Here is a 565,593-nt window from a genome sequence, read left to right as displayed (position 1 = left end):
TAGCTGAACAGCAGTTATAAATAATAGACACATTAATAATCCTAATATACCGTTTTTTTTTTAAACCATTGTTGAAATAAGATGCATCCTCTTGATCAGACTTTGATGAGGGAAGGGAACTGTAACATGAATTTACTTTTGGAAAAAAAAAAAAAAAAAACCCAGAGAGCGATGTTTGACTCATGATTTCATAAGTCCCCCGCAATCCATTTAGATACAGATTCATTTATTTTGAGAGACATTTGAGTCACTCGGGAGATGAAGAAATGTATAATACAGATTCTCTTTATAACTCTTTATATTCATCTCTCAAACACATTAGCCTTTTCTTTTCAAAACTGTAAATTCAAGTTGGAGGCAATTTGTCCTTTATAGTTACTCCTTTGTTGTTCCAACTGCCTCAAACAACAAAATAATATTTAATGTGTCATTAATTCCAACAGATTCATTATTCATCACAAGAGGTTCAAAAAGCCTTGGTTTTAAATATATGCTTGCAAAACACAAACGCAGTTATTACAGAATTCATAGAGCGTTTCTTGACACATTTGGATCCACTTCAGCTGTGAAATCTGTTATTCAGCTTTCTGATGATTCTCTCCTAAATTGGGGAATATTTTTTCTCCCAGGTCTTGATTAAAGCCTCAAGTAATCATCTAAATTGTGCTTCAATTTGTGCTGAGTCTCTGCATAATAGTGTTATTACTGTCACTCTCTTTTACCCCTTCATAATAAAATGTCTGGCATTTAACAGGTGTACGTTTCCCTCTAGAACAACTTTTTAAATTAATCCTTCATTATGTTACACATTGCATTATGGCTATAATCCTGAACATAACTAAATAATATAAAACTTGCATAATCACAAATTCAAAGGAATACTTTACCTAAAAATCAAAACTTGCTGAAAATTTCCTTACCCTCAGTTTATCCAAGATGTAGATGAGTTTTTTTTTCCATTTCAACAGATTTGGAGAAATTTATCATTACATCATTTTATCACCAATGGGTCCTTGGCAGTGAATGGGTGCCGTCAGCATTAGAGTGGAAACAGCAGATAAAAACATCACAACAATTCACAAGTAATCCACAGCACTCCAGTTAAATACCGTCTTGTTAAGCAAAAAGCTTTGTAAGAAACAAATCCATCAAGACATTTTCAACTTCAAACTGTTGCTTCTGGCTAAAAATACAAGTCATTTATCCATATTGCTTTCTCCATTTTAAAAGACTAAATCAGGAGAGAAATGTGACCCTGGACCTCAAAACCAGTCTTAAGTTGCTTGGGTATATTTTTAGCAATAGCCAAAAACACATTGTATGGGTCAAAATTATCAATTTTTCTTTTATGCCCAACATTATTAGGATATTAAGCAAAGACCATGTTAAATTTACTTTGATATTTTGTATATTTCTTACTGTAAATATATCAAGTATTTAGATTTTTTTGCACCATCAGATTCCAGATTTTCAAATAGTTGTATCTCAGTCAAATATTGTACGATTTTAATCAACTAAACATCAATGGAAAGCTTATTTATTTCGATTTCAGATGATGTATAAATCTCAATTAGAAAAATTTACACTTAAGACTGATTTTGTGGTCCATTGTCACAATTAAGACAGATCAAGCATAATTTAAAAGGAAAAACAATTGTAATATGTTGGCGAATTGAGACAGGACAACAGGATGGAATTTTTTTAAATGGAGGACGCATTATGGTTTATGGATTTGTATTGTAATTTGGTCAGAAGAAAATGTTTGAAGTCAGTGTTTTATTGATGGATTTGGTTATTACGAATATGCAGATGTTCATTTGACAAGATGTTAACTGATTGACTGGAGTGGTGTGGATTGTTGTGATGTTTTTTTATCAGCTGTTTCGACTTTCATTCTGACGGCACCCATTCGCTGCAGACCATCCGTTGGAGAGCAAGTAACACAAAAGATCTCCAAATCTTTTCAGATGAAACCCATCTACATCTATCTGTACATCCCAAAGGTGATTACATTTTAAATTTTCATTAATATTTGAACATTCATAAATAATTCAGTGTCTACTCATCTGAGGACACTATCTATAGATATAACAATCAAACATTTTAGAGATATATATGGACAAAACTTATATCTTGGGCTATATGCACACACAAAGTTATTCCGATTGAAATTCTGAAGACACAACCTGTGCCCATGAAACAGTTTTCACATGAAATCCATGTGAAACCCCCAGTTTTGTCATTAGCTTTAGAGTTCTTAATGAGCACCATGGTTCCAGGTTTCCTACTGTTTTTCTTTTCTTTGCTTGTATCAGTAAATGACTGAAACATACTTACCCTGCCATTTTCTTCACAACTCCTACACACTTCCCCTGAAAGGTAGGATTTTTTTTTCTTGATGTCTTTAGTTTTTTTTTTTTCTTTTTAGAATAATGAGAGACAATATTCAGCATTCAAGAACAAATAAAGTAATGCAGTCAGTGTGTGTTTGAGGTTCAGACTGTCAGTCTGGGTCCACAGCTGAACTTATGTCTCATTTAGACTCAAACTCCTGAAGACAGTGAGTGTCTTTGAATGTATCCACTGACCAGTTTTATCAATGAAAGCAAATGAGGGCATTAGGAAGACATTAGTGAAACAATTATAGAGCAGTTTTGAAAGAAAAAAGTCTCAGCTCTCAGATCTTCCCACCTCCATTTCTGGTTTACTCTAAGAGTGGGATTCTGCGTTTTCTTTTTTACTGAACAGCAGGTTTCCTTTTAGAAGGGGAAAGAAACGTTTATTCATTTATTAAACACTTTGAACAAAGATCTCTGCTAAGAAACACAATTTTATGCAAACAAATAGAGAGGGTCGGAGCCGTGGCATAGCAGCTGTGGTGCTCATTTGGGAAACATAAATTTGAGTGTGGCTCCTCGCCATCATTTTCTGCCCTTTCAACACTATTTCAACATTATTGTTAATAAACATGGCAATAATAAAATATATATACAAGAAGAACAACAAATCAACAACCAGAGAGGGAACTGTTATTAATGTTTTATTTGAACAGTGAGAGGAGTTTTATTAGACTCCTCTGTGCATTATAATGTCTCAGTTGTAAATTGGTGTGATTATTCTGTTTGTCACAGTTGTGAAGGAATAATTGAGGAGCCCATCCAAATATTTCATGTCTTATCTATCAGTGTGACTCTCAAGTATGCTAGCATATGTTTTGAATTGTGGCGAATTGTTTAGAAATCTTTTTCTTTTCCTACATTGACCTCATTTGAATTCTTGCTGTAAGCGGAGGATTAAACACACCATTATTGTTTGATGCATCCTGCTTGTCTCACTATTTTCTAACATTGCTGATTATACAACACATGACCTTAACTTTTCTATAGATAATATGTAATTGCTAATTACATGGACTATATCTTTATATAAAAACTTCTAGTTACATGAAACAAGAAAACTAGATTAGTGCTTGAAATAAATTAATGGCTAAATTACTTTTGACACAAGTTGATTATGCTGATATGATTCTAACTGATGTTACCCAGTATTAAAGGGATAGTTCACCCAAAAAGGAAAATTTGATGTTTATCTGCTTACCCCCAGGGCATCAAAGATGTAGGTGACGGTCTCTTCAGTAGAACACAAACAGAGATTTTTTAAACAAACCCTTGCAGTCTGTTTGTCATATAATGTAAGTTGATGGGAATCACGGCTAAAATGCAATAAAACAAAACAAAAAAACGTACACAGACAAAACAAAATGAAACCCTGTGGCTCGTGACAATACATGGATATGTAAAGATACAAAATGAACGAGCCACAGAGTTAAATATGATTTTGTTAGTGTTTTTTTTCTTTTTAGTTTTATTGTATTCTTTAGCTGTGATTCCCATCCACTTACATTATAAGAGTGATAGACCGCAACGGTCTATTTTTGAGTTAAAAATCTTGGTTTGTGTTATAGTGAAGGAGCAAAGTCACCTACATCTTGGATGCCCTGGGGTTAAGCAGATACACACCAAATGTAATTTGTCTGGTGAAATATCCCTTTAATGAATGTGAAGACCTGTTTATTTGCATCCATACAGGCTCATATGAACACAATGTTAAAAAAAGACCTTTGTTTGACTGAGCAGATACTCAAATCAGTGAAGTCCCCCCCACACCATCACTGAGCATGCAGAAATCTACGTTTCTTACCATCAGTATGAAAACAGAAATCAAAGCAAAGTCATAAAACAAGTTTGCTTGTCGCAGGCTCTGATTTGACTGACAATGCAGCTTGTCATTTCAGAGTTATTTGGGGAAAACTTGTGCACAATTCATCCACAGCACAGTGCAAGTAGATTGAGAAAGTGATTAAGTGAGTCTGGAATATCTGTTTTGTTGCACATTTGTTTTTTTCTCCAAGCCTTCAGGCATTTTATGAGGCTTTTGTCCAGTCCAAAAGTGAAGTATTCTTGCAAACCCTCTTGATATATGGCATAAACCTTGGTCCAATAAACACCACTCCATAACTCTCTCTCAAAACATCTCAATCATCATTTTGACATTCCCTGAGACATGTACTTCTGCAGTTAGGACTAAACATCATCTCCTTGTCTGCAATTAAAATGTTGTTATGACACTGTTGGACTATAAAACTTAAGACAATGTAAAGATGTGTTTTCTTTTTATTTTGGCTTGTGTGATTGTGGGAATTTGATTTATGTAAATGTTTCAAAAATGGGCGATTGTCAAATGCACATAGTTATAAAATGTAGGTTGGGACATAATGTTATCCATTGAGTATTAAATTGTAAACTATAATTTGGTTATAGTAATTTAGTAGTAATAGGTATAATTAATGTTAAAACATTATTTAACACACATATAATATTGAAATATTATAATTAAATGACATTTTCTTGTTTAAAGGGATAGTCATTTACTCATCCTCAAGTTGTTCCAAACCTGTATCAATTTCTTTTCTCTGTTGAACATAAAAGAGTGTATATGGAAGAATGTGAGTAACCAAAGTTGATGGTCCCTTTTGACTTCCACAGAATGAAAACAAATTAAATGGAGGTCAATGGGGACCAAAAACTGTTTAATTGCCCACATTCTGGAAGTCTCATCAGTCAATTATAATATCTAAATATTTTATTTTAAATTATTTTATTCACCCCTCCTTGAATCACCACCTTAATGTGGTGGAGGGGTTGGAGTGCCTCAGGGACCCTGGGAGCTGTGTTGTCCGGAGCTTAAGCTCTTGGTATGGTCTTCCAAGGCAAATTGTTCCCAGAGGCCAGACAAAGAGTGATCACAAAGAGGTGAAAAAATAACAAAGGGGCTATCTCCTTGTGGGCTCTCCACATGCAAGGAGAAACGTAGTGAACTGGTGTGATGTACAATGATGTACAGCTTACTCAGCCTGTTGCCTCGCGAATCGTACCCGGAAAAGCTCCGGAAAATGCATGGATGGCGTATTTTATTCATATTAGGATAACTCAATACCTTTCTGCAGCAGGGTCATTATCATAATATCATTAACTAAAACTAAAACCAAAACCATACAAATATAAAATATAGATAAGCTTAAAGGTGCATCTTTACCCTCAAATGGTACATATTACTAGTTTTGAAAGCACCCACTGAGCTATAATAGTGAACTTGATTGCTCATGATGTCATAAAAGTGAAGCTTTAGTGCCGCCATATTGGTATTCCCATACATTCTATTGAATTAATAGGGAATCGTACAATTTTAATGAGAAAATATCACCTAACGAGTCAGCATTTTTATATCTGTAGTATCCCTGTACATTCTTACAACCCAAACCACCTGAGCATGTAAATGGTTATTCGTCTAATGTCGGGAATTTCCCTGTGTAAAAGTTACCGGAGCAAATATCAGATGAAAATGATGAACATCAGATAGACAAATCCACAACATATGCATTTCAAATGACAAAGTGCTCATGAAATCTGAATAAAGATTTATGCTTTATATTTATGCATTAATTCGCCTTATGATCATTGATTATGTAATTGTTGTTTTTTATTTGGGTAATTGCAAATGTTTTTCTAACAATCAATCTTGAGGAGCCAGAAATAGGTATTGCTCCCTCAGGACATAAATACACACATCATAACTTATTCAGAAAAATAACACTGACTGCGTATGCTATGGACCTAAAGACATGAAGCTTTATTTTCAAGATGATGCATGGTAAGCTTTGAATTACAATCCAATCCAATACAGTAACAGGCTTGTATTGTAATATGTATTGTATATCCGAATCAATTTCAGATAGTAATGCCAGATTAATACCAGATTAAAGTGATTTTAGGTCAGTGTTTTGGCTGTCAGTCAATGAAGCTCTCAGCAGGTAGGGAATAGTAAAATGGCAGCTCAAACACTTCCGGTGGCTTCAGTGACAGCTATGTGCCTTTTTTTATTTCCTTAGTGTGTTGAATTAAAATTAACATTAACTGATATAAAATATTAAAATAAAAAATATAAAAAAAGTTACATTTTTAAATGTAAATTCTTTTTTTAAATAAGCTTATTTTCAGCTAGTTATTTCCTTTTGGGCTTTTGCTGAGTGTAAGAACTAAAATAACTAGAAATATAGGAACAAGCAGCGATACGGGGTTAAGTCCCTAAAGGGGCTGTAATGCAGTGCAGAGCAGGATAAGGAAAAACAGCAGAAACTGAACGAACATGAAAAACATCTGTTTCAGAATTATAGGAAAGAATGAACAGAAGATCAAATGAAAGTGAACATAGCATGAATAAAAACATTTGTTTTTAATAAAAGAGGAATAAGGATTAGTAGGCCTACAATGCTTGACCCGGATAATAAAGTACTGAGTTCAATTGAGAATCAATTCAAAATGATGAATGCACTGCATGTTGTATTTAATAGTTTCAGAGGAGGTCATTCCAAAAGGCACAATGTCTACAACAGAAGTGACTTAAGCATCATTTACAGTACCGCCGCTCGCTATACACTGAGTACGCAGTTTGTGTAGGGCTCCAACTCCCACGGGGGCACCATCAGGGTTGTAAAAAAAAAAGAAGAAAAAAACTTTCCTTAACCGCGCTCGCAAATGCTCGCACCTCATATTTGCGGCTGAATATTCACAATTGATGGATGGACATCTATGCCCATGTAAAAGATATCAACAATCTGGCGCAGAGAGAAGAAAAAATAAAATAAAGATAAAAATCTGTTATTAAAGTTGGCTTGACGGTGGACGTTCGATATTCACAAATTTAGGGACCGTCTCTAAAGTTACATGCGATGTTGGTATACACGTTTCTAACGTCAATAGCATAGAGCATCACAGTCCCGCCCACAGCCGATGCCGGAAGTAAAAATTCAGTACAATTTCTGCATTGACAGTTGGGGTATAAGCCATAAAAACTTAACCATACATGGTAGACTTAAAACCAGCTACGGCTGTACTAAGCGATAGTGTATGCTCATATAAACGCCAAAGGTTCATGGGGCACTAACCTTGTTTTGAGATAAATGCCTTTTATTCGCGATGTCTTGGCTAAGTACTTCATTACCCACAATCCTGAACAATCCCACAATCCCACAGTGATGCATCTGATTGGTGGAGCTCGTATAACCATCTGGTTAACCCCACGAAGGTCCGTGAAGACTGAAGATCATTAATAAAAAAATTAAATTAAATAAAAACCTGTGTTGCGTTTTTGCACGGTAGACTTATCAGTGCAATCATGATCTCCATGGCTGCCATGAGAGTTTTGCAGGGAGGTTGGTAACGTTAGTTAGCATTATCGTCCACTTTAGCAAGGCTACTGTAGCCTTCATATGGTATGAGTCATATCAAGCATTTTATAATGCCACTGTCAAAACAATATTTAGCCTAGGCATACCTTTTTGTGCATTTACTGAACATTTGTGTAATGGCAATAACGTGTTGACGACTGAGCGGTGATTGCAGTCAGGTACAAAGCACTGCACCATGTTGCAGACGTTATCGTTAACCACTTTCACACACAGACACAATATAAAATACATGATGATAAATATAAAAATCAATACACAATACATATATAAAACACTATTTATTTACACGATTAATACTGAAAGAACTGCTATTACTGCACATTCACTATATAAAATAAAATTCACTGGAGGAAAAAGTTGGCGTGGGCGGCCTTCATCAGATTTGGAAGTCACTCAAAAGGCTCGTTCGCGGTTGTGGCTTCAGTCGAATTCAATGAGGCACGGTGGTTTATAGGATGAGTAGTTCCTGCACTCGAAATGAAAATATATACACAGTCTTGTACCTTTGACTTTTTTGGGATTTTGTCTTAATTTTTTCACTCGAAATGATATGTTATATGCTTATGAGTTCAGCCATAGGTAGTTATCCTCACATATCATTTAGGGAAAAACGAGGCCGTGTATCTGTGACGAGTGGGGCGGGGCCGAGGGACATGGGAGCGAGGCCGGTGTAGCTCATCTCCAATCACTCCACCGGCCTCGCTCCCATGTCCCTCGGCCCCGCCCCACTCGTCACAGTATCACTTTCAGGCATTTTCCTGTGAAACTTTTTTTGGCGGTTGATGTTAATAAGTAGTTTTAATGTCGGGAATAATTTCACCATCACCAGCACATCTAATCTCTGACTTATCCATGGTTTTAACAAGAACAAAAAAAAAATACAAAATTCTTGTAGCCATGGTAACCGCAAATTAACCATGGTTTTGTTACTTCAAATAATAATTTACAAAAAAAGTAGCCTATTAATAGCCTGTAATAATTTATTTATTTATTAAATTTTTGGGGGTTATAAAAACAGACCTAAGCCATCAATAGCCTTTAAAGAGACTTAAAATGCATTATATTAAAAACAATGAGGCAATAATGATCGTTTAAGAACACTGTTAAAATGCATAATGTAGGCTAATACAAAATAAACAATGACAGGTAATTACAAATGCATACAAAGGCAGCCAAAGGGTAATTGCTGCTGTTACACTTACAGAACAATCAAATCCTTGTTTAGGCTATTGGCCAAACATTTAATTCAAATATTCACTTAATCTTTCATTTTTGGTCACCTTTTTGCTATAGATGACACAGCCTTTATAATTTCTTAAACAAAAAACGTGCATGTCACAACCCTTACAAAAATAAACCATGGTTTTATCATAGTAAAACTGCTTAATTTCCTTTTGCGTGATTTCTGAATGCTTGAGACTACAAAATAAATTGAGTCAAAATAAAGTCATAGCCATAGGTAAATGTCGAGAGCTACAATTGTAATTTGTAAATAATAAAATGTATATATTTACTTTTAAAGTTTTTTTTTAATTAAAGTTCTATTTTGACCCTATTTTTTTTCCCTGGTATGGTATGGTATTTGAGGAAGAGGGGCACAACAATACAATCCTGCTTAGGGCACCCATTTGGCCAGCAGTGGCCCTGATCATTCCTCGCCACAGTACCTCTTGCAGTCTGGGCAAGTGTCACAATGAGATTCGAACCCACAACATGAAGCATTTGGGATCCATGGTTACACATTGAGCTAGACCCTTATGCACATTCACCAGGCTGCTGAGGAGAGGTTTCAGTGTGAGAATGAATACACAAAAGCATGAATTAATGCAAACCTAGCTTAACAGTTAACTTGATAGTTGAAGAGCCACAAGTAATGATGACTACTTACCAATTAGCATGCTAAGCTAACTAGCATATGTCCTTAAACACAGGCACGGTCAACTTCAGAGAGGTATTTCTCAGAAACGGAAGCAAATTTTGGAAAAAACTGTACAAAATTTGTAGGAGGAGTAGCAAACATAAAGTTGTTTATTTACTTAAAAATGGTGGACAGGCATATTAATGGAAAATGATAAATGAGATATCATCAAAATCGGCATTACCCAAGGAATAAAAGGATATAAAAATAAACAAAATTTGGACAATGTTTTCAAAAGATTTAAGTGTTTTTGGATAAATCATTATATCTCTGTAACACTAGTTGGCACTGTGTTCAAACTTCTCCTCCAGGTCATGCTTTCAGTGATGCTTACCATTTTTTGTGCCAATGTGTCAAATGGTTCAAAAGATAATCACAATTTATGATTTTTTTTTAAGTTATGATTTTCTAAGTGTTCAATAGTTATAAAAAATAGGCATTTTTTCGTATCTCATAATCCATAGGTGATGCTGTAGCCAAATTTTGCATAGACCCTCAGATCACGGTGCCGATGAATCCTACTGATTTTCATTTAGATTGATCGAAGTTTGGCAAAGATACAGCCTTTAAGCCTTTAATCTTCATAGGGCTACCATATACTTCCATTGGGAAGGAATAATAATAAATGAAACATACAAATGCAATAGGGCTACAGCCCCTAACTAAATATACTAACACTAAAATGTAATAGCCCCTAACTAAATATACTAACACTAAAACGTAATAAATCTTTATTCCCTATATAAAGAAAAACTAATAAAAATGACGAAACAAAAATCAGATATGTTTAAAATTAAAATGAAAACTGACAGACTGAACATCAGCTTCTGTTAATGCAGTATTTGTTGAGAGAGTTTTTTTTTTTTTTAATATAAAGTAGTGTGCTCTAGCTTGGTGGAAAATGAGACTCCTCTGTTGGTGAACTTTTCTTATTTGTCTGAACATCATAGCATTTGAAGATTTATTGCATTTATTCATGTTCCCCGAGACCCCAAACTTGCATAATGAAACATTTGTCACTGAGCACGTTTAAAATATGTTATCAAGTTGAAATTTTATTTCAGTTCTCATAAGAGTAGAAAATATAATGAACATTAAACATAGGGCCTTGGTGTCTCTGAGACCTCAAACAGAACATGGTTGTGAATTCAGATGAGTGCAGAACAGTGCTGGTTGAGGGGATGTTTGAATATCTGTGAGTGTGTTATGAATGCCTCCTTATCTGTACAAGTGCAGTATCTCTGTAAACCGTAAAAGACGATGTTGATTGCTGTCACTTCTTCAGTAGCTGTTTCTTGTGACAGCGACAGGCTCATACTGAACTATTTTCTCTGCTGGTTAAAGGAAGACAAGCATTTGGGTTTTGCTTAAACTAAACTTCAGTCATGTTTCTGATTTGGTGGAATCAGAATCATTTGCTGGAGCAGAGTTCCTCTGGGCTCTGTATGTTTACTACTCTAGAGAGGATGTCCTCGCAACTCAGGATTAAATCGGTAGGGGACACAGACATACTGATTATTCATCCCTTTGTACATCAACACTCCTTCGTCATTTTCCTATCCATCAAGTGTGAGGGGGAGAAACAAAGATGTTGCGCGGTAGACTGAAACAGAGCGCTCTATTAGATGCGGATGGAGGGGCCAGGTCTTCCTCCCAGCTCGTTTACTGCTCACCAAGGTACATAAACACACATACACAATGCAGGAGGGAAAAAAAAAGACAGTGTGCCTGTGTGCCTGACTTTTTGTGTGAGGGGGAGAGAGCGAGAGAATGAGAGCATGTGTGATGTTTATCGCTGAATAAATAAATCATTTTCTGATTCACAGATGGCTCACTGCAGCACTGGAAGAGGATGGCCTGTCTGGATGTGTTGGTGTGTGTGTGTGTGTGTGTTTGTCCAACTGATGTCACATTATTCCTGATGGATTTGGTTCCTGTTAGGTGACATGGAGCCATCTGGGGGATCCTGCAGTATGTGTATATATGAAAGGTGAAACTGAGGAAAGGAGGAAATGAAAGAGAAACAAATAGCTATGTCAGCGTCGAGGTGAAGTGGCTCCAAAAAGTCACAATTTAAATGCCACAGTTAAGAAGCATTATATAACAAAATAACAAAACCAAGTGGCAATAAAAGCATAAGTAAATTAAATTTAGAAAAAGAAGTACCCTTTTGCATACTGTTAAAAAGAGTACTTATTATGGAATTGATATCATTTAAAAATATATTGTGAATTGAATAAAATATTTTCAGACACTTAATTGAATGATAATTGCGATAAAATGAAAATTTGGTTGCAGTTTATTTTAAGGTGTCCTTGTTGCAGTGTAATTATACATTTAAGTACTAAGTAATATTAACTACATGTACTTGTATGGTTAGGGTTAGGATTAGGGTTTGACTTAGGGTTACTTGCATGTAATTATGCATATTTAATTGTAATTCTAATAGTAAGTACATTTAACGTGTAACAAGGACACCTGATGAAGAGCATTTAAGTTTGAACGTCACCTGTGGTGAGAACATAATTAAATACTTCTCTATCTCTGGAGCTGTGGTGTGCCTAATTTGATGTTTGTTCTTATTTTTATGTGGTAGAGCACCCACATTGAGCTGTTTTGGACTAATTGATGTGCATTCTTGGATTGTTTTTTGTTTAACAAGTACACCTTAAAATAAAGTGTTACTGAAAATGTATAATACTTTAAATATCTATCCTTGGTAAAAAGTAATATCTTTAAAACACATTTATTTCATACTAAGTTTAGTTCAAATCTATTAACTCATTTACTGACATATCGCTTGAGACTTCCTCATATAAAAATTAGAAATAAACTTTATTTTGAGTACTTCTTGTGCACAATTCACATTTCTTAATATGAAGCCTAAAATGTGTTTAATGTCACTATTGATGGAGATTATATGATCTTTGAATAATATCAGCTTTTAAATGCAAGATATTTGAAGTGTACCTAAAGTATACTTGCAACAATTCCACTTTAGAACATCTTTAGTTGGACTACTTCTACACAATTAAAGTGCATTAAGTACAAGTTTAGTTGTTCCAATTTAGCAGACTTATACCAGTTAGTCAGTGTATACTAAAAGTACAATTCCAGGGTGTTTTATTAAGAACATAAATATGTAAATGTATTTGCAGTATACATAGCATGAAATAAATATATTTCAAATACCTTCTATATTTATTTTAACCGACTTAAATGTCTTTATTTGTATTTTCATAATTCTCATCTTTGAAATATGGTTAAAGTGTACTGCTGAATGTACTGACAAGCATATAATTGTATTACTTTAATGTACTTTCTACGGAAACCTGTATGTCATATATTTAATACATGTGCAATTATACATTTGTAATGAGAAAGTTGCACTTTAGTAAATATTTTTAAAATGTGTATTCTTTAAGCACAAAAAAGATTATTCAAATCTACAGTCGTGGCCAAAAGTTTGAGAATTACATAAATATTGGAAATTGGAAAAGTTGCTGCTTAAGTTTTTATAATAGCAATTTGCATATACTCCAGAATTTTATGAAGAGTGATCAGATGAATTGCGTAGTCCTTCTTTGCCATGAAAATTAACTTAATCCCAAAAAAACCTTTCCACTGCATTTCATTGCTGTCATTAAAGGACCTGCTGAGATCATTTCAGTAATCGTCTTGTTAACTCAGGTGAGAATGTTGACAAGCACAAGGCTGGAGATCATTATGTCAGGCTGATTGGGTTAGAATCATTATTGGGGTAGAAATCATTGTTCTTCCATTGTTAACCATGGTGACCTGCAAAGAAACGCGTGCAGCCATCATTGTGTTGCATAAAAATGGCTTCACAGGCAAGGATATTGTGGCTACTAAGATTGCACCTACATCAACAATTTATAGGATCATCAAGAACTTCAAAGAAAGAGGTTCAATTCTTGTAAAGAAGGCTTCAGGGCGTCCAATAAAGTCCAGCAAGCGCCAGGATCGTCTCCTAAAGTGGATTCAGCTCCGGGATCGGAGTGCCACCAGTGCAGAGCTTGCTCAGGAATGGCAGCAGGCAGGTGTGAGCGCATCTGCACGCACAGTGAGGCGAAGACTTTTGGAAGATGGCCTGGTGTCAAGAAGGGCAGCAAAGAAGCCACTTCTCTCCAAAAAAACATCAGGGACAGATTGATCTTCTGCAGAAAGTATAGTGAATGGACTGCTGAGGACTGGGGCAAAGTCATATTCTCCGATGAAGCCCCTTTCCGATTGTTTGGGGCATCTGGAAAAAGGCTTGTCCGGAGAAGAAAAGTTGAGCGCTACCATCAGTCCTGTGTCATGCCAACAGTAAAGCATCCTGACTCCATTCATGTGTAGGGTTGCTTCTCATCCAAGGGAGTGGGCTCACTCACAATTCTGCCCAAAACACAGCCATGAATAAAGAATGGTACCAAAACACCCTCCAACAGCAACTTCTTCCAACAATCCAACAACAGTTTGGTGAAGAACAATGCATTTTCCAGCACGATGGAGCACCGTGCCATAAGGCAAAAGTGATAACTAAGTGGCTCGGGGACCAGAATGTTGAAATTTTGGGTCCATGGCCTGGAAACTCCCCAGATCTTAATCCCATTGAGAACTTGTGGTCAATCCTCAAGAGGTGGGTGGACAAACAAAAACCCACTAATTCTGACAAACTCCAAGAAGTGATTGTGAAAGAATGGGTTGCTATCAGTCAGGATTTGGCCCAGAAGTTGATTGAGAGCATGCCCAGTCGAATTGCAGAGGTCCTGAAAAAGAAGGGCCAACACTGCAAATACTGACTCTTTGCATAAATGTAATGAAATTGTCGATAAAAGCCTTTGAAACGTATGAAGTGCTTGTAATTATATTTCAGTGCATCACAGAAACAACTGAAACCAAGATCTAAATGCAGTGTAGCAGCAAACTTTTTGAAAACTAATATTTATGTAATTCTCAAAACTTTTGGCCACGACTGTAATGATTTAAAGGTTAAAACATATTGTAAAGTACAACTTTTAATTTGACATTATTACCAAGTGCATATTTGAAAATGAAAATCTTATGAAATTGCCTTTAAGTACATTTATGTGGCCTTTCATTTCATTAATATTACAGTATATTAATTAAAAATAATGTAATACATTTCATTCTATATCTCCAACTACAGTTCTGAAAAATATGCTTTTTTTACTCTGCGAGAAGTGCCATGGGATTACTAATGACCACAGAGAGTCAGGACCTCGATTTAACTTCTCATCTGAAGGACAGTGCTATTTAAAGTAAACTGTCCCCGTCACTATAGCCCTGCTGGCCTCACTAACACCTCTTCCAGCAGCAACCTAGTTTTCCCAGGAGGTTTCCCATCCAGGTACTGACCAGGCTCAACCCTGCTTAGCTTCAGTGGACAACCAGTCTTGGGCTACAGGGTAGAGGTCTTCACAGTGCACCCGAGACCCGTCGACCCCGGACCCGACCCGGGACCCGTACGGGTTCGGGTCTATATTTTAAATCATCAGCCGGGTCCGGGTCGGGTCCGAATCTATTACCTCGGGTCCCGGGTCTGTTTAAAATTGTGTGTAATACCCGTGCGATCGGAGTCATTGGACTCGGAGTCGGAGAACACCCGGCCATGATCAAAGACTGCTTGTGTTTTTTGTAACTTGCAACATTAGGAAACATTATAGGAAACATTATAAAATTAGGAAAAGAAAAGAGGGAGCCAAAAAAGTGATCTCTCTCTCTCTCTGCTTTTAGAAGCAGAGCGCACAGATTCAGAGTTAATACAAGTGCACGCACGGTATTAATGCTTGCAGACTTGACACACTCATATTTAATATATTTCAAATCAGCAACACAATCTGAGGTGAACTGTCACATGAATGTTTTCTATGACGCTCAAACTGCGTTAAAGCATTTTAGGTTGATACAGCTAGCACGTATGTGCAGTCTCGAGCGCATTTCATGTTTCTATGTCAACCAGTGAGGGACACTTCGACCGCCAAACCGCGTTTTACATTTTCTCCCATTTTTATAATATTATAAATGAACTGTTTAATCTTAAAGTTTTAGTCGTTCAGATTCAGACTCGATGCAGAGCAGAGAGCACAGAGATCAGATGATAGCAAATAAATAACGTCAGCGGCCATGGCATTGCACGAGCAATCATTATTATAGTTCAAAAGGGCAAACAGTCGAAGTTATTATGCGAATTAACTCGAGTGAGAATGTACATGTGCACAGTAGCATTTGTCATCCGTCACCGTGACATCAAGTGGACTTTTGAAACTGAAATAATGAGTGGATTCAGCTTGGACTTGGAATAACGAGAGGAATAACATGAATAACTTTCTTGTCGGAGGATTGTAATGCATCACAGGCAGTCAGGTACAAGGAGGAGAGACTACGGCTCTTTAAATTAGGTAAGACAAAAAGCTGTATTTTTCGCAACAGGTTTATTGATTTGTAATAGCAATTTATGGTGGAATATGTGAACGTCGGGTCCAGTCGGGTCTGTGTCTTCCCGGCGGGTTCGGGTCCAGATTTCAAATAATATATGGGTCTGGGTCGGGTCCGGGTAGGCATTTCTCGGATCTACACGGGTCCGGGTCCAGCTCTTGAAATATTAGACGGGTCCGGGTCGGTTCGGTGTAGTACATTACGGGTCTCTTTCGGGTTCGGGCACAAATTTTTGGACCCGTGAAGACCTCTACTACAGGGTGATATGGCTATAGCTGATGGCTGAGAGCTTATATGTGTGTTTGTGTGTGTATAAACTATCCTTGCCTGCTCAGCTCACACTCCCACAGCAGGGAATTATGCCCTGGTTAGCATGATTCTGTCATTGGTGTCAGCACCCAGTCTGTCTGCAATGTCACATTACTGTCACTAGAGGATGATGGCAGAGAGGCAAAGAGAGACTCCAAATATCCTAGTCATTGAGCACAAAACATATCTCGAGACATGCATTCTCTGTCTCTGTGTATAAGTATTTCTTTGGGACACTGTACACTTGGAGTGATGGGAAGTACTTCTCAAAGGGAGGTCTCACTTGCTCAGTTTCGCAAGAACAGATGAGTTGAACAGCTCACAATGAGTCCTCAAGGAGAGCTCATGCAGCTCTTCTGCATGTTTGTGTGAATGTTTTGAGAACACTACTGAAGAATGATATCTTTGAACGAATGTACTTTTAACTGGATACTGGAATGTCTGTATAAAGTAGGCCTACAAGTGCATCATGTATAGTATGTCATTTGGGATGCAATCATAGATGCCACTTTAACAGCTCTTCCTAATTAACGTGACATATCATCACATCTGCGACATTGGAAATACCCCTCCTTTAAATGTAATACAGCATAATTTCAATAGGAATCTAGAGCTGAATGAACAGTATTGAGTGCCCCCTAGTGTTGTGGATGTATAGGTGTCACTTAAATTGTAAACTGAATGTGTGGATCACATCTTGTTTTGGATCTTAAGAGTGGGCACAAGTGTAACTTGTGGAAGCCATGTGTGAGTACAGCATGTTTTGCAGATTGATATTGCAAACGTGTATTTGTTATCTTATTATTTTAATTTGCATAACCATAAACATGGTGGTTTGTAGAGCAACGAGTTTTACCATTTACTGCACTTTGTTGTTCTTATGGTTATTTACCTACAGTTGCTAATGAATCAAAAGTCTCGCAAATTCACAGAAAACAGCTTACTTTTGTTTTGCAAAATTAGGCATATACTCTCCCAGCAAAACTTCTTGGTAGCTCAAAAATGGTTTGTTGTTTCTTACTTTAGTACAGAAAAGGCTCATACACACACAAGCGCCAGTACAGTAATGGAGTGTAATGGTGTGTGTCTGCAAGATATTGCCCCTTCAGATTCCATTAAGCGAGAATGTGCTGATATCAGATAGCAGGGGCTGATGGGATATGTGGGCGTGGCATTGCTAGCATTGATCAAAGTACACGCCTGTTGTTGAGCTTGAAATATAATTAATGTTAAAGGTTGGTAATTGATTTATGGCTGTGTAATGACTGCTCTGAGGATGCATTTCCATAGTGTGAGCGCTTCTTTGCAGTGCAGGGATGCATTAAAACACAGCTGTTGTCTGGAGAGCTCTTCATTAGCCTCAAGCACATTTTAATTTCAGACTTGACCACACTCTACTGTGCAGGCATATAACACTCATGCCTTCACAACTAAAACTTGGTTAATGTGTGTTTGGAGAGTAATTAAAAGAGCCAAGAGTGAGATGACTAATGAATTGATGATCACAAGCATCACTTCAGGTTTCATACTGAGTATGTCAATGCATTATTGTCTTTGAAATCGCAGAGGTTTTTCATTTAAATTCAGGCCAGCTATACTTCAGCACTTTCCCTGTAGCAAACAAGCATGAACGGCTGTTGGGTTTTACAACTATGAGTGTTGTTAATGAGACCAGACTGGAGTGTTTTGTGCAGTATCGTATTCTGAGACGTCCATAAAACCAAGAAATAGATGATGATCATGATGATGATGTCACTATATCTGGAACTTGACTGTGAAGAGTGAACACGGCTATTAATTACTATGGAGTGAATGGGCTGTAGGCACGCCAGATGGTGTGACTATTCAAGTATACTGTTTGGTCTAAAGGCAGGTGTTAATATTCATGCCTCTGCATATTTCACCCAGACATGTTATTTTAATTATGAGCCATTATTGCAGTTAAAGGGTCTTCTAGACCACATTCCTCTCCTTGCCGCCTTGCCACGGCACACACTTACAATCACAGTGGGCTCCGTAATTATGGCAAGATTACTCTCATTAACGTCCAACAGTGCTTATGCCGTGACTCGTTACGTATCCAGCCTCATGTGACACTCCTTACGTCTTCCAGCCAGTGCACATTTTATCCATAGGTAATAATTACTAACCCAGTGTCAGTAAAAACACAAAAGACTTGTTTTTTCCAAAATGCTTGCTTTGTGAATTAAAGTTAGAAAGATGGAATGATGGATTGTTTCTGTTCTGCAGTGCCAGGAGACTTTGTGACTCACCGTTGAAAAGCGCACTGGTCACTACAGAATAATCGATCATCTGTAGCAGTCTGCTACACACAATACCTGTAACTTTCTTGTTTGGCACAGCAGTGTTTTTATTTCTGATCTAGCTGGACTCTCAGGTACAGCCAGGACAGGTCCCCTGATCCTCACTGCTGCTAACTGTCATTAGTCCTGGAGCCTCAATTCCTGGGTATGAGTACAAAAAGTGGCCTGTAATCTAGAGCTACACCATGTACTCAATTCAATGAAGCATGATAAAGTACACTGCACTCAAGTCTGGAAATACCCAAGATTTCAGTGTTGGACAATATTTTAGGATAAGACTTTATTTATTGGTGTAAATGCATTAGTAACAGTTATTAGTAGACCAGCAATAGTGATTTTCTCTTTGTTTTTGCATCTAAAGTGACAGTCAGACAGGGAGATTTTTACTGGATTAACCTTAGCCCAGGTTTCTTTATTGAAGATTACTGGTTCAGCACTCCTTTATGGATTGATTGATTGCCAGTGAAAGTTAGTATGCATAAATACATTTAGAATGTTACAAAATGTTACAAAAGATTTATATATATATATATATATATATATATATATATATATATATATATATATATATATATATTGTGACAAGCGTTCCGATTCCACATCAGCGTCGCCCTGGTAATTCACGAGGAGCACCGGCTCGAGGCTCATCACGGGTTGATCACCCGCACTTGCCTCTCATCAGCTGGGCCTCATATAACCAGCGTGCCCACAGGAAAAGGGTGAGAAGTCTTTCCACTAGCTAGCACACTGGCTCTCCTCTCTCTGCCTTCCAGAAAGCAGCCTGTGACCTTGCCACGACCACTCCACCGACTCACCTGCACCTGGACCCGAGTGAGAGCACCTTTTGCACGTCGAATCACTGCCATCACTCCCGCAACCCTTCACTTTGTAATAAAATCCACCCTCCAGGGCTTTACACTTAGATTTGCTCCTGCGTTTTCCTTCCACCCCGCCACACTGGTGGAGAATGCGGGCATAACTGTGGAGGGAATACAAAAGTCTGCGATTCCCCAGCGACTCACACTCCAGCTTGTTTTTTTTTGTGTTTTCTCTGCCAGGCAGCCGCTGCTCCCCGAACCTCCAAAATGGAAGAAATCCTCCAGCGACTAACGGAAGTCAGCATCCGCCAGCAACAGATCACGGAACACCTAGCCGCTCGAGTGGACCAGACCGAGCGGGAACTCGGCGAGCTGCGGGCGGGGCCCGCTCGATACGTTCCACTGCCCGACCCACGAGCGAAAGTGTCCCAGCTACTGTCCAAGATGACCGCTGATGATGATATAGAGGCCTTTCTCCAAATGTTCGAAAGCACAGCCGCCCAGGAGGGCTGGGAGAGTGATGACTGGGCGCGGTTGGTTGCCCCTTCTTTGCCCTGCCGACGGAAGTGGCAAATGATTACGGCGAGCTAAAAAAGGAAATCCTGTCCCAGCTGGGGCTATCCTCGGTCTGCGCTGCCCAGCACTTCCATGAATGGGACTATAAACTTAGCCTCCCTGCCCGAGCCCAGGCGAACTGTCCCGCCTCGCGCGGCATTGGTTGCTCGCCGGGGAGCCCACGGCTGCCCAAGTTGTAGAGCGCATCGTCTTGGACCGATTCCTCTGGGCCCTTCCCCGGACTCACCGGGAAGCGGTTGGGATGCGGAACCCGACCACTATAACCGAGCTCGTCGAGGCGGTGGAATTGGCGGATGCTGCCCAACAACGGGACACCGGGCAGCAGTCGAGGCCCACCGCAGAGCCTGCATCTCCCACGCGGACGTGGTTGGCGGGCTGTATCGTACACCGCGACCTACCCAAGGGGGTGCCGGAAGCAGAGGTGAAAATTAACGGCCGTCCAGTCCAAGCCCTCCTTGACTCCGGCAGCGCGGTCAGCTTGGTGCAATCTCGCATCCTCACACCACGCGGAGAAACCAAGGCTACCTGCCCCATCACCTGTGTGCACGGAGACACCCGCCATGTCCCGACCCGGAGAGTGACGATCTCCGCTTTCCCGGGCGCCTTGCCCCTTGAAGTGGGCGTGCTGAAGGATCTGCCCGTCCCCCTCCTTCTTGGCCGAGATTGGCCAGGGATCGACCACCTCCTGGCCACCGCCATACAGCCCGCCACCACGAAGGAGAGCCGCCTCAAGAAAAGGCCAGCAAGAGGAACCCGTCAGCAGCCCGCCCTACTGGCCACGGACAGCGGGAGAGATGGTGAGTCCCCGGTTGTTAAAACTAACCTCTACTATGATCTGTTCCAACAGGTAAATGGGGGAGGTTCATTTGCCCAAGAATAACGCGAGGTTGATCGTCTCAAGCATTGCTGGTCCCAAGTGTGCAGGGTGGACGGAAAGGAACTAAATCCGGGGCCCCATCCTGTCCCGCACTTCATCGTCCAAAATGGCCTACTCTACTGTGTCGCACAGCGAAGGGGGGAGGAAAAAACTTTATTAGTGGTACCCCGGACGAAGACGGAAATGGTGCTTGAGTTGGCTCACTCGCACCCCCTGGCAGGCCACCTGGGGCCCGAGAATACCACTCACAGGGTTAGGGATTGCTTCAATTGGCCCGGGCTGGAAGCCAAAGTCAAACGTTTCTGCCAGGCTTGCCCAATCTGCCAGAAGACGTCCCCACGGAAACCTCCCCCCAGCCCGCTGATTCCACTGCCCATCATTGGGGTGCCCTTCGAGCGCATCGGGATGGACCTCGTAGGGCCGTTGCCTAAGTCTGCCCGCGGTCATGAGCACATCTTGGTGATTGTGGACTATGCCATCCAAAACTCCAAAGCCGTGCCCCTCCGTAAGGCTACTGCCAAGACCATCGCACGCGAGCTCTTCCTGCTCTTCAGCCAGGTGGGCATCCCTACGGAGATACTGACCGACCAGGGGACCCCCTTCATGTCCCGGCTAATGGCTGACCTGTGCAAACTCCTTCAGGTAAAGCAGTTAAAAACCTCTGTTTACCACCCCCAGACTGACGGCCTAGTGGAATGATTCAACCAAACCCTCAAGCAAATTCTACGGCGAGTCGTGGCCGAAGACAGACGTGACTGGGACCTCATGCTCCCATAAGTGTTGTTCGGCATTCGAGAGGTCCCTCAGGCGTCCACGGGCTTCACCCCCTTTGAGTTGTTGTTGACGTGGTCATCCACTCCGAGTGCTGGGAAGACCACCTGGACCATCTGCGGAGGGTGCTGATGGAGCTACGTAGGGCTGGGCTCACTGCCAACCCCCGGAAGTGCCACCTGGGCTTGACAGAGGCGAAGTACCTGGGTTTCCAAGTCGGACGGGGACTCATCCGACCTCAGGAGAAGAAGGTCGAGGCGATATGGTCTGCACCCAGACCCAGCACAAAGACCCAGGTACGAGCATTTTTGGGGTTGGCAGGATACTACCGCTGTTTCATCCCTAACTTCTCCTCCTTAGCCGCCCCCCTGACAGACCTGACCAGGAAGGGGCAGCCGGAAAATGTGTGCTGGACACCTGAAGCGGAGGAGACGTTTAAGAAGGTGAAGTTGGCCCTCACCTCATAGCCAGTCCGGCGTGCCCCGGATTTCAGCTGCCCCTTCCTGCTGCAGACGGATGCCTCTGACACAGGACTGGGGGCCGTCTTGTCGCAGGTTCAAGAAGGTGAGGAGCATCCCATCTTATACATCAGCAGGAAGCTGACCCCGGCCGAAAGGAACTACGCCGCCGTCGAGAAGGAAGCTCTGGCCATCAAGTGGGCAGTCCTGGAGCTGTGGTATTACCTCCTCGGGTGGAAATTTACTCTCCTCACAGACCACGCGCCCCTCTAGTGGATGGCCCACGCCAAGGACACCAACGCAAGGGTAATACGGTGGTTCCTCGTGCTCCAGGACTTCAACTTCGAAGTGCTCCATCGGGCCGGAGCGGCCAACTCCAACGCCGATAGCCTTTCCTGGATCTGGTCAGCTTATGCAGGTCTGTCATGGGTCACTCCCCACCCACCCCCTTATTCACCCCTGCTAACAACATATTTCTCCACCAGACCAGGACAACGCTTGGGGGGGGTGGGCGGGGATTGTGACAAGCGTCCCGATTCCACATCAGCGTCGCCATGGTAATTCACGAGGAGCACCGGCTCGAGGCTCATCACGGGCTGATCACCTGCACCTGCCTCTCATCAGCCGGGCCTCATATAACCAGTGTGCCCACAGTAAAAGGTTGAGAAGCCTCTCCACGAGCTAGCACACTGACTCTCCTCTCTCTGCCTTCCAGAAAGCAGCCTGTGATCGGAGACCTTGCCACGAGCACTCCACCGACTCACCTGCACCTGGACCCGAGTGAGAGCACCTTTTGCACGCCGAATCACCGCAATCACTCCCTCAACCCTTCACTTTGTAATAAAACCCACCCTCCTATTAAGCAACACAACTGTTTCCAAGAAATGTTTCTTGAGCATCAGTTCAGCACAGTAGATTGATTTCTGAAGAATAATGTGACACTGAAGACTCTTTTGACTGTGTAATAAATGCAGCCCTTAAACAGCACAACATCACTCGTTGAACTCCTCAGTTTAATCAGTGTGTTTAATAAGTCAGTGTATTCCTGCTTTAACTTCGTGCACGAGCAGATCGGTTTCTTGGCTTGAGAAGCGTTCAGCTTTTCCGCCAACAAATTCTGCCATGTAAATAGCGATCCGCCCTGGGGCGAGTGCATCTCGCTCTTAAAGGGAATGGGAGATGACACTCTGATTGGTCTATTGAACGTTACACCCATTACTTATTAAGAGAATAGGGACAACCCATTCCAAAAATGCGGCCCGGCGCACGGACCATTTTTCCGTCATTAAAATATCAAAAGTGGATTTGGACACGCCCTGAGTGCACCTGCGCTGTGCGCTTTACACTTTGCGTTTAGATTGTTAAAATAGGGCCCAATGTCTGAACTATTAGAACTAAGGTGCTTGAGACTTCTTCTTCTTCTTGCTTTATGGCAGATTACAGACTTAGAAGTGCATTACCGCCACCTATATCTCAAATGGACCGTTGAAACTCTATCTACATTCTCAATTAGGAGTGTCAGTGGTCCATTTGAGAGACAGGATAGTATTATTACACCACTAGTAGAGAGTGACTGTTGTAGTCCTACTTTGGCACTGAAACAAAGCAGGACATCTTTCAGGGTTTGGATATTGTTATCTGATTTAATGTGAAGTGCTAAAGTACCCACAGATCTTGTTGGCTCGTCTTCTACACCAGGCCTCACACCATCAGAATAGGTTTTTAAAGACAGTGAACGAAAGGAAGATAATGGAGGAAGTATGTAGGTGAAAGACAACTGTTTGATACCCCAATCTGTTGAATCTATCTCATTAACACTCTCATTAACAAGTTTTCTTGCACCACCAGGTTATAAATCTGTTTGTAGCCAGTAATGATCCTCATTTCACATTGCTCTGCTGGTGTTTACACTCCAGCTGATTACAGTAGTAGTTTCATTACACTGTAAGCTCTCCAGCTCCACCTGTATTATCTGTTGATCCTCCTTCTCCAGACCTGAAAGCCTTCCTCCTACTGTTCAGCAGGACTTTTAGGCCCACAGCTTGCTGTTGGTGAAACAGCACACAGTCTCAGTGGGGACTGCCTTTTCCACACAAAAGTTGACAAGTTGAAGTCTGTTCTGTAGCCAAGTCTTATGTGGGGTTGAAGTGCCTGGGATTTGGAAAGCCTCTTGTATGTAGGTTATATAATAGTCAGTAAATAAGCCATTTTTCCTCTGGTCTGACAGTCTACAAAGTTTATAAAACAGTGAGTGTAAACCACAGTGAAATATAATTAAATCCCCTTGAGGTGAATGAGTTTGGGTGATCTGTGGTGAGTTTGCTAACCACAGCAACTCATAGCTTGCTGTAGATTACATGTGGAAACTCCTGAGTGGCTTATATGATCACAGTCAAACAGCAAGATGATTTATATTTGGGTTGCAGCCCAGTGCATTAATTACAGTGGGTTCTGAGTTGCACAGCCGAACATGCCCCATTTCTTAAAAATCGTACTGTGCACTGTATCTGCTTTCAGACTATAATGTTTCTATTCCCCATTGCAAAGTTGTAGGAGTCTTTCTAATTTTAAGTTTCAAAAAGAAAAGGTTTATGACACACACACACACACACACACACACACTGTACTTCAAGACTACATTTATTTGATAATAAATGCAGTAAGAATAGTACAAATTAATTGTGAATTATTTAATGTTATGTGATTCAAAGTTATTATAATAATTTAATTTCATAATTTAATTATTTTAATTAATTAATTATTATATAATAATAATTATGATTTAAAAGATACATATTTAAATCTATTTTAAAATGGAATTTATTCCTTTGATGCAAAGCTGAATTTACAGCAGTTATTATTCCAGTCTTAAGTGCCACACAAACCTTCACAAATCATTCTAATATGCTGATTTACTGATAGAAAAATACTTAAATATTTCTGTACTTTATTTACTTTCAATCTTAAAAATTTGAAGAATTAGAAAGTAAAAAAAAAAACAGCAGTAAATGACTTTACTGTCAATTGCAATGATTCCTTGTTAAATAAAAGATGGTTTATGTAGTTTAATTAAATCTTACTGATTCCAAACTTTTGAACGGTAGAGTATATATCGTTCAGATTGGGTTAAAGAGTTGGCAGGCTACCTCAAAGTAACAAACTCTGAAGGACATGAGGATTCAGAACACATCTTTGTGGTATTTGAGCTTTAGTCTTATCTTGTTGCTCAGCTTATTAGTATTGCACTTGTACTTCAAAGGTTGATGATGATGTAGTACGAGAACACAAGGACGCAAGACTGCATAAAATGCATATTGAGAAATAGCCTACGAGAATATGATAGAAAAGGAACAGGAAGAATCAGGGAAATTAATAAATATAATGGACGATATGGCATATGTGGAGGAGGATTCGTGGCTGGAAGAAAGTCATAAGAAACATTGAAAAGAATTGTCAGACTAGAATAATTTTTGTTCATTCATAGCTGTGAAAGGCTGTCCATTTCCTTAAGACATATACAATTATCATATATGTAGTACAAGAATCATAATAGCACAAAAACCTACTTGCAGCAGTTATATAGACATTTATACAAATTCTCTCTACAAATACTCCCTGCAAATTCTCCAGAAAAGTTTCATGCAGTTTGAACATGTTTGAAGAAGTTGAACAACGATGATCAGAGGCCTACAATGTGAATCACAGCTCTTGGATGTCTGACAGACAGCCGTTAAGCTTCAGCCATCAGCTGCGTTCAGCTCCAGCTGCAGAGCTTCTCATTGATATTCAAGCTCCCTCAGCCACCAGAGCCATCTATACTTCTGTCTAAGTCATTATTTCAAACAATTCTCATTGTCCACCAGCACCTAAGCACCACTTAGACACAATTGGGTCACGGTGAAACTTTACCAGCACACAACCAGAGACCCAACTGCTAGAACACATCGATATCATTACGGCAAGATGAGGTAGGCTGATCTCTTGGGAACTGGAACCTTTTGCAAAATCAATAAAGCAGTCTGACCTGAGCTATATGTTTACATAAGGATTTATACTCTTGGCTCAGCCTCTCATAAATCCTGAATATGAGCCTGTTTGCCCCTGAAAGCGCAATGACTGAACAGCCCAACTATTTTTACTCCCCGCACTTCCCTTACTCAGCTTATGTGCCGACATCAAAGCTACAGACCTGTTCAGCAGGCATGCAGGCACTGTCTTTACTTCATTTACAATATTCTCATTCAGCATGAACGACCCACTAATATTTCAGGTACTATGTGGTATATAGGATCACATTTCACTAAAGCTCACCTTCACACCTGCAATCTATTAATGCTTTTGCAGTGATGGCAGAAAAAGAGAACAAAAGACCTTTCGGTCCAATCTCCCCAACCATCTGCCAATCAGGAGCTGGAGGTGTGAGAGAGAAAGGGGCAGTGCCAGTAGCAAATCATCTGAAGGTACAAATTGCGTAATTGAGATTATGTAAAATCTGTTTCAAAACAGTCAACGTTTTTGCAATTCCATCAAGCTGTTGGCACAGAAAAATTGCACACTTTACTTTTGACAAGTATTGTTCATGATCTAATGATACATGTCTTTTCCCCTTGTACATCGCTTTTCAATGACCAGAATCAAAGTGCATGATAACAGGTGTCAGATCTAAGGGTATTGATAGTTAAAACTAGGAGTTTGTTGCTAAAGATAATATAGAACTAGTAGTGTAATAATACTGCCGAACATGTTCTGGTCAGAAATATTAATACAGGACTACAGAAAAGTATGCGTGAGATAAATGTGTGTCATGTGATTACATGTGATCATTACAAGGCAGTCTGCAATCTACACTGCTGTTTTATATTTTTGAAAGTGTCTTATGATCAAAAATACAATAACAACAATATTACGAAATATTATTGCAATTTAAAGGAAATGTTCTGTATTTGAATATACTTTAAAATTTGTATTATTTCTGATGTAAAGCTGTATTTTTAGCATCATTACTCCAGTCTTCATTATCACATGATCCTTCAGAGATCATTCTAATATGCTGATTTGCAGCTCAAAAAACATTTCTTATTATTATGAATGTTGAAAATAGTTGTGTTGCTTAATATTTCTGTGGAAACTGTGATACAAATTGTTTTATATATATATATATATATATATATATATATATATATATATATATATATATATATATATAGTTTTTTTTATGTGTGTGTGTGTGTGTGTATGTGTGTCACTTTTAATCATTTCAATACCTTTCTTAATAAAAGTATTAATTGCTTTGAATGGTAGACAGAGTGGCCACCTACAGATAATGACTTTTTTTGGTCATTTATTGATAGTGCAGATATTTAGGAAGACAGCAGACTATAACAGAGGAGAGAGGGGAAGAGGACTGGGAAATGACCATGAGCTGGAACTGGACTTGGGTTGTTACATGCTATTGCACAGCTCACACATCTATAGCTCAGATATACAGATTTTGTTGCAACTTTGTTGGAAAAGTCACCATGCATTGATGTGTTAGATAAATATAATTATTTGATTATTTGCTCTGATGATAGGATTAGTAACTGTCAATGAGCAAAATAAACATAAGCAAATTGTTTTTTTCAGACATTTAAATATTTGGCAGTCAGTTTTATTGAATTCATTTAATCCTCTATATCCCTTGATACCTTTTAATTTTTTGAACCCAAAAATTATAATTCTGCCAGCATTTAATCACCTTAATGCTGTTCAGAGTCCTTATAATCTTCTTTGTTCTGTTGAACAAAAAATATGTCCTTCCCATAGTGTAAATGCATGATAATTCACATTTATAAGCTTCAAACAAGACCAAAAGCATGATAAAAGTAACCCATATGATTTTATTGTGCTATATTCTGAGTCTTCTGAAGCCATACAATAATTAACGTGATGTACATCTTTATGGATGAAAATGTTTCCTACATTGTATGCATGCTTCCACAGATTCAAATTGTGTCAGACTATTTGAGTAAATGATGAGAGTAAATAATTTTTGGGTAAACCATCCCTTTAATCCTGTCTATTAATGCCTTTAACCAATATTAAGCTTTGTAAACTCCTTTTGTCAAATTTGCTGCATAGTCATAATATGGGTTAAGCTGTGTGTTCACTGGATAGGATAGTCTTTGTAATCCCACTTATTTGTATGAGTGTGGCAGTTTTCCGGGTTGGCCGGGCATCCATTACAGCCTTAGGGAGGTGTGTCGTGGCCATCGGTGGAGTGGAGAGAAGCCTTGAAAAACAAAATATGGCAATGAGACATGCTGTTACTGAGTGCAGTTGAGAGAAAGAGGATGACAGAAGGCTAAAGAACAGAAGGGCACATGCACCAGGATGCAAAAACATGACTGTGACAGAAGTGTGTGGTCAAACAGGTCTATTGTGCTTCGTTAAGGACATCCTCAATTCTTGTAGTCCATTAAATGTGAATGCAGCCCTGTGCCTTGTGCATTTGTGCATATGTACAGTGAGAGCTGTTGACTGGCTGTGCATCTGTCGTAACAGGATGAAATTCAAACTGCAGTGGAGGGTTGGACTGCATCAAGAGTCTCACATAGAAACATCATCATCACCATCAAACATCAGTGCGGCTGAGAGGCATGACAGACTTGTGCTTCCACCCTAGTCTCTGATATGAGAGCTGACAGCTTCGGCTTCTGCTTCCCAGCACCTAGCAACACACACAGGACTGTCTGTATCTGTGTCTATACATCTTCATTCAGGTCTAGATTTGAAACTTTAAATTAGTCGCTCACGCTCCACAGCTTGTTTATTATTAAAAGTCTTCAAAGAAGAAAATTAATGGAATGGCGTGAATTAGATCTTTACTGTTCCATGCCGTTATACATTCCCCGATGCAGTTTAGATGACAGGATGCATTAATTTTTGGGAAATAAAATAAATGAAACTATGAGATTGTTATTGTAGATAAATTGTTATTGTTCTATGTCGTTAGGTACTCCCAAGTCTGGTTTAGATGGCAGTATGTGTTAGTCAAGTCAAGTCAAGTCAAGACAAGTCACATTGATTTATATAGCGCTTTAAACAAAACAGATTGTGTCTAAGCAACTGGACAACATTAATTAGGAAAACAGTGTGTCAATAATGCAAAATGACAGTTAAAGGCAGTTGAATTCAGTGATGTCATCATGCAGCTCAGTTCAGTTTAAATAGTATCTTTGCAATAATTTGCAATCAAGTCAACGATATCGCTGTAAATGAAATTTCCCAAACTAAGTAAAGTTAGAGGTGACAGCGGCAAGGAACCAAAACTCCATCGATGGCAGAATGGAGAAAAAACCTTGAGAGAAACCAAACTCAGTCAGGGGGGCCAGTTTTCCTCTGACCAGACGAAACCAGTAGTTCAATTCCAGGCTGCAGCAAAGTCAGATTGGCAGAAGAATCATCTGTTTCCTTAGGTCTTGTCCTGGTGGTCGTCTGTGACAAGGTCTTTACAGGGGATCTGTATCTAGGGCTCATCTAGTTGTCCTGGTCTCCGCTGTATTTCAGGGCTGTAGAGGTCCTTTCTAGGTGCTGATCCCCACCATCTGGTCTGGATACGTACTGGATCCAGGTGACTGCAGTGACCCTCTGATCTGGATACAGACTGGATCTACTGGCTACGGTGACCTCGGAATAAGAGAGAAACAGACTAATATTAGCGTAGATGCCATTCTTCTAATGATGTAGCAAGTACATCGGGTGCTAAGGGAAGTGTTCACGGTTCCGGTTTACCTAATTAATGCAGGCTATTAGAAGCGTAATAGTGTTATGTGTAAGCCAGGTTAAAGAGATGGGTCATTAATCTAGATTTAAATTGCAAGAGTGTGTCTGCTTCCTGAACAATGTTAGGTAGGTTATTCCAGAGTTTGGGTGCTAATTAGGAAAAGGTATTATCAAATTGCCAGAGTTTTGAGAATGCAGCAGATGTGGAGGACTATAATGCAATATGAGCTTGTTCAAATACTGAGGCGCTAAACCATTCAGGGGCTTTATAAGTAATAAGCAAGATTTTAAAATCTATACGATGTTTAATAGGGAGTCAGTGCAGTGTTGACAGAATCAGGCTAATATGGTCATACTTCCTGATTCTAGTAAAAACTCTAGCTGCTGCTTTTTTGGACTAGCTGGAGTTTGTTTATTAAGCGTGCAGAACACCCAATAAAGCATTACAATAATCTAACCTTGAGGTCATAAATGCATTGATTAGCATTTCTGCATTTGACATTGAGAGCATAGGTAATAATTTTGAGATATTTTTGAGATGGAAAAATTCAGTTTTACAAATGCCTGAAATTTGTCTTTCTAAGGAAAGATTGCAATCAAATAGCACACCTAGGTTCCTGATGACAAAAAATTGACAAGAATTGTTATAGTAATGAAGAGACCGATAACAAATGTCAAAGTGCCCACCTGAAAGATCACCTTGCAGAACTGTTTTCTACTGTGGCTGACATGCAACCAGAGGACTGACACCTAAAGGGCCTCCACTATGACTGCTTAAATATTATGTTAACTCAAAACCCTTAAATTTTACCTTAGTGTGGCTGGAAACAGACACGAGGACCTGCATGAAATTAATGTGCCTTCTCGATGCATTATTCATGTGCAACATTGTTCTTTTGACGTATTTGTCTAGCCCGTACTCATGGCCAGTGCAAGAGAATTAAAGATTAATGCGAGTTCCTCGTTTTCTCTCGCTCATGAACATTTAACTACAATACAGTTGTAGTCGTGGTATTTTAATTTCCCTCGTGGTATTTTAATTTCCCTCTAGTTCACTTCCTTTGGCAGTTGCTTACCATATCAGCTGGAACTCTTTAGCCAACTAGAGTGAAAGCTGCAGAAACACAGAACCCTGTCAGAGGTTTCATGAGTTATTCTGGAGTAGCCATACTTTTGACTGCTTGTATGAAGTCTAATACAGTAGAACATCTTGTTCTGGCTAAGGTCTAGCTGCATACAAAGTGTCAGATGAACATGGAAAGGGACCACACAATTTGCTCTGTTTTACTTGCTGTTTACTATGCAGATTGTTTCAAAGCATCTTCACGGTATTAAGGGAAGTAACAAAATCAGTTATACCAATTTCAAATCCTTTCAGTTCAATAACAGCGTCAGTGTTGCAGAATTCATGTACGTTTCTGTGTGATTGCTTAAATTTGCTCTGAGATAAATTAAATACTCTATATTTCATTGCCATCATCTTCACATTTACATTTGACATTATGAGGGTTTCATTCTCCTCAGAGTAATTTTTGGTTCTAGATTTAACTCATTTATGAAGGATTTAATCACTTTACCCCAAGCTGACACATTTAAAAAATGTTAAAATAATGCAAATTCTGTCATCATTTAATAATCACGGAAGTTGCATATCACTGACCAATCAGATTCAATCAGGCGATTTCAGAAAGCTTCAGGACAGGCGGTCTGTGAACAGACTGTGTGTCGTCTGAGACTAGGTATAGGCGTCATCTGTTTGTATGCTTCAAGATCCATTTAGTATTGACTCTAATAACATATTCTTCTCACATCCTGTTATAGCAAAGAAAACTTGTCAAAAAGGTGGCTAGCATGAAGACACTGCAGACATGGACTTAAATATTTTGTTACTCCATCAGAAGTTCTTTACCATTGCTCCAATGGGAGATAGAGGAGCAATTACCATGTTAAATATTCCTCACACTTAACAGGCAAGCCACTGAGTTCATCAAATTAATTTCCAACATTCAGCACTGATAATTGGTACCATTCCATTTTGATTTCACCCCACCACAATGATTTTCCCACGGAGGGATGTTTATGGATTTGGTGGAGTGTTGAAGAGAACTGTGGTGGTATCATTGACTCTTATAGTGTTTATTAGATCAAACAGGTCAATGTTACACACAAGTTAAAATCTCCTCAAAGTCAAATAAATGTGTGAGTGATTCTAAGCTGCACATTGATAAATTTTGAATTTGTAGTTCACAAATCATTGATGAACTCACTCGTCCTTGTGTGTCAGTATGAAAAAAAAGGGGGTTCATATAACTGCAGTATGGAATAACTATTATTACAGACACTTGTGTATTTAATGTGAATATAGAGAGAGAGGACGCAGTGAGAGAACAGATGGATATATCTGCAAGAAAGGCTGGGAAGAAAATTCCCAGCATGCTTCTTTCACTGTCTATGTATGTGTGTGGTACTTGGATCAGACTGTGATGGTATTCATGAACCCCAGATCATCACTAATTATCGTTACTTACACCTCAGTATCTGTTATGTGTATTGAAAGAAAGTGTGCAAGCAAAAAGTGAATCATACTGTAACCAGCACACACCTGGTTGGATGTGGATCAGTGTTGAGGTAATGCATTACAAGATTAATTTTTTAATGAATGTGTGGATTAACCATAGGTTTATTGGATAAACATGCCTCTACCTACACTCCAAAAACATACCTACAATTACTACAATACTGCAGTTTCCAGTGGAAACTAGTGGCAATAAAACACCAACAACTAACAACTTTTATTTCTTTTCACAGAAATTATGATTATAGGGGAAGATTGATGATTATCTTATTTTTATGTGGTTGTTATGCAATATTATGTTATGATCTCAAAAAACATTTATCCTTCTATAGTGCATAATTTGCAAACCTGTACATTTGGACTTTTGCTTCACAAAACAAGCCACATATATATGGCTTTTCTGATGTTTTTCTAACTTGCCTAGTAGTGTTGCAGACATGACATGGTATGCCTAGATTTGAGTCCCGTTAAACACAATAAAAGAGCTTAAATAGAGCTAAAAATGGCATGGTTGCTTTAGCAAATGCATTTTTATCTTACATTTGCTTTTGCTAACTCTAATTTTTGCACACTTATTAAAACTGCCGTGACTTACAACAACCATTGTTATGAAACATTGATGGATGTGGACACACTTTTATGGCCACTAACTGGACATTTTAGTTCGAAAAGTGTTGTGAAACATGATAGAATTTTGCAGACATTTCACCATAGGCACATTTTTCCAATGAACCTCAGTTGAAATTAACACACAATTGTTAGATTTACACCATAATTTAAACTACAGTATGCATTAATTTGAAATGTTAGTATTGCATTTCACTTTTCTATTTATTTAATTTACTGTTAGCTTGATTGTGCATGACAATAACAACATGTCAAATCATTCCAAACTTATATGAAAAATGTTAAATCTGTTTTCATCCATATAGTCAATGAGGTCCAGAAATTTCAAATCCAAAGAAAATACATAAAGGTAGCTTGAAATGAATCCATATTATTCATCTAGTATATTCCAAGTCTTCTGAAGTTACAGAATTATTTTGTATGAAGCACAGATCATTTAAGCCTTTATTCCACTCTCAAATTAAAACCCTGGTTAGTGCACACACAGACTATCGAAAACACTTCCAATATATATAAAAAAAAAAGTTTGTAAGCCAAGCATTTTAGATGCAGCAGTGTCTCAGTCAGCTGACAGTGTGATAAAGTAAAACAAAAGTAACTCAACATTCTACTTCCTGTAACATAATTAATTCCTTTGAAATGTCAAGCAAATGTCAAGAAATGAATAGCAAGTCAGCATTACATCTTCATATTACATCTAGCTGCATTAATAAATTATGCATCTGAACGTTGGGTGATTGTCAAGTGGCAGAAAATGTGAACGCTGTATGTTCTCCTCTATACTGATGCACATACACATCCAATCACTTTCTGCTCTGAGTGCAAAAGAGAAGCTAATCCAATCACTTTGGCTGAACTTTCTCATCTTCTGGCACTAAAGCGAATTTCCTCCTACCTTCTATTGAACGTGCCTCAGCTTTTAATACAACTCACACACACACACACACACACACACACACACACACACACACACACACACACACACACACACAAGACAGTGTGTGTGGTTCTATTGGCACACCTTGTTGGCCATTTCCATGCTAGGTCCACCTGGTCTGTGAGCGAGACCCTGACTCCTCTCGGTTAGATACATCTGCCTGAGAGGGACTAAATGAAGACAGGATGATTTAGAGCAGGAGAGAGAGAAAGATGTAGTCCATTAACCCTGTTGAATGTGTGCTCTGACAGATTAAGAGAGAGAGAGCGGAGGGTATAGAAATGGAGAGAGAGAAAAAGGATGGTGTTGCTGTTGGTAGAGGGATTACACTGGACTGACACTGTCTCTTGTCCCTGCAGTAAACACTTCACAATCATCCAATACATAACACTTACCTACACATCAGCCCTCTCCCATGGACACTCACAATCCTTCTGTACACACTGCCCAAATTCATGGGATACACAATGTTGTCGTTTTAATGCCATTGAGAGAGAACAAATACACACATACACACATAGGATACCAGCCTTTTAAATTCACTGAAATCTGCTTCCTTCGGAAACTAAGCACTCAAAAAAGCACTCAAGAGGAACATTTACCATCTGGGAGTGGACAGTGTTTTGGGTCAAGAGTATGTCTGGGTCAGCAATGGTGTACATCATGGTCAAAGTTCTGAAATATAAGAGAAACTTACAAGATGTTATTGACTAAAGGTGGGTATCAGGTATAATAACAGCATTATCCAGTGTTATATCAGTATTTGAGTCATGTGATTCCTTATATTTACTGTATAGTTATTCATAACTGATGTACTGTGAATTTTTACTCTTGTCTCTTTCATTTGCATTGGACTTTGGTGCTTTAAAATTGTTATTGTCAATTTGGATTTTAATGGAAAAACTGAGAGAAGTTAATGCTATTACGTTAATGCTACATGCTCTGAATGGTGACAAAAGTAATAATAATAAAAACATGTAAATGTGTGTGTTTTTCCTCACTCCTAATCTTCATGGATTTTGGATGACAATTCTATTATTCCAGTACAGGTCGTTTAAGATGCTTGCATTATCTTGATGGAAAAGCAGCTAAAACTAGCATGAAAGTGGCCAAAATTTCTTTTAGCACACATACATTTTCATATACTCTGAAATGTACAGTATTAACACATTGACAGCATCTGAAATGCACAGTAATATAAAGACTATGTTTGCAGTTTTTTAGGTTCATTTAATATTTATTTCATGAAATTAATAGGGTAATTATATTCTATTTAATGAATGAGAATGAGTTTCATTCTGTCCTGTGCAATTTCTTTACTCAAGCCTAGATGTTGTGATTATTTATTCATGGATTTCATTTATTGTCTCCATCCAACATCGCACTCAAATATTGTCACTAAAATAATTGTCAAAGTATATTTATCTGTCTCTTAGTTTTGTTGAGAAGTGGGTAGGCTTAAGGTAAGAGTGAGGTCAAAATTTTTTATTTTTTATTAATACTTATTTTTCAGCAAGGGCACATTAAATTGATCAATAGTCAAAGTAGTAAAGTACATTTTTATTACAAAAAATATATGTATATTTCAAACTATTCTTTTAAATATTATTCTATACACAAAGAATCCTAAAAAATAAATGCATCATAGATTCACAAACTTATAAAGCAGAACAACTGTTTTCAGTATTGATAATAATAAGAAAATATTCTTGAGCAGCAAATCGGCATGTTTAAACTGGCCACACTGATCCAGTTCAGCTCCTCTTGGCTGGTTATTTCAATGGAGAAGCTGGACTTTATTTTTAATTTTTTTATTTATTTATTTGCTACTGTGTTTCCCAACTGGACAAAGAGATTAATTTTAAAAAGGACCACAAACCCAAGTCGCAGTCGGGATGAAACATCGTTGCATTATGTGAATGAGTCCAGCTCATCAAAACTGGGTTTGTTGTGAGACACATAGAAATACACACCCACCGATGCCGGGCCGACACTTTCTAATTAAACCTGCTGTATGTCGTGCAGTGGAGATGAAAGAGCTCTTTTTTTCCTTTTCTGTGGGATTCTCGTTCACAGTCCTCACATGCTCTGCAGCAAGGCTGGGCTAAGGTTGAGCGCACTGTATGGAGCCATGAATGTGAATGTGGCTCTGAGATAGTTGCTCACATCTGCATTATACTACAAACAAACAACGCAGCAAGCAGAAGAGAACAGAGCGTCTCATTATGCAGCTTTATGTTGGACGTTATATTGTGCTGTGTAAATATACGCTTGTGGTACATGCTAAAACAGCCTTCATCTCTCTCCTCATATTACCTCTGGAACTAATCATCTACCATCTACCATCAGAGGAGATGAAAAAGGAGAAAGTTAGAGAGATTGAGGTGAAGGTGGGAGAGAGATAGAGGAAGAAAGCAAGCGTTTGAGAGAAAATAAATGGATTTGGACCCAACCCAAGATTGAACTTGTGCCTTACTCCACACTCAGAAGAGGAGAGTGGACACAGAGTGATAGAGTGGAGATGTTATTCAAAGTCTGGGTGTTCAGGCTTGTGGTCCATCTCTATTCAGATGGTGGTTTACTTTCATTTTTGTCTTTCATTCATGCTGACCCTTGCCCCCCTTCCCATGTGTCCTGTTCTCTTTCTCCTTTGTGCATGTGTGTTAGAAGCAGCATGCTGTGAGGCATTTTTATCCATCAAACGACATCTGTGAGTTTTCCACGCTGAGGGAAACCTCAGGCTCTGAAATGCATGTGCTCCAGCTATGCAAGTTTAAATAGCTATAAATGCTTTTGTGTTTGACAGAGATATGAATTATATCTCTGTTTGTATCAGAAAAAATGAAAAGCAGGATCAAAGGAGGATGGTTCTGGATAATTCAGCAGGAGCACCCACACTATCTGGGAAATTCACTACCAATGAATAGCACTTGCTGATAGCACTGTTTATTTGTAGAGATGTCGCCTCGTTCGCTAAAGGAATTATGCAAGTCAGGTAATGGCGCAAAGATGGGCAAAAATTCTATGTTAAATTTAATTTGCACAGTGCAATTCCTGGGCTTCTGGGTTTGTTGTGAGTGCTTTGTTGTGGATTATTGCTATAGAATAAATTACATACAAAATATATTTAAATAAAAAAACTTATTTTAAATGGATTAATATATAATTAATGTTATTAATAGTAATATACACATATAGTTCACATTTACTGTTTTAACTTTATTTTTGATCACATAAATGAAGCTTTGGTGAACATGAGACTTCTTTCAAAAACATACTTTTTTTTTGAGTAATTTATAAATTGCTTTAAAAAAGCGTAAACATACGTAGTAGGCATCCAGGCCAATAGGTGTCAGTATAGAGTCCAAACCACTGGTTTTGTGATGACAAGGAGCCAGCAAAATATCAGCAAAACATTTTTTTACATTTAATTATAATTTCATGTCACGTTGATTTCTTATAAATACTCATGGAGCAGCACATATAGCGTCTGCCTAAATGTAATGTGTTAGTCAATATGATTTTATGCTAAACTACCACTCACCAAAGTGGTGCAAATGTTTATTGAATTCACCTCTGATGTTTTTTCTCACAGTATTTTTTTTTTTTTCAAATCCTCACTCCTATGAACCATTTGACATCCATTTCCCCCCAGTGTTGGCTCATATTTGTGAAGTAGTCATTCTCTGCAAAGTGCAGAGAACAATTGTCTGTGTGAAATATCTCATCCAAGCAGGATAAAGGTGTTAGATGATTTGAATACTGTCAGAACAGAAAGAGGGTGTGAATTTAGATATAGCCCTTTTCCAGAGGTTTCACCCTCAATGGGTGTATGTGACAATGACTAAATGCGTGTTTGTATGCGTGTGTGTATGTGTTGGTATGTGGGAGCAATTAATTTGCAGACAACATCACAGTGAGTGAATTAATTTGCATACAACACTGCATCGCATTAGTTTTCAACAAATGTTTTTTTCAGAGTGAAGACAATGACAGACATTCATAGAGAAATTTTATATTCATCAATAGTGTCATACATCAAAGACCCGTCTGTCAAAGAGAAGTGGAAAGGGAATAGAGATGGAGAGAGAGGAACAGCAACAGTACCACTCTGACTGTCCTGTTAAATCCTAAATTTCCTGTAGTTTGAAATTAAAACTTTTACCTTTCTTTCTCAAATTATAATCACAGGTTTTTAAATGTTTCAAAAGTTGCATTTTTCCTAATTGTTTTTGCCCTGTTGATTAGTTTTATTCCAGAGAGTGGGTAACAATAAGCAAGAGATTCAGCCTGAACTCTCACACATCCTGAGCGGTGTTCTCTTTTCAACACCCATATTAAAAGGTTAAAGTATTCACACTGGACACCTGAGCAGAAAACATGTCAAAAATGCACTATAGGATGATTTATCAGCACAGTATTTTGCAATATAGGCTTTAATAAAGCAGCGTGAAATACATGATTGAACTACTCACCTATTCATAAAAAACAACAACAACAACAACATCTGTTGAGCTTGATTCAAGTTCAACACAAACTGACAGGCACACGAACACACTTTTAGTATTCACTAAATCTGACTAAAGGGTGTAAGCCGTTTATAGCTACACTTTGGGATTTGGGTTCTGTGTAAATTAATTAATTTTGAATGTAAATTTGCTTTCCTCTTCTCATGCAAATTAGATATGAGGATCAACTTTGCAATAATTCTCAATAGCCCATTCCTGATAATCATTTTATAATTTATGCCTGTTATTAAAGGAAATATGCAATGTAATAAACCAGAAGCCACGTTATTTTACACAGCAGTTAGGCTAGCTGTGTCAAAGCACAATGTGAGTGTGCTGGTGCATGCAATTATGCTGCAGTAACTCTTACGCACCGAGGTCACAGGATGCACCAAACAGGGCAGAGTTTGTGTGGTTTAGAGAGTGTATCTGTCTTGGTCTTACTCATAAGAGATCAGTCTAGAGCCCTTGCACAAATCATGATTATAGCATCACAAAGAATATTAAAACTATTGGAGAAGAGTGAATATGAAATGAAGTAGAATATGATGTAATTCCCCAAAGTTCTAAAACAGTTCAGCCAGACATTTTCAAAGGTTCATTTCCATGTAAGAGATAATCAAGTGTCTGCAGCACTGGATCATCTCAGACGGCACAAACAGACTGCTTGATGCATATATCAATCACTAAAAATCTCAAGCTCCGATTTTGAATGGAAAATTTGATACACCTTCCACTAAATGTGAATAATTACTGTAAATAATTTTACAATAATCTAGAGATAGCAAGGTAATTGGCATCTCAACTTTTAAAGGAGTGACCTTTTGTTGTTGATACTGTTGAAATGCTAAAATACCTTGTGGTAAAAGCTAGCCAAATTACCAAGATTACATGGGTTACATAGTATGCTCAAAATGCTGCCTGACTGTATTAAATACAGTTTTTCTTATAAAAATTATAAATATAGTTTGTAACTACCTTAATTGCTTTATTATATTATATTATATTATATTATATTATATTATATTATATTATATTATATTATATTATATTATATTATATTATATTATACTATATTATATTATATTATATTATATTATATTATATTATGAATAATATATTATTAATTTTTTTAAGAATGTAAAAGAAGAATCTTATATGGCAGGGTAATAATGTTGTCCAATAGCTAGACGATTTTTTTCCAGATCTTTTTCCTCAAGCAACCGGTCACTCACATGAAACAATCGCAGCAATTTGCAATGATGTAATAAATTCCCAATCAACAAAATTAAGTCCCGCCTTAAATGTTTCCTCATTTGAGAAGCATTCCTCATTTCACTCAGATATACGTCAATAGGGAAGAAAAAGGCTTACCATTGCTGTTCATGTCAACTTTTAAAAATCCAGTTGAGATCCTCTGATTTAGAATAATATTTATAGTGATCATTTAACTCTGCTTTTGTCACAAACAATAAAACATCTGGCTAATAATGATTGACAGAGAGGGTAATGCTTGCTTTATTTGAGAAGCTGCCTCGACAAGTCACTAAGAGCGTTTAGTGCAATGGGCCTAAGGTTGAATCACTGTGCTAAATCTTCTTCACAAAGTATTACAAATCAGCGTGTTGCTTCTTTACAGTGCCCATGATCCTTTACTGCACCCTGGGTGACTGTGTTGTGTTTGTCGAATAGAGTGTAGACTCTCTAAAAACAATGTTGTAATGCTCTCAGGATCCAAAATTTAGTGCTGATCTTGTAAATCACAGATCTCCTTCACTGCAAACAGGCAAAGTACACTTGTTTAAATCAGATTCTTTGCACACAGGACCCCAAAGAAGTGAGTAAGATGAGAGTGAGGCTAATTAATTGTGAACATTATGTAATTGGTCTCTGAATGGACATTATACACAGAATCACATTAGCTCTAAGTACAACAGAACTGATCCACACATGCATAATGTATGAACCCCTGTCAGACTGCATAGAGCACTTCCATCTACTGCTTCTTCTCTCTGTTTGCTCTCATCTGATCTGTTGTTACTGGTTTAAGATTCACTACTTCACTATTTATTTTGCTTCGAAAGATGCTTAAATTCAAACGTGAAATTGCATTTCATGAAGAGCATTCTTTCCACAAATAGATAAATCCAGTAAGGGCCATGTCTGGGAGGTTTATAGCGGGATCAACTAAAAAAAAACATTTAACTGAAGAATAATGGAATAAGCATTTGGACAAATACTAAAGGTATATTCAATATTTTGCTCTAATAAAGTAGATGAAAAGTGTTTTTAATTGCTTAATGAATGCTGTTTTAAAAAGAGAAAGAAACTGATTTTTTTGTCTTTTAACTAAGCTTTGCACACTTTTAACTTTTGACATCTTGCCTTTACATATGCAGTGAACTAAAGACTTTCCAAAAACATTGAAAAACCGTCTTTATAAAAACAACGCTCTGGTAATCAATTTATTTTTATCTTAGGTCACATGAAAATGATTCCCTCTTCTGAAAGTTGAAAGTCAGTTGTTTTTCTTGCCTTACACAAGCCTCTAGGTACAAAAGTGCATCAAAGCCTCGACCATTTGCCATCTTTTGTTTCCTGATTATATGAATTTTAGCTTGACTTAGTGGAAAATTCAATTTTCTTTCCTTTATTACTGTATAAGAGCCTTCAAATGAAAGGCATATTAGAAAAGAGGTTGCAAACATTGCCTGCAAAGTGCTGTGGTAGAACAAAATATTCACATTAAAAAGCACAATGAAACATTGTCTCTCTGGGATTATGGAAAGAATTATCATCCAATACTACTGGATTTTGTACCTTGTACATTTGGGTCCAAAGAAACAGTTGCATCACATAGAAACTGTTATGTCGTGTCAGATATTGCCAATGAATGCATCTCATCCATCAGCCAATCAGCATTTCAGGAACTCCTTTACTTGATGAGCATGATTGGCTGGAAATGTTCTCAAAGATGGGAGATCTTGCAGGGGCCTGTTTCATAAACTTCTCAGCTAACCTTATTTATTACTGTATAAGAGGATTTTTTTAGGAGTTTCCCTTTTAGATGCAATATTCATGGGAGAGCATTTAAATGATTCATGCAATGTGGTTTACGGTAGTTAGTTTACTGGTATTTGCACCATTATTTAACACGCCAAAAAAGCATGACTTAACCAATTTTGTAGCTGGGTTGTTAGTAGATTATCAATTTTATTAACTCTGCTTGTTTGCAACCTTAAGCTAATTTGCACTGCACATTTTGGTTGATTGCGTTGGTCATTAAATGCTGTGTGTGTTCTTTAATTTGCACATTGTCAGTGGATCTTCCACAGAACTTTCCACTCCCACTTGTATTCTTATGGGATTGCATTCTCATGCTAATTTATGCTATTTAGTAAATCTGGCCTATAATTTCTTTCTTTATGGCTGGCCATTTACTTTTTTTTTTTTTTTTAAGTCAGTTGCATAAAAACTTAAATTTGTATAATTAACAGCTAACAAAAATATCTTCCAAGAATGTTTTAGTAACATGGAAATAATATTTTAAATTCAAAATTCAAAATTCCCTGTTATCTGGATTTGAGAATGAAAAGTAAGACTTATTATTGCTTAGTCAGACTAGTTCTTAAGACAGTGAGTATGTTTACATGGATATCAGTAATCTAATTATTTACCTTATTATGAATAAAACAATATTATGATTAAGGTGTTTACATGGGATGCTTTTAGAATATTCCTTTCATGTTCCTGTTTTACATGTTATAGTACATAGATCGATTAATGGCACACGTCATTACATTCCTACGAATTTCAGTATAAACATACAGTTCATCTTTGGTACTATACAGTTTGGGTGTTTAATTTTATGAAAGCTTAAAGTGCAGCTAATTATGTCATGCTATACATGCAAACAGATGATGACGGATAAAAATGTGCCTTCTTGCTTGAAGCCATGCTCTTTTGTTTGGCGTCAAATGGGTGACCACTGCCGTGTGTGTATCCTGTCGCAAAATGTGGCAAAATGTCCTACACTACAGTAATAGTGTGATTAAGGTGTGTACATGTCTATACTGTACTTCAATAATGTGACTAAAATAGGAATACTCCACATGTCTTTTGATTTGTGTTTACTTCAAGTAATACTTTAACTGGATTAAGGTAATCAAAAATCTCTGTTTACATAGTAGAATCTTATTCAGAGTATTGTCTTAATCTGATAACCCTAATATCAGATTATTATTGTTCATGTAAATGTACATGATGACATAATGTGTTCATAAGACCAGTTCCCTTTCAGTTAGTCACATTCAACGGTACGTCAGTGACTGACGAATTAAGATCTCGCTAGAGAGACGAATCACCTTTGAGTGTTAACAAAACAAGCCAATGAGTGTTGGCGTGTGAGATTTGCATCATGCACCCTGCCCCACAGTGCGGGTATATAAGGAGAGCGCGTGCAGTCACACATTCAGTTTTTCGCTTCAGAGCCGAGCCTTTCAGCTTCATGAGCAGAGTGTCGTCAAGACAGCCTTTTGACGTGAGGGTTGGTGTTACGGCGTGTCAGCGAGGGTTGCCAGTGCTGCTGCTTTGATCTCAGCATGCTGCAGCTTTCCATTCTGCCGTCACGCTGTAACTCCTTCGGGCGCTTCAACACTTTGGTGTTTTTACAAAAACTAAAAGAGCAATTACTAAAAGAGCTCCATGAGTGCTGGGGCTAGAGCTGAAACAACGAATCGATTTAATCGATTAAAATCGATTATTAAAATAGTTGTCAACTAATTTAGTCATCGATTCGTTGCTAAATAACTTTTATTTGCCTTAAGCGGCTCATTTCGTGCATATTTCAAATCTGCGGTGACCAAAGTGTGGCAGTAATGAGCCACCGGAGGTTTTACTCAGCCAGTACAACAGGAGAAATAGCGAATAGCCAATAGCTGGCCTTGTTTTATGTCACGTGCTTCCCGAGCAGCGTCTCTGCAGCCATAGACATCATATGATGTCTATTAGTGATGGGATTTATGGCTCTTTGAGGGGATCCGGATCTTCGCGATCCGTTCCTTTCAAAGAGCCGTTCAAAAGAACGGCTCTTTTGGCTCTTTTTTAATATTTAGTCAGTTTTAAGAAGCCAGCTTGGGGGCATCTCAGTTTATCCTGGAAATAATCACTGGGAGGAATGATGAGGTGAGATTTGTAGTCAAATAATTAAAACTCAGATATCACACACCAATATCTGAGTTTGAATTATTCTGAAATATTGATTATTACCTCATTTGTCATGTGTGGACTATATTCCATAGGGTTGCACAAATCCCTCTGCTTAGACAGTGACATCACTATTTTGGATTTACCTTTAGTACAAAGTGTGTGTAAAGCTACGTTGACTTATGTTATTCATACAATACCTACTCAAATAAACATCAAAAACAAAGCCGGCTGCAATGAATTTCTGTGCAAAACAGCTTTTACTGCAAACACTTTCACACAAGAACATTATCACACAAGAACATTTTGATAGAAAACAAAAAATATTTAAAGTAGATAAAATTAGAATAAATAAAATGGAAATGTCTACATACTACATACTATTACTACTGTAAACTTTGCAAATAGGACATCAGCCCCTTCAAGTCAATGAACAATAACAAAGTGGGCTGCAATGAACATGCACAACTAATAACTAATATCATCACGCTATAAAGGGTTGGCCTGCGCTGGGTGCGCCCCTCCCCCTATAACTGTTCTGTCTCGCGGAGGAGCTCATTTGTTTGCATCTGTGTGAAATACGCATAGGAAAAAAGAACGACAGAAAGAACGGCTCCCCTCCAGCCGCGACTCGGCTCCCATCGTTCATGTTTATGAGCCGTTCAAAAGAATCGGTTCGTTCGCGAACGTCACAACTCTAATGTCTATATGTCTGCAGCATTCAGCGTGATGTGGGAGTACTTTACATTGAGCCTTTAAAAAAGAAGAGTAACCTGTAAACTCTGCACTACTGCACTGTTTAAGGGGACGTTCACATATCGCGTCTTTTGCGCGCTCAAGTTCGTTATTTCCAACACCGCACCGCATCGAGTTAAAAACATTTAAACTTTTCAGAATGCCGCAACCGCACCGCGGGTCATGTGACAAGAACTAACCAATCAGCTTCATCCTTTCCCGTAACGACGTTAAAAGCTCAGTCAAGATGAAAGGAACAGCTGATCATAGTTGTATATGGATTTCCATTTTGAAATAAATTTAGTAGCAGAGCTACTGCAAGCGATTTATTTGAGCTGCAAATCCATTTATCCTTTGCTGAAATTTCCGCGTCTTCAAGGAGAGAGCACGTCATGGTTGCTTAATAAAGGCAGACGCGTCAGGGGCGCTTCTGCGCGAGCGCTTTGGAAAGAAGGAGAAAGCGGCGCGCCTAGCGTTTTCCACGCGTTTTTAGGCACGATATGTGAACGGCCCCTAAGACTTTTATTTGTGCAGATTCTCCAGTACAATGTTGTTTGCAAATGTTTAGTCGTAAAAGCTGATAACATTGCTTTTTAACAGTTAACATTTAAAGCTTTACAAACATGTTCTGTGATCAGTTTGTCGTTTACCAGTTCAAAATTCAGTCGTGCAGCCTAATTATGACTGAATGAGAGAGGTAAATGTAGATATTTCAAATGCACTTTTTTTTCTAAGTATTCACTGCTCTTTTTCACACAGCAGTTTTTTTGTGTGTGTCCTATTTTTTTTCTGGACAACCTTCTGATGGATTTTACTTTAAATTGTGAGTTCCATTCAGGTTTCATGCCATTGGCACTTTTTTTGAAGGATTGTTTACAATTTCACAGCAAAAGCTATAAAGCTGTTTCCCAGTAAATAATAAAATACAATGCACTGCAATTTTATTCTGTTTTATCCTTATTCTTCGTGAAAATATGTTCTGAAAGATTCCTTAATAAGCTTTGTTCAGGATGTTAAACTACTTTAGGAGCTCTAAGGACTGCCATGGTGAAAACATTATTTGAAATCTCCTTGTGAAATTTGCTAGAGTATGGGTCAGTGTTCTGATTGCAGAAGAGTTCGACAAAGGATTACTAACACAATAAAACAACTCCAGGTATATTTTTGATGAGGATATGACAGTGCAAAATGGTTAAAATCTCTTAAATCTATGATCAAAATGTTATCAAAATAATCGTTAGTTGCAGCCCTAGCTGGGGCGTCTTTTTAAAAATCCTTTTTAAAGATGGATTCCTGGCTCCATCTGATGGTCACAATCACTGCATCTCGTGCCTGGGCCTTAAGCACGCTGAGGCAGCGTTTGTGGATGAGTGACCATGGCGATATTGCTATCAAGGCTCCTCTTCGTCAAACGAGGAGGAGTCCCCCTCCCCATGCCCCGTTGTAGTTCCTCCTTCAAGAGGAGAGCTACTTCGGTTCATGGCCAGGATGATCTGAGGATTACAGTGAGGGCTTCCCCGCCAAGCGAGTCTCCACGGGCCCCTCACTCCTCTAGCGATCGTGCCCTCTGGTGCACCGCAATACAGATGCTGATGCCTCAGACAGAGCGGTGCCCAGCACTTTATCCAGCCCACCAGCAGATGACCTGATGTCGATCACTGCATCGGGGGACGAGCTAGGCTCTGGAGATGAGGATTCGGCTGTGTTACAGTATGGCTTGCTACTTGAAACCAAGATGGCAGCGCGTCCACACGCAACGGCTTCTCTCTGTCCCAACAGAACGGTGTTTTCTGTCTTGTGAGTCGCAGTGTTTTTGTACGTTGTCGTTGCGTCTACCTGTCTGTAAGCGCAAATACAGTCGCGAGTTTCTGCTCGATGTTGGCAGAACCGCATTTTTACAGTTAAACTCCGTGCACGCGGAACAGCTGCGGGATCTCGGTCTGCTACGGAGCCATCTATCCCCACCATCGTACTGGCTAACGTACGCTCGTTGGACAATAAACTGGACTACATTCGATTACTACACTCAACTCAGAGGACTGTAAGAGACTGTTGTGTTTTTGTGTTCACGGAAACATGGCTCAGCAACAGCGTTCCAGACTGCGCTATTCAGCTCGACCAGCTGACGTGCTATCGAGCGAACAGAGCTCTCTCTGCGGGCTTTGTGTTTACATCAATTACGCGTGGTGCCGCGATACTGTTGTAATCTGCAAACACTGCTCACCCCTGGTGGAGTTTATGATTATTAAGTGTCGGCCGTTCTATCTGCCGAGGGAATATTCTGCTATACTGCTCATTTCGGTGTACATTCCCCTGTTCAACATCATCAGCAACAGGAACGACTCACTAAATGAACTGCACCAGCACATCAGTGAGCAGCAGACAGCACATCCCGATGCTTTTCTCATCATAGCTGGGGATTTCAACCATGCTGACCTGAAGAGTGTGTTTTCCAACACACTAACTTTCCAACACGAGGTAATATCATTTTGGACTTTGTTTACACCACACAGAGAGGAGCTTACAAAGCCCTCCCCCTCCCCCACCTCGGGGCCTCAGACCACATCACTGTCATGCTAATGCCTGCATACAGACTGCTCATTAAAGTCGCCAAACCAGTTTACAAACAGATTAAAGTGTGGCCAGAAGGATCATCAGAGGTTCTTCAAGACTGCTTCAACACAACTGACTGGGACATATTTAAACAGGCTGCCACATGCAATAACACCACTGACCTCCAGAAGTACTCAGAGACTGTCACTGCCTACATCAACAAGTGTATTGATGATGTAACGGTCACAAAAACCATCACTGTCCGGGCCAACCAGAAGCCGTGGATGACAGGGGAGGTCTACAGACTCCTGAAGACACGGAACGCTGCCTTCAGAGCTGGAGATGAGGTGGGCCTGAGAACAGCTAGGGCCAACCTGTCCCGTGGCATCAGAGAGGCTAAGAGACAGCACTCCAGGAGGATAGCTCATCAATTCAGCGACAGCAGAGCCACTAAGAACTTGTGGCAGGGGATACAGACCATTACGGACTACAAGCCCCCACCACGGACCTGTGACAACAACATCTCTCTGCTGAACGAGCTGAACACCTTCTTCGCTCGCTTTGAGCAACAAAACAGCACCACTGCACAGAAGACTCCACCTTCTCTCAGCGACCAGGTGATGACGCTGACCTCAGACAGCGTGAGGAGATCCTTCAGCAGGATCAATGCACGCAAAGCTCCGGGTCCTGACAACATCCCTGGGCGTGTACTGAAAGACTGTGCAGCAGAACTCACTGATGTCTTCACAGACATTTTCAACATCTCACTGAGTCAGGCTGTTGTTCCAACATGTTTCAAAACTACCACCATCATTCCAGTTCCGAAGAAGCCATCTCCATCCTGCTTCAATGACTACCGTCCTGTTGCACTTACCCCCATCCTCATGAAGCGCTTTGAACGGCTAGTCATGCACCACATCAAGTCTGCCCTCCCCCCCTCCCTGGACCCCTTCCAGTTTGCATATCGGTCCAACCGGTTGACCGATGATGCCATCGCCACTACCCTCCACTCAGCACTCATACATCTGGACAAAAAGGACTCATATGTCAGAATGCTGTTCATAGACTTCAGTTCAGCATTCAACACAATCATCCCTCAACAGCTCATTTACAAACTGATTCAGCTGGGGCTCAACACTTCACTGTGCAACTGGCTGTTGGACTTTCTGACTGGAAGACCTCAGGCAGTACAGGTCGGCAGCAACACATCCAGCACCATCACACTGAACACTGGGGCCCCCCAAGGATGTGTGCTGAGCCCCCTCCTCTTCACTTTGCTGACCCATGACTGCACACCATCACACAACTCCAACTTCTTTATTAAGTTTGCAGATGACACGACTGTGGTGGGTCTCATTAGCAACAAAGATGAGACAAACTACAGGAGTGAGGTGAGCCGCCTGGCCAAGTGGTGCAGTGACAACAATCTCCCTCTGAACGTGGAGAAGACAAAGGAGATTGTTATAGACTTCAGGAGAGCACACACTTAGCACGTTCCTCTGACCATCAACGGTGCGACTGGAGAGAGTGAGCAGCACCAAGTTCCTGGGTGTGCACATCACAGAAGACCTCTCCTGGACTGAAAACACCGCAGCACTGGCCAAGAAATCACAACAGCGTCTCTACTTCCTCCGCAAACTGAGTAGAGCCAGAGCCCCACCCCCCATCATGTACACCTTCTACAGAGGCACAATTGAGAGCATCCTGTCGAGCTGCTTCACTGTGTGGTACGGCGCCTGCAACACGTCCTGTCGAAAGACTCTGCAACGCATAGTGAGAGCAGCTGAGAAGATCATTGGTGTCTCTCTCCCCTCCCTCCAGGACATTTATGGAACACGTCTCACCCGCAAAGCCCTCTGCATCACAGGTGTTCCCACTCACCCATCACACAGCTTCTTCAGCCTGCTACCATCAGGGAGGAGACTGCGGAGTCTCCAGGCCAGGACCAGCAGACTGAAGGACAGCTTCATCCACCAGGCTGTCAGGAAGCTGAACTCACTCCCGAACTTGCCCCCCTTGCCCTCTTCTGCCCCAGACACCACTGAACTATGAACCCCCCCCCCCCCCACACACACACACTAATTATATGATGGCATGCACTAGTCACTTTGTGCAGCATTGGTCTGCTCATTCAGCATGGAACTGACAACATTCCACAACCTCATCAGTCAGTTAAATAAAATAACTGCTCTTGAGCCCTTTGTCACTTGTCACTTTAATTAGACTTAATAAGATATTTTTAATAAGGGATTTTTTTTGCACTAAAAATCTTTTATCTGCACTGTTGTTCACTTCATTGATTTGCACTATATCTGTCATTTTCCTTGCGCTGCTTTATTAAACTTTATTTTTAATTTTATTATATGCCTTTTTTTTACATTCCCTTATTGTATAGTTGTATCTACATTTTATATTTGATCTAGATTTTTTTAGGCTTTAATGTTAATGTTATCTGTATGCACCGGGGTCTGAGAGTAACGCAATTTTGATTCTCTGTATGTATGTACTGTACATGTGGAAATTGACAATAAAGCAGACTTGAACTTGAACTCAAACCGAGCCATCGTTACAGACACTTACTGGTCCAGACGGACAATACTGGGACCATTGCGAATATCATCCACCAGGGTGGTCTATGCTCCCATCGCATGTCGCAACTCGCCTGCCATCTCCTCCTTTGGAGTCAGAAGCATCTGAGGTCTCTTCGTGCCGTTCACATTTAAGGTGAGCTCAATCGTGCAGCCGGCGAGCTCTCACCCTCCGCTCCCTCACCTGGTACCCTCTTGGGATCTCCCCTTGGTCCTGACGGCCTAGAAGCAGGAGCCCTTTGAGCCTCTGCAGTCAGTAGAGCTTAAGTTTCTGTCGCTAAAGACAGTGCTCCTCACTGCATAGGCTTCAGTCAAGAGGATTGGGGATCTGCAGGCATTTTTGGTTGACGATACGTGCCTTGAATTCGGGCAGGCCAACTCTCATGTTGTCCTGAGACCCCGGCCTGTATACGTGCCCAAAGTTCTTACCATGCCTTTCAGAGATCAGGTGGTGAACTTGCAAGCGCTGCTCCGGGAGGAGGCAGACCTCGCTCTGCTCTGTCCCATTCGCGCCTTGCACATTTATGTCTGCTTCAGATGACAGCAGAAGGGAAAGGCTGTCTCCAAACAAAGACTTGGCCACTGTATAGTGGAGGCTATAGTCTTGGCATATCAGGCCCATCGCTTACCGTGCCCCCTTGGAGTGAGAGCACACTCTACAAGAGCTTTGGCTCCCTCCTGGGTTATGTCATCGGGCGCCTAGATAGCAGACATCTGTAGATCTGCCAGCTGGACGACACCTAACCTGTTCGCGAGATTCTATAATCTCCGTGTAGAGCCTGTGTCCTCTCGTGTACTCGCCTCAGATGGCATGTAATGCTGGACCAGCTCGGTGTCAATCACGCTTGCTGCACTATTTCCCTCTACGGACTGGATATGGGTGCTTAAGTGCTTCTCAGTTCAGTTTCCCTCTAGGCGAACCCTGTTGAAGTTCCTCCCCCACCCTTAGCAGTCAGGCGTGGTGGGGCACCAGACGCCAGGTCCAGCACTCATGTGTATGGCCAAGGTCAGCCCGTGTGTAGTGATTCCCCCTTCGGGTGATCCCACAATTTCATTCTTTCACGGTACGGATTCCCTCACGGTAAGCTCATGTCTTTCCCTGGCAGAGATTTCTCTGCCATCTCTGCTGCGCAGTGATCTCACCCCAGGCGGGTTGAGTCTACAGCAGGGACTTCTGTACGTAGCACTGCCCTATGGCCAGTCCATATGTGTAATTTCCACATGTTGCCTCCTATGCGCAGGATGTGGTTCCGTAGTGTTCCCCAACTTGGGTACGCTTTCCAGTGTTATCCAATTCCCACTGTACGGAACAGCAGTGGCGGGATCCTCTGTCTATGCCCTGTCCTATCTTCCGCCCCAACTGGTGTGGGGGGACTTACCGGCTTTCGCAGGGCACTGGAGGGGGTCAACAATAGTGGGGTTTTCCATATGGATCCCAATTCGTCAGTCACTGACGTAACGTCTTTGTTCCCTCCTTCCCTCCTCCAGTTAGTGCCCTTGTGTTCGGCAACCCCAGATTACTGCAGTGAAATCCTGCTTATGATAAAAGTGTCTAATAAATGACTTTTTTAAATACTCTAGAGAGAAACTTTAGTAGTTTTAGTATTTAACCAAAACTCTGGCATGTATCCTTTTGTAAAATAATGAGATATTTTTTAATGTTTCAAACATCGGTGCCAGTCCTTTAGTCTCCACAGCACATACGGCGCAGAGCTCCATGAAGGCTGGTAGAATGCTGGCCCAAACCAGAATTAAAAGAAAGCAAAGGCCTTTGGTTTACTGGGGTTTGATGGAATCCTGGCTCTTAGGGAAATGGACCATGTCCCAGATGGCTGTTGGTTTGATCCCTTTTGAGAATGGTAAGCTTGTCAGACGTGCTAGCACCTTCCTCTGACAACTGTGTCTGTGTCCTTGAACGAGGCACTTAAATCCTTTTTTGCTCTGAGAGTAATGTTGCATGGCTGACCCTCTGCTCTGATCCCCTCTTGAAATGTACCTGTGCAAGAAAAGAATAAGAATTCCCTGTACTCCATTATACTTTTAAACCATTTAGAATTTTTTAACTTAGAATTACACAAAATGTTCAAATCTATACCTGATGTTCCTATCTATATGTGTGTTATTCTGACTGAATGTGTCAATCTTGCTAAGTTCCTGCAATGGCTCCTCCTACATTCTTGCAATTTATGTTTACGGAGTTATGCTGTTTTTTCCCTCTATGATTGGTTGTTTTCATGTTTTTACTAATTTTGTCAGGCTATTACTGTTTTTCTTGTCAGGAAACTTGAAGCACAAGCTGATTGCATTGCACATGATATTTATTTTACAGAAATTAAAAGGGCAAACTCACAGTATAAAGGACTGCTTTATTTATTTTATCAGGTATGTTGTTGTTTGACATTCATGTTACTAAATTTGAGTAATTTCATTGCTTGTATGCTTCCCTTTTGGAACTGTGTTTGGTTACATTAATATATCTTGTAAACAGTGCTGCTTAAGGAAATTTAATTAGCAAAATGAAAATTAATATTCTGTTCAAACCTTCAAATGCCAAAATACAGTTTTGGTACAAAACAGTATTTTTTATTTATTTATATATTTTCTAAGTATACTTTGGCCAATATTATAAAAATATAAATTTTAAAATATATTTACATAACTAAATTTTCAATACATTTTAGTTACCTGTATTTCTTTTCTATGTGTCCTTCCTTTTAAGATGATATTTTCTAGTGTATAACAATATGTTTGCTATATTTATATTTTGAAATTTTTTAAAAATAGATACAGGTTACCTGCAAGACTACCTTGGGGAACCATTTACACTGAAATCATGCTGGCTGAAGTTTTCAGAATTTTTCTTTGCTTTTTTGGTGCTGATATATTTTCTGACCTTTTTAGAAATAGATGTTAGTCATTTCAAAAAAGTGCATGTGTGATGCACTCCAGCAAGTCTACAGCAGGTTAGTGCTGGAGATTTATAATTTGAACCAATCAGTCAAACACTTGACCATGACAAAAATGAGAGGGAAGCGATTCCTGCAGCAGAAGTTAGAGAATGGAGCTGGATTCTGTTGACCTGGCAAAATCAGCTCCTTCAGCGTCTTTACACTGATGAACTGCAACAGTTCTGTCATGCCAATCAGTGCTCGTCTTATTTTCTGCCGGCGGTGAAACAACAAATTTACGCGCGTGATCCACTGTTTCCAGCATGTTATAGTTGGAGCTTAGATGTGGCATGCAGTGTAAAAACAGCTGTAGGTGGGATAATTTAACCATAATATTGGTTCAAAACTGCTTTGGGGTGCCATAGGGTCAGGACCCCTCCCAGTCTCAGACCCCCACCATATCTTCATGTATGGCAGTGAAAACACAAGAAAATTATTGATTTTTCATGTCTGACCTGCATGAGTCTTCATCTGCTATTTTTGTCGGCATGTTTGTCCTAGGCCATCTAATGGAAAAGGTTTGTTAGAGGTTGTGGCAGTGATCTTGGAGGGGTCCAGTTTTGTAACTGTGGGAAATGAGAGAGGCCACTCAGCCAACCAAGCGTTCATCACCCTGGCAGGTACTCAACTCTCCAGCCAATCAGAGATAATTAACCACCATGTTCTATCTCAAGCACACACAAAACATTTTCTGGAGTGAGGAATGGAGAAGGAGAGAGAGAAAGAAGGGAGAAACTCAGGTCAGACACACAGATAGCATCTTTTGAGACCACAGTCTAAAATCTCACTTAACTGTCAGGAGCATCACAACATCCAACACACGCTAGCTACTTGCACTCAGCATACTCGCATAGAACTGTCAATAAAACAACTCAATAAAACAGTTTTTTACATCAAATCTACCTGCTAAAAAGCTGCAATATATTTACCCGCACATAGTTCCTTACTTAACTGTAAGACATGCTAGTCTTGTTTTCTTTTTGTGTTTCACAGGAAAAAGGTGGGTGAATGATGATTAAAATTGAGATTCAAATGAAAAGGTTTCTTAAGTTCTTACATTAATAGTAGTTAGAACAAAACACAGACACTACCATTCAAAAGTTCGGGGTCTATAAGATTTTTTTTAAATGTTTGGAAAGAAATCTGTTATGCTCTCCAGGGCTTTATTAATTTGAACAAAAATCAAGTAAAAACAGTAATATTGTAAACTATTATCACAATTCAAAATAGCTGCTTCCATTTTAATTATTTTAAAATGCAATTTATTCCTGTGATGGCAAACCTGGATTTTCAGCAGCCATTTTTCCAGTCTTTTTCAATAGTATGTTCCTGCACAACCGGAGGCTGCAGTTTTAGGACCCCCTCTGTAGGACCCCGGTTACAGGACCCTAGTTTTTTGTGACAGTGCCACCTACCGAACTGGATGATATGGCAACAGTTGCAGTTTCAGGACCGCAGTTATAAGACCCAGGTGGTTTAGTTTGTACATACATAGATTGAAAGACATTTAATCCCAGGAGTATTTTTATTATATTTTATAAAATGAGTTTTTTATTCAAAATACTGTACATCAGAGGTAAAATGTAAACAATTTACACAAAACAAATTACTAATGTATATCAATCTTTAAACAACTGAAAAAGTTAAGTCTTAGTTTCTTGAATTATACTGTATATTGATTACCCTCCTTAAGTTTAACTAATTTGATCGTTATCAGGTAAAATAAAGATGGAATCAGAATATGCAGTCACTAAATGATATAGCCAGATATTGTAATGCTTGTAGAGAGGCAAGACAAAACACGAGAATGATTAAAGAATGAATTTATTGACATTTATATATATATATATATATATATATATATATATATATATATATAATTTTTAAAATCTAAAGTAATGCTACGTTTTGTATGATATTTTCACATTTTCATTTTGTGCCTTTAAAGTTTGCAAATACTGTGGTCACAGAAAATATTTACAAAATGACAATTTAGTGATATTAATATAATGATGGCAAACAAATATTTTTTATAAATAATAAATACATACTGACATTAAACTCAATAAATGTATTGTATACAAAATGTAAATAATAATTTAGTAATAGTAAATGTTTTAAAAAAATTAAATACATTGATATAACACTAAATGTGCATTTTATATACAATTTAAATGACAGTTTAATGATATCAAATGCAAATGTTATTTATAAAAAATAAATGTGTTGATCCTTAAATTAATAAATGTAAATGTTATATACAATTTACAATTTAATGATAGCAAATGGAAATGTTTTTTATGAAAAATAAATATATTCATAATAATAAATGTGTATTTTATGTACAATCTAAATGTAAATTTAATTATATCAAATGGAAATATAAACATATCAAAATTAATATTTTAAAAAGGGGTAATTATATAAAATTCAATATACAATCATTTTTGCAAGAACAAAAGCACCAAAAAGACTCCCTTTTCCATCAGTTGCTGCACATGGCTGTAGGCTTCAACTCTGAGAGTCTCTGAGAGAGAGCGAGAGAGAGTGAGTGAGAGAGAGAGAGAGAGAGAGAAACAGAGAGAGAGAGAGTGTGAGTAAGTGAGAGAGAGAGTGTGTGTGAGTGAGTGAGTGAGTGAGAGAGAGAGTGTCTGAGTGAGTGAGTGAGAGAATGAGTGAGTGAGTGAGAGAGAGAGAGAGAGAGAGAGAGAGAGAGAGAGAGAGAGAGAGAAAGAGAGTGTGTGTGAGTGAGTGAGTGAGTGAATGAGTGATTGAGTAAGTGTGAGAGAGAGAAAGAGAGAAAGAGAGAGTGAGTGTGTGTGTGTGTGTGTGTGTGTGTGTGTGAGTGAGAGAATGAGTGAGTGAGTGAGTGAGAGAGAGAGAGAGAGTGAGAATTAAATTAGAAACATTTGTTTAACTTGTTCAACTGAAATATATTTCTCTGATTTAACACTTATGAAATGTTTTTGAGCTTTTTCACATTTGGCTCCCGAACTCTGGAATAGCCTTCCTGGCATAATGTTCGAGGTTCAGACACACTCTCTCTGTTTAAATCTACATTAAAAACGCTTCTCTTTCGCCAAGCATTCAAATAATGTATCTCTTAAATTGTGACTGCAGTTGCATCTGATCAAATGTGCATTCTTATTCCTTAGCTTGGGTTAAACTAATTAATTTTACTTGGTTGGAACAGCAGCTATGCTAATGATGTTTCTATTTGTTTCTCTGTTTTGCCGCGTGGTAACTAGGATTTACACAAGCTCCAGTCTGGATCCAGAACACCTGAGAAGAGATGATGCTGACCCTCAGAGGACCCCAGATGATGCTAACCTTGAAACAACAAACAGAACTAACAAATATTGCTACAAGTGTGACTGCATCATATAATAATTGCTGTTAATAATGTTCATCGTAAGGCTGACTACATCTTGTATTATTTTTTCTGAAAAATCCTGTCATATGCACATAAACTGACAGTCACCACTGATAAGCTACTACTAAATATTGTATTGTGTGTGTGTGTGTGTATATATATATATATATATATATATATATATATATATATATATATATATATATATATATATATTATTAATTTATTATATATATTATATATATTATTAACTGTTAAATTCTTCCACTTCACTGAAATAGTTATCAGAGAACAATCACTGTTGTGTTAACATAAATATCAGTAACAAAAGGGTGCACTGGGCATTGCTCAAAAATAATTAATAATATACTCTGACCTGCAATGATAATCCAGACCTGAAAGGAAGATGTGCTCAGCCTCCTGTAAGGAGACATTCTGGAGGACAGCCAGGGCATTTATGATGGCCTATGAAAAACATTAATGTAAATATACTATAATACCACTACTGAACATTGGATTTTTATATGCATCTTGAAAAAGAGAGAGCCTATTATATAGAGAACATTTTGAGGTCATCTCAATTAAAATAACCCTAGTGCATTTTTTTCATCATATGTCCTACAATGATCCTAACCAAATCCATAAAATTCATATTGGCCATGCAGAACATCACAGAAACTAACACATGATAACCATGGACTGACTGTGTGTGTGGTAGGCCCGCAGATTAGGCTAAATTGTTACAGACTTTTAAAACTGCCGAACGACTCATTCATGATTGCAAAACAATGCCAAAATGACAGGCTAATTTGTAGTGCAACCAGGCAGTTGAATTATGAAAGGTATTTTGTACTTAACTAATAAGGTTTTCACACTAATACAGTAAGCTCCAGGTAAATCTTACACATTTAACATCAGCACGCTTTCATGCTCATCTTTTAAGCTAAATTAATGTGCTGGCTAGATTTACTTATTATAAAACGCAACAAAGATTCATTAAATCATGGCCAAGAATTAAGAACGTTGTAGTAATTAATACATCTAGAATACGAATTCTAAATTCATGGGAATTAGTTATTAAATCATAGTTAGCAGCTCTCACTTTGGCTATGTAAACTTTGCTTCGTTTAAACGTAATATAATAAGTTAATTTAATATCGGTACTCACAGTCTGATTGTCCATGTCGTCCATCTCAAATGAGGTTTTTCGGTGATCCAGTTCGGTAGGTGGCACTGTCAGAAAAAACTAGGGTCCTATAACCGGGGTCTTATAGGCGGGGTCCTAAAACCGCTGCCTCCGGTTGTGCAGAAATACCCTTCTCGTCTTTTTTGCTGATTTGCTGCTGCAGAAACAGCTCAAGAAACATTTATGAGCACAGTTTATTAAACATATTAATTGTAATAAACAAATACACAGTTTATTAAAGGTACAATTTGATAAGATCAAAGATATTTGCAGTAAAATATCCAAAAACCACTAGGCTAGTGTTATATATTTTGTCCAGCTGATTATTAACAATATCTCTAATGTTTTCAACTACTTGTAAATTATGAGAAAATTCCCATTGTAAACAGTGACACGGGGCAGTGTAGTCGCCTGTCAATGACGTTAGTGACCCTTTGTTACCGCCTTTACTGATGTAGAAGCCACATTACAACAGTGTCGCGGACAAATGCGGAAGTAGTGTCTAGTTTCCAGCAAACCACTAGCTTGCTTCAAGCAGTTCCTTATTTACTTCTTCTTACATGTTTTATGGTGGATTGTGTTACTTATTTATGGAACATAATTACTGTTTACCGTCTGCCGCTGTTTCTGTCGACAAGGACAGCTCCCGTAAACGTAAGCGTACGGGCCAACCAAACGACCCAAGAAGAGTTTGGGACAAGAGGAGAGAAAGAGCAAGGATCAATATCGGTGTTGCGTTTTCTAGATGGAGAGAGCTTCGCAACAAACTTCAACTAGAAAGAGATGCCGATCTCGCTTGTGTTTTACTTGACAGGTGAGTTGTTTTGATTCGTATCTTTACAGAAAATGTATGCTATTATAACGATCAACAAGATTAGTATTATGGGGCATACACGGCAAACGCGGGGCATCGTGTCTCAAATTGTTGAACTCGCTTTTGCTATGTATGCCCAATTATTGGGTTAGAAGACAACAAATACCATCATTCCACGCGCCTTCTTAGCGTCATCAAACCATGCGATTGTTATTGTTTTGGTAGTCCGCCCTCTAGTGGCAGGTCCTACAACCTGTACCTTTAAATGGTTGTTAGAAGGATTTTTGGTGAAGAAAAAGCTCTTTTTTGAAATAGACAGCTTTTGTGACTTTATAAATATCTTTATCTATTTTGATCAATTTAATTAATCCTTGCTGAATAAAATTATTAATTTCTTAAAATATTACTGACACTAAGCTTTTAAACAGTAGAGTAAATAAATATATAAATAATAAAGTGAATATTTACCTTTGAATTTAATAGAGTGAAAATATAAAAGCCTAATATTTGTCTTTATAATTTCAGACTTACTATTTTACTATTTTATTGTACACCTTATCAAAGTCTTAAAAATGCTTTTCTGTTTTAGTTCTGTTATTCAAAATGCATAATAATCAAAATGGCATATGTCAGTTTTTAAGAGGCAAGATGCTTCTGGACGTGTGCAAACTGAAAGCAGAGTTTCAAAGAGAAGATGAGTAAGTGTTTGACAGGAAGAATGAGGAAGGTTGAAAAAACAATCGAGAGTGGAAATGAAAGAGTCATCTATATGGGGAGATGAAAATGGGCAAAAATCCACCCCCTTACTCTCACGGTGCCCTCAGCGGCCTGCCGAGCTTCTTGCCATACTATCATTAATAATGCAGTCCCAGTTCAATAGCTCTAAACTCAGGCATATATGCTTCAATCTCACCCCCCACCGGAAGAAGGAGATCTACAGAGGAGCCGAGGTGAACAGATTAAATAGGGACAAGGAGGTGAAAGAGCGGGGCAGAAATGAGGGGCCTTAATTGCCAATGATTTTGTCTGTGGTCACTGAGTTCAAATGCTGCTTTAAAGAGTTTCCCCAGGGGCATGTAAATCACAGTTTAAACTCATACCACATTTAAGACACAGTGATTGTACTGATCACATTATATATGTGTTTGCCAGCAGCAAACATTAGCATTTCAACATGTTTGAGCAGTGTGTGTGTTTCTTGAGGAGCATACAGTACTGTTTAAGTGGCCACTGATGTAAAGCCAAGTGATCATCCTTGGCTCTTGGGCCTAATTATTCTCCCATCTCCTCAACTGAACCTCTCTGACCAGAAACACACACACACACACACACACACATACGCACACACACACACACACACACACACACACACACACACACACACACACACAGGGAGGGTTATGAGTAGGTTTTAAATAAAATGTAGTAGTATTGCCTAACACTAGTTTTCCCCAGGTAGGGCTTTGTCAGGTATTGCTTACTGGAGACAGGTATTGCTTGACTTTTGACTCCAAACTATAGCTCATACACAAATTTCATATTAAAGGTTCATGAGAGGTGGGGGACTCGAGTCACATGACTTGACTCGAGTCTGACTCGAGTCACAATTTTCAGGACTTGCGACTTGCTTGATTAAAGTATGAAAATGACTTGACTTTGACTTGAGAACAAGTTACTTGAGACTTGACTTGACTTGAAGTGGAAGACTCGACAATGACTTGAACTTATAATAAACAAACAGCAATAAAATTAATTAAACTCATCGGCCTCATTCAGGACGGTGACGAGTCTGCTTACAGACAGGAGGTTAAAGAGCTGGCTGTCTGGTGCAGTCTCAACAAACTGGAGCTTAACACGCTCAAAACAGTGGAGATGATCGTGGACTTCAGGAGAAACCCCCCTGCACTCCCCCCACTCACCATCATGAACAGCACTGTGACTGCAGTGGAGTCATTCAGGTTCCTGGGCACCACTATCTCTCAGGACCTGAAGTGGGACATTCACATTGACTCCATTGTGAAAAAGGCCCAGCAGAGGTTGTACTTCCTTCGCCAGCTGAGGAAGTTTAACCTGCCACAGGATCTGCTGAAACAGTTCTACTCCACCATCATCGAATCCATCCTCTGCACTTCAGTAACTGTCTGGTTCAGCTCAGCTTCTAAATCGGACCTCAGAAGACTACAGAGGGTAGTCCGGACTGCTGAGCGAATTATCGGTACAACCCTCCCATCTATTCAAGAACTGTACTTATCCAGAGTGAGCAAAAGGGCTGTTAAAATCACTCTGGACCCCTCACATCCAGCACACTCCCTCTTTGAACTGTTGCCATCTGGTCGACGCTACAGAGCACTGAGCACCAGAACGACCAGACACAGGAACAGTTTCTTCCCTCAGGCAATCCATCTTATGAACAGCTGATAATAACTGTGGGACACACTACACTATTTATATTTATATACACTACACTTTTTATCCAACACACATACTTAGCGTACACGTAAATCTTTTGCACATAATATACATGTACATACATGGAACACACTATACTACTTATATTTATATTTATATACACATACACTTATTTATCCAAACACACATACTTAGCGTACAGTTACAATTTTTCCACATAATATACATGTACATACATAAATGCTCTTTTTAATATACCTGCCATACATTGTCAATTTGTATATTGTCAATCCTTACCCACCTATTTGTATTTTTTTGTATTTTTTTATTCCTTATTGTGTTTTTTGTTCTGTCGCTGTTATGTTGCACTGCGGAGCTCTGTCACGAAAACAAATTCCTCGTATGTGTGAACATACCTGGCAATAAAGCTCATTCTGATTCTGATTCTGATTCTGAAAAAAATAATACTTATTGTGACGTCAGCACCACTAATCAGCGTCTGTGCCTTTAACGCTGCACAATTCAAACCACGCCAAACATGGAAGACAGTAATGTTAGTCGAGCTCCACAAATAGTCTTGTTTGGCTATAAGGACTTTGAACTGGACCGTGCCAATAAAAAAAGATTTGCCAGATGCAAAATATGCAACGCAAGAATATCCGACACGACAACCACAACGTCAAATTTCATTCGACATTTCAAGAACCACAAGGAAAGGTAAGAAAGTCATCTCTTTCTTGTCAGTTTCACTGAGATCTATAGACAAATCCGGCGAAACACGGAAGTAAAGCAGCGCCACCATTACTGCGTGCCTTTGCTGCTAAGGAAGTAGCAGAAGTAGCGTGTTGGTCCCGTAGGCAGCTGTAGCAGATGTTAGCTCAAGCTGTACAAAAAGTTATTTTTATTTTTATTTTTTAGTACGTATGCTGTCCAGTGATGCCTGGAAGAGCGTGTTGTGTGGTTGGCTGTTTCAACAACAGCACATAACTACAGGCCTGGAATAAAACCGTTTGTGAAATTCACGAGCCTTTTTTGCACATTGACTGCCCATGTTTTCAGCCATACGGATTACACAGAGTTCCTGGTCGAGCGGAGGAGTATTTATTGTTTGAATTTCGAAATAAAATTGACAGAATATGAGAGCTGAGTTTTTTCCCCTATCATAAGTAACCTGCTCTGTCTGGTCTGTTGGTCTCCGTGTCCTCTTTGCTTCGCAATTTTTCTGTGCGTGAGAAAATGGATGTGTGGTATGAGAGCTTGAGAAAACCGTTTATTGCATTTGTATTAGTTGTTTGAAGAGTAAAAAAAATCTGTGGGTCTTAACCATAGACTGTGTTCGTAACGCAATTACAGTCGGCAAGTCAGTTGGACTAAAGGGGAAAAAAATATTAATTGGGTCGGTCGGGATATTGGCAAATAAGAATATTTTTTAAGGATGGCCTTATAGTTATTTGAAACTTGTGAAGCTTGTGAACATATTAGCAACACAGCTTGTAATGAAAGCGTTCGGTTTTATTGTTGTCATAAATTAATACACTTCCTAATTACATTACATATTTTTACATTATTACATTATGTTGTCAATAAATTACCTTTATCAGTAAGTTTTGGCCACTGCCTGACATCATCTACCCAATGTTCCCTTTCACCAGACATTTTCTTTAATGTGCAGGATCCGCTTTCATTGAAATGTCATTAGAGGGCACCGGCAAGTGTCACACCGTCACACTTTGCAGGCACGCAGTAATGGCAGCAGGCAAGATGGCGGCGCCCATAGAGTTCGTGGCGGATTTGTGTATAACGATTACTAATGTAATGAATTAATCTTTTATGTTTGGTATAATTTGGCCTTGATGCATATTACTGTATGTTTTTTCTTATTAGAAATGTGACCATTATCATTACTGATACGTCTCGTAAATAGATGTAACGTTATTTGGGGTCTTTGGCTATAACAGTGACGTAGCCTGAATTTTGACTTTGATAGGCATCTTAAAATGAGCGGGACGCTCCATATATTACAGGCTATAATGTCTGTATTAAATGTGCGCATTTTCAAGTGTTAGTGGACTGCGTGTGGAAAATAAAAAGCATTGCGCTGATACCATACTGCATGACAGGCTAACATGGAGGCGCCGATGTGATCACTAGCACCTACAAATTTCTTTGAGTTTTTTTTTTGGTCATACAGACAAGAATAATTACAGCGCAATTACATATTTGGCAGTTTTTCAGTCACAATAATTAGTTTATAAGGTTATTATTATTATTATTATTATGTGCCCCAGACTACTACATATCCAGTCAACCATCCTCGACAAAAAGCCATTACAGAAGCAGTAATATTTGATCTGATCATTAATTGCAACATGCCCCTGTCTATCACTGACAACAAGCACTTCATTCATTTTCTCTCCGTTATGGACCCAAAATATACTGCAGTGAGCCGCAGAACCATCACCTCAAGACTTGACACTGTGGTGTCCAGGGGCGATTCTAGGATTTTGATTTTAGGGGGGCTCAGCCTCCAATAAGGGTATGATTAAAAAAATATTATTTGACTATTAGGGTAGGGTGGTATGCTACTAACCTTACTGCAATCCACTATTCCATTGTATTCCCTGTATTTCATATATGGGAGTAGTACTGACTGAGCCATATACAACACTGTAATAAAAAATAATTATTGGATGTGACCACTAGAAAATAGGGAATGTCGATTTTTTTTTTTTTTTACAATGAAGACCTCCTGATTCATTTACTGTACAAACACACGCACACATGTTTCCAGTACAAACACAACATTTTACTGTTTGCATTTCTATGCTCACATCCAAACCTCAGACAGGAATTTTTCCTTTGACGATACCACTGCTTTTTCTTATAAAATGTACAGGGAAATTGGCAGACAATTAAAACAATGTCAGGGTTCAATGACTGAAATGAATCTCGGGGAACACAGTGGTATGTGTGTGTGAGAGGCTGTCTACGTTCTATTCTCACCTGACTGTTACTCATTTGCAGACCTACTCCCGCACGACAAGAAAAATTTTTGTATATCCATCTACAATGAAATATAACTTATTATAGTTTTTTTTAGCTTGTTAGCCTTTATAATCAACAATACGGTTGGATATTCATAAAGTCACCCCATGAAAATTGATGTCATTTTAAGTATTTTAACTAACCAGCTAATATTCATTAACAATATAGACAAACCATGTATTAATGTAATTGTCTATTGGCAATATGATTAATCTGTTCTATATTTATTTCTATTTATTAAAAATAACAACATGAATTATCAATTTGCCACTTCTATAAATCAAGTACAAATCTAGTATAAATAGTATAAATCAAGAAAATCAAAAATCCCTTTACTCTACGCTTATTCTAATTTATGTATCATGACACTCCTCCTGATTCATTATTACTTAATACAAAACTATATTTAATAATACAAAACAAAATAACTCCACATTCTCTCTCTGGGCCATCTAGTGCTTTCAGACAATGATGTGTGTCTCATTTCTGTGCATGGCTGCATAATGTAATGTCAAAATACATAATAATATGTAATTTTAAAAAGTAAATGAAAATAAATCATGATTGTTTTCTGAATCTAAAGTATGTTTTCATGGGTGTTAATCACTTCATTTTTGTAGGAATAAAAAACAACTATCACACAAGGGCTGAAGGTGAACGCAGAGAAACGTATTGGTATTGGATGAGAAACCGAGCCGTCCCGTGTGCTCCCAATGCTCCAGTAACATTGCATTATGTAAACTGCAATGCATTTATGACAAAGAACTGCACAGATGCAGATGTAATATCATAGCATTAGCAATCTATCAATAAATGCACGCACACACGACACACACCTTGTGCTCTCTGATGTTCGCTTTGCTCGGCGCCCCTGCAGATTGAAAAATCCACATATGGGAGAGAGAATTTGTGAAGAATTTGAACAAATATGTGATCAGTATAAAATCAAACAAAAGATTGATCATACAATTTGTGACAATGCACCAAATATGAAGAAGGCATTCACCACATGTTTTCCCAGTTCAGCTGAAGCAGATGAGGATGATGATGACTGCCTTGATGATGCAGAACTTTGGAATGCCCTTCCAGTGGATGAAGAGTGAAAGTGAAAGTGAAAGTGAAAGTGAAGTGACATATATGTGATCAGTAGAGGAGAGGCTGAATGAGACGTTGACCTCCAAAAGTCAGCATAGACTACAGTGCTTTGCACACACACTACAATTGGTTGTTGGTGATGGTCTTAAAGAGACCAGGGCTGTCAGTTCGGCTCTGGCCAAAGCGTCACGGATCAGTTCTCTGCTCCACACAAGTACTTCTTTTAAGGAGGAATTTGAGAAAGAATTTGGCCAACGTGGAGTTCCTGCTTCTGTTGTTACTCGATGGAATTCGACTTTCCGACAGCTGAAGTCCTTGCTTAGCTGTGACTACCAAACTTTGTGCAAGGTCTTGGATGTTAGAGGGCACAGAGAGACTATTTTTACTCTAAGAGAGTGGGCTCAGATTAAAGAACTGGTCAACATTCTGAAGCCCTTTGCTGATGCCACTGATCTCACTCAGGGAGAGAAAGTTGTAACCATAAGTGCTGTGATTCCCTGTGTTCTCTCCCTCAATAATCACTTGGAAAGCCAGAAAGAAGGAACACAATACTTGGTCAACCTAATCCACAGTCTTCAAAGATCACTGCAGAGAAGATTCAAAGGAATCTTTGTCAATGTAAAAATGTCTCAGCCAGAGACCAATGAAGGAATCCTGCCATTCTCTGATCCTGTTTATGTCAAAGCAGCTGTTCTTGATCCAGCCTTTGGGGTTATGTGGATAGAGCACGATGTATTAGTTGATGACAAGCTGAAGGAGCAGTTGACCATGGAAGTAAAAAGTAAGTTATAGGCTAATTTTATAATGAGACCCCATACTTGTAAATATTACATTTATTAGTAGTATTTTATTTATTTATTTATTTATTTTCAGAAATTGGAAGTGCTGCACAATAAACCATTAAAAGTTTGCAATCTTGATTTAAACACCCAAGTAATCTTATTCCTAAATGACAATGTTCAAAGTACGATCACAGCAAACATTAAATTCTGCATTGGCACTGCTGCTGGCCCAGAGAGAGCAGTTATCATGTATAAGTATTAAAATGAGACATTGAATCATTTATTCAGTTTCTGACTGCTTAAAAAATCTTTAAAATTAAATATTTTTAAATAGACTACAGCAATTAACATTTTGTCAGAACATTTAGTAAATTCTCTAGAATGTTGTGTAGGTTTATATGTTTTTTTACATTTTTGTGTTTTAGATCTGATTCTCCAGGAGACAGAGCATGCCAATATGGAACAGATAGGTCATGGAGATGAAGAAGAGCAAATCAAAGGTGATGAAACTGGGCTGTTCTTATACCACAAAAAGCAGAAGAAATCCACTCATTTCAGTCCTACTGCCCAGCTCAACCATTACCTGGACAATTGTGATGGCCAGAACTGCCTTTTATTTTGGGGAATGAACAGGGAGAAAATGCCTTCACTGTTCCAAATCGCAATGAGGGTATTAGCTGTGCCTGCTTCAAGCGCACCTGTCGAGCGTGTGTTCAGTCATGGGGGGATTATTATGCGGCCCCATCGTTCACAGCTTAGTGCCAATGTCTTGGCAAACCTTATTTTCTGTAAATGCAACACATTTTAGACTGTTTCAATTAAACTGAATTAAACAGATTGGATCATACATCTTAGACTCTAAATGTTTTGTGTAAACAACACAATTTTATTTTATTTTCAGATATTAATGTAGCACAGATATGCATATGATTCATATATATAGCAAATGTATAATGGATAAGATACATTATATATGTTTACAAGTTCATCTTTTCTTTGCAAAAATAAATATGTATAATTTTTTTTTTACCTCTATTTATTTTAGTACTGTGACTTAACTTGACTTGACTTGAAACTTATCAGGACTCGACTTGACTTGCTTAGGGTGAACCCTTGACCTGACTTGACTTGCTTGATTTATCTGAACTGTGACTTGAGACTTGACTCGAGACTTGATGGTTAAGACTTGAGACTTGCTTGGACTTGACCATGTGTGACTTGTCCCCCACCTTTGAGGTTCACTTTCTCTCCTTGAGTTCTTCTAAATATATTGTGTGTTACTATGCATGTTTCGTGATCATGTTTCTCTTTTCATGAATAATTCTTCAAGAAATGAAATTTGTAAATACTAAAATTTTAATAGTGATTGCATATCTGCATATGTACTGTACACACAAGCAAATATTTACATTTAGGAATTTACATTTAAAATTGCAAATATTTACAACGTGTACAGAGGCCTCCCTTCGTTTCCCTGTCTTAAATTATAATTAAATAATCAAATGATTACTTTTCTTTAGTATGGATGCATTAAATTGACCAAACGCGACAGTAAATAAGTAATTTTTATACTTTCTATCTGTAGTAGTCATAGTTGCCTCGTTAATTTTGGTACAACCCTAGTACAAATGAATGGTAATCACCTAATTAGATACAGGTGCGCTATAGGTGCGTGAGTGTGTATAAGGAAGCTATTGCGTTGTTGGCGTGCGTTGACTGCTGCAAACTGTTCTTGACTGCTCGAAAGCTGTTCTTTCGAGTTATTCCCTTATGGGGATCTTCGAGCTGTGCCACGCAGTATTTGGGTATGTTGCCATGAATAAATAAATATTTTTGTGTTGGGCGAGCTGTTTGCTATATGCATTCTGTTGTTTTAGTATGCATCCTGGGCTGTTTATCTATCGTGGTCTGACGTTGGAAGGGCTGATTTGTTAATAATCAGGTGGGTAAATGATTTGATTTAATGGGTGGATATCCGCGAAAGGATTTGTTATATCGTGTTCCCCTCTGTTGTAGCTAAAGAGGCCAAGAGCCGGTAATATGTCCGTGTGATGACAGCTCATTGGGACTGTGACCGGGCTTCCCCTTCCTTCCTGTTTGGTCTTTGCCTTCGTTGTCTTGAATAGACTACTGTCGTTGTGCGTTGCCGTGACGTTCCGTCTTGCCTCAACTCAACTGCGCCTGCTTGACCTGTCCACATCAAGTGAACTTGACATCGGGAGATTGTGAGACCCGAGTATTAATCCGTGTGGCCGTTTGGCCACCTCCGCACTGTTTCAACTGGAAGATTGTGTCTGTGGGGTTTGTATGGTTGTGTGGATGAATTCAAAGTTGATGTGAGTGTTTGAGTGTGCTGTTTATTGTTGGAAGTGTGTGTGAGCGTGTATATGTACGAGTGTGCGAGCGTGAGAAATAAGTATTAATGGTTGTGAGTTTGCGTGATTTTAAATGCATCCTGTGTGTGTGTATTGTTAATGGACAAGGTGTAATGTGATTTGCATCTGTTATTTTGTTTTTTGTTTTGTATTTTGTTGATCAACTTCTATTTTTCTTTTCTTGTTTATTGATTTGTGACAATTTGACATTGATTTTGTTAACTTTGTTGGACCGGCTGAGAAGGAGTGCTGACCACTCTAGGTCCAAGTTAATGGGTACCCTTGTTCACTGAGTGATTTGAGTCTTTTGAATTCCCTGTCACTTGAATGCACGTGTGCTTGTGGTGAAGTGAGTACACTACTGTACGTTTGAAGTGCTTGTAGTGAAATGGAATTGGGTAGGTTTGTTATTTCTCCTTGCCATCCGACATGTTATTTTTCTTTAGTTTTGATTCTGAAGCTACATTAACCCCTGGTGTATGGAAGTGTGTGTGTGTGTGTGTGTCGAGCTTTTAGTCTAGTTATTATAATAAAGTATTATTGTTATTTTCTATATTCACGTCTTTGTGGGAACGAACCCGTGTGTCCTTATTTGACCATAATTTCCCTGGGTGAAATTCCCAGGGTGGCGTAGTCAGTGTTGTAATTATAATTGAGTCCAGAATAACGAAACTCACCTTTTCGATGCCACATATCCATCAAAGAATCCTGAAGAGAAAAAAAAAATCACAGATTCCACAAAAAATCTTAAACCGTTAACTGTTTCCAGCACTGATTATAAGAAATGTTTCTTGAGCAGCAAAACATCATATTAGAATGATTTCTGAAGGATTATGTGACACCGAAAACAGAAGTTATGATACTGAAAATTCGGCTTTACCATCACAAGAATAAATTCTATTTTAAAATAGATTAAAATAGAAATTATTATAATAGAAATGGTTTTAAATTGTAATTAAATCTCAGATTATTGTTTTGGAAAGATAGTGAGAGAAGAAGTGATGAAGAAATACAGAGCAGATGTGTTCAGCTTCAGTAAAAGTCTCTTTTTGACCTCAATGAACTGGAAGAAACAGTAATATCATGAAAGCTAGCCACAATATAAAATGTTCTCTGCTTGGATCAACTCTGAGCAGGTAGCACACACAAACACTCTCTCTCTCTCTCTCTCTCTCTCTCTCTCTCTCTCTCTCTCTCTCTCTCTCTCTCTCTCTCTCTCTCTCTCTCTCTCTCTCTCTCTCTCTCTCTCTCTCTCTCTCTCTCTCTCTCTCTCTCTCTCTCTCTCTCTCTCTCTCTCTCTCTCTCTCTCTCTCTCTCTCTCTCTCTCTCTCTCTCTCTCTCTCTCTCTCTCTCTCTCTCTCTCTCTCTCTCTCTCTCTCTCTCTCTCTCTCTCTCTCTCTCCGTTTGTGAGCTGTGCAGGAACTCCCCTGATATTCAAACACATTCCCATGGCAACCTATGACTCGCATCCCATAAATCAAACTGCGAGAGCAAAGACTGAATTAAATATAATGCTTTTGGGTTAGTGTGTGTGGTCCCCTCAGTTTTGATCTTCTGGGATTTGATCTTTTCCTTGGAAGGGTATAATATATTTGTGCAGTAATCCTTTTGAGCCAGATTATATAGTGTTTCAGCAGGGCCATTCTTTGTTCTGTAGGTCTAATACAGTGTGATAAAAACTAGATAGAAGTCAAAATGCATGTCAGCCTGTCTGATTTTGAACATGCATCAGTAGAAAATCCTGCTCCTGTCAGACCACAGCCAGGGATGCTTTATGAAGGCAGAAGAGCATGACTGAACACTGTTACAGCCATGCCAGCTTTAAAAGTTTAGAAATTGTGCCAGTGTATAACCAGCCACTCCACTGAAACATTTTCCCACAAATGTATTCAATATTTATATTCATCTATGGATTTTAATCTAGGTATATGTTTTTATTCCTGCCAGAAGTTCATGCATATGGTTTGTGCATTTATGCCATTTCAGTGAGGTATTCCAATCACTGATACCAAACCAGAAATATGTCTTATACTGATATTGCACTGGATATCATTAAACATAATCATCATATAAAATGACCCTTAATATAATGATTCACTTTTAAAGTAAAAGTAATCAATACTGTGGGTGGAAAGCAGACTCTCTTAGTAGCTTCCTATCAGACTGAAGATGAAGAAAGATAATGTTATTTTTAATAAATGCATTTAAAGTGCACTTAGTCATTTTATCTTTGTGTTGTAATATGGCGATCATCTGGAACTTATGCTGACAGCACTGCGTATGCAGCATCATGCAAAAAAGAAGATCTCATGTGATAGTAGATGATTTTAAATATTCTACATGATTCACTTCATGTGGAAAACTTTTTAATGCTGAATGAAACATTTCATATTATTATCAACAGTGATTTTTTTTTCAGGATCCTTTAATAAAATAGAAAGTTCAAAAGAACAGTATTTATTTGGAATATAAATCTTTGTAACACTGTAAGTCTTTGCTGTCTGTTTTGCTAAATAAAAAATTCATCCTTGCTGAATAAAAGAATCAATTCGAATATCAATTATCAATAAAAAATATTCAAATTTTTTTTTTTTTTTTTTGGTATTTAGACTTCTGAATGGTAAATATACACGCAAAGCATATATTTTCTGTTACAAATATCATCCACACATTTTTCTTTCTTTCCTTAAAAGTTAATTACGACTACAGTAACAATATTTTGGCAGCCCTAATATTTTTTAGCAAACAAACAGACAAACATACAAACAAGCAAAAAAAAAGAAAAAAAACTTATTATATAACAAAATAAAACTGACATCAAGTACAGTATAGTCTATACCTCTGTGTATAAATTACTGTGCTATACAGTGGTGTCTGTGTACAGTTGGGAATGAGAGAAAGGGTGCTGAGTAAGTTTAAGTAAGATATTTGTCTGGCAGTTAAAAAGATAGGATGTCAGAAGTGAAATGTTGCAAATTAACAGTTGGTTTCACTGTCACTCACCCTCCATAAATATCTTCATTGACAGAATAATCCATCACCTCAAAAGCTCTACTGAGGAAAATACATTTTCACTCTCTTATTCTCTCTCTCTGCCTGCCTGTCTGGCTCTAATACAATAAGTTAGAAAAGTAAAAGTGCTTTTCCCCTCGGTGGAAAAGATTCTCTTTGTAAAGCTCGGAGTCTCATATTGAAGAGTTTAACGAGTGTCATGAACAGATGGAGGCAGCTGCGCACACCTCTCAGACTTCTGGAGAAAAGCTAATTTCTTCACACACAGAAAAGAGCCCAGAAGCAGAGCCAACCCACATCTGACAACATGCCACTCAGTTAAGTCTCATCTTGTTTCATCTTGTCTCATTTCATAAAGAGGACAGTGACAGACAATATTACTCTCTCATTTTAATTTTCCCTTTAGTTCTTTGTTCATCTCTGTCATGTTGTTCTACCTCCCTTTTTCCCTCTTTCCTCATCCCGTTTCTCTCGAACTCCTGCCATTTCTTCCTGCTTTCTCTGTAATCAAATAGTAAAAGCAGATGTGTTTCTTTTTGTGTCTCTGATGGGTCGAGGACTGATTGAAGGGAAATTACTGTTATAATCAGGGTTAATAGCCCCCACTTCTTCCTCTCAAGTCTGCTCAGACACACACATTTACTTAGCTATTTATCTAAGGGACATTCCATACAGTAGATCTCTTGTTTTTATAGTTTTTATTTTATTTTATTCATTCATTCATTCATTCATCGTCTTCCGCTTATCCGGGGCCGGGTCGCGGGGGCAACAGTCTAAGCAGAGACGCCCAGACTTCCCTCTCCATAGCCACTTCTTCCAGCTCTTCCGGGGGGACCCCGAGGTGTTCCCAGGCCAGCCGGGAGACATAGTCCCTCCAGCGTGTCCTAGGTCTTCCCTGGGTAGGCATCCAGGAGGCATCCGAAATAGATGCCCAAGCCACCTCAGCTGGCTCCTCGCGATGTGGAGGAGCAACGGCTCTACTCTGAGCTCCTCACGAGTGACCGAGCTTCTCACCCTATCTCTAAGGGAGCGCCCAGCCACCCGACGGAGAAAGCTCATTTCGGCAGCCTGTATCCGGGATCTTGTCCTTTCGGTCATGACCCACAGCTCATGACCATAGGTGAGAGTAGGAACGTAGATTGACCGGTAAATCGAGAGCTTTGCCTTACAGCTCAGCTCCTTCTTCACCACCACAGACCGGTACAGCGACTGCATTACTGCCGAAGCTGCACCGATCCGTCTGTCAATCTCACGTTCCATCCTTCCCTCACTCGTGAACAAGACCCCAAGATACCTGAACTCCTCCACTTGAGGCAGGAACTCTCCACCAACCTGAAGTGGGCAATCCACCCTTTTACGACTGAGAACCATGGCCTCGGACTTGGAGGTGCTGATTCTCATCCCAGCCGCAAAAACCAGCGACGAAATCGTATGGTCCCCAAACCGGACACTCTCCGGCCCTTGGCTGCGCCAAGAAATTCTGTCCATAAAAATTATGAACAGAACTGGTGACAAAGGGCAGCCCTGCCGGAGTCCAACATGCACCGGGAACATGTCTGACTTACTGCCGGCAATGCGAACCAAGCTCTTGCTCCGGTCGTACAGGGACCGAACAGCCCTAAACAGGGGGCCGTCGACCCCATACTCCCAGAGCACCCTCCACAGGATGTCGCGAGGAACACGGTCGAATGCCTTCTCCAAATCCACAAAACACATGTGGACTGGTTGGGCAAACTCCCATGAACCCTCCAGCACCCTGGAAAGGGTATAGAGCTGGTCCAGTGTTCCACGACCGGGACGAAAACCACACTGTTCCTCCTGAATCCGAGGTTCCACTATCGGCCGAATTCTCCTCTCCAGTACCCTGGCATAGACTTTCCCGGGGAGGCTGAGAAGTGTGATCCCCCTATAGTTGGAACACACTCTCCAGTCCCTTCTTGAAAAGAGGGACCACCACCCCGGTCTGCCAGTCCATAGGTACTGTCCCCAACCGCCATGCGATGTTGCAGAGGCGTGTCAGCCAAGACAACCCCACAACATCCAGAGACTTGAGGTACTCAGGGCGTATCTCATCCACCCCCGGTGCCTTGCCACCAAGGAGCTTTTTAACTACCTCGATGACTTCAGCCCGGGTGATGGACGAGTCCTCCTTCGAGTCCCCAGCCACTGCTTCCTCAACAGAACACAAGTCAGTGGTAAGTCAGTGGTATTGAGGAGATCCTCGAAGTATTCCTTCCACCGCCCGACGATATTCCCAGTTGAGGTCAACAGGTGCCCATCTCCACTTTAAACAGTGTTGGTAGGGCACTGTTTCCCCCTCCTGAGGGGGAACAGTTTGCCAGAATCTCTTCGAGGCCAACCGATAGTCTTTCTCTATGGCCCCACCGAACTCCTCCCAGCCCGATTTTTTGCCTCCACGACTACCCGGACTGCAGTCCGCTTGGCCTGCCGGTATCTGTCAGCTGCCTCCGGAGTCCCACAAGCCATCCAGGCCCGATAGGACTCCTTCTTCAACTTGACGGCATCCCTTACTTCCGGTGTCCACCACCGGGTTTGGGGATTGCCGCCTCGACAGGCACCGGAGACCTTACGGCCACAGCTCCGAGCGGCCGCAGCAACAATGGAGGTGGAGAACATGGTCCACTCGGACTCAATATCTCCAGACCCCCTCGGGATCCGGTCGAAGCTCTGCCAGAGGTGGGAGTTGAAGATCTCTCTGACAGGGGGCTCGGCCAAACGTTTCCAACAGACCCTCACAGTATGTTTGGGTCTGCCGAGTCTGTCCAGCTTCCTCCCACGCCATCGGATCCAACTCACCACCAGGTGGTGATCAGTTGACAGCTCCGCCCCTCTCTTCACCCGAGTGTCCAAGACATATGGCCGAAGGTCTGATGACATGACCACAAAGTCGATCATCGACCTCCGGCCTAGGGTGTCCTGGTGCTACGTGCACTGATGGACACCCTTATGCTTGAACATGGTGTTCGTTATGGACAAACCGTGGTTAGCACAGAAATCCAATAACCAAACACCGCTCGGGTTCAGGTCAGGCGACCCTCTCGTTCACCGGGGTGAACTCCAACACATGGCGGCTGAGCTGGGGGGCTATAAGCAAACCCACTCCAACCCTCCGCCTCTCACCATGGGCAACTCCAGAGTGGTAGAGAGTCCAGCCTCTCTCAAGAAGTGTGGTTCCATTGCCCAAGAGCCCGACTATCTCTAGTCGGTACCTCTCGACCTCCCACACAAGCTCAGACTCCTTCCCCGCCAACGAGGTGACATTCCACGTCCCTAAAGCCAGATTCCGTTTCCAGAGATCGGGTCGTCAGGGGTCTCGCCTTCGACTGTCGCCCGATCCACTATGCACCGGCCCCTTAGGCTCCCTCCTGCAGGTGGTGAGCCCACAGGAGGGCGGCCCCACGTCACTCCTTCAGGCTGAGCCCGGCCGGACCCCATGTGGGAAGGCCCGGCCACCAGGCGCTCGCGTACGAGCCCCAACCCCGGGCCTGGCTCCAGGGTGGGGCCCCGGCTGCGCCATGCCGGGCGACGCCTCGGTCCTTGATGTGTATGTTAACATAAGGGGTTTGTGAACTGTTTTTAGTCTGGCCCGTCACCAAGGACCTGTTTGCCTTGGGAGACCCTACCAGGAGCATATAGCCCCAGACAACATAGCTCCCAGGATCATTCGGGTACTCAAACCTCTCCACCACGATAAGGTGACAGTTCAAGGAGAGGTTATATATATATATATATATATATATATATATATATATATATGTGTGACGAGTGGGGCGGGCCGAGAGCCGTGGGAACAGGAGCGAGGCCGGTGGAGTGATTGGAAATGAGCGACACCTGCTCGACCCACCGGTCTTGAGTCCCACGGAGGAGATGGAAGGATATAAAACAGGAGCGAATACAGTGACGGAGAGAGAGACCAGGCCTGGGTTTTAGTTGTGTGTTGTTTTTATTTGTGCGCGTCAGTCGTCCGTGAGGGGCTGACACACTGTGTTTTGTGTTTATTTTGTAATTAAAGTTTCTGTTTGGTTGTCCGCCGGTTCCCGCCTCCTTCTTCCCAATAATTATGGAGTCTATATTGTTACAGTGGTGCCTGCTGCCATCCGACAAGAATGGGAAGGAGCAGGGAACGGGGGACTCCTGCTGGCTGCCCAAAACCGGAGGAGCCGTCGCCATCCACCGGGCGGCGGAGGAGTGTCGTGCCGTCTGCCGAGGGCCGTCCAGTGCCACCGCCAGGCACCACGGAGGAGATCACCCAGCTGGTGGAGGGCCAAGCAGCAGTGCATCTGGGAACCGGAATTTCCCCTCTCTCGTCTCTGTCGCTCCTCATCCTTCCATCTCCTTTTCACTCGCCTCGTCTGTTCTACCCCCAGGTTCCCTCAGGTCCCCGTGAGCGCTCCCCCCCGGAGGGAGGGGGGAGGGGGGTAAAGCGCAGTCTCGAGGGTACCCCCTGGCCTGCGAGGGGCGATGGGGGTATGTGACGAGTGGGGCGGGGCCGAGAGCCATGGGAACAGGAGCGAGGGTCAGTGGAGTGATTGGAAATGAGCGACACCTGCTCGACCCACCGGTCTCGAGTCCCACGGAGGAGATGAAAGGATATAAAACAGGAGCGACGACAGTGACGGACGAGAGAGGACCAGGCCTGGGTTTTAGTTGTGTATGCTTTTTATTTGTTTGGTTGTCCGCCGGTTCCCGCCTCCTTCTTCCTGATAATTATGGAGTCTATATTGTTACAATATATTTTAAAGAAATAGTTCAGCCAAAAGTGAAATTTAGAAAATGAAAACCAACCAAGATATAGGTGAGTTTGTTTCTTCATCTGAATAGATTTGGATACATTTAATATTGCATTACATTAGTATTGCTCACCAGTGGATCCTCTGCAGTGAATGGGTGCTGTCGGAATGAGAGTCCAAACAGCTGATAAAAACATCACAATAATCCACAACATGACTCCAGTACATCAGTCCATTCTGTGGTAGGAAACATCTTAAATGGCTTTAGAGTGAGTACATTTTGGGTGAACTATTTCTCTAAATGTATAGTCAATATTTTGTCTTTTTTTTTTTTTATTAATTTTAACCAAATGTATCCTTAGTAAAAGTGCAAAAGTGGGGAAGTCGTGGCCTAATGGTCCCCGGGCGCTGCAGCATAAATGGCGGCCCACTGCTCCGGGTGTGTGTTCACGATGTGTGTGTTCACTGCTGTGTTTGTGCACTTTGGATGGGTTAAATGCAGCGCACAAATTCTGAGTATGGGTCACCAAACTTGGCTGTATGTCACATCACTTTCACTTCAAAATTAAAGGCTTAGTTCACATCAGAATATATATTTTTTCTTTTTTCTGAAGACCACAATAAAGAAATTTTGAAAAATGTTTATTCATGAATAAACAAAAGTTAAATATAAATAAAATAACTGAACGATAAAGGAGTCTAATATTGCTTGGACCCCAAAACAAAATGTATATGTCAACAAAAGAAAGATATGCATACAGGTTTAGAACAGCATATAATATATATGTATAAATTATTACACTCAGTGTTGGGAAGGTTACTTTGCAAAATGTAATAGGTTACAGATTACAAGTTACCCTATTTATAGTGTAGTAAGTAGTGTAACTACTTCAATTACTTTGTTAATGTAACTGATTACATTTGATTACTTTTCTAAATTTCTAATTTCTGTTAATCAATTTTAAACGTTCAAATCAGGCACGGTTACAGTAGTACTCTGATTACTGTCAGACTTTCAGAATCCTTCACCACTTGAATTAAGATTATAATATTTTAATTTTAAAGCACTTTCACCACAAAATCTAAATCTTTTTACTTTGAGATTGTTCTGAGGTTAAATACAGATTTAAAATCATAACAAGATATAGTTTAATAGCTACAATACCTTTTTTAAATCAAGTCTTTGCATAGTTATGACAGGAAACACTGGCATCAATGCCATGAAAAAAAAAGTTAATCTTAAAAATAAAGACATTACATAAACCCATATAGTTTTCGAATAAGCATGTGTCCTATTCTGTGCCCTAAACTGAAATATTAGTGTATCATATTTTAGAGCAGTCAATGCAATTTGGGAAAGAAATTAATTAAATCTTTGTGTGTGAAAATATTCAAATGTAACCTCCTTTGTAATAATCATTAACATTTTCATCAGTAACTGTAATTTAATTACATATTTTTCTTCTCTTTAACTGTAACAGATTACAATTACATTTATTTTGTAAATTAAATTACGTAATTCTGTTACTTGTAATTAGTTACTTCCCAACATCGTACATATGTTTGAATTACTTCAGTCAGTTGATTTATTTGACATAATTGTATTCTTTCCATCATTAACAATGGTAAAGTCAAGGTTTGGCTGGTTTGCATAATCCTAGTTATTTAGTAAAGACAGAAAACAATAAGGGGTTAAATGGTTTAACTTTTCCTTTCAGGTTTAAGGTATAAAAAAAAGTAATTTGCAGAATGCAGTAACTTTTGTTCATCCATATTAAACACCCTGTTTGGGTAATCCATAGCACTCTGTTGTGTTATTTTGACACTTTCTTAAAAAGAAGTTCTTGGAATGCAATTAAATTTGTATATTATTCAAACACTGCTTAATGCTGTTCTGTGCAGAGATTGGATGTCTCTCACTTTATATCTCTTAAGGTTTAGAAAGTAAATTACATTTTTCATTTTATACCCACAAACTTTAAGCTGAATATAAAGGATAGTATTAGATTCCATTACCACACCATCTGGATGCAAACATCTTTTTCCTCTTATGGCCAGTTAGTTGTGTACTTAATTAAATTACGTCATCATTAGATAATTCTAGTAGATGTTTTACCAGTTATTTTGGAGAGCTCTTAAATGCATGAAATGTATTAATGGCTTTTCAAAATTCTAGTTGTGTACCTGGATGGCGCCTGTCTCAGCTGAGAAACTGTCATGGAGATAAATGGGAAAGCTGAAGAATATTTCTAGATGTTCATTATACAAATACACATCACAAGACATGTTGTGGTAAATGACAATTCTTTCAATAATTAATTTATAAAAGATAGCATAAATGCAAGTGAAATATAACGAAAACCTGTCCAAAAATGCATCTGCCTTCATTCTACAATGATAAGTCTGATGCTCCAAATATAACAAGTCCTGTCCTCTATCAGGGAGCTCAGCAAAGAGAGTGAACAACACTCTGCACCGCCGTGAGGAAAGGCACAACTTCAAACACAAGGACAGAGCACATCCATCTGTTTTCTCGCTCACACTTCGCTCTCATAGCCTTGCTCATTCGTTCCTTCTTCCCTTTTCACTTAGTCACTCTCTCACGTTCCCTCTCTTCCATTTAGCCTCCCCCGTTCTTTTCAAGTTGAAATTAGTGTCATGAAAAATATTTTCTTTCCACAGAGATATTTTTGTCTGTAATTTATGATGCATGGGGATAGTGTTAAACGCTCAGTAAGGTCTTTTCGTCTGCTTATGCTGATAACAGAGCTTGTTTGCTCATTTAAATTTAAAGAAATACCCTATTCAAGTAACCAGCTTTTGAAACGGGCCAAAAGCCCAGTATTTGTTTGTTGGGTTTAGCAAGTTAATTTCTTTGCTAAAAAGGAAAAATGCTGTACTAGTGTGCATTTAAAAAATAGGTTTTGCAAACAATATCTGAGAGCATGAGGGGTTCAGAAGACTCTTAATGAAAATATCAGGAGTGAAATTAACCCACATATAGAGATACACAGTATGATGTTTCATGTTTCATGAATGTTTCACAACATTCTCTGCCTCTCAACTTGGGGCTAATCGTTCCAAACTGTGACGGAAAAAAATAAGCCTGTAAATATTGTCTGTTGGTGAAGTACAATTCCTCCAGCCATTGATTTAACTGAAAATGGGTTGTCTGTTCAATCAAACCCCCTGTATAATCTTATCTTATCACTTTAAGCCTGAAAGCTCCCAGGAAAACATTGTATTCTCTTATTTGGAGAACTGTCAAACAAACATATACATTTAGTTGGGTCATTCCTACAGTTTAGTGGATTTTACATAAAATGTAAATCAACTCTCATGCCACATGATTTTCCATGCAGATCAATTAACACAAATTAGTAACTAAGAATTATACATATATATATATATATATATATATATATATATATATATATATATATATATATTAACTGTTAATGAGCATTTTTCTCAGGCTCCTGTGTTTATGTTCAGTTATTTCACTTGAATAGGTTATTTTCATTGCCATTAAAGTGAAATGACTGAACATAAACATAGGAGCCTGAGAAAAATGCTCATTTTAGAAGAACTTTTCAAACTGCACTTATATGCTTTTGCATCTGAACTCTTCGTATATGTACACACACACACACACACACACACACACACACACACACACACACACACACACATTTTAACTATTTAAATCCACTCAAAAGAAGTACTTACAAGGACATAAATATTATAGATGCAGTTAAACACATACAAGATCATGGACCAGTGACATATAATATTAAGCACATCACTCAGTTGTTATGGGTATAAATAACAGCGTCTCCTCCATATATGACGGCTGCCTATAATAGCAGACAGTGCACAGTACTTTGCCAAGCATTTGGCCCTCGTTTTGGGCATCCCAAGCTGTTGAAGCCCTCTTACGACCAACCTGTGTGTGTGTCCTAAGCTACCAAATATAAAAACAAGTAATCGGCCTCGATAACCTATTTCTAAAAATGGTATTTAGGAGTAATTGATATATAATGATTTTAGTCATGAAAGCTTCCTCCATACTAGAGTCAAAAGTGCATGCCACCTCCAAAACAAACACCTACTCTCCTCATTGATCATGACCCATAATCATCATCTCCTCCCACATCAGCTGTACACTATTCATTCACAACAATTCATTCAAATTAAGGGGCGTGTACATTAATAACAACTAAATTCCAATTATTTCCTTCTCATTGCAGTAATATATAACATCAGGCGCCCAGATTCATAGTGACCCGATCCGTCCCCCTCACTGTCTCAGTGAAAGGCTCTATTGGTAAACAGTGGATTAATCTAAGTTTCTGCTATGTATAGTATCCTAAGTAGTGGCGACCCGGCCCGCCGCTCCTTAAACGTGTACTAACGATTTTTGAAACACGCTTTTGACCCCAGTGTGTCTGGCCGAGTCCCAAAACACACTTGTAGCCAATCAGTGGTAAGGGGGCGTGATAACGAGAAGAGAGCGCTCAATTTGACTGCACAGGACGCATATTACATTACGTTACATTACAGACGCTTTTATTCAAAATTAGCATATTAGCAGATTGACTACAGATTGAGAGAGATGGCAGATAAAAAAGAGGGTTTACAATCAGGCAAGAGGTAGGACCCACGTAAATATCGGAGCAGCTTTCCAGCGGTGGAGAGAAACTCAAGGATTGGGAAGGGCTCGAATTGGACGCCCAGGTTTCTTTGTTTCTTTCTGATAGGTGAGTAACGTTGATTTTGCTTTGTTTCACACAACTTATCCATGTTGGCTTTTGTTTGTATTTGCTTGTGTGTCATCTTTGCTTGTTTCCGCGATCGTCGTTGCGTATGTACGTGTGGGGTGAAGATTTCAAATAGGGGCGAGGCACGGTGGCCGAGAGAGCTCAACGCGCTGCAACTTCACAAAACGCGTTCAAATAGAAAAAGCACCAGCAAATTAAGAAAACAACTTCATCAGTTTGACAGCACAGTTGCTGCAAATACTCGCAACACAACGAAATACAAAAACTAGCTCCAAATGCTAAAAAATGTTTTGAGTATTGATTACCATTTGTATAACCACAGTTGTACAAATACCATGGTTAAACTATGGTTAGAGTAGTAAATCCATGGTTAATTTGTGCATGATTACAGTAACCATTTTTTGTTTGCTTTTTTTAAATATAATAAATGCATGTATTAATTAATTCATTTTAATAGTAAAACCATAGGCTATGTTTACTTTTTGTAAGGTAAGTTGTAAAAGTTAGCCAGCTTACATAACCGTTCACAGTTACAGTAATTGTGTATTTAGTAAGCATATTTAGGCTAATAATATCCAAACACAAAAAAGCTAAGGAATCGTATGACCAGGATTGTTAAAATAAACAAAGATCTTTTCAGAGCAAACATTGATAAATTATGTCCCAGCCATATTTGTCACTTCACGGTTCCCTTAAATATTTCTGATGTGTCTGTGTTTTTGCAGCACATTTCTTTATTTGTTTGTATTGTGAGTATTTGCAGCAAGTGTTGTCAAACTGATGAAGATGTTTTCTTAATTTGCAGGTATTTTTGTCATTTGCAGCACGTTTAGATCTCTCGGCCACCGTAGCTAGTCCTGTTGAGGTATGGGTGTGTTTGTTTTGGTGCTAAAGAATCGGGTCAGGGCAGAAGCAGGCTGAAGCACAATAATAATCTAACCATTAATTTGTACCCACCTTCTCACTACACGCTGTTCTGTTGTCAAACACACAACGATGGTGCTGCCACTGACATTTATGTTCTCTGTGTGTGTATGTGCTATGACTCCGGGGTCCTACGAGGAGCTGGTAGCTGCCTCAATTGTGCCTGTAGCAGTAACTATAGTGATCATATAGAGGTGCATCTAAAAATTTTTGAATGTCATGGAAAAGTTCTTTATTTTTTGTAATTTAATTTAAAAAAGCAAACTTTCTTATATTCTTGATTCATTGCACACAGACTGAAATATTTCAAGAGTTTTTTGTTTTAATTCTGATGGTGACTTACAGCTTAGAAAAATCTAAAGTAGGAAACTTTTAAAGAAAAATTTAAATCCAAAGTAGGTTTAATTATGCACTCAATACTTGGTTGGAGCTTCAGTGTGGCGTGGCATGAAGGTGATCAGCCTGTGGCACTGCTGAGGTGTTATTGAAGCCCAGGTTGCTTTGATAGCGCCCTTCAGGTCCTCTGTATTGTTTGTCAGATGTTACTTATCTTCCTCTTCACAATACCCCATAGATTCTCTGTGAGGAGAATCTATGATTCTCACCCCATAGATTCTCTGTGTGTCAGGTCAGGTGAGTTGGCTGGCCAATCAAGCACAGTAGTATAATGGTCAGCAAACCACTTGGAAGTGGTTTTGTCACTGTGGGCAGGGGCTGAAGTCCTGCTGAAAGAGGAAATCAGCATCTCCATAAAGCTTGCAAGCAGATGGAAGATGAAAGTACTCCCAGAATCTCCTGGTAGATAGCTGCATTGACTCTGGACTTGATAAAACACAATGGAGCAACACCAGCAGACATCATGGCTCCCAAAATCACCTCTGACTTCAGAAACTTCACATTGGGCTTTGGATTCTGTGCCTCTCCAGTTTTCCTCCAGACCTTGATTTCCAAATGAAATGCTAAATTTATTTTCATCTGAAAAGAGGACTGTGGACCACTGAGTAACAGTCCAGTTCATTTTCTCCTTACCCCAGGTGAAATGCTTCTGATGTTTTTTCTGGTCCAAGAGTTGCTTGGTTCTAGGAATGTGACAGCTGTAGCCCTTTTCCTGAAGACGTCTGAGTGTGGTGACTCTTGATGCGCTGACCCTAGCTTCAGTCCACTCCTTGTGACACTCTTCCAAGTTATTGAATCGGCTTTTCCTGATAATCCTGACAAGGCTGTGGTCATCCGTGTTGCTTGTGCACCTTTTCCTACCACATCTTTTCCTTTTAATCAACTTTCTATGAATATATTTTGATACAGCACTCTGTGAACAGCCAGTCCTTTCAGCAATGACCTTCTATGGCTTAACCTCCTTGTGGAGGTTGTTGATGATTGTCTTCTAGACAACTGTCAAGTCAATAGTCTTTCCCATAATTGTGGTTGCATGTTCTGAACTAGCCCAGGAGGTACCCTGTATTTATACAATGAATTTAAACAAAAAAATATTGAAATATTTCAGTTTGTGTGCAATGAATCTAGAATATAAGAAAGTTTTCTTTTTTTAATTAAGTTACAAGACCTTTTCTATGATACTCAAATTTTTGAGATTCAACTGTACTGTCGTCTATGACTGAGGTGGTGATTTTTCTGGACTGAATTTTTTTTTACTGCTGAGCAGCTTGATCCCACCCAGTTAAAAAAATCCCATATGCGCCCCTGTATAAGATCACACTGGAGTTTTCATTCACTGCTAAAAGAAGAAGCACTTTAGTCATGTTTTAATTCCTTTAGCTAGTTCTAGTAGCAGATAAAAAGTTAAATGTATGTCTATAGGGTTTTTTTTCTCTGGGACTGATGAAAAAGATGGTGCTCTTGGGCCTGTTCCTGATCTGTTTTCCTGGCATGAGGTGCTCGCTCTGTTCCCTGCTGCACAGTGTGACAGATGATTGATTAGCTCATCTTTTTCTTGCCGGTCAGACCGGCTTTGGCGAATAACTGCAGCCTTGACGTGACACACATGGCAGCACACACTCAGACACACACATGCTCACAATTCACACAAGCAGCTAACGTAACTAACACACATAATATCAAGCCAAACATAGACGTCCTGGAATAATAAAATACCCTGTCATACAGATTTGATAAAAAGTCTAAAGAAGAAAAGCTACAATACTAAATGTAGGAAACTACCATTATGGAAAAATACACAAGGATACACAGCTCAGGACAAAACACAGTATAAAGACCTCTATTGACAAATAGGGGAGAATTGGTCTAGTTCCCTATCTGTTATCAGGGGTCATACTCGGGAGCCCCAATCATCTCTGAGTTTAAGAGAAATGGCCAATGGAAATTGTCGAGTGGATTTTACATGTTAAGCAACTCCCCCGTACATTCAGGTATATAAGGTGGCAGTGTGCATCCACTTTTTCAGATTTTAGCTTAGAAGCAGAGTGGGTGTATGTTGCACTACCCAAAACCATTGCGGATAAGCTCTTCGGTGTTGGCTTGGAGGCACATTCAGTGGTGTTCCCCTCTCTGCAGCATGATTCCCCTGGGCGCTACAGCACTAAAAGAGCAGTTTTCCTAAAAGAACAAATCACAGGCGGCCTGTGTCTTTTTCAAGATGCCGGTCCATCAGTGTCCTTTTTCTTGTGGTCGTTTCCTGTCCCCTGATGATGACCACAATCCCTATCTTCCGTGTCCGGGCATAGAGCACACTGAAAGCACTTTCGTGGATGGTTCATGCCCACACTGCGGTGCTCTTGGAGATATTAGGATTACAGTGGGAGCAAATCTGCCAGGCCAGACTAATCACGCAGTGTTTGTCCTGTGAAGCTTCTTTATGATTCTGCTTGCCCGTCACATGACAGTCCCAGCATTTAATTTGGGGCACCATCCGAGGATTAGATGTTGATAGAGGCATCAGGGGATAGGCTTTCGTCCTCTGAGTATGAAGATTTGGCAGGACTGACTTTGCCCCCCAGGTGACTAAAGTCATAGCGCAGTCCCTCGGGCAGGTGATGTCCACCTTGGTGGTCCAAGAGCGCATGTGGCTCTTGGATGGAGCATGACAAATGTAAGGGATCAGCCACTACCTACTAGTAAACACTATCACTTAAGACAAGCTTATATTTTTTAGTTAAGTCTGTTCACTGACTGGTGTTGTGTCTCTCGCCGAGAAGACCCCTGAAGATGCTTAATCGGAGTTGTGCTTTCTTTCCTGCAAAGAAGGTTGGAGAGTAGTCTGCCTGGTGGGACTTCAGAGGGATCCCATTTGAATGAGTTGAGCTTAAGATCCTGTCTCTCAAGACAGTGTTTCTGGTTGCACTCACCTCCATCAAGATATGCAAATATTAATATTAGTATATTTGTTAATATAAAATAAGTTTATGATATTAAAACATTCAAATATTACCTTTGATATGAACTGTAAAATACTTTTTAATGTAACTTTTGTCTCAAATCCTCCCCATTAAGGCTAACAACAACAACCAAAAAAAAGAAAAAGAAAATGACTCTTTATTAGTTATACGCTATTCACATTCTGTCAAAGAATGGTAGTTTCTCAATTGCAAAAATGTAATGAACAGCCTTGCGTTCACATCATGACCGATTTACAAGAGCTACATTGGATAAACAAACCAAAAGCGGAACGAATCCGCGCTACTAGTTTGGGCTATGGAGTGCAAAGACCGTTTATCTGCTCGAGCCGGGGCCGCAGGCTGATCTCGATCATGCGATACTGATATACACTGTGCTGGGAGATACAGTGTGAAGAAAGCAGTCGAATTCGCCATAGAATCAACATCTCTGATAAATCTTTTGGAAACCAGGAAAAACATTGTTTAATAAACACAAATCTTCACCTCTGTTCACCATTGATTTAACATAGTAAAACTACAGGAACAACTTATCTGTTTTCGAGTGTTTTTAAATGTTTCACACAACTTTTCCCAGCACTTCAAAGCTTTTAGTATTACAGAACTTTAATGTTATTGTTATTTGTAATGTGACCATATTTGTTCATTCTTCATAGGTTTCCCCCATGTATAAAACTAAAAGTTTCCTTATGTAGGAAAGCAAACAATGAAAATATATATATTATATATAAAATTTATATATACATTTATTTGTGAGGTGACCTGGATTAAGTAGAAGACATCATAGCAAGCACTGAGACATATAAAGACCAAAAATCTGTTTTGGATCATTGTATATGTATTCATGCCTGGTGTACCGGCAGGTCAATTGCAGAAGACAGGTCTACTTCAGCTTCTGTCAGCCATTCTCCCTTCATTACTGTGTGATTATGCTTTGGTTATCATGTTTTTATGATTCACAAATGGCTGCTGGCATAATAGGAGGAGTTTTATCTAGAGCTCTAAGTGTTTGTCACAAGTTTATCCCCTGGGACAGGATTTATGAGGGACATGAAAGAGGGAAAGTAAAAGGATGAGAGGAAAGGGAAAGATGAGAAGTAGATAAGCAATGGATGCACAAAGGTAGGATGATAGAGCAGTGGGTGATTAAGGGATTCTGCCTAAATTAAATGGCTAGATGTATTTGACCTTTTTGAAACGTTTCAAGGCGATTCTGAAGTTCCACTTTTGCAGATGAGATTGGCAGGATATAAAATAGAGCGCTCTAATTGTAAGCAATTTAGTAAAACGGGAGGAAATTAGCATCTCATATGTAAGGGGGACTCCGAGAGATCAGCCACACTGATACTGTTTTGAAAGGAGATCAGTGTGTACAGGAAAATACTTCATATTTCAAAGACTTCTCAGCCACCACAGAACTCACTCTCAATAAAGACATGTCAGTCTACTTCTTTTATCCATACACAAAAGAACACTTTAACCCTTTCAGAAAGCCTGACGAACAGACTGAACAATGTATAAGTTATAATTCCCTGGAATGTACACCATCTATCTGCCTGCCTGCCTGCCTGCCTGCCTGCCTACGTGCGACACTTTTCTCCGAAGTAATGTAATTTCTCTCAAAACAATTAACACTGCATCTATGCCATCTGTCTATTTTTTTTTGTAATGCATTTATTAAAAGCAAATATTAACACCAAAACTATAGGTATGTTCTCTCTTGATTATAAAAAATGTTCAGCTATTGATGCACAAATACACTAATGAAAATTCATGTTTTTTGGTTATTCAACAACTATATATAGTGCATTGTAAAAGTGTTTGCCCTATCCTGTTTCTTTCTGTTATTGTTTATATCTAATAGTGATGCGCCCGTAGGACCCGTCACTTATCTTCTTCGTCTTCATTGACTGTTTTGTTTGAAGCATGCATCTGAGAAATGACCAAAACGGTAAGCACGATCTATCATTGTTGTCATGGCATCCACTAGCAAGGCGTTTAAACAGTGTGTGCATCCATGTCAGCGTTATTTGACACCTGATGACACACAGTCTTTGTGTCTCTTGTTTGGGCGAAGAGCATGCGCGCAATGTCCTTGAGGGGGCAATCTGCGTGCACAGCGAGCGTTTTTCTGTGAAAAAGCTCTGCTCTCGTTTGTCTCTCTTTTCATGGAAAGAGGGACAGCCATCTGGTTCCCGCGGCTCAGGACCCGCTGTTGCCGAGGCACGGAGGAGAATGAGCTCGTGGGGATCACAGGTGGATCTTGCTGAGGAGTGTAGAGGGGGACTTTACCCTTTCACATTCTTCGGCGGCAGACGAGAGTGAACTTCAGGAGGAAGATGCGTTGTCATTAACCCATTCTGATACTGAAGTTAGTGCTCTACTGGGTTGTACCCATAAAGAGCAGAAGATATCTGAGAGTGGCGAAGAAGCTGAGGCTGAGCCTTCTCAATCCTCCTGCCCTGCGTATGGGGAGCTGTTAGACGTTGTGTATCGCACCACGGCGAAATTAGACTTGCCATAGAAGCGTGCCAGAAAAGTGACGCCGCGAGGTCGCCTCGATGAGCGTTATTTGTCTGACCATAGCCCTCCAGCCCAGGTGAGAAGAGGCCGTTTTCCTCTCGCATCCATCGGTTTCAGCATACGAGTTATGCTGATATCGGGGGCATGCACCAAAACGGCTATGAGAGGATGCCCCCTGTAGAAGAGACGCTAGCTAGCTATCTCTCTGTGGAGGAGACATCCTCTCTTAAATCTCCCTCTTTGCCATCTAAGCCCCTCCATGATACATCCCGCTTAAATGGTAAAGCATACGCAGCAGCAGGTCAGGCAGTGGCTTCGGTGCACACGATGGCAGTGCTTCAGGCTTACCAGGCTGACCTGCTGAAGGACCTGGATACAGGCGAGGGCCTTTCAGCTGACCAGGTAGCCTCTCTCTCCGTGCTACCAAGCAGGCCGCCTCCGCCATGGGTAGGTCTATGGCGGCCATGGTGGTAACGGAGAGACATCTGTGGGTGAACCTGGCAGACATCGGGAGGGAAGAAAGGGGGATTCTTCTCGATGCTCCGATCTCGCCTTCTGAGCTTTTCGGTACCTCCGTCGAGATGGTGGTCGAAAAGTTAAGGGAGGCAAGGGCGCGCTCAGCTGCCTTTAAATCCTTCATTCCACTGAGGTCCAGGTCTGAGCCCGAACAACAAAGTAGTGTTAATTTCGTCAGACGAGACGAGACGAAATATGTTCGTCAACAACCTTTTTTTTCATGACTAAGACGAGACGATGACAAGACTACACCACTGTCCAAAAACGCTGACTAAGACTAAATTAACATGCATTATTGTTGACGAAAAAAGACGAGACGAAAATGTTTTGCATAAAATAAAAACTAAGATAAAATCTCTCTTCATTTTCGTCTACAATCGTCTCTGCTTTTTCATCAACTGTTACGCCTTTAAAAATTCAGAACGAGTTTGCGGCTTCCCGCTGTTGCTCAAGTTACAGGTCTCATACTCCTGTTGCTGCCAGCCTGTGGCTGCAACACAAAACTGCTGAACGCACAACACCCAAAGCGAACACGAGTGATGAGCGAGCGACGACGACATGCTAGGTCGAAGGAAGAGGCTCGATATTTGTGTCTTATAGTTAGCAGCGGTCTGTTATCAAGAAATAAAATAGTGTGTGCGTAAAAAGAATTTGTCCACACGCCGCTCAAAAAATACAAAATAAAAAAAAAATTCCTGAGCGCAAGTCCACCGTCTAGGCAGGCTTTTTGTGTTAAATTATATATCCTGTTGCTGCGCAGGCTCTTTTATTGTATATGACAGCTTATGTCCCGATGACCGGTCTTTGCATTACGATTAAAAGCAGTATCAATAAAGTAAAAAAATGTGATCAGGTTAATCATTTGTGATTGTGTCTCCTAAATCAGAATTTGAAAACCAGACACATTTAACATTTGCATCAAACAAAAATCATTCAACAAGTGTATTTTGTCAGGTAATTATGACATTTAACCAATGTTTGAGATATGTGAAACACTTTTTTTACTGAAATGTTTATCAGTAATAATGTGTTATTTTAAAAAAACACTAAAATTTTTTGACTAAAACTAGACTAAAATTAAAAGACTTTTAGTCGACTAAGATACCTTGAGTTTTCTTTTGACTAAAACTAGACTAAAATGACGAGACTTTTAGTGGACTAAAACTTGACTGACAAAAAAAGATATGTGAATGACTAAAATGACTAAAACTAACAAGGACATTTGGCACAAGACTAAGACTAAGACTAAATTAAAAATAGGTGACGAAATTAACACTACAACAAAGGGGTCCTGGCCCATCCTGATCTGAGGATCAAAGACGGGCACAGAAGGCTAGTGTCGCGGCTCACGCTCCTCCCCCGCCCAAGGGCCATGAAGAGGTAAGCAGGACCTGAGGGATGTGATTCAGATGAGGCAGCGTTCTCGTCCGGATCGGAGCGATACCTAAGTATTTACTCGCTTCCTTTGGATGTTTTTAACTTCTGCTTTTATCCTCCCCTAACTAATTCCCCTGTAACCACCAGCTCTCCACCTGATCGAGGTTAGATGGAAAATTTCTCACATAACAGTCTCCTATAATGGACCTATGATGTTTTTGGTTGGTCCTATATTCCTAGTAACCACCTTACTGATGGTTCGGTCCTGTAAGCGGGACTCCGGTACAGGAGGGTGGGTGAGTATGTAACCCTTTCTTTATCTGCTTATGGGTGTTATATTGCTGGTGGTTATATGTCTGCTAACAAACTCTGTGAGTTTCCTTGCAGCACTGCAGGGAATTTCATGGATCTCCGGCCAGGTTACCCTGAGGGGCCGCATGGCCGCTTGGCGCATCCGGCAGGATGTCCGGCCAGGTCACCCAGAGGGGCCTCCTGGTCGCTTAGCGACGTCCAATGGGAAGGTGGAGGTGGTAGTTATGGATGTCTTTCTGTATGTACTGCCTCAGGTGATGCTCCCCTCGCTTGAGGTTTGGAAAATTGGAGCTGGCCTCTCCCGTGCAATCCAGCGCCTCTGCGATGCTTAGGAACCTTTCAGTACACACGCTAAGCCTGTGTACTTTCTCAAAACCACATGGTGGTCAGTGTGCACGTGAACATTTTGCGCACTGTCTGAAATCCACGTTAAGTGGTAAGTGTGCACGCAAGACTCTGCGCACTTTCTGAAATCCACGTAAGTGGTAAGTGTGCACGCAATACTCTGCACACATTCTGAAATCCTGTACGGTAGGGGTTACGCGCTCCGCTTCGTTCCCTTTCTTAAGATGATTAGCCCTGGGTTCCTTGGGCTTCATTCAGCCAGTGTGTATTTGTTATACACCTCAAGCATCGCTTTCCTCAACATGAGGGGCTGTTTGGGCAATTTTCGTTTTTTTCTCGAATTCTCGGTTTTTTCACCAGAGCGCTCCAGTACTACATACAGTCGTGGCCAAAGGTTTTGAGAATTACATGAATATAAGTTTTCAAAAAGTTTGCTGCTAAACCGCTTTTAGATCTTTGTTTCAGTTGTTTCTGTGATGTACTGAAATATAATTACAAGCACTTCATACGTTTCAAAGGCTTTTATCGACAATTACATGACACCGCCTCTTGAGGATTGACCACAAGTTCTCAATGGGATTAAGATCTGGGGAGTTTCCAGGCCATGGACCCAAAATTTCAACATTCTGGTCCCCGAGCCACTTAGTTATCACTTTTGCCTTATGGCACAGCGCTCCATCATGCTGGAAAATGCATTGTTCTTCACCAAACTGTTGTTGGATTGTTGGAAGAAGTTGCTGTTGGAGGGTGTTTTGGTACCATTCTTTATTCATGGCTGTGTTTTTGGGCAGAATTGTGAGTGAGCCCACTCCCTTGGATGAGAAGCAACCCCACACATGAATGGTGTCAGGATGCTTTACTGTTGGCATGACACAGGACTGATGGTAGCGCTCACCTTTTCTTCTCCAGACAAGCCTTTTTCCAGATGCCCTAAACAATCGGTCCTCAACAGTCCATTCACTATACTTTCTGCAGAAGATCAATCTGTCCCTGATGTTTTTTTTGGAAAGTGGCTTCTTTGCTGTCCTCTTTGACACCAGGCCATCTTCCAGAAGTCTTCATCTCACTGTGCGTGCAGATGCGCTCACACCTGCCTGCTGCCATTCCTGAGCAAGCTCTGCACTGGTGGCACTCCAATCCCGCAGCTGAATCCTCTTTAGGAGACGATCCTGGCGCTTGCTGGACTTTCTTGGATGCCCTGAAGCCTTCTTTACAAGAATTGAACCTCTTTCCTTGAAGTTCTTGATGATCCTATAAATTGTTGATTTAGGTGCAATCTTAGTAGCCACAATATCCTTGCCTGTGAAGCCATTTTTATGCAACACAATGATGGCTGCACGCGTTTCTTTGCAGGTCACCATGGTTAACAATGGAAGAACAATGATTTCAAGCATCACCCTCCTTTTAACATGTCAAGTCTGCCATTCTAACCCAATCAGCCTGACATAATGATCTCCAGCCTTGTGCTCACAACATTCTCACCTGAGTTAACAAGACGATTACTGAAATGATCTCAGCAGGTCCTTTAATGACAGCAATGAAATGCAGTGGAAAGGTTTTTTTGGGATTAAGTTAATTTTCATGGCAAAGAAGGACTATGCAATTCATCTGATCACTCTTCATAACATTCTGGAGTATATGCAAATTGCTATTATAAAAACTTAAGCAGCAACTTTTCCAATTTCCAATATTTATGTAATTCTCAAAACTTTTGGCCATGACTGTACTGATTTTGAGATGCACTGTGAGAGCAGACATCCAGTTGAGGCAGGGGCTGAGGCTCAGGGAATGGCGCCTTCGCACCAAGGTGATGAAGCAGAGATGGAGAGGTTGGCCAGACTTGGGTGGATCGGTTTGCGACTCGAGAGAGCATCGCACTATCCCCTCTGGCTTCCTCTGACTCATCCAGCTCCACTGGGGCTGGACGCCATGGTACAGGCGTGGCCGAGGCTTCATCTGTACATTTCTTCCTCCAATTGCTCTGCTTCCGGGCCATTCCATCTATGAGCTGCTCTATCAGAGTGCCACGAGAGCCCCTCCTTAGAACAGTATTTGTAAATCCATGCTATGGTTAGTGTGCACGTGAAGTCTTTGCACACTTTCTGGAATCCACACTGTGGTAAGTTCGCACGCTAGTACTCTTGCGTCCTTTCTAAAATCCTATATGGAGAGGGCTTCGCGCGGTTGCTTCGTGCCCTTTCTTGAGTCGGTTAAAGCCCTGTTCATCTTGGGCGCCACTCCACCCAGGTATCCTCTGATACCTATCTAGAACAGGGCGTTGCTACTAGAGAACTGTTGAGACAGCTCTTTCTGCAAGTTTTTGCAAAAGCTAGCGGTAGCCCCTGTGTGACAGGCAAGACTTGGTAAAGAACATGCTAGGTTCTTAGCCGTATCCCTTTAAAGGAATCTTTTGTGATTCCAAGCCTTCAGCTCTACCCCGGGCCGAGGCCCTACAGGTAAGTTGGGTATGTAGCTTAGGCCTTTGGCCGTAAGGGATAATGTCATGGACAGCCGTCTAACTGTCCCAGGGGCGACTCGCAGTGAAATGGTAGAGTTGGTTCTTAGTGTTTGCCATGATTCTGGCCTGCACTCCCCTCAGCATGGTGGCGTGGGTATACTGTTCCCCAAAGCGACCCCTAGAGGACGCAGTTCAATGTTCCCTTGACAGGGAACGTCTCAGGTTACGAATGTAACCATGGTTCCCTGAGAGGGAACGAGACACTGCGTCCTCTAGCTCCATCAGTCCATGACACAGGACTGATGGTAGCGCTCACCTTTTCTTCTCCGGACAAGCCTTTTTCCAGATGCCCTAAACAATCGGTCCTCAACAGTCCATTCACTATACTTTCTGCAGAAGATCAATCTGTCCCTGATGTTTTTTTTTGGAGAGAAGTGGCTTCTTTGCTGTCCTCTTTGACACCAGGCCATCTTCCAGAAGTCTTCACCTCACTGTGCGTGCAGATGCGCTCACACCTGCCTGCTGCCATTCCTGAGCAAGCTCTGCACTGGTGGCACTCCAATCCCGCAGCTGAATCCTCTTTAGGAGACGATCCTGGCGCTTGCTGGACTTTCTTGGACGCCCTGAAGCCTTCTTTACAAGAATTGAACCTCTTTCCTTGAAGTTCTTGATGATCCTATAAATTGTTGATTTAGGTGCAATCTTAGTAGCCACAATATCCTTGCCTGTGAAGCCATTTTTATGCAACGCAATGATGGCTGCACGCGTTTCTTTGCAGGTCACCATGGTTAACAATGGAAGAACAATGATTTCAAGCATCACCCTCCTTTTAACATGTCAAGTCTGCCATTCTAACCCAATCAGCCTGACATAATGATCTCCAGCCTTGTGCTCACAACATTCTCACCTGAGTTAACAAGACGATTACTGAAATGATCTCAGCAGGTCCTTTAATGACAGCAATGAAATGCAGTGGAAAGGTTTTTTTGGGATTAAGTTAATTTTCATGGCAAAGAAGGACTATGCAATTCATCTGATCACTCTTCATAACATTCTGGAGTATATGCAAATTGCTATTATAAAAACTTAAGCAGCAACTTTTCCAATTTCCAATATTTATGTAATTCTCAAAACTTTTGGCCATGACTGTACTGTTTTTGAGATGCACTGTGAGAGCAGACATCCAGTTGAGGCAGGGGCTGAGGCTCGGGGAATGGCGCCTTCGCACCAAGGTGATGAAGCAGAGTTGGAGAGGTTGGCCAGACTTGGGTGGATCAGTTTGCGACTCGAGAGAGCATCGCACTATCCCCTCTGGCTTCCTCTGACTCATCCAGCTCCACTGGGGCTGGACGCCATGGTACAGGCGTGGCCGAGGCTTCATCTGTACATTTCTTCCTCCAATTGCTCTGCTTCCGGGCCATTCCATCTATGAGCTGCTCTATCAGAGTGCCACGAGAGCCCCTCCTTAGAACAGTATTTGTAAATCCATGCTATGGTTACTGTGCACGTGAAGTCTTTGCACACTTTCTGAAATCCACACTGTGGTAAGTTCGCACGCTAGTACTCTTGCGTTCTTTCTAAAATCCTATATGGTGAGGGCTTTGCGCGGTTGCTTCGTGCCCTTTCTTGAGTCGGTTAAAGCCCTGTTCATCTTGGGCGCCACTCCACCCAGGTATCCTCTGATACCTATCTAGAACAGGGTGTTGCTACTAGAGAACTGTTGAGACAGCTCTTTCTGCAAGTTTTTGCGAAAGCTAGCGGTAGCCCCTGTGTGACAGGCAAGACTTGGTAAAGAACATGCTAGGTTCTTAGCCGTATCCCTTTAAAGGAATCTTTTGTGATTCCAAGCCTTCAGCTCTACCCCGGGCCTAGGCCCTACAGGTAAGTTGGGTATGTAGCTTAGGCCTTTGGCCGTAAGGGATAATGTCATGGACAGCCGTCTAACCGTCCCAGGGGCGACTCGCAGTGAAATGGTAGAGTTGGTACTTAGTGTTTGCCATGATTCTGGCCTGCACTCCCCTCAGCATGGTGGCGTGGGTATACTGTTCCCCAAAGCGACCCCTAGAGGACGCAGTTCAAAGTTCCCTTGACAGGGAACGTCTCAGGTTACGAATGTAACCATGGTTCCCTGAGAGGGAACGAGACACTGCGTCCTCTAGCTCCCTGCCATGCTTCGGACGCAAGCTTCACGTAGAAGATAAGTGACGGGTCCTACGGGCGCGTATTTATAGTCGCGCCGGTAGTGACGTCAGAGGCTGTCGCCGGCCAACACGTTGGCGTTTTTCAAAGTATGCTTCACACACAGGTCGCGATGAGGTGTTCCCCAAAGCGACCCCCTAGAGGATGCAGTGTCTCGTTCCCTCTCAGGGAACCATGGTTACATTCGTAACCTGAGACGTTTTCTGTGGAATAATGTCTTACATTTCTCTTTCTTTTTGCAAACGTTTTTGTATGGCTTCAGAACACATAAACTTTCCTGGATTTAATTTTTATATTTATCAACCCGTTATGTTTTCTTGTTGTTTTGTACTGCTATAGAATTTATTGCAATTCATACAGTAACCCTGAAATACGGCCTTAAAAAATCCTAGAGGGATGCATAAAGAGACTGAAAATAACCCCAATAAGATTCAGTAATAATCCTGTTTTATCTTTATTTTCAGCACAATAAACATAACATGATTAATTTCCAGAGCTATTATCCTTGCAAACAGGACCAGTACATCCCACACACACACACAAAAAAATCTCCTTTGGGCAGAATTCTACACTGTTTCCTTTTGTGGAAATGATACAAGTACCAGCCATTGGAAATGTTATGGTCTTCTGCATAAGTAACATTTGTGTGTTCAAACTTTCAGTTAAGTTTCAATCTAGAAAATAGAATCTATAATAAAAAGCTCAAACTTGTTAACATGTTTGTCAACACTAGAAGTTTGAGGACTTCAGCTCTTGTGTTCAGGTCCTGATAAGGGTCTTTTGAAATCTCAGGACAGAAAGAGTCCATCTGTAAACTAGGGCAGGCTGAGGAGTCGCTCTGGTTTAATTAAGATCAGGCTGCCAACAAAGAACCTGCAAGCCCAACTGCTATTCCCCAGCACAACTCTTGCTTGACTAGTCTGCCGCTAGTTACCTGGTGTGCACCCACCAGGTATGTGTAAGTGAATGACAGCTCATGAATTAGGAAAAACACCCTAAAATGTTTCAGTGCCGTTTATGGGAGGTATGTGTCATGGGTTTCATTTGCACGTGAAGCCTGGAAGACTCACAAAAGACAGGGTACAGGTCACAGTTTCAATTCACTTATTCGTGCCACAGTAAAAGGGCACCCGATAAAGCAGAATGTTGTAAAAGTGTGTTTACTTCAGTCAGAGATTCTTATTGTTTGTTCTTTCATGTAACAGTGCCCTTCTCAAAAACACTGATTTGCAGGTTTGAAGTGGTATTGAAACGCAAATGTTCTGGTAAGGTTTTTATGAGTGTATAAAACAGAAAATTACATTAATCCCCACATTTAGATTCAGTTTTTTTACTTTTGTCTGCACATTATTCGTCTTTTAGCAACTTTCTCAGAGGTTTGGATTTTTAGTACAGTGTATGTAACTTCCCATTGAATACAAAAATCTATCATTTTGGTCCATTTTTCTCATTTGTTTGTCCTGGGAAAGTTGAGTGAGCAGCTAATCTGTGCCAGAGGAACGTGGTGTGTGTTCTGAGAAGTTTGTTTAAAGATGGCTCACTGGCTTGTTATTTACATAAGCTAACAAGGTTATTGGGAGCTTTGGCTGGCTGAATGTCACTGTGGTTTTAAAGTATATGAGAATTTAATAAGCGTCTTTGTCAAAGCACGTTAGAGAGAAGGAATGTGGGGCATGAATATTTATGAGGGCCTCTTCAGAGGGATTTAATCCTGAGCTACCTGCTTCAGCTTCCTTCCAAAATGACTTGAGACAATCTGCTGCCTGTGTTTGTGAATTAGCCTCACAACACCCGGAGAATATATGATTAGAAGAGAATGAAAATACTTATTTTTCATGCTGACATTCAATATGTAGTTAGGATGAAAAAAAAAAAATATATATATAATAATAATAATAATAATAATGAATAAAAAATAAAAGTGAACAGAAAAACAAACAAAAAATTACATTTAGCTCATTTCACTGGTTGTTTGTTCTGATTGTATTATTTTTATGCCAAAAGAGTATGTCTGCTTAGCACATCCGCTGGGAAGTATACTAGGGATTATTTGCATGCGCTTTTCTCTCAAATGCTGTTTCCTTGAACTGCAAAACTGGTTTATATTTAGTAAAAAAATAATAATAATACTATTAAATCAATATAATTGTTTTAAATTATATAATATATTAAATATGCATTAAAAAAGTATACTTATATAAAGGTGTATACAGGAGACCTGAGTTCAAATTTGACTCAGCCCTTCACATTTTCATTGCATCTAGTTGGCATATACAAATAGACTATAACAAATCTGTTCAAAAGTGGCATATTTTTCATATTATTATTATTTATTTATTTTTTACCTTAAATTTGCATTCATGGTGTATGTGACGAATTGGGCAGGGCCAAGCGCCGTGGGAACGGAGCGAGGCCGGTGGAGTGATTGGAAATGAACGACACCTGCGACACTCACCGGTCTCAAGTCCCACGGAGGAGATGGAAGGATACAAAAGGGGAGCGACGACAGTGGAGGACGAGAGAGGACCAGGCCTGGGATTTATATCTGTTTTGTGTTCATTTTATCATTAAAGCTTATTTGATTGTCCGCCGGTTCCTGCCTCCTTCTTCCCATCAAAGATCTGCGTTACAGTGTATAAAGTGCATGAGAGAAATAGCTCGTACCAGTCACCCTGAGCACCAGATGAAGTTTACTAACAAAAAGGTTAGGGACTTTTATGACAATGTTATGCTGTGATCTTCCCCTGGTGGGCAAACATTCATTGCACCTTATATGCTTTTAATGCTAATAATTCAAAACTCCAGATGACTTTGACTTTGTACTATCGGCTTCAAATGAATCTTTGTCCCAAAAACATTCACATAATTATCTGCTTATCTGGAGTGGCGACATGCAGAGTGTTTCAAAAATAATACCTCATCAAAGAAGACACTTTACCACTTTCATAACTACACTAAAAGGATGTTAAATTATAATAGAGAGCTGCTTTTAGAGCTGTGTCTTGTTTTGAGTGGCCAATTTCTTTTCTTTTAGCCTTTTTCCAACTGACAGTAGATTACACTGAATACACCTGCAAAAGCTGTCATACTCCCAAAAGATATTTTTAGCATTAAATGCCATGTTTAAAAACTTTCCATGAGAACAAATAACAATGAAATAAGAACTCTGTCTAGTATGTTCCATAATTTTGACTTTTAAAATGCCTCTCTTGAGCACTGTTCCTAGACCAATGACGGCATTGGCTCCTCTGTTATTCCTTTTACACCAAAATGGTGCTACTCCTCATGGAATCTTTCAGAATCTCTCAGAATGAAAAAAATAAGGTTAATATATAGTATTATACTGTGTAACTTAACATTTTAGACACAATATCGCCAGCTATTGGTTATTTTTTATGCCGGCAAAATTAGTTCCAAAGAAGACACAGCAGAAGTAATGTTTCATCTTCAGGCAACACACAGTAGTGCCGCTTCCTTCTTTTATTAATCAATATTTTTTAACAAATTGGTTAAATGAATAATTTAACGACTCCCTTATAAAGCAAGCCACTTATGCCGCTAAGGGTATGTTTACATGACAATGATTTACCAAAAATGGAAAAGTTTTTTCTTTTCATTTTTCACTTACAGATGATAACGTTGTCAAAACTGTTCATATAGGTCCGTGAAATGACTTTAAGTGCTGTATCATGCATGCCAGGTCAGTAGCTGGCAATGTCACTTTGTAATGAAACACTACAGGAACATGAAATATGCATGTGCATGATGTCACCGTTTTCACAAATTAGCATTTTTGTAGTTTGTACAGATGCATGAATGGTATCATTTTTAAAAACATACACTTTGAAACCTATTTTTAAAGTTTCCATTTAAAGGCCCCTAATATGCTTTTATGCTTTGTAAATAGATGGCCAAAATGCATAAAAAGTTGTAATTTTCAGCTGAAAATAGTGTTGTGTAAATGCACCCTAAATGAATAAGTGTTGAACAAATCTGTTGAATCATCCACAAAGATACATATTATAAGATTACATATCAATGTAAGTGACAGAAATAGTAACTGAAAAATACCAACCACTAACACACATACAGTATTGACAGTCTGTCTGGAAACATGCAAACACAGACAAGCAAACTGAAATATTAGAACTGTTTTATTAATTGTAAATAAAATCACATTTCTTTTAGGCCCATAGGAGAATTTTTTCTTTTTTTTTCTGTTTTGAGTTATTTAAAACTTTATGTTGAAAGGACGTTATAACATCCACTCTGCTGCTATAGTTTTTGGTTTGAGACCAGCAGGTTTTCGGGGCGCATATGTAGCCAATTTGTCTGACCCAGAACTGACATTTCCTCAATGGAAATGTGCAGAATGCTTCTAGATACTGGCACCTCGTCAATGGACAGGGGTTGTTATATATGCACTCCAGCAGAAAAGAACAAAGAAATGTTCAGGTAAATATCATGTGAACACACCTAAATGCATGAGTAAGAAAGCCTCGCTACTTTCCATGTGTTCTTTGCTGTAATAATAAGAGCATTCGCATCACTCTCTTGCTCTTGCTATCTTTCATTCTGTCCCCTCACAGTTTCTTCCCGTTATCCTGGACTTTGATCAGCCAGTGGTTTCAGCACACCCTGACCCCCTTTCTGGCCCGTACTTGCATCAAGAGAGATTAGAGGAAGGCAAGAGTCAGCAGAATAAAGGGACCTGGAGTCTAAAAGCTAAACGAGCGCAACGGAGGGATGATGCTCGACTTTGCCTCGGCGAGCACCTTGTTTCTCACCCCTGCTCTTCAGCCCACTAATGTTAAAACAAGTTAAAGCGTGTAAAAGTGTCATGTCCTTCTCCTCTTTCCTATCTCACTGAAATCAAGAGTAAAACAAAACGAATGTGGAAAGTGGAGCGATGCCTCCTACAGTTGATTGGATAAGCCTTGGAGCTTCAGCGCTCCACCACACAGGGGCCCGGAAGAGGCTTGGGAGAGAGCTCCATCTGTGAGATTACTTGTGACTGAAATACCAATCCTATGTGAAGGTTATGGAGAAGGAATGCTGAATGCATTGATTTGGATTCTCTGAGAGAGACCGAGAGGGAGATAAAATGGTTTTGATGAAGGAGAATGTAAGGGAATGGGCTATGGGAGACAGAGAGAGTGTGGGAAAAGAGCCAGGGAGTGAGACCATCACAGAGAGGGTAAGACAGGCATGGTTGGTGGAGAAAGGTGGAAGCTGTTTTCCCCCCACAGCTTTGTTTTCTTACAATGTGCCCAAACATTTCCATCCCAGAATGCTATGTGTGAAAGATATTATATATTTTTTGTTTGGCAGCTTCACGCCAACCATCAACACAAGACTGACTGTGATGTCGATTATACATTGTGTCTGTGGATTGTTATCCTAGATTATGAATGAGTAATCTCATGTTTTTCAATTATCTAGTTGACTTGCAGCGCATTAACGAGGATGTACAATCAATACTACAGCACTGTGTGAACTTCAGCATGTGATGTCACACAGATAAGAGAAGAGAAGAGAAGAGAAGAGAAGAGAAGAGAAGAGAAGAGAAGAGAAGGGTTCTATAGTGATGTGACTAAGTTTATTAGCCATATCCCAATAATTAGTCTTATAGTTTGTGTACTAAAAATAAATGTGAATCTGAAATGGCAGTCATTTATAGACCTAAATGTCTTTTTTATCTATGAAGAACAAGGAGTATCTTGTCTTTTTTATGTAACGAGAGTGGTTGGGTTATGTGTGTCTTTGACTCATTAATAGAATGCTAAAAACTAAATTGAGAACTACATCTGTTGCTTTCTGCTCCAATATTGAGGGTAATTTCCTTCACAAATGAATATTTGAACATATATAAAGCTCATTCAAAGATACCTGACAAAACATTTTGTGTGTGTGCACGTGTGATTTAGTTTCAGTAGATTCAGTAAATGTGCAACCCCCCCCCCAAAAATAAAAAAAATAAAAATAATAATAATAATAATAATATTGTGCATTTGTTTTTGTTAACACTTGGTACAATATTTTAAAATTCAATATACCATTAACCTTTTTTTCAACTCGATTGAAATTGTATTTCTAAACTGATGCAGTATGTACAGCAAACCAATGTAATAAAATGTTGCCACTTCTGTTTCAGAGAAAATTGAATGTGCTGTAAGGCCAATTTATACTTCTGCGTCGAGGGTACGCCGTAGTGTACGTCGTAGGCTACGCACGTAGGTGACGCCGTCGTGAGCATTTATACTTCTGCGTTATGTCTGCGTTGCTCTGCAGTTGCACCGCCGAAACGCTAGTTGGCGGGGGCGGGTTTTAATGTTCCACTGTGTTTAGATTCCTCGCGGGTGTTTTGAGTTTAGGCTACTACAACAAGCAATGGCGACTGGAAGAGAGCGGATCATGTTGGAGTTGGAGCTTATTGAGGTTGAACAACAGTTAATTTTAGTGAAATTACTCAAATTAAAAGGCAGAAACGAGAGAAGGCGTCGGAGGAGATGGTACGTGCGACCCGTGAACCTGATGAGGCAGAAGGAGGGTGAATTTTCTGTGCTTGTCCGGCCACTGAGAGACATGGACGAGGAAATGCACTTCAGATATTTCCGAATGTCTGCAGGTAGATTCGACGATTTAGTTCGTCGTGTGCAGCCATTTATCGTACATCAGTGTACGCACAGTAAGCCTGTAGACATTACGCAGAGACTGGCAATCACCCTTCGAGTTTTAGCTTCAGGTGGAAGCCAACAGGCTGTAGCAGCTAGCTACAAACTGTCGTCCAGCACAGTGTCTTCCATAGTCGCCGAGGTATGTAAAGCTTTGTGGAAAGCACTGCAGCCAGAGTTTCTTCCCTGCCCTTCAGTCGCCCAATGGGAAACTATTGCTGCCGATTTTTGGCGACTGTGGAACTTTCCGAACTGTGTTGGCAGCGTAGACGGAAAGCATGTCAACATAAAAGCACCACCACACGCAGGTAGCGACTACTACAACTACAAGGGTGCACACTCCATTGTTCTGATGGCTACCTGTGACGCCAGATATCGCTTCACCATGGTGGATGTGGGTGTCACGATCGGTGTTACAGAAAACACAGGAGAGAGAACCAATTGCGAATACGTCTTTAATAAGGGGTAATCCAAAGAGAATACACAGTCCAGGCATGAGTCGTAACCAAAAACATCCATCCAAACATAAACCAAACAAGAAGACAAGGCAAGGGCAAGAACTGACGGACATGAATTAACATTCAACAAGGACTCCGTGACACATACACAGACGGACCGGGTATAAATACACAGAAGGTGAATGAGGGAACTGGAGACAGGTGGGGAATAATCAATTAACTCAAACAAGGAGGAAGGTGACCAAATAAGGGAACAGACAGTTAATAAGGTGACAGACACCTAGGGAAAGGAGGACATCTAGTGGAAACCCAGGGACACAACCCAGACACTGTGACAGTACCCCCCCTCTACGGAGCGGCTCCCAGACGCTCCACGACAGACACAAAACAGAGACCAGGAGGGAGGCGGACAGGTGGAGGCTCAGGGGGAGGGACGGGGGGCCAGAAAAGAAAAACATGGGGAACAGACACCAGAAGTGTGAACACCAAACAGGGAGACCAGGAGGGAGGAGGACCGGAGGAGGTTCAGGGGGAGGGACGGAGGGCCAGACTGACAGTGAGGAACAGGGACAGGAGTGAACACAAAAACAAAAAACAACATGAAGCCCCTCCAGGGCGGGGCAGAAGACCACCACGTCCGTGTGGTGGAGAATGGAGTCCCCCCAGGACGGAGCAGAGGACCACCACAACCGTGTGGTCAGGGCGGAAGCCCCCCAGGGCGGAGCAGAAGACCACCACAACCGTGTGGTCAGGACGGAAGCCCCCCAGGGCGGAGCAGAAGACCACCACAACCGTGTGGTCAGGACGGAAGCCCCCCAGGGCGGAGCAGAAGACCACCACAGCCGTGTGGTCAAGGCGGAAGCCCCCCAGGGCGGAGCAGAAGACCACCACAACCGTGTGGTCAGGACGGAAGCCCCCCAGGGCGGAGCAGAAGAGCACCACAGCCATGTGGTCAGGACCAGAGCCCCCCAAGGCGGAGCAGACCTCCGTGCAGCTGGACCAACAGGACGACGAAACTCTGGTAATTCCCTGGTGTTCTTACTGGACTCCAGAAGATTGGTGCTGGCCTGACACTGCTCATGAAGATCATTGGTGACTTGTATTTGCTCATGAAGATCAATGGTGACTTGCCTTTGTTCATGAAGATCAGAGGTGACTTGCCTTTGTTCATGAAGATCACCGGTGACTTGACTCAGTCCTTGAAGATCCCCGGCGACTTGACTCAGTCCTTGAAGATAACCGGCGACTTGACTCAGTCCCTGAAGATCACCGGCGACTTGACTCAGTCCCTGAAGATCACCGGCGACTTGACTCAGTCCCTGAAGATCACCGGCGACTTGACTCAGTCCCTGAAGATCAGCGGTGACTGGCACCTGACTCAACTCTGGAGGGTCCACTGGCACCTGACTCGACTCTGGAGGGTCCACGGGCACCTGACTCGACTCTGGAGGGTCCACGGGCACCTGACTCGACTCTGGAGGGTCCACGGGCACCTGACTCGACTCTGGAGGGTCAGCTGAGACTCTCATCCTGTGCAGCGGCGCTGGGCAAGCAGCCATCTTGGGCCATGACTCTGGAGAGGCGGCCATCTTGTACTGTGGTGCTGGGCTGGCGGCCATCTGGGGTTGTGGCGCTGGACTGGCGGCCATCTTGTACTGTGGCGCTGGACCGGTGGCCAATTTGGGCATTGGCGCTGGGTTAGCGGCCATCTTGTGCAGTGGCGCTGGACTGACGGCCATCTTGTGCTGTGGCGCTGGACTGACGGCCATCTGGTGCTGTGGCGCTAGGCTGACGGCCATCTTGGGTTGTGGAGCTGAACCGGTGGCCAATTTGGGCATTGGTGCTAGGCTGGCGGGCATCTTGTGCTGTGGCGCTTGGCTGGTAGCCATTCTGGGCAGTGGTGCTGGACTGGCGGCCATCTTGGGTTGTGGCGCTTGGCTGGTTGCCATCCTGGGTAGTGGTGCTGGGCTGACGACTACCCCGCCGGAAGAGACAGAAGTGGCTGGGGCATCCCACCGAAGCCGATGCTGCAGGTAACGCACAAATTCCCAGAATTCCAGTGTCTCTAACTGCGCCATCTCCTCCTGAGACACTGGATCATCCAGCCCGCCATTAAAATAGTCCTTGAGGGCCGCATCGTTGTAGCCCATGCCCTCGGCCAGGGACCAGAACAACTGAGCCAGGGCCCCCACTTCATTGCCTTCTTGGCGGAGGGCGATCAACCGAAGGTACTTGGTTCGCCGCTCCGCCATCTTGGCTGGGGAACGGAAAAACGACATACTGCTGGTTCCCTGTGTGACGGAGTCCTTCTGTCACGATCGGTGTTACAGAAAACACAGGAGAGAGAACCAATTGCGAATACGTCTTTAATAAGGGGTAATCCAAAGAGAATACACAGTCCAGGCATGAGTCGTAACCAAAAACATCCATCCAAACATAAACCAAACAAGAAGACAAGGCAAGGGCAAGAACTGACGGACATGAATTAACATTCAACAAGGACTCCGTGACACATACACAGACGGACCGGGTATAAATACACAGAAGGTGAATGAGGGAACTGGAGACAGGTGGGGAATAATCAATTAACTCAAACAAGGAGGAAGGTGACCAAATAAGGGAACAGACAGTTAATAAGGTGACAGACACCGTGGGAAAGGAGGACATCTAGTGGAAACCCAGGGACACAACCCAGACACTGTGACAGTGGGGGGATACGGACGGGAAAGTGACGATGGTGTCTTCAAGGAGAGCCGATTTGGTTCTAGGCTTCTTGAACACAAACTGAACCTGCCACCACCAGCCAATCTGCCTGGAACAGGAGTCAAAATCCCACATGTGATCATTGGTGATGCTGCATTTCCCCTACACAACAACCTCATGCGTCCCTTTCCAGGTATGTCACAGACAAGATTTATTTAATGTAATAGTACTTCATGTATGTGTATATATGGTGGTGAATTCAGGTTGAGTGGGACACTTTTTGCCATTGAGATAACTTGGAAAAAGTGTCCCAATCAACCGGAATTTTATATATATATATATATATATATATATATATATATATATATATATATATATATATATATATATGTATATATATATATATATATATATATATGTATGTATATTCCTGATCACAGCTACATTGACACTCAATGATTGCCTATCAATTAATACTGTTTTATTTTTCTACATAGGGATGAACCTACCAATGGATAAGCAGACCTACAATTACCGTCACTCCAGAGCCAGACGCGTGATTGAGAATGCATTTGGCATTTTGGTTGCAAGGTGGCGAATCCTTGGATGACCTCTAGAATGTCTGCCAGACAAAGCAGTTGATATTGTGAAAGCTTGTTCTGTTTTACACAACTTCCTGGCCTACACAGATGAGGTCAGCACACCTGTTAGCAGATACATCCCTGCTAATTTCACAGACACTGACACTACAGGGTCACCTCAGCTCGGGGAGTGGCGCAGAGTGGTGTCAGGGGACACAAATCTTTTGGAACCACTAGATCCACGTCACCTTTCAAGGGCCCGCTCCACCAGAGCTGCAGTTGGTGTACGGAATGACCTGACGGACTTCTTTCTGTCACCCCACGGAATTGTGCCATGGCAGAACAACATAGTGTGTCGTGGTCAACTTGGTCAGTAAATTGTACTGGTGTAAAATATATACACCAATAAATGACATGCAACCATGTAAATAAAGACCAGTTTTAACTGTTCACGTTGTTTCTTCTTTAATTATAGTAACCTGCACAATACAATGTGCAAACTATGTATAAAATAATGTAACATGTAAAGGTGCAATGGTCTAGAATTGTTTATATTAAATATAGATGCAAAAGAGCAAACTATACACAAATAAATACTGTTATTGATCTTAATTTGCTGTAACCAGAACCATACAATATGCATACAGCAGGAAATGACATAATTGGTTTCAAACTATATATACAAATAGGTTAAAATATGTAAAAGTGCAATGTATAAAGGTGCAATGGTCTAGAATTGTAGATTAAAAATAGATGCTAAAGAGCAAACACACACAAATGGGTAAACTATACATTAATCTTTATTTGCAGTAACCTGCACAAAACAGTGTCATTTCACATTGAAAGTAATGCAAAAAGGGCATATAATTATAATAAATATATAATAAATATATAAATAATTATATAATAAATGTAATTTTGCATTACTGATGCCACAGCAATTTTCTGAATTCAATGCTTGGAGAAAATGAGTGAATTGTTAAACACCCATTCAATTTTTATAACCCAGTATTTGTATGTGCTATATATTTTTGCTTATTACAGTTTTGTGTCATTAGCTTAACAACACAGTAAAGTCAAACTCAGTCAATAGTGAGCCAAGTATATCAAACTGAGCACTATTTGTGTGATGTCCAGAGCTGTTTCCCTATGTAGAGCATTACAAATCATTCACTTGAGGAGGTTCGTGTTAGAGTATAATTGTATAAATAAGTGAATAACATGAGATGGTGGAAAACAAAATTGGATGATTGATCTGGCTGAAACAATTACAGTGAATTAAGGTGGAGCAAGCAGAGTACAGAGGGTTAGACAGAGAAGGTGAAGAAGATGATGATGGAGACTTAGTAGCTCTCTGCAGTCTTGCTCTCCCTGTAGGAGAACTGAATGTCAGATGGTTGAAAGATGGCAGCCACCAGCGGCTCAGAGGACAGCTTCCTCTCTCTCTACTTTCACCTCCAGCACTATCAATCAGCCCAAGGTTCCCCAGCTCTCCCATCACAGGACCGCTCACAATTTATCTGTCTCACATAAAGACCCAGCTTCCAACAAGCCCTACTTTCACCCTTCCTCACAAATTTATGAGCCCTTTACTGTCTGTATTTTCCATGTTAACAGACTCCCTGAGGGCCAATAAGTGAAAATTATGCACAGGGAGGACATATAGACTTATGGATATTTGTATGTAAAAAGGCTTTTTTAGTTAGTACAGCCAAATTGTTTTGTTTTTAACTATCTGCACTTAGTGAACTAAATGTCTACACAGTACAAAACCTTGGGTTGTTTTTTTAACCTAACCATTGGGTTACACATTGGGTCAATGGGTTGGGTTATCTTAAAATTTGTTGGGTCATTTTTTTTCGCCGTTGGATTATTTTTAGTGTAACCCAACTGTTGGGTTAAATATGTTTCCCGCTTCTAGACGGTTGGCCGAGGGCCCGTATCTGCTTTACTTTTCGAAATGGATGATCCCCGTGGAGGGAGAACCTGGATTTGTAAAGTTGGGATGGTTGTTTTATCCTCAACGATATGAAAAGTGTTGCCACTCCCATTTATTGCACATTTTCCCCAAAATCATAATGCACGAAAAGTAAATATGCAGGCAAACGCGGTTGCCTACTATATTAGCTGAGCCAATAGCGCGGTAAGATACTGACATGGGATTATTATTAACCAATCAGATGTAGCTTATTTAGAACAGCTGTTACACGGATGATTTAGCTATCAGACACGAGCGAGCAGCAGCTGCAGCGTATTGATATCAAGGAAAGTGTTCATTTAATTAGAATATGATATCTATATAAAATGTTTGTTTTGTACACTGTGTTTTTCAAACGTGTGTAAGCATCTCGTTAGTGTCGTTCTAAGTAGGGTAACGTTTCAGCTGGCGAACTAGCAGTAGCCAGAGCCTTTTGAGAATATCCTATTTAATGACTCTGGCAGTAGCTAGCATCATGCGATTACATATTTGATTTGGTTTAAACATTCCATTGTCACGGTAACACTTCGTCCAATTCACATAGACTACAGCTCCACTGTATGTTGGCGGATAATTACCTCAGACTGTTTTGCAAACGTACGCCAAAAACTCAAGGCAAACATGAACATGTTGATGTTTAAGACCTATATTAAATTGTTAGTTACATCTTACATAACGTTAAAGGATCAGTATTCTAATATTCTAATCAATATTTAAACCGGAGAGCTAAGAGCTCTAACGTTAGTTAGAACTGTATGTTATAAAAATAAGATTATAACAATCAAAGAACATAAACCGCATGCAAAAGAAACAAGATTATAAGTAAACAATAACTATCAAAGAACATAGGCTATCAAACAGAGCAGAGTTATAATGTACATAAACATGTCATGCAAATTTACTTATGCAGGAGTAGCAAACACACCAACTCCTCACATGTGTACACACATGTGCCCTAGTCATCTTCAAGTGACTTATTGTCACAGTTTACACATTGACAGAGGTTTGTACATGGCAGCTCATGCAGTTTACATGTGCATCTACCCTTAACACAATTCAAGTTCCAGTATGGCCTGTGGAGCTGGCGGAAGTCTCATCCAGTCCACTCCGTAGAAATCTCCTACCATCTTCCAGCCATGATTTACAGGAGGAGGAATGTCTGGCATGCACTCAAGACTCCTTCTGTGTACTGCAGCCTGATAGCCTGCCCGCCGGATGTGTTATCGTTTTCTTTTATCTATTCTTTCTTTCATTCTACCTAATTTTTCTTTCTTTCTACCTATCTTTCGAACTGTATTGCCTGAACTTTTGGGCTAGGCTTTTTCAAGCCAACTTAAAAGTTTGCCAACAAATTTCATCTAGTTCTTTGTACTAATCTTATGTTGTTACTGCAACTACACTGCACATATCTGTACATGTTGTTCATACTGTATCTATTCTGCTCTTATATATATTTAATTTATATTACTGTAAACCATATTACTTTCTTAACTGTGTACTACTGTCCATTCTGCACTGTACAGTACAGATCAAAAGTTTGTAAACATTACTATTTTTAATGTTTTTGAAAGAAGTTTCTTCAGCTCATCAAACCTGCATTTATTTGATCAAAAATACAGAAAAAACAGTAATATTGTGAAATATTATAACAACTTAAAATAATAGTTTTCTATTTGAATATACTTAAAATTATTTATTCCTGTGATGTAAAGCTGAATTTTCAGCATCATTACTCCAGTCTTCAGTTTAACATGTTACATCCAGTCTATCACATGATCTTTTAGAAATCATTCTAATATTCTGATTTATTATGAGTGTTGAAAACAGTTCTGCTGTCTAATATATATGATGAATAAAATAACTGCATTTATTCAAAATAAAAAAAAAATATTTTCTAATAATATAAATCTTCTTTACTATCACTTTTTATCAAGTTAACACATCCTTGCTGAATAAAAGTATTGATTTTATTTAAAAGAAGAAAGAAAGAAAAAATACGGACCCCAAGTTACGAGTGTATATTATATATTGGTGTATTATTAGTGTATATTGTTGTTACAAAATATTTCTATTTTAAAAAATATTTCTATTTTATTTTCTTTTTCTTTTTTTTTTACTTTTTATTCATCAAAGTATTAAAGTATCACATGTTATGAAAAACAATTAAGCAGCAGAACTGTTTGCAACTTTGATAATGAATCATCATATTAGAATGATTTCTAAAGGATCATGTGATTATGATCCTAAAAATTCAGCTTTGCATCACAGAAATTAATTATAATTTAAAGGTATAATAAATTGAAAATCAATTATTTTAAATTGTAATAATATATCACAATATTACATTTTTTCTGTATTTTTGAGCAAATAAATGGAGGCTTGATGAGCAGGACATCGTATGACAAAAGGTGGTTACATAAAATAAAAACTGTACAAATGGATAAACTAACCTCTACATTCTCATTTTGTGTCAAACTGAATATGTAGCAAAATTAGGTAAAATAGTTCTTAACTTAAATAGTACAATCTTAAATCCTGGGCGCGAAGCGCGCCAGCGTGTTCACAAACGCGTCACCAGCACCGACACTTTCCACTCACGCTATTGGATGAAGGCAACAAACAAGTCATGCAGGTCGGACCCCGCACTTAGCTGCTTGCTCTATTCGCAGGGAAAATAACCTGGAGAAAGTTATCGATATTATAGTAATGGACAAAGTGTGTGAGTGGCAACAATTTTTATTTCCTTTATCGAAAAGCGTAGCGGTTACGTATAAAAAACGTCTCGGTTACGTACGTAACCCTCGTTCCCTGATGGAGGGAACGGAGACGTTATGTCGAACAACATATGGGGGGTCTCACTTGGGAGGCCAATCATCTCTGAGTTTAAGAGAAAATGCCAATGAAAATTGGCTAGTGGATTTAACATACCTGAGCCACTCCCCGTGCCAACGGGTATAAATAGGGCGACAGGTGGATTCACTGATTAGGTTTATGCTGAGGAGCTGAGAACGTGTCCCGGCAACAGCGACCGGTTCAAGGTTGTGGCATGGGGACATAACATCTCCGTTCCTTCCATCAGGTTACGTATGTAACCGAGACGTTCCCTATCTGTCGTTCACTACGAGTTATGTCGAACGCAATATGGTGTCCTATGGAAACGCCACAACCTGAACACCATCACAACCCTGTGGCGCTGCAATTGTCGGCAAGTCGTGGCGTGCCACAAAAGCTACGCTTAAGGTCGTAACCTTCCCAAGCTCCAGTGCAAATTCACTGACCTTGGTACCGAAGGGGCCAAAGGGTGAGTACATCGCTGCTGGAGAAGGCCACGCTGCTGTTCCGCCCACATAAAGTTAATGGAAGGGATTTCAACCTTCAGAGAAAGATTGCTTCAAATCTTCCCTATTTATTCTTTCAGCTTGGCAAGACAATGGGGAAGCGAGCCTTAGGAAAAGGTCGCTACGGAGACCAAATCCTACCCTTAGGGAAATGATATGTGGAGATACTGATATGGACTGACCCAGGGGGCAGTTCTACATATGGAAGGGGTCTCTGAGGCAGGTCCTACCTTAGAGTAGGGATGGAACGGCTGCCAGAAGAGACTGACAGAACGGGTCTGTCAAGGGAAGATACGGGTTTGCCGAGAAGGAAACCTTACCGTGGAAAAATACACATATGGGATTACCTGTAGGGAATCAAGCCATATGGACACCTAGCCCAGTACAGGGGCTGACCAGAGCTCCGGGCATGCTAATACCAGTACTGGGCCTGGTGACAGACTGCTCTGCCAAGTCTGACTGCCGAGGGTGCTGGAGGATGCTCAACCAGGGTGCGCCAACTGGGGAGCTCTACTGGGAGAAGAAAGTCGCTCGCATCCCTGTGTTAGGTGGAATGGCGCAGCAAGCGTGACACCCAGCCAGCCCTTCCCGCCAATTTACCTGTTACCCAACACACGGGAAGAAACTGGCTCTACACGAAGGTTGCAAAACCTCGCGAAAGGGGTTAGGTGTCGCCCAGCCCGAAGCTCGACAGATGTCTGCCAGAGAGGCACCGTGCGTCAGCGCATAGGAGGAGGCCACACTCCATGTGGAGTGGGCCTTCACCCCCAGGGGGCACGGCTGGCCTTGGGAATGGTACGCCAAGGCGATGGCATCCACTATCCAGTGGGCCAACCTCTGCTTGGAGACAGCCTTCCCCTTCTGCTGACCTCCAAAGCAGACCAGGAGCTGCTCAGAGCTTCTGAAGCTCTGGGTGCGGTCCACGTATATGCGCTCTTACGGGACACAGTAACGCCAAGGCTGGATCTGTGTGTTAAATGTGTTATTTGCATATTAAATAACAGTGCATCTAGCCTTACTGCCGTAAGGCTAGATGCACTGCTAGCAGCTCCAGACAGTTGATGTGCCAAAGCAGTCGAGGTCCTGTCCAGGACCCTGAAGCTGCCTGCCCGTTGCATGTCGCACTCCAGCCCGTGTTGGAGGCATCTGTTGTGACAACAACATGCCAGGACACTTGTTCTAAGGGCACGCCGGCCCTTAGAAAGGCAAGGTCTGACCAGGGGCTGAATCGGCGGCGACACATCGGTGTGATGGTGACAAGATGTGTACCGTGGCACCATGCCCATCTCAGGACTCGCGAGTGCAACCAGTGCTGAAGTGGCCTCATATGGAGCAACCCGAGCGGCGTGACTGCGGATGCCATATGCCCCAGGAGCCTCTGAAAGTGTTTCAGTGGTAGCACTGTTCTGCCTCTGAAGGAACTCAGGCAGTTCAGCACTGACTGGGCATGCTCGCTGGTGAGCCTTGCCCTCATACTCACCGAGTCTAACAGGGCTCTCCCTGTCCCCCCGTGTCTTTACGAAGGTCGCGGAGGGCGCCCTTGCCCCACTCTGGGAAGTGGGCATCAGGATCCTCAACTATCTTGATGACTGGCTCATTATGGCCCAGTCCCGAGAGCAAGCTCTCCCCTGCGCAGAGAATCTCTTATCTCGGTATGGAGTTAGACTCGGTGAGTGGCGGAACAGAAAGAAACAAAAACTGAGGATTCTCCACCCGGCCCTCCTCCGGGGGAAGGAGTGGCTCTGTCTCCGCCAGCTCCTGAAGAGCAGTCTCCCACATCTCCGAGGTTTATGATTATTTTCTTGTTTTATTATATGTTATATTTATTTTATTTGAAAGTCGGAATATTTGCCAAGTATGATAACCCATATTCGAAATTGGTACTCTGCATTTAACCCATCCAAGTGCACACACACAGCAGTGAGAAGTGAACACACACCCGGAGCAGTGGGCAGCTATATATCCAGCGCCCGGGGAGCAACTGGGGGTTCAGTGCCTTGCTCAAGGGCACTTCAGTCATGACTATTGACGGTTGGACAGAGCGCTGTTCATTCACTCCCCCCCCACCTACAACTCCTGCCAGCAACGAGACTCAAACCTGGGACCTTCGGGTTACAGGTCCAACTCTCTAAACATTAGGCCATAGCTGTGAACTGTATTTGCACATTTGTGTGTTTTGATATGAATATGAATTGACACATTTGTACATCTTGAAAATGTCAGTTGAATTTTTACACATTCTTGTACATTTAAATAAAATATTTTAATATATATTTGTAAATGTGTTATTTGCATATTAAAATAAAATCTGTAATTTTCAACAAAGTAGTTTCAAAATATGGTTGTATTAAGTCATTTTTAATAAAAATACGGATGTTAATTAATATAAATAATTAACTCAACTGTTGGGTAACTTTTAACCCAACAGGATTTTAACCCAATGGGTTGGGTTGAAATAACCCACAGATGGGAAGGTGCTATACCAAGCCATAGTTGGGTTACAGGTTGGGTTATTTTTAACCCAACATTTTTTTAGTGTGTATTAAAGGGGTCTTGAACTGCCTTTGTTTTTTATTTTGTACTGTTCTCTGTGGTTCACTTATAATCATTATTAAGATTTTTTTATGTAAAAAATACATAATAATTTAGATAATAATAGAGTATTTCCTGTCCTGACTGGACCTTCCTCATCGGAAAACACTTTGTTTCAATTGTAGATTTGGAGTGAGCAGTTTGCTGATGTCAACGTAGTGGCTCGAGTGACCCATGGTGGCATTGGGGTTATGGTATGGCAGGCGTATTTTATGGACAATGAACACAGGTGCATTTTATTGATGCATTTTGAATGCACAGAGACACTGTGACGAGATCCTGAGGCCCATTGTTGTGTCATTCATCCACAACCATAACCTCATGTTACAGATATTTAGACACACTACTAGGAAAATTTAACTTAAAAAAAACAACAACAAATAATGATATTGAAATCAAGATTTGTGGGCAGATTTGTTTTGATGAACTATCACTTTAATTGATTGTTGTTTCAAGGGATTCAAGCCTAAGGGTTCCACATTACAAGTGCAGTGCTGTACCAGGTGAGCTAACAAGCAAGTTTAGAAATGACATACATATGGAGCTTAATATATATGTGTTTACAAATAATGCACTATTTGGTAAAAATGCTTCAAGATCATAGCATAACATAGTAATCATGCAAAAATAAGTCTTTATTAATCATTAATCTGCAAATAATTATAATAATTGTGAAAATTAATAAAAATTGTTTTACTGCAACTAGTACTCATTTCAGCTGGAATCTGCAGTGAATTGGAAATATGTTTTTGCATTTTTGCAAAAATGTAGATAGCGGCACACTTTCCAATAAGTCTGTTGATTAAAAAAATTATAGAAGTAAATTTCATTGTGAATGAAATCACATTTGATCACTCTGAACTTTCAAAAATAGGTTATGCAAAACCTATGAATCGTAAATCAATTTAATTTCATACTCATTTGCACTGTATTTTATCGATACTGTTCACTATAGATACTTTTATCTATATTGTTCAAATACTTATATTAATGCATGTATGCATATACCTCGGAAATGTCTTTTTTTTAGATTTGTATTCTTAATTAAGCACAACATGCAAATTAGTTATCTTAGGAGTAACACTATTTGTTGCCTACCTTTTGGAATAACTGTGCGGGAGCTATTTTATAATGTCTTAATGCTGTCTTCACCAGGCAGCTCACAGGCTTTAGGAACTGATCATTTGTCTCTTTTAAATCATCTTCTCTGTTCTTTCTCTTTCTTTTAAGTCCCACCTTGTCTCTCTCATCTATCTTGAGGTTTCATCACCTCACCTCTGCTGTGAGCTCCAGCGCTGCAGTCTTCACCTATCTGACTGAGTTACTTGCATCCAGAATTTGCCACTAATCCCTGAATCCCCAACATACTGCAGTGTAAAAAACTCTCTTTGATTTCCAGCAGGACATGAAAAGAATTGAAATATGAGTTTATGAGTGATGGTGAGTGATGGAGACAAGGAGGTCTTCTTCTGCTGTTTCCCCTATATAGTTAAAGACACTCAGTCATCCGATGGTAGAGATCATTAACAAAGAATATATATTTTTTTAGCATATTTGAGGAATATTTTTTATTTGACCTATAACACTTTATTTTCCATTTTTATATTTATTTTATTTAATATAACATAACATTTATTATTATTTTACAATCTTAATGTATTATTCCCATCACTATATGTATGAAAGCAATATTGCATGGAAAACAATCATGGGATACTATAAAATTAAAAAAAAAAAATAAGAGCAACTGAGAGAGAAAGAGAGCTACAGACACAGAGAGAAACACAATGAAAAAGAAAACACTAACCCTACGTCATCCAAAATGGGGTAGTAAAAATTCATGGGTCATAAATCTCTGAAATAGGTAAGGAAAATGAGAGAGGGAGAGGTTAGGGAGAGCTGTGGAGTATGGCTCTGTATTCTCTCTGGCTGCTCTTTGTTGTTTGGCCTGGTAAATCTTCATTGCTTGCTGGTCATGTGGCAGGTGGATAAAACATCAGCTGATCTGTCAGTGCAGAGGTGGAAAGGGCATTGATTCATTTGTCCTTACACAGTCCAAAGTTCTCGCACTAGTCATTCAGCCACCTCATATCACAGATGTGAAGATGTCAGGAAGCCGTGTGAGTCAAGAAGTCAAGGATGATTTGGGGAGATAGTGTTAGATGAGCGGTCTGAAATGAAGAATGGAGTCTGTGTGAGATGCAGTGTGCAATGAAGGATGGCAGTGAGTGTTGTGGCTGCTTATGACAATGGGTTCACTCACCCGTATTAGCATCATCACTTGCACACTAGCACACCACCACATGACCTTCACCACACATACACTGATGATGATGCGAGTCAATTGGTTTTTGGATTACAAAGCCTATCTGAATGGAAGCTGCCCATGGGAGAAGGTCGTCTGCCAAGAAACCTGCTGCCTGCATGCTATGCTCACACATTCCCACACTGTCTACACATCCCTCAAGCATCCTACACTGCATACACAGCTCTCACCCCCTACACACTCACACTCCAGAAACCCTACCTGTGTGCCAACACCCTGCATATGACTCCAGAAATCATACAATTAACATGGCTCCAAACACCCTACACATGTCCCCCGATACCGTAAAACATGAGCCCAGACATTGTAGACATGACCCCAGACACCTTACACATGACTCCAAATAGAATACACATGATCCCAGACACCCTTCAATTGACTTGACCCCAAGCACCCAATACATGACCCCAGAAACCGTACATTCAACATGTCCCCAAACACCCTTCACATGACCCAGTAACTACACTCAGCATTAGTATTATGTTACTACACCAGTAACATATACTCAAGATTACTGCATAGAACCTACACATGGCCCCAGAAAGCATACAGTCAATATGACCCCAAACACTCTTCACATGATCCCAGACACCATATGACCACACTATACATTATCCCAGACCCTACACATGATCGCTGAATCCTACAATTAACATGTCCCAGAAACCCAACACATGACCCCAGAAACCCTGCACATGACTCCAGCAAACCAGCACATTACACATAATCCCAAACACCATACACGTGCCCCCAGATGCCATAAACTCAACATGACCCCAGAAAACCTACAGATGATCTCAGAGACCCTAAACGTGACCCTTTAAGCTGGATTTTGAATGCAGCTTCCAAAAGACAAATAAATAGCTTAATATTATTTTTTTATATTTGATACGATCACACCGGTGTGTTTAGAATGTTCAGTGCAGCACATAATAAGCTGCTAAATTCAAATGTGCGTTTGTGCTTTGGCTGGCGCTGAGCCAGAGATAGATGCGTTTTTAGATCGCTGCACATTATAAACAATCACACATGGTTCTGTTGAGTTTATGAATGCAATTCAGAGGTGTTCAAATGTGTCTTCGCTGAAATCCCGGTGCTTTGTTCAGTGCACGAGGTCGCTGACTTAATTCTGCTCTCTGGCAAATTTTCTTATCAGGAACAACAAAGTGCAGGTTTTTGGGAGTTTTTTGAGAGTGCTTTAACTCAGACTGCAGTCAATGATGATGTTCTTTGATAATATAAATGTTCTTTACTCTCTTTCTGTACATTGCAAGTGTTATAATCAGTAACTTAAAATGTTTTTATTAAATTTACATTAAATACAAATCAGTCAGTCATATTAAAAATATTTTATGGCATGACACCCATTTCTGGTACTTAAGTAAAAAAGAAGTGCTTTATGCGTAGTTAATAGATAACAGTGAAGTTAGGCTACTTTGCCAATCACCCATTATAGATCAAGATGATCTACAGTATAAAGGTATAAATTTATTTACACATATTTAAGAATTTAAATATGTCATGATACATTTAGCACGTTTGAATAAAAAGGAAAAATTAAATAAAACAGGTAAAATAGGTCAAATAAGGCAAATGATTTTAATTAGGGGTGCACTATATATCCATATATAATCAATATATATATATATATATATATGATTATATTGAATACATTATGGCTTAATGCCATTGTCCTATTGCAAAGGTTGCAATTTATTTAAATAAAAATACCTATGTGCTTCAGTTTTCTGAGTGAAGAGGGTAATGTCAGAGGTTGTCTTACCATAGGGAGATGAGAGGGGATTACTTACTATTGGAGAAAGCGTAATGGTCAACTTGGATCAGGTGTGCCTTAATAGACAATTACATTACAGCCTTGAGATCACTGAATTTCAGTCAGAGTTAGGTAAACTCAATTGCCGTTTACAGATATTATAGGAATGAATGAGAAGTGCCGTAAGCTGTATCCCACCCAGAGGCATCATGTCCATTCAAAGTGAGGGGGCACGTGCCCCCTCAGATTTCTGAGCCAAGTGGATTTTATATGCAGCTTCCAAAGGACAAGAAAAATATCAGAATAAGTTTATATATATATATATATATATATATATATATATATATATATATATATATATATATATATATATATTAAATATAGTGCTGGGCAACGATTGCAATTTGTAATTGTGATTAATTGCAATATTGTCTGCGATTAATTGCAATTAATCGCATTGTTATGCACAAAATTAATAATGCATTCAAAAGTAGTGTATTGTGCACGTTTTTAATTTTAAAAGCCTACTGCTATATGAACAAAAGTTTAATAAAATTTGGTTTGCTAACACTTTAAACAAATAAGGTGCTTTTTACAGCAGTGTTCCTTTTACAATGAAGCAGTTAAAATATTTATTGTAGCCTAAATCTCAACTTATATCATTAATGTGATTAAATTAAATATAAACCAAGCCATTTGTCACTGCCAGGGTGTTAACGTTTTTATAGAAAATATTTTATAGTTTGTTATAGAAAAACAAGTTATGCTCAGAGGCCAGAGCCTCAACGCTGTAATGTGTTACTTGTACATTCAAGTAAGAAGCTTTTATATGAAACAAGACATCAACAGCACTATGCCTTAACAAATATCAGTACACTTTTCCCCAGCACAAACTTGGCACAACCATTTCTTTCTCACTTTGGAGTAAAGTGGCCCTCTCAATAAAAGTGGCTTTTTATCTTTTGATTTGTATTAAAACCTTCTTACCACTGGAACCTTTATCGGGTCTTGAAAACAAATAGCTGATTACTGGGAAGAATTTATTATCTAGATTAACTGTCTTTGACAATATGTGCTGATATCACAGCTCTGTAGAACAGACGATGCGCTGCCTGCCATATAGTTACTTATAAGATAATATCTAAAGTCCCCGCACGCCTTTCCCCCAAACTATATAAATGTATATGAGCCAAATCTAGGCCAGGACTGAATTGGAATTTTAATAGGTTGCAATTTTATTTTTGACATGCAATTTTTGGCAGTCAGAAGTACCACACCCTGAATATCGATCTCATGCTGTTATTGTGATCTGTGCAGGCAGGTAGTTCTGCTCATCGGCACGAAATGTGCTCAAATGCCCAATCACAAGGGCAGACAGATGTCAATGTACTGCGATTTTTCTATGAATTATTTCACTGACATAAAGCAATAACTGAAATCTTTTTTCCCTAAAGCCTATATCACCTCACAAACATGCTCCTATCATCATGACAGAAGCCTTTCAGCCTCCTGCTAGACCTAAAATGCATTAGGTGCCAACATTACCCGGTGAATTACAGGTGCCTCAGCTAGATCAGCTCGTGGCAGAGGTTGGCATCACTCCAGGCAAATATAAGACCCACAGGTTAAATCTGCTAGTGATCAGACTAAATGGGGCTCCATTTAGGTATAATCAAGCTGCCCTCGAGCACATGTGATTTAGGTGGGAATAGATCAAGACATTTCCTGTTTTATCCCTCACAGAATGGTACGAATGAAGTCGTGACAAGGGAAATGTTGTCGTGATGAGTTTCATGACTGCTGGACTAATGCCTCTCTGCAAGAGCTTAGAAAATTATAAATATTAATGCATACCATTCAGTTCTAGTTTAATGGGCCTGCCCTCCATCATCTTAGTAAGCTTTGGATAACATACTCTGATTTGCAGACTAACAGCTGATTTCTTTCAGCCCACCAATTCAGAATAAGCAAACAGAGTTTAAAATCAATCATAGAAAGTCAATTATAGATGATGAAATGTAGTTCACACTCAGACTGCAGGTAAAACTGATAATGGGAAATGAAATAAACTAAAATAAAATAAAGTTATAAGCTACAGTCATATGCAACACAATTTTTTTGTGGCAATATGTCATACACTCACCTAAAGGATTATTAGGAACACCTGTTCAATTTCTCATTAATGCAATTATCTAATCAACCAATCACATGGCAGTTGCTTCAATGCATTTAAGGGGTCCTGTGGTCCTGGTCAAGACAATCTCCTGAAATCCAAACTGAATGTCAGAATGGGAAAGAAAGGTGATTTAAGCAATTTTGAGCGTGGCATGGTTGTTGGTGCCAGACAGGCCGGTCTGAGTATTTCACAATCTGCTCAGTTAATGGGATTTTCACGCACAACCATTTCTTGGGTTTACAAAGAATGGTGTGAAAAGGAAAAAACGTCCAGTATGCGGCAGTCCTGTGGGCGAAAATGCCTTGTTGATGCTAGAGGTCAGAGGAGAATGGGCTGACTGATTCAAGCTGATAGATGAGCAACTTTGACTGAAATAACCACTCGTTACAACCGAGGTATGCAGCAAAGCATTTGTGAAGCCACAACATGCACAACCTTGAGGCGGATGGGCTACAACAGCAGAAGACCCCACCGGGTAACACTCATCTCCACTACAAATAGGAAAAAAAGGCTACAATTTGCACGAGCTCACCAAAATTGGACAGTTGAAGACTGGAAAAATGTTGCCTGGTCTGATGAGTCTTGATTTCTGTTGAGACATTCAGATGGTAGAGTCAGAATTTGGCGTAAACAGAATGAGAAAATGGATCCATCATGCCTTGTTACCACTGTGCAGGCTGGTGGTGGTGGTGTAATGGTGTGGAGGATGTTTTCTTGGCACACTTTAGGCCCCTTAGTGCCAATTGGGCATCGTTTAAAAGCCACGGCCTACCTGAGCATTGTTTCTGACCATGTCCATCCCTTTATGACCACCATGTACCCATCCTCTGATGGCTACTTCAAGCAGGATAATGCACCATGTCACAAAGCTCAAATCTGGATCTGACCGATAGTTGAAACTTGCATTCAGTAGAAGCAATGTGGTTTTCACCCTGGCTGTGGAACACTGAACCAGCTATATATCCTCACTAGGATGTTGGAGGGTTCATGGGAGTTTGCCCAACCGGTCTATATATGTTTTCTGGACCTGGAGAAGGCATTCCACCGTGCCCCTCATGGCATCCTGTGGGAGGTACTTTGGGATTATGGGGTTCAGGGCTTGTTGCTATGGGCTGTTTTTTCCCTATATGACTGGAGCAGGAGCTTGGTTTGCATTGCTAGCAGTAAGACAGACCTGTTCCCGGTGCATGTTGGACTCCGCCAGGGCTGCCGTTTGACACAATTCTGTTAACTATTTTCATGGACAGAATTTCTAGGTGCAGCCAGGGAGCACATGGTGTCTGTTTTGGTGGCTGCAAGATATCGTCTCTGCTTTTTGCGGATGATGTGGTTCTGTTGGCTTCATCAAATCAAGACTTACAGCATGCAGTGGAGAGGTTTTCAGCCAAGTGCAAAGCGGTGGGGATGAGAATCAGCACCTACAAATCCAAAGCCATGGCTCTCTGTCAGAAAAAGGTGGATTGCCCCCTCCAGATTGGGGGGGGGGGTTGCTCCCTCAAGTGGAGGAGTTTAAGTATCTTGGAGTCTTGTTCACGAGTGAGGGGAAAATGGAGCAGCAAGTTAACAAACATATTTGTCCTGCATCCGCAGTAATGCGGTCATTGTACCGGCCTGTTTTTGTGAAGAAGAGCTGAGTCATAAGGCGAAGCTCTCAATTTACCGGTCAATCTACGATCCTACCCTCACCTATGGCCATGAACTCTGGATCATGATTGACAGAATGAGATTGCAGATACAAGCGGCAGAAATGAGTTTCTTCCGCAGAGTGGCTGGGCGTACCCTTAGGCATAGGGTGAAGAGTTCAGTCACCCAGGAGGAGCTCGGAGTAGAGCCGCTGATCCTCCACATCAAGAGGAGCAAGTTGAGGTTGCACGGGCACCTGTTTCGGATGCCTCCTGGACGCCCTCCTGGTGAGGTGTTCTGGACATGTCTCACTGGGAAGAGGCCTTGGGGCAGACCCAGGACACATTGGGAGGACTTTGTCTCCCAGCTGGCCTGGGAATGCCTTTGTGTTCCCCCAGAGGAGCTGCAGGAGGTGTGCGGGGAGAGGGAAGTCTGGGGGGCTCTGCTCGGACTACTGCCCCCATGACCCGGCCTCAGATAAGCAGAGGAAGATGAGATTAGAGGGTTCGGTTAGATTAAATGATCTGTTAGTGCGGTTTATTTAAATAATTGTAAACGCTGCCTCTGGGTATATGGATATGGGCATCAGAACCACCATCTCCTCGCAGCAGATATGTGTGTGTGCAATGGAGAAACTCCTGTCTCTGTTTTGACTCCTTTACATTTTATAAGCTCTTTGCGAGTTCAGCTGGTGTTACTACCACAAACATACTGCTTTAGTAGGTGTTAAATATTAAAACAACAAATACGTTGTTTAAAATAAGTTCAAAACATATTTGGAGGAGAATTATCCATTAAAAATCACCTTGACATTTATGTGTTTCAACGGTAAAATGTTAAGTTGATTTGATGTTTTTTTTTCTTTTTTCTGTTAGCGTCAGCAACAATGAAAGCCAGACTATGCCCGATACAATAAAAATTTTAGCTTTTTGCAATCAACATTTTAACAGAGTATCAGCAGGGTCAGTCATTTTGTTATTTGCAAAATGTAGCATTCACGAAGTAAACCGGACACCAGGGAGGAGTTAGCATCAGCTTGAGGCACATTATGAGACTACTGAACTTTCTAGAAATGCCTAATGAGGGTGAGAGTGGATCCTATAAAAAATCAAACAGGATAACAGCTCTTCAGCTAGCCACAGTTGACATTTCTCCAATAATAATCATTTGTACTTTTAATAAACAATAAACTCCAGGGATGCACTGGCTGTCCCCTCATTTATTCTGTAATTATGCATGAGGCTGAGAAGAATCTAAAGACACGCTCTAGTCAATAACTATTCAAGCTACTCAAATTATCATCATCAAGCTGATGTGTTTTTGCAGTTTGGTCGGCTGAGGTGGCACAGAACGTGTTTACTCTGATCTCTGCCAAAAAAGCTCACAGAAAGAACAGCACAACATCATTATGAGATTGGCCTTTTGCTGCAAAGTTGACAAGCATTTGCAGATCTGGTCTTGTTCTCAACTCCTCACTTACATGCAGACATCAACGTGAGTTGCCCACCACATACACCATGATCGTCCACCTGAGCCCTAAAATGCAAGCAAGCAGCAAGCACTCACGCACACATGCACCGTGACGCCATTCACACCTCGCATGCCAAGCTGCAAAGAAGCGTTCCACAGACTGCATGTACTGTTGTGAAAGTGAAATAAGAGGCATTAGTCAAATAAAGTGCCCACACAGTGAGTGAACTGTTTAAAGAGCGCTGTTAGCATTCTAACCATCAGCAAACAGCCAGTACCCGCCATTAAACCAATAGCCTGAGTGATGAAACATGGACCTGCAGGCTGAAGATAATGCATTTCAATGGTGTGCAATGCTGGACAAAACTGCCTAAAGCCACAGTTTAAAGTTAGTGAGGAAATTGCCCTTAACCATCTCCATGTTTGATTTGTGCACTCAGGAATGATCCAGTAATTGTTAAAGGTCAGTAATTGACCCATCACAAATATAAATGTACATGATGATTTGACAGGTGATTTCTCTTCCTGGTATTCTGGCAAATGGAAAGAAATACAAAAAACTAATAAGATTACCTCAAGTTCTACACAGTTTTTATATTACTCCTCACCTAACAGTAAATTGGAACCCATTTACTTTGTATGTAATTTACAAGCAATTTCTGAGTGAAAATTTTGAAAACCCTACACCTGTTTTTTTTTCAGATTTAGAATGACATCTATGTAAGGGGTTTTATGTAAAAGAGCATGTAAAGTTATTTGTGCATAACCTAATTAGTAATCTTGAGTGTTTGCCATTTGATGACATCACAAGGTCTGTGTGTACATATTCAGTGGTATCATATGGTTCTTATCATCATACTGATGGAGATGTTTAAATTACATGTCTGTCCATTACATCAAACAGATAAATTAAACTGAAGTGGGGCCTAATCTCTATCTCTCACAGTCTCACACATAAGCACACACATTCTCATCTCCCATTTCAGCACGAAGTCTGGCAGTGACTCCCCAAAGGCTGTGTCACTTTAATTACTTACCTACCAATTAGAGAGATGCTACAAAACTGTTTGATTAAATTCTATACTTATACTAAGAACCATGTTGTACATCTTGCTATGAACTCTTCTTACTCCTGAATACATTCTTTCAGTCAACTTTCTTTCAATTAGAAAACGTCCTCAGCAGAAGGATGCATGCGATTAGGGCATGTTCATTAATGCCACAACATGAGTTGAAGTAAATTATGTATGCAAGTCAGCTGTGAATATATGATTTTAAAAACAAATTTTGTGGGATCTAATTATTGTTATTGTATTATTTATTATCAAAGTATTGTAAAGTTATCATACATTTATTTTACACTTTGCTTCTTACAGCTATTGTGCTACTTTCGCTGTTCGTCTCTCTTCCGCTGACAAATGTCATGATTTGTTGATATTTATTGCAAAATTAACCAAATCCCAACAGAGGATAATGGCTTGTGATCTTCTTTTTTTATTATTATTCATAAATATAGTGTTAATAATAACTGAGTCATTGTTCATGGATAACCTTCCCTTCCATTCGAAAATAGACTAGTCGCATGGACATAAAAAATGGCATGTTGATACCAAGAGATGCCAAAAGCTTTTGTTCTCACAAGTCTTGTGATCAAATGTCAGATGGTAATAGCACTATATTAGATTTGAGATTTTAAATTTCAGCCTGATCTGCATACAAAGCTATTGTATGGCTTCAAAAACTTAAGCATGATTAATAATTTCCTTTATATTTAGGATCATTTTATTGTGCTTTTTTGTTATTTTTGAGCCTGACAGCCCCTGTCCCCTTTTACTATATAGAAAATAGCAGCCAGGATATTCATAAAAAAAATACCCTTTATGTTCCACTGAAGAAAGTGAGTCATACCGGTTTGGAATGACATGAGGGTGAATAAATAGTGACAGAACTGTCATTTTTGGTTGAACTGCTCCTTTACGTGTTGGTGCAAAATTGTGTGTGTTTGTGCTGCTATATTTCTCATAGAAGGAATAGAGAGGCCAAGTCCACAGAGTGCACATACACACAGACGTTTTCACACACTCTTGAAGGAGGCAAGGTTTCCGCTCAATGTCCACTTCACAGCTCGCGGCAAGACAATAGCTCTTCATGTGTCAAGTCTCTCACACTCACACACATGGATGTGATCTCACAGACACACACGGAGGAGCAGGCAGTCAGAGCGGTCGAGTCATCTCCTATAGGCTGTGTGGAGTGGGTGGGTGGTGGAGGCCACAGCCCTCTGTATGATTATGATTAGTATGACTCGCAAAAGCACATAACCATGAAGGGCACAGTATCCACACATCCGTCTCCACACCTTTTTCACTATCATTTATGATATATATAGAGCATTCCATTAGACTCCACAGATAGCACAGACATAAAACGTAAAACGTCTCAGAAAGATTGCTACCTAGATGACACCTTATTGTTGTTTGTCTTCATCAAAACTCTGATTGGCTGTGGTGTACAATGTCTTGCTGCCAGGACCCTGTACTGTAGGGGAGACTGGGGGCAATTGTAACACCAAATTTCTTAAATCTAAAATATGAAGTGCTAACTCTATTGCTCCTTTGCCTGATAGTGGGATGACATTAAATTTTCTGGATTGGAAAAATCCTATATTTTTCTTTCCATTTTATGCCTTTGAACACAAATTAATATCTTATTTCTCTCTGGTGATAAATTAGAATGAATAACATATGCTAATGACAACATTTAATTGTGGCTGTGAGGTTGAGGCCAACATCAAATATGAAATAAACATTTAATGATTAAATTAAAAGTGTGATCTTTATGTTTACGTTACGTTTTGTAATCACTTTGGTGCTTTTCTCAAAAGAATGTGAGAACCATTCATTGTAACAAAGTTAGATGCTCATTCAAAACCTGCTATTGTGCTTTCATCAGGGTTGTAAATGTTTCCTTTTATGCAACCATTGTTTCAAAACATAATGAGAACATTTGATTTAATCAGCATAACGCAATGATCTTTCTGTTGAGTCATTTTAATCGTCAGTTAATTCAGTAGCAAACAATGCAAGAGACATGTTTCAAATACTGTAACCCTTCCAGGAGCTGAATGGAAAATGTTACATTTTTTTGTTTAAGATACAGGCATCACATTAGGAAATGCATTTAAAATATCAAACCAAACTGTCATGATGTCTAAAATACCTGTAATATTGTTAAATTATCAAAAATGTGTTATCATTGAAAACATGACAGATGTGTCAATTCTGACAGAAGAGCAATGTATAATAGTTTAATGTTCCTACAGTATGCCTGAATTGATATAGGACTTGACCTTTTCACACCAGGTGAGTTACTGTATTTAGTGAGGCATCTGTTTATCACAGAACATGCTGTAAACTAATTCATTTGATACTGTACAACAGTTCCCTGCCCTCTGATGCTCACCTCAGTGACAGGAGCCTTGTCAGCATCTTGATCTCTCTCATGGGCCACTTGTGGTCATTTGAGAAACTCACAGAAAATCAAATGTAAATTCCAGTCCCAGTCTTAGTTTTTGGTTAAATAAACATTAATTACACTACCAGATTAAATAAATATATACATTAGGACTGTCATTGTTAACGCAGTAACGCATGTGATTAATTTTACAATCCTTAAAATAATTGAATACAGTAAATGCGAAATTACTGAAGCAAAGTTTCTATTCTAATCATTTAAAGGGTTAGTTCACCCAAAAATCAAAATTATGTCATAAATAACTCACCCTCATGTCGTTCCAAACCCACGAGACCTCCGTTTATCTTCAGAACACAGTTTAAGATTTTAGTTAGAATTTTTTGAAAATACATTTTGGTCCAAAAATAGCAAAAACTACGACTTTATTCAGCATTGTCTTCTCTTCCGGGTCTGTTGTAAGATTTCAAAACACTGCAGTTTAGTGATATCCGGTTTGCGAACGAATCATTCGATGTAACCGGATCTTCTTGAACCAGTTCACCAAATCGAATTTAATCGTTTAAAACTCGTTCTCGAGTCAAGAACCGTTTCTGTCAGAGCTGATGATACTGCACATGTGTTGTGTGATTCAGTGTGAAGCAGACTGACACACAGAGCATCTGAACCGAACTGTTTTTTTTGGTGATTGATTCTGAACTGATTCTGTGCTAATGTTATGAGCGCGGGTAAACCGAAGGCTTGAATCAAGGGCAATCATCACCAATGACGCCATTGAACCAATGAACCGGTGTACCGTTTTCTTCAACCGGTTTATTGAATCGAACTGTCCGGAAGAACTGGTTCGCGGAAAAGAACCGAACTTCCCATCACTACTGGTGATCCGAACAACGATGCAACAGGATCTTGACTCGAGAATGAGTCAATCTTTCGTTCGTTATCTGGCTCGGCTCGGTGTTCATCTTCAGTTCTCTCTTCACAACAGTTCAGTCAGTGTACTGTTTGAGTAAATGAATTACTCCGGGATATTGGTTTGTTTGAACTCAGAGGGAGTGTCAGCCACGTTAAAAAAATTAACAGCTTAAGTCATTTGTGGATTAATGCTTATTGGAGACGCGAACCGTTTCAAATGATTCAGTTCGATTTTCACGCACAACCATTTCTAGGGTTTACAAAGAATGGTGTGAAAAGGGAAAAACATCCAGTATGTGGCAGTCCTGTGGGCAAAAATGCCTTGTTGATGCTAGAGGTCAGAGAAGAATGGACCGACTGATTCAAGCTGATAGAAGAGCAACTTTGACTGAAATAACCACTTGTTACAACCGAGGTATGCAGCAAAGCATTTGTGAAGCCACAACACGCACAACCTTGAGGCGGATGGGCTACAACAGAAGAAGACCCCACCGGGTAACACTCATCTCCACTTCAAATAGGAAAAAGAGGCTAAAATTTGAACGAGCTCACCAAAATTGGACAGTTGAAGACTGGTAAAATGTTGCCTGGTCTGATGAGTCTCGATTTCTGTTGAGACATTCAGATGGTAGAGTCAGAATTTGGCGTAAACAGAATGAGAACATGGATCCATCATGCCTTGTTACCACTGTCCAGGCTGCTGGTGGTGGTGTAATGGTGTAGGGGATGTTTTCTTGGCACACTTTAGGCCCCTTAGTGCCAATTGGGCACTAAAATCGTTTAAATGCCACGGCCTACCTGAGCATTGTTTCTGACCATGTCCATCCCTTTATGACCACCATGTACCCATCCTCTGATGGCTACTTCCAGTAGGATAATACACCATGTCTCAAAGCTTGAATCATTTCAAATTGGTTTCTTGAACATGACAATGAGTTCACTGTACTAAAATGGTCCCCACCATTTTATATATATATATATATATATATATGTATATGATAAAGAAAAAAAAACTTTCTTACTTCATACCTTTAATAATTCTATTTTCATCAAATGCTGAAAATGCCTACATAAAACACGTCCTAAAAGAGAACATGCTGATTCTTAAAAGAAACCATACTGTTCTTGCACCATGTTGCGCCATCTTTACCATGGTAAGATCATGGCCTCAGTTATCTGTAGGCATGTGTTTCATCAGTACCTCATGGTGAGTAACAGTGTAAGCTATTTTTTCTCTGAAGAATGGACTGGATATTTTGTGCTATAGGGGGCTTTGCAAGATCTCCCATAAGTCTTTTAAGCCTTCTGTTTTCTCTAAGCACTTCTAAAGGTAAGCTAACAGTCTTATGAGTAAATCACAGAGCGCTGTTTAGATGTTATGCTTTAACAAGAACACAATGCTGAATTGTCTTATCTTGTGATCATAGTTCACCATTACATGTACCTCTCCTTCTGTTTGTGCCCTTCATGGTCCATAGAAGACTCACTCATCTTTTTTTTTTTTTGCTTGCATTTGCTGTCTATGCATCATGTCACGCTGGCCAGACGCTGGAGGCTGGCATTACTGCTGCAGGAACTTCACTAACACATTTATCTAACCGCTGCTGTGCCGAGGGGCAGCAGATGCAACAGAAGCATGGCATAAGTATGCAGCTGGTTTGAGCTTTTGGTTGTGCCAAGCGAAATGAACAGTGTGTAATGTAGCCACAGGACTGTTAAATTTTTCTCCTTATTTTACAACAAGTGCTGTCATGGGACAAAATAGTTTCCTCCTAAAGCAGCAGAAATAGCAATTTTCCATGACGATTCTCCTTAATGTCTTTCTCACACCAGTTTAGTAAAGATGCTACTATTCTTAACTGTTTTTCAGTAGTGTGAAAGTAGCTCAGCTGTTTTCAAAATAGTTTAACAGTAGAAACTATGTTTTTCATATGAGTAGTGGTGTAGTGTGTCAAAATGCTACATTGCTGTTTATAACGTCACATTGTTTGTGTAAGCGGTTTTACTGCTGAGTGCATTTATATAATAATCACACATGGCCTCTTAAATGCCCTTTCTCGTATACTGTAGTATGTAGGGGTTGAAAGTCTAATTCATTCCAGTGAATTAATTCGTCCAGACAGTGTATGTACAAGCACAAATATCAAATATTATTCACTGATTCAAGTCACAGTGCTGTAGGAATGAGGCAGAAAATCAACATTTCACTCCTGGGTTATAATTTGATCAGGTTTATGGACAATAAATTACAGAATTGAATCATCCGAATCAGCAGATCCTCATATCATTTTACTTACATGTAATTCAAAACTTTTTAAGTATTTTTTGATATTTGAAACATTTACTAACACATAAAAACATATACTCTCTGTTATGGCATTTAATGTATATTTTAAATCATTATTCCACCTTCACTGTCAAAACTTGTACAAAAATTTTTCCTTAAAGGGTTAGTTCATCCAAAAATCCAAATTATGTCATTAAAGGGTTAGTTCATCGAAAAATCTAAATTATGTCATTAATAACTCACCCTAATGTCGTTCCAAACCAGTGAGACCTCCGTTTATCTTTGGAACACAGTTTAAGATATTTAAGATTTAGTCCGAGAGCTCTCAGTTGCTCCATTGAAACTGTGTGTACAGTATACTGTCCATGTCCAGAAAGGTAAGAAAAACATAATCAAAGTAGTCCATGTGACATCAGAGGGTCAGTTAGAATTTTTTGAAGCATCGAAAATACATTTTGGTCCAAAAATAGCAAAAACTATGACTTTATTCAGCATTGTGTTCTCTTCCGTGTCTGTTGTGAGAGAGTTCAAAATAAATCAGTTTGTGATATCCGGTTCGCAAACGAATCATTCGATGTAACCGGATCTTTTTGAAACAGTTCACCAAATCGAACTGAATCGTTTGAAACAGTTCGCGTCTCCAATAAGCATTAATCCACAAATGACTTAAGCTGTTAACTTTTTTAATGTGACACTCCCTCTGAGTTCAAACAAACCAATATCCCGGAGTAATTCATTTACTCAAATAGTACACTGACTGAACTGCTGTAAAGAGAGAACTGAAGATGAACACCGAGCCAAGCCAGATAATGAACAAAACATTGACTCGTTCATGCACCGGTTGCATCGGTTGTCGGATCACCAGTACTTCTTTCGGACAGTTCGATTCAGTAAACCTGTTGAATGATTTGGTGAACTGGTTCAAGAAGATTCGGTTACATCGAATGATTCGTTCACGAACCGGATATCACTAAACTGCAGTGTCCTGAAATCTCACAACAGACCCAGAAGAGAAGACAATGCTGAATAAGTCATAGTTTTTGCTATTTTTGGACCAAAATGTATTTTCGATGCTTCAAAGAATTCTAACTGACCCTCTGATGTCACATGGACTACTTTGATGTTGTTTTTCTTACCTTTCTGGACATGGACAGTAGACCGTACACACAGTTTCAATGGAGGGACTGAGAGCTCTCGGACTAAATCTAAGATATCTTAAACTGTGTTCCGAAGATGAACTGAGGTCTTATGGGTTTGGAACGACATGAGGGTGAGTTATTAATGGCATAATTTAGATTTTTGGGTGAACTAACCCTTTAAGACGAACAACAGCTTGACAATGGGGCAGTAGTCTAAAAGAGACTACTTTGTGGTAATTTGTCCCATTAACCCTCTGGGCTTCTTCGCCCGAAAACGGGCGAAAACTTGAACGTTTTGAAATGTTTAATTTTTTTGCTTCATCGGATGGGGATGAAACTTGGTGACTTTTGTTGTATTACCTATATGAACACACAAAAAAATCAAGGAGATGATTCTGATATGTTAAAGGGTCGTAAAAAAAAAAGTCACACTTAGCTTCCTCCCGCCCGAAAACGGGCGACATAGGAAATGAATGGGAAATACGAAAAAATAGGAAAACTCAGAGAAACTTTTGGTGGTACAAGCTACAGATCAGCAACTGTGCTGAAAAAAAGTGTACAGCAATGAAGGGGTGACACTCTAGAACATCAAGAGTGCAAATAAGACCCCCCCCCCCACACACACACACCCCCACGCACACAAACACACACACACATACACAGATAAACTGGCGACTGCAACAGCAAATTTGTAGAATATTCCACATAAAATCAATAAATGAAAAAAAAAAAAACTTGCTCAAATGCACACACACACACACGCACACACACAGAGAGAGAGAGAGAGAGAGAGAGAGAGAGAGAGAAAGAGAGAGACTGGTAAGACTGCAACAGCAAATTTTGAGAATATGCAAAAATAAATAAATAAAAAATACAAAAAGAGACTCTCGCTCAAATGCAACACACACACACACACACACACACACACACACACACACACACACACACACACACACACATTCACTCACACACACACACATTGTGTTCCCTTTCTAACCAAATGCTATAGTTTGATTGTAATCATAATGCAAAACCTGATACTTATCTAAACATTTTTGTTAAGAAAATAAAGTAATCATCTTTTAGAATATCTAAATGTATATCTAAATAAAAAAAACGAATAAGATAGAGAAATCATGTCTAAAACAACAAAAGGAATCAAAAAGCCTTTCTATATAGGATATATAGGAAGCTATAGGCAGCCTACAGGCTGGTACAGGACATTACACAAAAGTGGCTATTTTTTAAAGCCACTAGATGAAGTACTTCTCCTGGAACATTTTTTTTTAGGCTGGCACTCTATTTTGATGTGAAATGCTGCATTTATTGAAATTTTTTTTTTAATAAATATAAAATAAAAAATGATATATTAATTCTAATGGAAAAAATAGCTCATAAAAATTATATAATTAATTCAAAGTATCATAAAAAATTCTAAAAATTCTAAATAATAATCAGAAAACATTATAGAACAAAAATATATTTGATTGGTTATCCTGGGAAAAAGTAAAGTACAATTTTAAGGCTTCGCCCGTTTTCGGGCGGGAGGAAGCTAAGTGTGACCCATTTACGAAGAAGCCCAGAGGGTTAAGGTACTACTACGATTCTTTTAAAAAGCCTTTTTTATGGATAGTGTTGGTTTGCTTTTTTCATTAATACAGTCAATTTCTGATTTGGTAGTTAGGGCTGTGAAGCTTTGGATAGGCATTGATTCGATTCGATTCACGGTTCGTAGGTTTTCGATTCGATTCAAGAACGTTTTTTGCAAATTTAGAACGATTCAATTTGATTCGATTCACAATTTAATCCGATTTGATTCTAAACTCTTTAAGTGCATCCACAGGATTAAATAAATTTTTCCCCTAAATTATTTAAATGTTTATCAGGGGGCAAATTACACCAGCCTTTTTGGTTAGAGAACCATATAGAAAAAACTGAAATAAAATACCTGTCCATTGTTAGATGCCATCTTAATGGTGCTATGGCATGACATGGTATACGTAAAAATGTATGTAAGCCAATGTTTTTAAAAAGAGCTTTAAAAGTATTATGTATAAGATAACATTTCATCACACCAGTGGCATAGCCATCATTTCAGAAGTGACAGAAATGTCAAATACAGTCATTTTATGTATGTAGCCTATGTATTATCATAATTATTATATTATTTAATTTTTTAATTATCTTCTTTTTTATTGCTTTCAATTAGCTGTAAGAAAACAAAAACAATGCTGGAAAATAATCAATCATTTGTAATCGAGAATTTTTTCCTAACGGCAATTTTATGATTGTTTTATATAGGCTACTACATTTAATTAGCTATTATTTTAATTTTCTGCACAGAATAATGTGGAAATATATACTTTATAGTTTCTGTACTGTAATAAATGATATGTCAGTTAACATTGCATCATTTATAAATTGTATGTATTTATTGTGTTTTTTAATGTTTTATTAGTTCATTCTGCTTTTATTCAGTTTAGCTGCAGATAAAGCTTGGCACGTCTATGAGAGCAAGATCAATTCTCTTTCAATGTGAAAACTCATTTTCACAAAATAAAATGCTTTAGTAGATAGCTATTTAACTTTTCCTCTCCATCAGCGGATGATGATTCTGAGAGAAAATGTGCCAGATGTCTGTTTCTAAACCAACGAACGCTACTTTCATGCATCTGATTATCAGATAAACCTTGCGCTCTTATTTCAAGGTCGTTGTTAATGCTATGGTCATTTTAACAGTTTCCTTCGTACAGTTGGTTCATCAGCATTGTTAAAACACATTTATCATTCAATGGAACTGGGCATATGATTTAGATCCTTACTGTACATCCCAGACAGCAATATAGTGTTGGCCCTAACCCTAACCCTAATCTGGGCCGACACCGCTTGCTGTCTGGGTTTTCTGCTCCGTCCATGCAAAAAACGCCATTGGTAAGATGCAGAGAGCCGTTGAAAAACTACGGAAAAGTAAAGCTACTTCAATTTAGCATTGAATCGCTATAGAAATCATGATTCTTTTAATTCTTCGTGTTTTAAATCGATTACTGTCTGAGATAGGCAATTCACGATTCATAAATCATGTTTCAAGATCGATGCATTTGAATCGTCAGGGTTTGTAATCGATGCACTGAGAAAACGAGTGAATCGTTACACCACTATTAGTATTACATTAATATTCCCCATTTATTTATTTTGTTAAAGTCAGAATGAAACAGAAACCTTATATTTTCTAAATGCAACTGATTAATAATGTGAACAATTCATTAATGCATATGCTCTTATGATTAATTAATAATAAATTATACAATAAATAATTATTTTTAATCAATGTCAAAACTGGATCTTCTGCTGAAATGGCACTTATAGACTATGTAAGTCTATGGCTCCCATCAACTGTCTGGTGCCCTACATTAGTTCAACAGAAAAAAATAAACTCAAACATGTTTGTAACAACACTCAAAAAATATTTAGGACCAATTCTTAATATTTATGTATTTCAATTGCATATAGAATTTCCATCCATTTTTAACACATATTTTTAATTTAATAACATTTATTACAGAGTGCAGAAATAAGATCAGTTTCCTCAAGAACTGTGCAAATTTGAGGTAGATGACAAACATGAGGTAAATCGATGATAACAGTACTGCTTACGTTTCAGTAAAATTTGAAAAAAAAAAATCTGTGACATACAATAGTTTAGAACAATAAGATAATGATCAGGAAAAATGCCATAAGGCTCAGGGGTTGAGTGGCTCTGCACCACCACACTTTCCATGCATATCTAATTACATGTTAGGAGTACATGAGTTTGAAAGGAACATTCTACATCTACATTTTAAACTTTTAACATTTAAACTGACTCAAGTACAAAAATTTGACATATCAAAGATGACATCTCAATTGTCATTACTTCACAGTTCTTTGGTGACAGCTTGGTTGTATCCAGGATTTTCTTTAAACGTGCACTTGAGCTTTGTTGCGTTGCTCCATTTAAGCACATAAATCATTCCAAAAAGCATCAAACACCCAAGAGTGACACTGTAGACTTTCCACAGCAACATCTGCAGGTTGATCTCCGGGACCAACACCAGCCCCCTCTGAACGAAAGATGTTGTCTGTGCAATTCCAGACTCAGTTCTACCAGAAAGACTCGGAAGATAAAATGATGTACGAAGCATACATTTATTGACAACTCAGCAAGCATAATTATAAATATCTTTGGCGGAAGTCCCCGTCCATGGTTCGTAATCCGAGGGTAGCGGACCTGCATTTCCTGCAGGAAGACGAAGGCAGGGGCGCAGCCGACCCCCCTGGAAGGTAAGGACAGGACCATCCGGTGGTGGTGGGGAGGGTGGAGGTTGTTATCGCGTTGGCATCTGCGGACTCAAACATGAGTAAGTACGATCTTTTATACCGTAGTATAAAGACGTGATTGGATAATGATGAAGGTAATAAGTGACAAAGTAATTGAGTCTTCCTGGCAGAACTTAGGCTAAAGCTTTCATTTCTACCAGAAAGACTCGGAAGATAAAATGATGTACGAAGCATACATTTATTGAAAACTCAGCAAGCATAATTATAAATTTCTTTGGCGGAAGGCCCTGTCCATGGTTCGTAATCCGAGGGTAGCAGACCTGCATTTCCTGCTGGAAGACGAAGGCAGGGGCGCAGCCGACCCCCAAAAATAGGTGGATTATGGAACCACCAGACAGGCCTCGATAGACCATACAGATATAGCCACGATAGGCCAGACGCAGACAGGCCTCGATAGACCATATAGATATAGCCACGATAGGCCAGACGCAGACTGGCCTCGATAGACCATACAGATATAGCCACGATAGGCCAGATGCAGACAAGCCTCGATAGACCATACAGAAATAGCCACGATAGGCCAGACGCAGACAGGCCTCGATAGACCATACAGAAATAGCCACGATGGGCCAGACGCAGACAGGCCTCGATAGACCATACAGATATAGCCACGATAGGCCAGACGCAGACAGGCCTCGATAGACCATACAGAAATAGCCACGATAGGCCAGACGCAGACAGGCCTCGATAGACCATACAGATATAGCCACGATAGGCCAGACGTAGACAGGCCTCGATAGACCATACAGATATAGCCACGATAGGCCAGACGCAGACAGGCCTCGATAGACCATGAAGATAAAGCCACGATAGGCCAGACGCAGACAGGCCTCGACAGACCAAACAGAAATAGCCACGATAGGCCAGACGCAGACAGGCCTCGATTGACCATACAGATATAGCCACGATAGGCCAGACGCAGACAGGCCTCAATAGACCATACAGAAATAGCCACGATAGGCCAGACGCAGACAGGCCTCGATAGACCATACAGATATAGCCACGATAGGCCAGACACAGACAGGCCTCGATAGACCATACAGAAATAGCCACGATAGGCCAGACGCAGACAAGCCTCAATATACCAAACAGAAATAGCCATGATAGGCCAGACGCAGACAGGCCTCGATAGACCATACAGATATAGCCACGATAGGCCAGATGCAGACACGCCACGATAGGCCAGACACAGACAGGCCTCAATAGACCATACAGAAATAGCCACGATAGGCCAGACGCAGACAGGCCTCGATAGACCATACAGAAATAGCCACAACAGGCCAGATGCAGACAGGCCACGATAGGCCAGACGCAGACAGGCCTCGATAGATTATACAGATATAGCCACGATAGGCCAGACACAGACAGGCCTCGATAGACCATACGGAAATAGCCACGATAGGCCAGACACAGACAGGCCTCGATAGACCATACGGAAATAGCCACGATAGGCCAGACACAGACAGGCCTCGATAGACCATACAGAAATAGCCACGATAGGCCAGACACAGACAGGCCTCGATAGACCATACAGATATAGCCAAGGTAGGCCAGACATAGACAGGCCTCGATAGACCATACAGATATATAATATGTACATATAATATGTAAAACCACCACCAGTAGTTGCATGAATTTACCTGATTTGTTACTGGAGAGCTTGCTGAGCTTGGAGTCAAAGTCAAAGTCACCTTTATTTATATAGCACTTTAAACAAAATACATTGCGTCAAAGCAACTAAACAACATTCATTAGGAAAACAGTGTCAATAATGCAAAATGATAGTTAAAGGCAGTTCATCATTGAGTTCAGTTATGTCATCTCTGTTCAGTTAAATGGTGTCTGTGCCTTTATTTGCAATCAAGTCAACAATATCGCTGTAGATGAAGTGACCCCAACTAAGCAAGCCAGAGTTGACAGCGGCAAGGAATCGAAACTGCATCAGTGACAGAATGGAGAAAAAAACCTTGGGAGAAACCAGGCTCAGTTGGGGGGCCAGTAGTTCAATTCCAGGCTGCAGCAAAGTCAGATTGTGCAGAAGAATCATCTGTTTCCTGTGGTCTTGTCCTGGTGCTCCTCTGAGACAAGGTCTTTACAGGGGATCTGTATCTGGGGCTCTAGTTGTCCTGGTCTCCGCTGTCTTTCAGGGATGTAGAGGTCCTTTCTAGGTGCTGATCCACCATCTGGTCTGGATACGTACTGGATCCGGGTGACTGCAGTGACTCTCTGATCTGGACACAGACTGGATCTGGTGGCCACGGTGACCTCGGAACAAGAGAGAAACAGACAAATATTAGCGTAGATGCCATTATTCTAATAATGTAGCAAGTACATAGGGTGTTATGGGAAGTGTTTCCGGTTCCGGTTTACCTAATTAATGCAGCCTAAAAATCCTTTAACGGATTTGGATATTAAAAATCATATTAGTATGTTATGTGTATGCCAGGTTAAAGAGATGGGTCTTTAATCTAGATTTAAACTGCAAGAGTGTCTCTGCCTCCCGAACAATGTTAGGTAGGTTATTCCAGAGTTTAGGCGCCAAATAGGAAAAGGATCTGCCGCCCGCAGTTGATTTTGATATTCTAGGTATTATCAAATTGCCTGAGTTTTGAGAACGTAGCGGACGTAGAGGATTATAATGTAAAAGGAGCTCATTCAAATACTGAGGTGCTAAACCATTCAGGGCTTTATAAGTAATAAGCAATATTTTAAAATCTATACGATGTTTGATAGGGAGCCAGTGCAGTGTTGACAGGACCGGGCTAATATGGTCATACATCCTGGTTCTAGTAAGAACTCTTGCTGCTGCATTTTGGACTAGCTGTAGTTTGTTTACTAAACGTGCAGAACAATCACCCAATAAAGCATTACAATAATCTAACCTTGAGGTCATAAATGCATGGATTAACATTTCTGCATTTGACATTGAGAGCATAGGCCTTAATTTAGATATATTTTTGAGATGGAAAAATGCAGTTTTACAAATGCTAGAAACGTGGCTTTCTAAGGAAAGATTGCGATCAAATAGCACACCTAGGTTCCTAACTGATGACGAAGAATTGACAGAGCAACCATCAAGTCTTAGACAGTGTTCTAGGTTATTACAAGCGGAGTTTTCAGGTCCTATAATTAACACCTCTGTTTTTTTCAGAATTTAGCAGTAAGAAATTACTCGTCATCCAGTTTTTTATATCGACTATGCATTCCATTAGTTTTTCAGTTTCAGTTGGTGTGTTTCACCGGGCCGCGAAGAAATATAGAGCTGAGTATCATCAGCATAACAGTGAAAGCTAACACCATGTTTCCTGATGATATCTCCCAAGGGTAACATATAAAGCGTGAAGAGTAGCGGCCCTAGTACTAAGCCTTGAGGTACTCCATACTGCACTTGTGATCGATAGGATACATCTTCATTCACTGCTACGAACTGATGGCGGTCATATAAGTACGATTTAAACCATGCTAATGCACTTCCACTGATGCCAACAAAGTGTTCAAGTCTATGCAAAAGACTGTTGTGGTCAATTGTGTCAAATGCAGCACTAAGATCCAATAAAACTAATACCCACGAGATACACCCACGATCAGATGATAAGAGCAGATCATTTGTAACTCTAAGGAGAGCAGTCTCAGTACTATGATACGGTCTAAATCCTGACTGGAAATCCTCACATATACCATTTTTCTCTAAGAAGGAATATAATTGTGAGGATACCACCTTTTCTAGTATCTTGGACAGAAAAGGGAGATTCGAGATTGGTCTATAATTAACTAGTTCTTTGGGGTCAAGTTGTGGTTTTTTGATGAGAGGCTTAATAACAGCCAGTTTGAAGGTATTGGGGACATATCCTAATGACAATGAGGAATTAATAATAGTCAGAAGAGGATCTATGACTTCTGGAAGCACCGCTTTTAGGAGCTTAGATGGTATAGGGTCTAACATACATGTTGTTGGTTTAGATGATTTAACAAGTTTATACAATTCTTCCTCTCCTATGGTAGAGAATGAGTGAAACTGTTCCTCAGGGGGTCTATAGTGCACTGTCTGATGTGATACTGTAGCTGACGGCTGAATGGTTGCAATTTTATCTCTAATAGTATCGATTTTAGAAGTAAAGTAGTTCATAAAGTCATTACTGCTGTGGTGCTGGGAAATGTCAACACTTGTTGAGGCTTTATTTTTTGTTAATTTAGCCACTGTATTGAATAAATACCTGGGGTTATGTTTGTTTTCTTCTAAAAGAGAAGAAAAGTAATCGGATCTAGCAGTTTTTAATGCTGTTCTGTAGGATATGTTACTTTCCCGCCAAGCAATACGAAATACCTCTAGTTTTGTTTTCCTCCAGCTGCGCTCCATTTTTCGGGCTGCTCTCTTTAGGGTGCCAGTATGCTCATTATACCATGGTGTCAAACTGTTTTCCTTAACCTTCCTTAAGCGTAAAGGAGCAACTTTATTTAAAGTGCTAGAAAAGAGAGAGTCCATAGTTTTTGTTACATCATCAAGTTGTTCTGAGGTTTTGGATATGCTAAGGAATTTGGATACATCAGGAAGATAACTTAAAAAGCAGTCTTTTGTGGTAGAAGTGATGGTTCTTCCATACTTGTAACAAGAAGTAGAATTTACAATTTTGGCTATATGAAGTTTGCACAGAACTAAATAATGATCTGAGATATCATCACTTGGCTGAATAATTTCAACACTATCAACATCAATTCCATGTGACAGTATTAAATCTAGAGTATGATTTCGACAATGAGTAGGTCCTGAAACGTGTTGTCTAACACCAATAGAGTTCAGAATGTCTATAAATGCGGATCCCAATGCATCTTTTTCATTATCAACATGGATATTAAAATCACCAACTATTAAAACTTTATCTGCAGCCAGAACTAACTCGGATGTAAAATCACCAAACTCTTTAATAAAGTCTGTATGGTGCCCTGGTGGCCTGTATATGGTAGCCAGTACAAACATAACAGGGGATTTATCATTAACATTTGTTTCTCTGGATAATGTTAAATGAAGCACCATTACTTCAAACGAGTTATACTTAAAGCCTGCCCTCTGAGAAATCCTGAAAACGTTGTTATAAATTGAAGCAACACCTCCACCTTTGCCTTTCAGACGCGGCTCATGTTTATAACAGTGATCTTGGGGGGTGGACTCATTTAAAATAATGTAATCATCAGGTTTTAGCCAGGTTTCTGTCAAACAGAGTACATCTATATTATGATCAGTGATCATATTATTAACAAAAAGTGAGGCAGCTAGCAGACGGTCGGTTTAGCCAGTCTGTCTGCTTCCTGACCTTGGCCCCAGTTAGTCAAGTATAAACACTAAGACTATTTGCCATATTTCTAGAGAGAAGAGTGGCGCCACCCCAGGAGGGATTTTTAGTGATCTCCGACTGGCGAAGTCAAACATCATTAGCGCCGGCATGAATAACATCTTTCTGTATTTACGTTTAGCATTAGCCAGCACTTTTAAATTTGCCAAGATGTCAGGCGCTTTGGCTCCCGGTAAACATTTGACTATGGTGGCTGGTGTCTCTATATTCACATTCCGTACAATAGAATCACCAATAACTAGAGCACTTTCATCAGGTTTCTCAGTGGGTGCATCACTGAGTGGGGAGAACCTGTTTAATGTTTTGATCGGAACAGAAGAGCGGTGTTTTGACCCACGACTACGCTGCCTCACCGTCACCCAGTTGCCCTGCTGCAGGGGCTCTGTTTCCGGAACCGAACAATGTACAGGAATCCCTGAGCTAGACGCATCCAAAGCCGTATCTAGAGCCCTAACATTCTTACTGTCCTCAATTAAAGTTTGGATGCGTGTCTCTAATTCTGAAATCTTCTCTGTCAGCCTAACTATTTCCCTGCATTTATCACATGTGTATCCCTCATCAGCGACAGAGATAGATAAACTGTACATGTGGCAAGAGGTGCAAATAACAATAACAGGAGAAGCCATTACTCACCATGCTTGATGAAATATTCTTACTGCGGTTGTTTGATGAACTTGTGAAAAACTGGAGCGAGAGAGAGGAGAGGAGAAAAGAAAACAGCGATAGGTTCGAATGAAAACGCTAATGACAAGCTAATGAGTGCTAACTCTTTGCAGGTTTACTGCACTCACGGATATAAAATAAAAGTGAACGATCAAAGTTAATCTGATAAGATTGATCGATAATATCAGAAATATGGTGTGAATTAAGTTATATTTTACCACTTAAAAAAAAACAGAGAGTGATAGTAAGATAAAGATTCTAGAGAAAAAATAAAATAAAAACAGCTACACGGAGCTGAATGGTTTTTGCATCAGGTCTGATGTATGATTCGAACGCTGAGGAAGACCATCTGCCCATGATCTTAATAGCTGACGTAGAGATTCCTCGTTGAGCTTCTGAAGTAGCTGCCCCAATTCTGAATGAATGGCCGGTATAGAGAGAGGGGGATAGACTGCAGCTTTTTTGAGAACAATGGTTAAGTGAGTTCTGAAACAGGCCTTGGAAAGGGGTGCTCCGTTAGGTAAAATAAAGAGTTTTTTTGAGGATTTTAAGGAATTTCACCATGGCGGAGAAGGGACAGAAATTATTATTGATTTTTTAAATTGTTAAGGTAACGCCAGAACCTTGCGCATCGGTTTTAGAGTGCTTAAGGAAGAGTGTGAAGAATTTAGGTCTGAATCGTAGATCTGAAAAGGAAATGCCGCGAGCAGGATCGAATTGATTAGTTTCTGAAGTGAATTCCCCTGGACGCATAAACCCGTAGAAGGCAGATAAAAACACTGCCTCGAGAAGAATATTGAGGTACTTAAAAAGAAGGCCATAGCGGACGGAAGTAATTAAGTTTTGCAATAGTTTGTCTTTAGTTTTGTTGGAAGATTTAGCGAATCCCTTAAGTAGTAATCGAACGGAATATTCGGAAAAATGTAAAATGAAAGGGAGCTTGCAGACTTTCAGCAAAATCCAGCACATCGCTTCAGAGAGGCTATTAAAAATGTGAGGGCTACTTCTACACCAAAATGTAAGCCTAACAGCAAAATAGAATTTAGAATTCCATTTAACACCAAAAAGTGGCCAGTCAGAGGAATGGATTGGCATAGTTTTAAAAGCATCTGTGATATCAGCTTTAGCTAACCAAGCACCTTGACCGGCTACCTTGATTAAATGAATGGCATTGTCGACCAAGCGTAATGTAAAGAGAAAGGTGCTAAAGGTATGCATTCGTTCACGCTCGCTGTGTAAGCAGAATGAGGGGAAGACATATCAAATATAAGACGTTTTTTACCGGAGTATTTCCATGTTGCGACACCGATGGAATTAATGCGAAAAGGCGAAAAAGGGGGGGAATCAAAAGGACCAATGAGGTAACCTTTATTTACCTCTTTCTCTAGCAGATTAGAAACCACATCTGGTTCACTGATAGCTGATTGCAGATTTTTAGCTATGAAAGAGGTGGTGAGATTGGAAAGGATGCCTACCCAAAACCCTTGAGACAGACCGGTGATTAGATAATCGACAAAAGTCGGATCGGGATGAGAAGAGAGGAAGCTAGAGAGATTAGAAACATTAATGGGAGTAGAAGGGTGGCTTTTCAGAATTTTCTCCGAAATGGGGCTTTTCCTCGGATTGAAGGTTTGTACCGGCGTGGACAGACCGATTTCGGGTGCGGATCCTTGCAGAAACTGCAAATGTGTTCATATTTACATTTGAGAGAAGGAACAGACAGATTCATTAAAGTTATTGCAAATAAAAGGGCCTTTGTTTTCTGTGATATAGTGTTTCTTGCTGTAATGTGGAAGCCTCACGTTATCAGCACTCTGGACAGCGTGCAGCTCTTGGCTGGCAAAAGCTTTGGGACAGAAAGACGCCGAGTGTCCGTGAGCGCTAGAGATGTTACAAGCCAGCATTTTGGCACCCCCGAAATGGCGAACAAGCAGTTCCATGTCCGTCACGGACCAGTCTAGTCTGGAGTTAAACAGCGAAATAAAGGAAGCGGATTTAGCGGAGAATGATTTATGATATTCGTAGAATAATGTGCCCCCGTAACGTTGATTGAAGTCAGCCATCATGGCTAAATACAAATCCAATTCTTCCCTTCGATCTGGGAAAGCCTGACACAGAATGTCTCTGAATACGCTGAAAGCAATAACGAACTCTGCGAATGTGAGATTCCGTTGTAACCTCGGATCGGAAGTTTTAAGCAAGACTGCCACGTCACCACAGTCGACCACCTTCCTGTCAGCAGCAGGCGTGGGAAGCAGAAGTGAAGCAAGGTTTAAATCCTTACCTTGGATGATGTTTGTTCTGATGTGGGGAGATACCGTAGCCGCGGCTGGAGAAACGAAACACCTACCGAATAGCGGGCCAGGGGTTGCTGTTGAAAGGTTAAATAATGGAGTTTCGGTTGGAGCTGAGACATCTTGGAATGGAGTCTGAGCCGGTTGGTGAGAAGTTGGCGGGGCTGAGGAAGAGACGGACTCAGGTGGATTACCCAGGGTATTTTGGGCGAGAAGAAGAAGATCCTCTCTGGACAGACCTTGGCTGACGGGAATGCCGGCTGATTCCAGAGTACTGTACATGTCCTCCGTAGACCACGTAGCCCATGGCGAGTCACGGTGTTGGAGGCGCGTGCTACGCCGGGGTGGAAGAGGAGAGGGCGGGACAAACTCGTCATCGGAGTCTGAGTAGTCGCAGACGTTTGGGGTATAGTTGGACATGGTGGTTAGCAGTAGCGCGAGCAATTGTTATCGCGTTGGCATCTGCGGACTCAAACATGAGTAAGTAAGATCTTTTATACCGTAGTATAAAGACGTGATTGGATAATGATGAAGGTAATAAGTGACAAAGTAATTGAGTCTTCCTGGCAGAACTTAGGCTAAAGCTTTCATTTCTGTCTAATTTCAGACTCACTTTCAGATACCTGTAGGATAAACAAAGAGCATGAGAAGTGTTCCAATGCGAGTCACAGTGACATATTCAGAATTGTTAAGGGCATATTGTTTACGAACTCTGAAATTTTGGATATGTAGACTCATTCACACTGCCTGGTCCTAAAAAAAAAAAAAAAAAAAAAAAAAATTCAAAATTTGGATTTAAATAAGAAGATACTGAAGAGTCTAGAATTGGATGATTATTGCAGTGATTTTTATGTTTCCGTCTTGTATGTTTGGCAATAATTATTTTAACCCAAACTGATGCAGTGTGTAGCTTTCCATTTTTTAAACATGAAAGCTATAGGTGGTCCACTGAAATATTAGTGTGCAACTCCTTTTGACAGGCTATATAAAGTTGACTCCAGCACATCCTAAAAATTTCAATAGGGTTTAGGTCAGGACTCTGTGGTGGACAATCTTTCACAGTTTGAGCCTGATGAATCTCGACATTGTTATCCTGGAATAAAGACATCCCAAAAGCATCATTAGCCAACTATGGTCGCAAGTTCCGTCGTTACCAACGTAGTTCAGCGATTCGGTGTTTCCCGAAACCATAGTTCAAACGAACATTCGCAAACTGCATCGCAAACTTGTGTCATTGGAACGACAGCTCTCCACCTGTGGTTAGAGGCATAGTTCGTCGTTAGTTTGCTGTGTCGACGTCATTGATTGCGCCGCACCTGGGCTGTGTTCTATTCAGAGTTATCGACCCTATGCCCTATTCCTTTAGAAGATTTCACCATCCACTTTGAGTGATTTAAAAGACTTATAGTTGTGGTTTAAGTTTATTACATAATTCGCCTTTTTATTATTATTACAAATTCAGTTTGAAACTATATAGCAGTGTGGCCCTCGCGATTATTCTCCCTTCGAAGTGCCCTCTGAAAGCATTAATCTTGCCGATTAGAACGCAGTCATTGTTTCGTTTGTGCGAAGAAACGATGAGTTTGTCAAGTGAGTTATCTTGGTAAAAACATTCCAAAATACATATGTCTCAAATAACAATATTGGTAAAACAGTGTGTTAGAGGTTTTCCCTTATATAAAATGTTAACACTCAAATTACAGTATTTTTATAGTAAATTAATTTTTAATTTTAAATGAATGTACCTAAATAAAGTAACAAAAAATGTATAAATAATTGAGTGATTTTGTTGTTTTTACAGAATTAGAATATAGAATACTCTCTACAAAGGTGTTTGTGTGTGAATACATATATATATATATATATATATATATATATATATATAGAGAGAGAGAGAGAGAGAGAGAGAGAGAGAGAGGGAGAGTTAGAGAGAGAGAGAGATAGAGAGAGGGAGAGTTAGAGAGAGAGAGAGAGAGGGAGAGTTAGAGATTTTTTTTTATTTTTCAATCATCTTTATTTATCAAAAATATTCACATAAAAACAATGTAAATCCTGTTACAATTTTTTTTTTTTTTTTTTTAGTGAAGTGCAAAATGAAGTTCATTCTCAATGACAGAACACAATGCTCCTCTGTGACAATATATTCCTTCAAAAACATTTAAAGAATCCATTGCTTTGTAAAAACGAAAATCAATTACAATCCTTGATTTGATCATTGCTGCAAATACCCTTTCAACATTGTATTCACTTTTTTGCTCAATTTTATCTCTTCTACTGATATAAATCGCCATTTTGGCTTTACCCAAAATAAAATTCAACAAATGACACTCATGCTTTCGCCTTTGAACATATTTAAAACCTAAAATAAAAGTTTGTACAGAAAACTTCTCATTAAAACAACTAAAAAGATTCTGCAAACTATCAAATAAAGGTTTTAGTCTTGAACAGTACAGAAAGGTGTGAAAAACAGTTTCTCTCTGGCAACAAAAAGGACATTCTTTGCCAACATCCGGATTTAAAACAGAAATAAAAGCATTAACGGCAATAATGCCGTGTAAAATTCGCCATTGTAAATCTCCATCTCTTTTAGCTAACGGTGGCTTGTACAATGCTCTCCACTCTGGTCTGACATTGTCACTCATCTTAAGAACAGTACGCCATGGTGTGTCAACTCTTTCGTGTAACTCTTTTTTGTTAAAAGATTTTACACAATCTTTGTAAAACATTTTTCCATTGCTTTCAAACAAATCTGTCAACTTTTCAGATTTTAGAAAAATTCCTGCATATTCACCTAAATTTGGTGAAAGACACAGATTCGGAAACGGATCCCTCTCGTTCGGGATAACTTCCCCTTCACAGTAAACTTGAAGCATTGTTTTCTCTTCCGTTGTAAAGGCAGAGTACAGTTTTTTTAACACTTGTGCCACAATTCTAGTGGATTTAACACCCAATAAAACAGCTACCTCTTCAGCTTTTTCAAAACTTGGACCAGACACTTTAATTAAACACCCAAGTGTTGTGATCTTAGAATGGATTACCTCTTCCAAAACCCTTCCTAGTCTTGTAGCTAGAACTTTTGAGAGCAATTTATAGACATAGCACAATAATGATCCAGGTCGCCAGTTTTTTATGTCTCTCACATCACCTTTTTTTGGCAACAGGGTAAGGACCGCCCTTCTACATCTCAGTGGCAGAAGTCCTCCGACTAGACTGTCGCTGAGAACCGCCAGCAGATCCTCCCCTATCACAGGCCAAAAGGCTTTATAGAACTCAACTGGGATTCCGTCGATCCCAGGAGCCTTGCCATTCTCCATACTCTGGAGGGCTTCGTGCAGTTCTTCCAGGCTTATAGCTCTCTTGAGTTCTGCATTAGTGTCCTCAGAGACCTTTGGTAGCTCCTCATAAAAACACTGCTCAACAACCTGATCTTCTCTGTGCTCACAACTATAAAGTTTTTCATAAAATCTGTTTGCTCTTTTCCGAATTTCAATAGGGTCTGATTCAAGAGAACCTGTCTCAGAAAACAAAGAATGTATAAAGCGTTTCTGACCGTTCTTTTTTTCTAGACTAAAGAAGAATTTTGAGGGTACGTCCATCTGGTCTATATCATTAAAACGTGATCGCACTAGCGCCCCCTGTGCCTTTATTCTTTGTATGTCAGACAAAGCAGATTTCTTTAAAAAAAGGGATTCAATATGTGTCTGATTTCCACTTAACTGAGCTGTTTCTTGAAATTTAAGAATTTCCTCTTCTAATTCTTTCATGGATCTTATTATATCTTTTGTGACATTGTGAGTATACTGTTGACATAATTGTTTGGTTTGTATTTTGCCAAACTCCCACCACTTCTGTAGAGACTGAAAATCATCTTTTTCTTTCCTAAAATTCTTCCAGAAACAATTGAAGGTTTCTCTAAAATTTGCATCACTTAATAAATTATTGTTAAGTGCCAGTATGCACTTTTCGACTTAACAGAGTGTAAAGTAACTGTACATATAACAAGACTATGATCGGAAAAACCAACTGGAATTATGAAACAATTTTTAAAAGTACTAAGATGGTGTTTAAAACAGTAGAATCTATCCAGACGTGCTAAAGACAACCTGTTATCACGAGCATGTGCCCATGTATACTGCTTTAGATTCCCATTTAGACTCCTCCATACGTCACATAAGTCATTTGTTTCAATCATCTGAATAAGTCGTTTGCGAGAAAGTAAATGTGGCTCTACATGATTTCTATCCAAACTACTTTCTGCACAATTAAAGTCTCCACCTAAAAATAACTGCTCTTCACCATTGCATTTGTTCAGCGTCTCACAAAGGGTGTATAAAAAGCTCATTCTTTCTGTTGGTAAAGTTGGAGCATATGCACATATAAAAATAAAAGTGTGATTCTCAACCTTGGCTCGAATCTTTAACAATCTTCCTTTCACAACCTCTTCCATCTCAGTAGAGCAGGGAGTAAAACTATTGGAAAATAAAATAGCAACACCACCGCTAAGTGAGGATTTGTGACTAAAAAAAGAGAGACCTTTAAATTCTTTCGTCCATTCATCCACATTTGCTGTGTCGCTATGTGTTTCTTGTAAAAGTAAAACATCAAGTTGTTTCTGATTCATAGTGTTATATATTAATGTGCGTTTTATATATTCCCTTGCTCCATTCACATTTAGGGATGCAATGCGAATGTCACCCATTTGAAAAGTATGAAGAAATAGACTAAAACCATAAAGAAAAAAAAAGCCATAAAGGGCCAAAAAAAGAATCCTTTGTACTGCCATTAACCATTAAATTTTTAGTTTGGTCACAAACTTTTTCAACCTATAGACTTCCTTATTTGTGAAACATCCCTCAGTCATGAAAGCCCTTGTATTTTCCACAAAACGTTTTATGTCTGGAAAATAGTCAGCAACCTGTACTCCCCTCACGTTTTTTGACACCTTTAAAAACTTCTTGATTTCACCAGCATCATACTCTAGACATGTCCATTCAGTCTGAGAACAACTAGAAGCACCAGAATCTGAGACATCGCTCTCATTACCATCATCTCTATCAACTTCAAACTCATTTTCATTTTCTTTTTTTCATCACTTAAGTTGACTCTCTCTGAAGGAGACTGTGAATCAGACACTATGTTATCATGTGAAACATCCATGTCACCAGCCTTAGGCTCACCTTTTTCAAGCACAGGGATAGATAAATCATTCTCCCGATTATTCCCAGCCTTGTCCTGATTCACCTCAGTCTGTGAGTGAGGAAGTGTTTCAGTTTGGTCGCTAGTGGATGGCCCTGGATCAGAAACATAATCCGTGCTGACTTGGTCACAGGCTTCACCTGAATCATCTTGTTTATTTGTACCGTTGTTATCTGGGCAAACTCGTAATATGTGCCCCGTTTTCCCACAGCCAAAACTATACCTCTCTCCACTACTTCGTTTGCTTTCTCAACAGAATTTAAAAACAACACAATTGCATTATTCATCCTAGATGCCGCTAAAATACAGTCATGACCAACAATATTTCCGACGGCTAATATGCATTCTTCCACATTCACTGCGGACACCACTTTCACTCCGTGGCGCCGCTTGAGAGAATCTAAACTAGTGTTTGTGTTCTGGGCTGCCATGCTTCCAGTGAATGGGTGATACACTGGTTGCTAACGGCCAGCCCCCCCCCTCCAAGGGAGCCTTACTTCACCACCTGATGCTCCACAAATATCAAATAAATAAAGAATTGAAAGAAGAAAAAGGAATTTTTCCGCCGCAGCGGGCATAAACCATTCACACTTACCACGCGCTCTCAACGCTCACCCAACAAACGCTCACCCAACAAACGCTCATGCAACAAACGCTCACGCATGCGCACGAGAGAGAGAGAGAGAGAGAGAGAGAGAGAGAGAGAGAGAGAGAGAGAGAGAGAGAGAGAGAGACGGTCGGTATACACTGTTTGCAAAAGTTTTTTTTTTTAATGTTTTTAAGTGTTCATTTAATGCATATCGGCAAAGAAACTAAATATTTAACAGAAATTATGTCAGATTAAATAAATGGTTTAAACTGCAGTGGTCGCTGGATGCTGCACAGGTGACAGGATGTATGGGCGAAGAGGACATGTCTCCAGCAGCCAGCTATCACCAAAGCCATGCACCCTCTTCAGCCACCTGCAAACTGCAGAAGTGGCCCACACAAAAGAGTCATATGTGCTTCCATCACTCACCCATTAGGCCATCACCCACCACCTCCATATATTTCGTGCCACAGCCCTCTGTTTTGTCACACTTGCAAAGTCCCTCCACTTATTCCTGACTTCGTCTGGGCTTTGTCCATATCCATAGCTAGTATCGTTTATTTTTTGAGTGATTTCAAATATCAAGTATTTACTCATTTAAATCCATACAGTGACTTTTTTTTGGCCTGTCAGTATAAAATAAAAATGAAATGTATAGCCAGTTATTCTGAACTATACTACCTGAAGGAGAAGAGGAACTGGTGGAACTGGACACAGCCAAGCTTAAAAACATGAGCACTCGTGATGTTCCAGGATGGTCAAGTGGCTTGAAATCACTTGCTCTGCATTAAAAAATAGAAGAAGAAAAAAAAAAAACTTCATTAAACATTGAGTACATTTTACAAGAAAACACCATTTTACTTCAAAATGTCTTCTTTTTTTATTATTTATGAATCAATCTTTCTTTGTAATTATTTGTACTTAACTTTACTCTGCATTGCCATTTGTAACAGCTGTGAATGTGCTGTTATTTCTCAAATGAACTGCAGAGAACATGCTTGTTAAGAAAATTGTTTTGAATTCGATCTACTTAAATCTTTAAGTTGACTGAACTTGTAAAACAGTTACCAATACTCAAGTTTTCATACTAACTTCTAGTTACCTCTACTAAGAGATAGTGAGCTTTATCAAATCAAAAATGAGCTAATTTGCTGCATACTACACACACATGGGAAAAGCGAGACAGTGAAGCCAATAAGTAAATTAAAACAACTATCAATGTAAATATAAGACATTTATAATGTACAAAGAGCAGGTTGACATACACTTACCACATATATTCTTTAATGAGTGTCTCCATGTCTTTATTGAGGTAGATACTTGGGCTCCTCGGGATGTAACTGCAGTTTATTTTAGTCTTCATTCTCAAACATGCAGAACAACAAGATCCCATAAACACAACATACGTCATTGATTTACTCAGACATTAAACTAAAGCAGACTTAAAAATCATGCTCAACTAGTAAGTAGACAGTAAACCCTGTCAATTGGTTCATTATTGTATATTACAGTGATTTGTAAAGAAACATTTAAATTGCATCTTAAGCGGTTTTTAGATTATTATTATTATTATTATTATTATTATATACATTTCTAATTATATTATTTTTCTTCTCCAGTTTGCTGAAATAAAAATATTTAAACACTGGATGTTCTTACTTTACTTAAATTACATTACATATTGAAGAACAGGTTATGTAAAAAAAAATATAATGAATGTCCTCTAGTGCATAAAATACTTGCTCAATGGCTTTTCAGGGACATTGTTTGACGTCTTGAAACTTTGAGCGATTAGATGAGATGTGATTTTATTATTTTTCATTTAGTTTTGTTCATGCATAAAAAAAAAAACAGCATCTATCGATTCTTACGATTTAAGATGAGCTTATTGTGCAGTACTGCAACCTACTGACTGGAGTATATTAAACGATTCCATTTGTATGTAAACCAGTCTCATGTAATTTAACTAATTGGCTCTGACTTGTTTTAGATCCAGCTGTATTAAAACCTTATTCATAATTTTAACTGATTAGATCTAATAGTTTTGACTGTTAACTAGGGCTGTCGCGGTTAAGTTAATAGCGGTTAATAGCGCGATATGCGGTATTACCGCCGTTTTTTTTTTTAAACCTAATTTATCCTGATTTTACTGCATACAAAGCTCTGTCGTTGAGTTGTGTACCATATATTGTTGCTTTTTTACTGACAGAGAGACATGTTTTAAAACATTTTTGTTTATTGTTAGATGCCAAACGGCAACAAGAACATGTGTTTTCCAATTTCTAAAGTATCACATGAATTCTAAAGTATCACATGAAAACAAGCAATAAGAAAATGGCTTTTTCTAATTTGAAAAAAACCAAAGAATTCTTAAGCAGGCTATCACATGAACAACGTGTAGACCTAAGTGAAAATACGAAAAATAAACTAAATATTACTTAATCGGTAACGTAGGCTATGTGATTTAGACCTGGGTTATCATGTCCTTGTTGCGTGCTAGGAAAACCAACATATTAACCTTATGTGGTTTCAGGGAGGATCGCACGGGGGTAACAATATTCCCTGCGGCACTGAAAACCCTTTCTGACGGAGTGCTCGTTGCACAAATACACATGTATTTGCGCGCGACTTTGGACAGCAGCGGAAATCTAGACTAATAAACGCGCCACCAGGACAGTGGATTCGCGTTGGAGTCGATGCACTCCTCATGCAGATAGCGTGTGAGCTCGTTATCTGCTCGCACTCTCTTGGGTATGGGCGCTGACGCAGAGGTTGTCCGTGACTTCAGCAGGTCTCCAAGAGTCTTTTTCTTTGCTGCAGGTGGCACCACTGCTTGCCCTTCGTCTCCAACCACTGACGCACTAGCAGCGGTCTCTTCGTCCTCCACTCCCACCATCTCTTCGATGAGTATTGAAATGATCGCCCCGAGGATCCTAACAACAGGCCTTTGCCAAAACTTTTTCTAAGGCAGCTGGTTCATACTTCCCCTGTAGAACACTACACATTTTTTGCTTTATGTCCAATGTTAAGGTGGTATCCTCGTTTGATGGTTTAAGCATATCTTCTGTCAGGAGTTTCAGGACGGGTTTGACTGAAGACACTGTAACATAGCTCTCGCCAGACAGCAGATCTGTAAACTCAGCCGCGGGTTTCAGTGCTGCATTCACGGACTCAAGGACAGCGATGTCCTGCCAGCTTGGATTTAGATGTTGGTGTCTCTGGTCATCCAAAACTCTTCTAATAGCCGGGATTTGCTCCAAAACCCTTTCCACCATTTTCTGTTTGGTGCCCCATCCAACCCGATCTCACGGCAATTCGTACATTTTTCACAAAGTGGCTTATTCGTACGAATTCATACGACCACACTCGTATAAATTCATACGATTGTTGCCAAATCGTACGTATTTTACGAGTTGCACAATTCGTATGAATTTGTACGAATAACCTTCACCTAACCCCGCCCCTAAACCTAACCATCACTCGGGTTTAGACAAATCGTATAAAATCGTACGAGTGAGGTCGTACAAATTCGTACGAATAAGCCACCTCATAAAATACGTACGAATTAGTCGTGAGATAGCGTTGGCCCCATCTAGTAGCGCAGTCCTGAAAAGAGTATTGGCCATTAAATCATTGAATTAGCCAAGGACAACATCCAAGTAGGCTACCAAATTAATTATAGACTAGGCTACATTTTAAATTATTTATTCGTTTCTATATATTTTTACTAAACAAAAAATACATTTAAATGATCCCGTCTGTAAAATAATGCATATTAGGCTAAATTTTGCACAGACAGATATCTATATGGACGTTAAATTGAGTTGAAGTTAGCCTAAATGTTTTTTCTTTAATATATCTTACCTTTTGAAATCATTTTCGTTTTAAAATATTTATTTTAAACGAAAAAATACATTAAACCCAGCAACAGACAAGTAGGCCTATGCCATTGTAACAGTAGTTTAAATTGTTTCTTTTATAATTTCATTTTTTTTTTATTGCCTAATAACATGATCGATAAGTTAGCAAAGTTTAAATTTTATAACTTACCAGTATGAGGCCATGCTGAGGAATTTGAAGTTCCGCTTGTGCTTTCGCTAGATCTCTTCTCTTCAACCAGCTCTGAGAAAATGTACTGACCAATGTGTGACACAGGCCCGTTGATCGGGCTGTGCGGTCCTTAACGCTTGCCATTGCATTTGTAACGGCCAAATGTAAATTGTGACCAAAGCAGTTCAGCCATGGCCAGTTCAACTTTCTGACTGCTGCAACAATGTTGGCCCCGTTGTCTGTAGTGATACAGGCCATCTTATTTTCATCCAGGGACAACTCTTCAAATGCATGCCGGAGAGCATCCGAAATATTGTCGGATGTGTGGTTTTCGGGCATAAACACTGTTTCGAGACAACGTGATTTCAGAATCCATTCCATGCTGAGATAATGAACCGTTAGACTCATATAAGGAGTCATATTGACACTTGACCACATATCGGTTGTGGCAGAAAAGTAATCAACATTCATAAGCTCGCTTTTGAACGATGTCTCTACCCTGCTGTACATTTTCGGCACAGCAGTTTCTGAAAAATATGTTTTGCCCGGCAACTCGTACTGCTTATCAAATTTTTCAAGCATTGACTTGAATGCAGGTTTCTCCACCGTGTTGAATGGAACCATCTCCTGAACTAGATACTGCATTACAGCGGTTGTAAGGCATTTATGCCTGTTACTTTCACGGCTGTATTTTACAGATTTCGCAAAGGCTTCTTCAGCTACTCCTAACTAGTGGTGGAAATTATGATTCTTTCAAGAGATTTGTTCATTTTCAGTTCGTTCACCAAAATGATTCGTTCAGAATCGTTCATTGATTCGTTCAGTTTTCATTTCTTTGTATTACACAAAATATGCCAGCAGGTGGCAAAAAAGAGTGTAGTGTTATGTCTTAAGTCAACGAACGTATTCACCATGGTATTCACTTGTTACAAAAACTGATCTGGCTTTATTAAAATGTTTGCATAATCGCATTCAATATATAAAGTCTAATTAACTTGTTCAGATGAACAAAGCACAAGGTTTTCTTGCCCAATTAGCATTTTAATTGTTTGGTCAGATAGGTTGTATATTCACATTCATAAATCGGGGATTAAACGTGGAATTCTGTATGCTAAATATAAAAACAAGCGTATGTGCACAGTACCTTTAACTGTGCTTTGCATTTTGCGAGATTGACATGCTAAATGGCAGACTAACCCGGTTTACTCTCATTCATTTCGTTCACGAATGAGATAAGCTACCAGTTCATTTCATTCACGAACGATGTATCCGTTCATTCAACTCATTCACGAACGACATGTGTGCCAGTTCCGTCATTTCATTCACGAACGAGATGTACTATTCAATTCAATTCAAGTTTATTTGTATAGCGCTTTTTACAATACAAATCGTTACAAAGCAACTTTACAGAAAATTATGTTTCTACAATATTTAGTAGTAGCTAGTAGTTTGTGCACGTTTGACAGGATTTTAGAAAAATAAAAATAATAATAATAATACAAGACGTAGTCAGCTAGATGATGAACTATCAATATTATTAATTAATAGTAATTATATGATGCAGTCACACATGTAGCAATAATTGTTAGTTCTGTTTGTTGATTCAAGGTTAGGATCATCTGGGGTCCTCTGAGGGTCAGCATCATCTCTTCTCAGGTGTTCTGGATCCAGACTGGAGCTTGTGTAAATCCTAGTTACATCCCGTGGCAAAACATAGAAACAAGATAGAGACATCATTAGCATAGCTGCTGATCCAACAAAGTAAAATTAGTTTAACCCAAGCTAAAGAATAAAAATGCAGATGCAACTACACTCACAATTTAAGAGATACATTATTCGAATGCTTGGCGAAAGAGATGCGTTTTTAATCTAGATTTAAACAGAGAGAGTGTGTCTGAACCCCGAACATTATCAGGAAGGCTATTCCAGAGTTTGGGAGCCAAATGTGAAAAAGCTCTACCTCCTTTAGTGGACTTTGCTATCCTAGGAACTACCAAAAGTCCAGCGTTTTGTGACCTTAGGGTGCGTGATGGGTTGTAGCGTGGTAGAAGGCTAGTTAGGTACGCAGGAGCTAAACCATTTAGGGCCTTATAGGTAAGTAATGATAATTTGTAACAGATACGGAACTTAATAGGTAGCCAGTGCAGAGACTGTAAAATTGGGGTAATATGATCATATTTTCTTGACCTGGTAAGGACTCTAGCTGCTGCATTTTGGACTACCTGTAGCTTGTTTATTGACGAAGCAGGACAACCACCTAGAAGTGCATTACAATAGTCCAGTCTAGAGGTCATGAATGCATGAACTAGCTTTTCTGCATCAGAAACAGATAACATGTTTCGTAGCTTGGCAATGTTTCTAAGATGGAAGAATGCAGTTTTTGTAACATTGGAAATATGATTTTCAAAAGACAAATTGCTGTCTAATATAACACCCAGATTTCTGACTGTAGAGGAAGTAACAGTACATCCGTCTAGTTGCAGATTGTAATCTACAAGATTCTGTGTGGTGTTTTTTGGTCCAATAATTAATATCTCTGTCTTATCCGAATTTAATTGGAGAAAATTATTTGTCATCCAATCTTTTACATTTTTAACACACTCTGTTAGCTTAGATAATTGGGAAGTTTCATCTGGTCTCGTTGAAATATATAGCTGAGTATCATCAGCATAACAGTGGAAGCTTATTCCGTATTTTCTAATAATATTACCAAGGGGCAACATGTATATTGAAAATAGAAGGGGACCTAGGACGGATCCTTGTGGCACTCCATATTTTACTGATGATAAATGAGATGACACCCCATTTAAGTAAACAAAATGGTAGCGATCGGACAGGTAGGATCTAAACCATCTTAGAGCCTGCCCTTGAATACCTGTATAGTTTTGTAATCAATCTATGAGTATGTCATGATCTATGGTGTCGAACGCAGCACTAAGATCAAGTAAGACTAGAAATGAGATGCAGCCTTGATCTGACACAAGAAGCAGGTCATTTGTAATTTTAACAAGTGCAGTTTCTGTGCTATGGTGGGGCCTAAAACCTGACTGAAATTCTTCATACAGATCATTTTTATGCAGGAAGGTGCTCAATTGAGCAGACACAACTTTTTCTAAAATTTTAGACATAAATGGAAGATTTGAAATAGGCCTATAATTTGCCAGTACACTAGGATCTAGTTTTGGTTTCTTAATAAGAGGCTTGATAACCGCCAGCTTGAATGGTTTTGGGACGTGACCTAAAGATAACGACGAGTTAATGATATTGAGAAGCGGTTCTTCGGCTACAGGTAACAGCTCTTTTAGTAATTTAGTGGGTACAGGATCTAATAAACATGTTGTTGGTTTAGATACAGTGATAAGTTTATTTAGCTCTTCCTGTCCTATATTTGTAAAGCACTGCAGTTTATCTTTGGGTGCGATGGATGAAACTGAAGTGTTAGACGCTGTAGAATCTACATTCGCTATTGTATTTCTAATGTTATCTATTTTATCAGAGAAGAAATTCATAAAGTCATTACTATTTAACGTTGGTGGAATATTTGAATCAGGTGGCGTCTGGTAATTTGTTAATTTAGCCACTGTGCTAAATAAAAACCTTGGATTGTTTTGGTTATTTTCAATGAGTTTGTGGATATGCTCTGCCCTAGCAGTTTTTAGAGCCTGTCTATAGCTGGACATACTGTTTTTCCATGCAATTTTAAAAACTTCCAAGTTAGTTTTTCTCCATTTGCGTTCAAGACTACGAGTTACTTTCTTGAGAGAGTGAGTATTACTGTTATACCATGGCACAGTACGTTTTTCTCTAACCTTTTTCAATTTGATGGGGGCAACAGCTTCTAATGTATTAGAGAAAATAGTGCCCATGTTGTCAGTAATTTCGTCTAATTCATGTGTATTTTTGGGTACAAATAGCAGTTGAGATAGATCAGGCAGGTTATTTGCGAATCTGTCTTTGGTGGCTGGAACAATAGTTCTGCCCAGACGGTAACGCTGAGACATATAGTTAATATCAGTTATACGCAGCATGCACGATACAAGGAAATGGTCTGTAATATCATCACATTGGGGTACAATATCTATAGCAGTAAGATCGATTCCATGCGATATAATTAGATCTAGTGTATGATTAAAACGATGAGTGGGCCCGGTGACATTTTGCTTGACTCCAAAGGAGTTTATTAGGTCAGTAAACGCAAGTCCTAATGTATCATTTGCATTATCAACGTGAATATTAAAATCTCCCATGATTAGCGCCTTATCAACTGTAACTAGAAGGTCTGAGAGGAAATCTGCAAATTCTTTTAGGAATTCTGTATACGGCCCTGGTGGTCTATACACAGTAGCCAGAGCAAGAGATACATTAGATTTCTTTTGCATGTCTGACAGTGTAACATTTAGCAGAAGTATTTCAAAAGAGTTAAACCTGTATCCTGTTTTCTGGGTAACATTGAGAATATCACTATATATTGTTGCAACACCTCCTCCACGACCAGTCTGACGGGGCTCATGCTTATAACAGTAGTTTGGTGGAGTAGACTCATTTAGACCAAAATAATCATTTGGTTTTAGCCAGGTTTCAGTCAAGCAGAGTACATCAAAACTATTTTCTGTGATCATTTCATTTACAATAACTGCTTTGGGTGTGAGTGATCTAATATTTATGAGCCCAAACTTTAAAAATTGTTTTTGTTCATTTACTTTAAATTTTTCTGGTTTAATTACGATAAGATTTTTTCTAGATCCTACATTATATTTTGACCTCACTATCCGGGGAACAGACACAGTCTTAATAGTTTTTACAGCACAAGTACTTTTATCATTTAAGCGGGTGGAACAAAACTCATCATAATAGTTATTAGAGAATTGTCTTACTAGTCACATGGAGCGAAGTGTCCTGGAGATGTTGTCAGAGAGCAGCTCCGCTCCGATTCTGCTGGGGTGTAATCCATCAGCGCGAAACAGCCTAGGACGCTCCCAGAAAAGATTCCAGTTATTAACAAAATCATTCAACTCGTTCACGAACGACATGGGTATCAGTTCAGTCATTTCGTTCACGAACGATAAGATCTCTAGATCTCGTTCAGACTCATTTGAAACTGTTCATTGAAGGGTGTATTCGATCACCACATTCAACAAATCACATGCTCTGTCACATCTCATACTTGAAGGCTATTGGCTCGAGGTTGAGTAATTCTTTGACAGGATGAAATTGGATGAAATGGTTGTTAACCGGTTCACCGAGCTGCGCATGTGCTGCTAATAACGCCGCACTGCTGTGGAGGGAGGAACTTCAGTGAACGAGAAATATGAGTCAGTGGATTGCGTGAACGAGAACGATTCGTTCACCTAAAAGATTCGTTCAAAAAGAACGATTCGTTCACGAATGACACATCACTACTAACTGTCGGCCGGTACCGGTCTCAGCTGTTCTTTTTGATGTTGCTCCGCGACCTGATGCTTGAGGGGGAAGCTGCGCTTCAATAGCTGGATGACAGTTAGCGAGATGACACCTCAAATTAGATGTATTGCCGTGTTTCACAGGAACCTTTTTGCCGCAAATTTTGCATATCGGCTCAACTAAATTCGCTGGCTCGCCCTTTTCATTGGGTTGAAAGCCGAAATGTTCCCAAACTGGCGACGTGACATTGGGTTTTGGGACGAGAGCGCCTGCCATCATTTCAGGCGGCCTATTCAAAACAAACGAAACACCATAAGGATAATCTTTAATTTATTTAACATTGAATGCACAGTGACAAATTGAAAAAACAAGAAGGCCTCAGCCTCATAAAAAAAAAAAAACTGAACACTGCGGTTGCCGCGGTTTCTGCGGTTGCTATCTTTCATCTGCGGTTTGCTTGTCAATAGCGTGGTATTACAATATTGCAGTTATCGCGACAGCCCTACCGTTAACAGATTTATTGATTCTATGTAATCAGAGTACATATTTAAAAAAACAATCAAAAAAAAAATCTAATTGATGCAAATACTAAATAAAACATTGTTCCAAATTTTTTATTTTTTTTGAGTGAACTTTAGGGTGAGTAAATAAAGAAAGAATATTCATTTTTGGCTCTACTGTTCCTTTAAATTCATATACTCGACCTTACATTCAGATCTGTCTCCATCCAGCCAACAACCAAATGGATAGAGCCAAGCCCCTGCCATACCTTTTTCCATTTTGATTATCCATTTCAATCAGATGTGTGTCACAATATGGAAGAAAAGAATTCTTGCTCCTTTCATTCCATAGAGGCATTAAATTGATGTCCATGGTTTCTATTAGTGTTACAACCCACCTTACCTATTAGGCTACTGTACAACTCACCCTGTGTTAAATCGTAAAAACAACACTCTTTATACTTGACATATACATTTTATTTTTTTTCAGCATTTAAAAGTAGAAAAAAAAAAGTTTAAGATGTAGAGCACAGATATTACGGCAAAAAATTGTTACTCCTCTATTTAAAAACATATTGCGCCTTTTAATAGCTTCAATGTAGATACTCTTAAGAGCTTCTCTATACCCACAGTTTCGAAAGAGTAGCTTGACTGTAAATACTTTCAATTATAAGTTGCTTGTAGGTTGACAAGCTGCAATTTTATGTAGCTCACTCAACACAGCACACCTCATGCAATGTTAGACTGTAGTCTACAGCAGGAAAGGAACATTCTGATGAAGAATACAGTTATAACGACTCCTTCAAACAAACCAGTCTTTAATGCTACACTACTAACTACCTACTCTATCAAATGGCGGGGTGGTTACAGACAGATGTGTGTGTGTGTGTGGGGGGGGGGGGGGGTACATTTTCTGCCCCTCAACAACATGAGATTTGTCCTCCTAGTATTTAAAGGATGGAAGGGGGTGGTAAATACAAGGCAAATGCTCTATTTTCTTGTCTCTGTTAGTGAGCTTGGAACCCCACACCCTATGTTTCTCCCTCTTTCTCTCTCTCACTCTCTATATTATAGATATTAAGTTATTCACCCTCATTATATAGGGCACTTGTGCTGTGCCTTGTGTTCAGTAATTCATCCATGGATGCCCCTGTGGGACAATTTTTAGGAGAATCCTATCTTTTTCACCTTGCCCCACAAACGCCTCACTGCTGCATGCTGTGCAATATCATTACATAACACACACTATAACGTGACCATAAGCAAAAGTTCAACATCCCCAGGCAGCTATATTCTGTGTACTTGAATGAGTCAAGTATGAAGTCTTCAAAACGGTTTGTCAAGAATGCGTTTCGGTAACATATTTCAAATAACAATAAAAAAGTTACAAAATGGCATCATAAATTTTGATATTTTAAAATCAAAATAAGGTTTAAAAACATCTCAGGGTACGAATGTAACCATGGTTCCCTGAGTAGAGAACGAGACACTGTGTCCTCTAGGGGTCGCTATGGGGAATACCTCGTCGTGACCCGTGTCTGCATACATTGCAAGCATACATTGAAAAAATGCCAACAAGTTGGGCGGCGAAAGCCCCTGACATCACAACTGGTGCGAGAGAATACGGGAGAATACGTCATTCACATCGTCTGTATCTTGCTTCTGAAGCATGGTAGGAAGCTAGAGGATGCAGTGTCTCGTTCCACTCTCATAGATGGAATAGTGCATTCCAAAACAATATGTATGAGAGTCCTCAACTCGATCTATGGTAAAAATGCTGGAGCGGTCTGGGGGAAAAACGGAGAACTCAATCTCACTTGAGAGGAGAACTCCAAATTCAGGAAGAGAGTAGCACACTCATAGGTGTCCCTTTTTGGTAAAGGGGAGCGCTGCTAAACTACTATGAGAACCACCCAAATAGCCCTTCACATTGTGGGAAGTGATGCTTGAAGTGTATAAATAAAGACACATTGGATGAGTGGAGTCCAAGGAACCAAGGTCTAACCAACTCAAGTCAAGTCAAGTCACCTTTATTTATATAGCACTTTAAATAAAAAAGACTGCGTCAAAGCAGCTGAACAACATTAATTAGGAAAACAGTGTGTCAATAATGCAAGTTAAAGGCAGTTCATCATTGAATTCAGTGATGTCATCATCTCAGTTAAGTTTAAATAGTATCTGTGCAATCATTTGCAATCAAGTCAACGATATCGCTGTAAATGAAGTGTCCTCAACTAAGCAAGCTAGAGGCGACAGCGGCAAGGAACCAAAACTCAATCGGTGACAGAATGGAGAAAAAAACCTTGCAGTTCAATTCCAGGCTGCAGCAAAGTCAGATTGTGCCTAAGAATCATCTGTTTCTTGTGGTCTTGTCCCGGTGGTCATCTGAGACAAGGTCTTTACAGGGGATCTATATCTGGGGCTCTAGTTGTCCTGGTTTCCGTTGTCATTGAGGGCTGTAGAGGACCTTTCTAGGTGCTGATAAACCATCTGGGCTGAAAACATACTGGATCCGGGTGACTGCAGTGATCCTCTGAACTGGATACAGACAGGATCTGGTGGCTACGGTGACCTCGGAATAAGAGAGAAACAGACTTATATTAGCGTAGATGCCATTCTTCTAATGATGTAGCAAGTACATAGGGTCCTATGGGAAGTGTTCCCGGTTCTGGTTTACCTAATCAATGCACCCTAAAAATCCTTTAACGGATTTGGATATTAGAAGCATATTAGTGTGTTATGTGCAAGCCAGGTTAAAAAGATGAGTCTTTAATTTTGATTTAAACTGCAAGAGTGTTTCTGCTTCCCGAACAGTGTTAGGTAGGTTATTCACTATTCACTAAGAGTTTAGGCACTAAATAGGAAAAGAATCTGCCACCCGCAGTGGATTTTGATATTCTAGGTATTATCAAATTGCCTGAGTTTTGAGAATGCAGGGGACGTGGAGGATTATAATGTAACAAGAGCTAGTTCAAATACTGAGGTGCTAAACTGTTCAGGGCTTTATAAGTAATAAGCAATATTTTAAAATCTATACGATGTTTGATAGGGAGCCAGTGCAGTGTTGACAGGACCGGGCTAATGTGGTCATACTTCCTGGTTCTAGTAAGAACTCTAGCTGCTGCATTTCGGACTAACTGGAGTTTGTTTACCAAGCGTGCAGAACAACCACCCAATAAAGCATTACAATAATATAACCTTGAGGTCAACATTTCTGCATTTGCAATTGAGAGCATAGGCTGTAATTTAGATAGATTTTTGAGATAGAAAAATGCAGTTTTACAATGTTAGAAACGTGGCTTTCTAAGGAAAGATTGCTATCAAATAGCACACCTAGGTTCCTAACTGATGTTGAAGAATTGATAGAGCAGCAATCAAGTCTTAGACAGTGTTCTAGGTTATTACATGTGTATTACATGAGTTTTTAGGTCCTATAATTAACACCTCTGTTTTTTCAGAATTTAGCAGTAAGAAATTACTCGTCATCCAGTTTTTTATATCAACTATGCATTCCGTTAGTTTTTCAAATTGTTAAGTTTCACCGGGCTGCGAAGAAATATAGAGCTGAGTATTATTAGCATAACAGTGAAAGCTAACACTGTGTCTCCTGATGATATCTCAATGAAAAGGAATGAAGCTTAGCACGTAACCCTTACCATACAGGATTTCAGAAAGTGCACAGAGTCTTGCGTAGGGCTGTGCGATTAATCGAAATCGAAATCATGATTTGAGACATTGCGATTTGCTAATGGCAAAAGCCCTCGATGTGGATGCGATATTACTCTGTTCCAGAGCATATGCATGACTGTAGCCTTGAGTGACAGTCTTACTAACCAATAGAGTGAGCGCACCTCCGTTCTCCCCAATCAGCACTGCTCTAACCAACAGTTTAAATGCCCACTATTTAAAAAAAAAAAAAAAAGCTGGAGAGAGACAGAGTGGGATCATGGCGTCTACAGGGTCAGGTCAATAGTTAGGCAAATTAAAACTAAAGAAAAACATTATGTAACTTAAGCTTTGAAAAGACAGAAAAGGAACAAAAAAGATAATTTACAAGAGCTGCGTCACAATGCATATCAAGAGCATCTCTTATTGCATGTTCGCTATTCCCAATTTAGAAGATCGCACACACAGCCTATGTCTCTGAACGCTTCTCATACTCGCTCCACTCTTCCCCAAGCGGCGCGAATCCCACATCACGGACGAGTCCAGGGGCTTAGGACTGGGGGTAAAACCAGTACTGATTACTAGGGCCCCAAAGGAAGAGAGGGCCCTTGAAAAGTCTGGAATATATATTTTCAAGGGGGGGAGGGCCCATTAGGACTGTCTATGTATAGGGCCCGGGATCTTGTGCAGCGCCCCTGGACGAGTCGTTCACACTTGCCGCACTTACGCAGCCTGTTTTATAACGCTTGGTTATATTCTCACGCGGCCCTGCACCACAAATCTCAACGAGCGCATCTGGCAGTATGGATGAGACTCGACGCACGTACGCAACCTGCGTCGACTCGCCCCTGGCTCCGCATTTAAAACGAATGTAAATTCAGTCTAACTGCTTGCTAATTTCACTTGAATGAAATTAAACATTCAGCACATTTTCCACTTGTTGTTAAAATCCCAAATATAGTGTAACATTTAATACTTTAATAATTGACTAAAGAAATACAGTTCTTTATTTATATAAAAATAAGTATTTCCAGTGAAATTCAGTAAATAAGTTAATTAAATATAAAATTAGTTATACCATTATAATGTGCTATATTTATATATATATATATATTCTGATTCTGATTCTGATATATATATATATATATATATATATATATATATATATATAGAGAGAGAGAGAGAGAGAGAGAGAGAGAGAATCCCTCCCAAAACACAATTGAAAATTGAAAGGATTTCAGCATTATAATGGGAATTGTATTGGATAGAACAACAGTAATTCCTATTGGAATAATGACAAAAACAAAAAGGAATTTTGTAATGGTTTCATGAAAACTGTAAGAATTTCTTTTTTTGTTTTATTCAGCAGGGTAATGATTCTCATACTGTGCTGCACATTATTGACAATATTGAGCTGAAGCTTGACTTTGCAAATTTAAAATCGCAAATCAAATCGCAATCGCAATATCTGTAAAAAAAAATTGCAATTAGATATTTTCCCCATATCGCACAGCCCTAGTCTTGCGTGCATACTTACCACTTATGTGGATTTTAGAAAGTGTGCGATGTGTTAATCGTGCACACTTACCACCACGTGATTTTCAGAAAGTACAAATAGCTTAGCGTGTGTACTTAAAGCTTCCTAAGCATCACACAGGTGCCAAACCGCAAGGGAGAGGCAAGCTCAAATTTACAAACCTCTGGCAAGGGGAGCATCAACTGAGACAGCATATAAGAAGATTCCCGCAACTGTCACCTCCACTTCCCATTCGATGTGTCAGCAAGAAGGGATATCCAAGCGACCAGGAAGCCCCCCAGGGTGACCTGGCCGGACATCCAGGAAAAAACTTGCAGTGCTGTGCCGGACCTGATGATCTAGAAGGCTCCTGCAGAAACCTATGATCTGGCCGCCTGATACCGGAAGCATGAAGCTAGAATCAAGGCTATCATACTGGCTGGACATAATGCCGACGAGTTATCAGTAAACACTGTGATTGAGCACTGCAAAGAAAACTCCCAGAGGAATAGCACACACATAACCACCAGCAATTTAATACATATATAAGTATATATAGAATGGATCATACTCACCCAGCCTGGTTCCTATGCTGGAGCCCCATAAAAGGGGCGACTCCCTTTAGTCCAGGCCATCAGTAAGGTGGTTACTATGAACCATAGAACCAACCAAAACATCATAGGTCTAACATAGAAGACTGTTATGCAAGACGTTTCCACCTAACCTCGGTCAGGGGAATTAGGAAGGGGAAGATAAGGGCAGATGTAAAAACCCCCAAAGGGAACGAGTAGATACTTAAGTATCGCTCTGATTCTGATGAAAACACTGATGCCTCATCTGGATCACACCCCTTAGCTCTTGCCTAACTTCCCTTGACCCACGATTCCTCTTACCTCTACCCACAGGTGGGAGAGGAGCGTGAGTCGCGACACTAGCCTTCCATGCCCATTTCTGATCCTCAGATCGAGACGTTCCACACCTTCCAATGTTGGAGGCGGCCTGCTTGGTATCAGAGAGAGAGATCTGTGGTGTGGCGCAGCTCAGCTACCTGATCAGGAGAAAGGCCCCTTTGCCTTTATCCATGTCTTTCAGCAGATTAACCTGATATGCTTGAAGAACTGCCATCATGTGCAATGAAGCCACAGCCTGACCTGCTGCTGCGTATGCCTTGTCATTTAAGTCAGATGTATCTGAAGGGGCTTAGATGGCAAGAAGGAAGATTTAAGAGAGGACATCTCCCCCACAGAAAGATAGCTGGCCAGCGTCTCTTCTACAGGGGGCATCCTCTCATAGCCATTTTCGCGCATCGCCTCGATGTTGGCATAATTCGTATGCTGAGACCAATGGATGCGAGAAGAAAACAGCCTCTTTCATTCTTTTTCATTGGGTGGCAGAAATGGAAGGTTCACCTGAGCTGGAGTGCTATGGTCGGAAAGATAACACTCGTCGAGCTGACCTCGCGGCGTCACCTTGTTAGCGCGCTTCCATGGCAATTCCAACTTTGTTGTGGCGCGATCCATAACCTCCAACAGCTCTACATACGCAGGGCAGGAGGATTAAGAAGGCTCAGCAGAGCACTATCCTCTGTATCGGAAAAGTGTTAAAAGATATAACATCATCCTCCCGAGGCTCTCTCTCGTCCACCACCGACAAGCGCTAAAGGGAAAGTCCCTCTCTAAACTCCTCAGCCAGATCCACCTGTGATCCCCATGAGCTCATTCTCCTCCAGCAGCGGAGGGTCCTGAACCACGAGAAGCAGATGGCTGCCCCTCTTTCTTCAAAAAGAAAGACAAACGTGAACAGAGGTTTTCATTGAAAAACGCTCACAATGTATGCAGATCGCCCCCTCAAGGACATTGCATGCGTGCTCTTCACCCAAACAAACAACACAAAGATTGTGTGTGTCATCGGGTGTCAAATAATGATGACACGGATGCACACACTGTCTAAACGCTTTGCTAGTAGTCGCCCAAGATCGCTCATACCATGTTTTTTCAATGTATGCTTCAGACACGGGTCACGACGAGGCGTTCCCCATAGCAACCCCTAGAGGACGCAGTTTGAAGTTCCCTTGAAAGGAACTATATTTTTTCAGGTTGGTCAAGTGTTCTATATCAATAAGGCCCATGTCATTCAATATCCTATTCACCGGCAGAATGCTATAACCCTTCCTCAAAGCCATTTCACTGGCTGAGACTACTTTTTTATGGGTACTCTATTCAATGGCTGATTAGAAATAAAAAAATTAGTTTTACAGTGTATTTATTCTTAAAGCTACACTATGTGTATTTATTTATTTATTAATTTTTTGTTCAAAATTAACAAATTGAATAATAATAATAATAATAAATAGTGAATATATCATAAAACCATTTTCCTAACGTTTTTTTTTCTTTTTTGCCTTACCCTAAATTACTATGGTAATCCTATATTTATAATTTATATTTTAGAGCTATCAGGATGGATTTCAGTGGAAACTGCATGTTTCAATCATTCATTGCTAATACTATATGCAATGGAAGGTTTTGTAGTCACTTGAAGCTACAACCAATAAACGTTTATTAATAAAACATGAATCAACACTGGTTTGATTTTTCAGAAATACATTTAGTTTGCATAGCAGCACAGTTGCTGGGCATTGACTGGGTTCACAAAACAATGTTCATTCTGGTAACAATGCCAACCTCTAAACCAGTTTATTTATAATTGTTTATTCTGTTTTATCGTACCTGATATGAATGGCAGTTGAATCTAGCTAGAGTTGACATTATTTTATTTGACATTATTATTGGCAAGTATCATTATTTTCCACGACATTCTAATTTATTGAGATGCACCTGCATATCCTTCTTTCTTTCGTTATTGGGGGAGTTTTGATGTCACTAGCAACATTTGCACTGATAAAGTCAACAACACCTGTAACCATAAGCAAAGTGTGTGCCTCAAGGCATCAGATTCATCTGGGCAGAATTATGCTTCAACCGGTAGAGGACCAAAAGTAGAATACAGAAGCATAATTTGGTCAAATTAAACTCCCCTTTCCATGTGTTTTCAGTTAGCCTCATTAGCAAGTTAACTACTTATGCTGGGTACACACCAAAAGATAATCGGGCTGATTTTGGGCCGATTTCCCCCCTTCCGACAATCCTAGCTATGTCCCGATTATCTTGATGGTTCTACAGATTATTTTATCAGATTTTGCCTTGGTGTGAGGTGTGTTAAGAGTATCCGAACCTGATCGGAAGAACATCGGAGCCACACCGATCACGAATCGTATATATTCAACATGTTTAATATTTACAATCAGAAATCCTGATGTGTGGGGGGAGCCCTGAGGACAAACGCATGCACGCTCTGGAGATTATCACATGAATTGAAACAATATCCATTCAGAAAGTGAGATGATGGAAGACATAAGCAGTCATGGCGTTTAGCTCACTCTGTAACTTGTACAGACCATGTTCCCACCGTCTCCACGACTTCACCCAAACCATTTTATTTATTTATTTCATGAATTTTCTGTGAAAATCATTCCAAACACTATCATTGCAATTTCTTCCTCCATATCATCCGCCATGCTTATTCTGAAGTCTCGCGAAATTTTGCGAGATTTCCTCTGTTCACAGTCGAGACTCTGGTTAAAAATCTGTTTGTGTGTGGTGTGCTGTCTTTGTCACATCATGGCACACCACACACTATAGGAGCAAAACGGTTAAATCTACGATTTTTTTATCCTCATGTTTGTGGTCTATCACATTTTGAAAATCTTATAAGATGTAAAAAATATGTTGGTGTGTACCCAGCATTATAAGACTTAGCATAGCTAACTTGTTAATACAACTTTTTAATTTATTGGAAGAAGATATCATGACAATGTGCTATGCAGGCATTAAGGTGGATATGATTTTTTCCTTCCCATAGCTTCCTTGAGAATAAAAACAAACTCTAATTTCTTCAGAGATATTAACAGCTAAAAGAAAAAGTGGATTTCAGAAAAATGTGGGGCTTTCATTATGAGGAGAATCTGATGTTTCAGAGAACTGCAAATAGATGACTGTAATAGTTATTACTCGAGACTTAAGTCTCTGCAGAGCAAAAGTGGGCATTTATGACTTTGTGGGTGTTTTCAAACTGCTGGGTGTTTTCTAAATCATGCAATCAAAATGATCCTCCTTACCTAACCCCACCCCTGAACCTACAGTCACTATGACGTCAGCCAATCAGGTATCATGGGCTAAAAACACCCTGATCTGGTAACTTCCATTACTTTCCTGCAGATACCTATACTTGACTCAGTAAAGAGAGATAAATGAGTCCTATTGCAGAGACACCTAACAAATAAGGTGAAATTGGGGGAAAGGTGAGCCGAGGAGACATTATTTTCTAAATCAATTCCAGGAAATCTTAGGACTGTCATATCTGGCTAAGTCTTGAGATGCGCTGTGTATATGCATGTACTGTATGTTTGCATGTGTTTCAAATAATGTATATTATGAAAACAAGCTGCTCTCCCGGTCAGAAAGAGATGAAACCATATTTCCATATTTCATGAGTACATATTCAAGGTTGTATGTGAAAGTGTGACCTGCTGTCTCCTTGCTTCCCAGGAGAAGTCACGTGTCAGATTCACACACGTTCTTCCTGTGCACATTAACATTAGTCTCACATCAGATGCATCCTGCTGAAACTTTATCTGTTGCACAGTATAGTAGATACACACCCAGACATTTTACCCTTTTTTGGCTACATGGACTCATGGGATATTAATGTCTCATAGAGTTTAAGTAAAAAGCAGTGTTGTCACCTCCCTCTGTTTCTGCTGACATGTTCCTTTACTCAAAGACAGGGAGGTCAACTCTGTTAGCCCATTATAAATAATAACAATGACAACAATGACAGCAATTACGCAAACAGAATGACATTATAAATTAATTGAAAATGAGTCCTGTTATTGCGTTATAATTATCTGTCAATAAATTAAGATGGTGTGATGTCAGTGGAGCTTGATGACTGGTGAGGACAGAAAGGGTCATTCAGTGAGTTTGGTGAATGTTTTCTCCCTGAAAAAAATAATAATAAACTCATTTGCATCTCAGGTTCAGAATAAATCTCCTTTGAGGTAATTGCATGAATGAATACATTAGTAGATGAACGATGGAATGAATATTTTAAAGTGTAACTAAGATAGATCTAAAATTCTTATGTGGGCTCCATTAGAGATGTTATTCCATGTCTTTGAAATCAACCTGTGTACCTGTCTTGTTTACTTGGAATAGTTCATCATGCACATTTAATTATGTTCACAAAGTTAGATTACTCTGGATAAATGTATGCTGGATAAAATTTAATATATCAGAAAATGATGCCACAATGAACTAAAAGTACTTCAGAAAAAGCATGTTTATTGAATCCTGTCAATTACATCTAAAAAAAGGTATGTAAATAGCTTCTTACCTCAGTCTTGTGACAATTCTTCAACCTTTCTCCTTGGCTCCAGCTTCAGTTCTATTATTGGTAGCAATTCAGAATACAGTTTTTTTGGAGTACTCGTTAATGAATAACTACACAGGAACAAATGAGCAACATTCCTCAACATAAACATATTAACATTTTGCTCTTAACCAACAAGAAACTGCTTAAAAATGTAGTAAGTAATAGCACTCAGTTGAATGTACTAGTTTACTATTATTTTTTCATTCTTCTCATAGAAAATCATGGGTCCATAATTTAAATGAGAGCTTTTAATAATTTGTTAATCAGAGTTGTTTTTTATTATTAATTATTAGTAGTTCCTAATGTTACAATTGTGTAATATTGTTAGAACTCAATATTATAAATAAATAAATAAATAAATAAATAAATAAATAAATAAATAAATAAATATCCCTTGGATTTCTGATGTCGGAAAAACCCAATCATTGACTGACCACATTTACATATTAATGAATCTATGTTCAGAAACTGAGGTCATGCAGGTGGCCTGAGGTCATAAAAAGGAAATACATTAGTACTGTAGCTTACCATTACTCCTAAACACCTGAAACACTAATAATAAGAGTGATATGTGTGGAAACGTTGCCAAACCATTATGTTCATCTGCAGAGGTGGAAAGTAACGAATTACATTTACTCGCGTTACTGTAATTGAGTAGCTTTTTTGTGTACTAATACTTTTTAAAGTAATTTTTTAAATCTGTAATTTTACTTTTACTTAAGTATATTTTGTTTGAAGTATTGTACTTCGCTACATTTTAAAACACATTAATTACTGAGTTAAAAAATAAATAAATAAATAAATAAATCGCTCCCTGGAAACTTCGGCAGTAAATAATGGGCAGGAGGGCAAACTGGCGCTAAAATCACAAGAAAGATGCAGACGGTCAAAACAGGCGTTAGTTGTGCAGACACCGCTGAAAACGAAACCCCGTCATATTCTGAAGTTGAACTCGAAGGAAATGAAGTGAACCCCTGGCCATATGTATGCTCTATTATGCAGTGTAAACTGTACTTGCCTAGGAAGACCAAACTAGCAGCTTATAAAATCTCGACAAGACATCAACCCTTCGCAAGAATGTAGAGGTAAGCTAAATAATTGCATCGTTGCATTGGTGGTTAAAATGAAGCTTTGACATTTTAGCAAGAGGTTTTGCACAAATTAGCCAAAAAGACCGTGGTGAGGAGTGTGCTATTTTTGTTTTAATGATGTGCGCGCGCATTTATAGTGCGTTCTTTCACTGTGTGATTCAGTCTCCTAAAATGCATTTAGAATGATCACAAAATTGAAGATATAGGGGCAGAAAATTCACATATTTATATAATTTCATATATTAAATCAAAATCACACAAAGAATGCCATCTTTTCCTCCAAAAATCATCATGAATATATACATACATATATATAACAGTTCAGTAAACAAGTTAATTAAGAGACTTGCGTTTTAGACACCATATTGCCTTTTTTAGCTCTATTTCTACAACAGAAAATAATTCCAAACACAGCCACCAAAGCACAGTTTTGCGTCTCTGAGCAACGTTGACAGTGTCTCGTTCCTGAATGAATCAACCGTTTAAATGATTCGGTTCAATCGCAATGACTCACTTATTAACAGTGACTTGCTGACACATACTGGCCATTTTAATTTCACATTTAAAGTATCTTTTGATTTTTTTAAATAATTAATTTCTTATCATTTCAAATGAGTATTCAACATTTTATGTCTTGTATATCAAAACATTATTCATGCATTTGTAACTGCAGGTTAAATGCATTCTTGTCCTGCACTAAACAGTGTAATACATCTAAATGCCACTTCCAATGAATCTTCTGCATTTCCTCTGCATTAAAAGATGAGTTTGTTGATACTGATTTGCCTGGTAACAGCCCAAATGTTTTATTATTCTAAATAACTGATTCCTTTAATTAAAAACAACTAGTTTGAGATTAATAGACCTAGGGGTGTCAAACTCAGTTCCTGGAGGGCCATAGCCCTGCAGAGTTTAGTTCTAACCCTGCTCCAGCACACATATCATGTAGTTTTCAAATAAATCTAAATGATTAGATTAGCTGGATCAGGTGTGTTTAATTAGTGTTAGATCTAAACTGTGCAGGACTGTGGCCCTCCAGGAACTGAGTTTGACATCCTTGGCCTGTCCCATTTTGACTCCCTCCCACTGTTAAAATGTAACTAAGTAATTTTTACTCTGAGTAAATTTTAAATGAGCTACTTTTTACTTTTACTTGAGTAGATTTTTAGACTGGTACTTTTACTTGTACTTAAGTAAAATTTCATTAATGTAATGGTACTTTTACTTGAGTAGAATATTTTTGTACTCTTTCCACCTCTGTTCATCTGCTGCTTTACATTTCCTTCTGAAAGATCCCAGTGTTAAAAACAAGCATCTGATGTTTATTTTATGTTCATTGTAGTCCAATTTAGAATAGAATGAAGACCTGGAAAGATGGAGAATCACATAGAATGGAGAATCTGGGCTGGGGTGGGGTATGGATGAAAGATGGTTTACGCCACAGACAAATTCAAGGCATGCACATTTGAATTTTACATGACTTTGTATATATGTCAACGTACAGTTTCTTAATTGCTTGGTTTGTCTAACAGTGGTTATGTAGAGTTTAAAACACATGAAATGTACAGTTATAAAACACCATCATAGTAAGACATGACACTAAAATATTGCAATAATAATAAAAAATAAATAAACATGAAATGACAATTTGTTGGTTTTCACTGTAAATTATAAGATCACATCCAAAAACGTTAACGTTTAAAAGTTACATTGAATTTTTCACCAAATATAGTAAGGAACTTACCAACTAATTAAAAACTTTTTTGTAACCACATAATTTTTACAATCTTTTATTATATAAAGTTATTATCTTACATTCTTATGCAGTTTAAACATTCTATTGTGACAACTTGCTCCATGACCTGTACCTTTTCTCCTGTAGGTATTCCTTGTACAATAACTTTCAAATAGACTTAATAATATAAAAAGTGTAACAATCCACCAACTTTCAAAACCCACAACATGCTATTCACATTTGACATTTGTTTTGCTTTTAACTGCATAAACACTACATTTACATTTCATTAGTCTTTTACAGAAGATCTGCGATCAGAACCAGGAAGAAACTAAAGAGGATGTGCTATAGAGTTATCACCTGTCAGCACTGCGCAAAAGGACTTTCTGTTATGTCTCTCTGTCCCTGTCTCTCTCTCTCTCAACAGATGGCCCGTTAGTATGCCTGTTTCCACAGTTTTCCAGCATGTGAGAGAGGATGCTATGCCAAACCCCTGCTGGCAAACATTTGGCCAAACTCTCACTCACTCTCTAGCAATCTATCATTCTCACTTTTTCTTACTTGTTCACTCTCTCTTCCCTGTCAGTCAAAATACCTGCAGCAGGTATTATGTCATAATTATTACATCCACACTTCAAAGGTGCCACAGCACTGAGAACAAAAATGATGAAAAGAAAAAATATACAGTGAGATCGAACACAGCTCAAGCAATCACACACACATTTTCAACCTTTGCCAAACCTAATGGAAATGTCACTCATTTCTTATTTACACTGATGCTGAGAGCTCAGCTTCCCTGCTTGAATGAATATTTCTCTCTGTTGAAATTGTTGCAGTGGCATGGAACACAAAGTAAATAAATAAATATTCACCAATTCTTAGAAAAAGGTCTACACAACTTAAAAAATAAATGTTTATGAATCAATGAATTCTTTTGGATTAATCTGGGAACATGTTTAGAAGTTTTTATCTGTGCATATTTGGTTAAATCTATGGTTGGTGATGAACTACATATTTCATTACTAGCATGATCTATTTAAAAGGAGACAATTTTTTTTATGAATTTGTTCCTCAACTTTTTATTTTTTATTTTTTTTTATTCTTTTTTTGTTTGCTTGTTTTTAATTCTGTGAGAAAGCAAAATGGCCAAAAATCTGAAAAAATAAAACTATATCTATATTAAGTAGAATATTCTATAATCTACATTAATCTGACAAAAATATACACACACAATTACACAATAAAACGCATCACATTATGTGTGATGTTAAACTTGCAAAAGTTGTGAAACATAGAAAGATGATTTTAGTATGAAATCTGACTTTGAAAAATATGTAAAAAACTAAAAATTAACCTCTTCCATATGTCAGTACAATAATGTTTCTGTAAATACACATTTAAACTTCTGTTTTCTACAATTTAATATATAGAGTATTTATTTGCATATGTGTATGTATATATAAAGCATACTGTCTGTATCTATAGCCTATATATGTATAACGTATTGAATTATGTTATGTTTACACATACGAGGAATTTGTGATGTGAATTTGAATGTGACCCATTTCAGTTCAAATAATGCTGTTTTGAGTGCTACATGTTTTATCCCACGTCTCAAGAATTGTAGAATTCAAATGATGAACAGAACTGGTTTTATTTTTGAAAGTTTTCCAAATCAAATGATACCTAACATACACTAATCTAGGAAATATTCAATTTATATTTCTCTGTTTTTGAAACCTTTGATCTTGTAAAAAAAAAATGCGATGGAATTTTGAGATTTTTTTCTAAAAAAAAAAAAAAAAAAAAAAAAAAAAAAAAAAACTCTACTCGTTCTTTTTAGAGACCCGGTATTCCATATAGTATGACATTTAACTGCATTGTCACATTTGCTCCTCTCTGCTGTCAGTAGAGTCGGAGGGCAGAGCGCAGTGCTCTTACGCGTCCAGTCTCATGCGCTCAGGATTTAGAGACGCAGCACCACACGAAAAACAGCCGAATTTACTCCCGAGGACCAGCCCCGCTCTTCAATTAGTGTCTTGGGCGCTAATGAGGTTTTTAACACAGCATCCAAACTTGTTAATGAAATAGTGCCGTTTCGTGACACTGATTTTGCGCAACTGCTTCCCTTTGATTTGGCGCCAGATTTGCTGGGGAATAAACGATGATTCTCGAGGTGCTCTGTTCCTATGAAATGATTTGGATTGCGTCTCGCATTTTTGGAGGAAATCAGCATTGAACGCAGTACGACGTTTTCTGGACAACTTTGGTGCCAGTGGAGACGGGCAGTCGCGAAAGTCTTTTACTGCCTCGAGATTGTTGGCTCTAAGCAGGATGGACCTCATCGGGCTCTATTTGTTCCAGCTGGCAATTTTTGGTGAGTTTTCCTCCGATTAATTCTGCTGATTTGAGGGGAACGGAGGATGAGCTCAGTTGCAGCTGTTGCGGATGTGAAGGGAATGATGATGAATTCATTCTTTGCCTGCAGACGTACGAATCATCTTCACTTTGTCGCTGCGTTTTAACTTCAACTTGTTTCTTTCGCGATTGCAATGTTGTTATAAGTTATTTTATCCGAAAGTTAAGGTGTTTCAGCTGTTGGGACATTAATATTCTCCCTGGTTTGCTTTACGGTATATTGTCAGTGCGCACATAAGTGTCATTATCATGTTTGGCACACAAAATGAGACGGATCGGGCGACCTGCTAATGCGGTAAAGGTTTGTTTGTTAAAATTAACTGTCGCTTGTATTTAATGCGCCAGTTCACGGCACATTACCTCCATCATTAAAGCAGCCTGACACCTTGTCCGTCAAGCAGTGCGCGTCATCGTGGCATCTCGCGCGGTCCGCAGGTAGAGCGCAGGACGCATCCTACTGCGGCTATGCAAATATCTTTGAAGAATTATGAAGAGCCAGCAGCCTGAGACTGTGGAGTCATGTGCTCTTGTCAAAATCGTTTGCGAGGGATACCTCCTAACTAGACCCCATGCCGATGGCTCCTGTCGTCCTGTCGTTTGTGTATTCCACTGAGAATTTGTTTTGTCAAACAGTCTCCAGAGATGCGCTTTTGCATTGGGCAACAGGCTGAAAGCACACGTTTTTAGGAAATCTTTCTTGACATGCCATTGTGGATTGAAAAAAAAAAAACAACCTTCAGATTGATGATGACAGTCCTGTTTCATCCTCTTAGATTGTTTGATGTTTAATAGCCTAGCTGAAAGTGTTACTGCTGGAGTCATGCTTCATTTAGTGCTTTTAGATTGAAATTTCCACATTGAATATGGAACATAAATGGGTTACATTTATGAGATAAATGTGAATGTCACAATGTTTTTAAGTATGTGCTCACATAAACTTAAAAAGGAACCAAGAGAAAGCGAATGGGAGGTGTGGGGGACGTTGTCGTCATTAGAAGCCTGGTGTCATTCAAACAAGCACCCTCATATTTTCGAGTGGATTTTGTCTACTACATATAAAAAAGTTATCTTTGATCATTATCAGAAATAATGCAGATCATTTACTTTGAACAGAAAATAATGTGATCATAGCAACCCAGTTTGCTACAACGCACATATGTCACTTTTCAGTGGAACACATAACTAGTTATCAAAATGTCAATGCTTTCTTTTAGATACAACAAATATGCATTGTCTGTAGAGCTCAGTTGCAATTTTGCTTGATTTACTAGGAAAAAATTTCGCCGGGATGCTGAACCCCAGTTTTTTGCATGTTGTCACTAAAAACTGTATCACTAGCCAAAACATGTGTTACACTTGTATAATGAAGTGCTAATCTGATTTATGGTGTTATCTAGCCTAGGGCAACAAATGAAACCAAGACTGCCACTGGTCAAACATAAAAAAGGTGTATAATACCCCTTGTTTTCAAGAAAGCAATAGGCCACAACAGGTTCTTAATAGGATTGTGAACAAATACCAAAATACAACAATGGGACAGGATTAAAACCAGAACAGATATTTAATAAAGGGCTAGTCTTGAAAATAAGAGCATACTGTCATTGCAACATACATACTCTCTCTCTTTCTGTTTTCCTTTGATGTTCACAAGCAGAAGACGAAAGACATATAGCCACTAGCTAGAAAGCCAGAGGCACATAATGGATGGAGAGTGACACTTTTGCACTGATTTGTGCACATGTTTGTTTTGGTGGTGGTTGAGAATTTCCATTGACTTCTGTCTAATTATATTTTTAACCCCCTAACCCAAAACTAACCCTCACACAAACTTTTTTTTTTTTTTTTTTGCATTTTCATTAAGACATTTAGTAGGTTTATTAAGCTGTTTTTCTTGCTTCTCAACTTCTTCAGGTTTTACTATCCTTGTGAGGTCATTTTATTATTTGCAATCTGAAGTTAGAATGTGTTCATTTTGCCTCTTTTAAAATTACAATACACTGCTAACAGCAAATATGTTGGGTCAATCTATGCGTTCTCTCCTGCAGGGGAGATACAAGCAATGTGAGCGATGATGGGTTTTGTGTCCTTATGTGTCACACTTCACTTTGACAGCCATCACGGTTCCAGTCCAAGGAGATACAGTACGTTATTGGGCTTTGTCAACTTTGTTTTGTTGCAGTGTAATCATTTAGAGAAACTTGAATACCAAGCCTTATGTACATAACATAATCATTTCACATGGGGGAATACAATATGATTGAAGTGAATAAAGATGAGACGAATCATTAGCCTTTAATTTCATGTTACATTACTTCATACTTTTTTTCTTTCACTTAAGTGTAGTTATGAGTCTTTGAGCAAATCCAAACGACCCTTTCTCAAAGTATTAATTTGAGTGATCATTACATAATTTCCAACAGTTAACAATAGTGTGAAACTCATGCATGTGAGGCAAATTAATTCCACCTTTCCTAGACTAATGCTCATTTAGCCCTTTAAGCTCTTAGGGCATTGAATAAATTTGTTAGCCGCACATTTAGTAACCTTGAGTTGCGGCAGATTACATTATGCAGTGCTGCTCATTGCACCACGCTGGGATATGAATTTATTCTGGCATGGCTGCTTTTTCTCACCAGCATTAATGTGAATGGCCCCTCCCCTCCTCTGTCGGCCTGTCCAGGTTCTCTGTCTTCAGCCTGCTAATTATCCTCTGCATACGTCTCTTAGTCTATTTGCTTGGCATGATTTTTTGGGGTGGCTTATTAATTAGCTGTCCATTTGAGTGAATATTGACTGGGATTGACGTGATTCAGCCAGGGATAAGTAGGCGGGATAGATGAGCATTAATGTGCATTGAGCAGACAGGGCTGTAATGTGTCTCAATAAAGGACTCATCGTACAGAATTTGGTCTAAAGGTGGAAGCTATGACCGAAATCTTATGAGTACGAGTAATCATGCAAAATGAGTAATCATTAAAAATTTATATTTCATCATAATTGACTCACTCTTACTTAATTCCAAATCGATAAGACATTTGTTCATCACAAATGAAGATATTTTTAATGAAACCTGGAAGATTTCTGTCCCTCCATTGAACGTTAATTTGCCCAAAACTTTAACACTTTCAAAAGTTCAAAAGACATTGTAAAATAATCCATATAGAGGGTTTCATAAGCATAAATGACTGTCCACTGCTCTGGGTCTGTATTCACGGTGTGTGTGTGTTCACTGCTGAGTGTGTGCACTTTAAATGGGTTAAAAGCAGGGCACAAATTCTGAGTATGGGTCACCATACTTGGCTGTATGTCATGTCACTTTCATTGTATTTTTTTTTTTTCATCGGGCACACACGCCTGGCCCTGATGATGGGTAGACTGAAGTGGTTCCCATACATTCATTTATTTGTGGCACTCGCCACAATATCAAAACTGACTGATTTTCCAAAAGGCTTCGTTGAATAATCTCTGTTTCTTCTGCTTTAAAGCACCTCCTGCTGGCAGAGAATGAATTAGCATTTTCAGGAAGTCCGTCTGATTTAAGCAGCAAACATATTTTGTTTGTTATCAAAAATAATCTGCTCTAGAGGGACTACTTAGCTGTTGTTATTGATTCGATTTGGAAGTCTACCGGAAGTTAAGTTAGGGCCACCAATGTGTGCATGCACAGTAACTTTTTTTTCATGTTGTTGCCGTTGAAACCATCTATAAAATGAGTGATCTTCTTAAGAGACACAATCACTTTACAGTATATGATGAACTGATTTCATTTGGTAACACAGTAAAAAGGCTTTTTATTCATACATACTGTAGAGTGCATTAAATACAATAAACAGAATCTCAACCATACTTGTTTAACATTCAAAAATGTAACAAACGTTTGAGTTTCCATTTACCATATTATGCTCTATGTGTGTTGATCAATTGTTTATTTGTGAATAAAAGCCTTAATTAAATCTGTTCATCATACAAAGTGATTGTATCTCTTCAGAAGACTCGATTCTTATTATTTTTTTATGAACTTTTTGATTTGTCAAAGTTATTATTTTTTATTTTTTTTTGGATTGGTGGTGTAATGGACTTTCAAAGGAGGGACAAACATTTCTCAGGTTTCATTAAAAAAATATCTTTATCTGTGTTTCCAAGATGAATGAAAGACTTAAGGGTTTTAGAATTACATTTTCGGTTATCTATCCCTTTAACTAACAGCTTTGTAACCTACCCTCACCCTTGTTATGACTTTGGTACAACTTTAATCTTTAGCATCTTTGTATTTTTGGTGACTAACAAGCCAGCTAGTTTGGTTTGTTAATGTTTATTTAATCAACCCAATCTCATGAGAAAATGGAGTTGGTGATTTTGTATAAATAAATACATAAATAATATTTAATCATAGGGCAAAGTAGATTGTAGTAAGCTCTCACCTCTTGTGAGAAGCTCCTAAATATTACATTTAAGTTATTCTTAGATCTGTGTATGAGATCAAAGGATATTGCAGGATGATTTTTCATTATGACTATTTAGCTCATCAGTTGTGCCATTTATTGGCAGCAGTGTTGTTTTAGTGAGCAGCTTTATTTTTTCCTAACACACTTGAAATCATATCTGTCACTAATGTATGCTAGAGTTTATTCAAGTTATGATTGCGTTCAATTCTTTAAAACAACGATTCTTCTTACCAAAGTGGAGACTCTTTTCTACTGGATGTTTGTTTTTTTGTTTGTCTAGTTAAAACATAAACGCAGGGTTTTTGCAGGTTTGATGAAGGTTAATTTAAAAACTTTAAGGAACACAGAAATACAGAGTATATTCTCTTAATGTACATGTCGAGGGAACACAATGAGTTATATAAGCAACACGTAAAAGTTTGAAAATACCACTTCCAACTAGGGATGCACCGAATATTCGGCCACCGAAAATTTTCGGCCGAAAATGGCCAAAAAGTGCATTTTCGGTTTTCGGCCGAAACACTTTTATAACCGAAACAACACGGCCGAAATGTTATGATGACGCAAACAGAAACCGCGACCTGCACGTGCACCTGCATAGCGCAGACCACGAGCTCCCCGCGTCATTCACTTCACACCAGTGGGTCTTAATAGAGAACATTCTCTCTATTCTTATTCCTTTATTCGCAGCACTAAAGCGTCTCCTAACAAAGAGATTGAGACGGACCACGAAGTGAAAACAAAGAAAAGTACAGTCTTATAGAGTCTGTTAGCACACGTCTCACTGAGATCTTTTCGGATCCTCCGCACTTCATCGCGAATGTGCTTGATCCGCGTTATAAAGACCATTACTTGGACGCGGAAATATGGCAGAGCACACGAGAAATGCTCCAGGCCGCGCTGGATGCGGAGAACCCGCGTGGAGACGGAGAAGCGCCAAGCGCAGGAGACTGAGATCAGAGCGCAAAAAAAAAAAGACTCGTCTCTGCATATATAATACACACACATATACATATACATGCATAATATCAGATTGTAGCCATATTTCTGCTAGATTTTTTGCTAGATTTCTGCTTTAATTTGATAAAAATGTTTATTTATGCCCTGGCCCTATTTAAATACACTCTCTCAAATATTTCTCAAATGTCAGGCAGATGACAAGCTCAACTGCTCAACAGCTAGATGGTTATCTGTCTGAAGTCCCCATCCCCAGAAGTGATAACAGTCTTGCCTACTGGAGAAGTAATGCACTTTCTAGTCCTACAGAGAAAAATTTCAAATGCTCTTCACCTAAATGCACTTTTTATGAGAGAACAGTTAATTTTAAAACCTTTCTGCAGGCCAGTAGGCCTGTACATTATTATTTAATATACAGATGAGTGGGATTAAATTTTAGTTTGAATTTTATTTTATACTGTGCATTGTTGCAATGTGCTTAATAAATATTTGCATAATTTGTAATTATGCATTTTTATGTTTTTTTATAATTTATGTAATTGTAATTATCTTTGAAACTTTAATATTAATTTATGCAATTGCAATGTTTTAATTTTAGTAAAGTTAGTACACGGTCATAGCAATAAATGCAATGGTACTAATAATTGGGATAATTTCTTTCGGTGTTTCGGTTTCGGTTTTCGGCCTTGGTTTTCTCTTTTTCGGTTTTCGGTTTCGGCCAAGAATTTTCATTTCGGTGCATCCCTACTTCCAACAGCTTTATTTACTAGAAAAAAAAAACCAAATGTTTGTATAGCTCTTCTGATCACACTGCAAAAAAGATCTTCATTTGTATTTTTTGTCTTTGTCTTGTTTTCCAGTGAAGGAAAATGACATACCGTAAGTCAAGTCTTGCTTATGGTCAAATTTATCTATTAAGTGCGTTTTTGATTAAAACAAGAACAAGTGACTGACATTTTCCATGTGCATCTCAAGTAAATATGTTTTGTTTTAAGGATGTTTATACATTTGTGTTGGAAAACAAGACAAAAATAATGACAAATATATATACCTTTTTAGCAATGCATACAACATTTAATGACTTTCTGCTATTATTTAAGACTTTGTAAGGCCTTAAATTGTGGAAGGGGCCATTGAAAACTTTTTAAGACCTGCAGAAACTCTGTAAGCAGCATAAAACAATACATGTATGCTACAGATAAAAAATTAAAAAAAACGAAAGAAGAGAAAGAGAACATGTCGTCCCTTCTCATGCCCCTGTGCATGGATATGTACTGCAGTATACACCAGATGTTTACTGGATGACACATTTCTGCCATCATACTGCCCAGTCCTAGTGTGGGGTTGTGTCTAGCACACCTGACGATATGTATAGAACTATATGTGTGTGTGCCTATGTGAGGTCAGGTCTGAAATACGCACCTTCGGTGTGAGCTCATTGAGTCAGTCAACCATTCAGTCGGCATGTTTCACAGGATCAAATCCGCCCCTATCATCTGGAGAAAGCAGAGAAGAAAAGAAGAGAAATGGAGACCTTTTTTGGATTTAGATAAAGGAAAGCACACACACACACTTAACGCAATTGTGGAGCGGGCAGAGAGGACTGAAGCACAGGAGGAGGTGACAGAGCTGCTCATTATGTTAACGGCCCGTCATTCTGCCATCTATTGTAAAGGCACGATTAAACTGCCAGGACAATTACCAGAGCCTCAATAAAAGATTCTGGTGTTTTTACGACTTCCATGCGGCATACCGATAGGCGGAATGGGAAAGGCAGGAGATTGTCTGGAGTGATTTTATCTTGGCAGGGTGCTGAAGAATGCCACCACCTTGCTCACAAGCATAGACCTCTTGTTAGCACTACGGAGGCTGGTCGCACATAAGGGGGAATGGGGCTGAGCTACAGTCACATGAATACAAATGAACAGGGTTCAGACTATTGCCAAGTCCATGTGCCGCAGCCGCAAGAATACAGATCAACAATGCAGGGTCTCAGGGTCTCTGCCTGGGAGGGGATATAAAGTGATGTGTGAATTGTGGCACGACTTGTTCTGTTTACTGTAGACTTTCTGTCCCTTCTGTCTGCGAGAGACTTTTGTTCATGAAGAACAAAACACTCAAGTTTGAAGAATGTTTTAACCTCAACCCCTGTAGAGCCAACATGTGCCTTTGGCTTGAATGCGTGTGTTCACGGTCCAAAATAAACTTTTAAAATGAACGATAAATCGGTTTGATCAGTTTTTAAACAAACTATATATATATATATTGTTTGTTTAAAAACTGATCAAACCGATTAGTCCATATTTATGGTAATTTATGGCAACTATGGTAATGCAAACAGCACAGGTCATTGTGTCACTTCTGTCTCTCTGTAAAACTACAAAAATGTGAAGATATTATGATTTTGACGGTCAAATTTCAGCAGGGTGCTGAAGCTCTTTCTTTTTGTGGCATAATGCAAGGAATATCTTGCTTCATGAACTTACAGAAACAAATAAAAAGTTGTCACTTACATCAGCAAGGCTAAAATTATCATTCTTGTGGTTCTTTTTAAACATGTAATGCAGCAGTTCCTAATAAATTTACTGACCACCTAGAGAGTAACTCTGTTTACCCACTAAATCTATTTTTACTTGTATTTGATGTTTGGTGCACATTAAAGTTAAGTTTTAATTAAACCTCAGTGCATCTAGCAATGATGTGCCTAAACCTCATTCACATGCATTAAACCTTATCATTGCATATAAACTCGCACACAAAAGCTGCATCATCTCTGGTGTAACATGACTGCTCTTCCTGTATATGTAACATATATGGTGTACTGCCAGCTGTCACCATGCTCATTACAGTCAAAGGCTAAAGTCAGCAGGCTTGGCATGGCATCAGTCATAATTAGGTTAGGCCACACTGGATATGCCTGACATGGTTCTGCCTCTGATCCCTTCATGTTTATTTGGGAGCTGATGGAAAGGACCGATAGGTAAAATCACGGCAAAAAGTGGCAGAATCTGTGGGCAGTTCAGCAAAACATACTGTGTTGATTGGTTCCTAATGAGCGGTTCACCAAAATGCACTGAGCTGATTGGCCTGTAATTAACAGACTGACAAAATGCACCATGCTGATTGGCCTGTAATGAGGATGAAATATGGTGGAGGCTGATAAAACAGTCATTAACAGTGCAGGTGTCTTTTGTGAACAAGCGCTGTGAAGTTGGTTTGGAAATTAAACAGAGAGCACAGTTTTTTAGTTTGACAAACAAGGCAAGCTATCGACTTATTCTGCATGTTTGCATAATAGACATTTTCTGTAAATAAATTCTTCCAAAATACTCTTGAGGCTTCAAACATGCACTTTAGCTTTGGAATGCAATTCACAAAGAACTCTCAAAAAACCTCCTTTATCTTTTGTTTTATCTTTTACAAAAGATAATGTGATATCTGACAAACAACACCTCGCAATACAGAAAACAGCAGCGGAAGATAAAATAGACAGCAAGAGAATGCAAACTTTGCAAAGGGGTCATTAAATATACAGTATATATTTATTTTATCATTCCCTTTCTCTCTTGACATCCGGTAATTATTGTTTGTAAAGGTTTGCACCAAAGTTTGTATAATTAGTTGGTATATAATAGGTTTAGTTTTGCTGCTGTAGTAGCTGTACCTTTAAAACCTCTAAGGGAATGCCCTCTTTGTTTTGGTTCTTATATGCCATTCTTCAATAACAGCCACTTTGTAAAGTCTGCACAAAACCTCTTAGAATGTTGAACATGAGACTTGATGATTAAGAGCACTAGAAACAAATCCCAGACTTATTGTTAAAAATAGTAATAATAATAATAATAATCCCATGGTATTTATTATTCATCACTTACTTTAACAGTGTGAACTAAGGTGTTAAAAATATAGGCATTGTTGATGTGATTTGCTAAAAGACTGTCATATGTTAATATATTCATCTGATGTCACACATGTGAAATGAGTCACTTTTGTAGACAAATTGTCCTTTTATAAAGTCAATTTTATTTGTATAGTTATTTTCACAGTGTTCATTGTTTCAAGGCAGCTTTACAGAAAATCATGATGTTAATGTCTATAATATCTTACACTCAAAACTGGAGTGGTACCATTTCAAAAGGTATAAATATGTACCTTTTAGGTACTAATATGTACCATTTAGGGAGAAATAAGGTACAAAGATGTACCTTTTAGCATTTCTACCTTAGATCTAGTACCACAGTGACAGACTTTTGTACCTTTCTGAGAGTGTATCTACATGTCTTATAGACTTGAAAGGTGTGGTGTAAAGGTATGGTGACACATACTCAGAATTTGTCCTCTTCATTTAACCACTCCAAGTGTACACAACAGTAGTGAACACACACACACACACACACACACACACACACACACACACACACACACACACACACACACACACACAAACACACACACACACACACACACACACAACACACACACACACACACACACACACACACAGTAGTGAACACACATCCGGAGCAGTGAAAAGCCATATTGCAGCAGGGCCTGGGGAGCAGTTGGGGGTTCGGTGCCTTGCTCAAGGGTCTCACCTCAGTCATGGTATTGAGGATGATGCTCTAATTAATAGCACCACATGTCTCAATCTATTTCTACTGTACATGCCCACACACAGTGTTAACTAATAAGAAGCTTGTTTTCCATCACATGCACTATTTATTTATTTTATTTATTAACTAATCACAAAGGTGTTATTGAATTGGTGGGCTTTATGGACTAGTGAATATAATAAAATATTTAATTACTATTAGGAATTAGCTTTATACAAAACCGAAAAGGTGATATACGTTTTAAGTTATTACTAGGTAAACATTTGGATGTGTGTGTTAAATGCTTTAGTTGTTTTGTGTAATAGTCCTATGCTCCATAGCACCTCACCACAGCAAACAGTGTGTTTACATGACAGTCAGATTACTGTGATAGCATGCACCTCTCTCTCTCACACACACAGACACATACAGCATCACACACATGCACTCAACTGTTGGTTTGTTTGCAATTACAAGGCAATTCACTCCCCTGATCTCTCAATCTCATTCTTACTGCCCTGTTCTATTTCACTCAGTAAAACTCATTTCTAGCTTGTCTTTAGAGGCTACTGTATAGATTGGCCAGAATAGTATAGGTTTGTAGGTAAAGTGAATTTGTTGCTCCCACCTGGATTGCCTTCGGTTTTAACATTTTGAGTTAAAGTACAGAAATAAATGGTATCAATATTGAGAAGGTGAGCAAATCTATATTTAAAATGATTCTCTTGTTATGCGCAGGTGCTACAGTTTGATGGCCGTCACCGAAGGGTACAAATTAGTTTAATTAAGTCTGTTGTCTTTGCTGAAGGCAATGCATTTGTACAGAAATTATGGGATCTAAAAGTCTGAGGTCACAGTGAAAATTTGGGATTCAGAATTTAATTAAAACCTAGAAATAAACAGAAAAAGTATATTGAACATTTTAAAATAAAGAAACATTATGATGGAAAAATGGATTTGGATCATTCTTAAATCATGTGAGATACCATAGTCCTGAGATTTAACACGTGTAGAGTCAGTTAAACCAAAACGGGGACAAATTGATATTCAGATATAATTTGTAATGAGAAAAAAAAAACTGTAAATAAAGATGTGTTTTCTATCGGGCGCCGTTTGTAAAGCTGCTCATGCTGAAAATAGCAGCAACATTTTGTCACATTTAGCTTCAAACAATGTAAAAAAAAAACGGTATTAATTTTTTGACGGTCTCTTTTTAGCACATTTACAACAATATTTGTCAACTTAGAGATATTTTAAATAGTTAAATATAAATATTAAATGTTAAACCTAAATGTTAAATCTAAATGCTAAATCTAAATGTTAAATCTAAATCTAAATGTTAAATCTAAATCTAAATGTTGAATCTAAATGTTAAGTCTAAATCTAAATGTTGAATCTAAATGTTTCGGGTGAAACTAAATATTTAGCTAATATGCTAATTCAAAATGCCGGAAGTGCCAAAATAAAAGCACGATGAGGTCAGTGTGTGTTTATAGCATCGTGTTAAATAAGGAACGAATAAAAATCATCTCATCCGAGGAAATTGACTCTTGGACATGGATTATCGTGATAATGACTACCGTATTTTCTGGAATATAAGTCGCACTTTTTTCATAGTTTGGCTGGTCCTGCGACTTATCAAAATTCATTTGACATGAACCAAGAGAAAACATGACCGTCTACAGCCACGAGAGGGCGCTCTTTGCTGCTCAATGCTCCTGTAGTTTTTATATTTTTAACTCCACTAATGTGATTTTTTTTATAGAATTAGAAAACCCCAAATCATTATCTCTATAATATTTTTTCAATTATTTTATGTGATTTTTTTTTTCTTGTATAGGATCTCCTATGATGAACACGTTACATTTTTATTTACTGTTTTATGGCGTTATGATTGTTATTGTTAAATACAACCGTCTTACCCTGATCTTTTATGTTATAAGTTTGGCAATAATAATAAAAAGAGGTACAGGTGCACTACCACTTCACAGCATCACTAACTCCACAGTCCAGTACAGTTTCTCTCAGCGACTCTACAATGTCTGCACACGTTGAACAGCTGCTCAAAGATCTCACCTTTGGAGAAGACTGATGATTTTATACTCTAAAAATGTAAGTATTACTACTCAAAAATGAAGATTACCCCATAATGAACTGCATCCTTTGCCCACCCCAACACTTACATGCAATAATAATGATAAATGCCAACCAATAATTATATAAATTTTTTTCCTTAAAATTACATTTTAGTAAAAGAAGCAAAATGTATTTTCTGTAGTGACATAGCTATACATGAATATACACTAATGCAGTTGATGTGAATGCATCAGTTTTCAATCAAGCAATTAATACACGAATAGATAAAATATTTATATTTTATTTACTGACAACAAGAAACATGTTTAAATGATTAAAAGAATGTATAAATGTTAGCATCACAATAAATGCATACATGTACAAGTCAACAACACATGAAACAAAGCTTCATTCAAACTTACTATGTATTTACAGACGGTGAACCCCACATCTTACTATCATCTCAACACAGCTGTTCTGATTCTGCTGCTGCGCTGTGCTTCACAGTCTCACTCTTCTCAACGGGGATGTCGTTGAGCAACAGGATGAGGAAGACCATGATGTCGGCTCTCTCAACCACACGACCTTGAAGCGAGAGCAGAAGAACACGTGCAGGACAATCTGACTGCTGCTGTGTCTGCTCCAAACAATCGTGTGCCTGCTCTCCATGAGCGCCACTACCTTTAAAACATTTACACATAGTTTACAAGTACATGCATTAATTGATTATTTTTGTAGTGGGCTAAACCACTGAACTGGTTCAAAACCAGCAGTATGTCTGTGAGCACGGCTCTTTTCTCCAGGTGGATCAGAGGATTGTAGGCCCCTGTAATAAGAGCACTGTCAATGACTTCAGATAAAAGCTCCATCACATTTTTTGATGATGCTTTTGAAGCTTCTGAAAGTCAGCCTTCATTGTATAAACAGAAACCAGCAGAACAAACTTTACCAAAATCAAATCCTCTGTGTCTTTTGGTCTTTCTCTAGATGCTCTCGCTGCTCTGGGGCCACCGATGAGGAAGAGACCACAGCAGCATCTGGTCCTGATGAGACAGTGAGAGCTGGAGTGATGGAGCATCTCATCCATATCTCTGAACCATTTCCGGATGCTGCAGTGGACTTCTCCATCCTCAGTGCACTGCACACACCAGTCTGCAGACATTTTCATAACCTACACAAATACACACACACACACACACACACACACAATACAAAAAGTCATTACTTTATTCTTTTGTTTCAGGTATTTCCTTTTTTCCCCTTTCCTTGCAGGTCCTGCTCCACCACAAAAGAGCTGCAGCAAATGCACAGAAATCAACAATAAGAAAAGTGCTGTTATAACTCTTTGAAATTACACTAATTAAAATTTTTCATTTATTTTTGTAGTGTACTTACACAAATCCTTTGATGGCAGCATTCCTTCATCAGTCACTCTACAGCAGATAAACATAATCTGTTCCTGTAACATCCAGACAAGAGTCAGTCTCCTCTGTGATTTATCTGTGATATACTGCATCTGCATGTTGAGTTAGTAAATGATGTAACTCGCTTTTTATCCAACACAAATGTTCCTAAAATTATCAATATTGCAAATGGACAAATAAAATAGATAACCTGTGTTTAGTTACTGTATGTAGATTTGTTTGATTACATGACTTACACTCATCTAAAGCAGTGTTGACAACAATGAGTGAACTCAGATGCCTGTTTCATGTCTGTTAAATGTGCTCACCTGCAATACTTATCAAAGACTATCCTGTCAGATGATAGACATTTAGTAATAGTCTTCAAGATGTATATATGGTTTATGTAAATCCACTTTTGAGTCGTGTACTTAATGGAGCTCCCCTGTTAGTTATTCATTATAAAACGTGTTTTTACAGCACAATCACAAATATGCTATATTATGTAAGTAACAAACAGGGTTTAGATTAAGCCAGGATCAGGCCATGGCTCAATTAGTCTTGCCTGTGAAACCGGAGGATAGCGTCTTTACACCTTTTGCTTATATGTTGCTGACTTTACACCTTAGATTTAATAGATTATTAACTCCAAAATCAATACCACTGTATGAAAATAACTTGTACTCTTAAATTTAAATAATTATTTCGTGAAAAAAATATATTCTCACCATTGTAACTCACAGCAAGCCGTCATATTCGTCTTCTTTCCAGTTTAACGGCGGTTGGCATCCAGCTTATTGGCGCAATACTGCCCTCTTCTGTTCCGGAGTGTGGGTCTGATAATAAAACTAAACGTACACATCACTCACATTGTTCCCTAACATTAATATCTACATACACTAGCGTACTCTTCAAATACAGTTTCTCCAAACGTGTTTATTATTTTAGGTAGTCATTATCAAGATAATCCATGTCCAATAGTCAATTTCCTCGGATGAGATGATTTTTATTCGTTCCTTATTTAACACGATGCTATAAATACACACTGAACGCATCGAGCTTTTATTTTGTCACTTCCGGCATTTTGAATTTGCATATTAGCTAAATATTTAGTTTCAACCTAAACATTTAGATTCAACATTTAGATTTAGATTTAGATTTAACATTTAGATTGAACATTTAGATTTAGATTTAACATTTAGATTTAACATTTAGATTTAACATTTAAATTTATATTTATATTTAACATTTAGATTTAACATTTAGATTTATATTTATATTTAACATTTAGATTTAAATTTATATTTAACATTTAGATTTAGATTTAACATTTAGATTTTATGTTTACATTTAGATTTAACATTTAGATTTAGCATTTAGATTTAACATTTATGTGTAATATTTAATATTTATATTTGTTGTAAATGTGCTAAAAAGTGACCGTCAAAAATTCATACCAGTTTTTTAAACATTGTTTGAAGCTAAATGTGACAAAATGTTGCTGTTATTTTCAGCATGAGCAGCTTTACAAACGGCACCCGATAGTTTTCACTAGCAGTCTCAGACTTTGAATGCACACACTCGCACACACGCATGCAAAAAAAAAAAAATAATAATAATTTATCACATCATCAATTAAAATTAATTAAACCTGGCAATTAAGACAAAAGGCTGCATTGGGGAGTGTTGTGGTGACCAAATGGTCATGAGTGTTAGCGGATGGAGAGATGGACATTTATTAAGAAGCGTTTATTGATCCCCGTCTACTCGACATGCTCCTGGGATTGCCCACTGTCCTCCTCGAGGGCTATCAATGTTCATTAGTCAGTGTAACGCAGAGTGATGTTCTCGCTGTTCTGGAGTTCTGGAGAGATGGATGAAGCATCAGGAGGTGAGAGTATCGATACCATCACAGCATGTGGGTGGCAGCGTTTGATTTGATTCTAAGTCGTGTCCACTCAACAGATGGCTAACAACAGAAGTGCTGCCAAATTCCCAGCATGCAGTGGTAAAAACATAAATGATCTCCCTGGACTGGGGTGTGTGTGTGAGTATGGTAAGATTTTTTTGTTTTTTTATATTTTTGAAATTTTCTTTATTTGCATTTATTTGTTCTAAAATAAAATATCAATACAGAAAAAAATTAATAATACTATGGAATTTTATTACAATTTAAAATAACTCTTTTCTATTTTAATACATTTAGTCATTTATTCCTGTGATGCAAAGCTGAATTTTCAGCATTATTACGCCAGTCTTCAGTGTCACATGATCCTTCAGAAACCATTCTAATATTTCGATTTGCTGCTCAATAAACATTTCTTATTATTTTCAGTGTTGAAAAAAGTTGTGCTACTAAATATTGTTATGGAAACTTTTACATTATAAATGTCTCTAAACTCATTCATTTTGATCAAATTAATGCATCTTAGCTGAATGAATGTATCTATTTCTTTAAAATATCTTACTGACCCGAAACCAAATTCTATTTAATGTTCAATTTTTTCAAGGCCTATTTATCATATGGGCATTTGTGGCTCATCTTAGCCTATAGCCTCCGTTTTACAAAAGTTAAAGCTAAATGTCATGTACTGTATCTTTATCTCCTACATCAATTTTCCCTTCATCATCATTACTCTTGACATAAAGGAATTAAATTGGAAAGGAATCAAACCAGCTTTTTGGACATAAATTGCATTTTACTAATACTGTGGGGCTGGTGAATGCTTGATTTTGATTTGTTGATGAATGTTCTAAGGCTATGCAATTATTTTTCAGAAAACGCACAGATAAACTAGTTGCAGGCAAATCTTGATTGCATTATACTTCCATATCACTTTGCCAAATCATTGTAGCTATTCTTTAAAGGTCCTTACAGCTCACAACAGCAAAAGAGCCAAAAAAAAACACAAAAACACTGACTAAGCAAACAAATATATTTTAAACAACAGGACAAAAACAACAAACTATTTCCATGTTTTTGCCAAAAAAATTCATTTTATCTACAAAAAAACTTGCTTGCTTTCTCTCGCTCTCTCAATCATATACAAAAGTGCACACATACAGTACAGACACAAATGCGCACAGAAATTTCTGGTCAGCACTGTCCTGTTACTTCATCAATAAAATAGTTTTGCAACTGAAAAGTTACATGACATTTCTCAGTAGTGGGTGGTATCATTGCTTTTGTTGAAGCAGTTAAACTTACAGCTGCACTATAAGATGCTGCTGCCGAACACTCTTGAGAGACGCATATACTCAGATAATTTAATAGTTTGTAATAACTCCATTAGACGCCATAAATAACGGCATTATTAATGGCTCAAGCTTTCTTTACTAGCTCTTAAATGACTTTTTGTAATTGGCAATAGAATCTTGGGATGAGATGCATAAGAAATTACACACAAGAGCATTTTAAAGACAAACACCTGACAAAAATGCTTGAAATAAATAATCTGATAATGTGTTAAGGTGTGGCATAATCTAGTGGAATAATTGACTCTAGGCCATTGAATTATTAGAAAAATAATGCACAACTGAGGTATAACGGCCACAAATTCAACGGCTCTTTGTCAGTTATTCCCTACATGTCCTTTTTCATCACAAAACATAAAAAAAAGAAGAAAAAAAAAAGAGGATAACTTCTTCCTAAAATTTCTCTCACATTATCTATTTTGTGTTTGGCCAATTAGAAACAAGTGGTGGCTTGTCTTACCCCGTGGCTCACTTTGCCCTGATCTCCCCTAATATCGGAAACACCATGGAAATTATTTTACAGCTGTACCTTTTTAATACAGTCACAAGCAATTTTGCTTAATCATTTTTTGACTACCATCTCCAGCTCGACCACCTGCTGTAACGTGCCAGGTGTTTAGGGAGGAGAAGAATGCTGTGATTTAATCAACTGCAGCTTTTTCAGGGCTAATCCACTTAACTGTGTTGACCTTTTTTCATTTGCTCAGATCCTCGTGTTCTTGTGCATGCTGATACTTCCGGTGATGAAAAGGACAGCTGCATATATCTTGCATTGTGGTGCATTCTAGTGTGGCGAGGCAATTTAATCAGATATTCTGTCTGTGCAGACAGTGCCTGTGTTCTGATCAACACAAGCTGCAATGTGTGTTTAACAAGGCTGATCACAGGCAGACCACACCTGTTTCTCCTGTTCAATCTAGACTAGACAGCAGTGCAACAGCATTTTATTGGTCGGAAGTGTTTTACAGGATTGAGGAGAGAGAAAGAGAGCAGGAGGGGAGAAATGGAGGGGAACGCAATGAAAAAGTGGAAGGCACACTCTTGCACAGAAACCTACAGGTACGCAAACACTTTAGCATCAAAGGCAGTCACACTCATCGTACCAATCTTAATCTTGTGCCTTCCACAGAATAGATAAATACAGATAAAAACATTTAAACCACTTAACTTAATGGTTGCTATCGGGATGTGAAGAGACTTTCAACCAGAAAGTCTGGTTGACAGACAAAAAAATATAACAAAAAATGTTTCTCAAGACAATCACCTATTGCACCTTTAAACCTCAATATGATAGACTTCAAAACCTGAAAATATGGCACATTGTTAATGTTAATGTTTTAAAACACTATAAAATAACATGAAAGCACTATTCTTCATCTGGTGATGTATCTGGCAGAACATATCAAAGTGAAAAAGCTAATTAATAATGTTACAAAGTTTTCTATTTCGAATAAATTGTTATTTTTTTAACACAAGTTGTCAAAGAATCCTGAAAAAAGGATCAAGTATTTTCAACATTGGCAGTAATAAGAAATGTTTCTTGTGTTCACTTCTAATTCTAATCATTATATTCGAATGATTTCTAATTTCAGCTCTGCCATCATAGGAATAAATGACATTTGAAAATATTAAAATTGAAAAACAGGTATTTTTAATTGTAATAACACTTCACACGTATTACTGTTCTTGCTGTCTTCCTTTGTGCTTAAATATATATATATATATATATATATATATATATATATATATATATATAATACTGAATACAATGTGGTATCAGGTAGGAGGATGAGGTTAAAATTTACATTTTACATTCAATATTCACATGTGGGTGGGAAAACATGGTTTGTATGAAAAAGCAATGGACAACACAGAGCAGAATGGGTCAGAGATAAAGACACAGCAGAGGGAGGGTAAAATGAGAGGACAAACTGCTGGCATCTTAAATCACGTCAAGATAAAGTCCTCCTCCTTCTTCATGTTTCTTTCTACCTCATTTTCTCTTTTTTCTGTCTCTAATGTTGATCTAAGGCCACAAGGTTACTGTAACACTCACCTTTTTCTGCTATAAAATTCAGTTTCTCTATTTTAGTAATCCCTTAGTCTCTGTCCAGACTGCTTGTGTGTGTGTTTGTGTTTGTGTGGGTGTGTGTGTTTGTGTGTGTGTGTGTGTGTGTGTAAACCTGAAATAACTGACACCTGTAGAGAGCAAATCATTGATATTCCAAGAAGCTGTCCGTTTTTCAGTCTTAACTCCTAAGTGATCTGACAAGTTACATCAAACATATACAGTATAGATCTAAAGGAAATCAACATGGTTACTAACAATTGGACAGATTGAAAACAAGAACAAAATGGGTTGCTGTGGACTACAGGCCAGTGAGAAGCTGAGAATGATATGGAAATAAACCAATGCATTGATTTCAAAAGCAACCTTCATCTGACACAATAATATAACTTTGAATCTTTATTTTCTTATCAAATACTGCAATGCTAATTTGATAAGTTAACAAACATGTCCTGTAATTAATTTGATTTAACATTCATTAATTGAAAGCCTTGGAAAATATAGCAGGTGATTGTAGCTATGGACTGATTTGGACAACAGATCCTGATTGTGATTGTGTAGTAAGGGTTTTGCTGTTGGCAGGGTAACCGCAGGTGGGCTGTTGTAAGCTGAGCTTTAGTGGATTGAACCATAATGAGAAATGTCTACTTTGCTCCTACTCACCTTCTCTCTGATACTCAGCTTAGAGTGTAGGGGTCAATGGACTCCACTGGGCTGCAGCTGTGTGCGTGTGTTTGATGATTTGAAATCGAGATGTTTTACCAGCGCTTACCTAGGTGGACCTGCAGACAAAGACAAAGACCTGCTGCTGTTTAGCAGTGGGCTACAAACAATTGACAGCTTCAGATTTGACTCAGGCATTTCACCTATTGAGAATGAGGAGATGCGTCACGGTAGCTTGCTGTCACGTGACGAATTGCGCCCGTCCACCATTTTGGGAGGATACGCTATCGGTTGCCAGGGGCAATATATATATATAAATACATATATATAATATAGAAATTAAGAAGAAATGGAGAAGAATGCGGCAAAAGAAAAGGGTCCTTACAGGGAGAAACTTAGAGGAGAGTGGGGTCGAAAGTAACGTGGGACGAAAGTAACAAAGCGATTTTCTCAGAGCCTATTACTGCATTTGCATTCCCAGCTATGATGGTATATTCAGCATTAAATCCTTGATGGAGCTGAGAAATATCACGTGATTTCCTCATCATTTCCCGCAGTTAGGTCGGTAAAACTGTTTTCGAGTACAAAAAGTGAATTATTGAAGCGGTAATTTTTTTTAATTAGTTGTGTTGTTTTCTTTGTTTCATGTGTCACAGTAATTATCAATCTACAGGTTATTTAGTGCTTTAACACATCCTAAAGTTTGCATTATCAAAGTTTTTTAGTATAAAAGTAAATCAGGTTTAAATGCCAGGAGTTCCTGTCGGGACGAAAGTAACAGTTGTTACTTTTGTCCCGCTACAGTGACAAGAAATATTTATTTTGTTCCGGTACATGCTATTCTGTGAATTTCTGTCTCTTGCATCATTTATTAAAATGTTTATGTCATATTATACCAAAAGAATATGTCTGAGTGAGGGTCAGAAAGACAAACAGTGGTCTGGTTTTATCCAGATGTTTATGAGAGAGCGTTTCTGGACATAGAGGAACATCTGGGCAGCTCCTACCTTGCAGTTACCTTAGTTATATTTAGGTTTTAGCCATACCTTAGCTTTTACACCTCCAGCTATGAATTTGCAGTGTTTCCAGATGTTTTAATGCACATTTTGAATTTATGCATAAAAACAACTGGATGGAAACATGAATAGGCCTACTGTTACATTATGTTTAGAATTTATATTATGCCAATGTAATTTAATTATTATATTGTTCATTCTGTTGAAAAAATGTTTTATAAAAATACACTGAAATAAAAAAATAAAGTTTGTACAGTCGGGTTTTGAGACATTTGATGAAACTTAAGTCATAGTCAGGTATACTTAATAAAAATAAGAGTAACAGAAAATAAATCTAGCTTATATTGCTGTGTTACTTTTAACCCACCTGTGTGTTACTTTCGTCCCAACCGATGGGGTCAAAAGTAACAATGTGCAACTTATGTTCAAATTGAAATTATACTGAAGCCTTTCTACATTTCTACAAAATACCACCTGGTATTGATAGACCACACTTATGAGTTATTGACCACAGCAGAAATATATCTCTGTCTACAACATTATCTTTTAAAATGATGTTTTTCTGAAAAATGGTACTTTCGCCCCTGCTCTCCCCTACTACCAATGCCAAACAGAGGTATTTAGAGAAACTGGCTAATATAAAAAACGTCGACCCATACGAGCTGCCTGCAGCTGAATGGAACAAAGACCTAGACTCTTTACCACCTTGCACTTACATGGAAATAGTTAATTACTTGGTTTTTGGCATCAGTTATTACACTATGCTAGAATTTAAAAGCATGAAATCCTTGGAAAGTTACGAGACATTCTGCTGTGGCTGGGTGGGCGACTTGGTCATCTACAAGCCCCCAAACTGTGAAAACACCGTTGTACTGGCAAAGGTAAGTTGCTTCACCTTTTGTCAAGTCAAGTCACTTTTAATTATATAGTGCTTTTTACAATCCAGATTGTATCAAAGCAGATTAATAATATAATAATAATAACAGTAAAATAACAAAGTTTGTTTCTGCTGTAACTTACAGCAGCTCTGGATCAAACAGTGATGGCATTCAGTTCAAATGAAATAGTGTCAATTGGGGGTGTAACAATATTGTGTCACAATATATTGCAATACAAAAATGCAACAATATATATCGTGGATAGTGACAATATGTAACAGCTAGTGTGTATAGTTCACCCAAAATGAAAATTACTGTGTGAGGAAAAAAAATCAAGTTTACAGACACCCAAGAAATCCGACGTCTCTTTGTCACATCGGAGACATGCTCTCCCCCTCATGCTTTTTCCATGTAACGTTAGGGAAACGAAAAAACTGTAACAAATGGTTCCTACGGTTTCCACGACAATCGTGTGAGACACTGGAGCAGTTTTTTACACAGCAGTGTTTTCCAGGCATTCTAGAATAGTGCGACAACCTCCTCTACTACCAATGTAAACAATGAACTGTGCTGGCGGGTATCCTCCCAAAATGGCGGAAAGGGGCAGGAGACGCGGTCTCTGGGGGCGGGGCGCTGTGTCGTGACGACATCTCCTCATTCTCAATACAGCAGGGATGTCTAAATCTGTTTCTGGAGGACCTCAATCATGAAGTTTAGCTGTAACACATCTGCTTGGAAGTTTTTGGTGATTGTGAAGACCTCGATTAACTGGTTCAGTTGTGTTTAATTAGGGCTGGAACTAAACTTTGCTGGAAGGAGGCCCTAGGAACAGGGTTGGATGCTCCTGACCTGCAGGAACATGCCTGGTTAAATGCAATTTAAACAATCAACAGCTTCAGTGGCATACTATTTGTAAAAATTGAGGAGAAATGTTTTACAGTAATGAAGGTCAAAGGGCACATGTATAGCATAGTGTATAAAAGTTTAAAATATGCAACTGTGACTCACTGGGGGTACATTTTGGGTAAATGCTACAAAATAATTATTATGCCTCAAATAGACTGGAAAAGGTTCTGTAATGCTGTATTTTTACTCAGCAGTAAAATAATTTTTATTGTGACATTTATATCAAATAATGTCTTTTGCAAGAACTGTTTTAGTCTTAAGGTCTATTTTCACATCAGTATAATGAATTGATGGCATTAATATCACAATAATTTTGCAAGTCTTTAGTCTATTTTTCACATTAGTACACTCTTAAAAATAAAGGTGCTTCACAATGCCATAGAAGAACCTGTTTGTCTAAATGGTTCCATAAAGAACATTTAACATCTGAAGAACCTTTCTGATTCTCAAAAGATTCTTCGTGGTGAAAGAAGGTTCTTCAGATTATAAAAAGGTAGGAAAGAGATGGTTCTTTAAAGAACCTATGACTGAATGGTTCTTTGTGGAACCAAAAATGGTTCTCCTATGGCATAACTGTGAAGAACCTTTTGAAGCACCTTTGTTTTTAAGAGTGTGAAGAAATTTAAAGTAAAAATATAGCTGCAAGCAGCAATTACGGGGCCAAGCATTACAGAAGCAAGCTTCAGACCATCGGCAGGAATGACTAATTAAAAACATTTTAAGATTATTTTAGGCAAAATTGCATAGGCAAAAAATCATAAATACAACAACTAATAATATGATTTATTGACTTATCACTATTGATCAAGAAGTGGCACTGTTACCAAATTAATGTGGCATGGTTAGTGTGAGGTGAAAATAGCACATACCAAGTTTGGTGTCAATATGTCAATTATTTGGAGAGATACAGACTGAGATGCAGTTTGGCACTATGCCTAAAATTTGTAGCGGCACTGTACAAAAATGGTTTTGTCTATCGACACGAAATCCACAACTTTTTGTCAGCACAGTCTGAAGATCATCCGACTCGATTTTGGTGAAAATCGAACCAACGGTTGATGAGGAGTTTGAAAAAGTCAGTTTTAAACATGAAACAAAATGGCGGACCGGAAGTTCAGCTTACTGTGGCACATTTGGTATCTATGTTATCGGCATAAGCCAGGGAAAATTTTGAGACCAGTTTCATTGCAATAGGCTGATGCAAAAAAAAAGTTATTAGCCTTTTTATGTGTAAGTATTAATGGTTAATGAATGGTATATTACTCTTGACCAATAGGTGGTGCTGTTGCCAAATTGATGTGGCATGGTCAGTGTGAGGTGTCGATGACACATACAAAGTTTGGTGCAAATATGTCAAAGATATGCGGAGATACAGCCTCAAATGCATTTTGGCAGCCTTTGAGCTAATTTGTTGATGCACTAAATGAGAACCGTTTCGTATATCGACACGAAATCCATAACTTTTTGCTTGCATGGTCTGAAGATGATCCATGTCAAATTTGGTGAAAATCGGACTAACGGTCTAGGAGGAGTTCGAAAAAGTAGATTTTCAAAACTAATACAAATGGCGGACAGGAAGTATGGCTTATTTTGTCATAATGGGTATCGATGTTCTCGGCCTGACTGAACGAATCTAGGGAGACCATTGTCATTTCAATAGTCTTATTTATTCAAAAGTTATTAGCATTTTTTATATTTCATTATAACTCTTGACCACAAGGTGGCGCTGCCACCAAACTTTTTGAGTACCTTCAGGGCATGGAGCCGAATATTTTTGTAATTATTTTTGTAATGATACGACAATGCATTCAAAAAATACAGCATTTTTTACAGCTGAAAATTGGATATCATTCGACTCGACATGACTCACTGAATCTAAAGAGACCAGTTGTGTGATTTTTGGCCAAACCATTCAGAAGTTATAAGCCAAAATATGCATTTTTCATATCTCCTGACCACTAGGTGGCGCTGCATCAAAACACTGTAGGTAGTCTCAGGTCATGCTTTTTATAACACTCACCAAGTTTGGTCTTAATATGCCAAACCGTTGCCAAGATATAGCCTCACATGCATTTTTTGTGTGCTTTTAGTCCATTCACATTTGTTCACATGTCATTCGAGAACGGTTGGATGAATCAACTTGAATTGCATAACTTTTTGCCAGCATGGTCTGAAGATGATCTGAACCAATTTTTGTGAAAATTGGACTAACCGTCTAGGACGAGTTCGAAAAAGTAAGTTTTACAAACAATAAAATACAACCCGAATTCCGGAAAAGTTGGGACGTTTTTTAAATTTTAATAAAATGAAAACTAAAGGAATTTCAAATCACATGAGCCAATATTTTATTCACAGTAGAACATAGATAACGTAGCAAATGTTTAAACTGAGAAATTTTACACTTTTATCCACTTAATTAGCTCATTTAAAATTTAATGCCTGCTACAGGTCTCAAAAAAGTTGGCACGGGGGCAACAAATGGCTAAAAAAGCAAGCAGTTTTGAAAAGATTCAGCTGGGAGAACATCTAGTGATTAATTAAGTTAATTGATATCAGGTCTGTAACATGATTAGCTATAAAAGCTTTGTCTTAGAGAAGCAGAGTCTCTCAGAAGTAAAGATGGGCAGAGGCTCTCCAATCTGAGTGAAGTGACATTGAGTGAAGTGACATTCAGCCAAGTATGGTGACCCATACTCGGAATTTGTGCTCTGCGTTTAACCCATCCAAAGTGCACACACACAGAGCAGTGAACACACACACACACACTGTGAGCACACACCCGGAGCAGTGGGCAGCCATTTATGCTGCGGCGCCCGGGGAGCAGTTGGGGGTTCGATGCCTTGCTCAAGGGCACCTAAGTCGTGGTATTGAAGGTGGAGAGAGAACTGTACATGCACTCCCCCCACCCACAATTCCTGCCGGCCCGGGACTCAAACTCACAACCTTTCGATTGGGAGTCCGACTCTCTAACCATTAGGCCACGACTTCCCCTCAGCCCTAAATCCTGGAGAAAATATCTGGAGAAATCTGTGAAAGACTGCGTAAAAAAATTGTGGAAAACTTTAAAAACAATTTTCCTCAACGTCAAATTGCAAAGGCTTTGCAAATCTCATCATCTACAGTGCATAACATCATCAAAAGATTCAGAGAAACTGGAGAAATCTCTGTGCATAAGGGACAAGGCCGGAGACCTTTATTGGATGCCCGTGGTCTTCGGGCTCTCAGACGACACTGCATCACTCATCGGCATGATTGTGTCAATGACATTACTAAATGGGCCCAGGAATATTTTTTTGAAACCACTGTCGGTAAACACAATCCGCCGTGCCATCAGCAGATGCCAACTAAAGCTCTATCATGCAAAAAGGAAGCCATATGTGAACATGGTCCAGAAGCGCCGTCGTGTCCTGTGGGCCAAGGCTCATTTAAAATGGACTATTTCAAAGTGGAATAGTGTTTTATGGTCAGACGAGTCCAAATTTGACATTCTTGTTGGAAATCACGGACGCTGTGTCCTCCGGGCTAAAGAGGAGGGAGACCTTTCAGCATGTTATCAGCATTCAGTTCAAAAGCCAGCATCTCTGATGGTATGGGGGTGCATGAGTGCATACGGTATGGGCAGCTTGCATGTTTTGGAAGGCTCTGTGAATGCTGAAAGGTATATAAAGGTTTTAGAGCAACATATGCTTCCCTCCAAACAACGTCTATTTCAGGGAAGGCCTTGTTTATTTCAGCAGGACAATGCAAAACCACGTACTGCAGCTATAACAACAGCATGGCTTCGTCGTAGAAGAGTCCGGGTGCTAACCTGGCCTGCCTGCAGTCCAGATCTTTCACCTATAGAGAACATTTGGCGCATCATTAAACGAAAAATACATCAAAGACGACCACGAACTCTTCAGCAGCTGGAAATCTATATAAGGCAAGAATGGGACCAAATTCCAACAGCAAAACTCCAGCAACTCATAGCCTCAATGCCCAGATGTCTTCAAACTGTTTTGAAAAGAAAAGATGATGCTACACCATGGTAAACATGCCCCGTCCCAACTATTTTGAGACCTGTAGCAGAAATCAAAATTGAAATGAGCTCATTTTGTGCATAAAATTGTAAACTTTCTCAGTTTAAACATTTGCTATGTTATCTATGTTCTATTGTGAATAAAATATTGGCTCATGTGATTTGAAAGTCTTTTAGTTTTCATTTTATTAAAATTTAAAAAACTTCACAACTTTTCCGGAATTCGGGTTGTATAGCAAAAAAACTAAACCTTGCGATTTTTTAATTTTGGTGTTCATTCGACTTGGCATAAGCCAAGGATTCAAAGGAAAAATAATTGTACTTTTGTGGTTTACGGTTCAAAAGTTATTAGCATAGAAACTTTTACTCTTTGGACAAGTGGTGGCGCTAGAGAGTTGGAGTCAGAGTCTCTAAACGTGCTGTGGTTAATGTTGAAATTGTCCTCTATCAGTGTGCCAAATTGCACAACTTTCCCGCATGCGGTTCTATTGGCTGCCATAGACTTGCGGCGGAAGAAGAAGCAGAATAATAATGAGAATCCTAACGGATATAACAGGTATCTTCGATGCTTGGCCCCCAATTATTGTGACAATATTACAGGATCGTCTTTTGTAAGAACTATTTTAGTCTTTAAGTTTATCTTCATTTCGGTAAAATAATATAATTTCATATTTTTATTGTGATATTAATATCACAAACATTTTTATTGGTCTACTTTCACATCAGTGAAGTAATAGACCATATATTATGATGTAACTTTTTTATTGTGACATTAGTCTTTAGGTCTCAGAACTGTTAAACAATATAACTTCATATTTTTGTTGTGGCATTAATATCACAAACATTTTTATTGGTCTACTTTCACATCAGTGAAGTAATAGACCATATATTATGATGTAACTTTTTTATTGTGACATTAATAACACAATAATTTATTTTGTTCAGTCTTTAGGTCTGTTTATATTGCTTTAAAATTTCTTCACTTATGATCTCTATTAGCATTCTTTACTGTGCATGGATATTCAGTAGACCACATTTCTTATATTTATCTGTCAAAATTACAAAGAGCATTTTGAGTTATCCATCAACATTAATAAAAAAAATTAAAAAAATTGATAAATCCAATAACCAGAAGGTTTTCCATTTAGAAAAACAAGCCCAGCTTAATCAGGATAAGATGACTTTACAGCTTAAATATCAAAACATATTTCTGTAAAGGAATTCTGTAAAATGTGCTAAAAAAATGCAGTCTTTAATCTGAACTTTCAATACAAGTGTTAATTATTTTCTGAGCTAATCACCAGCATGCCACAGATGATGCATTCAAACCAGAATATTCGCATTTCAGCATTCTAGCAATCACTAGTACTGCTGGTCTCTATAAAAGAGACATTCACAAGATTAATGCTTCTTTAGGAAGTGTCTTCCATTTCTCTCCGAGCTTACATTAAGAGCATTTAGATACGATGTATAGGAGCACATAAACGGTTGATCTGGCCTTAAACTGTAATCATCATAGCTTCTTCTTTAGAGCCTGATCTGAGATGTTTTACAAAATCCACTTAAAGTAACTCTCAGTTATAAAACACAAATGCTTTGGAAACACATTTACCAGCAGCTTGCAGCAGGCTGCGTTCGCTTTGTCTCACTCAGGGTCAAACACTGATTATCCTGTCAGATAACTTGATGGCCAGTTGAAAATGCTGAGTCAAGAAAAGCTGTCAGTGGCCACTGCTCCCATTACCAGGGTCAAATGACTGGAGTGGTCTATACGGAGCAGTTAGCGGTAGAGGGGGGCCCCACAGACATCTGTCAAAATGGTGCTAGAACCTCCTAGAGGACACAAGGTTGAGGGTGCAATCCCTTAATAACCCTCATAGGCCAGCCTTGGAGATGATGCCAGAAATATGTCACTGGTGGGAAGGTGATAGATGATGTCGGCAGGCTCTGGTTTTATTGAGGTTGTAGGAGAACGCCCTGCATGGCCACCATGAATAAATTATTCTCTTTTACCATCTGTCAGGGGACTAAACCCATTCGTCATTATTACTTATTCACACAAGCTATAATGCAGTTTAATACACACGCGACCACATATACACACTCACACCCGTACGACGGCATGAAATATGTATTGCTAAACAGGCAAATAAAATATCGACCCATAAGCAGCTACAGAACCATTCAAAAATCGTGCTATCTTCTTGAGCTCTCAGTCTTGGAATACATACATCAGCTGTAATCAATTACATCTACTTAACATCTGACACTTATTTTATGTTCAGTTGCATATTTAGATTGCTCTGCTTTATCAGGGTGATGTAAGAATATTGTTTCTGTTGGCAGGGGCGTCGGACTGGGGGTAAAACCAGTACTCATTACCAGAGCCCCAAAGGAAGAGTGGGCCCTTTAAAAGTCTGGAATATATATTTTCGGGGGGGGGGGGGGGATTAGGACTAGAGCCCGACCGATATGGATTTTTGGGGGCCGATGCCGATGCCGATGCCGATGCCGATATTAACTCGAAAAGAGCCGATTTATAAGCCGATATTTTGATTTTAAAAATAATCTGGATATTAGACTCATTTCCTATAAACTGCACTTACACAACATTCACTAGCAAAATATCTGCCTGTTCTATGTATGTGGGCTGTATAAACCATTTTCCAGAAGGGATTATGTTAAAAAAAAGCCTTAGATTACAGTCTCAATGACTAAACAATTGCACATCAAAAGTATATATTTTTTAATGATCAAAAAACAGTCTGGTTTTAAACATTTAACACTTTTACTTTCTTCCAGTTGAAGCTGGTTTTAACAGTCTGTGTGTGTACTGTAAATAAATTATAATACTAAAGTTAAAGTATTTGCAGAAGTAGTCCCACACTTTGCTGCTATAGCATTCACCTTTTTCAGCCATCTGTAGGGCAGAAAGAGAGACATAGAAAGAATAAGCATGTGTATTAATAATATCACCATGTATCATTACTCATGTCATCATTAAAATTATAATAATAATAAACTGGGATCTCCTACATAGGCAAAAATGAGAAATATATATATTTTTTTTTATTTGTCAAGCAATAGGTATTACCTACTTATATTTAACAATATTATTTCAACATTTTCCTGTTATGTCTGTAAAGCTGCTTTGAAACAATATGTAAAAAAAAAAAAAAAGCGCTTGTTCAGCTCACATTTATTTACATGTCCCCTCTGGTTTAATCATTTCTGACGCACCTACTGTAGTTACTGTAACTACACTATATTTGCTCTCACAGACACATTCACAACAGACCCGTATATCTTCTCCTCTTCTCTTTGTGCAGTCTGAATCAAAACATCGTCTTGCCTACTATTACCGGAAGATTACGGAATCAATTCGAAGTTGAATGGTTAACGTTAGTGTCATGAACACACCGCTGTCAATTTTGAGAAGAACCACCTTCAAACAAGTTAATAGCAAGCATTTAAGGGGCCTGCTAAAAAGGAAGCTATATTAGCGTTAGAGTAACGTAACCAGCCTGAATTCACCAAATTGTTCTCTGGACCTGAGGGTAGCCTCTTCTTCCTTGCTTCTCTCTTAATTCTCATCAGCAGGACTAGCGCTATCGCTCGCTTCTTACAACGGGACAGATACATGTTTGCTGCTGACCGAAAGGAGGAACAACAGACTATGAAAGAGCTCCCGCTAAACGTTTTTAAAACGCCGCCTACGCCATAGCGCAGCGCAAATGGCGTTGTATCTGAAGGGCAACGCTGAACCCAGCGGCAAGCGCCGTGCATACCGCGTCCTGTGTGAAAGGCCCAATTACGCGGTCATTATGTGGGAAACACACCGCAATAGAATAAGAATAAGTTAAACGCTAACGTTATAGTTTGACCTCCTATTAACGTTCGCGCTCTTCCACTGATAAACATGGTATTAGCTTTGTGGCTAATCTAATATAGCAATGTATTAGCGGCTGTAAGTGATGTTACAGAATATTTAGAAGTGATAAAGATAGGACCGTTAGCTAGAACTTCCACACAGTTTTTATATACAGGGTATGAACTAAATCTACAATCATTTCACATGACAAACGACAGACTCACCGTCAAAACAGTACATCTCCGTGGCTTGGCTGATCGCTTTCTTCTGTAGTGAATTTCTGGTGCTGTTGTTAACTCTGGAGCTGCAGAGCTCCCTCTGGTGGGCAGACTATGCAACACTCATAACATGAGTGAAGCATGAGACTCTGTTTCTCATGTTTCATCGGCCGTTATAAATGCAGATGCCGATTTAAATGCAATTAGCTTATATCGGCCGATAATATCGGCCGGCCGATATATCGGTCGGGCTCTAATTAGGACTGCCCGGGATCTTTTGCAGCGCCCCTGTGTGTTGGGATGCTTTATCGCTGACTGACAACACAGAAGGGAACATACAGCACACATAATAGTCCCCTTTGTAAAAAAAGAAGTAGCACACTTTGAAAAGGAATACTCATTACAGAAATAAAATACTTTGGTTATTATCTGAATCATCTTTGAGATAATTGCATTTTATTAACCCTTACATGTAAATGTACTATAGTTCCTCTTCAGGAACTCGAGCTGCGTCGAGCGCTTTGGGGAAACACCTTGGGCAAGATCAACTCTGAATATCATGTGCAATCTGTCCAATGGAAGAGCGTGACGTCACAGGCGGGGTGACGTAGCGACCAGGAAGCTATAAAGGCATGTGCCACACAGCTGGCTTCAGCTTCGCGTTTTTCAGCAAGCGCTCTGTGTGTGCATGTCAAAAAGTCTGTCTTGTGAGTCTTATTTATTGTTGTCTGTCCCAATGAAGCAACATAATGCCTAAGAGCAAAGCTAAGACCAGACATATGAAGGGCGAATCCAGATCGCGCTATAGATTGTGTGTTCCTCCCTGCCCACGCTACATCACGGATGGGGATACACACAGTTTATGCGTGGTTTGCCTGGGATCGAAGCACGCTGAGTCGGCTCTCTACCTTATCTCCTTCCTCATCTGCCAAACCCGGCACCCAAACCCAAACCACCTCATAAGATGAAGAGAGGTGGAGTGTCGACCCCTCGCCCTGGGGGGAAGAAACCGACGAGCGTGCTTCGTTCGGAAGCACGCTCGTCGGTTTCTTCCCCCCAGGGCGAGGGGTCGACACTCCACCTCTCTTCATCTGATGGGGTGGATGTGGAGACTATTAGTAGGGATTCGCCACCCCTATCGCCCCAGTATGAGGAGCTGTTGGAGGTGGTTACTCGTGCAGTTGATAAATAAAAAATCTAGTGGCCTGCAGAGAAAAAATCAGAACCGCAGAAAAGTAAATTAGATGAGCGGTTTCTGGGGCCGAGGCAGCCACATCCATTCCGGAGCCTTCCCTTTTTTCCCGATCTCCACAAAGAAATAGCGAGATCATGGAACCACCCTTATTCGACCCGTCTCTTCGGCCCCGACTCTCAATATTATGGCAATGTCGCGGTGCTCGATGAGCGAGGGTACAGAGCGATGCCGCGGGTCGAGCAGACGCTTGCGAGCTATCTGTCACCCGGTTCGGCGTCGTCTCTGAAGGCTCCGGCCTTGCCCACAAAACCGTTAAAAACGACATCTATGTTAATGGGCAAGGGCTATGTGGCAGCAGGTCAGGCGGGGGCATGCCTTCACACTATGGCCGTCCTCCAGGCATATCAAGCTGACCTTCTGAGAGATTTAGACGAGGGAGAGGGGATCAAGTCCAACGATATTGCATAGCTTAGATGGACCGCTCGTTCCAGAGTTTCCTCTCTCGTCACTCTCGTGGGTTATCTGGGCGGGAGATACCCACGCCACAGGCAAGCTCCTCATTATACCGCGAGGCTCAAAAGCAGAGCATTGCCACTCGTGCTCCCCCACGTCGTGCTCTGAGTCGGGGACTTCCAAAGCTAAATAAGATCTTCGTGCAATTATCGAAGCTAGGAAGTCCTCGACAAAGTGGTCCTGACGCCAGAGGCGCAGTGACCCTGAGGGTAGCCCCCACTTGAGTAGAGCGGTGTCCACCTCATTATACGGTGCCCGTCTCACCCCAGTGCCCTCTGGAGGCCGGTCTGCCAACCCTGCCAGTGTTTCAGGGCGCAGGGGTCTCCTGCGAGTGTCACTCCCAGTTATGTCCGCCCGCGAGCGTAGTGGAGCTGGGAAGCTCGCCACCCCTTCGGGGGCCTCTTACCCCAGAGATCAGTCTCGAGAAACTGATTCCCTTAGTACATTATTTAGCAGCGTGGAAACTACTGCCAAATGTATCTCAATGGGTCCTGCACACAGTAGAAAGAGGCTATTCCCCCGTATTCCCCCGTGGGACTTGGTTGTGGTGTTAGAGGCTCTCTGTAAAGCTCCGTTTGAGCCAATTCAAGATATATCAGATAGACATCTGACCCTTAAGACTGCCCTGTTACTGGCGATTACGTCTCTAAAGAGAGTTGGAGACCTTCAGGCCCTTGTATGGCCAAAGCATTCTTATACCCTCGAGCGGGTTATGTTCCCAAAGTTCCCTCTGTTACACCACAGCCTATAGTACTGCAGGCCTTCTGCCCTCCTCCTTTTTGGGAGCCAGACCAGGAGAAGCTAAATTCCACAGAGCTGCCCTGTGGAGAAAATCTGACCGATTGCTTGTTTGCTACGGTCCTCCTTAAAAGGGTTCCCCTGCCTCTAAGCAGACCCTTAGTCGTTGGATAGTCGAGGCTATCAACGTCTCCTATGAGTCCTCTGGTCTTCCCCTTCCTTTGGGAGCCAAGGCTCACTCTACACGGAGTATGGCTACTTCTAAGGCCTTTCTAGCAGGTGTGTCCCTCTTTGACATCTGCAACGCTGCGGGATGGTCCACACCCTCTACATTTGCCAGATTTTACAATCTTGATATGCGAGCCGCTCCTGGCTCTTCTGTCCTCTTGTCTTAGCTGTGCTCTTCGGATACACACTAGGCAGGGGATTGGTAGTCTGGCAGTGTTGGCACATCATTCCCCAAAGCGCTCAACGCAGCTCGAGTTCCTGAAGAGGAACGTCTCTAGGTTACGAATGTAACCCTAGTTCCTCGAAGGAACGAGACAATGCGTCGCAGAGCCATACTCCCGGCACCCCTGCCGGCGCTTGCTTCCCTACTCGAAGCTGAAGCCAGCTGCGTGGCACATGCCTTTATAGCTTCCTGGTCGCTACGTCAACCCGCCTGTGACATCACGCTCTTCCATTGGACAGATGGAAGGCCTTTATTAACCTCGCAGAGCTGTGTGGACTTCTTTTATAATGGATGGGTGCAAAATTTTTGACTACTATCCACTCCAATTATAAAGCATGTTTTAGCCTGTACATTATCTTATATAACTCTGATTGTATTTGTCTGAATGAAGAATGCAATATACACCTAAGATGGCTTGAGAGTGAATAAATCATGGGGTAATTTTCATTTTTGGGTGAACTGTCCTTTTAAGTAGCATTTAGCCACATCTTTATATTTAATTTCATAATTACTCACTAATTATAATGTACTGACAAGAATTTATGGTTAAAATGTTAATACTACTAGTATTACTACTAATAATAATAAAATTATGTATTACTTGCCCGATTGATCCTATTCCATCTCATCTCTTTCAAGCCATTTCTCCTGCAGTTGTACCTGCACTCACTCACATCATCAACACATCCCTCCACACTGGTGTTTTCCCTCATCATTTAGACAGGCACGTATAACTCCACTACTTAAGAAACCCAACCTCAACCCATCTCTTTTAGAGAACTACAGACCAATTTCCCTTCTTCCTTTCATTGCAAAAACACTTGAACTAGCTGTGTTCAACCAAGTCTCTACATTTCTCACACACAACAACCTCCTTGACAGCAACCAATCTGGCTTCAGAAGTGGACATTCAACTGAGACAGCCTTGCTCTCAGTTGTTGAAGCTCTAAGACTGGCAAGAGCAGAATCCAAATCTTCAGTACTTATTCTGCTTGATCTGTCCTCTGCTTTTGACACGGTTAACCACCAGATCCTCCTATCAACCCTACTGGCAAATGGCATCTCAGGAACCACACTTCAATGGTTTGAGTCTTACCTATCAGATAAGTCCTTCAAAGTATCTTGGAGAGGTGAGGTGTCCAAGTCACAACATCTAACTACTGGGGTGCCTCAGGGCTCAGTTCTTGGACCACTTCTCTTCTCTGTCTACATGGCATCATTAGGTCCTGTCATTCAGAAACATGGCTTTTCATACCACTGCTATGCTGATGACACTCAACTCTACCTCTCATTCCATCCTGATGATCCGAAGGTAGCTATTTGCATCTCAGCTTGTGTAACTGACATTTCTTCCTGGATGATGGACCATCACCTTCAACTTGCCAAGACAAAACTGCTTGTGATTCCAGCAAACCCATCGTTTCATCACAATTTCACCATCAAGTTAGGCACATCAACCTTAACTCCTTCCAAAACAGCTAGAAGCCTTGGAGTTATGTTTGATGATGAGCTGACTTTCTCAGACCACATTGCGAAAACTGTCCGATCCTGCAGATTGGCTTTATTCAGCATCATGAAGATCAAGCCCTTTCTTTCGGAACATGCTGCACAACTCCTTGTTCAAGCTCTTGTTCTGTCCAGGCTGGACTATTGCAATGCCCTCTTGGCAGGTCTTCCAGCCAATTCTATCAAACCTTTACAATTAATTCAGAACGTGGCAGCAAGATTAATTTTTAATGAGCCAAAAAGAATACACGTCACACCTCTGTTTATCAATTTGCACTGGCTTCCAATAGCTGCTCGCATAAAATTCAAGGCATTGATGTTTGCCTACAAAACTACAACTGGCTCTGCACCCATTTACCTAAATTTGTTACTTCAGACTTATGTGCCCTCTAAAAGCTTGCATTCTGCAAGTGAACGTCGCTTGATTGTGCCTTCCCAAAGAAGCACAAAGTCACTTTTACGGACTTTTAAATTAAATGTTCCCTCCTGGTGGAATGACCTCTCCAACTCAATCCGGGCAGCTGAGTCCTTAGCCATCTTCAAGAATCGGCTTAAAACACATCTCTTCCATCTTTATTTGACCCTCTAACTTTAACACTCACTATTCTAATTCTATTCTTTAAAAAAATCTAACTACCTTTCTAATCTTTTGGTATTCAATTTTCTTTTCATTTATTATGCAAATGTATGTGTGTGTGTGTGTGTGTGTGTGTGTGTGTGTGTGTGTGTGTGTGTGTATGTGTAAAGATCTCTAACACTAGCTTGCTCTATTCTTTTTTTATTCTATCTGTTTTCTTTTTATTTATTATATTATTTAAAATCCCATGCTACGTATACGGTGTTAACCTAACTGAGACTTGTTATAGCACTTATATATCATTGCTCTTTTTGTTGTTTTTGATTGCTTCAACTGTCCTCATCTGTAAGTCGCTTTGGATAAAAGCGTCTGCTTAATGAATAAACGTAATGTAAATGTAATTATGTAACTTATTTTTAAACTTGTATGTCATGTATTTCATTACATATTTGTAATAATGAAGTTTCAAATTAAAACATTTAAAATATATTAACTTCAAATGTATTATGTAATAACACAATAGTTAATATTATAATCAAGTACTTTACATAGTATATTAGTCAACATTAAAATAAGTGTACTTTTAAGCATGACAAATGATTATTAAAACATGATTTAAAATGCAAAACATTTAATTTCAGATTATTATAAAACAATATTTTAAAACTGTAAAACTGAAGAAAAAAAAAGGTGTTGAAACAATTTTCACTCAGAAATTGCTAGTTAATTGTATAAATAATTACAAACAAATAGCAAGTAACACTGAATTAAATGTGAATTTCAAGGTGGAAAGACTGAAATGATATTTTGCTGTAAAACTCTCCAATAATCTTAATTTTATTTACTTTGAAAACAAATTTTCATAGAAAAAGTCATTAAAACAAGTGCACTTAAGTGGTCTATTATTTAATTAATATTTTATTATCTGCAAGTATTTTAAAAAACACATTTGAAGTACACTACAAGTGTACATTTATAACAATTAAGCACACTTCTCTTCAAGGGCTTGCATAAGGAAGTATAGCACTGAGCGAGTTCTTCAAGCGTTGCATGTGCTTCAGGAGGCTTTAAGGCTGGCAATAAATTGTTGTGTGGGAGCACGACCTGTCTTGGTCTGGCCACTTTGATCTATGGTGGCACTTGTTGTCACTTCCAGATTTTTGCATATGCATTCTGCTCACATGGTGCCTTGCTTTTCAAACCAAATTGTTCTCATCCCCTTCACTTTCCCCTAAATCACCACACACAAAGGTCTGTGGATTTCACGTTTCCATGTGGTCTCTGTGCCAGCGAGAGGGGTTTAACATGCAGCGTCAGTGTCAAGCCTGCACAAATATTCTCCTGCTGTTTGGTGCTGCTCCGCATGGTCGAATAAGTTAGTGTTTCCTACTATGCTAAATCATGCCATTTCTTTTCATTCACTCACAGGCACGCAGGACTTGATTCGACCTACAGCAGTGAGCATACTTCAACGGTGAAGCCCTTTGCTCTCAAAGTCTCTTTTCCAGCCCTAGATAAATAATTCTGTCCTTTCTCCATCTCCTACAGCTAGCCTGTTTATATTCATGATGCTATGCTAAGCATAGCAAGATACTCATTCCACGCTTGCATTATGTAACCAACTGGTCATTACCAGCGGATGCTCTGGCCTTGGCTTCCTGTCATGGGGTTTGAGGAGTGTTGGGGGAGTGGAATGCGGCTCTGTACCTGCTGATTAAGGCTGATTGGCTGAGCGAGGTCATGCTGCTCTGGGTGATTGCTCAGGGTCGGCAGATGTTTTGCTGCTGCTCAGCACTATTTCGATTCAAAGGATTTAAATAAAAATGCAAACAGAGAACATGGAAACGTGCTATTACCAATCAAGTTTACTGGGGAATTTGATTATACCTTTGAGTTCAAAAAAACAGTTATTGTCTTAGATGTGATTGTTAACATATGAGCAAAATTATCTTTCGCTGCTGATATTATGTTTTCATCTAGAGCATTGGAAAATAGCTAAATTCACATCAAGGGACTCTTGTAATGCTATGTTTAGACGTGTCCTGCTTATTCAGACCTTTCTTCTTTTTTTTTTCGGTGATCATTCGTCCACACACATATGATTTTATTTTTCTGGAGATTCATAGAATACAAAATGCAAAACAAAAGGAGTTACCAAAATATCAAAGCTGCAAGCATGCAATGAAAAGTGAACAGTGATTATTGGCTGACAAGTTCAGTTGGTTTATTAAAGGATTTGAGGTAAGACAATAAAATGTGATTTGCAGTCATGCTGAATGACACAAATAGTATCATTTATGTAACATCCACTCAAGCTTTTCAAGCTTTTCTGATATAAATAAAAATAAAAATACAAATATCATGTCTGAGCAGACAGAGTAATTTATTACATATGAAAATTATTATATTCAGTGGCTTCTCCTAGTTTTCTTAGAGATATTTAGTGCCAGTTTATCAGGAAGTGACCATTTTGTTCTCTTTGACTCAATGGATGGAAACAGTACTTTATTTGCAAATGTTTTATGCAGTATTCCAGTTTTGCGCATTAGTTAAATTCACATATTTGGATGGAAACATAGCTAATGTCAGAGGTGGAAAGAGTACAAAATATTCTACTCAAGTAAAAGTACCATTACATTAATGAAATTTTACTTAAGTACAAGTAAAAGTACCAGTCTAAAAATCTACTCAAGTAAAAGTAAAAAGTAGCTCATTTAAAATTTACTCAGAGTAAAAATTACTTAGTTACATTCTAACAGTGGAAGGGAGTCAAAAATGGGACAGGCCAAGGTTGTCAAACTCAGTTCCTGGAGGGCCACAGTCCTGCACAGTTTAGATATAACCCTAATGTGTGCTGGAGCAGGGTTAGAACTAAACTCTGCAGGGCTACGGCCCTCCAGGAACTGAGTTTGACACCCCTAGGTCTATTAATCTCAAACTAGTTGTTTTTAATTAAAGGAATCATTTATTTAGAATAATAAAACATTTGGGCTGTTACCAGGCAAATCAGTATCAACAAACTCATCTTTTAATGCAGAGATTCATTGGAAGTGGCATTTAGATGTATTACACTGTTTAGTGCAGACAAGGATGCATTTAACCTGCAGTTACAAATGCATGAATAATGTTTTGATATACAAGACATAAAATGTTGAATACTCATTTGAAATGATAAGAAATTAATTATTTAAAACAATCAAAAGATACTTTAAATGTGAAATTAAAATGGACAGTATGTGTCAGCAAGTCACTTTTAATAAGTGAGTCATTGCGATTGAACCGAATCATTTAAACGGTTGAATCATTCAGAAACAAAACACTGTCACGTTGCTCAGAGACGCAAAACTGTGCTTTGGTGGCTGTGTTTGGAATTATTTTCTGTTGTAGAAATAGAGCTAAAAAAGGCAATATGGTGTCTAAAACGCAAGTTTCTTAATTAACTTGTTTACTGAACTGTTATATATATGTATGTATATATTCATGATGATTTTTGGAGGAAAAGATGGCATTCTTTGTGTGATTTTGATTTAATATATGAAATTATATAAATATGTGAATTTTCTGCCCCTATATCTTCAATTTTGTGATCATCCTAAATGCATCTTAGGAGACTGAATCACACAGTGAAAGAACGCACTATAAATGCGCGCGCACATCATTAAAACAAAAATAGCACACTCCTCACCACTGTCTTTTTGGCTAATTTGTGCAAAACCTTTTGCTAAAATGTCAAAGCTTCATTTTAACCACCAATGCAACGATGCAATTATTTAGCTTACCTCTACATTCTTGCGAAGGGTTGATGTCTTGTCGAGATTTTATAAGCTGCTAGTTTGGTCTTCCTAGGCAAGTACAGCTTACACTGCATAATAGAGCATACATATGGCCAGGGGTTCACTTCATTTCCTTCGAGTTCAACTTCAGAATATGACGGGGTTTCGTTTTCAGCGGTGTCTGCACCACTAACGCCTGTTTTGTCCGTCTGCATCTTTCTTGTGATTTTAGCGCCAGTTTGCCCTCCTGCCCATTATTTACTGCCGTAGTTTCCAGGGAGCGATTTATTTTTTTTTACTCAGTAATTAATGTGTTTTAAAATGTAGCGAAGTACAATACTTCAAACAAAATATACTTAAGTAAAAGTAAAATTACAGATTTTAAAAATTACTTTAAAAAGTATTAGTACACAAAAAAGCTACTCAATTAAAGTAATGCGGGTAAATGTAATTCGTTACTTTCCACCTATGGCTAATGTCTAGACCTAAATTTGACACAGATGTGAGACAAACAAATACATACTTATTCTGTTTAGAGCTGTAAGCCTATGTTTCTAAATTTGTTTGCAATATTATTTGGTTTTAAGGGGAGAGTACACCCAAAAACTGCTTAAGTTGCCCCTAATTGACCTTCTTCTTCTGCTGAACAAAGAGAAGATATTACGAAGAATGTTGTTCTGATTTCCATTCTATAAAAAGAAAAGAATCAAAAATGTATGTTCTAGGGTGTGTTCACATTTATAGTTCGGTTCTCTTGGTTTGTTTGGTTCAGACCAACAAAGAAAACTATACATTTGGTCCATGTTCGCTAAGCATTGACACTGGCATTTTTTACAGCGAAACTAAAAGAATAGTGATACGTTCACAACCAGATTGGTTGAGTTGATTTACGTATATTTAAAAAAAGTGAGTGACGTGACATTCAGCCAAGTATGGTGACCCATACTCAGAATTTGTGCTCTGCATTTAACCCATCCGAAGTGCACACACACAGAGCAGTGAACACACACACACACACATTTAGAGACAGAACTCACCAAACACATCAAACAAAAGTTCTATTCACATTGGGGGTGTTAAATGTTGAACTATGTGATCTTTTTAAGGATAGGTAGATCATAATTTAAAGCATAAAAATATGTATATGTATAATATTACATATACATTTATGACACTTCAAAAATAATAATAAATAAATTAAACAAACAAACAAACAAAACACTTTGTGGTCTCCACTTTGCAACAAGCTGAGATCTGAACTGTGGTCCCACTGCATGAGTAATAAAATCACTAGACTTATATTTCTTGCATCTACAAACACATACACACGCACTCACACATATAGTCATGGCCAAAAATATCGGCACCCTTGGTAAATATGATCAAAGGAGGCTTTTTTTTATCACAAAAATCTTGACCTCCATTGGATATTAAGAATTTAAATGGGGGGGGGGGGGTGTATCATTATGACATGAATATTTATTATTAATATTCAATAATTAAGAATTTCCAATCAACAGAAAATGTTACGAAACTGCCTGGAAGAGGACGTGTCTACATCGTCCTAATGCATGGGGAGGAGGAGAGTTGAGTGGCTAAAGACTCTCAAAAGACCACAGCTGAAAAACTGCAGAAAACAGTTGAGTTTCAGGGTCAGAAAACCTTAAAAAAATGGTCAAACAGTACCTACATCACCACATGTTGTTTGGGAGGGTTTCAATAAAAATTCTCCTAGCTCATCCAAAAACAAACTAAAGCATATTCAGTTATCAGACATGACTAGAATTTCAAATGGGACTGGCTTCTATGGTCAGATGAAACATAAAATGAGCTTTTTAGCATCAAACACTCAATATGGGTTTGGTGAACACAGGGGTAAAAAGTACCCCACGTGTACAATGAAATGTACAGCTGTATTTTTTATGTCATGGGTCTATATTTCTGCTGAAGTTCCTGGACATCTTGTTTCGACAAATGGCATCATGGATTCTATCAAATACCAACAGATAAAAAATCAAAAAGTGACTGACTAAAAAAAAAAAAAAACCCAGAAATGGGTCTCTGAGCACAAAACCAAGCTTCTGCTATGGCCATTTCAGTCCTCTGGCCTGAACCCTACAGAAAATGAGAGGAGTGAACCGAAGGGAAGAAGCACCAACATGGAGCTGGGAATCTAAAGGGTCTGGAGTGATTCTGGATGAAGGAATGGTCTCTGATCTCTTGTCAGGTGTTCTCTAACCTCATCAGGCATTATAGGAGAACATTTTGAGCTGTTAAACTGTCAAATGAAGGTTTCAAAAAGTATTGAATAAAAGGGTGCCTTTAAATGTGGCCAATGTGTATTAGAGAAAAACATTTATTTCATAATGATATTTCTCCCCATTTTAAATTATTATTATCCAATGAAAGGTTAGATTTTTGTGATAAAAAAAGGATTAACAATGCAGATTAATTTTCACAGCCTTCTTTGATTATATTTACCAAGGGTGCCAATATTTTTGGCCATGATTGTACATACATACATAACTGTCCTGTATAGAAGGACATCCCGTATAATGGGCCTAATTGATTTGTCCCATACATGAACTCTTCTGTAATGTTTATTGCCTGCCCCCCACCCCCACTCACGCACATGATCAGTATACATTAGGTGAATCTTAAACTGTGAACATAACTGTTTGAGGAAGGCTGTGGAATCCTCTGCCAGCTGGTTGCTCAGGCTTCACAGCAAGCAGCACTCATGCTAACACCAATTACCTTTATTGTTTGTGTTTTGACTTAAGCAAATCAGTTTTAGCAAATGCAAACAACGTGATCAGTTTACCAACATCCAGCCGTGTAAGAAAATATGCAAACCTGAGGCATGATCAATAAGGGCAATTGTCTTTAACTATCGTAATGTTAAATAAAGAAATACATTTTACATTTAAGAAACCTCTAGTGTATTCTTAACCTTGGACCTTATTCTTGAAACACAAAATGGCCAGTAAAAAAGTGTCAAGCACCAAAAGCAGCCTGTATTAAATCTTTAAATAAAAAATGCATTTTCTCTCTCTCTCTCTCTCTCTCTCTCTCTCTCTCTCTCTCTCTCTCTCTCACACACACACACACACACACACACACACACACACACACACACATTTACTTAGCTATCTGAATGGGGACATTCCATAGGCCTAATGGTTTTTATACTGTACAAACTGTATATTCTATTGCCCTTCACCAACCATACACTTAAACTGACCCCTTACAGGAAACTTTGTATATTTTTACAATTAAACACACACACACAAGCATTTATATAAATGTTTTTATGTAAATGTATTAAATATAAATTTCCTACTATGTCCCTTATTTTTCTATTCTGAAGTTGGCAACCCTAAGTATTGCTGATCAAGTAATTGAATTAATTAGTGCTTCAGTGACTGTGATCATTTATTAATGACAGCTCTCCCTGTTGAGCCCAGAAAGCTCTCTCAACAGTCTGTGAAATATATTATCTGAAGGAGACCACACAGAGCACACACTCTTCTGAAAACTGTAGATCTTAATTCTCCATGAGCCATGAAAAGTTTATCCAGGACAAACACTAGAGCTTCATAAATTGGATTTCATCATATAATGAAATCAGACATACAGACTGTGAGTTATTGCCATGGCTTCACACTTGCTCATGATATTACAGCATGCAGATGATCAGAATGCAAGACAAGAACTGAAGACATTTGATCTGTGTTCTACCCTAATTAACCCGTGTTTCCCTTGTTTGTTTGTGTATGCATGTGTGTGTGTCAGTACAAAGGCAGATTATTTTACCTGATTAAACTGCAACAGGCATAGTTATCGACTCATACATGACCTGTTTTGATTATATGCAACAACACAGAAATGGCATTTACATTCTGACATTTCCACGACATCAGGGACCAGTTGCATAAAAGGTTTAATATTTTTTTCTTTAAGGCTTATCATATAGTTTTTTTTTAATTCAGTTACTTTAAAGCATAGGTTAGTCTAAGTTTATTCAAAAAATAAGACTGATTACGTATTGGCTAACTGCTAGTTGGTCAAACTCGTACTTAAGACACTGTCTTAACATAAAGGAAATAACACTTATTACATGTAATCTGGATTACTTAATCAAATTCGAAAAGTACTTGATTACTTGACTACTTGAATTTAGAATGTATTATGTTTTAAAATGTTTATAATCAGATTACAGCTACTTTTTTATGGATTGCATAATAACATATTATTAACACTTTATTTTGACCTTATAATGTTTACTTGAAGTCCCACAGAGATTTTAAGTTAATGTCAATAATTTAACAACACATTCATATTTTCACAGTTGTCTGATTTCCATTCATGGTCACACTGACATGCAGGTAAACATGTCAACTCACAAACCCCCTGCAGTTCCTTCGTAAACCACAGTTTGGGAAACCCTGACATTTAATTCACTTTAGGATGTTGATGATAAAAGATTTAGTCAGAGAAGAAGGGAAAAAAGCAAGAAAAAACTCCCCTGAGTCCATGTGAACTAGGAAAACTTGGCAAAATACCAAGAACAAGTTCCAAACCTGCGGTTTATGATGGGAATGTGTTCATCACCATGCAGTGGCACTGACTGCTTAATAAAAACTTATGAGCTCTAAATCTGCTATTATACACCTTCATTAAGGTATCCTGCAGCACAATTGTGCCTTCATCACCACTCTCCCTGTTGAAACAGATGGCCACTGTCTGTCTGCCATATTTATTTAAATGGTTATTTGTTGATTTAACTTAACAGGTTATTTCTCAAATGTGTAATTAAAAGGTCCGTCTTTTGTCTTATCTTGATAGGCTTTTACTTTGTCCTTAATGGATGAAGAATTGGACTAACAGTATCACTTATTAACATCATTGTCTGGATATGGCTACTTAAGTCTGGTTATGACAGTCCCCACCCTCAATGTAGCCCCAAGATATGACTGTCGAGATCTGGTTATGTCTACGGACACATGAATCCTCATCCATTTCTGTGTGATTTTGCCTTTAAAGAGGTATTTTTTTCTGGTACCATGATAAATTTAATTAAATTTCTGTTACAGTTTATATTGACATTAGCCGTTGATTTTTATAGTATGGAAAAAATATCATCCATCGCCTGTTTGGTTAACCATATTCTTTAAAATATCATCTTCTGTGTTTAGTAGAAGACATTCATTCAGGTTTAGATTGGAACAACTTAAGTGTGAGTAAATTATTTTTATGTTTAGGTGAAATATCCCTTTAACTTCTAACACATCACTAGCTGTGGGGCAGCTGTTGCCTAATGGTTAGATAGTTGGACTTGTAACCAGAAGGTCACAGGTTCAAGTCTCTGTGTGCAGGAGTTGTAGGGGGAGAGTTAGTGAACAGTGCCTCCACCCTCTATACCAATGGCTGAAGTGCCCCTGAGCAGGGCACTGAACCCCCAGTTGCTCCCTGGGTCCTGGATCTATAGCTGCTTTGTGTGTGCACTTAGATGGGTTAAATGCATCAATTCCGATTATGGGTTACCATACTTGGCAAATGTCATGACTTTCACTTTTACTTTGACTTTCATAGTAACATGTTCAAACCATTTTAAGGAATAAGATGTTTATGACAGGACTATGTTTTTGTTTGCTCTTAGTGGCGCAGTGTGCAACAGAGTGAAGGTAAATCTGAACACAGACCATATTTTAACACACACTCAGAAAACTGCAGAGAGAACATGCATGGATAAATAATGATACCCTCTAGCCCTGTTTATCATGTCCAACTGACATGCCACCATCCTGTCCTAGCATTCCATCAGGTCATGCTGCAAATGAAGCATTCTTCCTAACCAATCACGATTAAAGTGGAGTTTCCAACACCTTACTCTCAGTCTTCATTCGGAGGTACAAAATGTGGTTTTATTTTATTGAGCCTCCTAAAGCCGTTCTGAGCCTGCTTTGATCTCTTCCTGTAATATGAGTGTTTTATTGCATCTGTCTGCATCATCAAAGTAGAACACAATAAAGCCGTAGGCTTCATTCTTCCCCTCTCTTTCCGTTTATTTACCATTTGTTCTTTTTATCTTCTTTTTATTATTCCTTGTGGCAACTATTTAAACGTGTCAAGGGTTTGATCCCCTGACAACAAACCGAGTTTGACACAAACAAGGTCGGGCTTCCTCCCAACACGGTGCCATTAAAGACATTGGGTACTGTACAGTAATTGTGGTGTGGAGTTAAATTGATCCGTTTTCGCATGATTTATTGACTGTGAATGTAATTGAATGCCGTTGTGAAACATTGGTTTAGAATTTATCAAACTCAGTAGCACTTAATGAAGACTAGGGCATTGGACCACACTTTAAGGAATTTAATTAAAGCGGAGATTAATTTATTGGGGTTTCGGAGTAATTTCATATCTGTATGTCTGAGAAATAGAGGTGAAAAGATTTGAGATTGGCAGGAAGATGACGGGATGAGTGAGATACCATTAAACAACTGTTAAATGGATTACATACCAAAGCCTTCAACAATTTCATACACACACATTTGCTGCCAAGCATGGAAGGGCAGAGACAGACACAAACACAATAATTAAGCATCTCCTGGTTGAGTACTGGCTGGGTGACAGAAGGGCTTTTTAATTCCACCTCGACAACACACTGAGTTCGTTCAGGTAGACGTTCCCTGCAGACATGGGCTTAAAACACACACTCACACATCCTACTTATGCACTTAAACGCAAACTGAATTGCAAAGTAATGGGGTATTCCATCTGTGTGGTGTAATATTGTTTGTCCTTGGGAAAGGTAGACAACCAGAAAAGCCTATAGTCAAATAAAGACATTAGTATTGGCATAAAGAATGAACTGTGAAAAACAAACAAACATTCATTTAAGCCATTTTGGACAGGGTTTACAGTATGTAAAGAGTGAAAGTGGCTAATGATATAAATTGTGTTTCTTTTAATTGTGTACTCAAGAAACATGAAACAAGAAGTATAATGACTCTCTTTAATTACACTTACAGTAAATGACCTTTTAATTCATTAAAATTGAAAGTACAGTTTTCAAACGACAAAAATATAAATTTGGATGGTCATTCATTAATGTGTTCATTTATTTGATATGAACACATATGTTATATGCTAGAAACAATTTTTTTAACTACGGTTCAATAAATGACCTTCTTGGACGGGGGAATACATGTTTCATGGCACATCAGACCCTTTTATTTCAAATGATTAAGGAAAAAGGATTGATTTCTATCAGTATGCTCTTTGTTCGTTCTGTTTACTAGTCCCTGCTGTGATTTATCGCTAAGTAATTTTGTTGTAATGTGTTTTTGTTGTGATGTTTAAAGCATTTCACATTCATTCACCATGCAGCACTGTGGGGCTCTGTGTAAGTAATCAACCTCAAGGTAATTATCTCATCCATGATGCTGTGGTCCATAAAGAAAGATGCCGAAAGCTTAATTAACACTCACAAACAAACGCTAACAGACATATTTGCGCTTGTTAAAGAACCTTCAAAGCTGAAGGTAAAAAGAACAGTATTCTTTTGGCATACACTCCCAGTTATACTGAGAAGAATACTTTGTATTTAATACTTTAATTTAGCGTTCTGCAAGATTCAAATGGTCTTTTTAACATAACTCCTACACAATCTCCTCGTTTTCTCCTTCTCCTTCTCTTTGATGAGGCTCTTGAGTAATCAGAGTTCCTGCTCTGTGACTGCACACATAAAACACTGTACTGAAGTGACCCGACCGTTTCCACTGCGCTTATGAAATCACTGTCTCCATCTACAAGCCTCTTACCTCCTGTAAGGACCACATGAAGAACTATCTGAAAACATTTCCCTCTTTCATCTTTCCTCCTCATTCATCCTCCATTCTCCAGAGGCTATCTGAGCTTGAAGCAAAAACATCACGTTCTGACAGAAAGGCACAAGTATGTGTGAATCACAATGACTGTAGAGTGAGTATCTCAAACTCTGTAGACTTGTTCAAAAAACACCCTGGAGAGTGTGTATGTATTTTTGATAAAGTGTTCTTGTTGGAGACATCATCTGCTTGTTTGGGATTTCCTTAGTCTGTGTAAAAGCTTGCTCACATTCATACGCCCTATCCCGCCCCCCTGAGGTGCTCAGAAAATTATGATAACTGTCGCTGTTTACTTAGTGCTCTTCGAATTACTGAGATGTCTTCCTCAGAGAATCTGTCTTTGCAGTATGTAACAGACCTCTGAGGCTAGATGAAGCTTTACTGAGAACACAAAGCTTGCCAAAAGATTTATACTTTAATTCATTATTAATGGTTGATGTGTTGCCTAACAGAAAAATTACATTGCCGGTCATTTTTTTTCCCCCTGTTACAGTAGGATCTGAGGATCAAAAGAGATCAAAATGAAAATGTATGAGTTAATCACTCTCATGTTACTCCTTGCATGCTGTGTTTTTATGTTTTTATTATTATTATTATTATTATTATTAAGAAACTGAACCGATCAGGATTTTAAGTAGATATAAGACTAAAATTAATATAATTTAATTACACAATTAATACAATTAAACACTACCATTCCAAAGATTGGGGTTGAAAAGATTTTTGTTTTTGAAAGAAGTCTCTTATGTTCACCAAAATCAAAAGCAATATTGTGAAATATTATCACAATTTGAAATACTTGTTTTCTACTGTAATATTTTTGAAAAAATGTAATTTATTCCTGTGGTGCAAATCTGAATTTTCAGCATCATTACTCCAGCCTCTCAGTGTCACATGATCCTTCAGAAATCATTCTACAGTAACAGATGCATAATATTTTTGTGTAAACAATGTATATTTTTTAATCTTTGATGAATGGAAAGTTAAAAATTCCAAAAGAATTCAAAAATAATATATATATTTTTTTAATATTTTTATTATAAAACGTATTTACTGTCACATACTGCATAATCAAAAACCACATGAACTTCCCATGTTAAAATCACATGTGAATTATGTGGAACACATAAGGAAACATGATTATTTTTACACGATTACATTTACACCATAAAAATGTTCCAAAACCACATTTCACATGTGCTCCATAATAAGTATTTCTTTAAATCTTATTGACGCTAAACATCTAAATGGTAGTGTGTCTGTTCGTATTTGTATATAGCTATAAATCATAGTTATCATAGTTTATAAATCATTTTTTTGCATGGCAAGAGGTGCAATATGACTACGATCTAAATTATAGCAAATAATATGACAAAAATGTGAAAGTTTAGACTTTAAAGACGTGATCATTTCTTTGGAGCAGTTGTATCCTTGAATGCTTTCTAAGATTTTTTAAATAACTCTCACGGTCTGAGTGGCCTGTGAGTGAGCTGCAACCGAAATAATGGAGTCACTTCAGCTCATTTCTGCTGCGAGAAGCAAATTTTATTCAGTTCGTGGTCACATTTCACATTCTCTGACACCCATTCTGACGTGCACCCTGCGAACTCGCATCTCAGCTGCAGTCACTCACTATCATATGAGGTCAGCTCTGCACCGAGTTCATTTTAAAGATTAAAGTATTATTAAAGTTTAAATGTAATGCAGACCAAGACCCATCAGTGTCACACTGTGTGCTGCGAGTTCACAGATGGGAAAAGCTTTTGAAAGGGAGGCTTTTCTGACTTTGAACCACAAGGGATATGAACGTAGAAGCTCCTCTATCTACAAGAAGTCTAAGGGAAAAGAAAGCGGTTGGATAATGTGTGTGCGTTTGGGGAGTTACTGAATATATATGTGTATCTGAGCCTGTTAATTTCCTTGAGAAACAAAAAAAAAATAAGTGGGCGATCTGTCCTACTTTATGGTTTCACTTAGTCAACAGCACACACTAGAGCTTACACAAATACTTATTTATAGTTGACTAATCAGTTATATGTAAGTGACTCTCTGTGTGCTGCATTAGTGGTCTTTGGTGTCTCTGGTATCACTGCACTCACAACTTTGTGAATGCAAAACAGTTTGTATAAATATCCAGCAAGCACAAAAATGTAATAATATTTTTAATGAATAATCTAGATCCAATTAATTAATTTATAGAAAAAGAATAAATCATTTTCTGAATTCCAAAGGGCATATTTGCTATATGTAAAATATTCAATGCTAAATCTAGCTAAACACAATAGTGGTTCTCGACCAGGAGGTTGTTCGAAAACTTTTAAGGGGGCAGCAAGATGACTTAAAACATTATGTAAAATAATACAAAATAAGCATTAGAACAAACTTAAATAAAAACCTAAAAATCAAGATGCAAACTGGTGTATTTCTCATTAATTTGTTCCCTTAAAAACAGTATTTTTTTTAGAACATGAATTTCCATCCTGGGTGTACAGTATAAGGGAATTTTAAATTTGTGATTTTTAAACTGGGAAAAGTCATGAAAATTTATACAATTCTAAAAAAGTCATGGGCATCACATGGGCATCCTGTAATCACAAAAATTGTGTTTTTCTTCTGGGTTTGTGATTTGCCTCCACACCATGGTCAGTCATGGTTGGGAAAGATGGGTTTATGCCTCAGTTGTGTCCTGTTGTTTCTACCTGAAGATTTGTGGCACACACCGTCCCATCACCCACACGTTCATGCCGATGTAATAACTGTCTTTGGTAAGAACACTTGAGTGTGCCCACTCTGTCCCTGTGTCCACCTCGGCCTGACCCGCTGATGGGATCATAGATATCAGAGATCCCCAAAGAGGCTCCCATCAGTCAGACTGCTACTGTCTGTATCAGCCTACAGTTTGAAAGACCTGTCCCACAGCAGTGATCCTTCTTAACTTAAGCATTAATCAGTCTATGAAAACAGTAAACCTGCTTTTTTGGAAGATGAGGATAATTAATTTACACCTCACAGTCAGTTATGGAGCTCTTGGGCCCAATTAATTGAGAAGTATATTTACTACCAGACAAACAGAGAAGAGATAGATCTTCATCGAGTACAAGGGCTAGTGACCTCAGTCAAGTTTTCAAAATGAACTTAAATATAAAGATAGAGTTGCCATGAAAGTTTTGCGGGGTCAAATTAGATGAGAATTGTATTACTTGATCTGACTCAAATACATCAATGATTATAAAAGAGATTTTGAAGAATGTGTCAACTGCTTTTTTGAAAACCCCATTTGTTGAAAGTAAGTGGTGTGCAAAAAGAAATACAATTTTTGAGTTTCATTGTATGGACAAATGAAAAAGATGGTAATAAAAAAAAAATTCAATACTTTCTTTTATGTTCCACAGAGGGATAGTTATACAGGTTCAGAGGATGAACAGAAAAATGTACCAGGTAAAAATCTAGGGGTGAATTCACTAGGAATGAACTGCAGCTGCTGAAATCGGCATTTATTTGCATGTGCTGTCTGTGTTGTTTTAGTGCCCAATTCACTAAAGGAATTATGCAAATCAGGTAACACCGCAAATCTGTGCTTAACACAATTTGCATGACAAAACTCTCCATCTTGCAGGCTGGTTTTTGAGTGCTCGGTTTTGGAGGAAGCAGCAATCTACACAGGTCTGGATAAACTTTACTGGGACTTTACAGGAACTGCCACTATGATCCATACATCTGAATCAGCTTTTTAAAATGGCTTGTACTGTAATGAATTTGTTTACACTTTGCATCTGGATTCAATGCTATTTTAAATCATTTAGGGCCAGGCTAAACTGAGCTGCAGTTGGTTAGTGAATGATATTGCAGGATGCAGGTTTTTGAGCTGTAATACTGTGTTAAAATGACACATCATAAGGGTTAAGTATATTTGTAAGGTCCACACACTTAAGGAACCATACCCAAGGAAGGTATCCAGTGGTGGCTGAAGGTTTCTTAAAGTTATTTAATTTAAGTTAAACTCTAATCTGACTCCATTTTATTATCTAATTTTATCTAATCTGATTATTTTATTTTATTATGACCTCAAATTGAGGTTTGAAAGGCAAGTTGGTTGTTTGTCTGTCTCTAATTATTACTGTTATTCTTCTGATATTTGATTATTCTAGTTAACTCTTTACTTTATATTTAATCGTTCATTAGGGATCTATGTCAGGGTGTATCACACTGGTCGATGTACATGTTCCCCACAATCACAAACTCTCTAGTCTGATCATTAGTCATAGGTTATGACTAACCATTCAATAGGTCGCCCATGCTTACCATTATTTAAATGCTAGTACTCCAATAGTATTTTGTCTAGCCCCCCATAGTTAATGCAACTGCATAACAACTTAACTAATGTCAAGCAGTTAGAGTAATCTATAATCTCACCTGATGTGCCCCATGCTCCAACTAACTTGAAATGGAGTATTTACTAATCCTAGATGCAGATTTGTGGTAACATAGACCTTCACTTAATCTACTTGAGAAAATAATTTCTGAGTAAGTAAGAATTAAATCAAATGTAACAATATATTATCAGTCAGGTAAATATGTATTATGCCAATTACAAAGCCAACTCAAAGATATCAAATCAATACAATACTGTACATCATATTCTCAAAGATAAAGAGTAAAGGATGCATACCTGACTTCAGGAAAATACATAGTATAGAGTGTGTGGAAACACTACTAACACTACGGGCTTTCTGGCTACAGAATCGCCCCGATCCTCCTGCCACGTTTCCTCAAGTAACCTCAGACCAAGACCCACATTCTCCAAAATGGAGACAGGAACTTACAATCTGAATTTATATTGATCAAGGAGAATTAACACCTTTTGGGACAGATGGCAATTTATTTATTTTACACAAAATATTTATTAACTCTTAAGAGCTGTATTATCTTTTAGTCTACTTTTGTAAGATTGAGACCATTGTACCATTCGCCCTGAGACTATTCAAATGATACCAAATATGACTAAATATTACTTGCATTCATGTAGAACATTATACCATTTACCTTTCTGAGTGAACCAAGTGGAGGGAGGATGGTTAAGAGGAAGGAAGGACAGGGATGGAAAGGAACTGATGCATATGTGAGAGAGGCGTTTACCCGCATTTTCTCTCAGTGGGATGTGGAGACAGATGTTATGGTATGTTAATGCACTGTATTGTCCATCTCAGAAGATAAAAGTGTCTGAGGTTCTGTAAATACAGTATAACTTTGCATTTAGCAAATGATTCTATCAAACTAATTTCATGTAAACATGTAATGTTTTTGTAGGCAATAGGCATACTATATTTTAATGTTTGTTACCTTGTCATATATACATTCATTTTAAATTCCTTACTGTAATCACTATTTTTGCTACTTAAAACAAAGGAAGGAGTCGTGTTTTTTGCCCTGGGTCCTTTATGATTTTACGGCACTGGATTGGAAAGGTTTCCTACACTCATCTCTAATTGCATTATCAGAGCACTAATTTTAATGCCTTGATCAAACTGTGTCAAAGGATAGTTCACTAGCTTGTGAACTGGAAGGCTAGAAAATCTAAAGAAAACTGAACACAGAAGACTGGGTATAACGGTATTGTGGTGAATTAATTTTATTGGAACACCCTGAGTGCCTTTGTACCTAACCATTAACTGTGTAATGAGGCAAAATATGATGAGAACAAAATGTCTAAACGGCATAGTTTTAACAGTTATAATGAATAATGTATCATGGGAAATTCTGGATTTTATGTTAATTAGTCAGTGGAGTAAACACCTTGCTCTCAGGTCCACCAGGGTTGCTACAGCAGCTGCTAACTCAGTTCTGGTTTTAATGAATTTGGCAAGAGTTTATAAGAGATAGAGTTTCCATAGTCTATAATTAAGATTCCCAAGAAAACCTTGCACCAACTGACCATGTTAATGAAGAACTTCAATCCTTATTATAATATACAGTGTGATTAAACCTGGTGTTATGAATTAATGGTAAATAATCCTTCACAATGGTTCCTGGTTTAATCATACAACCCATGTACTGGAGGACTACTTATAACATATTTTGGCTCTGGCATCATTTACTCCCTGGAATGTCATTCCAAATTTGTAAGGAAAATTTTGCAGAATGCTAATGATGATTAATTGATTTCCATACAATTAAAGCATATGATGACCAGGGGCTACCATGCATAATAGAAGTTTTTTACTTAAGTTGTTATGTATGACATATGCTTTGCTATGTGCAAAGTCTCCTATAAAGCCATGACAGATGTTAAACTGTGCAGGTCTGGTGTTCTTGTATGGAAAAACAACGCTAAATACTAAATAAAACAAAAAGAAAACATCTTTATACATCCTTTAAATTAAATATGAGTTCACTTGGAACAAGGATATACAAGTTTTGTGCTGACCACAGAGTATTTTGTACAGTAAACTGGCTTAGTAAATATAATACATAATAATAATACATTTCAACATTAGAGTTTAAGGACATTATGTTCACATTTTGTACGGTAAGCAATTTCAGTGTGTTGATTCACCATTTAAATGTCCAGTGAAAAATATGCATACTGATTCAAAATCAATGCATGGAACAACTGCATTAGAGTTGCATTAAGGAGATGCACTAAATAACAATCAAACAACACATGAGTCACAAACAAGTACAGTACAGAACTAACAGTCCCTTAAAATGCCCAGAAATGTGAAGACAGTGCAGTAATGCACAGCATAAATAAGAGTTGTATCGTTCTAAGAGTGCAACATGTTAAAATGTAAATCTCAATGAAACACCAAAAGCAACAGCAAAAAATAAATTTGGACTATGAGAAATGAAAGCCTTGATAAAAAAATAAATAATTCATTGCAATTCTCATGTTCTATCTCATGTGTTATCAGACATAATTTAGAATGCAGGAGGACATTGCAATTGATAAAGCAAGGCTGTATTGTGCTGAACATATTCCAGAAATGTATGTTACTATTCTTGATCCCTCTAAGACTTCACTTGAGCAGTAAATACAAAAACAAGAGAAAAAATTAGATTTTAAAAAGCTTATGTTGAGTGAAGAACATCTGTGACTTACATTATTTAATATTGTAAGAACTGACTTTGGCATTTTTGTTTTTCCATCTCTTCTGAAAATATTCTGAAAATAGCCTTCTCCAAAAAAACATTTTTTTAAATAAAATTAAAAAATTAAAACATTTGTATTATTACTGTTGTTGACACTTCAGGTGCTGGTCATATAATCAGAATATCATCAGAAAGTTATTTCACTAATTCCATTCCATGAAATTGTATATTATATTCATTCATTACACACAGACTGATATATTTCAAATGTGTATTTCTTTTAATTTTGATGATTATAAATGACAACTAAAGAAAAACTGTCTAAAGTTACGTATGTAACCATAGTTCCCTGAGTAGGGAATGAGACACTGCGTCCTCTAGGGGGCGCTTTGGGGAACACCTCGTCGTGACCCGTGTCTGAAGCATACATTGAAAAAACACCAACTTGTTGGCCGGCGACAGCCTCCAACGTCACTACCGGCGCGACTATAAATCAGCACCGGGAGAGCACGTCATTATCTTCTTCATCTGAAGCTTGTGTCTGAAGCATGTCAGGGAGCTACAGGACGCAGTGTCTCGTTGCCTACTCAGGGAACTATGGTTACATACATAACCTGAGACAGTTCCCTTTCAAGGGAACTTCGAACTGTGTCCTCTAGGGGGCGCTTTGGGGAACAGTATACCCACGCCGCCATGCTGAGGGGAGTGCAGGCCAGAATCATGGAGAGCACTTAGTACCAACTCTACCATTTCCATGGGAGTTGCCCCTGGGACGTTTAGACGGCTGTCTGTGACAGTACCCCTTACGGCCAAAAGGCCTAACCTACATACCCAACTTAATTGTAAGGGCCTTGGCCCAGGGTAGAGCTGAAGGCTTAGAATCAGGAAAGATTCCTTTAAAGGGATACGGCTAAGAACCTAGCATTTCTACCAAGTCTTGCCTGTCACACAGGGGCTACCGCTAGCTTACGCATAAGCTTGCTGAAAGAGCTGTCTCAACAGTTCTCTAGTAGCAACACCCTGTTTAGATAGGTATCCGAGGATACATAGGTGGAGTGGCGCCCAAGATGAATGGGGCTTTTACCAACTCAAGAAAGGGCACGAAGCAACCGCGCAAAGCCCTCACCATATAGGATTTTAGAAAGAACGCAGAATACTAGCGTGGAAACTTACCACAGTGTGGATTTCACAAAGTGTGCAAAGACTACACGTGCACACTTACCATAGCATGGATTTTCAAATACTGTTCTAAGGAGGGGCTCTCGTGGCACTCCGATAAAGCAGCTCATAGATGGAATATGTATAAAAAGTGTATCTCAAAACAGTATGATTGAGAGTCATCAACTCGATCTATGGAAAAAATACTGGAGTGCTCTGGGGAAAAAACAGAGAACTCCGTCTCATACGAGAGGAGAACTCCGAGCTTAGAGTAGCGCGCTCATAGGCGACCCTTTTTTGGAAAAAGGGGAGCGCTGCTAAATTACCACGAGAATCACCCAGATAGCCCCTCATGTTGAGGGAAGCGATGCTTGAGGTGTTTAAACAAAAACACACTGGCTGAATGGAGCCCAAGGAACCAAGGTCTAATCATCTCAAAAGGGAACGAAGCGGAGCGCGTAGCCCTTATCGTACAAGATTTCAGAAAGTTTGCAGAGTCTTGCATGCAAACTTACCACTTGTGGATTTTTAGAAAGTGCGCAAAGGGTTCGCGTGCACACTAACCACCATGTGGCTTTGAGAAAGTACACAAAGCTTAGCGTGTGTACTTAAAGGTTCCTAAGCATCGCTGAGGGGCTGAATCTCACGGGAGAGGCAAGCTCAATTTTACAAACCTCGGGCGAGGGGAGCATCACCTGAGGCAGCATATACAAGAAGACTTCTGTAACTGCCACCTCCACTTCCCGGTAGATGTGACAGCACCCCTAAGCAGCCAGGAGACCCCTCGGGGTGACCTGGCCAGACATCCATGAAATTCCCTGCAGTGCTGTGCCAGGCCTGATGATCAAGGAGGCTCCCTCAGAAACCTGTGATCTCAGCCACCTAATACCGGAGCATGAAGCCGGATGGCTGCTGTTGGCGAATGTTTAGTAAACACTGTAACTGAGCACTGCAAAGGAAACTCACAGAGTTTATTAGTAGACACGTAACCACCAGCAATTAAATACACGTAAGTATATACAGAGAGGATTACATTTACTTACCCACCCTCCTACGCCGGAGCCCCACTCAAGGGGCGCCTCCTTTTAGTCTGGACCATCAGTCAGGTGGTTGCTATGGACATAGAACCATAAAAACATTGTAGGTCCAGCATAGGAGACTGTTATGCGAGAGGTTTCCACCCAACCTCGATCAGGTGGAGAGCTGGTGATTACAGGGGAATTAGGAAGGGGAGGATAAAAGCAGAAGTTAACCCTCTGAAGTCGATTAACGCATATACGCGTTATGAGGCTATTTTCTCCTGATAACCTCCTAGACTCCAGAGGGTTAAAAATCCCCAAAGGGAACGAGTAGATACCTTGGTATCACTCCGATTCAGACGAGAACGCTGCCTCGTCTAGATCATACCCCTTAGGTTCTGCTTACCTCCTCGTGACCCACGATTCCTCTAACCCCTGCCCGCAGGTGGGGGAGGAGCGCGAGTTGCGACACTAGCCTTCTGTGCCCATCTTTGATCCTCAGATCGAGACAGGCCAGGACCCCTATGTTGTCCGGGCTCAGACCTGGACCTTCGTGGAACGAAGGATCTGAAAGCAGCAGAGCGCGCCTTCGTCTCCCTGAACTTCTCAAATCGCCGTCTCAACGGAAATACCGAAAAGTTCAGAAGGCGAAACCTGAGCATCGAGCAGAAAGCATTTTCTTTCCTCCCGATGTCTGCCATGTTCATCCACAGATGTCTCTCCGCTGCCACCATGGCCGCCATAGTCCTGCCCATGGCGGAGGCGGCCTGCTTGGTAGCACGGAGAGAGATCCGTGGTGCAGCGCAGCTCAGCTACCTGATCAGAAAAAGGCCCCTGCCTCTATGAAGGTCTCTTAGCAGATCAGTCTGATATGCTTGAAGCACCAGCATTGTGTGTAATAAAGCCACAGCCTGACCTGCTACTGCGTATGCCTTGCCATTTAAGCGAGACGATTTTCTGAAGGGGCTTAGATGGCAAGGAGGGAGATTAAGAGAGGATGTTTCCCCTGCAGAAAGAAAACTTTTTTACAGATAAAAATTATTTATAAATTATTTATACATTTTTAACTCTTTCTACAGGGGGCATTCCCTCCTAGCCGCTTTCGCGCATCACCTCGATGTCGGCAGATTATTTTCATGCCGAAACCGATGATGCGTGAATAAAACGGCATCTTTCATTTCTTTTTAATCTCTGTATGGAGATCATGCACAAATGAAAGGCTCACCTGAGCTGGAGGGATATGGTCAAAAGGTAATGTTCACTCAATAACCTCCAACAGCTCTACATAAGCAGGGCAGGAGAATTGAGAAGGCTCAGCCTCAGCTTCTTCACCATCCTCAAATATCTCCTGCTTTTCTTGAGTAAAAACCCAGCAGAGCACTAACCTCAGTATGAGAAAGTGTAAAAGTTATAACATCATTCTCCCAAGGCTCTCTCTCGTCCGCCGCCCTTTTTTTTTTTTTTTTTTTCGAGCACGAAAGGGAAAGTCCCTCTTTAAACCATTCAGACAGATCCACCTGTATTCTCACGAGCTCATTTTCTTCCACGCCTCAGCGTGGACAGATCCTGAACCGCAGGAAGCAGATGGCTGCCTTTTTTTCTCTTTCTCTTTCAGAAGAGAGACGAACGAGAGCGGAGCTTTTTCCATTGAAAAAACGCTCACAATGCACGCAGATTGCCTCCTCAAAGACATCGCGTGCGTGCTCTTCACCCAAAAAAATTACGCAAAGATCGCGTGTGTCATCGGGTGTCAAATAACGCCGACACGGATGCACACATCGTCTAAACGCTTGCTAGTTCTCGCCATGATAAACAGAGAAAGATCGCCCTTACCGGTTCTTTCAGATGCACGCTTCAAACAAAACAGTCAGTGAAGATGAAGAAGATAATGACGTGTTCTCCCGGTGCTGATTTATAGTCGCGCCGGTAGTGACGTCGGAGGCTGTCGCCGGCCAAAAAGTTGGTGTTTTTTCAATGTATGCTTCAGACACGGGTCACGACGAGGTGTTCCCCAAATCGCCCCCTGGAGGACGCAGTTAGAAGTTCCCTCGAAAGGGAACCCAAATTCAGTATCTCAGAAAATTTGAATATTACTTAAGACCAATACAAAGAAAGGTTTTTTAGAAATCTACATTTTTTCTTTTAGAAAATTACACTGGACCTCAAGCAACGTGGATTGTGTGCCTCTCCTCTTTTCCTGCAGACTCCTGGATCCTGATTTCCAAAGGAAATGCAAAACTTACTATCATCAGAGAACATAACTTTGGACCACTCAGCAGCAGTCCAATCCTTTTTGTCTTTAGATGCTTCTGATGCTGTCTGTTGTTCAAGATTGGCTTGACTCAAAGAATGCGACAGCTGAAACCCATGTCTTGCATACGTCTGTGCGTAGTGGTTCTTGAAGCACTGACTCCAGCTGCAGTCCACTCTTTGTGAATCTCCCCTACATTTTTGAATGGGTTTTGTTTCACAATCCTCTCCATGGTGCGGTTATCACTATTGCTTGTACTCTTTTTTTCTACCACATCTTTTCCTTCCCTTCGCCTCTCTATTAATGTGCTTGGCATATTAATAGAGAGTCATAATCAAAGTTCAAAGAGCTCTGTAAACAGCCAGCCTCTTTTGCAATGACCTTTTGTGTCTTGCCCTCCTAGTGCTAGGTGTCAATCCCCATGATTGTGTAGCCTACAGAACTAGACTGAGAGACCATTTAAAGGCCTTTGCAGGTGTTTTGAGTTAATCAGCTGATTAGAGTGTGGCACCAGGTGTCTTTAATACTGAAGCTTTTCACAATATTAAAATTTTCTGAGATACTGAATTTTGGGATTTTCCTTAGTTGTCAGTTATAATCATCAAAATTAAAAGAAATAAACATTTGAAATATATCAGTCTGTGTGTAATGAATGAATATAATATACAAGTTTATTTTTTTGAATGGAATTAGTGAAATCAACTTTTTGATGATATTCTAATTATATGACCAGCACCTTTATAAACTTTGGTAAAATTATCCTTTTCTGCAGTAATGCCAATGAAGATACTTTCAATTGAATGGTCTTGTGTATGTGAGAGAGAGTAAAGAGAGAAAAAACAGAGCATGTTCATGAAGGGTTCAGGAGTATGTGACTTTACCTAGGATGATGCTTTGATATTTAAATTCTCTCACTGGATGGAGAATCTGACATACGCCTGCTAGACAGATGCTGAAAAACATCGAAGGACCTGACAGACATGTAGACGGAGAGATGGACATATGAGGGGTCTGAAAGACAAGGGGATAGACAGACAGGCAGAAGACAACAGAGTCTTACCTCTGTCGGAGATGCTGTACCTGTTTGGCAAGCTTACAGACAACACTTTCTTAAGACAGTTCACAGCTCTGCCTGCTTATGCCATGAGTGTATTCACTGTGTGTGTAGGAAAACTATCACCTTGTTTCACTCCAGATGGAATATTCATGCCTTCTTGTTCTCACTTCCTTTGCAGACACACCTGCACACACATACACGCACATACACACAGATTTATCGGAAGCTTGTCTTTATATATCTCAGCACTAATTCTGCTTATGCTTTCAGCCAAAGCAGGTCCCGCCAAATGCATGAAATGATTGCTTGATAAAACAGTCCTTCTATGGAAAGTTGTGAGGATATTATCCAGTAATAGATGTCCTATTTGCAGATATTTCCAGCTGCAGTTGTAAAAGCATTTAACATCAACTAGCAGATACTGTAAACCAGGGTTTAGCATAAAGGTATTTATAAGACAACTGCAAGCACTATGTAAATTAATTAAAAACTAATAATTAAATATATCAAACATAAAATTTAAATAAACACAATGGCCACACACACAAAAAAATCTAAATACAACGGAAATAGAAATGTATCTCATGAAGCATATTGTCTGTATAGTTGTATTGTAACTTGTAATGATTGTTGGTTCTTGTAAAAGGTAAAACCTAAAGTGAACCTTAAAAGTAACTATTTCCATTTCCATTAGCAATAGAGTCTTTGCATCTGGATGTCATAGTTGTAGCTAAGAGTCATAATCAAAGTTCAAATTGCAATAGTCATGCAGAGTCATGGAGCCCTATATAGAGACATCAGAAAACCATGAACGTGCAAATGTGTATAAATTATGAAAGTAAAAGTGACATGACGCGTAGCAAAGGATGGTGTCCCATACTCAGAATTTGTATGGAATGCATCTTCTACCTAACAGATATTGAATATGTGTCTTGAGGAATAATACTTGTCTGTGCAACAGCCCTAAGCTTTGTGAATAGGAAACGGGGGATTCAGGGGAACGGCCAATCCTGTTTCCTGCAGCACTCTTTGGTAGCTGAATCTCCAGTGCCATGGCAAAAAAACAAACAAACAAACAAACAAACAAAACCTGCCTGAGCTGTGAGCTTGAAGTTTGCATTGATGTGATGAATTATTAAAAATGCCTACTGTAAATTTATATTTAGGCATCATGCCTTTAATACAGTGTAATTGGTATCCCATTTACAAACACGAGTCCTATAAGCCAATTCTTTTTTAACTGCTCCAAAAGATTTACAGACTCATCAGCTAAAATCTTTTATATGTTGGGGTTTACTGACATTAGATTGGCTGACATGTCTTTGGGGGTCGAGGTTTGGAAAGAGGGGGCGTGATCTTATTCAGTGTTTTTCATGTGCACTTGCAGGGTTTAGGGTGCGGTTTGGGACAGGGCCTAAGTTTATCAGGAGTTTACAAAATGGCTGAAATGGCTTACTTCCCCCAAAACATGCACTCCTCCTCTCCTTTTATTGTTCGCATACTGCTTTAACAATCCTTTCTGATAGCCATTACTCTCATTGACAGAGAGAGGCATAGATCTTCATAGAGGGAAGGAAACACTCTGTAATGAGATAATGTCTTAGGGCTACAAGAGCAAGCTGCCTTTTCTGCTCAACTGCAAATTCTGCTGTATTACAACAGCAAAAAAACAAAAACATACCCTGATTCTGTAGTGACCCCACAAGGCTTTGTATACTTAAACTTGCAAGGATGTCTTGGCAAAACACCAGTGAGAACAGGCTAGTTGGCCAGCCTCACTAGAAGGTTTTGCTGGAGGACAGCATTTCTGTTGCTCAACATAGAATATGGTGCTAGCAAAGCCAAGGTCATTAGTTTGATTCATTAGTTTGAAATTTAAACATTGAATGCAATTTACGTTACTTTGGATACAATTATCTGCCACATTGGTTTGTATATGCTGTATATACCATTCAAAATGAAATGAAAGAAATTGATATTTTTATTCAGTAAGGATACATTAAATTGATCTAAAGTGACAGTAAAGAGATATTGTCACACACCTGGACTCATTTTGTGTGTTTTTGCCCCTGTGACCCAGTTTCTGTCTCTATGTGGTTTAATTAGTTCCCAGGTGTGTCTAGTCATTTCCGCATGTGTTCCATGTCCCTGTTAATTTAGTCATTCCATCCACCTGTGTTTTGCCTATTATCCCTTGTATAAATGCCTTGTCCTTTCAGTTCTGTTTTGTCGGGTCTACTCATCCATTTGTCACTTGTCACTTGCCACTTGCCACTTGCCACTTGCCACTTGCCACCTGTTATTTGCCACTTGCCTTGCCTATGTTTTATTTAATAAATCCTTGTTTCGTTTATCCCTCGGCTCCGTGTTCCTTCCAGCAGCGTAAGCCGTGACAGAAGACCCGACCTAAAAAGTTATAAACTGCGTGTTTTCCCTCCGTTTTTTTTTCCGTTTTTTCACTGTCTTTTTCTTTCCGTAGTGTGTCATGGATCCCCTCTATCGCCCCGAATACCTCCTCCTCCTGCTGGAGCAGGAGGGACTGTCTCTCGAGGACCATACCAGACGGTTTTTCTGGCTAGCTAATGCCACCAGCTACCCGGACCACGCGCTCTGCACCTTTTATCACGCCAGCCTGAACTCCAGGTGTAGAGCGTTGTCGCCCGAAGATGGTCCTCGGGAGGATTTCGCCGCTTTCATAGAGTGGAATCTGGTGAGAAATGGGTCACCTCTCACGGTCGGCCCAATGGAGGATCTCGCCAGGTCCACACTGGACCCAGAGCCCAGCCTACAATCTCCCCACGGTACGAGGCATAAGCCCGAGCCCACCGATGACGGAGAGCCAGAGAGCAACCCGTCAGACCAGGTGCGAGAGCCGGCGACACTGCCCACAACGAGGGAGCAAAATGTGGAGCGCCAAATGGGTCAAAATGAGGGGGTTTCCAATTCACCTATGCCAGATCCTCTGTTAAGCCCAGGAAGGGCTCCTGATTCCCCGTTAAGCCCAGGACGGGCTCCTGTTCCCCCGTTAAGCCCAGGACGGGCTCCTGATCCTCCTTTAAGCCCAGAACGGGCTCCTGATCCTCCGTTAAGCCCAGGACGGGCTCCTGATCTTCCGTTAAGCCCAGGAAGGGCTCCTGATCTTCCGTTAAGCCCAGGACGGGCTCCTGATCCTCCGTTAAGCCCAGGAAGGGCTCCTGATCTTCCGTTAAGCCCAGGAAGGGCTCCTGATCTTCCGTTAAGCCCAGGACGGGCTCCTGATCTTCCGTTAAGCCCAGGACGGGCTCCTGATCTTCCGTTAAGCCCAGGACGGGCTCCTGAACCCCCGTTAAGCCCAGGACGGGCTCCTGATCTTCCGTTAAGCCCAGGACGGGCTCCTGATCTTCCGTTAAGCCCAGGACGGGCTCCTGATCCTCCTGTAAGCCCAGGACGGGCTCCTGATCCTCCTGTAAGCCCAGGACGGGCTCCTGATCCTCCTGTAAGCCCAGGACGGGCACCTGATCCTCTGTTAAGCCCAGGAAGGGCTCCTGATTCCCCGTTAAGCCCAGGACGGGCTCCTGTTCCCCCGTTAAGCCCAGGACGGGTTCCTGATCCTCCTGTAAGTCCAGGACGGGCTCCTGATCCTCTGTTAAGCCCAGGAAGGGCTCCTGATTCCCCGTTAAGCCCAGGACGGGCTCCTGTTCCCCCGTTAAGCCCAGGACGGGCTCCTGTTCCCCCGTTAAGCCCAGGACGGGCTCCTGTTCCCCCGTTAAGCCCAGGACGGGCTCCTGTTCCCCCGTTAAGCCCAGGACGGGCTCTTGTTCCCCCGTTAAGCCCAGGACGGGCTCTTGATCCTCTGTTAAGCCCAGGACGGGCTCCTGTTCCCCCTTTAAGCCCAGGACGGGCTCCTGTTCCCCCGTTAAGCCCAGGACGGGCTCCTGTTCCCCCGTTAAGCCCAGGACGGGCTCCTGATCTTCCGTTAAGCCCAGGAAGGGCTCCAGCCCCAGAGCTTACTCCAATGCCTGCTCCTCCAAAATTCCCACCCTCCCACCCACTCCTGCCTCCTCCTCCGCTGTCGTCTGGCTGCCCCTCTGCTCGCCCTCAGCCTACAATCATTGTGGTGCGAGCTCAGCGGGACTGCCATCCTCCAGCGACGCCTTGGTCGGCGTCTCCCTCACCTCCGCCTCCAGCCTCTGAGGCCTGGACTCCGCCTCGGCCCGTTGACCCGTCGGCTCCACCATGGCTCCTAGCTCCTTCCTCTCCGCCGTGGCCCGGCAGTCTGCAGGCTCTGCCTGGCTCCCTCGTCCCTTCGGCTCCGCCTTGGTCTGGCGTCGTCCATCCTATGCCTCGGGACACCACTCCTCCGGCTTCGCCTCATCCCTCCGTCCCTCCGGCTCCGTCAGGCTCCTTCATCCCCTCGGCTACACCTCAGTCCTCGGTCACTCTGGCCTCACCGTGGCCTTCCGGATCCACATCGCCGCGTCAGTCACCAGAGCCATCAGTTCCGCCTAGGACCTCCGGCTCCTCCCCGTCACCCTGGCTCTTCGGCTCTCCGTCTCCGCCTCGGGCTCCTCCTCCACTTGCTCCGTTGCCGTGGGTCGAGTCCCTGGAGTCGGTGACCATTCCTCCTCCATGGCTCCTTCCTCCGTCGGCCCCACCTTGGGCCGTTATGGCTGTGGCCTGGGTCCTGCTGGGTACCTCCTGCTTCACATCCTTCCTGTCTCCTCCCTGGCTCCTCCCTCCGTCATCTCCTCCCTGGCTCCTTCCTCTGTAGTCCCTGTCTGCTGGCCTCCTCCTGGGAGGCTGTCCTCCACCGGAACCTCCTCCCAAGTTCCCACCCACGCCTCCCTTTGTTGTTTCTACGGTGCGAGGACGCACCTACCGGGAGGGGGGAGTACTGTCACACACCTGGACTCATTTTGTGTGTTTTTTTGCCCCTGTGACCCAGTTTCTGTCTCTATGTGGTTTAATTAGTTCCCAGGTGTGTCTAGTCATTTCCGCATGTGTTCCATGTCCCTGTTAATTTAGTCATTCCATCCACCTGTGTTTTGCCTATTATCCCTTGTATAAATGCCTTGTCCTTTCAGTTCTGTTTTGTCGGGTCTACTCGTCCATTTGTCACTTGTTACCTGTTACTTGCCACTTGCCACCTGTTATTTGCCACTTGCCTTGCCTATGTTTTATTTAATAAATCCTTGTTTCGTTTATCCCTCGGCTCCGTGTTCCTTCCAGCAGCGTAAGCCGTGACAGATATAATGTTACAAACGATTTATATTTCAAATAAATAGCCTTCTTTTGAACTTTCTATTCAAAGAATCAAGAAAAAGTCACTGTTTCTAATTGAAAAAAGCAGTTTTCAACATTGATAACAAGAAATGTGTCTTGAGCAGCAAATTTACATATTAGAATGATTTCTGAAGAAATCATTTGACACTGAAGACTCCTAAAGTTTTAAATCTACAAGTCTTACAACATGTCTACACTGGACGAGAGTGGCACGACATGACACGTCAAATCCCCGACAGTAAACTGATACCTTGATTTATTTCTGATCTATTGACTAAAAGTACAAATGATTTGTAATGGTCGCTTTTTTCGCGTCCAGTGTAGACAGCCTCAAGTTGTTGCAACTGTTGCATCCAGTGTAGACACGGTGTTAGATTATAATTGATTTGTCTTGTGCTTGAATAAATATTTACAACAAATCTATTCAATCTCTTTTACCTGATCTCTGTAATCAACCAGTCAAGTACATGTTCTGCACCAAATAGTCGACAAGTAAAGACATCATTCAAAGCAAACTGTTTTCTCTTTGGCTACTATAGGCAACAATGAAAATGTACTATCCCACTGAACTCACTGTCCTAAATCTCATCGTTGCAACTGAATGCATTGAGTAACACTGACATTGAGGTGATGAAAGATAATGGCGTGTGCTTTGAGGTGCATCCAAGTCTGACAATATTTTGATTCTTATTCATATATATATATTCAGCTCTCATATTCTCATGCATCCTGCCAGATGAGGTGCAGCTTTTACAGTGAATAAAATGTGAAGCGCTTCAAGGTACTTGATCACTTAACAGACAAGTATCTTATTATGCTGCATGAACACATCTGAGCATGACTATCATGCCTTGGTTTTCTGAATAAGAGCATTATATAGACGTGCTTTCCTCCATGGTTTCTGTGTGGCACCGTACCTAGTGAGAAAAAAAAGGACATCTCAAATGAGCTGTCAGTGTCCAGTGGAGATTGCATTAACAGCCAGCTGTTCAGTTCTGTACAAACCAAGTGAATATAATCAAAATGTTGTTGTCTCAAACTTAAAGGAGTAAAGGGACAGCTGTAGAATGGGGTTGAAGAAAATGTGAAAACCCATTATTAAACGGGTAATTTTTTATTTGTGTAAGCTACAGTGAAAAATCAAATATTGTAATTATGTTTCCTTTTGTGTTTTTTTTTTGTGAATTACTGCAGCAAAGTGACAGCTCATTCCTAAAACTACATTTACAGACACCAATACTAAAATGCAAAACAGAGCACCAAGACGAAACTTCAACATCTGTCCAGAGTGACTTGAATATTACCAAACCATTGTGTGCAGTTTTGAAGAGAAAAATGAGAAGCTGATTCCCTTCTTCAACATCTCTGAAGCAGCTGAGAGATCTCTGAGAGATGACATTTATCTGTTGACTAGTCAAAAGTTGAATAAATCTATTCCCAGGCAAATGGTGGTAAAATTAATTAATAAAGAAATATTGCATATTTCCCAGGTGTTTACATTATTTTGTCCAACCTCTGTAGTTGTTACTTTCATAAAGAGAGAGAACAACACTCTAATGCTAAGATAAACAGAATTAGCATTAATATCCGGTCGCATAACCAAAGTTTTGGTGAAACTTCACAAAGGTCTATTGTATATTGTCAATCAATAGTGTTGGTCAATTTCGCAAATTCGTAAAAAATAAACCTGGATAGTTTGCGAAATCTACATGGGGAAAGCTTTCACTCTTGTGAAATTCCAATTCCAACTCTTTACATGCAGAGTTTTCATAAATTGTGACTGTTTGTTGGATAGGTTTATTAGCAGCTTATAAAAGTTTTTTCCCCTTGTTAATAAACAGTTGTGTTTTTAACTTCACTCTCTGTCCTTCTTAACCTCTTTCTCGTCCTGCATGGTTAACCATGTCTCATAGACACTTTCTGAATCAGAATCAGCTTCTCAAGGTGGTCCATAGTGGTTCACACTTTCCCACACAGACTTTCAGATGCACGCCATGCACAATCCGTCTTGGGTTTAGCACTCTCACCTGACCTGGATTCGTTGCCATGGTGAAATCCAGTTACGACAGAGGAGACTTGCTCATCGGACACTTGCACATCTGCTAATGAATCTAAAGATGTGTTACAAGTACATTAACATATCTGTAAGCCAATTCCACTCCACTTCACAGTGCTTCTAATGAGATGAAGAGCAATGAATGTCTTAATTCGCAATTTTTCTCAGTTTACAAATGCTAAACGAAAATATGCTATTGATGCTAAAAAGAGGTCACAGCAGATCCAGAGGCTTCACAGTAGTATTAAACTGTAAGAAGGACCATCTGTAACCACACACAGAGCAGTAATCCATAACATTATGATTCCTGTGTCAGCATGCTGCCTCTCAGTATCTCACGCAGGGGTCCTGTCAGACAACATCATCATTACAAGACTCTCATGAGACATCGTCACAAGGAGAATGTCACCTCCGCTCCTCTCCATTGTCACTCTAAACCCTCTGCTGGCTTTTGTCCCATGTTGTTGTCACAGCCGTGTCGTGCCGTGTGCATGTTAGATAGCTCTATCACAGAGTGTTTGAAGGACACTCCTCGGCTGCGTCTAAATGAGCCAGAGTTTTTCAGTAGCTGCTAAATGGTGGAGATTTAATTGATTTTTTTTTTCAGCACTGCTAAAAAGGCTGGACGCATTTTAGCACAGCATCAAAAAGGCTGTACAAAAGAAAGGAGAAAGAGGCAAATCGAGGAGGGCTGTAATATGTGGGGAAAGCCATCGCCTAGTATCCCTATTCATCTCAATGGCAGAACCCACTGAAAGGATGCAATTTCAAATCTGCCATCTTTGCTCATGGGAATACAGAAGATTTTGAATGAATCAATCAAGTCATAAATGCCACGTACCTAACTCTGTGATATCAAAAATAGCTGACATGTATAAATATAAGTCCATTAAAAAAAAGGCAGTGTATTGTGACTGACAGAATTCCTGCATTTCTCTTTTGCTTATGGTGGGTGGGCTATAGACATGGCAGACGGGAGGCCAATTGCTGTAGTGATTGGTACTTTGTTTTTTATGTCTTTTACCACAACAGCTACATTGCCTTGACATTGAAGTCTTGCATATTTACGTATATAAAAAACAATATAAAAATACACAATGAAAATAGCATGTATTTGACCGAAATTCCAGAATCTGTCTATCTAGCATGAAGATGCAATAATGGACCCAAACAAACTCATAATTCGGACTTCAGAAGCAGGAAATAGGGAAGAGCCAGAGTTGAGAACCCCTGCTATAAAAGATAGAAATTCATACTTAGGCACAATTTATATTAAGTCAAGAGTGTTCAAACCTTTTTTTTTTTAAGTGCCCAAGTGATGTGACCAAGTATGGTGACCCATACTCAGAATTTTTGATTTGCATTTTACCCATCCATGTGCACATACAAAGCAGTGAGCACACACACATTTATGCATTTAGTAGATGCTTTTATCCAAAGCAATTCACAGTGCATTCAGGCTATACATTTTATTTTATTTTTTTACAATTATGTGTGTTCCCTGGGAATTGAATCCACGACCATTTGCGCTGCTAACACAATTCTCTACCACTGAGCCACAGGAATACTCACATTCACACACACAGAACATGAACACACACCCAGAACAGTGGGCAACCATTTTTGCTGAGGCACCCAGGGAGCAGTTGGGGGTTTGATGCCTTGCTCAAGGGTCTCAGCTCAGTCCCGGTATTGAGGGAGGAAGAGAGCACTGGTCATGTGTGTGTGTGCTGGCAGATGGCAGCAGATAAGCCAAATCACTGAACTATTTGTGGCTATGGTCTGAGATAGGCAAGGTGGAATACCACTGAGAAAAATAAATGCACAGCATGCCTTTTTAGAAGCTGTGGTGTGTCTAAATAACACTAGATATTTGGAGTTATTTAAAGTTTATAGCTGCCTTCTGCACAAATATTACTTGCACAGATGCCTATTTCATTAGCATTAAGAACCCCCATTAAAGAAAATTCTAGGACCACCATTGGAAGCTAAGAAGTCTTCCTAATCTAGGGGTCGGAGTGATAGATAGTTTAGAGAGCCACAACTAATTGATATGTAAAAGGTAGCATTGACTGCCCTGTTGGATCATTAACATTTAAATTGAAATCATTTCATTAAAAAAAAATCACTCAAAGCTATGTCTAAACACCCACTTGCCCAGACACAAATACATCTAATTAGTTTGTCACTATTGATCTGTTTGGTATTTAACTATTCCTCTCAGGAAATATGTGTAGGTGGACCACCCAGTCTCTTAGATACACAAATTCACAGCCCAAAAATATTTATCAGTGTCTCATTCCTGAATTCCAATGTGTTCATTAAAATAATAAACATACAGAGCAAGATAATAGGACATTTCATTATCAGGCATACAGCAGAGTAAGAGGACAGTGGAGAACCAGCTTTGTGAAAGAGAAATTAGCTTATTTTCCTGAGGCTTTCAGAACATCTATTGGTCCCACTGAAACAAATTACACCATGATTCTCCCATGAAGTTGATTGTATGCAGTGTACGTTTGTGTATATATAGGTCTACAGGTCTTGACGCTGCGCCCAGTTGATCAAACTCTTTTTCTTTTGCTTTGTTAGAGATGAAAGAACATGATACCCCCTGCAAACCTACCAACAAGACACCACTACCTAAACATTGGGTTTTTTACAATACTTGTGGAAAGCATGCGAGAGCCAGTAAACCATTACAGTTCTGTCGAGTGGCCAAATCCCAGTCGGTCGAGGAAATGTAGTCATTTTTCATGTGTCACCAACAGGAAATCAGTCGATAAATGTGTGCATCTGTTATGCTATCCCATGAGAGTTATATGCATGAAATTTAGTTCCACATGAGAAGAAAAAAATGCTGTGGAGTACAAAAATAATATTCCGGTAAACATACACAGACAAAAACTGGAAGATTTTTATTATTATTTTCTTTAGCCTTCTTGTTTTTTATAAAAAAATCTAAATATCCATGACATGATATATTTACTCAAGAACCAAAACTGTGAGATATTATATTTTTTTCCCAGAGGACATATTTGGATACATTTTAAGCATAAATATACACAGTTTATGGAGATTTATGACCATTTAAAACATACAAATGCTAATAATTCAACCAACTCTCACTCCGAATGCAACAAACACTGAAGCATTGTCAAGTGGCACTATTAACCCTTACACAAAGAAACTATATTTCCTAATATATTAATGATCAATAAATATACAGAAAATATACAGAATAATATATTCTGTAAATATATCACAATATACCTGTATTGAATAATACATAAGGAATTGCCACTTTCATATACTGTATTGCAAAATATGTGACAATATATTTGCTTATATATCACAATGGTACTTATGGTTACTTATATAGCACAATGGTAACCCCACAAGCTTACACATACCTTTGGGCCCATTTTAGGTCCGGGCCCACCCATTTTAGGTCCAGGCCTATGAGTAGTGAGTGATTTTCATTATAGCGGTTCATCCAATAAGCAGCCAGAGGAAAGCTTTGAGTGAAAGCTTCTCAGCCAGTCAGCAGCTTCTACCCCACCAGCAAGTGATCCAATGAAATGAAACGTTGGCGGACGTCATTCATTCAAGACAGACACAGACAGTTTTGCTAATATGAAACGTAAAACAAAACAAAGCAGCTTATTTTATTTTAAATTCAGCATTGTCATTATGAATTTATAAGAAACGGTTAAATCATTTTGTATCATTTTCCTGCTCTTTGTGTTTAGCAGCTGTGTCAGATTCAGTGCTGCTGTTATTTCATGTCGATACAGTTCTTCTTGTCATTCTGAATTTATAAGACACAGTTAAATAATTTTGGACTGTTCCCTGCCCACCGTGTTGGGTAAATAAATGGAGAGAGAAACAGAACCTCCAAATATATAATTCCGATTCAGTCTTTTTGTGTGTTGAACGTTCAAAAGAGATAAATGAAATTAGCTTACTGCCAACAATAAAGGTGTATTTCTTTGTCCGCTTCAACACTGAGCTGAGGACAGCGATACAAGTTGCTGTCCTCAGTGCCGCAGAAAAGCGCTGGAACAGAGATGAGGGGAAACCCTTTTTTTTTTTTTTTACAGTCAGAGGCAAAGCATGCTGGGAACCAGGGCTGGACTGGGACAAAAAATCGGCCCGGGCATTTTTGCCCAGACCGGCCCACTATATGATCATAAACACCACCCATCTTTGCACGCCCTTAATTATATGCATACCAACTCCTATTCATTAAAACCACTAATGCCATGTAATGAGTGAGTATAGGAACGAGTGAGAGTTAACAGATGAAATAAGTGAAAAATGTATATTTATTAATACAGTTGAACTATACTCCACAGCGGTGAATCCTAAAACAAGCTATAAGCGGCTCTGGCATAGCAATACCAGTGTTTCTTACAGGATTTTTGTTAAAACTATGGTGGTGTGTCCTCGGTCCTTCTAGGGGGGTTCTGGGGTATGCCCCCCCGTGAGAAAATTTTGTGCATTTTAATGTTAAATTCATTAATCTGGTGCACTTTGAGAGTTCAAAATTAAAAGCTCCAACCCATATTCAGTGTGCAAATTAAACAAAGAAAAATTAAAACCTCTTTTAGTTACAGTGTCTGTTTACATTACACCTATACATAATAATAGTTTTAATATTAATCCAATGACAGTAATAGCCATATTTTGTAAAACAAATGCACAAAAAAATAAAGGAAACTTTCTTAATTAGTTGTACCAATTTCTATACTTGAAAGAGATAAGCACATGATCTTTTATTTTGATGCAAACTGCATCAAGCTTTTATTTTGGCGGAAAACATGGTTTACAAACGCCTCTTATTAAATTTCTAGTGAATTGCGGTAATCGTCAACTATGCAGATGTGGAAATAATCTACACTCATGACATGGCCTAAGTGTTTTGAAAGTAGGTATGCTTACCGCAGGCTCTACACTTTCTCATCTCTCTCCTGATCCTCCGTCCTCACTATCATCATCTGCCACAGGAGCTGATGAAGGTCAGAAAACATATATTTTGACACAGTTTACAGTGTCTGCTTTAAGGGCCTGGTTCTATTTTTTCACGCTATTTATCTGCACATTCCTTGTGTTTCTTCTCCATCTTTTTTACAGATACACACTGACACTGCTGCCGCTCGCTCACTCGTTTAAAGTTGTGATTGGGCCAGCCCAGTGTCAATCAAGAAAAGAGCCAATGGGCCGCTGATCTACGTGTTTCATGGGCTGGTCTGTCAGAAAAAAAAACTAACACTGACTTTGACCAATGCATTACACCGGCACAAACCCAGCGCCGCCAATTAAGCAAAACAAAACAAAACGAATGGACAATGTACAAATTTTATGGGCCGTTTAAAAAAATAAAAAAAAAAATAAAGTATGAGTATGATACCGGTATGCCCAATGGCCAGTCCAGCCATGCTGGGAACTAGAAATCTGCTGTAACCCATTTCATGCATGTGTGTTTATATGTTTGTGTGCATACATTCCCATTTATATGTGAACATGTATGTGTAATATATACTCAATAAAGAATCAAACTTTGTGAACATTAGATATATTTGTTGTCTTCATTTCTAAATATATCTGTATGTCTCAATATATAGCCATGCATGGTCAATGCATATATTGCAATATATTGAAAAATATAAGCACTAGTTTCCCATATGGAAATGTATTACGTTGTATATCGTATTATATATTTGCAGTACTGTATATTAACATATATTTTTGTTCCATAAGGGAAGACAATAAACACTACTGTGACTACATTTATCTGCCTGTTATATAGTCAAGAAGTCGTTAGGTTTAGGGTAGGGGTGGGTTAGGTGGCAAAAAATCTATAAAATATAAATAAATTCTGCATGCAAAGAAATAAGTGCATCTTTATCTGTAGCATAAGGCAAACAACTGAGCAACAGAGTTCCTATAGTTTGTCAGTGAAGTCTAGGTGTACATTTAGCATCATAAGATTCCAAATGCACTTTACCATGTGTTTTTGACAACTTAGGAGTAATAATGGGTTGACTAATATTTGAGAAGTAAAATAGTATACGACATATGACTTGTTTTCAGAAAAATTTAAGGCTTTTTTATGTAAATGTAAACCTCAATGATTGTTAATACATTCATGCTTAAATATTTAGAATACAATGAAAACATATTCCCTAAAACGTTATATTATAAAGCAATCTTGTTTTAAACACATTCTGATATTATTGCTGGATAGTAAGACAAAACACTGTTCAAATGATTTTTGCAGTGCATAAAAGAAATACATTTACAGTCATATTCGTCTTACTAAAATGATATTGCAGATATCGTAGATCTTTATGTTTGCACATTAACTCATATTTATCTTTCTACCTCTATCTTTCCTTTTCTCTGATATGCTCTTATTTCCCTCTTTATTTCTCTCTACCTCATTTTATATCTCTCTGAGAAGAATCGATTGGCAAGACACTCTAAAGGAAATGAGATCTGACCCTTTGCGTTTGGCCCACTCTGCTCACACACTCAGAATCATAATGAATCCTCCTGTAAGCCAGCACACACAGGGTGTGAATGTGTCAGCGTGCATATGCCGGTGGGTATATATGCATATGTTTGTGCCTGCGTATAACACTCTTACTAGGGTGAGTTTATATGTGCTGCTATGTGCCTCTCACTTTCTTTCTTCCTGGCATTTCACCGCCAGACAGACGCAGCCAAGCAATGAGCTCAGACTGGAGATAAAGTCAACAGCCTGCACACACTTAACTAAAGCGTTTTAAGTATTATCCCCGTTTAATTTCCTTCCTTTTCTGCTGGTTTAACTCTATGAGCAAAGGCATCATTCAGTTCCTGGATTCTGAACGTGTGTTGAATGGCTTTATGGAAAACTATGCAGCCAGACGCTGTCTGCATGATAGGTTGATGTTTAGCATTGTTTTTTTGGTGTGACTGCTTCAGTGCACGAAAGACTTCCTACCATCGCTCTGACCATGTCTATCACTTTCAAAAAAGTTTTAAAAGTTAATTTTATATCACTGCTTGACAGTTATTATCCATTTCCACTTTTCTCAACACCTCAGGCAGGATATAGTCCTGCCATACAATAACACCATAAGCTCTGTTTCAAAACATAGCCAGCTGCCTCCCTGTCTTTTACCTACATACAGTATGGAGTATACCTGCGAATTCGCTGTGGGAGGTGTTTAGCTACCCTTGTCTGAAATAATGAAAGGAATAACTGAAGTTGCAAAAGATGCAGTTTATTTGTGCCAAAAGAGGGAAAATTTTTTAGTAGTGTTATCAAAGTGTCATATCATAAGGTCATATTGTGTGCTCAGCATTTTTTCCTCATTAAAAAGTTTTACCACTAAAGAAAAGAATAGCACTTTTGAAAAACACATTTAACATGATGTACTCTCACATGAGATAAAGATTCCATATCAGCAATCTTAAAAAAAGGTTGTTCCGTTCAACATGTTTGTTCACCAGTCCCACTGTCCTGAAGCCAGGGTTTTGTTTTGTTTTTGGTTAAATGCCTGAAATATGGTTGTGTTAACACAAGCTAAAAATATTTACATGTTTTTTTCTATGACATAAAATACATCATTAATACCCCACTCATGATTTTTTAAGCTTTTATGTGTAATGAAAAAGGCAGTTTCTATTAAGTGGCCGAATGGTGTAAGTGATGCTCTTGGGGGCATTAAATGTTATCATACAGAAAAGGAAAACTGTGACGAGTGGGGCGGGGCCGAGGGACGTGGGAGCGAGGCCGGTGGAGTGATTGGAGATGAACTACACCTGTTTGACCCGCCGGTCTCGAGACCCACGGAGGAGATGGAAGGATATAAAACTGGAGCGACGACAGTGAAGGAGGCGGGAACCGGCGGACAATCAAATGAAACTTTAATTACAAAATAAACACAAAACAGAGCACCAGCCCCTCACAGACGACTGATGCACACAAAATAAAACCAAAACCTAAAATAAAGCCCGCCCTGGTCCTCTCTCGTCCTTCACTGTCGTCGCTCCAGACCGAACAGGTGTAGCTCATCTCCAATCACTCCACCGGCCTCGCTCCCACGTCCCTCGGCCCCACCCCACTCGTCACAAAAACTTTTCTTTTTTTTTTTTAGCTTTTATAGCTTCTTTTGTTTATACTTGCTCTTTTGCAAACTATCCAAAATTAAAACTTTCCAACTTGTAACTTTAAAAGACTTGTCGGCAGCCTAATGCTGATAATACCAAAGTTGTGCAACCTTGGTGTAACTTTAGCTTCTGGTGATTGCATTTAGGTTTCAGAAATAATAAAAACAGTATTCGATTGTGAATATTATCATTTTGAACAAATTGTGTAAGAATCATAAACTTTTCTGCAATTATCCAGATGTCAATAAAAAGTTATATTGGCTTTTTGTCATGGGAACCAGGGTGATGCTATGTGTTCAGTCCTGTGGTACTCTATTTCTCCAGCTTAACTACAGTAGCTAGCTAACTTGAGCTAACTTAATATATATATATACTACTGTAAATTGTGTTTATATGGCATAGATAGCAATATTTTATTTAAAAACGTATCTTAACCTTAATTACTTAAAAAAAAAAGTCCAATCATTTTGTAATATAAGTACAGGAACAATAGTAAAACAGCAGTTTTTCTTCATCTGCAAACAATACCAGAGACACTAATTAGAAAGGATATCAAGGATATCTGTGTGTCAGCCTAACAGCTGAAATAGGGACGAAAGCTATTTACATTTTTACGTTACATTTACTTTTGAACTGTAAGAACACCAGGACTCACCTTGTGAAAATGGTTTTCTGGTCACCCTATGTCTGCAACCTACATAGACAGCTAACTGCAATAGAACTTCATAAGTAACTCATTTGGAATGCTCTACATATTGTAGCAGCAATTCTGCATGGCACAAATAGTGCTCATCACGTGAAGAGCATGAAAGATGCAACTGATTCTAACCAAAGCGGATGTGCTGTTGTGGAAGTACAGCAGAGCACTAGCAAGACATTTGTGTTTAAATCCCCTTTGGTATAATGCAACTGTTAAAATGGTACGCCTTGATTGGAATGTAAGTCACTTTAGATATAAGCATCTGCCAAATGTGCAAGGAAAATGGTAGCGCGTTTCTAAGCTAACAACGAAACACTCCAATAAGCCTAAAAAGCATAAATAAGACATGTTACAGCCAAGGCGTTGTAGGCATGTAGTGCTTTTGGTGACCTGAGTTTGAGGTCCTTTCCAAGGATGCATTTCCCAAAAGCATCCTTAACCAATTATGGTCTCAAGTTCTGTCATTACCAACATAGTTAAAAGATTCAGTGTTTCCAAAAAAAACAAATGAACAAACACAAAACTTACATGGTTAAAACTACAACTCTCGACCTGTGGTCAGAAGCATAGCTACATTTCACGAGTTCACACTTACATATAATCATATTGAGCCAATAGTATGCATAGTTGGCGTGCTGTCCGAGGGAAGGGCTCCGAACTCTGAATTAAGCCCAAACTGGGACAGAAATAGTTAGGAGTGAGAAATTGGTGTGGAGGAGGGATGCTGGAAAACTTTTGTATGATGGAGGTAAGTTGGTTGTATATGTATTTATTATCATGCTAATCAGGCACTTCAGAGGGGGGGGCGTTGGGTGCTTGAGCACCTGCCCCTTGGTGCCCAAAGTGCCCTTTTGTCAAAGCAAATTTTCCTAAAATTTTTTGTAATAACATGCCCTTTTGTGAATGCCTGCCCATGCCAAATCTAAATATTAGTAAAATGTATTAATAATAATTTAGCCGTAAATAAAATGACCCACATGATGACCTTTCACATGATGACCTTTCACCTGACGACGACGACCTCCTCCGAGCGGGAAGATTCCTCTCAAGCTGCACGCGCATTTTTTAATTGCTAGAGGATATTATTAACACCGCGGCAGCTGGTAAGTGGTGTTTCATTCTCAGCGAAGTGATTTTGATGTTTATTTACTTATTATTATTTTACAAGAACGATGTGATGTGAGAACATGCAGATATGTTGTTTATATTGCTGTGTGTAGTCTGTAGTGTAGAGTAATGTTAGCGTGCTGTTTGAGGGAGAAAAGTTTCACAGGCATCGAAGGGTCTGGTCTTTTTTATGTTATTTGACTAAACTAGTATTATATTACAGTATTTATTTATTTTTTAAAACATAGAGTGCCTTAAAAATAATTATCACAACACTGGTAAGGTTTATTCAGATTTTCTCATTCTCTGAATTATCATTATAAAAATAAAAACAATTAAGAAATGAATTAAAATATAATTATATTTAAATGTGACACAAATATATATATATGTATATATATATATTGACATCTGACACCAAAGTGCAGTGTGAAAGAGATGAATAACACTTGTAGCCTGTCATTTGTTTACATTGCAAAGGTGTTCAATTTTAGACAACAACTGCAACAGTAATAATAATATTAATCACTATATTCCAGTGTATCAGTTGTTTAATGTTTTGTATCAATATTTAAGGTGGACTTATTGATTAGGTGCAAGAGTAGACAGTAGTGATGGTTAAAATAATAGATTAATGCTGAAATAGTAAATTTTTGTTACGACTGGGTGAAGGAGGTGCTGGAAACAAGTGCGAGTTAACAATTTAATGAGAATTAGACAAACAAACAAGAGTACAAAGACAATGCTGGGAAGACGAAAATCCAAGATGGTGGGGAGACGGTGAGTAATCCAGATGATGATGGTGAGAAGGCAGCAGGAGAGGATGGCACAGGAACTGCGGAGAATAGAGCCGAAGGTAAGTCTGATGCTGAGTGAATGTGCGAAGAGTGGATGAGGTTCCGGGGAAAGACACAGACATCCAAACGCAAACGACACAGAAGCAAAAGACAGGGTTACCAACATTAAACAACGTTCTCACAAACACAAGACGTGAGACAAGCCAATATATAGGGAGTGAGTAATGAGTGACAGCTGCTGCTGATGACAAATAACGGAGAAGCCCACAAACTAATCAGTGCAGACGCGAAACACACAGACTTCACCACAAAGTGTAAAACCCAGAGATCACGGTTGACCAACCGTGACAGTAACCCCCCCCCCCCTCTAAGAACTCCTCTTGGAGTTCCCAGAAGGGCCTACCTACTGATTGTAGTCATCAATAAGGGAGTGATCCAATATGTCCCTAGCAGGTACCCAACTCCTCTCCTCCGGACCGTAACCTTCCCAGTCCACGAGGTACTGGAATCCTCGTCCCCTCCGTCTCGAGTCCAGAATACGATTAACCGAATAAGTCGGTTCCCCATCTACGAGACGCGGCGGCGGGGGAACCGGAGTAGGCGGATTAATACATGCATAAAACACAGGTTTAATTTTGGACACATGAAAGGCGGGGTGTATCCTCCTGTACGCTGGAAGTAGTTTGAGCAAGGGAATGAAATGTGCCGCCTTCGAGAATCGGTCCACTACGGTCAAAACGACTGTCATGCCATAAGAGGGCGGGAGGGCGGTAACAAAATCTAGCGAGATGTGGGACCAGGGTCTCGAAGGGACAGACAGCGGTTGAAGAAGCCCATCAGGAGGCCGGTTAGATGACTTACCACTGGCGCAAACTGAGCAAGCCAAAACAAAATCGCGGACGTCCCGAGCCATACATGGCCACCAGAATCGTTGTTTAACCAACCCATTAGTTCGACTTATCCCTGGGTGACAAGCCATATTAGAACAATGACCCCACTGGACGACTTCGGACCTTAACTCCTCCGGCACAAATAAACGGTTCTGTGGACAACCGGGCGGAGGCATTACCCCTTGTAAGGCCGCCTTGACCTTCGACCTGACCTCCCATTCGACTGCTGAGACCACTAATTTCTCAGGTAAAATACACTCGGGAGTCACCGGGCGGGCGGAGGGATCAAAAAGACGAGATAAAGAATTGGGTTTGACATTTTTGGAACCCGGGCGGAACGATAAAGTAAAATCAAAGCGACCGAAAAAAAGTGCCCACCGAGCCTGCCTGGAATTGAGTCTTTTGGCAGTTCTAATGTACTCTAAATTCTTATGATCGGTCCAAACAATGAAAGGTACCCCTGAGCCTTCCAGCCAGTGACGCCACTCCTCTAAAGCTAATTTGACGGCCAACAACTCTCTGTTACCAATTTCATAATTACGTTCAGCAGGAGATAATCGATGAGAAAAGAACGCGCAAGGATGTACCTTATCGTCCGAAACAGCCCGTCGGGACAACACTGTTCCTACCCCCACCTCTGACGCGTCGACCTCCACCACGAACTGCCGTGTGGGATCAGGGGCCACAAGGATGGGAGCCGAAACGAAGCGGCTTTTGAGGTTAGTGAACGCAGACTCGGCTGTGTCCGACCACCTGAACGGAGTACTGGGAAAGGTCAAAGCTGTCAGAGGTGAGGCTAGTTGGCTGAAATTGCATATGAAACGTCGATAGAAATTGGCGAACCCCAGAAACCTCTGTAGGGCCTTATGGGAATCTGGAGATGGCCAATCTATCACAGCCTTAACCTTGTCAGGGTCCATACATATTCCCTCGGACAAGACGATATACCCTAGGAAGGGAACAGACTGTGCATGGAATACGCATTTCTCCACCTTGACAAAAAGCCCGTTCTCAAGTAACCTCTGGAGCACTCGTCTGACGTGTTGAACGTGTTCCTGGAGAGATGAAGAAAAAATCAGTATGTCATCCAGGTAAACATATATAAACTGATCTACCATATCTCTCAACACATCATTCACGAGTGCTTGGAAAACCCTGGGCGAGTTGGAGAGCCCGAACGGCATCACCAAGTATTCAAAGTGCCCTCTGGGGGTATTAAAGGCGGTTTTCCATTCATCCCCCTTCCTGATGCGGACCAAATGATAAGCATTACGTAAATCCAATTTTGTGAATTCAGATGCTCCCTGTAATCTCTCGAAAGCTGAAGACATGAGTGGTAATGGATAAGTGTTCTTTATCGTAATGTTGTTCAGCTCTCGGTAATCAATGCAAGGTCGCAGAGAACCATCCTTCTTACCCACAAAAAAGAATCCCGCCCCGCTGGAGAAGAGGAAGGACGGATGAACCCAGATGCTAAGGAATCAGAAATGTATTTCTTCATGGCCTCCCTCTCAGGAATAGAAAGAGAGTATAACTTGCCCTTAGGCGGAGACTTACCTGGCACTAAATCTATGGCACAGTCGTAGGGACGATGCGGAAGAGAAGCAGCACAGGACTTACTGAACACTTCCTTCAGGTCCAGATACTCTGCGGGCACGTTTGGCAATACCATGTTCTCCTTCTGAAAGACAGAAACAGGGACAACAGGACAAGCAGAAACCAGACAAGACTCATGACAACTTTCACTCCACAATGTGACTATATTGGAACCCCACTCCACTCGTGGATTATGTTTAATTAACCAGGGGTGACCTAACACAATGGGAGCTACAGGGGAGTCCATGAGAAAAAAGGATATGGTTTCACAATGATTGCCAGAAGTGAGTAGTGTGATGGGTTCAGTGTGGTGCGTGACGTGAGGCAGTTCCTGGCCGTTGAGTGCGGTGACATGGATGGGAAGAGACACAGGCAGGACAGGAATGTTCAGGTGGTGTGCAAGGTGTGAATCGATGAAATTACCTTCGGCTCCGGAGTCCAGAAGGGCGTGGCAGTTGTGAGAGTGATCTTTCCACCGCAGTTTCACCGGAAGGAGGGTCGATGATGTAGTTGAGGACTTCCCAGCGGAGATCCTACCCGATAGTAGCCTCAAGTTTACTACCGGGCTGGCTCTTTTACCGGGCAGGAGAAGATTGTATGTTCTGAGCCTCCACAATATAAACATAGTCCTTGGGACCTCCGCCGTTCCCTCTCCCTCCGGGACAGCCGAGCTCTACCCACCTGCATGGGCTCATGGTCATCGACGGGACCGACCGTGTTCTCTCGACTCGAGCGCCCCCTAACCGGAGAGATGGTATGGCGCGTAGGACTGGTCTGGCGACCCAAGCGATTAATCCGTGCATCAACTCGTAAGGCCAAGTCGATAAGACCATTAAGTGTGGGGGGCAGCTCGAGGAGGTACATCTCCTTTTGAACACGGTCGGATAACCCATGCAGGAATCGATCCCACTGCGCTGCCTCATTCCACTGGCACACGGCCGCCAGGGTACGGAATTGAATGGAGTAATCCGTGACTGAAGATGTTCCTTGGCGAAGGTCTGAGAGCTGGTGAGCGGCCTCCCTGCCGGGCGCGGCTCGATCGAATACCCTCCTCATTTTCTCCGAGAGGGTGTGGAACAAGGCGCAACACGGATGTTGATTCTCCCACACCGCCGTCCCCCATTGGGCGGCCTTGCCCGACAGTAGCGTGAGCGTAAATGCCACTTTGTAGATTCTTCGGTGGCGAAGGTGCGGGGCTGCAAGGCGAAGTGCATAGAACATTTATTCAGAAAAGTTCTGCAAAAAGCTGGCTCACCGGAGTAGTTTTCTTGTGCCGGAAGTCGCGGCTCTGGACGGAAGTGATCCTGGGGGGTCTCCCGGGGGACGGGCGGCGCAGGCGGTGCGATGGGCGCAGTGGGAGAAGTGAGCTGATGGATCTGCTGGGTGAGTTCGGACACCTGTGCCACCAGCGCGTCCCGTGTTCGAGATGCTCCCCTGCTGCTGATCCATGCGTTTAACACTGTGGTGCATAAAGTCCGTGAGAGTGTTGGTGCTCGCTGCTTCCATGGTGGTGAGAACGTTCTGTGACGACTGGGTGAAGGAGGAGCTGGAAACAAGTGCGAGTTAACAATTTAATGAGAATTAGACAAACAAACAAGAGTACAAAGACAATGCTGGGAAGACGACAATCCAAGATGGTGGGGAGACGGTGAGTAATCCAGATGATGATGGTGAGAAGGCAGCAGGAGAGGGTGGCACAGGAACTGCGGGTGAATAGAGCCGAAGGTAAGTCTGATGCTGAGTGAAAGTGCGGAGAGTGGATGAGGCTCCGGGGAAAGACACGGACATCCAAACGCAAACGACACAGAAGCAAAAGACAGGGTTACCGACATTAAACAACGTTCTCACAAACACAAGACGTGAGACAAGCCAATATATAGGGAGTGAGTAATGAGTGACAGCTGCTGCTGATGACAATTAACGGAGACGGCCAAAAACATTACTGCCAAGTGCCTACACCACTGAAGCCGTTATTCACATGTGTCATATTTAACCTTATGTGTCGATGGAGGGCGGAGCTACAGTAGATTTGCACTCAGTAATAGACACTCAGAGTAAGGTTTACCATTTGCATTAAGATTATTTTTATTACCACACTGGCATATAATTTTGCTTAAGTAAAATGCACTTAATTTAGATCCCCCCCAGGAAACAAGACAACATTTCTTATATCATTTTCTTAAATAGAAAATCAATCTTTATTTTATAATTTTTTTTTATATTTGTACTTGGGCAAAAAAAAGAAGGAAAAAAAACACTTGGTAAGAAGAGCATTTTTCCAGCGTGCAATAAGGAAGTGTTTAAAAAGGGGGAGGAGACCGAATAAACTCTGGGTTTATCGAAGAAAACCTGCTCCCAACCAGGTTAGGTTCATAGTGTAAGTTACCATTGTAACTGACTCTGAGTGTAAGTTACCTCTCTTTCAGAAACGGGCTTGACTTACCCTGCTTTCTCAGGTTTGACAAACCTCCCATTCTGAAACAGAAAACCTAGAGTTTCCCTCATTTCAGGGTAAACATACTCACAGTTTTCACTTAACCTCCTTTGTGAAACAGGCCCCAGATGAGGAGATGGAGACAGAGGAAGAAAAAGAGGTAAATGTAGAGGCACAAATGACAGAAAGGGAGCAGGGAACAGCAAGCCAGGAGACAGAGGCTGGAGAGAAAGAGGAAAATGTAGGCACAAGCGTTTTCTATAGTTTTTACTATAACAGCTGTTCTTAATTATTCGGTAGAACAGAGAAGAAAAAGCCATCAGATTGGGACAACTTAAGACATTTCAGTTTCTGATCCCAGAGCTATTATTAGGTGGAAAGAAAATATTTTTTTAACTTTTAAACTTAAAATTGTCTTTTCTATTTTTTCTTTTTCAAAACTGCATCAGAGCATTTGCTGCCGTATCAATACATAATCATCCATATCGATACGCGAATCAGAAAGGAAGACATCTCAATATATTGCTGTATTGATATTTTGAACAGTGCCATTTAAAGCCTTGTTCCATGTGCCCCTTTTATACTTTGAGCACCTGCCCCTCCAAAGGTCTCTGTACGGCCCTGATGCTAATTAAGTTGATAACCTCATGTTAATTTGTTAATTTTGCTAGCTTTGACTTTAAACAGTAGCGAGAGCCTTATACTGGTATGGGATATTTTCATTCACTACAAGCGATCATCAATGTTCATTGCCACAGCAACCACTGATTTTCCACGTTCCAGAAGCCCTGTGCTCATGAGATGTGACAAGACTGCAAGAAAAGCTTGTTGCTGACCATGCACCATGCAGAAAGTCCTTAATTTTGCTTCCTGCTTTCTGGAATTCGGGAAGCATGGTTGTGATGTCTTAAAATGCTGTCTAGACAGCTCACTAGGTTTTGGAACAGAGTTTACATGTACAGATATCCCCTGTAGCCGCAATACCACTGCACTGCACTGGAACTGTCAATAGTGACAAATAAACTGCAAACCTAGTAGCACTTATAGAGAGTGCAGAGTGACAGAGGGGCTTTATATGTGTGTGGATGGGGTGGGCTAGAAGGATATGGATGTCATGTTGTGACACTTGAAGCTTTATAAACAGCTTTAGGAGGAAGAGCTGTCAGACACCTTTAGCTCAGCGATCTCTCACAGCCCTGATGAAGTATAATCCAGCCATGCGAGCCTTGTTCCTAGCAGCCCTTCCTAACACAGGCACATCTGCACACACAAATATATGTTGTTCCAGGTTATTGTTTATAGTGAACCTCCAGAGATGGACAAAAACACAATCATAAAATAGTTTTGTGTGTGCATCAGAGAGCAGAGAGAGATTGAGTTGAATTTAGATAAAAAATATATATATAAATGAACATTTAAAGTATTAACATACTAATATATTGAATTTTTTTTTAATACACAATAATCAGCTTTTAAAGTAACTGAATATTGCTTGTTCCACAGCTATCTATAGTTTAACCATGTTGAATTAGTGTGTTTCCACACTTAAGTCTATGAAGATTCTAAGCAGTTTGAATAAATGCCTTTCAAAGGCATATTTAGGCCTAAACATTTTTTTTTCCAGTGTGCCATCTATCTCCATCTTATTTTAGTATGTAGTTTACGTGTGATATGTTTCATGCCATTGGGACTGTACTGCAGCATGGTATTTGAGATGAGGAGAGGCACCACAACGAGAAGAGATAAGAAAGAGGGATAGTTGCAGAATGAACGACTGGCCTGGGGGAGGAAAACAAAATGATGCATTTGTTTTTGGATTATGGGATTAGGCTATAATTCCCACTTTCTGAACACTGAAAAGTGTGTTTAACTCTTCTGTAGGGAAATGAGGGAGAAAGACGGACAGACAAACAGAAAGACAGTAGAAAGAGACACATATACAGAGAAAACAAACATCATACCATGAACATTATAGTACATCAGGAGTGATTTTGCTATCTGAGTCTGTCACAAACATGCCGCCCAAACAGATAAATGCAGAAATTGTTCAAGGAAAGTGCAGAACATTACAGAGGAAATGTAGGTTCTTCAGCCTGTTTGTTCTGTTGCTGAGAAAATGGATTCTTGGAATTCAGAAATCTACTCCTCTTCCGTCTTCTTATCTTTTTTTTCCCTTCCATCACTCTCTGTTTTTTTTTTGTTTGTTTTGCATACTGCTTGTATTCTGAGCTGCATTTTGATTACATTTTCATACAGTTAATTAGAAAAAGGGATCTTATTGTGAGTCATGAGATGGAAACCACATCAAGTCTTCATTTAGCATTCTGACTGCCAAACTCAGTAAATCAGCACCACTATATAACTGATAGAACTTTAGACTGCAATAGGCACTGCTAGAATGTGTGTGTGCGTCCTTTAATCTGGAGGGGGTGTTCATATCAGTAATGTTTGCAAAACTCAAGTACAAATTGCCTACAGATTTTGAAATGGAAAACTGATCACAGAGAAAACTGAGATAGCGCTGGATAAACTGAATTATACAAAAATGAATAGAAAATTGCAAATATAAATTTCCCTTCAAGTCCCAGTGCTCTGGGGACCTACGCTCCTTCATTAAAGCTTATATAATTCACAAACTGAATATGAGACTGCAGTCCAGATATAGTTTCTCCTCTCCAGATCAGATACAGTAAAAACACACTCATACTGGAGAACAACATGATTCAGACATCAATATTATTAGCCATCAAAAAATTAGCCATTTGATTTTCAATACATTCACTATGTTCATTGCACTTCACTGCATTTGCCCTTTTTCTTCTGTGAAGAAATGCACAAGACTGACATTTTTGATCAAATCGTTTGCATCGTTTGTATTGCCTTGTGCTTGACATGGCTTTCTGAAAACTTAACACCCTTCCCCTTTCTCAATCATCTTATTGCAGTCTCTCTTTAAATCTCTATATACATATATTTATAATGTTATTATAAACAAGCACTGATGTAATGACATCTGCTCAGAACTTTGTAAAGTCGGTTGGTTTCTAATTGACTTCCCATGTTTTTATCTCTTTATCAGCTGGAACAAATCATTCTGAAAGTCATTCCAGCATTGCTGTGCCTCTGTGTCATTATTATTATAGTTGTGGTCTGGACTTCCCTATTCTCATACAATTAGAATTATTGTTAACACTTTATAGGTATAAGCAATGTTAAATATCATCAGCTTAACTGTAAGTGTGTATGCATGCGTGTGTGGGTGGGTGTTTGGATATGCTCCAGGAGCATTTCCTCTACTAACCATGATGCACATGAAAAGTGACATCTGTTGATGGTGTATGTCAACAACCCTGTGTCCATCTCCAACAGCTCAGGTTGAGTCAGACAGCACCTCCACAGCTCGATCAACTCTCAGAGCCTAAACTTTTGCCCTTTCATTGCAAACTAATAAGAGAAATCCCACATCAGATGTACCAAGGAAAACTAGCTGTTCAGAACATACTGTGCATATCAAACCCGATGAGCTGCTGCTCATAGCTTCAGTTGATCTTACATGGGGTATGCTCAGTCAAGCACGGCTTGCTGGAATCAGATCATTGTCGTTAATACAGCTGGAACAACGAGATGCCACCTAGATGCACAGATACACAAATTAACATGCCGACGTGCAATCAAATTTGATTTGATGTTGTCTCAACAACAAAAGCCTCCCCAGCACTGGCTCATGTCCTAGTTTCCAAAGACCCTTGAAGATGTTTTTGATGAACTATTAGGGCCTTGTGTAATATCTCAGATAAAAGAGGAAGAGCAGGAGAGAGGGGAAGGTGTAGTCTGATCAGGTTTCCTTATGCAGCACTGGCTTCCTTATAGAATTAGTGCAGCTTGCTTTGTTCCTCACACTTTGCTTGCTAATTATGCTGGTTATGTTGAAAGTTGTGTGACCTCCACCCTGAACCAACCCACACCTGGGGTGTTGTACAAGAGATAAGATTGTCACATCAATTTTAGGAGCTGTAAATTGAAAACCCAGAGGAATGCACACAGAAATACACAATAACACACTTAAATTAATTCTCAACTCATTTTAAATGTGATAAAATAAGGCTTTATGGTTCTGAGACTTTATTACAGACGTCAGAAAAGTTTCTTTCCTCTGTGGAATACAAAAGAAGATATTTTGAACAATGTTGGTAACCAAACAGTTTTGTTATGAGACCTATTCCGATTGAACTAGCTTTCCTTTAGGACATTAGAGAAAAGCCTTAATCAATAATTGTTTCTCATGATGGCGTAACATCATTTTAACATTTATGGAGGCTAGTTGTTGATTTTATTTCTGTCTGAATTCAGAATATTGGTGTTTTTCTCCCTGCGAAATCCTGACCAAGTACTGTTTTTTTGATAAACACAAGGTTGTCCAAATCCACAGAACCACTGACCACTTCCTAGCATTGTATGATTACTGTTGTGCTTGGCATTAATGTGCATGCATTTTACATACAGTATGAACACTTTTATGACTGAAATATTGGAAACTGTTTACCGGAATAATATCACTGCTCCACTACAGTGAGTGGGAACTGTTTAGTCAAAAAAGCATCAAGTATGCATTCAAATTTTATACATTCTATATACATTATGGCCTGCACAACTAATAATTTTACTAGTTGACCAAATAATGAAATGTTTGCCTTTAAATAAATAGTAAATAAAAGGTGCATAAACAAAGGTTTCTTGCAATGCAAGAAAATGCAACCATTTAAACCACAGTGCATCAGTGTTGCTATTATTAAATAAAATGAGTGTGTGTGTGTGTGTGTGTGTGTGTGTGTGTGTGTGTGTGTGTGTGTGTGTGAGTGAGTGAATGAATGAATGAATTAATTAATTAATTAATTAATAAATAAATAAATAAATAATGCAGAAATAATTTCAGCCACATTCTGAATATGTGACTGACCATGTGAGAAGCATATTTCCGAGTTTGTTTCACATAATTTATTTTCAACAAAGAACACATTTTTGTCTAAATATATGTGTTTTATCAATGCAAATGTATTTTTACCGTGTGAATTGGGCTAAAGAGTTACTTTAAGATTTTCTCACACAACCTCTGAAACAATTCCAGCAAATGACCTACTGTTTTTCAGCAAACTCAACCCAGTGCTTCTCCTCATTTGCTTATGACTAACCTGAGCTACCATTTGTTCAGTAATCTTCTGCACGCTGCATCTTTCAATATGGACTGCATCTGATGAGAAAAATTACATCATGAAATTCATTTAGGAGAGCAAAGCATGGAAACAAAGACTGGCCATTTCAGTCTCAGCGTTTTGGTAAGATACATATCTAGATTTCTTTGCATATTTACATAAGTTTAATATAAGCTGCCACTTCTATAGGCTCATATGAAGTTGATTTATAATTAAAGCTTTATCAAAAATAATTACATATATATATAAACACATATACATCATATGTGATGCATACCACAACACATGACCTGCCTTTGTAAATGTTTGTCCCGTCTGAAGAGGAACATAAAAAAGGCATGTGTGATAAGAATAGAGCTACTGACTTCCATTGTACGGACAAAAAACTCATTAGAAATATTGAGGAAAAAAAAAAACAAATTTTCATTTAAGTTCCACAGAAGAAAGTAAGTCATACAGGTTTGGAACAATTGAGAAAATGATGACAGATTTTTTAGGTATCCTTTTAACCTATTACAAATTAGCTTTTTGTAGGAAAGCATCAGGACCAGGACATTCAAGGACAACTCTATTTATGTAAAATAAAATAATTACTCACTGGGGCACAGCTCTGACACAAACAAACAGCTCTGTGAGGTTATTTCAATCTTTGCCATTTCAGTTTTAACACACTTGCATCCGTTAAAACACCCGCTGTGACTCATTCTGTGGACTTGGTTAAGCGGTCTCATTTTCCTAACAACAACAAACAAGACCCACAACATTGACAGAAATGTTGCAGTTTAATTGGACCTATTAGTTAAATATATTGCCATTTTAGTAGGACAACATTACAACAAGGACAGTGGTCTGTCTGTGCATACTCCGGTTTGTCTTTCTCACAGACACACACAGAAAACTGCTTCCACAGCATTGCCTGAGACAGGAATCAGCTTCTGTCTCTGTGGGTGTCCTCAGAGCAGCAGAGAGATTGCCAGCATCCATATTTGACAGATAGAGACAGAGAGCGGGAGATATTGAAAGAGTGTGAAAAAACAGACTGACAGAGTTTGCCTAAATTCAATATTACCGCTATGCGTTTTCATTTTATAATCCAGAGGGCAGCATATGGGGCTAAAGAGACTGAATCACACTGAGCAAAATGAAGTGGGAAGGAAATGAAATTACAAACTGAGTGTAATATGAAATATGAATACCATGCCCTGCCGTACAAAGGAAGACACCTGCCAGAACCGATGTGAGATGGTGGAGAGCAAGTACACGGCTCAGAGCTGCTGGGAAAGACATCGACAGGTCTGAGAGATTATACATTTATGTGATGAGGCTGAGACTTACTACTAACAAATTAATTTTAATGTTTTCCACCTCGCTGACCCACATGAGTTCAGTCTGGTGCGATACCCAGATGTGAATATTAGAGGCAAGAGGCACATTGAGACACTTCAATAAATGTTTAAAGCAGGTTTTCTTCTCGCTTTAAAAGGCTTAATACCAAACATGAGATATGTTCCTTTTAGCTCATATTACACTGCATATCATTTACATCAATATTATTTAAATAGCCAGTATTATACAGTGATTCAAAATCAGTTAATACAGTGGGTGAAAAGACCATTCAGACTCACTACTAGACTTTTCGATTCGAACTAAAACTGACAATAACAGAATCTTTTATTTTACAGCTGCATTTACTATGCATTAAATTGATCAAAAATGGCATCTATAATGTTACAAAAGATATACATTTTTAAGAAATGCTGTTCTTCTGAAATTTCTATTCATCAATAACATTGATAATAAGAAATATTTTTTGAGCAGCAAATCAGCATATTAGAATGATTTCTAATAGGATCGTGTTAAAATGAAATAATGGCTGCTGAAAATTGAGCTTGCCATCACAGGAATAAATTGCATTAAAAAAAAAAATATATATATATATATATATATATATATATATAAAGAAAAGAGATATTTAAAATTGAAATAATATTTCACAATATTACTGTTTTTACTGTATTTTGTTAAAAAAGCAGCCTTGTTGAGACTTTCAAAAATAAATAAATAAATACATGAAATTAATTTATTAATTTTACCATCCTAAAACCTTTGAACTGTAGTGTTTCATTTCATCTAAAGAAGGTAGCAAAAATAAGTTCCCCTTTCTACTCACGCGTACCCCTACACGTGGGAATCACTGCTTTAGAGCAATTTACTGTGACCATTACTTATGATCATGATCATCATAATATATATATATTTTGTAATAAGTAATTGTAAGTCATTCTAAAGACATTATTATTGATTACATAAGACTGGAACATAATATCAAAGCAACAATGATTGCAGTCTCAGAGTGGCCCACATTATATATTATTACTTCCTCATTGAGATACCATCAGTTCTCTTCCTATTTGCTTTGTCCACATGAACTGCACATTTAGTGCATTAAAGCTTTCTGTTGCAAGAAAGACACAGTAATACAGTGAACTATTTTAGAACATTTTGATCTTAACAGTAAATTTAATCCAATATTTTAAATAAAGAAAAAAAATTGGCATAAAAATGAATGAGTAATTACACAAACATCTCATATGAAACAGCTATTCTGATCAGGTTAAGCGAAACCTGATCTAATCTGCCCCATGGCACCATTGACACAACACATCTTCACAGTCTGAGCACATTGATTTATATTCAGCTCTCAAACAATGAGCCTTGTTTATTTCTGTGTGTGTGTGTGTGTGTGCATTGGAGGAGATGTGGTGGAGGCTTAACAAGCAAGCTGAGTTAAACCCTTTTCACACCGTGAATAAAGCATCTCAGCCATGCCTGTTGTGGCACTGAGCTGTGGCACTGATAAAACCTTTAATATGCCATTTTATTTTAACTCTCTCACACACACACACACACACACACAGTGTGTGGACACACCATAAAGAGCCTGATCTTTTCTTTCTTAAAAGCAGTGAAGCGGAGGAACGGTTCACATTTGAATCCAGATCTGTGCGTGTCCTCTGCTCACCAGCCCTTTTTTTGCTCCTTGCTCTTTTTGCTTCCTTGAGGATTGTGCTTCTGCTTTCAAATGTCTGCTTTGGAGACATGAGAGAAAAGTTGATTGCAATTTGCAGCGTGTGTCATTTCAATATAACTGTCTTCCATTCCGTTTCTGGCAGGCCTCATTCTTCAGACTGAAAAAGAATCACTCTGAACGCACACGGGAATGCAAACATACACACCCACAAACAAGCATGTTACCTTGAAAAGATCTTTTGAGGCTGTTTGGAGCCTGTGTTTAAGAGTCCCAGCAGTGCCCATCAGACGGAGCTAATTGCTGCTTTCCCAGTGTTTGGGATGCTGCATTTCCTGTCTGAACCTGATGCAGAGGAGGGGGATGATGGGAACATAGCTTTATGACAGATGCATCTGTACTTCGTCTTTCTGTGTAAATAGAGCTTGTGAGTGAATGTGTCTGGGTTTCTGACAGGCAGTGTAATTCTTCCTAAAACTGATATCGTCTTCTGAGATCTGTACTTACATGCTCGTACATACACACACATGCACAGACACAGACGTGAAAGCATGCCCACACGCATGTAGACACCTACTCGCACAGTCATGGCAAGGATGTGACAGAAAAACAATGGTAAAGACAAATAAACTGCAATTCTTTTACATAAAGGAAATTGGGCTGGCAGGTGTAGTATCTGCAGACATGCATGCATTAGGAGGACACCTGACCTACATCTTCAACCTATATAACAGCTCAGTCCCTGGGTGGCCAGAGGAGATTGGACTCTCCATCCCTGTATGGGTTCTCAGCTAGACACGTACACACTAACTTTGTATGGAGCCTGATGGGATTACACCGTAAAAATAATTTCTTAGTATTTCGATCTTGTTCTCCAGGAGAAATATGTAAGCAAAATTGCATATGTTTGTTTTCAGAGATACATATATTATATATATATATATATATATATATATATATATATATATATATATATATATATATATATATATATATATATTTTTTTTTTTTTTTTTTTTTTTTTTTAAAGACATGAAATTAGTTTTCTTGTTTTTAGGATAAGTCAAACTAAATATAGTGAGGTGTATGCTTAAATAAGGGGAAAATATCAATGGGTTTAACATATTTTTGTATGACATGATGCAGATGCACCAAAGATATTCCTTTTACAGATCAAATAATTTATTAAATACATAAAAAATACTCTTCAGGCATGCAGTGCCTTTATAATTCAGTGGTGTACATGTTTTAAATTAAAATTCATTTAGATTTTCTTTTGGGCGGTGTAAAGTCAAATATGTCTCTGTGATACAGCTGCACTGATATTATAATAAAAAGGAAAAAAGCTCAATAAATAGTGTTATATTTACATTATTTAATCATGTAAACTGGGTCTAAATCGATCAACATAACTGGAATGAAGTTATTTTTAAATGACCCAGTTAAGTAGTCTAAAAGTTGTTTTTTTAGGGCTCTCTAACAAGATGAATTTATACAATTTCATATATTTTTGGTGTCACATCACTAAATTATAAGACTGCACTACGAATGATCAAGCAATAGCATGGATTAGCATGCAAAATGCTTAATATTATGCCCTTTTAGTAAAGCAGCATAAACGTGATTATGTTTCTTAGCCTGCACAATGGTAACCCAATGTAACTGAAATGGTTCTAAATCCCAACATAATGAAACATTCAACACTTTCACGTCCATCATCTTGTTCAAAATCACTTAAAATAATACATAATTTCAACTTTTTACTCTCTTCATTAAGTCTCTTGAGGAATCATGCTAGGAACTACATTTTCAGTAATGTCAACATCAATTTCAACAATCATTTTCGAGTAAGTGAAGTGAAAGTGAAAGTGAAGTGACATTCAGCCAAGTATGGTGACCCATACTCAGAATTTGTGCTCTGCATTTAACCCATCCGAAGTGCACACACACAGAGCAGTGAACACACACACACACACTGTGAGCACACACCCGGAGCAGTGGGCAGCCATTTATGCTGCAGCCATTTATGCTGAGTACTTGATTGGTTCACATTCACCCTCCATAACTTAATCTGAATGTTATTCGAAAGTAATAAAGTTTAGAATAGAAACACAATTTTGTTGTGTAGACCACAATATGATTGAGTAAATCAGACGATGTGTTTTTTTTTTTTTTTTTACTTAAAAATAACATTCTTGAATAGAAACCCTTGGATTGTGGTTTGATATTTTATCATTATTTCTTAATACAATTGAAATGCCACTACAGAACTAAATCCTTTACTAATTATAATATCTTAGGAAAAAAAGCAGGAAGGCTGTTCTGTTCAAACTGGTCAGCCCTATGATGGACTGGCCATCCATCCAGGCTGATTCCCTTATGGCCAAAAAGTTATAGGGTCCAGCATACCCACAACCTTACGAAGGACAAGCAGTTTGTAAAATTATTGGATTTGGACATGCAAAATGAATAAATACAAATATCACATGTATAATTAAGTGGCACATGTTTAAAACTATATTTTTTAAAGGATTTTTTTCTATTCTTTTTGAAATTCTTTATTTTTCCTACATGCATGTGAAGGGTTTCGTGTTGTAATATTCCGATATGTTAGTTTGCATCATATGCAGGTATCACAGACACATGTTTGGTGAAGACTGACCTGCTCTCCCATTAGAACAGCACTGTCAGTATATCTGTCAATATTCCTACCAATCAACTGTCAGGTCATCCCAGAGCTCTGATCACCAGTCATAGATGGATTAAAAGATTCTTAGCCTCTGGGCATAAAAGCATGCAGTCCACTGCCTTTCAACCTTGAGGATTCCGAGGGGGAGGGGGGGGGGGTTGTACAGAAGACACAACACATCCTTATAATGGGGAAAGTGCATAAACCACTCTCTTGACAGTATATGTCTGTTCTTCAAACGACTCCGAAGTAAATCATTTGTTAATAGGCGGGACTCTCCACCTAGACTACTGACCCTGATTGAGGCTCGATAAAGAGCTCTCCTGTTAGAAAATGGAGCTGCCGCTCTTTTAAATCAGAATCTCTCAATATTGGCATTTTCTGCAATGCTGGTTCAGTAAGTCTCCTGCATCGATAGCCATTATCCTCTTACCTCCTACCGATGACTCAACAGAAGTAACTGTAATTTTTAATCAACAGTAAAGTCACTGTTGGAGTCTGATCTCTCGTGGTGGACTCTACCGGTCTTGGCATGGTTACCTGCAGTCACTGTTGACGCCGGCAGGTTTTGGTGTCAGTGCAGCAATGCTGGCCTCATCCTGCTTCTCGTTATTACATTGATCCTTCTGTGCCTTTCTTCAGAATTTCAATAAAATTGAGTCCTTGTGCAGTCAGCCTGCTTAACTGGCATCTTTTCTAACTTTTAGCTTAGGTAATTTGGTTGATTATTGGATTTTGTTAACTAAAACACCATACTTGACAATTATCTGCACTTCTCATCCCTGTAAAACTGAATACACTTGGCTATTTAATTCAGATAAGACACACCATAATACAGGCTACAAGCTTGACATATGAAATCATAGTGAAGAGAATCTATTTTTTCTCAAATGGAACAGTTTATTAAACTTTTAGACAAAAAAACACTCCTATAAAAAAAAAGTGAGCTAAAAAATGCAATTTGGTGCAGTTGCTGATATTTATATGGCCGAAACGTAAGATGAAATTATAGTAGCTTGTAATGTAAATCAATGACAGTATATCAGACTACTAACATAAAATGCATATGAATATCTGTCATTCTGTATTTCCCAGTAATCTGTCTTAGTAAGATAAACATTTCAGAGCTTAGTTTTATGATCAAAGCTTTGCAGTTTTTATTTTAGGGGCACAACATTGTAATGAAATGCAATACAATGATGACTGTGAGATGTAAAAATAAATGTTCCTCAAAAACCTGACATATATTTGATATTTAAATATTTTTACATGATAAATTCAAGTAAACACAAGTTGATATTTAGAGTCCTTTTGTTTATAGGGTTAATCGCCCCATTGCGTGCCTGTTAAAAGTAACTGATTAAATACAACATTAAAGTTTTGTAAGGTCAGCATGTAAACCTGCTTGTTCCACTTGTTGGTCCACAGATAGGACTACATTAATCACAATTAAACAATAATTAATTATTTCTAAAAACAAAAATCTGTTACTGAAAACTTCTGTGGGTGGAAGCACTGGGGTTCGGTTTTTCATTCAAAAAAATTCATTACAGTTTTGGAGGGTGGGTGGTTTGTGGCTCCAATTAGTGGTTCAGTGCTAGGATGACAAGGCTGGGCGACTGACGCAACTCAGTCACAATGAGACATATCAAACTGGACTGAGAGAGACCCGCAGCGCACGTTCCTGGATTTACACAAGCAAGTGTATTCAATAGGGAGTCACTCGGATTTAAAGGCTGGACTCTTGATTGATCCATCTGAGGCCTGCTGCGAGATCGCATCTGACAGCAGTTTCTTTAGGCTCCTCAGAGCACAGCAGAGAGTCATCAGCATTCCTCGGCTCCGCTAGCTTCATCATTATGAGCTCCTCTACATTTCATTTGATTCCTTTATCCAATCAATACCAGCCAAATGAAAATTGTTTTGCATAAAAAAAAACCTTGCAAATCAAGAAGAGAGTGAAGAAGACAGTTCATAGGTATACAGTATATCTTGAGAATTTTCATACCTTGAGACCTTTGATATATAAGTCCGATACATAATATATCACAGGTCACTGGTCACAGGTTCAAAATCAACAATTACATTTTTTAAGTAAACCTACTAAAATTATATAAAAATGTACATTAATTTATACAAGGGCATATGAACAACATGAAAATGGATGTAAACAATATGAAATGGATATAAAGATTGTCAACCTGGCTCATGAATATTAATTATACTATAAAAAGATTTTTACTCAGTATTTTTCTCTTGTTTGACAGAACAAATGTATAAACATTTTTAAAACAGGATACATTTACCTGAAATGCAAAATGACATATAAAAGTTTTTTTAATGATATTTTTAATTAAATATAAGCTTAAAACATACAAAGCAAAAAATAAAAATAAAAAATAAAAAAATTAATTCAAAATATCAGAAAATAAAACTCCATATCTTATGTCATTTTCCTTTCAAGTAAATGTATCTTGATATAAGAATATATGGACTGAAAACAAGACAAAAATACTTAGTTTTGCAAAATACTTATTATACATAGTTTTGCAATGTACAGCTTAACATTTGCCTAGAAAAATAGAAACTTAAGAGGTTACAGGTACAATTTTTTTTCATTATTAAATACAGTCATTATTGTTGAAACAGAAAAGGGCAATATTAATAAAAATAAAACGGATGAATTTAGGACTTTCTAAATATAGGTAAGACAGTGGTAATAGTTGCTATGCCAACAGGTATATATCAGCATTTGGTCTAGGGACTGCCACTTACTAGAGCAAAGGATAATGAACTTTAAAGTTTTTTTTTTTTTTGGTGAGGGATACCGCAATACCCTAAAATAGCTTACAGCAACCACTGCTTTGAGCAAGCAGAAGAGGAATCACATAATGCCAGATTTTAAAGGGGGATAGATTAAAACCAGTGTGATTGAAACCCTCCTAAATGGGGTCTAGAATTGCCTATGGACATTGAGGACATAAAGGATGACACACAATAGGATGGGACACTGTGTGTAAGCACACTATCAGTGTATTAGGATTAAGGGAGTACACTGCCTGGTAAATGCTGAGTGACACAGAGGTTCACTGTGATGGCGTCTCTGAGGATTGTAGATCTGTATCAGCACTCGTTTTCTCTCTCTCACACACACCCGCTCACATGCGCCATTAGCACATCTCTGTGCCGACAAGGTCTCTATGCAGGTCTAATTGTGAGGAAGTAGTGCGAGAGCTGTGTGAGTTTCTTTCCCAAGGGTGCAAGATCTAAGAGCGCTGGTCGTCCTCTCAACCTCTAGCAGAGATACTCCTCTCTCTCTCTCTCTCTCTCTCTCTCTCTCTCTCTCTCTCTCTCTCTCTCTCTCTCACACACACACACACACCCTTTATTGTTGTAGTTAATCAACTTAATTACCAGATGTTAATGCCTCTCACCCCATCTCTACGGCAGCATTTGTCTTTTATCTCTGTGTGTCCATGTAGGTATTCTTCCGTTGAATTGTGTGGGTGTTTACTTTTAGCACACTGATGGGAGGTGTAAAGTATTGGAACCAATGTGAGTGACAAACTAGATGATTTCCTATAATTGCTTTGGGCACCGCTGCTTTGATGTAGCATCTGTACTGCGGCAAGGTTCTCAGAATGGCTGCTTGTCGATCTTCAACCGTTCCTGTGCAATATTTCATGAAGAAATAATCTGATTATCATATAATCCATTGAGCAGTTTCATCTTGCACACTCGATAAATCTCTTTTTGGGCACATTGAGATTATTTATTGTGTCGACACACTCCGCTTCATTTTGGAATTTATCTTATATGATGTGCAAGGTTCCCGCACAGATCGTCTCATCTCTTCTCTCATCTCTTCTCTTCCACCATCTTTTCTTGTCTTGTCGCATCTCATCAGGTCTCATCTCCTCCTGTCTTCTCTCCTCTCATCTCGTCAAATCTCTTCTCTTCTTGTATCATCTTGTCTCTTGTAGGACAGAAATGGGAAAACTATGAGAGAAATAAAGTAAACAGAATAAATAAAATAGAATATGACAGAAGGAAAGACTAACGTAAAAATTCTATTGAATGTGCATTTGTTGTGTACTTCAAGTCTTTAAAACATTTTTGAAAAACAACAACAACAATTGTACTTGCAGATAATATTAATGAAATAAACCATGGGTGCACTTTCATGAATATGTTTCTTAAAACATAAGTGCACTTTAAAGCAACTGTATGTAGTTTTGAATATTTATACTTTGGGACCCCTACAATTTACTATCGCAACTATATCACTGCAGTGATTACAGTGTATAGCTGTACAGTACATCTAACATTTGTTTCTGCCATAAAGCAGTCCGCCCTTTTCTCAGAGTTTCATACCCACTACCAAACTTGCATACAGGGTTGCCAAGTCCACGGTTTTCCTGCTGAATTGGCCTAATTTTATACCGCTACTGCAGGTTTTTTTTTTCTTTGAGTCCACGGTTTGAAATGAACGCCTGTAGTGTTTTTATTTTAATTTTTTTTTTAAGAAAAAAAGACTAAATTGCTACTTCATTACAGATGTACATTTACAAATATATTTAATACATGAAACAAGTTTTAATAGAAAAGGCATTGAAGTTTATTTCAGTTTACCACAAATGTCAGTTCATTCTGTATACACTTTAACTGTATTTCAAAGACAGTATAAGTAATTATGAATTTACATATTGAGATGTAATACTTAAGTGGGTCTAAAGATAATCTAATAGAATTCAAATCAATTTAAATCAAGGAAAGAGAAACCCTGCTCCTGGAAAGCTACCTTCTGCTTCCTGCAGACTTCAGTTCCAAATTTCTTTCAATGTACCTGTCTGTAATTTTCATGTGACCCTGAACATCTTTATCAGCGGGTTCAAGTGTGTTTGATTGGTGTGGAAGCTGAACCCTGCAGGACATAGCTCTCCAGGAGCAGGACTGACTTCCCTTGATTTAAAGTATAATAAATGCTCATTTAATTGCAATTATGTGCCTGAAAACATTACATTCAGTCGGCCCTCAAGTATATTCATTTAAAGTATATTATTTCAATAATAGTTATTCGTTTTAAAGTATGTTAAACTGTACATCTTTTCACAAGGATGTACAGGTATAGAATGTACAGTACATGCAGCTGAATTAATATTTCATTGAATCGACATATTGTCCTTATATTGCACTGTATGGAGACCCACATGGGGTAATTAATTGTTCATGTGGTAAATGGCTCGAGGGAAAAAAACTTGTTCTTGGTGCTTGGATGTTCTAATGCCAAGTTCTCTGTAGAAACAGTTCAAAGAGGAAGTGGTGTGCATGTGTGTGTGTGTGTGGTCTGAAGTGATTTCTGCTGGCCGTTTCTACACTCTAGAGATGTACAGGTCTTGGAGGGTTGGCAGTGGAGCACCAATAATCTTCTCGGCGATGCTTGCAGTCCATTGCAGTTTCCTTCTGTCCAATTTGGTTGCTGAATCAAAACAGATAGTTGTACAAGTGTACACAGAATAGACTCAAAAATAGCTGAGAACTGTATCAGCTGGTGCATCCTGGTGCAGGTTCAATCATAGACCGGTGTGGAAAAACCCAAACTTGTCATATGCTTGCTAGTTTTGTGTGCATCATGAGACGGTCAGGGAACAGATGATGGGCAGATTGTGGGTCGGCTGTTTGAGGATAAAACCATTATTCCATTATTTCAGCTCCTTTAAACTGTGTTGAGATCATGATATTTAAGATCTGCATATATTTGCTGCATATATCAAACACTATACAAGCTCTATGCAGTAGTTCATGCACTGTCTATTGATGAACAACTCTGGTGCTCATTTTGTTTGTCATTCATTCCTCCACATATTGCTGCTTGCTCTGAAAACAAGTGGCGTAAAAAGGCAGGGAAAGTGGATGGGGTTGACATACAGTAGGTTAAGCCATTTAAATTATTACTTTAGTCGCCCACATATAGAAGTCCTAATATTACTTTTTGTTTACGGGAAAAAATGCTGTGTGTTATAAATGTAGTTTATTATAAATGACGGATCAGTAACACTTACATTTGTTTACATTAGGTTACCTGAACTAACAATAAAAAAATACTTATAAAGCATTTAATAATCTTAATGTTAATTTACTAATTTACAAATACGTTATTAAAATAAAAAGCATCAATATTCAATGGACTTGAGCTAACACGAACTAACAATGAATAGTTGATAAATTATTAAATACTGTGACAAATGTAATTGTTAGTTAAGTAAGGGATAATGTACAAACAGCCAGCTGTTATCACAGAATAAACCCCTGTCATCCTGGCAACAAGATGAAGACAGTTCTATTAATATTGTTTTTCATTGCAGTCCATAAGTGAGACAAAAGATGGAACCAGTTGTGTTTGCATGAAACAAGAGGGAGCATTACTTGTTAAGACAGTCATTATCAGGGAATAACAGACCTCAGAATGTTGCGACAGACCAATCAGAATCAGACATTTAAGAAAGCAGTGTAATAATGTCAGGTAAAAGGATAGTTCACACAAAAATGAAAATTCTGTTGTCATTTACTCACCCTTGAACACAAAAGAGGATATTTTGAAGAATGTTGGTAACCCACCAGTTGATCGTAGTCATTAGTTCTTGACTTCCATACTGTTCAAGTCAACAATTACCATCTACTATTTGGTTACCAATATTCTTTAAAATATCTTTTGTGTTCAGCAGAAGAAACTCAGACAGGGTTGGAATAATTTGAGGGTAAAGAAGTTAAGACATTTTCAGGTGAACCATCCCTTTACATGCAACTATCATTAACTAATGTTGTACAGTGTTAATGACACATCTGTATGTACTGTAAATGATCTGTGCAGGGGTGTCACGGCTGGTGTCCGGGGGCCGGTGGGACTGTCTGACTGCGGGGGATTCATGCTCCAGCGACGAGGCATGCAGCCCACGCTTGAGAACGCTGCGGCAGTGTGTTGCAGGCGGTGGAAGTGTGAAGCTGGGACCGGGTGCACGCAACCACTGTGAGAACGCAGTGACGGCCCTGCTGTCCAGTCCCCTACACCGATGCCAGTGCAAACGGGGTATGAAGAGAGAGAAAAACTGTCTTAGCATCTACTGGAGTCTCAAGCAGTCCGTGCTGCACGGTGAGCAAATCCATATTCATAATTTTCCTTTGTCACATACAAAGCACTCGCTCACGCAATGGTGCAATTACAAGTTCTAATACCTGCACCCACGCAGTCCCTGGAAACCACTTCAATAGATGCTAATTAGACGCTGCGTTTTAATATCCTAGCCAGTTTAGTATTATAGAAGCATTACTTCAAACTGAACTTTTACCTGTGACAATCTCATTAATTCACTGACACACACACAAATATACTCTGTTTCCATAGCCACAAAAACCCTGTTTGTGTGTGCATTTACAGGGCTGAGCCTGGTGGAGAATTACCCCTATGAGCCTGTCGAGCGAGGCTTTGATTATGTTCGCCTGGCCTCCATTGCTGCAGGTCAGTGATTTGCACGGACACACTATGCCGATTATGTACTATGGTGTTGGAATTGATATTTGGAACTGATCACAATGTGTTTTGTCACTTCTATGCCAAGCATTAGCAGTGAAGAGTTATTAATAGGGCAGTGTTAAATAGCTTACACTGGCAAAACATGATGCTTTGTTTAATGTACAGTACTTGGATATAACATAGTTGGCATTCATCTGCACCGTTGATGATAAGCTGCATTTCCTACAAAAAAAGGCATGCATCAGGGACCTGTCATGAGCAGAACAAACAATTCGATGTGGGCCAAAGACTCTCAGATGGACCTAACAAAGTTTAAACAGTCAGACGATTTATCTCAGAATTTCATTTTCTAATCAAGGGTTTTCGCTCATCACTTTCTCATTTCTCTCCCATCTCATTACGTTCACTCAAAATAGAGCTGTACCTAGTTTAGAAACTTATTTTTGGAGGAGCCACAAGACTAAAACTGTCAGTTTGTCAGCCTTAGTTTATGGGGTGCTTAAGGCATGAGCTGAATTTTATGGACCCGAGGGCAGCACATAATGATCCATTTACTCATCATCTCTCTTGTGCGCACACACACTCATAGACACACTTGAGTCCAAGCAGACGCACATAAAATAACATTTAAACTCTTGGGGATAGGACAGAGAATGATTTCCTCAAAGTAATGAAAGTAATGTCGGTCATTCATGCATGACTTTTAATGATGGCTACTTTCTACTCTCAAACACTGTGAACGTTTAACAAACTGGCTCAGAAGAGACAACAAAGATCAACAAAAGTGTCAAAGTTAGAAAGAGGAGGGTTCAGAAAAGGGGGAGAGATGCACATAGAAATAATTATAGTAAAAAGACAAAGAAACTGGGAAAAATGTGTTATATATATTTATATATATATATATGTATTATATTATATTAAAAATATACATTATATAATTGATAAATTAATTCTTAACATTATAATGACTTTGTAACAGACTATTCTTTCAGTATTACAGACTCAAATTAAAAGGACCTCCACTTATCCAAACAGGTACTTTTGTTCTTTTTTTTTCTCTGTGTTTCTTCATTCATATCTCCTTCAAATGGCATAAGGCTTTCAGTGTATTTTACTGGATAAATTACTGTATATTAACCTTGAAAAATAAATATTTTCATTGAAAGATACAGTACATATTTCATTTTAGAAAGATATTCAAGAGTGTAAGTGTATATGTGTGAAGTCTAAGGCCTGTAATAATAGTTTGATTGGTCCTAACAAACTCTGATGTACTTACATCTATAATCTCCATTTACAGCAATATAATGAGCACTAGGGTCCAGAATATTGGCTGAGTATTGATTACAAGCTTGCAAAATCCATTAATGATGTATGAGAAAGTAAACTCGCTGAAACAGATTTTGAGCAGAATTCCTTGAATATGAAAGAAAGAAAGAGCAATAGAAAGACAGCAAAGAAAAATAATGATTAAAGATAATGAATAAAGAAAAGAAACAAACAAGCATGGAAGAAGGAACAGAAGAATGAAAGTAAGATGTGAAACACTGAAAAAAAGTCTACTTCTAAATCTTCTAAATCTTCTACTTCTAAATTAATTTGTGGATTAATGCGTATTAGAGATGCGAACCGTTTAAAACGATTCCGTTCGATTTGGTGAACTGAATGATTCATTCGTGAACCGGATATCCAGCTGCTTTGTTTTGAACTCTCTCTCACAACAGACACGGAAGAGAAGACAATGCTGAATAAAGTCGTCATTTTTGCTATTTTTGGACCAAAATGTATTTTCGATGCTTCAAAAAATTCTAACCGACCCTCTGATGTCACATGGACTACTTTAATGATGTTTTTCTTACCTTTCTGGACATGGACATCTTTGTAAACCTAACCAATTTTACCAAGTTAAATATACTTGTAAGTTTAAACATTAATATTTTCATCCTTAAATTTGGAGCATTTTGAGACATCTGTGGGCCTTCCATTGTAAGACTACGTGGCACAGTCCTACCTGTTTCTACCTGACCAACAGATGTTTTAGTGTTAATATTGGTCATCCATCCTCCACTAGTATACCTCTTAATTGTGGAGTGCCACAAGGATCAATCCTTGGGCCGGTATGGTTCACCCTGTATATGCTACCTCTGGCCTCCATTTTTAACAAATATAAAGTATCCTTTTATCTATATGCTGAAGATACTCATATTTATTTACCTTTAAAGCACAACATTTTTGGCCTGTCCAGAAGAATTAAAGCTTTTAAATAGTTTTCTAAATTTAAACGAAAATAAAACTGAAATTATTTTATTTGGGCATAAGGAAAATTGTGTGTTAGGTGTTGATTATGGCTCTCTGGCCCTATATGAAACTCATATGAAACCCATATGAAACTCAGTGTGCTACAAATCTGGCCTTAAAATTAGACAAACAGATCAGTGCTGTTGTAAAATATATTTTTTTATCATCTCTGTCAACTTTCTGAGGTAAAACCCTTCTTATCCATGCTTTTGTAACAACTCGCTTAGATTATTGTAATTAATTTACTATAGTTTTTTTCTGCTTTCTCTCTCCCATCTACAGCTAGTCCAAAATGCAGCTGCTAGATTTCTTTCTGGCACCTGCAAGTATGAGCCAGTAACTCCTATTTTATCAGCATTGCACTGGTTACCCAACAAATATAGAGTTGATTTTAATGTTCTTCTACAGTATGTGTGTATAAAGCCCTCAACAATTTGGCCCCTCAGTACCTGACAGACCTGCTTCATCCATACACCCCTTCTAGAATATTGAGATCTTGTGATCTCTGTCTGCTCACCGTGCCTAGATGTAGACTTAAAAAATGAAATGATCGTGCTTTTGCGACTGCAGGTCCAAAACGGGAAAGGAAGGAAGGAATGAAACAACAAAGCATGGTCAGAGGGACAGATGAATGGAAATGAATAAGGGGAAAAAAGGAATGAAGAAAAAGAAGCAAGCAAATGAAGGAAGGAAACTATAGAAAGTAAAGTAAGAAATAAAAGAATGAAGGAAGGAAGGAAAGAGGGAAGAAAAAGCAAACAAGCCATAGAAGTAAGGAAGGAAGGGAAGGATAAGGGATGGAAAGATTTAATTAAAAAGGTAAAAAGAAAGAAGGGAAATAAGAAATAAAGGGAGAAAAAAGAAATGAAGGAAACAAGCAAGTGAAGGAAGCGAAGGAAGGAAGGAAAAATAAAGAAATGAAAGGGGAAAGAAAGTAGAGAAAGAATAAATGAAGAAGGAACAAATTAAAAAGGAAACAGAAGGAAGGAAGGAAATAAACTGAAGAAATTAAGCAAAGAATGATTATTTATACTTTGATACGAACATTGATATAGAGGTCAAGAAGAAGAAACAGATGACAGTAAAGAGGGCAGTGGTTAAAAAAGTCCACGGCTCATGGGGTAAGGGAGAGGGAGAGAGAGACAGACAGAGAGAGAGAGAGAGAGAGAGAGAGAGAAAGCGAGCTCTATGGCAGTGAAATACTGGCAGGGTCTCTGCCGCCAACGTTAGTCTGATATGAAAAATGAAGCAGCAGCCAGTCTCAGCTGGGACCTGCTCTGAGATAGACTCATTCAACTTTCATTCTCACTCAAGCTCTACTCATTAGCAGCACACAGGTCCCCCAGACTCACATCCTCTTAGAGCAGACAAACTCAAACCTTCATTAGGACATGAGAGAAAGAGACGTTCTCTATGAACCTCAACCCTCATTAGTACAATGAGCAAGAGCACACCTCCAAAACGCATGCCGCTCTGACAGCTGGACAAGGCCACTGTGAAAATTCACAGTCTGGGTATATCACAGTCAAGTTATATCTTCCCTTGGCTTATTGATTAGGCAATATAAAAGATGACATAAGTTATTAAATTGGAAGGCTTTTGTAAATGATTTAATACACTCTCATGGTGATTTGTAACTTTGTTTGCATTTTAAACAAATTAGTGGCTAATTAGTAATTTGGACAATTAGTCTCATTTGTACGTCTTCATACAATCTGCTTATGCCCTACTGACATTTAAGTTTAAAAAGAAAAATGGAATAGAAGGGGAAAAGAAAGAAGAAAAGAAAAACAAGGAAGGAAGCAAAGAAAGATGAAAAAAGGAAACCAATAAAAGAAGCAAAGTAATGAAGCAAAGAAAGAAGGCAAGAAAGAAAGAAAGGGGGAGGGAGGGAGGGAAGGACAATTTGCTTATGCACCATTGATGGCTTGGTTTGGTAAATGGAAAAGAAGGGGAAAATAAATTTGGGGAAAAAGATAGGAAGCAAGTAAGATAAAAATGAAGTAAGCAAAGAAACACATGAAAACAAAGGAAGAAAGTAAAATAAAAAGAAAGGGAGCAAAGGACTGAGGCAAAGAAAGCCAAGTAAGGAAGCAAAGAAAGAAGCAGTAGAGAACGGAAAGAAGCACAGGAGGAGAGACAGAAGTATAGACAGTAAAGAAAGGGGAGACATAGAAGGAAGAAACTGGAAAGTTGGAAAAGAAGAAAGGAAGGAAGGCAGCGAAGAAAATTAACCAAAGGAAAGATTCAAGCAAATAAAGTAAGAAAGCAGGAAAGGATAGAAGGAAACAAAGAAAGGAAGGAAATAAATAAGACAAAAGAGAGAAAGAGATAAAGGAGATAGCTCTCGCAAAATAATTACAGTTTCTTATGATATGGGGTTGTTGCATTGCATTATTTTGGCTTTGTGTACAAAGAATGTTATGTTGGTTGGTAAATAATGCCACATCTGGCGATTGTGGTTTGGAATTCTGTGATATCTTGAATACAGACTTCAGTTTCAGCACTGGACAGCGACTGCAGCCACTCCAACTGCCTTTCTGTTTGTACTCCAAAGTAGGCAAGTGTAACTAACATGCTAATCTCTTTACACTCTGAAATCACAAGCCTTCTCTCTCTCCTTCCTATCAGAGTCTGAGGTGGGTATGACAACATTGAACCGTTGTTTGGATGCTGCCAAGGCCTGTAATGTCGATGAGACGTGTCAGAAACTACGCACGGAGTATGTGTCGGCGTGCATTGCCCCATCAGCACGAGCCGGGCCCTGCAACAGAGCACGCTGCAGCAAAGCATTGAGGAAGTTCTTTGACCGTGTGCCTCCCGACTACACGCATGAGCTGCTCTTCTGTCCGTGCTCCGACACGGCATGCGCAGAAAGACGGCGCCAGACCATTGTGCCTGCATGCTCGTATGAAGAAAGGGAAAAACCCAATTGCCTGGCACAACTTCGAGTTTGTGAGGCCGACTATGTGTGCAAGTGGGTATTGTGTGAAAATGACTGTTCCTTTCTAAAAAACAAACAAAATTATATATATATATATATATATATATATATATATATATATATGTATATGTTTATAATAATGTAAACTCACATAAGATTCACTTCAGTCATAACTCACCAGTCAACTTGCCATTACATCCCATAGATATAAGGGTGCTTCAAAGCTGGTGAAAAATCAAGCTTATATAGATAGAAGACTACATCATAAAAGCATAATAAAAGTATAGGAAGTATTTACTCTCCCTGTTACTTTATCTGTTCACTACGAACAGAGAGACACAGATCCATTGAACACATTGAGTCCCACTATGAGTCTGTACAGCTGCAGTCACTCTACAGGGATCAGATCAGAGTTTGATTGGTCATATTTGAGCCTCCCACTTGTCACATCACAAACACAAAGGACTTCATCAGTCTCTGCCATCGATCAACCAACAGGCTTACACACGGCCAGCAAACAGTCTGCTGACAAAACACATTACACAAGAGGAGATCACTTACGGCCAGTTAGCATAAGAAATCAGCAGGGAATGTGGGTAATTCCTCTGAGACTGACCTGGTTAAATGATTGATTGGTCACCAGAGTACTGTCAGAATGTGTGCTGCATATAAATGGTCGCTGTCGGCTGAGTTTCCGTCTGCTGAGTATCTGGCAGTTCTCCAGAATTCTGAATTGCAGTCATGTCTCTGATTAAAATGAGAGCAAAACGAATGGATCGGAACTGTGCAGAGTATATGTAGTGGGGAGGGGACTGAAAAAAAGAGAAAATGACTGAGAATAGAGTGGAGTGTGTTGGTGTAAATCTTTCTAAACAGAACAGAGTATGTAGCCCCTTCTACACATATAATGCAAGGTGGCATAGAGGAAAGTGTTTGTGCGAATGCATGTTTCTGAGGGTTTGCTGACTGAATGGATGATGGATGTGCTGTTTTGGTTCCCTCAGGTCTCGCTGGGCTCAGTTCCAGCACGACTGCCAACCCTCCGAGCTTACTGCCAGCGGCTGCCAGCAAGAAAATTACGGAGCCTGCCTTGTTGCGTACACCGGCCTGATAGGTGAGAACTCTGGGCAACTTAGTCCACCCTGGCTTATCACATACACCAGTCAGGTAGATTAGAATTATGGGCATTATATTCTTATCAGGCTTGGCATTACAATCTTATCCACCGACAGGTAGAATTCTTAGAAGAGGTGACCACCGAGACACAAGCTTTTGGGGGTTTATTGGACCTTATCAACAATGCATTGTGATACATATACTACAATTACAATCCTTACAACAAGCATGTATGACTCCTGCAGAACACAACAGAAGATATTTTGAAGAATGCTTCAGTTGTTTTTGTCTATACGATGACAGTCAGTGGGATCCAAATGAACTAAGCTTTTAAGTCAGGGGTGTCCACTTCTGCTGTTGGAAGGCCATTGTCCTGCAGAGTTTAGCTCTAACCTGCCCCAACACACCTTTCTTAAAAACATAGCATTTCAGTTCACTTTTTTATGTCCTTGGCTTGCTAACTTCCCTCCATCTCGCTGACTCATGTGGATGTCATTGTTTATATTTCTCAAGTGCCCACTACTGGCAGAACCCTTGCAATGGGTTAAACTGAAACAGCCTATAGGGAGCAAGTATTTTACAAAAAAAATCTCAAATATATATCATACATTAGAGTTGTGAGAGGTGGGGATAAATTAAACACCATCTGCTGTGACATCACAATCATGTTGCTTTGTGATATATGTAGCTGTATATAAAGTCCATATAAATTTTTCTCCTCCTCTAAACTCTGTTATTTGGTTCTGTGGCTCGGTACGAACCAGAGTACTTTTGAGTCTGATTAATGATTAACTTAAGTATCACCATAACTACTAGTGGCAGCTGATTACCACTATAAACAAGCAACGATTCTGGGTGAGAAGATTCCAGCTTCTACTAAAACTTTTGTTTCAGTGCTTCACAGCATTTGTCTGTGAAGGAATTGCAAAAGATGCAGGAAAAACAATATGGGCTGCTTTCCGAAGGCAATTTATTTGGAGACAAGCAGCTATGAGACACATTTCACTTTAATAAATGAGACCAGGGACGTCCAGTCAAGCAAATTTTATGTCATCAGTTAAAGACTCACATGTTGTTAGTACCAGTGTTACGAACCCTTTTAGTCTAGAGGAAATAAGGCGTGCAACACTAAAACATTGAACACGTACTGGAAAACACTTCACACACAAACAAATCTAGTGTAAGAAAGATGGTAGTTTATTACAATGAGAATCAATATGACAAGGACACCTTAAAGTAATTGATTATATAAACAATTTATGCAAACCAAAGAAAAAGGTTCACAAAAGAAACAAGGGTAAAGAGAAAAGAACTAGACCGTGCCAAATTAAAGAAATAAGTAAAACCAAAACCAATCTTACTAGGAAAAAAAAAACAATATATAATCTGACTAAATTAACAACAGAGACAAAAAACAAAAGATCTTCAGCGTCAAAGACGCCCTAAATAAACTACTCTTACTAACAAAACGAAAAATACAAACAGTGGCACAGGTCACTAAACTAGTGTTCTAGACACAATTGATAACTCAGTGTAGCACATGTATATCACGTGATATCTCAGCTGTTCTGTTCTCTTCCCCGTTTAATACCAGATCAAACCGCCAGAACAAAATAAACGGTGAAATACTCACAGAGAAAAGACAACCCAAATGAGCCTCAAATACCAAGTTCTCAAAGAACACATTTCTCAAAACACTATAACGGTACAGGTTAGGCAAACATGCACAAATGGATCAAGTGCTCTAGCGAGCCAAAAAAAAACTCTTGCTTCCCACGCAGGTGCGCTCTTTAAAGGCACATGGCGTGCCCTCACTGGTGGAGCCACGTTGAATCGTCACCAGGCATTACGATGATGGACAGGTGAATAAACCAATCAGGTAGCCGCATTGTCCTGCTAGAGGTGAAAATACAGACAGAAAAGGAAGGGGGGGAAAAAAACTCCAAACAAATAACATAGGACGTAACACTCCTTCCCATAAGAATAAACATATGTTTATTTCAATAAGATCTATAGAACTACACTCTAGATAAAGCATCAGCCAACGCATTCTCTGACCCTTTCTTATGCTTGATTTCAAGGTTGTATCCCTAAACCAACAATGACCAATGCATAAGGCATTGATTCTTGTTATACATTCTTGCAAGGAACACCAAAGGGTTGTGGTCTGTATACACAACAATAGGGACACTCGAAGAACCCAAGTACACTTCAAAGAATTGAAGGGCCAGCAACAAAGCCAACGTTTCTTTTTCAATGACGGAATAATTGCGTTGATGTTTGTTAAACTTTTTGGAAAAATAACAAACGGGGTGATCTACTCCCACATCATCCTCCTGCAAAAGCACTGCTCCAGCTCCCACAGCGCTTGCATCCACTTCTAGTTTAAAAGAATGTTCAAAATCTGGGGCAGCCAAAACAGGAGTGTTGTACAGCAAAGCTTTCACCGCTTCAAATGCATTTTGACAATCGTCAGACCAGATGAAGGAATTAGCAGGGCTGAGCAGATTTGTTAAGGGATTAACCACCGTAGAAAAGTTCACACAAAAACTACGGTGGTAACCTGCCATACCCAAAAAACGTCGTAATTCCTTCCATGAGGTAGGCACGGGAAATTCGGTAATGGCAGTAACCTTAGCCTCTACAGGTTTTACCTGTCCTCCTCCCACTTCTTTACCCAGGAAAGTCACACTCGCCTTCCCAAAGATACACTTAGCTAGGTTGAGTGTCAACATAGCTTTCTCTAAACGCTCAAACACTGTACGAAGGAGTTTCAGACGTTCTGTCCACTCAGTTAAATATAGTACAAGATCATCCAAATAAGCATTACAATGGGGAACCCCAGCCAATACAGTTTGGATTAATCTTTGAAAGGTGGCAGGTGCATTTCGTAACCCGAAAGCCATCACGAGATATCGCATTAAACAATCCGGAGTTACGAAAGCAGAGATAGTAGATGCGCGGGGAGTTAATGGAACCTGCCAATACCCCTTTAATAAATCCAATTTGCTGACAAACTTGGCTGACCCCAAATTGTCAATGCAATCTTCCATTCTAGGAAGTGGGTAACTGTCAGGCACTGTAACTGCATTTACACGGCGATAGTCCATGCAAAAATGAAACGAACCATCAGACTTATGCACTAACAGGCAAGGAGAACTCCAGGGGCTACTACTATGTTCTGCTAACCCATTCTCCATCAGATAATCAGTCTCTTGTCTCATTATCGTTCTCTTAACAGCATTCATCCGATATGCATGTTGCTTAATAGGGGATGCGCCATCAACATTAATATCGTGCTGCAACACCGTAGTTTGCGATGGCACATCTCCAAATAAGGATGGGAAATCAGTGACAACACTCACAATGTCCTGCACATGAACATCAGATAAATGAGTAAGATGCATCGGCAAATTCTTCAGAATCTCAGAGTTTTCCAACTTAGTACACTGCTGAGAAGTATTTCGCAGGATTATGTCATCATCTGCACTAACCTCATCCTCCAGGTTTAATGGTAGTCCACAAATCAGAGCCACAGAAGATTCCATGGGCCCTATGGTCCCCTCAGTAGATCCGCTCCGTGAACCATCTCTGGTGTAATAAGACTTAAGGATATTAATATGACAGACGCGCGACTGCCGCTTTCTGTCAGGAGTTCGAATGACATAATCAGTCTCGCTGATTTTCTTTAACACAACATAAGGTCCTGAAAAACGTGCTTATAATGCAGAACCCTGGATAGTTAGCAATACTAATACCTCATCACCAGGTTTAAAAGAACGAGAAACAGCTTTTACATCATACCTTTTCTTCATTCCAGACTGAGCATTCACCAAAGATTTTTGTGCAAAACTGCAAGCATAATGTAGTCGTTCCCGAAAACGACTAACATAGTCCAAAACATGAACCTCTGACCCAGAATCAACCTCCAACATTTTCTCTTTGAGAACTTTGAGTGGTCCTCTTACAGTGTGTCCAAACACCATTTCAGCCGGACTAAAACCCAGAGACTCCTGCATGGCTTCTCGCAAGGCAAATAACACCAGAGGAACACCCTCATCCCAATCATTTCCCGTTTCTAGACAGTATTTCCTGAGCATTGATTTTAATGTCTGATAAAATCGTTCAATAGCTCCCTGGCTTTCAGGATGATATGGACTTGAGACTCTGTGCTCAATAGATAAAGATTTTAAAACTTGCAAAGTTTGGTCAGTTTTATGATCATAGGAGCCGTGATTTTTTTCAACGGGATAGCCTCGGGAAATCGAGTAGCCCTACACATAATAGTGCACAAAAAGTTAGGTTAGGAACCTAGGTGTGCTATTTGATCGCAATCTTTCCTTAGAAAGCCACGTTTCTAGCATTTGTAAAACTGTATTTTTCCATCTCAAAAATATATCTAAATTACGGCCTATGCTCTCAATGTCAAATGCAGAAATGTTAATCCATGCTTTTATGACCTCAAGGTTAGATTATTGTAATGCTTTATTGGGTGGTTGTTCTGCACGCTTAGTAAACAAACTACAGCTAGTCCAAAATGCAGCAGCAAGAGTTCTTACTAGAACAAGGAAGTATGACCATATTAGCCCGGTCCTGTCAACACTGCACTGGCTCCCTATCAAGCATCGTATAGATTTTAAAATATTGCTTATTACCTATAAAGCCCTGAATGGTTTAGCACCTCAGTATTTGAATGAGCTCCTTTTACATTATAATCCTCTACGTCCGCTACGTTCTCAAAACTCAGGCAATTTGATAATACCTAGAATATCAAAATCAACTGCGGGCGGCAGATCCTTTTCCTATTTGGCGCCTAAACTCTGGAATAACCTACCTAACATTGTTCGGGAGGCAAACACACTCTTGCAGTTTAAATCTAGATTAAAGACCCATCTCTTTAACCTGGCATACACATAACATACTAAAATGCTTTTATTATCCAAATCCGTTAAAGGATTTTTAGGCTGCATTAATTAGGTAAACCGGAACCGGAAACACTTCCCATAACACCCTATGTACTTGCTACATCATTAGAAGAATGGCATCTACGCTAATATTTGTCTGTTTCTCTTTTGTTCCGAGGTCACCGTGGCCACCAGATCCAGTCTGTGTCCAGATCAGAGGGTCACTGCAGTCACCCGGATCCAGTATGTATCCAAACCAGATGCTGGATCAGCCCCTAGAAAGGACCTCTACATCCCTGAAAGACAGCGGAGACCAGGACAACTAGAGCCCCAGATACAGATCCCCTGTAAAGACCTTGTCTCAAAGGAGCACCAGGACAAGACCACAGGAAACAGATGATTCTTCTGCACAATCTGACTTTGCTGCAGCCTGGAATTGAACTACTGGTTTCGTCTGGTCAGAGGAGAACTGGCCCCCCAACTGAGCCTGGTTTCTCCCAAGGTTTTTTTCTCCATTCTGTCACCGATGGAGTTTCGGTTCCTTGCCGCTGTCGCCTCTGGCTTGCTTAGTTGGGGACACTTCATCTACAGGGATATCGTTGACTTGATTGCAAATAAATGCACAGACACTATTTAATTGAACAGAGATGACATAACTGAATTCAATAATGAACTGCCTTTAACTATCATTTTTTCATTATTGACACTGTTTTCCTAATGAATGTTGTTCAGTTGCTTTGACACAATGTATTTTGTTTAAAGCGCTATATAAATAAAGGTGACTTTGACTTTGACTTTGACAAAAACTGATTAGAGGACTTCGTCTTAGGTAACGGTCCGAGACAATCGACAAGCACCTGTTCAAACGCTTCACCCACAACAGGAATAGGTAACAGAGAAGCGGGTTTAATCAGCTGATTAGGTTTTCCCGTTACCTGACAAATATGACACGATCTACAAAATCTAGCCACATCTCTCTTTAATCCTGGCCAAAAAAAATGTCTAAGAATGCGATGGTAGGTCTTTGTCACTCCCAGATGACCAGATAATACATGTTCATGCGCCAAAGATAAAATATATTGACGATACTCACTAGGGATGACAATTTGATAGACAGCTTTCCAATCTGAATCAGGATCAGCCACAGAGCTCGATTTACGCATCAACAGTCCTGCATCTATAAAATAGTTGGTGTTATTGAGTCCGTTTCCCTTCTCAACAATCTCAGATCAAACAACATTAGAGAAACATTTATTTAAGGACTGATCCTTCTTTTGTGCCAAAATAATTCTCTCGCGAGTTACAGGCAACTTTAAAACGTTGTGATCATCGAGTACACTGTCTAGAATTTTCAAACTGGACTTTTTCTCAGATGTAGCTTTCATAATTTCTTCACCAGACAGATTTTGAACCATGAAAGTATCTTCCAAATCAACATCAGTGATCTTTTTCTTTGACTGCGCGCATGTAGTTACGCACGCCGAAAACACCTCCGGATAATCTCGAGATAACTCGTCAGAAGGGAAGTGCATATCAGTTATATCTGCTACTTCTAGCATAGGCGTGACCTTACCCCCTGCCAAGTCATTCCCTAAAATGAAAGTTATTCCTTTCACCGGAAGTGAAGGACATACTCCAACCTGAACAAACCCTGTAACAAGCGCAGTCTTTAGATACACCCAACGCAGTGGTACCTTAACCACACCCATTTCGATACCTCGCACAAAAACACTCGAACCACTATATGATTCAGCCGACAAAGGCAATACACCTGCCAAGACAAAAGAGTGACTTGCGGCAGTATCTCTCAATATATGGATTTCTTTTTGTTCCTTTCCATCATCAGATAACGAAATAAACCCAGTTGTCACAAAAGGTTTATAACTCACATCAAGGATATTCTCCTCCTCTACTCGTCCAATATGAAATAGACCTACAGCGTTTGCCAAGCCAACACTTTTCGTCTGAGCTTTTTTTTCCGTTTCAAAACGTTAAAGTCGGCAAGTAAATGACCTTGCTTATGGCAATAGAAGCACTCTCGAACTTCTTTCGATGATGAAGGAACGAATTTCGTTCGGGAAGACTGACCAAAACTAGGAGAACTTTTAACTACTGCACTCTTGTCTATACGTGGAGAAAATACGGTCTTGTGCGCAAGGACAAATTCGTCTGCCAAGACAGCAGCTTGTGACAACGTTGATACCTTTTGTTCGTTCAAATAAAGCACAACGCGTTCTGATAGACAACCCTTAAAATCTTCAAGCAAGAATAGCTCTCTCAGTGAAGCGAAGTCATCAACTTTACTTGCATGACACCATTTATCAAGCAAATTACTTTTCTCTCAAGCAAACTCTACAAAAGTAGAAGTAGGATTTTTCTTAGGAGAATTGCCAGCTTTACAGTCTCAGGACGTGAGGTAGACTGTCAATAATGACAAATGTTTAACAGAATAGTGAATAAGATCTGCTGTTAATGAGATCTACAAAAGGGTTTATGACATTAACAAATGTATAAGTCAAAGACGGCAAGACAGAGGTGGCAAAGACAAAGAGAGACCAAGCACTCTGCCCTGACTGTTAATCATTACGGCAGTATTTTCCAGTAGCGGTTGTGAAGATTTTGTGCGTTTGTGTTCTGGGACAAAAGAAATCAATGTGTTTAAACAGGTCCCTATCAGACCATAGAGTTCTGGAGTGCAGCACCTCCACTTTTCCCGCTTTCAGCCTATGCCTTCAACACTCACTCACTCACTCACACAGTGAAAAAGCACTGTCATTTTCCTCCCCTGCTGAACAAAGACAGAGCTCTAAGAGGTACGGACCTATATCGACTGCAATCAATGTTCCAGCGCACTTATGTAACCCACACACAAGATAAAGATTGACAGAGCTTTTCATATCCGTTTTAGCCAAGGGCTTATAGAATAACACAATGTGATTGCGTTAAAATACAACAAACATTTTAACTTCAGAAAGGTGAAAGTGTCTTTGTGCTGGAGGAAGGTGGAAGAATGTTGGTCACCAGTAGCGAGAAAATTATATCTCAGGTGATAGATGGATGCTGCATTTATGGAACACAGGTAGACTTAAACTGCACTTGGATTTCTGTTTTGCAACTGATGTTCTGTTCTGTTCTGTGTTATTTCGGTCTCACTCTCTCTTTCTCTCATTGTCTCTCCCTGCAGGTGGCATTATCACTCCAAACTACCTAGATAACTCTACATCCAGTGTGGGACCATGGTGCTCTTGTGTGGCTAGTGGGAATTTCCGAGATCAGTGCAACCACTTCCTTGGCCATTTCCATGACAACAATTGCTTGAGTGAGTAAAAATCTCTCCTCTGTCCTATATCACAAATAAACATTACAATCATTGCTGGAGAGTCCCTTTTGTCCTTGGAGGGGGGAAATGAGAGGGAGGCACAGAAATCACGTGCAGTGACATATAGCCTGTTTCATCACTTCCTGGCAAAAGTAGCTTGTGTAGTAGCATTTCCACACATCTACTAGTTTAGCATTGTCCTTTGACCCATGATACACTAACAACAACTGTAAAAACAATACTGGGCCTGTCCCAAAACCTACACTTACAATATGAAGACAGTCCCAAGTCTGACATAGAAAACCGTTCTGGGTTCCCCAAAGAACCGTTCAGTGAAAGGTTTTAAAATACTTTTTTTTCTTAGTGCAGAATATGTTAATAATCTGAGGAACATTTTTCCTAGTAGTTAAAAAAAAAAGAAAGAAAGAAAAAGAACATTTTGTATAATTGAAAGGTTCCGTAGATGTTAAAGGTTCTTATGGAACCAGAGAGTGTCATCTGTTAGACTACAGAACAGATGTTTCAAAGCTTATTTAATGTGCAAAGGAATTGAAAATCTAAATGTTCAAAAGCTTTGCAAAACTAGGGGTTCCGTCCATCTGCTGTATCATCAATACAGCCAATTCACCTTTTACATGTGTGTAGAAGGGTGCATATATGGATGCAGGGACTGTTCCACACTCATATACTCCAATTGATAGAAAATAGACCCAGGTGATGCAACACAAGAGTCAGCAGAGAGACGTATTTGCATCCCTGTTCTTCACAGTCAGCACTATTATTGTGCATTCAGCAGCACTGACAGAAAACTCGTTATAAGTTTCAATGGCTGTCGGTAATGAGGCATTAACAGTCATCAGGAGCACAGGATATCTTCAGCGGTGTGCTCTGCTCATGGTCCGCTGCATCTCTGAGCCACTAATAACAAACAAACCATGTAAACACATCCGTTTCACAGGTGGGGTGGTGCTACATTTGACCACTGAGATCCTGGAGATTAGCTTTAGCTATGATCCAGAAACGCTTCAGTGTGATCTTGCTCCTCGAGGGTATTTCCGGCATTTACAAAACTGCAGCGTCCAGTTTCCACCATCCCTCTCTATTCTATCTGAGGGTCTTGGGGCAGTCCAGAGTGCTGGGTCGGTGTGTATGTGTGTTGATTCAAGCCTAAGCGCAGCCTCTGGTGTCTAGGTAATTGAGCATAATTTGGCTCCCTGCAGTAAAACTAATGGAGCGGAGACAGCCGGAGAGTAGCACACAGGACAGAAGTAGCACAGGATGGAGGGAAACAGCTGAAAGAGCTTTTTGAAAGTGAGTCCATTGAGGCTAGTCCTCACCTCAGCTGTTACTGAACTAGTTTTGCTGGCTACGCCAGCCCCCAAACCATCAGCGTACCCCTGGGACAACTATGAAATAATGGACAAGTATTACAATAATTTCTTCACTCAGTTGGACTGCTAAAAAAAAGAGCTGAAGTCAGTGGGCCAACAGCTAGCAGAACTGCAATTAGATGGAAGTGATTGAGTGATTCACTAATGTAGTAAACACGTGAAGTTTATGTTTCGTAAGAGTCTTCTCAATGCGGTCTAGAATGAGTGATGAGTATTTTTTATAAGAAATGTGCAGGAAAAGTGATGGCTCATTTCCTGTCTCTGGGTGGTGAGTAAGCAGTAACTGCTAAGTGTGTGTATGTGTGTGTAAGTGTGTAAAATGCTAATAACAAAATGTTTATTAATTTATGAATTGATTCAAGTGAAAGTAACTAAAACTTTCATAGTACCATAGTGACAAAAACATTAGGAAGGGTTTTGTGCTCATGTTTGCGTATAGGCTACTTAAATTCTGAAACAGTCAATTAACAGTTTCTCAAGGAATATTTCATTTCTTAAAGTCCAACGACAGATACATTTTTTTTTTTTTTTTTTTTTTACAATTTTACATCTAATTTCAGCAAATCTAAGAAAAACATCTCGGTTAAGAGAGGCTCTGTTAGCCCTCGCTAACTACAACAGCTGGACACAAAAATCTCCATTAACAATTTTTTTATAGTGAAATGCACTTTTTTTTTTTTTTGCTTGGGCCACAGCTCAGGATAGTCACTAGTGAAGGGATTATGAATAAATCAGCCAGTCAGTGCTATCATAAAATAATTTTTCTGAGAAATTGATCACATGACATTAATGGCAGATAATATGCTCAAAAACTATTCCGTCCAAATCTGAGCATCCAGAGACAAAGGTGGGCATCCTGAGTGAGTGATGGGAGGTGGCGCTTATCAAAGGGTCAGTTGCTTCTAAAGTCCCGCGTGGGTCAGAGAGGAATCCCCACTTTTACTCTCCACTGTTAGCTGCTACAATTTACACTTTGATTACTTAGAAGTCCACTATTTTATCCTGTCTTTCATCCATGAAAGAGAGTGTGAGACAGAGAGTATACATAGACCACACACTCTTTGCTTGAAACTGATCATTGCATTCACTAACATATATGACTCGCAGATTGTCATGTATTTTCAAAATTACACAAGAATGGCATGGAGGTATAATAAATATCAAGATTTTATATTGCATCTTTCAGTTCCAGTCCAATGCCATTCCAAGAGTGCTTGCATTATTTTAGATGTCTGATGAAGAGCGTTTAAGCGCAAAACGTCACCTGTGGTGAGAACACAATTAAATATTTCTCCATCTCTGGAGCTGTGGTGTGTCTGCTTTAATGTTTTATGCTAGATGTCTAGCAATAGTTGTCAACTCTACTGTTTCACATATAGTATCAAACTCATTCTCATAATTGAATTGTATACTTTAATGAATTAACTGTGTATATAAAATGCGGCTGTCACGAATGGTGTATGAACAGGGATCTGTTTAGCATGTATTCTGCTCTTGTGAGAATGTAGCCAATGTATTGGTTTGTTTCCCTGCAGTCATTCAGCAACGCTACGAGTGGGCAGCTTCAATTAGTATCAATGCATGGTGTTTTGCTAAACATTCAGAGAATAATCAACTTCACACCATTCACACTCCTCCATATTACTCCACTGCTAACACTCCCATGATTATGAAGTGTTATGATATGAATGTCAGATAATGAGGGCTTTAGGTGGGCTGGTGTGAAGACTTACTGACAGAAATTATATTCCTTAAAGTAAACTTAATGCTAACAGTAAACCTGCCCTGCCTTTCAAAATACATGAAGGATGTACTTACAGTCTTGAATGTAAAGAGCAGTACTATACGTAAATTCATTTTCTTTCAATTGATGTTCAAGAAGTTTTCAGGTTAAAGGCCTGTAGGACATCATTTATCAGACATTTAAAAAAAGCAGCGCAAGAGGTTGTGGGTTCAGTTCCCAGGGAACACACATACTAGTACAAAAAGTATAGGCTGAATGAACTGTAAGTCGCTTTGGATAAAAGCATCTGCTAAATGTAAATGTAAAATGCTAGGTTTCTTCACTATACATTTTTCAATATTATTGGCTGTTTAATTTTTGTATAGTCAATTTTGTACTGCCTCACTGGAGATATTAACATTGTTAACTAAAACTAAAATATTAAAATTGTTTTGTTAAAGCTGAAATTAAAATTCAAACATTAGATGAAAAAAATTAAAATTAAAATTAGAAATGTTGCCATTACATATGATTTAACATAAGATTAAAGGGATAACATTAGTTCACCCAAAAATGAAAATGATCTCATTAATTACTCACCATCTTGTTGTTCTGAACCCATAAGAACTTAGTCTTGTGGGTTTGGAATGATATGAGGATGAGTAATTAATTACATAATTATGTCAAAGTAATATAAAAAAAAACGTAATAAAAAGAATAAAAGCGCATAAAAAAACTATAATTAAACTCAAAATATAAAAATAAAACAAATTCAAAATATTAAGAAATAATATAATAGTATATAAATAAAATTAAATAACACAGAAAAGAGAAGATAATAATAATTGTACAGAGCTGCAATATCCATTATACATATTTATAACACTGCACTAATGATATTAAAGCGGCACTATTGTACAGTAACGTACTCTGTGAAAGTCACTCTCTCTCTAGCTTCATCTTCCCTGTAAGATCACAAAGATTAAGCAATTAGTGTTTCGATTAAGAAAATTCACTCAACCACACCACTGTTCACCATTCATAAATCCAATCTTCCTTTCTCCCCCCACAAAATATTTTCCTCAGCGCCAGAAAATAATATCAGACTCAAATATGAAGTAATATCCAGTGCCGACCTCACAGCTGTGTCTTAATTGAGGCGACTTTCACGCCATGGTAATTTCAGACAAGTGACCTACTAGACAAATGGAAATGAATCAGTTCAGATTATTATCATTCATATGGCCTGTCACTATAAGTCTACATATAGCCAATAAAAAGGGGGAATGAAGACGAGTGTGATTGGAAATATGTATTTTGTTTTAATATCGTAGGTCATTTTGCCAGTACACGGGTGACTGTAAAGAATATTTCAAAATGAATACACACAGATGTTTCAGTATAGGTAAGATTTGCTTTAAACATGAGGATACAGGAGGTAATCACACTTCTTTCAAACCCACATGCACAGAGGCGCACTCAAGTATACACTCCATTTTATGCATTCAGTCTTTCCTAAGGGAAAACACACTGAACGAAAATAAAAGATAAGAAAGAAAATGGAAGACATGGGCAAAGAAATAAGGACGAATGCCAAGCCGTTAAGAAATGCAAGTGTTTTTTTTTTATATTTCTGGAGGGCAGGATTAGCTGATTGGTAATATAGGGATGTATATTCTACTATAGAAACAAACTATATTTAGAGCATGAATCAGTTTATGATCCTGAATGCTGTTCTGTCAACATTTATGCTGGATAACTTCTATATAAGCCAGTCCCCTATGGTTCCCCTGAATGGGTTTGTTGTTGTTATTGTAAGACAACATGTTGACGAAATCCAAACCCATTTTGAAAGAGAGACATGTCTGAAAGAGAAAGCTAACTGAGACATGACTGCCTTCCAGGTGTGTTCATCTGCAAAAGGCAGGCCTGTGAATCTGACTCTCTCCCCTCCTTTCAAACAGAGAATGCCATCCTAGCTTTTGGGAATGACACAGATCTGAAATCTGCGACAAACCAAGCTTCGGGCTCCAACACCAAGCAGATCTCAGTTACCAGCTCCGAGACCACCACTACCACCATTGGTTCTGGCATGGAGACCGAGCAGAACATCCTGCGTCCACAGATGCCCACACAGGTACAGACCTTTATCCCCGTCGGTTTGAGTGCCAGTATGTGTTCTAAGACCTTTTGAAAATGTAACTTGCTGTTCCTGCTAGATTTCAAACCAGTCAAATCCGATCATTCACGTTCCCTATTCATTCACGTCAGTGTTTTCTTGTGAGTGAACATTGATTTGCATTGTATATGACACTGCATACATATTGTGTTCCAAAAATCCATTCTGACTGTCCAGACTGTAACACATTTGGGGAAAAAATGCTATTTTAATCGGATTTCAAATCACATATGGATATGGTTTGGTTTTATAAAAAAGTGGATTTTTTTTTTTTTTTTTTGCTGTTCAGAGTGCAAACAGCTAAATGGATTGGAGTCAGACATGCTTTTCATGTCCGTCAGAACAAAGCCATAGATGTGTGTTATAGTCTCCCTGATGAAAGAAACCAGCCGGCAAGATTAATGTTGTCTGTTTCCCTGCGTAACCAAGCTTAGTCTGGTTTTGTGGTTTTAGAGGGGTTTAGGGATTTGTCAGATGGTCTGGACCAGACTGGAAGACCAGCTAAGAGCAGCAAACCACCTTACTGTAGACTGGCTTTTTGTTATTTTCTAATGCAGTGGTTCTCAATTGGTTTCAATCAGGATCCAGATTTTACATTGGACTTTAAGTGGTGATTAAAAATATGATGCCAAAATTGATTATTATTTAACACTGACTATGGAAAGTTTCATGCTCTCAGAAGCCAATCATTCTCTCAACTAAACCTGTATTTATATTCAGGCACACATTCTTTTCTCTTTCATATTGTTTCATGCCTTTTGAGGATGAAACATGTAAAGTAACCTACACTACTGGGATCAGTATTATTATTATAATAAAATAAATATATAATTTTTTTTGTGCAATTGCAAGTAAAGACATTTATAATTTTATAAAAATATTTCTGTTTAATATCAATTATATTATTTTGGATTTTCTATCCATCAAAGAATCCTAAAAAAAAAACGTGGAATACAAATCAGCATATTATAATTATATTATAATAATATATTATTATTATAATAATTATAATTTTCTGAAAGATCATATGACACTGAAGACTGGAGTAATGTTCCTGAAAATTCAGCTTTGCATCACAGGAATAAATCACATTTTAAAAGGTATTAAAATAGATATCAGTTATTTTAAACTGTAATGATATTTCACATACTATTTCACACGATATTTCACGTACTAAACATACTAATGTTCTTTAATCAAAATAAATGCAGCCTTGTTGAGACTTTTATCAAAAGACCTGGGAAACATTGTTACCTTCCTTTTAAAAGTCGAGAAGTCTGTTCATGTATTTTATAACTAAACACACTTTTGTGGCTGCTTGTGTTTCCATCATTTACGCTTCAGAACCCAGCCACCACTGCTCCATCAGAGATGCATCCATCTAGTGCTGTATCTGTCTGCCATACCTGTAAAAGACAGAATCAAGTGAAATGTTGAGATGATAAAACAGTAACATATGAAATAAAGTGAAGAAGACAGATGAAAACAACAGCATATCATGTATCTAAAGCTCTCACGTGCTCTTTTTGTTCTGTAGATGAATGAGAGAGACAGACTGTGGGGGGATTCCACGCTCCCATCCCCTGATCCCTATGACGCCAGTCCTGCAGCAGCCCACCTGGCCATGGTAATGTGGCTCCTCCCCTTCCTGCTGCTGGCTCTCTAACTTTAAAATCAAGCAACCAATCAAAGCACCACAGAACTGGGACAGCGTGAGTGTGTTCATGAGTTTCGACTTCCAAATCACAATAATTCGGTCGGAGAGGACGCAAGAACTGCCAAACTCTCTAAATGTATGAAACCCTGTTCCATTCCTCAGTGCAACATAGTGATTTATTGTCTGGGTGTTCACAATGACTGACTTCAAGGGTTTAAATAATTGTGTGTCTCACTCTCTTAATTTGGACTTAAGATGGTTCCCATATGAAATAAAACCCCCTCTCTTCAAAGCGAGTGCTTGAAAGGTAGTCAACAGGTGGCCTATGCTACAAATTTCACAAAACAACAACAACAAAAATAATAACAAATGTCTACCTGTTCATCATCCATAATTGAATATCTATTTTAACCCAGCTCCGAATGGACGGTGTTGGTACATGTGTTTTGTGATGTTTGCTTGAAGAAGCACATGAACAAGTGTTAAGAGAAAGGAAACTGGGCTCTTTCATGAGCTTCAATTGGTTACAGAGACTGTCTTTATTTTTGTAATGTGGCTGTATTGTTTAAATGTTCATCCCACAGGCTGTTTCTCCCAGCAGTCTTGGAGTGGAGTGCACGTTTGCTAAGAAAATGGCAGGGATATGAAGAGCAGAAGAGTTATTTCTTGAGTCTTTATGAATGCCATGATCACCTGAGCAGTTCTTGTATACTTCACCTGTGAATATGGGTGCCTGAAATACTGCTTATGCAAAATGGAAAAAGAAGCACAAACCCTGTTAAACGAAACACTTCCTGTTTATTTGAATTCAAGCAGCTTTATCCCATCTCCTTAGTCACTGTTTGTCTCAACGAATCAAAATGAGCACAATGAGGGTCCATTGATTCTCTCAAGTGACTGACGGCAGTTTTCAGCGTCCCCATCCTATGAGCACTCGCCATCTGCAGTTGTGTTGCTTTTTCTTTCTCAATTGTCCTGTGATTACAAACAAGGTGAGTAAAAAAGTAAACGCGTCGACCCCAACAACCTATATAGACTACTGACCAATCAGTGACCTGCATCACAAAACGGGGCAAGACATTTCTCTCAAATGGGTGGAAATTGTGGATTTTACTTGTTATTTCATGAAAAATAAACCTGCCAGATACGGATGTACAGAATAATGCTTGTGTCCAAATATGTACATGAAGTGAGTAAAATCATACAGTATGTTTGTTATGATCCAGCAAAAATCTGCATTGATTTTTGGGGGGAAAACCCAAGCGGTCGATTTTAATGTGGTAAAATATGCTATAATTATCATTGACAATAGTTATATGGAAAATAATAGTCAGAAGATTTTCGAATACTTAAATGCATTTTTGTTTGGCCCACAGAAGAAAGTCATACATGTTTGATTTGGGATAAATACTGTGATATTTATTTCTTAAAGGTAGCTGAAAGCTTTACCAAATTTTAATAAATTTGCTAAAAGTGGCAATATAGGGGCTTCGTGAATGACTGATGTTGTAATTCTGCAGGAATCTTCAAGTTCTGGGGGTGCAGATTGTGTGTAGACCTGCCGATCAGTTCAAGCTGAGAGAGTAATGAGTAACTGAGGGAGTGAAGTAACCCTCATTTATTTTTGGAGTGCAGTAGTTGCATCTTCACTTATGCACATCGTCTGGGCCAGCACACATATCTACAATGCCCTTCAGACTGATCCCCCAACAAAATCAAACACCCACATGTAACAGTGTTGTGATACTGCCGCAAGACATGCTCAAAGGAAATCTGAAGGACATCTTGACTCAGGAGGACAACAACATGGACGTGGACACTGAGCTGAAAATATTATCTTTACTTAATTAATTTAACATCATTTTATTTATGAGTTTCTTTTTTTTCCTTTGAGAAAATTGCATCTTTACAATATTATTCAGCTCTCCCAAAAATGCTTGTCGTCCATGTAAGACAAATGCATGAGAAGACATGACAATGCATAGACTCTCAATGGGGAATCGGTTCAACACTGCAGCTGGAATTGCTTGCCAGTTCAGTGATGAATGTGGTATGGATCGATCTCGGCACATTTAAAAGAAATTGGACTGAAAGAGCACTCTGCAGTATCCAAGCTCACCTTTTCTGAGGAGCATGTTGTGTGGAGGGAGGATAAAAGTGATGTGACGTGGAGCCAAGTATGGTGTCCCATATTCCGAATTTAACCTATCCAAGTGTACACACACACCCGGAGCAGAGAGCAGCCATTTTTGCTGCAGCACCTCAGTTGTGGTATTGAGGGTGGAAGAGAGGGCTAGTTATTCACTTCCCCCACCTACAATCCCTGACAGTACAGAGACTTGGACCTGCGACCTTTAGGTCTCAAGTCTGACTCTCGAACCATTAGGCTATGACTGCCTGGTCCAAAGTTTCATTTATTGATGAAAGTGAGTTAAATTTATTTGGGTCGAATGGGAAACATTATGTTCTGCGTCAAACTGGGGAAAGACTGAACCCCGAGTGCATATAGTCAGCGAAAGGGGGAGGAGGAAGTGTCATGCTTTGGGGGATGTTTTGTGCAGCAGGAATTGGACCTCTTATACAGCTACATGGCAGGTGAATGCAAATGTTTATCAGAATCTCCTTCAGCAACATGTGGTTCCTTCCCTGCAAACATCTCCCAATCAGCCTGCAATTTTCATTCAAGACAATGCCCTTGTCACACTGCAGAAAAGGTAAGGCAGTTCCTTAAAGCTGAGAACACTGAAATAATGAAATGGCCAGCCCAGAGTCCTGATCTAAACCCTACTGAAATTCTCTGGAAAATTCTTGGCAACAAAATTATGGCTAAGAAACCCACTACAGTTATTAAAATATTGAAGAGAGTGGAAGAAGAGTGGGCTAAGATCACACCAGCAGTGAGATAAACTAGTGATGTCCTGCGGCCGCAGATGCGCTAAAGTCACTCAAAGAAGGGGCCTCTACACTTCCTACTAATTTCTGACAACTGTAAACCTCCAAAATTTTACTCTTCTCTAAATTTGATCATGCTGTATTAAACAAAATAAAGTTGTTTTTTTAATGTCTTGGCTATTTTGCCAAACAGTGTTATGGCCACAGCTAATATTCTTTCAAATTCTGAGTGATGAAGATAAACAATATTTCAGGAAAATAAAAATCAAGCATTTATAGATTGTTCTCTGATTTTGATCTTCACTGTGTGTGTGTGTGTGTGTGTGTGTGTCTATATATATACCAATAATCTTCAAAACATCTTTTGTGCTCAACAGAAACTTGTACAGGTTTGGAACAATATGTGAGGTTGAGTAAATGATGACTATCTCTTTAAGATCTCTTTAAGCTTCAGAACCGTTAAACTGTCAAACAAATTATTTTAAATTAACTTGAAATTAACTTAGCTTGATAAATGCAGGCTTCACTACAATTTGTGTAAAAATCGAGTACATGGAGTGATTTCCATGATGATGTACTCGTGGCATGAGTCCAAACAATGATTTCATGGGTCCCGTAATTTTAAGGAATGTTCCTTTTTTTTTCTTCTGGAAATAGAAAAATCATGCAGTAGCAATTAAACTTGAAACATGTTCACTACAATGAAACATTAATTCAACAGAAATTTGCAAACATTGCATACAGTCGAGAAGGTCAAGACCTCCGAGCTGCCACAGGCCAGAATGACTATTTTAAGTAGGGGATTTGTGAAAAGAATAGTCACCCTCTCTTTCTGGATTCATGCTAATGCGCTTGATAAAACGCACATATACAGCTAATAGTGATAATAGCTAATAGTGAAACACGTAAAGTATCTGTAATACATCTGAGTGGGGAGACTTTGACAGCTCCCTCATAATCTTATTTGGAAAAGCTCTGAAGAGGCACTGGATAAACGCTCATGCCAAAGAAGTTGTCACGATATTGTTTATCCTCATCTGCCTGCTGATAATAAGGAGATAACAAATGCATTTCATCTGTCCTGTTGTGAGAGAAAAGCTTAAATGCTTACAACAGCCACTATGCAATGAAGATAAAACAAAGTACATTAGATGCTGCACTGTACCATAAGTGTGCAATTTCCTCTTTGGCTACATAAATTACTAAAAAAAAACTCAAAGGCAGCTTGTTATCTCATTAAACATATGAGGGGTGATGAGCTAACAAAGAACAATGTAATTTCACTCAACATAAAAAAAAACGACTGATTTACAGGTCATCATCTTCATTTTACCGTTTAATTATTGACAAAATGTTCTATGGCATTCTTTATGTACACATATAATTACAAGGTAAGTTTCAATTTCCAGGTCTTATTTTTTTTCTTAAAGTAGGCATCTAGTTTAGAGTTTGTTCAGGACATTCACCATTTTACATACAAACGAAGCTGCAATGCAGTCACATTTCAAAAGCCTGGGATACTCCACCCAACAAGTGCATTAAGTCATTTAACAGAGACGGCATTCACATTACTGTCCATCACCTTGTACAAAAAAACTTGAGTGCACTCGCTGCTACATTATACATATTAACAAACTACAGAATCTGTATCTACAGTATGACTGTATATGGATGGTGCGGTCGGTGTGTGAGGAGTACTGTTTGAGGCTTACAGAGAAAAGTAATGTGAGAATTAGCCTCCATCTGAAGGAAGAGAGACCAGCTCCTTTCATTAGACCACTTTGTGCGCGTTTTTCCCTTTTGGGCCCTAACAGATCATGAGTCGTCAGTCTGTGACCAGCTTACATTCACACTTGATGGGTGTCACAGGACATGAATTTTCCATTGAGATCATGGACAGATTAATAACATCCTGTTTGGGCTCTCAATACTAAATGATTTGTTCTGGTCTAGTGACCTGTGTCCCTTTATTCATAGCACTCGAAGAACGGGCAAGCAGGTCATCTGTGCTGTCTGGATACAGCCATGTGCCCACCCACTAATACACGCCAGGATAATGAGAGATGTAATAACTGTGCTGCTACACACACTTACACCAGTTTAGATTCCATAATGTCACATTTGCTCACTCCATCTCTGACCTTTCCTTTGCACTAGACAATCCACTCCATATCCTGGAGAATACCCCTGGTATCCGACAGGTCCAGGTTTGTGCATTTGTGTATGCAGATAATCCTTCGCCAGCCCAAAATGACATCTGACATTTTGAGGAACCCAAACAAGGTCCTTGTTTGCTCTAATTCCACCCTGCTGCCTGCCTGCGGTCGCCTTTTATTTCTTCCTTCCTTGCAATGTGCCTGAAAAATGGGCTGAGATTTCAGATAAGAGAGAAGTAGTAAATGATAAAAGCAGAAGCAGCATAATCATTATGGCAAACATGAACACTCATGTCTCAGATCACTACATGGACGTGAAAGGAGGTAATTCAAGAGAGAGTGGAAGGATGGGAAAAAGATGAAAAGCTTGGGAGAGACATCACAGATGACTTGTAGAGTCAAACGCTTGTAAACATACCAACTCGCAGTGTCTTATTCCTACATTATTAATTTGATTAATTATTAAGAAATAAAAGCAATTTGTGGCTTCTAAAAGACTTCCTGTACTGTTTATGCGTATGTGTTTTTGTGTTATAGCCATGCAGCCAAAGAAATCTCCAGAAGGAAAGTGTGTGTGTGTGTGTGTGTGTGTGTGTGTGTGTGTGTTGCCTTCAATAGAGATGCAGCAGTGCAAGGATTCTTCCTCTTGATTGTAAAAATGGAATAAAATAATTGAAATAAGTTAAATATTATAAAGTGGCCCTGGATTAGTCCTCTCAGTCAGGGTCACATTAGAGTTCAATTCCTGTAGTGTTCTCTTAGCTTGGACCAGGAGAGATTCAGTTTCTCCAATCAGAGTCCGCCCCCCTGCTTCTCCTGTGCATGAGACCCAGCCATAAGCGTGTGTTCCCAGGACTCAGTCCTGGCAGGGGTCCGAGGTCAGAGGACGAGGGGTAAATGTCAGATGCAGGTGGAGGGCTGTGCCAATGGCTGCTGTTTGCGGCTACGCAACCCTCCCGACTTCTCCTTATATCCCAGACACATCTGTTGAGAAGCGTCCACTAATGCACTCGCTACTGCCAGACCTGAGAGGAGAGGAAGACAAAGAGGTGTTTGTGACCGTTAGTATAATGGCTTTGGTGGCAGAGAGTGTAAAAATGTTCAGCACTCAGTGTGGGGGCAAAAAGCATTGGCTCGCCGACCCACCTGACTGTCCAGGAGGAGGAATACCTCCAGGGCCTCTGGGTAATCTAACAAAGATGGAGAGCACCGCTGCCTTATTCCCAAAACAGGGCTCCAAAGCTATGGGTTTAGGTACAGACTGTGAAAGAAAAGAGAAACGGTTACAAAAAATATACAGTGGGGTCCAGAGAACAGTGGGGTCCATGATCAGCATAGCAAAATGAGTGAATTTTAATCGAATATTTTACACTACCATTCAAAAGTTTGGGATCAGTAAGATTTTGATGTTTTTGAGCCTCTTATGCTCATTTACAGTAATACTGTGTAATATTACTACAATTTAACATAACTTCTATTTCAATATATTTGAATATGAAACTTATTCATGTAATATAAAAGCTGAATTTTTAGCATCATTACTCCAGTGTCACATGATCCTTCAGAAATCACTAATATGCTGATCCGCTGCTCAAGAAACATTTATATTATCAATGTTGAAAACTGTTGTGCTGCTTAATATGTCGGAAAACTACGATACATGGTTTAAAAATTGTTTTCATGAATAGAAAGTTCAAAATAAGTTTTTTTTTTCCAATTACCCTTTAACTTATTACTTTGATAGTATATTATACCAGCGTACTGGAATGACTGCTGTATTCCAAGATGTTGTACTTCAAAGAATTCCATGCTACGTGCACAAAAACCATTGGATTTTTTTGGTAAGTATTTTTAATGCATGTGTGGAGCAGGGCTGAAAGCACATGACCTTCTGTTTTTGAACACACGCACAAATAATATTCCAGCTTTGACCCATTTCACACTCTGATTTTGCCCTCAGTCCCAAGACTTACATAAACTCTTTTATACACACACTTGTTCTTTTTCCTCAATGTGTGCTGTGTGTATGTGTGGTATTAGTGCATAAGCATCAAAAAGACAATGGCTGAGTGTTTGCGTGCTTACTGCGGCTCTCCAGCCCCTCATTCACACATTCTCCCCTCTGTACAATGTGCTTGCATATTCATCCCTCCTTCTTTATATATATTCTTCTCTTTAAACCACGTCTTATCCTACCGAGGCCAATTCACCCCCTTAAATCCTCTCTCTCTCTCTCTCCTCCTCACACTTTCCCCACTGTCAATTCAGAGTGGGGGGGGGGGGGGGCATAGGGGAGGGCAGCATTTATCTTTCAAGCCATACACACCTACTCCTCCAGCACACAAAAAGAAGAAACTAGTTAAATTAAATTACAGTCTCTGAGAGCATAGGCATTAGTATGGAGGGGCGTACCGCTCTATGTATGCATTTATATATTTATATATATGTATCCATTACGTTTCGGCTCAGGTGATTATCTGAGGCAACCAGACTGAGCAAGCAGAAGACAGGTTCTGTTTAATTAACTCTTATAATTAAAGAAAACGAATGACTGGGAGTGTGCGAGTGAGTGAGAAAGCAGACATATACTGAATATGTCGACGGCCACATACTACAGCACTGAATGCTCTGATGTCCACTGAGCCTCCTGTGTGAATCACTCTGTTTACTTTACCTTCACACCCTCTGGGGTCCTTCTATGAGGTTTGAGAGAAATAACTGGATTCATAGCTTTTTGCTATCAAGAATGGCTGGAATGTAATTACTTTTAAAAGCATACTGTAGGAAAGAGGTACATCTAAATTGGATCGTCACTCTAGGGCTGTCATTAAAGTGTTAGGACAACGAGCAAAACAAAATGATTAAAAACCAACAATTGCTGAAATCAAATATAGCCACAATACTATATAGTGTAGTTATCGGTTGCAAATCTCATAGTGGGGTCAACAGGCCTTGAAACTAAGCTCGTCAAAACTAGACACTGGAAGTGTGATGGTTTGAAGTTGCTGAGCACCGCAGAATGTCAAAAACAAAGAGGGTTAGTCTGAGGCTTGATACATAGAAGTTCTGTTCCAAAACTGAGTGAGCTGCCTGACAAGACGGCACTTGAGGCACATTCCCAAAAATCTACACTGCACTATTATATACCTCATTTTGGCCAAGTTATCAGGTAGTACTGTATCACATGTATCCTCCACAGATAAAGCAATTGTAGAATTCATTTTGGAGAACTCTGTGATTTGAGGGAAACATATTTTATTTACTACTTTAAAATCAATAGAATTGTTTCATTTATAGGGTTGGGTAAAACAGATTTTCCAATTAATCGCAGTCTTTATTTCAACTATCTAGATATCAATTCTTAAAACACCATGATCAATCTTTTACTCAATTCCTATTTTCAGTGGATGCATGAAAATGCAGCCTGCATGGAAACATAACTCTGTGAACTACGTTATTTGGGCCCTGTTGTTAATATTTAATGTAAATATTTTTGTAATATACCCAGAAAGTTCCCCTTATTAGTGCGTTCTGTACCAATTTTTCAGCATAGTATTCCCCCCCAGAGCTGCTGCTGCAGAATTTTCAGCATTGCGGAAAAAGAAATAAAATTTTACTTAAGTTGTGAATGTGAGTTTGAAATCAATACTGAATGTAATGCAATAAAAGAACTATGTATCACAGACTGAAAACAAATTTACAAAGGAACCAATGTAGTCCCAGTAAACCCAGGGTTTTGGAATATGCAGAGTGAAACATCAGTCTACAAATACTCAGAATTCATTGTTAACACCGGGAAAAGTAGAAGCAGTTGAATCCTCTACTCTGCTTGCATGTGTGACAATTTCATGTGAGATGACTAAAAAAATCGTTAGTCACTTTATAGCGAAGCAAAGGCATTATTCCCATTGATATCAGTAAATGTGCAGGGTATTTGATGCACCATAAACTCTAGTATGTAGGTGCCACACTCACTGTTTCTCTCACACATTGAAAAGGACAATCAATTGAGTCTTACATACCATGTAGAGTTGACGCACTACATGTAAATGATATTCCTTTCTTGTTTTTCCTGTCAAAATGACTGCGTTAGTTCAGAATTATTAAATCTTTAAAATCTTTTAAGCAGAAAGTAGTGGGTGGGCACAGGTGGCAATACATATGCATGTGTCTTCATAAAAAGCTGTCATTTTATAAAGAAAATCAGATTCCATATCATTCATATATTTCTACAGAGTCTAGTAGATATGCTAAGAAATGTACCAGCCAATGGCGGTTCTAATACCAAAGGGTGCAAAGAGCGTTGCAGCTTCTGAAACACTTCCCTGTATAATTTACAACATTAGCAGAGACAGAATTTTAAAGCAAAGCAAACTGGATAATTATAACTGGAATATCAAATCAAGAGTTTGCGAATCTGAACCAAAGTGGGAAGTATGTATTGGTAACAGCCCTATCCATTTAATCAAAAACTGGTTATTTGCATTCTTCTGTACGGTTCATTTATTTTTTGTGCTTATTTGAGCATAAAATCATTAGCTTAGCAACATGTTCTAATGAGAAACAAATAATAAGAATCAAGTTTCTTGTGTGCGTCACATTAGGAGAACATGAGTGTCCCGTCCTAAGAGAGTTGCTTCCTATTGCAGAGGTTCGGATGAATTTTTATTAGGTTGCTGACTGTTTTAGAAGGCAGTTGCAGACAGCAATGCAGCTCACTAGGTTTTGGAACAGAGTCAGTGACTCAACATTAACATATGCAGTAACTGCACTCTCTCTTAATGCCGCTCTGATGTCACCACACGAAAGGTCACGCTAACCTTCACATTTCCACCAATCAGGTCTGGCGGCTCCTCATCCGTCTCCAAGGCGACGTTGATGGTGGCGAATGGTCGGCTGGCCATCTGCTGCATTTCTCGCAGGAGTTGCTGAGAAAGAGAAGAGGAGTTTTATCCAACAGTGTTACATTCACACACAAACATGCACACGGATATGCGTGATGTTAAAGCCGGGATTAATATAAAGTTCGAAACAGCCTAGCTTGAAAGAGATGCAGGCTGTAAAAGAGAGAAGAGCAGACTGAAACGAGCTTATGAGAACACAAACACATAAAAAGACCATCTAAGAGTAAGTCAAACGAGAGGAACTGTATATCTGCACAGCTGTCAGAAACTGAGAGGAAGCACACAGAGAACCGATCACACACCGTTAAGCATAATTGATGCCACTCTTTGCTAATATCTTAGGAAAAGAAGGATACAAACACATAAATTGGCACAAATTTTCCAATAAATGAGGAAAAAAAATCTAAAAGGTTACATGCAGGTATGGAGCATTTGATAAATGTTGATATAAAAATTTCAAGAGCTGTTTTTATTTTGAGATATGTCTTTGAATGTCTGTCAACATTATGGGAAGAAAAATAAATAAATGTACAAATACTAGGGTGTAAGAAACATAGGAATGTAAGAAACATAGGAATCATGTAAGAAACATAGGAAACCAAAACCAGTTATTTATTTATTTTTTTGCTTTTTCTTCTTTTCAGTGAATGGAAATTATCGAGGGATGCATGGCAGACCAAACTCATATCTGCCTCGTCTATGTGAGCACCACAGCTCCTGAATCATACAATATTTTCTATAAATTTACCCCAGTATTGTTACTGTTCACTAAAAATGAAATTTTTATATATATATATATATATATATATATATATATATATATATATATATATATATAGAGAGAGAGAGAGAGAGAGAGAGATATTAATAATAATTAAAACTTTCAATCTGATTCATTAAAATAAAGCAGAAATCAAATCTACGTATTAGATTAAAATAATAATAATAATTTGTACCATATGCTATTCCTAGCTCAATTCAAATAGGAATAGGTGGAATTTTAGGTAATTGTAAATTTGTGATATTTATTCATATTTCATGCATAAAGGTGTTCAGTATTAATTTGTTTTATATGTGCTTGTGTAAAATCTGTAAGACAAATTGCCCCTCAAGTGGGATAATAAATGGTAAAAGTAAAGTAAAATAAACTAAAGTTCAAAAGCGTAAATGAAAATGTAATGGAAATGGAATGCCTCCTTGGCAACAAACTGAAATAAAATAGTTTAAAGTTGAAGTATGGTAATCTGAATCAGTATGTGTGTTTGTGTGTGTGTGAGTGAGAGAGAGAGAGGCAGACAGACAGAAAAAGACAGAGCGATAAGAGCACAACAAGCTTCTTCACAGCAAATCACTCGATTAGAAATCCCCACTGTCTGACTGCCATCCCTCTCTGCAGGAACCACAAGTCATTTAATCTGTGTGTCTGTGTTTGTTGTGTACTGTATATGTCCGTCCATGTTTGAATGCTCATCCCAATACACAACATAAAATCATATATAGTCCGAGACAGCGAGCAAGCGCTCCAGGGAACATGGCAACTGTCACACACACATACCAACATGGTCCCATTGCAGCACATCAAAGTGCAGATTTACTGATGTGTGCTTTAAACTACCGTCAGGAATATAAGGCATATCCAAAGAGACAGAGCAGAGGGGTGAAGATGGATGTGGTAGGGGAAGAAAAGAGAGATCTTTCAATCAACCTTCAGCAGAGAAGCAATGCGGAATCAGATGGTCAGGTGTAGCCATGCTGAATACTGATCTGAGACAGCCTGTGTGCTGAAACACAAGGACACTCTGATATCAGTCCCCACTGCACCCCTCCCGGCTTGTCTGGATTGGGGGTATTAGAGAGATTCTGGCCAACTGTCAGCTGGTCACCCACTGGAAAACCAGCGAGACCAGGTAAGACCAGCTGTTTTTCCAGCAGTGGAGCCTTGAATTGTACGAAATTTGTTCTTCACGCCACTCATTTAACGGGCAGGCGACAAAAATCTTATTTTTGGTTCATCCGACTCAAATCCATTTGTAGTCTTGAATATATATATATATATATATATATATATATATATATAAACTGATCTAAACTTACAACAAATGATCAATAAAATCTAGAATAATCAATAATGAAAGAAATCAATAATGAAAAAAACATCAACCAAGTAATATAGTATATAGTAAATAACACATCGGTCAATAACGCATTAAAGACAAAACTAATTTGAAAAATGTAATTTATAGTAGTTATAGTAGTAGTTGTTTTATTTTATCACGGTGGACAAGTTTTTGAATGTAATGTTTACATTTGACCCTTTTTTTGTCCAATGTGTATAGCATAGCCTACGTTCTTCAGTATGCACATTGGTTCTGGTATATAAAATACCAGAACTGAAAATAAAATCTGACTTCTTAAAATCTGATTAAAGACAAATGACAGATTAAATAATTATCAAAATAAACATTAGCTGCAGCCGTAATCTAAATCACATCCATATGCGGTTTGAAAAACTCAAACACTTATGATGTTCGATGTGCCTCATGAGTGAAATATCACTGTGGTGAAATATCAAGATGTTTTCTACACTCTGATGAAATGACAGCTCTTCTCATGTCTTTTGGAATCATGCAGATGTAGATTGTATGTAGATTAACGGATACTCATCACACTGTTTAATCACATGGATTTTTAAACACTTGTAAAATGACAGTGGGGACAGTAATCCAAAAAGATTGGAATTGGAAGCACTGTGAACAAAGCCATAGATCGAAGGTTGGTTGTCAAGAGAAAAGAAAAAACAAAGCAGAACCTTTCACTGGTTTGTGAGACTGCCTGGAAAATAATGGTGTTGTATGTCTGATACAGCTAATTGTCTCAGCAACAGGATGGGAAAATCCAAGAGAGAAAGGCTACAAGTGGGAAGAGCATGACAGATAACGAGAGGGAGCTACCCAACCAGCCAGAGATAAACCTGGGCCACTGTGAGAGATTAATGCAGGAATATAATCCCCCAAATGAGCCGTAATCCAACTGCCTAATTATTCACACAAGCCCCGGAGACTACAGATTAGTGGAATTAATATTACTGCCTTGCAGCAGACAGAAAGAGAGAATGCAAAGGGACATGTGTCTTTAGCCACAACTCACATGCTAAACCATTCAGCCACACGCATCAGAATTTAGTTTTTCAATAATTTATAAAAGACTTTTTGGGGCAGTTTTGATCTAAAATACTGCACTTGCAATTCAACACATTTTCAAAATGAATATAAATAGCAAAGCGTCTACATAGGATTCGGAAGTTCACATCTAGAAATTGGACTGTTCTCATTTTGTACAGAAAAGCCATCCAACAATCTGTGGTCTGTCTGTACCCTTTTCAGGGTTTTTGTACCTTTTGACCGATGAATCTCCAAGACTAATTACTGGATAAGGATTTTTAAAATCATTTTATAGAGATTACACTCCCGCAAAGAGCAACACCCAGTCAATGAAATATTTCAGAGACAGAAAAATGTATAATCACTCAAGATTTCCATGACCTTCAGATGACTTCTATGAATTTCTTTGACTTTTTCAGCCCTGGAAATCACCATTTTAAAATTCTTTGACATTCCATGTGAAGCCTGATATTTGTATGCATGGCTCTGACAGCTGAATACATCCACTAGCAATTCACATTTAGGCTGTCTTAAATGACAATTTAAAAACAGATCTTGCCTCCAAAACGGAGATCTCCCCTGAATGCTAAATCACAATGACAATGACAGAATATATGAGCATTTCCTTTACAAAAATTGAACACAAGAAAACCATCAAAGGCAAAGAGTATTCAGGGAAAAACAGGTTAGTTTCACAGGTCAAAGAAGAACCTAAAAAATTTTAATGTTACAATTCAAACTGCTAACAAAGCAAGTAGCACTATATTGGTCACATGGTTTCACTTGGTTCAAAAATTTATTTTCAAATGCAAACCCACTGTAGATTTAAGATACAGTCTAGAAAGATGAAGGTATGTACTGTAGGAACGTTCAAAATCAAGACAAAAGGTGGAAAAATTGGCCAAAATGACCTCACAATCACTGGCTGCCTCGATTTGTGCTAATGAGGAAGTGGGGGATTTTCTTTTTTTTGAAACAAGTCAACAGTTCTATAAAGTCTGGTAAGATAAACCCATGCTTATTTGTTGCATCAAAGCAAAACCAATTCGTGCTCTGAGGGATATTGGAGCGATAAGATAAGGGAATATGGGAAAGCCTTGCATGAACTGTATTGACTAGAACGTTCTCGTTAACCATGGCATTTCTGTGCAGCGGATGTGGGCCAGCGCACTGAAGGAGGCAGGCTTGCCCATGTTGCTTGTCATCTTAAATCAGTCTGAAGCTGCAGCTGGTTCTTGATGGCCATGAGTAGATAAGGAACGCTTGTGCCAATGAGTCCCGCTGGTATTTTCTGAACTGCTCTGCTGTAATAACCAGTTGCCTTCAAGATGGCACAGGGATCAGTAAAAACGGGATCCATTACAGAGAAATATTCTGATGGCAGAGCAGCTCCATTTCTAGGCATCCAATTATTTCTAGGTATCCCAACTGCAACAGATTGTTAAGATTAGTTCACTTGGACTACATGCTGAAATCAATGTTTTTAGTGTCGAGTCATCAGTGGGTGGGAGAGTGTGTGTTTCTCTGTTGTGCGTGTCTAAAACACAAATATCTATTTTTTACTCAACTACACAACTGTTTAAGACTGCATGTGGGTGAAAAATCAAGACTATTACTGCAGAGGGAATCTGAACTCCAATTGAGAGGAACTAAGAGCCTGATGAACTTGGCTACTACAACGGTCCAAACACAAACACATACAGGCCTGGGTGCGCTCCTCTACACCCGCATCCCTTCATCAAACAGAAGGGGGAGGCTGATGCAAGCGTTTACTCTCAATCCTCTGAAGGAATACAGAGTGACGAGAGAAAGGAGAGAGACTGTGAAGGAATAAGAGAGAGGGAGATTGAGAGAGAGGTGGAGACCGACAGTGCTGACTGAGTGAAAATTTGGCAAAGAATGGATGGAGGCCTTCTTTTGCTCTCTTCTTTTTTTATAGCAATCTCTATCCTAATCACTCCAGCTCCTCCTCTGCAAGGTTATTATCACCAACTAAAACTATTTTCAAGACGAAAAACCGCACTGAAAATGGTAAGCAAGAATCGTGAGCTTGTAAATAAAAAAATAAAATGTCATTGAAACTATTAATGTGCACCACAGAATCTGTATCTTCAGTCAATTAAATAACAACATCATTGCACTTTCTGACTGAAGAAAATTGGGAAATCTTCAGCCCTCATGAAATTCCCAAGTGTGCGGATTCTTACTGAAATGAGAGTAAGGGGAAAAAAAAATGTAAATGTGACCACACTGTTTAGAGTGCACATGGATTTAGGTCTATGCATTATCAGCAGCATACTGCAAAAAATGTATATTTCAAATCCAGAGTGCGGACCGTCTAACATGAGATCTGAGCAGATCCAGTTCATGATGCTGAACCATAAATGCTCCTTCAAATTATTTTGTGCATGATACAGTTCTGTATGTAATCATAGACATATAGAACAATACATGCTGCTGTTTTTAGTGAAAAGCAAAAAATAATAATAATAATAATAAAATGTTAATATATATTACAAATTATATTAAAAGTAAAATTGTAAACAAAACAAAAATGAAGACAAAAAAATAAAAAAGAAAGAAAGAAAAAAGAAATGACCCTTAATAATTCCCCTTTGTGATTTAGCAGGTTATCACTTCTAGTGTGGTCTGCCGTAATCACGGGACATTTAATCATAAAACCCCGAGTCACATACTCCCTAATTATAGACAGTTAGTCATATTCATTTTGTTCATGTTCTCAAGAAGAGATGGAACAAAATACAGTACGACTGATTGGGTAGTTTGCCCCAGAGGAGCTCTGATCATGTAGTTCTTCTCTTAATCATCTCACACAGGCGAAGCGTGAAATGTGTCAAGACAAATAAAACACTAGCACAGAGGTGAAGAGTCTGAGAAGAGTTTCAACTCAACAGAACTGACTGCAATAATAGCTCAATCTTGTGCTAGTGAGTAGAGTGCATCCCAACCCAAACCACAGCTAAATAAAACTACAGACAACACCCAAAGGACATTGCTTTGCAGAGAAGAGCGGTCTTGGGAAGGGAGATGAGGCTTTGTACAGGACAGCACAAAAAACGGAGAAAGTGCACTGACATCTCTCCAAGCGCCAAAGACCCCCTGCTGCCAAACAAGCAGTTTTCATGCTAGAACTATAGTCCCTGCTCAAACTTTTTCATTGTGAGGGTCAGGATGACTTCTTCAGCATTAAAGAACACAAAGTCAACAAGGCTTTTTAAAAAATAAGACATCAGAAGGACCAGCTGGACCCAACCTGGTCTCTCCTGCAACAGTGCAAGACTACATTTACCAACTGTCCCAGGATTTTAGGAGACTTATATATTTTTGTGTCCGTGTACTGTTCCTCTGCTGAAAAAGGAAGACATTTTCTGCCAAAATCTCAAAGACGTTACTAACCTCAGTTAAAATCCATCAGTCTTGACCTGCTACAGATGGTCAAGGATTTGAGCTCCTTCCAAACCCTGTCCAAAAACCCACATACAAAGAATCATTCTAAAAGAATTCTGATCAAAAGTACAATGAAAGAATAATTGATGTTGACAGAATTAATTCTGAAAAGTACTTTAAAATAATACAGATGAAAATGAATTGTGCCAACATCAATTATTCTCTCATTTTGGCTGCATCTGTCACTAGAAAGACCAGTTGCAGATCATCATTATGAGCACAAAGAGCACCATTAACCACCACATGCCATCCATGAATGACATTTGTCTCCAGGACAAGCAGGAGGGGTTGATCACGAACTCCATTCACACACACCAAATCTCTATCTTATGAGAAACAGTTCGAGTTAATCAAGAAAAACTACCTGAATTAAACTGATTTCATTACATGGTCCACTTATATGATGGTAGAGTTTTTTTTTTTTGCACTAAAATTTAGTACATAACACATTTTAGTTTTCTGTTTCTCTCTCTCTCTCATTTTGAATACAATATACTTTTCAACTGAAGCATCCTTCAATAACAGACTGTTTGAAAAGGGTGCATTTCATTGTGACACGTTCACAAAACAATTTGCACAGAAATGTTAAGATCACACTGAAATAATCACCTTTGCTAAAAATAAATATCAGCTGCTTGTTTTTCTGATACTCTTATGCAAGGATATGCAGCACAGGAAGTGCTACATGAAGACATTTTACTCTTTGCATGTGTTCTTCTGATGTTTAGGAATAATAATAATAATATCTAACCTATTTCCTATGCCTTGTTGACATGCTCACATGCCGTCAAATGTTAATGTTTCTGGTTTCTACTCCAATGAGTCAATTTTGTAGCAAGGAAAGATTTGTTACACTGGGTTTTCATAATAAGACCGCTATAAAGTCAGATAATAAGATCAAATAATTGATTTGTCATGATATAACCATTTTAACAACAAAGATGACTAACAGAACTATATATAGTTATAAAAAAAAAACCTTGGACAGTTGGTAACAAGAATTTGTTCTCAGTGTAAAACGGACACACACAAACAGAAGACACCAGCTATCAGGCCACCTTATTATAGCACACACACATGGACAGAGAATATCGACAGCTATTCCCACTACGACTAATTCACAAGCCACTCTCTCTGTCAGTTTAAATCACAGCCTCATCAATAAAGGTGAGTAGGTAAGTGTGTGTGTGTGTGTGTGAGTGAGGACCAGAGAAAATGACTGAAGAGAAGTTCATGCTAATCACAAATCTAGTTACCTTTGTGTGTGAGGAAAATAATGTGTTCAGTGTTAGGAAGAAAGTTCATTTAATCGGGTCATAAATGAACATTAACCAATAACAAAGGCAGATTTTTAACACGCTCCATGAGCACAAACACAAATCAAAAATATTATCCAAAGCAATAGTAAATGTGTAACATATCCAGGAGTCAGGACTAAACCTGCAGGAGCCAAGGTCTTATTTTAAAATGTGGAAAAAATAGAAAAAGAATGACATTGAATGACGCACATTTGCAAGATTAAAGAAATTAATCAGCAGTCTTTTAGCATCAGCTCATCCCGGCTGAGTGGCCCTCATTTGCATATCTAACAATTACAGAGGATAGTCCCTGAAAACCTGATAACCCACAACTTTGATTTTTGGGTCACGATACGGTCTCTGCCTGCGAGGCTTGTGATATTATCACTGAAAGATTTACCTGGAAACTCATTCAGAGCACCTCCAGAGGAATTCTGTGTAATAACTTGCACACTCACACACACACACACACACGCACGCACGCACACACACACACACACACACACACACATCCACCCAGAGTGCTTTGAGAAAAGGTCACTTCTGATTTGCAATTATAGTTCCGACTTCTTAGCGACCCTCTGATGGTTTTTTTCAAATCTTTAAATGTGCCGGTGGTGTTTAAAGACAGGGCACACACATGTATCATTCACAATCATATTTAATACAATTTAAAATCTTATGTAAAGAAATACTGACTACAAAAGTACATAAAGTATAAACTAACTAAACGAAACTAACTAAAAGGAAAACTAAAAATAGGTAAGCAATAATAATAGAAATTGTGCAATTACAAATGGGAAGATCTCGAAATTCTATATTCTTTAATTGCCTAAATAAATATTTGGTAACACTTTATTTTAACGACCAACTCTCACTAGTTGCTTATTTGCATGCATATCGCTAGCATATTGGCTGTTTATTAATACTTGTAAAGCACATATGCCTCATTTTGCATGATCATATTTTTGATTCCTTAATCTGACCCCATACCTAAATTTAACAACTATCTTATTAATAAGCAGCAGATGAGGAGTTAGTTCAGGGAAAACTCTGTTCACTGTAGGTTACATAGTATGAAAGTGGCCTATTTCAGACTATGCAGCTTATACAAAATAAATTAATAAAAATACAATAATGATACATAAAATAATTGAATCAAATATAAATGATACATTGTACAAATAAAATATACATGTTCAAGCTCCATAACCTTTATGCCACCCCAGGCTAATAAGGCACTTGTTAAGAACAGTACTTGAAGAATTGGATCAGAGCAATAAAAATATATCATCAGGAGCAAGTGTAGGATTGAGTGCTGTTTGCTGGGTTACGCTAGCCCTAAATTAGCCCTCTATGTCTGGTTACCATGGAGATCATAAGTAAAATACATGCTTGAAGTTAAAAGGTTAGAAGATTGCAAAACTTTAACATTCAAGACTGGGATAGGAAGTGATGTGCATGTACGCATATGAACGTGTGTTTGATTGTTGTGTGAAAGAGAGGAAAAAGTATTAGCACTTTTTATTGGATGAGAGCACTTCACTAAGCCAGATGGTGAAGAGGGTCCTTTAAAGGGCACTCACATTAGCCCTTATAAACACCTCTGCATGGTTTAAATTGGCCTCTTGAAACCCTTCAAAACCAAACCTCTTCCGTCTCTGCGGGGGCTGTAAAACCAAGGCTCTTATTCCAGCACTTTTTCTTCTTTTTAACAAATCTGACCACCATGTAATAAATCAGTTAATTAACTGGTAAAAGTACATTAACAGCACATTAAGTTTTACTAATTGACTAAACTGGAATTTGAAGTGATCAAAAACATTGGTTTATATTAGTCTATTTCAAAACCACAAGAGTAGCTTTCATTTTCAGAATTGTGTAAAATATGCTAATAGAATGACCAAATAATTGGCCAATATTTGCCAATTTTGAGTTTATGGATCGCTAAAATAATTTCAATGCTTAAATATTAGTTGATGATATTTGGATTAGTTACTTTTAGTGGCTTTTCAGCATGCATCTAAGCAAAGCAGCCATTAAAAAACAAATAATGACTAATGAAAAAAAAACCTTCTAGTGGAATTGTCCAAAAACAGCCTAATGGATGGATCTATCCAGCCTGACTGAGAGCATTCCTAGATGCTGATGTCACATTAATGGCATGGTTCTAAGCTGTGTAGAGCAGCAAGAGGCAAGGAAAGTCAATGAAATTCCACAGGTAACAAGGGAAATGCTACGGCACTGACCTCTCTGCGTCGTGAAGCCCAGCAGCTCTGTTTTATCTTCCATACGACTGCCGCCACCAGAAGCAAGGACAGGAAACAGCTACACACACACACACAAGACAAAAAGGGATATGGAAAAGAAGAGGACAATCAGCAAAGTTTTTGGGTGTTCCTGAAAACAACGAAAACCAAGAATTGACCACATTCCAATGAGCCATGCCAAGATCAAATCTCAAGCACATGTGGGGCTGTTCATGTTTTATGAATTAGAAGTAGTTTCATAGCCGCAGGTGTGCTAAAGATCAGAGCGTTGGTATCCTCATGGTAACGGGGTCAAAGCTCATGAATGCACTTCTCATGTATAGAAGAACTGGGCTGTATGTGAGGAAATCATAAATGTTTATGTTTATATTCATACCTTATAGGTGCAGGTGTGTGCAGAGCTGAAATACATTGGCTCTGGGTTCTGGGAATAGCTCACCCACACACACACACCACCAAGGCCATGAAGAGTTGGTGCAATTTATCATGGCTGAGCTGACATAACTAATGATGAGGAACCATGGCCGACCCCAGCCGCAGTTGGTATGTTACGTGTGTGTACATGCAGTGTATGAATCATATGTCTCTTCATACATGATGCATGACCACATCTGAGAGATTATCATATTTTAATCACACTTTTGCAGTTTGGGAACCAGTAAGTAATGTAACAGCGGTAACATGGCAGAATGTGTGAGAATGTGTGTATGTGACAGAAACATGGGGTGAATTTGCTATATATGGTCTACGCCACCTGCTTCCTGAATCAATAACATATTACAGCAGGTCCTCCAGAGGTGAATTAGAGCTTAGAGCCATAATCACACCCCGAACACACTCCAACCCAGTGGGTTCCATTAATTAAAAAAAAAAAAAACATTTAGATTCTAATGGGTGTGTGAGAATATCTGTGGCTTCAGAAGTTCAAAGATCAAAGACTTGAGAAATTCATATGCTTGCTTATAACCCAAGCAAAGTGCCTTACCTGAAGAACGTGACAAAGAACTGAACCAAATCCATGAAGTTACTGTGTTGAGAGAAAGCGATCTGAGGAGAAGAGAAATGGGTGTTAAATAGGGAGATAACATTCATTTTCATGCTTTTGTGTACATGCGTTTTTTCTTCTGTCTAAATAGGACATGAGTGCAAATGTCTCATTTCTGACTGTACCAATACTGCCCCCTGCTGCTATACATCTTTCTCTCTCTTCTCACACATGATCAACAGAAAAGTTGATGTTCCCGTTCCACAACAGGTCAGGATTGATATTATATGCTAAAGCCCTACTGCAGTACAACAGGTATAGAACAGAGGTTTTCAATCTTGATGCCACAGACCCCCAAATATGATCATCCTTGTGTGAGGAACCCCATCCTAAAATTTAAAAGACAGTATGTATAATTGGTATAATCCATGTATAATTTAATGTATAAAGACCCAATTTTTACTGTGAAAATTTGTTATTATATAGCATTATAACTGTGTTAAAAAGATACACACACACACAAAAGTTTTATTTATTATTATTATGTATTATCATTATTATTATTATTACTGTTTATCTATGGCTTCAGAAGTTCAAAGTAATTCAGGTGGTTAAATTAACAATTCTTTAAACCTCATACAATTGAAATACATATTTCTACAATTATTGAGATATTATTTTTAAGGTAATCCAATTAACTATGGAATCAGATTTGTGCCAAATAAAACGAACGCAACTTTTGCGAAAACGAACAAAAATATACATTGATAAATGAGAAAAACACTCTGAAAATAAAAACAATAAACTAAATAGCAAAAAAGTAACCGCGTCTTCAAATAAACTGCATTCTTTGTTGATTTCACCTTCAGCTTCACATTTGCTGAACGAAGTTTTGAATGCGATGCCAGTGTTTTCGTTTTCGCTTTCCAAGTTTTTGTTTGGGCTTCGTAGATTTACGTTCGCCATTCTGACACAAACCTCTCGTGAGGGCGGGCTTAACAGCAGCTCACTCTGATTGGCTCGTGAGATTTTGATCGGCGGCTAACTGAACCGGAAGTAGTGGCGCGGGCGCATGTGGGGAGATTAAATGGTAATAAGAGGATATTAAAGAAATGTAATGATAAAACACAGATATTTTCCACATCGGAAGAATTATAGGCTTATTCGAGATGAGTAATTGGGAGGCTCACAGAGCGTCGTCAACTTCCTCCTCGGCAGGACATTCGAGGCAGCCTGAGGTAAGTTTGTTGTAACTAATATAATAAATAGAAAAATCGAGATATAAGTGTTATTCCTGTTCATAATGCAACAGTTGGTTTTTATTTAGATTTTGCGTTACTTATATGAACTCAACTGCGTTTCTCAAAAGCATCGCGAGCTAAGATTGTTACGTTAGAGACCATTGGTGCCAAAGTAAGTTAAGTTATAACGTTACTTGGGCATATTTTTTAGGTTTAAAATGGATATGTGAAACAACGTTTCTTAATGATCTTTCTTTAATTGGAAATTGTCTTATTTTGTATTTATGTTAATGATAACGCTGTGTCATTAATCTGGTTAAGAAAACAATTCTATCTTTGTTTTTTCATGCAAAAACAAATATCTAATCCTCTTTTTTATATTACTTATCAGGACCAAAGATGTCAGTTCTCCAGGTAGGCACTGAACCAATTCATGTTGTTATGTGTATATAAAATACCAATAAATGTGCATATAATTTTTCATCTTTTATTTTTATTCATGATTATAGACTGGGTAGCTGGCATGGTTCTGAACTATTAATAAACAAACACTTTAATATATAATTCTTTCTTTCTTCCACTTTTTGCACTATCGTCATGAAGCTACTCCTTGTCATAGTAAGGATAGTATGATGTCCCCTTTCCCTTAAAGTAAAAGTGATCTCAGACTCATTTCAATGCTGTGAGTAAATAGGGCCTATGTTACATGAGTTTGGAACAATGTGAAGTAAAGTTCAGGATCATCATTCTTGACCTATTCATGTACTTGAATATAGTAAAGATTATGTAAGATCCTTTAGCTATCTATCAAACTAAACATAGTTCAGGCTTATCTTTTGTGAGATCAATGCAGTTAGTATTGTAAAACTACCTAATTGTTTCTTTTTCAGATGGTGGAGCAACTTTTTCAAGAGGAAACTATTGACAATGACACAGAGGATGATGGTGTGGTGGTGCCAGAGATCTACTGTCCTTTATCAGACCAAAAACTTACTGTCCTGCAAGGAATGATGAATCCTTTGACATCACCATTGAATGACCGGGCTCTGTATCTACAGACACTTGATCTCATCCAAAGATTGTGCTCTATTTAACATTTGACTTGTGAAAGTCATACAAGTTAGAAAAAAGGCAGAAGTTGGTTCACAGCTGAATTCTTTCTTTGAAACAATCTCCCACCTGGAATCACAATGGAGGCAGCTCTGACTGCTGGGCTTCCCCTCTCATTGTGTCCAGATGTATCTGCGGGGTTGTTCAGGCCAACACTTCATAACTATGCTGCCAATTTATCTTGATATCTTGTGCCTTCTCACTGTGTCTGTCAGCCTGTGCTTTGCCTATCTGAAGAGTCAACGTAACTTAATGTTATGGACAAATGCAATGCAAGATGTTGCACATGTTATTTATCGGCACATGAATGATTTAGATTAGAAACCATTATCTGTTGGTGTTTAAATAATCTTCTTTTGCCAGGGGTCACATTACCAAGACATTTTACTGTCTTTTATTTTCTGGTGTACAATAATTCACTAGAAAATCACTTTAAATTGCCATTCATTTATTTTGAACTAATGTTTTTTATAAAATACTGTAACAAAAGTATCTAAGACTTTGTAAACCATTGAAAAGCATGTAAAATCATTAACAAGTGTTGTTGAACAGTATCTATGAATTTTAAAAAAGAAATTAAAACTTTTGGGAAAGAACATGGTCTAGACATTCAAGTTCATTTTGAAATCTACACTAAAAGCAAGCACCATATTGCACTGCTGTTTTCATGATTTCTTTAAATTAATTAAAATCTGACAGATGTGCAGTGGGAAATGTAATGGTTTGGGTGCATGTGTTATCAAATTCAACAGTTTTTTTTAAAGGCTTGTCTCTGAAGCAGGTGCCTATGTGCTTGATGAGTCAGCCACTGCATCACCTGTGGGACAGAGAGTGCCTCCTCATCCCGAGTATCGCCATCTAGGGCAGTAAAATATACAATATGTATTTAAGACACTTAATGCCATCATATAGTACAATAATCATTCAAGACATTTGTAAACGTACAATTAGTTTATAACTAACTGCTGCTTTACAGAAGTTTACAGATAAGGTTAACCTTAGAACAAAAGGTATTAACAAAGCCGTTTTTTACCCTTTTGCTCTCGCATTTCCTGTACATTAAAGTAACTGTCAAAGGTTGGAAACATTTCATGTTTTTGAAATAAGTCACTTATGCTCGATAAGGGTACGTTTATTTAAAAGTACAGTAAAAACAAATATTGTGGCACATTTTAATTTCAAATATGTTTTCCATTTTAATCATGTAAAAAGATCTTTGCTAAAAAATACATGCAACATCCTTGAATATATAAGGCATCATCACCTTGGAATTATAAGGTTCTCGTTCACATTTTTGTCCAAATGTATTTATTCACATTTGTATTTTATGGTATACATAATCTTTGAAGGTCAATATCTCTAAGCTGATCAGAAAATTACAATTCCAAGGTGGCAAAATGTTGGGTTATAAAGAGCAATCAGGGTAACGGACTGAATCAAACTTCATAACATAATACAAATACAAAACATAAGTGCACTGCAGACATGTAAATAACAAACCTATCCTTGACAAACACTTACCAATCTAAATAAAGACCAACTGTTGCATTCTGAACAGGAATAACACTTATATCTCGATTTTTCTATTTATTATATTAGTTACAACAAACTTACCTCAGGCTGCCTCGAATGTCCTGCCGAGGAGGATGTTGACGACGCTCTGTAAGCCTCCCAATTACTCATCTCGAATAAGCCTATACTTCTTCCGATGTGGAAAATATCCGTGTTTTATCATTAATTTTCTTTAATATCCTCTTATTACCATTTAATCTCCCCACATGCGCCCGCGCCACTAAAACACTACTTCTGGTTCAATGAGCCGCCGATCAAAATCTCACGAGCCAATCAGAGTGAGCTGCTGTTAAGCCCGCCCTCACGAGAGGTTTGTGTCAGAATGGCGAACGTAAATCTGCGAAGCGCAAACAAAAACTTGGAAAGCGAAAACGAAAACACTGGCATCGCATTCAAAACTTCGTTCAGCAAACGTGAAGCTGAAAGTGAAATCAACAAAGAATGCAGTTTATTTTGAAGAAGCTGTTACTTTTTTGCTATTTAGTTTATTGTTTTTATTTTCAGAGTGTTTTTCTCATTTATCAATGTATATTTTTTGTTCGTTTTCGCAAAAGTTACATTCGTTTTATTTGGCACAAATCTGATTCCATAATTAACTGGTTATTTAGTATTTAGTAATCCAGCGTGTGAAACATGAAACAAGCCCACAATTATCTTAATGCAGGGTTTAAATTGAACCTTTCATTTCATTCCACTGAAGCAGTGAACAGTGCAATGGCTTTATATCATTCCTGTCACTCTGTTTGGGGACACAGTATTTAAGCCGTCCACCATAAGGAAGGCAGAGTCTAGGGGACACCGGAGAAGTTTCCACTTGAAAACACTGTCATTTTCTCTCCATCTTTAACCTACTTTCAAACAAGCTCACTCTTCCCTCTCCATTCCTCTATGCCAGACGTCCACAGCATGGAGGGTGAATTCACATGGAGCTCTCATTGAGCAGACGCTGTGCGCTGATACGGCCTCGCTCACACACCACAACCTCCTCATGTTCAGACGCACAGTCTCAAAGACAAACGGGGCCTGACTCACAGCACTGATACCCACACACCTTCAACATGAAACAATAGCAATCCAACTTATCACTGTCATTCACACATAACAACCTGTGTCTCAAACGGCATTCATGCGGTGTGTGTGTGCGTGACGTAAACGCTATATATAGCTCATTAGTCATGATTTAAGGGATAATGATGTGCGTACCCAAACTAAACAAGAGTGAACATTCTAATCCACCTGCCAAGGTAAGCTAAATAGTGTAAATAATGTACGTTTTATTTTGTGTGATCTGTGGAGGAAGATTAAACCTAAAAAACAAGTGTACAGCAATCAACACTGACAGAACATGAGCCTGCAGAATCAAACATTTGTTAATAACTTGACTAATAACTCTTCCAAGATGCCATTGGCTGAGGCAGAAGTTGACGTGTCGCACTACTCAAACAAACAGAGCAATGTTTTGATAGCGTGACACAGCCCTGGTGTTTACACTCCTCATCAAGTCAACCTATGAATTTATGACTTGTCTCTGAACAATAAAAGAATGAATTAGTCCAGTGACATTTTTTAAGCAGTTGAATCTCGCAAAAACCTGTCAAAAATGTGTCTAAACCTGCCTTTCCACTCTCTCCGACAAATGACAGAGCTGTGTAGAGTTTATTACTGCATACAAAATTTTCAGATCTGATCTGAGTGTGCAGAAATATGTCAACTTCTGCAGCTAGACTGTAAGCAAACCAAAATTAACAACATTTTTGCATTAAAACATTATTTATAAACACTACGTCCATAATAACTTATAATCATTACATAATTAGCTCTACAGAACCTACTATTGTTTTTTCATAATTCATCAGATCTAAAGGCGGTTATTTGTTTGTTTTGTGTGGACATTCATACTTTACTCATTTATTTTACTATGGTGAATAAGCAGAGGGTCACAGGCTACTTGCAGAATACAAACAGGGATTCAATCAAATTCTGCTTTTAAATAACATGCGCAGAGAAACTCGTCACATGAACGCTCTTATTATACTCCTGTTTAGATTCACATGCGTACACGCTTTCATTCCATTGGCCAGACACTACAGAGGCTGCACAGACTCTTTGACCACAGGCAAAAAGAAAACAAGAGGCAGAAACGGTGCCTCTTCTGAACTTTCTGATCTCTCTTATTCCTCTCAGACTCTTTTCTCACTCTCTCGAAGAGCCATGTGTTTCAACTTAACATTCCTTCTGACACTCTAAGTCTCAGCCTGCCATCTTTACAGAGCAGGTTTCGAGCACTGCGTTTTTCTCCAGCCCAAACCCTCTCGTGGTTCTCCTCTAAATGCCTGACAACAGCTCCTCTGTCCTACCACGCCGCGACCCCTCTCGCACACATTCACGCTCGGATCTGCACATACAACCTCTGTTAGATGAAACGTGGAATCCAAAGGTCAGTTAGAGAAGCGAAAGGCGAACAAGAGAGACAGTAAGGCGTTACCTGTGTGAAATTCACCCCTTCTCCATGAGTGGAGGAGAGAACGTGCTCTAGAATAGTGGACGGAAAATCAAACCCAAACTCTAAGTTCCAGCGTGCTAGCACAGGAGGATAAGTTAGATCACTTTCCAAAGTGAAGGAAGAGAGGAGGGGGAAAGGAAAAGAGGAGGAGAGGAGAAGGCGGGGGGACATGGCCTGTGTGAATTTACAGACTGTACAGACACACACAGCCGTGATATTTTTCTGTGTTGACTCAATAATATGCAGACTCCTCTCACCTGGATTTTGACTGGCCAGGTGAAGTTGCTGACATACACGTAGAAGGTAATGTTGGCATTGCTACGGAAATCAAACTTCTCGTTGGAGAAACTGTCTTTGAATTCCTTTATGTTGCTGCGGGAGACTATAGGGATTTCCTCCCCAGCTTGAGTCCCAGCTGCTCAGAATGGAGGAAATGCAGGGTTACAAGGAAGGAAGAGTGATTTTAACATTTATGATGTGCTAGCAATATATGTGTAAAACATGATTTCTGGGCTCCATACCTGCAAAGCTGGTAGCCCATGTGATGTTGAGGTTAAAGTTTTTTGAGGCATTAATAAACATGTCCAGGTCTCGATTTGGCTGAAAGAGAAATACCAAAAAAAGAAAAGAAAAAAAAAAGACAAAATATCAGAGAATCAAAGAAAAATATACCCCCATCTAAAATGTATTTTTTATAAGCCCTAACATTTTTTCATAAGCTATGAAGACATACTGCTGTATCGTTTATATCATTGCATATCAGCAGTATGATTTACAGCATCAACTAATTGATGCATTTCCATGTCTTCTGTTTGAGTGTCAACTCAGGAATTGTTATTTAAAAAAAAATAAAAAGTCATAAGTCATTAAATTTAAAGTCACTATAATATATATATATAAAAAAAGAGACATCCATGCATGCATATGTAATGTTTACAAATATTTTGATAGTGAATTTCCTAAAAATATAACTACACTATCAATCAAATGTTTGGAGTCTAAGTTTTTTTTTTTTTTCCAATTGTTTTTAAAAGTCTCTCATGTTCACCAAGGCTACATTTATTATACCAAAAACACATTGGAATATATATTCTAATATATATTATATATATTTTCTATTTTAAACATTTATATAATTTATTCCTGTGATGGCAAAGCTGAATTTTCATCAGCACTTACTCCAGTCTTTAGTGTTCATATTTTGTTAATATTTTTGTGGAAACAGTGATACATTTTTTTTGACCCATACAATGTATTGTTGGCTATTGCTACAGATATACCCCAGCGACTTAAGACTGGTTTTGTGGTCCAGGGTCACACATATACATATACATATATACAGTTCTGATCTATTGCATTTCTGCTCAATTTTAACTTAAGAATGCACCCTTGGTGAACCCCCTTGACGCTCTATTGTTTCCTCTGTTCAACAGTGAAGTGCTGAATAAATGTATGGAAAAAAAAAACTTGATTGATGACATTAACATCAGATGTCCAAATGCATGTCAATCAAATTAGTTCACTGTTTGTTGTGTTTGCAAATCAAGGTAAGATGTCAGCCTTGATTTACTGACACCTAGTTGACCATGACTGTACAAGAGAAAATTTAAAAAACAGTACTTTCTGAACAGTAAAGTCTTTTCAGCATACCGTACCTCATCTGGAGTTGCCACAAAGTTGATGGCAGTGTAGTAACGGTCGTCCTCCTGAGACAAACTGAAGGTAAACTGGTAATCTATCAGCAGAGTGTCTGTGCGTCACAGATAAAGATACAGTTGTGTGTGAGAAAGAGGAAAAGGATAAAAGATAATATTGAAAGTATTACTCAGTGAAAAAAATAAAAATCTGGACATTCACAGACTGCCTGGCATGCACAGGTTTGTGGTTTCTATCTGATTTAGTCAGATAAGGACAAATTGAGTAGTTCTGAAAATGACTCAAATAGCCACGATTGTGAACAGCCATCAGCTGCACTGACATACTCACAATAACACGTCCCCTTCAGAGGGTTGCCCTGGTAACGGTTCTCTACCTCACACCTGAGGGACCGAATCAAACAGAAGCAGAGAGTGAGAACGAGCAGAATTATAAAGAACAGTTTGATATAGACAAGACAACGATAAGTTTTCCGTCATACATTTGCCATATGACTTCTAATGGCAGAGTGGAGAAAACCTCATGTTACTGAGGCAGAAAGAGTGTGTGTGTGTGTGTGTGCGCGTGCGCACACTTACAAATGGCAGCGGTCTCCTTTGATGCCCTTGGTGGTACAGAAGCATTTGCCATTGTTGGAGTTACACATGCTGGCATGGTCGTTGCACTTACAAGCTGCAAATGACCAACACACACATACAGTTAGGACTCTATCAAACTGGCAACAAAAGCAAACTGTATTTTGGCCTGGGCTTGTGTTTAGACTTACGCTGACAGCTGCCCCCGTTGGTGGGATCGCCATAGTAACCGGAGATGCAGCTCTCGCACTGTTTGCCCGTGGTGAGGTCCTCGCATCTCTCACACACACTCGCATTGACACAAGAGCTGTGTCCGTTACACTGGCACGCTGCGGGAGAGAGGAACATGATCAACATTATCTGAAGTCAAGCTGAGATAAAAGTAGCTTTGTCAGTTATTTAAGGCTTCTATATACAGTGGGTATAGAAAATAATCACTCAGATTAAAATATTCACATATTGTTGCTTTGCAGACTGAAATGAAGATGGACACAGTGTGTTTTACACCTGATTGGGTTTAAAAAAAAAATTTAGGAGGGGTGATCCTTTTTCCAACCCTAGTCGTCCTGTGGGTGTTCTATCTTTCACTTGGATGTTATAAGTTGCACTGAGTAAATACAGCAGGATAAAATAAACTGTGTCTGTCTTCATTTCAGGCTGCAAAGTAACAAAATGGGAATATTTTAAGGGGATGGGGGGGGTTTCTATACTCACTGTACATTGTAATAATACAATTTTCTCTAAAATGTATTTAAAAGGTTATTTCAACATTCACAATAGTCACAATATTTAAATTAAGAATTGAATGATCAAGGCATGTTTTCCAGTTGTTGTTTTTTTTCAATTATATTTAATCATTTAAATTTATACTATCTTAAACATTTTAGTAGAAGACATATAATATCAATTGTGAGGGTATATAAGATTTATTTTTTATGTTTATGAAAGAAGGCTGCATTTATTTAAAAAATACAGCAAAAAACAGTCATATTGTGAAACATCATTCCAATTTGAAATAGTTTATTTCTATTTTAATATATTTAAAAATGTATTATATTCCTGGGATGGCATTACTCCACTTTAGAAATTATTCGAAAATGCTGAAATTTTGTTTTTGTATTACCGATGTTAAAACAAAAAAGAAAAGAAAAATCACTGCAATATTCACAATGTTGCTTAATTTTAAACGTATATTATGTTTTACGTATATTAGCGTCAGGAGACATTTTGTTATCCAACTCAAATAAAGCGTCACAATATTCATTCATACTCACAATAAACTCAACCAGTATAGAACAACTTTTATAAGTCACTTGAGTCATACCTGGGCACTGGATAAAGGACCAGTTGTAGCTGCCCTCAATTGGGCACAAGCTCACGTTGAGCATTGGCTGAGGTGCGGGAATGAGGGAGGGGCCTGAAGAGGAAGGGGCGTGGAACAGTGTTTGAATTGGACCGCGGTAAGAGCCCTCAATACACTGGCCCCGTCCTGTATTGCTGGGATCAGTGCACCACCCACAGCCAGGCTGGTCCAAACAGTGACCACAGGTCTTGTAGCCAGAACAATTCTCTGCTACAATACAAAAAACACACCCGTTTATCAAATGGATCATGCAGAGCAACCACCTCAAAGTGAACCCTTGACAGTGAAGTTATTATTAGTATATTCATCTCAATTGATTTTATATCAGTTGTAAAGGCTGCTTTGTCTGCTACAAGTCAATAAACAGAAGACATGCAAATGTTCAATCTTTGATTTACAAAGAGAAAACAAGACACAGGCTGCTAGGCATGAATCTGTTAAATGAGAGTCAGACGTACGTGGGCAGCTGTTCATGGTGTACCACTCCATGCACTGGCCGTAGGGGAAGGATGCCACATAAGCATTAGAGTCCACGCACTGCCTCATGTTACTGCACCACATGCACTCTGAGCTCCCGCTAGTGCACTCACTACAGGAAGAGCGCAGGGCACAGGGCGTCCGGCACTGCTTCACACTGTGATTCGCTGCAGGAATGAGAGAGGCAGAAAGAAAGAATGGAGAAAAAAAAGCCACAAGAGTGGAGTCCTTTAAAGATTCTCATAATTTGATAAGCAATAGAAAATATGGTTCAACTGCCTTTATAAAAAAGGGGGTTATAACAGGTTAAAAGGACTGATAACATATTATATATATATATACACACACACACACACATTCTAAATTCCTGTTTAAAAAATATTTAATATTTACCTTTTTTAAATTATATTTTATCATATATTGTCTATTCGTGTCATTATTATTTAAGGTTATTTAAAAACCTTGTTGTTGTTGTTGTTATTCTTATTATGCTATATTAAAAAATATATATTTATGAAATATTAAAACAATAAGAATATAATTAAAAAAGAAATTATATCAAATATGCAAAAAAATAAAATATATATATATTTATATATAATATATATAAAATATATATATATATATATATATATATATATATATATATATATATATATATATATATATATATATATATATATATATATATATATATATACATATACACACACACACACATATATATAAAAACAGGAATTTATATAATATACAGTAATATAATATTTTTGAAGTTGCACACTTGCACATTACTCACTGACAAAAGTTCTGTTAATAAGACAAGCGAGCAGTAGATAATGCTCTGTGTGTGTGTGTGTGTGTGTGTGTGTTCATGTGCATCTTTCCTACTTGGTCGTTCACACAGACTCCCATTCACAGAGTTGACGCAGGTCGCCGCCTTTAGTCCGTTAAAAGTGGGCTCAGCCAGGTACCCACAAAAACCAGCGTCGCTGGGCTCGCCCGGCAGCCACTGCAGCGTGGAGTTGGTGAAGGGGGACATGTCCTCCCAGCACCAGTAGGAGACATTGATCTTCCTCAGACCCACCCACGGAGTGATCACTGCATTTGACTGCAGCACACAAACCAAGTAATATTCAATTCAGTTTAATGTGTAAAGAGTTTTACAAAAACTAGTGCCTCACACCCCCCAGGTGATAAAGTCGAGAAATCACCACATGTCATAAGGAAAAAAAGACTGTGAAAGTGTGCCGCAGTCTCACTTGCAATGATCTGTTATGCATCTCTTTGAGGACGAACTGGACTTTCTTCTGCGTAGTGAGGGATGCCAGCACCGCCTGGTGACTGCGGCATGCCAGTTTAGCGTTGTCATACGAGTCCTTGGCTGTGATCAGCTTTAGACACGAGTTCCCCACCAGGTGCCAACTCTCCCCACAGATATTCCCTAAAACACAAACATGGCGCAATCATCAGGGATCCAGATTAACATATGACAAACACGGCAGTTGTGACATTGAGTTTTAATGACGAGCGAAGGCCTTTGAAATAACAAAATAATAATAATAGTGATATTATTATTATTATTGATGGACAGACCATTTGAAATAATTAATAACATTACTACACCATGCTGTCCCAACAATACATTTAATTCATCATGTAAATCATCATGTTTTGCTATTGCTTTTGTAACAGATTATAATAATATAATATGATAAAATAGAATATTAAATAATACAATAGATATTACTATTATTTATGATGGCCTTTTACAAAAATAACTTATAAATAAACAAAACAATTAATAACAACATTAATAGTGATATTATCCCAACAATATTATATATTTTATTCTATACTTTCATTAATAATTTGTTGTCCTGCAATCATTTTTGCAATGGACTATCACTAACACATTATTTACATATGACTTTGCTCTTGAACTTCCTGTAAGATTTGAAGGTCAAAAGTCCTCATTACCTGGGAGGGTAGTGCACTCTTGATTTCTCGTCTCCCATTGGCAGTTCTGATCGGTGGCACAACTTTTACAGCTGGTCTTCTTGCTGCACACAAAGGATGGGTTATCCTTTGGACACGCCTCATACTCCATTATCCCACCCTGCAGACCGGCAGACAGATTGGACACGTAAGAACAAAGTCTAAGTATCACAAATTCATAAACTGAAATGTGTTCTTCCACACACTTTTCTTTAAGTCATGGTGTGTTAAATGTTGAGTCTTACCGGGGAACTGGTGCAGTTACTATGACCAGACACACAGACCGTAGCACACCATTGGCAGCTGTTAGTGTTTGCTGTGCAGCTGTAGCAGTCTGAATATTGGTCACACTTTTCACCATCTGCATCTGGAAAGCACACACATAAATTACTGCATACAACTGTGCATTCAGTGATGCCACACTCTGGAACAAAAGTTAAGCATACAGATAAATCTGTTGTAAGCAACTGCATCTATTAACATCTATTCAGATAGGACTAGTTCTTCCTAGGTCTTAATGTTTTGCAGATGTACAGTTCTGATTTGGATTAGAATTAAGTTGAGAATCACAATTTCAGTAAAAAAGAAAAACTAGAGCAAATTACCCATAATTTCTCATGCACTAGTATCCCATGAGGCATAAAAAAAAACTTCACATCAATAAGGAGAGCCAGCAGCCGGTGCAATAAACCCCTTTAAGTTAAGAAAACCCTCAGCAATAATTCATCACTTCCAGTGATAAATTCATAGCTACAACTAAAAGATTTCCCGGCCTAAGACAGGCTGCATATTTGATCAAAGCTACAATGATATTAAAACCGTAACAGTGTGAAATATTAAAATTCAAAATAACCAATGTTTTCTATTTTCAAATGTAATTTATTCTGGTGATAGCACAGCTGAATTTTCAGCATCATTACTTCAGTCTTCAGTGTCACATGATTCTTCAGAAATCATTCTGATTTGGTGCTTAAGAAACATTTCTTTATGATGATGTTGAAAATACAGGTACTACGTGACATTTTGGTGCAAATTATGATTTTTTTTTTTTTTTTAGAAAGTTGAAAAGAACAGAATTTATTTGAAATAGAAATCTTTTATATCAGTATAAATGTATTTACTATCACTTTTGATCAATTTCTTGCCAAATAAAAAAATACCAATTTCTTTAATAAAAATAAATAAAAATCAGCAAAGTCCAGATAATATCTTTTCTATATTGCCAAATAAAATGTGGTAATATTGTAACTTTTTCAACTGTTTTAAAATCTAATCCTGTCTGAATAGTTCAAAAGAGACACAGGAAGCAGACGTCCTTTTTGTTCCCGTCACTTACACCCTCTGGGACTGCAGGTGTTTCTCAAGCTCTCTGTGTCATGGGCTGCCGCTGCGTCCCAGGACATACAGGTGGAGGTAGTGGAGTTCCACACACACTTTACACCGGGCACAGCTGTCACACACTCCAGCCGCTCTGAGAAAGCAGCACAGCTCGCAGGGGTGAACCTCAGCACATCGCTGAGCATCAGACTGTTAAAGCCTCCATACACGTACATCACCCTGACACACACACACACACACACACAGAAAGAGACAGAGTTAACCTCGAGTATCTCTGAAGGAACAATAGAGGTATGAAGGGTGAGGAGGAAGAGGGCAGTGGGAATAAGGAAGAATGAATAAAGCGTGCGAGACTGACAAGTCAAACAGCAAAAGCAGTGTTGTGCCACAGCTCCCCACAGAGGGGTCACATCGGCACTGACAATGACACGGGGAATTATGAGTAAGAATACAAAGCTCACATCAAAATCTCACAAGAAAGAGTCTTCTAGACAGTCTTCTGTGAGAGTGTGTGACTGTGTGGATGAGTGCGGTTAGAAGACTCATGTTTGTTCAGCTGGCAATCTGAAGCACTAATGAGATATGTTATTTATGGATAATGATTCTGCTTTATGACTTCATCTGACTAATCCGTATGGAAGGAGATTACAGGCAGATTTAAATATAGACTTCATATTTACTGCGTCACCATTCAAATACCACAAAAATAGAAACACTTTTAAACAGGAACATTCGGGACTCAAATATACAACAGGAAATCATTTTGACTCCGTATGTAACAAATCAAACAGCATGTTTACAGTTTATATGGCAAGTTTGCCAAAAATATGATGCTCTTATTTTGTTAAATCACTTTAATGAATTACTCACGAATCACGATCAGCATTTGAGTTGGTTTGGTTTCTAGGTAAGATAATGGTTTCTTGGATATGTGATATACAAATGCAACCTGGCTATGTTCCTTCCTAGTGATTTTGTATGAAACGGTTTCCCATAATACAGTACTGGCTTACATGGTCATGATAAGAATATAAGGACAGTAATAACTGATTCGGTCTAAAAAAATGATTCTGCCACACTTGTCCCATACTGAACACAAAGTCTCATGACTTTAATTTGGGAAGAAATTCAGTTTGGAAGTGTATAGCTGTTACTTTAAGTTAATGTATATTAATGCCACATAGACTTCAGCTGTTTTTAGAAATTGAGGGATGTGTTTAATTTCAGTGGTATTCAACAGCATGGCACAAATGTAGACACTACTATTTTAAAGTTTGGAGTAACATTTTTTAAAAATGCTTTAGAGAAAAGTCTCTTAAGCTCACCAAGGCCGCATTTATTTGATCAAAAATACAGTAAAAATGACCCATTACCCATCGTGATACACAGCTGAGTGGCCAAAACGGTTGACGTCATGGTGAAGATCTGGATTGGGTAGTACAATCCACTCATCACAAGCTAGAAAAGAGAAAATGGTAGACAAAGTGAATCTCAGCCAGTGCTGCCAGAATATGTTTAGAGACATCGCTATAGAGAAGAGGTCATGAATATTAATTAACTAAGACTAATCGTTGCTACACTCATAATCTCCACTCACATTACCCAATTAATATCTGTAAGTGCAACCTACACATAAACTGATGACCTGTACAGATGTGTTACTTATAGTCTAAGACTAAATAACACTGTAATACTACACAATATGGGTGTACACCTGAATGTCCCCAGTTCCCTGCATCTTTCTCACCATGGTTTGTAAGATAAGCGGTTTGCATTTTCTGAGTTGGCCCTCAATACGGAATCATCTCTTTCTTTAGATGTTAATTAGGAGGAGTTATTAGCTAATATAACAAGAGTAAGAGAAGCATAAAGAGAAATGCAGTACATTATGTGTGACAAGTCACTGCCCCCTGCTGGCAAACTTTCTGACAAATTGAATTCAGCACCCTGGTGTGGGTCAGTAGAACGGAGTTCAGTTCGTAAGGACAGAGCAATTACCCTCAGGCCCGAGAAAGGCCACTACTTAATTACAGATTACCACAGCACTAGCCTGAATCTCAAGAGAGAAGTTGGCAAGGGAAGAACAAGAGGAAGACATTTTTAAGTGGAGTGAAATATAATGATGAAAAAGCAAATGGAGTCAGTACACTTCTGATATTTTTGAAGCTTCCTGTGCGTTATACAGGCAATAAAAACTCCTCAAAAGATGCTCAAAAATTCAACCCACACATCATATTCTCACATTAAAGAGCCGCCGTATTCAAGTACTTGTAGTGTATCTATTCTGACATTATAGCATCCCTCATTATCTAAATGAAAAGTGAGATAATACCACCAGACAGGCATGTCTACGATCCCTGGAGATTACAAAACTCAAATGTGTCACTCATAAAATAATGACTTCAAGATCACGCATCCTTCTGCGAGAAGCCCCCCTGATGAGTGTATTTCGGTCTCTAATGGCTTGCTGCTACACGCACAGAAATCCAATTATGGTTTCTGTGTGAGTGTCTCTTCTGCTGATCAATATTGTGAAAGACAGAGAAATTATAGACGTATAATGCCAGACGAGAGAGGATGCAGTAAGTGAGCGATTTAATATATAAAAAGTTCTTAAAGGTCCTATAACATGAAAATTTCACTTTCTGTTTTTTTTTTAACATTAATATGAGTTCCCCTAGCCTGTATATGGTCCCCAAGTTTCTAGAAATTCTAATCGGTGTAAATCGAGATTTTGCTATCTTTCTCTGCCTTTGAGAAAATGGAAGCTCAACCGGGCTGATCTTGAAACTCCTCCTTGTGACGTTATAAGGAGGAAATGTTACCTCCCCTTTCTCTGCTTTGCCCGTCCAAATATTTACATATAATTCAGTCTCAATGTCAGCACAGGCGTTACAAACAGACTTTTATGATATGGATTCGACAGCACCCCCACAAACAGTGAGTAACAGTGTTCATTAATGCATGATCTGTGATCAGTGATTTCTGATGTGTAGCTAATCATTCAAGTTCACACAGACTTTCTTTCTAAATCGTTTAATACTGTTTATGCATCAGTGAATCAAGCCAGTGACTAAACAATCAACTTCACGTTGTTTCTCTTAGTAGCATGAAACAAATCTGTTATTTAAATTGTGATTTAACTACAGAGAGCGATCAAAGAACGCTCCCTTTTTTTTCAGAGCTGTCACACATCGCGAGTATATCTGCACACTTGCCTAAACTGCCGTTACAATGAATGACACTGTTATGCTGCACATCAAAGCTCTTACTGTATTCATGTGGTGTATTCATGTGTTTGCTGTTAGTTGTGGTGAAAGCATTTTGTGAGAGAAAACGTTTTTCAATAATGATGAGATCACTGCATTCACGCAATAAACAGACTCTGTTTACTCGATGCTCATCACTGCAGCCTTTCGTGTGATGTGAAAAGATCGAAAAAATAATTATATAATCAACACTTCCACGATTTGTTAATCTCGACAGCTGTAATAGTAAATATATATATATATATATATATATATATATATATATATATATATATATATATATATATATATATTTGAGAGGGGTTCCACATGTAATAAGCATTTCGAATGCAAAGATGTCTGCCAATCACAACAGTTGTCGTTTACTCGGAGTCTCACAGCAGACACGCCCTTTCAAACAGAGCATTCAAGCCAGAGGGCTAATATCAGTATATAAAAATGCTTTTTTCCACCTAAATTTTAAATGTAAAAATCATACTAACAATATAAGTACACCTAAGGAAACATTAAAAAGCATTTAAAGAAAAGGAAATAATCCATGTCATGGGACCTTTAAAGGGAGGCGAATGACAGTTTAATAAAAATCTCACTTCATAATCATTCAATATAGTTATTTGGCTGTAAAGTGAATTACCGTAAAACTTCAAATAATAGCCGAGTCCCAAATAGACGCCTGTCTCTTTTAAACGCCTGGTGTGACGACAGGTTTGGGTAAATAAAGGCCGGTCTCAAATAGAGGCCTGGTCTGTTTCAAGCGTGGGAAAAGCTGGATACGGAGCGGCTGAAAAATTCCTTTAAGGTATGCTTGCGCGCGCGTGCGCGTGTGTGTGTGCGAGGGAGAAAGAGGAGATAATATATTTCATTGACTTCGGGATGTTATCCTTAGGTATGTGGCCTGACAGTAGCTTCTGATGGAAGTGAGGATCACCTTACCCATTGTTTCAAAGAGGGAGAGCCGTGCGCATCTGGGCGAGAGCTGTTAGTGCAAGCAAGGCAGGCAGAGTTAGCGGAGGCTGGAGAGAGAGAAGTGGAGGAGAGCGACGTGGAGGAGGAATTCGCCAATGAACTTGTAATTGAGGATCGCGGGGATGATGATAGTGATGAATAGAGTAATTTTCTTTCACATGATTGCAGTTGTTTTACAGGGTAGCCTTCATTCTTTCTTGTTGATATGTTTCGGGAAACAAGTTCATATGCTCGATGGATTTTAGCGGTAACTTCTATTGTTCTGCCCATTGCTGTCACATCGTTTCGTTTTTTATGCTGCCAATAATCTTAGACATTTCTTTCACTAAATTATTTGTTAAACACATTTGTTTAGGGGTAACTTGTATTGTTCTGCCCATTGCGGTGACATCGTTTCGTTTTTTATGTTTTTTTTTTTTTTTATGCTGCCAATAGCCAAAGACATTTCTTACATTAAATTATTTGTTAAACACATTCCAAATTAATTCTAAATAAAACGTAATATAATGTTGTAACCTCCTACTGTCATGCTTGAACATCTCAACACTAAATTAAAGGCCTGTCTCTTATAGACGCCTGTCTCAAATACAAGCCGGTGCAGTTCGGCGATTTGGGTAAATAGAAGCCCGGGCTATTATTTGAAGTTTTACGGTACATTCTTTACGTCTAATTTGAAAAACTTGTTGGATGCAATATAAAAGTATTAGAAATGCATACGTTTAAAAGGCCTGTTCATGCTAAGAAGTAGGGCTGGGCGAAATGCCCATTTAATTAATTGCTCTTCACTACTGTTAAGCATTATAGATTATTCATGAGCGGCAGCAAGTTTTACCTACCAGCAGCTGATCTGGATTTTAACAGGCCAGAGGTTAAACCCAGAATTGGCTCTTGTCTTTGAACTCTTATAATTGATGCTAGAAATACAAAATCTGAATGGCTGTTTCTGCTTTTCTATAAGCGCCATCTATTGTCAGAAACTGAATATGCATTTTTTTATTGAACTACAGTGTTTTTTGTTTATTTTAGTTTTTTACCCAATAATCTGAACATCAAATTGCATGCGAAAATTGGACAAACAAATGTGTTGCTGTGAATAGGTTTTACAATTTTGATCAGATAAGTCACATTAAATGTACATATTGTTAGGCTGCCCAGTCATATGCAGAAGTACAGAACACTTTTGGTTTGAAGATTCAGGTGACAAAGTTGGTGTCTAGTACTCACCTATGCTGTATGCTATGAAGTCTGAGGAGAAGCACTTTGCCCCATGACTCATTGAGGTGTCATTGTGTGTGTTCCCTCCAAACACCAACATGTTCCCGCCAGCAATCACCGCTGTGTGCAGGTAACGGAAAAAACCACTGTCCCTCAGAATCAACCTACAGATTAATCAGAGACATCATTAGCAAGAAACCCAATTATTAAAAAAAACTATTATGATATAACAATTTAAAATAAGTAGTTATCATTTTAATTAGGGGTGTAATGGTACGCAAAAATCACGGTTCTGTACATAATTCGGTTTTAAAGTCACGGTTCGGTTCATTTTCGGTACAGTAAGAGAAAGAAATGCAAACATTAAACTGCAGGTTGTTTATTACTATAAACTTTTTTAACAATTTGTTTACAAATAAAAAGAATAAGAAAAAGAAATAAAATACTGCTGCAAAGTTCTCCACTAAATAAAATACTCTCAGTCTCAAACCAATATCATATAATAAAATATAATGAAAAATATAAATAAATAACTATGATTACAGTGCAGCATTACCAATCCCAACTTGTAGGTGTGGCAGGGGGGGGCGTGGTTTAGCGAAGTCGGCAGCGGGAGAGAGAATCAGGAGATGAACGGTAAGAGAGTGGTTTGGGCGGAAACGATCAACACCTGTTTCTTGTTGTTGGTGTGGAGAGAGTATAAAACGCCAGGAGAGACAGAAGCAGTCGAGAGAGGGACGGACTGCTGACTGGAACCGGAAGGAGTTACCCGGAAGCGTTTGGCGATAGTGTGTGCGCTAGTGTCATAATTAAAGTCACTATTGGTGTTTGTAAAGATTACTTTTTGTTTTATTATTAAAAACTTGTCAGCAGTCCATCCGACCCCTTGTCCTCTTCCTGTCCTCCTACGAACTTACTACACTGGTGCCAAACCCGGGAAAGGAAGAAGGAAACAAAAGGAGGAAGCATGCCGCTGCCATGCAGAGCCCGTCCTCCACGCCATCTGCGGATGTTATCTCATCCCTCGGGGCCCTGCACCAAGAGCAACATCAGGCCCTGCTGGACTTAAGAACTGATCAGGAGCGGCAGTTCCACGCCATCCTACAAGCCCAGCAGGAGGACCGCGAGAGGTTCCGGAGCTGGATCAACCGGGAGGGGGACCGCCCGCGGTTCCCATTCACCTACCCCTCCACAAAATGGGACCCAAGGACGACCCGGAAGTGTTCCTAGAGCTTTTCGAAAGGTCAGCAGAAGCGTACGGCTGGACCCGCGACCAATGGCCAGTACGGCTGATCCCCCTGCTCTCAGGCGAGTCCCAGGTGCCCGTACAACAGCTACCGGTGGCGAACCTCCAGGTCTTCAACGACTTGAAGAGGGCCATCATTCAGCGGGTCGGCCAGACCTCAGAGCAGCATCGCCAGCGGTTCCGTTCACTGGACCTGGGGGAATCCGGTCGGCCCTTCGCGATGGCCCAGTAGCTCCGGGACTCCTGCCGCAAGTGGCTACTGGCCGAGGGAAGTGACGTTGCACACATCATCGACCTCGTGGTGCTGGAGCAGTTCATCGCTCGGCTTCCGAAGAGAACAGTCGAGTGGGTCCAGTGCCACCATCCCACGTCGCTGGACTCGGCCATCTATCTAGCGGAGGACCACATGGTGGCGTGCCCAGGGGTCGGCGAACCCACAACCTCAGTCTCTCTCTCCCTCTCTCTCCCCTCTCCTTCTCTCTCTCAACCTGTCCCTCTCCCTAGGTCCCGTCCACCCGGCCCTCCTTATGTCCCGCCCCGGGGGGGGCAGGGCGGGTTCGACCAAGGGCATCACGTGAGTCCAAGGGCCCCGCCCAGGCTGCCGGAGGGGACAGCGCTTCGGTTTATCCGCTCTCTCGGATGTCCCACAGGCCACCCCCGGTCAGGCAGGAGAGTACCAAATACCCCTGAGTATAAAGGGGGGTACATATCCGGCCTTGGTGGATTCAGGATGTAACCAAACCTCAATCCATCAAAGCCTGATTCAACCGGGGGCATTGGATACAAGCCGCATGGTTAAGATGCGGTGCGTACACGGGGATGTGGTGGAGTATCCGGTTGTCCCGATTATTATTCAGTTCTGGGGTCAAAAGCATAGTGTGGAGGTAGCGGTTAGTCCCCAACTCCTGCATCCGATAATTTTGGGGACAAATTGGCCCGCGTTTACTGTTTTATTGGGGTCGTTATGTGCAGATGCCTTTTGGGGAAATAAGGCACGGAAGGCGGCCGCGCGGGTGCAGGTGGGAGAAACTGAGCCAGGACCGCTGGGTTCTGCTTTAGGGGAACAGAGCGAAATCGGGAGACTTATTTTCTCAGAGCGTGATGACTTTCCTCTGGAACAGTCTCAGGACGAGACATTAAAATATGCTTTTCAGCAGGTCCGCTCCATCGATGGCAGGCCTCTCCAACCTGCCCACCCGCTCACCTATCCGTATTTTGTCATTTTAAGAGATCGCTTGTATCGAGTGACCCAAGACACTCGGACAAAAGTAAATACAACCCAGTTGTTGATTCCAAAGAGACACAGGGAAATGCTTTTCCATGCGGCTCATTCTAATCCTATGGCAGGCCATTTGGGACAGGCAGCAACCCTGAATCGCCTCATGACCCGTTTCTTTTGGGCGGGCATTCACGACAACGTGCGCAGGTGGTGCGCATCTTGTCCGGAATGTCAGTTGGTGAATCCACCCGCCGCCCCAAAAGCGCCTTTGCGCCCCCTACCCTTAATGCAGGTCCCCTTCGAGAGAATTGGTATGGACCTCATCGGGCCATTAGAGCGATCTGCACGGGGACATCGCTTTCCATTAGTCATAGTTGACTATGCAACACAATATCCTGAAGCAGTGGCCCTCCGCAACATTTCCGCTAAAAGACGCCCTGTTTCGTCTAATCTCCCGGGTGGGGGTTCCGAAAGAGATCCTCACCGATCAGGGCATGGTGTTTATGTCACGTACACTACGCGAACTGTACAGATTATTGGGCATTAAATCGATTCGAACTAGCGTCTATCACCCACAGACCGACGGCCTGGTCGAACGATTTAATCGCACGCTTAAATCCATGATCTGGAAATTCGTTTAAGAAGACGCCAAGAATTGGGATAAGTGGCTAGAGCCCTTGTTATTCGCTGTGCGAGAGGTCCCACAAGCCTCCACGGGGTTTTCCCCCTTTGAGCTTCTCTACAGACGCCAGCCTTGAGGGGTGCTGGATGTACTGAGAGAAACTTGGGAGGAGGGGCCATCTCAGGGCAAAAATTAAATTCAGTATGTGCTGGACTTGAGAACAAAACTCCACACTTTGGGGCGGCTATCAATGGAGAATGTGTTACAAGCCCAAGACCGCCAAAGCCAGCTGTATAACAGGGGAACTAGATTGTGCAAATTTGCACCGGGAGAGAAAGTACTTGTATTACTCCCCACGTCGAAAGTTATTGGCTAAGTGGCAGGGACCGTTTGAGGTCGCACGACAAGTCGGAGATCTCTGTTATGAGGTAATACAGTCCGATAGGAACGGGGCATGTCAGATCTACCACCTCAACCTCCTCAAAAAATGGAATGAGGCGGAATCAGTGATGTTTGCAACGGTGATTGGCGGAGAGGATGATCTCGGGCCAGAGGCGAATGTCAAACCACAATCCCTTGCCCTGGCCCCAGGAGGAGATCACCTCTCGCCGTCCCAACTCACTGATCTAACGAAATTACAGGCGGAATTTGCCGACGTGTTCTCGCCCCTACCGGGCCGTACCAACCTCATTCAGCACCATATTGAGACGGAGCCGGGCGTAGTAGTTCGCAGCCGGCCATATCGCTTACCTGAGCACAAGAAAAAGGTAGTTCAGGCTGAATTAGGTGCAATGCTCGACATGGGGGTAACAGAAGAATCCAATAGTAGCTGGGCGAGCCCAATAGTTTTAGTTCCGAAAACGGATGGCTCAGTCCGGTTCTGTGTGGATAACCGCAAGGTGAATGCTGTGTCGAAATTCGATGCGTATCCAATGCTGCGGGTTGACGAGTTGCTTGATCGGCTAGGCATCGGCTCATTTTTATTCGACATTGGACTTAAAGAAGGGTTATTGGCAGATCCCCTTGTCTCCATTATCCAAAGAAAAGACCGCTTTCACGACGCCGTTTGGATAACACCAGTTTGTTACCCTTCCATTTGGGTTGTTCGGGGTACTGGTTACCTTACAGTGCCTCATGGATAAGATTCTGCAACATATGCGGCTGCCTACCTAGATGATATCATTATATTTAGTAATGATTGGCAGCGGCATATGCAGCATCTGAGGGATGTCCTGAGATCTCTGAGGGGGGCTGGACTCACGGCCAACCCAAAGAAGTGTGCGATTGGGTGTGTGGAAGTAAGGTATCTGGGCTTCCACTTGGGGCATGGACAGGTGCGTCCCCAAATTGACAAGACAGCCGCTATTGCGACCTGTCCACGTCCCAAGACCAAAAAGGAGTTAAGGCAGTTCTTGGGGCTGGCGGGATATTATAGACGGTTTATTCCTAATTATTCGGACCTCACCAGCCCTTTGACTGACCTTACTAAAAAGGAGGTGCCAGATACGGTCCAGTGGACGGAGCCGTGTCAGCAGGCCTTTACCCAGGTAAAGGCTGCCCTGTGTGGCGGGCCGTTGTTACACTCTCCTGATTTTTCTCTCCCTTTTCTGTTGCAGACGGACGCATCGGACAGGGGGCTGGGTGCAGTCCTGTCACAGGAGATAGAGGGGGAGGAACGGCCGGTTCTGTACATTAGCCGGAAACTCTCGAATAGAGAGGCTAAGTACAGAACCATAGAGAAAGAGTGCCTTGCCATCAGATGGGCCGTCCTCACCCTTCGCTATTGTCTCCTGGGATGGGAATTCACCCTCTGTTCGGACCACGCTCCGCTGCAGTGGCTCCACCGCATGAAGGATACCCACGCGGATCACTCGTTGGTATCTGGCTCTACAGCCTTTTAAGTTCAAGGTGATAAGGCCGGGTGTTCAGATGGCTGTGGCCGACTTCCTCTCCAGAAATGGGGGGGCTGCAGGCCGGATGGCTCCCCGGCCTGAGTCGGGCGGTGGGGGTATGTGGCAGGGGGGCGTGGTTTAGCAACGGAAGGAGTCACCCGGAAGCATTTGGCGATAGTGTGTGCGCTAGTGTCATAATAAAAGTCACCATTGGTGTTTGTAAAGATTACTTTTTGTTTTATTATTAAAAACTTGTCAGCAGTCCATCCGACCCCTTGTCCTCTTCCTTTCCTCCTACGAACTTACTACAGTAGGCCTGCTCATATTTAAAAAATATATATAACTTTTCCAAAGTGTAAAGTGCAGCATCAACAGTTTCAGTTTTTAGACATGCTCAGATTTCGTTATTGCGTTGGACCGATCGGAATTAAGAGCAAAGGTCTGTTTAAATGCCGATGGGAGCTGCGTTTGAGTTACAATCATTTTTTTCCTAGTTGTAGTGATGTTCACACTCGCGTGATGCCTTTTGAAAACCTTAGGCCAGTGACACACTGGCATATTACACCTGTCAATCATAGTCTATTTTGCCGTCAATACTGTTGACAGTGTCCTTTATCAGTAGGCTTTATATTTATGCTCAACATGAAGTATAGATATTGTTGTCGTGAAGACAAGATCCTGGTCTGTCGGCGGCCTCCCTCTATGTCACCTACAGTAGCAGCAGTGCGCCAGCACCGTGTCAGGCACGATTCTTGTGTGTAAAGACACAGAAAACTCGAAGCAGCCGTCACGCAACTGACACGCAGCAGAAACGCCACGCTCACGCCATGCAGCCAGTGTGTCACGGCCTTAGAATCAGCTGCAGGGCGGGATTTGCGCTGAACGCAGACTTCCGCCACTTAATATATTCGTTTGGTAACACGAAAATGTACCTATGCTCCGCACACAAAATATTGCATTTGGTCATTCGGTACACATGTGCACCGTACCAAAAGCCCTGTACCGAAACGGTCCGGTACGAATACACATACCGTTACACCCCTAATTTTAATACATCTAAAAGGCAATATATTCCTAAGAAGGCAAAGCCGAATTTTTCAGCATCATTACTCCTGTCTTCAGTGTCACAGGATCCTTCAGAATTCATTTTAAAATGCTTTTTCAGGATTATCTGATGAACAGAAATATCCTTTTTCAGGATTATTTGATGAACAGTCTATATTTACTATCTATCTATCTATCTATATATATATATATAATATGATATCAAATATATGGTTATATTATGATTTCAATTCATTAACCTTTTTATTTTTATTTTTTTTACAATATTGGATTAAAAAAAACTAATAAAGGAGGCTCTCCATTTTAAGCCTAGCCTTAAAATGATGAAGTCAAAAAGTAATCAGTATTCAACTAAATTGTGAAATGTTGCTCAACGCACCACATTCTCTTGTCCACATCATAGCGGTACAGGTCCCCGGCCAGGCCGTATTTATTGGCACTAAAAGCTTTATAGCCTCCATGGATGTAGATGGAGCGGGTTTGAGGATCATACACACTGCTGTGCCCATAGCCACCCTGAACCAGCGCCCCACGAGTCTCTAAAACACTCCATGTGTTCTCTTCTGCAAAGGGAACAGTAAAAAGTACAGGATGAGAGATAGTCAAGAAAAAAAACAACTAGTTAACTAGTTTTTTTCCTAAAAAAAAAAAAAAAAAAAATGGTTACAAATATATTTGATTTTGCTCATCCATTACAACACCAGAGGGCAGTAGAGTAAACAATTCCTGCAAACCGACCAGAACAGGGATAATTGTCGCATGAGGAAGAACTACATTAAGGTTTTGAGACAAGAGTCTAATTGAATAAAATGCTTGTTTTCCCTAGAAAGGGTTTTGCATGCTGATTTCAAACCACACTGCCATTCATTCACCTTTAGAAACCAAAGTGAAAACCAGCCCCAGACTCTCTCTCTCTATCTATCAAAAATGACAGCAACTATAAATCATGAAAACAACCTCAGTTTTTTTTTCAACTGCAGAACATTTAACACAGATTGAAAACTGATATAAAAAGGGCCTCATTTAAATTTTCTGATGAATGACAAGTCTCTGTGGTACCTAGCGAACTGATTCATCAGACAGAAACTGGGTCACAACTGTTCACTGTGAATTTCAGTCCGTGGTAGCACTCAATATTCTGAAAAGGATTAGGGTGCTTTCACTTCGGATGAATTCTTCCTTTCAAACAGCTAGGCTGAATGGAACAGTACACAGGTGTCCTGAGGCCGGTTTCTAAAAGATCTTTTTTAGTTTTTAATTTTTAATTTTTTTTGTGTTTTTTTAAGACGAAAGATACTAAAAAGGAAAACCTGGTGTAGCAGCCATGCGATGATATTCAAGGTATCGGCTAGTTATTGAGCATTTAAAACTATTGTGCGCTACTAACCAATGTTGTACTGCTGCACTTGGCTGATGTATCCGTAAATAGGGCAGTGTCCGAAGATGACCAGTATGACAGGCTCTGATCTGTCATCATGGAGCTGGACAGTGTGTGCAGAATGGCCCACGACGGCATACTGTTCTTTAGCATGCGGATTCAGCAGAACCCACGACTGGTTCCGTGTGTGGAACACCCAGAGTTCTGATGTCACGTTTCCCGTGGAGTCAATCTTCCCACCGTACATATAGATTTTATCCTGTACGCATGCACACAAAGACAAATTACTCATGAAATCACAGGTTTTAGAGAAACAGGTCTCAGTGTATGTAAGGAATAAATACATTGGACTGTAATAAAGACATTAAAGTTGTGGAACACTATTAAACAACCTTTCGTCGATTAACAAACCTCATGCAGGGAGAGAGAATGACCGTAGCGTCCAGTTACATAGTTGACGGACTGGTTTAACGACATCCAGCTTTGAGAGGAGATGTTGAACCTGAGGAATAGACACACAGAGTAAAGGAGAAAGCAAAACTGTGAGCCTGTGAAGTTATTATGCTCCAGTGCGTTTTGGTTTAATATGTGTGTGTGTACTCACGCAGTCACCATCTGGTAGTGTGTATAGTTAAACACATGTCCACCTATCACCCACATCAGGTCTTCATGAACCATAGCCTTATGGGACGCCCGCGCCAAGCCATGCCCTCTGTATTCCTCACGTGTCCAGAAGGAACCATTTGCTGGTACGGTTATTGAGCAGTCCAGGCCTAAAATACACACACACACACACAAGCGGTCATTAGGGCAGGGTTAGAAAATAACATACTGTACTAGGGCTGCACGATTAATCGAATGCGATTGTCAGGCGCATTTTATTAGTAAAGCCAGTTCTGTAATCAGCAGTAAATCATCATCACCTGCGTTCAGATGGACCAGCATTTATTACAAAGAGCCGTAGTTCATTGACAAGTTACGAAAAAAAAAAAAAAAAAACACAATCGCAGACGATTTTATTGCATGATTATCGAGAGCACGTGAAAATACCACATTAAATAAAAAAATTTTCCCCCAAATTCACTTCATAACATCAGTCAACATCATTTAAAATAAATACTTCTGTGAGATGATGTGACTTCTTAAAGGGGTGGTCACATTGCACTTTTCGTTCCGTTGACTTCCATTCATACGCATGTGAATACGTTATACCGGAAACTCAAGCTCTTGCGAAAAATTTCGCATTTCGCTGCGTTCCAAAGTTCAAGTTTGGTGAACTCTGACCTGCGAATTCAATCACATGAAGACGTGGGACCAGTAGAAGATTTAATGGGTTTCTTCTTCAGGGCATATTTGGATTTTCAGCGCGAGAGCACCCTCTGGCCTCTGGATGGAGATTTACTGCTGATCACAGAACCGTGCTTCTCTGAATGATACGCATGAAAATGGCAGCTTCTGTCGAATCATGATTTCGATTCCATTTCAATTAATCGTGCAGCCCTATACTGTACAATTTGAACGTTTGAGGTGTTTTTTTAAAGCAACTATTACATAAATACATACAGACACACAGCATGGATCATTTATAAGCTAGGACCAATCAAGGGCAGTTTCATCATTAGGGTGACAGGGCGACACATCACCAAAGTGTGAAAGGGAGGAATTTTTTCTATCACATTCAATCACAGCTGTCACTCTTCCAGACTGTTTGTTCTGCCTCTGGATATATAATCCAATCTTTATAAAACAAGAAGCACAAAAGGGCTGTGCTTAAAAATATAAAACGTTACAGAAAACCGGGGAGAAACTTGAAACAGGAGTCAGTTCTGAGTAGAGCTGAAACAACGAATCGATTTAATCGATAAAAATCGATTATTAAAATAGTTGTCAACTAATTTAGTCATCGATTCGTTGCTAAATAACTTTTATTTGCCGTAAGCGGCTCATTTCGTGCATATTTCAAATCTGCGGTGACCAAAGTGTGGCAGTAATGAGCCACCGGAGGTTTTACTCAGCCAGTACAGCAGGAGAAGTAGCGAATAGCCAATAGCTGGCCTCGTTTTATGTCACGTGCTTCCCGAACAGCGTCTCTGCAGCATTTAGCGGGATGTGGGAGACTGGGAGTACTTTACTTTGAGCCTTCAAAAAAGAAGAGTAACCTGTAAACTCTGCACTACTGAACTGTTTAAGGGGACGTTCACATATCGCGTCTTTTGCGCGCTCAAGTTCATTATTTCCAACACCGCACCGCATCGAGTTAAAAACATCTCAACTTTTCAGAATGCTGCAAGCGCATCGCGGGTCATGTGACAAGAACTAACCAATCAGCTTCATCCTTTCCCGTAACAACGTTAAAAGCTCAGTCAAGATGAAAGGAACAGCTGATCATAGCTGTATATGGATTTCCATTTTGAAATAAATTTAGTAGCAGAGCTACTGCAAGCGATTTTTTGAGCTGCAAATCCATTTATCCTTTGCTGAAATTTCCGCGTCTTCAAGGAGAGAGCACGTCATGGTTGCTTAGCAAAGGCAGACGCCTCAGGGGCGCTTCTGCACGAGCGCTTTGGAAAGGAGAAAGCGGCGCGCCTAGCGTTTTCCACGCGTTTTTAGGCACGATATGTGAACGGCCCCTAAGACTTTTATTTGTGCAGATTCTCCAGTACAATGTTGTTTGCAAATGTTTAGTCGTAAAAGCTGATAACATTGCTTTTTAACAGTTAACATTTAAAGCTTTACAAACATGTTCTGTGATCAGTTTGTCGTTTACCAGTTCAAAATTCAGTCGTGCAGCCTAATTATGACTGAATGAGAGGGGTAAATGTTTAAAGATATTTGAAATGCACTTTTTTTCTAAGTATTCACTGCTCTTTTTCACACAGCAGGTTTTTTGTGTGTGTCCAATTTTTTTTTCTGGACAACCTTCTGATGGATTTTACTTTAAATTGTGAGTTCCATTTCTTCACTTCATGTCACTTCACTTCATTCAGGTTTCATGCCATTAGCACTTTATTCGAAGGATTGTTTACAATTTCACAGCAAAAGCTATAAAGCTGTTTCCCAGTAAATAATAAAATACAATGCACTGCAATTTTATTCTGTTTTATCCTTATTCTTTGTGAAAATATGTTCTGAAAGATTCCTTAATAAGCTTCGTTCGGGATGTTAAACTACTTTAGGAGCTCTAAGGACTGCCATGGTGAAAACATTATTTTAAATCTCCTTGTGAAATTTGCTAGAGTATGGGTCAGTGTTCTGATTGCAGAAGAGTTCGACAAAGAATTACTAACACAATAAAACAACTCCAGGTATATTTTTGATTAGGATATGACAGTGCAAAATGGTTAAAATCTCTTAAAAATCTATGCTGAAGGATAAAGACCATTTATTAATAATTTACTTGGGGAAAAAATGGGAAAAACTAAAATATAAGTACATAAACCGATTAATCGATTAATCGTAAAAATAATCGACAGATTAATCGATTATCAAAATAATCGTTAGTTGCAGCCCTAGTTCTGAGTGTGGCTCAACCTGCTGTTCACAGACTGGAGACTGGAAACACTTCCACAGGAGAGAGAGGAGACCGAGATGGACAGACAGAGCGAGAGAGCAGACCTTAAACTGAGCTTTAGTGGCCGTTGTCATAATTACCAGAATTACAATTAAAAACAGTTCAAGTCTTTGTCAACCTTGTGAATGCTAGTTGGAGACTCACAATTATGAAACCTCAGTCTTGTGAAGTAATACATAGAGTGTCCAAATGCCTGCAGCCTCAACAGTTATAAGCAGAAAGGAGGAACACATTTGCTTCATATGCCATTTTTATTGTAGCTGATGCTACCTGGGGCATATGTTTCTACTAAAATATCAAACCAACTGGTTCTTTTTACAAAGTCATTTTTGGTGACCTTACCTATTTGGCACGTAACTCGCCCCTGTGCTACAGACCTCAACTTTTGTATTGGCAGTTGATCCCTGCTTTATTTTTGGTACAGGCAGGATTTAGACCTCTAACACTCTTTGTACCAACCTGGAGTCTTGTTAATGTGTGCCAAAATTTACATTTTTACACTAAATTGAAGGACCTTGAACCACCTGTATTTGTACACATTTGGCTTATCAGAGCTCATCACAATCAAGCCAAGTATAAGAACACAAGCCGTTCTCTAAAATACAGCCCTGGGACAAATATTCTCTGTACACAGTGTACCATCTATCAAGCAAACCCAAACAACACTAGAGGCGTAGAGATTTGAGGAAGAAATCAGTAGAGAGAGATCTGTATTCAGTACTGTGAGAGGCAAAGAGGAAGAAGCCAGGAGACAATTAGGGAAACCAAAAAAAGATCTACATATTCCCAGAACTGTGAGTGAATTACATTTATAAACAAATTTGATGATGAACAGATTCTTTAAATGACTCAATGTCACAGAACAGCTTACATACAGTTAGGGCTGTGACGGTGGCTGATTTTTACCGCGGTAGTCATGGACCAACAACTGCCGGTGGCGCGGTGATAAAAAAAGAAAAAAAAAAAAAAAAAAAAAAAAAAAAAAAAAATTCTTTTATATATATATGTATATATATAATTTTTTTTTTTTCGCGCCACCGCGCCACCGTATATATATATATATACACACACTCGCAAGTTAAGCGAGTGCGGAAACGGTCCTGTGCTCAAAGGCGCCGGTGCCCGCTTCCTTTGTGCGTATAGTTTCATATCAAACTGCGAAATAAACTATGTGCAAGCAGTGTAGTGGTCAGTTAATTCATGGAATTACCAAATAATTTGATTAAAGCTGACTTAAACAGGATATATTTATATATATGCATGCACATGTCTATGAAATCAGCCCAGCACTGTCTCACTCATCTAACACATCCTATTTAACTCGTCAGTTCGTGTTTATTTGAGCACTTCTGTCAGTGAACACCACCTGCAAAACACTAAAATAAATATCAAAGAAATAATGCAGTTAAACAAGAAAGTAGCCTAAATAAGAAAGTTTAATACACCCTCTCTAACAGATGCGAGCGATGCAGCGTGACAAAATACTCATTATAATCAGTGATGCTACAATGGATGCAGCACAACACGACATGATAAATCCCCGTCTGGTCTGTGAGGTACTGACACTGAGTTTAAATGTCCTGTATAGACACTAGACAGACTAAACCTGTTGCAACGCGATTGTGTTACGTCCGGTTTACTTTTCCGCAACCAAGCGAACTCATTAACTCCTCATCTGCACGCGCTCTCTTTGAAATAGGAATCGTTGCCATATTTCTTGTTACCATCTTTTATTTATTGCTGTCTCGTTTGTATTTGGCCAGTTTGGAGAAAGCCTCACCAAACCTGACCAGCCAGCGTTTGAGATCACGAGAACTTGTGCAAACGCTGATGGGTGACATGAATGCAGATGACTCCAGATCGGTGATGTGATATTTGCTTTCCCAACAAGATCCATCGCCCAACACTAAATAAATTTGCTGAATGCATAAACTGTATTTTCCTGAGCTCAAATCTGCCAATCTAAAGGAAAAGCTGTGTTTGAGGTAATTTGTTAATTACCATAGACTTAGAATTTGCAACTATTACAATTATTACACTTATATACAAAACTTTTTGCTTGCTATAGCAATATATGCTTACTGTCATTCTTGTGATTGAGCCATATGACAACATACCTTGCCATCCTGGTTTGCACTGGCAGCGTTTGGTGGCCCTGTCACACTGTCCCTGCAGAGGGAAGCCGCAGTCAGAGGAGCAGTAGGGCACATCACACGCCTCTCCTTTCCAGCCAGCCTCACATTCACACTGCACAGAGTCACTGGAATTCCCCACATGACACTCCCCACGATCAGAGCAGTTATTTGGGCACATATTCAACCTGGGAAGAGCAGAAAGACAGAGAAATCAATGCAACAGGAAATCTCACATCTGTATTGATTAAACTAAGCCAAAATTAAAATTGCTGCATCATTGACAGAGCTGCAAAAATAAGGATTGTTTCTGGTCTACCATTGTTTGGACAACAATTTCATCTTATTTCAGGGAGCCCCACCCCGTACCCACGCCATTGGCCAAGCCTGAAGTTGATATGTCAGGCTGCTCAATCAGAGAAATGTTTTGACAGAGCCAGCATGTTTATTTTCAATTTTCAGGAACAGTGTTGATATTGTTAACTACAGCTGGATGACATTAAAGGAAAACCTTAATAATGTGATACAGCATGCAAATGAAAATGCATTTAAATTATATTTAAATATATTTAAAAGCTGAAAATGCTTTGGGCAACATATATTTGTTTCATATTCTTTTGGCACTAAAATGTTAGTCTGTTCTCTGCTATTTGTGTCAACCTAAACCTTTCTTCGTAACTTAACTTTGTAACTGATATATTTTTCAGCCCAGCCTAAAACTAAAATCATTCAAATCCTTTTCAGTAATTGAAATAAAGCAGAAATGCAAATTTAAAATAAATGTATGATTTAAATAAATATTATTTAGACATTTCAAATGATCAAAATAAGTTAAAGTACTAAAACTAAAATTTAAATGGAACATGAAAATATAAAAAACTAATTCAAAATATTATATGAATGCCTATTTTTTCTATATAAGGATTTGTTTTTTGTTCTGCATTTAGTATTCGTACAGTATATATTGTTTACAGTGCATGTTCATTGCTATTCAAAATTTCAGGGACAGTGATTTTTTGAATACCGGATTTTAGCAAGAATGAATTAAAATGACAAAAAAAGAGACATTTATATTGTTACAAAAGATTTCTATTTGAAATACTTTTTGTTCTGTTTATCAAAGAATACTGAAAATAAATGTATCATGGTCTTCACCAAAATATTAAGCAGCACAACTGTTTTCAGCATTGATAACAATGAGAAATGTTTCTTGAGCATCAAATCAGCATATTAGAATTAATTTTGAAGAATCGTGTGTCATTTAAAACTAGAGTATTGATGCTGAAAATTCAGCTTTGCATTACAGCGATAAATTACATTTTCAAGTATATTAAAAATAAGAACAGCTATTTGAATTCTTATATTATTTGACAGTATATATATATATATGTTTTAATCAAATAAATATTGCCTCTGTGAGCACAGAAGACTTCTTTCAAAAACCTTGAAGTGGCTGAAACAACACTAAACCAAACTTGACTTGTAATTTCAGCACTGTAAACTTCTCCTTTTGTGTTTCAAGAACAAAAGACGTCATGCAGGAATGACATAAGAGTGAGAAAATAATGACAATGTTCCATTTTAGGCGGACTATCTGTTTAGGACACAACCACATTACCCAGAATCCTCAGATCTCATCAACAGTCATGGGTAACAAAACCTGACCCTGTCCCAGCTCGCAGATGACATAACTACACCATCATAAAAAACTAATTCAAAATATTATATGGATGCGAAAATAACAGCGTTCAGGCAGTCAACCTAAAAATGGTGTACTTGCAGTGTCTGCACATTAGACAATGATAGAAATGTACATTTACATTGATTAAAAAAGTAAAAATAATCTTTTTTTTCTTCTCCAGTACAGAATTATGACTGAAAATGTATTTTATATTAGAAATCTGCTTTATTTGCTGTTTTACTAAAACACATGAAAATCCTAAAAATAGAATTTTACATGGTGATGGGCAGAAAGTGATACATCAGCCATCCAAATATTAAATATAGACAAAAGTTTAATCATTTTGTTATCCGGAACAGACAAAAGCCCTTATATTATCTGCTTCCAATATCCACTGATTCAGGGTGTACTCACACTAGCCAGTTTGAACCGTGCCCGGGTGCGTTTGACCACCAAAGCGCGATGGACTCTAGACATTGTGTTCAGAGAGCGCCGCTCTTCCTGTTTATCCCGAAACCGCCGCACCATAATGACGTAAGCGTGCTCCGGCACGAATGCTGAAACCCTATGTGAGTGCAGGCCAGAGGGGGAGTGGGGAGGGGGGACAATCGTACTCGGGCCCGGTTCATGGCAACCGTGCCTAGTGTGAGTACACCCTCAGACTAACACAATTCATTTATACAAACATGCCGATACCTACCGTGCTTCCTTATTCAAAGCTTGAATTGTCCGATACAGGAATACATAGGCCCCATTGCACAATTTTGAATCTTATTCATCATATTGACTAAACAGGGCTGACTTCAGTTTAATGATATTCCTTGCACCCACCACACCTTATGTAAGCCTATTGTTACACTGTTTGTTTGGGCATCTACCTTTTCAAGAGCATAGTCAGACACTGTACTCAGTAGACACTGGACATTGCCATTATTGTCTGGTTAATATTTTAACTTCATCTTAGGTTAATAATTGCTTTTGCAGCTCAAATGTATCTTTTAACCAACTTTAGGTTTGAAGGAGGCGCTAGTTTGAGCTTATTTCAGTACAACCTGCTTCAACATTCGCCTGAACAGGAGTGTGTAAGAAGAACAGCTGCACTGGCAGGCAGCTCACTCCCCTCTACAGCTGAACATGGGAAGAAAGGGACGGCAGAGAATAACAGGCAGTCTAGCATCTGTCTTTCAGTGTGTGCCAGGATTGGTGTTTGATATTCTATTGATGCTGCACTCCAGTGTTTTTTTGGGTCCCTGTAAATGCAGTCACTATAGAAACCTCCGCAGTTACCGTCAGGACTTCACACGAGCAGTCCCTGCCACAGACACGGAGGTCAAAGACATCTGCGCTTCTTCTGTCCCGCTCTTCTTAAATTACTCTGACCTGCATTTTCTTGTTCTCACTCTTGTTCTCTAGAGCACAGAGCCTTAAAGGACAGTCCAGCCAAAAACTGGTCAGCATTTACTCACTCTCGGGTTAGAGTTAGGTTCCGTGAAACTCAAAAAAAGAAGAACTCCAATAGAATCTCATTTGCATGTTTAAACTTGACATGTCAAGATCAATCATGGAGCAAACAAGAACCAAGGATGTCTATTTTTTCTATATAAGGATTTGTTTTTTGTTCTGCATTTAGTATTCGTACAGTATATATTGTTTACAGTGCATGTTCATTGCTATTCAAAATTTCAGGGACAGTGATTTCTTGAATACCGGATTTTAGCAAGAATGAATTAAAATGACAAAAAAAGACAGACATTTATATTGTTACAAAAGATTTCTATTTGAAATACTTTTTGTTCTGTTTATCAAAGAATACTGAAAATAAATGTATCATGGTCTTCACCAAAATATTAAGCAGCACAACTGTTTTCAGCATTGATAACAATGAGAAATGTTTCTTGAGCATCAAATCAGCATATTAGAATTAATTTTGAAGAATCGTGTGTCATTTAAAACTAGAGTATTGATGCTGAAAATTCAGCTTTGCATTACAGCGATAAATTACATTTTCAAGTATATTAAAAATAAGAACAGCTATTTGAATTCTTATATTATTTGACAGTATATATATATATATGTTTTAATCAAATAAATATTGCCTCTGTGAGCACAGAAGACTTCTTTCAAAAACCTTGAAGTGGCTGAAACAACACTAAACCAAACTTGACTTGTAATTTCAGCACTGTAAACTTCTCCTTTTGTGTTTCAAGAACAAAAGACGTCATGCAGGAATGACATAAGAGTGAGAAAATAATGACAATGTTCCATTTTAGGTGGACTATCTGTTTAGGACACAAACACATTACCCAGAATCCTCAGATCTCATCAACAGCCATGGGTAACAAAACCTGACCCTGTCCCAGCTCGCAGATGACATAACTACACCATCATGCAGCCACAGAGTAAAGTAAAGGCCATTCAAATGCAGCCATGTATCCAGCATTTAATGACACCTTCCTTCCAAACACTATTTATGTTCGCAAATAACCCAGTGTTCAGAGGTTAGGGAAAGCTTTGTATCAAAGTTGTAAATTAAGATTCAGTTTCAAAGTCCAAGACTGTAAAAAGTCTGTATACAAGAAAATAATCTCTGTTCCAAAACCTTGCGAGCTTCCAGTGTCACATGACCCTTCAGAAATCATTCTAATATGATGATTTAGTGATCAGTGTTAAAAACAGGTAATATTTTTGTGGTAACCTTGATGAGAAAAAAAAAAAACTATTTATTTGATATATAAATCTTTTGTTACATTCCAAATGACCTTGCTGTCACTTTTGATCAATTGAATGCATCCGTTCTTAATGCAAATATCAATTAAAAAAAATAAACGGACCCCAAACTTTTGAACTGTATTGTACTTATTCTGAGTTGTGCACATTTTGCTCAATTAAAAATACACAGCACATATATAAAAGTGACCCATTTCCATTTCTATTTGGGTCCAAATCCATTTCTATTGATACTTTTCAGTCTATCTGCTATCTTGGATTTTACTGACCTCAACTCTATGCAGACACACAATACTGCCTTAGCATAAGGAAAAAATTGATGTTGCTGTCCAACTTCTGGAACAGCTGATGGAAGCATGCCCACAATGCCTTCAGATGCTGTCAAAGCAAGCAGCCCACTAGGTTTTGGAACAGAACTACAGTACAGCTGTGAGCATCAGTCTGTTTTGGTCCAAGAATTAAAGCTCACCTGTAAGAGATGTTGAAGCCAGTGAGATTATATGCCGCGTCACTGAAGAAGTGCAGCAGGGCAAAGCCAGACTGTGCCACCACCTCTGGGACGGTCTCATTGCTGTAGCTCTCAGGAATTATTAAACCACTGGAACATGAAAGAGAAGAACATAGAACACTTTATACCTCTGCTGACAGGGAACCCAACAGATTTAATCATTTCAGCACTCATTTAACTGTACTATATAAGTCTAATAAAAAAACAAAAATGTGTATATATAATAAATTTTTTCACCATCGATGCATTTATTTGATAAAAAATACAGTAAAATAGTAATATTGTGAAATATTATTACAATTTAAATTAACAGTTTATAATATCAATAAAAAATTATAAGTAAACATTTTAAATGTAATTTAATGCATCCTTGCTGGAAAACGAAAGAATCCCCCCCCCCCCCCCCCAAAAAAAAAGAGATACATTTTAAAAAGTTTGAAAGAACAGCATTTATTTGAAATAAAAAAAAAATACATATTAAAAATGTCTTTACTGTGATCAATTTAATGGATTCTTGCTGAAAAAATCAAATCAAATCAAATGAATAAAATAAAAACTTCACTTACTGACCCCAAACATTTGAACAGTAGTATTTTAATGGCAGATGCAATGTTAAAATCACATGACCAGTCAAATGCTACACACTTATTATGAAACAATTTTGGTTGAAGAATCAATTAATGTATGTTTGACATATACATCAGGGTATTTCCACCAGAGCTTAGCTGTATCTCCTAGTGTACGTTCACACTAGGGCTGTCAACGAATATTCTAAATTCGAATATGTATTCGAATAGTAAAAAAAAAAAAAATTTCGAAGGTGAAAATTAATATTCGAATAAAAAAAAATGTGGAAAAAAAGGCCCGCGGTAGTAGAGGCGTGGTTGTCTGCTTTGCGAGTGGGCGCGCTAGCGCGCCTGAGAGTTCAGGGACAGGTCACAGCCTCACAGGAGTCGCACTGTCTGGCACAGCATCACTGCTGAAAGTTGACGCTTCTTCATGGAAGATGCCAGCAAGTGCAGAGCCCAACTCGACCGCAGCAGAGAAAGTGAGGTAAAATTGTTGACCCGCGAGATTGTTGTATGCAAGCTATTTAAGATACAGTTAGCATACCATTCGACCACTAGCAACATGAGGTCACATCTCAAAAATGTGCACCCAAATGAGCATGGCATAATGTGTGGAACTCCAGCTAAACAGTCACGTCTTGACACTTAACGTTACTTTGCATCGCTCGCCGCAAGCTCTTTGTCTGCTACATGACAAGAGGCCATAACGGATAAAATAATTTCGTTCATTTTTAAGGACATGAGACCGATCAGTATCGCGGATGGGGCACGCTTCGGGGAGTTCTGTCAAGCAATGGATCCGAGGTTTGATTATTTATCATTTCATGTCAAGGAAAAGTTCCATGTTTACCACAGCACAGCTCGCTCGTAGCATTCAATGTCAGTTCTATATGCTGTAAAACTTCAATTAATATTAATAATATTTGTTTCAATCACTGAATGAAGCCTGCTATATTTGGGACAACAGTCGCGACCTTAAATTGCTTGCACAAAAATGTGTTTGTTAATTTAAACCATTCTGCGCAGAGAACGTGAGGGTGAGAGAGCGTGAGGTCTGCAGTCTTGGCCATTAGTTGATTTCCTTGTTTTTGTGTAGGTAATACGTTGTCATATATGTTTAAACTTAAATAGACTATCTATACAAGTAGTTATGTCTCTTTGTATTATTTTTGCCTGTTATTGACGTAATGCGTGTCATTGACAACCAGATGTTCGAATAGTTCGAATATTCGTGTATTTTTTAGAGGGAATATTCGAACGTCAATTTTGAGCAATTTTGACAGCCCTAGTTCACACTGGACGCTTGTGTTCAAAATCAGCGTCTGAAGTGGTGAAAAGATCCTGAGAGGTGAAGAGCATTCTAATCTGATCCAGGATTAACAGATCATTACCTGAACATCTCACACCTCATGCACACACAGAAATAAAGAGAAATGACCAGAATACCTGAAGGCAGCAAGTATAGGAGAGTAGATGGAGTCTCCATCATACACATACAGATGATCCCAGCTGCACTCAGTGGCAAAATGCTCAAAGCGAAGCCTCAGGATTGAGTTCGGCCTGTCAAAAAAACAGCCATAAACCACCATAACCCACACAAATACTATGTTTTTGATACAGATGTCTTCTACATGACCCAAACTTGACAGGAGCTGACAAATGATTCAAATAGACAATGAATCAAAATGAGTATTATGGAAATAATTAATAAATATAGGATTGACATTAATTTAAAACTTTAATCACATGACATAGCGAATTCACTCCATATTAATACTGACGAAAATGAAGGCATTATATTACTGTGGCAAGAAAAAAAAAACTATTTAACTATTTAATTTATACAGCCTAATGGGGGGGGGGTGATGGAAGAGTAATCAAATGTTATTTGAGTGATAAAAGAGGAATCGATTTTAAGCGGATGTCAAATTTAACATTACCGTTCAGTTCATCTCAGGTTATACATTTCTGTTAACAGGTCAGGTTCAGGCTTAACGTTCAGACCTCTAATCTGAGAAAGAGTGTTTCATTTTTAGGCCAATACTCACTGTCCCTCAATAAGCCACGTGCACTTGGTCTTGTATTTGTAGTTTCCTGGTCCATCAGAGACATAACCTGAGGGTCCCGTTAGCCTGTGTATGACAGACACAAAATTATTAAACCAATCAGACCATGTTTGCTAACACACTATAATTAGAATATCATCAAAAAGTTGATTTCACTAATTCCTTTCAAAAAGTGAAACTTGTATATTATATTCATTCATTACACACAGACTGATATAGTTCAAATGTTTATTTCTTTTAATTTTGATGATTATATGTAAGGAAAATCCCAAATTCAGTATCTCAGAAAATTTGAATATTGTGAAAAGCTTCAGTATTGAAGACACCTGGTGCCACACTCTAATCAGCCAATTAACTCAAAACACCTGCAAAGGCCTTTAAATGGTCTCTCAGTCTAGTTCTGTAGGCTACACAATCATGGGGAAGACTGCTGACTTGACAGTTGTCCAAAAGACGACCATTGACACCTAGCACAAGGAGGGGAAGACACAAAAGGTCATTTCAAAAGAGGCTGTCTGTTCACAGAGCTCTGTGTCCAAGCACATTAATAGAGAGGCGAAGGGAAGGAAAAGATGTGGTAGAAAAAAAGTGTACAAGCAATAGTGATAACCGCACCCTGGAGAGGATTGTGAAACAAAACCGGTTCAAAAATGTGAGGGAGATTCACAAAGAGTGGACTGCAGCTGGAGTCAGTGCTTCAAGAACCACTACGCACAGACGTATGCAAGACATGGGTTTCAGCTGTCGCATTACTTGTGTCAAGCCACTCTTGAACAACAGACAGCGTCAGAAGCATCTTTTTTCATAAAGGTCTTGACAGATGCTGAGTGGTCCAAAGTTATATTCTCTGATGAAAGTAAATTCTGCATTTCCTTTGGAAATCAGTGTCTCAGAGTCTGGAGGAAGAGAGGAGAGGCCCACAATCTACGTTGATTGAGGTCCAGTGTAAAGTTTCCACAGTCAGTTATGGTTTGGGGTGCCATGTCATCTGCTGGTGTTGGTCCACTGTGTTTTCTGTGATCCAAGGTCAACGCAGCCGTACACCAGGAAGTTTTGGAGCACTTCATGCTTCCTGCTGCTGATCAACTTTATGGAGATGCAGATTTCATTTTCCAAGAGGACTTGGCACCTGCACACAGTGCCAAAGCTTCCAGTACCTGGTTTAAGGACCATGGTATCCCTGTTCTTAATTAGCCAGCAAACTTGCCTGACCTTAACCCCATAGAAAATCTATGGGGTATTGTGAAGAGGAAGATGCGATATGCCAGACCCAAGAATGCAGAAGAGCTGAAGGCCACTATCAGAGAAACCTGGGCTCTCATAACACCCAAGCAGTGCCACAGACTGATCGACTCCACGCCATGCCGCATTGCTGCAGTAATTCAGGCAAAAGGAGCCCCAACTAAGTACGGAGTGCTGTACATGCTCATACTTTTCATTTTCATACTTTTTTAGTTGGCTAAGATTTCTAAAAATCCTTTCTTTGTATCGGTCTTAAGTAATATTCTAATTTTCTGAGATACTGAATTTGGGATTTTCCTTAGTTGTCAGTTATAATCATCAAAATTAAAAGAAATCAACATTTGAAATATATCAGTCAGTGTGTAATGAATGAATATAATATACAAGTTTAACTTTTTGAATGGAATTAGTGAAATAAATCAACTTTTTGATGAGATTCTAATTATATGACCAGCACCTGTACACCTAAAGGGTATACCTACAAGTTATAATAAAAGACAAATATCAATCACCTACAGTTTACAAATGACATAAAGCAAGTTTAACAGCCCTCAGTAAACGTTTAAATGGGGAGCTAAATAACAGGCGTGTCTCACTTCAAGATCCAAGGGTCAATAGTGAAAACACAAGCGCAGCACAGGACTAGATTCATAAGTAATGATGTAAACAGAAACTAACTTCGAAACTCTTAGGGATAATTCACTCTTAAATGCTAACTTAGTCATCATTTACAAGAAAGTGCCATGGGTTTGGAATGACAAGGTTGAGTAAATAACAGTTTTCTCTCTTTTTTGGTACAAATCAGATTTTCAGCATGATTATGGTGGCCAAAATAATGCAAAATAATTATATTATTATGATATATATAGAAATGTTTAAAATTTCTAACTATGAATGATCAATCATTCAATTCATGGTTGATTTTAGGGTGGGGGGGGTTGGCACAGACTTCGGGGAAAAATAGTCAATAGTTACCGGCAACTGTTTGGTTGCACACATTCTTCAAAATATCTTCTTTTGTGTTCAACAGAAGAAACCCATTCATACAGGTTTGGAACAGCTTGAGGATGATCAAATTGACAATTTTCATTTATGGTTTAACTCTCGCTTTAACACCCCATCATTTTTTAATGGAACCTAAGAAACTCCCAAACTCCCATAACTTTTTGTGGCAGTAGAAGCTACGGGATGCGCTGTGTAGTGAATGACGAGGCTTCTAAGCCCCTGACTACAGTCTCAAGAAGCTTTGTTAACATTAAAAAAACAGTTCATTAACACACCCACAATCCTGTGGGAGCTGCACATACACTCTCCAGCAGACAGCTATGACAAACACACATAACCGAGACATGGTTCTCAACGGAGCACAGCAATCTTCCACCCAACCGATTAGATCATCATTCAAAAATGTCTCAATAGAATCATTAACAATTAATCTCACATCATGGATTTCTTCAAATAAAGCACACGCATTCAGTAACGGGCAAAAGGCTAAAGAATAATTGAACTGTTGTGCTTTTTTCTTGTCAGTTTGGCAGTTGTCTCCATTCAGCTTTTATGATGATAGAAGACAGCCGAGTGAACGTCAGGAATGCCTGTCTGCCATAAGTGATTTCAAACCTGGGTCTACGGAGATATAGACTTGCTATGTGCAGACGGTGCTGCTGAGAGACGGAGCACTTAGTGTGAGCTACTATGAAGCTGCACGCAGCAGTTTAACAGAACAAACCATCATTTGGTGTTCAGCAGAAATGCAGTGTCCGGTCAGGGTGACATTCTGGGGCAGGAATGGATGTTTCTTGTGTTTGCGGTTGGTGTGGGAGAACAGTCAGGCTTCTGTACTTCAGCAAATGATCCACTAAAGACAGGCCATTTACTAAAGCACATCCTGTTGCTGTTAACTATGTTACGGAATTATGAACGGACCAGCAAATTAAATAGCACAGCACAAACACACAGCATCATGTCTTTCAGACAGGATACACATCTTCTCTTTCTGTGATTTCATACACAGGGATAGAATTCTATTTATAGATTCCTATTATATGGAAGAAGAAGAAAGAAATCTGAATGTACTAAGACACAGTTGGCTCTTACGTGTTCACTTTCAGACATACTGTACTCATTAGGGGAAGTCGTAGCCTAATGGTTAGAGTTGGACTTGTTACCCAAAGGTTGCGGGTTCGAGTCTCATACCAGCAGGGATTGTAGATGGGGGGAGTGAATGTTCAATGCTCTCTCCACTCTTAATACCACAACTGAGATGTCCTTGAGCAAGAAACCGAACCCCAACTGCTCCCCAGGCTGTCCACTGCTCCGGGTGTGTGTTCACTGCTGTGTGTGTGTGCACTTTGGATGGGATTAATGGAGAGCACTAATTCCGAGTATAGGTCACCATACTTGGCCACTTCACGTCACTTTGACTAAAAAGCATGGCTTTACTAAGAAATATACTGTGACACTTAATGATTGTCATATTTAGATATCATGGTACCCCCAAAAATATATCATGAAAAAAGTTTAAGAAACATGATTTTACCATGGTCAATATCCAGAAGCATTTAAAACAGTGACACTGGGATCCCCATTAAGCATGACACCATCTAAAAACGGTGCAACCGAAATCACGTACTTCGTAGGTACTACATTTGAATTAGGAATCCTTCACATCACAACCATTAAACACTTATGCTCCATATAACGTGAATATAGGCAGTATAAATAAAATTCGGATGGTTTTACTGTAATGTGACCTACAAGCATCTGTCGCAACATTTCACCGTCATTCATAAATCTTCTCCTATGGCCTCATGGGACAGTAAAGTGTCAGTCGAATGTGCACTTTAGAAGTAGTAGGACATCAGGGTACTTTTCACCTACTGTTTAATCAAATCCTATGAATTCGGACATACATGTACTAATCTGTTTGTGTACTGTTTTTTGTATTCTATATAGTAGGCAAGTATCCGATTTCGTACACAGTGCATGTCTCATATACAAAGACTCTCCATATCAAAAGTCACACATCCAATATCATCATTTTATCATTATATTATTTAGAAATATTTATTTTTATACTACAACAGTATTTATTATTTTCTTGACATGGCTTTTGATTTTATATTATCACTTTTCTTTTTAGTTTGTATAAGTTTGTATAATTTCATGATGTGCTTTCATCATTTTTATTATATTTGTATATTTCTATTTAGCTTTATTTTTTCCTGCATTTAGTTTTAGTACAGCTTAAACTCAAGTAAGCTGCTAAAGCATAAACTTCTAATCTGTTGTTATGTTTTTAATCTACTATTTATATTTTATTTTATTCCAGCTTTATTTCCATTACTGAAATGTAGTTGTCTCTTTTTAGTTCAATCAATAATAGCAGTGGGTCTAATCGCTGCACAGCATCAATGATTAAACATCACATAAAAACATCAGTCAGATTGTGAAAGAATCTGTGTAGAGTGCCCAAAAAAAACAACAACAGAATATTATTAAAATATCACTCTGATGACACACGCGCCCACAATATGCCCAATGTACATTTGCTTTGCAGAAGTAAACATAGAAAAACAGATCAACTAATGAATCTATACCACTTTCTGTATATTTTATTCCTGGTCCTGCACATTACTGAACTGAGATGAAATGGCAGAATGTTAGGAACGGTCTCTGCCTCCAGCATGGCTGTGTTAGATTCATGATTGGCACCACATGATCATTTGGCTTCAGTCTGCCTGTCTCTTCTCAGCCATTCGGAGCCTGGTTCACCCCATATAACCCACAGCCTCCAATGTAGCCAGTGTCTCTGCCAGACTTTGCCCATCAGTGAGTCGCGTCCCATGATGGAGCAGCATTCATACTCCAATGAAACCATTAAATCCTACTGTTCTTTCGTCAGCTTTAAGCCAATGTTGAGAAGTTACGAAAACACCAACTCTACCACGGTACTACCAAATAAGTATGACTCAAATAGACTCACGTCATTCTAGACAACACCTTAAAGTTTATCCTTTGTGGTTACTAAAATGTAAAAAAAAAAAAAACTGTTGAAACCCATTTATACTTTTAAATGTATAAAAGAATACATACTTCACAGGACCCCCAATTAATATTTTATATATAGTCTATATAAAAGGTTGAAGGGTTCAAGACTTAATCGGGGGTCTCTGTAGAATCAAAATTAGCACCCTGTTAAAGAGCAGTTTCTGACGAAAGGAAGTTACGTTACGTTCTGATGACAGACAGCGCCGAACCGAACGAGGACAGAAGTTCCAGCGAGCGCTGAAAGATCTTCATGTACTAGACGCGTTCGTGTCAATGTCACGAGCATCAGCTGGGACTCTGAGCCGTGTGTGTCTCACCTGAAGCGGCCGCCGCAGTGCTGGCACTGCTCCCCGACCCATCCCGGCTCGCACACACACACGCCGCTGGCGCTGTTACACTGGCCGTTCAAGCAGGGTTTATCGCACTCCTTCGCCTCCGTGGCCGTGGGTAGACGGACCAGTCCGCTGAAGGCTGTGATGAAGAGAATAGATCGTAGCACGGTGCCGTGAAGGCCTATGCGAGCCAGGCCGAGCGTCAGACACCAGCCCCGGCCAAGGGCCCTCCGAGTCTCCCCGGCCATTCGCGCAGATACGGCTGACAGTCGGCGGCGAATTGGTTGCTAGTCAATAGCGAATGACGGGAGACAACGGATAGCAGTGTCGTCGATGCTGTCGGCTGCCCGTGGTTTCGTTTTGAGGACAGATTGTTTAATCTTTTCTTCCCGTTCACATCTTACCGATGCTTAACGCTGCAGTACCGAGACGCATATTGACATCCGGAAATGACGAGATCTAGGCGAGCTGCGGAAGTACGCATTTCTTAATAAAGAGCGCGGAATTGAATGTAAACAAATGACCCAGAGCAAATAATATAAACAGTGAGTATAATAGAAAATATTTTCGGAATAAAGCAATATGATAATAGACACGTACAATGCAGCAGAAGTGGTCTGTAGGATATTTACGTGGTTGGGACATAAAATTATAAAGCAGGCATAACTCTCTACAAATCTTTCTAGAATTATTTTCATATTTAATCGTATATGATAAGGTTTCTATTCCATTCCACACATTCTGAAGTATCGAGAATTCATTTAGTCTAGATAATCTAACTAGAGCTCAACAGCGATCCCTTGTGTTCAACGATCAAATATACCACACAGTCTAACAATATTTTCACTTATTTATTTTTATGGTTATTCTGTAATTCTGTGGTGTTAATTATTATTGTACTATTTATTTTCACGTAGCATCAACATTTTGGTAAACATTTAGGCCAGGTTAATTTTAGAACTCCTGTCATTAATTATAAAACACTGGTTTAGTACAGATAAGTTGTTTACTAATTTGCATGTTTCTTTTGTCGTTTTTTTTTCTTAAAGATATTTTGCTGTTGCAAGGATGTAAACATTCTAGAAGTTTCTGCAACATTCTTTAATATTCTATAAATTCTAGTGCTTTCTGGAACATCCTGGGACTAGTCATCCAACGTACACTTAAGTTTTGGAGGCTCAGTTTTGGTAACGGTTTTATGTTTAACTATTGTGCATGTATGCATGAGTAATAACAAATTAGCTTTTATAAATTGTCAACATCGTTTTAGTTTTCATGAGTTGTTAATGGCACACACAAAGTAATATGATATTTGTATCCAGCATGACAAACATCAAACAAACAAACATTAGGAATAAAAGTGAAACAAAACTTTTAGAAATAATTTGTTTTACGGTGTTATAAAACGATTCTTGGGAAAGCATGATAACAAAGCACTTTTACAAACATCATAGAATGTTTATTAAATTCTGACTTGTAAGAAGTCACAATATTTCAACACACTCCACTGGATGAAGTGCATTCATATACCTTATTTATACCTCAACCAATCCAGTGGAATGATTTTTGTACTCAACATAAATAAAAACAAACAAACAAATTTACAAAGATGGCGAGAGACATGGCTGAGCTAAAGAACATGAAGTGGGATTACAAAACAAAAACATCTGAAAAACACTGGAGAAACTGAATTGTCCGAACCAAATGCTACATTAACGACAGTGAACCAGGCATGAATAAAACCGATTTAAACCAAGAGACTGAAGAAGATCATTAGGCAGGGAAAGATCTGGTGGAAGGATTTGACACAGTGATCTACACAAACAGGATCAGCACTTGTTGCTCTCTTCACTGGGCCAGGGTCACAGATACAGGTTAAAAGGTGAAGGGGTCACATGTGGTCCCTGACATGGATTACAGGACGCAGTCGTATTGATTAAGGGTCAAAGGTCATAATCTCATGTCCATTCTGCAGCATAAAGGCCCGTTCAGGAAACACACCAGTAATCACATACATAAAGCGGCACCTTAAGGCGCCCAGTAAAGAGATCAAATCCATTACCAGAGACCATAACGATCCACTCTTATCGCCATCCTCTCAAACTTTGACCACAATTCTTAGGAAAATTGTCCATAGAAGTAAAAAAAAAAAGAAAAAAAAAGTAGTCATAAAACGTAGTTACTATACAGAAAATTCCATCATATACAAAAAACAAAAATTGAGTCCCTCTAAATCAAAATTGGTAAGAAATTTTTTTTTTTTCACAAAATCAGTAATTACCTGATATGTTAAAATTAAGGGTGTGCTGAATATTTGGTCGAAGTGATTCCTCCAGCTGTATCCTTTCTTATTGTGTGATTAGTCAAAGCACTTCTTATTCAGATTTTTTTATTCATTTATTTTTTTAGGAAAAATGTTTCAAAATTATTTGAAATGCAGTAAACTACCTTTCTGGGTGCTAATGACTAATTATTTTACAGAATGATGTTTAAAGTCTCATACTGACCATCATCACAAACATGTCATTCATGTCTTAAAGTCCAGCTTAAAGGCAGTTTGAATATTTCCACATCCGCTCAGTCATACGCAGATTCACGTTCATCAAGTACTGTGCACATAAGCCTCTAACACTGTCACAGCGAGTGGCTATAATGCCTCTGAACCTGTGCGTTCAGTCTTGAACGAGCACCTTTAAAGCACACAAAGCCTCTCCTGTTTTTCTTTTTTAGCCTATTTACACTAGAGGAGAAAAATAACTCGTACAACTTTCTGTTCGGACAGGAAAGCACGCGTCGCACAACTTTCCTGTTTAAGACATGCAGAGTGAACGGCATCCAAAGGCAACATTCGTTAGCACTGGAAATACAGCAACTCTCCTCCTACAGCAAGTGTGTGTGTGGGAGTGCTAAAATGTTGGTCAAATATTAGTTAAAAGAAATGCAATGGGGACTCATTGTAAATCACTGAATGGTTACGGCGTGTTTGGTTCCAGTTGTAGAGGTTTGTGGAATGATCTGTTGTTTAGTTGGGCTCAGATTATCTGCTCTTCATCTGAATGATGTGCGTTCTAAGAGGTGGTGACTGGTTGTGTTTGTCATCCCGCAGATGAGGCACAGCATGTGTCTGTCTTTGAGTGGGAGTTCTAGTTTGAGGAGGAGATCTGTCGCGATGGTCGTCCAGCCGATGAAGCACTGTATGTTCGAGTGCGTTGTCGGATTCTACAGGGAACTTCCAGCTTCTGGAACAAAGGGGCCTCTGTGATCTCTGACGCCTCTGGCCGCTCCGCAGGCACTCGGGACAGCATACAGTACACCATCTGAGCCTGAAACACAAACACAATGATATTAATGTGTGGAAAAATACACAATAATATCTCATGTAAAAATACATAAAAAAAGTTTAACTATATGGGGACTTTGAGTTAAAATGGCAGAGAGCCACTTGCTTACAGTAGCAGTTTAAATACTGTCTATTTGAACGAATAACCAAAGGCAAGACAATTTTAATTCTCACAATAGAAAATGGTGAGAGAATAGACCTGTATTCTACGGAGTTGTGCGCAATCATCTGTAATGTATGAATATATGAATGCATGTATAATGTATTTATATAAAATGGTGTGTCCTATACAAATACAGCTGATTTAACATTCTAAATGTTTTATTCTAAAATGGGTCTAACAACTGAATTCTGCTGCTGTCTGAATGGAAAATATTAGACTATTAGATGCTGATGTTGTACTTGTAACTTGGCACCTATAGGGGGCACCAGAAGTGTTGTACATCTTTAGGATTTCCAAATCGTTAGGTCACTCCCACTCCACCTCCCACATCCATTGCAAAATACCAAGCAGTATAGACAAACAAACACAAACTTACTTCCAGGATATTGGCCTTACAAAAAGCAGCAGGAAACTGCAGTGCTCTGACCTCTGTGAGAGTCTGCAAGAAAAACAGTTAGATGTTTATCATTTGGTACAATTGAAAAAAAAGTACTAGAAGCTTAGGGTCAGTAATTTAGCCTTATACTTTTATTCAACAAAAAATGTAAACATTTATTTTGCTACAAAAATATTTTAAAGGAATAAATTAGTTAAAATATATTAAAACGGAAAACATTTATTTTGAATTGTAATATATTCACAATATTAAACAATGGTCTTACCCTGACTCTCTCCATCTGGGTGCGGAACGGATAGAGAAGCTCAAAAAGAATCAGGCCGAGGGAATATATGTCTACCTTGTGTGAATAAGAATTCCCAGACATCTACAGAGGGACAAGGAAGAGACGAAAGGGAAAAAATTGTTTTGAAATAAATATATTTTTACATCTTACATCAGAATAAAACTAGGATGTTGTAATGAGTCTGTTAAGGTGTTCTTAGACATGTGGATATGTACAGTAGTTGCTAGCTGGCCCAAGTCATAGTCTCTATGACATTCAAATCCTAAAATGTGACTCTTGTGATCCTAAATGTTATATTATACCTCCTTTAAGCTGTTTTTATCTCCTGCCATGCAATTTCATCGTTTTGCTTTGCTTGTTTAATGCTAAACACCAAGACTGTTTTCACACTAAATTACGTGACTGGAACTGACCTGTTCAGGGCTCATATAGAGTTTCGTGCCCACTTGGCCAGTGTGACGGGCATAGACTGGCATTGGTGCAAGGGTACTCAGCTCCTCGTCATCTTCTTCCTGATCCATGGCAGTGACCAGTCCAAAGTCTCCCACCTTCACCACGTCATCCATTGTGAAGAAGATATTAGATGGCTGAGAGAAAAAAAGAAAGAAAGAAAAGAAAATGAAAGAGCAGTCTGCTTTGTTTCCTACTCACTGCAAGCACGTTTCCTTTTCAGCACCTACCTTAAGATCTCTGTGCATAAGCCCTTTGCCATGCAGGAAATCCACAGCTTCTGCGATCTGCAGGAAGATGTCCAGACACTGAGCGTGTTCCCTGAGCTCAGGCAGACACCTCTGAGCCATCCAGTCCTTCAGGTCCTCCTTCCTGCACAGCTGCATCTGAATGTACAAGAAGACCTTGGGTGTGAGCGGGGGCCGCGTGGCAGGACAGGGGGTGCTGGGGGCCAGGCTCAAAGAGGTGGGCCTTGAAGGTAAGGAAGCGGGGGGTCCCACTGATACACTACTCTGAGGTTTGGAGTCAGACTGTGAAAGGCACGCAGGTGGCACTGGTGTACTTCCGTCACTGTCATTGTCCTGGTGTTCACAGCCCGAGTCCTCGAAGACGATATCGAAGGAGGAAGAAGTGCAATCGCCGTGAATAGCTGTTCGGGGAGGGCAGAGCTCAAAGGAGTGTGGGGAATCTGAGACCTCCACGACAGCATCTGGGTCAGCCTGACTGTCACGCTCTGACATCATACTGTCGGGCCCCAGGCCCTCCACACACACCTGATCCCCGATGCACACGCTCATATCCCCACCGGCCGCACACATGCATGAGGAGTCCACTGGAGAAGGAGTGACCACAGGAACCTTAACTGAGAACGCCTCCATGTGGTCAGGAGAGCTCAGCAGCCAGTCAGCGCTACTGTAGAAGTTAAGAACAGGAGCCTTCCAGTAAATGCCCTTGCTTCACTAAGATACACCAGATTTTATTTTATAATAAAAAAATAATTCACTTTTTATTTGTTGAATAAAAAAAAAAAAATTCAAAAGAACATTTCAAAATAAATAAAAACAAAAACCTTTTGTAAAATTATAAACGTCTTTACGGTCACTTTTCAATCAATTTTAATGCGTCCTACCTGAAATATTTTTTTTTAATCTTAAAATCTTACTTCAAACTTTTGAATCATGGTGTATCATGGATTTCCCCAAAAATATTAAGCAACAATGATAACATTATAAGAAGAAATGTGCTAGGCAACAGATCTGACTTTATTTTAAATTCAATGTAAAATATTTTATAATTACACCAAGAGAAATGAACCAAGAGCAAACATTACCGTCTACAGCCGCGAGAGGGCGCTCTATGCTGCTCAGTGCTCCTGTAGCCTACCCCAGAGTGCCCTCTCATGGCTGTAGATGGTAATGTTTTCTCTTGGTTCTTGGTTCTCTAAATAAATCCGACTTATAGTCCAGTGCGACATATATTTGTTTTGTTCCTCATCATGACGTATTTTTGGACTGATGCGACTTATACTCAGGTGCGACTTATAGTCCGAAAAATACGGTAGTATGATTGAAAAAGAAAAAAAATTTAATAGACACCGTAACCTCTCTAAAAATTCATAACAATGAAATATTGTATAACTTAAAAAAAAAATTGCTAGAGAACTTTTTCACGACTTTTAAAGGCCTAGAAATCACCATGACTTTAAAAATTCTCTGGCTATCTATGACCGCAACAACCCTGGATTTATCAAAAGTCACCAAGTTTATGTTCAAGGCCATTTTTCGCACCTGGCGTCTTTGAGCCAGCATTTGTCCATGTCCTCCTGCCAGCCCTGGGGTGGACTCTCCTGCCAGGCGTTGAAGTAACGGATGATGCCTGGGTGTTCCAGCTTAGCTAGAGCCTTCACCTCTCGCATGACCTTCTCACGGGCCAGTTCCCTATAGTCACAAACACAGCATTAAAGACAAACATACACACACCTGTATCCCAAATGAAGGTTTTTATGGAGCGCTAATGTTTTGTGTTGATTGATACCTGTTGGGTAGACGGATCCTCTTGATGGCATAATTGCAGTCGTCCACTTTGTTGCGTGCCTCAAAAACAACACCAAATCCACCACGTCCCAAACATTGCACTGGCTGAAAGTCTGTCAAGTACCTGATACACACACAAACACAAATCAGTTAGGAAAATATTCCTTTGGACCTTGCTCTGCTGCTCTGAATCACCGCTGTATGTTGTACAGAAGTACAGTTGTGTGGCAGTGTTCAACTGAGCTCAACATCAAACCTACTAAAACAGTTACATACTGTATAAATTAGTCATTTAAAACGCCACTTGAAAACAATCAAACTGCATAGCAAGTGCACTCGAGTCATAATAGCTGTGCATTTACTCATAAGAATTTACAAGATCACGATGCCATCTGTGCATTCCACATTCAGCAACTGCAAGTCTCCAATGTACAATGTTCAAGCAAGTGTAAACTAATTTAAGAAATGGGTTTGAATTTCCTCATTTTCAATTTTCCTCACGTTGGACACATGTTCAACCAGTGGCGAGAGTATCTATGTTTGTCCAAATAATGGAAAATGAAAACGGGCATTATTTCTGAAAACATTTTTTTTTAACTACTACTAGTTGTGCGAGTTTGCTGTAGTGTTTATTATGCAGAGTTCTCCAAAAATTTTATTAAATCATCCTACACTAATAAACTTACAATGGACCCCAGAGCAATATTAACATAAATATGAAATTCTACATCCATGCTCACTTACCTAGAGACATATTCAGAGGGACGTGTCTCTGTGACAACAATTTCTTTGGGCTCTGTAACATCTAGTTCAAACTTGCTGTCAGTTTGACACTGTGTCTCAGACTCCTTTCGTTGCTGCACAGATGAATTAAAACAGAGCAACAAACATGACTTTTCACTGACATTATTTTGACACTATAAAAAACATGTCATGTGTGTATTAGGAGTTTTTGTTTACCCGCATGTATGCTGTGGATGGGTGGAAGAACTTGCGGACAATGTAGGTAGTGGCAGCGATGCAGAAGATGATGGTACCCAGAATCTCTTTCCACCACGGCAGAAGCAGCACAGGGTCTTTCCTTCTCACCTGTGACCCTTGTCCATCTTTCTTCATCAGAACACTCACTGCCGTCTCATCACGCCGGTTGCGGTAACGAGGACTGTATGGAAAGTAGTATCCATTATCTGCATTGGAAAACAGAGAAGGTGATAAGCTCAAATTCTCTCTCAAACCACACATTCACAGTCAAATCAAGTGCTGAAATGGCCTTAAAGACTGTTGTTCTTACCATACGGGTACTGCAGTATTGACAAAGCTCCATTACTGTACTCCTCATGAGAGAATTTATCATTATTCAGACATTTATCAAACTCCTCAGAGCCCACCAGGACTGGAGTACGGGAAGGGGAATCTAGGAGGAAATGGACAAGTGTTATTGACAACATCACACTGTCGTTAGTGCATATATTTGTTTGTATGATGTGAAATATACTCACGGATGAGGGGTTTCCATTTAACCGTAGGTGGTGGCATCGTGGGACTGTTACTGCTCCAATCGTTCAGAGCTTTGGGCTTTGATGGAAACTTCTCGGAGATTCTCACAGAGGACTGGAGGTACAGCTGACCCTGAAACATTCCTTTAATGAGAGAGAAAGAACATTTTAGAGTCCCATTACATGTCTCTATTTCTCAAAAAAAAAAAAAAAAAAAAGAAATGAACAGAATACTCATTTTAGCTGAGCAACTGTATTGACTACATTTAAAGCTGGATTTTCAAATTTTGAGTAAACAGTTATTTTCTTTTAAAGTCAAAGTTATAGCTCTTGTTTTATCATAATGGTTGACTGACAGGTCAGGACGCGTATTTAGACCTGACTATTAACTGGTTCAGCCAATACCAATTTTTACACCAGATGTAAACATGTTCTCTTAAACACTGTCAAGTGTGTGTTACCCAGGTAAACGCTGGACTCCATGGCCCCGCGGGCCTCCTCCATGATGTCATCATCCTCCTGAGCCTCAGTCTCAGTGTGGGAGTTATACGAGGTGTCATCGAACAGGCTAATAGGTGTCACCTTCCCCCCTCCTACCAACCACGCAGAGGCAATGGGTGTGCAAAACTTTACAAAAATGGAAAGAAAAGAAATCATGAGAAATGTGACTTTGTTCATCATCAGTTTCAGCTTAGACTCCAAATGGCAACAAAACGGGTTGAGTTGTGTTACCTGATGCTCCCAGATCAGCTGTCCTTCTGGTTTGTTGCTGAAGGCCATGACTTTCCAGTCCGGCACAGAAACCTTAATGACCAGGTCTAAGCCCTCTACCTGAGTGTGCGAGTTTGGATGTGCATTAGCATGATTTTTGGTTTGTGTTGTTTCCTCTTGGATGACGCGTTGTGCTTCATGTCTGACCTCTCGCCATGTCTCCCCATTAGATGCCTCCCCCTCCAGAAAGTTAATGTTGGACTGGATCTCTGGGATGAATTTTAGCTCAAAGTTTCCCACGCTGAAGTTCCATCTAACAGGGAGAGAAAACAGAAAACAACTGGCATTTTACCTGGACGTCTAATATTCTACAATTGTTTTTCAATATCAAACTTCCAAACTATGCGATGCTGAAACAAGCTAGCATATCATGCATCCAATCCACCTCTTGTGACTTTTGAACTCAAAAGCAAGGTCACATGAAGTGCTCAACAGAGCCTGTGGATATTTCTTACTTCTCAAACCCGTTCCGAGGCCTCACAGCTCTGACAGTTTTCTGTGTTCTCTGGAGTAACAGTACGTCCTCCGGCTCTCCTTCCTCATCCCCCCACCGACTGCAGCCCACCGCTGAACAAATATACTTCAACTACAGAGAAAAAGAGAGGGAGGTTAAAGCTGAAAACCAACACTATGAGATAAGAGTTTGCATAGTGTCACAGCACATCAATCATTTATTGTTCCATAAAACAAGTGAAATAAAAAGGGTTTGAGTTACCTTGCCGCTGTAAGCACCAAGGCCATACGTGGTGAGGGTCTTGCCCCCTACAAGCACAGTGTCCTCTCCGATGCAGTACGAGGAGTCCAGCAGGGACTCAACACTGAATGGAACAGCCTCCATACTCTCCCTGTCCCTGTTCCACTGAAACAGAGCTCCATCCAGAGAGGGAATGAACATCTTGTTCCCAAAAATCTGAAGAACAGTAATAGGTCATGACAATATTATTATATTTGATCTGATTGTTGTGGTAAGAGAGAGTCCAAGTGGCACATGATTTTTATCCTGGGAAATATTTCATGTTTTCGATTATCAGTAGCAGGGTGAATACAATGAACAGACCCTGATTAACAGAGACCGAGGGACAGGCAACACTGAGACTGACCAATCAGCTTCGAGTCTGTGTGTGCCATTATCACACTGTATGCCATTAACATTTGGCGCTTGGTCTACTGTTGTCCGAAGAGTTGCACAATCCTACACCTCCTTAAGGATAAACATGGACAAATGGGCACAAGTATCCTGACCTGAACACGCACACACACACAGATAAAAAAGAGGGCCATTATATAATGATATTGTAAGTGACCCTAATCCAAAAAGAGATTGCTGCTCAAACAGACGCATTAGAAAACAGATGAGATCAATGACTTCCTGTTGTGCTAAATCTAACCTGACAACTGGTACGGACCAACAGGAAGCTGAAACACCATGAGAAAGCAAACAGCCGCTGTGATTGGCTGAGAAATGAGGGGATTAGCTCATCTGGTCATCAAGTGTTGGTGGATGGGGCTTGTGAAGAGCTTGCAGTGGTACTGAGGGTAAGAGGTTTGAAGAGTGTGTGTACGCACTGCAATTAGGGCTGCACCATTATGACAAAAATCATAATTGTTGATTATTCCCTTGAAATTGTGATTATTAATTACGATGATCACAATTTACACTCAATGATGTTTATACCATTTATTGATGCAACTGCATGCCGTATTTTATATGAAAATAAAAAAGCTGAAAACTCTCTAACTGAAAAACCTTTAGTGCTTTTCTATAGTATTAAGCCTGAAATGAAATCTACACGGGATTGGTTTCTTTATAATACCATTCATATTTATACTTTTTTATATAATTTTAAAGTTATACTAAAATTAAAAGAATGGAAAAACCCTTAAGATAACATGTAGAATTGTGCAGAAGAACATAAGTGGAATTTGAACGATTAATTGCTGCTTTAAACGATTACGTAATTGTAATTTCGATTAGAAATCTGATTAAGCTGCAATGATGACTCATCACTGTGCTACACTGTTATTCCATCATGTGATGTATTTGTCTGATCTCCAGCTCTATAGGATCTTGACACTGGGTGAGACGTCAATCATCCTCAGCCCAACTACATTCTAAAATCAATAAACAATTAAAGCCAATCAATTTGAAGAGCACAGATTTATCCCCAGCCAATCAATGTCCAGAACTTCATTAATGCCATTAGCTGTAAAAGAGTGCGTCTGAAAATCTACAGTGTCAGCTCCACAAAAGGACACATACATTTAAATACTAGTACGCAAGCAAAAAAATTGATTGCTTTGTCTCAATTAATATAACTATATAATAATTATATAATATTTTTTTTAATTATATAAAATAAAAATCTCAATTCCGTGGCAAAGGATACAAACTTATTTTAAAAACTACATTTATTTCACATTTATTTTATTTTACAGTACATTTATTTTAAAGAAAGATAACAAACAGAGAACTGATTAAATGTGACTGTTAAAGCTTTATTTTTTTATATAACTCATACTTAGTAAGTGTGTGCCTGTATATACTTATATATTTTACATTACTTTTAAAAAAATTCCAGTGTCCAAATAAATAAATACATACATACATACATATATATATATATATATATATATATATATATATATATATATATATATATATAACAAGGAGGCTCCTGAAGCCTTGAAGAACATGAAATTTAATGTATTTTCAGAGAATGAATTTTTATTACAAATCAAGAAGGGTTTTATTACTTACATGAAAGGAAGACTAGCTTTTAAACCGCTTAACTGCAAGCTGTAAATGCAAAGGGTCAGCTGCTTTTTACAAAGTGTGTAATTTAACCTCTACAGGATCTCATGTCAATGTGCTCTGGTATTTAAACAAATGTGAATCTTCTGTAAAAATACTCTGGCATCCAGTGCATGGAAATTTGTGCCATAAGTGGACCGAAGGACCAAGCTTGTACCCCGTTATTGAAAATGCTCTCTCTGGCGGATATTTGACAAAGCTCTTTTTGCACTTCAGTGGCAAATCTGGTGTCAACAGCTCATGTTTTTAATTTAAAATGCCCCAGAGGCTGTAGTTTTGATGGGCCTTAATAATTAAATCGAGGCTTCAGTTTCCTTCAAATTGGATGATTCCTACTTTGCCATCATGTTCATTAACGAGAAGGGAACATTTAGACTAAGAAAGCATGATATCAGACTGAAGCCAATAGCAACCCAACAAGAATTAAATACTCAGTTCAGCTGTGGGCAATGACTTCTGGAATCTTGTTTGACACATTCAATTTGAGAGATTTAGCCAAAGGCAGTCTGGCCCTTGTCTTATGGGATCACAGCAGGTTTGAGTATGAAGTATGTCTATGTAGGCAGGATATCCCTCTGTACTCATTGACCTCCCACAGATGATAGCGCTCCACTGAGTCTGACACATAGCATTACATCAAGCTAGGCGCAATCCCCTCTCCCCTTCCTGTTCAACTGGAATCTCTCTGTCTCCCACACACACAAACATATTTCACACTTTTCCTGGCAGGCTGGCACAAAAATTACTTTAGTGCATCCTTCATACAGTTTCAAATCAAATAAACATATTTAGGTCTACAGATGACATGCAATCAAGCAAAACAACAACCCAAACCATTTACAGTTTAACTAAAGTAATAAAATCATTCAGTTGTTACATCAATTTGTAGGCCAACCTGTAATATATGGGTTTCTGAATGATTCAACTTGGAAGTAAAAAAGGCCTGTGGTTAAGTATGTTGTAGAGAAAACGGTGGAAGTCTCTTCTTCACATGTTGTGAAACACTCTCCTGACAATTTGCCAAATTGTTGGCAAGTGCTTATGAATTTCTATGATCTCATTTGTGTGTTTTATGATCTGCTTTCACCCCACTGAGATTTAGACTTTAGGGTGGACCCTTTATTCTTGATTTTTTTCCTTTTTGTTTTAGTACAAATAAAGTTGTACAAATTCACATGAAATCGTTTTTATATTGGTGCTTTTTTTATATACGTGTTGTCATCCGCTCTTCCCCAAAATTCTCAAATATTAATATTCAAATACATAATAAATAAATGAGTAAATAAAAAAAGGTAATGAATGAAAGGGAACGAGTAAAAAGAAAACAAATGTGTGGATTGCATATGTACACAGAAAGCCTGTTTTTTTATATAATTAAGGTTTTTTTACAGCTAAAATATAAAGTGAATAAAAAAAACGTTTTTAATAAATTTAATTATTGAAAAATAATGCACGCCCCAGGGTGGTATTGCAGGAATAATGCAAAGCATTACACTTTGGTGGTGCATCATTTTTTAATAATTAATCAGCCTGTCATCAATTATTCTGCTTACCGTATATCTTGGTTACCTCACCTCAAGACATTTGTCAACTATTTTATGCTATATTTTATTATTTATGCATGTTTTTGTTGTTGTGCTCAAGGAGTGAATGTAGAACTACTTTTTTTAAAAATTCATCTCATCCCAAGCTGCTAATTTAAACATAGAACTAACAATCTGTCTGGAATCTGGAGCCATTGATAAGCAGCCCATGATATAATAGGAAATTAAGAAAATTGTGTTTATTGTGTATTGCCTATAATTTATACTTATTTAAATTACAAAAATCATTGCATCATAAAATGATTCAGTTTTTAAAAAATGTCAAAATGCTAAATATCTTAATGTTAAACATGCTTCTAAATATAATTTACAGAAATATGTTATTTTCATCATTTCATTGTTACACTTTACATGCATTTACTACAACAATAACTTATGCATAATTAGATGCAACTTACCCTAAACCAAACCCTCATCCTCCTAAACCTATGCATATAGTAAGTACATGCAGTTAATTAAGATTACTCTGTACTTATAGGGATAGTTCGCCCAAAAATGAGGTGTAAAAAAAAAAAAAAAAAACACTATATAAATACTGTTCAGTTTCTTGCACAGACTGTTCAGTCTTCACATATCAATGTATCATCACAAGCCCAGGGTTTAATATGGATTTGTCTGTGCATGTTGTATTTTACTCTTATAGATTCAGTTACCAATTGCCATGCATTGTACGACTGAGAGACTGCAACGACTGATGCTAAAAATCATAATCTGTGTTCTACTGAAGAAACAAAGTCACCTACATCGTTGATGCTCTGGGGGTAAGCAGATAAACATCTAATTTTCGTTTTTGGGTGAAATATCCCTTTAAAATGTTATGCTGTAACAAGGACACTGTAACATAAACAAGAGGTCGACTGATGTATTGGTTTTGCCAATTAATCGGCAGCGATAGTTGATTACCAGAATGATCTGCAAAAATCCATGCAGATAGTTTTCACCAGGTTGCGTTTCTGGAGTGGCTGAAAAGGTTTGCGGTCATTTAGTGATGTTATGTTCGTGAATGAATTGTTCTTTTTGAACGAATCTTTTAGGTGAACAATCCAATCAAACAAAAGTCCTTGTGCACTGAATAGTGTGCAGATATAGCAGATTTTCAGATCATTGGATTAATGTGCCTTAATTCACTCTGTAGACTAATAGATGAGAGGGGGTTTATTTGTTTGTTTGGTGGGGGGTCAGCATTCTTATGGATGACATCATCCCACACATAAGGCATTACCTCATTCTTCAATCCTCTCAGCATGACTCACATCACAATGTCAGTGGCATCCCTCTCCACCCCCCACCCCTCTTTTCCTCATTCCTCTCATCTTTCACTTTATTTCTCTCCATCCCACCTCCCCCTCTTGTTGGGACAGGGAGTTTCTGCAGACAATGTTGTTTACTGCTGGCCTCTCTCCTACTGTTAAGACATGCTATAGGTGACTGCTTTCTACTGGAGCCGTGGTGAGGGCCAATCAAAAGGGGGCAGACTGCTCTAATCACTGAGCAGAATGCCTTGCAAGGCACCAGCTGAGCCAATTGGAATGGCTGGTTGCTAGGCACCCAGAGGTAAAAAGGGAGGGCAGAGGAAGATTCTAGCCAATTGAGAGGCTGCTCCCACAGCAGCAAGGCATTTCAGGTTACCGCCAAACCAGACAGGGGTCAACACAATCACTCGCACACATGCTCATTAAGCAATATATACACACACACACATATAGAGTAAGAAAAGGAGAAAAAGTTCAAACAGATCATGACATCCTTAGACAACACTAATTCTTAGCTTTGATCAAACACTTCTGTAACAATGTACAAAAATCTAATTATAAGCCTGTTAGTGCAGAGCCAATATTTTCTCAGTGTGTTTGTGTAAATGTATGCATGCGCACAGGTGCATAAGTGCTTCTCTGCCAAACGCTCTTCCTCCAGGCTAGTCTTCTGTCTCTAGAGAGTAAGAGTCTATGATCTGTGTGTGTGTGTGTGTGTGTGTGTGTATGCAACTTGTTTCAGATCCAATTTCCTCTGGGTAATGTCTCATTCTCTTTTGGGGTATAGAGGTTCAAACAAACATCACCTTTTCCCACACACAGGTACATACTTACTCAAATTCTTATGAACAACAGACAAACATGTGCAGTGAGAGAAAACCTTATGTTGCATCACAATACAAAATACTACAAGAAAGTGTTTAACACTTCTAACCAAAAAAAATATATAAATATAAAATGATATTTGTTAGCTTGTGTGTTTTAAAGGTTGTGAGAATCTGTGTTCAGTACCTCTGGTTTGCTGAGGCTAGAGGACACTAGAGAGCCTGAGCCCACATCCAGGTCCCACTGCTTGCGTCCCTGGTTCAGAGGATCCAGAGCGGCGATTCTCCCATCGAGTGTGCTGATGACCACCAGAACCCTGTCAGACACATTAAATACACAGGTTCACAAACAGTGACTAGGGTTTCCATCACTCTATACTGCGCACTGGACATTTGTTTGCCTGAGACATGGAATGTATATGAATTATAGCCAATATACATTGTATGACCAATAACAATACATGACCAAAATAGACTAAACACTATTTTGCCAGAAAAAAAAAAGAAACTAAAATACTTGTACATAATGTGATCCTTCTAAAATTTGCTGAAAATGACATTTAACGGTGTTATTAAATTATTAGTGTTTTTAATGAGTGATTACATTACAGGGATGCACCGATAGAAAAATTTTGGCCTATACCGATAATTCTTTATATGTGAAAGCCGATAACCGATATGTTGGCCGATAAATCTAAATCCAAATTTTTTTTAGAATTTCTTAGAGCCTGATTACAAAAAAAAAGTCTCACCATTAAAGCCATTTAACACTTCAGCATAAATCAAACATAAAGCAGCCTTATAAATAAATAAAATAATGCAAACAAGTCCCTAGACAACATTACTTATGTGCAAAAAAATACAAAATCATGTGCCATTTATAAACGGAATAGACTTTGCACCAACGATGAAATTATTTTAATGAAACCATATTGTTGATGAAAATAAGATCGTTATTATTAACAATATATCAATGATTTTGAAAAATAAATATCTTAATACCATTGTTTCAACTATAAGCATTTCTGTTTAAGCTGTGTGTGCAGTTACTGAAGAGCTGAATGAACACCAGTAAACTGAAGCGCTTTGTTAGTGATGGGTTAATTATTCTATATGAGGATCATATTTATACAACATAAAAATAATATGACTTATAAATGCTTAAAATGACGCAAATGCAAAAGTGATCTTGATCTTCTTCCCGTAACAATGCGCTTAAACACGGCAAATAAACCCAAAGTATTCACAACTTTTATTGGGGTAATAATCTCTTTATAATGTTATGCATATGACATTCCCAGTTAAACTAGGTATTAATGTTGTGCACTGCTGTTCGCACTGTGTGCGCTGAAGCTGAAGAGCTGAATGAACACCGGTAAACTGAAGTGCTTTGTTGGCAGCTTATTTAACTCAAGGAAAAGCATAATATTAGATTAATCCGATACGAGATTAATCAGAATTTTATACAACATAAACATAATATAACAACTTATGTAAAAAAAAAAAAAAACGCAAATGTACAAGTGAACTAAGTTAGTTAAGTGCTAACCAGAATAAAACTTTTGTTGTGGATGCTCTTCCTGCAACAACATGCTGAAACATGACAAATTAAACCAAAGAATTCACAACATTTTATTATAAGTGTTCTCATTATAATTTCATATATATGATTGTCCTAGTTATAATGTTGTGCTCTGCTGTTTGAACTGCGTGCGCTGAGCTAAGATGATCAGAAGTAAACTGAAGCACTCTATTAGTTTAAAGGGTTAGTTCAGCCAAAAATGAAAATTATGTCACTAATGACTCACCCTCATGTTGTTCCAAACCCGTAAAACCTCCGTTCATCTTCGGAACACAGTTTAAGATATTTTAAATTACGACTTTATTCAGCATCGTCTTCTCAACAGTCACAGCAGTCGCGCTCACAACAGACCCGGAAGAGAAAACAATGCTGAATAAAGGCATAATTTGTGTTATTTTTGGACCAAAATGTATTTTCGATGCTTCAACAAATTCTAACTGACCCTCTGATGTCACATGGACTACTTTGATGAGGTTTTATTAGCTTTCTGGGCATGGACAGTATACCGTTCATACATTTTCAAGGCTGAACTAACCCTTTAACCAAACACATTCTACATGTGATGCATACAGACCTATATGCATGAAATAAACACAATATCACAACGTACGGTTGCACAAAAGGCTGCAAATGCACAAGCGAGCTTAATTGGGTTCGATTCACGCGTATACGCGTTAGGAGTCATTTTCTCTTGATAACCCCTAAAAGAACTTAAATTACACTTTCAGTTTTGATCGTACAGATAAGAGCAATACATCAATCAAACCTGTAAAGGGTTTACTTTTATTTGTATACAGACATGATAACAACAAAACTTTGTGCATTTATAAAATAAAGATAACAAACAAGGTGTGCTGTCTGCAGCCTTGGTCTGCGGTGATCTTCATTTAGAAACGCGTCATTAAAATGAACTGTAACTCAGTGAATACTCAACAAAGAGACATGAGAGAGATATCTATAGAATATTGACATGTCTACTTTTAAACTAAACAAGTGCCACCGAAAACAAATATTCTGTGATAAAGTAATCCATATGAAAACAATGCTATGTCCGTTTTTCAGGTCTCCCTATATCTTATTTTATCTAATGCGACCACGCCCACACGCTGAACGCCATTTTGAGATTCTAATGTTTCACTGAAGCGCGCGGCTTGAATACGCCCATACAACAGAAAAACAAAGCAGCAAAACTGTTCTTCAAATTTTTTTATTTTACTGTTTGCTTCACGCTGTGAGGAGTAAGACATTATTCACCCCAAAAAGATGTGATGGTAATTACCTCAGGATTTGCGTTTTGGATTTCCTCAGAAAAAAAAGAATGAAGTGCTTTATTCAGCAGAGATCATAAACATGAGTAAGTCTTTTTTTATTTATGTATATACAGTACTTGTACTAGTTTTCACATAACATGTAAACATTTTACTAGTTAGACTTTTTCCAAACTATAATTCCTGATTAAGTGTATAATCAAGTGAAACATTATGAAGTTTCAATAACAATATACACTATAGCCTACCATTCAAAAGCTTGATGTAAATAATATAAATGTAACAAATGTATCAAACAATGCTGTTCTTGCAATTTATCCCCAAAAAAAACCTGAAAAAAATATTCTCAGCTCTTTTCAACATTAATGATAATAATAACAACAATAGGTTTTTTTTTTGTTTTGTTTTTTGGTAGAAAATCAGATTGTTAAAAGGATTTCTGGAGGATTGTGTGACTGGAGTAATGATGCAAAAAAATCAGCTTTGAAAGTCAGCTTTGATTGTTTCTAATAAACTGTTTATCTACACTTGCAAGTGAATATTAAATTATTTTGTGGGATAATTAAATATATTCAAAATAAACTACAAACATAAAAATATATACATTTATTTTGTCCTCACACTCTTTCTTGCAACTCTTCCCGCTCAGTGACACAAGCTGACTTAAAGGCTCATTATGCAGGCCTTTGTCTTCTCGGGTGTAAATCACAATGATATTCATGATAGTTGACGCCTACTCGCATATTACTTTTACAAACAAAAAGTGTCTTAGAAAATTTAAATCAATACATTGTTTTCTTTGAGTGAGTAAACAAGATGATTTTCACATCATTTAGAAAGAAAAAAGCTCCAATTCTCAAAAGTCTCGGGAACCAATGTTCTCAACGTGTTTTATGGCCTTATTCAAGTGTTTTAACATTTTTAGTTTTTCACTAACCACGCATAAACATTGTTTTTTTGAAAACACAATCATGTACATACATGCTGCTCACACATTATTATAGCCCAGTTTGTGCTGATTACAGTGATATTAGACTTTAGCCATTTAGATGTTTATAAGCAACTGAAAAAACACAAATGTCAGGGCGTGACAAAACTTCTACAGGCCACAAAAATACCCTTAGACTCCAGAGGGTTAACTGTGCTGGTCATGAAGGTGCAGCTCCGTTGTGAATGCGCTCTTCCCATAACAAGGCGCTGAAACATGGCCCACAAAGATTCCATGACAATATTTAACAGTAATGTTCTCATTATATCATGACAGACTTGCCCTGCACATTGCACTTCACTGTATTTAACGTTTCAAAGTGATTCCATTAATATTTCAAGAGATTAAAAACCATCATGGCAAACAGTGCGCAATCTGAATTGTCTCTGCAGGAAATAATACATTATCTATCAGATTTAATATATCAGCAAAAATTTATTATCTGTATCTGTATGATAACGATAACATTAAAATGAACATTTACCGGCCTATACTGGTATGGTGGCCGATATGTTGTGCATCCCTATTACATAATATATTTTGGATACCTAGATTCTGAAGTAGGTAGTGAAGCTTTCCACACCAAAATATTTGTCAAAAGAAATCATATAAAAAACAAGTGCTTACAATGTCACGGTCAATATTTTATGTGCAGGGTGGCCCATAACAAATACAATGCCAAAATAAGCATAATACAATTTAATGGTGTTAAAATAATTAAATAAAAAATAATAATAATTTTACAATTTTTTTTAATCTAATCAAGGTTGTTGTAAAATCATTGAAAGTATGCAACTGTTTATTATCTGTTAAGAAGGCAGCTTTTGGTAATAATTTTGGATTTATGACAAGGGCCAAACTGAAACAAACTCAAATGTCTATAATGTCGACAATTGGCCAAAAGAACTGGGAGATTAAACGGTGCACACACCAAACTATCACAAACTTTTTGATCTTTTTTAGTATGCAGTAAAAGCTAACACGAACTGAAGTCTACAGAGGACACTTCATGGCTAAAGTGCCAGGGAACTTTTTAATGGACACACACCTGCAGGGTAGAGAGAAGGACTAAGAGCGAAGGAGTCGCTTTGATCAAGTCTAAGAGAGTTAACATCACATCCCTTCAGACATCAACACTGTTGAGGTCAGAATTTAAGAACACTTCAGTTCTGCTCATCTCAATGCTCTGGTTCAACACCGTATTTTCTCATTCTCCAATAGGATTGAAGAGCAGAAAATGCTATAGCACAGCACTCCTGATTGGCTGACAGGCCCCTCCAAAAATATGAGGGCTTATTGGTTGTTGCTAAGCAGTGGCCATTCTGAGAATGAATGGGGACACTACACAGGTCCCACCCAGACAAAAGAGTGATTGAGGGAAAGAAAAAAAAAAGACAGAGAGAGAGAGAGAGAGAGAGAATAACAAATCCCATTTTCTGGATGAGATCAAAGAGTAAGTGTATTCCACAGGCTGTTTTACCTCAGGAAAAATAAAAAGAAGAACAAGGGACTTAAAATAGAAGAAAAAACACTGGAGACAAATTGTAAAACTAAATTGAAAGTCAACAGTTTGTTTGTTTGACATTACAACAATTGTGTAGACTATATTACAACTTAAACTGCATAAAAAGTGCCATGTGATGTAATTAATGTCAATGAGCATAGAACGAATTTCAATAATTTTGTGATAATGTAATATTCTAGGAGTACACTGAAACTAAACTCGTACTCTTGTAATCCAACATTGTTTTCTTTTTCTTTCATTTGTCATTTTAATATCTGTTCACATTTAAATGACTTTTGTCTTATTTTATTGCACTTTCATTTAATTGGATTTTACTGCACTTGCATATCTTCACTTTCTACATTGTTACTGTAGTATTTGTCTATTTGTATATTTATGACCATCAGCAGGGCAAAGTAATAGTGTTGAATAAAAAACTACATATCATTTTAACGTTACAGTAAATGTCAATATTATACACTAATATTTTCAAGGAAATTAAAAATGTATATAATGAGAAAACGTTAATGAAGAACACAAATGTCTGAATGTAAACTGTGAAAGGAGGTTTACTTTATCTTACAGATGTTTAAAACGGTGCCTGAACTCAGAAATGACACGCACCCTTTTTCCTCTCTCAACATTATTTTAATGCTGTTTAAACACACTAAGCACTTTACACACAAACAGATCCGTAAGTGCGTGTCCACACACTTGTGATCCCCACTTCTCTCTCTCTCGCTCTCTCTCTCTCTCTCTCTCTCTCTCTCTCTCTGAGGAAGTCAAGAGATTCTCAACTCAGACCTAATGTAAACAGACTGCATGGAGGAAGGAAAAAAAATACTAGAGTATCTGAGGGGTTTGGTCCAATCACAGCAGGCTTTCCTCCTCCTTCAGCCAATCAGGGATTAGATACGTTTCTGCACTTTCAATCAGAAACCACTCCTTTACAAAACACCAGCCAATGAACATAAAAAGCCCACTGTAACCATGCCACAGCCAGCAGCTCATATCAGCCAAGTGTGAGTTAACAAGTACCACTGCAAAACACACACATGCACAATAGTTTCATGGGGAGCATGTGGCCAAGTTGTGGAGGAACACCCCTGTAGAGAAGCCACAGAATCCATGACAGGCTAACAGAGTATAGTAGCACTTTGTGCAAACGATTGTTCAAAATGGACAACATGCAGAAACATAACACAGCAATGAAGCCTACAACAATGTCATTCAAGCAACAATTCACTCAGGAATTAAAAACCTGTCATTCTTTACCAACCCCTACATTAAAAAAAAATGTCCAAGCTGCTATTTTTCATACAATGAGAATAAATAGGGACTGATAAGTTTGTCAAGTTCCAAAAGAAACATCCATAGAGTCTTCTAAGGGTGCAGTCATACATTGTATATAAGTTTGAAGACCTTAAAATATGTGAAGCTGACCAATATAAAGCTGCTTGGTTTGGAAGACACCAAGTAAGTAGAGCCTCATACTAGGAAGAGGAAAAACTAGGAACGCCTTATTAGGAACAGACTGAAATACAAGTTATTGACTTAAAAATTAACACTGACACTCTGTTTAATGTCCTTTTGTACTCTGCAAAAAAAAAGCTGACAAGTTTGCATGACATTAGCAAATGATGACATTATTCCTTTTTAGACTGACTTCTCCTGTAGCATGAAGACAACCAGATAATATTGATATTTGTTTATAATTTAGCCCCTTCCTAGCTACCATGGTCATATTCAGGTGAGAGAGGAAGGGAGGAAGGAAGGAAAGGCGTGTTCCAGGCTAAAAACAAGATTAGTATGGATATATTTTCACTAGCTGAACACTTTGAGTGCTTGAGAGTTTCACTCTCTGTCAAGCGATCTGTATTATTTCATTTCAGTTCAATGGATGAGCAGCGCACCTGTTTTTGATGCACCGTAACATAAACACAAACATGATGTCCATAACTGTATATATCACTACGGAAAGAAGAAACACTCACCAGGACATTCAATCCTTCAGATGCACATACCACAAGGAAAAAGTGCAGTGTGTGCTTTACTTGTTGATTGTGTGGTGGACCACAAAACTGTGACTAACTGCATGACCATGTGTGTGCTAATAAAGGAGTAAATGAAGGCAAAATTCTAATTTTGGGATAAACTATGACTATTAGACTAATGCAACCCATTCAAAAATAAGTTTCATTCATTCTTACATTGTATTTATGGTGGTCTTCATCATGCAGTTTATTCTCCATGTATTGATTAAAGCATTTACTCTGTGTCTGTGTGTGTGTGTGTGTGTGTATGTGTGTGTGTATCCTTAATCGGTCCTCTGACTCCATGTCACGTTCTGACACGCCCAAGCTGCTATCACCATGCAGAACTATATGCGCTTCTGACATCTCAATTGGCATTGCTATATTTGATCCATCGTGCAGAAACTTCACAGAAAAGCATTTCTAGCTGATTTTGATAAAACTAAACTAAACAGTAAAGCACACCTGTAAGATTTTTCAATAAGCTCTGACACTCAATTTTTTTTAAAACACCAACTCCTCCACCACACTTGGAGAAAACTTGGAGAAAAAACAAAAACAAAACAAAGACAGAACATGCAAGGCATGTGTCACACAAACTAATTCCATTATGTACAAGTCACTGTTTCTTTTCTTTCCTCTTTAACTCTCATCATCTTCCTCCTGTTTCTATCTCTCTAACGTGCGCGGTGCAGAGAAATCAAAACTCTGTCACATGGTGCTGCTCTTTTCCTATTGGACGAGGCCTGGCCTTCATCTAGGTGGCTGATTTGTTGTTGCTAAGCAGTGAGGAACCAAACTACAGGAAAGCAGAGGTCCTGATTACAGGGTCCTAGTGCCTTCAGTTTTGGGTCTCGAAACCCTTCTCGTCTCCCCAATCTCTCTCTCTCTGCCACACCTCTCCCATCTTCCCACCCACTGCTGCAGTGCAGTAAGGTGTGTCCTCTGCAATGAATAAAGAAACAGCTTAAAGGAATCAAACCATAAACAGAGCAAAAATCAATCAAGACCGGAGCGAGTCTTGCCACATGGCTACGAGTAACAACATCGAATCGATTTGCTTATAATAACTTGCCGTTCATTAAACTGGTCTTGTTTTAATGGTTTGAGCTGCCTGTGAGATATTTCAAAAGTGTTCACCCATGTCAGCTGAAGTGGAAAAGTTTGCATTAAAACATTCCAAGTTTGGTTCTGATTACAAGACGATGAAGTCTTTATCACAAAGTGATGAACTTCACTCGAGATCAAATGAAATGGATCTGACAGTCTCTCGCTAGTTATCTAACCATCAAGTCAGACAAAAAAAGCTCACAACAACAACATGCACAAACTCTACCCTTTCCTTCCCTCCTGTTCTCTCTCTCTCTCTCTCCCTTTCCCAACTCAAATTCTGAGCACTTTTTCCTCCCATTCATCTAATTGGCCAACAAGTGTGCCAGCTCAGCTCTTCCGATTGGCTGTTGCTAAGCAGTAGGCAGTTGGAGCTAGACGTCTGGCAGAGTTTGCACCAGGCAGTGAAGAAGCGGCATCACCGTGAGTGTGTATTTGTGTGTGTGTGTGTAAGTGAGGGCACCTCGAGCGAAGTGTTCCTTCCAAAAGGTCCCTCAGGAATCACCAGCAGTCCAAAAATACACACACCGAGACAAAGCTGAGCTACATTAGTCTATAGGCCATACCTGAATTGTGCTCACCAATGGAACCACCAAACCAATTTAAAAAAGGGACACATTGTACCAAAATTGAATTTTGTTATCAGTATATTCAAATAGCAATTGTGTTGCCTAGTCTTTACTCTAACAGCAGCCTGGGAATTGGTGCCTGGTTGGTTGCTTAGTTTGGTTGGTTCATCTGAGAGATCTATCTTTACAATAGGTTTCTTGTTTTTTTTTTGGGGGGGGGGGTTCACCATCACTAGACTTTATGAACTGAACAACAGAAAAAAAGTTGATGAGAGCATCTTTATCATAAGTGCTCCCTACAATCTTTGCTTTTGTTGTGAGTAGATTTCTCCAGGGTTAGACTCCCATTTGCCAGTCGACCATGCTGTGCAACACATAAAACTGTCCCAGGAGAACACCACCCCCCAGTAAAACTGTTCCATATCACGGCGAAGGCCTGAGGGTGTTGATCATCACCGCCGTGTTACTGAGAAGTGAGCTCAAAGGTCTGGTTCTTGCATTCATGCATTATCAATAAAAGCCAGACTCGTTTTTTTTATTCATATGTGATTGACGGTTGCTTGAAGACTGCACATAAATGCATGAGATGGTTTGATATTGAGGATCATGGGGTAAACATGGAGAGGTGCGAGTGAGTGTTTTATCTTGGTAGCAGGTGTGAAGGCAGCTGCTACTCTCACCCAGTAGAGATACCGAACCACTGCAGTGTTAAACACACTACACAGTATTCCCTCGAGTGTGCATGACACATATAACTATGCCACCAGAAACAAAGACCAGCCCCTCCTTCCAATGATATATGACTACTGTCAAGACCAAATCCCAGGAACTTCACATTAAAAGCACAATCGCTGAAGTTGCTTTTAAAATTGCATTTTCTAGCAGGCTATTCATACATTCAGATAAAGCATCATTGCACTGATCATTTGCAACAGTGTATGTGAAGGTGAACCCCAACTAATTTTTTTCCCCTGTTTCTAGGTTAAACAAAATGTGTGGTTGGTGAAGAGTTGCAAGAAGCATGCATGTTATTTTTAGCCATTTCCTCTATAACCTGCAAATGATATAAATCATCCCTTCATTAGGCTGTAAATATGTAATTAGGTGACTTAACACAAGAGGCATTCAGGTGTGCAATTTACTGCTGCTACATATCCATCACCAATGCCAGAGCAAGTGCAGGTCTCATTCATTCAGAATTTTGTCTTTTGAGCTTTTAATAAAAAGGGATAGTTTAGTCACAAATTAAAGTTATTGAGACTTCTGTGGAACATAAGAGATATTTTGAGAATTTGTTTCTTCCATACCATGGAAGTAAGGTCACAAAAACTGTTTAGTTACTAAAGGCCGGAAGACACCAAGCTGATGGTCAGCCGTTGACCTAATGAAGGTGGTACAGACAGAAGGCTGTTTAAATGTTATGTGATCTTTTCCAATTATTCTAATATGTGAATATTTTCATAACAACATGAGCTGCTTAAAATTATTAAAGTTATCAACATCACGGATATTCAAAATGGTAAGCAAGCACTGATTTTTTTTACATTTCATGTATCTGTGTTTATCTTTTATATCTTTGTTACGGTTTCTCCTTTGGAAATATGAATATATACTATTGATAGCTGCTGATATAGACAGTTAATTCCTCTCACGCATGCGCAGAACACACAGTAATTTGCCATTGGCTGTAGTCTGTGTGCTGTGTTCGAGCACAGCTTTTTGGTCTGACACTGCCGACATGAGGGGACAACACTGACGGCTTTCATCGCTGCTAGTTCTTTGAAGTCGGCTTGGTGTTTTCTGGCCTTTTGGCCACGTTCACACATCAGCAGAATGTGGTTGTCAGACCTGTATTTAATTTGAGTCCTTATTACAGTTACGTTCACACACAAAATGGTTATTTTTCAGGTGTGACAACCGCATTCTGTAAGCGAACTCACACCCTTAAATTTCCAGGACTCACAACAGCATTCTCGAAAAACTTGCGCTGTGTGAATGGAACAGGACTGGACAACTAGTTGTCAGTCACCTCATAGTCCAAGAGAGATGCTCTGCTGCACAAACATGTGTTTTCATGTGTGGTTTCAGTAACTTGCAGTGATGGAGAAATGAGCTGTGTCTCATCTGAAAGTTTTAGATCGAGTCTCCACCGGAAACCGCTCCTGTCAGTTTAAGTAGTGGTCAATGGATATATAGGCAAGGCCGATATATCGGTCGATATTTGGCATTTCGCAAATAATTGGCATCTGCCAATAAGTTTTTCTGGTTGGCCAATGTGCTCAAGGTGGGACTTTTATTTTGACAACACTAGAACAAACAGTGCTCACGTCTCACTCTTGTTTACTGTCGTTGTAAACAGTTCTGTTTAAATACAGATAGAAGTTGGTCTAATAATCAGATAGAACTGTTCAACAAATGAATTAATGTATTCAAAAAGTATTATAACAATTGCTTTTATATTATTAGTAATAGGCAAACATTATAATACTTTGCTGTCAGCATTGAGCAAATACGCATTTATTTCATTTAAACAAATCTTTGAAAGACTAATGAACATTTAATACCACAAACCTTGCAAACTTAGTTGAATCTAGCTGTGAGGTCTTGTGATGTGTGCATTTTTATCCAGCATGATTGCGTGTTCTCTGTGTGACGGTTGGTCCGTGTTAATTGACTGCTTTAAACTTGAAACTCATGATTTCAAATTATGCTGCGCTTTATGCATTTGCCCACTGTCATATTCATGTAATTTTCACTGTGTGCTGTATTTAAAATGAGTGTTACCCTGGCTTTATTTGAAAAATATGATTCCTAAATGCACACAAACCTCCCAGAACACTGAGTGCCCTGTTGGTTATGGTGTTTATTTTTTATTAAATATTTATTTGTTAAAAATACTTTATCATCCAAAGTATAGGTCTGTTTATTTTACACATTTAAATTTTAATCCATTGTCAAATTAATTAAAACTTCTTAAATATTAATTAAAATGTAAAAATTATATCGGCTTTATATTGGCTATCCCCCCCCCCCCACTTTCCAAGATATCGGCATCGGCTGTCAAATAAAACAGTATTGGTCGACCACTACTTAAGACCTTTTTAAGACTCTTACCATACATTTTAAGACCTCATCGCCACTTCAAGTTTTAACGGGTTACATTGGCGACACTTTAACTTACATTTAATATATACACTAACTATAAGATGCATATACCGTGTGAATTCATTGTCCTGTTAACTCAAGAGAGCTTTATTATCCCTCTTCATTAAGTTTTTCCAGTTGTTTTGTTTATTGGTCTAATTTTTGTTTCTTGGGTTGCATTGGTTAGTCACTGAGTTAATTGTCTCGTGCTTAATTCCCACCCTTCTGAATTATGTTGTATTGATAAGGAGTGCTTGATTTGATGGAGACTTGAGACACAGGGTCAGCACTGCACCTGATCAAGTCTGAAGGATCATGGAAGGTTAAATAATGATCACAAATATTACATACTTTTAATTGCGAATCCTGTGCCAGAAAAAAAACAGCCCAAAGTAGCGCAATGACCATGTCCCAAATATCAAAATACGTAATTGCCATCCCTAAAATACATTTTACAGTCATTGTTATGCACATTGACCATAAACACAGCTCAAATGCTTCCTACTAGTGGCCCTACTTCACAAAACATTTAGCACAGTTTTACTACAGGTAGAGTGCTAAATGTTTGAGTCCAAGCATTTCAGTCAAATGAAATTTATGCAATATTTCAAACCAGGGAATAATCAAACCATGGCAACATCGCAGCCCAGTTTCACTCCTCAACAGATCCTGAGCCCATTGAGAAATATATTACGTAAGATGTGCTCCCTTACACAGTGCGCGCGTACAATCGTGATGAAAGTGAACTGCGACTTAAACTTAAAAAGCAATTTAAATACCAGACATATTGACAGTGACATCCTGATGCATGAAAAATTATATACAACGTTTGGGGGAGCGGACACACAAATTGTGAGAGCAGATGGTAATGGTCAGAAATTCAGCGAGAGTGGAATCAAGTGCTATCACACAGCGGTGCATACACTCATTGAGCGGCGTAACAGATGATGTCTATAAATAAACTACACAGAACCCCACTATTCGGACAAACACACATAATGAAAAGATTATACTAAATGTGATACCTTGGAAAATGGCATTTAAGACTTTAATGTTTTTTAAGGGCTTTAATTTTCTCTAAATTGATTTATCAACATCTAAAACTTTTTAAGACCATGCGGATATCCTGGCTACTGTAAGTTGCTGCGTGAACAGGACATTTCAAGACTCACACCTGTAAGTAAATGCAGTTGTCAATCCCAAAAACAAAATAAGATGTTTTGAAGAATGTTAGGCTTCACTTTCTGTGTTCCACAGAAGAATGAAAGTGGTCAGGTTTGGAACGACATGAAAAGGAGTACACGATGACTTCATTTTTATTTTTAAGTTAACTTTCCCTCAGGGCTCCAGAGTGCACCTAAAATGGTCTCATTTGTGACCCAATATATTAATTTGTGAGTGATATTCTGCTGAGTTTGCCAGTGGCGACTACATTCACTTATATGTTATGATCTAAAAATTTGCATTTAATAACTTTTTTCCTGCTTGATTTGCGATAATATGTTTTGTAACATAAACTGAGACCATGTGCATCAAATTTTTAGAGGAAAAGTCTTCATCTCTGTCGAACAGCAGCTAAAAGCAGCTCCAGTTGTGGCAGCATTAAAGAGACTGAAAATGACAGAGACGTGAAAAGTACAAAAAGCAGTGTCCGTTTCGTGCACAACTTCAGCAAACTACAACAGGTAAATCTGTCAGCTCAGCTGTGTGGACATTAGTAATACTGTTAACAATTCTCATTTATAATTAATACTAATATGGCAGTATGACTGAAATGCCTTTTTTTGGTCTAAAGTCCTGCCCTTAAAAATGATATATAATACCATAATTATATTATAATATTTATTTAAAAATAATAACAATATAATATAATATTAGCACAAACGTATTTAATTCATCAATAAAATGTTTCTTAATTAGGTGTCAAAATGTGTCTGCTTCAACACTTCCTGAAAGTGACAACATAAATCTGATTCAAATCTATATATAGCAGTTCTCAGTAACAGAACTGTTAATCTTTCGCCTTTAAAGGTTTTCAAAAAAATCTTCAGCACTGGCAAACCGTATCCACCCTAAGATTTCTCGCTGTAACTCAAGGGAGGGTTTTCTGCTCCTTCTAGTGTTATTTTCCATCTTTGGCATGCAGTCTGTTCTAGGCACCCTAAATGTGTTGTTGCTTTCCTATTTGCCCTTTTTTCCTAAAGCCGGAGTCAGTAATTATCAGGACCGGACTCTGGTCATGCCAACTTGTGCTTGTTTGGGAAAATCCTCCATGAATGGGTACGCCACACATCCATGTGACACTGCGTGTTGACAATAAGGCAAGGTGTGACAAATTTTTTACTGCAGTGGGTAGATCAGGTGTTCTCAAATGTTATTATCAGGTCCTGTGACATATTTGTAGAACCAATATCTCCACCCAAAACAAGGAAAAACTTGACAATTATTACAGTCAGGGACGGGGATAAAAAAAAAACATTCACCTTAAAGCACTAAAGTTCTTAATCAAAATGCTGGGTTAATTTTTTTTTAAGTTTCAATTAGTTTTAAGGAAGAGCCCCCGACCTCCTCCCTCCTATTTGACACAACTGGTTCTCTCTAAGATTGGGAAAAAGGCTCGGATGCTATAAAACACACTGATATCACTGTCAGCAGAGCAGAATGAATAATTCCCGTAACGAACAAAAACAAAACATCCGGAAAGTTGGAGTGCGCGTCTGGGCGCGCTGCGCAGCGGTTTAAAGTGCGTCAGCGCAGCATCCAGAGACCGCAGTCGACTGATGGACACCGGCTTCCTTTGTAATAACTGTAGCATAAATAAAAGAACTGTCTGAATTAATATTTCCCAAACCTAAAAAATTGCATTCTCAATGTTAACAGTTCAAAAGACTTCTCTCGTTTAATGTTACCTCTTTAAATGTGTTTTCAAACAATACTTAAGTCAGACTCACTCAGGCTGACATGCATCGCACGCCCACACTCAAAAAACTGCAGCAGTTCTCAAGACAGAAACAGCCGCCTCAGGCTGCGATAGCAGTAAAACAAGTTTGAAACTCCAGAAAAACAGTTCCGTTTATATAACATAAGGAAGTCTGAATATACAAGGTGCTCTTTAAATTCATAAACGCACTGATGGGCGACAAAAGCCTTCCGCTCTCCCTCTGAGGCTGCTGTCATTCATCTGGATCGCCATAGTAACAGAGAAAAATCCCAACCTGTCAGATTTTTGCTAACAGCCAAAATGTAGCCATTTCATAAATGACAGCGTCAAGTCGATCTAAAATGAATCGCAAGCAACTGTCATACGGATTTAATTTGCTAGTGTAAATGTTTGCACATATTTATTCTCTATTCTTGGCCCAGCAGGGAGAGGTCGACTGCTGCAAACATCCGACGTCACGAGCTCCAGCTCAGCTGCCCAACGCAAACTTCACTGAAGTTGTATAACACAAGCAAAAGCAATGCGACAAACTAAACGTATCACACCCAGACAAGCGGAAAACTTTATGCTATGAATCGGTGGAAACTGCCTACCTCCGCTGCTTGTAGAAGTTTGCGTCGCTGTTTCCAGAAGGCTCTTCGCTCTCCCCGGTCGAGCCGTACTCGACGTCCTCCACGGTCACTTCTCCGACCCCAGGGGCTCCTCCGCTGTCCAGTGGTCGCTCCATAACGGCAGCATGTTCCGCCGTGTCGGTGTTTGGCGTCGGAGCCACTTTGAGTTCTCTCTCTGCGAGAGACTGACTTTGTAAAGTAACCGTTAACGTTCCTAAAACAAGCAGCAGCAGCAAAGACGTGCACACGTTTCCAAACTGAAAACCCCTTTCCATTGGGACAAGTGGCACATGAGTAAATTAGTTAGGCAATCACATACCAAAATACAATGCGGATTTTAAAAACTAGTCTATATAAAAGGAGTTTTACTCTTAAATTCGTAGGCTATTAGATCTCTTTCCGTTATCCTCCCTTAACGTAAACATGCACTCAGCAGCACCATGTTATTCGCTTTATAATTGACTTTGGCCGTGCCGTGGTAACATCAAGCCCCGCCCCGTATCCAAACGCCCATTGGCTGCGCATGGAAGCGAATCCCTCCATTGTGTGCTGATTGGTGCTAGCGCTTGTCAATCTTCACTGCTTGTCTACTAAGCAGATTTTGATTGCTCCTGCCACTGTCTTTTACAGTGCGGTCTGTTGACGTGGTCCGCCCTCCAGCCGCTTCATTCAATTGGGCACTTTTCCTGTCACTCAGAAATATAGGCGGAAGGAAAGGCAGCCCAGAGCGGGTATGCCCATCTTCTCCAAGTATTTAATTGGCTAGACCGTAGAGTTTTAACCAATAAAATAGTAGGGTTGCCTCCAACATTTTTCATTGGTATGTTTACGGAAGTCGCGAAAGGAGTCTTGTCAACCCATTGGTCTAACGCGCTGTCAATCAAAGTAATCGTTACAGCGATTTCTAACGGAGGGGCGTTGCTAATTTGTTCTGAGGCGAAACTTGATTGGGTAAAAAGTACAAGGATGGAAAGACCGACGTGGCCGCTTTTTTGCGGATAAAAAGTGAGGTCATGTTTGAAAGTTTTATTTCCGGGGCTTTTTTTTTTTTAAATATATTTTACATTAAGTCACGTCAATTATATCCTAACAACCGTAATGTTTCCAAAATAATACATTTACAAATAGTTTAGGAAAGCTTGAGCATTCCCGTTCTTAATTTGTGTTTATATGATAAAGACTGGGTATTGCGTAATGTATATGGCGTCCTCTTGTGGTTTGCTAAATAATCTTTTAAGCCATGTTTTGCCATACTGGTCCAGTAAACACGTCAGACGCAAATAACGAACATAGTTTATAGTTGATTGGTTCAGTTTTAATATTGATTTTCAGTGTGAAGCACAACATTTGAAAACCTCAGTATCACAGTAAAATTGGTAAAGTAAAACAAGCTGGTATTTGAAGTAGTACCCTACCTAAAAATCACAGTGACCTCTGTGAAGAGTTTTCATGAACAGAACTGAAGATCAATAAAAGTACAGAAGTTAAGGCTTTCAGCTGTCCCACCAACTCACTGCTGCTTTCATCTTGTGACAACACTGTGTTCGTGGCCACAGGCACATCGAAAAATTAAACAAAATCAATATCAAAAGCCAACTGGCATTTCACAACTTCAAATAGTGATTTTTGTTTTTTTTTTGTCCAGAGGCAAAATGCTCTGAAATGATTGATCACTGAACTAAACCGACCGCTGCGTGCTGGCAAAAGCCACTAGTTTCACTTGAGGTTTCAGAAGCATCTGAGGAAATTTGTTATATTCAGTCAACAAAACAGAATCAAAACAATCATACAGAAACTATACTAATGATGAAATTGGGTGTGATTGAGATTTTCTTTAAAGCTGCATGCATTGGAGAGGCTAGCAACTATGCTTTGTGTAAATATACATTGATGGAGGCACAGACGCAAGCCACAGTATTCATACATTTTACAGACCCCCATGTAAGACAACATTCACGGCTACATAAAAGAAGCACAGAAGGCAAGCTGACACTGTAGATGTACACTATGGACAGTCACTGTAGACTCCAGCCCAACATAAGACAGAGGGTATGAGAGGAAAAACTGAAATATCTGAATGGTCTGAGAATCTAATGTTGGATTATTGTGTAAAAATCCATATTCCATGTGCAAAGTATCATCAGAGGTACTGATCAGACGATCAGATGGTTTCTGTAACAGAAGATGTAGGGAAAGAGCTGGCAGAGTGTGTTTGAACGGCACTTGAGGTGTGCAGGCTGGTCTACTGCAAGAGCAGAGGAAATATCTTTTCAGTTGACAGGAGGGTCTCTAGTCTTGACACTCCCGTCCTCCATACCGAAATACACCCGCTCAGCCATCCCCACAAACAAACCCGTCTCAACCACACCTTTAATAAAAAAGAGAGAGACAATTCATTTGTGCTTAGGAATACATACACTACTTTTAAACAGTTTGCAGTTGGAAATAAATATTTTATTCAGCAAAGACATGTTGTATTGTTCAAAAGTCCCAGTAAAGTCCCAAATAAATGCAGCCTTGGTGAGCAGAACAGACTTCTTTAAAATAAAAACACTGACACTTTTTAACAGTATAGAAAAAGAAAGGTGTTCATCATCATTACTGACCTGGGATCATCTTGATGGCTGTGTTGACCTCTTTCCAGTTCTGTGCGTGTTCAAACTTCCAATCCAGGATGAAGTTACTGTTATCAGTAACCACTGGACCCTAATGTTAAATATCGTAAAGAAAAAACATCAGATGACTGGACCATCAATTTCATAGAAGCCCACATTCCAAGCTTAATGAGATGATTACGAGGACGTACAAGGAACATTGCTCCTTTCTGGGAAAATCAAGGTTAAAACAGATTGGGAGGATGTCAAAAAATATTATTATTGTATTATATCATTATAATACCCCAAATAACACCAACTAGTGCAGAAAAGACAAATATAATGAGTTATTTTCTACAATAAATCAAGCTTTTTTTTATTCAAATGAAATCAAATAAAAATTTGTTCATATTTTAGAGCAGGACATTGTAATTTTTTACGTATAAGAAGTTTTTACAAAAAGAAACCTTAAAATGTAAACAACACAACTGTAATTCAAGATCCATTAGTAAGAATCTCTTACAGCTTTACTGACTGCCATCCTCAGCACAGCGTCTCCTCCAAAGCGCCGGGCAATGGCTCTGGACACAGGCACATAGGCCATGGGAATGACCTCCACGGGCACACCTTTCTTCCACTGCTGTCCCAGGGCCTTCGAGTCCTTTCTATCCACACAAACAACAAAATGACATCATACAAACACTTCTGAACTTCTAGTGGAAGACTCATATAATTATAGCAATCACACACTGTGATCAGCAGTATGATCAACAGTAATTATGGGATGCTAAATATATACCAAATATTGTACTTCAAGTGCTAGCAATGCAGTGGCTTGCTTTCCTGGGAAATGTATGAGATGAAGTCACTTTGGATAAAAACATCTGCTAGACACCACATACATACCTATAGTCTGCGATGACAATGAAGTGTTTGGCACAGCCAGCCACAATCTTCTCCTGGGTTAAGCATCCTCTAGTTTGAGGAAGGAAGGGAAAAAGATAAGGATGTGAGGCTAGGCCTGATGACACCTTGGGGTTTCACACAAATGAAAATGAAGAGAAATGGGAAAAACAGATTTTCCAATCATACCCTCCTCCTTTTATCAGCGTCAAAGCAGCATCAACCTCATCGGCTCCATCAATCGCTACATCCAGCTAAAAGACCAAAAAAAAAAAACACTGTACTCAGGTGATAAATTAAACCAGCCGTACTAAAGCTGTTACTTGATATTTCAGCCCAACAACATTTTATCAAGAGTCAAATCATGCATTTAATTAGCCTGACCAGCATTGCATTGTTTTATTAAATTTGTCCATTCGATAAGTGTTACTTGAGCTGTAGTCTAAATATTTTTCTACTGCTCTATTGTCTTCCTGAAGCAAATGCAATTGACCCATTCCAGCTGGCCGTCCTCATGCAGTCTCGGGCCAAACTCACCTCAGGATGTCTGTCTAAATCAGACAGAGTGAGACCATGCTGCAGAATCAGCTGACGGGCCTGGATCAACATAAATCTAATCAGTTAGTCATAAAACACAGGTGTTATCTAGTGTCATAGCTCCAAATGTCGTTTTGTACTGACCTGGAAAGATGTAGGAACACACACAATATTCATCTTCTCCTGTCTGACCCTCTCAGCTAAAGGAGAAAGCATCTTCCTTTAGCAGTTATCATGGTTGAGAGCTTGAAGCATGAGTGGATAATATTAGATGAAAAGTCTTACCCAGCCTGTCCACAGCATAGACGATAGTTGAGCCACTGCCTACTCCAACTACCTGATTATTCTGAAAGAAAAATGAAAAGACACATTTTATATAGGTACAACCAAATAGAAGCATAACCAAACAAAACAGTCACACATGAGGGAAACACAACACTGATAATAAAAGGGTCAAAGGGTCAGTAAAGGAGATGCTTAACCTGAAATAGCACATCATGGCGCTAAAAAAACAAAATGCTCATGGGTTCAATTTCTAGAGAGTGTTGATAAGATGTAACCAAACCAAGTTTATTGGAGCAGTTTTATTTTTAGTAAATTTTCAATGAGGTTTATAATTTACACATACAAAAATAGCATTTTTGTATATGAACATGTTACTAAACATATCTAGAACAATTCACAGGGAAAAAAAAGTGTCCCTTTAATGACCACTGCTTTGGAAATACAATACCACAGCCAATGCACTAAACGTAGTCAGTTTTTTTAAGTATGCAAAAGTCTGAAGTTTGCAGACCTCAAAGTTCAAACTGCTAGTCTACTTTGTACCACTGATTGATTCATCTTAAATCACCCGACTGACCCCCAATAGATTATTCACAGTCCACATAGACACCACCCGTTACAAACACGTAGCTTTTTCCAAACATGCTAACTGCTAAACGTTTAATTTGAGCAGAATTAGCATTACCTTATTGTATGTGTAAAGAACCCCGCAGCGGAACTGATGTCACCTGAGCTACACACTTCTAGCTGACTTCACTACAAATCGAACCTATGCATCGAACATGTAGCATCACAGCTAGCTAAGTGTAACAGCGGATACTCACGATATAATGTAACTGCCAGAACAGTTGGTCTTAGCAAATACAAAACAGCAGTAACGTTGCTGTCGGTCTGTTGTCGCGAGACACGTTACATCGATACGCATCGTGTTTGCTACACCCGTTTATCCTGTTAAACTAACATAAGTAACGTTAACATTAGTGCTAATGTGTCACAACGAAGGCAAACGCACAATCTCACCTGTATGTGGTTATCTACAGCTGCATAAGCTGCCAGTTTTTTGGCCTCTTCAGCCATGAGAGTGCTGTGGTGCCGCCTGCTGCTCCGCACGTGTTTCCCCGGCAGAGAGAGGAGGAGAGATCTGCTTCTGGTCACAGTCACTGCAAACTCAACCCACCTCCACGGCCTCATCACAAAGCGCGTCCACGACCAACACCACGGAATGCGTGCACGAGCAGAGTGATACCAGAGCAGTGCAACAGAACAGACAGTTCGCGAGATATTAAAGGACGCTCAAAATAGCAGTTGTCAGTTCAGGTGTTTTCGTAACAAGCTCGTGCTGTTGGACGCAATGGCAGAACAAAGTACACACAGTAGGGATTCCGATTCTGCTTGACTTGAGTCGGATCTTTTCAATGAATCGGTTGCACAAACCGGATCTTTTCGTCCATTCGGTTGGGAAATACTATACCCAGCTGAACTTTTTTTGATTCGGTCGACTGAATCTAGAATCGTCTCTTTCAGACGAGTCCGATTCTTAAGAGCCGAGAACCGATGGCATTTGGAGGAAACCGATGACTTGGGGATTAGCTGATGGGACGAGAGACGGTTACCTTAAAATCATGACACGTAGAAATGTTTTGACTCGTGATGGTAAAATGAAACTTTTTAAAGCAATGAGGAATCAAATGTATTGAAACTTGGTTTATTACTTCAGCATTGCCATTAAGTGGTCCAAAAAAGTGAATTTGAACGAATTAAAAGTATTCTATTATTATTATTTATTTCATTTTTAACACATATACGGAATTTGGTTTTAACAAATAGCATTTTATTAACAATATACAACATCCAGCTGAGAGATAAAATATTTAAAATATATTTATTTCAGAATGATTTGTCTTGAATGAGCTAAATCAAGGCTGCAATAATAAAATGAAAATAAAATGCAATAAACACTGGTAATTGGAACTAGTACTACTATTTTTCCATCTATCTATCTATCTATCTGAAGAATAAAGAAAAGAAAGAAATTGTAGTGATTAGCAATGAAAATCAACTGTAGCCAACATAAATAGAGAGCTGAAACAGATGGGTATCAATATATCTCTTTATTTGGCAATCAGCTTGAAATGATCTAGATTTCAGTGTATAGCATGCCCCTATTAAACCCACACTATCCTTCCAATAAACATGTCTCTTATTTACCATAGTTTTTACATATTGCAGTTTACAAATTTAGCTTATCTGTTTGACAAAATCAGTTCGACAATGGATCTCTTTTTATGTGCTATATAAAAATCTACACAGTATACATTCATGATTAGAAAAAAAAAAAAAAAACAATATTTAAACAGCACAGAACAGAACTTGTCAACATATCCCACCCAGGTGTGAGCAATCACAAATTAAAGCTGAATACTTCAATATTACAGTAAATACTGAGAGATGTCCAATGACGAACAGGATTACTAAAGGGAGCTTGTTTCTACACCAGAGGTCTGGACTCAAGGAGAATAACTATGATACCGTTACAGGGAAGAGATAGAGAGAAACATGAATGATGATTACGCGAGTGGAGCAAGATGTTCAAGAGAAAACCAACCCTTTCAACAGTTCATCTAATCTGTCTCTATCTCTCTGAAACTTAAAGTTTTCCATGACAAAAATCAGTCTAGTCTGGTTCTCTGCTTTCTCTTATCTCATTGCCTATGATTAAGTGCACAGGTGCTCGCTTTTTTGCCCACAGTTAGTCAAACAGTGTCTTTTTGTTTGCCTTCAATTTGTGTGACAATTTGACAATTTGTGTGCCTTCGTTTATAATGCCACTCTCTCTAGGAATGTAACATGGTTTGATGGGTTAAAATCATCAGAGATATCTGCGTCTTCCGATTTCTTTTATTCAGAAAGATTGCGAACAACTATAAACAATTACGAAGTAGGGATATAATGGTACTATACCTTCATTTGACCATTATTTCCAGTTGCCTTTAATAATAACACAACAAATTACATAATAGTAATACAAATCAAAAGTTGCAATGTTTTAAAAAAAGGCATGCCTTCTCTGTTTTAAATATATTGTGATATGAACAGATAAAGTGTGCGCTTAAGTGCCTTTCTTTTGGGTATTGTTTATAATCATGCCTCTGTTTGTGTGTATGTGTGTGACTGGAGAAGGTACACAGATGTGGAGTCACAGATGCACAAAACAAAGAGTCCATTCAGCAGTGAGAAAGGTCTGCAGAAATGCTGCTTGATTTTGTCCATTTCCCTGAAACCCCAGCGCTTAGGATACATTCTCTACACATCAGTGGGTATCCAAACTAGAAGTCCCTTACCTTGAAGGAAAACTCTCTTTAGAAAACTCTAAAATATTGATAGCCTCTAATAATCCGCTATATTGCTATGAGACACAGTTTCCTAAGGTGAGTGTATTCTTTTGGTCCATGCTCACTTCATTATTACTTATTTGCACTGATATGTACCAAAATGCACTGGAAAATCTGCCATTGACAGCTTTTTTACTTGACGTATGAGAGGTTTTGCACTGGGTTTGTGTGTGTGTGTGTGTGTGTGTGTGTGTGTGTGCGTGCGCATCAATGTTCAGCATTAAGAGGTATTGCTACAGGTTCGGTTCAGTCTCTTTTTCAAAACCAGCTGTATTTGTGTAGAGAACACTATGGTCAGAGATGGAGTAAACACTTGTGTATTTTAGTCATGGCGCAGTTGTTCAGAATATGTGTGATGTGTTTCCTACATCTCAAAGATGAAGTGTTTGTGATGCATGGATACATCAGAATAGAAGGGGGGGCTTTGGTGTACTATTCAGATTATGAGAGAAGCATTGACTGACCAAGGTCAACAGTCAGACAGTGGTCTGTCTTAATACTCTGTTCTGAACAGGCATCTTATCTTCCCCCTCTCTTGTTCTGTCTTCATATATCCTTCTTTTCTAATCTCTCTCTAAGTACTGCAGTGCTTCGTCAGAATGTCTGCTGTTAAACACTAGAATCAGGTTGTTTTTCATCCCAGAGTTTTGCATTATAGAAATACAATTCCCAGAATCCTTTGCTCAGAGGCTCAGTGTGCATGCGTTTACATGCGCTGTGCATCCATAATGTCCAGGTACTTAGCCTCAATGATCCTGGGCAGAAGACAGTTCCTGAGATGGGGACACAATTACAACTATGTTAATTACATACAAATAGATAATTAGGAAAATATATATTAGATTTTTTTAAAAATATTTGTTTTATTAATAAATGCATTTTTATTCAATTATTATAATAATAACAAATTAATTAATAATTATTTATTAAGAAATACAATTGTTTATAGAATTACTGAATAGACAACCTTACTGATTCCAAAAAATATATATTAATACATTTTAAACCTTTTTTTTACTTCAAAACATTTCTTTTGCTACCAAATCATGTGCTGCAACAAACATGCAGAGAAAAATGGCATAAAACAGGACAAGACTGTGTGTCAGCAAGTCTCTGAAAATATTAGATTGTTTGACCTTTTTATGCCAAGACAAGGTTAGTTTAGGTTTTAAAGTATTCTGTTTTGTGACTGACCAAAAATATAGTAATAAGTCACTATATTTGTATTTAAAAATAAATTTGACCTCGGAAATAAAGTACTGGTTCTATTTGTTTTATTATATTAATACTTTATCATGTTGTCTTTTCTCTGTGTCACTCACAAGTATTCACAGTGTAAGGAAAAATATATTGTTACTTGATGTCACACCACATGACATTTTGAAAATCTATGAAAAGCACATGACTACACAGAATCATTTCTGAGAACTTCAAAAGATTTTTTCTTTCCTCTATCATGGACAAGCCACATGATGTGAAGCATCGTTCATCATTCTGTAGTATGATCTTTAACAAACACCATTTATTACACATGCATGTGCACAGCAACATAAACAGACTGGAGCTAAAGGCATTTCAGTTCTCACCTGATGGGTATGAGGATAAACATTAGCAGAGGAAAGATCATTTTCATATACGGGAGAGGGCACATCCCAAACGCACACAGAAAAAGCAGCTGCACCATCTGAAGGAAAGTGAAGTAATGGATCTTCCTCTGCGGCACCTTGCGGATGTAGTGAGCGGGGGGGTAGGACGTCTGAGAAAGAGAGATAAAGAAAAGAAAGACAGAATTGGTTACAGCTATCATAATGCGGACAATTCAAACCGTATACCAGTACCCCTCAACATCTTGACTGATGGGACTACGATGGGTTAAATATGGACATTTCACACACACCTGGCCACATACACGAGCCTCCATTATACAGACAGAAATCTGATCTATTGCCAGGCTATATGTAAATTAATGAAGATCATGTCCATGATTATGCTGGGCAAAAAGTTAAAATACAATTCAGTTCAAAGGTTTTTTTTTAAGAATTCTTCTTCTAAGAAATTTATAATTTTATTCAGCAAAGTATTTATAAAAACATTTATAATGTTATGAAATATTTTAAATCCTATTCTTTTGAACTTTCTATACATCAAATAATCCTGGAAAGAAATGATGTACGTTTCCACCAAAAAAAAATAAAAAATAAAATTAATCAGCACAACTATTTTCAACCTTGATAATTATAAGAAATTTCTGGAGCAGCAAATCAGCTTATTATTTCTGAAAGATCATGTGTCACTGAAGACTGGAGTAATGAAGCTTAGCCATCAAATGTATGAATTACATTTTAAAATACATTAAAATACAAAACTGTTATTTTAAATTGCAATAACATTTCAGAATATTACTGTTTAATAAATGCAGCCTTACTGAGCATAAAATGTATTATAATATATTAAATTAGATTAGATTTAATAATATTTTATGTTATGCGTAAACTTATATTAACTTAATTGTTAATAAAAATAGGTTTAATAGGTTAATAGTTAATAAAAAAATCTCACACCACCTCCTGATCCATCACAAACGCATTTGGAGGGCATTTACGCATGGGTAAAAATGCACAAAGTTCCAGCCACAAAATGCATCAGTGGATCCTAAGACATTTCCATCTATGTCAGGCAGAGGGCGCTCCGTTGCTATATTTGCACAAAGAGTGCTCTTCTGTGTTCTTATTTGTACAGTACCTTTGACTTTTATTTGCCTTTGTTTTCATCAAAGACACACATGCGCACACTCACTTGTTCTTTGAGTAGCAGAGCCATGCGGTCGCACATTTGATTGCCGTCAATTGAGGTGAGAGCGATGTAGAGGAAGAGCCCATAGAGCACAGGCTTAGGAATCCACTGCAGGGGCACCGGCAGCAGAAACAAGCTCACACCTATCAGGATGTTAGCCACGAGCGAGGTCACCCGTGTCTCCTTCACACTCACTATACTACACACACGCACACGTACACACTCAAAGGAGTCATTTAAAACCAAGCCCACTGTGCCAATAGCTACTATAATGTTTGTGCTTCACAGATTGATAGTGAGTGTAATTGTTTGTGGTGTGTGCTCACGTCTCGTAGAGGTGTCCTCCCTCCACTCGTTCCTCCACGATGGCTAGCTGTCTGACGTGCAGAGTGGAGTGCGGGAACGCAGCATGCATCCACGGTAAGCCCAGCACAGACATCAAAATATTAATCAAGCCAGACAGAGTCAGGTCCCAGTGATACGCCGTGCCCTTCTGTAACCTGTAGCACACACACACAGTCACGACTCAACAGTGTTCAACGGTGGTGCCCTACTCTAAAACCACCGCACAATCTGTCGCCTACTGAGGTACAAAGGGACCAGTTTCCAGCAATGCATAATTTTTATGTCCATGCTGAAAGCCAATCATAATATAGTTGATGTTTAATATGCAGCTAGGTAGGGCAGGACCAATGAGATTTCACTTTCATTGGGCTGAATGTTGTCATGCAATAACCTGAAATACTGTTCAAAAATGTGAGGTTGATTTTTATTAATACTCCTATTTGGCAAGGATGCAACTGATCAAAAGTGACAGTAAAGGCATTTATAATGTCAATTTTCTTTTTCTTTTTTTCTGAGCACCAAATCAGCACATTAGAATTATTTATAAATTTCATGTGACACTGAAGACTGAAATGAATTATATATATATATATATATATGTATATATGTATGTATAAAAATATATAAAAAAGAAAAAAGTTATTTTAAATTGCAATGATATTTCACAACATTTGTGTAAAAAGAGTACATTAGTGTGTGGATCTTGGACCCCAAAGCACTTTCTCTAGCTAAGACAATTATGTGTACTCTGTTCACTGCCTTATTAGAACAAAAAAAATTATTTTAAATGACATATCACTTTATACAATCGAAGTCAGAGGGTCAAATTAAACACTTCCCTTCCGTTTGAATTTTTGCTAACTTTCTTAACCTTTAAATACCGTAATGATAATTTACATAAAGATGAACTAGGTTGTGTTGCTCATTTGTTGCTCTTTGGAAATAAATGAGTGTAGAATGCAATAAATCGCTGTAAGTGCAAACACTACTCAACATGAAATAGTCTGCTTATAATTTATCACATTGTGCCTGGTTGGGTTAATCTTTAAGTCAAGTTCATTTTAATAATCTGTAGTTTTACTTGTATGAGTGGCGAGATGTTTTCAAAACAAAAGTCTAGCTGAAACTAATTTCAAAAGAGGTGTACCTGTTTTCGGGTGCATTTGTGAGAGAAACTACGATGTTCTGGTCGATGAAGATGAGGAGAAACAGTAGGAAGCCCAGACCCATTGCACTCAGGACACTCGCCCCGCTCAGCTTATCCAGTGGGGCTATTTGAAACACCGGACCTTCATTGAAGTTAAACACCGGCACTAGAAGAGAACAAATAACAGAGTGAACCTCAGCTCACAAACCATTACAGATCCTCTGCACTGTGGGATCTCCATCATGTCACTTTACAATACTATACTTTACATTTTTCAATAGTTAGAAAAATGGCTATAGAAAAAAAAAACGCAGCAAAAAAGGGCACAACCAAGTTGTCCAAAGCATGATAGCATTACTTGGAACATATTACTTGGAAGAAAACATTGGGGAGGATATGAAATAAAATACAAATAGATTTGGGGAATATTTATATAGCACAACACTACTGCAAAGATTTGGACTGTTTGGCCTTTTCCTGAGAGGTTGTGATTTGATCTAATTTGATAATATGAGCCTCTCGACTGCAGTATTGGAGCCCTCAGTGAACGTTTAAAGGGCCTGAGGTAAGAAGTAAAATCTCACTCTGATAACCAAGTTAAACTCCCACACCAAAATGATGACAGAGGAGTTGGAGGAATACTGTAGTGATAGTCAGAGTGACTGGCTCTTCTGTAATGCTCTGGCAGTAAGAGAGGGAGTGTGTGTGTGTGTGTGTGTGTGTATGTGTGTGTGTGTGTGTGTGTGTGTGTGTGTGTCTGTGTGTGTGTGTGTGTGTGTGTGTGTTGGTAGGGCCGTACAATTTGGCAAGCCTTCCTGGACTCAAATTGAGCCAAAATTTAACTGATTCTCAGTACAGAATCTTTTCTGCTATGCTTGCATCTCATTTTAAAATTGCTGCTTAAATGCTGAATTTTGACACAAGGATAATCCCCCAATATGATAAAAATATGAAATATGATTTACATAAAGCAGTGTAATCATTATGAGTGTTTTTCGATTTTCTTTTGCTTAAATTATACCATAAATGAGTTCACTTTCTTTACCTTGATTTAAATACTATTATTATGATCAAAACATTAATACTGAATGACTAATATGAAGTGAAATAACTTAAATAACAAAAAAAAAAAAAAAAAAATAATCGAATGCAAATGATAAAGAATGATTTTTCACATCAAATAAAAATAACAATAGCATTAATAATTCATACTGATAAAAAGAGAAATAATATAATAAATATAAAAAACGAATGAAATATAAATAATATAAAATTACAGTTTTGTGTCAAAAAATAAAAAATACCAACAAAACACTAGAGAAATAATATAAATAATGATACAATAAATATTAAAATAATATAAAGAAACATGTTTTGACAAAACAATAACAAAAACACTAAACTTTTTTTTAAATAAGAATATAAAAATATGATATAATTAACTGAAAAAATATATAGTTAATAATAAAAAATTTATACAAATGCAAATAACAAAAATAACTCATGCCAGAAAATATTCAATATATTATTCTGGAAAAGGTAAAAAAATAAATACAAAATAAATAAAAATAATAATAATAATTGAGAACAGTATTGAAGAGTTGTAATGTTTGCATATGTATGCATTAGTTCCGGTGTGTGTGCGACATGAACACATATAGTGACTCACAGGCAATGTCGTTGAAGACGTATGATCCCACATAAGAGAAGACAAGCACTGAGATAGGCAGAGCACAGTCGGACAGAATCTCTCTCATCTTCACATGCAGAAACGGACTGCCAGGAAAAATGAAATATGGGGGTGTCAAAACAGTCTTGTATCACTCTTTAAAATCCCCATCAGTGTGTGTGTGAGACTGGGAGAGCTCCTCACCTCCTCCTGAACTGGTACAGTGTGTATCCCACCCACAGTGTGCCCAGCATGAGGAGGAGACAGAGAAGAGGCCGTGCCCGTGTGCACAGAATGAAGGATTCTGGGAGGGACACGGGGCCTGTCTCTGTCAGGTTCAGTTCCCCTGAATGTAAACTTCCACTGATGCGATTCAGCTCTGCTGCACTCCCATTGGCCAAAGTGGGAGCATGGTAGTACTCTTGAAAGACTGGAAAAGAGATATCAACATAGGGTACTATTTTTAAACTGTAAGAATAGGTTAAAATGAACGCATAGTATACAGTACGCAGGCTCGACAATAAGGACTGCCCGATGGCCCGGAACCAGCATGAAAGGATGTACGGGACAGCTGACGAACTTGACACTGGTCTGATATTTGTTTGTGATGTTGCATGTAATTTGTTCAATTGTTCTTACCGACTGTTCACTTGTCTTTAATAATCTTTGAACTTTCTATTTGTTAGGCTAGTAGTTTTTGCTGCAGAAATTGGAATTGAGAAGAGTAAAATGTAACTAAATTTAAAAAAGGTGCAATTGTCCTGGCAAGACTGCTTAAAAAAAAAAAAAAAAAAAAAAAAAAAAGAAACTATATTATGGTCTAAATTATATGTTTACTGTATGTATTGTATTGCAAATGTCAGACTTTTAAAGTGTAAAACTTTTTTGTGCACTCTTTTTTTTAAGAATTTAGTTTTTGAATCTTGTTTACTGCTAACAGTATCAACCGATGCTTTCTGTTGATCATTGTTATGACCACTACTAAAAAATACTTTGAAAATTTTCAAATAATTACACCTTATTTATTCATGATTGCATTAGTTAAAAAATATTAATTATAATTTATTTGTTATATAATTTATATTATTTTATTTGACCTTTCTAAGAAAAAAAAGGAGCAATTGTACTGGTAAGACTGCATAAAAAGTACAGTCTAAAATCATCTTATACGTTTGTTGTGTATATTGCGTAAACTTTTTGAAGTTGTCAGCATGAATTGCTTCCAAAGCGTAACATTTTTCCTGCGCCACATCTTTATTGAATAATTGGTTTAAACGATCACAATTATTGACAGAATTTTTGTGGAATCTTGTTTACTGCCAATAACATCAGCCAAAGCTTTCTGCTGATAACACATGTGCATGGTTTCAGTTCATGCACATTTTTTAGATGTCTTTCTAGAATGGCCTGTTTCGCATCACAGCAGAACATTTCGAGGAAATGAAGGAAGTGGGGTCAAGACTCTAATTTGGCCATTGTGAAGTGCTGAATTTCTTTTGTTTGAAGCGTTCTGTTGTGGATTAACTCCTGTGTTTTGGATCATTGTCATGTTGAATGACCCAACTTCTTTTGAGTTTCTGATCACAAACAGACGCTCTGACATTCTGCTCCTGATATAACTAGGAATGTGTTGGTCCCTGAGGCAGCAAAACAGCCCCATATCATTACACTTGCTCCGCAATCCATAACAGCCACAATGATGCTTTAGCAATGGTATGGAGAGTTTTATGTTCTTTTCATTTATTTTAGGTATATTTAAAAAAAAAAAATAATAATTTAATAGTGTCTTATCAGAGTTTTTTTTATCAAGCTGTTTTCCGATGATTCAATCTGATCTCATTTCATAAACAACTATCAAAAGTGCAAATGTCACCACTCTCAAAGAGCATTATGTTGGTCACTACTGAAAAAAAAAAATAATAATAATAATATATATATTTTTACAATTATTATTTTTATATAAACACTTTTAATCATTTTATTTAATTTAAATTTAAATTATTATTATCATTATTTCCATTATTACCATTTTCCTGATAAGTTTTTGTCAAAAGGGCCAAAGAAGCTGGCTGTTCACAGAGTGCTGTATCCAAGCATGTTAACAAAGTTGAGTGGAAGGAAAAACTGTGGAAGAGAATTTGAGTGAACTTCACAAGGAATGGACTGAGGCTGGGGTCAAGAGCCACCACACACAGAAGTGTCAAGGAATTTGGCTACAGTCATCGTATTCTCCGTTAAGCCACTCCTGAACCACAGACAACATCAGAAGCGTCTTCCTTGGGTTAAGGAGAGGAAGAACTAGACTGTTGCCCAGTGGTCCAAAGTCCTCTTTTCAGATGAGAGCAAGTTTTGTATTTCATTTGGAAACCAAGGTCCTAGAGTCTGTAGGAAGGGTGGAGAAGCTCATAGTCTAAGTTGAAGTGAAGTGAAGTGAAGGGACATTCAGCCAAGTATGGTGACCCATACTCAGAATTTGTGCTCTGCATTTAACCCATCCGAAATGCACACACACAGAGCAGTGAACACACACAAACACACACTGTGAGCACACACCCAGAGCAGTGGGGGGTTCGATGCCTTGCTCAAGGGCACCTAAGTCGTGGTATTGAAGGTGGAGAGAGAACTGTACATGCACTCCCCCCACCCACAATTCCTGCCGGCCCGGGACTCGAACTCACAACCTTTCGATTGGGAGTCTGACTCTCTAACCATTAGGCCACGACTTCCCTTCATCCAAGTATAGTGACCCATACTCAGAATTTGTGCTCTGCATTTAACACATCCGAAATGCACACACACAGAGCAGTGAATACACACACACACAGAGCAGTGAATACACACACACACACACACAGTGAGCACACACCCGGAGCAGTGGGCAGCCATTTATGCTGTGGCGCCCGGGGAGCAGTTGGGGGTTCGATGCCTTGCTCAAGGGCCTAAGTCGGGGTATTGAAGGTGGAGAGAGAACTGTACATGCACTCCCCCCACCCACAATTCCTGCCGGCCCAGGACTCGAACTCACAACCTTTCGATTGGTCCGACTCTCTAACCATTAGGCCACGACTTCCCAAAGATAAATGGACTGCATTTATATAGCGCTTTCAACAGACCACATGGCCATCCAAAGCACTTTACAATTTGCCTCACATTCACCCATTCACACACTCATTCATACACCGACTGCGGTGTCTGCCATTCAAGGCGCCATCCATCTCATCGGGAGCAACTGGGGTTAGGTGTCTTGCTCAAGGACACCTCGACACTTGGTCAGGTGGAGCCGGGGATCGAACCACCAACCTTCCGGTTTGTAGACAACCTACATGAACCACTGAGCCACTGCCGCCCACTGCTTGAAGTCCAGTGTTAAGTTTCCACAGTTTGTGATGATAGGGGTGGTGTTAGCGCAGTGGATAAGATGCATGCCTGTGGTGTGGGAGACCCGGGTTCGAATCCACTGTGAACCGCCAGTGTGTCCCTGAGCAAGACACTTAACCCCTAGTTGCTCCAGAGGCGTGCGACCTCTGACATATATAGCAATTGTAAGTCGCTTTGGATAAAAGCGTCAGCTAAATGAATAAATGTAAATGTAATGATTTGGGGTGTAATGTCATCTGCTGGTGTTGGTCCATTTTGTTTTCTAAAAACCAAAGTCACTGCACCTGTTTACTAAGAAATTTTGGAGCACTTCATGCTTGCTTGTGCTGACCAACTTTTTGAAGCTGCTGATTTCATTTTCCAGCAGAATTTGGCACTTGCCCACACTGCCAAAAGCACCAAAAGGTGGTTAAATGACCATGGTGTTGGTGTGCTTGACTGGCCAGCAAACTCACCAAACCTGAACCCCATAGAGAATCTATGGGCTATTGTCAAGAGGATAAAGAGAAACAAGAGACTGAACAATGCAGATGAGCTGAAGGCCACTGTCAAAGAAACATGGGCTTCCATACCACCTCAGCAGTGCCACAAACTGATCACCTCCATGCCACGCTGAATTGATGCAGTAATTAAAGCAAAAGAAGCCCCTACCAAGTATTCAGTACATGCACGGTAAATGAACATACTTTCCAGAAGGCCAAAAAGTTTCTAAAAATGTTTTTTTAATTTTTTATTGGTCTTATGAAATATTCTAATTTGTTGAGATCGTAAATTGGTGGGTTTTTGTTGAATCTGAGCCAAAATCATCACAATTAGAACCAAAGACTTAAACTACTTCAGTCTGTGTGCACTGAATTTATTTAATACACGAGTTTCACAATTCTTGAATCGATTTTGCTTGACAATCCTCATAAGGCTGCGGTTCTCTCAACTGGTTGTGCATCTTTTTCTTCCACATTTTTTCCTTCCACTCAACTTTCTGTTAACATGCTTGGATACAGCACTCTGTGAACAGCCAGCTTCTTTGGCAATGAATGATTGTGGCTTACCCTCCTTGTGAAGGGTGTCAATGATTGTCTTAGGGACAACTTATGCTTATGCAAAAATGTGCAATATCCTTATATTTATTTGTTACCCCTCCATCCTAGAACATTCCTGCATCTCACTCGATCCTATTCCATTATCATTTATAGCACAATTGTTTATACACTTATTTATTTGCCAATTTGTAATTCTCCCGTAATTTTTTTTTTTTTTTTTTTTTTTTTTTTTTTCTGTGTGTTGTTGTGTGTCTGTTTACTGGAAGCTTATGTCACTAAAACAAATTCCTTGTATGCGCAAGCATACTTGGCAATAAAGCTCTTTCTGATTCTGATTTCTGATTCTGATTCTGTCAGATCAGCAGTCTTCCCCATGATTGTGAAGCCTAGTGCACCAAACTGAGAGACCATTTTGAATGCTCAGGGAGCCTTTACATGTGTTTTGAGTTGATTATCTAATTAGCATGTCACCATATTCTAATTTGTTGTTGGGTTTTTGTTAAATGTGAGCCAAAATCATCACAATTAAAAGAACCAAAGACTTATACTACTTGAGTCTGTGTGCACTGAAATTATTTAATACACGAGTTTCACAATTTGAGTTGAATTACTGAAATAAATTAACTTTTCCACGATATTCTAATTTATTGAGATGCACCTGTATACTCTATACTTAATCCTTTCCCAGCACTAATATTTATTAATTAGTTACATCTCTGGTTCAGTGTCACTTCTTTATTCTTTAGAGATCCAGTGATTTCTCCTTGAAACTGGTACAGTATTTGTGGCACGGCAGTTTTTAGGGAATGCTTGTTTTTATTTTACAGGCAAATGGTGATCGTTTTCTATTTATTGAAGCTGTTTCAGCACACCTCAGACTGGCTTCAAGGAGGCACAGCAATGCTGAACTGATAGTGCTAATCTGCCTGACTATATGCATAAATCTTCCAAAATCCTTTGCAAACATTGAGTTTCATGAGTTCTTCTTTTGACGTTTCCTGAAGTCCTTTTTGATCAGACTAGATTGCTATTGAGCTCAATTTTTGTTGAGGAACAAGTAGCATGCTGCTTTCCATTCAGCATGGCAGGTCAAACCCACTGAGTCCAATTACCTTCTTTTCAAAAGGTTATTATAGTAGAGGTTATCTTGATTGTTTAACACATTTGTTCAATAAAGACATGGCACTGCAAAATGGCTTGTGTGTGCCTTTCTAAATAAGGCCAGTCACATGGGGAAGCTGTCACATAACAATATTTTTAAATAAATCTTTTAACTGTAAGGTTTTAAATGTTAAATAGGGCTGGGCAAGTTAACACGTTATTATCGTGTCACACTCCATTGTGATGGGTCCCGTGATCGTACAGGTCTCTAATAGGAAGGTGCCTGTTATAATGTTATGATCAAGGCTCTGTAGTCAGAGCAAAACTTGTTTTTCTATAACAAACTATAAAATATTTTCTATAAAAACGTTAATGTCCTGGCAGTGACAAATGGCTTGTTTTATATTTAATTTAATTACATTCATGTTATAAGTAGAGATTTAGGCTATAATAAATATTTTAACTGCTACTATGTAAAAGGAATAAAAGCAACTTATTTGTTTAAAGTGTTTGCAAACCAAATGTTATTGCACGTTTGTTCATATAACAGTAGGACTACTTTTAAATGAAAAAGTGCACAATACACTACCTTTGGATGCATTATTAGTTTTGTGCATAACAATGCAATTAATTGCGACTTATCACAGACAATAATGCGATTAATTGCGATTTTTTTTTACAAAAGAATGTAATCGTTGCCCAGCAGTAATTTTAAGCTGTGATAATGCTTGTAAGATACATCCTCCAAAGGGTTGAGTATATCATGAAAGTACATTTTAACTCATAGATTGAAATTTTCAGAAAAAGGCTGCTGTATATTTTTTATATATATCAGGACAGGAAAAATGGTCACTTTTAAATTGGGACATTTTTTGATATTTCACATTTTTATGATATAATTTTTAATTAAAAAAAATTCTGTTGACAGAAATTAATACTTTTATTCAGCAAGTATGAATTAAATTGATTAATATTGTTAATCATTAAGACTTATATATATAGGTACATCTCATTAAAAATATTTTAAATAAATGCTTTTATTTTGAACTTTCTATTCACTAAAGAATCCTGAAATAAACATATTATGGTTTCCACCAAGATATTAATCGGCACAACTGTTTTCAGCAGTGATAATAATAAGAAAAATATTTTTTATGCAGCGAATTAGAATATTAGAATGATTTCTGGAGTATCATGTGACACTGAAGACTGGAATAATGATGGAGAATGGACTAATTCAGCTTTAACATCACAGGCATAAATTACATAAAAAATATATAAGAATACAAGAATAGAAGAACTATCCATCAGTTCTGGATCTGATGAAGGGAGGTCTGAATGCAAGCTTGCAGTCGTTTGTAAGAAATGACTGGAGAAGTGTGACAGCATCTTCCCATTATAACTAAACAGCTTCATGTGTTAAATGAGCTGTGTCGTTTTTCCTGGGCAGTAACAAAGAAAGTCTTGATTTTACAACATAACAACTAGCCCCAGTCTCCCCAATATTTCTTGTTAAAATCAGACTATAATCTAAGAATCATTCACACAGAAATCCAGATTATTTGAAAGGGTTCAGCTGGGTATATACAGTATGTGTGAATGTAGCACTCACTCTTGATGGTGCCCTTAACTGCGTCTGCTACAAAAGCAATGGAAATGAACAAAGCTATCACCTCCTCTATCGACCTGTAGGTCAAAAACATAAATTTCAAAAACATATCTGTATTCAAGCAGTGGCGTCTGCACAATTATGTATATTTGTAGGTGTGTGTGTGTGTGTGTCTGACCTCTTGAAAAGCTTAACAAGCAGGCTAAGGTTGAAAACTCCTCCCATGATGAGGAAGAGGCTGTTCCATAGGCCGATACATGCATAAAATGCTGCAAAGTCCAGTTCATAATCATCACAGACCCCCCTAATCACTGCAGCCACACAGAGACAAACACAGAGAAGCGACAACACAATGTTGAGGTCATTAGGAGTCTTCCAAATGAACAGAAACACAATCAATCACGATTGATGTTTAAAGAGCTGCTTCCAAACATTTAAAGAATTCCTTCAGTTATTTCCATGAGAAACCACAAGACAAGATCCTTCATAGGGAAATATTATTATTATAGATGGATTTGGCAGTTCTGTCCTCATCTGTGCATTTTTACCTAAACAGAATTTCGTTTTACTAGAGCAAAACCATTTTTCAGGGCAACCCTCCCGCTGGTGACAGCCCACAGGAATGAGCTTTAGGAGGAAATCTCCTCTCAGCCAGGGCAAACATCAAACTTCGCCCCAAACAAATGACGGCCATATCAGACTCCCATCCTGCTGTTTGTGAGATTAAGAGTCTTGTTCCACCTCATCCTGTGGTTAGCAGAGCTCTCTTACACCGTTAAAGTATTCGACAAACAATGAGTGCTCATCTAAACATACCGCAAAAACAAAGAATGGTTCAAAACCAGACCTCAAACGAGAGTCAAGGTATGTGTGTATGTGAACGTGCATCTATTGTTGCATGTGGAGGCATACATGTACATACCGCTGATGAAAATAGCGATGGGTGCTGTGGTCAGTGGAATGACGAGAGGAGAGCCAGCACACAACGAGTAGATGATTCCACCTATACTCTGCCCGATGATCGTCTTCTGAACATCTAATCAAGAGAGAAAGCAGCTCAGTTTGTGTTTGTGTGTGTGGAAATGTGGTGTCTGAAGAGCGTATGTGTGTGTGTGAGTGATCACCAATCTCGCCCCGAGTGGTCTCATCGTTGAGTGAGCCAAAAGCGATGGCGGGAAGCAGCACAGCGATGTAGAGGAAGATAGACGTCGTCATGAACTTGACCAGGGCTTTGTTATTACCCACTAATCCTGAAACACACACACAATTCTATAAAATGTACATAAATATTACAGCTTGCAAAGTGAACTTGAGAAGAATGTGTTTAATGGCATGTCACGTCATATAGTTATGTATTTCTAGCTGTTAACATAGCTATATTCTCCTATAGCACAATAACAATAAACAAACTCAGAGTGAATGCGAAAAGCATATGCACTTTGTCTAAAAGTTTGCAGTCAGAATGATTTTCAATGTTTTGAAACATTTTGAAACATTATTAGAATTATTTTTTAATTAATTAAATAAAAACATTTCTATTTTCATTTTTAAATGTAATTTCCTTTGTATCACAAGAAGTAAGATAATTTCCTGTGATACAAAGTGGTCATTATTCCAGACTTCAGTGTCACATGAACCTTTAGAAATAATTAAATAAAATGCTGATTTGGTGCTCAAGAAACATTTATATTTATTATCAATGATGAAAACAGTTATATTTTTGTGGAATAAACAAAATATTTTTGTGGAAACAGTGATTTTTTTCCCAAAAGATTATTTGATGAACTGACTGCATAAAAAAAAATAGAAATATGTATTATAACTAGTGGTGGGCATCTCATTAATCTCACTGTGATCTTGAAATTAATCTAGATTAATCTATATTAATCTAGATTAAAATGGCTCATTTGAATTCTGCCGAATGCATTCAGAATATGTGTGTTACCCAAATAAAATTGACAAACAGTAAGTCTTTGAGAAGGGGTTTATCAAGCAAGGTGGTGCATTAGAAAAGGGGCTCATCTCCTGCTTCCAAAATGTATCACAAAGTGCTTGAAAAAGCTGTAAACTAATTCTGTCACTAATTCCACATTACACAAGGTGCAAACAACCTTACGCCTGTTTCACACATACTCCGTCTGCAGTGCATATGCGTTGCATATTTTTTTACACACCCATGTTAACGGATTCCAGTTGCGTTCCAGGAGCGTTGCGTCTGCAGCGGTGCAGCGATCTTTTACGTACCGAGTAGCGCACCGCAGACGGAGTATGTGTGAAACAGGCGTGAGCAGGGCCGTAGCTGGGGTCAGCGGGGCCCCGCTGAAGGTTGTACCAGTGGGCCCTGTTTGAAATGGTTTAATTTTATGTTCGTTTATTTTTATATATTTGTGCTATTTACACAATGTTTAAGTTTTTTTCAAGTTTGTAGATGTCAAGGTACAGAAACCAAATAATTAAATGTAAAATAGCACTGGATAGTCTTCAATGTAAAAATGAAATATACAATCAAACCTACATTTATTCAAACACCTTCAACATTTCTCACATTATTACAGTTTTGCTATATATATCAAAAAATATACCTGGTGTCTGAATAATTTTTGGTTTGACTGTTTAAACTACAAAGTAATTCAGTCAAGAGCAGGGAGTGATTTTCTTTCATTTTCTTGAATTAACATTACAGCAGCCAGTAGCTAAATTAGGCGCGGTCACTTTAAGAGACGATGAACACATCCTGTCACGCTGTCTAGTCTCTGTTTCCCTGGGTGTCCACTAGTGGGCTCACTTCCCCTTAGGCACTTCACCGTAGGCACTACAATTCCCACTAGCCTTGTCCCTTCATCACAGTAATTGCACTCCTGCTAATTGCACCAGTTGTCTTCACTTATTAGTCATTAGCCTCCCTATATTTACCCGTCTTTTCCTGTTTGTCTTGATGGAGTCCTTACCTTCCGTTTCATGTCATACCCAGTCTTCTCGTCTCCCAAGTTCTCCGCTTTCCGAGTTCCTGTTCCCTTCCTGTTCCTTCTTTGTTTGTTTGTTTGGACTGTTTTCTGGTTCACCGTTGACCTTCCAGAGTCAGGGCTAGTCACCGTTGACCTTCCAGAGTCAGGGCTAGTCACCGTTGACCTTCCAGAGTCAGGGCTAATCACCGTTGACCTTCCAGAGTGAGGGCTAATCACCGTTGACCTTCCAGAGTCAGGGCTAGTCACCGTTGACCTTCCAGAGTCAGGGCTAATCATCGTTGACCCTCCAGAGTCAGGACTAGTCAGCGTTGACCCTCCAGAGTCAGGACTAGTCACCGTTGACCTTTCCAGAGTCAGGGCTAGTCACCGGTGAAATTCATGGACAAAGGCAAGTCACCAATGATCTTCATGGGCAAAGTCCAGTCACCAGTACTCTTCATGAACAAAGTCAAGTCACCATTGATCTTCATGGGCAAGGTCAAGTCACCAGTGTTCTTTATGGGCAAGGTCAAGTCACCGACTATCTTCATGGGCAGAGGCATGTCACCATTGATCTTCATGAACAAATGCAAGTCACCAATGATCTTCATGAACAAAGGCAAGTCACCATTGATCTTCATGAACAAATGCAAGTCACCAATGATCTTCATGAACAAATGCAAGTCACCAATGATCTTAATGAGCAGAGTCAGGCCACCAATGATCTTCATGAGCAGAGTCAAATCAGCATTGATCTTCTGGAATCCAGTCTAAACACCATGGGATTACCAGAGTCTCTCCACGTCTTTGTGGAACTACCAGAGCCTCCCCACGTCTCTGCTGAACTACCAGAGCCTCTCCACGTCTTTGCTGAACTACTAAAACCTCTCCTCGTCTCGGCTGAACTACCAGAGTCTCTCCTCGCCTCTGCGGAACTTCCAGAGCCTCGTCACGTCTTAGCCGAACTCTCTGAGCGCTCGACTGATCCTGTCGTGGCCACGGAGGCTACCCTTAACTTGTTCATGTTCTCTGTTTCAGACTTGCCTAACCAGACTTGCTCTCCTGTTAATTTGATCCCACTGTGGTGGTCGTCTGCGCCGCCCTGGTGGGCTTCTGTTTCGACCACACGGATGTGGTGGTCTTCTGCTCCGCCCTGGTGGGCTTCTGTCTCGACCACACGGATGTGGTGGTCTTCTGCTCTGCCCTGGGGGGCTTCTGTCTCGACTACACGGATGTGGTGGTCTTCTGCTCCGCCCTGGGGGGCTTCGGTCTCGACCGCACGGATGTGGTGGTCTTCAGCGCCACCCTGGTGTGCTTCTGTCTCGACCACACGGATGTGGTGGTCTTCTGCTCCACCCTGGTGGGCTTCAGGTCATTCCTGGACATGTGTTTTGTGGTTGTTTTGTTTTTGCTCTTTTGTCTGTTTTCCATCTATGGACCCTGCCCTCCGTCCCTCCCCCTGATCCTCCGCCGGTCCACCTCCCTCCTGGGTTCCTTGTCTTTGTCTTTCTCTCTGTTCCCCTCTAAGGACCTGGCCCTCCGTCCCTCCCCCTGATCCTCCGCGGGTCCACCTCTCTCCTGGGCTCCTTGTTTTTGTGTTTGCATCTCTTGTCTCTGTTTCCCCATTTTACCTGGTCCTCTTGTCTCTGTTTCCCCATTTTACCTGGCCCTCCGTCCCTCCCCCTGGTCCTCCGCCGCTCCACATCCCTCCTGGTCTCTTTGTGTCCTTGGTCTCTTCTTGGGTTCGGGTGGAGCATCTGGCAGCTACTCCGTGGAGGAGGGGGTAATGTCACGCTGTCTAGTCTCTGTTTCCCTAGGTGTCCACTAGTGGGCTCACTTCCCCTTAGGCACTTCACCGTAGGCACTACAATTCCCACTAGCCTTGTCCCTTCAACACAGTAATTGCACTCCTGCTAATTGCACCAGGTGTCTTCACTTATTAGTCATTAGCCTCCCTACATTTACCCATCTTTTCCTGTTTGTCTTGATGGAGTCCTTACCTTCCGTTTCATGTCATACCCAGTCTTCTCGTCTCCCGAGTTCCTCGCTTTCCGAGTTCCTGTTCCTTCTTTGTTTGTTTGTTTGTTTGGACTGTTTTCTGGTTTTGACCCTGGCTTGTTTTGGGTTACGTTTTGGATTACCCTAAATAAAACATACCTGCACTTGGATCTCTCTCTCCCTGTGTTTCACTGGGTCGCGAATGTCACACATCCAATATAACACACATCCCATTTTTTTCCTCAACTGTTTACTTTCACTTAAGAGATAACTGACAGTTTTTTCGGGCATAATTTCCAAGGTGGATATTTTGACATATTTTGTATGTATTTGTCGGCACAAGAACAAAAATAAGCAAATTCGATGTTCAAGTGTTTTGAGACACCTTTCTCTGTGTGAGCCCTGAACACCAGAACACCGCGAGTACTGAATTGGGCTCTTTCACATCTTTTTGTTTGTTCAAACTGCGATTTGTATTTGTTCGTTCAGGTGCAGGAGGGACTTCGAGGAGAACTTCGCAGAAGAGAGCTTGGTTCAGGGTCGCTGTCCGTGATATGCGGCTCTCTCTCTCGTGCGCACCGAATACAGCGCGCGAGTAACCAGCTACTCTGTTCAGCTTTTCCGCATCTTGTATTTGGATGCTTTGATGTTTAAATCGACAAGTGGTAAGGCTTAAAAACACGTGAAAAAGATAAGCTTTCGTGACGATGTACAGCAGTGGCCCGTCAACTGTCCTGAGCATCTTTTTAGGCTGGCCTCAGCCAGTCGGTTATATAAAATATCAAGGTGAACGTCATCATAGCTTTGAGAATAGATTAACGGCGATATTTTTTTTATCGCCCGATAAGAGTCTCACGTTAACGCAGCATGTTAACGCCGATAACAGCCTACCACTAATTATAACATAAATGTTTTAACTGTTATTACTTTCCTACGATATGTCCTTGCTAAAAAGAAATATTAATTTAATTAAAAACAAATAATACTGAAATGTCATAATTTCTATATAAATATAATTTATATATACAGAATATATAACTGGACTATTTCAATGCAAAACTGAAAACGGTTTATATCTATGAATCATGAACTGATTCATATGTTTTTAACGCAATAAGAGAAAGAGAGAGGAAAGTTTAGGAGAACATATCTTATTATTTCCTCAGACTGCTCATCTGTACCATACAGTATATCTCTGTGAGGAATATAATGTGACATAAATCCCAGAAATACAGCATTTTGTCATTTCCGTCTGTCCCTGGTTCTGCTTATTAGTGGACAAGCTCTTAATAAATCATCTGAACTACTGTCACATGTTTAAATATAGCTGAGGTCATTATTAAGACCACTGGAGGATCATATATCCTTTTAGAAAACTTTAACATCTGCAAAATTTGAACCTTATGTTAAAAACATTTGTATTTGTAAGTTTATGCATGGCACACCATCAGTGAAGTCAGACGGGTAGAGCGGCAGTCGGCGACACAGATCCTCATAGATTCCTCTGCCCACTCTGAAAAAATCTCTACACTACACACATACAGAGAGAGAGAGAGGGAGAGAAAGGATTATTCACACATACTGTATATGTGCATACATCTACATACACAGGTGCATCTCAATAAATTACAATGTCATGGAAAAGTTCATTTATTTCAGTAATTCAACTCAAATTGTGAAACTCGTGTATTAAATAAATTCAATGCACATAGACTGAAGTAATTTAAGTCTTTGGTTCTTTTAATTGTGATGATTTTGGCTCACATTTAACAAAAACCCACCAATTCAGTCAAATAATTGGAAATAAATTCAGTCAATCTCAGCAAATTAGAATACTTCATAAGACCAAAAAAAATGTTTTGTGAATTGTTGGCCTTCTGGAAAGTATGTTCATTTAATGAAAATGTACTCAGTACTTGGTAGGGGCTCATTTTGCTTCAATTACTGCCTCAATTCGGAATGGTATGGAGGTGATCAGTTTGTGGCACTGCTGAGGTGGTATGGAAGCCCAGGTTTCTTTGACAGTGGTCTTCAGCTCATCTGCATTTTTTGGTCTCTTGTTTCTCTTTTTCCTCTTGACAATAGCCCATAGATTCTCTATGGGGTTCGGGTTTGGTGAGTTTGCTGGCCAGTCAAGCACACCAACACCATGGTCATTTAACCAACTTTTGGTGCTTTTGACAGTGTGGGCAAGTGCCAAATTCTGCTGGAAAATGAAACCATCATCTTCAAAAAGTGGGTCAGCAGAAGGAGCATGAAGTGCTCCAAACTTTCTTGGTAAACGGGTGCAGTGACCAGCCTCAGTACATTCCTTGTGAAGTTAAATTCTTGAATTGATTTTGCTTGACAGTGAAAGTGATGTGACATACAGCCAAGTCAGGCGACCCATACTCAGAATTCGTGCTCTGCATTTAACCCATCCAAAGTGCACACACACAGTAGTGAACACACAAACTATAAACACACACCTGGAGCAGTGGGCAACCATTTATGCTGCGGTGCCCGGGGAGCAGTTGGGGGTTCGGTGCCTTGCTAAAGGGCACCTAAGCAGTGGTAATGCCGGCCCGAGATTCGAACCCACAATCCTAGGGTTAGGAGTCAAACTCTCTAACCACTAGATCATGATTTCCAAAGGTTCCAAAGGTTTCCTGAGCCTTCAAAATGGTCTTTCAGTTTGGTTCACTAGGCTACACAATCATGGGGATTGTGTATTAAAACAATCATCAGCAAAGCACAATCCTCATAAGGCTGCGATTCTCTCAGTTGGTTGTGCACATTTTTCTTCCACGCTTTTTCCTTCCAGTCAACTTTCTGTTTACATGCTTGGATACAACACTCTGTGAACAGCCAGCTTCTTTGGCAATGAATGTTTGTGGTTTACCCTCCTTGTGAAGGGTGTCAATGATTGTCTTCTGGACAACTGTCAGATCAGCAGTCTTCCTCATGATTGTGTAGACTAGTGAACCAAACTGAGAGACCATTTTGGAGACTCGGGAAACCTTTGTAGGTGTTTTGAGTTGATTAGCTGATTGGCATGTCACCATATTCTAATTTGTTGAGAAGGGTTTTTGTTAAATGTGAGCCAAAATCATCACAATTAAAAGAACCAAAGACTTAAACTACTATAGTCTGTGTGCATTGAATTTATTTAATACTCGAATTTCACAATTTGAGTTGAATTACTGAAATAAATGAACTTTTCCACAACATTCTAATTTATTGAGATGCACCTGTATATAAAAGTGAAAACATTTAAATACATTTACTGCAATTCTACAGCCAGAAAGGTACAGGATTAAAGTACACGCACACACCAATTAAAAATCATACACACTAAATCCTGATGAATCACAGCAAATACACATACAAAAGCACATAAACACTCACACAACGCTTTACACTGCAAGGGAAGAGATACTGTGTTAAAGCAGACAAACACACACACAATCTCTCTCTCTTACTTAAATCCACACACACAGACACACACACAGACACACACACACACACACAGAAGCTCAGTGTAATCGCACTCACACAAGGCCCCCTGCACAGCAGAGAGAGAGACACAAGATGAGAGAACACAGATTCTGCAGACTAGAGAGAGAGACAGCTCAATGTTAGAACAGCATTAGTACATTAGTAAAAGCATTACAACTTCATCAGCAAAGCACAGTCAAGACACCTGTTACATTACTTAAAATACCCATTAATGTAGCATCAGAAAACATCTGACACAAGTGCATTTTAGAGAATTTAATTATACTGGCTTAAGCATTTCTATAAATAAAAAGCCACCATAAAATGTGTAAATCTTTGTAATTGTGTATTTGTTTGTGCATATACTGTATTTTTTTATAACAAAATTGTTATTGTATTTTTAAATATATCTTATCTTATATCATATATATATATATATATATATATATATATATATATATATATATATATATATATATATATGTATATATATATATATAAATAATAATATACATATAAACAGCATTTATCAATAATAAATATTAAAGGTTTTATATTATATAAATACTACTGTTCTAAAGTTTGGGGTCTGTATGAGTTTATTGTTTTTGAAATAAGATGCTCACCAAAGCTGCTTTTATTTAATAAAAAATACAGTAAAACAGTAATATTGTGAAATATTATTATAAAGAAAATTAACTGTTTTATATTTAAAATATAAATATTGTCTTTGCTGTCACTTTTGATAAATTTATTGCAAGCATTGAAATAATTAATTTCTTCAAAAATAAAAATACATAAAAAACTTTCTGACCCCAAACTTTTGAACAGTATAATTCTAGTACTGTTCATTGGTAATTCATACGTGTGATCAAAATACATCAGTTTTTGAAACTGAATAAATGATGTAAAATATCAATATATTTTATTTTTTGATATCTAATCCATTATCTAATCCATTAACTAATGTTAACCATTTAAATCTTAAAAGAAACAGAAAAGTACTACAGTTTTTTTTCTAAAGCATGTAGTTAAGACCAATTATGCTGAGGTAGGAAACACTGGTGTGTATGTGTGCGTGTGTCTTTGTCCCCAGAGACATCTATAGTGTCTTGTTGAATTAATCAAATTTTAATAGGCTTTACAGGTCAGGATTTGGTGGTGGAGTAATGTGTCCGTCTCACATTAATGACCTAAATTAGCCTCTTTTTGGCAGACAGACAGGTACATTTTCTGTCAGTCAGAGAGAACCTGTCTCAGGATATGTTTTAAAAAAAAGTCATACAGTACTGAGCCGCACTCATTCATCATGACAGTGTGTGTCTGATTCAAAAAGAGAGAGACCTTTCCTGGTCGTTTGCCAGAGATGAATAGCTTTTAGTGTGCAGTGCACACGCGCAAGTGATCATGCACACACACATACACATGTACACGCAAAGTAATAATCCTCTCCACCTGGTTACCATTCCTCAGATGTGTGATGGAGTGAAAAATGCAAAACAACAAAAACACAACTATTTGGGCCTCCGCTGTTGTCTTTACAGAGAAGAAAACAGAGGGCTTTCACAGGCAGCTAATGTCGGCCAGGTTGGTCTAATGCTCACATATGCCAAATCAGACTTTGTGTGTGTGCATCAAACCGGGAATGACAAACAAGATAAATTCTCATTAGCTGCTACATGCTCAGTAGAACTTAATCACTGGAGTGTAAGTCAAACAGCAAAGGGAGAAAGAGAAAGCGACGGACGAGGACTGAAGAGAGAATAGAGGAAAACAATCCAATTAAAGCCATTAAAACTGAACCTTAAGCATCAGCCCACGAGCTGCGATTCACACACACCTTCAGTGGTTTTTGACTGTGTGGGTCTGTCTCTTCGCCTTCCACAGCCGTGGTTTTACACTTGGCAGCGGTCAAGTGGTACCTCTGGATTAGCAGTGCCTCTTTGAACTCCTCTTGGGTTTTACTCTCTAGCAGCTTCTGTCTAAAGGAGATGTCCGAGAACATGCTGGCGAAAGTCCTGCCCAGCTCCATCGCTGTCTTAGTGCTTTTCTGAGAAACGTTAAATACAGAAATCAAACATAATTGGTGATCGTTACTCATTTATGACTGCGATTAAAGGAAATATTCAATGTATTAATCAAGAAATCACTTCATTTTCTGAGCAGAAAATACAGCAGTTGCAGTTATTCTCAACTTATTTCCAGTTATATGCACTTACTCTGCCAATACAAGAGAAGAGAATAAATGCACTTTTTCCCAGTTCTCTGGATTTGTGATTTTTGCTTTATCATCTTATGGATTGACTCCATTTGGTATTTAAGTTACATCACATTTTGTGTTTTAAAACACAAGGCAATGAGAAGACGTGTTTGTGTGTGTGCGCGCATGTGATTTGAGTTTGTGAGAAAAGCACAAGATTACAAAGCAAAAAAAAGTTTGCTGTACTGCCTGGTGAACTGCAGAGGACAGAAAGAGATGAGAGCATGCAAGAACAAAGAGAGAGAGAGAGAGAGAGAGAGAGAGAGAGAGAGAGAGAGAGAGAGAGAGAGAGAGAGAGAGAGAGAGAGAAAGAGAGTGATTAGATGTAAACAGATGTAAACACATACACACAAACACAAAGATTTATGATGTAAACACAGACGCAAAGAGATACACAAAATGGTCTTGGAGGGAGCCAGGGGCCCCAAAGCCTTTACAGGAAGACTGCAGAGGGAACAAGAAATGCAGGAGCAGGACTATAAGACTTGAACATGATAGTATTAGTGTGTCTGAACTTGCCATGAATAAGATTTTTTTATCTAAATTGTTTCTCATAAATAGCAAACTGTTTAAACAGAGAGCAATTCGTTTTCTTCCAGATTTTTAGATAAATACCCTAGTATCTTCATGATTCCTTCAGAGTAAACATTTTTTCCTTTGACTTTTGTCACGATCCCCAAACAAGAACAGAGGAAAAGTAGATCCAAGAGCAGTAAGTTTAATAAGGGAAAACCATACATCAATATCCAGTCCAGGCAGGGGTCAAAACCAAAGTATCCATCAAACATAAACTGGCAAGACAAACAGGCAAGAACAGACTCAGGAGTGGCGTGATAAATACAAGGACTCCGTAACACATACTAAAACAGACAGGGTATATATTCACAGGGAAATGACAATGCTAATGAGGAATTGACTGAGTGCAATGATTAGTGACAAGGGACAGCTGAGTGCAATGAAGAAACAAGGATTGTGGGGAATGTAGTTCAGAAAGTGACAGACACCGTGGGGAAGGAGGACATCTAGTGGTTACCCAGGGAACACAAAATAGACACTGTGACATAACCCCCCCTCTACGGAGCGGCTACCAGATGCTCCAAGACGTGACCGACAAAACAAGAGTCCAGGCGGGAGGTGGACTGGTGGAGGATAAGGGGGAGGGATGGAGGGCCAGGTCCATAGAAGGGAACAGGGACAGAAAGTGGAAAACAACAACACAACAAGGAGACCAGGAGGGAGGTGGACTGGTGGAGGCTCAGGGGGAGGGATGGAGGGCCAGGTTCATAGAGGGGAACAGAGACAGGAAGTGAAAAAAAAATAAAATAAAAACAACAACACAAGGAGACCAGGGTGGGTCAGAGAGTTCCGGGGCCCAGGGCAGTACAGACAGGGCAGGAAGCCAGGGTGGAGCAAGTTGAACTGGGGACCACCGGGACAGCGCAGGTGGAACCGGAGCCCACCACAGCCGTGCGGACGACACAGAAGCCCACCATGGCTGCGTAGAGGACCACCACAACCATGCGGTCGAGACAGCAGCCCACCCGGGCGGCGCAGCGGACCACCCCAGCAGTGCGGTCGAGACAGAAGCCCACCAGGGTGGCGCAGAAGACCACCACAACCGTGCGGTCGAGACAGAAGCCCACCAGGGTGGCGCAGAAGACCACCACATCCGTGCGGTCGAGACAGAAGCCCACTAGGGCGGCGCAGAAGAACACCACCTCCGTGCGGTCGAGACAGAAGCCCACCAGGGCGACGCAGAAGACCACCACAACAGTGCGGTCGAGACAGAAGCCCACCAGGGTGGCGCAGAAGACCACCACAAACGTGCGGTCGAGACAGAAGCCCACCAGGGCGGCGCAGAAGACCACCACATCCGTGCGGTCGAGACAGAAGCCCACCAGGGCGGCGCAGAAGACCACCACCTCCGTGCGGTCGAGACAGAAGCCCACCAGGGCGGCGCAGAAGACCACCACAGCGGTGCGGTCGAGACAGAAGCCCACCAGGGCGGCGCAGAAGACTACCACAGCCATGCTGTTGAGACAGGAGCCCACCAGGCGGCACCGAGGACCACCACAGTGGGATTGATGATACATGAGAGCAAGTCTGGATAGGCAAGTCTGAAACAGAGAACATGAACAAGTTAAGGGTGGCCTCCGTGGCCACGACAGGATCAGTCGAGCGCTCAGAGAGTTCGGCTGAGACGTGGAGAGGCTCTGGTAGTTCAGCAGAGACGTGGAGAAGCTCTGGTAGTTCTGCAGAGTTTAGACTGGATTCAGGAAGATCAATGGTGACTTGACTCTGCTCATGAGGATCATTGGTGACCTGACTCTGCTCATGAAGATCATTGGTGACTTGCATTTGCTCATGAAGATCATTGGTGACTTGCCTTTGCCCATGAAGATAGTCGGTGACTTGACCTTGCCCATGAAGAACACTGGTGACTTGACTTTGCCCATGAAGATCATTGGTGACTCGACTTTGCCCATGAAGATCATTGGTGGCTTGACTTTGTCCATGAAGATCAATGGTGACTTGCTTTTGCACATGAAGATCAATGGTGAATTGAATTTGCCCATGAAGAACACCGGTGACTTGACTCTGTCCTTGAAGATCACCAGTGACTTGACTTGACTCCTGAGGTCTAACTGTGGTAGTGCTTAACTCATGAGTGTCAACGGTGACTTGACCTGACTCTGGAGTGTCAACGGGAACCTGACTCGACTCTGGAGGGTCAACGGGAACCTGACTCAACTCTGGAGGGTCATCGGGAACCTGACTCGACTCTGGAGGGTCATCGGGAACCTGACTCGACTCTGGAGGGTCAACGGGAAACTGACTTGACTCTGGAGGGTCAACGGGAAACTGACTCGACTCTGGAGGGTCAACAGTAACCTGACTCGACACTGGAGGTACAACAGGAACCTGACTCGACTCTGGAGGGTCAACGGGAACCTGACTCGACTCTGGAGGGTCCATGGGAACCTGACTCGACTCTGGAGGGTCCACGGGAACCTGACTCGACTCTGGAGGGTCAACTGTGGCTGTCATACCGTGTAGAGGCGCTGGATAAGCGGTCATCTTGTGCCATGACTCTAGACCGGCGGCCATCCTGGGCAGTGGCGCTGGATAGGCGGCCATCTTGGGCAGTGGCGCTGGCCCGGCGGCCATCTTGGGCAGTGGCGCTGGCTCGGCAGACGTGCGCCTCCTCTCCCCTCTCCGTCCGCAATGGCGAGACGGCGGCTCCGATCCGTCCCTCACGAGCCCAGAGTCGAAGGGGGGCCATGGTGGAAAGCGATGCCGGACCTCCTCTCAACCTCTCACTCCTCTGCGACCTCCCCGGGTCCCACGAAAAACGACCAGGCAGGTTCCCTCAAAACAACTCCTTCTTTCCCGCTCGGTGGCTGGGGAAGAAACATTGTAAAACATACCGCTGGATCTTAGCATGACGGAGTCCTTCTGTCACGATCCCCACACAAGAACAGAGGACAAGTAGAACCAAGAGCAGTAAGTTTAATAAGGGAAAACCGTACATCAAATCTTCCATTTATGTCTAAAATTTTAGAAAAAGTTGTGTCTGCTCAACTGAGCACCTTCCTGCATAAAAATGATCTGTATGAAGAATTTCAGTCAGGTTTTAGGTCCCACCATAGCACAGAAACTGCACTTGTTAAAATTACAAATGACCTGCTTCTTGCGTCAGATCAAGGCTGCATCTCATTTCTAGTCTTACTTGATCTTATTGCCGCGTTCGACACCATAGATCATGACATACTCATAGATCGATTACAAAACTATACAGGTATTCAAGGGCAGGCTCTAAGATGGTTTAGATCCTACCTGTCCGATCGCTACCATTTTGTTTACTTAAATGGGGTGTCATCTCATTTATCATCAGTAAAATATGGAGTGCCACAAGGATCCGTCCTAGGTCCCCTTCTATTTTCAATATACATGTTGCCCCTTGGTAATATTATTAGAAAATACGGAATTAGCTTCCACTGTTATGCTGATGATACTCAGCTATATATCTCAACGAGACCAGATGAAACTACCCAATTATCTAAGCTAACAGAGTGTGTTAAAAATGTAAAAGATTGGATGACAAATAATTTTCTCCAATTAAATTCGGATAAGACAGAGATATTAATTATTGGACCAAAAAACACCACACAGAATCTTGTAGATTACAATCTCGACTAGACGGATGTACTGTTACTTCCTCTACAGTCAGAAATCTGGGTGTTATATTGGACAGCAATTTGTCTTTTGAAAATCATATTTCCAATGTTACAAAAACTGCATTCTTCTATCTTAGAAACATTGCCAAGCTACGAAACATGTTATCTGTTTCTGATGCAGAAAAGCTAGTTCATGCTTTCATGACCTCTAGACTGGACTATTGTAATGCACTTCTAGGTGGTTGTCCTGCTTCGTCAATAAACAAGCTACAGGTAGTCCAAAATGCAGCAGCTAGAGTCCTTACCAGGTCAAGAAAATATGATCATATTACCCCAATTTTACAGTCTCTGCACTGGCTACCTATTAAGTTCCGTATCAGTTACAAATTATCATTACTTACCTATAAGGCCCTAAATGGTTTAGCTCCTGCGTACCTAACTAGCCTTCTACCACGCTACAACCCATCACGCACCCTAAGGTCACAAAACGCTGGACTTTTGGTAGTGCCTAGGATAGCAAAGTCCACTAAAGGAGGTAGAGCTTTTTCACATTTGGCTCCCAAACTCTGGAATAGCCTTCCTGATAATGTTCGGGGTTCAGACACACTCTCTCTGTTTAAATCTAGATTAAAAACGCATCTCTTTCGCCAAGCATTCGAATAATGTATCTCTTAAATTGTGAGTGTAGTTGCATCTGCATTTTTATTCTTTAGCTTGGGTTAAATTAATTTTACTTTGTTGGATCAGCAGCTATGCTAATGATGTCTCTATTTTGTTTCTATGTTTTGCCACGGGATTTACATCCCGTGGTAACTAGGATTTACACAAGCTCCAGTCTGGATCCAGAACACCTGAGAAGAGATGATGCTGACCCTCAGAGGACCCCAGATGATCCTAACCTTGAATCAACAAACAGAACTAACAATTATTGCTACATGTGTGACTGCATCATATAATTACTATTAATTAATAATATTGATAGTTCATCATCTAGCTGACTACGTCTTGTATTATTATTATTATTTTTATTTTTCTAAAATCCTGTCAAACGTGCACAAACTACTAGCTACTACTAAATATTGTAGAAACATAATTTTCTGTAAAGTTGCTTTGTAACGATTTGTATTGTAAAAAGCGCTATACAAATAAACTTGAATTGAATTGAATTGAAAAAACCGTACATCAATATCCAGTCCAGACAGGGGTCAAAACCAAAGTATCCATCAACCATAAACTGGCAAGACAGACGAGCAAGAACAGACTCAGGAGTGGCGTGATAAATACAAGGACTCCGTAACACATTCTAAAACAGACAGGGTATATATACACAGGGAAATGACAATGCTAATGAGGAATTGACTGAGTGCAATGATTAGTGACCAGCAGTGTTGTGCCTGAACGCGTTCATTGAATTATAGTTCATGAACTCGTTCATATTTTGGGCGAACGTGAACTGAACGTGCTGTATTAATGCCTGATGAACGTTACTGTGAGCTCGTTCATTCTGGTGTCTGTGAACGGCACGCTCTCTCAGGTTAACTTCGTTCAATAGGGTGCCAGATTTCTATAGAGCCTTCCAGGCGAAAATCCGGCTAAAACACACCGTAAACGGGTCTTAATATGTAGCGGAAAAACACCCAATCTGGCAACACCAGCCACCAGTGTCTTTTTTTTATTTTTATTTTTTTATTATTAAATACCAGCCACCAGTGTCGCACCGCCGTTCGCCGCATGTGTGACGCGTCATCAAAAAAAAAAAAACAGCAAACGACAGCAGCATGTAGCAAGAAGGAGTATATGATCATTTAAAAGAATTTTATGATGTTTATGGCAAGGTCGGTGAGAATGGGAGACAAAGCATTAAAGCAACAATGGGGAAATGCTGTCCCCTCAATGCTAATGTAAACCCTGGTTGGATAAGGATTCAAAATTGGATATGAAGATGAAATCTGATGCATAGCTTCATTGTTAAAACTGATAAAATAATTGCTGTCTGTGATTATATATGGGCTGTGGCAATAATTTTGAAAAATAATAGCTCGCAGCAACGTATGGAAAAAAAGAACTATGAACTAGTTCATTTTTGGAACTGTGAACTTTAGTTCAAAATTTTGTAGTTTGAACTATGAACTGATCTAGTTCATTTTAAAATTTGTGAATTGAACTTTGAACTAGTTCATGTAGAAAGTGAACTTTCCCATCACTGGTGACCAGGGACAGCTGAGTGCAATGAAGAAACAAGGATCGTGGGGAATGTAGTTCAGAAAGTGACAGACACCGTGGGGAAGGAGGACATCTAGTGGTTACCCAGGGAACACAAACCAGACACTGTGACAACTTTTTGATGCCAAAGACCGCCAAACATGATTATCATTTTCCTGAAATATGAAGGCAGTTATATATTTTAATGTATAAATACCCATTGAAACTATGTGGAAAAAAGTGTAATATTATCAGCTTTGTAGTAATAACAGTATATTGTTAATATTTAAATGCCACTAATCTTAAACCAAACCCTAATCCAAAACCTATTTTAAGTTCATGTTTTTAATTAATATTACTTAATAACTAAATGTATATTTACACACCAACAATAATTCAATGTAATATTTTAAAGTTATAAAATATTTTTTTTTGTGGGTCCCCATAAGGAAACAAGATTATAAATTATAAAGAAAACCTAAAATAGCAGAAAGGTTTGTGTGAGGAGCAGGTTTGTATGTAGGGTAGGGTTAGGGGAAAGAAATAGAAAATACAGATCACACATTATAGAAAATATTATGCCTATGGAATGTCCCCATAAAACATGGAAACCCAATGTGTGTGTGTGTGTGTGTGTGTGTGTGTGTGTGTGTGTGTGTGCGCGTATGAGAAAGAGTCTTGTGATTATATTACCATCTTTGAAGGTGCCAGAATGAGGATAACATAGCGGACTTCTGCACAGTTTTCCCCCCAGTTCTGTGGACGATCCAGGCGTGAGATACACACGTGCCGCCTCTGTAGGTTCTTCACATTACAGCTGTCACAAAGAGTTCATAAATCATCATAAATCCTCTTTACGATTTAAACAGTGCTTTAATGTACCTGGCATAGTATCAGATTAATTCAATACATAACAGGAGTTCAGCAAACACATTAAGTAATCCATCGGTTGAGGTCTAATTGGATTACAGAAAGCTCTTGAACAGGGGGTCACAGTAATATTAGGTTGTGGGCCGGTTGGCAAAAAGGCACTTCCTGTTCTTTTTCAGGCTTCTAAAGTTATAAAATAAAATAAAGTGTGTACCTATTGTCTCAGGCCTGTTGCCACTTATTATGGGGTTAATATCAACACAATTAACTATATTAAAACAAAAAAGATAAAAGCACTCAATGCACTTGACTTTGTAAATTTATGTAGAGTAATTTTGCATTAATAAATCAAGTCAAATATAACCATAAAGGTTGGCCAAAGGAACAAAACTAAACAGTAAACTGCTGCATGTCTAATTTACTTAAAATACCATTACATACCATTAATAACAGGCCCTATATTCAGACCCTGCCATCAAGGGCACTGAATCTGCCTCACTGGTCCAGCTAATACTCATAACCATAAAACTCAGGCAATATATTAAGGTCACAAGACATTTTAGAAAAGGAAAATGCCATGGGATAGTCTGATCTTAACCATGCTAAAGCTGCTGTGTTATTCTGTAAGCACTTACAGCACATTTAGGTCCTCGGTTTTATTTACTATAAATGTAAGGACATAGAGCTGCTGTGGGTCATCCAGCATTTCCATGTGTTTCCCTTTTTTTGCCCATAAAACTATCCGTACATAATTCAAAGAAACACAAATCTTCTGCTCACTAAGCTAGTGTATGCCATTGGCTGAAACTTGAAACCTTTTAATAAAAAAAAATTCTGACCTCAAAAGAGGGTTTAAGGGTCTTCAATGACTTTTGATATATGTGTGATGAGAGGGGCAGGGCCAAGAACCATGGGAACGGAGTGAGGCCGGTGGAGTTTATAGCCGTGTTTCCACTGTTGAGCTTAAAACGGGCATGCTAGTGCGTGCCAGGGCCAATCACGTTTCCACTGTCACTTCCAGGGCATGAATGTGCCTCAACGGGGCTTCCTCGGGGCCAACGGCCAGGGTTTTTTGGCCCAACGAAAACCTTGGGCCAAAGTGGGCCAGTTGGGGCTAGAAGAGGGGTTATGAACAAAGGCGGAGTTTCTCCACGTCTGGAGAGCGTCAGCCGCGGAGCATTTCAGAAAGATAACAGCTTTAACACCAGTAGTATTAAAGCCTTTTTAAAATAAGTTGATATCAAAACTCACTCTCAGTCAGCAGCGGGTGTTTGAACCATACAAGGCAGAGATATTTAAAAGCGATGTAAAAGACTATGCACGATAAACATTAACATTACCATAGTAAACATGGTAAATGCAACCACTTGGAGAAATCAGACATCAGCTTCTTATTCTCTATAACAATTTTTTTTTTTTTTTTAGTAACATATTTTATCTGTCATAAGTCTCGTCTCAAGAGTTTAGCTCCATGTAGAATATGTCATCAAAATAAAATAATGATTTTTGTACGGGTGCTGTTATAAAAATAGAGAGTCGGCGCTGCGGATCATAACAACATTGAAAGTTTCATGTTCTGAGTTAAGTTTCGTAATGCCGGTCTCCGAGTCTGACCTCGACTGCCCGTTCAACTTCAACCAGCCCACACAACTCTGCATCGTCAGCCAACGCCCAACCATGGGCTTCCCAAGACGTCACTTCAGCAACTACTGAACTTCCAGCCAATCAGCAACATCGGGAAACCAATGACAACAAAGGGGACTCCCTTTACACAGGAGATGCAACTAACTTTACCTCCAGACTCTGACCTTTACTGGTGTATCTAATATAATTTTAACCTCATTGAGGAACTCAATGCGAGGGCTAATTAGGTGATTGATGGTTGTTCATGTCTATGCAATTTAACGTATTGCTGTAAACTTGGGATTCCACATTTCCATTCTCTTAAACTCATCTTTCCCTAACTTTCGATCTTCCTGCAACTTGTATGAATGTGTGAGTGCGTGCATTTATTTGTTAGATTAGTTTATATGTCTTAGATTTATCTAATAAAGCCTTATTCATATTGACAAGAGAAGTATCTTGTGTTTTGTGCTTACAAGTTAATGTCTTAAACGGCCGATCTTGTTACTGGGCTAATTGATAGTGTTTTCACTATACTTTGGATATTAATATCCAGCGCAGATTTGATGTTAAACGGCTCGTTCAGTGAATCGCAGGGCGTCTCAGTGATCAGCCGTGAAACAGTGATTCTGTTCAAATTCCCTTTAAAATCTTAAATGATTCCCTTTGACCTAAATTGACCTGTTTCCCTTACATGGATTATAATCATACATGAGCAGAAATATTTATGACATTACCACAGTAAACATAGTAAATAGGCTATGACGGCTTGAAGAAATCAGACGTCAGCTTCTTTTTCTCTATCACAATCGTGTATTCATTTAGTAACTTATATTATCTGTTATAAGTCTCGTTTCGAGAGTTTAGCTCCACGTTGCCATAAAATATAATAATGTTTTTTTTTTGTTCGGGAGCTTTTATAAAAATAGAGAGATTATCATTCATTCTAAATGTGACGTATAGGCTACTGTGGCTACAAATAAACAGAAACGTACTCAACTGAATAAGCAGGCTATTTTTATAAGCGTTTAAAATAAATAAATAAAATACAAATAAATTTATTTCTGTGTGATTTAATTTTGAGTCCTGATAAATTAATTCATTATGATCAATATATCACTTATTCTATAGTAAAACATCAATGCTTTTGAATTTGAATATTTAACAAAGCATGCAAACAAATGGCAGCTTTTATCATGTTAGTTTTGAGATCGCGCTAGTTCCAGTGACTTATTTCTTAGTTTTCTGATAACTTCTCTTTGTTGGTGAAATGATGGGGTTGCGTGACTTTGTTCCTGAGAGGCGTGTAAATCTAAGTGAGGCGCAGTGGAGCCACTGGCCCGATGGTGTGCCGCGGAGGAGCTCCAGAACGAAGGAAGAGAGAGGACCAATGTTTAAATGTTTGCCGGTTCCCACCTCCTTCTTTCCTGTACTACAAACTATTGTTACATTGGTGCCGAAACCCAGGAGGAAGGAGGGACACACTGCCGAAGATCCCTCGCTGCTGTGGTGAATCCGCGGTGCCATCAAGCAAGGCTGGAGTTGCCGGGGGGACAGACGAACTCGCTACCGGCCGCCTGGGATGTGGAGGGACGGCTGCAGTCCTTGAGGGAGTGGAGGAGTTGCCACCATTCGCCTGAAGCCTGCTGCCATTTGCCATGATGGGGAGCAGCAGGGAACGGGGGACTCCTGCTGGCTGCCCGAATCCGGAGGAGCCGTCACCGCCCACCGGGCAGCGGAGGAGTGTCGTGCCATCCACAAAGGGCCATCCAGTGCTTCCGCCAAGCACAGCGGAAGAGTTTACTCAGCTGGTAGGTGGCCGAGCAGCAGTGTGTCTGGGAACCGGAACAAGATTTTTGTTTCTCTTTTTTTTCTGCTCTCCCCTCTCTCATCTCAGGCTCTCCTCATCCTTCTGTCTCCTTTTCTCTCGCCTCGTCTGTCTCGAGGGGAGGGGTTGGGGTAGAGAACAGTCTCATCGGTAACCCCGGTCTGTGAAGAGCCGTGGGAATGGAGCGAGGCCGGAGGAGTTAATGAGAATGAGCATCACCTGTACCACTCACCGGTCTCGAGTCCCGCGGAGGACATCCTGAAGGATAAAAGGAGGAGTAATGACAGTGAAGGACGAGAGAGGATAAGGCCTGGGTTTTATTTTGTGTTTTGGTTTTGTTTATGCAAGCGCTGTTTTGTGTTTATTTTGTTATTAAAGTTTTATTTGAATGTTCAGCAGTTTCCGCCTCCTTCTTCCTGTACTACGAACGTTGTTACAATGTGATGTCTAAATTTTTTGATCTCATGTGAAAACATCTAATAATCTAATAGTAATTCATGTTAAACAAAGTTTACAGCTCATAATTAACAGTCAACAATTCTAACATTTTAAAAGTAAATCTGGAATTTGAATGGTGGAGGGGTGATAGAAGAACTGGAAAATGCCTATGTATCAGGTTCGGACTGGCCATCGGGAGCACCAGAAGAATTCGGTGGCCAGGCAGCTGATTTGGCCCACTGCCCTGTTTTTTTTTTTTTGTTATTATTATTATTAAGAATATTTTATAAATATGCCTTGTGAATGTACCAAAGTGACAATTTCAGATTTTTTCATTCGATAATATATTGATAGGCCTAATAAATCATAAATCGGTTAGCCTAGACTGTCAGCACTGAACTATACGTCATATAGCGCTTCCGTCAAATGAAAGTGAAAAGTGAAAGTGAAAGTGACATTCAGCCAAGTATGGTGACTAGGGGTGTAACGGTTCACAAAATTCACGGTTCGGTTCGATACGATACACTGGTGTCACGGTTCGGTTCGGTACGGTTCGGTACGTTTTAGATACAGCAAAAAGAAAAAATTGGCAGATAAATTGCCTTGATTTTTAAAAAATGTTTTATTTATTAAAACTAACAAAGTATGTTTTTTTTTTTTGTTTTTTTTTACATTGAACAATGATGGAGCTATTCTTTACCCATCTTCTATGGTGTTTTCTTATCAGCATACTGTATAAATCAAAAACAGCTCCTTATAAAAAAAATGAAAATGTTATATTATTGTAGTAGTTATGAACAAATACAAAGATGTAACTTTTTATATGGAACTCTATAGCTCTTTATATTGAGTGTGTTTTTACTCAATTGGTTCTCTATAGGGCTTATGTCTTTTGGAACAAAGCAGGAATTACGGTCTGTCTGAAATGGGCTCGTGAAGGAATATTGTAACGGGGCTCAATTACATTAAGCATGTTCTTAAAACCTACGTTTTCCACTACAGAGTAAGGCGCTCGCTCACTCAGTTCGCGCTGAAGGCTCGTTGCAAAATGGCTAATGCGTTTAACAGACCAGAAATAGAAGATCCTCCAATAACCAACAGGTCTGGTGTTTGGGTGCACTTTGGATTCCCTGTAAGCTATAATGGTGATGATAGAATGAATGGTAAATAGTAAGGTCTCATATCCGCGGCTATAACGTGAATGTAGCCTACCAATCGCCGTGGTGATGTCTTTTGCCCTGTTTGAATCCGTTGGAAATGTCTAAATACTGCGGGGATAGTTTGTTGCGTGTATTTTTCGCCTTTTTTTCATCTTTTCCCAGATACTGACACACTAAGGTGATGTCGGCGTAAATGAGTTGACATGTTTCAAGTTATCCCCGCTGGTGTTTTTTTTTTTTTTTGTATTCCCGCTGGTGTACCCTAGATGTGACATATCGTTGTTGTTTTTATCCACCACTCTCTTGCCATCACCATTATAGCTTACAGGGAATCCAAAGTGCACCAAACACCAGACCTGTTGGTTATTGGAGGATCTTCTATTTCTGGTCTGTTAAACGCATTGGCCATTTTGCAACGAGCCTTCAGCGCGTACTGAGTGAGCGAGCGCCTGACTGAGTAGCCTAACATAAACATATAAGTTGGTGTTTTTTTCTTCTTCGGGGGTGTCAGTGGCGTTGCCTGTTACGTTGTTTGGGTTATTGGGCTACCTTGTTGAACGCATATCATTATATTTCACAATTTTTTTTTCTTTTCCAAATATAATTAATTAGTCCAACGAACCGTTCGGTCCCTAATGCGTACCGCGTACCGAACCGAAAGCCTCATACCGAACAGTTCAATACGAATACGCGTATCGTTACACCCCTAATGGTGACCCATACTCAGAATTCATGCTCTGCATTTAACCCATCCGAAGTGCACACACACAGAGCAGTGAACACACACACACACACACTGTGAACACACACCCGGAGCAGTGGGCAGCCATTTATGCTGCGGCGCCCGGGGAGCAGTTTGGGGTTCGGTGCCTTGCACATGGGCACCTAAGTCGTGGTATTGAAGGTGGAGAGAGAACTGTACGTGCACTCCCCCCACCTACAATTCCTGCCAGCCCGAGACTCAAACTCACAACCTTTCGATTGCAAGTCCAACTCTCTAACCATTAGGCCACGACTTCTCCATGGTTCCAAACAGAACCGATGCGCGGGACTCGATGAAAGAGTGGAGTCAGCCAGAAGAAGCAGTGAAATTTAACAAAATTACTGACTCAGGGCTTTAAGTGCAGGTCAGATTCATATGTAAATAAACCATCAAGGGGGTCTGAGGTCTCGCCCTCTATGCAGACTGGTGCATCAGATCCTCTTTTGGTCCAAGGGGAAATTGTTGTCTCTCAGAGCAATATACATCCCAGGGAATCAGAATCAGGGAGCAGACATCCTGTCGAGGCAGGGGCTGAGTCCCGGGGAATGGAGACTCCATCCCAATGTGGTGGAGTCAATATATCAGAGGTTTGACCCAGTGGAAGTTGAACTATTCGCGTCTCGAGAGACGACTCACTGTCCACTGTGGTTCTCCCTCACACATCCAGCCCCACTGGGGTTGGATGCCATGGTACAGACGTGGCCGAGGCTGCGTCTGTATGCTTTTCCCCTGATCACTCTGCTCCCGGGAGTTCTAGAGAGGGTTCGTCGCAACGGCATCAGTCTATTATTGGTAGCCTCATTGTGGCCGGCCTCGAGTATGGTTCTCAGACATAATATTACTCCTGGACGGCACTCCATGGGAACTTCCCATCAGGAGGGACCTGCTGACACAGGCAGAGGGCTCAATACTTCACCCTTGGCCCGAACTATGGAAACTGTTGGTCTGGCCCCTGAGAGGGCACAGTACCGAGAGGCTGGCCTCAGCATGGGGTGGTGGAGACCATACTCAGCTCTAGAGCTCCCTCCACGAGGAAATTGTACGGCCCAAAATGGAATGTTTTCACCATTTGGTGCAGAGAGCATGAGGTGGACCCAACTGCCCAGTGGCTTCAGTGCTGGAGTTATTCACACCTCCTGCAACCCCCATCTCCCCTCTCCAGAACTTCAAATCAATGAAGATAACGTGTGACATGTCTTCAGAAATAACAAGAGAAGAAAGGCACCAGGCCTAGATGGTATTACACCAGCATGTCTGAAATCTTGTGCTGACCAGCTGGCCCCCATCTTCACAAAGATCTTCAACAGATCACTGGAGCTGTGCGAAGTCCCTTCATGCTTCAAATGCTCCACCATCATCCCCATCCCAAAGAAACCCAAAATTACAGGACTAAATAACTACAGACCTGTGGCTCTAACATCTGTGGTCATGTGGATGACCAGTCAACATGGGACTACATTATGTCCTGCAACATCAAGACAGACCAGGGACCTATGTGACGATCCTGTTTGTGGACTTCAGCTCGGCTTTTAACACTATCATCCCAAACCTCCTCCTGCTCACACTAACTCAGCTCTCCGTGCCCACCTCCGTCTGTCAGTGAATGACCAGCTTTCTGACAGATAGCCAGCAGCTAGTGAGGCTTGGAAAAAACTCTTTTCCAGCACCTGTACAATCAGCACTGGCCCCCCACAGGGTTGCGTCCTCTCCCCACTTCTCTTCTCCCTCTACACCAATGACTGCACATCCAAAGACCCCTCTGTCAAGCTCCTGAAGTTTGCAGACGACACCACACTCATCGGCCTCATTTACGGATGGTGACGAGTCTGCTTACAGACAGGTGGTTAAAGAGCTGGCTGTCTGGTGCAGTCTTAACAACCTGGAGTTCAACATGCTCAAAACTGTGGAGATGATAGTGGACTTCAGGACAACCCCCCCCCCCCCACACACTCACCATCACAGACAGAACTGTGACTGCAGTGGAGTCATTCAGGTTCCTGGGCACCACCATCTTCCAGGACCTGAAGTGGGACAATCACATAGACTCATTTCACATTTCACTCCATTGTGAAAAAGACCCAGCAGAGGTTGCACTTCCTACGCTACCTGCCACAGGAGCTGCTAAAAACAGTTCTAATCCGCCATCATTGAATATGTCCTCTGTACTTCTATAACTGTCTTGTTCAGCTCAGCTACCAAATCTGAAGACTACAGAGGATAGTCCAGACTGCTGAGCGAATCTCTGGTACAACTCTCCCCACTCTCCAAGAACTGTACTTATCCAGAGTTATCAAAAGGGCAAGTAAAATCACTCTGGACCCCTCACACCCATCACACCCCATCTTTGAACTGTTTCCATCTGGTCGACGCTACAAAGCTCTGTCCACCAGAACAGCCAGAAACAGGAACAGTTTCTTCCCTCAGGCAATCCATCTCATGAACACTTAACAATGATCTTGGAACACACAACACTATATACATTACCTATTTAACACCATATTTGTTTACATTTAAAATTTTGTGACGAGTCAGCTGCCTCCTCCCTGATTGTCACCGGCACCCCGTCCTAAATCGCCGCCCTTCACCAGGCTCCCGACTGGAGTGGGTGTGTGAGAGGAGGGGCACTGGACGAGTCAGGGCTGGCGGCGTGTGATGGGGCACACCTGAAGGAAATGGAGCCTCATCACCGCCGCTGTTTCCTCAGGAGACCGGTCTCTTCCCCGTGTATGCACACTGGTGTCCTCGTGGGTCCAGGAAGGGTGCGTTGAGGGACTCCCGCACCACCAGAGATGTGAGCTGCCGGACCCGCGATCCGGATGAGAACCGCACCCGTTTACACGGCCGTCGGTCCAGGATGCCGAGCCGTCCTTCCCCTGCCAGCGCCGCTGCCAACGAGAGTGATGCGGCCGCTAGAGGAAGCCGCCGCCCCTCGTGCCCCGGACCGAAGAGGGGAGCGCGTGCGGCCGCCGGACTCCGCCCCTTACCTGGACCCTTCCTCCATGAACACTGCCCGACCTACACGAACCCCGCAGCACGACGAGGACACCAGATTCCCTGTTTATTTTGGACATTCTTCCCCTTTGGCCACCTTTATCCCTGTTTTATTTGATTTTCTGTTAATAAAAGGCTCTCCGAGGCTTGACGCCACGCCCACTGTGTCTGTCTTGTGCTCCTCCCACCACAATTTGCACTCATCATACTTGTACATCATAATTGTCTATATTATATTTTGTTTTTGCTTTTTTGTACATTGTCTATTTTGTCTATTTTTGTTGTTGTATTTTTTATCTTGTTTGGATCAAATAAATGCAGGCTTCATGAGCAGAAGAGACTTTTTTTAAAAACATGAAAAATAATACTGTTCAAAAACTTTTGACTGGTAGTGTATATTTGTATGAAATATAGATTTTTTTAAAATCAAGGGTGAGTTGGTTGTTTTCAAGGATGACAGTTCTGCTCATAACAGTAGACCTGCTGGTAGAAGTGGTGCAGTTCAAGCGAGAACCTTCAATTATTTTCCATAGTCCCAGACTAAGGATTTAGACCTTTTTTATGTGATGGCCATACAAATAATAGGGTTGTCTGGTTTCAAAAACTGTTGTGAATGTATAGGCTATATACAGGAAATAAGATCAAAGATGAGCCAAAATCAGATCTTTTGGGGTACAACAGCTTGTCACTGGAACAGGACCCTTAAAAGGACATATATGTTCCTTTTTTACCCCTAATAGGTAGGCCTACAAATTAGTACCTTAAGGGTATGAATTTCTATTCTAAGGTACTAATATGTACCTATTAGGGGTAAAAAAAAAAAAAGTAAACAAAGATGTCATTTTTTGTGCTGCTACGGTGTCAAGCTGTTTTGACAGCTTTTTTTCTGTGTGGCCTGGATGAGTGTGATTTCCCGGCAGCTAGCTAGCTAGCTATCTATCTATCTATCTATCTATCTATTTATCTGTATGTGGTAAAAAAATTTTTTTTTAAGTTTACCACTTGTTTTAAATAGACAGCAATAATTCAACGTAGACTGCACTAGCCAAGTAGCACTGATGATTGTGAATCTGACACATTTAATAATACATACAAAAAAATTATAACAACTTAATTTAAATTGTTGCAGCACTACACTAGTGTATATAGCTGCTGGTTAAGTTTAACAGGGAGTGGTTGGTGAAATATCATACTGTCTAACGTGCTGCATCTGCCTTAAGAAAATATGATTTGTTAGCTTGTGCACTGATGTTGGATGCTGATGGACACTGCTATCAGAGGCTGTTGATAAAAGTTTTGGCAGTGGTTGTATTGAAAATACTGAAAAAAAGTAGATAAATCATCAGAACCTAATCATGACCTGCAGATGTCTGCTAGATAGAGTTTGTTTGTGATCAATTTATTTTGATGAATGCCTCAATAGCAGGTAGCAGGTAGATTTTGATAAATGTGAACCCTAAAGTCATCAATGTATGATTTGCTTAAGAGCTGCATTCATCTTGTCAGATTTACTCCTGTACAAAAAGACAGCGGAGACCAGGACAACTAGATAAGCCCCAGATACAGATCCCCTGTAAAGACCTTGTCTCAGATGACCACCGGGACAAGACCACAGGAAACAGTTTGTACAGTTGTAAACAATCTGACTTTGCTGCAGCCTGGAATTGAACTGCTGGTTCTCTTTCTAACATTCGTTCGGTATCTCACTATGGGACCGCCTCAGGCGTGGCCGATCGCAGAAGCACCAATAACACCACGTCTGCCAACCATGGTAGACCAATCGCTGCAGCGATCAGGGAGTCCTGCTCCCTGTATATAAACCACAGCTACCTGCCATTTCGTCATTCTCGTTCTCTTCCCCGTGAAGATTTCGGAAGCTGTCCTCAGCAGACTTGGAGAATTATTGCTAAACAGTTTATCGACGGAGCCGCAAGGTAACATCCCAAACGCAGTATATTCTTAACGTTTGTCGAGTGACCTAACACTTAGAGTAAGATAACTAACGTGTCAAGGCGAGTTTTCTACTTTAAATTTCTCTACTTATTTTTTTCGATTTTTGGCGCGCTCACCATGCACCAAAAAAAGTAGGAAAAGAGCTCTCTGTCGCAGCACAGCTCTGTACTAGCTGTCACGTTGTGGTGGGCTTACCGTACGAAGAGAGTGCAGGCTTCATGGCCACTGCAAAAGAGCCGGAGAGCCCCGGAGGACAGGGCCGTCCTCCTCATCCGTGTGCGTGCGGAATGTGGATTTCTGCGAAAGATTCACACAGTCTCTGCATCTCCTGCTTGGGTGCTAAACACGCTCAGGCAGCATTGACCGACCCTGAGGGTTGTCCCCACTGTGCAAAGTTCTCGGTCAAAACCCCGAGAGCGAAGGCTTCGCATAGGCTTCGCATCCACCGAGTACACAGGATGAGAGCTCACCCTCCCCTGTGCAGACGGATACAGATCTTATCGAGGTCTGTCGCAGGGCTGCGGCTAGACTGTCGATCGACTGGCCATCCCAACCAGCAGATAAAGGAGCTGAAAGAGACTTGTATGACGGAAAGAAACTTCCGTCACGTCTCCCTCCAGCAAGGCAGTTTTTTTCCTGCCGTCCCGGCTTGTGTGGCTGAAATGAAGAGGTTTTGGGATAAGCCTTTTCCCCACCGAGTACCTGTTAAGGGCTTCTCTGTTAAGTACCTGTTAAGATTGTAAAAAGGATTTCTGAAGGATTGTGTGACTTGAGTAATGGTGCAAAAAATTAGTTTGAAAGTCAGCTTTGATTGTTCCTAATAAACTGTTTAACTGCTCCCCCAAGTGGATATTAAATTATGTTGTGGGATAATTAAATTCTAAATCAACTACAAACATAAAATTATATAGATTTATTTTGTCCTCGCATTCTTTCTTGTAACTCTTCCCTCTCAGTGGCACAGCTGACTGAAAGGCTCATTATGCAGCTCATTATGCAGGCCTTTGTCTTCTCAGGTGTAAATCACAATGATATTCATGATAGTTGACGCCTACCCGCATATGACTTTTACCAACAAAAGTGTCTTAGAAAATTTAAATCAATATATTGTTTTCTGTAAGTGAGTAAACAAGATGATTTTCACATAATTTAGAAAGAAAAATACTAGGCTACAAGCTCCAGTTCTCAAAAATCCTGGGAACCATTGTTCTTTATGTGTTTTTTTGCCTTATTCAAGTGTTTTAACATTTTTTGTTTTTCACTAACCACTCATAACATTTTTTTTCTCAAAAACACAATCATGTACATACATGCTGCTCACATATTATTATAGCCCAGTTTGTGCTGATTACAGTGAGATTAGACTTTAACCATTTAGGTATTTATAAGAAACTGAAAAAAGCACAAATGTCAGGGCGTGACAAAACTTCTACAGGTCACAAAAATTCCCTTAGACTCCAGAGGGTTAAACATTAGTACAAATAGCATGTTACTTCTATTTACACTGTTGGTGAATAGCATCTATCAGTATTTGCACTTTTTGCAACCATAAAGGCCTACTGATTGTCTTAGCAATGGCAAACCAAATATACATAAAATACTTGATATACAAAAATATTTTTTTCTTAAGTGTATGAATAGTTTTTGGGGCCACTGAATATTTGGGGAGTAAGCAATTCTGTGCATCACACAACACTGGTCCACTGTACACTTTCACACAACTGTTTGAGCCCACAGTGTGTTTTTTTCTGTGCACTGCACTTTTTATCTGAACTCCTCCAAATGCTCTCATTAAAATAAATGAATCTGTTTTGTTGCATCACTCGCTTGGGGTGCAGATGGGCCACAAAAATACTCCTATCGCAAAACTGCTACTTGCTGATCTTCATTAATGAGCCTCTGGCATGATCTTCATTTTCTTGTTCCTCACACACTGAATAGAGGCCAATTGATCTTCCTTGAGAGTGCACACAAACTTTTTGTTTCCATTTGTTATCTGGTTTTAAGTTTAGCTTTCTAGATGTTATTAACACAAACATACTCTTCTAAAATAAAACATAAGCTAATTACCAAATTATGCCTGAGCAAAATACCAGTCATATTTGCCTATACACTATCTTTCAAAATATTGGGGTCAGAAAGCAATAAATGGTTTAAAATCATAGTACAGACTTTTACAGTTAAAAAATATTAAGATTTAAAATAAATACTAAATCCTGAGATCAATGTTTCCAGATCATGTATCAAATATATCAATTTTAGATATCATGTTTTTCAAAAAAAATATTAAGCAGCACAACTTTGTTGATTATAATAAGTATCATATGACACTGAAGACTGGATTAATTGCTGCTGAAAATATTTCGCAATCTTACTATTTTTACTGTATTTTTGATCAAATAAATGCAGCATAGGTAAGCATTAGACACTCCCTTCAAAAATTTTTTAAAAATCTTACCAAACCCTGTGATCCTCAAATAGGCCTTGAAAGATCCTCAGCCCCATCACATCAAGGGTATCACCTATTCATCTTTCCTTCTCGGGCAGACATGCTAATCATGTCCTCGAGTACATTTTGCCATGAGAGCAACTTCTTCCCTGAGGCCATCTGCCTCCTCACTGGCCTCAGGATATTATTATACTGTACATGCCCAAACTGATCCAGCAGTATTTCATAATTACAATACCTCAAAATCTATAAGAATTTTAAGTTGACTGTTTTGAGAACAGTTGTTCAAACAGTTATATTTCAAAGTCATGCAATTATATTTCATGAAATTTTTTTCAGAATTTCATGTGGGTAGCTACAGTATCCAGCAGAGCTTGACCTCGAGATGTTGAAGAGAAGACAGGAGGACATGCCAGGGTACAGTACATGTCCACTTGGCTAACTCCTTATAGAGATTTGACAACACATCAGCACTACACAGACATCTTAACCCAAGATAAGGCGATAAATGATTTTTAATAGACGATTCAAGGACTCCCTGGCACAGAACTTCATTGACAATGTAATACTGGCAAAAGCTTCTGCTGTCATAATGCATGTTTTGACTTGGCTCACCTCTAGATTGGCCTTCCTTCACCGAATCTCTCAGACTGATTGCTTTTTTTGCCAATTTTTCAGAGAGAATCCAGAGTCCTCTACCCTATTTTGAACTGAGGTGTCCAATGTCTAACAGTGTCATCTGATGTTGTATTCTTGCCCCAGATATATCTTCTGAGCATTTTGTACATTGACCTTAAATATTCCATTTGTCTTGATTTTATTTAATTTTTTTTTCTGGGCAGCATTCACTAGCAGCAACTGTTCAATGCATCCCTCAGATCTCACTGGCTACCTGCTGAGGTTACACTGGACACCTAGTTCTCGCTCTTTTTTTGCTAAAAATAATAAAGGGTTTATGTCATGTGTATTAGAACAGAAGATCATTAAATTAATTTCACATTTATAACAACTGGACACAAATAGTTCTTAGTTAAAACCAGGGCTGTCATTTAATCAAAAGTCAAATCAAATTATTTGTTGAACTAATGATAGCCAGTGATATTTGCATAATTCTTCAAAAATATTTTTATTAAATTACTAATCTCTGAACTAGGGATGTCGCGATATACCGGTATTGATGATAACCATGATATTCAAAGCAACAATTATCGATATCATGTTAATTTAGTGTGTGATGATATACCGGTATTAGCGATAACTGCAATATTTAAAATGAACAGTTCTCTTATGATAACACCACATGTAAATACTCCAGTGCCAGTACCTGGTTGAGCTCCAAGGTGGCAGTATTTTGCCTTAACGCTGACACCTGTCACACAAGAAGAAGAAGCAGGCTCGCAGCTACTCCGAGGAGATTTGTGTGCATCAGAGTAAGTTGCCATTATTTTACTAGTCACAGAATGAGAAACGTTATATTAACCTGTTAACAGTGGTTTTCTGTGTTCATATATTGAAATAAAGGATGATTATTTTAATTGGTTGTTTTCTTTACTCGTCTTATTTTTAATATGGCCTGTGCGTAGTCACACCTTATTTCTTTGTTCAAATTTATTAACAGTTACACAATTAAAACTGATCTTGAAAAACTGAGCGACCACATTGCTACATTAAACTCTGTAAAATGTTAGGTCACATGCCATGCACTTAATGCCTCATCTGCGGTCATTCTTCAATAAGGTTCATTAGTTAATATTAGTTAATTACATTAGTTAACATATATAAATAACATAAATAATAATGAAAAATATTTCCACAGCATTTATTAATCGTAGTTCATGTTAATTTCAGCATTTACTTATGCATTATTAAAATCACAAGTTGTGTTTGTAAACATTAATGCACGGTGAACTAACATGAACAATGAACAACTCTATTTTTATTAACATTAACAAAGATTTATAAATTGTGTAATATATGTATTGAGCTTCAAAGAAGACAAAGAAAGCCAGAGTCTTGTGCCCTACATTTATCAGTATCCTTATGTTCGTTGGGTAAAAAAAAGAAAAAATCAATAAACAAAGTAAAAAATAATTTGACTGATATCTTTCCCCCCAAGGTTTCTATAGATATCACGATATCAATATTGTGAATTCTTTCGGCCACATTAACCGTTATATAAAAAATCTACTATCGTGACAGCCCTACTCTGAACACATTATTAGAGAGTTTGCATATTATAGAATTATAAGATTATTATTATTATTATTAGGATTATTAATGTTGTTAAATGGGTAAATATTTATATACAGTACACTAACCTTCAAACATTTTAAGGCGAGACACTGCAGGTGAATAGGGTAAAAAAATAACTAATAGTTATCACGTAATTACTAAGTTGATTGATTACATTGATAATTGAAAACATTGTTTGTATTAAAAGTTTTCTAAAATGTTATGTTTAAATGTGCAAATGAGGTATTATTTCATGAAATAATTAATTTGCATAAATGTTTTGTACAAAAATCTGAACTCTGGATGAAGTCAATTTAAAAATTCTTGTTTATTTTTTTGACATATCAGAGTCAAATGTTTTTACAAAGGGAATTCTGTGTATCTCTTTTTATCACTCCATAATTCAGAAAATACTTTGAACAGCTGGAAAACCGTATATTTCCACAATTTTGGGGGGAATAAAATGTTGCATTTAATCAAGAAAATTATATATAACAAATCCCTCTGTAAAAACCTTCAGAATATAGACAGGAATAAATATGTTAACTTTGGTGTTTGTACGTGCAACTGAAGTGAAGATTTATGGCTCAGTGTTGGAGAAAAAACTCATTTTGAGAAAACGGCCTTTACAAATATGTTTTGTAATTGAAATCTATTGACACAAACAGATAAAGTGCTATAAAAATAAAGTCTTTTGGATGTTTTCTTTCCATTAGTCTTAAAAAACACTTTATGAAAAGCCAAAAAGCCCAAAATCAAAAAATTGACAGGTGCATAAAAAACCTGTTTTTGCCTGCAGTATCCTCCCTTAATGTTTTTGAAAAAATCTTTAACGCTTACCAATGCTGCATTTATTTGACAATTTTAATAATGTGAAATATAAAAATAACTATCTATTTTAATCGATATTATAATACAAATTATTCTTGTGATGTCAAAGTTGAATTTTCACCAGCCATTAATACGGTATTTAAGAAAGTTTGAAAGAGAAGCATTTATTTTAAATAGAACTCTATTGTAACATTATAAATGCATTCACAGGCAATTTTAATCAATTCAATGCGTCCTTGCTGAATAAAAATACATTTCTTTAAAAAATAAATAAATCTTACTCACCCCAGACTTTTGAACTGTATTGTAAATTGTTTTGTTAAATATACAAAGTTAAATTGCCAGTCCTTGTTATAATATTTTTAACTATTCTTGTGGGATTTCTTCAGACACCCCTGCTCTAGAACCTCTAAAGGGTCAGCATTACAGGTAAGACAGATCCAGGTAACTCACAGAATGCAAAGCCAGGACTGCTGGTACTGGATCCCCGTGGCTGTGGCTGTCACACACTGCAGTGTCTCTGACAATAGATGCACTATGAGGAGAGAAGACAAGAAGTCAGTCTTGAGCGGCCATGCAATCCAGTCAATGGATAACCATGCATGAAGAAGGAAACTTAACAATAAAGTCAAGTTATCTACAATCTGGATGCCTCTTCAAAAGTACTGCACATCAAGTGCAACTGAGTATGAAGAACAGTAGTGAGACTACTCATGAGTTTGACACCAAGATAAAGTCAACTGACTTTTACTGAACATGGTGACACACAAAAAACAAACAAGAGGTGAATTGATGGAAGGGCCGGTAATTAAATCAAAGTCCACTCGTCTCCATGAAAAGGCTAATGCATATCAAGGTAGAACAGAAGCAGAAACTCACCAGAGGACAATACACATCACTGCAGCCAGCATGAGTGACAATGAAGACCTTTCCAAGAACACCACCAAATGTTTAATTCAAATTAATCAATCAGTGTGTGTGTGTGTGTGTGTGTGTGTGTGTGTGTGTGTGTGTGTGTGTGTGTATACGTCCTCTGTCCGGCAGAGGTGACAGGTGTGAGTTGTTCAGCATGACCAGCAAAAGCAATATGTGTATGTGAATGCGTGTGTGTGCGCATGTGTGTGTGTGGTTTAGGAGGCAGGATGGATGTCTCTGGCACACAGTCAAACTGTCTCATCAATAAGACATCACACACTCACACCGTGGACAGATGGGTATCACCATGACAACACACTCAGAACCATCGAGAAATAGACAGGAATAGAGAAAGAATGAGAAGGAGGGGAAAAGAGAGGGAAATGTATCAATGGAGCAATACAGGGCAATATGAAGACCGTTGAATTGGCAGGAGGACAAACAGCGGAGATAGTTACTTGGTGTGTTAGTGAAGGAAAAACTAGACCATCTCTTTCCACAATACTTTTGAAAATCAAAAGTACAATGATGCATGTTGTGCAGGGCCATATAAGCATGTACACTAAGGAAGTTTCACAAACACTACAGCTGGATGAATATTTAAAAGACTGTATATTATACTGCATATTATTTTGTTGCTGATAAAAACAACAAATTTTAGGATGTTTAAATGTCTTCTGGCCATTACTTTGTAAGACAATGCCAGTAGGCAGTAGGCAAGTTTAAACTAGACATATTTAAGGGAAACGGTGCAGTCAAACCACTTATTACACAACATTTCACCTCAAATATAATGGCAATAAAAGAATTAAGACGAAAATGTAAAACTTTACCAGTTTGTTAGTTCTCTTATAATCCATTACAGCGTATAAAACAATCGTAGCAAAATGGTAGCAGCTGCGTTTGTATGAAACGAGAGCGAATCCGCGATACTAGGATTAATTATTAATAATTGTACACCATTTTGAATCAAGTTTTAATATTTTATTAGCTAAACAAATGCAAAGCTTCCACCAAGAAAACAGAGTTCAAGCAAGAGTACAGCGCTGACTGCTGTTACTCGGATAAACCTGTGTTATTAGCTTTTACCGGTTGTTATCGAAGAATAACATACCTTGGAATGCTGCGACTTACCAATCAGAATCAAGTATTCCACAGAGCCGTGTAATAAATTATATTATATTATATTATATTATATTACTAATTTAATCTTTATCTTACCATGATTTAAATTACATTTATTTTGAATATGATTACATATAATATCATACGTTCAAAAATTAGGTATAAATTGTTATAACGGATCATACAAATAAGAACAATTAAATATTATTATTTTTGTATATCAGTTAGTAACCCTATGGAAAATATATCTTGGTTATTTTCGAATAGTCATGTATGGATGGTATAGATATGTATACTGCATATTGTCAAAAAGCTGAAAAATACCCAGATGTAGGGCCATATTTTAATGATCTAAAGCACACGGCGCAGGTACTTTTGCTATTTTAACGATGGAAAAACGGTTGGCCCTATTCTCTTAATGAGTAATGGGTGTTTTTTGGGCGTAACGTGCAAAAAACCAATCAAAGTCTTCCATTCCCTTTAAGAGCCAGTTGCGCTCGTGCCATGACGGATTTGCTATTTACACAGCGGAATTTGGCAAGCGCAAAGATAGAACGCGTCCCAAGATGAAATGGAGCTCATCGTGTGCGAGCAAATAGATAGCCTAATTCTAATACATGCGATGACTATCCATTATGACATGTAGGCCTTTATTTATATATATTTATATTTAATTAGACTACAAAAAATTATTATGCATTGCAATCATTTAATTCTTAATAGGCTATTTGGCATGTTTGTGTGCTGCTGTGCATCCCTGTGTTTAAAAGCAGCGTGTACGCGCGTTGCAGAGCCGCCTATACTAACTCGCTCTTTAAATAACAAAGAAAAAACATTGCGCCAGACTGTAGGCCAGCTTTGAGTTGGTCTATGGCGCAGTCTATTTTCAGCTCCTTAAAATAGCATTGCGCCAGCAATGCGCCTGAACACACCTCTTTTTTAGACCAGCAAAAATGAGCACAAATGTATTTGCTAATTAAACGACGTGGCGCTGGATGGGAAAATGCGAACGGTGCCGGACTGAAACTAGCAAACACACTTGCGCTGCACCTTGCGCTGCATTGCACCGGGTGTATTATAGGGCCCGTAATGTTTACAGCTATATCATACAGCCCTAATATACGTACATGCATTAATATTCAGCTAATCATCTAAGCCAACTGCACCTAACCCCTTCTAATAACTGCCAGAGGCTTGGACATCAGGATGGAATGAGATGCTTTAATTCACACACACTAAAGACTTTTCCTCAAGATATTAAAAAGTCTGTTCACTACTTGTATGTGTGTGTGTGTGTGTGTGTGTGTACTGCATAAATATTAAGCAGAAAAAGACATCAGAATGACAGTGGAGTTTTTCAATCACATCAGCGGAATCCATGCACAGCCAATCAGCCGAACAGCAATGAGGCAGGAATGAGAGCGAGAGAGGCAATGATACAGCCCAATATAAAGCAACCCCACAGGGAAGGGAATCACTCAGCATTCACCACCGTCTCTTTTAAAACAACACCAAATCTTGTCATTTCAGATGTGTGGATACTGATATCAAATTAGATTGTGTCACTGCATCAACAGGAAAATACAGCAAATTGATGGATCTGAATAAAAAAAACACAGACTTGCATGTCTGTTGGACTAATGGTACATGTCAATCACATCCACTGGAAACATCAGCACTCAGGTAGAAAACACACATGAATTGTGGGTAATATCCCAAGTCTGATCATATTGTTCTTACCGTTGTCATAGAAAATGAAATTCGACGACCTGTCTGTGCGAGAGAATTGGAGACACACAGATGCACACAAACAGGCACACACAATCACACAAACACACACACACTGAAACTGAGTTCAGCTTGGAAAGGAAAGAGTTAAAGTTAGGTTTAGCACAGAAACACATGTTGTGAACCCTAAAAGCAAGCAGAAAGAGTGAAACGTCTCTCAGACACAAATTCAGATAACCTACCACCCACACAGACACACCGAACCTCCCTCTCTCACTAATTGGGGCTGGGCTGTCAGGCAGATGCTCAGGTCTTTTTACTCAGATGAAATATGATTTTTTTCCAACTTTCATTGTGCGTGCATTTTGGCTGAATGAGATTTTTATTCTCATTACATTCTAATTTGATCTTCAGACTGATAGACTTTGGGTTGCGTGTACAAGAGTGAGTGTGTGTCTGCGTGTTAAAGACCTGCCGAGTGCACATACAATCAGTGCACTCACAATTAGACCCATTCATGGATTCTCAACCAAATGATCATACATTAAAATATTCATGACATTCACATCTCATAATCCAATCACACATCAGTTCCTTTGCATGTTCCCAGGCTCATATCATTAATATGATTCTTGCTCACATGTGAGCTATGTATCCTAGCAACAGAGACAAGAGGGAATGTATCATCCCTAGACTTGAAAAAAAAACTATATCAACTAACGATAATTCACATCTCACCATTCACACAATCGGACCTAGTCTGGGACCCTCCAGACTGGAGTGACGGTACAGCAAAATCCAGGACTGGGTTTAATTGGTGCCCAGGATAGCCAATGATATTCTGTGTGTATTCAGTGTGAATCAGGCAATGATGATAAGAACACAGAGATTACTGATGAGCCAGAAACGATCAATACGATCCAGAAAAAGCGTGCTGCCAGCTTGTGAAAATCTCAGAAGAAAATGACACATCCATGCGGCTTGATAGATTTACAATGCTTGTGTTGTCATGAATATTTCATTTATTATAGTGAATTCTATATAAAAAAAAATCATATCTGAGCATCGAGTGGTGAGATATATCTGGGTTGAGAGATATGTTCAATTACAACATATAATAGGCCTGTGTATCTCAATAAAAAGGTTTCCTTTAGCCTTGTCTCTTGAAGTGTTTTTGGAAGAAAGTCCTAATTAGGTGCTTAATTTTAAGGCTGACCGTAAATATTAGGGTTTCAAACATGTATAAATTAGGAGATGAGGCATCCAGTTTGCCAAAATCTCTGGTGGTGAGGCATCACCTCTAGCTGAGAGTATGCCAGAGTTTCTTGCGTTTGGAAAGAATAATTCAGTCTTCCTGAGAGAGAAGGAGTTGGTGATACAGAGACCAGCTGAGCTCATAAAGCAGGGATACTTGAATTATGAAGCTTTGGGACCATTTTTAGAAAATGCTGGGTGTCCAGAGGCCAGTGAATAAAATGACCCAGTAGAGTAGATCTAATGATAGCTGCTGACTTTGTAAATGGTTACAGAGGAAAAACTGGGCATCATACACTAGATGACTGAAGATCACACAATATCAGACTTTTTTGAAGTAGTCCCGAACACAACAAATTTATGCAAAAACATGCACTTTCTTGCTAGAATCAGGTAAAAATATCAAACATATTTAACATCCTCCGACTGGATGGGTTCTCAATCTGAAGCTTAAAAATCTGAGTTTGTGCCCATCATGTGATTTTCTGTGAAATCTGTCAATTGACGGACCAAAATCTGCAGAATTTCTGCAAACTGCAAACAGCACCAAAATTCTGAACAGAAGTCATGCAGTGTATTCCAGCCTTAATTCAACTAGTAAAGTTCAAATTTGTAAGAATTCTAATTGATTCTATTATGATTCTTGTATCTTAAATATTAACTCATATATTATATGTACTTTATGTTGAATTATACATTTTATACACAATTACACATTTATTTTCAGCTACTCCTGCCTTGAAGATATTTCAACTCTCAGCTTAACTTTTGTGATTTGTCTATATTTCCTTTGACTTTATCACTGTCATAAATAGTTGTGTGTCCTTTGGGAAGGTTTGACAATTCCAGTAAGTCTAATGTGTAAAAGACTGGACAGAACAGTGTTATTAGAACCTGACTTCCCTTTATGGGGTCATTCAAAGCAAATCCTCTCTCTGACATATCCTAGACTGAGTTTCAAAGCTGTGGGGTCAGCAGGGATGAAAATGGACTTAATTATTGCTGAAACTCTTTTTCCTGTCTGTCTCTGCACAGTTCCCTCTGTTACTCATTCTTATGTAAAATTTTAATTATAATTTATAAAGAATTTTAAATTAAAATAACATTGACTAATGTCAAACTGCTGTGCTTATATCCTTTGAGGTGTCAGTCAAATCAGCTCTCTGAGGTATTGAGCAACCTTTCATAAGCTTTTCATGAAATAACACACACATAGAAACAAACACACTCACCACTGACTTCCTGTGACCCTGCATCTGTGAAGAGGGAGCTCATGATCTCCTCGAAGTTGCAGCTGGGCTCAGCGGTGTGAGGGTCCTGTGAGACGTGGAGGAGCATTGTCTTTAACACATCGTCTAGAGAGGCCTCGTCCTCATGCAGCAGAATACTGGCCCTCTCCAGAAACCCGTCCAGATCCCTGTGAGCTCGCACTTCCTCCTCGAAGTTCATCAGCTTCACGTACTGAGGGAACACACAGAGGTACATGTAAGCATTAGGCGTGTAACGATTCATCCACATGGATCGATACATCAATACGATGTCTGACGATACAATGCATCGATGACACGCGTAAAATATTGATATCTGTAGTATAAATAGTCACCTTATTTGGCACTGTCCAGATTTTCACATAATGTCCTTTTATGCATTACCACCAATGTGTGCATTCTCGCTCAAAATCATGTATCAGGACTCAGTATAAGGACTGTCTGAAGGCACAAGGTGAGAATAAAAGATGCTCGGGATTGTTTGCGGAATAGTTGAGTGCTGTCTGAGAAGTTTTCAGTGCACACATCTGAAGCGCGCGCATTCACACAGACAGCCGCACCGCTTGAATACTAAATTGAGCTTTCTTCTGCTTTTTTGTGCATGGATGAAGAAATACAGACAAAATTACATCCTAGTAAGCACAGTCGGTTAGGCATGTCTTAACGTAAATTAAATCCGTGCTTTGTTCTTAAAGTGAAAGAAATAATAAATATAATACTGTAAAAAATACTAATACAAGTGCTCACTGCTCCTGACTAAAAAACCTTTGTAACATCAAAAAATTATTAATCTATATTTAATTTATACAGTGAAGACTGTGCAGTTATTTTACATGTATTACATTTCTGTAGCGTACCTTAACATTTATTTTAGACTAAGCTGAAGAACCTGAAAAGCACTGTTTATTGTATTTATTTTTCTGCTATTGCTTGTAATTTTGTTATCTGTGTAAAAAAACAAAAAACAAAACAAAACAAAAAAGATTTTTAGCACTAAGCCCACAGTAATTTTTTTTCCAATTGTTTATTTACAAAAATGTGAAAACTTCAGATAAATGTTTATGTTATATATTTTGGTTGCATTTGTGAGTTAATAAAAATGTAGATGGTTGTTTAAAATAGATATATAATATAAAAATATCAATATATCGATCAATATACTCCTGTATCGAATCGTAATTATATCATAGAATTTATTGAGGTAACGGCAAATATTGTATCGCTGGTAATAAGAATTTATATTGTATCGTATCGTGACGAACCATCCGATTTACACCCCTAGTAAGCAATGCTAAAAAGTACGTAAATAACATACAGTTATACAAATTTATATAATCATATATTAAACTGGGTTATGATATTTTTTAAACAATGACTTTTGAACTTTTCCATGATCTACGATTTGTTAAAACTGGACAAGCATTTAAAATTTTATATATATGTATATGTATATATATGTATATATATATATATATATATATATATATATATATATATGTATATATGTATATATATATATATATATATATATATATATACCATAACATATTTAACATATTCTGGCATGTGACTTTTTGCTTTGTGGCTAAGAGGCCATTCACACAGAACATATTTTTGCATCCTACTACTTTTGTATTGTTTTCTATGTAAACGTGTTTGACCGATTTTGTGTCTTGCGTCTTTTACAGCATCTAGTGGATACCAGGCATTTTTAAAACTGCCAGCATCTCATATTTTTTGGAGCTAAAATGCATTCCTGCCTGATTAAGTATTACTCTACACAAGAGCAATTTTTAGCAGCTGAAATATTTAACAGCTCTGCATATTTTGAAAAATTTATATTCATTTTAGATATGTCCACGACTGTTCTTAGAAAGAAAAAAAAATCTCCTGACATTGCCATTTTTTCCATGATCTTTGGATTGCCAATGAATAAGTAATTGGAAACACTGTATTACAGTGTTGTTAGAAATGTTATACAGTTTGTATGTATCCGATTCTTTATTGAAAATATTTCTGTTTTGGATTCTTGTCTAATTTATTACATGTTTTGGAAATTAAATTGTCAGTATAACAATTTGAGTGAAAAGTTGATAATTTGTTTATAAATTAGTACAATTAATTTTGGAATTCAGAATCACAATACCTGATAGTAATTTCAGTAAACAGTAGTAAAATAAATTTTAGAATGCAGAATTCATAATGCTACAGTATTAGGTAAAACCCGATGATCATGTTATCCAGTATATATTTCTTTCATCATTTTATGTCAAAAGCTTTGTTTTAAAATTTCAAAATCCTAAAATGTTTTTTTTGCATGTTTAAATAAAAAACACCAGATTTAAAAAAAAGAGGTCTCACACTCTTGGGCCCCACTGTATGTAAACTGGTATATGAAAGTTGAAAGTAATGACATTTGCCAAGTATGGTAATCCATACTTGGAATTGGTGCTCTGCATTTAATCCATCTAAGTGCATACACACAGCAGTGAGCGTGGAACACACACACACACCGTGAAAACACACCCGGAGCAGTTAGCGGCTATTTTTTCCAGCACCCGGGGAGCAATTAGGGGTTCAGTGCCTTGCTCAAGGGCACTTCAGCCATGGGTATATCAATACAGAATTCAATTAATGTGCAGTCACAGGTGTGCACAAAACTTGGTGGGACTATGCATCTTATAAAAAGGTGGGACTATGCATCTTATAAGGTCTGTTTGGCATGTGGATGAAATGAAAAGCCTCACCCTTCGAGACGTGTTCAGCAGCACACAGCCGTGGACATCAGATTCTGTAGGAACAAGAGAATAGGAGGCCCGAGGGGTGAATACAGTGTGCCAAAACAACCACCATCATAAAACAGCTTTTAGAGTTTTTAAGAAGAGAACGACTAGTTTCAAAGAGTACACCCTGATAGCATAAAATCGTAAAAAAAAAAAAAAAAAAAAACAGCAACAGTGAACATAAAAGCCATCTGCATCAGAGATCCTCAGTTGTGATTTCCTCAACTTAACCCAACATCACAAATATCTGCTCTGAAACAGTTCAGTCCCTGAATACAAAAAAAATATCACTCCCACAACACTGTTTACTAGTAACTGGCAAATACATCAGAGCAAACTCCATGGATCACAAGCATCATCCAAACTCTGAAGGGATGGGACGTACTCGTGTACGTGCATGTGTTGCCGTGTCCCTGTCTGTCCTTTATTTGATTAATTCATGTTTGGTATTGTCCTCAGGTTTGCAGTTGGGCTTGAAACCCTCATGTGATGGCTGCATGCTAAATCCTCCTCCATATAGAGATTATATAAAGCAGACAGCCTTTATCAAATAGAGATCTCTCAGTCCTGTGTGCGTGGGCCACAAGAAGTCCTGCCCCTGGAAAGAAATATTCATGCAGGATTACCACGACCTGCGGCTGACTCCTCTGCTGCCTTAGCTCCAAGATTAAACTGCCCCTCAGATTGGGATTAAAAGGGGAAAACTGAGAATAAAAGCACCACTTTAAAAGCACAACTTTGGGTTTTAATAAGAGGTAAGTCTATGTGTTTAACTAATAAGGTTACATAACCTGTCAAACCTTTTAATGGCTTACAGTAACCACGTGAAACCAGTTATTTTATTTTCTCCTCTTCCATCCTTCTGTCCTTCCATCACTTTTCCATTTGTCATCTGTATTTTCAGATGTTTACAAGTACGCAATATACATTTAACAATTATGTGAGGTCATATCATATTGATCTAAAATGTACTGCATTTTCTAAACATCCAATTAAAGCTCAGTGAGTTGCTGGATATAATGTAACTCAAAACCACTCTATTAACATAAGATAAAAGGCAGCATTAATTGAGCTCGAACTACACTGGTGCAAACCCTAATCCAAAGAGAATTTAGCAATTAGCCAGTTATCAAAACCAAATCCAATCAAACAGAATCAATGATTTGCCGGAGGCTGGTAATAGTCAGACGTATGTTCACCCCTGTGGTCTTCTGAAATGCCAAAGCCCCTCAATCTGTTTATTTTAGTATTAAGTCTAATGTAAATTCACGTTCCATTGTAGTTTACATAGTTTCTTGGTTAAAATTTGGAAATTTACCTTACACTTGGGACTATCAACAAGCAAACTGTAATATACTTTTGTATATACAGTATGGGTTGTATATACATTATCGTTCAAAAAATTGGGTTCATTTTTTATTTTTGGAAGAAATAATTTTTTATGTTTTTGAAAGAGGTCTCTTATGCTCACCAAGGCTGCATTTATTTGACATTACAGTAAAAGAGGTAATATTGTGACATATTATCAGAATCTAAAATAACTGTTTTCTTTTTTAACATATTTTAAAATGTATTTTATTCCTGTGATGACAAAGCTTAATTTTTTTTTTTATGAATATAAAGTAAAGCAATATTTGCCCACTCCTCTTTGCAGAACTGCTTAAGTTCAGTTCAGTTTGATGGTTACCAAATCACATAAATAAAAACAAGTTACATCATAGTCTCATAAAATTTATAAAATAATGACTTTGTTCAACAATTTCTTCTCTTCCGTGTCAGCCTTCAACACGCATTCACGAAGACGAAATTGCTGAATAGTCGTTATTTTTGTTTTCTTTGAGCAAAAAAAGTATTTTTGTAGCTTATAATATTATAGTTGAACCACTGATCTCCCACGGACTATTTTAATAATGTCCTTACTACCTTTTGGGGCTTTGAACATGTCAGTTGTTTTGATGTCTATACAGGTTCAGAAAGCTCTCAGATTTCATCAAAAAATATCTTAATTTGTATTCTGAAGATGAACGAAGGTGGTTTGGGTAAACTATCCCTTCAATTATTATTTTTACATTACTTCAATAATACAATGACTACAATAATACAATGACAAGAACATTTCATATACCATTTATGCCAACAATTCCTCAATAAATACTGAGAGTGTGGAGAAGGTTGTGGGCATGGTGATGAATTTTTAATTTCACTAAACTGCATGGTTGCTAAAACCAGCTCACTTACAGGTAATTTCTTGTTTTTCAAGAAATTCAAGTTCATTTTGACATGAATGCAACAGAAACTGGTCATGGCAGTGGATAAGCTGTTACTCTGGCATCAATCCATCCATTTCCTGCAGTCTGACCCCTTCAGTCAAATTTGTGGAAGAGTAATTGGCTAATCATAGTGCTGCAAAGAAGGACATGCATTCCTCACATTTACGCCATGCTACAGGCAGTGGTGTAATGTAACAAAGTAATAATACTTCAATAACGTACTTAAGTATTTTTTGGGAGTATCTGTACTCTGTACTGTACTGAGTTTTTATATTTCAGCCAACTTTTACATTTACTTTACTTTTACTCTGATACATTTCAACGAAGCATATTCATTACTTACTACAAAATAGTCCGAAGTCAGAAGAAGATGGACTGCAGGAAAGCAGGTTTGATGAATCAGTGGTCTGGCATTTGCAAGTTAGACTCATGCTCATGTGCAAACAAGTGCGTGCACAACCGTGGTTGATATAATTTCCACTCAAGTCAAGTCTGGGGTGTGTGATACAGCATTGTCTGCAATAATATGGTGTGATGATGTGCGATCGGACATTATCAAGTATATATCACCATATCACACACGGAGTGCACACACATTTATTTTTTAATCTATTAAAGCAAAAAATGGTTCTGTATGCTTTTTATATTTATATAATTAAATAAAGTTAATTTAATCACACAAAGAATACCGTTTTTCTGCAGATATCTGCATGCCATGAACACATTTAATAATCAGTTTATACAAGTTCAGTAAAGCAAGTGACTTACATTTTAGACATAATATTGCTTGTTTTTGCTCAATTTTGCCAATGAAAATAGTTTCAAACAAAGATCACAGCACTGTTTTGCATCTCTGAGCAATGGACGGTGTTTACTTATTGAATTAATCTGCTTTTTAAACAAATCGGTTGAAGAAATGATTCAGTGATTCACTCATTAACTCAATCAAATGCTTTGTTTTTGAAAGAATAAGCTGTTTGAATGAATTGGTTAAATCTCAGTGACTCACTCATTAACAGTCACTTGCTGTCACCTACTGGCGGTTTTAATTTCACCATTATTTCCTGTTTTGAATGATTTCAAATATCAGTATTCAATGTTTTTATGTAAAAACTAAATAAAAAATAGGTCTGTTTATGAATCTGTAACTGCAATTTAAATACACCCATGTCCACTCTGAGATACATAAACAGTGTAAATACATCTAAATGCTATTTCAGAGGCAGATCCCAGAAATGTTTTCTTATGTTGGAATGAAAGACACTAAGTACCAAATGTAGTGCTTCTTATTCTTACCCAAAAATACAAAATGGAAGAACGAGTTAAAACTGAACGCAATCTTGCTACTCAAGCTGTGTATGAACATTTTTATATACATTTATTTGCTTATTTTTCCATTTTGCATGTACTTGTACTTTTACTTTTAATATTTAAAGGTTCCCTGAAGTGCTTCAAAACACGCAGCATTATACTACGTGGTGACCAAGCGGCAACCTCCCGCTCTCTCTTGTGAAGCCCATACAGATGTGATTTAAACTGTAATTCGTCAACTTGCTACAAGAGGCTGGCTGCAAAAAGAACTCAATCCCATAGACTGACCATATTAAAATGCCCAACTTTACATTAGAAAAAAACATGTTTACAGCATGGTTTAAAAATTATTTTGGTCTAAATATCTAATTTTGCCCTTCATAACAACTGTGAAGGGGGCTGAATTTTTTTAATAATTCATCTGTTTAAATTATATTAAGCATTAAAGTTCTGCATAATTAAGGGCGCTGTCACTTGAGTGACAAGTGGATTGCTGCTGCCGCCGTCGAGAAAGGTGGGAGTGGTTTCAGCAACCAGTTCCCGCCTTTTTGCCCATTTTCGATTATCTGGGAGTGACGTGCAGTGACAGACTGCCAAGATGACTACGACCGCCTCCGCCCACTTTTGGCTTCAAAAACGCTCTTGAGAAACCTATGGGTGACGTCACGGACAGCACGTCTATGGTGGTGACATAATTTCAGCTGAAACAGGAAGTCCCCTTTTTAGAACAGCCATTAGCGTTTGGTTTATATCTGCTCGGGCCAGAGTTGAGCTCGGTAAAGCCACATTTGACAGCCACAGTCTAATAGATTACCCCTAGATTCAATATAAACTCTTAGTAAAACAAAATAATGGTCATAAACATGCTGAGGTTGTGTAGTTGTAAAAGATTGGTATGTATGCCGACTCCCGCATATGATCCGCTCCATGTGATCGCGTCTCAAAGTCCGGATCAGACTGTTTGCTGTCATGGTTCGCGTGAAACAACGTGAAACCAGACCTAATTTTCCCCAATCGAAAGCATATTTACACTGTCTGAATCATTCCCTATTACCTACAGTACATTGTGCACTAAGTGCCATTCCCTGCACAGGAAATACTAAACTGTGATGCTGCCTCCCTCTAGAATTTTACTGACTGGTGTGCGACTGTATTACTTCAGAAAAATGAGTGGTTTAGAGATCATTTGATCTCATATTAGGTAATATTTGTTTTGCTTTATTTTTGTAGTATGTAATTATTTATCACCGCCCCTGCTTTAACCCCAGCAGTCAAGCAGCATTAAAAACCCAGCAGTTTGCTAAATAACATGGCTGGGTGTTCGGTTCGGCCAACTGATGAATCACTTAATACTAAATGTTTGGAAGTCCTGCTTTATAAATATTCAAACGCTCGCACACACACACACACACACACGTGTGCATCCTACACAGTTCAAACTCTTAGCAGTATGCCAGAAGAGTTTGGAGGAATTTGGTTTTAATCTAGACAAGTGCTGAAGGCTTGTGCGCTGAGGATGACAGAACATCAGACCGGATGAGACAAAGTGTGAACAAACCCCACTCATCCTAATGTGAGCCCACCAAATGCACAGCAGGAGTCACTCACGCAGAGAAAAAGAATTTAAAACAGAACTATTTGTGTTTGAGAAAACAGAGAGAGAACATCAGCTTGTCTGATTCTGGGTCAGCTGTCTACTGATATTACTGAAGCTGCGCTCAGTTTTAAACAGCAGCAGCACATCAGGGCAAAAAGCAAACCTATTAATAGATATGTTACATCATTCGTATAAGACATTATAAGTTAAAAAAAATCTAAACTTAAGTCCAATTAAAATGTTACTCGAGGTTTCATGCACCAAAAACAGTTGTTGTTTTACAGTACGTCAGCTTTACGTTCGCATAACTACATCCTCACTGCAGCTGCAGACTCGCCAGAGCTTCAAAACCACATATTTCGTTACAAAGAGAGCTATAAATTTGTTTTAACAAGTTGGTCAGTTATAAACTTGAAAGTTTTTAAAGGTTGTTACCATGGGGATTCACATACAAATGGTAAACAACAAAAACAGCTCAGATCAAGTCCTTTCAGTCATACTTCGATATAGAGCATGCTGTTTAAAATGTTTCTTTTTTAATCAATAATGCACCATACTTTCCCCCAAACGGAATAATTAAAAACGAGTTTAAATGGCTAAATCTTAGATACATATTTTTGATTCTTCATTTTCTATTCTGATATACTCCAGTTCTTGTTAAAACACACTAGACATGCTTATTCTGTGTATTTTTAGCACTTTTTGTGTGAAATCATATTTATTTTGTCCATCAAAAGTGTGCTGTCACTTTAATTGAGCATGAGCAGTGCAGCAGAAATAAGACTTTCGTTGTTCATTAGGAGTTGTTATATTTTAACCCTTTCACGCATGAATTATGATAATCTCAGTCAGGATTTTTTTCCCATGTGTTTTTATTGCTCTTAGGGCATGAAAAACAAGAATTGATTTTTATTTTATTTTTTTACAAATTTTTCAAAGAGATCTTCAGATGTCCACTTGAGTGGACAGCATGCGGTTGGTTTAAACTGAAGATATACTGTATTAAATATAAGACAATAATCAAACAGATAAAGTATGTGAATTTAACAAACTAATCAATGCAATTATATAAAATAATGTGAAAACTATAAAATATATGCAAAAAATATAAATGCAAAATATTGCAAAGGCTTCATACAACTTCATACAAGTTGCACTTCGCGTATCTATAATATCAGAACATGAGGACGTGATTCCATCAGAATTTTCTACAGCCTGTCAAGGTACAACTGTGGAAACCACTCAGGGAGCCTCCAGTGCACCAGAGTATGGAGATTTACCCTTATTAGCTGATAATTATGATTATGTTCAAGATGGACATGCACATTTCTATCATAGCCCTCCTCTGAGAAAACCTAGCGATACGTTTTTTCAATCTCATCTGAAATGATCAGTGTTGGGGGTAGCGCATTACAAGTAACATGCATAACCCATTCAGATTACTTTTTTGATGTTACAAGTAAAGTAATGTGTTACAAGTAACATGCATTACCTAATCAGATTACTTTTTGATCTAACAAGTAATTAACTAAAAGTAATGTGCATTACCTAATCAGATTACTTTTTGATGTAACGAGTAAAGAAACGCATTACAAGTAACATGCATTACGTAATCAGATTACTTTTTGATGTTAATACTTTTTGACAATATTCACATTATAATTATGAATTGTAGCTGAAATATAGCCATTGCATGCATGACGTCCACTACAGTGGACATGTGATTAATCAGAGTTTTCTCTCAATCTAAAATCAAAACTTGGAAAATTTTACTGTGATATGACTCATTAGATATTGCTTTATGCTGCAATAATTTTTTTACCTACAAGAGTCTCCTAGGATAGAAGGAATGGGTGGATATTCTGGAGCAACTTGGCATGTCTGACTGACCCTTGGCCATCTTGGTTTGGAGGGGGAAAAAATCGAAACACAAAGGCTTGCCACTTGGTTGCAATTTATGATGCACCAGGGTCCAATGAAGAGATTGATGTGCAACTTTGCCATAAAAACCCGTGCAAATTCAAGAAAATGCTTTTTTAATAGCTGTCCACTGTAGTGACCACTATGCTTGAAAGGGTTAAAAAAATATATATATAAAATTATACTTAAGATGTTTAGACCCATTAGCAGCCATTTAACAGTCAGAAACCTTTAAACGTGATTCATTGGTACTTATGTACGTAACGCATCTTTTTGCAGATGGGGCACACATCCAACATAATGATTTACATCAGATAAAAAAAAGCTTTGTTCAGACAGGACTAGATTTACCTGAGAAGGTTAGGTAAATATGCATTTCCACAACCACTATAAAATTACCTGACAAATTACCTACTGTTTTTGTCTTATGAGAATTGTAATCCAGTGTCTTTGACTATTATTTCTCCTCATTTATTTTGACCTTTGTTGAATACTGTAGCTAAACGTTTTACATTGTGCTGCTTGGTGAATCTTTATTTTGGATTTAGACAACATTGGCAACTTTCAGGATAAAATATCAGTTGGTGGTTCATGTACTGCTATCGTCTCATGATTTCAAAAGAGTTATATAAAAAACAGTAAAGTTTATGGATACAAAACAATGATGAATGCAATAACATTTGTTTTCTAAACAATGTCCATTCTTCCTTGCAGACTTTTGAGAATGATTTTCAGTGTTATAAAAGCAACTGTTTGGCCTTTTGCATGCACTATATAATAAAAAGTAAATTACATTGGCGATGTCAACAGTTTCCACAGTTAATTTTTTTTTTACCAATTGTCATCTTTTATTACATTTTCCTGAGGACAGAAAGAGGAGAAGATGACTTTGTGTGGTTTTGAGTGACAACAGGAGACCTGTCACCGTGTGTGGGTTTGGTGGGGTTGCGCAACATAATCACAGCACACCTGAGACTGTTGCTGTGGCAACAACTGACCTGCTAACCTGAGCATCTCCAAAGCTAATCAACAGGTCTGGCTCTAACTGCCATCCCACCCTGAACTCGCTCGCAAGCACACACATTCACTGACCTGTCCCTCCTTGGTGTGTCTGGTTGCCGTAGAGATGAATGTCATCTCCTGATGGGATGGGAGAGTCCTGGCCCTCCTCTAGCTCCTCGCTCCCCTCCTCATGTTCTTCTCTCTCCCTCTGCTCTAAGAGCATACACACACACACAACAGCCTCAATATATTTACTTTTTAACACATCATTTAATACACACAAAATGTTAGTAAATATTACATGAAAAAATTACAAATGCTACAGTAAAAACATTTGAACTATCAACTACCTTACCAAATACAGTGATAAACTGTAAATGGTTAAACATATATGTAATTTTACTGTAAAATACTGTCAAATGTACAGTCTTGGCCAAAAGTTTTGAGAATTACATAAATATTGGAAATTGGAAAAGTTGCTGCTTAAGTTTTTATAATAGCAATTTGCATATACTCCAGAATGTTATGAAGAGTGATCAGATGAATTACATAGTCCTTCTTTGCCATGAAAATTAACTTAATCCCCAAAAAACCTTTCCACTGCATTTCATTGCTGTCATTAAAGGACCTGCTGAGATCATTTCAGTAATCGTCTTGTTAACTCAGGTGAGAATGTTGACAAGCACAAGGCTGGAGATCATTATGTCAGGCTGATTGGGTTAGAATGGCAGACTTGACATGTTAAAAGGGTGATGCTTGAAATCATTGTTCTTCCATTGTTAACCATGGTCACCTGCAAAGAAACGCGTGCAGCCATCATTGCATTGCATAAAAATGGCTTCACAGGCAAGGATATTGTGGCTACTAAGATTGCACCTAAATCAACAATTTATAGGATCATCAAGAACTTCAAGGAAAGAGGTTTAATTCTTGTAAAGAAGGCTTCAGGGTGTTCAAGAAAGTCCAGCAAGCGCCAGGATCGTCTCCTAAAGAGGATTCAGCTGCGGGATCGGAGTGCCACCAGTGCAGAGCTTGCTCAGGAATGGCAGCAGGCAGGTGTGAGCGCATCTGCACGCACAGTGAGGTGAAGACTTCTGGAAGATGGCCTGGTGTCAAGAAGGGCAGCAAAGAAGCCACTTCTCTCCAAAAAAAAACATCAGGGACAGATTGATCTTCTGCAGAAAGTATAGTGAATGGACTGCTGAGGACTGGGGCAAAGTCATATTCTCCAATGAAGCCCCTTTCCGATTGTTTGGGGCATCTGGAAAAAGGCTTGTCCGGAGAAGAAAAGGTGAGCGCTACCATCAGTCCTGTGTCATGCCAACAGTAAAGCATCCTGACACCATTCATGTGTGGGGTTGCTTCTCATCCAAGGGAGTGGGCTCACTCACAATTCTGCCCAAAAACACAGCCATGAATAAAAAATGGTACCAAAACACCCTCCAACAGCAACTTCTTCCAACAATCCAACAACAGTTTGGTGAAGAACAATGCATTTTCCAGCACGATGGAGCACCGTGCCATAAGGCAAAAGTGATAACTAAGTGGCTCGGGGACCAGAATGTTGAAATTTTGGGTCCATGGCCTGGAAACTCCCCAGATCTTAATCCCATTGAGAACTTGTGGTCAATCCTCAAGAGGTGGGTGGACAAACAAAAACCCACTAATTCTGACAAACCATAAGAAGTGATTATGAAAGAATGGGTTGCTATTGAGAGCATGCCCAATCAAATTGCAGAGGTCCTGAAAAAGAAGGGCCAACACTGCAAATACTGACTCTTTGCATAAATGTCATGTAATTGTCGATAAAAGCCTTTTAAAAGTATGAAGTGCTTGTAATTATATTTCAGTACATCACAGAAACAACTGAAACAAAGATCTAAAAGCAGTTTAGCAGCAAACTTTTTGAAAACTAATATTTATGTAATTCTCAAAACTTTTGGCCACGACTGTGTGTTTTTAAAAAAAATAAAAACTATGACTTGGCATATAATTTACTAAAAGAGATTCCCAAAAGTCATATATGATTATATTTTATGCAAATAATTTTGTTTCTTTTCATTTTTGATACTGGTAAGGTACATTATGGTGTTTTGTGCTCCACTTTGTTATTTGTGTTGTGTTTACTACATTATTTTAGTGTCGCATGTTACTCTGATGGTGTTTTGTCTTTGTGTATATGACCCTGTGCACTGTCTATATAAGAATATTAGATATGTCTGATTCATTATGTGGCTTTCTAATGAACCACTTTTTTATGATGATGGAAATCAGCACATTTTAAAGGTAAAAGTAGATTTAACACTATATCACATAAAGAGGTGGTTTACTGTTTTTTTTCTATGCTTGACTGTGTTTATAGGGTGCAGTCTGTTCATAATTATATTTTCACATAATTTACCTTTATTCCACTACGATCTGTCTCTTCTCTGACAAACGCCTCAATTTATTTCCTGTTTTTTATAAATCCCCTCCCTCAGAAATATGTGATGGGCTGAGGTTAGTCAGCTGGTTCAGTGTGTTGTGATTCGCTAAACCGCCTCGAGCGCGTCTGAACATCACACCCCTCTCAAGCTCTGAATGTGCTCCGGTTGTATTGTAAACAATGACGTAATATATATTGTTGATCAGTTTGAGCCCGATTGAGATGCAGTATTGTCATGGAACGCTCGACAACGCCTCCTCCTGGTTTCACCAGATCCCTCTCTTCTGCGTATTAGGACTGCTTTTCCTATTACCCTCCTCTGCTCATTATCTCCTGATTAATCTCCTTATCATTGCATGATTATCACCTGTGTACCCTCAGCTCCCCTTTATCTGGACTGCTCTGCTGATCGTTCATTTGTGAAGTCTTGATTTACCCATACTCTGCCTCTAACTTGTTTCTCGTGTTTGTTCTTGTGATTTTGACTTGGACTCTAATCTCGTTTGTGAACCTAAGCTGCCAGCCCTTTGACCCACGCCTGTTTGAGTTACGATTCTTGGATTGCCCTTATCTGTGTGCTGTTTTGTGTAATTTATACTGGCCTTGCCTGGTCTCCTTGAGTTCTATGACTGTCTATCTCTGCTGGCTTACCTGTGTTAATAAAATACTGCAGATGGATCCGACCGTCACAAGTATTAAAAACCGCTGCTTTAGAACATTGGTTTTGAAACTTGTAAATCCAATAGAATCGTTAGGAGACAGAATCACGATTCATATATAACAGATTTTTACGTGCAGCCCTAGTTTTCTCTTCCTCTTCTCTAAAGCAGCACAACAGTTAGACTGTTATTTGTTGGATGCCGGTGTTTCCTGTCATAGCTATTCAAATATTTGATTTTAAAAAACAGTATCACAGCTATTAAACTATATCTTGTTATTATTTAAAATGTCTAATTAACTTCAAAATGATCTCAAAGTAAAAATAGTTGTTAAAGTCTGATTTTGTGGTGATGGTGCTTTGAAAATGAAAATACTATAATCTTAATTTAAGTGTTGACGGATTCTGAAAGTCTGAATTTAATCAGAGTAGAGTACTACTGTAAAGTTAACCCTGCATGGTTTAAATGTTTGAAAATGATTATGTCACAAGTCGGTCAGGCTCATCACAACGCACTCCCTCACCTGAGTATTAATCATCGTCACCTGTTCACTATTCAATTATCAATCTTCCCCTGCACTATAAAAGCACAAACCTTGGATCCTCAGTTGTCCGAACTCGTGACTACCCAGCAGAACATTCCCTTGCTAATACTTGCATTGACTCCTACTGATACTAACCATTTGTGTTTACCTTCTCTCTCAGCGATCTACCTTCTCCATCCCGTGGTCGCAGTTACTCTCCAGCGTTAAATCCATTTGTATCCCCTCTACTCCCCATCGCTGAGGTGTGTGCTCACCGTCCTCCACTCTGGTCACCACCCTCCACTCTGGTCACGGTTCACCATCAATCTGGTCACCCCATCTGGCAAGTTGATACCCGTTGTCAAGGATCCTCCTCCAATCTCCAGTTTCTATTCATTCACTGTCATATTCTGCTACCTTCAATAAATACCAGTTTCCACCAATCCTCTGTCCCAGACCCATGTGTTAAATTCCAACTCTTCCTCAAGGCAGAAAAATGCACCTTCCATCAACCATCCGTTCAATTTCTAGGCTATATTAGCAATAGCTCAGGCATTCAAATGGACGAGGGGAAGATCCAAACCATCACCTCCTGGCCATTCCCATCAACCATAAAAGAACTCTAACGTTTCCTAGGCTTTGCTAATTTCTATCGCCGTATAATAAAAAATTACAGTTCCATTACCAGTCCCATCACAGACCTCCTTCGTAACAAACCCAAATCTCTGTCCTGGACTCCTGCTGCCACCGAAGCCTTCGCTACCCTCAAACAAGTCTTCACCAGAGCCCCCATCCTTGTTCATCATGACCCAGACCTCCCTTTCAAAGTGGAAGTGGATGCCTCAACCACTGGAGTAGGGGCGGTATTATCACAGCGGCAGGGGACCCCTCCAAGACTCCATCCATGCGCCTTATTCTCCCAGAAACTCAGCCCGGCGGAAAGAAACTGCGACATCGGTAACCGGGAACTTCTAGCCATCAAACTGGCACTGGAGGAATGGCGACATTGGCTGAAGGGAGCAGCACACCTTTTCACGGTATTCACTGACCACAAGAACTTACAATATCTCCAAGAGGCTAAACGTCTGAATCCTCGCCAGGCTCGATGGGCCCTATTCTTCACCCGATTCCACTTTACTATATCCTATCGACCAGGTCCTCACAACACCAAAGCTGATGCCCTCTCCCGCATTCACACGTCGGATGAAAGCACAGACGAGCCTGAAATGATCATCCCAACACAACTCATCATTACCCATTCCTAACTGTCCCTGGTCGCACCTAGGAGTGGATTTTATCACAGATCTACCCCCGTCTTATGGTAATACCTGTATTCTACTCATCATTGATATATAGGTTCTCTAAATTCTGTTGGCTCATCCCCTTACAGGGTCTACCTACTGCCCTCGAAACTGCAGAGCTCCTATTCAATTGGGTGTTCCATCAATTCGGACTCCCCGAAGACATTGTCTCGGACTGTGGGCCGCAATTCATATCCCGGGTATGGAAATCCTTCTTCTCACTCCTAGGTGTGACTGTAAGCCTCTCCTCAGGTTACCATCCACAATCCAACGGCCAAACAGAAATATTCTGTTTGATGTAAAAAAGCTGACTTTTCCAGCAAAGGAAACAGACTGTCTAAATATTAAGCTGATATGAAACTCCAATCAGCTGAGACAGTCCAACATGAGAAGCCTCTGCATGCCTGTCAACCTTCATTCTGTGCCTTAAATGAGCATTCCTTTAAAATCAATAAAAACTTTCACTGAAGACTGAAGATTAATATATAACAAAGACATAACTAAGCTAAAATCCTTATGCTCATCCCTAACTTAATCATTTTATACAATGATTTCTTGAGGGTTATTCTGACTAGAGATCGACCGATATGGGTTTTTCTATAGCCGATGCCAATGCCGATGTTTAGAGGTCAGGGTCAGCCGATGGCCAATATGTGCTGCCGATTTTTAGGGCCGATATCTTGAAGTTTTCCCCTTCATTTGCATGCAAAAATGTCACACTAATAATAAGTGGATGCACAACATTTCTAAACTTATCATCATTTATTGAGCACTGACTTGAACCATCTCTCGAATCTTAATTTTGTGCACTGCATGGTATTAAAATAAAAAATGTATCCAAAGTTAACCAAACAAAATCAATAAACTGACCAAGTATTAAATATATAAAACAGGTAATATATATATATATATATATATATATATATATATATATATTATATATATTTACTAGTGCTGTCAATCGATTAAAAACTTTAACTAGATTAATCACACATTTTTTCTGTGATTAATCGCAATTAATCGCAATAAAAAAAGAAATGTTTTTGTACGTTTTTAATATATTTTTTAATGTTATAATTTCACAGTTAAATTTAAATACTTGTTTAAATGACATCTTTTTATGAATGAAGGCCAGTATTACTGATATTAATACAGCTACTGATTTTTTTACATTTATTATTAGGCTTCAAAAATATAACAGTTTTTAATTTAATTAAACTTAAAACAAAGCTAACATAAACCCATAATAAATGTCATGTTTACTCCTGCCCTTCCTGTCTTAACAGTTAGGAAATATACAGAAATTTAATTAAGTTATCAAAGTTATATGCAGTCTGCACTGCATAAACTATAAATTAAATAGTTAATCCTTATTAAAGCTACAAAAGTTATTTAGTCAAGAGCAGCGAGTCATTTTCTCTGTTCCCTTTGTTCTTTAACTTTACTGACAGGAAGCTTTATTGGCTGCTGTCCCTTTAAGAGCAGACAGACACGCGGATCTCACTGTTTATATACTGTCTATGGATCTCGCCTCATTCTCTCACAACTCTTTTTGTTCATTTTAGACTTTATATAAATCATTTAAGATTGCTCTTATGAGGATAATCGACAAAACTGGCACTTTGGGATGTTTATTGTTAGTTCAAGCGCTTAAGAGAACTGGATTCTGGCGCCCTGTCTACGCATTGTGTGTGTGTGTGTGTGTGTGTGTGTGTGTGTGTGTCTGTGTGTGTGTGTGTGTGTGTGTGTGTGTACGTGTGTATGTGTCACATAAGGGCATTCACAGACAGCGCATTCACTTTTGTCTTGCCGTGCTTGAAATGTTTAAAAGCATTTAAATGAATAAGAGCGTGATCATATAATGTATAGCTAGCCAACGGATGGCAGAAAATACGGATGCTGCGTTAATTGCGTTAAATATTTTGACACGTTAAACCAGACAAAAATTAATCGCATGCGTTAACGCGTTAACGTTGACAGCACTAATATTTACATAAAAGTTTTAGAGCATTTATCAAGTAGAATTTTTCAAGTTTGTTGGAACATAAATGTAAACTTAAATATACATTTAAATAAATACAATTTTAAAAATAAAAATCTGAAAAATATAAAAAAAAATCTATATATAAAAAATAAATAACAGTAGTGCTGCAAACACACTAGCAACCAGCAACCTTTGTGTTTGGTATAAATGACACAGAACATCTAAAGTGCATTCTAATTTCAAACTTACATCGCAGTCTGTTCATTATTAAAATAAAGTATAGTCAACCAAACATTTAAAAGGTTACACTGGTCAGTTTAAATAGACCGTAGTATACCGGTCCACTCTGCTGTTATGCCAAGGTTTTTGCTCATGTGAAGAGGATCTTTATAGTCTATTTTACATTAAATAAATAAAAAATATTATAGTTTAACATTCAGATACATTGCGAATATGGAAACATTTGGATATGTGCAGAACGAAACGTGAGCAATAACCTCCAAATACATCTAGCTGATGTTAATCTACATCAAACCCGCGCTCGCTCGTCCTCGTATGGATCGGATCATTTTTCGGATCAGCAAAAAAAAAAAGGCCCAGACAAATAAACATACGTTTTGTCTTTTTTTATAAACATTAAATTATTAAATTAAAATATATGAAATCAACTTAAAGTGCACATAATATCTTCTTTTTAACATAATAGCCCGACTTCTCATCTCCCAGTGTGCTGTGATGAAGTGAGCAGTTATCGTCACAGAGCTCTCCGTCCCCCTGGACGTCCACCCTTCTGTCGTGAGCGCAACAGAGGAGGCTCGGGATAGTTCATCCACAACTGTTTTCTTCTCCTGTTCATAAAGATCTTGCACAATATTTTCACTCTAACCTCTTTCCTCATCATTATATCTGACAGGGAATCCAAAATGAACCGGCTGTTCAAGCTCTTTCGTTCCTCCGCTCGCCATTACCACTGAGTGTGGACTAAACATGCGCAACTTTTTTTTTTCATAAATCAATCCGGGGGTCACGTGTGTGCCGAACCGAAGATATTGATCCGATCGGATCACGGATCAATGATGATCCGTTGCACCACTACTATAGTGTGTCATTTGAAAACATTGCAGATGCGTTTTAAAATACAACAACGAGCAACACGAAACTATTTAAAGAGGCGCATTCAGCGGTCTCCTTGACGGGAAACAGTCAACAAAGTAAAATGATCTCCAACGTATGGCACGCTCTCTTCATTTTATCAAATGATCATAATCACATCTATTCATTTTACAGTCCTGCTACTAGCATTTTATTCAGACTAAAACCCCTTTAATTCGGATGAGAAAGTTTATCGGCCAATGCCGATATATAAAAAAATGACAAATATCGGCCCGATATATCGGCCGGCCGATATATCTGTCGACCTCTAATTCTGACAGCTCTGATATTATTAATTTGATGCCAATGAAAACAAGGTTGTGAGCGATAGAAGAGCAGTATGTTCAATATGGTGTACTGTCTCAAGGCAGTGTGATCTCATTAGTATTGTGACAACCTATGAACACACTCACACACATACACATTAGTAAATGAACGAGACATGTTGATTTGACACTGCAACATTAAATAAACCTATAGATGAAATGTGTTAATTTCATAATTTACTAATAAACGCCACACACCACTCAAGTCTTACTATGTTTTAGTTGCTGTCAATCTGCTTAAGCCCTGTTCACACCAAGTACGATAACTATAAAGATAACAATAAAGAAAATATAGTTCTTAAAATTGTTCTCAATATCAAAGAATAGCAGAGTTCACACCACAGCTATAATGATAAAGGCACAGAGAAATTACATCATTGGAATCACTTTCAGTAACGAGCCTGAAACGATCATCCCAACACAACTCATCATTACCCATTCCTAACTGTCCCTGGTCGCACCTAGGAGTGGACTTTATCACAGATCTACCCCCCTCTGATGGTAATACCTGTATTCTGCTCATCATTGATAGATTCTCTAAATTCTCTAAAGATTCTCTAAGACCTCTTACAGGGTCTACCTACTGCCCTCGAAACTGCAGAGCTCCTATTCAATTGGGTGTTCCGTCAATTCGGACTCCCCGAAGACATTGTCTCGGACTGTGGGCCGCAATTCATATCCCGGGTATGGAAATCCTTCTTCTCACTCCTAGGTGTGACTGTAAGCCTCTCCTCAGGTTACCATCCACAATCCAACGGCCAAACAGAAAGGAAGATACAGGAAGTAGGGTGCTTCCTTCAGACCTTCTGCCATGACCACCAGGACTCCTGGAACCAATTCCTGGGCTGGGCCGAGTACACCCAGAATTCCCTCCGCCAACCATCCACGGGTCTTACACCGTTTCAGTGCGTACTCGGTTACCAGCCCGTGCTCTTCCCTTGGTCTGGCGATACCTCCGACATTCCTTCCATCAACTACTGGTTCCGGGAGAGCGAGAAAGTCTAGGACGAGGCACACCATCACCTTCAGCGGACAGTGCGCAGACAGAAGAAGGCAGCCGATCTGCGTCGCACATCTACTCCCACCTACCAACCGGGACAGAAGGTCTGGCTGTCCATTCGCAACATCTGACTGCGCCTGCCCTGCAAGAATCTGAGTCCCAGATTCATCGGCCCCTTCACCATCCTAGAACAAGTCAACCCAGTCACCTACAAACTCCAACTCCCTCCTCAATATAAGATTCATCCCACTTTCCATGTTTCTCTTCTAAAACCCTTTCACCATCTTGTCTCCACAGAGCCTTGCTCTACAAAGTAAGGGAGATCTTGGATTCCCCGCGACGTGGTGGGAGATTAGAGTATCTCGTCGACTGGGAAGGTTACGGCCCAGAAGAACGTTCATGGGTCCCTCGAGACATCATCCTAGACCCTATGCTCCTAGAGAAATTCCATGCCTCGCACCCAGATCGCCCTGCTCCCAGAGGCCGAGGAAGACCACCACGTCGTTGGGGTCATTGGCCCTCAGGAGCTGGCCCTGGAGGAGGGGGTACTGTCACCCCCTCCTCCTCCAAGTCAGTCAGGCTCATCACAACGCACTCCCTCACCTGAGTATTAATCATCGGCACCTGTACACTATTCAATTATCAATCTTCCCCTGCACTATAAAAGCACACAGCTCGGATCCTCAGTTGTCCGATTTCGTGACTACCCAGCAGAACATTCCCCGGCTAGTTACTTGCATTGACTCCTACCGATACTAACCATTTGTGTTGGCCTTCTCTCTCAGCAATCTACATTCTCCATCCCGTGGTCCCAGTTACTCTCCAGGGTTACATCCATCTGTATCCCCTCTACTCACCATCGCCGAGGTGTGTGCTCACCATCCTCCACTCTGCTCACCACCCTCCACTCTGGTCACCGTCCTTCATCAATAGGTCACCCCATCCGGCAAGTTGATACCCATTGTCAAGGATCCTCCTACAATCTCCAGTTCCTATTCATTCACTGTCATATTCTGCTACCTTCAATAAATACCAGTTTCCACTAATCCTCTGTCCCAGACCCTTGTGTTACAGATTAACAGTTGAAAACATTTGTCAGTAAATTAAAAAGTAATCAAAAAAAGTAGCCAAATGTAATCAGTTACAGTAATTAAAATAGTTACATTTTATATAGGGCAATTTGTAATCTGTAACTCAATACTATTAACAATAATCCATAACATTGGAAACATTGTCATCATATTTTAAAAGCGAATTTCTGGAAACCACAGCTATTTTTTTTACTCTAAATTTGATGGAATATCTTTGACAGTATAGCACAATATACAGTATTAATTTACAACAGCACAATATAAATTTACTCTTCACATAAATAAAATTTTTAACTTCTACTAATCCTTATTAGTATTAGTGAACTTTTCATATCTACATACATACTGTTCACTGTTCTCTGCTGACCCTATAAATTGACAAACTCATATGTTAAAGTTACAATTAATTTTCTAATTAAATATGCAACACTGTACATTTACTCCATCCATTCTGAATTGATATTTCAGCATGATAAGACAGTTCCTCAATGTATACACAAGGCTTCAATAATCCATACATTTTTCTCTTTTTTCCCCTTATTGAATACAAAGTGTTCTTGAGGTTTAATACCCCACAGATGTGACTGTGTATAGCTATAGTGTGGCTGAAGCTGTGATTTATCCAAACATGGCAGCTTGTTATTTTTCTCGCTTCTCTGGCTGAATGTGGCATGTGAGTGGCTATCGGTTCCATATCTTTTTCCTCATCTATTCATTTATTCACTAATCCTTCCCTTCTATTATTCTGTATGTAAAGCTGGAGAGGAGAGGGGGCTGTTAATCCACGTGTGCTCATTGACTCTAATGCCCTGGACCAACGGTGAGCAGGCGAGAGGATATTCCTCTCCCCGACGACGGCGCTCTCCTTTTTTCCTTTTTTCCCCTTTTCTTGCTTGCTCTCTCAAGCTCAGCACACCGTGGTTGATCGTATTCATAAGTGTTTTATTCACTGAAAGCCTATTCATGAACAAATTAACTAATTTATTGAAAATACCCCCATACTTTGTTAATTTGTTAATTACATAAGTATAAAAAAGAGCCCCTTGATTTTTTTTAAATAGCATAATGAGAGAATACTTGAGAACTCTGAACAAGCTTTACTTGTATTAACAAATTTTGCACAATTAATTTTACAGAAAACATTTCCAGGCACTAGAGAATTTTCTATTTATCTTTGCTCAGACTTTGCTGCATTGGGCTTCAATGCAACAGAATCAGAGGCAGAAAACTTGTCTCTCTTTGATGCTGATGATAAATCAAGAAATTTTATATTTTGTATATTCCTGAAAGAAATGAGGGCATGCTTTAAATACTATAGAAAGGATTTTCCTTCTGCCTGTTTTTTACTCCCAGCTCGACTTTCACACCTCTCCTCCAAGCCATGTGTTGAACAAACAAACACACACCAACCAACTCCGACAAACATTCACTCACCCATCTCTTGATAGAAGTATCCATTCTTAGCCATCCCTGAGGGGGGAGCTTCTGGAAGAGAAATTAAAACCACAGTTAACAAAAGACTTCAAATTACCATGAGTGTGTGTTAAATAACACAGCATGAATAAGTGTTTCTGATTACTGTAAGAGAACAAAGCAGGTGTAATCAAGCACTGATTCTTCAGTACTGGGACAAAACAGACTAAAAAAATAAAAGTTTTTCATCTATCCAGGAGGAATTACAGTATTATGGATTAATCTGTTCAACATGTTTGGTTGCTGACTCTGGCATCTATTTTCTCCCAAAATGTGTTTTTCTGTCAACGCCAACAGATACAAAAATAATGTTTAAAATAGTTATTATAAATATTGATCAATCTAGCATTCACTTTCATGAATGAATGAATTTAGACTATGGGATGCTTTCAAATTGATATTCAGCTTCATCTATTGAATTGTCACCATACTAAGAAAAAACACAAAAAAAACAATACCATATTAAATTTAGAAGCTATTTTTTTCTGAATTTGGTTGCTACCACCAACATCAATTTAAAATTATTTACATTATTATTCACAATTTAGAGTTGACATATTATGCTGGGATATGTGAAAATGTAAGCATAATTACTTATATTTATATTATTTAATAGTATTTATTCATCTTTCACCCAATTTCATCCACTATTAAGATTGTCTGTTTGACTTTTTGAACTCATAGCAGGTTAAATATCTAAAGAGGACCTTCGGGATGAAGGTTTTGATGTTGACATTTCTTTTAAAAGAGTAATGTTTTTTTTTAATGAGCCTCCTTCTTCTGTCAGGAGACACAGTAATAATTTTTCATAATTCATATTTATATCTCTGTTGTTATTCAATTTAATATATATTTTGATGGATATGAAATTTTGTTATGGTCTAAGGACACCGAATTTGTGTTCAGGACATTCAAGTGTTAATCTTTGATTTCTTTCAAAACTGAAACATTGTTATTATCACTAATGGCAGGTAAAGTTGTCCCATGTGTTGTCCCATGTCTCAAGAATCAGTGTCAATATGCAACCGTGAATATGCTGTACACTAGTCATGCCCTTACGGTGGTCACTAAACAGCCACACACACTCCAAAGCACAATTCCACTGATACACATATACACACAAACTCACACATTTACTCCAGCATGCTCACTCAGATATAAACACATGCACATGGATCCAGGACACATATTCCCACACCTGTGGCCTACGTTCATTTGGTGCCGTTTAAGGGGATATTTATGAGGTGAAGTCAGCCGTGACTGAGGTTTCTCTTTTCCCACTTTCTGACTCACTTAATTGTCAGGTACCTCTCTTTCCAGCAAAACACCCTGCCTAGAGAGAGTGTGCATGTATGGCTGGCATAAGTGTACCACAGCTCTCACATTTTGGAGCATGAAAATAATATACACAAAACCTTGCACATATCTTGTCATGTCGTACAGAGTACAGTCTACATCAGACGTAGTAACAGAGAGTGTGTCTCGTATTTCTCTTCAGTGACATGAGCTGCTGTGCCGTTATATTCTGCAGGATGTAAAAAAGCTGACTTTTCCAGCAAAGGAAACAGACTGTCTAAATATTAAGCTGATATGAAACTCCAATCAGCTGAGACAGTCCAACATAAGAAGCCTCTGCATGCCTGTCAACCCTCATTCTGTGCCTTAAATGAGGATTCCTTTAAAATCAATAAAGACTAAAGACTGAAGATTTATATATAACAAAGACATAACTAAGCTAACATCCTTATGCTCATCACTAACTTAATCATTTTATACAATGATTTCTTGAGGGTTATTCTGACAGCTCTGATATTATTAATTTGATGCCAATGAAAACAAGGTTGTGAGCGATAGAAGAGCAGTCTGTTCAATATGGTGTACTGTCTCAAGGCAGTGTGATCTCATTAGTATTGTGACAACCTATGAACACACTCACACACGTGCACTTTAGTAAATGAACGAGACATGTTGATTTTACACTGCAACATTAAATAAACCTATAGATGAAATGTGTTAATTTCATAATTTACTAATAAACGCCACACACCACTCAAGTCTTACTATGTTTTAGTTGCTGTCAATCTGCTTAAGCCCTGTTCACACCAAGGACGATAACTATAAAGATAACAATAAAGAAAATATAGTTCTTAAAATTTTTCTCAATATCAAAGAATAGCAGAGTTTACACCACAGCTATAATGATAAAGGCACAGAGAAATTACATCGTTGGAATCACTTATGGTAAAAACACTGACACCCAATCAGAATCAATCCTGCTATCAAAAGCTCGAGAATTGAAAGCGGCAGATGAGTGTGCACTTAGAATAAACAGACAATATCGCCCAATGGGGTGGACGCTAATATATAGTTATCATTCTCGGTGTGAATGGTCCATTGCATTAAACAATATGCATTTAAATAGGTGTCTTCACACATATGCCTTCTCCATTAATTTAACACTGGGGGGAATAATACCACTGATGTTGTAATGGGTACAAATGTACTTTCTATTTGTTCTAAAGGAATTTAAGAATGAAAGTGATTTAAAAAACTAAAAAGAAATAATTTTTTTAATATAATTTATTTTAATGCATTTGGGCCATTTGTAAATAATATTTGCATTTTAAAATATCTATACAAGCATTTTTAAACCTGTGCCTAATATGCTGGAAAAGGCTCTGACAATGCTTCTTGTCATGTCATATTCAATTACAAATTCCATCACATAAATTTTAATAGGCTATTTTCAACTTAAAGCTGTAAAATTTGACCAAAACCTTTTTTTTTAAAAAGTTGAATTCTTTGCATTAGGTTTCATTCTGTTGGTTGTATCTTTCGCAAAATACATGTTACTTACTTCGGACTTATTGTTTGATGAAACTAAATAATTGCACTGGAATTCATGTTTGAGTTCTGTGAACAGTAAAGGTGGGTGAGGGGCTTGTCTCCCTCAATGTCTATAGTGGTTTGACTAGTGGTAGACCGATTTTGTTTTTTTGTTGTTGTTGTTTTTTTTGACAGCCGATGCAGATATCTTGGAAAGCAGGGGGGTTGCTAGCCGATATGAAGCCGATATATTTTTTTATGTACAGTTGCTGAATATAGTAATTTTAATTTGCAATTTAACAGGTTTTATGTGTGAAAGTGAAACAAATGTTTAAGGCCTGAATCATGAGTTTTCTCCACTGAAGAGCTGTTTTAAGTTATATTTTAGTTTTTTCACCATCTAAATAGTCAAAACCCAGGTATGCCACAGTACAACAGCAAACAAACCTGTCCTTCGCAGTCTCATAGGTGTCTGCATCAAATAAAATTCAGCATTTACACTAACTGAGGTCTATGATCACAGTAAAAACCCCAAGGTCACTGTATAAGGTCACCCTCCCACAGTAGAATGACTATTGTCAGGCTATTGCATTCCACCTCATACACTGCTATTACATGATGTTCACAACCCAGCCAGCTCTAATCAAAAACATGCACTAGCATTTGCATAAATGGCTTGGGCCAGCAAACCCATAATTCTTTAAATGTCCTCCCGTCGTAACATAATTTAGGAAGCCACGAGTATTAGCTGGTGAGGCAGACAGGAAAAACGATGCTCTCCCTCCCCTGCCATTCAAAGTCAGTGACGACACAGCAGCCGATTGATATTCTGTGCATGTTGCCATCAGAACCGTCCTACAGACAAAACACCTACAGCCCAGTCATGCCTACAGGCTCTCCAGAGGGGACGCAGTCACTGTGCAATTTACCCTTACTCTGACCTTTCACTGGGTACTTCGTTTCTGCTGCCTCCAGCTATGGGTACTGTGTGACCAACCTTTATCAACCCCTGGCTCAATGTCTTATCTGAAGATATTTCTCTAATGCCACGTTACTGCATGCTTAGTTTCACCGCAGAAGCAGCTCATGGAGCGCCCGTTGATATGCAAAGGAAGTGAGCAGGACTGACAGAGGAAGTGGAGCTGCAGCCCTTTCCCCCTTAAATCTCTCTGAACCAGGGAAGGGTATGACTTAAGCATCACACTTCCTTTTTAGAGGTTACTGTAGGTACGGTAAGCAAGCTAAGCCAATACAGACACATCAAATCAAACAAGCCATGGTTTGCATTTGAATCCTCACCCAGGCATAATGCACGAAAAACACAAATAGACCCGTCAAGACACGCTTTCACCTTTACTGTTTTATTTATTCACGTTTAAAATGCAAAAAAAAAACACTATTTTTAGTCCTGCTTTTTCTTCACAGTCTCTTCTATAAACACATTTCCTGCAAACCAGAGAAAAAAATTTGTTTCACATGGAGATGTGATCAAAGTGTCAAAGTGTCGAATTAATGAGAGATAAAAGAGACAAAAAGACAAAAAAGACGTTTTTTTTGTTTGTTTTTTTTATAAATCTTGATTTAAAAAATTCCTGCTAATCACATTAATTCAATAAAACATGTATAAATGATAACTCAAATCTAAAGCAAACAGAAAATATCTGGTGCAGGGTGGGTAGTGAACAGACTCCTAATATCTGATCATCATTACTAACACAGGAAGTGCTGTCTTGACAAACAGGAACCAAGAGCTGGCAGAACAGGTCTTCATTGTGTGTGTGTGTGTGTGTGTGTGTGTGTGTGTGTGTGTGTGTGTGTGTGTGTGTGTGTGTGTGTGTGTGTGTGTGTGTGTGTGTGCGCGTGTCTGTATGTATGTACCTACTTAACCATATTTTGGGGACAAATTTGTACCCAAGACTGAGGAAAGCCTGACAAAAACCTCAATTTTTGTGTGTTCACGTGAATATTTGAATGTCAGTGTAGTTTTACTCTCAAACACACCGATCATCATTGTTTGCATGTGCATTTAATACCACGACTAGATACAGTTCAAGAGATAAGCTGACGTGTGAGTCAGACTAAAGCTTAGTAACCAGCGAGTCCTTTCCCTTCACACACACACACACACTCACACACATACGGGTCAAAGACGAAAAAGTGTTTAAGCATAAAAAAACGTGTAATACTGCTTTAAACTGTTGTAGTTTTTCCCCCAAAAAAATTCAAAAAGTTTTCTGTTTTATTTAATTGCAATTTTGTGCAATCTTGTTAATCAGTGTAACAAGCTTGTCAGGCATATTTACAACAAAAATCAATTTATGACATATTAAAAAACTAATTACTTTCACCCCAAATACTAATGAGTTGTAATTTGACATTTTTAACATTTGCCACTATCCTAGGTTTTGCCCATTTGTCAGTAAGAATTTTTTACTAATTTAAAACACAATAAAATGTAGTATGCTCCATTATTCTTTTAGATATTTTAATATGTACACGTCAGAATAAGCATGTTGTTTGAATTTTTGCATAAATATTGTGTTACACTGAATGACAATGTAACATTATTTCAACCAAATTTTGACATTTTATTCTCCAAAAACGTATTTGAAACCTTGAAAGTAGACATTTTACTTACATTTAATGTGCTTTCTATGGACACAAAATCACTTTTGTACATTTCTTTTGATGCGGACATCTTAACGTTTTTGACCCATACACACACACACACACACACACACACACACACACAGGCAATTTCAGGCTCTCTACGCCAGTGAGCAGTGAGAGGGGTGTCTCTTTAAAGCTTGGTGGTCTGGCTGTTAAGAAATATTCATGTATGTGGTTAGTGTGCAACAAAACCACAAACAGCCTGTGCATCTATTCAGATTCATACTCAAGATAAAGAGCATCAAATATGCCTCAGTATTACTCTCTCTCTCTCCTTTTCCTTCTCTCTGTGCTTTCATTTTTATGAAATTTTTTTCAGACAAGAACAGACATGCTGAAAATAAAAATACAGTCGAATGGACAAACTCTCTCTGGTGGAAAACGCAAATTTACAGATAAAAGTGTGCAAAGATGAAACAGTGCAAGAGCGAGTGTGTTGTTGCGCGCGGCTGAGGTGGCTGTGTAGTTTGTCTGGTGTGAAAGCTGGAGTGTGTAGTAAAGCAGTCCTCCCTCTCTCTCTCTTACACACACACAGTTAAATGAGCTCATCACAGAGGTGCTAGGTCACACAAGACAGCCACTCAATCTCACTGCTGCCTTCAAGGCAGTAACTTTAATGTGATATTCTTCTTTGAAACTGAACCTTGTAATAAGTGCATCTAAATATGCATCTAGTTCATCAGAACAAAATCAACATTTGCAATCGCTATTCAAATGTACATTTTTAGATTCTTAAAGGGACAGTTAACCAAAAATAAACATTACTGGGCAGAGGCTGTCAAGCAACAACAAAAAAGGTGTGTATGTTGTATATATAACATATGTTGTATATTAGCAAATGCTTTTATCCAAAGTGAATTAAAAATAAGGACAATGGAAGCAATCAAAACCAACAAAAGAGCAATGACATGCAAGTGCTATGTTAGCTTAATTCAGTTCATGTAGCAAGTATTTTAAAATCATATAATAATAAAAAGAAATTAGAATAGAAGAGAATAAAAAATAATAGAGCAAGCGAGAGGCCATTTTTGCTTTTGTTAACTGTATAATAAATAAAAAGAAAACAATAGAATACAAAAAGATTATGTATCTAGTTAAAAGGTTTGGTTCTCGTGTGTCTCCTTATTGACATTAAACATGTCATGACTCATCTTGATGTGTCTTCTTTGGATGTATGGCATTGCACAGTGCTAACTCCAATTGTGCATTGACTCATTGATCACTTTATATTAGGTATCTTAACTACAATGTACTTACGTCAATTTATTTATTTATTTACATTTAATTTATTTTAAATTTACTTACTAAGTAAATTATGCATAGTTACAAGCAAATAACTTTACATAACCAAACCATAAACCTAACCCTACAGTAAGTACATGTTGTTATTTAACATTACTTATTAGTGCAGTTACATTGTAACAAGGACACTTCAAATAACCCAATGTGTAACCCAACGTACTTATTGTATTGATGTTGCATTGCAAAACCCTTTTGTTGCTACTGGGGAGGGATATGGTTAAGGTTAGGGACAGGTTGGGTGTGGTAAGGTTGGGTTAAGAGGTCAACAGTGAATAAAGTAAATAAAGTCATGACATGCAGGGTTTACATTTTTTTATATATATAAACACAATTAAAAAAATTACAAAATAAATGCATTTTATTAAATGATTAATTTAAATATTAGTACACATTAGTTGATTTTACAGTTTTTACTTTACAGTTATGTTACAGTTAAGTATTTTTTTTATTTTTATGAAAATATTAATTTAGTCAATATTTTGTCACGCCGCATCTATTCCTTTTGTTTATTAAAACAGCATTCAAAGTTCCAAATCACACAAATATGCACATATTTGTATGTATTAATTGAAACTTATCATATATATATACACACACACACACACACACATATATATATATATATATATATTTGTTAATCTCAAAGCTATTTTATGTCTTCAATGGACTTGGAATATATTGGATTAAGTCATATGGACTTCTTTACAAAAATCTTATAATGTCCTTTTTTCATTTCCTGAGTTCAGCAGCCCTTATTCCCATACATTATCAATGTATGAGGAGGATATTCCTCAAAACATCTTTCATATTCCATGGCATAGACTGTAAAAGAAAATCAAGAGGCTTGGAACAACGTGAAAGTGAATAAATGATTACAGAATTATTTGGGGGACTTTTCATCAAGAGAGGAATTAATTTATCACATAAATCTCACGGCGCATCTCAGCAAGTGTGCATAATGTCAAAAAAATAAATCTAGTAAATTGAGTTGAATGAATTGAGTGAGGCTGTTACATCCAGCCATATGGCACCACGCTCTGGCAGACCTAAAACATTAATCCCTGCCCTGACAAATGGACAATGTGCATTAAAAATTGGAGGTAAGAAACAAGGCACATGGCCTGTAATATAAAAGCACATCAAACATGTGAATGCATCTTTTACGTAAGCCATTACAGCTGTATCATGAGAGAATATACAAATGCAGAAAGCATGTGCTTTGGGTTTAGAAAGGCTGCTTAGGAATTTAGTCACTGTTATTTCACAGACCTTAGGTTTTTTAGATCTTTTAATCCAGCTATACCTGTACGAGTAGGGCCATGCTTTGACCCAGATATGACTTTGGCAATGTGAGAGATAAGGTTTGAGAGAAAGAAAGTCATCTCTTGCAGGTTGTGATGGTATTTTGGTTGTCTAGCAGTGTGTAGTGATGGTCCTTTAGTGTAGATACATCTCTAATAAACAGACAGACAGAAAGAAAGCCAGATTAAAGGTGCTCTCTGCTTCTTTTTGATGTCACTTACAGCCCTGATCTATGAGAGAGCGAGCAGGAAAGATAGAGAGTTAATATGCCCGCCGGCTTTTTGGCACTCGAGTCTCCGACTGCTTAGAGAGGGAATTCCTTCTGAAGACCAATAATGACACACATACATACACACATGCTGCTCTTTTGGGAATAAGGGAAGAGTGTGATAAGGCGAGGAGAAGGAGAGAGACACGGAGTTGTGTCTGCACGTGTATGAGGCTGCTTGACAGAATATTGCAGGAGAGAAAAATCCAAACAGTTGAGTATGCATTCTCTCCACAAATAAACTGTGGAAAGCGGCAAAGAAATATTAATACACATGCAGTTGTCGGAGTAATAGAGGAAAGAAAACTCAATGCTATAATTATTAAATGATAAAAAATTATGATTCTGCGTGCAAATGAGCATCAACGTATAAACACACATTAAAAAGATTTTAGAAAAGGTCAAGCTGAATTACTTTCTTCATGCAAGTTTGACATCGGCATACATGGATTTTCCTCTACTGGAAGAAGCTTTTGATTCTCGGCATAAAGTCTGGTCCGGTTTGGAGCCTATTCTGGCCAAGAAATCGACTAATTATGTTTTATGATTTGTTTTCACACAACGTTTAGGAGCAAATTTATTTTATAATTTGAAGATTTTGACATTTTATATTTTAACTGAAACATAATAACCCAGCTTAGAAAAAAACAAACCTGAATTACTTCAAACAAGGGCACAGCAGTGTTGATCTGTGAGAAGCAATGATCAAAACTATGTGTAGAAGTTTGCAGAAAATGCTGATTATTTCACATACATCATTAAAAAAGTCAGACATCTGTTTTGCTTATTGATAGTAATTTCATTGTGAAAAGACTGAACATCTTTATTCAGCGATCTCAGCCAGCTCTTGCATTTTCTTTTTTTTTGAGTGCAATATGCATCAGTGAACAGACTGTGGGCGGTCTGTTGGCATGCCATCTGAGGATCTTCTGATTGTAATAGAGAAGATACCATTCTGATGATAGATTTATTAAACACTTGACACAGAATAAGGTGTAACACAGTTCTAATGTTCTTCACATGTTCGGTTGAAATAACTGTTAATGGCAATTTGCAGGGAAATCCTGAAGCTGCAGCCATTTGCTTTCAAATGAATTTCATACAGCAGAAATGTTCTAGCATGCAGCTAGGCTGATGCGTCTGTCCCACCTCATTCTCTCTGTGTGATGGGAGCAATCACCAGGTGACCCTGATAGTGATCTGTGCATACTCTACACATCACATGGTGTTATATAGTCGAACGTGAGCCAGCAGCTCCCTCTCTGCCTCTCTTCGTCTCACTCTCTATAAGCCATAGGAGAAAATACGCAGATCTGCATGTGTGCAAAAACAAAACACATCAAACAGTAACAGAAAAGCCTAGGTAATATTATGATGATGGCATCAGATCTCGCTCTCTTTAGCCCATTTATTCCTGTAAAACATCCTCTTGGGCATTGGAAAGAGAAATGGAGAAGGAGATAGAGAGAGAGAGAGGTGGACGTCAAGATCTAGTGACCGCAGTGCTAACATGCTTCAACATGACAGCAGTCTTTAATCACACGCCACCAAGGGAATGCACAGCTTAAACATGTTTGCATGGACACTATTGTCCTGTACATCAAGGGAATACAGATTTTCCTTTCCTTCATATCTCGGCTGCTCTGGTTTCGTGAGCGCTCTGCTGGGGGATTCCTGCTAATTGCTTGCACATTCTCTTCTTCCTCTATTAAAGCCAGGCCACCATTCCCTCTTAAAATCTACAGTACCGCTGGCACAAGAGAAGAAGACCAAACCGGAGACAAAACCCAAGTGAGAGAGAACAGAAAAAGGATACAGCTATATAATACACGTAATGTGAATTCTGAACTAAAATAGAAAGACTGTTTAAAATTCGAAGGCCATGATGGTATCTAGTTTATGTCAAAGATGGTTTGTCAAACAGCCTGGCACAATGTCTGACTGTGTGCATCAGAATAGTGGTGTTTACATCTTTGTGTTTGTCTGCCTTATGTGGATCAGAAAAGTGGCATGTGTGCGAGGTTTCTCCCCTGGCGCACGGGCAGCATCACAATCAAAGGTTGGAATTCATCAACATTGGCATCCTCCGACATCTTGAAGCAATCTAAGATTTACTCCAGGGGTGGGCGGGGGACGCGTCTGTTTGCCTGAGCGTGGGTGTTTGTGTGCGTGTGGATACGAGAGGGGGTTCCTGACATTCTCTTACAGAAAGTGAGGACCGAGTGTTTGTAACTTTTCCCGTGAGCTATATTTAATCCATTACAGAGAAGCAGAGGCATGTCTATCTGGGATCAGGCTTTTAGCGGAAGAGATGCCCAATTAATTAGGTTCAAGCAAACAACACACAGCACTTGGCAAATCGCACACATATTTGGGCCTCTAAAAATATCACCATTACGGCCATGTCTGTAAATCAGAAGAGGGTCAAGCTCTCCATCATGTGAACGTCTGTGAAGGCTGTTTCTTTCGCGCCCACAGACGCCGCTCTTTGTATGAGAGAGGATGCCCATATGGCCGTTTTACAGCATACCATAAACAGAGGAGATAAACAGAGGAATGTGTGATTCTAATTTCCCTTTGCAGACTGTAATGTACAGTGGGTGGAAGACAAACGGGGAACAGAAAAGTCAGAGATGCCTAACTGCATTACCAATCTCTCTGGGACTCGGTGGATGACTGTACACGCACATACAGAGGAAAATAAAGGGACACACAGCCACGCAAAGTAAATCAGCCCTCCATAAAATTACATCTATTCATATCCCACCATCTGCAGTGCAGATATGACGTTCAATACCCAAACATGATGGGAAATTGTAAATTAAGGAATCTGGGGACAAAATGTCCACCTTTCATGTGAGTGTAATGAGAGGCGGGTGAGCAATCACAAAACTTGTTAGAGAGAAAGACAGTCTTAAAAAGACAGAGGACACTGCTAATTACAATAGTCCCATCATGAATTTTATTCTTTCATCCATCATTCATCTGCTCATCTGTTTAAAAAACTTCTATCCTGTTTCAGCAATTGCTCACCTATGTGAAATTGTGAATCGCAGAAAGTTCTCAGACGGCCACAACACGCGATGACCCGTGACCTGCAACAGTGACATTGAGATTCTGTGGAAATTATGGTATTGACAGAGTGCCACAATAATTATCCACAAGCCAAGACATGCACAAAGTAATTATCAATTACAACAGCCTGATAAATGCGCACTTGATGCTGTGTGTCACATACACATGGAGAAACACACATGCGAGGATAGAATATTGAGACATCAACTGATTTGAAGTTCAACCCTCTCAAGTGAAGGATGCAAATCACAGTCTCATTGTGTGTGTGTGTGTGTGTGTGTGTGTGTGTGTGTGTGTGTGTGTGTGTGTGTGTGTGTGCGGGTGTATTGGCGGGAAGATGAGCACAAGATTTAGTGTCTTCCCACTTCTATTACCTTCTGTGTTTACACTGAGGTTTCGAGTGAAGGGAAAGGACAGAAAGAGAGTGATGTAGGTGCACTTGTGCAGTACGACAGCGCATGTGTGTTGCATGCAGTATTAGACTGACTTCTCACAATGAGACTTGAAATGAGAATTGAACAGCAACATTGCGTACAAATAAGACCTACTCTCCCAGAAGACTACCAACTACACATACCCACTGTTCTCACACACGCATACTCGAGTACAGCCTGATCAGGCATATAGGTTTTGTTCCTAGTGCTGCCCTACAGGTACTTGATTTTGATCTGTGTTTGCATCAGTCTCTTTTCTCACGTCTCCCTCTCCCTCATGTGTATTTGTGTGTGCATGCTTTACTAATGTGTGTGTGGGTATCTCAAACTGTGTGATGCCATTTTTCTTTTTTCCTGTTTTACTCGTCTTAAGATTAACAGCGTAAAAGTGTTTACGACGCATTCCGGAGAACCAGCCCCAAAAAAGGCTGTCTGCATTCCAGCATAATGCACCCCAAAAAACACCAGCGGCAGTAGCAGCGCGTGAGAAAAACAATCCACAGACCTGCAGGTTTCAACAGAGAGAAAACTTACAACACCACACTAACACACATGCACCCTCTCCACTGTACATGTTTAGCACACACAGTCTCAAATTTCAGGGAACCCTCGGATGCTCAGTCGTGACAGCGCAGGAGCATGTGCATATGTGTGTATGTGTGAGAGTGCATGTGGATCTTACCGGATGGCACAAAATGAAGAACTTTGTTTGCTTCCATCATTCCCTTCTCAACCCATAATCATCCTGTAGTCCTGACACTAATGGGGGCAAGATCACCTCTGCTCCGGTCTCCTCTCTCTACCCTCCTCTCTTCACTTCTACCTCTCCTGCTCTCTCTCTCTCTCTCTCTCTCTCTCTCTGTATCTATCTTTCCTTCTCTCTCTCTCATTCCTCAGACATATTTAGTGAGTCAGATGTGCCCTGCCTCCGTTGAGGTGTGACTCTGGGTCCTAAAGCCTATGTTTCACTTTGCGTACTTGATGAATCGACACAACAAACTGACTGGAATTTAACATTACTTTCGTGTGAGAAAGAAATGAGTCTGCATCATAAAGTAGCCAGTAAAATGTGTATTCTGATAAAGGTTTTGCAATGTGCGACGTGTTGTGCCTGTAAGTTTACATACTGATGTCACTGCAATGTCCTTTGTTTCTTTCACAAGAAGGAATAATGTCATTTTTGCATCTAGTTAAATCATGGCATGATAGAAATACACACCCTGTTGTGAGGTGTGGTTCATCTGGATTATTTGACATTCTTATTTTTGGTGAAGACATGTTGGAACAATGTTTCAAAGAGATTTACTGCAAAGATGGCAGCAGAAATTGGGTATATTAGCTGAAACACATTTCAAGCTATACGGTTAAATAAATGCAAGAGGGTAAAGACCAATTATATTAGATGTAAAAAATAATTCAGTATGCCAATAGCACTATGGCATTATTTTAGTGAGTTTGATTTTAAATGGCAAATATTCTATCAATTTAAGCCAATGGAAGACTTAAAACAAATTGAAAACTTTAATTTGAAATTATAAAGATTACACACCAAAATATATTTTACACAAGGGAATAGTTCACCCAAAAGTGATTTTCACTTACTAACCAAACCTGTATGATTTTATTTATTCTGTGGAAAATAAAAGATATTTTCAGAAATGTGTTTTTATGACCACACAATATAAGCAAATGTTAACCAAAACTTTTTACCAACATTCTTCAAAATAGGGAAAAAAGACATGGTTTGGAACAACATGATGGAAAGTAAATGATGAAAAAATTTGTCGTTTTTGAGTGAACTATCCCTTAAAAGCTAAAATTATCTACAAAATGATCCACACATTTGAACAGAAGCTGAATAAATAGCAGAAAGAAGACAGTAGACAAAGAAGATGATCATGAAGAAAACAAAAACCAAGCCACAAAAGATGACAATATACAAGATGACGACAAATCATAAGTCCAACAAAAGAAGTAGAAAACAATGACGACAAAGATGTAAAGAAGATGTTGGAGCAGAAATACTAGCAGCAGTGGTAGAACATGATGACAAGGCAGTATAAGTAGTTGGAAAAAGATGACGATGAAGAAGAAGCAGAAGACAATGGTAAAGAAGAAGAACAGAATGTGTGAGTAATTTTTAGCAAGGGCATAAAGGCTTATCATTCCAAGTCTGTTTATTTTATTTCTCTGTCGGGGGGTGGGGGATCTGTTTTTTTATTTCAGCCCTCACAATAATTATAAAAAGTGTAGAACCCCTCTCTCGTCCCTCCACTGTGTTGCCATCAAAGGCTTGTTTGAGGATACACACCTACTGGCAGCATTTAAAAGAGTTTGTTGAGGTGTACATGTATTGTGATGCGCTGCTCTTTAAACTATTCTGTTATGGTCAGACCGAGTACCTCTCACAGTATGACATGCAAAGCATAGCCACCTATGTGTCCATGCATTCAGTGTAACAACACTACTGATATATCATACCTCACAATCATCATAGTCCAATTATTTTAAAAGAGACTTGGTGTATGTGGGAAGTAGAGGGTTAAATTCTGATGTGGGCAGAGGATGCTGTGGGTACACAGACTGAGGTCAATCCCTGACCTTGCTATTGTCCTTGAGTTCAGCGGAGTTGTCCAGAGGTGCCAGAAAAACACACATACTGCACCACAAAATATTTGGGCTAGATTAGGGACACAATGTGCATTAGAGCTTAGATTCTCTGCCCGAGCCCGAGCTCGACCCATTTCCCGCCACCGTCCTCGGGCTGGGTCAGGTCGGGCCCTTGATAAAGCACGTCACGTGTCATGCGCAGCGTCTCGTCCACTCGCAGTCTCGCATGCGTGACGCATCACACCTGCTGTGCGTGCTGTAGCCTACTATTCAGGAGATTAAGTGCAACATGGAGATTGAAGAAGCAAAGAAAAAAATTAAAACAGGAGAATTAACTTTGAGCAAGTTTGGAGGAAAATCGGAGGTATGGAAACATTTTAAACTAGTCGTGGGGAGTGACAACATATGTGTTGGCTTTGTCTCGTGCATTAAATGCGGCACGCATATATATATATATATATATATATATATATATATATATATATATATATATATATATATAAAAAAACTGCGCAGCTCCCCCGTAGCCTAAATGATCTAGCACAGCAGCACCTGCGGTAAAAAAAAAAAAAAAAAGAAAAAAAACATCTGGCACCGCCCCTGGTTATAACGGCCCACATATTAAAAATGGTCGAGTTTAAATCGGGCTCAGGCTCATAATTACAATGAACGTGTGGGGCCTGGCCGGGCTCGGACACTACGTGCTCGGGCTCAGGTAGGGTCGGGCTTGATTTGTTGGGCCCGATCTAAGCTCTAATGTGCATTGGCCAACAGAAAGAGATCTCTACAGCAAATCAAAGAGTGTTCTGAGTGACGCACTGCCCCCTAGTGCCCTGTGCGACTGTAAGAGATCTACACCAACCTTACACAACGACTTTGAGCCATCCCATAAGCACACACACACACACACACACATTTGATAAATACTTTGTGCTTTCAGTTGTGTGTCCTAGACCTCACTTCCTATCTGTGTTTGACTGTGATAGTCAGATCATAAGCTTCACAGGAAATGTTTTGTTGTATTTCTGGACAAACAATGGGTATTAGAGATTTATGGGTAGTGAATGCTGACTGTAACACTTTAAGCTACCAATCTGAACTACCTATTCACACCACAAATAAAAGTAATTGGTTTTCAGAGAAGTAAATCTAATAATTTATTCCCAAAACAGTTTTGGTTCATTCCAATTAGTAGCAAAATGAGACAAGACATCAAAAATATGTGATCAACTATATAGTGATCCAAAATTATACAGTTAATTAACTTGCATGTGGAAATAGAGGGTGGTTTTGCAGCACAGGTAGGACTCAACAATACAGAAACAGTTTCAACAACTGACACTATTTTTATGGCTTGCAAACATATACTGTATGTTTAGTTTCCTGTGGTGTACTCTAGATTTTTGTTAAAAATATGTTTATTTTGCTTTTTATCTTATTATCAAGCAGGCAGACACAGATGAGGCGAACCTTGATAGTCTTTTTCTTTCTTTCTTTCTTTCTTTCTTTCTTTCTTTCTTTCTTTCTTTCTTTCTTTGTGTGTGTGTGTGTGTGTGTGTATGTAAAACTTAACTACTTAATAAACACTAAAAAACTTTAATGAGTCCTGCTGTTTATGAAACAGATGAGTCCATACTATTTATGAAACAGAAGTAGTGACAATCTTTTTCTCCATATTGTGACACATCCAAGTGAAATGTATTATCGAAAAAGAAAAGTGTAAGGCGGGACATAGATCTATACTTCATTCGTTGATTGGATGAAGGCGGATCTAAATTTGAGTTTGAGGTTGATTTTCAGAAAGGGGTAGAGTTTAAGAGAACTAAATAATTGGTGAAAAATGGTTATTTTGTTATAAGCCGAATTGAGTTGAATGACTGAATACATTTAAGTTTCAAATTCTTTCTTTGGAACAAGCAATAAGGTGCAAACACACACACACACTCACTCAAGAACACAGAGTTGTATTGTACCTCCAGGAAGAGCCAACAGTCAAACTGAGTGAACAACAAAGGGTGGAGCTTCCTCCCCCTGGACCCTCACCTAATGTTCGAAACGTATCTGTGAGACTATGTGTGTCTGTGTGAGCGCATGTGCACGTGCTTGTGAGAGGGCATGCACGTGCATTCACATTGAGATTTGGGATGAAGAAAACAATTATTTTATATCATAATATCTTGAAATGCTAGAATGAAAAATGAAGCAATCTTTAATACAGTCTGTCATAAGATCTATTAAATTCACAACCTAAGAACGATACAACAATAAAGAGCGATACAAAAATTCAGAGTTACCTCACACTTGCAGTACTTCATCAGCTCCAAGGACAAGAGAAAATGTGGGAGAAACCATGTTATGTCTACACATCTATTAAGGGCACAACAGCTGTGGTGGATTCTGATCATTATGGGTGTGCAATGATGCTTTAAAAAGAGGCTTTTCTTAATGTTTTGTAGGTTAATAAACATCATATCCTCTTTGGTCAGACAGCCTGATAGCTTTTGACTTTGTGAGACTAACAGCTGAAAGACAGCAGAATAAAACGATGAATCTTTATCCAGCAGTCCCTCCTTCCCTCATTAACCTAGAAGTATGAGCCCAGGCAGCTTATGTGCAGCTCTATTGTGTAGCAAGCTATTGGGACACTCATCCTTTCTTTGTTGTGTCAGTCTTGATAGGAAAGAGAAAATACAGCTTAATCACGAAGGTAATTATGCTGATACAAAATCATTGTTCATACACATTTTTCATTTATCCACAATTATTTATGACTAAACTGTTCATCCAAAAAAATAAAATAAATAAGATCAGATAAGATAAGATCAGATTTCTGAGTTTTGCAGCGATATCTTTTTAAGGAAAGACCTTCTGCAATGCCTGTCCAAATAACTGCACATACAGCATATTAAGATATATATTAACATATTTTTATTATATTTAACATTATAATATAATTCATATATAACTATAAACAAACCCTATTCGATTGGGCAGTAGTTATCTCCTTTGAAGTCTATCTTTGGCCTTGTGCTTGTCTCAAATAACAGGACTAGATAATAGGACTGTGGCAGTGATAATGAAGTCTAGTGTTTGGATTTTTGGAAAATGCTAAATCCCTTTAATAAATTACCATTGTAACTATAAAACAATAACATAGTTATAATTATTGAGATTTTACAGCAATATAAATATGGATACAAACATATATATGTTCATTTGATATTAATTTACAAATGTACAACTGTTACAAATTGATGATTGCCATGGTAATGTTTGTTACGATTGTCTAGATGTGGTTCAAGAGTAGCATTGGAAAACAAACATTTGTTGCTTTTGTATATTCAAACACGCAAAGAGTGAGACATTCAGCAAGAATTCCAGGTTTACCACAATAACAAACATGAAAAATCTTACAAGTACTGTCATAAGCATATTTCCTTAAATGTTTCCTTAAAAAAGTTCCTCACCTTGTCCGTTTCGATACAAACATCCTTACCTTCAGCAAAGCGGTTGACAGTCACTCCCCTCATGTCTTCACAGTCTTTATCCGTCTTCATGTCTTTCAGTTTGGTACACCTTTTAATGTCTGAAATCACATCCAGGGGAAGCTTTTCTAATAGTTAGTTTATCTTTATATCCAGACTAACTAGTCAAGTTGTTCTCTTTTCTCTTGAGTGTGAAACACAGACTGGCATTATTAGCCGTGCGCGCGAGTGTTCCTCAGGTGTGCAATGGCAGTACGAGCGCAAGAAGGGCAGCACGCGAACAAAAGCTCCTGAATCTGGACCAATCACGCTCCAAGAAAACAGTGCGACTGGACGACACTGATGGACCGCCGATATCATTTCTGTGTGAATTTTAGAGGGAAAACCTGTTTCCCGTCCTATTTAAGACTATATTTTTAATTACATTAACAGCGGACTGATAACTGACATAAATTAAAACTAATACGCGGGAAAGGTTTCCCACAAGAGCGCGCGCAGAGAACGCCATACACGTTTCCTCTATGTGCGATTTGAAGAGCCCTGCAGCAGTAATTTATTTAAAAAAAAAAAAATTTTATCCTTTCTGTATAAATTCCGAGTGACTGTGAATTTAGGATTCTTTTTTCAGTTTAGTCTTGAGAACTTTAGGAGAGAACACTGTGTTACAGTACTCAGTACTACTGATCCTTGATCAAAGCACTGGACATTTGTCTCTCTTATCTGATTCACCCAGGTCAGTTCGTGGAGCCTCTGCTAATGAGCTGATGAGTTGAATCAGGCGTAGTACGTAGATAAGGGAGACATCCACTGTGAAGTGCAGGTCAATGATTGAGAACCACCGGTCTTTTATGTTCTGTCGACATAAGATATAGGTACACTCTTAAAAATAATAAATCCAAAAGTGGGTTTTCACAGCGATGCCTTAGAAGAAAACACATTTTCCTAGTGCAAAGAACATTTTAAGTTGTAAAAAACCATCATCTACCATAAAGAACCTTTTGTGAAATGGAAAGGTTGCATGGATGATAAAGGTTCTTTATGGAACCATAGAAGCCAAGAAAAACCTTTATTTTTAAGAGTCTTGGAGACAGAGCATGCCTCATAAATGTTTCTTATGTATATTGTTCAAGGCTACTTTTGGATCTTTTTTATTACCACATCTTGAGAAGGAGAAAGACCATCACCTCATGCCCTCATGTTATCTACAAGGCTGCATGTACATAGTTAAGTCTTCATGTTAACATGATACAAACCAGAAACAGGAAAACTTATGCAAGTTTTATTCCAAAACCTGGAGGGGAGAACTTCATAAATAAACACACAAATGTAGTCATTGCTATTCTGGCACACTGCCGATGGGTAATTGGTCTGGGGTAATTCAGCCTGCAAGAGGGGGTATGTAAGAAGACCCTTGAGGGCCCCCGACAGACTGTCTGACATGGAGCCCGAGCCAATGAGGATGTTTTCAGAGGAAGGGTCTCTATGTATGGAAATAAAAACTGCTTTGTTTTCCTGCATGGCGACAGTATCCACTGAAGTCAGCTACAATTTCCATATCAGTGATTTTATTTACAGAAGGACAAGTAATTTGGAGAACAGGGTTAACGAGTTCAGGACTGGCACTGAAGGAGATGATGATTATTGTGATTAATTATTGTTATGAATTTGGGTGTGCGCACCTCCCACTTTTTTATCCTAAGCAGACTAAACATTCAAACAAACTCTTTAATACTCTTAACAAGGTCAAGAAAAAACTTGTTTATGCATCTTTGTTAGCTAATAAATTTATCAGTTACCAGCCACAACCTTCTTCACCCTCCATGCCAACATCAAATGCCCTTCTTTCTCTCCACCTCTCTTGTATCTTTGAGCTCATTGGCTGTCATGATAAGTCCAAGTGTATTTTTAGCACACTATCCTTTCATAGGGGTGGACACAGAGAGAAAATAGATATATACAGACCCCTGCAATAGAAACCAAGACATAGTATATATCAGCTACCAACACTAGAAGTGACAGAAGGTATGAGTGTCACAATTGCAAAAGGTAAGATTTTCCATCTTATTGCATTTTAAATGTATTTTGGAGTGTTTTGAAAGTAAGAAGAGATTGAAGTTTGACGTATGAACTATGTCAGATGTTGGTTTCTGAGTTTAAAGTGATATAACAAGCAGGATGACATACATTTTAGTTCAGATGTTTCCTTTTCCTCTCATCTGCACTGATGAAGCTCAAATTGATCAACATCCAATCAAGTCAGAAAACAGCAACCGAGGCCGCCAACCAGAAGAAGTTGTCACAGATTCAAACAGTGACACGCATAAACAAAATTTTGATATGAAAGTTCAAAATGGCGTGTTGAAATACAAACTTCAGAATGTATCTGAAATCCAACAGACCAGCATGAAGGATGAGAACAGCACTAAAATCTGTTTGACTATTAAGAGCCAGCGAGGAGGTTCACCTTCACTGGAGAAAAATGACCAAAAGTCAGTAACCACTGTACAGATACAAGAAAATGTGGTTTCACATAAGGCATCATTGGAGAACTATGAAGCTAAGTTATGTGATGATCAACGGCCGAGTACAAAGCGCCAACTGTCCACTGAGAGTGCGGCGAAGTCAGTGAATGTAAGAAAGAGGAGTACTGTGAAAAAGAGCCAAGAAGAGATTGTGAAACTCTTCTCAGTTGCCAGCAGTGGAACGCAGTCTGGGAGACCTTATCTACCCGCAGTCTCCTCCTCTCAGAGGAATCCCAGAAAATTGCTGTTCTCCAGCACTGATATTTTCAGCAAAGTAGATACATTCTCAATCCAAAAAGGAAGAAAGGTAACAGACAACACACAAGTCTTTGTTTGTATGTTTTTATAAACCAGGTTTGTCCAATCATGGTCCTGGAGGATCAATGTTCTGCAGAGTTCGGCTCCTACTTGTCACAAAATACCTGCCAGGTAGATTCTAGTGATTCTGAAAACTTTGATAACCTTGGTTCGGGTGTGTTTAATTGGGATTGGAGCTAAATTCTGCAGGACAGTGGCCCCCCAAGAACAAGTTTGGACAGCCATGATATAAACAATAGATTTAGGCATGAACTTGTTTTTCAGTTGAAAGAGAAGGAAGTATTTGATGCTCTGAAGATTGCTCGTGCAGTCACTGAGGGGTACAGAAATGATGTGGAAAAACTCAGGGCCATATGGATCTGGCTGTGTCATAATATTGGTAATTGCACATGCAAAAATTGCATGCACAAGAAGTTTTTCCACTTCAGAATGATTTACTAGCTGTTTTTGAAGTGAAACATATTTCTACACAAATTATTTTAGTAAGTCAAAAGACTTTTAACTATTTTAGTAAGTGTACTTCCTATGGCACATTGTCTTATGTGTTTGTGTGCTTAGAGTATGATTTGGAGGGATACCTTGGTTTTTCTCAGAAGATTTGCTCTTCAGATGAGGTCATCAGGACAGGAAAGGGTGTATGTAGTGGATACTCTGCACTCTGTGTGGAGATGTGCAGGTAAACGGCCACAAGTATATATATATCTCATGCCAGATCTCATGCCAGTAGAATTTGGCTCTGAACTTTCTCTCTTTCTCCAGGGAGGTGGGCATTGAGTGTGTGGAGGTGAGCGGGTACAGCAAAGGCGTTGGATACCAGGCCGGGGACAGTTTAGCTGAGAAATGTTCCGATCATGAGTGGAATGCTGTGTTCGTGGGGGGTCAGTGGTGGCTGCTTGATGCTTGCTGGGGCGCTGGCACTGTGGATATGAGACTCAAAACATTTGTGAAGAGGTCAGGCTCCTCAGAGTGTCAGTTATTCATATCATACAGTACACACATATCATGAGTGGTTTTTACATACTACAACAAATACAATATACTTTGGCTGGGTTTCTGGGAGAAAATAATGCATTCATTTATCCATTGTAGAGAAATTGTTTTTGAATTGAATTGATTTTGATGTAATTGATGGTATATGCATCTGTTGAAGCCATCAGTTAGCATAATTTCATATTAGCCATTGAAGAATTACACTTATGGGATAATAGTTAATTCCCCTCATAAATTACATTAAGTAGACTACACAACCTTTTACATAAAGTACATATCTTTTTCTGATTTACAAATACTTTCTTCAAAAGCAAAGTTTGTTATGCGATTCATCTCAGTTCTGGTTGGTTTGGTTTAGCAGATATATGCAAATTTACAGTCTTCTGGGAAAAACTCATATTGCACTCTTTGGAAAATCCATACTGGCAATGAAATATTCAACACTAAATAGAAGGAAAATCAGTGGTGATGTCTGTCTGTTTCAGGTATGATGACTTTTATTTCCTGACTGAACCTAGTGAGTTCATAAACTCACATTTCCCTGATGACCAGACCTGGCAACTTCTTACCACTCCCATCTCCAAAGAAGAGTTTGAAACAAGACCTATGAAGACCTCAGCATTTTATAAGTTTGGATTGACCCTGACACAACCCAAACAGTACAAAACAATCACAGGTACATACACACACAAAACATACACTAGTGATATAACTGCACATATGCAAAATAGAATAATGCACAAACTCAAAAGGGAAGATTAGTGAAGCACACACAATGTCTGTCACACTTTAATGAGATAAGAGGCTGCTGCTGGCATCAGCTCATGGTGAGAAGCTCTAAAAAAAAACAGATTAGACCGTTTGCTGCAGAGATTAGACTGTCTCATGGGAAAAAAGTTATTTTAACTAAAACGTACTGAATCTGTCTATAGCATGCACTGCAGAATATGCAGGCAAGAGTATTAAGTTAGTGTAAACATTAGTGGAACCACAAAGAAAGCTTAACAAAGCCTCTGCTGGTAACCTTTGGGCAATAAATAACATACATGCACACTGAAGCTAAATGCAGTGTCACTCCTGGAAAACACAGGGTCTTGAGATGAGTTTTTAAAGTTGAACTTCTTTAAAACTGAACATTCATCCATGGGACACTGTGAACTTTAGCAAGACACCTAGCAAACACTTTGGTCTAATATGCCTACATTGAAAACCAATGAAAAGTATTGCAGTGCAATACAGAAACAACCCACTAGGGTTTCTGGGCTCCCAGAAATCGTGATCGCGTTCCAGGGAGGGGCAGTACAAATTGCTATCCTGTCCCATTAGGAAAAATCCTGATTGTGTCGGACCCCTTTTCTGTACTCATTTTTGGGCATCTGTCTGTGTAATCTGTCTGTGTTGACAGATGAAAAATAGTGAACACTGATTTAGCACCCTCCAAAACTGCTACAGAATTCTACTACACTCGAATGCATTCTGGTTGACTAAACAAAGAATCTGACAGCAGCCAATGGCTAAGTTTTATGTAATTTACCATTAATGGAGAGTCGTGTGTGGATGATTTTTATTGGTCAAAATATTAATTGATCAAGCATAATCGCTTTCACAGAGATCCACATAATATCCCAGGTCTATCATTAATGTCTTAAAGTGAGTAATATTGGCCACTTCAGTGTGAAATTCTAATAAGCATGCACATTTTTTGTTTACTTCCACCAGAAGCCAAAAAAATTAAATAAAAATAGGATTTTTATTACTATGTCAACTATTGTAATTTCAGGAGAGGTCCTCAAAGCATATATATAAAGATTTAACTTCCTTATTTACATATTGTTGTCACTGCTAGAATTGTCCAGTTTGAACATATAGGCAAAACATTACTGTAACATTTTGAAAAATTTGTCAAAATTTGTTTTCTGCAGACGACGGAGAAGCAATTGTGTCCGTGAGCTCCTCTAGACTGTTGACCTTTTCGTATGAGATGAGGCAGCGGGATCCCCAGACAGGAGCTCTAAAGCAGGAGGAGGTTGACAGCTCCTGCGGTCTCATGTCAGTGACTCGTCAAGGGATGAAGTTGCGATTACTGCCCCCAGAGCCTGGGGCGTATGAAGTGAAGCTGTTTGCCCGGCGAGAGGGTGAACCTGGGGCTCTGCTGTGGATTTGCTCTCTTGAACTGGAGTGCCCGAGCATCCAGAAGAGGCAGGCCCTGCCTAATAACCCCTACCTAAACTGGGGCCTAGCAGCAGGGGCATCAGCACTAGGTGTCAGGGGTTGTAGCGTCGAAGGAGAAGAGGCCATAGAGGTGGGTGAGGGTGGCGAGTGCAAGGTGATCTTACACACATCACGACCTCTGATGATGGTGTGCGAGCTCACGCACCATGAGCTTGACGCCACTGCAGCCAAGCGCTGCCTTGCGTCACAAATCACAGCAGAGCAGCTGGTGTGTAATGTCATGTGCCCTTACAAAGGATTTTACCGGCTGTCTATATTCGTGCAAGATTATGACACTGGAAGCGGGAATTTCCAAAATGCCGGGAACTACCTGCTGCACTGTCAAAACCAGGGATTGAACCCAAACGCATTGTATCCTCCAGACTTGGGCCTGTGGTGTGGTCCTGGGTTACGTAGTCAAGAAGCCGGAGTGTCCCATTTCAGCCACACAGGGGCGATAGTGAATGCACCCCAAGGCCGGTGCAACATTACCTTTCACTGTGCTTCACCAGACCTGCAAATACACGCGGCCCTCTGTGCTGAGCTGCATGAGCAGGCTCATTTTCCTCTGTCCCGATATGTACTCTTGACATTTACAGATACAAGTAAGGTAACCTTGAGTGTGCATGCACCCAGAGCAGGAGTCTATCGTCTTGGTATTTATGGACGCAAACCCCCTCAGCAGGACTACATGTCACTGTGTGACTTTATAATCAGGAGTGTGTGTGAAAAGCCTGGTGATCCGTTTCCATGTGTGTATTCAGCATGGAGAAGAGGGTGTGTGCTGCTGGAGCCCCGCACAGGTGTGCTGGCTCCCCAGAGTTCAGTGAGTTTTCGAGTGCGGGTACCAGGTGCGCAAAGAGTGTGTGTCGTGGGAGAGAAACGGACAGATCTGAAGATGAATAAGAGCAGAGTTTGGGAAGGTGATGCTGTCACTGGAAATGCCACACAACTCAAGCTCGCTGCTGTCACTAAAGAAAGCAATGACATGCATGTTCTCATGACCTTTGATGTCCTTAACCTGAAGAATGAACTGTGAACAGAACAGACTTTTGTCTAGAGGGCAAAAGGGCTACATTCACACTGCAGTTCAATGTTGTATACCAACACTGCAAAAAAAAAAAAAACTAACAATAAAAATAATTTATAGAAATATGAAAACATATTTAAAGCAAAATACATTTACATAAGATAAACTTTGTCAAAAAAGAAAATAAAAAAAAATCACAACTGATCTTTCAGAATGAAAAATGCTGGTTAATTTTAACTGGAACTGGGCACTTTGTCTTGCAGTGTGAACATAGCCTAAAAGAGGAGGAAAGAACAAGACAAAAAACAAATGTAAGAAACATATCCAGGTCAGTGTGATAATATCCACTCATATTGAAATAAGCTGTTTCTTAAGGACATTTATGTCACTGTATGTATGTGTGTGTGTGTACATGTGTGAGTGTTATATTTGCATGTTGACACAAAGAGTTCGTATCCTCAGCTGTTCTTAGGAACTGCAAGTATCAGGGACATAAAGTGACTACCAGATTAACGGTCTCTTTGGCCTCAGTGTGTGTGCAACAGAAGGGAACATTACCATCTATCCTACACATCAGTCCCTGGCAGTGATCAAAAGACAGAGATGACCAAACAACTGCCACATTCAGTGTACCCCAAGCATGGTGCTGCATGATGCTCTAGCAATACCAAGGTCATGGGTTTGATTCCCAGAGAATGCATGCATAAAAAAGAAAAAGAAAAAAAAAAGTTTTTATTCTAAACAAATGTTCATCCTACTTTTCAAATGCAGATGGATACATGTAGTCAGTGTGTAAAATCTCTCTTAACTCCACTATGAGGAGTCATGAGAGACAAACAGACCTTAGTAAGGTTTACATGATGCAGTCATAACCAGTCAGTGCATCAGAAATGAAACCTTGAACTCGTCCCACTGGCCAGTGAGAAACAATGGCTACTATGTGTGCAAAGGGTGGGTACCATCTCCAGGGAGAGATGAAGAGAGCCTGATGTAAGTTGAAAGAAATGTGGGTATTGTATCTGCAAGAGGGTGAGCGCATTGTTTAGACCCACTTTGGAGCCGAGTGCAGGTTGTATAAATGGCCGAGGATGGGCTGGGAAGCATGTGTAGATCCATGGGGTGCATTACAGTAGAGTCTCAGTGGATCGAATACAAGTATTTTGAAAGGTGGTCTTGGCAGGGACCCAAAATGAAAGCCAGGAAAAGGATGCGTGTGGTAGATTTGACACACAAAACAGTGCTCGATTACATATTACAGATACACATATTAAGTTATAAATAGCTTCTGTTGTTGCAGGGTCCTGAGATTAGTGTTTAAACTGGGCTTGGCATACTAAAATATGTTATCACCATGTGCCAAATCCACTGCTGATTTGATAACCTTACACACACACACAAACACTTCTCTTCCAGGCTGTCAGAAGACATCGTTTGCCTGCATTGTTTCACTGAGCAGACCACTGCGAATGACTGATAATAAAAAATAACTCATCAACGGAAATAGCTTATAAATATTTTAATGTGTTATTTTGACATTAATACAACATATATATATATATATTAGAAAAAAGCATCAGTCACAGGAGAAAACACGAGTTACAGTAGTTTTGTGCAAACGACACTCAAATTGAGATTTTTCACAAACTTTTGTTTAACCCCTTTAAACAAAAATATAACCAAAAACAAAAGTTTTTTTAAGGAGTTTTGGCACTTTTCAAGTATAACCATCTGAAATCTTGCTCAGTTATGAAGATATCAAAGCTATTATGAATTCCAAGCACTCGATATTCTGAAACTTAGGTCAAGACTTCTTCGGAATCTTTATGAATTTCACATTTTCCCTCTGGGTCAAAAAGGTCCAATGTTTCCCCAAAACACCAATGTAAGACCTTATGGGTGCATGTTTAGCTTTGTGCAAATAACTTATAATATCTACTTTTAGCTATTTCAATTTTCAGGCTAGTTCCCAGCCAGCCAGCAGCAATTGGAAATAATTTAGCCCTTTAGCTTGTCCTAATTTTACTGTTGCCCCCAAAGCACAGCACATTCATCCACAACATAATGCACTGAATGTAGGCCAGTTGTGATGTGTGTTTGAAATAAAACTTCAATGCTGGTGTTGCCATCTCTACTAGATACCTGAGAACACAAGACATGTGCTGTCTGAATAAAATTCATTATTAAAACAATGACCAGATTTAGGGGCTGGACAAGGTCAAACGTTTTTGTCAGGAACAAGCCATCAGTGACCACTGAAGTTAGAATATTCATCTAATACTAATAGGTCGCCACCAAGGACAATGTTAAAAAAAAGTGCTTTTCTTTGAAATTCTGACCTTTTGGAAATCCCAGTCCTGTTTGAGTTCAGCAAAACAAAACGAAAAATACATAAATCTATTCCTCCTATCTGAACAGCATTGCAGCCGCAAATTTAAGATTATTATTGACATATTCATGTCATAAATCTTTCCACCAAACTCTGTTTTATTCCTCTAACTTCAGCTCTGCGAGCACAGCTGTGCGGGCCAGAGGGGGTTCACATAACGTCAGGAACTGCGTCTGGAGGGCCTCACTAGGGTCCTCTATGATGAGGAACAAAATCCAGATTCAGTGCTCATCTATGACCAAAAGTCTTCAAAAACCATTGGCTCAAATTTCTTGAGTTTTACACGGTGGCCCTCAAGTGCCCTTCTGTTACTCAGCAGACCCTTACTGGCCCTTTACACTGACATAGACAAACAACTCTTCATATCCTTTCACCAACACTGGTGCTTGGCTCTGCCAGGGGATGCCCCGCTCTTTGCCAAGACTCTGCAGCGGCAGCCAAATATCTCTCACAGGAGAGAATCTGCTTCGCCTGAGGAATACTATCATCTGGCGCCAATTTAATTGATTTCACAGTATTAGAAAAATAGCATTTTGCAAAGATAAACCACTTTTTTTCAAATATGAAAAATAGATCGAACTCTTGCTATTTCTTTCTTGGTTGTTCCAGTTTGGTGAAAGGCATTTCAGTTAGCATAAATAGAACTCGATAAGACATCTCAACACATGCAGATAGTATGTGCTAAAAATGGCTTCTACTTTGAACTACACATTATATAAGTGTTACGTAGCCCTGTACCCTTTAAGGACAGCTGCTGTGTAGAATCCGACTAACAGCAACACCACCAGCTAAATGAGTGTGTGTGTGGCTCTGCGGCACTGTGATTGTTTCAGTACTCTTGAAGTGACTGCTTACCTCTGAGGCTCTGTCACCTATTAGCGAGTAGTCGGTTTCTCTTTGCTTGTCAGATCTACATCTCAGCAACGTCCTTTCAGAGTTTGTTCACAACAGGGAAGCCTTGAGTAAAACTGCACTTGCATACTGACAAGGTACAGAAGTGTCAAGAGACATAAAGGCAACGTTACAATAGTATAAATCTCAAAAGGAACACTAATAAGGCCAGGAGCAACATAAGCACTATGTAGCTCATAAATCTTCACGCTAAAGAGTGAATATGGCTTGGTGAAAGAGCTGCTAACCATGTAGTGTATTAACACCGGTACAGTATATTGCATCACAGAGGAGACCAGCAGTGTCAGGGTTTCTTTGGAAGTGCATGAATGGTTCTTTACTAGCGCCGTAATTGTTTCAAAATATAACAATTAAGGCTTGTCTTGCAGACAAAAGGTCACATGTGTGTGTATCTACACACAAGACACTGCTGCTCTCCTGCTGTGTGTGATTAGTTGAAGTATACATGCATAGAATGACACACACCCCAAGATAGAGTCAAAATACGACCGTAATATCGAACGATACAGATCTAGTAAGTACAGGGGCGATATAAGCAAACTAATTCTGCTTCTACCACACCTTTGTACCAGCACATGCTCAGCAAGCATGGTTTTAACACCAAAACGATCCCTGGTGCTACACACATACCCAACACCAACAAGTCAATCTGATAAAGAACACATTAGAACCTCTTATAATAAACCCTTCATCGTACCCTGATTCCCTAACCCTCCCAAAATGGGGTGACTTGAAGCACCGGCGTGTCAGTTAATTACTTCAGAATGTCTGAAAAGACAAGTGCAGCACATGAGAGATCCTCAGCCCTGATCCACACAGTGGGGTCGATAGATTGGCAGAGGCTGACTGAGGGCAGGTGCAGTGCACCTGCCTTTCCAGATGCACACGGCTGGAAATGAGCCTTCTGTTTGATCACTTTCAGCCTCACTGATAAACTTCATTACGATTCAGCTCAATATGTCTGCTAGGCACTGGAATTACAGTAGAACAACCTTCACAGCATGGAGCCTTACCACTACAGTATGAACACTGCGGAGAGCGTAATGATCTGGGCTTCCCTTGTACCCTAAATATAAGTTTCAAATTTCTGTTCACCTTCTATTTTATAATAAAGAGAAAATATTTTTCTTTCCCAAAATGTTTTGACACATCATGGGCTTTAGCATTGCCGTTTTACACAACAACATTTCAGCTTTCTCAGGGTGCTGGTACTATTTACAGTCATGGTATGTTGGGCAAAGGATCTCTCATTAGGCTGTGATATTTCTTCTTGGCTGTGAGCTAAATCCTCTTCATCCCTCAACAGTAAATCCCTCATTGTAACATATGAAATGGAAGGTTTTGAGTGGGTAATTGGATAGTGACCCTCCTCTCCCTTTCCCCGAAAAGTGAATTTGTCAGATGAGGGGATTAGGGGTCGAAGAGGTCCGCGTGTGGCTTCAGGTCCACCTCTCTGTTGAAGCGCTCAATATCTTTATTGGCCTCCTGGACGTATTCATCAATGAACTGATCCAACACTGAACACACGCATTTAAGGAATCAACGTGGTAGACAATACAAGAATAACACAAACACATCGGTTCTGACAATCAGTAATATTCAAAACTGTCAATATTCAATATTAATTTTAACGCTGCTGATTACAACTGACAGTAATATGAAAATATGCCTCAGTGTGTATAAATGCATTTACAGTAATACACTTTTAATGAAAGCGTAGCCTTGCAAATGTGCTGCTTTTCAACACTCCTGATTAAACATTAAGCCTACTTATCGGATTAATAAAAGCAAACATGACGTCCCTGTTCGTTTATACAACACACTGGGACGAGTTGAAATTATTGTCTGTGGTAATCAACAGCATGCTACTCTGCAGTATACAGACATTAGGTTAAAAGTATACTACTGTTTAAAAGTCTGTGGTTCGTATGATTTTCAAATGCTTTTAAATGGAAGTCTCTTATGCTCACTAAGGATGCATCTATTTGATCAAAAATACAGTGAAACAGTAATACTGTGAAATACTGTTTCAATTTAAAACAACTGTTTTTTAGTTTCATACGTAATTTATTCCTGAATTTTCTGCATTAGCCATCTTCAGTGTCACGAGATCTTTCAGAAATCATTCGAATCTGGTGATTTGAACAACACTAAATATTTTCTAGCATTATCTTTACTGTCTCTTTTGATCAAATTAATGCATCCTTGATTAATAAAATCATAGGAATAATAATAATAACAACTTTTTTACGGATCCCAAAGGTTTGAACGGTAGTGTAACCCAGAAAATTTAACCACATCTGGTTAAACAGTTATACTACAATTTAAAGATACGAGGATGAAAGTTCTGCTTTTCTCCAAAGAAACTGACAAAGTGATGGCCGTTGTAGAAGTAACCGGGAGGGAGAGGATCAAGGTGTCTTTTCACCTAGTGTCACATAAGATGAAAATATTCAAAGTGTTAGATAAACTACTTGCTTTGGTGCTAATTTCATGAAAAGTGTGTCTATACTCACATGAATGTATCTGATCTCCTGTGGGGTGAGTGTCCTCTTATTCTTCTTGACTTTTTTTTCCACTTTCTGTGAAACACAAAACACGGACATTTTAAAGCCCTAACCCTCAAATGATTCTTATTTCAGTAAAACGTCATTCTCTAATATATAGGAATCTGTGCTCACAGAAGCCTGCAGAATTGCACTGTAGCTCTTAAAATTGTTTATTAAGTATTTTGGGTTATAAGCTACCAATATGTTGTTGCCCTCAGCACACATTTTATTATGCTTAAATCAATGTTTATTCCTCCCACAAAATTAGGGAAGAAAATATGGAGTGTAAAGTCTGCAGATTCCACCTGCTCCTACCTATGAGAATTTACCTGTTTGGCACAATGCCGAAGCCAGTCTTTCAGCCCCTCCTGGGTGAGCCCCACTCCGTGAAACATTAGATAACAGTTGTTTGTTGTCCGTGGGCCATGGTGAGTCCCCTGATCTGGGGCAATGGTCACATTCCCACTGATAGAGTTACAGTTTACCACCATCTGTCTGTCATTGTCTACAGTGAAAACAGACACCGCATGCAGTCAGATACATACACACACGCTTCACTGAGACCAACATGCAGCACACTAATTTATCAAACATGTCATCAGACGGAGCTATGTCTAGCATGGCGTGCCAACAGCTAACCATTCCATCAGTCACTCCTCTGCAGTGTGGACTATGACTCTGCACTCTACAAACAAGCAAGGAGTCAAACTTGAAAACAACTGATCACAATGCACTGAGAGTTACGAAAATGTTTTACGAAAAAATCTACTTACAGGGATCTGAAAACAAATCACACACCAAACCGAACATAGGCACCAAAAATCTAGATTTCTATGACAAAACACAGATGATTCATGGTGACAACTAGGCATCACAGATGGTGTTCAGACCGTATGGGTCCTAAATGAACTACACTATCTAGCGTGCTTTAACTCAGGCTCTGTTAAATCACTCAGCTCTCTCCATTCTGTCAATCTGCCCACACTCTCCATGCAACAACAACATAGATTCAAAGGAAAAGAGGAGTCAAAAATCCTCCTAAAAATGTGACAGGAGGAAACGACTGAGAAAAAAAAAGATTGAAAACAGATCATTTTGAGGATTCAGAGGTAAGAGTCCTACCGTGTGGCGTTACCCCACAGGCCCCCTGCCTACTACTTCTCATAGAAAAATCATACATTAACTACAGAAACAAAACCAGAGCAAGAGACATCCTGGAATCAAACAATACACATTTATAGACTATCGTAGTTGATTTGTGACTATGTCACACTGTATTTCCCATAAGGAAAAAATTCATATTAAGACAGATTCAGAGGAGGTTATGGAGAACGACTGTCCTACCAGAGAATAGCACTTTCCCACTGATGTGATAGATGTTTCCGGTGAAAGGACTGGGTTTGATAGAGGATTTCAAAGCTAAGAAAGAAAAGAGACAGAGAGACGGTAAGTTCTGTTGTCTTTGATTACTTACTTTTGATACTTCCATTTTTAGCACATGGTTGTACAGCATCCTTACATATACTGTCATCAGTCACTTTAATTAAACCCTCTTGAATATTTATCACTGATGATTAGGCCTCTCACAATTATTATATAACCACCTGATCACAATTATTTGATCGGATTGCTACGATTTAAAAAGACCTCAATCATCCTGCATGTTAAATTACAATCACAAATTGGCATCAAAATAAAGTCATTTTAAATAAATATGCCATTAAATGCACATTTTTTAAAGCTTTAATGCATTATTGCAAAATTCTGATCTCAGGAGGTGGTGTTCACATTTTACTGCAGCTAACCCTATGTAATTTCTTAATCTTTAATTAAATATACATTTTAAGGTCTTTTTTTGTGCAACATGAAAGTTTGAGGGCTTCTAGAACCCCTTACAATGCTGTGTGAATAATTTAGAACGGAAATAATAATAATAATAATATTTTTATAACTTTTAATGTCATTCTAATCTGTGCCAGTGCTATTTAGCAATATGTCTATACTATTATAATTATTTTTAATTAATTTTTATTTTATTTCCCATTCAGCAGTCTTTATTTTAGCATTAGTTTTAGTAACTTAGTAATTCATCTTAAACTTAAATTCAACTTATTCCAGTTAGTTGCTAATGCAACATTTCTAATTCTCATTTTATTTTGCAAAGTAAATTTTAAAGCTTTACTCCAATTAACAAAAACTATTTCGGTGCTCTCATAACAATAATAATAGTACTCAGTGCAATATTTTTCTGTTACAAAAGCTTAAAAAGTTTTTTTTTTTTTTTAATTGTTCCTCTTTTGTAAGACAATTACTAAAAACAAAGAAAACAAAAACAAATGTGCCATGATTGTGATGGCTAAATACACACACAAACAGATGCTTACCTTTGCAGCGCTGCAGAAATAATGCTCTCTCCAATGGACGACTGAACTCAACACAATGCTGAGACATAGACAATGATCCACTTCCAGAAACAAACCTGCCTTCCCACCTGAAACAATAAATAGTATAGTCCAAAACATTCAACTATGCACACATACACGGAGAAGAGTAGAGAACAAAAATATATTACCAGCCAGGATACAGCAGGTATCGTGCATTGATCATATGAGACTGTGAGAAACCGCTGTCATTCAGGATAAGCCTTATATCTTCAGTCCTACAATACCAAAAAAAAAACTCCATAAGTACCATTAGAACTGAGTGTGCATGTCAAAGAATTATGAAAGCACAAACCTTTTAACTGCCCCTTTCTCTGCTGAGATAAATGCAGTGCTGGGATTGGCTGCGCGGATCAGCTGTTGCATGTGTTTGAGAAGTGGATGCTTCTGCTCAGTCAAACCCGTGAAGACAACATTGCTGACGACGCCTACAATCATTGAGCAGACATTTTATCCAAAGCCACTTACAGTGCATTTATTACAGGGGCAACTCCCCTAGAGCAAGTACACTTTGCAAAGTACACTACTGAGTACACTTTGATTGATATTGTTCATTTCAGACTGAAATGATCAGGGACACTGGTAAAAAAAATAATGCTGGTTTCTCCCCATGGGATTCTTCAGATGGATATGTGGATAAATGAAGTTGCTAAACATCAATTAAGCATTGTTGATGCACTTTTTCAAGGTAAAGAAGAAGTTTAAAATACTGAAAATTGTAAGTTCCAAAGATCCAGGGAAATTGGACTCCATAAGATACGACCCCACAATAGTGATAGATCTGATCATCTATTCTGCAACATCCACACACAGGCACCATATTGAGAAAAACTCACCCTGACTGCACTGCTCCAGGAGCTTGGGGAAGAGAAGCCTGTAAAGAGCAGTTTCAGAGAGCTTCAGATACGACATCAAACAAAGGAAATTACAGTGTGTTAACAGGCCCTTTATAAACTTACATTATAATTATATAATTACATTTATTTATAATTATCAGAACTACTAAAGTGTTTGCCTGGAAAAGTAGGTGTGATAAATGTCATGTGGAAAAACTCTTGCCTGTGTTTGATGAAGGAAGTGAGTGGGTTGACACATGCTGAGACGGCACCCACTGTCACTTGGCTGTGAACTTGTGGGTCTGGATGAGCCGTGATTGCCTGGATTACATCTAGCACATCGGTGTACCTATAACACATACAGAGACATAAAATGACAAAAGTATGCATAAAAACTAATTTAATTGTTTTTTGAGTTGTGAAACAAGTTCAATTTAGCTATAAGCAGCTCTAAAGAAGGAGACAGTGTTGTTATTCGCCTCATGTCCATTCAGTGTTCAATAACAGTGTCAATGTTGTAAAATTCATCAATAATGAGCTGCTTAAATGAACACGATCCTCAAGGTTTTGGGAATCAGTGTTCATGCCTGTCTTACCCTGGTACAAGCAGCACAACTCTGGATGAATTCAGATCTGTCTCCCTCTGTTTGGCCAGAAGGCTGCTCAGGTACCGTTGAAGGTGTGACGCACTGAACTCCTCAGAGCCCTCCAGAGCAGGGCAAAACAACTCCCACCTGTCAATCAAATAGTCCTCAGTTTAGGATTATAAGGGTATAAAGACAGTAATTAGTGCACCAGCATTCAAGATGCTTTCCACTGAACTCAAGAGTCAGAATTTCCAACCTTCAATTTGGATAAATGCAGTAGAACGCAAATTAGGGTAGAAGTCAGAAATATCACTCACTAGGAATCTGCCACATCCAATCTAAAATGTTACACAACATTACATTTATAATGATTATAGTTATAGTTCATGACATCTTGATTGTTCTCTCACCAGGAGCGATTTTGATTCACTTCCATCAAGAAATCACACAGATTCTCCTTATGACTGCCTGGCAAGCCTGCGATGATAGTGAGGACCATCTACACAAACAAACACATAACTATTACCTATTATTATTCATATGCTCTGTTTCCTCCAGGCTGACCTGTTGGCTAGATTATGTATGACTGTGTTACATTTATACATATGCATTTCACCTTTCTCTTGCATTCAGGTTTGTTGATTTCAGGTGCTGTGTCTGAAAACACAGTAGACAAGTGATCGCTACAGACAGATTCTTCACCCACACTGCTGCTGATAGCAAAATGCTGTAGGAACCTGAGGAGAAAATGTGATAGTCATAATCGTGCATGAGCAAATATTCAATGCATGACAGCACCATTTTCAATAGTGGGCTCAGAAATCTGGACCCAACTGACAGATAGAAACCAAGCAATTGGCAAAATGTCTTGTTGCTTGTCATAGTCATATCTGGTTAAAAACTCAGGATAAAAAAATAAAAAATAAAAATAAAAAGAGACAGAACATTCTGTCACAACCATCCCTAGTTAGGACAGGGTGGAAGTGTGTATATGTGCGTTACCTGTCTAGCTCTGGCAGCTGTGGATAAGCAGTCTTCAGAACAGCTCTGTGGCTGTTTGCCGCTGATGTATGTATCTCACGAAGCTTTAACAGCCTGAAGTACCTGAGAAGAAACACTTCACTGGATACATGTATGTGCTACATCATGATACCTCAAGCACAATAAGATCTTAACACATCAGGCTGCATACTGTTGGCTGAGCTGATGTAGAATGAAGTGTTAACTCACATGCTCTTGTGCTCAGGGCTCAGCTGATCGCTGAGAACGTGCTGCACTCTCAGCCCAGAGTCTGACTTACGCCAAGCTGGCAGGACCTGAAAATCATATCACAACTCGTTTACAACCAAATGCTAAACAGAATGCAACAACTCTGCAGGACCATAGAAAAAAAAATGTTCCACCTACATATGTATATGTGTGTATTTGTGTGTGAGAGCACCTGTGAATAGAGGCTTTTGTAGCTCTTGGTTTTGGCAAGCAGACCAATAGCCAGACAGAAATCAGCACTGTGTAAAGGGAATGGAAGGTGTGGAAGCAAAGAGGTCTGATAGTCAATGAAAAGCATTGAAATATCAGACAAAGAGCCCTGTGAAAACAACATTACATACATTTAGACAAAGCAATATTGATGATATATAGGGTACCGTTCAAAACTATTGAATCCTTTAAAGAAATCATTTTGACCCCAAATATATTGTGTATGACAGCATTGCTCACCCCATCATAGAGTTTAATGGTGTTGATGTGACTCATAGGGAGTGTAATGGAGCCGTGATGAGGATGCACAAACAAGATTCCCTCAGAGAAAAACACCAGCTTCCCTGCAGGACAACAAACTCATTAATGCTTATATGCACAAAGACTACCTGAAACCTTGACCTTGCAGTAAAGATGAAATCTGACCTTCCTCAGGTGTAGACAGCAGGCTGTTAGAGAACATGTACACAGAGTCTCTCACTGTTAGAGGAATGCCCAGACATGTACCATCCTCTTCCTGTTTTAAAGTATTAAAATAGCAATAAGTACAGCATAAGGAAGCAGCTTCAATGGTTTGTACAAACCAATGCACTGTAAAACTTTACCTTCAGTAGATGTTGAGCCTGTTCAGACATTCTGACATCAACCTCATCTACCTATCACAAAGAAGTCAATGAAACAATTAGCTCAGCATTTAATAAAAAATATATATAATTCATAATAGCACTGTTAACATATTTTGGCATAATTTATCATGTTGTTAAGCAGAAATGCAAATTTTAGCACAATTGGGCAGAGAGACAATGAGTCCACTATACCAGCCAGCAGACATGACGAGGAACTGAGGAGGTGAGCACTGTAAAACAGCTGTCAGAGCAAAGAGCACCATCTGCAGGAGAAGAAGTGCATAACAATCTTACATGACCTGTGTTTTAACAGAATTTAATTAATCTCCAACAGAAAACTCAAAATGGATTCTTACCCCTCTGCTGAATGTACACTCTGGACTCTAGAAAGGACTCAGAGAAAACTATTGAACCCAGGTTTTCTCTACACTGGAGATCTGGTATATCATGCACCGTCATGGATGCCTGTGGAGGAGTCAGGCATTTAATACAATTTGCAGTCCAATGAAAAGCTGCAGCTTGGATGTAAAGTTTTATACTCACAGTTTTAACCATAAAGCGACTGTCCTCATCACTGAGGGGAATGATTCTGTGTAAAGGAAGATTATTGTGTAATACAGAAAGTGGAAAATGCATAATGCAGTATTTTGTGTGAAGGTAAAGAGAATAAATACATTGTGTATAGACACTCACATTCCCTCATTGTTGACAGCGTGTATGCTAAACACAGCTTTGGATCTGAATTAAACAGATGAAGTAGAGTCTCAATTTACAAAGCAAGCACAAAATGTGTCCTACAGTGAGACATAAATAGAACTTCACTTTTAATAACCACTGTCTAATAGCCAAAGCCCACAAGGAATCTGCAAGCTCAGAACCCCAGAGAAAGTTATGCAGATTTTCATAGAATTGGAATTTCTGCTAGTTCTACACATACTCTACCCCTTGTGTGTTTAATAAATGTTTTGGATAATTTGATCATCCTTCACCTCCCTATTAAATGCATTCCATAGAATTCACCGCCAAATCAGCTCAGCAAAGTCAAAAGGTCTGCAGATATCTTCTGGGCCATTTCTTTAATTTGTGGGGTGGTGTTGGCGCAGTGGATAAGACACATGCCTTTGGTGTGAGAGACCGGGACCGAATCCACTGTGAGACACCAATATGTCCCTGAGCAAGACACTTAACCCCTAGTTGCTCCAGAGGCGTGCGACCTCTGACATATGTAGCAATTGCAAGTCACTTTGGATAAAAGTGTCAGCTAAATTAATAAATGTAAATGTATTTTGGTGTGCATTGCATACCTGAGAGTTCCCCTGTACTGAATCAACCCAAAGTTGTCCAAGGCCAGTTGAAATGTTTGCTCTGCTACATCCTTCACCTTGAGATAAAAAAATGTGTGCATTATTTTCTAAATTGATAATCTGAGCAAAACTCTTTCTAAACCTGTAATGCTGGCATCATTAAATTACTGATACAGTATAAGGACTTATTCACTCCAAGAATAAAAACTATAACAATAACTGTATTAGGGTCCTTGCAAATGGACGATAACTTTGCGTTTAATTTGTATTCTAAGAAGGCTTTAAATGTTTTTAACATTCATCAGATGCACAAAGAAATCTCTCTGAAAGTAATTCCAATGATATTTAGTTATTGTTATAGTTCTGGTATGGACTCCACTGTTCTGCTATGCTGTTCACGCATTGCTACATGTGACAATAGACAACAACCCCTTTATGTCCATAAAACTTTGCCGATGCGTCCACACCTTTTGAGATTTTAAAATCTATAGTTAGTTATAGTTATCGGAAGGCTATTGCTGAAATAAATTTTTTTACCCACATTTAAAAACTGCCTCTTAAGTTGTCTTTCCCATCCTAAGTTGCCTTTTAATTTCATTTGTAAATAAGCTTTACTTTTAATGTGAATCCTACATCAAATTCTTACCTTGCTAGCACTGGAGCTGATGGAGAAACATTTGATTCCTGCTAGTACAGACTGAACCACAGCTGAGTAGATATGTGAAAGCAGCCTGCAACACAACAGGACTACCTTTAATACCAATCCAAACATCAAAACACAGTACAAAGCACAAATGGAGCACTTACTGGAGATCTGTGCCCTTCTGCTGGGTGTTGTCATTTCCTGTCAGATTAAAACAGTTAAATTATGAGAGAGTGCAGAGAAATTAAAAATGATTTAATTAAAATATTTTCTAGAGGTTTTCTAACCCAAGTATGGGACGTGTGTGCTTCCAAAGAAATAGGTTCGAGCACAGGCTAGTGGCCCTTTAGGAGCCACACATTGCAGCAGCTGTGAGAAAGTTAACAAACACAGCTATTAAATTGCTTTATGTAGAAGAATTTCTTAGTCATCATGCCACTGTGTGGAGCTCTTACCATATGTTTGGCAACACCCCCAGCGGGGCCAGTGTTGCGAACCTGGTGGCCTTCAGAAGGGAAGCTGAAACAGTAGTTCTCCAGATCTTCCTTAGTAGAGTGGCTCCCAAACAACGCAAATGGCTGCCTGCTTTTACTGGCGTACAAACAAAGTAAAATGAATTGCTTGCCTTACAAAGAGAAATAATTCCTGTAGAATGTCTTAGAAATAGAAGCTACTGTATCCTACGTAATTACCTCTTGTCTGTGATGTTGCTGGAAATAAGACCATGCGAATAATATGTTCTGAAAGGCTGAAAGAGAGAAAATGAGATTCAGCATCACACAAGGAATCATATCTGTAACATTATTTTCAGTGACTGTTAAAGCCAACATGAAACCACAATTAACAATTAACCATTTAAGTGTCCGTTCCATTCTAGAATGGAGAACTACAATGCCTTAATAGCTATAAAACTATTAGTTAATCTTTTTTTTGGATCCTAGGTGATGCCATCTGAATGTAAATAAACCATATTTGAGTTCATTTGGACTATAAATGGTTGCAAAATTATGGTTGTGATAATATAACAATCAGCACCTCTGCGACCTGGGCTTCTGACAGTTCCTGCATGGAAAGTGCACTCTCAATTTCCAAACTGGAGAACAGACAGCTCCACTGTCTTTCAAAAAGCTGAAGGTCCTGTGAAAGAATATCACATCCACTCTTGTATAAGAAAGAAATGTGTGCATGGGCATTTGACTAAAAGTCAAGCTCCGATATATGCAAGTGATTTACCTTATTAAGAAGGCAGTCCAGAGACACTGGGTCCAATCTGCTGTAGACTTGCCAAAGCCTCTGACTGATATCTGTGAACTATAAGATGCAAGAAACAAACAATTTGGGTGAAGGACACAATAACAACAGACGTTGGTTTATTTGCATTAACTCTAGTATCAATCATTATTATGTAACACATGATTATTATAAAATGCATATGTAACCTATTTGTCATTTATAAGGAAAGGTCATAGAGTATAAATACAAAACCTTATATTTCATGGTGAAAAACACTCCAGCCCCAATTCCTTCCAAGGCAAATGCCTGAATGATGGGCCATTTCTCCAGCATGAACATGTCAAACTTCTGAACATGGCCTATGGAAAATATGAATCAACCATAAACATGATGGTTAAAAGTACAATGCTTTTGCAGTGCCTTCATCAGTGCATCACATCATGCTTACCATGTGAACAGTAGGGGATTCCAAGGCAATGGCAATCTTGAACCATGGACACAAAACTTGAAATTTTAAATTCCTCCGCAACCTCTTCATCCTCATACTGAAACATGAAACATACAAAATGAGGAGAAAACAAAAATAGTAAGCAGATGAATTTAAGCATGTGACAGCCAATACTGGATATATATCATCCCATATTGAATATCGCTCTATGCTGCTCAGTGCTCCTGTAGTCTACCCCTGAAAACATAGAGCGCCCTCTCGCGGCTGTAGACGGTAATGTTTTCTCTTGGTTCTTGGATCTAAATCAACCCTGCTCCTGGCGATCGACTGTCCTGCAAAGTTTAGCTCCAATCCTAATCAAACACACCTGAAGCCATTAATTAAGGTCATCAGGCTCACTTAAAAATTAAAGGCAGGTGTGTTTAACTAGGGTTGGAGCCAAACTTTGCAGGACAGTCGATCGCCAGGAGCCGGGTTGGGCACCCCTGATCTAAATAATAGTCCAGTGCGACTTATAGTCAGAAAAATACGGTATATACTTTATTAATTTATAATATTTTAAAGTGTCTTTTATTGTAATATTATAATATTTATATTGTATTATATTACTAGACATACAAACACAATTTGTTTATATTATATATAATCAAAACAGTATTAAATTTTAATATCTGCCATCACATCAAAATCAGCCTATTGTATCAGCCTGAATTTTAATACTGCTGCATCCCAAGTACATGTGTGGAGATCATGCAAAGCAGTGCTGAAGATCATTACTTCTGTCTCAGTCAGACAATGGAGCTGCAGATTCCTCCAGTGAGATACATAGGGAAGCAGGTATCCATAATTTACTGGGTTGCAGTACAGATGCACACTCTCCGCCTTAATAAGGATGATCACATCTAGGAATAATCACATATACAATCTGAGTACCAAGTAAAATACAGTGGGTATAGAAAAGAATCACCACACTTTAAAATTATCACATATTATTGCCTGAATGAAGACAGACACAGTTTTTTCCAGCTGTATTTACTCAACTTATAACATCCAGGTGAAAGATACAGTATAACACCAAAATGTCAGATATTAAATAAAAAAAAAAAAAGAGAAGCACTGAGTTGGAAAAAGGCTCAATCCCCTCCTGAAAATGACAATACATTATATGACTGATAGACTGCAACGGTTTGAGTTCAAAATCTCTGTTTGTGTTCTACTGAAGAAACCAAGTCACCTACATCATGGATGCCCTGGGGGTAAGCAGATAAACATCAAAATTTCCTTTTTGGTGAACTACCCCTTTAAAGCTAAAGGTGGTTCAACAAAATACTGACATGAGGGGGTGATCATTTTTTCAACTCGTTTATTCTGTTTTTTTCTTTTTGTTTAGTTTTTTTTCTGCAATGTTGGTGTTATATCTTTCACTTGGATGTAAATACAGCTGGATAAAACTACATCTGTGTCCATCCTCATTTCAAGCTGCAAAGCAACACAATGTGACTAGTATTTTAAAGGGGAGTGATTCTTTTCTATACCCAGTGTATATTTACAACAAAGATGCTCATTCCAGCCAAGAATGAAAACAGCTTTTTAACCCTATAAGTGAATATGAATGGATATGTTATTGTCGTACCATCCAGCACTTCCTCTGGAAAGTCATCTGGGATCTGCTCCATGTCAAAATGGCTGTGTTTATACAAGCCACAGAAAAGAAAGTTGGCCAGCTCGCTGCAGCCTTCATTGTAGCGACTGTCGATACCTGAAAAATCAAATACAGCATATTACTTACAGGTGGCTCACTGGAGCAAGTCATCTCTGTCGGTCTCTTTTGGATCATATGAGTGAAAGAACACAGGAGATATTAATTAACTAACTCACCCAGGGAGCAAAGGATGCCATCTGGAGCTGTATTAACATCATCTCTTAGCAGAGCCTGGACCTGACGTAAGCGGGAGCAGCTGCAAGAACAGCATTGTGTTACATTCAATGAACATGGTTCAGGAAAATAACAAAACAATACAATCCTGCATTACACAAAATAGGAATGAAGGACTCCTTATAAGACTCATTCAGAGAAACAGTTTACAAAAATTTAAATTCTGTCATAATTTATTCACCATCATGTCTGTCCAACCCTTTACGAAGCTTTTTACCATGCAGTGATACTTAATAGTCACCAGGGGACGTCAGGCACCAAGACAACATAAAAATACCATAAAAGCAACATAAAAGTAGTTCATGTGACTCGTTCACAATATTCCAGGTGTTCTGAAGTCCTGTGATTATATCTGTGAGGCAAAGATTGAAATTTAAGTTGTTATTGATAATCTATCAGTCATCTGCACTGATGTAAAGGACACCAAATGCCACAGGTTTTTGCTTGTGTCCTAACTAGTGATGGGTGCTTTTGAAACACTGATTCATGAAGATTCAAAACATTTATGAATGTTTGTTTCAAATACGTAATTCAAGCATGTATTAAACTTGTGTAATCAGAAATTGAAGCTTCGATACTTCATACTGCTTCGAACCTTGGTTTCCAAACATTCCAAAATTCTGATGGTTTGTCAATGGAGTTTTACTATGAGTTTTAACTGATTTTGGGTTAGTTATGTGAGGTCAGTTGAATTACAAGAACACCATCTTTAAATCTGCAGGATTGCATTGATTACATATTTTTTTACATTTTGAATGTATTATATATAGAACTATGTTATGAGTGTGATATCTTGACCATTCATAGTTTTCAGTCACATTACTGGCTTGAAGACCTGGTGGGCAAAACATCCATAGAACTGCAGCACAAAAATTGGGGAAGTCATGACCTAGTGGTTAGAGAGTTTGACTCCTGACCTTAAGGTTGTGGGTTCGAGTCTCGGGCCAGCAATACCACGACTGAGGTGCCTTTGAGCAAGGCACCGAATCCCCAGCTGCTTCCTGGGCACCGCAGCATAAATGATGCCTACTGCTCCAGGTGTGTGTTCATGGTGTGTGTGTGTGTGTGTGTGTGTGTTCACTGCTGTGTGTGCAGTGTGCACTTTGGATGGGTCACCATACTTGGCTGTATGTCACGTCTCTCACTCACAAGTTTCCAATCCACAAATATTTAGATCACCTCTCAAAAGGATCAAATAAATGCACGTTTTGGCCATTTGCAATACATATAAAGCACCCGTCACAATATTTCAATTAAAAACAGCATGACATCCTAAAATGTTTCATGTGAAAACATTTAAAGTGGCTTTAAAACAGTGATAACAAAAGATCAAATACAGTGCACACCTTACTGACGATGTGTGCTTTATACAGGCAAGCAGATGAGCTCAGAATATGAGCACAATGCGCTAGTGGTTAAGCGTCACACAAACAAGCACTATACATTGATAAAACAACTCAGGTCATAAAGGACCTCCATATTTCATGGCTTTAATTATTCATAGATTATATTTTTACTAGTTTATGCTTTCATAAAAAATAAAAAAAATCAATTGCAACTGGTTTGTGGAAGGTGTCACTGAGTGGTCACTACAAACTTTAGCTGTTTGGAAAAATCGGACAGAAGATTCTTCAAAATATTTCCTTTTCTGTTCCACAAACGAATCAACACTGTAGGAGTTTGGATGTGAATATTAACAGAATTATCATCTTTGGGTGAATTATTAATTTAATATTATCAGATAAGGTGCTGAGAGTCTGGAGGCATATTTTCTTGAAAACAGGCCACAATAAAGGCTCTTCTATCGGAGAATCTTTGGGAGAAACATGATGGCCCTCCCTCTACACCCAAATCCACCATATTTATCATTGGACATGATCTCATATAATGGCAATGCTTACTACAACGTCAAAATCAAGATTTTCATTGTACTATTTATATTAATATAACTTACGTATATTCGATACAATACGTGTAAGTTAACTAACATGATTTTACAGACAAACACCATGTCGTGTGAACATTACATCCAGTTGAATTAAACAGTGAATGTCCGAATGAAGAAACGATTTATTTGACGTTTTATATTCAAGACATAACAAAATCTCTATCTTTAAGCTCATATTTAACCAAAACCAAGGCGAACGGATGTTGACAGTGCTCCTTTGCTGACAACCATCTTGGACAGGGAGAAGTGTCTCGGGGATCAGAAATCAAGCGAGAATAAAGGATTCACGCTGAGGGGGTGGGCGGGGGCGCTCGACAATTCGCTGAACGACAATTATCTGGTAGCTGATTGCATTTTTATCGAATAAATTTTAATGTCTGCATCTTACTAACGTAACGTACATGGAAACCTCTTCTTCTGACACTATGTCTGTATGTTAGATGGAGGAGGCGAGCGCGGACGGTTGGCCCGCGAGCCTCAGCAACGGTCATTTTTGTTTGAAATAAAAAAAGTAAAAAAAATAAAAACTCGTGCCTATAATATAACCGGCAGGAAAATAAACGACGAGAAATTGTTACCTTACGGCAGCGGTCATTAAAGGAGATTTGTTTTCCCTTATAGCAGCCATGGTCGTTGTTTGGTATTTAGAAAGCATTTGGAGATCTGACACTATTTCTATTGCTGTTAGTCTCCATAGTAAGCTAATGATTCACTGTAGGAGAGAACAACAGACTGGAGCGCTTAGGAACCGCGCATACCATTTTCTCAAGGAGAGGGGGGGTCGTAATGGCCAGCGTTTTACAGACGACAGGCGGTGTGACAGGGAAATCAACATTGTTTGTGACAGTTATTTATCACTTTGTCAAAAGATTTTATTAATTTTTTTCTGAACACATTAATTGCAAAACCAAACAAAAGAATGACACGTTTGTCTCCTCCTCCTCCACTGAGGTCGAATGAAGAAATTTGACCAGTGTCTCCTGCAATCCTCGAGCAATGTTATTCGCGGTCAACTAATCCCCCCCGCCCCCCTTTTCCAGTTGTTTAAAAAAGATTCGCATTTATAATATTAATGTATATTAATCTCACAAATTGTTAAAAAGGAACATCAAAATGATGCAAATCAATCTTACAACTCTTTTTGTCTGCTCATTTTACTGATTTACTCAACCCATGATTTCTGTTTAAAAAAATCAATTTTAATTTTATAGCTCATTTATACTGTGTTTAGGACATTGTAGCTTTATAGGTAACGTGGTCATTATGTGTTCCAGGGTGGTCATTTGCGGTATATCAGCTATATGTTTCAAAAACAAGACTGACCATCTGTGTTTTTGCTGGTAAGACAACGAAACATGGTCCATTAAACCCCTGCCCTGAGCACAAGGGTGAAGTATGTTTTAATAAAGCACCATACACGTAAAACACCGCCCTCCTCCCGTTTAGTTATTTCTCCCGGGAAACTCCCGTAAGTTGTATGCCCCACACCTCTTATTATGTATCATAACATCAACATAATTCCAAGGTTGTTGGCAGATATTGTAAGAAACGCATCATACAGTCATGCAGTTTAATTTGGCCATTTGACAACCTATTGAAACCATGAAGTAAATATTCTGTCTTATTATGTGATAAAAATGAAAATAAATAAATAAAGTGTAGTATAGGCTATAAATAAATCATAAAATTGCCATTGGGAATATATATATATATATATATATATATATATATATATATATATATATATATATATATATATATATATATATATATATATATATATATATATATTAATTACAATATACAAATTACTAGTCTATCAGAGTGTATTTGTTTTCTTAGCAAATTAAAATAAGAGATAAGGGAAAAAAAACAAATAATTAAAATGTATTACATTTGACATTATGTCCCCCTCAATTTTGAAATGATGGCATCCAGCAATTATGTGCAACCCCCAATCCCCAACCCCATCTCCTGGATTTTGCCACCATTATATCCAAATGTTGACAGGTATATAGCACATCCAGTTTTTATTTTGGGTGGTGGTTGGGATGGGAGGTGGGGGGGGGGGGGTCTATATTTGTAATCTTTTTGGTTAATTTATGCTTCACTTTAGAGATGAAGAACCACTAACCACTTTTGCAACATACCAGAGTAAAATCATGTGTAGGTCTGAGACAAGCAAAAACAGAAAAACAGGAACTTTGGTAGACGGCTTTGTGTGTGATAACACAACGATAAAGTGGCAGGCAGTTTGCTGAATATTCTTTATACGCACAAAAAACCTCTGCCAAAGACAACCTCGGACAAGCCTCTCTTGTCCAAATTTTATTATCCAGCTTATGTTTACAGTACCTTTAAATTGGCAAGCACAGGCACTTTTGACACTGTATCAGGATGATGGAAAAGGATATCCCCTGGTTAGATGGCTGGGTTAAGTTGCTGAACAGACTCAAGTACAACTTTGCACCTACCATAACTGACTAGAAAGAAAATGTCTTTCCTGAGCTCCTCCACAATGTTTTACTTGACATGTTTGGTGAACTTTACTGCTCCAGAAACAGGAGGTCAGCCATTAGACAGCATTGTGGACCCAGAGGAATTGACTTCCTTTTGTGATGTCTGTTCTTCTTCACTGTGTTGATATCTGATTCAGACTGTTAAGAGCTGAGCATCATGACTAGCTAACACATGCAGTTAAGCAAGCAAGCAAATGCCAACCATGGCCGCAGCTGTGAATATTCAAGATCTCTAACTTGCTAAAAGCAATTGCTTCCCTTATCTGACTTACACATCATATTCTTTGCAAAAGCATGATGTCAATAATAAAAAAAAACATTTGGATGGCAGAGGTCTTCTGTTGTGAATATACATGGCTCTTGGAATGCCTCCTAGAGTCGAGATATTGTGTTTACATAAATACTGGAATATACTGTACACTCACCAGCCACTTTATTAAGTACACCTTATAGCAGGTTGGACTCCATTTTTACCTTTAAGAGTTAAGGCCTTAATTCTTAAAGGCCTAGATTGAACAAGGTGCTGGAAACATTCCTGAGAGATTTTGGTCCATATTGATAACATCACACAGTTGGCTGCATATCCCAAAGGTGTTCTATTGGATTGAGATCTGGTGACTGTGAACTGTGGGTAAACTTTGGTCATAAAGGGATGGACATGGTCAGTTAATACTTATGTATACTGTGGCATTTAAACTGTGCTCAGTTGATACTGATGGGCCCAAAGTGTGCCAAAAAATATCCCCCATCCCATTACACTACCAACAGCAGCCTGAACCGTTGATACAAGGCAGAATGGATCCATGCCTTTGTGTTTACACCAAATTCTGACTCTATCATCCAAATGTCACAGCAGAAATTGACAGTCATTAAATGAAGCAACCTTTTTCCAATCTTCAGTTGTCCAATTTTGGTGAGCCTGTGTGAACTGTAGGTTTAGTTTCCTGTTGTTAGGTTTTTTCAGTCTTCTGTTGTCCAGCTTTGGTGTGTGTATATGTATAAGTTTTTTTTTTTTTTAATTAAAATAAAAAAAATGTACATTTTGATTCAGAGTACAAAAATACAACAGAGTACAACTTTAGCCGAAACAAATCTGAACTTGACAAAAAAAAAAAAATGTGTTTTTGTTACAATGGTTACCTCCAAAGAACATGTGAAGCCATCAACGCTTTGCATCATAATGGCCTCACATGCAAGGAAATTGCTAAAAATAATATAGCACCTGAAAAAACAAAAAAAAACATTTACTGGATCATCAAGAACTTCAAGGAGAGAGGTTCGACTGCAGTGATGGAGTCTTCAGGATGTCCCAGAGTGTCCAGCAAGTGCAGGACCCTCTCCTCCTGAGGAGTCAGCTACAGAATCGTGTCTCCAGCAGTGCAAAGCTTGCTCAGGGATGGCGGCAGGTTGGTGTGAGAGCATCTGCACACACATTGAGGCCAAGGTGTCAAGCAGGGCAGCAAAGAAGCCACTTATCTCCTATAAAAATGTCAAAGACAAACTGACATTCTGCAGGAAGTACAAGGATTGGACAGCAGAAGACTGGTGCAAAGTTATTTTCTCTGATAAAGTTTCCTTTACTACATTGAAATTTTGGATCCGTGGCCAGGCAACTCCCCAGATCTCAATCCCATAGAGAACCTGTGGTCAGTCCTCAAAAGGTGAGTGGACAAGCAGAAGCCCACAAACTGTGATCAACTCGGAGAACTAATAAGGCAAGAATGGATCGCCTTCAGTCAGGATTTGGCCCAGAAGCTAATATCCAGCCAGAGCGAATTGCAGAGGTTATGAAGAACAAGGGTCAGTACTGTAAATATTGACTCATACAATAAAAGCCGTTAAAACGTATTATATCCTTATCATTATTTTTCAGTATACCATAAAAACGTGAAAAATAATCTACAAATACTGAAGCAGCAAACTTTACGAAACAAAATTTATTTCACTGCAAAAACTTTTGGTCATGACTCTGTAGTATTTTGTCATGCCACATCGCGCCGTTCGCATCCGGTGTAGACGGTGTTACATAACACAGTGAGCAGTTTATCATTGCAACATATTAGATGCAAATCCATAAAAGTGTAACATCATGCCGTTGAACTGTCAGAACATGTGGAAATATTTTATCTATCAATACAGAAGATCACTACTCTTATCAGTTTGTGCTAGTGAGTCTCATTGCAAAAACTGTCTACTTCTACTTCCTCCTAATATTATTTCTTAGAAATGATGAGAAGTATAGCAGTTTTGGTTTGCTTTTTTATGGCAAATACTGACAAAATATAACTTTAGATTTTGCTCTTGTCAAATATAATATAATATAATATAATATAATATAATATAATATAATATAATATAATATAATATAATATAATATAATATAATATAATATAATATAATATAATATAATATAGTATAATATAATTATATTTAGCCTTTTTTGTCAGCCACATGCTGTAAAAGAGATTCTGATTCTGTCTTCATTACATTGGTTGCCTGTCTGTTTTGGAATTGATTTCAAAATTTAGATTTTTGGTTAAGATTTTTTAATACCTATTAACCAACTAGAATTTTGAGATCAGAAAATGTAAAATTAATTGTCATACCAAGAACGAGACCCAAACAATAAGGTGATCAAGCTTTTAAAGTTATAATGTGTCCAGTGCTGTGGAATGGCCTATAATCTTGTGTGAAACATCTGTGTGGATTGGTAATGTGGTATTGGCTGGATGTTGTTTGTAATACTGGTTTATGTGCAAAGCACTTTTGGCACGGAGGCCAGCTGGTAGGTGATGTGCAGGTAAAACTTCACTCCCCTGATCTCAAGAGGCAAACTAGACACTGATGCTTGGGGCTGCAGTCTTTAGCCTCCTCGTTAGTGCACTTAACTCTCGTGCTGGTGACCCAGGTTCGAATCTTGTTTGGAGTGGGTGTGAGTAGTAGGACCCTGGGGAGGTTTCATATCACATGTATGCACATACTCAGGGCTGTGTGCAGAGACTTTTGGAGGGGCAGCTGCTCAAAGTATAAAAGGGGGACATGTAGCATGGCTTTTAATAGGGCAGTACTCCTTGCTGATATGTGTATTGAAATGGATGCTTTTGTATTGATATAGCAGCAAATGCCATGACGCAGTTTTGAAAAAGAAACAAAGAACAGAAAAGAACATTTTAGGTTTAAAAGTTAAATAATTGTTTCTTTGCACCTCTTAATTAATCTGGAATTATGAACTGAAAAATATTATTATTATTGAGTTTACAGGGTATGGTGGTTTTGCTGTTGTAAACACTATTGTTGTTATTGTTGTGGAAAACAAATATTTATGTCTTATTTAAAATAGAATTCTATTCTAATCGTGTTCTGAATTTATACATTTTTAAATGATAATGATAATAAAAATAGGATTGATAAGTATAATTCAGAGGATGAGATAATCTGTATAAGCCTGTTTTACCAGTGTTGTAATAATTGTTTTTAAGCCACTCTACTTTTTTAAAATAATTACTGTTATAATAATAGTTCAAAGTGTGAATAGTTTTTAGTCAGATAACATAAAAAAAACAGAACCGTCGACGCGCTTTAGACTTTTCCCAATCAAAAAACAAGAATGAAAGAGAACAGTTACCTTTGCTTATATTGTTGTGTGTAGAACTACATTAGCTGCATTTTTTACATTTAATGAATATTAAATTTCAATAAAATGTAAATTCATCCCCCGCACTTTATTTGGACCGTTGTCTTCACATAGAGGTTTTTAGATTTAAATATAGATTTAAATTCAAAGAGACAGTATTGATAGTCTTTGAATGACCTGATGTTTTATTTGTATCCAAAATGAGGAGATGTGACTATCAGGAGCGCAGATCACTCTTATGAAGTGCATGATTAATTCACACTCGAAGCCAGAGGGTGCTGTCGCGCAGAAAAACTCCAAAACAGAATCATAGAAGTAATAACCTATAGCAGAGGTGGGTAGTAACGAGTTACATTTACTTCGTTACATTTACTTGAGTAATTTTTTGGGGTAACGAATACTTTTCGGAGTATATGTAAAGATGGGTACTTTATACTCTTACTTGAGTAAATTTTTGGGGAAAAATCTGTACTTTTACTTCGTTACTGTGGGCGACGCTCCTGTCGTTACTTTATCTTAATGCAATAAATGTTATAATGCTTCAGTTTATTCCAAACGCGCCGTCTACTTTTCTCTGGGCAATGAGCGATGCCCATTCGCGAATGATTCATTCTTTTGAGTCAATACTGTTCAAAGGCTTGATCAAACCAATTGGCAAACGAGTGAATTGGTTCATGAATCAGTTTGAATGAGTCGTTCAGTTCCCTGCCGCACGCGCTGAGCATCTGAAGTGGTTCACTCGGAGTTGTAACGTTTAAGAACAGAAAGAGCGTTGAAAACGTGGCTGGAACTGCACTGAATTGAAATCTGCAAAAGCTATTATTTGCTAGCGATGGAGATCCTTATTTGATGAACACCGCGTGTGCTGTCTACTGTTTAACAGGTAATAACTTGGGCTACATTCGATTACAGTACACGATACCACTGTGACATTAGTTTGTTGTACGTGTGTGGCTTATAAAAGAGGGGAGTCAAGTTGAATGCAGCTTCCAAAAGACAAAAAATAGCCGATTAAGATTTTATTAATTTTAATACAATCACACTGGTGCAAGTACGTTCAGCGAGTCATATTATCAGCTGCTAAATTCAGATCTGTGATTGTTTGCTGAGGCTTAGCCAGAGATAGATGCGTTTATACCGCGCTGCGCATTATAACAAATCACACATGATTCTATTGAGCTTATTAAAGCATTGGCCAATCAGGGGTGTTCAGATGAGTCATCGCTGAAATGCCGGTGCTTCCTTCACTCGCTCGCTGACTGAATACCTCTTTCTGGCGAATTCTCTCGCAGAAACAACAAAGTGCAGATGTGTGTACGAATCTTTAATTAAGATATTGATTTCACAGTGTTAACAGTTTCAGTGATTTTAATGGGAGTTTCTGAGAGTGATTGAAATGTAGACTGTCAGTGAAAATGATCTTTAATAATGTAAATGTTATTTGCTCTCTTTCTGAACAATGAAAGATTAGTAGCAATATTTATATCACATTAACTTTCAATGTTAAATTCACATTTAATATAAAGTCAGTCGTATTAAAAATATGTTATGGCATGACACCTATATCTGTTACTTAAGTAAACAGACAGGGTTTTATAATAAATTACATAAATTGGAGTAAAGGCTGATGAAATATATACATTTATACATGCACACATACATTACATACATTTTATCTATATATCTAAATAAAAATAGGCTCAGTACAGTATATATGACCCAAAGTAACTAGTAACTAACTACTTGAGTAGATTTTTTATCCGATACTCTTTTACTCTTACTCAAGTAACTATTCAAGACTAGTACTTTTACTTTTACTTGAGTAAATATTTCTAGAAGTACTTTTACTTTTACTTGAGTACAGTTTTTGGGTACTCTACCCACCTCTGACCTATAGTGACATGCAGGAAATCCCTAATATGGACAAAACCATCCAGCTATCGCTGTAGCTAAGTTTAATAATAAGCAAAAACCTTTTTACTGAAGAAACGTGAAAACAATAAACACACGATTGCGATTACTTTCATATATTTATAGTTTATATATTTATAGTTTTCTCCAGGTAATAAATAAACTATATTAATAATGCAGTACTGACTGACATATAATTTAGTGTAGGAAATCTAAAATATATATCCTGCTTTATTAGGTGCTAAAAAAAGGCATGCAAACTGAAGGCATGCTGGCAGCGCACTAAATTACTAAAGGTGTCTGAACATGAACGATCATCACAGATGAGATCATCAGGTGAAGGGTCATCATGTGGATCATTTCATTAAATTAAATTATTATTAATTAATTTTATTAATAGTTCGATTGGACATGAGTTTATTAAAATTGTTTAAGGGGAATCAAGGGGAAAAGGGGCAGGTGCTCAAGCACCCACCAGACCCCCCTCTGCACTTGCCTGCATATAACTGTATAACATGTACAGTATGTGCGTAAAATGTGTGGTATGTTTGGCCTGGAAGAATGAACATCTTTGGGCTGTCTATTTCTATGCATTTCCTTTAATGCTATGTATTGTCTGTTTTGGGCTTTTTTCTTTGTATATAGACACTGAATAGTGGTTTTGATGACACACTTTTGTAAAAATGATATTTTTGAAAATGAACAAACAAACCCACTGTGAGTAGATTAAGGTAGACGTAGAAAATGTTTTATTAATGTAGAAAATAACAGAACATGTACAGTGACTCCATGCTTTTTGATGAAGCCACATTTCTTCCCTCCATTAGAGGTTATTCCCACAGCAATGTCCTTGTATAAGAGAGGACCTCCGGAGTCACCCTATTAGACCAAAAGACAGCAGAAATGAGCGAGGTCATGTATTAGACTTTACAGTGGTCATTTTCATCTTGAAATGCGTTATGAACTATTGCAGTGAACTTACATCACAGGTGTCCTTTCGTCTTTCTGCAGCACAGAGCATGTTATTTGTGAACTTTGTTCCATAGTAGTCACCGCGGCCACAGAGCCATCGTTCCATGACTTTGATAGTGAGCTCTTGCAGTTTGTCTGGTCTTCCTCCCAGGTTGTTCAAGGAACCCCACCCAACTGTTTTCACATCAGCAGCCTCCTCTGGGTCAAACCCACCTTCACGCTGGAATTTCACTGGTGATACTACTGATATCCAGCTGTCAAAAACAACAGCAGCAACAACAGTCTTCTATACATATATATATATATATATATATATATATATATATATGTGTGTGTGTGTGTGTGTGTGTGTGTGTGTGTGTTGATGTTCATGTGTGGACCAGTGACAGATTTTGTACCTTTTTTTTTCTGAGAGTGAAGGAACTGAAATGGTGAAATATTTGCTGCTGAAATCACTTCAACTTTGCATTGCAATGCTGTCGGACAGCTCACTAGTGTTGATGTGTTACATACCCATCCTGAAAGCAGTGTGCTGCACTCATCACCCGCTGTCTGGAGATCAGAAAGCCAACGCACTCATGTTTTCCATTTCACTGAAGTGAAGTCATGTACGGATAAGAGTGTGCTACAGCCTCTTGTCCTCCTGTGATGCATTCAACAACACATAACACAATAGTGTAGAATTATAACGTGAGAAAAACATTAATCAGACCAAATATAAATATGTTCAGTGTTTAAATGTAGAAATGCTCAACAGAAATGCATAATGTGTTGCATAAATAGACTTAAGTACTGATAATGAAAATTTCTTACCAGTTTGAGATGCTCCATGAAGAAGCAAAGAGGCAAATATTAGTCTATTCATAGTGAACGGTCATTGTTTGTATATTTCTGAGAATGAACTCCACTGAGTCTGGGCTGAGCTTTATATAATGCCCAAACGGGAAAGAGAGTCACAGGGTGTGTGTGGGAGTTGTTCTCATTCACATTTCTGTCCCCCTTACTTCTGAAATGATGCCATGAAACCAGCAATGATGCATGACACCCACTCTGTTTCCCAGATTTTGCTACCAGTATACCCAAATATTGACATACAGTAGCATATGCAGTATGGGGGGGGGGGGGGGGGGGTTCTATATGTGTTATTGTCATATGCTTTCATTTGTAATGTCATATTTTGTTTTGTGTGACATTAGCTTGAAACTGTCATGTGTATGTTCCTGTTTACTTCCTTTTTGTCTCTATTTGGTCCTTCCTGTTCCTATCCCCATTTAGTTCTATTAGTTCCAGGTGTTTCTCATTATTAGTTATCCTCCTCACCTGTCTGCCCCTCGTTATCTGCCCTTTTCGAGTTCTAGCCATTCTGTTCTCCTTTGTCTGGAATTGTTGATGTCAGCACCATGCTGTGTGAGATTCCTGTTTCCCTGGATATTATTAAAGTAATTAAGTTTGAATTCGACTCTGCGTCTCCTCGCTTTACTCGCACAGTAGGAAACCGTGACAGAATTCCAGGCCAACAAAAAGTCACTGGCCTCTTCTCCCCGTGTTTCTTTTCAGTTTTTTTGTTTTCATATTTCTCTCTGCAGTCATCGATATTGCTGCTTGGTTCTCCGCTCTAGCCTGCAGGGATCTTCCCTTAATAGAGTTCGCCTGGGAATTCTGTGGGGTCGCTACTACTATGGCATTGGACAATGCCACAATTAACTTGCTGTTCTGGATTGGGGCCAACTACCATTGCCCTGTGGACCTCCCAGACAAGCTGGAGGGAAGGGATCCTCCGGTGTCTGGAGAGTGTCCATCCTTGATCCAGAACCAGTTCGCCCGCTTGGCCAGCCGGCCTCTCCTACGTCAAGCCCGCCGGCCGTTAATGACTCCGTGCTCATGGACATGGCGCTACCTCTAGAGTTCTCAGCTCCTATCCTTATGCCAGAATCCGCACCAGAAAGTTCTCCTTCATCTCCACTAGTTCTGTCCATCTCTCATTCGTCTGACTGTGGCCATGGTGGCTGAGCCGGCTAAGGTCACAGTGGATCTGCCATGGCCTCTTGAGTCCCCTAATCCGCAATGACAATCTGAACTGCCTGCTCCGCCATGGCTCCCAGAGCTCCCTGATCTGCCCTGGAGGCCTGTCCTGCACCAGCCTCTGCACCACAAGGATATGTTTTCTACTTGTATTTACACTTTGATTTGAATGAAAACAGTGCATCCTTGTGGAGTGGCTGACACAGAGCAGCTTACTGCGTTCAGCTCATATTCTCCAAAATGGCGCTACGGTGATGTGGGGAGACACAGAGGAGACAAATTGTTGAACAAAGTCATTATTTTTGTTTTCTCCATGTACAAAAAGTATTCTTGTCGCTTCATAAAATTCAGATTGAACCACTGATGGCAGATGGTCTATTGTTTTTTTTGTCATACTTTTCTGGACTTTGACTCTATTTTACTTGGTAGCGAATGGGTCAGTCACAAGCCTCCTGGTTTTCATCCAAAATATCTAAATTGTGTTCCGAAGATGAACAAAGCTTGTATGGGTTTGGAAAGAAATGATTAATGACAATTTAAATTTTGAGGTGGAGTGTCCCTTTAATACGCAAGTTGCATAATGCAACACAAAGCTCTCAATCTGTTTCGCGCCAGATCAGTGGTTGCGCGGAAAAAACGTTACAAACATTCAAGCACAAGCAGCAGAGCAACACAAATATATGAGATAAGACAACAAAACCTTAAATTTTTTTTTTGAAAAGCTATGAAAATAACGCCCAAATTATGTGGTAATTGTGTTACATAATGAATAAATGATGATGGGAAAAATTAAGCACAAGAGATGTTAAATTGGCCACAAAATTAAGTCGGTTTACTGGTCCAGAGTTAATTATTCTGCATATAACATGGTTACTACACTTCAAGACCTTTTCTCAGATGTTTTCTTTCAAGATTATATATATATATATATATATATATATATATATATATATATAATTTTAGGCTGCTGGTTACCAGTATTTATTATTTTCAAAAACAGAAAGTGCTGTAAGCTACATTCATTCATGAAGAACTGAACCTGAAGGACAGCAGGGCATTATCAATTCTCAAAAGAGACCCTGTTGTCCCTATCAAGGTAGTATGCAGAATTAAAATAATACTGTTTGTATGTAATTTACTGCCTTTATAACTCTACCTTTATAACTATAACTGTATGACTTGTGTTGTTTTAACAGAGACTGAAATTGATGGGGACACTTTAATCAACCTCACTTAAACTACAAAGCTTAAAAATTCCCCAAAATGAAAGATTAAGGTCTTTGCCCACTGAGTGAATTTTTGCATGTTGAAAAATAAATACGACCTCACGTTGCGTCAATCATGTTTACACACTGCCTCCGAAACTTTCATTCATCATAAAAAGTTTTTGGATCAGGTTCGATTTTCTGCGTTTTCGCATCCATAGTATGCATTTTGATAGGGAAGCATGGTGATTACAAAAAAATGGAAAAACAAATGCGAAAATTTTGGTCTCAATGTGCAAAGACCTTTAGGTAAAACTGATAAGATTACAAGAAAACATAAAGTCTAAGATGCCAGCAAGACCACATACACCATGAGCAAGTTAATAGATTAGATTTTAGAATAGATTCAACTTTATTGGTCTCATGGGTTTGGAACGACATGAGGGTGAGTTATAAATGACAAAAGTAGTTGTTAATGACATAATTTTGATTTTAGGGTGAACTAACCCTTTAGGCACAGTATATAAATAGGAATGCAATGTAGGGATTATATATACATTATGAACAGCAGCAACGTAAGAGAAGTGGCAATAAATACAGCTGGATGAGTGTGCAATATTATTGCTAAACAATGTATTTATATGCAAAGTAATCAGTAGTGCAATAATATTTTTAGAGAAATGGTTTACTCTGCTATGTACAGTAACAACGTTAGATAGTTTACAGTGTGATATCTTAATGTCTATGCAAAATATGAGTAGAGCAAATACATGTAAAGTATTGGACCATGTAAAGTACTATGACCAGTAATACTCTACATGTTTAAAAATATGTGGTCACCTTTACTAATTATTATTAACTGTTATAATTATTTAATGTGATGTACGGAAGAACCTTTCTTCTTTTTTTTCACATTTATGCATTTGGTTGTTATTACAAAGGAACTTTTATTGCATTCCCATTTTTTAATGGGATGCTAAATTAGGTGTGATGTAAGGTCAGGTGCCCACATATGTTTAGCTGAACTTTATTATTATTTTTGCAACTCATTGAGTTTTGAGTTTTTACCATACTAACATGCACCTCTCTGCAAACTTTTTTGTATGACTACCTATTGATAGCAACATATTGTAGAAAAACAAAACAAAACAAAAACACTTGACACCAGAGATTTTTTTTTCTTTGACAGGACAAATCAAATAAGATACAAAATAATTCAATGTCTGTTTGATTAGATGTACACATATACAGGTGCTGGTCATATAATTAAAATATCATCAAAAAGTTGATTTATTTCACTAATTCCATTCAAAAAGTGAAACTTGTACCGTATATTATATTCATTCATTACACACAGACTGATATATTTCAAGTGTTTATTTCTTTTAATTTTGATGATTATAACTGATAACTAGGGAAAATCCCTAATTCAGTATCAGAAAATGTTTATATTACTTAAGACCAATACAAAGAAAGGATTTTTAGAAATCTTGGCCAACTGAAAAGTAGGAAAATGAAAAGTATGAGCATGTACAGCACTCAATACTTAGTTGGGGCTCCTTTTGCCTGAATTACTGCAGCAATGCGGCGTGGCATGGAGTCGATCAGTCTGTGGCACTGCTCAGTGGCCTTCAGCTCTTCTGCATTGTTGGGTCTGGCATATCGCATCTTCCTCTTCACAATACCCCATAGATTTTCTATGAGGTTAAGGTCAGGCATGTTTGTTGGCCAATTAAGAACAGGGATACCATGGTCCTTAAACCAGGTACTGGTAGCTTTGGCACTGTGTGCACGTGCCAAGTCCTGTTAGAAAATGAAATCTGCATCTCCATAGAGCTGGTAAGCAGCAGGAAGCCTGAAGTGCCCTGAAACTTACTGGTATACGGCTGTGTTGACCTTGGACCTCAGAAAACACAGTGGGGCTCTAGTTGTCCTGGTCTCCGCTGTCTTTCAGGGCTGTAGAGGTCCTTTCTAGGTGCCGATCCACCATCTGGTCTGGATAGGTACTGGATCTGGGTGACTGCAAGTGACCCTCTGATCTGGATACAGACTGGATCTGGTGGCTACGGTGACCTTGGAATAAGAGAGAAACAGACTAATATAAGCGTAGATGCCATTCTTCTAATGATGTAGCAAGTACATAGGGTGTTATGGGAAGTGTTCCCAGATCCGGTTTACCTAATTAATGCAGCCTAAAAATCCTTTAAACGGATTTGGATATTAGAAGTGTAATAGTGTTATGTGTAAGCCAGGTTAAAGAGATGGGTCTTTAATCTAGATTTAAACTGCAAGAGTGTGTCTGCCTCCTGAACAATGTTAGGTATGTTATTTCAGAGTTTAAGCGCCAAATAGGAAAAGGTTCTGCAACCCGCATTTGACTTTGATATTCTAGATATTATCAAATTGCCTGAGTTTTGAGAACGCAGCCGGCATAGAGGATTATAATGTAACAGGAGCTCATTTAAATACTGAGGTGCTAAACCATTCAGGGCTTTATAAGTAATAAGCAATATTTTAAAATCTATACGATGTTTGATAGGGAGCCAGTGCAGTGTTAACAGGACCAGGCTAATATGGTCATACTTCCTGGTTCTAGGAATAACTCTTGCTGCTGCATTTTGGACTAGCTGTAGTTTGTTTACTAAGCATGCAGAACAACCACCCAATAAAACATTACTATAATCTAACCTTGAGGTCATAAATGCATGGATTAACATTTCTGCATTTGACATTGAGAGCATAGGCCGTAATTTAGATATATTATTGAGATGGAAAAATGCAGTTTTACAAATGCTAGAAATGTGGCTTTCTAAGGAAAGATTGCTATCAAATAGCACACCTACACAGCAAAATCTCCAGTGTTGAAATCCCAGTGTTAAGGACTTTCAGAGTAAAGAGTTAAAGTTGTGGTGTTGAATTTCAAACGATTAACACTAGCTGGTGTAAACAGCCCCCTCTTGTGGTGTAAAAACGGAGCGTAACCCTTATTAACACTGTTGAGTGTTATTATATACACATCCGGGACATTTTCTCGTGTGCGAGCCTGACCTGTCTGAAATATTTTTCAAAGACGCCATTTTCTTTGCTCGCAATGCCAAGTGCATAAGGAAGTAAAACAGCGAAATAAAGTGTTTAGTCTTACTTACAAATATGTTTTGTAATATCATATCGTTTTATAACGATATTTAAGTGCTGTATGCGCCTAAACGTTTCTCAGAGACATTGCCTTTCACTCGCGAAGCGGAACAGACGAGGACTTTTTTTCAAAACGGAAAAATCCGAAAGTAAGTGTTTTTATCTCATTTAAAATATGTATTTTATAGCATCACATTGATTTAAGGTGATATTTATGTGGTGTACACTCCTAAAGCTTTTCTCAGAGCGATATTTCCTTTTACCAGCGATGCCAAGTAGACAGGTTTTAACAAGGAAAACACAGACAGTTAAGTAGTAACAGTTAAGTGTTTTACCTCATTTACGATATGTTTTTTATAAGATAATATTTCTATATGACGATATTTATTTGCTGCGCACACCTGAACAAGCCTAACTTAACCGTTTCTCACAGATTTGAATTGCTCTGCAGTGCACAGATGCGGAGGTCACTGGGAAAAACCAGAAGTTAACCGTTTTAAACGTTACGTAATTTAAAATGTGTTTTATAACATCATGTTATTTATAGTGATATCTAACGTTTCTGCTGTAACGTTACACTCCTAAACTATTTCTCAGAGATATTTTCTTTCACTCGCGATGTTCTGGAGCAGATGGGGAAATTGGTCTTAACAAGGAAAACACCAAAGTAAGTGTTTTATTTATTTTACGATATCTGTTTTATAAAATAATATCACTTTATGACGATAGTTATATGCTGTGCGTGCCAAAACGACCCAAAACATTTTCACAGATGAAATCTGAAACTGAAGGGAAACGCCAGAAGTGTTTTTAACATTAACGTAGACTAACCATGTTCTGTACACTTTTCGCTATTCACCGCATGCCAGTGACCACTCCTCCAGCGTTGAATGACAGACAAGCATGCTTGTGTGCTCATTCTCCGGGGGAATACCTATTATACAGTCTACACTTTAATTGATGTCTTTAGGACCAATAGTTTTTGAGAAAACTGGAGAAAAGTACCACCTCCGCCAGTGTACGAAAGATGATAGGGGTTAACGGTGTTCCGTACAGGCTTATAATGGTGTTCCGTACAGCGCTCATAACTTTATTTTATCGGCGAAAATTTACATTTAACTTGTCAAAAGTGAACTGTTTATTTATTTTAACTGCAAGAAAACATAATTTCAATGAATTTCAAAGATTATTGCATTTTTATTTGATTAAAATACAAGTTAATTGCTGCTTTAATAAAGGGTGCATGCGAGTTAGGCATGATTGTGTCGTGATATTGATTATGACATGTGAGTTAAGCATGAACCATGTGAAAGGTTAGTGAAAATCATTTCCTTATCTTTCTGAAGATGCAGAAGACGAGAATGGCAAATAATTTGCACTGATTAATAATAAAAAAAAGGTTAACCAATGTGAAAACTTCATAAAGTAAGAGATCTCTGCTGCCTATCTCAGGTAAGGGTGACGCTAAGTGGTCATCGCCCGCAATCGATGCTTAAACATTCCCATTTCAAAGCATTTCTTCAGCAAAAGGTAATATATTTAACAATTTGTGATAACATAATATTAATAATATTCATTTAATAAAGGCTGTAGTACTGTGGGAAACATAAGTGGAATAGAAATGTACATTTTCGCTGCTCTAGTTGTCTTCCCTCCCAAGCTGAAGTTTTGAAGTAACCTTCCCCAACGTCCATTTTCAAGCGCAGTGGGCGTAACGAGCAAACTTACACAAATCTTACTGAAACAAACAGCGGATGGGTCTCTGCTTAGATTGGAGGTGAAAGAGAGAAACATAAGGATGACACAGATATATAGTTTATGTACGAACTGTAATTATTTATTCTGCAATCGGCGCTAAAACGTCACCTGTACGGAACATCGTTTTGTACGGAACATGGTTAGTCTACGTTACTTAATTTATAATACAGTATGTAACACGTCATAATGTCAAATCAAACCACTGCAAAACTGCTCAAATATAAATGGCAATATAAGTAAATTAACCACTTCAGCTGTTATTTTGATTTTTTTGAGAATTAGACATATGCAATATTGGACCCAGCGGTGGGTCCCCAGAGTTGATGTGGTTAAGCATGAATTGAGTTTTCATGTTGTGGATTTCATGTTGGATTTGAGTGCAGTTTTCCTTGAATTAATTTGAAAATAACACTTTTCAGTAAACTCAAACTCTCTTCATCATTCAAAGTGATTTTGTGCCCCACAAGTCTTGGATTATGGCACATGAGTTGCAGTTAACTACTTTAGACACTTTATTATAATAATTATCATTAAGCCTTACATTATGTTTTGTATTTAGCAAAAGGGAGTTGTATGGGTTTGATATTACAATTTTAAGGAAACCTTTTTTTATATATTGTTACAGATGGTTCATGCTGGCATAACAGAAAAATCAAAAGGAGATGATGTGCTTGAAGAGTATGAAGCCACCAATACATGAGTAAGCCACAATTGCATATTTTAAGGTTATCATGTTTGTCATGTCTATTTTTTCTACAATAATAATAATAAAGAGTCTGATATCTTTCTTTAAAAATTTGACTGTAAGCTATATATATATATATATATATATATATATATATATATATACACACACACACACACACACACACACACACACACGTTTGGACCATCATTTATTTATGTGATGTACCATTTATGTGCATTCATTTTAATAGGAGTCATCCAACCTCAACGCAGAGAGATCAGTATGCAAATGGAATTGTGACTTTGTCTCTGTCGTTAGAAGACCCATTTTCTAGTAAGACTGACTTTCTTTTTACAAAATGCATTTACAGTGAATTAAAATTATTTTCCTTAAAGGGATAGTTCACCCAAAGATACAAGTTAAAGGGTTCGTTCATCCAACAATTAAAATTAGCCTGTGATTTATTTATCCTTAAGGCAACCTAGGTGTATATGACTTTCTTCTTTCAGATGAATCCAATCTGAGTTTTATTAAAAATGATCCTGGCACTTCCGAGATTTATAATGGCAGTGGGTGGGAGTTTCTGTTCAACAGCCCAAAAGAAGTACAATAAAATGTATCCATCCCTAATGACGTGACATGACATTCAGCCAAGTATGGTGTCCCATACTCAGAATTCGAGCTCTGCATTTAACCCATCCAAAGTGCACACACACACACCGTGAACACACACCCAGTGCAGTGGGCATCATTTACGCTGCGGTGCCCGGGGAGCAGTTGGGGGTTCGGTGCCTTGCTCAAGGGCACCTCAGTCGTGGTATTGAGGTAGTAATAAACAGTGCCTCACACGGCTACGGGGGGGTAAATAAAGACCTCATGTAGCGAATCAATGCGTTTTTGTTTTGCTCCCTCCTCCGCTCTTCAGTGTTTGTCACTTCTCACCATGCATGTGCTTCGTCGACATCCTTGCGTCATCCGCCCAGAAGGGCTTCTGCGTACAACACTTAGTGCAAGCTAGAGAAACATTTTATTATGGAAGGATGCACTTTATTTCACTTCTTTTGGACTGTTCAACATAAACACCCACCCACTGCAATTATAAAGCTTGGAAGAGCCAGGACATTTTTAATAAAACTCTGTCTGGATTGGAAGTGGTCCCATGTATTTCTTCTGTAGATTTTTCAAAAAATAACGTTTGCTGTTCCTCAGAAGACAGAAGGTCATACAGGTTTGGAACCACATGAGGATAAACACATGACAGAATCTTCAGTTTTGGGTGAATTATTGTTGTATTGCAATTCAAACTTGTATTTGACATTTCTCCTGATAATAGTTTTGATAAATGGATTTGAAAATATTTTGTATTTTTTGTGTGTGTTTTTATTTATTATTATTATTGTTGTTGTTTTTAAATTTTACAGGGGAAGGTGTGTGATGCTGCAAATAGGAGTGGATCTTGCTTGGCTGAAAATGGCTGAGAAACTCATCTTGTCGTGCTGAAAAAAAAGAAGTTTAGAGAAGACAAAAAGACTATTCTCTCCAAGGAGGTCCAAACACCATCACAGACTTTGATTAGTGAGCATTAACATGTATTCTGCATTTATGGTAATGAATGGAATGCTGTTGTTTAACCTGATAAATGTCAGCAATATAAATCTTATGACATAAAGAGTACATATGGACCAAATAAGAATGTTTTTTGTGTCTTTGTTTTGAGGATGTTTAATTGTTTTAAGACCATGTTCTTTACATTTTTTTATTTTTTTTAATTTTGAATTGTTTTGAATTGAAACATTCAAAATGAAGACATTTTGGTGCAGGAAAAAAATTACAATGTTTGAATAAAATAAATATATGTAAACATTTTATAGTTTTGTGGGTTTATTTTTTTTTATATATTGTCACTTGAACACTGAGGCAGTGTTGACCAGTTAATCCATGAGTGTTAACTTTGAACACCAACTTTGAACACCAACTTCATCATCCATTCTGGTGTTAATATTTTACACCTTAAGAGTTTGTTGGTTAACACTGTCAGAGTGTTAATAATGTTAACTCTATCAAAAGTGTTAATTTAACACTTTACCAGTGATTCCCATATATACTACGGGCAAGTGTTAATTTTAACTCTGAGAGGAGTTGAATCCACTCTTTAAAGAGATCCACCTATGGGAAGGGCGTCCGTACCTGACCTCTGCAGAAGCATCCAATTGCACCAAGTCTGGCTAGACAGACAGAAGCGCGCAGCCAATGCCCCACCCCTAACCTAAGGGCATATAATGGCTACGACGCTGCTATTCTCCAGTAAGTATATTCGCTTCTCGTGTGGCAAGCGGGGCAAAGCTAGTGGATCTCTCCACTCGATGTTTCAGAGAACCGGGGTTACGACAGTAACCTATGTTTCTCTTTCATCATCTCGTGTTCGAGATCCACCTATGGAAGAGACATGGACCCCCCACGTCCCCCCAATGGACCCCCCAATTGCCCAATACACTCACAGTGAGGTTCTGAAAGCCAGAAAAGGACGGTCGCCCCAGGGAGGTGGTGCCTGACACGTCCCATAATCATGGAATTCAGGTTTAATTGGAGTCCAGACATTGGAAAAATATCAGTCCACATGCGTTTTATATTTAATATGAGGGAAATAGACATACATGCATGCGTGACACAAAAAATATTTAACTTTTAGGTAGCAAAATATTTTTTAGTAATTCTGTCAATTACACTAAGGTTATTACATTGTCTGCTATATATTTGCTTCTTATTTATTAAATATGGGCAATTGATTGATAAAACATTGATCAAAATAAATAAAATAAAATGTATTAAAAAACGAATATCTTTTAAAAATAGTTTTTTATAAATAACTTCTGTATGACCTGGGAATAAAATTCGAAAAAATTGTGTCTAATGTGATTGGCTTAACTGATTTGATTTCGGGTGCGGGTCGGGTGTCGGTTCTTTTTTGAGCGGGTCGGGTCGGGTGCGGATTTTAATTAGTGCTGCCGTCGGAAAACGGGTCGGATGCGGTTTTAAGCACTGCGGGTACGGGCGGGTGTGGATTTACAAAATCGGACCCGTGCAGCTCTCTGCTCTCTGCAGAGAGAGATCCTCTCTCCAAAACTAATTCATTAGATTTGTTTGTTTTATTGTGTTTTTTTGTTTTTTGTGTGTTTTGTGTTGGGGAAACACTGGGGCCGAAGCCTTTAATAATTGGGTGAGGGGAACAGAGTGTGTGCGGTGTGGTGACACTGCTTCTGCACTTTTCCTGACAACAGACCCCCTGAACGTGAGGGGGGAACACATAACGTTCATAAAACACATGGGCTGGGCAGCCTCGAGAGGAGGGGAACCGCTCCATCCGCGGGCGACCCTGCGTCTCTTGTACGGGGGTTCCGGGACAGGAAGAGAGTCCGAAGGGCTCGTGGCCCATGAACGTGGACTCGATGCCCCCATCAGCTGGACATCAGGCAGGCCGCTTACGTTTCGAGTCAGTGGGGGCAGGGTTAGATGGTCTTCCAGCCGCGGCTGCGGCGGGAGTCGATTTTCCCCAGTGCTTAGCAGGCGGTGGGTTATTCTGCCGTGGAGGGGGTTCGTTGCAGGGCCTTTCCTTGCTCTGGTGGAAATGTCGTCCCATGGCAGGTGTGTGTGGCGAGGGGCCGCCTTATTAGGGAGGCATAGCTTTTAAGGCCTCATCCTCCTTTTTTCATCACACCGTTGTTGCATCAATGCGCCGCTTCTCACTGTCAGGAAGGTCCGACAGGTTAAGCCAGAGCGCGCAAGACCGGCTTAGGGGGAGACCGGCTTAGGGGGAGCGATCAGCCCGCCCTGAGCGGGGTTAAGGTGCCTGGCGATGGAAGGCTCGATAGCAGGGGGGTCACCCATACCATGAGCTGCCATATCCTTCACTTCAAGGCCCGTGAGAACGTGTTTGAAGTCGAGCGGGTCGCTCTAATTGTGCCTCATGTGCTTAGCACACGCTGGAAGGACGGGGAAGAGTTGTTTCCTCGGACCGGGAGGAGGTCCCAACACTTTCCCGTCGTAGATATCCCTCTCCTGGCCGGTGGCGCTCTGCGGAGCTGGCCACTCAATGTTGAGGCGAGCGGCCGTCCGCTCACAAACCTCCAGGAAGATGGACTGAGGCAGGGCTGCATGGACGCTAGCCTGGGGAACGCCAGAGGGCGGGATGACCTCCTCGTCCTCTGAGATCTCAAGAAGGGCCACATCATCCTCATCGCCGGAACCGGCCAGTTCGTCAACGAGCGTGAGGTTGCCCGCAAAGATGTCCTCTTTGGGGAATGCGGGATTGGGCTGGTCAGCCCAAATAAGTGAGGCGGCGCCCCGGGAGTCCCCCGGTAGCGCGTCGTCATCACCATGTCCCCTGTCCGAGTCAGAAAGGCCAAGCTCGGAGCACTGGGTCGCTGCAACTTTAAGATGGCGTCGTAACAGCTTCTTGGGCAGCATAAGGCAATGGCTGAAATTTTCCGGATTCTCCAGGGCTTCTTGAGTGTGTTTAAGGCCCAAACAAACCACACAGAAAGGGTGAAGATCCTTAGCGGCAATAAGCACACCACATGCGGCCAGGCAGGCCCGTGATAGGCTGTTCCCGGGAGAAGCGGAAGGTTTAGACAGTGACATACCAGCGAAGAACTCGGAAAAATCTGTGGCGGGCAGCCGTGGAAGGAGGAGCAGGTGAAAAAGGCGAGAGCGCGGGCGGCTCCGAATGCAGAACACAGCGAAAAGGCTGAAAAGACGACTGTCACGTCTGGCGGAGGCTGATCTGGCGATATATCCTCCTGAAGACACGAAAGTGAGCAGCGTATTCCAACCGAACTGTGTTAGTGCAGAGATCGCAAAAAGCGCATGTCAACTGGAGAATAGCAGCGTCGTAGCCATTATATGCCCTTAGGTAAGGGGTGGGGCCTTATCTGGCATTGGCTGCGCGCTTCTGTCTGTCTAGCCAGACTTGGTGCAATGGGATGCTTCTGCAGAGGTCAGGTACGGATGCCCTTCCCACAGGTGGATCTCGAACACGAGATGATGAAAGAGAACAGTGAAAGTTAACACCATGTTACCTGATGATATCTCCCAAGGGTAACATATATTGATGGCAGTCATATAAGTGCTAATGCACTTCCATTAATGCCATCAAAGTGTTCAAGTCTATGCAAAAGAATGTTGTGGTCAGTGTCAAACGCAGCACTAAGATCCAATAGAACTAATAGAGAGATACAACCACGGTCAGATGATAAGAGCAGGTCATTTGTAACTCTAAGTAGAGCAGTCTCAGTACTATGATACGGTCTAAATCCTGACTGGAAATCCGCACAAATACCATTTTTCTCTAAGAAGGAATATAATTGTGAGGATACTACCTTTTGTAGTATCTTGAACAGAAAAGGGAGATTCGAGATCAGTCTATAATTAACTAGTTCTTTGGGGTCAAGATGAGAGGCTTAATAACAGCCAGTTTGAAGGTTTTGGAGACATATCCTTATGAAAATGAGGAATTAATAATAGTCAGAAGAGGATCTATGACTTCTGGAAGCACCACTTTTAGGAGCTTTGATGGAACATACATGTTGTTGGTTTAGATGATTTAACAAGTTTATACAGTTCTTCCTCTCCTACTGTTACGAATGCACAAAGGAAAAGAGCGATCCAATAAGCCTTTTTCACACTTCCGGGTTTTGTGTTTCCGGTGCTCACCAACGCCGGGTAAACTTACTTCCGGTGACAACAACAATGGCCGAGACCAAGAATAGGTGTTGCTGTAGCGTCCCTCAGTGCAGCAATTCTAAGCAAAAACAACCTTATTTGAGTTTTCACGGGTTTCCAATGAACGAAGACCAAAAAAAGAAATGGGTCATCGCTATTAGACGGGATGAAGGGTCTACGTTCGTCATTCGGAGAGGCAGCACGTATGTCTGCAGTCAGCATTTTACCGCTGACGACTACATTCCAGGAAGTTCGCGGCTAAAAGTCGGTGCCATTCCCAGTCGTTTCCCTTGGAATAATTTCTATGTACTCCCTCAAAGACTATCAGCTTTTGAGAGATCTGCCGTTCGACTTGGCGCGGATGTACGTGTTCAGGAGCAGCCGGTGGTCACAGAAGATGCATCCAATGAATCCAGTCATATTGAGGAACATGACTACGCGGCACGCCCACCTGCTGGTAAGCACTAATGTTGACTTTTGCTTGTGTATTTCGGTGATAACAGTGTAGACTGTGTGTGTGTATATATATATATATATATATATATATATATATATATACACACACACACACATACATATATATATATGTATGTGTGTGTGTGTGTATATATATATACGTGTGTATACATACACGCACACATGTATGTATATATATATATATATATATATATATATATACACACACACACACACACACACTATATATATATATATATATATATATATATATATATATATATATATATATATATATGTATATATAGTGTGTGTGTGTATATATATATATACATACATGTGTGTGTGTATATATATATACAAATATACGTAATTAGTTGCTAACTATACTATTTTACATTTTTATAGGTGCATTAGATGAGGCTCTGCAGTACATTGAAGACCTGGAGGCTAGGCTGCAGAAAATGTCATTAGAGAAACAAACAACAATGAGCAGATTTTGTGTTTCTGATCACACAATGAAATATTACACAAAGTTTCCCTCACAGGAAGTTTTCCAGGTGTTCTGGGAATCTGTTTGCCCATCTGCCAGCAATCTTGTGTACTGGACTAAGGCACAGAGGATGTCACAGGAAGCCTTCCCAAGCCCTAGCCCTGCACGGAAGATCCAGCTCATAGATGAACTGTTCATGTATTCCTGTCGGGTAGCTGCTGGACTGAAGGAACAAGTAATCGCCGACATTTTCGGGGTAAGCGTGGCCACAGTGAGCAGGGCCATTATCACCTGGGCTAACTACCTGTTCTTTGTGTTGGGTTCAGTACCTATTTGGATGTCCAGGCAACAAATATGCTTCTCCATGCCAAATAAGTACAGTTTGTTCTGTCCAAACCTGCGAGTCATCCTGGATTGCACAGAAATCCGCTGTGAGAGCCCCACATCTCTGACACTCCACTCAGAGATCTTCTCCAGCTACAAGAGCACTACAACATTTAAAGGTCTGGTTAGAGTAGCTCCGTGTGGTGCAATGACTTTCATCTCCCAGCTTTACACAGGTTCAATCTCCGACAAAGAGATCACAAAGAAGTCCGGCATTTTGGACCTGCTTGAACCTGGAGATGAGGTCATGGCAGACAAGGGGTTCACAATCGAGGATATGCTCTCCAGTGTTAGTGCTAGACTGATCATTCCACCTTTCAAACGTGCTAAGCAGTTCAGCAAACAGGACTGTGAAAAAACACAGGCCATTGCATGCCTCAGAATTCTGGTGGAAAGGGTCATTCGAAGGGTCAAGGAAAACCACATTTGGGATTCTGTTGTGCCACTCACCTTGTCAGGAAGCATCAATCAGATCTGGCATAATTGCTGTTTTATGATTAATTACCAGGGACCAATGTTTCTTGAGGAGTAAATGTATACAAGTATATATGTATAATATAATAAATATGAGATATTTACACTGAGGTTAATTTTTACAATAGTAGTGATACTTTAAATGTTTAATGGTAACATAATTAAATAAATTGTTTTTATTTTTTTACTTTGTACTGTAACATTTGATCAAATGTATATTGTCATTGTTTATACTAAGTTTCCTGAAAATAATTTGACAGACACAATGAAATAGTTGACAACAAAATGCTTTTTTTTAATAAGAATTCATTAAAAACAAATGTCAACTCAGTTCTGTTGTTCATTTTTATTCACACAATATAAATACATATAGAATTAGTAAATGTGTATGCATACATATAATCACATATATTACACAAGATCAAATTAAAAAGATAAGCATGTATTCACCATTCTGTACATAAATGTGGGTATATATACCATTATAAGAATAAATCCAAAGGTCAGAAAATGAACAGAAACTGTCCTGTTCATAACACTGAAAGATACACATTCATATAAACACTATAATAGTACATGTCTAGCTTGTCTTTCATTGATGCTATGAAGGCATCATCTCGCCAGATCCTCTGTATTGTGAAATCTGATTTTGTGTCAGTCACAAAGTCACACCACTGTAGACCAGTCACTGCAAGCTGGCCTTGAACCTGCCAGTAGTACTTGTGGGTCTCTTTAAGTTTGGCTTGTCCTCTTTGTAGTTTCATAAATGGAACCTGGGCAATGTTATCAGCAGATGTGCTTTTTACCTCCACTAGGCCAAATTGGAATGTTTCAGATGGATCATACACTCGTCCATCTGGACTGGCTCCTAGATGTGGTGCTTCTGGATTGATAATAAAACCACATGGTAGGACACTAACACTGGCTGTCTCAGAATATTTTCTCAAAATATCTGGCTCAAGTTCGAGGCCACGTTTCATAGCACTTGTCTGCCTCGTACCCTTGATGATTCTTAGCGCTAATGACTGACCAGTTGAATCCCCCAGTACATGACAAACCTCCCTGAACCTGCTTGCAGTAACCCTTGATTGCCGCATTTGTCCCCAAGCAGTACATTTTGACTGTAGTCTTGTGGCCTCTTCAATCTGACAAGCGGAACAATGGGTAACCTTTATAGACTCCAGATGAAGTGATTGATGGTGTGTGGGCACATATTTAAAATTACAGCCAAGCTGATAGCCAAGCACAGGTAGTGGGGGGAAATTAACAACAGGAACATCTGCAGCTATAGGGGGACATTGGTATGAAAGTGGACTACCACGAGGCACAGGACCGAATTGTGAGGGGACCAACTCTATTTTTGACATGCCCTCTAGTATGTGTGCCAGCAAAGGCCGGGGATGGATCTGACTCAGTTTTGTACCAGAAGCCAAGACATCTGGATCTGGAAGGGGACCTAAAGAAATTAATACAAACTATTAGTCTTGAACACATTAAGTTGTAGCTGAGTACACGTGTACTCATACAGTGTTGTGTATTACCTGTGTAAGCCCTGTATAGGGTAGACTTGATTCCAGTCTTCCCAACTGACTTTGGCTTCAGGACAACAAGTTCACTCACTGCTTCTGGATGGACTCCCTTAGTATAAAACAAACAAATGCAGTGTTAAAGTATTCTGGAAACACTTCATAATAAGGTTATATAATATATTGACATTAGTTTATGCATTTAGTCACTATGAAATAATAATGAGTAATAACAGTTAACAGATTGTATTAATCTTGGGTGATGTTTATTTATACCTTTGTTACTTAATTTGCACTCTTGTGCATTATTAGTCCATAATGCTTTGATGTTAACATGTACTTACTTGTTTGTTTGAGTTGATACTATAGTGTTCTTACCAATTGCAGAAAAGGAAAAATACATGCCTGTGTTCTTGGACGATGCCATCTCTGTGGTTCACTCGTGCAGGCCAGTGGTGGTGGGACAGACTGCAAATTCAGCTGCACATAGTGGGCCGTCTGATACAAAAGTGCTGTCAGATGGTTGCACAACCCTTTACCAGCTGCACAGCTGCACATATAGGCAGAAATACAAACAACCTCTTCTGTCTCCAATGAAACCTGTTTGAGAAGACGATAGTTTAGCTAATTATTTGTAATTTTATGCTGTGAGTTACAGTAAAGGGATAATTCACTTCAAAATGTAAATTAATACTGAAAAAGTTTCTGTTGCCCTCATAGTATTTGTTGCCATATTTGTCAACACCCACTAAGTGCTCCTGCCGACTTCCATAGTAGGAAAGAAAAAATACTATGGAAGTCAATGGGACCAGTAAACTGTTTAGTTACTGACATTCTTCAAAATATCTTCCTTTGTGTTCAGCAGAAGAAATAAATTCATACAGGTTTGAAACAACTTGAGGGTGAGTATTGTACCGTTATATGATGACAGAATTTTCATTTTGAAGTGAACTATCCCTTTAAGTGCTGTTAATTGAAATCTGCAAACAGCAGCAAAAGCAAGAAATACAGCTGTAGTCTGCAACCGCAGAAGCAATGAAATAGACATAACTAAAAACCAACAAAGAAAACCTTAAGACAGGTGAAACTAAAATAAAGGGAAATAAAAATAGAAATACTGCAACCGCAGTAACTTGATATCAGAACGATCTGACTAACTCATATAAGCCAACAGGCATATTATAACCTCAAGTGTGTGGGGCTCCTCATTTTTCCTCATAGATCGATAACACCTAGCTCTCACTACCACCATGCGATCAACAACATTAGAGACTGAACACATAAAAATGGTTAGCAATTCATAGCTTCGTAATGTTGCAAGTGCTAACGCCAGAGATAGTTGTCAACTTACCTTGATACTTGTGAATAAATTCCTCAACGAAGAATTTATAGCCCTTGCTCAGCCTTGTTTCTTTAACTGTTGAGTGCCGTCCAACAATTCTGTCTACATCCTCAAATCTGAGTCGAGGCAGTGTCGAGAGAGAAGTTGTGAAATACCGCTCCATTTTCAAAACACGTAGTATCAGCTCTGGCGGAAATCCGTTTACCCGGCGTGACGTAGTTTCCGGTTGCGTGTGAAAAAGGCGAATTGCAGTGTTTTAATGGGGTAATCCAAAAGCAAATCCAAAATAGGCAGGAGGTCAAAAACATCGAAAGCAGTACAAAAAACAAGAAACATGAAAAACACAAGGGACATGAAAAAGCAGGGTGATTGAAAAAAAGAACTCCGTGAAACAGATAGAAACAGACAGGAAACAGTTTATATAGACAGGTGAAAATGATGAAAGGGGAGACAGCTGAGTGCAATTAACAGGTGTGCAATTAACAGTGATGAAGGGACAAGGCTTTGTGGGAAATGTAGTGCCTGCAGTGGGGTGACTATGGGGAAGTGAGACCACTAGTGAACACCCAGGGAAACACAGACCAGACACTGTGAAATTACCCCCCCCCCCCCTCTAAGGAGCAGCAACCAGATGGTCCACCGAACACAAGAACAAACCCAGGAACACAGAGACCAGGAGGGAGGTTGACCGACAGAGGACAAGGGGGAGGGACAGAGGGCCAAGTCCATAGAGGGAAACAGAGACAGGAAGTGAAAAAAACAACAATAACAACGAGACCAGGAGGAAGGTGGACCGGCGGAGGACCAGGGGGAGGGACAGAGGGCCAGGTCCATAGAGGGAAACAGAGACAGGAAGTGAAAAAAACAACAACAACGAGACCAGGAGGGAGGTGGACCGGCGGAGGGATGGAGGGCCAGTTCCATAAAGGGAAACAGAGACCGGAAGTGAAAACAAAAACAACAAAACAAAGAGGCAAGGGAACAAAGAGGAGGGAAAAGAAAATTCAGGGGCCCAGGGCAGAGCCGACAGGGCAGGAATCCAGGGTGGAGCAGGTGGAACTGGAGCCCACCACAGGCGAGCAGACGGGACTGACGCCCACCAGGGCGGTGCAGAGAACCACCACAGCCGAGCAGACAAGACAGAAGCCCACCAGGGCGGCACAGAAGACCACCACAGCCGTGCGGTCGAGACAGAAGCCTACCAGGGCAGCGCAGAAGACCACCACAGCCGTGCGGTCGAGACCGAAGCCCACCAAGGCGGCGCAGAGGACCACCACAGCCGTGCGGTAGAAACAGAAGCCCACCAGGGCGGCACAAAAGACCACCATAGCCGTGCGGTCAAGACAGAAGCCCACCAAGGCGGCGCAGAGGACCACCACAGCCGTGCTGTAGAAACAGAAGCCCACCAGGGCGGTGCAGAAGACCACCACAGCCGTGCGGCCGAGACAGAAGCCCACCAGGGCAGCGCAGAGGACCACCACAGCCGTGCGGTCGAGACAGAAGCCCACCAGGGCAGCACAGAAGACCACCACAGTGGGATTGATGGCACAGGAGAGCAAGTCTGGTTAGGTAAGCCTGAAATAGAAAACATGAACAGGTTAAGGGTGGCCTCCGTGGCCCTGATGAGATGGTAGATGGTCTCCATGACAGGGCAGGACGAGCGCTTAGGAAGTCCGGCTGAGACGTGACGAGGCTCTGGAAGTTCCGCAGAGATGTGACGAGGCTCTGGTAGTTCAACAGAGACGTGAAGAGGCTCTGGTAGTTCAGTAGAGACGTGAAGAGGCTCTGGTAGTTCAGCAGAGACGTGAAGAGGATCTGGTAGTTCAGCAGAGACGTGAAGAGGCTCTGGTAGTTTAGCAGAGACGTGAAGAGGATCTGGTAGTTCAGACGATGGGGACCTGACTCGACTCTGGGAAATCAGCGGGCACCTGGTCACTGGGGACCTGACTTGACTCTGGACGGTCACCTGTGGCTGCCATCTGGTGCAGTGGCATTGTGTTTCATGTTTATTTTATTATCTATTTATTTTGTAGATGAAGGACCTATCTGGCCAAGATTTGTATCAAAAGAGGCCAAGGACAGTTTTTTGATTTGGCACACAAAAGTAATAAATCACTGATTTGCATGAGCAGTAGAGCTAAGAATCACTGTGGTCAGAAGCATAGTATGCCATATTCAATTTGACAAATTTTAAATTAAAGATTTTAAATGAAAGAAATGCTATATCCACTTCTGTTAAAGGAGGGCCTGAGATCTGTCATCAGTGAGGTGAGTGTACTTGTATCCATATTTAAATCAGAGGTTTTCTTTTCAAACCCTTTTCTTGGTTATGATTTCTTCTAAACATTTGTTTATGGGGTTGTTCTGTGGAACTGTTTGTGTCCATGCCGGTTCCACAAACAGCAGCTAATAATAATAGGCACCTTTCTTAACACTCAAGGACACTGCAAAATACATTTATTAACACGACCATAGAAAACAAACAAGAAATACCATATACAAAGACAAAACAGAGTAAAGTACGACTAGAGAATTAAACTTTAGGTGTGATTATGCAAGCTTAAAGAAGTGAGACTTAAGTCTAGTTCAGACAGGACCACTTTGGCAAGTTACTTGAGTTTATTGAACAAAATTTATCTTTGGCGGTATGGTTCCTTATGGGGGTTCTTGCTCCCAAATTAATTGAACATACAAGAGCTTAAACATTAACCCCTGAACCATCAGCTTGGAATACATGACCATTAAGACACTTAATGAATGTCTTTAAAAGCAAACAGTGGTAACCATGTAGATGTGGCAGTGGGACATCTATCCTGTAGCTTGGTTATGATGATGAGTGAAAGCCTTAGTGATATGAAACAAAGAGATGACAACCAGAAGGTGCATGGTAATATGCTCATGCTTATAATGGGGAGGGAGGGTTGCAAGCCATTTGAGCATATTTGCCGAGCAGTAGTGCGATGTACTGTATATATGTCCTGTGTCTATTAGGAGAATGGTAGTGATTGGAGTTATTTGAAAGGCTGCGACCAGCTGATGCGGTCAGCTATGCCTCCGTGGCCTGACGGAACTAAAGCTGCGCTCGATATGTAAATATTTCTGATGTCTGGTGGTAATGAATTCCAGAGATGGGGAGCAGAGCAACAAAATGCCCTGCTCCCCATGGTGGAGAGGCGACCAGAAGGAACCGTAAGGTGACTAGAAGAAGTGAGCGAGACGGTGTGTGGATATGTAGGAGGTCGGAAAGATATGAAGGGGGAAGATTATAGATAACTTTGAAAGTGAACAAGAGAATCAAAAAGTAAATGTGAAACTTAACCAGAAGCCAGTGAAGCTGCTGTAAAACGGGTGATGGGGTGAATGGGGCAGTGGGGGGATTCTGGCGATAATACAGGCTGCTGAGTTTTGAAGCAATTGGAGCTCATAGAGGGATTTGTGTGGAAGAAAATTACAATAATCAATGTGGGAGATGACAAAGACTGTAAACAAGAATAGCAGTAGTATGAGAGGTAAGAGAAGGGCGAAGGCAGTTAATATTACGTAGATGAAAATAAGCGGACTGGATCACTTTTATTAAAATGTGGTTTAAAATGAGGACAGGAGGACACTCAAACTCTTAACCTGAGGAGAAAGGATGACTCAGGAATTATCAATTGAAAGAAAAACTATTTGTTCTGGATAAAGCTGACTCTGTGCCAATTAAAAGAAATTCTGTTTTGCGACGGCAGGCATAGTGCACCAGAACTCCACACACCAGCTTACTGGTGGAGAGGAGATCGATTGATGAAGCCAGTCAGCAGATATGGGAACTGTGAGAAGGCCATGATGGTCAGAGGCCGATGGGCAAATTTGGGATTTTTAATGACCACAGATAGTCGGGAACTTTGTTTAACATCTCATTCGGAGGACGGTGCTCTTTACGGTAGAGTAAAATTTCTTCCTTTTATGAAGTCTGTTCTTCTTCACTGTTTGATATCTGATTTAGACTGCTAAGAGCTGAGCATCACGACTAGCTAACGCATTCAAATAAAATGCCAACCATGGCAGCAGCTGTGCATGTTCAAGATCTCTAACTTTCTAAAAGCAGTTGCTTTTCTCATCTGACTCACAAATCATATTCTTTGCAAAAGTGTGATGTCAAATATAAAACAAACAAACAAACATACATTTGAATGGCAGAGGTCTTCTTTTGTGAATATACATGGCTCTTGGAATGCCTCCTAGAGTCGAGATATTGTGTTTACATAAATACTGGAATATACTGTACACTCACCAGCCACTTTATTAAGTACACCTTGCTAGTGCCAGCTTGGACCCCATTTTCACCCTTAAGAATTAAAGCCTTAATTCTTCAAGGCCTAGATTGAACAAGGTGCTGGAAATGTTCCTGAGAGATTTTGGTCCATATTGGAATGATAACATCACACAGTTGGCTGCATATCCCAAAGGTGTTCTATTGGATTGAGATCTGGTGACTGTGAACTGTGGGTAAACTTTGGTCATAAAGGGATGGACATGGTCAGTTAATACTTAGGTATACTGTGGCATTTAAACAGTGCTCAGTTGATACTGATGGGCCCAAAGTGTGCCAAGAGATATCCTCCACCCCATTACACCACTAGCAGGAGCCTGAACCGTTGATACAAGGCAGAATGGATCCATGCTTTCTTGTTTTCACCAAATTCTGACTCTACCATCCAAATGTCACAGCAGAAATTAACAGTCATCAAATTAACAACCTTTTTCCAATCTTCAGTAAGTTGTGTGAACTGTAGGGCAGGTTCAGTTTTCAGTTGTTAGCTTTTTCCAGTCATCTGTTGTCCAGCATTAGTGTGTGTATATGTACAGGTATGTGTGTTTATACAAACGTGCTATAAAATACTGTAAATATATATGTTGCACTGTAATACAATGCTACATGTATATAATTTTGTTTTAATTAAAATAAACTTTACAAATCTAAAGTGTTTTTTTTTGGACATTTTTGTTCAGAAAGTGGACACATACTTAAGTACTCTTTGTAAAGACTTTCTGAACAAGAACAACTTTAGCCAAAACAAATATGAACCATCATTGTGCAAGTACTGTTTAATTTCTATGTTAAATTCAAAAAAATTTCCAGAGGAGTTGACAAACTTTCTCTCAACTCTTACTGGAAGAAGGGAAGACAGTAACCAGAGCCCGGAGTAGGATGATATATGCAATCATACTGCAAAGAAGGAGTCTCCTTATTCCAAAAGAAATACATGAGAGAGTAACATTCTTCTGAAGCATTAACACTATGAAATGAATACAAAGAAAAAGAATGTAGAAAGCTAAAGTTCCTGTTAAAGAAATTTATCAAGAAGTCTTAGAAAACATGTTGGGTGGGTTTTTGAAAGATAATGTTTTCCTTTTCATCCATTGCAACCACAATAGAAATCTATAGAACCTAAAGAATATACAGTATGTGACCAACAGCCTTACCGGCTTACTGGAAATTGTTTGCAGGCATCTGAACAGACATTGCAAACAAAATCAATGGAAATTTCCAGAATATTGGTAATTATAGCTAGGTCGAGGAATTATTATCTGGCATCCAAATGCTTGCAGCCATATACATGTTTTTTATGTTTTTTAATATTATAATAAATATAATATAATATAATATAATATAATATTAATATATTACTCTTTTTATTGGTCATTTGGAGCCTTTTGTGGTCAAATAATTTAAGAATGTTGGTAAATCTATAGTTCTGTTGAGTGAACTGTTCCAGTTTGGGCTGTTTCTATAGGAAAGATATCTAATCTATGGTTTATAGAAGTACAAAAGAGTATTTTAGTGCCAAATCCTGAAAACTAAATTGAGATTAAAAAACATATGTATGGGGATTATGCAACACCTAAAACTGAAAAATGCTCTCCTCAAAAGACCTGAAATAGGCTATTTAAGTTAGAGATAACAAATATTTCAACACTGTTGCATGTTGAGTGATCTGTTTAACATATTCCGTTTGATTCAGACGTTAGATTGTACTGGCATATCATATGTAAATAATAGGAACAACATTGTATTTCATAAGTCATATTTAATGAAGCATGCAAAAATCTTACGTAACACAGTGAGCAGTTTATCATTGCAACATTGCTAGCTTGTGCTAGTGAGTCTTATTGCAAAAAATGTCTCACTTCCTACTAAAATTATTTCTTAAAGGTGATTGTCTTCAGAAACATTTTTTATTATGCTGTTTGAAAATCTCTTCACATCCAGATAGCATTCATTAAGTTAAGTGGTTAAGTAAATGTATTTATCTGTATTTATATACTCAGTGGAAGGCATAGGACCAGGAAATGTTCATCCAATCCAAATGCTCAGTCCGCATGTCTCACTTAATTAACACACTCGATTCAGATAACCAGCTCATTAGAAGTGAGCTATAGTGCATGAATCTTTATGATCCCTACACAGTGTTCATTGCTCTCTACTTCCTAAGCAGGGAAAATCCGTTGGAGTTTGGCTTTGAACGGCAATTGAAGGGAGGGTGGGATGATCGCTTTCAGTGCTATCAGGCTAAAGTTAGCATTTTCCAAGATCTCCTACTGCACCTTTAATAATATAATAATATAATATAATATAATATAATATAATATAATATAATATAATATAATATAATATAATATAATATAATATAATATAATATAATATAATATAATAAAGTATTTTTAATTAGCCGCATACTGTGAAAGAGGTTCTGATTCTGTCTTCATTACATTGGTTGCCTGTATGTTTTGGAATTGATTTCAGAATCTTAATAATTTTATAATTTGGCTCCTGATCCTTCAAACTCGCTGAGCTACTATAAATCCATTAGAACTTTGAGACCAGAAAAATCTAAAATTAATTGTCATGCCCAGAACAAGACCCAAACAACAAGGTGATGATGAAGCTTTTAAAATAATAATGGTTCCAATACTGCCTATAATCTTGTACATTTGTGTGTAATTGCTAATGTTGTGTTGTCTGGATGTTGTTTGTAATACTGGTTTATGTTTAAATCATTTTGGTCTACTTCATTTGTTTTATGGTGCTATGTAAATAAAATAAAATATCACATATTATAAAATTTATGTGCATAAAATGTGGTGTACATGTACATTTGGCCTGGAAGAATGAACATCGTTGGGATGTCTATTTCTATCATAAGCATTTCCTTTGATGCTATGTAATGTCTATTTTGGGCTTTGTTCTGTGTATATACAGTAGTCCTCATGTTTTCATTCATTTTCTTTTGTTTAGCTTTGTTGCCTCTAACTATTGTTGGTGAGTTGTGTCCATGTTTTTGGTTTGAATAGTCAAGCTAAGCCATTTATCTGCTCACTTTTGGGATACTGTATCTTTAGTTTTAGCAAAGATACAGAGAGGCAGGACTGCAACTGAAAACTCAGCAGTCACATTTATTTAATTGGTACCAGAACAGCACATCAACAACATCTCTCTTGAAGAGTAACATAACTATTAACCATTTGTGTTGGTGATGTGTGAATTATGTATATTAATCAGTAGTGTGAGATGCTTGTATCTACTACAATATAATAAAACTGCACTTGGGTCCTCACAATGCTCTACTTCAGTGGACTATCACATGACATTGGGTCTCCTCACACTGAATAGTGCTTTTGATGACACATAATTGTTTTGATGAACAAACAAAACAACAGAAAGTGGATTAAGGTAGATGTAGAAAAGTTTTTATTGATGTAGAAAAGAGCAGTACATATACAGTGCCTAAAAAAATATAAATGTCATGCAAAGGATTCTTATCTTGAAAAAAGCTTCCTAGGATTAAATGGCTTAATTTTGTATTAAATTCTTCCTAGGATTAAAATTGCTTATTTTTTCCCTTTTTTACTGGGTGATTTTACTGTAAATCCACTTAGTGTAGTGGGAGATGATTGTGTAGAGTCCAGGCTTTTTGGCGGAACCACATTTCTTCCCTCCATTAGAGGTTATTCCCACAGCAATGTCCTTGTATAAGAGAGGACCTCCGGAGTCACCCTATTAGACCAAAAGATAGCAGAAATGAGCGAGGTCATGTATTAGACTTTACAGTGGTCATTTTCATCTTGAACTGCGTTATGAACTATTGCAGTGAACTTACATCACAGGTGTCCTTTCGTCTTTCTGCAGCACAGAGCATGTTATTTGTGAACTTTGTTCCATAGTAGTCACCGCGGCCACAGAGCCATCGTTCCATGACTTTGATAGTGAGCTCTTGCAGTTTGTCTGGTCGTCCTCCCAGGTTGTTCAAGGAACCCCACCCAACTGTTTTCACATCAGCATCCTTTTCTGGGTCAAACCCACCTTCACGCTGGAATTTCACTGGTTTCACTGCATTGCTCTCAGTGATTGGCTTATCCAGCTGTCAAAAGCAACAGCATAGATATCTTCTGATGAAAACTATATATATATATATATATATATATATATATATATATATATAGACAGAAAACACACATACACAGACTACATGATTGGATCACAGCATATACCTTGAGGAGGGCAATATCATTGTCATAGTTGCTTATCTGGAAATTAGGATGGTTGTAGACTGCAGTAGCTTTAAAGGTTTGTTTAGTGCCCTCAGCATCTGAAAGAGAGTGAGCACCCAACACAACCTTGACATCAGATGTTCTCCTGCAACACACAGAACATTTATCCATTATATAATAAATGCATAAAAATAGTATATAATATAGTATATAATAGTTCTGAAACAAACCCTTAATACAAATCACAGCACTACCAAGAAAATGTACAAAAGCAATTACTAGGGCAATACCATTTCAAAAGTTACACTTTTGTACCTCATTTACCTGTAAGAAGTGCATCTTAGTACTTTAAAGGTAGATATTAGCACATTAATGGTACATTTTGGAAATATTTTGAAAAGGAACCAGTTACAGATTTAGTAAATTTTTTCTGAGAGTGTAGGAACTTGAAATTGTGAAATATTTGCTGCTGAAATCACTTCAACTTTGCATTGCAATGCTGTCGGACAGCTCAATAGTGTTGATGTGTTACATACCCATCCTTAAAGCAGTGTGCTGCACTCATCACCCACTGCCTGGAGATCAGAAAGCCACCGCACTCATGTTTTCCATTCCACTGAAGTGAAGCCATGTACGGATAAGAGTGTGCTACAGCCTCTTGTCCTCCTGTGATGCATTCACCTGCACATAACACAATAATGTAGAATTATAATGTGAGAAAAACCTCATAAATCAGACCAAATATAACAATGTTCAGTGTTAAAATGTAGAAATGCTCAACAGAAATGCATAATGTGTTGCATAAATAGACTGATAGTACTGATAATGAATATTACTCACCAGTTTGAGATGCTGCATAAAGCAGAAAAGCGGCAAATATCAGTCTATTCATGGTGAATGATCGATTTTTGTATGTTTCTGAGTCTGAACAACACTGGGCTGAGCTTTATATAATGGCCAAACGGGAAAGAGAGTCAGAGGGTGTGTGTGGGAGTTGTTTTCTCTGCATTCTTTTTCCAGCCCCACACCACAAGATAGAAAACAGGAATATGCCTCAAATCAACCTCTCCATCTTATCTTTTCCTTTCTACTCCATATCTGTTTCACTTTCCCTTTTCTCCAAATGTTTCCTTTACTGTTATCATGTCTTTTGTTATATTACAAGTGTTATATTCTATGATATAACTGTAAATATAAGGAAATCTTAAATAATGACTTTACCATTTACTTTGATCACCCACAGATGCACTGCCCTTATCAATCTGGAGTGGCCCTGGAGCAGTTCCACATCCTTCCACCCTCTTCTATATAGGTGGTTTTTTTTTTTTGGATCAGTGTGTGAGCTGTACATGGTGGTACTATCAGAATAATATACGTAAATCTCCTGGAATTTTCATGGACACTGACTCTTGAGCATTCAGCTTGAATTTTCGCATGTGCCATATAGAAGAAACCTTTTAGTGAACAGTTTTTTAGTCTGAACTTAAAGAACATTTTAATAATCTGGAGAATAAATTTTCACTACAAAGAAACTTTTGTGCATTTGAAAGATTCTGTAACGGAGTGAGTAGAGGAAACATGCGGATCCATATACAAGGCTTTATTTGAAGACATGGTCAGAAACAGGCAGGGTCGAACACCAGCAAACAGATATAGCACAGGCAAGACACAAGAGAAGTCTGATGAACAGATGTGGGTCAATAAACAGCTAACATAATCGAGAGGGCGAGGCAAATGGGTAATCCAGGCAGACAGACAATAATCCAGGTGCTGAAACAGACAGACAGGATGAGATAAACAGACTAGAATACAGACTTAGTTAACCAGACTATGAACAAGATTGAACTAGAATCAGGAAACTTGGAGTGGCTTTGTAATGTAGCTAACACTTAGGCCTAGTCCACACGGACACGGGTATTTTTATAACCAGAGTTTTTCCTCCTGCGTTTAAAAAAAAAATCCCGTCCACATGAAAACGCCAAAACATGCTATCAAGCGCTGTCAAGAGCATGCCACACCAGCAGGCGGCGATATAACCCAAATTGTAAAGTCAACTTGGCCAATCAGAAGCAGTCAGCAGCGCACAATCTGACGTCAAACACAGCGGATAACGGCGCACACTCTGACGTCGCAAGGCAAAAACCCCGGTTATACTGTCCACACGACAACACTGCAACCGGCGTTTCTGAAAATGCTCACCCTGGCCGTAGTTTTCAAAAATGTTCGGTTTCGGTGCCCTGAAACTGCGTTTTCGTGTGGACGAAAGGCCGAACCGTGTAAAAAAAGTCACGGTTATAAAAATACCCGTGTCCGTGTGGACAGGGCCTTAGAGAGTGATGAACGCAATAAAAAACTGTAGGAACTAAATGTGGAACACCTGTAACTAAACAAGGCAATTAACAAGACACCTCTGAATATGATGGAACTTAATGAAAACAGGAACAGGACAAACCAAATAGGAGCACTAACAAACATGGGGGAAAACCAGGGCATGAAGCACGTGGGGGAGGAAAATAAATACAAAACTGTCCATGGCATAGAGCATGGAGCTCAGGAGGCCATGGTGTAGCAGGTAGTTCAGGGGACCATTACAGAGCAGGGAGCTCAGGAGGCCATGCCAGAGCATGGAGCTCTGGATGCCATGGCAGAACAGGCGGTCCAGGGAGCTATGGTGGAGCTCGCAGACTAGGGAGCCATGGTGGAGCAGACAATTCAGGGGGCCTGGCCAGATCCCTAAAACCCCACCCCCACCTCCAAAATCTTTGGGGAAAATATCGGCCCTGAAGCCCTCGGTGAGACTGACTCGGGAACTGTGGCTCTCCCTGGGCTTGACGTGATAACAGGAGCCCTCCATTGGCTAGACGTGGGAACAGGAACGCTCCTTAGGCTGGACATGGGAACAGGAACCTTCTTTGGGCTGGATGTAGGAATTGGAGCTCTTTCAGGAGTGGACTCAGGGGCTGGTGCCAACACTGGAGCAGATTAGGTGATAGAACTGACTAGGGCTGTCACTTTTTATTCGATATTCGAATATGCTTTCGAACATGACGTGAAATATCCGTAATCGAACTATAAATAAAATATCCGGTTTTTAAAATGCCATGTGTAGCGCATTTCTTACAAGTCTATGATTAGACCGTTTGTTTTTTATTTTATTCTTTGCCATCTTATGCAGTAGAGGGCACTCTAGACGTATTGTAGCGTAGGCCCATGACCAAATCAAGCGAATAAGAGCTAGTAGCCACATCTGTGCGCTCCGAACGTGTGTTCTCCACCGCGGGGAACTGTAAATAAAAAGAAAGCCGCACTTAATCCAGATCAAGTTGATAGACTGGTGTTGCTTGCAAACAATATTAAGAAATGAATTAGGCTAGGCTATATGCCTTACTCCTGCTGCTGTTTAAGTTGTCACGTTATTGTTTGTGCCTGTTCCGAATAGTTTTTTCTTTTCTTTTTTCATTTAGCCTAATGTTGTGGGATATGCATAGTGGCACTTTATATAAATTGATATTCTAAGTTGATAACCTGCTGTTTCAAACATTAAGTAAAAATAATAATAATCCAGATAGTCCTGTTTATGACTCGCTGTTAAACATTTGTGATTGAATCTCCATTAGGGGCCGTTAACATATCGCATCTTTTGCACGCTCATGTTCATTATTTCCAAATGTAGGTGCGCGGTATGCGCGCTCATAATGGAAGCGACGCGGTGGCGACGCGCTCGTTTTTTCCAGGTGCGTCCGCACCGCATCGAGTTAAAAACATTTCAACTTTTCAGAGAGCCGCAAGCGCACCGCAGGTCATGTGACAAGAACTAACCAATCAGCTTCATCCTTTCCCGTAACAACGTTGAAATTTCAGCCAAGATGAAGGAACAGCTGACCATAGCTAAATATGGATTGCCATTTTAAAATAAATTTAGTAGCAGAGCTACTGCAAGCGATTTTCAGTGCTGCAAATCCATTTATCCTTTGCTGAAATTTCCATGTCTTCATGGAGAGAGCAGGTCATGGTTGCTTACCAACAGCAGATGCCTCAGGAGTGCAACTGCCCGAGCGCTTTGGAGAAGGAGAAAGCGGCGCGCCTAGCGTTTTCCACACGTTTTTAGGCACGATATGTGAACGGCCCCTTATTAGACTACGGTTATGAGCCAGCGGGGGGGGGGGGGGGGGGGGGGCTGGCTTGCAGGGGTGGCATGTAGATATTCGAATATATTCGAATACATTGCATGATATGCAATATCCGTTCGAATTTGATTTTTCTAAAAAGTGACAGCCCTAGAACTGACACTGGAGTGGGCTCAGGGCTAGAGCTGACACTGGAGCGGGCTCAGGGCCTTGAGCCCATAGTCTCCTCCTCTGCATTCTCCTTTTATGAGCTTTTATGAGGTGAAGGAGACTGCTGCTGTCAGCTGAGGGCTTGGGAGAGAATTGGCAGGTGGGCATCAAAATGGAACCGCCAGCGGCCCTGACAATGCAGCGGCCAGCGGGCTTGACTGAGTAGTGGCCGACGGGCTTGGTTTCCAAGTGGCCGGTGGTTCTGAGCTATTGACCTGGGAGGAGCTTCTGAGAACTCGGGAGTACCTTGGGTTGGGCAAGCGGTTGGAGCTGTTGGCGAGGTATGTGGGGCTTCCTGACGTGGAGTGAGATGGGGCGAAATGATGAATTCCAGAGGGGGCTGGACGAGGCAACTTTAAATTATCCAGTTTAAAGGTCACCCAATCGGAAAGCTCAAGAAATACCTCCATATATCTCTCCAACTTCCGACCAGCCTGTTGCAAACACCACAGCCTGTCCTCAGCCTCTGTCAACTAATATTTCAGTCTTCTGTCACACATCAAAGGGAGCATGGAGTGAGGAGACACAGGAGATTGCTCAAATACTGATTTTTAATAACTAAAAAACAAAGGGAATCCAAAATGACAGGGGGAAATGATAGTTGAGACTGAATGCAGGACTCAGGAAAACACGGGGCTAAATACAGGAACTAAATGGGGAACACCTGGAACTAAACGAGGGAATTAAAGCAACACTATGTAACTTTTTCTGTATTAAAAATTTGCTAAATGTATATAATAAGCGAGTACATCATAAATTAATCTTCCAAACTGCCTTTTTGTCTTATCCCAAATCACTATGGTATATTTATAATAAGTGTTTCTTTTTAGACTATCATGGCATGTTCTGGTTGTCACTGCTGCAGAGTAACACATACCTGCGTGAAAGTATAGCTGCTTAATATTTTTGAGGAAACTGTGATACATTACATTAAAAAATTTCAAGTAATTAAAAAAAAGAATACTTATTCATCAATTAATTAATAATCAATTAATATTCAAATAATACATCTATTCATCAAAGAATAAAAAAAAATAATTGTTTCCACAATAATATTAGGCAGCACAACTATTTTCAAAATTGATATTTATAAAATAAATAGTGATTCCTTGTTTAGCCAGTCAGAATGCTTTTGAGGCACTTTCTATATGCCACCATTTTGCAAATTCACAGCATGCAGTCCACATGGTTAGTGTGATTTCACCAAGTACAACATGTTCCTAGATTAGCATCCTTGTTAATCCTGGAACAACATTCCAATCAACCAATCAGAATTGAGATATAGCTCTTCAGGAAA

The 565,593-nt window shown here is 39.1% G+C and overlaps 9 protein-coding genes across 15 annotated transcripts; 2 read left to right on the top strand and 7 right to left on the bottom strand.

Annotated features, from left to right (window-relative positions):
• Window positions 1–173,807: 173,807 nt before the first annotated feature.
• On the top strand, window positions 173,808–297,170 carry LOC132110837 (GDNF family receptor alpha-4-like). Its single transcript, XM_059517844.1, has 9 exons — window positions 173,808–173,882; window positions 173,974–174,205; window positions 274,638–274,916; window positions 275,202–275,282; window positions 280,227–280,572; window positions 281,544–281,653; window positions 289,744–289,878; window positions 294,957–295,129; window positions 296,709–297,170. Exons 2-9 carry the CDS (start codon window positions 174,163–174,165, stop codon window positions 296,835–296,837), a joined length of 1,296 nt encoding a protein of 431 aa, XP_059373827.1. The 5' UTR covers window positions 173,808–173,882; window positions 173,974–174,162; the 3' UTR covers window positions 296,838–297,170.
• A 3,873-nt stretch (window positions 297,171–301,043) lies between these two features.
• On the bottom strand, window positions 301,044–364,000 carry LOC132110836 (attractin-like). Its single transcript, XM_059517843.1, has 29 exons — window positions 363,528–364,000; window positions 357,901–357,984; window positions 357,299–357,412; window positions 355,245–355,373; window positions 350,353–350,555; window positions 345,269–345,437; window positions 345,076–345,166; window positions 344,674–344,923; window positions 343,666–343,849; window positions 337,252–337,406; window positions 333,166–333,250; window positions 331,791–332,011; window positions 330,700–330,821; window positions 330,437–330,575; window positions 329,719–329,900; window positions 329,348–329,567; window positions 328,441–328,626; window positions 327,944–328,192; window positions 326,811–326,948; window positions 326,623–326,716; window positions 326,375–326,427; window positions 326,044–326,138; window positions 324,910–324,988; window positions 324,646–324,803; window positions 317,963–318,024; window positions 316,957–317,035; window positions 306,697–306,804; window positions 303,023–303,137; window positions 301,044–302,901 (listed from the first exon to the last, which is right to left on the bottom strand). Exons 1-29 carry the CDS (start codon window positions 363,788–363,790, stop codon window positions 302,777–302,779), a joined length of 4,152 nt encoding a protein of 1,383 aa, XP_059373826.1. The 5' UTR covers window positions 363,791–364,000; the 3' UTR covers window positions 301,044–302,776.
• Window positions 364,001–365,725: 1,725 nt separating this feature from the next.
• LOC132110835 (eukaryotic translation initiation factor 2-alpha kinase 3-like) lies at window positions 365,726–395,217 on the bottom strand. Of its 2 annotated transcripts, XM_059517842.1 has the most exons (18): window positions 394,704–395,217; window positions 379,159–379,288; window positions 373,194–373,388; window positions 372,934–373,064; window positions 372,626–372,731; window positions 372,440–372,538; window positions 372,169–372,334; window positions 371,711–371,851; window positions 371,503–371,625; window positions 371,172–371,398; window positions 370,956–371,068; window positions 370,213–370,335; window positions 369,966–370,115; window positions 368,409–369,090; window positions 368,142–368,315; window positions 367,708–367,809; window positions 367,422–367,484; window positions 365,726–366,865 (listed from the first exon to the last, which is right to left on the bottom strand). In XM_059517842.1, exons 1-18 carry the CDS (start codon window positions 394,994–394,996, stop codon window positions 366,686–366,688), a joined length of 3,198 nt encoding a protein of 1,065 aa, XP_059373825.1. In that variant the 5' UTR covers window positions 394,997–395,217; the 3' UTR covers window positions 365,726–366,685. The 2 variants fall into 2 exon arrangements, with proteins under 2 accessions (XP_059373825.1, XP_059373824.1); XM_059517841.1 differs by having other exon boundaries at window positions 372,440–372,731; window positions 394,704–395,216.
• A 797-nt stretch (window positions 395,218–396,014) lies between these two features.
• On the bottom strand, window positions 396,015–400,405 carry rpia (ribose 5-phosphate isomerase A (ribose 5-phosphate epimerase)). Its single transcript, XM_059517839.1, has 9 exons — window positions 400,061–400,405; window positions 399,041–399,101; window positions 398,900–398,955; window positions 398,756–398,815; window positions 398,408–398,472; window positions 398,222–398,290; window positions 397,839–397,980; window positions 397,328–397,427; window positions 396,015–397,089 (listed from the first exon to the last, which is right to left on the bottom strand). Exons 1-9 carry the CDS (start codon window positions 400,229–400,231, stop codon window positions 396,992–396,994), a joined length of 822 nt encoding a protein of 273 aa, XP_059373822.1. The 5' UTR covers window positions 400,232–400,405; the 3' UTR covers window positions 396,015–396,991.
• Window positions 400,406–402,573: 2,168 nt separating this feature from the next.
• Window positions 402,574–497,031, bottom strand: LOC132110833 (solute carrier family 4 member 11-like). Of its 6 annotated transcripts, none has more exons than XM_059517833.1 (22): window positions 496,803–497,030; window positions 478,781–478,831; window positions 466,976–467,098; window positions 458,750–458,793; window positions 455,967–456,195; window positions 453,493–453,525; window positions 450,166–450,247; window positions 433,268–433,391; window positions 425,775–425,984; window positions 423,992–424,051; window positions 421,903–421,987; window positions 416,639–416,764; window positions 416,437–416,550; window positions 415,693–415,825; window positions 415,518–415,591; window positions 408,591–408,816; window positions 408,387–408,493; window positions 406,718–406,883; window positions 405,552–405,725; window positions 405,229–405,424; window positions 404,019–404,188; window positions 402,574–403,205 (listed from the first exon to the last, which is right to left on the bottom strand). In XM_059517833.1, exons 1-22 carry the CDS (start codon window positions 496,861–496,863, stop codon window positions 403,139–403,141), a joined length of 2,655 nt encoding a protein of 884 aa, XP_059373816.1. In that variant the 5' UTR covers window positions 496,864–497,030; the 3' UTR covers window positions 402,574–403,138. The 6 variants fall into 6 exon arrangements, with proteins under 6 accessions (XP_059373816.1, XP_059373817.1, XP_059373818.1 ...); XM_059517834.1 differs by lacking the exon at window positions 496,803–497,030 and adding an exon at window positions 491,379–491,584; XM_059517835.1 differs by lacking the exon at window positions 453,493–453,525.
• A 1,617-nt stretch (window positions 497,032–498,648) lies between these two features.
• LOC132110832 (kyphoscoliosis peptidase-like) lies at window positions 498,649–503,959 on the top strand. The gene is made up of 7 exons (XM_059517832.1): window positions 498,649–498,837; window positions 499,022–499,620; window positions 499,896–500,010; window positions 500,190–500,307; window positions 500,391–500,582; window positions 501,107–501,297; window positions 502,544–503,959. Exons 1-7 carry the CDS (start codon window positions 498,816–498,818, stop codon window positions 503,869–503,871), a joined length of 2,565 nt encoding a protein of 854 aa, XP_059373815.1. The 5' UTR covers window positions 498,649–498,815; the 3' UTR covers window positions 503,872–503,959.
• A 1,404-nt stretch (window positions 503,960–505,363) lies between these two features.
• On the bottom strand, window positions 505,364–523,928 carry LOC132110831 (dynein axonemal assembly factor 9-like). Its single transcript, XM_059517830.1, has 37 exons — window positions 523,769–523,928; window positions 521,185–521,264; window positions 520,940–521,065; window positions 520,084–520,208; window positions 519,307–519,403; window positions 519,111–519,217; window positions 518,859–518,936; window positions 518,661–518,762; window positions 518,318–518,373; window positions 518,081–518,216; window positions 517,913–517,994; window positions 517,790–517,826; window positions 517,629–517,713; window positions 516,983–517,059; window positions 516,372–516,416; window positions 516,222–516,267; window positions 516,035–516,143; window positions 515,871–515,941; window positions 515,658–515,708; window positions 515,479–515,569; window positions 515,293–515,396; window positions 515,015–515,161; window positions 514,804–514,889; window positions 514,576–514,677; window positions 514,190–514,310; window positions 513,984–514,072; window positions 513,583–513,720; window positions 513,210–513,335; window positions 512,987–513,024; window positions 512,446–512,578; window positions 512,282–512,368; window positions 512,094–512,200; window positions 511,054–511,128; window positions 510,039–510,214; window positions 509,677–509,742; window positions 509,495–509,588; window positions 505,364–508,677 (listed from the first exon to the last, which is right to left on the bottom strand). The coding sequence occupies exons 1-37, from the start codon at window positions 523,843–523,845 to the stop codon at window positions 508,571–508,573; spliced, it is 3,474 nt and encodes a 1,157-aa protein (XP_059373813.1). The 5' UTR covers window positions 523,846–523,928; the 3' UTR covers window positions 505,364–508,570.
• Window positions 523,929–531,980: 8,052 nt separating this feature from the next.
• LOC132110337 (trypsin alpha-3-like) lies at window positions 531,981–533,091 on the bottom strand. The gene is given in 4 exon segments (XM_059516882.1): window positions 531,981–532,133; window positions 532,237–532,512; window positions 532,515–532,801; window positions 533,040–533,091. Coding segments are annotated over 4 exon segments (768 nt in total).
• A 26,045-nt stretch (window positions 533,092–559,136) lies between these two features.
• Window positions 559,137–560,901, bottom strand: LOC132111177 (complement factor D-like). The gene is made up of 5 exons (XM_059518337.1): window positions 560,800–560,901; window positions 560,496–560,640; window positions 559,960–560,104; window positions 559,569–559,829; window positions 559,137–559,465 (listed from the first exon to the last, which is right to left on the bottom strand). Exons 1-5 carry the CDS (start codon window positions 560,849–560,851, stop codon window positions 559,316–559,318), a joined length of 753 nt encoding a protein of 250 aa, XP_059374320.1. The 5' UTR covers window positions 560,852–560,901; the 3' UTR covers window positions 559,137–559,315.
• Window positions 560,902–565,593: the final 4,692 nt, after the last annotated feature.

Source organism: Carassius carassius, chromosome 30 (assembly GCF_963082965.1).
Source record: "Carassius carassius chromosome 30, fCarCar2.1, whole genome shotgun sequence".
Taxonomy (NCBI): domain Eukaryota; kingdom Metazoa; phylum Chordata; class Actinopteri; order Cypriniformes; family Cyprinidae; genus Carassius; species Carassius carassius.
The sequence above is the reverse complement of the archived record's forward strand: the minus strand, read 5'-3'. Positions and strand labels throughout refer to the sequence as shown.

Coding starts and splice junctions, on each gene's coding strand:
- LOC132110837 (XM_059517844.1), top strand. CDS start 174,163: ATGGACCTCATCGGGCTCTATTTGTTCCAGCTGGCAATTTTTG. Junction 174,206..274,637: donor GTTCCAGCTGGCAATTTTTG/GTGAGTTTTCCT, acceptor TGATCTGTGCAG/GGGTGTCACGGCTGGTGTCC. Junction 289,879..294,956: donor CCATGACAACAATTGCTTGA/GTGAGTAAAAAT, acceptor CCTTTCAAACAG/AGAATGCCATCCTAGCTTTT.
- LOC132110836 (XM_059517843.1), bottom strand. CDS start 363,790: ATGGCCGGGGAGACTCGGAGGGCCCTTGGCCGGGGCTGGTGTCTGACG. Junction 357,413..357,900: donor ACGTGGCTTATTGAGGGACA/GTGAGTATTGGC, acceptor TTTTTTTGACAG/GCCGAACTCAATCCTGAGGC. Junction 324,989..326,043: donor TTGTGGCAACTCCAGATGAG/GTACGGTATGCT, acceptor TTTCTCTTTCAG/CCAAATCGAGACCTGGACAT.
- LOC132110835 (XM_059517841.1), bottom strand. CDS start 394,996: ATGGAAAGGGGTTTTCAGTTTGGAAACGTGTGCACGTCTTTGCTGCTG. Junction 372,732..372,933: donor CCTCGGAACGGGTTTGAGAA/GTAAGAAATATC, acceptor TCTCCCTGTTAG/ATGGAACTTCAGCGTGGGAA. Junction 371,626..371,710: donor TAAATGGAAACCCCTCATCC/GTGAGTATATTT, acceptor ATTTCCTCCTAG/ATTCCCCTTCCCGTACTCCA.
- rpia (XM_059517839.1), bottom strand. CDS start 400,231: ATGAGGCCGTGGAGGTGGGTTGAGTTTGCAGTGACTGTGACCAGAAGC. Junction 398,291..398,407: donor ACGCTGATAAAAGGAGGAGG/GTATGATTGGAA, acceptor TCCTCAAACTAG/AGGATGCTTAACCCAGGAGA. Junction 397,090..397,327: donor AGCCATCAAGATGATCCCAG/GTCAGTAATGAT, acceptor TTTTTATTAAAG/GTGTGGTTGAGACGGGTTTG.
- LOC132110833 (XM_059517833.1), bottom strand. CDS start 496,863: ATGAAGACGGATAAAGACTGTGAAGACATGAGGGGAGTGACTGTCAAC. Junction 416,765..421,902: donor CCCGTCTGACTTCACTGATG/GTGTGCCATGCA, acceptor TGTGTGTTTCAG/GATTAGTGGGTAATAACAAA. Junction 404,189..405,228: donor CTCTGCTACTCAAAGAACAA/GTGAGTGTGCGC, acceptor TCTCTTTCTCAG/ACGTCCTACCCCCCCGCTCA.
- LOC132110832 (XM_059517832.1), top strand. CDS start 498,816: ATGAGTGTCACAATTGCAAAAG. Junction 498,838..499,021: donor GAGTGTCACAATTGCAAAAG/GTAAGATTTTCC, acceptor GCACTGATGAAG/CTCAAATTGATCAACATCCA. Junction 500,308..500,390: donor CTCTGTGTGGAGATGTGCAG/GTAAACGGCCAC, acceptor CTCTTTCTCCAG/GGAGGTGGGCATTGAGTGTG.
- LOC132110831 (XM_059517830.1), bottom strand. CDS start 523,845: ATGCTTTCTAAATACCAAACAACGACCATGGCTGCTATAAGGGAAAAC. Junction 515,709..515,870: donor CTCGTCATGTCTGCTGGCTG/GTATAGTGGACT, acceptor TCTTTGTGATAG/GTAGATGAGGTTGATGTCAG. Junction 510,215..511,053: donor TGGGAAAGTGCTATTCTCTG/GTAGGACAGTCG, acceptor TTTTCACTGTAG/ACAATGACAGACAGATGGTG.
- LOC132111177 (XM_059518337.1), bottom strand. CDS start 560,851: ATGAATAGACTGATATTTGCCGCTTTTCTGCTTTATGCAGCATCTCAA. Junction 560,641..560,799: donor TTATGCAGCATCTCAAACTG/GTGAGTAATATT, acceptor TGTTATGTGCAG/GTGAATGCATCACAGGAGGA. Junction 560,105..560,495: donor GCACACTGCTTTAAGGATGG/GTATGTAACACA, acceptor TGTGTGTTGCAG/GAGAACATCTGATGTCAAGG.